General features: G+C 36.1%; 1 long non-coding RNA gene, 1 other non-coding gene and 5 pseudogenes across 10 annotated transcripts; 4 read left to right on the forward strand and 3 right to left on the reverse strand.

The window, feature by feature from the left end:
* Positions 1-5,416: 5,416 nt before the first annotated feature.
* Positions 5,417-5,854, reverse strand: LOC140603540 (profilin-1 pseudogene; annotated as a pseudogene).
* A 138,818-nt stretch (positions 5,855-144,672) lies between these two features.
* Positions 144,673-391,944, forward strand: LOC140604033 (uncharacterized). 9 transcript variants are annotated; one of them, XR_012007065.1, is made up of 11 exons: positions 144,673-144,746; positions 145,123-145,290; positions 152,074-152,289; positions 154,825-154,950; positions 169,349-169,452; positions 221,050-221,114; positions 224,082-224,134; positions 225,296-225,343; positions 226,790-227,062; positions 229,808-230,006; positions 230,382-230,511. It is a non-coding gene; the product is annotated as an uncharacterized lncRNA (long non-coding RNA). The 9 variants fall into 9 exon arrangements; XR_012007070.1 differs by lacking the exon at positions 145,123-145,290 and having other exon boundaries at positions 144,694-144,746; XR_012007063.1 differs by lacking the exons at positions 144,673-144,746; positions 226,790-227,062; positions 229,808-230,006; positions 230,382-230,511 and adding exons at positions 318,588-318,640; positions 321,829-321,950; positions 391,622-391,944 and having other exon boundaries at positions 144,757-145,290.
* Positions 198,451-198,563, forward strand: LOC140604384 (U4 spliceosomal RNA; annotated as a pseudogene).
* Positions 297,146-298,280, reverse strand: LOC140603460 (histone-lysine N-methyltransferase SUV39H2 pseudogene; annotated as a pseudogene).
* A 91,139-nt stretch (positions 391,945-483,083) lies between the features above and the next one.
* Positions 483,084-484,399, reverse strand: LOC140603541 (kinesin-like protein KIF3C; annotated as a pseudogene).
* A 17,663-nt stretch (positions 484,400-502,062) lies between these two features.
* On the forward strand, positions 502,063-502,163 carry LOC140604403 (U6 spliceosomal RNA; annotated as a pseudogene).
* A 12,279-nt stretch (positions 502,164-514,442) lies between these two features.
* On the forward strand, positions 514,443-514,549 carry LOC140604391 (U6 spliceosomal RNA). The gene has a single exon (XR_012007296.1). It is a non-coding gene; the product is annotated as a U6 spliceosomal RNA (small nuclear RNA).
* The last annotated feature ends 62,167 nt before the right edge of the window (positions 514,550-576,716 follow it).

A 576,716-nucleotide genomic window follows, 5' to 3' on the forward strand; every position in this document is an offset into this window, starting at 1 on the left:
CAGCTGGGTGAGAACCACATTCAGCATTGCTTTCATGCCTGACAGTTGTAGTTGTGACCATGCTAATTGCCATCCTGTCTAACAGCACAATGGGGACACAGCATAGTAGTGACAGTGATTAGAGTCTTGCCTTCTTTGGGAAGATTTTATTGGAAGCCATGTGCAATTTGTAATTAAAGTTCTAGTCATCCTTGGTAAATATATCTTTTTTGTGTATGTGTATAAAATTCTATTTTACTTTCGCTTTGATTAGATATTTTGCAACGTAGGTATATCTGGGGATGGGATCCTAAAGGTCTTGTGTTCTGTAGCGTGCGACAGAGAGGGAAAAATAACACCATAGCATGCCTTCATCTTATAAAACTTTTAAGAAATACAATATATTTAAATGAAAAAAAATGAAACAATATATTTTTGTATTTAAAATCTATTTTGTCGAGGAGTACATAAAACAAGAATATACAGTCCAATGTAATATTATAAAGTGCAAAGTAACCAACCAGGAGCTTGTGTGTACAGTTACCAAAACCTGGGTCACCATCCCTGGCCCCGAAGTAAACTCTCCTTGACTTTCATAATATATGCTTCCTTTTACCTGTCACTTTTTCCCCTTGGAGAACAAATCTCTAATCATTATACTATAGTTTTGCCCATTGTAGAACTTTATATAAATCAAGTCATGCAATAAATGTCTCATTTTTTTTTCTGGCTTCTTTTGCTCAATGTTCTGTTTGTGAGACTCACTTCTATTATTGATGTATATAGAGTTGGCTCATTTTCATTGGTTGAGTGTTTTACAATTTGTTGTTCTCTTTAATGTTGATAGATATTTGGGCTTTTTCCAGTTTGAGGTGTTTATAACTGATATGCATATTTGTAGATGTCTTTTGCTGCACATGTGCCCACGTTTTTCTTGGATTTATACCTTGCAGTGAAATTCCTACTATAGTGCATGCATATGTTCGATTTTAGCAGCTGATTCCAGACTTCCCAAAGTGATTGTCCCAGTTTATTATCTCACTAGCAGTGTTGTGTGTTAGTTCCTGTTGCTCTACATTCTTGCTAGCACATGGTTGTAAGATCTTAATTTTAGTTATTCATAGCTTTCTAGTAGTATCTTTTTGTGATTTTAATTTGCATTTCTTTGATTCCTTCTAAGATTGAGAACAATTTCATATATTTGTTGGCCACGAGGCTGTCTTCCCTATGACATGCCACGCCACCCTTGCTTATTTTCCCTTTTGATTGACTAGCTTTTTCTGTTTGATTTATAGACATTCTTTATATATTCTGGTATCTTCTGTACGTTGGTTTACTTCTGATTCTCTCAATGATATCTTTTTTTTTTTAGTTTTTTGGTTTTTTTTAAAGATTTATTTATTTATTCATGAGACACATACACACACACACACACACACACACACAGAGAGAAAGACAGTGACACAAGGCAGAGGGAGAAGCAGGCTCCATGTAGGGAGCCCGATGTAGGACTTGATCCCGGGTCTCCAGGATCACACCCTGGGCTGAAGGCGATGCTAAACCACTGAGCCACCTGGGCTGCCCTCAATGATATCTTTTGAAGAATAAGAGTTTTTCATTTTTTTAAAAATTTTTTTAAATTTATTTATGATAGTCACAGAGAGAGGGAGAGAAAGAGAGACAGGCAGAGGGAGAAGCAGGCTCCATGCACCGGGAGCCCGATGTGGGATTCGATCCCGGGTCTCCAGGATCGCGCCCTGGGCCAAAGGCAGGCGCCAAACCACTGTGCCACCCAGGGATCCCAAGTTTTTCATTTTTATGTAGCCCAGTTATTAAATATTTTTCTTATGTTCAGTGCTTCTTAGGTCCCGTTTAATTTTTTTTCCTATTCCACGATCATGAAGATAAATTCTTTTATATTACATTTTGAAAATTCATAGTTTTGTCTTTTACATCTATATCTATATGTCAGTAAGCTTTGATTATATGTGATGTGGAGTAGAAATATATTTTGAGTTTTTTCCCCATATTTCATCCAGTTGTTTCAGGGCTATGTATTGAAAAGGCTGCCTTTCTTGCATTGTTCCGCAGTGCTACCTTTATTTTAAATTAAATGTCCATATAGCATAGATCCCTTTCTGGGCTCTTCTGAAATCAACTTCAGTTGTCTGTTTGTATATCCAGGCATTAGTATCACATCTTAACTAAGTCTTCCTTTAAAATCTTTCTGTAAATTGTTAAAACAAACATTTCCCTTTATCCTTCTGTCTTGTATCTTGACTATTTTCAGTCCATTTCATTCTACTTAAGTTTTAGGGTATTTTCTAAAGGTACATACACCTACACCTACTCAGTTATAATTGTATCGATTCTTTAGAAGTTTGAGGAGAACTGATACCTTGATAATATGAAGTGTTCCCATGAATAAACATGTTATATAGCTCCATTTATCTACATCTTCTTTAATTTCTCTCAATAATGCTTTACTGTTTCCTCTGTAGAGGTCTTACACTTCTACTATTAGATTTTCTGTACCTCATGATTTGGATGCTATTATAAACAAGTATGTTCTTCAATATTTGCATTTTCTAATAATTCATCATGGGAACTTACAGAAATACAATAAATTATTCCACTTTAATCATGTAATCAATAATATCCTAACACTATAAAAATAATTTATCAGTTCTAAAAACATACATGCAGATTGTTTTATATTTTCTATATATACTGTCATATGATGGGATAGTATGAGATAGTGGTTAAAAATTTAAACTCTAGAACTGGGCTGAGTTCCATTTCTAGCACTGCCATGTTTAGGTCCTTTGGTAAGCTATTTAAGCTTTTCTGGTTTGTTATCTGTAAACATGCTATAACAATAGAATCTATCTTGTAGGGATTTTGTGGGGTTTGGTGAGGTGCTAAGTTGAGTGAGCTTCCTGAGGGAGTCAGCTAACTATAGGCAGGACGCCAAGAATGGAGACCCAGAATATATGAAAGTTATATAATATATGAAAATAAAAGGTTTTGGAGTAGATTTAGGTTTACAGAAAAAATTGCAAAGATAGTAGAGATTCCCACATACTTCATATCCAGTTTTCTCTATTATTAATATCTTATATTAACATTTTTTTTGTGTTTCAAGATTGTATCCAAGACACCATATAACATTTAGCTGCCATGCCTCTTCAGGCTCCTCTAAACTATGACAGTTTTTCAGACATTTCCTGCCTTTAATGACCTTGAGAGTTTTGAGGAATCCTGGTCAGATATTGTGTAGGATGTCACTCAACTCATCTTTTTCTGATGCTGACTGGCATTATGGATTTTTGGAAGGAAGACCATAGAGATCACTTCATATCTAGGGTGTACACTATCAACATGTTTATTTATCATGGTTGATGTTAACTTTGACCACTAGCTAGATAGTGTTTGTCAGGTTTCTCCACCAAATTCCTTTTCTACCTCTTTCCATATTGTATTGTTTGAAAGAAAGTCACTATGTGCAGCCTCCACTTCAAGAGAGGGAAGTTATGCTTCAGTCTCTTCAGGACACAGTATCTATATAAATTATTCAGAATTCTTCTGCATTGGAGATTTGTTTCTTCTTACCCATTTATTTATTCAATCACTTATTTATTTATGTTAGTATGAGCTTAGGGATACTTATTTTATACTTTGGGTTTTAATCTAATACCACTTTATATTGTTGTTCAAATTGTTTCAATTTTGGCCTTTGGTAACTTATTGTAGTTAATTCCTGTGTCTCTTTGATATACATATATATATCTCACCATCAGCTATATATATATATATATATATATATATATATATATATATAGCCATCAGCATAGGTTTTTGTTTGATTTTGTTTTTTGTCTTTTTTGGGGGTCTTATTAAAAAAAAAAAGTGAAACTTTTATTAAAGTGCCTCTAGTGGAGAACGTGAAAAATAATAAAGAAATTGCCCCTAAAGAAATTCTAAAGGGATGAGGCTTTATGTCTGGCAGAAAGAAAAGTGAGGGAACACTAATTGCCTTGGAGTTTATGATATATCTTAGTTGTTAGAACTGGTATTGCTAATCACAATTCAAAGGGCAATGGATGTTTCTATGAATATGTAGCTGTGAAACTCTAGAATTGCATAGGCAATCTTGTTCTGATCGTAACACAAAAAAAGAAAATTAGAAAATTAGAAAAGAGTCTTAAGGTAACTGGAAGGAACTAATTTTTAGTGAGTACTTACATTATATTCCTGGCACTTTGTATAAGTTGTATTATTTGAACAATGGCCATCTGCCTCTGATTTTCTCTACTCAAAGCCTGGGGGATAAACTCTTATTATCATATTACATTGTATTCTATGAATCATCAAAAGCCAACTGAAGAATTTCAGGAAGTAAGAAACATTAGTTATTTTTATAGAAAGAAGTCAAATTACATCCAAATTCCATAGAAATGACTTTCTTGCTACTTTGCTTCTCTTCTTTGTATGTTTCTAATAATAAGCAGTAAGGTACAAATAATAGGATTTGGAACAGCTTGTTCCAAATACATTCAATTGTGGAGTGTCCTTTTCTTTTCAGTTACCAAGAGCACACCACTACCTTCTATAATCTAACCTGCTGTTGCTGATAAACACGATTGGCCAGTGGAGAGAGTGGTTCCATGGACCTTTGACTCGTGTGATGCATGATGCTTGGAGACTCCAACTGGGGCCAATCTATTCTCTCTGCTGTGCGTCTGACCTTGGATTATCACCTGTACTTGGTTCAAGTAATGAGATTCTCAGGTGGAATCACACATTTATTTTCTCCTAGAATTTAAGAAATCTCAGGGACTAGTTATGCTATTACCAGTCAAAGCAGGGATCCTTGGCTCCCGGGTCTCCCTTTGCTCTCCTGACAACAATTTCAGTCTCTTGCTTCTGAGTTGGACCCCAGAATAAATAGAGGCTTGGGAGCTCCTGAATATTTCCCCAAACTCCTAGACGTGCATGTTTTCTCTGCCAAGGGTTCCTATACACACACTGAGATAGGGAATTACCCTCCTGCAATAACCCTTTCAACACAATTTCTATAATGGCTCCTTTTAACCAAATTTCTATAATGTTGGCATATTAGTTTCCTAGGACCGTCTTAATAAATAAATTAATAAATTGCCACTGAATTTGATTACTATTTATTTTTTAGTAGCATTTTTTTAAATTTAGAAAACAAAACAAAACTCCCAAACAAAAAGATTTTCCAACCACACAGAGAAGGGGTATGGGTAGGGGTGGGTGTGTGTCCATACAGCTGTAGCCCTCAGCCCATGTGGTTTTGGCAGCAATAAGTGGTGTAGGGTAATGGCCCCCAGAATAAAATGGTGTATGTGTGTGTATGGGAAGGAGAGGGGTGCAAAAGCAGTGCGGAGTGGTGGGGAAAGGACAGATGAGGTCAGCACTGGGAGCGCCCCAGGCAGGAGGCCATTTCAAAACATTTCCTGTTGATCATACCACCATGGACACCTTTGGCCAACAGCAGAACTAGCATCTTTGCAGTCCTGGTAACAGTGATGGACGTGGGAGCTCTGTGGGTGCTTTTGGTAGGAAGATCCACGGTAAACTCCCTGCCCTGCAGCAGTGAGTCCCTGATAACAGAACATTTCTGGTTCCTAGGTGTCAGTCCATTCACAAAAAAAACAAAACAAACAAACAAAAAAACTTGACCAGTCTTTACCACCCAGGGTGCCGACCTCAGCTGGCAAGAGGTTGATGAAGGTTTTTCCCATAAGGTGGCCCTGATGGAGGGCAAGTCCATATAGCCCATGATGGCCAAGTCGTGATAGGGGCCCTCTGCCGTGATGCTGTGGTTGTGGGCATTCCACCTGGCCATGGCACTGCTACTGGGGCTGGGGGCTGGGCTCAGTGGCCTCTGGCTGGCAGACAAGGGAGGCGGAGTGCTTGGCCCCAGAGCTGGGTCTGGGTAAGGAATCCGCTAGCTGTGTCTGATGGCTATAAATGACAGAAATTTATCTTCTTAGTTCTAGAGTCTAGAAGTCTGAAATCCTGGTGTTGGCTGCACCATGCTACCCTAGGAATGCTGGAGGGAAAAATATTGTCTTGCCTTTTCCAAGTGGCTCCCAGCAAACTTTGGCTTTGATTGGCCTGGAGCTGCATCACTCCACTATTTGCCTCTGTCTTTATGTGGCCTTCTTTTCTACTTGTCTCTGTGTGTTCTCTCCTCTTCTTATGAGATCACCTGTCATTGGATTTAGGGTACACCCTAATCTAGTATGACCCCATCCTACCTTAACTAAATACATCTGCAAAGAATTTTATTTCCAAATAAGACTGCATTCTGAGGTCTGGGTGGACATGAATTTTTGAGTACATTATTCAATTTATCATGCTCGGCTATTTATTTTCTCAATTCAAAGCAAGTTTGGAATACACACAGGGGCAGTTTAAGGAGACTTCCAAGGTTGTACAATGGGAAACAATGACAAATGCCGGCTGACAATCTGGCAATGAGGGAAAGGATGAAAAACTCTAAACCACATTTGAATGTTTGGTGTACATTATATCAGAGACCCCAAATGTGTATACATAATGATTCTATCAGTAACAAGTTTGTGTGGAGGTATCGTCCCATTACTAGTTCTTAGAGACCATTTTATGAATTGTAACTTAATTCTTCATAATGAAGCATCCCTTTTTCTATAAAGCAAAATATTCCTAACAAGTCTGATTTTCTTATTATCAATCTCATTTTCTCATCTAAAATGCAACCTCCTTAAGAAAAAAAAAAAAGATGACGGATAGTTCCAATATCAACTAGCACAATTTCTCAATAATATCAAGTATTTGTGACACATGTCCTAATTAATTGGAGGTTTCTATATCGTATTAGCAAACTCTGGTAACAAACTGTCTGGATTTGGAGTAAGGCTCTATGCTGTACTGTCCATTCTTTGGTTTCTTCATCTGTAAAATGGATAATATAGTAGCGTATGTTTCATAAGGTTGTATAGGAATTAAATGAGTATACAAATGTGTGTCAGTGCCTGCATGTATGTGTGTATGTGAAAAACACATGTAGGTATACATGTAATATATGTACCTTATACAAAATATATTACATATCATAGAACTTATTATATGCTTGCCACTCAAAGTTCTAAGCATTTTATTGGATCATGTTATATCATCTTCACAATTAACCTTTGAATTAAGTATCATTTTTATCATCTCCATTCTATAAATTAGAGAAAATGGTATTATCTCCCAAAGAGATAATCAATTTGCTGAAGACCACACAGTGGAGTCGTTAGGACACTAACTTAGGAAGTCTAGTTTCAAAGGTCGTACCATTAACTATTATATAATATTGCATCACTATTTTATAGATAATTAATACACACTTATTGATGAATTAAGTCTATGCTCTGCTTTCTGCTGGCTTGACTTGTTCATAAACCTCTCAGCTTTCTCTTTAGTGGCGGAAGGTCACTTTATGAGCTATCTATCGCCATGCAACTAGTTACTCAAATTCTGGTGGTTTAAAGCAACAATAATTACTTGTTATCTCTCTCGCTTTCTGTGGCTCCGGAATTTGGAACAGTCCGACTGGGCAGGTTCTGTTTTAGGCCTCTTCCTAGATTGCAGTCAGATGTTCACTGGGGTGGAAGTCATCTGAAGCCTCGGTTAGACCCGGAGGATCCATTTCCCAGGTGGTTTATTTCCATCGTAGGCAAGTTGGTGCTGACTATTAAGGCAGGTCTCAGTCCCTCTTCACATGGGGCCCCTATAGGGCTCTCCGAGTCAGTGTCCTTGCGGCATAGAAGCTGGCTTTTTCCAGAGTAAACACTCTAGGAGATCAGGGCAGGAATTCCAATGATTTTTATGGCCTTGACTTGGAAGGCACGAATCTTCTTCACTCCTGCCATATGCTCCTGGTTTCAGAGATCTATCCTGATCCAGGGTAGGATCAGGGGACTATTCCACATCTTGAGGCTTATCAGGGGCATTCTGGGGGCTGGCTTATATGCACAGCATATTTCTTTTTTATTTTGGAAATTTTTATTTATTTATTTATTTATTGCACCGCATATTTCTGCCTCTGACCTCTCTGCTTTGCTTATACTGTCTCTTCCTCCGGGTGATGCCTCTCCTGGATTCCACGATAACCTACCCCTTAATCTCATGTCCTTTTAGGTTTACAAAAGTAGTAGGTGACCTACCTAAGGACAAGCATGTATCACTCCCAGGAGGTTTACTCCTGCAGAGAAAGACACAGATTTAAAACATCATCTGTCTAAATCATCCAGAGGACATAGGAGGGTTGTCTATGAACTTCTCTTGCTTCCCCTGGTTCCTGGTCTTTTCATAGCCCAGGTGTTCAGTTCCTCCAGAATTTCCTGTGCTCTTAGGTAAATCAGAGTTGGTGTTTTTCTTCATCAACAGAAAGTCCTAATAAGTGCCCCCCCCAACGCCCTCCCACATACCTCTAAGGATAAAAGGCATAGTGTGCGATATGTGGGTTAAAAAACCAGGAAGATTCTTTTGTTGTTGTTGCAGTTGCTTCGTGTCTCAGGCAATTGAATCATTTTGCTCAGGGAGGCATGTGATCCCTGAAAGGAACTTGGGAAACCTGTGCTAGAGACATCTTCCTCTTCTTTTGTCAGATCCCATTGTCACAGGCTCAGTACTGAAAGACTGTATTCCTTCCAGATCTGGGATTATTATGAATAGGAGTTCTGTTCAGAGAGAATTTGTTAATTTAGTTAACATTTTAGACTCACAGTTTAATCCTCTATGTATAAAAGTCAAAATATGTCTCAGTCTTATATACTTTTGATATTTCATTAAATACTCTAAAAAATTCAGTCTTTGGTAAATTTATGACCGTCTCATATGCTGAAAGATTCCCCACATGCTAATGTGTATGTGACATTTCCTTTGGGGAAAAAAAAAAAGAATCTATTTAATGTAAATCCATTTCAAATGATCTGGTCTTCTTGATTTCATTATTATAAACCATGAACACAAACTTCTAAAATATACTTTCTCAAAAAAAAAAAAATAAAATAAAATAAAATATACTTTCTCAGCTGGAAGTATATCTTATTAGTTTAGTCTTCAAAGCTAATAGAAATAGACATTGTGTTCCAATCTTTTTACAACCTGAAAAACAAGCTTAGGGGAAGAAGGGATAGATTTATGTGTGGGAAGGTAAAAACAAGGATAATAGTTTCTGGCACCCTATTAAGTGTGTGTGGGTGGTCAGGACACCATCAGCTGAGAAAGAAATATAAGATTGTTTATGTAAGGTGCTTTCTAAACATTTTCTGACCAAATTAATGTGTTGAGTTTTTTTTTTTCCCCTGAAATGATTAATTGGTATCAGAGTCTGTTATTCCTTATAAATGAAGCACATGTAAGGTGATGAATCAGGGACGAACATGACAAAGGCTATTGGACAGTATTTCATTTGAAGATGGGATTTCAGGGCAGCCCGGGTGGCTCAGTGGTTTAGCATTGCCTTCAGCCCGGGGTGTGATCCTGGAGACTCAGGATCGAGTCCCACGTCGGGCTCCCTGCATGGAGCCTGCTTCTCCCTCTGCCTGTGCCTCTGCCTCTCTCTCTCTGTTTCTCATGAATAAATAAGTAAAATCTTAAAAAAGAAAAAAGAAGAAGATGGGATTTCAGTACATTCTAAGTAGAAAACAAAGATGCTTCCTGTCATTTGCTTGATAATCACCTGAAACACTGATGCACAAACAGGTATAACTCCGAGCTTCCACAGGGAATACCAGCTTTCTTCTGCACCTCGCGAGGGGCTTGGCTGTTCACATGTGTAGTGCCTGTGTTCTGGCTGCTGAGAGGGTTTGTAAACATGCGGATTTGCGTGAATATGTGTGGCCAGGCAGACATGTGCATCCTTGTTTGTGTGTTGTATTATCTATGGGGCCTTGTATGTGTCTGTGTGCTTGAATGTCCTCTTACATGTCCTCCTTGGTATCTTACCTCATTCCATGCCCCCTAGTTACTACCTCCTCATACCTGTAGCATTTTGCTTCTCCTCCTTTCACCTTATCAGCCCAATACAGAGTTCACATCACCCTTTGAATCGCATAAGTCCTTTTTTTTTTTTTTAAAGATTTTATTTATTTACTCATGAGACACATAGAGAGAGGCAGAGACACAGGCAGACGGAGAAGCAGCCACCCCATGGGGAACCCAACATGGGATTCCATCCGGGGACTCTGTTCATGACCTGAGCCGAAGGCAGATGCTCAACCCCTGAGCCACCCAGGTGCCCCACATAAGTTCTTCTTAGATTAAAAGACTGTTGAGAATTCACAATCCCTTTTCTTCCTTCCATTTTCCTACACCATTCTTCGGTATTTTACAGAAATCTCTTCACTACTGTAGGTTGACAATATCTAAGACATGTTTTCTTTATATGAGAGAGGAGACAGGCAAAGGAAAATAACCGATATTCCATGGAAGGAGAATAGAAGTCAAAGAGCTATAGGGATGGCACCCTTTGGCAGAGCGCTTTTAAAAACTGTGCAGAAGCAATGTATTCATTTATCCGCCCACCATTTATTGACTGTCTTCTGTGTGCAAAGTAGTGTCCCCAGGCAATACTCAACAATAGTAATGGTATCCGATTCTTGAAATTTTGCCAAGGCGTGCTAAGAGGAACAAATAACTAAATAAATAATGTATTTGTTTAATAGGAAGATCTCTCTCACGAGATAGTTCTAACAGAGCACTGGACTTGAACTGTGAGCATCTACCCAGATACCCCGGCCCTCCAGATCTCCACATTGCAGCCAGAATCTTTATTCTAAAAGGCAAAAACAATTGCAATCCTTGTCCTTTAAATGGCTTCCTTGTGTCCTTAGGATAAAGACAGCAAGCCTTAGCTTGGCCTACAGATCCTGCATAGCCTGGCTCTGCTTACTTCTCTCCTTTTATCTTCCCAAACTGCTCCTCTTGGGCTGTTTGCTGCAGCCACTGCAGCCACAGTTCACTCCTTAGACAATGCTCCATCTCTCAGGACAGTTGCCCATTCCATTTTTCTCTCTAAAACACTTCTTTCCTTTCCTTTCATCTGCTGAAAACAGATGAACTTCCATAGGTTTCTTGAAATGAGGTTGCTCTCCTTTGGATCACTGATCTCCTTTTTAATTGCCTATTTATATCGGTTGTTATCGACGTTAGCCACTCCCACTCAACTCTATGCGTCCTGGCTACCAGATCCCCTATGCCTATCAGTTTCTGACACACACAGTTTTTGAAAAATTGAATGTTTGGAGGAAATTATTTAATTGATATGAAACAAAGTTTCAGCAATTCTAGAATGGGGATAATAACTTACTCCATAGATTAACAGAAAATGTGCATTGAAACTTTGAGAACGCTATAAAATATAGGGTAGGATAATAGCTTAATGATGACCAAGAGAAATTGCTATTCGAATTAAGGTAGTTAATAGAGAAGAGCTGATTGGTGATGTGATGATGTGAGGGTGAAGATGAAAAGAAATCATGTTTTCTTTTAGAAAGGAAACAATAAGAGGAAACTCTTTCTCCCTCTCCCCTCTCTCCCTACATATATGTATATCAAGATAGTTTGAAAGGAAATTTTAAGATGAAAGTTTCTTTTTTCCTCTGTCTTCACTTCTAGCTGCAGTCTGCAGTTGTAAGCACTTTAAAGAGTGTTTGTCTTCAGGACATGTGTGGTTATCCCTGCTTCTCTAAATTATGTTTTTATTTCTATTTCTTGATTTATCAACTTCAGACCATATCTACTCAGTTTATATTACCATATTAATAGCTACCTTTCCTCTTTCTAGTACCAAATTATTCTCGTATTTATAATTCTTCTAGTATTACACTTAAGATTTTAAGTAATGTTTTTGACAAATATTTCTTGAGTCATATAATTTATGAGTACTCATTGGTCTCATATTTTTTTTAAAGATTTTATTTATTTATTCATGAGAGACACACAGAGAGCGGCAGAGACACAGGCAGAGGGAGAAGCAGGCTCCATGCAGGGAGCCCGATGTGGGACTCGATCCTGGGTCTCCCGGACTACAACCTGGGCCAAAGGCAGGTGCTAAACCACTGAGCCACCTGGGCTGACCCTCAATGGTCTCATATTATCTATGATAAAGAAAGTAGTATATTTACATGTTTCTTAATTCTCCTTGCCCGTTGTGTCAGCCATATCATCGTTTGGTTTGCCAACTTATATTTTGTTTCATTTTTTCAAGTTTCATGTTATTACCTGTGTTTTCACTGTAGATTGATTTTAAAAGTTGAAAACAAATCAACCTCATAAAATATTTACATTATGTAAATGTGGTTAATGTTATGCATAAATGTTATATAAACTATTATATTATTAAAATATGTATATATATATTATTTCAATAAGTATTATTGTGGACCCATTGGAAAGGGGATATAATCCTACATAATTAAAATTGTGCCTAAAGAAAGAGACTAAGGTTTTAATGTTCAAAATCATTATATTTTAGCGTGTTCAAGATATAGTCTCTTCTTATACAGCTTATGGTTCTCTGAAGAGTTTCTAATTCCATTTTTTTTTTGTTATTACTATCCCATATGTTTAGTCATATTGGTAAAAATATTTCAAGATCTTAATTATACAGATCATTGAATGGGATCCATCTTCTCCTTAAGGAAATTTTTTATAGAATCTTCTGACTTCCTGTTTTTATTTGAACCAATTGCACAGAGATTTCATTGCATAATTACAATGACTCCAAATCTGCTTCTCTTTCTTGATTTCTTTTTTTTTACTTTTCGGGAATACAAACTCAAGTTTTTTGAAGGATGCCTGCAAGCATGTAATCATTCTTAACCTTGAAGATCTGAAAATGCCTTTAACTTGTCCTCAAACTTGATTGTTATTTTGACTGAATATTGAATTCCAGGTTTAAACTAATTTTCCCTCAGAAATCCCGAAGTCATTGTTCAGACTTTGTTCCATTGCAGAGGCAATGGATTCTTCTTCTCTTCTAGGTCATGTAGATGTATTTTCTAAAGATTTTAAGCACAGTTTTTATTTGGGATTGAAATTCTACTAGAATATGCATCTGTAATGATTGTCTTTATATATATATACATATACATATATATGTATATATATGTATATGTATATATATATATTCTCCATGTTCCTAGGTCCCACGGCTGTAACTAAATTCCATATCCCTATGATTCTATCCTCTCCATATACACTACCCTGCATATATAGAAGTATTTTAGGTATACATGGAAAAATCAGATCTGATCACAGATGGAGACAACCTAACTAAATAGCTGTATTGTCTATAAGTATGGAAGCCAAAATTCTATGGGTGTGATAGGACACACTGTAGGACACAAAGGCAAGGTAAGGGTACACATAGCACTTTCCCCATTATATTTCTCTAGGGTAGCAATGTTCTTAAATGCCCAGCACACTCTGTTTCCTCCAACCCATTACTCATATTTGAAGGCATGATTGGAATACACTGGGGCAAACCCATGATCCAAGTGGGTCTAGTCCTTAGTGACGGCTATACCTCAGCCAAGTCTCCTCCAAGAATCACTGTATAAGTCTGTTCACTAATATAACCTGAAAGCCAGCGGTGGATTAATCTACAAACTGGTTGAAATACTTTTCTGATGGCATAAAGGGCAGAGTAAACATTTTTGAGAGCCACAATATCATGGTAGTCAAGATGGCAAGAGTTATAGTCATCTCCTTATTCATGTACTTTATGATGGTGAGGCCAATACACTGTTTGGTTCACTGGCCCTGTTAACCTCTGCCACAGAAAGCTATTAATCATGAGATTTTTAAGCAAAGTTGATGAACTTATGTGGCTAAAGGGAATGGGATACAAGAATAGCATTCCACGCTGGTCTGGAATTCAGACAGATCTATATTCAAGTCATTTTCAAATTTGAGAGAGGTGGTTATGGAGTACTATATATCTAATAAAAATGATAAGGTTAGCATAAGCTGGGCACTCAGTACTGAGGCTATATGTATACATATATGTTGAGGATGGAATCCTAGGGATATGGAACTTAGTTATAGCAGTGGGACCTAGGAAAATGGAGAATGTGAACTTGAACTTCTTACTTTATTCAACAGAAACTTTCCACAAGCAAGAGTTAAACCCAGAATCTGTCCCCTCAACAAAGATGTGAAAAACCAAGATTTTTTTTTAAAAAGACCTATGAACTCTCATTGGCCAATTTGTGAATCCTCAGTCCCAGGCTGAGTCAGTGACTTTTCCTGCCAGTGGTACAGTGCTCTTGAGCACAGTTATTGGCAGAATTTTCTTTGCCAGTGATGCGCTGCTCAGTGTGGAAGAGCCAGTGCTCAGTGTCGGTACAAACTTCTACCAATAAATGTAGGTTTCACATCTGCAAGCAGTACTTTGGAGACAAGCTCCCTATCCCACATCTCACTGAAAGTGTTAAAGGAGTCACTTTCCCTACGCTGCAATAGCCTTGGTACTTGGCTAGATGACATGTTCCAGGAAGTAGAGCCCCAGCCACCAGTTGCTTGTCTGAGCACGAGACTGGCTAATGCAATAGTGAAGAGTGTATGCAAATAGCTTCTGTGGAGGAGCTGAGCAGACAGAGTCCTGGTTACCATGCCAACAAGCTAAGGTTTGAGGTAAGTAACTCAGATTTTTTGAAAGTTTGATTTTAACCCCCAAATGATCTCTTTTGGTTTAGAGGGCATAATTGTGTTTGCACATGTTGAGATATCTTTTTTTAGTGTAAAGAGGGTCCCCAATTCATCTTTCCCCATAAAGAGCAATACTTAGTTGTTTGCCTATGTTTATGAATGATGATTTAGCATAGGTAGCTGGTACACAGGTTTCTTTAAATTTAATGTAAATAGGTTCAGGAATAGGAAGGGAAGGACAACACATAAAATGATGCAGTATATCTTAAATATAATAGCCTTATTTAGAAAATAGCTAAATATAAATAAAGTTGCTGTACGATTTTTTAATAATGACACTGTTGTCACCATCATTGTGATTGACCAATATTTCCTTTCCCATAAACCTTTGTGTTCATTATATATTGATAAACTCTAATAGAGAGAAGGATATATTGGCTTAAATATTGGCTTAGATTAGATAAAATTCCTGTCATTGTAAGATTGAAAGCCTACTGGATCTAATTATCCTTCAGGAACTTTGGAAGATGCATCAACTTGTCAAACCTGCCATCAATTTAGCACCAAGAGAAAATATTAAATAATGAAGATGCTTTATTGTAAAAAGCCTATGAATAACTATTTTAACTTATTTTGCAAAGATTTTCAGATGTAATTAGGACAGAAAACAAGCAAAGGAAATGTAAACTGTCTTATGGCAATTCTTTTCCCCTTTGGCACAGAGATGTGCTCCATTTACAGCCCTTAAAGTGCTGGCTTTAAAATAACATTGCCACATTTTATTTGCTCCTTCGTACGTTCAGAGATAAAATAACAATATCAAAGCAGTAAATACTACACAGAAGAAATTGATGGAAACAGTAGTATAATAAAAAATATAACTCATTTTCCTATTTATATGGGAATATTGAAAAACAAATCAAACAGAAGGGGGGTGTTCTGAGAAGGGATACATTTTTAAAAGTGCCATTTATATTTTTGTTTTTAGTTCCTCTTTTTAAAGACTATTTTCTTCATACATCTTCACTCAACTCCACAGCATGACATTAGGGGTATTAAAACATGAGCCAGAATGACTACTGCAGACACTGAAACTCGTCCTCTAGAGGTCACAAAGGGGAATTCTCCGAAGTGATTGTTTCTTTTTCTTCCCAGTTTTTACTTATGTCACATCTTTTCTTAATTTAAATTTAATTAGCCAACATATAGTACATCATGAGTTTCAGATGTCGTCTTTGGTAATTCATGAGTTGTGTATTGTTCCTCATTTCATTTACAAGGCAAACAGCTTCCATGACTTTGCTCCCTTGTTCCCTTGTAACTTCTCTTCAGTGCTTTGCAGGGTGATTTTGAGGCACACCTCATTATCAAAAAATGATAAAAAAAGATTTCCATTGGTCATAACCTTGTTTAACTGCATATCTATCTTGAACTGTGGCCTCTTTTTTTCTCAATTGTTATGTTGATATTTTTATATTTTTTTCCATCTTATTTAAAGTAAAAGAACTTACTTTATGAAATTTACCTTAAACGTTTGCTTTTCATTAGATAGTGATAGGTAAGTATAATCGATTGTGATAAATTATCTATGTTGTTATTGTAGAATTCTGAGCTTTGCCTAGATTGTTATGAGGTCAAATTATTTCTGCCTAGATGTCATTGCTTAAATGGCCCCCAATAGTTGCATACCGAGCTCTTTCTCTGACTGTTGGTGCCACTCCTGGTTTATGATAAGTGTTTCTTATAGATTTGTTAATGGTTCTAAGCTATTGACTAACTAGCCTTAGTCATTGAGCCTTAACCACTGGCATATGGCCTTGTCCCAGAGGATAACTTACTCACTTGTTAGGAGGGCTCTGGTACTGAAGAGACAGGGCCTCATTCTAAGAAGCCAAAGATATTCCTTTCCCAGAGTCTAGTCCAATGAAGTCTCTGAGAACCTTGACTTTCATGAAAGATGTCCTGAATAGTCAATGTGGATTTCTTACTTGGCATTTATACCAAATGCTCCAAGGTGGAAGAAGAGGAGGTGTTTCTATTCCTTAGGAGGCTGTTTTACTGAAAGTAGTTCTACGTCATTATGAATAACATGTTTTGTAATGCTGATTTGGAAATACCCAGTATAAAGAGTCTCTCTCTCTCTCTCTTTGTCTCTCTCTCTCTTTCTTTCCTCCTTTCTGTTTTTAGAGGGTGAGTTGATATTCTTTTTATGAAAGCAATAACTTCTTTGAAGCTCTCCTTAGTACTAAAATATAAGTACTCCTTTCCTGAAACCGTAGGATATTTAAATGTTCGATCCTATATTTTGTCTATCTGTACTCTTTTTGTCACCAGAATTGATACAGTTGCTTCATATTTGATTGATGACCCCAAAGTTTTCCTAGCACTTTGAAAATATGTACATAATGTATATTTCTATGACGTGTATTTCTATAACTATGTTCTAATAACTATTATTACTCCAGGTCAGCTTTCTCTGCATTTTACTGAAGTTTTTATTGCTCTCATAACTAGTCATAATGTATCTACTCATACATTTGTCTCTGCAGGGCTACTCTTATTTTGCTCTATCCTTATAAGAGTTTACTATATAGAGCAATAAATCAAAAATGATGCACATAAATCTCCTTGTAAGAACTTCATTAATTATAACCTATTGAGGAAAAGGTGATTCTCAGAGTGCAAAGTGTATCATAATACTATATTTCATCAGTTTTTTTCACATAGTAAGATCTCTGAAATTAGTTTTCATGGTACAATCAATGACTACTTGGATTTAATTAAAAATGGTGCCACCTACCAGCCTTCTAATGCCCTCAAGCATTTTATATCCAAAATTCAAAAACTGAATTGGGCCAGATATTTTAGAGAATGAATTATATAAAAAGTCTTCGTTTTTTAAATGAAGCATCACATCGTTATGGAGATACTAGAGATGTTGGAGAAATCCCAAGAATAGTCATAGTCTAATCAATAGTGTATAAATTAGATCCTGGGTTATAACAATGTCAATTTTTCAAGATCCAATCAGGCAGGGATAATTAGATTGGACTTGCCAAAATTAAAAAAAAAATGCACAAGATCACAACTGGCACAGTATTGCTGTGCACAGACAGATGTTTGGAAAAGTTAGAAATAACTCCTACTTGAGTGGGTAAGTTTCACAGTAAAGTGTTATATATAAAAAAAGATGGAGGCAATGACCAAAACCATATAATTTTTTTTTGCCCAGTAAAAACTTAATAAGGGAGGAGACAGAGCCATCTTGTTTAAGTCACACACAAACCCATCTTGTGTTGAAGCCACTTGATCAAAATACACTCTGATAAAAAGGCCATTAAAGGATGATATCCAAGCCCTCTGGCTCCTTTCAGTGGGTGACCTTCTAGTCCACTGTTGGCTTCGCAGTTACCAAGAGCCAGTGAGTGTAGGCTCCTTACATCCTGCCAGCATTTTGAAGTGGGTGAGCTAAATGCACCTGTCAGTACGAAGGATTCTGCAGCGTTAGCATCAACCCTGGCTACAGCTGAGGGCATTACCCAGTAAATCTGCCCCACATATCATTCAAGACAGAACCATTTTTAAAAAATGAGATATATCTTGGACTTGACAGTCCTGATAAATCAAATCTAGGTTTCAAAGCCAAGAGTAGATTCAACGAAGCCATATGAAGCCAGGAGTTAGTTCAGAGAAGCTAGATGGTAAAACTCAACTTGTTTCCAAATGTCGTAGCTATGCTTAAAAGCCCCATTTGGTTGGAATTTAATAATGTCTTAATTAATTCATGTACCAAAATTATGAAGGGAATAACACTGAAATTTAAACAGCCCACCAACTGTGCAATTAGATGTCCTATTTTTCTTTTGGGGCCAAACCAGATCAATCGAATGATTCCGAACTTGATGGTTAAAAATAGCTGGAAGTGTTTCCCACTGAATTCTAATTCCTAGTAAACGACTGCAATTAATACATAGAAGGGACAGTGGTGAGATGGAAGTGCACCTGCCGATCTACCTGCAGGCAGGACTTGTCCAGCTGCCCGCCGCCGGGCTCCAACCGTGAGCTCCTTCAGTGTCTGCCTCAGCTGTGGAGAGCTGCCTCCCTGAAGGGAGAGGCCTCCCAGGAGAGTCCCTACCTACCGGCTAGTCGTGGGGAGGGGGGGGGGACAGCCCCTGCCACTGTGGCCCACCAACGAGTGGCCCAGGTGTGCTCCAGAGCTCAGCTGGGACTGCAGTGCTGCCCAGGGGCCCGCCGGGCCTTAGCCTATGGCCTTCCCTGCCCCCTGCTCCCACGTCGTCCTGCTGCCACACTCCTTGTCCGGGTCTGCTTCTGGAAAACCAGCCTGCAAAAGACAGCCTGCAAAAATGATCTCTGCAAGAGAAATGTCAAGCTCCCGCTCTTCTCTGGATGTCACAACAGACAGTTCAGTCTACAGAGGATTTTAGTGCCTTAAAAAATGGCAGCCTGAGCTATCTACTCCTGGTTGCACCAACCGACTTCCTTCCTGCCTTGCCAGAAAGAGTTGTAGGTTATTTCCTTCTTCTTCAGACACTTGCCTATGAAATAATAGTTATTGAGCATTTTCTCTGTGTGTGTGTGTGTGTGTGTGTGTGTGTGTACTATTAAAAAATCTGGTTAAAAAATAATTTACCTCTAGGGGAGAGATTTCCAGAGGAGAGAAACATATATCATCTGTTGCAGAACGACTCCTGGGCTGCCTTACTTTTAACAGTTTATTTCACCTTACATCTTCTTATTTCCACTGAATTAAGCAATGTTAAAATCATACAGCAGAAAATTTAGGAGGCCTATTTTTTTTTTAAAGGAAAAGTAAAAGTAGTATTAATCCATCCTTGAAACTCCCACTTTTGACTGTAAGGGAGGTAACTCTCACTATAGGAAGCTTCTTCTTCAGGACATGTGCAGCTGACAGATATGGGATGTGACTTGGTTGCATATGGCTCCTGTCTGTGGTGCTTTGTTCTCATTCTTTTTTACTTTTTAAAGATTTATTATTATTATTATTATTATTATTATTAATTATTATTATTTTGAGAGAGAGAGAGAGAGAGAGAGAGAGAGAAAGGGAGAGTGGGGTGGAGGGGCAGAGGGAGAAGTAGGAAATCTCAAGCAGACTCCTCACTGAGTATGGAGCCCCATGTGAAGCTCAATCCTATGACCCTGAGATGGTGAATTGAGCTGAAATCAAGAGTCTGACGCTTAACCAAGTCACCCAGGTGCCCCACTTTGTTCTTATTCTTAAGAAGGAAGTGAAGAGGGTTGAAGATGGATCTCAAGGCATCATCTACATATACACCATGGCAATCTATTCTCTGACAGAGGCTCTTTGAGCTAATTGCAGTTTCCCTTTCTCTCACATTTCTAGTCCCCCAACACCTGTCTATCAGATACAAAACATCCTGTAAATAGCACTTCCGATGCTTAATTATGGAAATGGAAATTCATCTCTTAGAGCTTCAATAACTTTTAAGTCCCTATCAGAAGACTACAGATCTAATGTATTCAGTGCCTTCAATTTTCTCAGTTATATAAAACAATAAATATTAAGAATGTGACACATTCCTCTTGTTAGGTGTTTTTTTGAAGGGCAAAATGATTTATTCCTGATCCCTGAATGTATGTTCCTTGAAGAAAAATCCAGTAGGTAAAAACCACAAAGAAATTATCATTGCTCTTCCCTTTTCTCCTACATACACCTGAATATTATTACCTTTATAATCACAACAGAGAATTTAGCCAGCCAGTGAAGTTGCCCTTCCCACCATCCACCATACTTAGCCTCACAACTATCCACCTGGACTTTCCAGTGAGCATGGAGATTGCTCATGGTTTGACTATTCTGATTTGAGAGTGAGGAGTTTTTCTCTAGTTCCTATTTGAAATAGTAGCTTTTTGCAAACTCTTTCTGAAATGTATTAAACTTAGTGTCATCTAATAGTATCTGTATTTCTTTCTGTCTTCTCTGATTTATCTTTTATTTTAAGAATATAAATATGAAAAAAAATTTAAAAGGAATACAAATATGATCTAGGGTTAGAAGTTGATGTCAAATTATGACTAATTTATTCATGCTCTGTCTCTTTTTCCTTTCTCTTCCTACCACCTTATTCTTTTTCACGGTCAAGTCCCACCTAAATGATCAGCAAAACAACGTGTTCTCGGATACCCCTGACCACAGCTAAGTGATATTTAAGCAACCAAAGCTTGATATTTAGTGGCTTAATATTGAGCTGTCTTTTCTGCTAGGCTCTCCGTGATATTGTTCATGGTTTTAGTAAATGGGCTTCAGGATGGTTCCTTCTACATGACTTTGCTTGGGTTCTATGCTGGAGAAGTAGGGATGGGAGGAGCTATCCTCCTAATCCTCTGATCTCATCAGGACTCCAGCCTAGTGACTCCTCTTTATTTAAAGAATTAACTCACCTCTTTACTTGAAGAGTTACTAATCTGCTTGAAGGTGTAATTTTCACCTGCTCTATTATCACTAGGATAACAATAAAAAAGGAAAAATATGATGGTTTAGGGTAAGTTTAGAGAAATTGCTGAATAGGCAAAACTAGAAGGACTAGGAGGCGAGATGGTTAAGGATGTTGATGACATAGAGATTGAAATAATGGATTCTCAAATTTAATTGGATTTGGAAGGAAGTACAGCTAACAGGATTTATAGATTTGGATAAAGTAGATGTATCAACCAGATGCTAGTAAAAAATAGGTGGTATTCTTAAAAGAAGTAAGAGTTTATATACTAATATTTGGGCAGTCAAAAAAGCATGGTGAAGCTCCCAAGGACTGTCAAGAGCAGGGAGCTCCTACCTGCCCTGGGCCTGGATGGCTGTAGAAGGAAGGGGATGGAGCTGGAGAGAGGGGGAACAAAGAGGAAAGGGGAGAGACTCAGAGAAAGAGGATGATAATTTTGATATTAGAGATGGTCACTTAAAATGAAATGTGGCCTTTGGTAGTACAAGGAAATGGAAGACTAAATCCTCCAACCTCACTCTCCTCCCACCCTCTAATATCACGTTTCCTTGGCTGAACCCATCCAAAAACCAGAGTTGGGGGGGTATTGGTTGAGACAATACATCAGTGAGTCTTCTGGGACATAGACCAAGTTAGAGAAGATCAGACTATTGATTTGTGTGAAGTACAGAAAATACCCACTATAAGGAAGGAGAGAATTGATGAGTTTTTTTTTTGTTGTTGATTGTTTGTTTGTTTGTTTGTTTTAGTGTGAAGAAGTGTAGAAGCTATGGTATTTTTAAAAACAGAGGTAGATATAACTGGTTTTAAGCATTCAGTGGTGAAGCAGTTTGAAACAACTTCAAGTGAGTGGCTGATAAAATGGAGGGAGAGTAAAGGTCGTTATGCTTGCTCTTGAAGGTAGAGTGAACTGTCTTAGTTTTCTGGAGACAGAGTTTCCTAGAAATATAGGCCTTTCAGTGCTAAAAGTACCCTGAGAATCCTGGGAAAATTGGGAGAGTTTATCAAATTTCTTGAAGGAGAAGTGGATTTGACAGGAATTCCATGCAGATGGGAAACATTAGCCAAGGTATAGAAATAGTAGAACATAGGGAATATTTGCAAGGACAATGAATTGCATTTTGGCTGTAGTTTAGGGTATATTTAATAGGAAGAATACACAAACTAAAAAGTAATATTCCTAGTTTATGGAAGAACAAGAAGCTTGAACTTTATGCTACACAGTCAGTATTTTGGTTTTCCAGCTTTGGTGTTGAATCTCATTGACCAATTTACAGATGTCACAGAAATAACCTATAGGTACCCTATGTATACCTCTCATATAGCAGCATATGACTTTTTTGTTTCTTGTCTGTTATTTTTTCATTTTTATCAACGATTCAAATTACCTGAAGTCTTCAGATAAAATCTGTTGGTGTATGTTTCTGTGGTTATAATTATCCAGGAAACTCAAGTTTCAAATACAGCTTTTTAAAAAAGTCATTGGATGAGCCAGTAATCAGTAGGACTGAAATAATTAAAATGCAATTTCTCCCCTAATATTCATGTTTTACAATCCCAGATAGGAAATTAGTGCCAGATAATGCCAGATGTCTCCTTAAGTTTGGAAGAACACAAACATTTAAAAAATCTGTTAGTTGAAGCAATCAACTCAAATTAAAAATAGAAAGGGCTGGACAAGGTAGGGGGATGGGTAAAATAGGTGATGGGGATGAAGAAATGAACTTGTTGTGATGAGCAGAGGGTGATGTATGCAAGTACACTATATTGTGCACCTGAAACTAATATTACAATGTATGTTTGCTAACTGGGATTTGAATAAAAGGTCAAAAAATATAAAATAAAAATAGGAATGGCCATTAGAGTATGAAATAATAATTCCTCTTACTACTTTAAATACAACTTAAAATTATAAATTATATTTCAAATGATCCAAAATGCTTCATTATGAATCAATTTTTATTATTTTTTATTTTTTTAATAATTTTTTTTTATTTGTGAGAGAGGGTATGAGCAGGGGGAAAGGTAGAGGGAGAAGCAGATTCCCTACTGAGCAGGGAGTTGGATGACTCAATCCCAGACCCAGGGATCATGATCTGAGCTGAAGGCAGATGCCCAACTGACTGAGTCAACCGGGCGCCCATGAATCACTTTTTAAAAAGCCTATGTCTTATTAATATTGATACTGAATATTTTTTTTCATGGGATTAGTCAGTTCACAAAAATATTTGAAGAATCCCAGGACACACCAGAATCACTGCTTTTGTAAAAACAATGTTGAAAGGAGAGTCAACTTTTGGAAGTAGATGAGGATGTTCTGGGGTTGTCATGTGATGCTCAAAAGACTTTAAAGTCTTCATGGCTAGGCAAGCATATCCCTATTAAAGTGGCCACTCCTAAATAATAATAATAATAATAATAATAATAATAATAATAATATATATTTTTTTAAAGTGGCCACTCCTGCTCAAGAATCCTAACCAAAGCTGCAAAGCTGGTAGCAGCTGTGAGATTCCTTTTCAGGCTTATTTATCTTTGGAGAAACTCAAAAGAGAGGATGTCATGTTAGATTAAAGTATCATAATATCCACAAAGTAGAATGCTAACATCAGTAGCTGAAATTGGTATAATTTTGTTTATTGAGAAGCATAAATTAATCAAATTTTCTTTACCTAGAATTCTCCCTAAAAGGTAATCTGGAAAAAAACACTGTTTAATCATGATGTAATATGATGTACATCATGAACTCTCAACCGATATATTTTTAAAATATTACCTTTGAATGTCTATTTGCTCTTTCTGGTCATCCCTTTAGCCAATTCATGTGACCAAATTACCTGAGTAACAGACTGTAGTATTAGTCAGTCCCAGATTTAAATAACACAAGATCGTTCCCTGTTTTCAGAGATGAAATGACTTTTATGATCCAGATAACCAAACAGGTCAGTAAGAAACTGTCTACGGTTTAAAACAGTCAGAAGTCTAATTGCGCTTTAAAAAAAAAAAAAAAAAAAGGAAAAAATGGAAAAAAAATAATTAAAAAAAATAGGGCTAATGTGGCATTTATCCAGCTTATCAGTCATTTCTTATGTTCATATTTTCTTTACGTACTAATGACCTACTAACCTTTACAGAACAGAAGAGCTAGAGAATGTTTTTATTCTAATGCTTCGCTTATTGTTATAAATATTTTATTAATATACTGTGTCGGCTTTACAATGGAGAATTCTGAGCACTAAATAAGAACGGATGAGTAGGAGTTACCGGGAGGTCTCCCCATTCTCAAGAAATACCTGTAGAACTGTTGTGCCATACGTATGCCTGTTGAAGTGTTTAAACCACTTGTGAGTCCTTAAATTGTCAAGAACACACTGACAAAAGTACAGCCAGGCCAACTTGGACCAAGAGAGATGGAGACTGAAATTCTAGCCTGCAGGAGGCAGCTGGTGAAGCTGCTCAGCAAGCAAGCAAGGCATATTCTCTGATGCCCTTGTCTAAAGTAGCTAAGATGACAATAAAGAAGAAAGAATAACCCAGAGGGTATCTAGGACCTTTTGGCAAATAGATTCCCCTGTTCCATCCCATTTCTGTGCTCAAAAGGATTATTCAAGGTCAACATTTGATAAGCCATAGGAGAAAAATGTTCTGTTATATACTCTCCTCGGGGCATTGGCTGCCTACTTTGGTTATATTTACATTTTTTATAACTAAGAGTGATTGTATATTTTTTTTTCTTCCATAGTAACGAAAATCTGACCAGAAAAACTTTCCTTTTTACTTACAGTAGCAGAAGTTCTTCAGTTAGCAACTCGTGCCTGGTTGTGAAGTTTCCTGTGGCAAGGTCAACTTAGAAATCAACTTGCTTTTTTTGTGTGTGTTGGAAAGAGAAAACCTTTCTCTCCTCCCCCCACCCACGCCCACACCCACTCCACTTTCCTTGGAGTTATTTCTTCACTGTTAGCAGTTTCACATTGCACCTAATAGTCCAAGACATATCTGTTATTAAAATGTGTGAACCATTGTTTACTTAGAATTTTCTGACCCTTTGATCCTTTTTATCTCTCACAAAATGCAGCAAATTCTCAAAGTTATAGCACTGAACAGATTGAGGAAGTCTAAACTCAATTCATAAAAATCAAGTCTTTCTATATTAAACATTATACTACATTTATCAAAACTGCTCTCTATTGATGTCTTTCATTGGAAAATTTAAAAGGGTTTAGCACGATTGACTTCAGAGAAAGGAGTTCTTGTTGTTTTGTTTTCAAATAAATATTCCAAAACTTATATATCCAAATGGGGGCAGTAATGGCAAGGTGTGTAGTGGTGGAAGGAAAATGATCTTCCTTTCCCCAACTTTAGCTTGGCAAGAGGAAACTGATAACTGCCTTGAATCATTCAAGTAGTGACACATGATTAAGGGATTAGGTTAATTTTTTTTTTAGCTTCAGATATCAGAACTTAGAGAATTGGTAGATATCTTAGGGAGGCAAATCCAATAGGATCAACCATGGATTTAAGTAGACTCTGAATGATCACAAAATGCAGATATTACAGATTCTTATATTGAATGGGAGACTGGACAGTATACTTACTAAGGCATTATCCAACTTCCAATCTCTAAGATTTCACACATTTTATAATTTGAGGAAGATATAAACTTAATCCAGAAAGGTGAACATTACTCAGATCTTTTTAAAAGCGTTCTTCTTTATTGGAATAATCTTCATAGCTCATTTCTCTCTTCCACAAGAAACATAAAATTTAAAAATCTCTTTCCTGATTTTCATTCTTTTCTTCCTCTATGTGTACCTTCAAACTTCTTTTCATCCTTTTTCCCTTGTGATTGATGCACATGGATTCATAGTAATTAGCAGGTCAAAGACAACAATCTGGAATGTCATATTCTCTGCTGGCGCTGACTAAATAAGACTCTTTCGGGGATGAGAAGCTGTGATGTGGACCCAGACCTAGACTGGGAAGCCTTCTAAGAAGTACATTAGAAGCAATATGGCTCTTGCTCATGTGTATAATGTAACAAAAGGACTTAGCATCAAAAAGCCAATAATTTGAGTTTTATACTCTCAAGTCCTAGGATTATTACGATCTCTACTATCATGAATAAATAAATGAAAAAAATGGCATTCCTAATGATTTGAAAGTTCATCCAGGATTAGGAAGCACTGCCATTACCTAACTATTTACCACAATTTTAAAAGTTAAATTACTTCTGTATTTTAAGTCTTTTTGCTCATAGAAACTTCTTAACATGCCAGTGTGAACTCTTGAATGGATAATACATAAGGCCATATCCTCTTATAACTCATGAGTACTTTCTTATATCATTTTTCTTTTAAGTAGCAGAGAGCAGCGACCTCATTGAGTTAGGATACGAGAAGCGATGCTATATGGAGCAAGAGTAAAGGAAAGCCTGGAGGACAGGACTCCATGGGGTTCAAACAGAGGGGCCAACGACATCGTTGGCAGCTAGGGGCAGCAGAAAAACATGGAATTGTTGGTAGGGAGAGAGGAGTCCATTGGGAATGGATATGAGGAAGGACTCTGAGACGAGCCAACCTAAATTTGTGGAAAGTGCTGAAAATTCATGCTAAAAGATCTTTAGATCTGGTGTTTTCTTTGGCAAGTGGTTTAGCCTATATAAGCGTCCTCATCCTCATCTGTAAATCAGAACTAATTCTACTTCACAAGGTTGGTATTTAGGTTAGATAGAATGATGTTCATGAAAGCATATTAAATTTTTCTAAAGGTTATGCATGAATTAATTATATTAATGATGATTGTCTTAAAATTGTTTCTGAAGTCCGAATGATATATAAAACAATTAACCAAGAATAAAGGCTAATTAAACTACTGAACATTTGAGGGCAATAGCAGTTTCTCCTAAGAAAAAGCTCAATATTACCTTATCAACTACCTCTGACACTCTTAGTTTTATAATTTGGTTTTTCTGTGACCTGGCATTTGAGTAGAAATTCTGACTGGGAGACTGAGACAGGGAAAAACAAAGGATAAGTAATTGGATAATGATACTGCCACTGAGCATAGAATGTCTCCACATCCCAGTGTTTTCCTGATTCTCCCCACTTCTGATTTGCTTTTTTAATTTTTATTTTCATTCTCTTCTAGTAAACACATTTCACATGAGATGTACCCTCTTAATAGATCTTTAAGTGTACAATACAGTATTAATAACTGTAGGCATAATTTCATACAAAAAATCTCTAGAACTTATTTATCTTGTATAACTGAAACTTTATACCCATTGATTAGCAACTTCCTATTTCCAGCTCCTTCTCAGCTCCTGAAAAACACAATTCCACTCTCTGCTTCTATGATTAGGTACCATGTGTAAATGGAATCATTCAGTATTGTCCTGTGACTGGCTTATTTCATTTAGTATAATGTCCTCAAGTTTCACCCATTTATTGCATACTGCAGATTTCCTTCCTTTTTGAAGACTGAGTAATATTTCATTGTTGTATAAACCACATTTTATTTATCCATTTATCCATTGATGGACCTTTAGCTTGTTTCCATATCCTGGCTATTGTGAATAGTGCTGCAGTGAATGTGGGAGTGTTAATATCTCTTCAAGATCCTGATTTCAATTCTTTTGGATAAATAGTCAGTAGGATTTTCAGATCATGTGGTAGTTCTATTTTTATTTTTTTCAGGAATGTCATTACTGTTTTCCCTAGTGGCTGCACCCTTTTGCATTATTACCAGTGTCCTGGGGTTCTAATTTCTCCACATCTTTGCTAACATTTGTTCATGTTAGCATTTTGTTTTCATTTTGTTTTTGATAAAACCCATACTAACTGGTGTGAGGTGATAGCACATTGTGGTTTTGATTTGCCTTTCCCTAAACTAGTGACATTGAGCACCTTTTCTTTTCTTTTTTTCTTTTTAAAAAAGATTTCATTTATTTGTTCATGAGAGACACAGAGAGGCAGAGACACAGGCAGAGGGAGAAGCAGGCTCCATGTGGGGCACCCGATGTGGGACTCGATCCCAGGACCCCAGGGTCACGACCTGAGCCAAAGGCTCACCCCTGAGCTCACCCCTGAGTCACCCAGGCATGCCTGAGCATCTTTTCATATGCCTGTTGGTCATTTGTATGTAGATGTTGGCTGTTGCTAGGGAACTGATAATTTCAAAGATGAGATAGTAGCTAACAATTGCTTAGTTTCTGGGGCCTTGTAGATTGCTCCCAAAATACTCATGATGGTTTTTCACCAGTGCTTCCTGCTCTTAATCGCTTTGTAATCTGCTCCTAGTCGGTCTCCAAAGTTTAAAAAAAAAGATACTAATTTAAGCATATGTGTTAGTCCTATTTAACTTTGGCTAAATTTATCCAAATTTGAGTTTATGCACAATTTATGTTGTATGTGTTTATGCATATGTATGTCATGCAATATATACATATATATGTATATATTTAGCCTGTTTTAAGTACCATAATTTCTAGAAGAACCGTATCATGTCTAAAATAATGAGCCTATAATTCTACATTTGACTGTTCTATAACTTCTTTTTTTTTAAAGATTTTATTTATTTATTCATGAGAGACAGAGAGAGAGAGGCAGAGACACAGGCAGAGGGAGAGGCGGGCTCCCAGTGGGACTCCAGGGTCACGCCCTGAGCTGAAGTCAGGCACTCAACCGCTAAGCCACCTGGGCGTCCCTGTTCTATAGCTTCTTAATACATTTTTTTCTATGAGCGTTATAGAATTTCTACACTCTACTTAGTGTAGCTCAATAAATGACAGTAATAGCAAAATGACATCCTTTTATTTATACCTTTAATCTGTGTATATACATTTCCAATTGACAATAGCAAAAAAAAAAAAAAAAAAAAAAAAAATCAGGAAGTCCATGCTCCAGAAAACTCTTTTCCTATCAAGATATGTTATCTTGGTGCTAATGATATTAAATTGCGAGATACCTTTTTTTCCATCGTCAACTGGAGATCTTCCCTACTGCATTTCTGTAAAAACTATAAGAAACTCTTAAAAACCAGAATCATGTGTGGTTGGAAGTTGCTTAGTTATTTAGAGGTGTGTAGTGTTTTCAGTATAGACCTAGTAGTTTTCAAAAAATGATTAAGCATTAACCTTTTCTGTGGTCTTCACTGTCTGATGGTTTGAAAAACCTCCCTCATTAGATTCTTATCTCAAGAAGCAAACTGAACTGTCCCATTAACTATAGGATGATTTTCCTTGTCAGTGATGTTCTCATTTCTAGTAGCATGGGTAAGAGTATGGGTGCTGAATCTAGAGTTCTTGAATCTGATACTCAGTGCAGAGTCTGCTTGAGAGTCTCTCTCCTATTCTCTCTGTTCCTCCCACTCATTCTCTCTTTCTCTAAAATAAATAAATAAATAAATAAATAAATAAATAAATAAATAAATAAATAAAAAAAATAAATCTTCTAAAAAATTTAAAAAAAAAAGTTCCTATCATTGAATAAGTGCTTAATGGATGTATTGTTCTCTTTTATCTCCATCTGGGTCCTTCTGATCTATGATTCTGTTTCTTGCTTTCTCTCCGTTCTTCCTGAAATTATGTTCTTATAGAATGTAAATGTAAAGAAAAATGTGGAGAGAGTAGAAAAAGTAAAGATAGGGATACTAGCTAGGAGGTTATTTCAATTGCCTGTTCATGTAAAAAAAGAAGAGCTATATCTAATGTATTAGCTATAGCTGAGAGAATGGAACGCAAGGACTAATGATAATAACTGACATTTATTTAGCCTTTATAATGTGCTAGGTACTGTTTTTTAAAACAGTTTCTTTTTTTTTAAGATTTTATTTATTTGTTCATGAGACACAGAGAGAGAGAGGCAGAGACCCGCAGAGGGAGAAGCAGGCTCCCTGCAGGGAGCCCAATGCAGAACTCCAGACCCAGGGCTCACGACCTGAGCCAAAGGCAGATGCTCAACCACTGAGCCACCCAAGTGCCCTTAAAACAGTTTCTTAGATTCAATTTCCTGTATATTTTGTACTAGATATCCCTATCAACAACTTAAGGACATTAGAGTTTCCTGAGTTTAAATAATTTGACATCTAATTAATGACAGAGTTAGAATTTTAATTCAAACATCTGAGAGTCCTAAGCATATGCCCTTAACTGCTATATATCACTTTTCTCTGGGGAAAATATGTACTCAGGCATTGGGCCTGAAGGAATCAAAAGAGTCTAGTAGATATGGCTTGAGTTATTTGAAAAAGCTGTCAGAAGATTGTATTTTAATTTTTTGGCTTATTGTTTCAGTAGCCAGAATGGAGGCTTTCATCAGAAGCAGCTTCAGTTTTGATCTCGAAAAGCCATAAGGGTTTTTATCAATAACAAAACACCTGACAGTAATAAAGGAGGACTCATTAGCCTTATCTCTTTAGACAGGCTCAACCACCAGCTACCTGGATTTGCCCATACTATTTTATCTGGGCACAAGATGGTAAATGGCAAAGCTGCCCTTTAAAAATAACTCTTTCCCATAACTCTTTTTCATTCTTGCTGCTTCTTGGTCACTACTATGTGAGGAAATTAAATAAAGCCTGCCTGCCTTTGCTCTGAAGGAGAAGCAATGACAGATCTCTTTTATAAATGATCCTCTTCTTTGCACAAACAGAAATGTCACTCCTTAACATAATTTACAGCAGTTCTTACTATTTATTTCCCTGAATTCACACATTAGTTAAATCAATCATGGAATCTACACACCAGAGGCTGATGATAAACTTGAGTTTTGGTTGATCTAATTTTTCTTGATTATAAATATTGGAAAGGGAATGAGTTTGGGAAATAAATATCTCTAAATAGATTTCTGTTTTAGAGGCACCATATAACATACTATACTCAGAGGTTTAAGAGGACAACCAAAAACATAGTTATATCTGCAAGCACAGACATTACACATATATTGAAAAAGTACAGATGTTCATACATACAGTTTTGTCAAATTGCATTTGTGAGTTTTGGATAAATTCAGCAATCTAACATTTCAAAAAATTCAAGGTCTTCTAAAGCAATTTTCTTTCTAATTATCAACTCCTTTTAGTTGAATACATGTTTCTTTTTTCCCTATAGATTTGGTAAATTTCTCCCCATGCTAAATATAAAAGACTTTCTTTTAGGAGTATCTATATTTAAGTCATGTCTGATAAATAAATAATATCTTAATAACATTTACTCCATCAATATGTATTAAAGGGCCAACTACATACATGCTTCTAGTCACTGTAAAAAAAGCAATGAGGAAAATAAAGTCTCTCTGCATATGGATGTTACCTTCTACTGAAGAAAGACAACAAATAAGCAAACAAGTAGTATTTCATGGTAATCAGGGCTATGACAAACAATGAAGTCAGCAAAGGTGATAACTGTCAGAGTGCTATTAAATGTCAGAAAGTCTTCCCTGAGAAAGTTCTTCACCTGCCCATAAATGAACAAGCCTTGTTGTCTAAGACATCAGTCTTCTCAAAAGAAGAAATTTCAGAAAGGAGGCAACTGAAGGTAAACCATACCTACCCATGTTTACGTAGGTCATGCAGATACCTGTTTTTGCCCAGGCTTGAACCCCAAGTGGCTCATTTTACCCAAGACTAAGTAAGATATTTCATAGAACTTACCATTTCAGTTAAAAAACCAAACCAATTAGTATCAGAGGAAACCGAGACAGAACGAACAGGAAAAGTAAACCTTCTGAGAGCTAGAGTGAAAGCCAAATAGCTCAGGATTTTTTGGGGTCAGGGATAGTGGCTTCCCATAGATGTGGGAGAAAGAAAGTGTAAAATGGACAGAATGTAGCAGAGGGCACTAGCCTTGGTGCTTTTGTGCTTCTACTTCAGCTGCATTGGAATATTTTTTTTTAATTTTTTTATTTATTTATGATAGTCAGAGAGAGAGAGAGAGAGAGAGGCAGAGACACAGGCAGAGGGAGAAGCAGGCTCCATGCACTGGGAGCCCGATGTGGGATTCGATCCGCGGTCTCCAGGATCGCGCCCTGGGCCAAAGGCAGGCGCCAAACCGCTGCGCCACCCAGGGATCCCTGCATTGGAATATTTAATAATCACTTTGATCTTTAATTTTGTCTGCAAAATCTATCTCTAGAAAATAGTTCCCAAGCAGTGTTCTCAACGGTGATTACATATGCATTTCTGAAATGTTGGAGTAATAACCTCTGATAATCTACATCTCTATAAGAGCGAGGAGAATAATGGCAAAAAATCCCCCAAATCAACTATTTCAGAAATCTCTCTGGAAATAAAGCAAAGACCTGTAACAATCTTTATTTTTTTATTGGTTGGATCTTGGCATGAATGGTGAATTTTGTAGCATTTTAATTTGCTCTGTTCTCATCTTTTTCTCCCTGCAGTACACAGAGGCCTTGAAAACAGCAATCTCACAACCACAGTATCTGTGAAAACAAGGAGACTAGTCCCAGTGGAAGAGGCACACAGTTTTGGATCCCCCAAAAAGTCCCATTCCCAGAAATTTATCATTATTTGACTTGGCTGGCAGCACTCTGGGAAAACATCATTCATAGGATTTGCCTTTATATGACCTAATGTAGCACTCACTTGAGAAAAGTTCTATCCTCGGGAGGGTGTATTACAAACAATTGGTGGTATTATTTGACATTGCAGTTGCCTAAACTGCGATACTAGTTGATTATAACAAGGGACTGGCCAAAAAAAATCTCAAAAGAAAAATCTGGGGAATTAGATGTACATAGGCTTTAAAGAGCTTTGCCATATTTCTGGGGGATCTAGTAGGTTGTTTTCATACACAGAACTGTGTCCATGCTTGAGAAATATCTAATTTGGCCTATATCTCTCATCTTTTGCTCACTTTGAGACTCTGTACGAGCAAGAAGTAAAGAGTAAATAGAGTTGTAAAATACTGAAAGGTTAAAGGCTTGCCCCTAAGAGCAAAAAGACCAAGAGGCTTGTTGGTTTAAGACATTTAGAAGAAATCCCTGTCAATCACTAGCAGACTATTAAGCAAACCAAGTAGAGACTTCAGTGGCCACATGTGACAAAGATTGCAGACTACAGAATTAGCCCAGGAAAGTCACTAAACTAACAAGCAGCAGCAGCAACAGCACAGAGCAATAACAAGAAGCCCTGGAGAGGAAGAGGAACCAGATTTCCAGAGTTGTCACATTATATTACTCAAGATGTCTTGTTTTCAACAAAATTTATAAAACTGCACAAAGATACAGGAAAGTTTGGCCAATACACAGGGAAAACAATCCAGAAAAAAAAAATCAATGTAAATTTTCCCTGAGGTGGCCCAGATATTGGACTTCTTAGACAAAGATTTAAAATCAGCTATCGTAAATATGTTTTTAAAAGATAGAAAGGGAATCATCCAACCTGTGGATGAGCCAATTGAGATTATCTTAGGCTGAAGATCAAAATGAAAAAAAAAAAAAGGAAGAAAAATGAACAGAGTTTTGGAGACCTCTGAAATGCCATCTGGTATACCAACATATACATTATGGTTGTCCCTTAGAAGAAAAGGAGAGAGAAAAAGAAGCAGGAAGACTATTTGAAGAAATAATGGCTGAATTTTCCAAACCTTGATGAAAAACATTTAATCTCTACATCCAAATAGCTCAATGAATTCTAAGTAGAATGGACTCAGAGACACACACCAGGTTATAATCAAACTATCAAAAGCCAAAACCAAAGAGAGGATCTTGAAAAGACATGGAGATATCCATATGCAAAAAAAATTTTTTTTTTGACTGCTACCTCATACCATATACAAATTATAACTAAAAATGTATTATTGACCTAGATATATGAGCCAAAATTCTAAAAATCTTAGAAGAAAACATAGAAGTAACTGTTCATGATCTTGGATAGGGAATTGTCTCTTAGCAGCAAGTGATTGAAGAAAATATGAATAAATGGGCTTTGTCAAAAGTAAAAACAAAATGTGTTTCAAAGGGTACCATCAAGAATGAAAAGAACCCACAGAATGGGAGAAAATGTGTGCAAATTATGTATCTGATAAGGACTTGTATCTAGAATATATAAAATGCCTCTCACAACTCAGCAATAAAAAGACAATTCAAGTAACACCTGGGCAATCAACTTTGAGTAAACATTTGCCCAAATAACACATAGTGATAGCTAATATGCACATGAAAAAATACTCAATACCATTAATTACTAGGTGAGGGACTGGTTGGTAAGAGGGTCCAGGGCCATCGACAGCCACAGAGGATGGTGCCACAAAGGAGCATGTTGAGAGTCAGGACTGCTGTGCTGTCAGAAATGGTCAGATATGGGGATTTCTGGGAAGAAACCCCCAAGTGCTCTTCCAGAGGGGCTAGGCTTTGAGTTGGAACTGTCTGGCCTGCATTTCATCCTATCTACACTGCTGCACGCATGCCCCAAAGCTTTCCTGAAAGATGAGACAAAATGTGTTTTCCTTGGCCATTCAGAGCCCATGTTTTCAGAGCCAACAGTAGAATATGAGAAAATGCTTTCAAGTGTAGAAAGTAGCTCAGACTATCTGCAGATATCACTGGGATTACTGGCTCTACCAGCTTTCGAAGTAGCAAATCCATTATGGCATATTTAAGGTACAAGGAGGGAACAATAAGAATAGTGAGATTAATTTCAAAAATGCAAATGCACATCAAAATCGATGCAAACGCAAATCAAAACCAAAATCAGATACCTCTTCATACCCACTAGAAGGGATAAAAGACAGACAAAAACAAGCGTTGGCAAGAACATGGAGAAATTGGTACCTTCATTCATTGCTAGTGGATTATAAAATGGTTCAGCTACTTTGGAAAACATCTTGGCAGTTACTGAAATGTTAAGCATAACTACCCCGGGATAGAGCATTCTGTGTATACAAGGAATTGAAAGCTATGTCCATATAGAAACTTGTAGGTGGATGTTTGTAGCAGAAATGTTCCCTTTAGCCAAAATGTGAAAGCAACTCAAATTTCCATCAACTGAAGAATGGCTGGACAAAATACGGTATATCTAGAAAATGCAGTGTTACCAGGTAGTAAAGAGCAGTGATGCACTGATACGTGCTCTAACATTGAAGAACCTTGAAAACATTAGGCTAGGTGAAAAAAAGCCAGTCAGAAAAGACCACATATTATATGATTGCATTTATATAAAATGTCTAGTTTAGGCAAATCCATAGAAACAAAAATAGATTTGTGGTAGCCTAGGGGTAAGTTGGGATAAGGAGCAACCCGCTAGTGGGCATGAGTTTTCATGAGCATGCAAAATATGTTTTTTTGGGGGGGTAATAAAAATGTCCTAAAATTGGAGAATGGCAATGTTGGCACAACTTTGTGAGTAAACTAAAAAACAGTTAATTGTAGTGTAAAAAGAATTTTATGGTATATGAATTATAAGTCGATAAAGCCATCATTGAAAAAAAGATGTTGACAACATTTATCAATATTAAACTCATCCAGACTTGTAAAAGCCACTGAAACTATTAGTTTAGAATGAGCTGAAGGATATCAGTATAGTTAATCTTGGTCTTAATGGAGCTTCCACCCTCATTTTACTTGTTATCCTTCTATACATTTCTATTACCCAAAGTGCACTGTGGACTGTGCTGACCACCCTGCTGGACTTGTTATCTATTGTGCCAGTGTTGGCAAAAAATGCAATTTTAGTTTGTTTCTAATGCACATACTTTCTCACCTGCATTTCTTTTACTTTGGCTATTTGCTACATCTCGTACTTTGGCTACCCAGATCCGTGTGAGTTAAGGACATTTATTCTACTCCAATGTGTGCTTGGCTATAAGAAATCCTCTTGTCTCTCTAAACCATAATGTATTGGCAAGAAAAATTATATAGACACTCCTGTATTTTAATAAGAAAATAACAACTTGTGGGGGCACCTGGGTGGTTGTGGTTGAACATCTGCCTTTGGCTCAGGTTGTGATCTAGCCCTGCACGGGCTCCCCACGGGCAGCCTGGTTCTCCCTCTGCCTGTGTCTCTTCCTCTCTCTGTGTGTCTCTCATGAATAAATAAATTAAAAGACTTAAAAGAAAATAAAATAACAACTTGTATTTGAATGCTTCCTGAAAGTTTTGTCATGTTAGGAGTTTATGTTTTAGCTTGTATTGTTTTACGTGCCACATTATCAGATTCCTGCATATTTTCTTTTAAACTATAGCAAGTCCATCTGTGGGTATATTAGTTCTCCAGAGAAACAGAACCAGTAGGACATTTAAGTGTATATTTAAGAGAAAATTGGTAATAGGAATTCACTCATGTGATCAGAGAGGCTGAGGAATCCCACAGTCCGTCTTCTGCAAGCTGGAGAGCCAGGAAAGTTGGTGGTATAATTCAGTCTGAGTCTGAAGGGCCGGTAGTGTTAAGTCCTGGAGTCCAAAGGCCAGAGAACCAGGAGCTCTGATACCCAAGGGCAGAAGATGAGGGATATCTCAGCTCAAGAAGAGAGAATTCATCCTTCTTCTGCCTTTTTAATTAAAGTCTTCAATAGATTGGATAATTGGCCACTTTGGTGAGGGTGGATCTTTACTCAGTCTGCTGGTTCAAAAGCTGTTCTCTTCCAGAGACACTTTCCTGGAGGCACCCAGAAATAATGTTTCACCAGCTTTCTGGGCATCTCTTGGCCCAGTCAAATGGGCATGTAAAATTAACCATCACAACAGGTAATTGTCATGTGAGTGGACAAAATGCATTATCCCCCCCACCCCCCCACCCAAGATAGGACTGAAACGTACTGCTCCTGGGAGTGCCTGAGAGCCGTACGCTCTATGTAAGTGGCTACGTAGGCAAGTATGTGTACATCCTATTCTTTGTATCTCATAGTATGGTATGTTATTATTAGACTTCTTTAACCTTCTTTGTGTTTCTGTTGAATTATGCGCATGGGCAAAGGCTACAGATGACACAGGGTTGGGCCCAAAGAAATTTTGTTTTTTTGGGGCCCAAAGAAATTTTGCAGGTGCAGACTGGTCATGCACTTTTCTCTCTTGGGCAAGGTAGGACTATATATTCCATAGGTTTTGCTCTAGAAGGAAATGTGGCTTTCCTGGGGCTTCTCATATTGGAGGAGGGCAGGGATCATCCTGGCTGGAACACTGAGCTGAATAATCTGGGTTTCGGTCTTGTAGGAAGCTTACCTGTTCCCTGATGTCTGTTTGCATATTGGCATTGAGTTTAACTGGAGGCCTTGCCACTCACAACCTCCCAGCCCAGAAAGCTGATTCCTAAACTATCTGAGGAACTGCTGCTGGGACGATCCAGAGAACCCACCATTTTTCTCCTTCGCTATGTCCCATACTACCTCGAAAGCTACCTAAATTCCCCTCCCAACATTTTCCAGCATTTTGTATAGTCTCCAAATTAAGTTTCTCAAGGGTTCTATCACAGTGTGAAGTTACTAATGAACAAAGTATCGGGAAACATGGCTTCCATAATTTTGTCTCTGCCCGAATTTCAGAATTTGAGTCAAATAATTTCTATCAAATTCATTTCATCACTAGTGTGATGAAGTATGACAAGATGATCTCTGTTCCCTTACAAATCTGTGATTCTGTAATGCCATGCAATATTCAATACATTTACTAAAGGAAATAACTCAACTTCTATGCTTTTACACAGGATCACTTTCCAACTTTTTCACTGAAAATATTCCTCTTTATTCCAGATTTCTATTTACCTTATTATCCCTGTCTCTTAGAAATGATAAGGTAACAGAGTGTAAGGGAAGAAAAGCCTTACATGTCTGACCCCATGTGGCTTCTATTTCCCTTGCTGCTGTGACCTGTAGCTGAGGAATGTCTGCTTAGCCCAGTGTGTAGTCCTGCTATAACTAAGATTTGCAAAAAACCCCCACTTTTTAAAGGTTTATTTTATTTATTTATTTGAGAGGAGAGAAAGTACGAGTGGAGAGGAGGGACAGAGAGGGAAAGGGAGAAGCGGACTTGTCACTGAGCAGAGAGCCCAAAGCAGGGCTCCATCCCAGGACCCTGGGGTCATGACTTTAGATGAAAGCAGATGCTTAACCGACTGAGCCACCCAGTTGCCCTGAACATTCTTTACCCAAAACCTACCTCAGAAGATGAGGAACTATGCCCAGAAATGACGAGGCTGTATTTAAGATTTACATGAACGACATGACCAGACTCCTGTTTGCAAGACTCAACCAAGAACAAAACCATTTCGTGACCCCCTTCTGATGCTGGCAGGCACCTGCATGCCTACAGATGTACAACTTTTGACTCCAGTCCCCTCCTGCTTCCCCTTTCCTAATTGAAAAGAAGCTGTAGTTTCATGGAGGCGATGCAGGGTGGAGGCTCGTGCTTCAGGACAGTAGCCGGCCATCTCCTCAGTTTGCTGGCTTTCCACCTACAGCTGTCCTCCTTGTCCCAACATCTTGTTTTTCAGCCTATCGGCCTGCTGTGCAGGGACCCGAACATGCTGGGATGCGGTCAGTTACAGGAGCTGTATCTTGTTTGGGGTTGGAGTGCATTATATTTATCTTACTGTATTTTAAATTCAGTGAATCCAAATGTCTTTGACCATAATGGCATCTCCAAAGTTCACACTGCTGTCGTCTGGTCTTTTCTCTCTTAATGGATATCAAATTGGCTACCAGGAAAGAAAAAAAAGAAAAAAAAGAAAAAGCTTTTTAGCACTTTATATATACCGAGGCCAAATCAAATGTCATTTGCGTGCCTGTCACTAGTAGGATGATCATGTTGTGTAATTAGCACTGTATCACGTTCAATTCTGCTTATACTTAGGAGACAAACACTTCTTACTGTCCCTGAGAAACAGCTAAAAATGAGCACATTTTAAATGACAGCAGGAAAACGACCATGTCTACATTTCTTCTTTTGGTGTCTGTCCATTGGGCTTGAGTGAATCATGGAGTAGTACACTTATTATTCGTCAATAAGTACATTAGATGAACTAGGCAGTAGCAGTGTCTTTTAAGTAAAAATTAGTTTATATCAAAGAAACAGTACTTTTCAGATGAAATATTTATTGAAATATCTCAATAAAAAATTTCTCAAGATTTTTTAAGAATCTCAAGGTACTTTTCCAAGTGCCCAGAACCAATTATACATAAGTCAAAGACTTTGCTCTTTCCTAACTTAAGAGAAAAATGCAAATCAATGTCAAGATTTCTGTCCCCGTGCTTCCCTGAATGTGAAATTCTGTTTCTACACAGGTGGTATTTGGCAGCTCCTACGGTGGCTTCAGTGTGGGAACCTTAGAATTGAAGTTTCCCTTCTTCTGGGCAAGTGGGAGTAGAAATGTCCTTGTACAGGGTCTCTGCTGGTGAATATCTGTAAACTGGTACAAAGATATAACGTGAAAAAGAATCTAATGGATATTCTATGATTCTAAACAGAAAAATCTAAACTAAATCTAACTCTAGATTGTTCTAGGCCAGGTTTTCTCAACTTTTCACTACTGACATTTAGGGCTCCATAATTCTTTGTTGAGGGGCTGTCTTGTGTAGCATGGGTAGCAGCATCTCCACCCTCCCCTCTCTAGTTGTGGCGACCAAAACTGTCTCCAGATAAGCTCAAATGTGTCCTGAGGAGCAAAAATGCCCCTCGTCCCCCCGCTCCAGGGAAAGCCACTGTTTCAGGAAAAGCCATGACGTAACATGTTTTCTCTGATCTGGATGCTGCTGCATGGTCCTGACAGGCGATCCACTGTGGTAGGAAGTACTGGGATGAGGTGCATGGATTCTTTATAGGTTTTGGGCACTAAATCCTTATCGGATTTATGATCTGCCAATATTTTCTTCCAGAGATGATCAACCAGTCTTGTGTGCATGGGAGAACGATTGCGTCCATTAATATTTCTGTAAGGTCACCAGGAGCTGGGGCTGATCCTTGGGAGCTGTGGAGCACCCGCAGGCTCTTCGTCCAGGTTAGCGTCATTTGTAGAGAGTTGGGTTACAATCACCCGTTGGCAGTTTCCAAAAAGGCCATTAGGTTTCTACTCTCTATTTCTTCAAAGGTTTGTGGACATCATTAACATTCTCCTCAAAGTCCTTCCAGCTTCCTGCTGCTTCCTGGGCACTCTTCCCCTTTCCAAAGACACTCTCTGATTTTTGTTTTTGCTTTTGTCATGGAGAGACTCCACTTCAAGGTACCAACATCTGTTTATCTGCGGTGATCCAATAAATTAAAACTCAGGAGCTTAAAATCACAGTAGGCTTTCAATGCCTCATGCAGTAGGGGGGTGGTCAGGAGTTGAGGAGCTGCTTAGCTGGCTGGCTCAACCTTGATGACTTTGGTTCAGCTGCAGTCAAGTTATCAGCAGGGTCTGCTGTCCCCTGGGCCTTGGGCTGGAATTGGAGGGTGGGTTGCCAAGGTGGCGCGCTCACACAGCCGAGGTTTGGACTCTGTGGCTTCTTTCTGGCTGATGGCCCGAGGCTTTGCAGGGACTGTCACAGGGCTGCTTGGGACTCCTCACGACATGGCACCGGGCGGCCCCCAGAGTGGACGAGAGACTGAGGCAGAAAAGCTCTAACATCTTAGGACTTAATTGTGGAAATCACACTTGTTCTTTCGGTCAAATTCTGTTGCTTGCAAAGTCAGCACTATTCAGTGTGGGATGAAATCCCTGCAGAAGGATGAAATCCCAGGAAGCAGGCATCCTTGGGGACGATCTTGGGGGCTGGCGGCCACCATCTCTGTTCTTCGCTTTTCTCTCAACTACCAGTCATACTTTTTGCCTCTTTACATGTCTAGTCCTGTTCACTTGTATGATGGGCTTTGTGTTTAAAGACACATTGTGTTGGGACACCTGGGGTTAAGTGTCTGCCTTCAGCTCTGGTCATGATCCCAGAGGTCCTGGGATCAAGCACCGCATGGGGATCCCTGCTTGGGGGGGCCTCTCCCTCTCCCTCTTCCCCGTTCTCTCTTTTTCTCAAATAAATAAATTTCTTTAAAAAAGAGGTATTGTGTTGAAGTTCCAAGTGATGTTATCTTTCACCTGAAAGACTTTGCTTTTATTAAGCAGGTAGGCGGAGGGGCCTAGGTTGGATCAGGGATCTCGCCTGGTCCCAGATTGGATCAGGGATGGAGTGAAGGCTCGTGGAGACCCTCCCTTTGAATTTTCTTTCCTCTGTTGCATCCTATCCAGGCTTTTTATTGAGAGCCTGGTAAGTCACTGTCTCCTCCCTGAAAGATAATACACGTCACATGGGGGAAATCGATTGTATGTTTAGGATTCATGGCGTCCCCAAATTATTAAATAATCCTAGCACTGTGGGACTGTCGAAGCTTTTCTGATCTGTCTCCCAGTAGAGGACCACTTTGTGGGCCAAGCCATCCTCGGCTTGAAGCCAAAATTGGCAAATGTCCTCACAGAATAGGGTCTTTGGCAACCCTACGACAGAAGAACATGTTTGGTAACAGATTTGCTCCCTCACAGAGCCTCTCTTGTTCCTGATATTCTGATGTTTCAGGTTATTGCTCCTCTTCCCTGCAGCTCTAATGCTTGAGTGGGAACATAGTGCGCCATGGAACCTAGCATTGCTGCATCCTAATAGGATGCTTTCTGGGATCCCAGAAAAGAAAGTGGGCTATACCCTTTACAATTCTGTAGAGATTCTCTGGTATTCCCGTCGGTATAGTCTAACAGGGAGAGTTTGGTGAATTTGTGCTTTTGATATATTTTGTGTGTATGTTTTCCCCATTCTTCCTCACTTAGCAGAATAAAATCTTAGATTTCTGGGCTGGTATGTTTGCAGCTCTTATCAGGAAGCCTAAGAACTAACACCCTGGAAGGACTTTAGTTCTTTTTTTTTTTTTTTTTTTTTTTAGGACTTTAGTTCTTGCAGAAGTTCGCTTTGGGAAACTTGTACATCAGGAAGAGCATATGGCCGCCTGACAGGAGATTGACGTGCTGCGCTCCTACAGCTCCAGTGACAGCCAGTGCAAAGTCACAGTGCTCGGCTGTCATGAGGCCAACCTGCCTGCGGATGTGGCCAATGCTGAACAGCTTTTCTAGCACGGGGGTGCCGTAAGCCATGCAGCATCACCGTCACAAACACACTCTATTATCATAGTGTCTGTGTATCTTTTTAGGACATTTTTTTTAATTACTGTCTTTTTTACTGAATCTATTCTTGAAGACTAAATTTACTTACCAGGGCTCAAAAGTGAGTTGACTTGGTAGGCCTCAAAGGATGAAATCAGTCTTGGAAATTAGTGGCACATCCTTGTCATAACTCCATGCTTTCCCACAGTTGTGCTAATTAGAAGTCTCCTGGGGCCCTCGGTTTGACACTTGAGATGAAGCAGCTGCGCTGAATTCCAGAAAGCCAAATGGGTCACCAGGGCCACACCTTATGAACAGAGCGTTGCTCATTAATTACACACATTGAAACATATGTCGTTCACTCGAAGAGGCACGACCGCTCTTCTTTGAGGGAATCATTGAATCAAAGAACTGGAACAGGGATTACCTAAGAGAATTCTTTCTGCTGGCAGCCGCCTACCTGTTGACTCCTATAAACCCAGGTAGATCCTGATTATTTATGTCCCACTTTTCCATCCTGCCCTCACCTTTCTGCCCACCAGTGTATATTGTCTTCAACTGTACGCCATTCTATGTAACTAAAATGAGTCCCTACTTCCCTTCCCTTTCTTTCCTTTGACCATATTTTGTCGGAACTCATATTTAATGTCATTAAATTTCTTTTTCTGATATACTTCTTCCATCTCTTGATACTACCCGAACCCCAGCACCCTGCTTCTCCTATGATGATTTACACTTACAGCTTGCTTCAAGGCTTGGTAGGTTTATTTAGATTAATAGCAGACTTCCCAGGTCCTTCACATTTGTTATTCCCTCTCCTGAGGACCCTCTCCCCACCCCCAAAGATTTATTTATTCATTTATTTCAGAGAGAGAGGGAGAGGGAGAGAGAGAGAATCCTCAAGCAGACTCTGTGATGAGCATGGGGCCCTACTAAGGGCTCGATCCCAGGACCCTAAGATCATGACCTGAGCTGAAATCAAGAATTGGACACTTAACCAACTGGGCCACCCGGGTGCCCCCTGAGGATCCTCTTCTACACGCTGAGATCTAGAAAGACAGAGATCAATGGCCGTCTACCTCTGAGGAGGGGACCCTCAGGTACACACCTGCCACCATGCTGGGAATGTTGTGTGTAGTATGCCCTCATATGTGTTGTATTAACTGGGAGTGATTGAATCAATAAATAAGTTTTGAAAGGTGGCTCATGTTTACTGTTCATATTTTCTCGCCTTCTTTCCCTCTGCAACTTTTTAAATAATTTGCTTGTTCCTCCCATGGGCATGAATTTCTCGGGTTGAAAATGACCTTTAGAGCACCAGATTTCTAAAGCCAATAGTCACTCACCTTACTGGTTGTTCAGGCCTTGCTCTTCACCTTCTCCTTTTGTAGTCATCACACCCTTCAGAGGAAAAGGAGACTCCTATTAATTGCTACTTTGTTGTTGAAATGAAATGATTCCTAAAACTCTTATGATAAAGTTTTGTGCTTTAATCTGGTAACTTAACATTATAGTAGCCTGTGGCAATTATAGTTTTATGTATATTCTTATTTTCCCTGTTAGACTATAGATTCCTTGTGGTTGGTAATAATGACTAATACTTATAGATCTGTGACTGGCACTTTTCTAAGTGCTATCTACATAATTACTGAGTCTTTATAGTTCTATAAATAAGGTATATTCCTATCATTATTTCCATTTTATGGGGTAGAAAACTGAGGCCATGAGAGATCAAATAAGCACTCAAGGTTCTGTAGCTAGTAAATGGTAGAGCCATGAGTAGAACCCATTTTGGCTCAATGGTCTATGTGCTTACCTCCTACCATACATGAGTCTATCACAGCATGACCTGCATTTTCTTTTTCCCCATATTCTTAGCTGCTGAGTGCGTGAGACATAGTGGGTTTATAATCCATTTTTTTTTGAGGGGGGTGGGAATTAGATGGAGTTATTCATATTAGTCCCTTTGTTGAGAATCATACAGACCTGTACCACAGAGTCAGTACTAAAAGATCGCTATATGCTTTCTTCAGAGATCTTTCCACTATCTCCGGAACATTATAGAAGCACTGCTTTTATTTTCAATAACCATCACTTGACGTGAACCTACTGACAAATCCTTGATACGTTATAGTTCATCACATATCTTTACAATTTCAGTTTTAATTTGAATCGCACATGTCTCCCAGTTAAACTGAGAGTTAAGGCTTGATTTCTGGTTGCAGGTGTGTCACTAATTAGCTGAGTGACCCCGGATAATACCTTTCTAAATCTAATATGTTAAGCATGCAAACTACATTTAAATGATATTCATTGCTTCCAGTTGAAATCCTTACATTATTTTTTTTTGTTCTGTATTCTTAGCAACCTAATACTGATCCTTAATAGAATCATTTATTTAAGAAACAGTTATTGAATGCCTGCTTATGTGCAAGCAATTGTAGGTCATCTCCAAAGATAGGAAGACAGAAGGAGAAAATTAACATACCCTTTTGTATTATCAAGCTTCATGTTTTTCTCAGAATATCCCTTGATATTCATTTGCAAAAAGGAGAGTCCAATTTGCTTTTATGCAACCCACTGAGATATCTGTGGTTCCAGATTCCTCCTGGGGTTTAGATATTTATGACTTTAATTATTTTTTCAAATAGATTCATCCCTTTGTACAATTCAGCTTGTTTTCTATGATAAGAATCATTTCAGTAAGTGTTCAATACACATTTGTCTCACCAGTGTATCTCATTTGATGTCCCCTAGGTAATTGTATAGCTTTATATTTAAAAATGAGCTGCAGGTATTGTAGGGAGCAAAGCCCAGCAGTAAGGACTTGGGCCCAAAGGGCATGTCTGCGGAGCTGGGGTCTCTGCAAGACAGTGGATTCCAGTGATTGCCATTACAGGATGGCTCTGTTTTCTCTGTTCTATTTTGTAGATGTGGATACTAGGTGACCGTTCCAGAGCAATAGCTTTTATAATTTTCTTGCTCTTGAAATCTGACCTCATGTGGCCTTTTAAATTTAGGCGTTAATATTACTATTAAATAATAATATCAACTGCTCTTTATCGAAGGTACAATTATATGCCAGATGGTGTTCTAGGTACTTTATAAATATCACTGCATTTAATTCCCCCAAATCTGTAAGGTGGATTTTGTTATCATTCTGATTTTTCCCATGAAGAGTGTTAAGCAGCTTGCCTAAGGTCATATAGCTATTAGCAAGAAATAGAGCAGGAATTTATATCTCAGTCTAACTTCAATCTGCTATTAGCCTTTATTTTAACTACCGAGTACCATTTTAACTTTTAATTATATATTATTCCCTAATTGTCTCCATATAAATCTTGTTTTCTATCACTGACGAAAGTAGAGCCTCTATTTAAACCAGCTTCATGGATCTGCATTCCACTTATTGTGTAAGTTATGTGCAATGTTATGTGTGAAAGCTAAAAGATATTTAAAGAAAGATATTAGAAATATATATCAAAATCAATGTTACATATTTCAAAATTTAACTTGGGAGTCCAAGTACTTATATATAGGAAATGCTGCCATTTCTTAAAGTGGTTTTGGAAATAATTTTCCTATGGGAACACTTTTTTTGGCATTTATTTTCCTGTTTAGGCACAGAAAGATAAAATGCTTTCATTTATGCACAGATAATTACAGTATTCCCATAATCTTTAGAAGTCTTTATTATTATTATTCTCTTTCCTTGTAAAGTTTCTATATTTACTGAATTTTATAGCAGCCCCTCTTCCAGTTTGCACTTAAACTAATTTTTGAGAGAAAGCAACATAATTTATACCTTACATTGTACAGTATTTATGAAGCCACATTTATTAAATCTTCACAGAAAAATGCACTTAGGGCTTGTTGGCATCTTTTTCATGGTTTGGATTGATTATTCAGCGTTGATTTATGGCAGTCTTCCTTCTTCACAACTCGAGATGTTTCTCAGTAATAACAAGGAAAATCCTGTAACTACATTTACTGTAGAAATTATGATTTCTCAGCCTCCTTTCTATATAACAAGTTTAAGGGTCTCTTATTTTCTGTTAACATATTATCTAGTAGCATAATTTGCAGCTTCTTATCTATCTTCTCTCTGCATTCTGTCAAAATATGCAAAACAGAACAGTTTTTCATTGCTTAGCTCAGGATGTTCAAATATGCTCAAACATATTCTATGTTCAGAATGAGCAGTGTGTAGATGTGGGTTATGAAGTCAATTCCTGGGTTCAAGTTCCACTTCCACTGTTTTCCAACTGTATGACCTTGGGGCATATTCATGAAATTCCATAAACCTCAGTTTTCTTACTTGTAAGATGGGATTCATACAAATAAGTGCTAACATTAATTGAGCACTTTGTATATGTGAAGCATTATTTTTAAAGCTTTATATTAATTTACACATTCAATTCTGACAACCACCTTATACGGAGGTATAATCATCATCTCTATCTTATAGATAAATAATTTTTTTTAGATAAATAAATTAAAGCACAGAAGGGTCAAGTAGCTTGTTCAAGTTCTCACGGATTGCTGAGAGGATTGTCAAGTCACTAACAGAGTGCTCAATGGATAAAACAGGAGAGGAAAAAAAAACAGGAGAGGAATTTCTTCAAACATACGAGAAGAGCTCTTGGTCACATATTTGTGTACTTATAAGAATAAATAAAAGGAGTATAGGCTGTTTTCTGCTGTCTATGTAAGTAGTTGTTTGTATTCAAAGTTCTGGCAATTTGACAGAGACCTGTCATCTCATTTTATATATGAAGAAGTAGATACTGCCAGGTGACACGACTTAGCTAAGATTTCTGAGAAAATGGGTTTGTACTTCAAAGACTAGAACCCAGGTTTTCTGTCTTGACCATGGGCTATTCTCTCCCATAAGCCCAATGTAATAGCTCCTCATATTTCTATCAACTTATTGGCAATTCATGTTTTCATTAGAATTATCCAAGGGCAAGGAGGTGTGGCTTGTCTACTTCCCAGGAAGTAGTGAAGACAAACTACCTTGGTACCAGAATTACAAACTTTTGGCAAGAAAAAAAGAAGTGATTTATATTTATACTTTGTCCTACATAATCACAATTTATGTTTGGCTAAAATAATGTAAAATAGTTCCTATAGTTACTTTTGTCTGTGGGGAGAGTATGGAATGTCTCCTTCATTAATCTTTCAAATCATCTAATCAAATTATATAAATTAGCCTTTATTATTTAGTACTTTCTTTGGACACTGTGTGGGAAAACGAAGTGTCCGATAATGACTCTTGAGTAAAGGGTCAGACAAAGCAGATAATAATTAACATATCCAGGACGGGAAAAGTTTTCTAAAAGTAAGTGAAAAATCTAATATCACTTTTATGGTTATTATTTGCTTTATGGTTTTGAAGTAAAGATAGCAAGTTTACTTCAAAACTAAAAACAAGGCAAATCAAAACCTCCTAGAAGTTTAGGGAGCATTTTTATGCATGGAACATTACTACATACCCAAGTCTAAAGTTATTACTCAACCTTTAAATATTATCAAACTACTCCAGAAATAGTGAATGTCATGGTTAACATGACAACTGGTTTTTATGTGTATAGTGTATGCATACCTAAGAATTCTCCAAGTCCCAAAAGCAATTGAATTGGTAGATTTATTTTGACTTTCCACATAAACACAAACTTACACTGAATAAGAATTTCTTTTTTATGTTCCTTTGTATTCTCTGAGAGTTACCTTTTTCTTTCCTATTGCTTTCTCAGTATGCCTGAATATGCATATTCACATTGTCAGAGGTGCTGAAAGAGATGAAGATTCTAAGTGAGTTTAATTTGATTGAATTAATTCAATCCGAATTGATCCCTATTCCACTACAATGTTTGAAAAACAATTTGCTTGGGCTTTGAGGATTTTTATATTACTTTTATCTGATTCTTTCCCCTGGCATTTAACATCTAACAATTTTATCTAATACAAAAACATGTATTTAGTTTTTTTCTGTATATAATAATTGAATAGATATTTATCAAATATGTGGGCAAAACGGCATGATCTTGGTGGTTTAGTATTTGAGTTTTGGAGCAAGACTGAATGCCTGAGTTTCCATACCAGCTTTTCACTCACCACAAGACACTGGGCAAATTACTTTTCCTTTCTATGCCACAGTTCCCTCCTCTGTAAAAGGAGAATAATTATATGTATGCTGCAAAAAGTTGTGAGTAGATGAGTCCGTATGTGTTAAGTGCTTAGTATAGTGCCTAGCACAGAGTTAGAGGAAGTTTTCTATGATTGCTGCTTTAATTGTAATAAGTTACCATTGAGGTTGCAAATGTTTTTGTTTTTTAACCATTTATATTTCTTCTATGATTTCTTGTTCATGTCACTTGCCCATTTTAATTATCACGTTTATCTTTTTTGTCTTACTGATTTTCAAAATGTGTATTATTTACTGACATGTCGCTTTGAATATCATCAATGTCAGTGTTCAAAATAATTTAAAAAAGTATTAGCCAAGCACATACAATGTCTGAGATGCTATGCTAGGTGGTATGCAGAATTGCAAAATGAATGACATTGTCACTTTCCTCTGGGATTTTCAACATCGGAGAGGGAAAAGTTAACATCCAAAATAGTTCTGTGCAATGTGTCATAATAGAGTTTTCCATATCTGTGCTTTTGGTACATGATAAGAGAGACATTAAATCAGTTTGGAATCACTCCGCAGCTTCCTGGAAGAGGTCACATTTAAGATTCGATTGAATAATGAGCAAAATTTTGAGAAGCATAGATGGAGGGACAAGGGCATTCTAGCCAATTAGAATATTGGGAGGGAAGACAGAGCGGAGAAACACAAAATTCCTTTAAAAAACTTATTTTAACATATTTTATCCATATGTGACACTTGTTTTCTACAAAGCAAAATAACTTTATGGTTACTTCGCCCTTAGAACTTTGAATCATCAGGGAAAGACATGACTTGTGCTTAACTTGACAGAAGACTAAATCAGGAATTCAACCTGTGGTGCAAGTGATCCATTGTCTGCTGCAATTGCATTAAAAGGCTAAACCAAATGCATAGGCCTGACCAAAAAAACAAACAAACAAAACAAACAAACAAACAAACAAAAAACCCAACAAAGACATTTTGTGTGTGTGTGTGTCAGTATTGAATAGAAAAGGTGGATTATGGCAATTCCAAGGTTTAAATATCTAGGGCGTAGTAAACAAGATTTTGTTGCAAATTCACGAGGGCAGATTTGAAAGAAGCCAGTTAGTGATCCCTGATAGAAGCAGGGTTTTTCAACCTGGCACTACCGACATTTTGGGTCAGATAAGTTTTTGTTGGGAGTAGTATGCATTCTAGAATGTTAAGCAGCATCTCTGGCCTCTACCCACTATGTGCAAGTAACATCTCTCCTCACCCCAAGATCATGACAAACAAAAATAACTCTATACATTGTTGAATGTCTCTTGAGGGACAAAACTTGCCCCTGGTTGAGGACCACTGAAATAAAACATACAACTATTGCTTTATTTCAAATCTCGTTTTACTGTTTACCATATTCTCAGGAACTATATTGTATTTTTTATAGTTATAATACCAAAAACCTACCATGTATTGGATATAATCATTAAAAGATTTTTATTTTATTTTATTTTTTAATTTTTAAAGATTTTTAAAACTACGTGTAGGTTCCATATAAAGTATGTCGTGTTAAAAAGAAAAGCACAGGCCCAGAATGGTGACACTCAGACTGAGTTCTCAAACCAGGGCCTGATACCTAGTCTCATACAGTTTCAACCTCCCCCAGGAATATCATTTTAACTGGCCAGTCAAGAATTTTGGTAAATTGTAATTTTGGTGCTGAACGAAAGTGTTGGCCACTGGGGTCCTCTCCATCCCCCAAAGGAAGATGAGGAAACCTGGTTGGTAAGACACTTTGCTTTCACCCCAAAGGGAGAGCCTTCCCTGAAACAATGTTCTTTTGCCAGGAGCTTTCTTGCCTCAACCTCCTTCTATAAAAGCTTTCCCTTTCTGTATACTTCCTCAGAGCCCCACTGTCCTTGCTAGATAGAATGCTTCCTGATTCATGAATCATGTAATAAAGCCAATTGAATCCATACAGTTTACTCTGTTGAGGTTTTGTTACTGAATAGTTCCAGAAGTGAAAACTCTACAAACCCAGCTGAGCTAATTTTCTGAATCCACCCATGCACTAGCAATTGCCTTCTTTATCTCTAGCAACTTAGGACTCGTGCTGTGAAAAATCTAGCAGGTTCCTCTAACTCAAGAACACCTATGGCAAGGCACCTGGGTTGCTCAGTCCATTAAGCTTCGGACTAGTGATTTTGGTTCAGGTCATGATCTCAGAACCTGAGATCTGAGACTCATATCTCAGGTTCTGAGAGACTCTGAGATTGAGCCCTGCGTCAGGCTCTGCGCCAGGCTTGGAGCCTGCTTGAGATTCTCTCCCTCTTTGCTCTCTGCCCCTCCAGTCCTTGAAAAAAAAAAAGTGGACCTATAGAATTACGTTCCTTTACAAACTTTATATTTTGATATAATTTTGGAATTAAATTCACTGCATTGTGTTATTTCTGTGTGTGTATTTTCTTTTATTTGTGTGTGTGTATTTTAGAACCATGTGTAAGTTGTATACACGATGACCCTTTACAGCCAAATGCTTCAGTTTTTATTTCCTAAAAACAGGATATTCTCTTTTATAACCACAGTGCAATTGTCAAAATCAGGAAACTGACAGTGATTCAGTATTGATATTTAATCTTCAGGCCTTCTTTAGATATTGCCAATTGTTCCAATAATATCTCATGTAGGATAAAGTGTTACATTCAGTTGCCATGTCTCTTTAGTCTTATTTATTTATTTATTTATTCATTATTTTTTAAAAAAATATTTGAGAGCTGTTTTGAGAGAGAGAGAGAGAGAGAACGAGCAGAGCGAGAGGAAGAAGCAGACTCTGCAGGGAGCCCAATGCAGAGCTTAATCCCAGGACCCTGGGATCATCAAGGCAGATGCTTAACTGATTGAGCCACCCAGGTGCCCTCTTTAGTCTCTTTTAACACAGAACAGCTTTTCATTTTTTTTTTCTTTTTTAACTGTTATTAGACTGGTGTTTGTGTTCCCTTAAAATTCATATGTTGAAGCCCTAACCCCTAGTGTGGCTGTATTTGGAGAGGGATCCTCTAAGGAAGTCATTGAGGTGGGAGTGAAGTCAAATGGTGGGCCTCTGATCCAAGGGGATCGGTATTCTTACCAGAATAGACACCAAAGAGCTATCTTTTGTTCTGTGTACACACAGAGGAAAGGCCATGTGAAGGCACAGGGTGATGATAGCCATCTGTAAGCCAGGAAGATAACTCTTGCTAGAAACCAGCCCTGCAGACACCTTGGACGTCTAGCCTCCAGAACTGTAAGAAAATAAATTTCTGCTGTTTAAGCCATTCAGTCAGTGTATTTTGTTATGGCAGCCTGAGCTGACTAATACAATGACTTTAACATTTTTGAAGAATGCAGACCAGATATGGTGCTTAATTCTTAGTTTTAGAATTTATCAAATCTGTGATCAGCTGAGAGGCTATTGCAGTTACACAGGCAATGCATGATGGTGGATTGGTCTAAGATGCGGGCAATGACGTGATGAGATGGTCCGTATTCAGGGTATATTTGATATTAAAGCCAACAGGCTTCCTAATACATTGGGTATGAGGCATGAGGGAAAGAGAGGAGATCCACTTTCAACAAACATAACAAAGATCTATGACAGTTTGCCACAAAGCAATTTCTATTTGGAAATAATTTTCAGTCTTAGTGGCATAATATTTTTTATAGATTTCCTGTGTAAGTTTATGGAATGAAAGATGACTGGTTGGATGAATAAATAGCTTCATTTATAGCATACTTTTATTTCAGGATAAATTTAACTTTAGGAATAATCCAAAAGCCATAAGTTAAATAAGTTGGATGACCACTTTAAGCAATAACATTTGCAGCCAAAAATATAAGTAATGACTCTGATTTCTTTGCATTGTTCTTAAACTGGTTCTGAAAGCAGTTCCAAGGGAGAATTTTCAAAAAAGCTTTTAAGCAATGAAAGCATCATTAGCAAAAGTGGCTGTGTCTTAAAGATTATTTTTCTTTGAAGGTAACAAAATTCAATAATATCCATAGATAATGTACTAGCTATTTATATCTGCAAATATAAATATATCTATTAAGTTATGTTATTTTTCATTATTTTTATGTCTCTGCTTATAGGAGACTAAATTATTTTCTTTTATTTTTCCCTTTTTCTGGACATGGCTATCTGTAGGGTACCCTGATGTGGTGATTAAAGAAATATCTATACCTAAACCTATCTCTATCTATATACCTTTCTATCTATTTATATCTCTATAGTTACAGGCACAGACCTAAATATATGTGACTGTTATGAAGAGGCCTTTCTCTTTAATCTGATCATTGCTGTTGCATTGTTCACTAATTTCTTCTAGACCTATGGATGTGGAAAGAACTTAGACATCATCGACTCAGATTCTCTAATTTAGCAATGAGGAAACTGTGATTTTCTTCCCAAATAGACCTTTAACCAGCATTCCGTTACATAGTATTCTAAATCCTATTAAATCTAACGCAGGTTCCCTGTCTTCTAGTGGCTCACTTTCTGGCTTCCAGAAAGTTTTGCGTCCTTACATGGCTGAGAGAGCAAGCTCTGGTCTTTCTTCCTCTCCTTATAAGGAGATTAATCCCCTCCTGGGGGGCCCTACCCCCATGAACTCATCTAAGTCGAATTACCTTCCAAGGGCTCCACCACCAGGTACCATCATATTGGGGATCAGATGTTTGGTTTGGGAAAGGAGGCGATGTAAACATTCAGTCCATAACACATATCGATGTGTTTTCTTCCTTGATGAGGCTTACAGTCTAGTGAGAAAGACATAAATAAAATTTTCTGGTGTTACCCAGTGACGGAATAAGGTCCCTAAGAGGGAAGAATGGAACATTGACCTTAGGTACACTTTTCGGGAAAGTCCACTCTCAGGGAATGTTTGAGATCCGATGGGTCCTGGAGAGCCAGCCTTGTGCAGAGAAGAGATGTTCATTCAGACGGAGGCAGTTTCACTTACTGAGGCCCTGAAGAGAGAGAAATCATGGTGTGTTTAGTTTAGGGAATGAAAAGAAGGTTTTCCAACTAGGGCACAGAGAGAGGAGCACGCAAGGCCCTGGTGCCAGAAGCCAAATGGTGTGGCTCTCTTGGGCCATGCCAAGTGCAAACAGATACAAACAATTGTGAATTTTTCAAACTTCACTTTGCTTGCTCTGGTAGCCACTGGAAAACTTAAACAGCAAACTTGATGAAAATGTTGGCTGAGGAAAAGAATGCGGTTTGCTAATGCCTCTCTTGCTTTATGTATTTAAGAAAACGCTCTTTCGTGTTTTACTTGACAAAGGAAAAGACCTTAACGACAGGCAAATGTATTTGGAACAGGTGTTTGCCAAGAAGTCACCCACAGGGGCACGTTGCTAATTCATGGTAGACTGTGCATGGAACTTAAGCCCCCACTTTGAACCTGCTTCCCCTTTTGCTACATCCTTATCTCCAGAGTCAAGAGGGAAAACATAAACAGACAAACAAAAAGACTCTCCTGGAACCCAGGGCCCTAACAACAGATCTTCTGGGCACAGCTTCCTCCTCTCTGTGGCAGGCATGGCTGGTGGTGTTCTCCGGGCGCCCTCGCAAGCTACTCCAGACCAGTGGGAGGAAGCACTTGTTTTCTCACACAGTTAAGCACTGGTTTATTTTCTTTTTTTCTTTTTTTTTCTTTTTTTTTTTTAATAATAAATTTATTTTTTATTGGTGTTCAATTTGCCAACATACAGAATAACACTGGTTTAAATCTCAGGCAAGTGGCAGGCTGGGGCTCTGCTCTGAGGCTCCATCTGTTCTTCTGATTTTGGAAATGATTTAAGGGATTTGAGATATTCCATTTCATCACGTGTAAAAAAGCCAACTTGACAGTTCTTTTTTAACCCATGACCACTATATTCCTCGAAGACCTACAGTTTCCGTTGAAAGGCAAGACAAGGGAAACAGCTCAATGAGGTTAATTCTGGCAAAGAAGAAAATCCTATTTCATAATGAAAAGACACTTGCAAAAATGTCATATTTTTCTGTCTCGTCCATTAAATATATTTACCCAATTGAAGGAAGGGACTTTTTTTTCCCCTTATAGATGAAATATCCATCATATCTAAAGAAAAGATATAGCTGCTTCAAATGCAATATTCTGTTTGTACAGAAAACATTGCTTCTGGAAGGTTAATAAAGGTGTGTTCTGGATCAATAAGCATGACGGGTGTATATGCTTTCTACAATGAAAACATTCTACGAAGAATTTTATTTTAAGTCTGTTCTACTGTAAATTGGAATATGGGAAATTTGTAATGAATTTGAAAAATGCAGGTCTGTTTTATGTTACCTTTCCCCTAACTTACCTGGGGGGATTGAGGCAATATTTAAAAGTAACCGTATCTCGATCGAATTGGTATAGTTTGAGATTTTACCAATGAGTCTGGGCTGAACAAATAGATGTTTTTAGTAGGAAGGGTTAAAGTATCACCTTAGGTCTTCTGCTATAGTCACTATATTGTAAGTGGAAAGAAAAAAGGTTTGACCTTTTTATCTCTTTCATGGGAGGGAGGGGACTAGAATAAAAGATTTAATTTAAAATGTGTAAAGGAAAAAAATATAAAAATAAAATGTGTAAAGGGCCTGACTCCAATAAGTTATTTCTTAATTTTTAATCACTTTCTTTTTTTCTGCAAGGTGGCAAAATAATTTGCATGTTAGTGCACATCATATTCCTTAAACTCAAAGTTCTTTAAACCAACAATGCACAGAGAGACAGATGTTGTTTATTTATTCTAAGGACCTAGAAATGAGACAGCTTGAAGATGGTGTTTAAACAATCACCAGCTAGTCAGTTTTAAATATGCTTCCTTCCACAGTGTTTTTTCTTCTGTAAATGAAACAGTAAACATATTCAGCTTTCCCACATTTACTGGCTACTGTGTGCCATGCACGGTGCTCGATACTGGGCATGTTAGATGACTATGGCATAACACTTGCTTCATGGAGATTTTAGTCTCGTTTGGAAACAAAATACTTAAAATTTCAGATAAGTAATCCTCCCTAATTAAAAAAAAATTTTTGGTTTCTTATCATAATGAATTATCCCGTTGTAAGCTATTCTTCTTCCTTCCTTCCTTTTATAGCGTTCTTGAAGGATAATTGAAATATAAGAAACCATAAAGTATACACATCTGTTATGGTTTGATATATGAGTGTAGTATGATGTCATCACCACACTCAAGATAATGAACATACTCTCTACTCCTAGAGGTCCTCTCCTGTCCCGTTGTGATCCCTCCCTCTTGCTTATTCCTGCCCAGTGCCCCCAGCCCCAGACACCTACTGGTATGTCTGCCACTGAATCCTAATTTATACTCCCAAGACCCTCACACAGTCCTCGTGGGCATTCTTTCTTGTATAGTTTCTTTCATTCCACATGATGATCTAGAGACATCTATTTTATTGCATGTATTAATAGTCCATTTGGTTTTATTACCGTGTAGTAGCCCAGCAGATGGATACACCACGATCTGATCATCCAGTCGTCTGTGGATGGCCATTTGTGTTGTTTCCAGCCTTTGATTATGATTATGAACAAAATTGCTATGAGCATCTGTGTGCAACGCTTGTGTTTACGAGCCTGAGTCTTTGTGTGGACATACGATCTCGTTTTCTTGGGTAACTAGCTTAACGAGGAATGGCCGGTTGATATGGCAGGTTTATATACAAATTTTTAAGAAATTGCCACACTGGCCTTGCCCAGCCCTGCCCACTCTGTGCCTGCCCTCAGCCGGCACCTTCTCTCGTGTCCACCACTCCACGGGGAAGATGATGTGCCTTGGTATAGTTTTTATTTTAATTTTTTTCATATCTCTTGAACTTGGGGTTTGTGGAGCATCTTGAAACCATGAGTCCATAGTTTAATTCAAGCTTGGAGAAGTTTTGGCTGCAGTTTCTTCAAATGATTTTTGTCACCTCCCCACCCCTGTTGTAGGGACTCAAGTAACACGCATATTTGGCCACTGGAAGCTGCCCCACAGCTCTTTGAATTATTAGTGAGGCTCTGCCCTCTGCTCTATGAACTTCACAAGTGCTTCTCATTTGCCCCCTGTCCCCCATCTAGGATGGACTAGAAGGCTCCAGTGAGCTGGAGTGGGGTATTTCCCAGGCCTCAGTCACGTCGGCTCTAACACAGCCCGCCTGCTTAGGCTCTGGGAACTAGTTCTCCCTGAGGACAGGCCTTGTTTAGAAGCAGGTTCTGCTGTATTTCAAAATGGTTCCTGTTCCTCTCTCCCTGCCACAAGGACGGAGGGATTGTTCTCAGCTGTGGGAACCTGGTGGCGCCCCTGGAGATAAAACTCAACAGAAGTGAGTGGAAGCTTCTACACTATTGAGTGCTGGCTATTTTTGTAGTCTCTATATACTCTTGAAGCTTTGTTCTGGGATACAGTTAATTTACAAGGAAAGGAAAGGATACGGTTCCTGTTGAGTCTTGCTTTAAAGCTTAGTGAGGTGGGATGTGCAACATTTCTCTAGAGCTAATTTTGCCACAGGAGTAAGAGAAGTCTTCTGAGTACTCAGTGTTGCTCACTTCTGAGGTTTTCCTTCAGTTGGTGGGACCGGGAACTGTTCTTGGACTAGTGAGAGTCTTCCTTCCGCGGCCCTTTCCAGCCCTTGGTAATTTCTTCACATGCATGAGCCGATAATAACCTGGGTGGTTTCTAGGGGGGCCTCTGTGCATCTCTGCGGGTCCTTATGTAACTCTCTGGCCACCATGGCCTTTCTTGTTTTCCAGCAACACCTGCTCAACTCATGGAGAACCAAGCTTTGCCTGGTTTCCCTTTTCTGGTAAACCTTTTCCAGGAATTATTGCCTAACATCACCTGCAGCATAATGTCTTGAGAACTGTTGTTTCATACATTCCCAGTCCCAGCCTGTTGTTTTAGTAGCTTGAAGTTAAGAGGGGCCTGTTACTCAGTTTTGGCCAGAAGCAAGATCCCTTCATTTTTAAATTTTGTTTTTAACCGTTATCTTAATTGGGTGGTTATGATTTATGTGTATATGGATTTTTTTAACTCAGTGGCATTGAATATAAATTATATTCAAATTTAATTTGAATAAATTATAAATTATAAATTATTATTAATATAAATTATGTTCAAATTTAATTTAGGATAATTTAAGAATTTTTATTAACCCTCCATGTTTAAATTTCACATTATACAAACAAATACTCCCAACAACAACAAAAAGAACCCAAGAAATTTTAGGAATTGTTTTCACAACTGGACAGATCAATGGGTTGTAATGTAGGTTCGTGCTACTGACACATTTTGGTATCTTTTGTTTAACTTGGTTGAAGTATGTTGGGTTTGCATTTTGCAAAATATTCAGTAATGAGTCAGTTATACAAAGTGTTGTTTACATAAGTTTATCTCCTGACGGGGAGGCATTATTATCTTTATCACCTAAGGGTAAGAACTGAGGCTCACAGAGCTCTTGACATTTGCTTAACTGTGTAACTGAGAGAATCAGAGCAAGTAATGAGACCAAAATATTGCAGAGTTCAGAAATAAATGCTTTCTGCTATTCCACATTGATTGAGTGGTTGCTGTAAGTTCTTAGGTGCATTTCTGAATTAACAATGCAAATGTAATGAGTTTAATATATTTGTAAGAAGTTGAGGAAGCTATATTTATGCTAGCTCCAGATTCTGTTACACGAAGCTCTAAATGATTATGTGTAGTGATGTTTCTTAGACTCCTCTATGGGGAGGGACCGCCCACTTTACTTCCCAAAGGGAATCAGTATCCCTCTAATGTTGTTTTCCTCAGAAGGAGGAGTGAACTGACTAATGGTATTTGGAAAAGAGAGTCTGAGCCTGGGTCTGCTCCACCCTTTCCTGTTTTTTTTCCTCTCCCTTTTCCTCTCCATCTCTCGCACTTGCTCTGATTTGCCTCTTACTTCTGCTTCCTGGAGGAAATGTGGGACGGAGCACTACTGGGGACTCTATAGGTCTGCCAAACTCATCCTCTTTCTTCTGCTTCCTCTCTTAGGTTCTTGGGCTCTTTGCATTTAGCTTGTTGAGAGGAAGGCCAGGATCCTGTGGTTAACTGGTAGGGCCACCTTTGGAGCTCTTAGGGAATTCTTTTTGGCTTCAGTTCCTAGCCACACACTCCATCCAGCTTTACCAGTAACAAATCTGATGTTTTAAAGTTTGTTTTTATTTGTTCTTAATTTTTTCAATTTATTTTTTTATTTGAAAGAGAGAGACAGCAGAGTGAGAGAGGGAACATGAGCTGGGGGAGCGGTAGAGGGAGAGGAAGAAGCAGGCTCTCCACTGAGCAGGGAGCCCAACCTGGGGCCTGATCCTAGTACCCTGGGATCATTACCTGAGCCAAAGGCAGATGCCCAACCAACTGAGCCACCCAGGTGCCCCTAATGTTTGCTTTTCAAGGGGAAAGGATCACCTACTTCACAAACCACAGCAAGTGTTCAAATCATATACTTACTTCCTAAGCGTAGGAAGGATATCTCTTTAAGTAATCATGGATTTATTTATCAAGCCCATATCTCTAGCATCAGATTAGTATTTAGCACCTATGTACTGGTATAGGTACCCCGGCTGTTCAGTGTTGAAGTACCAGCATCCATTTTGATCCTCAGACCCATGGCACATAGGCTGTTGAAAAATATTGATGACTATCCCTGCCCAGCACGTTAAAAAGAAGGTAAACTTAAAACTGTATTGTAAAATATAGTAGAGAACATAAAAACAATCTTTGCTTACTAAAATTGATGTTATTTTTCAAAAATTCTTATGTGAAAAACTGCATAAAGTGTATCATTTTTTTCCTCTAGTGGCATCTAAAAAAAACAATATGAGATTTAACTTAAAAGAGGGCAAAAAAAGAAAAACCCTCACGTAGTCAAAATCTGCCTTTTCTTGACAAAAAAAGATTTGAAATGGCTTTTAGGAACTACATATAATAGAAACGCAAAATAAAATACAAATTTGGATAGTCACCAAAGTGAGATGAAATTAAAAATGTAGATTTCTAGGCTTCATGGACTATGCAGTTGCTTAAGGTGGGTGATAAATTTCATCCTGAGACTCCTAGCAGTGAAGTTTAAAGAAATTCAACAACAGAAGAAATACAAAAAGAAAAGAAAAGAAAACCATTGTCAAATATTTTTATATCTCTGGATGAATGATGACTTTTGACCTTAAAATCAATATACAAAATCATGATGGAGAAATGGTAGATTTAACTACAATAGTTTTAGATGTATATGTCTTTCGAGGAACATAACAGGCTCAAAGATAGTTTTAGGAAATATAACCATGCGTGATTTTTTATTTTTTCTTCTGGATTTGCAAAAGCTGCTTAAGAACTCTGAAGGATTGTCTTTGGTAGGTTTTTCTTCTCTTTCCTTTCAAATATTTTAAATGTCTGGCCAAACAGAATTATGAACCTACTACATGACCCACTTGATTATGACCAATTCTCCTCCTTGTTCTGGAGCTTTGTTCTCGGATGCATGCTTCTGGTAAAGTTCTACTTGCTATAGAAATTACAGGTTGGTTTTTTGACTCCCAGGTAGTTTTCATTGCTCGGATTCCAACTTGGAGGTGCTGCTTCTTGGCCCCCATTTGTACAGTGGGCATGTGTGTCAAGTTTTTTAATCGTATTTTTTGCCTAACAAAGCCAAACTCCATTCCCGAACACCCTTCCTCTGTGGCTCTGAGGAAGCCTCAACACAGTGCCCAGCCTCCCGTCTCAGTCTGGGCCAGCTTGGTCCCTCCTGCCCAAGCCCAGAGGTTACAGCACCTCGCAGGGGCAGGGGAGAGGCGGAGTGGGGAGGGGGTTGGCTTCCTCATGTTTTCTTTCAAACAAAAAACACAACCTTATGTTTCTTTACAAAAGCAAAAAAGGAAACCAAAAAAGATACCAACCTTTGAACTATACCAAAACAAAACAAAACAAAACAAACAAACAAAAAACCTACCTATAGCTTGTTACCCTACCTATAGCTACAGATAATTGAACAGTTGATTTAAGCCAATGAGCATTTTCCAGGAAGATTTTGAAAGTGAATCTGGGTGGTTCTCATCAACCTGGCATCAGTTTTAAGGGTGAACATATGCAGGGGCTATTGGCGAAGACAGCTCTCTGTTATGAATGCTGTAAAGCAGATAAAATCATTTTCAGAGTGAGAGAAGAGTGGCAGGTCAGCAGAGAGGAGAGAGAGAGAGAGAGAGAGAGAGAGAGAGAGAGAAAGAGAGGATTTTGTGTGTGTGTGTGTTTTTTTTCTTTCTCTTCCCTATGGCTTTTCAGTTATTGGCTCCATACCCTTCTTTGGCCTCAGCAGAAATTCTACTCTTCCCCTTTCCTGAGGTGCTTTTGTGTCTTTATGGTAAGTCTCCCTCTCTATTGAAGTTAGCTGCCAAGCAATTTTATGAAAACATGGACCCATCTGAACTTTTGATGTGCGTCCTCACCTAAGTCATGCCTGAGATGGTAACTCCCGGGCCCTGCGCCTTGACTTCTGATTGCTCCTCAAGAGTTTGCCTCTGAGAGAGTGTCACCTACCCCTGCACCTAAGGTGTGCAAGTCTTGTGTGCACTTGAATGCCCTTCCTTCTTCTGACTTCTCCAGGTTCCATTCATTTTATCTCACATTGCTTTTAGATTCTGACTCCTGTGATTCCTTCACTTTCTCATCTGCTCACGGCACAAAGAAGTGAATTAAGACACGTTGACTTTTCTGGCAGAGACAGCATGAGAATTTTTTTTCAAAATATTTTTACATGACAGTGTAACTTGAAAATTCAGTGTTAAGTCTAAACCTCTGTTATTGTACCTACATGCCGTTTTGCTGTACTTTAATGCTACAACATTAATCTGTTAAATTGAAATTAATAATTTAATGAAAAAATATGCACTAGTTGGATTTCAGCTTATTCCTGTAGGGTCCCAGCATGTGCTGGGCTTATTAGAATATAAAGTGAGAATCAGCAGAATGTTTTGAAGAGTGAGGACTAATTTGTAATTCCTTAAAAAGAACATGTATAGAAATAATGCGTTGCTTTTAGCATATAAATTCTAATTAATATATCGTACAGTAGGGATTATAAGGAAAAACACTGCCGTCCTGCATTGTACAGCAATGTGTTGTAATCTGGTGGGAAGAGGTCTAGTCCACGCTATTTCAGAGATTTCATGGGAGGAATCTTCTTTTATTTTTTTTTCTTTTTTCATGGGAGGAATCTTCTTATTAAAGCTTCTATCACTGTGCAGTTTGTCCTTTGAGTGCCTTGTTCAACAATTTATGATTTGGGTTGCTGTAGTGTAGACGGCTAAGATCCTTCCAAATGCTCCATATAATGGAAAAGTTTTTGGAGTCTTAATTTCTCAAACATAAAACAATATAGCATCCTTGCTGTTTATTATAACGGATGCAAAACCTAGTTTTCAAGAGGGGACCAAGGAGAATTAAGTATATTTATCATCAACATCCATTTAAATGTGTTGCCCCCATTGTGCTCAAGAGAAGTTGGCTGAAGACTCTGCCCCTTTCCATCCACTCTGCTCCTTAGAAACACGAGTGCAGTAGGCCGGTGGGACCCCTGCCTTGGAGGCACCTGTACCGAAGGGCATTTATACACTTAGAAGAAAACAAACCACATCCAGACACCGGAACACTTTCACCCTACTAAAAGCCAGTGGTATCTAGGCAAGATGATCCCATATTAAGAAAAAAACTGCTAGGGCTCAAATAATGTTTGATTGTTCTCAGCTGTTCTCTAATCCAAAGCCAGAGAGCTGCTTACTCCCTCAGGGAAAACAACTCCACAGCAACTCATTTTACACCAAAACGATTAACTGAACTTAATTGGCCATAGCATTTAATAAAAAGAGTCTCCTTTGGGAAAACAATTTTTTTATGTGTCTGCAGCCATGCAGCATAAAATTGCTATGATTTGTGTGTGCGCGTGTGTTCTAGTAACAACTTTATAAGGGACTCTGGAAACCATAACTTCTGCAAGGTGTTTGCCAGATTGTTAATTATTAGAAGAAGGATGTCCATTTCTTTCTCTTTTTTTCCCATTTCTCTTTCAGTAATTTAATATGAGACTTCATCTTCTGGCCAGTGGACTAGAATAAATGTGATTTTGTTTAAAAAGTCTTCCTCTTTGAAGAACCCCCTCCCCCCATGAACTTCTCTATGGCGACATGTAGTTGAAGCTTTGTTTTCTGTGAGAGTGGGCAATTCCTTTTGAGTATACCTGAAAAATGATGAAAATACAAATCGGCGAAGTATAGTGTGATACAGCTTACTGGTGCTTTTAGAATATTATTTTCCCTGTCCATTAAATTTCAAAATGGAACATTTTGCCCCAGGGTAATAATATGCATCTTATTTGACATAGATAAGAATGCCTAACACTATGTTGTACAGAAATTTAACTTTATGCATTATATGTACAGTATTTTACCTTAGTTTAATAATATAAGTGAAATAACTTTGAATTTTTAAAAAGCCTTAAACCATAAGTTCTGAAGGGGAAAAAATGACACTTAAAATTAGTCTTTTTACTGTCAGTGAAGGAGTAATGTGAATACAAGAGAAGATATGAAAAATACGCTTATTTGTCATTATTGGTTTTAAAACTCAATTTGAGTAGAATGGAAAAGAAAAGATTTTATTCTGATTCCTTTTTGTGACAAATCTAAAAGCTCTTAAAATTTTAGACCTGCTATTTCAGGACACGTTGGCATAAATATTTGTAAAACTCTTACCTTAAAGTAAGAACTAAATGTTTCTCAGAGCCCATGTATTTGCACAGATAAGAGCATTTTAAAATAATGTTTTAAAGTAAATATAAAATATGGAATATTTGGTGCTCTGATGCTTTGTATTCAAATATAAATCTGAGTGCCTTGAAATTATGGAGGTTTGCCAATTCTGGAAGTCAAAAGTCTCTCACTTAGGCATGTAGTCCTTTCATCGGAGTAGAAACTAAGGCATGAGCTCTGAAAGACAGCATATGCATAATGAAATAGATTCACCACAATTTATCCATAAATATGTCTAGGTCTACTGAGGTCAAATTCATTAGATCCTGGAAATGGTTGTAAATAGCTAAAAAAATAATTTACTTTGCACTTGGTTCTTGTGCTTTTTCTGATGTTTGTATTGAACTGCGATTACAAAAATGATCTATGGAATGACTGCCAGGGATCAAATTCCAGCTTGGCCACTTAGAAATTATGTGACCGTGAGCAAGTTATTTAACCACTCCTTGCCTCATTTTTCTCAGCACTACCACGGGGATATAACAATATTTACTTTCCAGGGTTGTTACAGAGGTTAAATGATTTAAAACTGTTTTGAATAGTGCTTAGAATGAAAATGGTAGGTTCAGCTGGATAAGCCCAGTACATGTGAATCAAGGTCCTCTATTTTTCCTATGATGAAAAACTTCCATGAACGACTTTGTGCTTCTACTTTTTAAAATACAAATATTCAAATATTCAAAGCAGTTTTGTATTTAATAGCCAGAATGTGGAGTCAACCCCAGTTATTCTTCAAAGATGAATGGCCAACAATTCATGATATGTATATACTATGGAATACTAACGACTCCATAACAAAGTGGAACAAAGCATTGATACAGCAACTTGGATGCCTATGCAGGGGATATTCTCAGTGAAATAAACCAATCCCTAAGGTTAAATATCACATTATCCCATTTATATAACATTTTTGAAATGAAAAAAAAAATTGCTAAGGGTTAGGGATGAGGGCTCAACCGGGGGAAGGTAGATGTGGTTATCCAAGGGCAACATAAGGAATTCCTTTTTTAAAAATATATTAATTTTTTTTAGATTTTATTTATTTATTCATGAGAGACACACAGAGAGAGGCAGAGTCACAGGCAGAGGGAGAAGCAGGCTCCCTGCGGGGAGCCCCATACGGGACTCGATCCCAGGACCCTGGGGGTCATGCCTTGCCTGAGTCAAAGGCAGGTGCTCAACCTCTGAGCCAACATGAGGAATTCTTATCATATTAGGACTGCTTGGCATCTTGACTGTGTGGTGGATGCACAAACCTACAATTGTGGTAATACCACATAGAACTAAATACGCGCCTCCACACAAACACATGCACAAATGAATATAGGTGAAACTGGGGAAATTGGAATACGATGTGCAAATTTTATCTATTCAATATCCTTGTTATATTTTGCAAAATATCATATTATAATGGATAAAGAAAGTAGAGGGCCTCTATATTACTTTTTATAACTACATATGAACTGCATTAGTTGTAGATTCAAATACAGTTCTATCTCCACAAGAATTTCAATTAAAAAAATGAAATAAGGCAGCGCCTGTTTGGGATTTGAAAATTACTATTTGTAAAAAAAAAAATAAAAAGAAAGAAAATTACTATCTGTCGTCATGTGTAGGAGTTAGACCATTATAAATTAAAAGGGGACTACTGTATAGAATAAGCATATATAAAATATATCAAACAATATAATAGAACATGAATAGAAAGACGGGATGAGCACTGGGTATGAGCACTGTATGTTGGTAAATTGAACACCAATAAAAAATACATTTATTAAAAAAAAAAGAGAGAATCCAAAAGACATTTGAAAGATAACTGCGTCCAATGAAGATTTTGTTACTCTTTGGCAAAATGGGAAACATAAGTATGATGGTAGTGGTGGATTGTTGGCATAAGTTTTCTAACTCTCCTAACTTGGAAAGAAACTACACTTTATTCTGAGATTATGTCCATCCTACATTTTGATTTTACAATTTTCTTTCTTTTTACGATATACGTAATAATAGTTACTTGGTGATGTCTCCTTCCTTGATCAAATAAAAAGTTGACAAAATTAAAGAAAACTGGAGTAGGTGCAAATATACTGCTCCCCTTCCACCAAAGATTTGAAAAAAGGGATAGGAGAAACAAATGAAAGTAACATTCATTAGCGGCACCTGGGGGGGCTCAGTGGTTGAGTGTTTGCCTTTGGATCGGGCATGACCCCGGGGTCCCGGGATCGAGTCCCCCACTGGGCTCCCTGCATGGACCCTGCTTCTCTGCCTCTCTCTGTGTGTCTCTCATGAATAAATAAAATCTTAAAAAAAAAAAAAAAAGAAACACTCATCATCAAAAATATGGCACCTGAGTGGAAAAGAGAAGTGATACGGAATATCCAGGTAGATGTCTGTGTACCAAGGTGAGGGAGAGACTGGAACCTGCGGGAAAGGTGAAGAGAAGGGAGAGAAAGCATGGGTTGAGACAGTGTTGAGAAATGCAAATGGGAAGTGCAGCCAAGGATTTTCCACACTGATGACGTGCACAGGATTTGTCTTCAGAAGGAGCTCTTACAGTTTGAGCAGGTTCGGGCCTTCTCTGGTGGCCATGGACCATATTCTGTGGTTTAAAAGCTGCCTACATGCTTCCTACTCAAATACCTTCTTTCCTTCCAAGTTTCCATGGAGTATGTGGGGTGGGAGCCTAGCTAAAAGATTGAATCACATTGGCAAATTCATAAGCTTAAGCTTCGGATTGAGTTCTTTTGAGTAAGAACCTCTTGGGAATTTTTTGCACGTTCACAATTTTTATAGGTTTCTCACTATCACTGCTTCTCGGGGGTTTACTTAAACCTAAAGTATTAAGGACGATTTTAGTTTAGGGGGCATGTTTATGAAATCATCTGGGGAGGAAGCAGATTGAAGTGATTTCATGAAAGTGATTTCATGTTTATGAAATCATCTGGGGAGGAAGCAGATTGAGTGTCTCACCTCACCGTGTCCCACAAGCTCATCCTTCACCCAGGCTCTCTTATGAGTAAGCCCTTCCCTTTGGGTAAAGGCCACTCCTGCCAAATGTCCCTTTTTGCTTCTCCATCTGGTCCTATGGCTCCGGGGCCAATCCATACTAACATGACCAGGCCTCTTCCCTTGTCAGTTCTGTATTTCCAAACCATGTGTTGGATCATTAAAATTGCCCTAATTGAGATTGATTTTCTTTTTCTTTTTCTTTTTTTTTTTTTCAATTCTCAGTACATTTGCAAACTCTGCACACTGCCTGTCAGGCCATAGCTCCTCATCAAGTCCTCCACATTTCCCTGGGGTAGAGCCTGAGGACTCAGAGCAGCTGGGTGAATTCAAACAAGAAAACACTTTGCAGAACCCAGGGTCTTATGAAGACATGCACTCAGACACGCGCGTGCACACCAGTTTTTTAAACCTCTGTTCATACGTGACAGCCCACATATTACTACAGAGCTAGTTCAAGTACTATAAAAACTGATAAAGCTCAGGTTTTCCTCCTGGTGCTAGTGTCATGGATTTAGCACCAACTATGCATTCTGAGCATATTATTTTGGAAGTAAATTATGCATTCAAATTATGGATACTTTTAGTGGTAGAGGATAACCAGGAAGAAATATTTAGATAGATTCCTGTAGTATCAAAATTCCCAAGCTGGATTTCTTTGTTTAAGAAAAATACAATTTCTTGGGGCTCCTGGGTGGCTCAGTCGGATGAGTGTCTGCCTTTGGCTCAGCACATGATCCCAGGGTCCTGGGATGGAGTCCCCCATCTGGCTCCCTGCTCAGCCTGCTTCTCCCTCTCTCTCTGCCATTCCCTCCTGCTTGTATTCTCTCTCTCTGTGTCAAATCAATAAATCTTAAAAAAAAAAATTCCAAATGAGTATATTGAGAACAAGTTACACTCAGAATATCTGTTGTGAAATTACCAAAGAATCTGTCAACCTTTATGCTAAAGTGATAGCTTGGTGTGCTCTTGTATTTATTCAGCTTTCTCATGAGTAAGTCCCAAAGTAAACTTTTTCTCATCTTGCAGTCATAGGAGTAGCCTGTTTTATACTTAAATATTACTTAAAACATTTCTGTAAGGATTCTATGTATTGTGTATTAAAAAAAATCCTCTCTATTATCCCTGATTTGGTATAATAGTTACCATGATTATTCTCTTTGACCTACCAGAGACTTATCATATTTTTGATCTGTGTAAGACTTCGGCTCTTTCTTGCTTGTATTTGTCTACACTCTCTGCTAAAGATCACCAGGAATGCATGGGTAGTTGAACAGGTAGGGCTTGTTTCTCTTGGAAGGAGAGAGACTGCATGCCATTGGGTAGTGAGTATCATCTTGGTAATGGGGTGTTCGGGAGGACTTATTGTAGGATCTGGGCTCATGGAGAGTTTAAAGATGATTTTCTTTGAATTGAATGCTATCAGGAAATGTGGGTAATTCCATGATTCTGTATTTTAATAGATCTTATCTAGAAGGAAGGAATACCAGAGCAAGGCTGAAGCTGGAGTTTATAAGAAACAGCAGTTCCTCCTATGAGCCTGAATGGGGGAATGTTGTTATTTCTATGGTTTGGACAATGTTTATGCTCAGACCTGTCCAAGGATTGGTCTTTCTTTTTGTCATGATCCATCATGACCCCTCTGTCTGGTGTTGATATTCTACAAAATGAGTTATGTTCATGGGAAAACTTTGAGACCTGTCTGTATCAGGTAACCTCCTAGCAGCACCAGGGTCCGGCTAACAGTACCAGGCCAACACTGGATGGGAAAGGCAGCTTTTCCTTTTCTCACATTATTTTCTGTATCTTCCTTCCATTTCCAAAAGATAAGGATGTCTACTTGTAAAACTATGTTGTCCTCCTTTGTCATTTATCATCTTGTCCATGCCATGAGGAAGGTTTCAGTAGAAATAATGAAGCTATTTTGGACTCTGTACTTAAATGGCAGAGTGCTCTGCTCGATGGTTCTCTAGTAAATCATCCTCCTAGTGATACAAGATGCATTACTTGTCACAGCCTCCTTTTGTCTTTCTGAACTGGTGATAATCCACAGTGCCTTTCAACTTAGAATATTTTGACTTTACCTTACCTCTAGTTGTTAAGGATTTGATTTGGCGATGCGTATGTTTAAGGAACGTGGAGACCAAGATGAGAAGATGGATGTCACAAGTTTCTGAGACCTCACACAGACAAGCTGAAAGAAGACCTCCTTGGGCAAACATTGGTGACTGAAGGATAGAGTTCACTTGGCAGGACGAGGGAGGGTGGGTGGGTGGGTTGGTTGGTTGGTTGGTTTCCTTTTTTTGTGTGCTTGCCTTGCTCCCCATGTCTGTTCTGGAGTAGGTCCCAGCTCACTAGGGGCTATAAAGATCATGGCCTTATTAAAATCACCTAAGCCTTTGCAGGTCAAACTATTCTGATTTATTTTACATTAAATTATCCTAGGACTCTTTAAAGCTCTGGCAACTCTTAAGGATTTCTAGGCCTCAGTAGCAGAGGAAACTCTCTTTCTTCTCATAGTCTTCTTGTGGCTCCCTCCCCCCCCCCCAAAAAAAAACATTTTGGTACCGTATGGGAACAATACAGGGTTATATACCATTTAAACAATTGTAAAGCTTTTCTATTTTTCTTTTAATGATAACCAGTGCTTCCGTGGCCTTGTTCTTCCATGTAGGACATAAAATCCCTTTGTCATCTCTTCTGTTTCACTGGAAAGTATATGATGTTCGAGAAAGTGAACTCCAGAGCCAGACTGAGTTCAAATCCTAGCTCCACAGATCCTTGTGTGACTTTGGACAAGTTATTTAATCTCTCTGATGCTCTACTTTCTCATCTGTAAAACTGGGTATTAACACAACCCTCTCTGTTGGGTCATTGTGATAACTGAATGCATTTTTATAGATTTGTAAAGTATTTGAAACAGTTTCCAACACAGTAAGTATCCGATAAGTTCAAGCTATTAATTACCTTTGAATATCAGTAAAATATGTCAGTTATCTTTGGGTTCATCACAAGTCTTACCAAACACAGTGGTATAAAACAACTGCAATAATTTATTATTATTTCTGACTGTTTTGGGGATTGACTGGGCTTCAGCTAGTTGGTTTCTGCTCAGAATCTCTCATATGATTGCCGTTGGGTGTTGACTTGAGTCATCTCAGAAGCTGCTTCTCTCATAATTCTGGCTGGGAGCTGGGAGCTCAGCAGAAGCTGTTGTCTGGAACACCTACATACGATCTCCAAGCAGCAATCTGGGGTTCTCACAGCATGGTGGCTAGGTTCCCAGGGCAAGCTTCCCAAGAGTATGAGCTGGAGGGATGGGAGTTGTATCTGGTTTTCTATTTAATCTTACCTTAGAAGCAGGTTAAGACCATACTCAAGAAGAATTAGATTTCATCTCTTGATGGGAAGAGAATCAAGGAATGTGTGGACATGTTTTAAAATCATCTCACCAACTGTAACAAAGTAAAGCAAAAAAAAAAAAAAAAGATAGACATTTACTGTAGATCACTCAAAAAATTCTTCTCAGCTCCTACAAAATTTATATGACAATGAACAGTCAAGCACTTCCTTATCACCTCTCCCGCTCCCACCCCTACCCTCAATAACTGGGGCAGGGGAGAAGGACTGGTGCGATCGATGTAGTTTTCTAGATTTCATAATGGCTCATTTGGATTTATATATGATTAAAACTCATTGGAAAGCTGCAATATCAAACATTGTATCTGAAATAATAAACTTTGTCTATTATCATAAGCTGCTGTGATGGTTAAATTTTATGGTCAGCTTAGCCAGGCCACTAAATAATGCTAGTCTAGATGTTGCTGTGAAGCTATTTGGATGTGAGTAATATACAATTAGTAGACTTTAAAGTAATGGAAAATATTCTTGATAATGTGGGTGGGCCTCATCCAATAGGTTGAAGGTCTTAAGAGCACAGAGTTTTCCCAGAGAACAATGAATTCTACCTCTAAGACTGCAATGCAGAAATCCTGCCTGAGTTTCTAGCCTGCTGACTCCCCTGCAAATTTCAGACGTGAGGGCCTCCTACTATTGTAAGTCCATTCCTTAAAAAAACAAAAACAAAAAATACCCTCTTAATATACATTTATATCTGTCTTCTTGGTTCTGTTTCTCTGGAGAACCCCGACTAATACAATTGCTATTTAGCATTTTATAATTGTGACTTTTATACCTTTAAGTACATGACAGGGACATTGAGTGCAGGGAATTTTATTCTCCAGGAGTATGCCCTATGAATATTATTGAATGAATCAATGAAAACTTGGTGACACTCTCCCCATAACTTCTAATGCTCTTTATTTCATTAGTCTTCACTGATGGTTAAAGGACCTGAGGGTCAACTTAGTTTTTCTAAATCAACACAAAGTCATTTATATGTTAATTTATAATTCAGACTTTATCTGTATTTTGAGTGAGTAAGACTAGATACAGGAGCAAGGTTAAAAATGACTGGGTTTGCTCTGAAAACTGAAATTGAAATATTTGAAAATGCAAGCAGGCTTCTCATTTTATGCCCTAATCTCCATTTTATTAACATGTATCCTATTGAGAAGTATATTACTCCAATGTTATGTATATGACCAGATTCAGAAAGAGTATTTAGATGTTGCACCGTAGATATCTTGAACTGGCCATTCCCTACAAATGGGATTTGGTTATCAGTATATTGCTTAGATTTTTGTTTTCTATTTATTCATACACATCTTCCCAACTTAAAAATTTTCTGTTTTTTTCTTTGCTGCTTCATACTTTCAAATTTAATATGAATTTAAAAAATGATCGTTGTTTGAGGTTCAAGAATCTAAAATTTTAAAGAAACTCAGGATATGAGATGGTGGAAATTTCATTTGGTTTTATGTTGTGATCTTATTAGCATACGTAATCGAGACGAGGCAAATCCTGACACATACCACACACGTTTTCTACATGGCTTTTTTTTTTTAACCTGCGTCCCATCCCAGCTTCTGTAGTAGAGTGTTTCCCAAGTATTTTTACTCATTATCTTAACGTCTTAGTAGAATTTTCTTATGTAAGAAGAACTATTTTTTCAAAAATTTTTAAAGATTTTAAGTAATCTCTACACCCAATGTGGGGCTCTAACACATGGCCTTGAAACCAGGAGTCCCATGCTCTTCCTACTGAGGGAGCCAGGAACCCCAAGACTTTTAAATATCATTTAATTATTGAAAGCTGAGTTTTTAGGATCCTGGCCATCAAGAGTATATGGATTTTTTATGGCTTCTGCTACAGTGATTCCCAGATTTCCCAGATTTTGTCATTTCTGAACCACCCCATTTTACTTTATTTACCTCTTTAGCTTTTGCAGGGTAAGTGTTGCACCCCTATGAGCAAAATGGGTTCTCTTCCTAGAACCAGATAGTATTTTGCCCAATTTATACTCTTTCATCCCATTCCCTCTTGCTATTTTTTTACTCCCTCTCACCTAATTACTTAGGTTCAGAATAAGACCTTGATTCTACACACAGGCACAGGAGAGAGAGAGATGGAGGGAGAGAGAGAGAGAGAGAGATGGAGAGAGACGGAGGGAGAGAGAGGGAAGGAGGGAGGGAGGGAGGGAGGGAGGGAGGGAGGGAGGGGTGGGAAAGGGATGGAGATTCCACTGGATTCAAGGTCCTTGTTCTGTGGTTCAGTGGCACTCTGTATGCCATCGCCTCCTCTCCATCCTGCAAGCTTTGTATTCACAATGTTCATTAAGTCGCCAGTGCCTAGCCAAGATACCCATGCATTGTAGACACTAAGGGTAAGCACATCAACACTCGGAGATTTTGCAATCACTTTTATATTCAGGTGAAGAACAATCTTTGAAGGAAGGCCAAAGTGTTTAGAGACCAAAAGCTAGCAAAGAGATACTTAGAAAGTTTTTGAAAAACCTTAGATATTTGACCAATTGCTCATTTCTAACATTTTTTTCCAGCCTGACTCCCAATTACCTGAACTCAGTGTATTATTTTCATATGTTAACAAAAAGATAATATAAACAATGAATCTATACAGGGTATGCTTATTAAGAAAACTGTAAATATGAAGAACCCATGCCCTTTTTAGACAATGGATGTGGCATTGAATTTTGTTATGTTTTTTAATTTTTAAAAAAAATTTTTTAAGATTTTATTCATTTATTCATGAGAGACACACAGAGAGAAAGGCAGAGACATAGGCAGAGGGAGAAGCAAGCTCCATGCAGGGAGCCCAATGTGGGACTTGATCCCGGCTCTCCAGGATCACGCCCTGTGTGGAAGGTGGCACTAAACCACTGAGCCACCGGGGCTGCCCTTTTCTAATTGTTTTTGAATTTTGTTATTTTTTAAGTATGTTTTTATTTGTACAAAGTTGTCTCTAGTAATTAAGTGATGAAAAGAAAATTATTTTTAAGATGTAAACCAAATAGAAAATTATATATATATCAATAATATACATATATTTTACAAGTATATATGTATGTTTGTGTACATATGTATTTGCATTATGTATGTGTATATAAAATAGTAAACTTCATAGGGTCATAAGTGAGAATTAAATATAAGTGCTTTGAATGGTGACTGGAACATAAAAAACATTTAAATTTTGTTAGTATTATGGTAATCAGATTTATAATTATTTTTTGGCTTGAGGCAATTGTTTTTTTCTCTCTTTTCATTTCTACAGAAAATAAAAAAACTTTTTTTCTGGTCATCAAAGCTAGTTATCACATAGTGACAATTGTGTTTTGAGAATCAGTGGACCGAGAGTAGCATCCACATCAGGTCAAACTAAAAGATTATGCATCAGTGCTTGCAGTCAAAACGCTATCACCCTTCCTTCTTTTCTTGAGACAGAGGAAGGTGCTCTCTCTGAGGTCACCATCAAACAGGGCCTTTGCTCCTAGTGGTGACCTTGTGTCAGTTCCTCTAAGTTTCAGATTGTAGCTTTGTATCTCCTAGAATTTAGAAGCTTTTAGAAATTTTCATCTGAAGTTAGTTTTCTAGGGGACCCTGAGTGGCTCAGTCATGTAAGCATCTGCCTTCCACTCACATAATAACCCCAGAGTCCTGGGATCAAGCCCCACATAGGGCTCCCTATTTCACATGGAGTCAGCTTCTCCCTCTACCCCCCACTCATGTGTGCTCTCTCTCTCTCTTTCAAATAAATAAATCTTCAAAAAATTAAAAAAAAAATAAAATTAGTTTTCTAGAAAACTCACCCTAGCTTTATTTTTCCTGAAGTATTTCGTTGCTTTCTTTCTGAGGCAATTGGGATAAACTTAGGAATTTTAGATTTATTATTACTTCAACAGACATCTCTCTGTACACACTCAATGCTGTCATTTCTGCATACGCATTAGCATGATCCTTTCTACTACGTCTCACTTAATGAGGTGCTTGCTTGAAAATAAAGGAAGGGCAATGAATGGCCACTATACAAAATTCTGTTTAAGTGGAATAAGTATGTTCAAGCTCTATATTTTTATTTTATGGACTTAAAAGTATATTTTATTGACTGTATTCCTTCTTTTTTAAAATTATATTTACAATATTCTACTATTTTTCATTACTCTTTCCTTTCCCAATTTTTATATTTCTAAGATACAGCGGGATCCGACCTACTATGAGTTGTACAGTGATTTGTAATTTTTAAAGCTCTTTGTGCTTTCATTCTCACAAATACCCCATGAGATCATCATGTCAGGGAAGAATGCTCGTCACCCCTTTTCCTGAGATACAGTAAAAGATGGTTTAGTGACCTGACAATGTTAAGCTTCCGAGTAAATATAATGCAGTGGTTTGGTCTTACGTTGTTGGTCTCACAAATATGTGCACTGCATCATGCTACTTCCAATACGAAAAAGGCTTAATGTAGTGTGATGATTCTAATCTAAAAGTAATAATAATTTCAAAATGAATCATATACTTAAGTCTAAAATGTAAAACTAGAAGGTTTTTGGAATAAAACATAGGGGAAAGTCTTTGGATCCAGAGCTTATTGAAGAGTGTTTAGTCATGCCATGAAAAATATAATCCATACAAATCTTAAAAATTGATGAATTTGACTTCATAATATAAAACAAATTTATTTGCGAAAGACTACAGAAAATGAAAATGCAAACTCCAAACATGGAGAAAATATGTGTAAACCATATACTTAAAAAAAAAACTATTAGAATATGTAAAGAATTCTTAAAACTTAAGAAAAACAGTCCAATTTAAAAATGGGCAAAAGACATGAAGCAACAGTTCATCGAAGAGGATAATATGGGTGGTAAACAAGTACGTGAAAATATGTTCAACATCACTAACCATCACAGAAGTGGATATTGAGACCTCAATGAGATATCACTACATACTTAATAGAGGAACTAAGTAAAACAGTTTTTTTTTTTTTTTTTTTTTTAATGGTAGTGCCACATACTGAAAGAAGATGCAGAGAACTGGATCTATCACACATTGGTGATAGGAATGTAAAGTAGTGCAGCCACTTTGGAAAATTATTTGGCAGTTTCTTTAAAAAAAAAAAAAAAGAAATGTATGCAAATACTGTATATGCTAGCAGTTGCATTCTTGGGCATTGCTCCCAGAGAAATGAAATGATACATCTACACAAAAAAATAAAAAAGTAATAAAAAAATAAAAGTAACTATGTGGAAAAGTCATTTAAGAATGCAGATTTTAAGAACAATTCTTGCCCTAGTTTCCTTCTTTGTGTTGACAAGAAGAAGATCCAGCTTCTCCCAGCTTGCCCTCATCAGTCCTTCACATTCATCAACATCAACAGTAGTCACGAGAGGAAAAGAGAGCATTTCTCCAGGGAAGTGAGAGATGAAGGAGAAGAAGGTGAAAGAGGAGGTTTGGAGCTTCCTATCCACCCAATTTTCTCATCCTGGTACCTTGGCAGGAGACTCTGCAGCAGGCATTTTCCTTCAGGGTGTGTATGGTTAGAGGCCCCCTTGGCCCCTTGGCCCACTGACCGACTTCTGTTTGCATCTTCCTCCGCCCACCCCTCTCTTTCTCCACTGAAGCCTCTGTTGACCCCTACTTCTCCCCTAGGACTACCACTCTAGATTATAATGACTTTTCTTATTTTTGTTCAAGGTCTACTCAGAGAAGCAGAGTTCTATTAAAAAATCAACTGCTTTATCTTGTTCAGCAGACAAATTTTAGAAAAAAAGAAATTGAACTGGGTCATTATTCATGACCAACACAAGGTTTTCTCTGAGGCATTTATTCAAAGAGATACCTTCAAAATCAAATTATATTTCGAATAACTGTTATGTTAATTATACAAGCAACACATTAATTGCATTGCCTTCATTAATAATTAAAACATGCTGGATAAATCTAAGTCCCCTTTATCATGACTGCAATCATGGGCCTCTTCCTCCTTCTCCAGAAATAACTACAGAAATAACTCCTCACGTATATCCTTTCAGTGTTTTTTTTTTCTTTCTCATATTGGAGTTGCGTAATATACCAAATTGTAGAAAACAGCATTATTTTGTTTTTGATGTAGAAAACACTCTGTTGGGATCCCTGGGTGGCGCAGCGGTTTGGCGCCTGCCTTTGGCCCAGGGAGTGATCCTGGAGACCCAGGATCGAATCCCACGTCGGGCTCCCGGTGCATGGAGCCTGCTTCTCCCTCCGCCTGTGTCTCTGCCTCTCTCTCTCTCTCTCTCTCTCTCTGTGTGACTATCATAAAAAAAAAAAAAAAAGAAAACACTCTGTTTTGCAATTTGCTTGCTCCCCTCACACTCAGTGATAAATCTTAAAAGATCTCTTTATACTACAATAGAAAGATCTACCTCATTCTTTTTTATCTGTTGTACTGTATTTCATCATCTGATATCCTCTTGTCTATTGTCATTTAGGTTATTTCTGATTTTTACTGTTACAATTAAAGCCACAATGAGCATCCCTGAACGTGACTCCTTAAGTTCTGGTGCCAGCGTTTCTCAAGAATGGATATGCAAAACTGAAAATGGAGGATTATAGATAGGGTACCCATAGTCTCACTTATCCTAGATATTGCTAAATTTCCACCATGAAAGCACTATCACAAATAATATTATATAAGCAGTGCACATTTTTTCACAATTTCAGTAACATTTGCTCTACAACTTCACATTTGTGCCAGATTGGTAAGTGAAAAATGGTTATAGGTTAACTCTTCTTTCTCCAGGGTGGGATAATCATAATTTAAAAAAGTGATAAAAATATTGTCACGTGATACATTCAGCAAAAATCAAGTGGATTTATTATATTTTTTTTTCTTTATTTCTGTTTTTGTTACATTATGAAGTCAGACATTCTTGGTCAGAGACTGGTTTAAGACTCTGTTTAGGGCAGAAGTCCCTCCTCTCATCACAGTAGGATGGTTAATGGGTTTTTTAATCTGATTAGTGATTCAAATCAGATCAACAGTAAAAGCACTAAGCAATTTATTTCATTTTCACAGTCCATTGCCAAGAAAAACCGCTGATAAGTTCCCGTGAAACTAAGAGATGGCCTGTCCTCCTAAAAAGCAAGCAATCACACACACACACACAAAAAAAAAAAAAAAAAGAAAAAAGAAAAGAAAAGAATCTGAGTACTTGTAACTGATGACTTATTAAAGAAGCCCTTCCTTAAAGCCAGTTCCCCAGGTTTGGGATTGTGAGAAGAGTCCGAGCATACTCAGGCTTTCACTGCACTTTGCATTGTGCACAGCTCCTACTTAGGATAAAAGCAAGAGGTGAGCTTTAGGGCCTCAAGGCCTGGCTTGAACAATCAAATCAAGTTATTTTTAGCACTAGGGCTGCATCCACAGCTTGGGGGTGGGAGGGTCGTGCTCTGACAGTGATAAGGAGGCCCAGGGGCCCAGAGAACTCAGGCTTTGAGCAGGAATAAAAAGGGAAGCCCCTATCTCAATAAAGGGTGTCAGGGAAGAGGAACGTACTGCGCTCTTCATTATCCACAGCAGTGCCAGTGCCGAGAAGTGAACTCTAAAGTGTGTTCAATGGATAAGCATTGCAGTTAAATGTCGTAGTCTTTATCATAGGTGAAAGAAAAAGACATTGTATAAAAAGGCAAATACTTTTCAGTCAATGAATGTGGTGGCATAATTTAATTATTAAACCATACCGAAATTAATATCAAAGTTGTATATAAGCATTTTGGTCATATACCCTATCCACATGGCTTCGTGTGAGACTTTAATCTCTTTACCTTTTTATTTACTCATGTATGATATGGAGTCACTAATATTTACTATGAGAGGAGAGAACATATAAGTCATGTTGGGCAACCTCTACACCACAGTTATGGATTCATTCACTTATTAAACTATAATCTATTCAACAAATAGTTATCGAGTATATATTATGTCCTAGGAATACACATGTATACACACACACACACACACATACACACACACTATAATATATATAATCAATTTTGGGAGGGAATGGGGATTCTTAGCTACTATGACAACCTGTAGCAAGAATTCTTATCCTTGAGGATAAATGTAGGCAGAAGAGGGAATTAAAGCAAGGCCAGAAGTGTGAGTTTAAGTTACTCAAGCTAGGGGCAAGGGGTTTAGGGGAGCAGAGACAAGGAGTACTTCATGTAGAAAAAAAGCATATAAAAAGTCTTAGGCAGAAAAATTAGGAAGTTCCTTGAGCATTTCTGTAGTTTTTTTTTATGCTCTTTCCCCACTCTTGTATAGTAAAATGTCTATATCATGTAATTCAGCATATTTGCTTCAAAAGCTTTCATTTTAGGATAATGAACTAACTTATTAAAATTAAGTAATTCTTACCTGAATTATATGTCCCAATGGCACATAGAAGGCTTCTAAAATCCTTAATTCACTTTTTTTTTCCCCTTAGGAGTTTTATATACACATGTGCATTTGTTCCATTTCTTTATTTTTTTATTTTTTATTTTTAAAATATTTATTTATTCATGAGACAGAGAAAGAGAGGCAGAGACATAGGCAGAGGGAGAAGCAGGCTCCATGCAGGGAGCCCGACAGGGGACTCGATCCTGGGCCCCCGGGCTCATGCCCTTGGCCGAAGGCAGCCGCTCAACTGCTGAGTTGCCCCAGGGATCCCTGTTCCATTTCTTTAAAACTAAAACCACAAACTCCCTTTAAACACTTCCAGCCTGTATTAGGCAATGGCTGGATCTTACAGCAGCCTTCATTAGTTCCTTTCCCATACAAAAAAATGTGAAGAGGTATTTTGTAGGCATATTGAGTTAGTGATTCCCGTTGTATTCCTTTACTGCTAAACAAGCCATTTTGTCTTTAGGTGATACTCATTTAAAATTAATGCTTTTCTGAGTATAAAAATATAGATGTTATGGAGCACTGTCATCAGGTGGAAAAGTAGAACATTTTAAATGATGCTACCACTTAGACATTGCTAACGTTTTGGAACATACATTTACAATCTTAATTTTTTTGGTCATAAGCATGTATGTCTACTTAAAACTGACATTACTTAGAATGCACATGAATGTATTCAGCTCTAATATCTGTATTTCTCCTACTAATAAATATTCCTTAGAACTACTTTAATATCTATAAAATGCTCAACAAAGTTGACCTAAACACAAAGCTTACTCAAAAATACCTATTGCTGAATATCTAAGTAGTTGCAACTGCTTGCTAATGTAAATAATACTTTCCTAAATCTCTATGCTATGTGAATGTTTGCGTATATATCTGATTTGTTCCTGGCAATTTCTAGAGATTTTATAGCTAGATCAAAAATAGCAAGTGTTCTTGATACATATTGCCAGATTGCCCTCCAGAAGTAATGTACAAATTTATGTTTCTGTCAGTGTTTTTGTGTGTTTTCATATATTCCACAGGAATAGTCACTTATTTTAAAATTTCCTGCCATTATGATAGTCTTCAAAATGTATAATTTGCTTAAATTTGAATTTCTTAGATTAAATTCTTCATAAAAAGAATTTTTTATTTTTATTTTTAAACAGTATGTATGTATTTATTTATTTATGAAAGAGAGAGAGAGCATGAGAGCAAGAGTGGGAGTGGGAGGAGGGGCAGTGGGAGAGGGAGAGAACCCCAAGCTGACTGCACTGAGCGAGGAAACTGATGCAGGGCTCATTCTCAAGACCCTGAGATTATGACCTGAGCTAAAATCAGGAGTCAACATTTAACTGACAGAGCCAACCAGAGGCTCTGAAAGACTGAATTTAATTTAATTTAATTTAATTTAATTTAATTTAATTTTTAAATTTAATTTAATTTAATATTTTATTTTTTTATTATTTTATATTATTTTATTTTTTATTTCATTATTTTATTTTATTTTTTTAATTGATTTTTTTTGAAAGACTGAATTTTAATTGATTTTTTTGATGTAGAAAAAGCCACATATAATGTATAAAACTTTGAGTTTGGAAATCAGTGAGTATACACGGGTGAAACCATCTCCATGGTCTATTCCATAAACTTACCTAGCACCGCAAAATTTCCTCCCACCTTCTTATTTATTATATATATATTTGTTAAAACACCTAAGACTGACCCTCGTAGCAAAGTTTTAAGTATATAATACATTGTCATTAACTATAGGCACTGTGCTCTACAGGACATCTCTAAGACTTCATTTGTATGAACAGCTTGGTACCCATTCCTACTCTCCCCATTTGCCCCTAGGCCCAGTTTCTGGCAACCAGCATTCCACTCTCTGCTTCTATGAGTTTTACTCTTTTAGATTCTTCGTATAAGTGGTATTTGTCTTGCTGTGTCTGACTTATTTCACTTAACATAATGTTCTCTCGGTGCACCACAGATAGCAGAGTTTTCTTCTTATGGCTCAATAATATCCTGTTGTTGTATTTACCAATTTTCTTTATCCATTCATTTGTTGATGGACATGTAGATTGTTTCCGTATCTTCACTGCTGTGAATAGTTTTATAATGAACATGGGAGTGCAATTCTCTCTTTGAGATTCTGATTCAATTCTTGTGGATAAATACAAGTGGGGCTGCTAGATCATATGGTGGTTCCATTTTAGTTTTTTGAGGAAGCTTTCCACTGTTTTCCAGAGTGGTCGCACCAATTTACATTCCCACTGACAATGACCAAGAGTTTGAATTTCCCCACATCCTACCCTACATTATTTACCTTTATTATTATTATTATTATTATTATTATTATTATTATTATTTTATAATAGTCATCCTAGTAGGCCTAATGTAATACTGTGAGTTTTGATAAGCATTTCCTTGACGATTAATGATGTTGAACACCTCTTCATGTGTCTGGCATTTGTACCTTGGGGAAATGTCTATTCAGTTCCTTTGCTCATTTTTATTGGGTTATTAATTTTTGCTGTTGAGTTGTAAGCATTCCTTGTATATTTTTATATGACTCCTTTATCAGATACATGCTTTGTAAACATTTTCTCTCATTCTATAAGTTGTCTTTTAATTTTGTTGAGTGATTGCTGTGCAGTACCTTTCTAGTTTGACCTAATCCCATTTTTCTATTTTTACTTCTGTTGTTTGTACTTTTTGTGGTCCTATCCAAGACATCCTTGCCAAGGCCAGGATAAAAAAGCTTTTCTTCTAGGTATTTATGGTTTCAGGTCTTATATTTAAATGTTTAGTTCATTTTGAGTTGACTTTTGGGTTTGGTGTGAGATGTCTACTCTTCATAACACCATTTGTTGAAAAGACTATCTTTTCTCCACTGTGTATTCTTGAAACCCTAGGCAAAGATTAGTTTGCTGAGTATGTGTGAATTTATTTCTGGGCTCTCCATTCAGTTCCGCTGATCTATATGTCTGTTTTTATGCCAGCACTATACTATTTTGATTACTGTACCTTTGTAATATATTTTTGAAATCAGATAGTGTGATAATTCCAACTTGATTATTTTTTCCCAACATTGCTTTGGCCATGCAAGGTCTTTTGTAATTGCATGTGAACTTTAAGATTGTTATACCTACTTCTGTAGAATATATCACTAGAATTTTGACGGGAATAATATTGAATCTATAGATCATTGTGGATAATATGGACATTTTAATAATAATTTTTCCAATCCATGAATTAGGGTGTCTTTCTATTCATTCTTGAGGAAATACTCAAAAATGATTTTTCCATCTGCATTTATTTTTGCTTTTACATGTTCTATTGTGACCTGTTCTCCCATTTTTCTTTCTGTTGTTTATAATATTCTTAGTGACTTATGGGTCCTGTGTAGATGGAAGCTTTCACCATTTTTGTGTGCTTATTTAAAGAAATTAGTATTTTTTTTTAGTATTATCAAATTGGAAAATGAAAGGATATTTGATAAATGGTTCTGGTAAATGATTTTGGTAGAAGAGTATTGGGAGAAGAGGTTTGAACCACATATTAAATCTTTATACTTTTGAAAAAGTCCGCTTCAGATGGATCGAAGAGGTAAATGTAAGAGGAAAAAAAACACCTCATGAAGTAAAGAGTAAATGACTTATTTTAAATATAAAGTCATAATAATAATGGACAGAACTGAACAATACAGATACTATCTCTTTTTGGTTGTTTTTTAAGTATGTTTTTGACATACTTTTCTACAATCAATACCTACTTTAATTTCATACTCTTAAAGATGTAGAACTATTTTGTAGTAAGTTATGATTCAAATATAATTGGAATTTCATATATAACAATCCTTTTGAAGTAAATTTCCTTTGTATTTTGGTGATGGTTTATTAAAGAAAAGATATTGCCTTTCTAACTAGCATGAGTTTACTTTTAGAGAGCCCTTCGTTTTAACCTTTCTTGGGTCTGAAGTCCAGGTGAAGTGCCCATCTTGAAATCCAAACAAATGTCACTCAGATCCTGATGATGGATGACCACAGCCCCAATCTCTTTTTTGGGTTCCAGGCTGGTGTTTCCAATTCCATATTCCTGTTCTTGGTGTCATCCTGCATTTCCCCTTCTCCACTATTGCAAGGATCTAATCATTTCCCAATAATCATTTGTGATTCCACAAATCCCATCTCACTTTAGAAATCCTTTTATTTTCTTCCTTCCCTCCCTTTTTAGAATATTGTATTTATTTATTTGAGAGAGAATGAGAATGAGCATGAGCAGGGGGCTGGGCAGAGGGAGAGGGAGAAGCAGACTCCAGGCTGAGCAGAGCCCCAGAAATGGGGCTCCATCCCAGGACCCTGGGATCATGACCTGAGCTGTAGGCAGACCTTAACTGACTAAGTCACTCTGTCACCCCCCTTCCCTCCCTTTTTAAATGGTATTTCTAGTTTAGGTTCTTCTCATTGATCACCTTGCTCTTCCAAGAACTTGCTAATTGGTCTTTTTTATCTCTTTTCCAAAAACTAGTTAGATGCTCAAAAAATAGCTGTGAAGAAACCCTCTTTGTGTGTTCTGGAACATTCACAACTGTGAAAAGAACTTGAAGAAAATTTGTTCTCTGTAACATCTCATTTAAACTTCTCTGCATATCCCCTCACACACTTTTTTTTTTTTTTTAAATCTTGGAAATTCCATGTGTTTCTCTAAGCAGAAGTAACTCTGCCAAGTAAGATACAGAGATAAATTAAAGTTATGACTGAGTGCTTGCCAGTGATTGTGGGTGAAGGACAGGAAGAGGGGAACTTGAGAGAAGAGTTAATTAATATTTACTCATTTGCTTGACCTCCTGCTCAGCTTTCTCTCATCTCCCCTTCTTCTTGGTATTTATCTTAACTCTTTATATCAAGGAGCATGGTTGCCTTTACTCAGTACACTAGCAAGGAATACACAAATAAGTTGAAATTTAATGAAAGATGGGTTAAACACTGAAATGAATCACTAAAACCAAGAAAATATTTTTAATTCTAAACTTTGTCTCTCTGTCTTTGTATTTGCCCTAATCAAGCACTACACAAATATAATTTACCCCTCTCCTTCTCTGCCAAAGTAAGGAACTGTTATATTAGGAAACAGGTAACAGTGATTTTTAATGTTGATTGTTGAGTGATTCTAGATTCATCATTGTAGTAAAATGTTGGGATAGATGTCTAAGAAGAGCTAATGAAATCAGTGAAGTTATCCCCAGAGGTGAATAGAATACTTAGTAATTCTTCTTTAATCTCAGTCCACCCACCATCATTTTACAGTAAAGTTATCAGCAGAACAAAGAAAGGAATACACATTTAAATACAGTGAGTCTTTCAAGTAGTATATCTTCTCAATCATAACAAAATTTGATTTATAAACATATCAAATTATTCATAAACAACCAACTTTGATAGTTTGTCATATAGATGTAATCAAAGTGAAATGACCAACAATTATCATTCATTACACTTGAGATTTTTCTCTATAAAACAGGAAATCGTGATCAGTTTGGTTAAAAATTTCTTTGGGTAATAAAATTATCTTGTATGAGTTTCTGTGGAATTTTGTATGAGATCTAGAGTCCAGTTTTCCGTATGTACATATTTAATTGATTAAAAAAAGAAAGTGAAAATTTTCCAGAATATAATTTAGAATTAATTAATAGAAAGTGATATTTAGTTATTTTTGCTTAGCATATTTCACAAGTATATTTCTTTGGAGTAGCCACACTGTGGAGTATTGAGGAACTTATGTAAAGTATTTTGAAGGGAGAGGGTCCTCCTCGTCTCTCTCCCTAATAACTGATCTTTGGTATATTTTTAAAAGAATGAGGATAAGCTGCCCCTTATTTTTGGTCTTTGTGTCTCATATGCCTTACCACAATCATAACAATTTAATTTCCCTTGAGTCGTAGAATAATCATACAGAAGAAAAGACAGTGTTTCATCTCCTTCCTTATACATATAAAATTATGGAGATTCACTCAGAAGCTTGATGAGAAGTTCAATGTAAGATTTTTAAGTAGAAAAATATATATAATAGTAAAAGTAACTTCTGTTTAATGAGCAACTGGTACGTGCCCAGCACCATGCTAGATGCTCTGTAAACAACATCTCGATCCTCCCTGTGATTCTTTTCAATGCATCATTTAATAAAAGTGATTATCTGGCATGTGCCAAACAGACCATATATTTTACATTTTAAGTAAATAATTTACTTAACTACACGTAAAACCATTATTAGATCCTCCGTATATTAGATGCCAGGGCTGGAGGAATAGTCTGCGGTGGTTCCCTGGTTCTTGAGAAGAACCGATCACCTAAACCAAGTTGTCAGTTGAATTTAGGCAGATCTGTTTCAGAATATGCAAGGAACAAAAGCAGATGGGGACAAAGATGATAAACGTTTTTTTTTTTTCCAACTTCTGCTCTTGACTTTGCCCACTTTGCCCCTCTATGCTGGCTTCCAGCACCTTCCTTATTCACCCTCCTACCCCCACAGCAGAGCTCCCCTCAGCACTGGCTCTGTCTCTCCACAGAACATTCATCAGTCCTGTCTGGTTGGTGTCCTGGTCTATTAGAGCCCTTTTATGTGCATTAGCTGAGAGAGTGCACTATCTGGATAAACCAGTCCTTTTGTGTTAATAAGAAACTGTAGCTTATGTGGTGCCTGGGTGGTTTGGTCAGTTGGGTGCCTGACTCTTGATTTCCACTTACGTCATGATCTCAGGGTCATGAGATCAAGCCCCGAGTCAGGCTCCACGTTCAGTGGAGAAGTCTAGTTGATGCTCTCCCTCTGCCTCTCTCCCTCACCTCCCCCCACTTGCTCACATGCACTCTTTCGCTCTCTGTCTGTCTTTCTCTTTCTCTTCCCCTGTCTCCTCTCTTTCTCAAATACATAAATACAATTTTTAAAAAAATATTTTATTTATTTAGTCCTGAGAGACACAGAGAGAGGCAGAGGCACAGGAAGAGGGAGAAGCAGGCTCCATGCAGGGAGCCTGAAGTGGGACTTGATCCCCGGACCCCAGGATCATGCCCTGAGCTGAAGGCAGGCATTAAATCATTGAGCCACGCAGGTGTCCCAAGTAAGTAAAATCTTAAAAAACAAAGCTAGCCCTTATAAGATAGTCCTTCCAGGTACAGGTGACATTCTCACTGAACTCTTGCCATAAAGTGTCATAGAGTATTTGTAGGAACTGAAAAAAGGCGATATGAGAAAAATGGGTATTTAGTTCTCCTCAGAGTTCATCACTTGTAAATTATTCCTCTAAGAAATATTCTTTCCTTTATTCAACCAGCGCGGTACATCCCGTATGCAAGACCAGTGTTAGGTGCTGGGTGACACAATGGTGAATAACACGGCATAGATCTCATGCAGTCCACACCTAAGTCTGTACCATGTTTCTAAGGTCTGTAAAGTCCTAGGAGGTGAGTAAGATCTAGACGTTCCCCTCAATGAGTTTGCAGCCTCAGAAGCTGTAACTAAGGTATTTTGGTGATTTTTTTCCTTATTAATTATCTATCCCCCCCAAAATAAATTATCTATCCCATATCTATATATGGGATAAAAAATGACCTCTCCTTAAGCAGCCTTCAGGGTACTTTGTTAAACAGCAAGTCAACACTAACAGTGTTTTGGGAAACTGTCTACTCTGGTCACTCTGTTAGGAATATAAATCCCATATATGGACCCAGGAGGCTAAAAAAATCAGTGATGTCAACTGAATAGAAGACAAGACAGGTTGCTGGGGACTTGTGTTAAATAAATAAATAAGTAAATAAATAAATAAATAAATACTAATAACATTCAAATACAATACTTAAAAACACAGTGCCATCCAACTTGGCATAACTGAAGACCCCAGAATTTGATCTCCATGCTACAATATTTTTATCTCTGGTAGGATTGTTTATGATATTCAAAAAGATCTTTAACAAATCTATGAATTGTGGTTTTATTTATGGTCCCATTAGGATGCATAACTACAAGTCAGCTTAAGTACTATTATATTAATCTATTTAAAAATCATTATTTTGTGCCTACTGTGTCCTAGGTTCTGTTCTAGGTACTTGGGATATAACTGTGGCAAGTTAGATGAAAATCTCTGTGTTTATGGGGTTTACATTCTAGCAAGATAAAGAAATATTAGAAATGATTTTTTAAAAAATGTTATTTGTTCATGAGAGACACACACACACAGAGAGGCAGAGACACAGGCAGAGGGAGAAGCAGGCTCCATGCAGGGAGCCCGACGTGGGACTCGATCCCAGGACTCCAGGATCACACCCTGAGCCAAAAGCAGGTGCTCAACCACTGAGCCACCCAGGCATCCCATAGAAATGATTTTCGAAAGTACTGTGATAAAAGAGAAAAGGAGACAGTTTAGTGGTAAGTAGAAGATACTTGTAGTTGTTGCAGTTTTTAAATTGAAGTATAATTGACATACAATATCCTATTCATTGCAGGTATAAATCATAATGACTCAATATTTTGATACATTACAAAATGATCCCCATGATGAGACCAGTTATCACCTCATTACACAAAGTTATTATGGTATTATTGTCTGTATTCCCTATGCTATATATTATACCCCCATAACTTATTTACTTTATAACTGGAAGCCTGTACCTCTTAATTACCGTTACCTATTTCTTTCCACCGCCCCCTTGAACCTAATACCCACAGTTTATTTCCTGTATCTATGAATATGTTTCTGTTGTGTTGTTTTTGTTTTTAGATTCCACATATCAGTGAAATCATATGTATTTGTCCACTGACTTCTTTCATTTAGAATAATACCCTCTAGGCTAAGTAATATTCCGTGTGTGTGTGTGTGTGTGTGTGTGTGTGTAAAATCATCTTTTTACATTCATTTATCAATGGACAGTTAGGTTGCTTCCATATATCAGCTATTGCAAATAATACTGCAGTGAACATAGAGGTGCATACCTCCTTGAATTGGTGTTTTCATTTTCCTTGGATAAATATCCAGAAGTGAAATTGCTGGATTGGAGGGCAGTTCCATTTTTAATTTTTTGAGGAAACTACATACTGTTTCCCACTGTGACTGCACCACCATGTATTCCTACCAATAGCTACAAGAGCTCCCTTTCCTCCACATCCTCACCAAGTATTACTTTTCGTCTTTTTGATAATAGGCAATCTGATGGTTGTGAGGTGATATGTCATTGTGGTTTTGATTTGCATTTCTCTGATAATGAGTGATATTCAACACCTTTGCATATGCCCATTTAGCCATCTGTACATCTTCTTTGGAAAAATGTCTGTTTAAGTCCCCTACCCTTTTAAAAAATCTGGTTGTTTTTTAGATATTATGTTGTTTAAGTCCCTAAATTTTCGATATAAACCCTTTATTGGATGTGTGATTTGCAGACATCTCCAATTCAATAAGTTGCCTTTTCAGTTTGTTGGTTTCTTCACTGTGCAAAAGCTTTTTAGTTTGATGTAGTCTCTTTTGTTTGTTTTAGCTTTTGTTACTCTTGCCTGAGGAGACTGTTCCAAAAAAAAATATTGCTGAGACTTATGTCAAAGAACCTACTGCCTATGTTTTCTTCCAGGAGTTTTATGGTTTCAGGTTTTAAATTCAAGTCTTTGATTTATTTTCAAATTTATTTTTGTATATGGTGTAAGATAGTGAAGAGAGTGTCTTTTCCTCATGGCATATTCTTGCCTGCTTTGTCACAGATTAATTGACCACATGCATGGGCTTATTTCTGGGCTCTCTATTCTGTGCCATTGATCTGTGTGTCTGTTTTCATGCCAGTACCACAATGTTTTGGTTACTATAGCTTTGTAGCATAGTTTGAAATCAGGGAGCATGGTACCTCCAACTTTGTACTTCAAGATTGCTTTGGCTATTTGAGATCTTTGTGGTCCAATACAGATTTCAGGATTGTTTTTTCTAGTTCTGTGAAAAATGCCATTGGAATTTTGATGGGGATTGCGTTGGATGTGTTGGTTATAATTTTTAATGGACAATCAAGGAGAGCATACTGAAAAGTGGATTTGGGCCAATTCTTCCAAGTCATGATGGAATTGCTATACAGACAGTTGGGAATATGTTCAGGCTGAGGAAAATACACTTGGGAAGATAGTTTGTGATTGCATGAGGCCTGTTCTAGTGACATTAAGAGGCCAGTGTCTGGATGAAGTGAATGAGGGGTAAACTAAAAGGCTAAGGGCTTTTTATTTTATTTATTTTATTTTATTTTATTTTATTTTATTTTTTAATTAATTAATTAATTAATTAATTTTGCTAAGGGGTTTTTAAAACCATTTTAAGAACCTGCTTTTCTCTTAGAGAAATGGGAACTGTTGCATGGTTTAGTTCAAAGGAAATTATCTAAATTCCAGCTATGGTGTTGAGGATAAACTCTGTGTGAACAGAGGTAAAAATATGGAGACAAGTTTGGAAGCTATCTTAATAACCCAGGCAAAAGACAAAAGCTCATAGAATATTCTCCTGAGACAACATGTAACACTGTCACTGAACTCTTTTTTGGCAATAAACTGTCAAAGTATTTCTAGGGATGGATGAATATCTCAGACCAGGGTGGTAGCTGGAATTTATAGTTGTTGAGAAATATGAAAAATACAGGGTGGTAAATGATAGCAGCTTTGAGTTATCACCTGATGACGTGTGATTCAAAGTTCTTGTGTTATTGGGTTAGAGGGATCAAGAATGTTCTGCAAACAGGAATGAAGACTAAAGAAGACAAGTATGTTGCCTTCAAACCCACTAGTACAAAGACTGTGTGTTGGGGGGTGGGAAGGGTCATTCTGTAAGACAGCTATGGGAAATCACAGTCCTTAGGAAAGAACTGGATTTCAGTTTCAGAAAGAAAATAAAGGGAATATCGAGACAGGAGTTTGAGAAGGAATATGGAGGATCTTTGTATCCCAGAGAGTGCAATGGAAGATTTTTGGGGTTGAGTAAGGATAGGAGAAAGATACGGAAGAGGCAGGGTGAATATATAATTTATTTTTCAAAAGGACATTTTTTTTTAAGAGTGAGAATGCATGTATGTAAGTGGTGGGGTGAGGGAGGGAAAGAGGGGGAGAGAGAGAGAGAGAAAGAGAGAATCTTAAGCAGACTCCATGCTCAGCACGGTGACTTACCTGGGGCTCTCTCTCATAACCCTGAGATCATGACCATGAGCCAAAACCAAGGGTTGGATGCTTAACTGAATGAGCCACCCAAGTGCCCTTCAAAAGGGCCTTTTGTGGGGACACTGGGTGGCTCAGTGGTTGAGCATCTGCCTTTGGCCCAGGGCATGACCCCAGGGTCCTGGGACCAAGTCCTGTATTGGGCTCCCCACAGGGAACCTGCTTCTCCCTCTGCCTGTCTCTGCCTCCCTCTCTCCGTGTCTCTCATGAATAAATAAATAAAATATATTTTTTTTTATAATGGGCCTTTTTTAAAGTTTAAGGGACACCATGATGTATATACAAGGAAAACAGATATAAATAGGAATTATTCCAGGCCCACCTGGACTCATGGTATAACGGTAGCCCTAAATGCCTTATGAGGATTGGAGTGTGAAAGATGATGGCTACTCTGGAATCTAGTGGGGTTTTTTTTTTTTTGGAGGGGGGGTGAGGGAAGAAGTTAGGGTAGGGATGGAGGAAGAGGGAGAGAATCTTAAGCAGGCTCCATGCCCAGCATGAAGCCCAATACGGGGCTCCATCTCACGACCCTGAGATCATGATCTGAGCCAAAATCAAGAGGCAGATGTTTAACAGACTGAGCCACCCAGGCGCCCCTGGAAGCTGGGACTTCTTGAAGTGACAGCCTGAGCAAGGTTGAAGGGATTAATGAGCTCAGTCTTGCTGCAGTCAAGGCAGGTGGCTATTAGCCGCCCAATTGGAGTGTAGAGAGGAAGGTCACATATTTGAGCTGAGACCTGAATGAGAAGCAGGAGCAGCCTTCCTTCATTCTGGTGGGAAAGAGAAAGGGCTCCGAAAGAGGGAGCAGCGGGGGGAGCAGCTGGGCATCTTCCAAGACTGTAAAGACCCCTTGTGCCCAGAGTATAATGAACAAGGGAGATTTAAGTCGACAAGAACTGGAATAAGCTTCTGTTTTTCCAATTTATGAATTATCCTCTGAACTAGGCATCTTTTGAGAGTAAAAGGTGGTTCTGTTATTGATTATGCTGTGAAAAGAATGTAAACTGGCTTGTCTTCAGGCACATGGGATGTCAGGTCATCCAAATTTTGAAGCAGGCTAATAAGGAACTCAAAACTTGCTATGGACTCTCTTATTCACATCAGCCGCCTGATGGCAGTGTAGGACAAGCCAGGATATTTTCTTGCCTCCCTGACCCCACAGTGACATTTTCAGGAAGGCTGAATATGCGTGTTTTTAAAACCTACTGCAATTTGTTAATTGTATTCATGGAATGCATCCAAGCATTTTTTATTTTGTGGGACCATGTATAGACTGTAAAAAAAAAAAAAAAAAAAAAAAGAACAGCCACCCTAACGGACAGTCTTTTATTAAAAATAGATAAAAACATTTCTCAAAATGCCAGTCATCCTACCTTATAAGGAAAGCCTTGTTGCTTTGTGACAAGATCATGAACAAGGTGTATACATTTAAAAATCAATGACAGACTAAGAGCTGATTCTCCTTTGGTTGTTGCTAAGTTGGCCAGATTCGAATGAATTTAGGCTTGTCTGAGAGTCAAGACTTCTACATCATCATGCCTTTTCGGCTTCATCTTAGAAATGTAAGGCTAGACTTTTCTTAAATGGTAGTGTCTAAACTTTGCTGTTGGTTGTGAGATGAGCCAGCTTGGGAATCAGAGCCTCCTGATGGGAGGGGCCTCTCGAGGGGAAGTGCAGATAGGTCAGTTGTCATCCCCAAGGAAGGCCAGGGACAGCCAGCCAGACAGGTGGCTTTCTTGGCGGGCTGGTGGAACATGGCAGGAAGAAGCATTTGGCAACCAAGTAGTCGATAAAGCTTCAGGATCTTTGTCCGTGTCTGGGAAATTCGGCAGTAGAGAAGGGGCTTAACACCCGAACAGGGATTTAGTCCTTGGATAAGGAAGGAGAATAGCTATTTTTGATCACATCTCCACAACTTCTATGCTTAAGGCTGAGAGTTCCTGGAATACTGACCAGCTCCCTCTAACTGTCTTCGGGAGAGGCTCAGGATGACCTCGATGGAGTTGGATGTACGTTCTGAACAGATGGACGGAGGCTAGGACCAGACAAATACCGACAGACCATGAGACTACAGCACTGATAACTTCTGCTTAAAGAGCTGTGGGCTTTGCTCTGGCACATTAACCCCCAGAAACACTAGGGCTCCTTGTCCTGGTGCACGACAGCAATCAGGGCTCATTCTTTTGTCAGGTACCAGGCGTCATAAAGACCCAAACACCAGATGGGATCCCCAGGTATTCAATGAGGACACTTACCTGCAAAGGGGGGTTTGATTGACAAAGGGGCTCGGACACTAGGATTTCTAAAGGCCTAGAGGGAGGCAGACCTAGAATCACCAAACCTGATTTTTACTTCTTTAACTTCCATATTACTCAGCTAAGAGAAAAACGTTTTCTGTAATGTACTTGGTATTATCACACGCACAGAAATTTCTGTGAAAATCTGGTAAAATGTTAACAAACATAAAAGGGACTTCAAAGAAATTTAGCCTTATTGCTAGACTTCCCCTTGGCTTGCCTTTTCCTCTGGGTGCTGTGCAGGTAGGCATGAAAGTGCTCCCAGCTGTGTTAAGCATTGTTATTAATAACAAATCATCCCTTAATCCCTCACTAGAAACAATCAGCTCCCTTTCCAGAAGCTCAGTAGTTAATTTTATCTTTCATTTACTGCCTAAGACTTTTGTCATTATGATGATTGTAATTATTATTAGCTGCAAAAATAATCAGGGTACTTAAAAATGCAAAAGATATTTTAGGGAGGAAGAGAGGATAAAAATAGTATGTCTTGAAGGAATTTTAGGATATGAAGTTCATTTTTTTTTTCTCCTGCAGACTCACGTACACTTGTGAAGTTTCTTCCATTTTTTTACTCTCAGGGAAAAAGTAATGGTGGTTGTACAAATTCATCTTTAATGTGATTTTTTTTTTAATAGTAGAGGGATTTCAAGAGTTATCTGGTGTTGGCTTCTGCTTGACCTGTGATGGGAGCAGCCTATTATAAATTATATAGAAATTTTAGAAAATGTGGACTCCACTTATATAACGTGCCCGTTTATTAAGGTCATATAGTGCTTTCTTCTAGGAAGATCAAAGTAGCATTCAGAGAACTATCATGAAGTGAGTGCTAACTCCTTTCATGCATGAAGTGTACGATAACTAAATAGGAGAGAAGACGCGAGACACATTGAGCACTGAAAGGCAAGAGAAATGTGGAAAAGCACAGAACAGAATGAGTGATAAAAGGATTTTTTAAAAGCTACCATAGAGTATCTGTTAGTCTTCTCTGTGTATTTGGAAAGCTGCACTTCTATAGGATAGTGAAATAGGTGATCACATATTAGGCTGTCGAATCATAACATTGTAGTTCCAAGCTGTTCAGTTTTTAAGTAGCAATCCTGATGGGGCGAACATCCGTGAGTGATAGGTGCCCAGCAATAACATTTAATATGGAGAAAAAGAACAATGAAAAATGTCAAGGAGTGGTCACTTGGCCTCATTGCTTCATGTCAAGGCTGATGCACCTTTGTGACAACAAATGCTAACAATGGATCCGTCAATGGATCAAAGAAGGCGCAAAGTTTAAGTTCATCTAAGGCAAATTAAATAGATTGGGAATTCTTATGGCCATTCTATTACCTTCTTGGTGTTACCTTGGAAATACAAATTATAGCTACCTCTCTATCAACTGCTTTCTCTGGCATTTAAAATGTAGATAATGTGGGTGGAAAATTTTATTTGCTTACACGCTGGCAGCAGAAGTAACTTGGGAGGACACATTTTTGCGTAGAGCAGTGATCATCCCCTGGTGACCCTGCAGACATAATGACACGAGTGATACATTTTAAAATAAACTAGTATTTTAGGCTTTTAGGAGATGTTACACAAACTTTGGATTCCAGATTCCTCAAAAGGCCAGATCCGTCTACCCACATGTCAAACACTCTTTGTAGCAAAGTATTAGGGCTGTCCCCCTTAGACTGGACGTGCCCTTTGCAGCTTGCTGTGGTTCCAGTCAGTTCCTGTTAGCCTCCCAACACTGAAGCACCGTGGCAGTTGCCATACGCCATTGGACTCACATTGCTTTCTACTGACATCCAGTTTGTTTATTTGTTCATGTATTTTTACAACCTGTTTATTTTATTCACATCATCCTTTTTCTGGGTGAGTACGTGTATTTTTATCCTCTTACGTTTTAGAAAGGAAAAATGCTTTTATAGAAGGTAGTGGATATGGTGAGGGCAAGAGCCAAAGCAAAGAGTTGCAGTTCATTAGAAAAAAACTTTGCTTCTGTGAAGGAAGAGGGGAAGGTGGGGAATACAGGATGGGGAAGATCTGAAAGATTTTGTAGCGGTAGGATAGGAGTTCAACACTGGGTGCTGCGACCCAAGAAACTTCCCTGGTGTTAGGCAGGTCATAGGTCATTTTAACGGGAGGATCATGAAATCATCAATTTCTAGTTTACGTTGGTGGTTATGAGATGGTTGTATAGTCCCTTAACTGATACTGAAGCATAAAGCTAGAAGCCAGAGTGCACCTTGATGATGTTGGTCCCCCCACCTCAGAAATTGAAAGGAAGCAGGAGGAGGCATTTTGTCTAGTATAAGGTTTAGAACGGAATTTCGGAGAGATTTTATTTAGATTTCAGGGAGCTAGTAGATCCCTTTTGAAATGAATTTATACCATGATTCCTCTTTGGAGCATAAAGACCTTTCATAAACTCAGAATTTGAGAACTCTGGATTCATTAAAAAAAAAAAACACTCATTAAAAATGAGTCATGTTATATTAACCTTTCTTCTGTTGTTCGGAGTCGATTAGGGAAATGTAGCAGATACAATATATCTGAGCATCAGTGAAGCTTTTGACAAGGATTTATGATATCAAATAATACGTTGGCAGCTCTACTCAGATAGTTAGTAATCACTTGAAAAATTGTTAAGAGTTCCTCTAGGCAGATGTTTGTTGATCACATATTGAGTCAACGGGACCCGAAGCTGGAAAGCTATAATATTGTGAGGTTTCTGGAGCAATAAGAAACCGTTGAATTGAAAACTTTTATTAATTTATTTGATGACGAGGTAAAAATAACTTTAATCAAATTTGTAGATGACTTGAGGCTGGAAATGAAACTGGAATCTATTGCATGGGAACCTGATTCAAATGTCTCAATAGGTTTAAATACAAGTACACACAGCTGCTCTAAGTGAGAGAGAAGATTCCATAACGTCTGGTACTATGTCATAGCAACATAAATGAAAGAACATTGACGTATCTTGTAAAGACATAAGCTCGCCATGAGTTAGTTAATGGTTTATTTTATTTTTATTTTATTTTTATTTTTTATTTTTATTGTTTTAGTTAATGGTTTAATGTGATCGCCAAAATGGCTAGGTTAGTCTTAGTCTGTTAAGGGAAGTACAGCCTCTGTAACAGGTATGAAAAATTGATTTTATCTCACCTGTCAACTCTGATTAGCGATAGAATCTGCTTTGAAGACAGTGTCGAGGGGGAATCTGAGGCTGTTTCTAAGCTCCACAGGGGAGCCCTGCCCTCAGCTGGTGACACCCGTCATGCCCACAGCATGGAGGGGTGGTGCTTTTACGTATCTGCTGTCCTTGGTGGGGAACGAGGTCGGTGGCATGATGAGCCTCATTTTGCTCTATAAATAGTTCCATTCTTAAAGATGGCTTGGAGTTCTCACAAGGTTCATATATATAAAGTCATTATATTTTGTAGCCTAAATATATACACTTTTTATTTGTCAATTATATCTTAATAAGCTAGAAAAATATAGTTTGGGTCTTTGTCATTCTTAGATGGAGATGACTCCTTTCAGAACTTTTTTTCTTCTTCTTTTTCTTCTTCTTTTTCTGATGTGTATCAGTTACATTTGGTACTTTTTACTTATTAGGTTGCTGGCTACATACTGTCTCTCCCTTTTCAATATGTTTTCATCTTTTATAGTCTTTTGCTCTGACCTCAAACCTTCTATTCTGGTAATTTTCCTCTTGTATTAAGGGAGAGAATTCTCTGTCCTTGCCCTCAACCCAGGTTGATTTTTGACCCGCACAAGATGTTATTTTTGGTTATCACAACTAAATAGTTGCCCCTGGCATCTAGGGGCTAGAGACCAGAGATGCTGCTAAATATCCCGAAGTGCACAGGGGCTTCGACAACAAAGAATTATCCAGTCCCAGAAGTCAGTCGTGTGAAGGCTGATAAACCTTGCCCTAAATTACCGATCCCTCTTTCTCAGTCAAAAACAGGCTGGCCCCAGTAGGTCACTGTTCCTCTTCCTTTGGATTCTATTTAGTTAAAAAGCTAAGATGAACCAGCACAAGTTGTTCTCTTATTAATATCGACTACCCTTTTGACATGATAGAACCTCAGCTATTTTGAACAGCTCTACTAGGAGAGAGAGTACAATGTAAAAGACTCTGAACCAAACATGCCTTAGCTGTATACCTTAGTTTCCATTTTTTTTAAAGAAAAAAAAAAGAGATAATAATGATAATATTTACCACACGGGGTTGTTTTAAGAATCAAATGAGTGAGCATACATGTATATGTGTACCTGTATGTATACATCACCAAAAAGGCTATAAAATTATACATTCATCAAGAGAAACATGGTATCAAAAATAGATTCGATTTAGAGCAATATGTATTATATACTTGTTATCATTCATCCCGAGGTTCTTTTCTCCCCCTAGACTAAATATTTCCATTTATTTCAACTCTTTAGCCAAGAACATGGTTTGTGGCCACTCTCACTGGATTGCTGATTTCAAGGTACCCTGTAGGTCGCCTTGAGGTGAAGAAAAATCAAGATTTGCATTGGATTACAGAGTTAATCTGTTAGAACCTCTCATTTATTAAACTTATCAAATAAACTTTTTTTTCTCTTCTTTTAAGGGAATCTCAAAGTCTTAAAACACTAGACAGTAATGCCTTCATGAGTTAGTGATTGGAAAAAATTTGTCAACCATGATTTGTCAACTGTCATCAAATATTCAGGATTGGAGAGAACAGTAGTATCGACTTGGTAAAAAGAATAACTTTTAAGTCTGACTACACTATTCTCCTGACCTTGAGATGCATGAAATCATTGTAGTGAACTTTTTAATTGGAACTCAATTTTCTTACATATATATATATATATATAACATATATTTATTATATTATATTTTCTTATATATATACAGAAATTCTTGATTTTATCTCACCTGTCAACTCTGATTAGCAATAGAGTTTATATATATATATATAAATTCTTTAGAGAGAGTGCACACATGAGTAGGGGATGGGGTTACAGACTCACTGCTGAGCAGGGGGCCCAGTGCAGGTCTTGATCCCAGGACCCTGAGATAATGACCTGAGCCACCGATACCAGACACTTAATTGACTGAGCCACCCAGGTGCCCCCCTCAGACTTTTGTTATAGCTGCATGGGCAAAAGTTACTACTCATCATTTAAGATCACTTGCATTATGGAGATATTGAGTTCTCTTTGGAGTGGGGGGCATGACCAATAAATTCATACTTGTTCTAACTCAGTATTTCTTATAGCCTAAACACTGAAATAGCTTTTTTCTTGTCTTACCATTTTGCTATAGAATGAATCTTTGCTATAGGAACAGAATGATGGCATTATTAATGGAGATTTTACTTCTAAGCACTATGCATTTATATAGTTGTTTCATAAATAACTATTCAATTGAATTTCAACGAAGTCTTAGGACTTTCAGCAATGTTTGAATAGAATAGAAATTCCTATATATCTTTAGTGTCTCCTTTACATGGTAAGGAGATATCCCTTACGTATCCTGTGAGTGAAGGGTCAGACTGAGTTCCCTCAACACAGAGCCTGAGGCAGGGATTTTGTACATGAAATTGACTGGGGCTGTGCTCTTCAGGAAAGACCTATATGGAAAGAAGTACAATGAGATAGGAGAGGAAAAGACTATAAGAAGATATTGCTTCATGTCAAATGGAACCTTAGCTTCATTCACAGGGAGGTTCTGAATCATAAACTGCCTCTGTAAAGGTCTTTCCCCTTGAGGCAAGGTGGCCAGCCATTTGTAACTTGTGTCACTCAGACATTTGCTATAAGTCACCTTGAGAGTAGCAGGTGAGGCATAATCCCCGTTCTGAGGCTGCTCCCTGGGGGCAATTTCTAGAGAAGTAAGCAGCTCTATTCCATTAGCGTCCAGCAGTCACAGCAGCTAGGGTACATGTGCAGCACTGAAACATCTCCTCTAGAAGAGTAAATAATTCTTCATAGTATTTTGAAACCAGCTAGGCTTCTGCAGCCGTATCTGTGATTTAAATATTAATGATTGGATGGCCTGAACACCTAGCTTCCAGTGATCAAATATGTTATGAAATATTTGAGCAACCACATCCTAAAGTTGACTTAATTTTTATAAAAGATATTAGGAAGTTTTTTGTGCTCGTATTTTCTAGAGCAATTTACTTTAGAATGCTGTAGATGAAGGAGAAAAATTGTGAAGAAGAAGAAGGTACTCATCTTGGAGGTACTGTCTTCAAGAAAATACAAAAGAATGGAAAGAATGAAATGATGACATGATAACTTAGTAGTAGAACAAAATGGAGTAAATTAGTAATTGTCACTTGAATGTTTATTAAAGTTTCTTAAAGTGAATAGACTAGGGCAGCGAGTCCTATTTAAGGAGTTTAAAGATTCCCAGGAAGAGAAGAGATCCTACATGGAATAGAGCATATTTTGGATTTATCAAAAGCTGAACTCTGTGAAGATTTATAAATGAAATTATTTGACAGTCCTTGCCGATGAATCACACAGAACTCTTTATGTAAAAACATTTCTTTTCACACTGCCAGCCTCACTCATCTGTGTTTTTGAGAGTCTAAATGTACCACTACAATGATGGAAGAGAGAAAGTGAAGTTTCGTTAAGAAGTAGGAACATCTATTTTCAGAGTTCAGATTTTTATAAACCCAAGATAAGTAGGTGTCCAATGTTTACATAGAATGGAGCGTCAGAACTTGGTTTCCCCCATGTTGCTGACTTATCTGTGCAGACCGTGTTGGTCAAATCACACATGAGATTCATGTCCTGTCTTCTTCCTTCTTGTATCCCTCAATCTCTGAAACATTTATTTCTATCTCCACACTGCTTTCAGAGTGATCTCCATAAAACACACTGTCTTCCTTAAAGCCTTTGATGCTTCCCTCTTACTTGTCTAAACTCCTTACCAGTATGGTTAGAGCCCTCAGGATTGGGCATTAATTTGCCTGCTCATTTGTATATGCTTTATAAGCCATCCAAAACTACTCACAAAGCTGCAGTCATCTTCAGTACTTTTATTAGATGAAAATGCTCCTATTTTTATTAAGCTGTATTACATCCTTTGACCCACTTGCTATTCTTCAAGCTTTTCATATCCTAGGATATACTTTCTTTCCTTCCGTGGCTAAGAGGGCCTGAAAGATTGACCTACCACCAGACAATACATTATCTTGACAGAAAGTAGAGAGGAGTCCCGAGGCCTTCATGTTGAGTCACAAGCAAGATAAATTGGTGTAATCCAGTTGATGGAGAGGTAGGGGGAGCAAAGTGGAGCAGCCTAGAAAGGATAATATTAGTAAACCCTTAAGTAGCACTTACTATATGCCTGGTACTATCTATGCGCTTTGCACGTGTTGATATCATTTAATCCTCACCACTCTGTTTCCCTGTTTTTAAGATGAAATTAGGCCAGAAAGAAGGTCAATGACTTACCTCTCTTAGATCACCCAGCTACACAGTAGGTAAGCTGGTATCTGAACCCAGGAAGTCTGGTTAAACTGGAACAATCGATACCCAAGAGATGGAGAGAAAAGCCTCTCTTTCAATTCTTAGTTCCAGGTCCCATCAGACCCCTCCGGTGTACTTTGTTTCTTATCTTTAAATTTTTGTGAGGCTATATAGCCTACTTCAGTTACTACTTTAAATGTATTTCCATTTCTTTCATCCACAATAGTCTTAGTGAGACTTGACAATTTTCACCTTTAAAAAAATATATAAATGTACCCTGAATTTGAAATGCCTTTTCCGCCATTTTTATTCTGTTGAAATGGTGCTAATGCTTCATGATCTAGCTCAAGCCCTTCTGCTTACTTGTGGCTTTTCCCAACTCCCACTCTCAATTAGGATTGTTTTTCCTTCTCTTTGTTCTTAATGCACTTCTTATTCTATTCAATGGCTAGAGAAATCTACTTTTGATATTTTAAGTTCTATACCTATTTTACATAATATTGGAACCATATGAAATTGTCAACCCTCAGGTATTTTTAACTTGCTAAAATTGCAGTTTTGCGCGGTTCATTTTAGTATTTTGGAAGGAAACTGATTGATATGGAGGTATCTTAATAATCTGTGTACCCTGATATCTGATACATGCTAAGAATTAAGTATTTCTTGGATATACTATAATTTTAGTGACACAGCCTAAGTTCCACAGATATTTTCCTGGGGGTAATAAAATGTTTAGAGGAATAAAATAACCATTTCCCCTGTTTCTACTTCTGACCATGATGTTTATTTCTAAAAAAAAAAAAATCCTAAAGTATCTATTCAGTGTTTTTTGTGTATGGAAAACCACAACTGGAGATTTTAATTTGGCTGCCTAGAGTAAAACAAGTTCACACCTACTAAAAGCACACTTATAAAACAAAAAATAAGTCATTATTTTAAAAATAATAACTGGGTAAATGGATCAGAATATTGCAAATAAACAAGGTTCCAGTCCTCCAATTTGATGGAATAGCAAGGGGCCACATACACAGGCAGTTCTTTGGAAAGTCAGAAAATGGATCTGTATCAGGTCGTTACCATGGGAGATTTCACAAAGAAGCTGAGTTGGAATTAGAGCAGGAAAGAATATGGGGTGTTGCAGAGTGAGTACAGAGCTTATGAAAACTTGGGAGAGCTGCAAGTAGAGCCATTTGAACAAAGTATGTGGAATATAAGGTAAGTTGTGTGTGGGGGGAGAGTGACAGGAGGAGTCCCTTGCACATTTTAAATAGGATATTAACATTGCCAAATTATGCTTTCTTAATGGCACAAAGCCAAAAATAAATAAATAAATAAATAAATAAATAAATAAATAAATAAATAAATTTTTAAAATCAGAAATTACAAGAAAATATAATAACTGCTGAGTCAAATGAAGTGAACTCTGGCTAGATTGCAAAAGATGATGAACAGAGAACCAGGGAGGCCAAGTTGGAGATTACTGTTACAACCTGAGCAAGGAGGAGAAGGTCCTTGAGTAAGGATGTGGACAGATAAATCAGGAGGAAAGTGGATTCAAATAATATAGGAAAGCAGAATTCACAGGAATTGGAGATCAGTTAGAGGCTGGGAGTAATTCCATTTGTGTTGACCTGGTAAGTAGATCTAAGTAATTTCTTTATTTAGAATAGGGCTGGATCATTTTAAGGTCAACTTAATTGTGAATTATGCTTGCAACAATGTCCTCTGTGAACTGAATACTTTATTTAAAATATGTATACGTAGCCCGGAATAAGTTGTTGCTTCTCCAAAGGTACTCTTTTGAATGGAGTTTCATATAAATTAAACATTTCATGATGGTGAGTAAAATGCACTTCAATTTAAAATATGCAATAGTATTAACTAAACCAAAGAAAGGTGTAAATTGATGTTGCCATACATCTTCACCTTCATCTGTTTTTATGAAACTGGATTAATGTTTCTTTTGAAAATTGAATATCATTTTTATCATTAAAATGTGTGTGCTTCCTTGATAGTGTCAGTTAAAGAAGGTGATTATGTCACTGTTATGAAGAATAAGCTGAGAATGACAGGACAAGCTTCCTGGTTTTTGTCTTGTTCTGTTGTTTGGTTTTTGTGGGTTTTTTATTTTATTTTATTTTATTTTTGTATCAGCATTATGTGACACTTGAAAAAAAGGTGTTTTATGATACATTTATATTTTTTTGGCCTACCATTTAGTTGATGTTGAATAGATTTTCCTAAAGAGTTAAAAATTATTTTTTAAAAGAGAATCAAAATGCTTATTGCAATGTTATACAGCAAAGTTTCCAGCCATAAAATGTGTATTATAGGGGCACCTGATGGCTCAGTCAGTTAAGCGTCTGCCTTCAGCTCAGGTCATGATCCTAGAGTTCTGGGATTGAGGACTTCAGCCTCCTTGCTCAGTGGGGAGTCTGCTTCTCCCTCTGTTCCCCACCCTTTGTGTTCTCGTGTTCTCTCAGTCTCTCTCTCTCTCTCTCTCTCTGTCACTCAAATAAATAAATAAAAATCTTTTTTAAAAATTTAGAAATAAAATGTATATTATAAAGGATTGAGGAAAGAAAGGGATAAGTTTTTAAAGAATAAAATCACCAATCTCATGTAATATAAACATGTCAAGTTCATTGAGAGAATTAGTAAGTTCAAAGGATTTTTTTTTCTGTGTGTGTGTATGTGTTTTGAGTATTGTTGACACATAATTAGTTTCAGGTATACAACTTTGTGATTTGACGAGTTTATACATTTTGCCATGTTCACCACAAGCGTAGCTACCATGGGCCCCATTACATCGCTATTACAATATCATGGACTCTATTCCTTGTGCTCTGCTTTTTATTTCCCTGACTTACTTCATAACTAGAGGCCTGTAGCTTCCTGTCCCCTTCACTCATTTTGCCCAACTCTCCATTTCCCTTCTCTCTGGAAACCATCAGTTCTCTGAATTTATAATTCCGATTCTGCTCGACTTTTATTTTATTTTTTTAAGATTTCATTTATGAGTGGAATCATATGGCATTTTGTCTTCCTCAGTCTGACTTATTTTCACTTAGTATAATACCCTCTAGCTGCATCCATGTTGTCTCAAATGTCACGGTCTCGTCCTTTTTATTGCTATGTAATATTCCATCATGTGTACACACACACACACACACACGGACTCTACATCTACCTTATCTATTTGTCTATTGATGGATACTAGGGTTGCTTCCATGTCTTGGCTGCTGTAAATAACGCTGCAATAAACATAGAGGTGCATATATCTTTTTAAGTTCGTGTTTTCGTTTTCTGTGGGTGAATAGTCAGTAGTAGAGTTATTAGATTATATGGTATTCCGATTTTTAATTTTTTGAGGAACTTCCATATTGTTTCCCACAATGGCTACACCAATTTACATTCCCCCAACAGTGCACAAGAGTTCCCTTTTCTCTACATCTTGCTGACATGTGTTCTTTTTTGTCTTCTTGATTTTAGTCATTCTGACAGGTGTGAGATGATACCTCATTGTGGTTTTGATTTACATGTCCCTGATGATTAGGCATCTTTCCATGTATCTGTTGTTGATCTGTATGTTGTCTTTAAAACTAAGTCTGTTCAGAAACAAAACAAAACAAAACAAAAAAACTAAGTCTGTTCAATTCCTCTGCCCAATTTTTAATCAGATTGTAGGTTTTTTTTGATGTTAGTTTTGTGTTATGATTTTGGATATCAAGTTCTTATCAGACATCATTTGCAAATATCTTATCCCATTTAGTAGGTTATCTTTTTGTTTTCTTGATGGTTTTTGTGCAAAAGCTTTTGATTTTGATGTAGTCCCAATAGTTTATTTTTGCTTTTGTTTCTCTTGCCTTAAGAGACATAACTAGAAAAATGTTGCTGAGGCCAATGTCAAAGAAATTACTGCCTGTGCTCTCTTCTAGGATTTTTATGGTTTCAGAAGTCTCATATTTAGGTTTTTAATCCAATTTGAGTTTCTTTTTGTGTATTGTGTTAGAAAGTAGACCAGTTTCATGTTTCATTCTTTTTTTTTTTTTAGATTTTATTTGTTTATTCATGAGAGACACAGAAAGAGAGGCAGAGACATAGGCAGAGAGAGGAGAAGCAGGTTCCATGCAAGGAGCCTGATGTGGGACTCCACCCGGGGCCTCTGGTATCAACCGCTGAGCCACCCAGGCATCCTGTCCAGTTTTATTCTTATACACATAGCTGTCCAGTTTTCCCATCACCATTTCTTGAAAATACTGTCTTTCCCCATTGTATATTCTTGCCTCCTTTTTCATAGATTAATTGACCATATAAATGTGGATTTACTTCTGGGGTCTGTATTCTGTTCCATTGATTAATGTGTCTGTGTTGTTGTTGTTGTTGTTGTTTTTTTGCCAATACCATACTATTTTGACTACTATAGCTTTGTAATATATCTTGAGGTACAGAATTGTGAGACCTCCAGCTTTGTTCTTCTTTCTCAGAATTTATTTGGTTACTCGAGGTCTTCTGAGGTTCCATACAAATCAGTATTATTTGTTCTAGTTTTGTGAAAAATGCTGTTGGTATTTTTATAAGGATTGCATTGAATCTGAAGATTGCTTTGGATATTATGGATATTTTGACAATATTAATTCTTCCATAAGCATAGAATATCTTTCCATTTCTTTGTTTCATCTTTAGTTTCTTTCATCAGTGTCTTAGTTTTCAAAGTTTAGGTTTTTCACCTCTTTGGATAAGTGTATTCCTAGGCATTTTATTCTTTTTGATGGAACTGTAAGTGTTGTTATTTTTAAATTTCTCTTGCTGCAACTCGGTTGTTAGTGTGTCAAAATGCTACCAATTTCTGGGTGTTAATTTTGTATCTTGTCATCTAACTGAATTTGTTTATTCTAACAGTTTTGTGGTAGAGTCTTTAGGATTTTTGTATGTGTAGTATCATATCATCTACAGATAGTGACAGTTTAATTTCTTTGTCAATATGGTTACCATCCATTTTTTTTTCTTGTCTGCTTGATGTGTCTAGCACTTCCAGTACTATGTTGTATAAAAATGGCAAGAGTGGGCCTCCCTGTCTCGTTACTGACCTTAGAGGGAAAAGATCAAGAAAATATCCAGAAACAACCACAAAACAAGTAATAAAATGGGAATAAATATATGTTTATTAATTATTACTTCAGGTGCAAATGGACTAAATGCTCCAATTAAAAGACATAGGGTGTCAGGCTGCATTAAAAAAAAAAAAAGCAAAAACAAAAACAGTATGAAGACCCATCTATATGCTGCCTACAAGTGACTCATTTTAGACTTAAAGAACTGAGTGTTTTAGACTTAAAATGAGGGGGTAAAAAACATTTTTTACACAATGAATAACAAAAGAAAGCTGGAGTAGCATACTTATATTGGACAAATGACTTTAAAACAAAGGCTGTAAAAAGAGACCAAGTAAAGCATTAAATAATCATAAAAGTGACAGTTCAACAAGAAGATAATAACAATTATAAATACTTATTAATCAACTTGGGAGCACTCAACTATATAAAACAATAACAAACATAAAGGCATTAAATAATAATAAAACCATAGCAGTAGGGGACTTTAACATCCCACTTACATCAATGGGCAGATAATCAAATAGAAAATCAACAAGGAAATGATGACTTTGAATAACACACTGGACAGATGGACTTAACAAATACATTCAGAACGTTCCATCTGAAAACAGCAGAATGCATGTTCTTTTCAAGTGCACATGGAACATTCCCCAGAATAGATCACACATTAAGTTGCAAATCAGGCCTTAACAAGTACTAAAAGATTGAGATCGTACCATGTACCTTTTCTGACCACAGCACTATGAAACTAGAAGTCAACAAGAAAAAATTTGGAAAGACAAGAAATAGGTAGAGGTGAAAAACATGCTGCTAAACAATGAATGAGTCAACCAGGAAATCTAAGAAGAAATTTAAAAAAATACATGGAAGCATGTGTTTTTTCCTCTCCCTCTCCCTCTCCCCCTCTCCTCCTCTCCCCCTCTCCTCTCCTCTTTTCCTCTTCTTTTCTTCTCTATGCTCCAAAATTCCTCAGCCCTTTTCCACTGCAGCTTTTCTTCTGTGTCCCAACAAGGGCAGGGAGGGTGGTTGGTCTGAGCACCATTCATGGTCACTAAGTATGGCATCAGAACCTGCCCCTGTGGCATCTGGACCCTGTCCCTGTCTGGGCTTTGTAGTGAATGGGGGGAGGGTGCGGGAGAAGGTTCCTGAAGTTCCCCAGCCCTTTTAAAACTTGGCTTGTTTCTCTGAGCCCCAGCCCAAGTAGGGCTGGGGCGTGTCTGGAGCCTTGGGTTCACCGAAGTGTCCAGTTCCCCAAGTTCCCCAAGATGCCAGGGCCTGCCCATCATAGTGTCCTACTGAGGCTTTTAAGGTGGGGGTGAGGGATGGACGCGGGGTGGTGTGGTCCTCTGGTGCCTCTGACCTGGAGAGCTTTCCCTGCAGTCTCTCTAATGCTTGGCAGAGTTCTAGGTTGTCTCCTTTATACCCTAGTTGATCTTTTGAACCCTGGCCCTTTTTCTTCTGTGTTCAAGGGCAGAGGACTTTCCCAGTTCCTCAGTCCTGTCCCTCCACTGGGTTCACAGCTTTGGAGGTGGGGGTTCCCTTTGTTCCTGCGTCTCTGTCTTGCTGTTCTCGCTCTCTGTCTTTGGTTGTTCAGGAGCTGTTGGATCAGCCTTCAGTTCTTCTTCAGGAGCAGTTATTTTATTAATAGGTATAATCTGATGTGTCAGTGGAGAAGGCTCCTTGGGGGTCTTCCCATATTGCTGTCCTGGAGCAGAACCTTAGTTCAAGTGAATTTAAACATCACCCTCAATGAGGTTCTGGCTTAGAGATCTTGGCTTTGCTGACGTGCATGGGGTGGTGGTGGTCAGTACCAACCGCAGGGATGCTGTGCTGGGGTTAGAAAGGACTTATTTTGAATTACCGAGTAACTGAATAAAATATTGACTATATAACTTGTGATGGAGGATACAACTTTCCAGTAACCATACATATACCACTTTTGCCTGGGAGAATGGCACACTAATGGAAGGTTCTTTGAACGTGGCATCAGACCAAAAGCAGATAGCATGTCAAAAGAAATATTTCATCCTGGCCACGGTAAGGACAGATGAGCTCTTTGTGCCCCAAGTATGTATGTGTATGTATGTATGTGTGTGTGTGTGTGTATTTATATATATATATATATATATATATTTTAAAGAGTAACTAGCATGGGAAGGGCTATTTTATTTATTATATTTTAAAGATTTTATTTATTCATGAGAGACACAGAGAGAGAAAGAGGCAGAGACACAGGCAGAGGGAGAAGCAGGCTCCATGCAGGAAGCCCGACATGGGACTCCATCCCGGGTCTCCAGGATCAGGCCCTGGGCCAAAGGCAGATATATATATCCAATTTATTCATTCATTCTTCCAAACATTTAATGAGCCTCTCCTTAGTACCAGGCACTCTTTTCTGGGTTAAGGATATGGCAGAGAAGAAAGCAGGTAGGAATTCCTGCCCTCGTAGGATTTATACTCCGGTGGGAGAAAAAAAAAAAAAGTCACATGATGTCGATATTTTCAAAAGTAGGTTTTTGTTTTCAAATTCTTTTACTTCAGGTTGTTTATTGAACTTTTTTCTACAGTGTCTCTATTACTTGTAGTGCTGGATAAATATTTTTTTTTCAGCTGGGTTCCTTCTATAGTTGCTGTGAAGACAACTATACTTTAGCTTGGCCAACTTCTTAAATTCCATCTGTTTGTGATTATGGCATTGGCTTTGTTGATAGACATGTGTTCGTGCTTATGTGTCCTTACACTTTCTCAGTTACCTGTTTAATGACTGCTTTTTTAGAGTATTTCTAAAGATGTCTCCTGTCATCTACTACATTGAATATATCATTTTATTTATTTTTTAATAATAAATTTATTTTTTATTGGTGTTCAATTTGCCAACATACAGAATAACCCCCAGTGCTCATCCCTCAAGTGCCCACCTCTGTGCCCGCCACCCAGTCACCCCCACCCTCCGCCCTCCTCCCCTTCCACCACCCCTAGTTCGTTTCCCAGAGTTAGGAGTCTTCCATGTTCTGTCCCCCTTTCTGATATTCCCCACTTATTACTCAGCCATTAGAAACAACAAATACCCACCATTTGCTTCGACGTGGATGGAACTGGAGGGTATTATGCTGAGTGAAATAAGTCAATCGGAGAAGGACACAACATTGTATGGTCTCATTCATTTGGGGAATATAAATAATAGTGAAAGGGAATAAAGGGGAAAGGAGAATATATCATTTTAAAACTGAAAACAATTTACAGGAGTCGTAAAAATTTCAAAATACAGAGTGCATGAGAAAATACCTGGTTCTTTAGCTAATTTCTCTCTTCAAAAGTTTGGTGACTGTCTTCCTATATCTCTCCTCTAAACACACCTTTCCCCCCAAAAAACAAAATCCTTCATTACCTTTTCTCCCCCCCAAAAGTTTAATGGTTATTTGATTTTTATGGAAATATAGGAATGTTTTCCATTTATCAAATATATATCCGTGTCTATATTCACATGTTAACACCTTTTTCTATTGTAAAGGTGAAAGAAGGAAAAAAAATAATACAAAACTTTTTGGTTCTCTAGTAATAATTTTGTGGGAAATTGATTTTTAAATATGTACAGCTTCTCTAAATAAGGTTATTTTAACTGAATTTTCTCGGCCTTGAATTTTATTTTTATTATCTGTAACTCATTGAAATAGGCTTTAAAAATTTCTAGTTACTTGTTATAATTAACTTCACATGGCGCGTATGTAGTCACCACATTGCTTCAGTAGATTTCAAAATTGCAAATAGCTGTCCAATATCATGCGCTAAATGAAGCTTATGTAGATTCTCAAATAAAAGTCTTAGAAATGTAAGCAGTAAGAACTATTTGGCCATGGCACAGATGTTCTGATCATTATAGGAATTGTGTCTTTAATTAAATTTGTACTCTAGTGCCAGTTCAAAAACTTTGTTTTTCATACAAAAACCCAATTATCTGGTGAAAAGGATGTTCATGCTCCGATGAATTGAAAGTCAAGAAGCAAAATATTATAGTATTAATGAAAACTTTTAATTTAAGCAGTGATGTTTTTTACTACATGATAAAAATATCTCTAAGGAGTCAAGAGTTTATTCTTTTTTTAAATTTAAATTTAATTTGCCAACATATTCTTCAACAATAAAATACTATCTATACCAAGTGGACATTTTCTTAAAATTTAAAACCAAGTTTTTTTGTTGGTCTGTTTCTAAGTTTCTGGCATAGTGATATTTTGTATTTTTTCATTTAACAATATGTGCTTATGATATAATACGTGCTATTTTAACATCTTGAATTTGTATTTTAATTAATAAATTCTCCTTATATTTAATTCATTTATACTTCCCTTTTCAAATAGCTTAAGGCTTTTAGAGAAGATCAAATAAACCAAAACACAAGTAATATTTTTATTTCTTTGATCTAGAATTAATGCTATAAAAAAGTAGATAGACAAATTATAATATTTATTTAACATAATGTGAACCAAAAGGATGAAGGTATTGTCCATTATGTAGTTATCAATGGTGTCCATCAAACTCACACAACACAGCTCTGTATATGGTTAATGCTCTAGAACATGAAGAATGAAAACTTGACATTTTAAAATCTTGACATTTTATTCTTTAGCTTACTAAAAAATATAGACATCTCAATTGTTTCGCAGCAGTGAATTTTATGAAAATATTACAATTCTGTAGTGTCAAAATCCTGGGACTTTTCACTAGATGCTTTCCATGGAGTAGATTTTCCAGGAAAGTAAAAATAAAAATTAAAGAAAAATGATAGAAATATTTTACAAAAAGCAGAATATTTCAGTGTGTTTTTTTTAAATGAGAAAAGTTATTATTCAGTTGTGTTGTTAAATCCAGTTTTATTAGATTAATACTTTGCCTCTTTTATTCTTTTTAGTATTTAAGAATGGAATGATCTTGGTTCAAATCACACAACTTTTTAGGAGCCAATTTACTAAGATTTCTTTGTTCTCTAGTTCATTCATTTTATATATTTTTAACAGAAAGACCTTCCTTATTTGTAACCTGAGGGTAACCCAGGCAAAAGTCCAGTTTCTCTAAACCTGGTTAAAAAGGTCCACACAGAAATTAAGATGAGACAAATCTGAGAGAAAAAAAAAATTCACATTGGTGAACTTAACTTTTTTTTAAACATTTTTAAAAAATTTAAGTTCAATTAAATATATAATGTATTTTTTTAAAAACATTTATTTGTCAGAGAGAGAGAGAGAGAGAGAAAGAGAAAGAGAGCACAAGCAGGGGGAGCTGCAGGCAGAGGGAGAAGCAGAGTCCCCACGGAGCAAGGAGCCCGATATAGGACTTGATCCCAGGACTCTGGGATCATAACCTGAGCCAAAGACAGACATTTAACTAACTGAGCCACCAAGGCATCCCCATCAGTCTTATATAACACCCAGTTCTCATTACATCACAAGCTCTCCTTACTGTCAGTCACCCAATCTCACTGCCCACCTCCCCTCCAGCGACTCTATTTCCTATGATTAAGGATCTCTTATGATTTGTCTTCCTCCCTGATTTCATCTTGTTTTATTTTTCCCTCTCTTCCCCTGTGATCCTCTGTTTTTTTTTTTTTTTTTTTGTGATCCTCTGTTTTGTCTCTTAAATTCCATGTATGAGTGAGATTGTATGATAATTGTCTTTCTCTTATTGATTTGTTTCACTTAGTGTAATATCCTCTAGTTCCATCTACATTGTTGCAGATGGCAAGATTTTTTTTTTTATGGTTGAGTAGTATTTCAGTGTGTGTGTGTGTGTGTGTGTATGTACCACATCTTTATCCAATCATCTGTTGGACATCTGAGCTCTTTCCACAGATTGGCTATTGTGGACATTGCTGCCATAAACATTGGTATACAGGTGCCCTTTCAGATCACTACATTTGTATCTTTGGGGTAAATAACTAGTGGTGCAACTGCTGGGTCATAGGGTAGCCCTATTTTCAACTTTTTGAAGGACCTCATACTGTTTTCCAGAGTGGCTACACCAGCTTGCATTCTCACCAACAGTGCAAGAAGGTTCCCTTTTCTCCATATCTTCACCAGCACCCATTGTTTCTTATATTGTTGATTTTAGCCATTTTGAGGTGTGAGGTGGTATCTCATTGTAGTTTTGATTTGTATTTCCCTGATGCCAAGTGATATTGAGCATTTTTTCATGTGTCTGGCCATTTGGATATCTTTGGAGAAATGTCCATGTTTTCTGCCCATTTCTTGATTAGATTATTTGTTTTTGGGTGTTGAGTTGAATAAGTTCTTTATAGATCTTGGACACTAGCCCTTTATCTGATATGCCATTTGCAAATATCTTCTCCCATTCTGTAGGTTGCCTTTTGGTTTTGTCAACTGTTTCCTTTGCTGTGCAAAAGCTTTTTATCTTGATGAAGTTCCAAAGGTTCATTTTTGCCCTGTTTCCCTTGCATTTGGAGGCATGTTAGTAAGAAGTTGCTGCAGCCTAGGTCACAAAGGTTGCTGCCTGTGTTCTTCTCTAGGGTTTTGATGGGATTCCTAGCTCAAATTTAGGTCTTTCATCCATTTTGAGTCTATTTTTGTGTATGATGGTGATGAAATGGTCTAGTTTCATTCTTCTACATGTGGATTTCCAATTTTCCCAGCACCATTTTTTGAAGAGACTGTCTTTTTTCCATTGAATAGTCTTTCCTGTTTTGTGAAAGATTAATTGATTAGAGTTGAGGGTCCATTCCTGGGTTCTCTGTTCTGTTCCATGGATCTACATGTCTGTTTTTGTGCAGGTACCATACTGTCCTGATGATCATAGCTTTGTAATAGAGCTTGACATCTGGAATTGTGATGCTACCAGTTTTGGTTTTCTTCTTCAACATCCGTTTGGCTATTTGGGGGCTTTCCTGATTCCATAAAAATTTTAGTATTGTTTGTTCCAACTCTGAAATAAGTTTGTGACATTTTGATAGACATGTTAGCAATATTTTTTCTTCCAATCCAGAAATTTTTGATTAGGTTTATTCCTAGATATCTTAAAGTTTTGGTTATAATTGTAAATGGGATTGACTCTTTAATCCATCTTTCTTCTGTCTCATTGTTAGTGTATAGAAATGCCCCTGATTTCTGTGCATTGATTTTGTATCCTGCTACTTTGCTGAATTCCTGTATGAGTTCTAGCCATTTTGGGGTGGAGTCTTTTGGGTTTTCTATATACAGTTTCATGTTATCCGCAACGAATGAGAGTTTGATGACTTTACTGATTCAGATGCCTTTTATTTCATTTTATTGTCTGACTGCTGAGGCTGGGACTTCTAATATGTTGAATGGCAGTGGTGAGACTGAGCATCCCTGTCATGTTCCTGACCTTAAGGGAAAATCTCTGTTTTTCCACATTGAAAATGATGTTCACTGTGGGCTTTCATATATGGCTTTTATGATATTGATGTATATTCCCTCTGTCCCTACACTGTGAATAGTTTTAATCAAGAAAGAATGTGGGCACCTGGGTGGCTCAGTGCTTGAGTGTCTGCTTTTGGCTCAAGTCGTGATCACCGGGTCTTGGGATCAGGGCTGCATCAGGCTCCCTGCAGAGAATCTGCTTCTCCTTCTGCCTGTGTGTCTCAAGAATTAAGTAAGAAAGAAAAGAAAAGAAAAAAGAAAAAGATCTACTTTGTCAAATGCCTTTTCTGCATCTATTGGGAGGATCATATGGTTCTTGTCCTTTCTTTTATTAATGTAGTGTGTCACATTGATTGATTTGTGGTTGTTGAACCACCCTTGCATCCAAGAGATAAATCCCATTTGGCTGTGGTGAATAATCCCTTTAATATACTGTTGGATCCTACTGGTAGTATTTTAGTGAGAAATTTTGGATCCATGTTCATCAAGGATATGGGTCTGTAATTCTCCTTTTTGATGGAGTCTTTGTCTGGTTTTGAGATCAAGGTAATTCTGGCCTCATAAAACAAGTATGGAAGTTTTCCTTCCATTTCTTTTTTTTTTTTAAGCTTCAGAAGAATAGATATTAACTCTTCTTTAAATGTATGGTAGGTAGAAGTCCCCTGGGAGACCATTGGGCCTTGAACTCTTGTTGGTTGGGAGATTTTTTATTACTGCTTCAATATTCTTGCTAGTTATGGGTCTTTTTAGGTTTTCTATTTCTTTCTGTTCAGTTTTGGTAGTTTATACATCTCTAGGAATACGCTCATTTCTTCCAGATTGCCTAATTTGTTGGCATATAGTTGCTTATAATATGTTCTTATAATGCTTTATATTTCTTTGGTGTTGATTGTGATCTCTCTCATTCATGATTTTATTTATTGGGGTCCTTTCTCATTTCTTTTTGTGGACTTAATTCTTGAATCTAACTCAAGTGGTTCAATCTAACACCTCAATGAGTCTCTGTTTCCAGGAATGATATAATATAATATTCACCTCCCTCACCCACCTCTTATATTTTCTGCTGCCCTACAATAGACATAACATTCTTTACTTTTAAAATGTATTCTTTATATTTGAGGATGGAGTAGGGGAATATTAAAGTAAAAATTACCTTACCTTAATGTTGTTTATCATAGTCTTATTTCTTTCAAAAGAGTAAATAAGAGTATAAATAAAGGACTTGATATTGTTACTGACTCAGTCTCTTCAGTACTCTTCTTTGTATTGAAAATGAGATTCCAAAACTTGGGATTGGGTTGCTTCTATGGCTATGAGTATTAGGTTAATCTTCCTGACTGGAGAGATGCATGGTCTAGAGACTGAATGATTCAAAACCCTGTGTATAATTGCAATGGGAAGCTGGCATCCTCAACTGGCTCTAACCTTGATTTTCCATTCTCTGCTTATACACATTAGCCCCCCACCAAACACACACACCAGATTTTGGAAATTTTATGTGTTTTTGGCACTGTTGCCCTTTCTGGCTTTGAATCCCTTGAAAAGATCAAGATCAGTTGGTCTGCAGGATTTTAGGAAATGCAGGTTATTGACCTTCAGGTAGTTGTTGATGTCATGGGAATGTCAATTGCAACTCAAATTTACTTCAAAGTTGCAAATTTACTTGTATTAAATCCTACTCACTTTAACAACCTCACATTTAGCTCTCTCCAAACACCGTATCAACCTCAGTGATTGTAGAATTATTATAGGAGACAAGAGAAACCATCCTGTATATGTAGTTTTCCTTCTCCACCTCACTACTTTGCCTGTCATTTAGAGATGTGTGTCCTTGGTGAGTCTCATTTAAATCTTACCTTCTTGGGATGCCTGGGTGGCTCGGTGGTTGAGCATCTTGCCTTCAGCTCAGGGTGTGATCCTGGGATCTGGGGATTGAGTGGGATTGAGTCCCGCATCAGGTTCCCCTTAGGGAGTCTGCTTCTCTTTTTGCCTATGTCTCTGCCTCTCTCCGTGTCTCTCATGAATAAATAAATAAAATCTTTGAAAAAATTTTAAAAAACCTTACTTTTCTTTTTGACTCATGACAAATCATGGCATCAGTGTTGGTCAGTCTATTCTGGAAAACTGCATAGTTCTAGTTATTTCTAGACATATGTCTTCCAGAGTGTTCAACTGTGATGTCTTTATTCCTTATATCATATTAGAGGAAGATATCATGTATGTGACTGAGAGAAAGTTTATCCATAAATATTCCTATCTATAGATATTGAAACAGCATACAAGGCATACAAGGCAACAGGGACAAATATTTATATACTGGAATAAAAAAAGTTCAGACTATGGCTGTTTTTTTAGGCATTAGCATACTGTTTAGCTCTGTGGAATTGGTTGATACTTATTTTATTATATTTCAATATGTTTGGGTGTCCTTTGTTTTAGACATGTTCCAGCCTTTTGTCATTGCTACTATTTTAGAGCTCACTGGCCATCCATATGTGGAACTGTTAAAAAGATACTTTGGCAAAAATTTCTACATATTCATTCAAGTCCACATTTCTTCTTTGTTTCTCATTGAACATTCAGGTAATATTTCCCCATCTCACTTACTGTGAGGTGTGGCCATGTGACTAGCTTTTAGCTAAAAGATTATGAGTAGAAGAGTTGTGTGCATTTCCAGCTCAAGCCTTTTATGAAACTAGTGTGCCTTCTCTTTACTCTCTTTCCCCTTCACTGGTTAAATGCAAACAATGGTGGGGCCCTTGGGGATGGCTTTCAAATGGAAGGAGCCTGAATTAATAGGTAAAAAGAATGTTGACCGGGAACCCCTTTTTGGATTGTTAATGTGAGCAAAAATTAAACTTCCATCATGGAAAAGAAAATAATAAATAAATAAACTTCCATCATGATTGAGTCACTCTATATTTTGGAGTTGGTTTCCTCTAATAGATATCAACATTTTATTAACTGTATATTTTTTTCTGAATTGGTTTAAAGGCTAAAGACATAAACACCAGTACGTGGTAGTTACCAAGCAAATATTTTTTAATTTGGTAAAAGTGTCAGCTCTTCCTTTGTCTCTACTTTCTAATCTAATACTGAGTATTGGACTTCCAAGACTATAACCATCCCTGAGGGCCTATTCTTGAGTTGACCCATCTGTTCCTACAAGTCTCCTAAGTATTCTATGCACAGTTAACTTTCTTCTGCTCAGAGTGACTTATCTTTCCTAATTATATTCAGCAACCGATTCTAAGGATGATTCTCATTTGGGCTGAGTGAGCATAGTTTGCTCAGAGCTCTCATTGGGTAACCTAGGACAAGGTTTCTATAGGTGTCATGTGATATCGATGTTTATTCACTTCAAACAAAAATCTTGAAGATTGTGTCAGATAGCTTCTACTACTTTACAGCTAGGACTCCCACTTCCTATGTAAGTGGTGCTGCTAGTTCTTAGGTCATCTGCAGAGGGGCCACAATTGACATATCTGAGTTCAGTTAATGAGAGATTTCTCAGTTATTTGGCATCGTGTTGCAAGAAGAGTAGACATTGTAATGTAATAGAAGACTAGACTGAATTTTAGCAACTTGGGTTCAGTAAGGGGCATCTGCCTATCAACTAAGTATATTATTGAGATTTTATTATCTCTGCTAAAAATTAGGAATAAAAATAACTCTTAGTGCAAGTTAAGAACTTAACTTGGTTTGCTTGGAGGTTTAAATAAAATCATCACCTTGGAAGCCCTTCACAAATGTCATACAAATAAGTTATTCATATAGTAAGGATAGGTACCATGTTTCCAGAGTGCCTCAGTGTCATTACAGTATATACTATTTTAAACACTTAATGATATTTAATAAATGCACAAAATGTAAGTGGATGCTCACCTTCTCCTATTATACATTGTGATCTTGTTTTCTCTTGATGTATTCAAATGATTGTTCTGGCTTTCCTTTTTCAAATATATTCTAAATAAACAAAGACATAAAATGATGAACATTGAGTAGATGAGGAACATTGCAATGAATCCTGAGAGCCCACTGAATTTCAGTCATAGAAAAGCAATTCCTGTAGTCGGCTGGCCTCTGACATCTGCCTGCCTGTTTCATAGCCTCTTGGTATACAGAATGTTGTTTTGGAGGGATAACTTTGTAGTTACACAGCAAGGCCTCCTGTCTTGGGATATGAGCTGAGCCATTTTAGGAGATGACTACCACAACCAAGAAAATAGGCAGATGCTATTAACTAAATCCAGTAGGAGCCATGAATAAATTACATACCATGAAAACTTCTTGTGAACTGAATTTTCCAAAGATCTTGCTTCACTTTATGCTCCATTTCTTTTAGCTGCTTCTTTTTTCTTTTACTTTTTCCCTGGTGTTAGCAGTGCTGAGGGGTTTTGCCTATGATGCATTTTATTTGTTTATTTTTAAAGATAACACATGAGCTCTTTAGCTGAGGGGAAAATGAGAGACTGTATTTTCCACAAGTAACAATTGAATCCTTACATCATTCTGCATTGTAAAATAAGCTTAAGATTAACACTGTTTATCAATGGTCTACTTTCTGCCTGCAGTACAGTTCCTGACACATAATAAGCATTTAATGTGTAATTTTCAATAAATGAATGATATAATATACCATATTAGTTGAGAATTATTGCTTGCATCTCTTCTACACTGAAAAAGATAATTGTTATAACTTCTAGCTTTTTCTTCAGGTTAAAGATACGTGCTTCAGATACGTAGATACTTTTATAAAGATTTCCATTGAGAAATATATTTATTCCCTGGAGGATAGAGTAGATTTTCATATAGCAGCTTTAGTGTGGGTAGGGATAATGTATACCTCTAATAATTAAAAAGTGGCCTGCTTATATGAGGCAGATATATGTTTGCCTAAAAAATCTTAAATAAGAGGAAGGAGAGGCATTGAGGAAAACAAAGGGTAACTATTTTAGCTGTCTGACAGTGTCCTATCGGCAGACTGCACTTCAAAACAAACCACAAGCAAAAAGACCCAAGGGAGATTTCTGATGTTTCTTCATATAAGTGTATTAATCCCATCATGGGGACTTCACCCTCATGCCCTCATCTAAGCCTAATTATGCCCAAATGGCCCTCTCTTCCAATGTCCTCACAATGGGGATTCAATACATGATTGAAGGGGAGATGTAGACATTTAATCCATAGCATATCTAGGGGAACCTGTGCCATCCCTTCACTGAAGTAGAAATGGCCTTGTCATGGTTAATTGTAAATACCTAGATATAACAAAACAAGTTTCAGAAGTGCTTCTAAGGGTGCTCATTGAGAAACTTGATTAGGGTTATCTAGTGGTTTACAAAAGAATCAAGGATAGTATAAATACATCTCAAATTTTTATAACATGAAGTCAACACAGAATAATCAGTGTTGGACCTTGACTTAAGTAAATAAAGTGGAAAAATTAATGCCATTGCTTAGCTTTTCCTGTATTTACTTTTATTACTTTGTATTTATTGCTAATGTTTTCCATTAAAGATATTTAATGACTCCTTTTGAAAGCTAAACTTATTCTAGAAAAGGAAATCATACACATTAAGTTCTTAGGTATGAAGAAATCCTAAAGTTGGTATATTAGAAAATAAAGTATAGGAAAACTGGATTATAATGAATTTTAAGTGTCCTTTCTGTAACCTTTTACAACACTCAGAAATTTTATGGATGAAAGCTATTATTTATTCAAGATTTTATTTGTTGTACTTTGAACTAATTTCATCTTGCAGTTTTCCATCATGATTACCACTACTTGCCTATTAAATACACTAAACCATATTACCTACTACTGGGTTTATAGCAAAATGTATAAAACTAATTCTACAACCTAGTTGGGTTGGTTAAACATATCTGCATGAAAGGCTAAGTACCATGAACTGCTCTTTACCCAGTTGCAGGATACTAGGAAGATAATAATCTGAATGTCCACATGCAATACATACATTAAATTGTCTTAGCAATTGTCTAAAAGTTAATGAGGGGATAATGGTTAAATGCCTATGATCTGCTAAATATGTCTTCCTCAGCCTTAAATTCAGACCTTTAAAATCATTTATAAAAAGCATATTTTATGTGAGTTACAGTCTTACAAGAAAGAATAGTTGGATAGCTAAGATGATTTTTTATCAATTTCTCTAAGAGGGAAAAGATGATAGTCCGGATACTGAAGGTAAGAGAGAGTGAATGTTGAAAGAGTGGCAAGCTTGATGGGAATAAAACCTGTTTTGCCTTTTTTCTTTCTTTCTTTTCATAACTCAGTGGCATCCTTGTCTTCCAAATTGTTTCTTTCCTTGAAGATATTTTCAAATACTCTGAAGATGGCTTAAAGAAACTTAATTTAATTTTAATTAAAGAAAGAATATCATACATGTTTATGAAGAAGATGAAGGACTTTACTACATCAAATATAGTATATCAGGTTGTCTCAATATACAACATGTTGGTAATCAAAGGTTTTTGACATTGTATACTAGAAGAAAATAATCTTTACCCATATATTATCATAAGTTATTCCATTGTTCTTGGTGATACTCTACATACTTCATATTGTATATCTTGGCATAAATATTGTTGGATATTTTTTCTTATGTCTTATTTCCAAACTGCTATATTAAAAAAAAAAACCTGTATGAGGTATTAAGAAAAATGTCTTAGCCTATTGATGAGTTACTGCTGTATAACCACTACCCAACAGTATAATGACAAGTAGTTCTGCCTCAATGGACCAAACCTCACATTTCACTTGGCATAAGCAGACGTCAGAAACCAAAGAAAAGAGATATCCTCCTTTAGAGAGTAAAAGAAAATTGTGTCTTTCAAAACATGAGTCACTAAAGTGAATGGGTTATGATTGCCCTAGGAATATACACACACACACCACTTAATCTATCACTTTTCTAAGTGGAATTTTCTAAAGGAATTTCACAGGGACTATCACAATTCCAAAGGTATTGAAATGAGAAAATAGGAGTAGTCTGATGCAAAGAAAGTCAAATGGTCCATTTTTGTCACTTGCAGCCCATTTCAGGACAGTCCGCTCTTCGTTGATGGGTTCTGTTATCACGTTGATAGTTTGTTTTGCCTTGTGTAGAAGGACACAAAATTTGGATGTCCCACCATGATCCTGCTGGCACCTTGCCTTAGGCATGGTTCCTTTGAGAGTTCCTCAAAGGGATGTTGGATGATTCATCTGACTTTGCTTCACTGGGAGCACTCTTTGCAGGGCAGGACCAGCATGGTAAACTCTTGTTTTACTTTCTTGGGCCTCACTGTTATTCATCTGAGGGCCGATGCACACATTATCCTCCTACAAGAGTCTGTACACTGGCCATTCCTGTCTCAAATGCATCTCTGTAAAAGAAACAGGAATCTGAATTTTTCCTTTTTGATTAATGAAAACTAATCAGTTTATTTTCTACCAGTCTATAGAATCTTGTGGGTGACTAAAAGCAATGCAGGTATGATAACTTTCGTCCTTGGAATAGTGACCTATTTGGTTAGCGATGAAATCCAACAATAGTTATGAACTATTAGGATCTTTTGAGGGCCTGAAAGTTTATTGCTAAAAATAACATCTTGTAGGTTGACCAGCAAATAGTTGGTCAACGTCTGTGTTGATTATTGATCATTAGATCAGGATCTTCTCTCTATATTTTCATTCCTTACACCAGACACTATGAAGGGGTGTATATACAGACACTCAGAGGAGGCAGGGCATCCATCCTCTGACACAATCCTAAGCCTCTGCCCATTTATGGAGGTGCATGTCACACTCCAAGTCTTTCTTTCCTGAGTTTAGCTTTGCCATTTCCCCTCCTCACTCATACCCAGCCCTAACCCTCCTCTTGTCATGTGTCCCCTGACTCTCCAGCTTGTCTGGCAAAGAACATGAAAGTCAGTGACACAGCGCTGCAGGCATCTCTGCTTCAGCACTCCTGGGTTGGCTTTCCAATTTCTGGCTCAACATTTTTGAGGTATCCCATGTCGCTCACAGCTCTGATTTATGAGCAAGGGTTGTTCTCCAATCCCTCTTCACACCCAGACATCCCTCAGTTTAACCAGGCTGTATATTTTCTTTAAAGGAGAAGGACATATCAGTTTGGTCAGTTTCAATTCATAACAGTTGACTGGACCCCAATGGTGTGGATACTTGTGCCTAAGTGAGAGATCTCCCCCATCTGATTGCCCACTTTTCCTTGATGTGGTTGAGTAGGCCCAGAAATTCAGGGTGGGCCTCTCTTTTTCTTCATTCTTCCAAGCCTGTACTTAAGAAGGGGTGGACAGAGCCTGATGTTTAATGATGAAGATGATGGTGGTGATGATGATAATCATCATCATGGTAACTAATATCTATTTGGTGCTTACTACTTATGCTCCCTTGTGTAAAGCATTTGTATTAGCATATTCATTACTTACAACTCTAGGCAAAGCAAATAGGATTATTCCATTCTACAGATGAGAAAAATGTACAGAAAAGTTAACTCATTTGTCCAAGAAATTGACATTGCTGAGATTGAAACTAGTCATCTTGCGGCTTCTTTATTCTTGACTTCTTTTTTTTCCAAGTCAACTCCTAAGAATGTGGTGAGATCTCAAGATTCAGATGTGTAAAAGGAAGGAATGTGAAACTTGATGGAGAGGATAAGAATTTTGTTTAGATCCCAAGATGAAAATGTGTTTGGATTCAGTATTTAACAGGGTACTGCAATAATTGTATTGAGTGGTATTAGATTTTCATTTTCCTACTGTCCTGAAGGATAGTGCTTTCAGAAAGTTTGTGGGTAGAATTTGAGGGTATAGCGTGTTAATTGACAAGACAATAACTGGCCATTTATGCCTCTAATGTCAACTATCTTCACTTAAAACCCACCATTATTTCTAACTTATGTAATTTTATTTGCACCTTTTTAGTTAACATGTGACTGGTTTAATTTACCTTTTTATAGTTTCTTTCCATTAATTAAAGGTAGAGACTTAAAATTTACTTTCCTTTCATAGTCTTCAAATATTTGAAAAGTCAGTGTGTTGAAGTGACCAGAGTAGAGTGACTATTTGATTTAAACTTTCGTGGTCCATTGACATTACAGTAAGAGGACAGAAGAGTCATTGTGTAAAGGTCTGTGTCCCATTCAGCCTAAGACTAAAATATGCTCATTTTAGGTTAGATAATGAGAATGATGCAAGAAAACTATTTGCGTGGAGGAAATTTTGATAATTCCATCTTAAAATAATTAGACAAGCGTGGACGCCTAACACATGTGTAGAGCTCAGAATTGAGTCTGTTTATATTACAGTGCCGGTTTATCAGATCTGTTCCTTGTCCAGCCATTAGGGCCTCACTTATATAACCTGGAGAACAGGGAGTGGAGTTGGCAGGGTAAGAGAAAAAAGGGGAAAATCAACCAAGGTATCTGGAAACTGATGAAGATAATTTGCCTAAAAAATTCTTAAGATTAAGACATTCAAATCCGTATTTCCTTGTTGTTCTTTCTCGATGTTTTTAAAGGAAATAAGCATTCTTTTTCCTCACTCTTTTTATTGAACACATAACCTGAGTTTGAAAACCTGATGTTGGATAGAGTTATACATTACTCTGTTGTCACTAGTCTCCAGAGTATGTAGCTACAGAGCTGCTCAGCAGAAGGAGCACTCAGAGGGCTTAGGAGGGGAAAAAAAAAGAAGCTCAAGAAGAGATGAAATGTCTTCATGCAGCTTTGGAGGCAGTGGGGGCCTCAGCAGCTGACAAATATTAAAAAGGGCTGGAATAGAAGAAATAATTCTTGGATGCCCCATGGTTGCTAATTGACATGGTCATGATATTCAGAAAATACACCGCAGGATGACTGGAGTGATTTTGGCAGGGAAAGTCTTGCTTTAAACTGGAAATCCTGTAATAACAGGTGGACAGTAAAGGAGCAGAAAACTAGGAATTTTTTTTTGTTTTTCCTAAATTTGACGCTTCTGTCAAACCCTGGTCTTTCTTAGTCATGTAACAGATTAGGTGTCCGTGTCTGTGGATCATTTCTAAACTCCCACTGGATTATATGAGTCTCCGTTTACTAGTTGACAAATGGAAGATATATTAATATGTATTACATGCTTGATTAGGGAATTATTTATGACGATGATATGTAGTCAGTACTGTGCCACTTGCTTGGGACAATTGGAAAAATCCAATATATTTAGGAGGCAAAATAGCATGCAAACATGAAAGTTTCCATAATGGGTAGAAATTCACTATGTAGAAAAATAAATATTTAAGATGTATTTTCCTGCAGAAAGAAAAAAAATACAGATGGCTTGCATTAGAAATAGTTACATAGCAAATTTTGAACTCTAGAATGGTCTACAAAGACATTTTTTTCTTTGCTGTATGTTGAAACCCAGAACAGTGCCCGATGTATAACAGATATTGAATAATTGTTTGCTAAATGAATGAATACAGAATTGTTAAAACACTTTAAGACTATTCTATTCCTTTTCGTGATGACATTTGAGATGATCTAATTAGAGAGGAATTTTTCTCTTTGGACTTAAACTTGGCAGTGGATATGGCTAAGGTTGATCAACTTCTGTCTCATATCAATTAAATCTTTCATTTTTTACTCAAATGCAGTCTTAATGAGCAGCTGCCCAGGGCAGTGATAATAATGATGATAATACATTGCCCTTACACCATCTCCCTTACCCATGGAAACCTAAGTGCTTTACCAACAGTAATTATCATCATAGCTCTTATGGGAGGTAGGAAACTATAATTAACATCGTTTTACAGACAAGAAGAGATAGAGATATTAAGCAACCAACTTCAAGAAATGTAGTAAGCCAGTTATTATTTAAAAAATATCAGTCTTCAAAAAAAAATATCAGTCTTCAAATCTTTTTTATTGTATTACTAACATGTATTCATTTTAAGTGTACGGCATAGTTGATTTGATATTTGTATATGGTATGAGATGATTCCTGCAATAAGTCTGGTTAGCATCTGTCACTGCAATAAATCTAGTTACGGATTGTTTTTCTTGTGATGAGAAATTGTAGGGTTTATTGTCTCAGCAACTTTTTTTTTTTGAAATCTTAGCAACTTTCAAATATGCAATACAGTATTAATAGTTGCTGTGCTGTACATTACATCCTATGACATTTCTTCTATAATTGGAAGTTTGGACCTTTTGACTCCCTTCACCTATTTTGCCCACTCCCCACCCCACCTCTAGCAACCCGCAATCTGTTCTCTATATCTGAGCTTGTTTTTTTGTTTGTTTCAGATTTCACATAGAAGTGAGATCATGTGATTATTTGTATTTCTCTGTCTTATTTCAGCTGCTTAATACCCTCAAAGTCCATCCATGTTGTCACAAATGGTAAAATTTCATTCTTTTTGATGACTAATATTCCCTGCGTGTATATCACATTTTTTATCCATTCATTGTCAATGGATGTTTACACTGTTTCCATATCTTTATGATTGTAAATAAAGCTGCAATGAACATGGGGATGCATATGCATATATATTTTCAAGTTAGTATTTTCATTTTCTTTGGATAAATACCCAGAATTAGAATTTCTGAATCATCTGTTCAATTTTTAATTTTTGAGGAAGCTATATACCAGTTTTCTATAGCAGCTAGGCCAATCGACACTCCCGCCAACATTACACAAAGGTTTCTTTTTCTCCACATCCTCACCAACACTTATTATTTCTTCTGTTATGGATAATAGCCATTCTAACAGGTATGAGGTGATAACCTTTTTGTGGTTTTGTTTTGCATTTCCCTGATAATTAGTGATGCTGAGCACCCTTTCACATGCCTATTTGCCATATATATCCTCTTTGAGAAAATGTCTATTCAGTTACTCTGCCCATTATTTAATCACTTTATTTATTTTTGCTATTGAGTCATAGGAGTTTTTTAAAATATATTTTGGATATTTCTCCCTTATTAGATGCATGATCTGCAATTATTTTGTTTGATAGGTTGCCATTTCATTTTCTTGATGGTTTCCTATACTGTGCAGAGAATTTTTGGTTTGATGTAGTCCCACTAGTTTACTTTTGCTTTTGTTGCCTTTGCTTTTGATGTAAAATCCAAACATTTATTGCCAAGACCTATGTCAAGGAGCTTACTGCCTATGTTTTCTTCTAAGAGGTTTATGGTTTCATGTCTTATTTTCAAGTCTTCAGTCCGTTTTGAGTTAATTTTTGTGCATGGTTTAGGATAGTGGCCCAGCTTCACTCTTTTGCAGGTAACAGTCTAGTTTTCCCAGTATCATATATTAAAAAGACTATCCTTTCTCCGTCATATGTTCTTGGCCCATTTGTCATAGATAATTGACCATACATGCAGAAGTTTATTTCTAGGCTGTCTATTCTGTTCTATTGATCTATGTGTCTGTTTGAAAACCACAGGGTTTTGATTACTATTGCTTTACAATCTAGTTTGAAATCAGGAAGTATGACGCCTCCAGCTTTGTTCCTCTTTCTCAAGATTTTATTGGCTATTCAGGGTCCTTTATGATTCCAAACAAAATTTAGGATTGTTTGTTGTATTTCTATGAAAAATGCCATTGGGATTTTGCTACTTGCAGCTTTGAGTATGTAGATTGCCTTGGATAGTAGGGATATTTTAACAATAGTCTTCCAGTTTCTAACATGGATTATTGTTCCATTTATTTGTGTCATCTTGAATTTCTTTTATCAGTGTCATTTTTCAATGAATTGTGTTTTTTTTTTTTTTTTTTTTTTTTTTTTTTTTTACCTCTTTGGTTAAATTTGTTCCTAGGTATTTTATTCTTTTGAGGAAACTGTTGATGGGATTTCTTTAAATTTATTTTCCTGATGGTTTGTTGTAGTGTTTTAAAATGCACCAGGTTCCTGTATTTTGCTGTTGTATTCTTCAACTTTACTGAATTCATGTATTCTAACAGGGTTTTTTGGGGGGTGGAATCTTTTTTTATATATGTCTTTGTTTATATATAGTATCACATCGTCTGCAAATAGAGTCAGATTTACTTTTTTCCTTTCCAATGTGGATGTTTGTTTCTTTTTGTTGCCTAATTGCTCTGGCTGGGATTTGCAATACTGTGTTGAATAAAAATGGTGAGATTGGATATCCTTGTCCTGTTCCTGAATTAGAGAAAAAGCTTTCAGCTTTTTAAGATTATGATGTTAGCTGTGAGCTTGTCTTTATTACGTTGAAATATATTCCCTCTGTGCAGTTTGTTGAGAGTTTTTTTTATCATGAAATGATGTTGAATTTTATTAGATGCTTTTTCTTCATCTCTTTAAATGATCATACTTTTTTTTTTTTTCCTTCTGTTAATGTGGTATATCATGTTGGTTTGATTTATGGATGTTAAACCGTCCTTGCATGCCTGGAAAAATCCCACTTGATTTTGATGTATGATACTTTTAATATATTGTTGAATAGACTTGTGAATATTTTGTTGAAGATTTTTGCGAGTATGTTCATCAAAGATATTGGCCTGTAATCTTTTCTTTAGTATCCTTATCTAGTTTTCATATCAACATAATGCTGACCTCATAAGAAGAGTTTGGAAGTGCTTCCTTCTTTTCTATTTGGTTGGAAGACTTTGAGAAGGAAGTTTAGTATCAACTTGTCTTTATTTATTTTTATTAATTTGTCTTTAAATGTTTGGTAGAATTCACCAGTGAAGGTTTCTGGTTCTGGACTTTTTATTTTTATTGGGAAGTTTTTCATTACAGATCCAATCTCCCCTTACTGGTAATTGATCTGTTCAGATTTTTTATTTCTTCATGTTTAGTCCTGAGGGGCTTTATGTTTATAGAAATTTATTTCTTCTAGATTATTCAATTTGTTGGCATATATTTGTTCATCATAGTCTCTTATCATCCTTTGTGTTTCTTTGGTATCAGTTTTAAGTCTCCTCTTTCATTTCAGATTTTGAATCTTCTCTTTTTCTTGGTAAGTCTAGTAAGTCTAGCTAAAAGTTTGTTAATTTTGTTTATCTTTTCAACTATGAGTTCTTGGTTTCATTATCTTTTCATCTTTATCTCATTTATTTCTGTTGTGAACTTTATCTTCTATTAATTTTGGGCTTTGGGTCTTCTTTTTCTATTTTCTTGAGGTATAAAGTTAGGTTATTTTTTTGGTTTCCTGACAGTAGGCATTTATCACTATGAACTTCCCAATTAGAACTGCTTTTGTTGCATTCAGTAAATTTTAGTTTACTGTATGTTCATTTGTGTCATGGTATCTTTTCTCTTTTGATTTCTTTAGTGATTGGTTGTTCAGTTACATGATGTTATATCTCTACATATTCTTGAATTTTCCAGTGTTCTTTTTGTTATTGATTTTTAGTTTCATATCGTTATGGTTGGAAAAGTTGCTGATATGACTTCATTCTTCTTAAATTTGTTAACAATTTTTTTTGTAGCCTAACATATGATCTATCCTGGAGGGTGTTCCGTGTGCATTTGAGAAGAATGTGTACTCATTGCCTTTGAATAGAATGTTCTGTATGTATTTTTTAAGTCAGTCTGGTCTAATATGTCATTTGAGGCCACTGTTTCCTTACTGATTTTCTATCTCTACCATCTATCCATTGATGTAAGGGGGTATTACAGTCCCATACTGTTATTGTTTTGCTATCTATTTCTCTTTTTAGTCTTGTTAATATTTGCTTTACATATTTAGATGCCCCAAATATTTTATTATTGAGCTTCGAAATCAGTGAATGACCAATATCTGGTAACTGTTAAAATTATTAGCTTGGATGATATTAAGATGATGGAAAGGAAGATAAATTTTGATCTTTATCAATCACTGTACTTCTTGAGATCTGGCTTGAATTCTTGTACTAACTGAATTGGGTGCTAATAGGTTAAGAAAAGTATACATCTTTTGAGAATCTTCTCCAAAAGTTTATTTGATTGTATAAATTTAGGAATGCAGCAATTATTCAATTATCATGTTGAAGTAATTGTTAACACATGTTTGGGTCCCTGTTCTCAAAGCTCGTATGCTTTTTTTTTTCCCTGCTTATAAAAATGTCCCCACCCTAGACACTAAGATCAATCTTGATCTGTCAAGTGGATCTAAAGAACAATTAGGTTACATTGAGTCATGATTAGGATAAGCTTACTTTTGATTTTAACTTGATCTAGTTTTTTTTTTTTTAAGATTGTATTTATTTATTTGAAAGAGAGCATGTGTGTATGAGCATGGGGAAGGGCAGAGGAAGAGAAGAATCCAGGACTCTGAGATCATGGGCTGAAAGCAAGAATGAGGTACTCAATCAACTGAGCCACCCAGGAGGCACTCCTTGATCCTGTTTTTCACTTCCAGTGTTGAAAATGCTTCATTGATGTATATGTGTGCATGTGTGTATGTGTTGGGAAGGAACACCAACCATTTATTTTTCTCTTCCTTTGTTAATAGTTATAGTTCTATCAGGGTATTTCTGATACAAGTGACAGAAAACCAAATCCAAATGGATATAAGCAAAGAAGTTTATTGTCTCTTCCAAGTAAAAACTTGAGACGTAGAATTGGCTTCAAGTATGATCTCCTTGAGGTCAAACATAATCAATACTGAGCTTTTCTTCCTCTCATGCTCCCCTCTCATAGGTGCATTGGCTTTACTGTTGGGCTAGATGTGGTGGTAAGACAACAGCAGCAGCTCCAATTATGATCTTTCAGGTTCAGTGGAGGAGAGTATTCTCAGAATCCTCAAAGCCTCAGAAGCATTTCCACTTTACTATATTGGCTCTGACTTTATGACCTGTTATTCTTTACTACATTTTTTTTCAAAGCATGCTATTTAATGCATTAGATTGAAAAAATTAGGGTCCACTCTTGAATGTGGGGTTGGAATAAATTCACACTGAAACCATAATGCTTGCTGTAACACTGTAACATTATGATGTTTATCTCACTCCTAACCTTTAGGGAATTGTTTCTTCACCAGATGTAGCTATATGATTAGTAGAGCTACCAATCACAGTACTGCACAGTAGTAGTACCTCCAATACCCCACCCCGGGGCTGGATATGTGACATGGATTGCCAGTCATGATGCTGCTTTTCCCACCTAATGTTACTGGTCCAACGAATGACCAATGACAAGTAAATCAGAGTCTTTCTCTGGGATAAATTGATATAATCAAAGGGGAAAGTTGTCTTAGATTAAGCAGCGGATGCTCAGAGATAAGCTGAGGGTTTGAGAAATGAATTTATAAGAACATCTGCTGGCTTTAGGCACTGAGATTACCAGAACATCCCTGGTTTCTAAAGCAGGTTTCTATGTTTTATTTCTATGATCTTTCCAAAGCTTTTGTTGTTGTTGTTAGCTTAAATTAATTCTGATTATATTTCTATCAATAAAAAGAATCTTTGTTCTCCAGACTTGACTTCCTACTTTTGGTAAATAGACCTTCATCTTATTTCGCTATGACTGAAAAATTGCCTAGTAAATAGACGCTTTTAAAATTTCTACTGTGACATGTTTTCAGACTTACAAAAAATGTCTATAATGGTACAGAGGATTTCTTTATACTAGATCACCCAAATTTTAACATTTTACCATGTTTGCTTCGATCTCTTTTTCTCTAAGTACATTACTTTTGTATAAATTGAGACTAAGTTTCATACATGATGCTCTTGACCCCTAATCTTCAGTATGTTCTTAATAAAAACATGTACATTCATCTTGCATAATTGAGATAAATAATAAAAACCATGAAATTGTCATAGACAAGTAATAGTATTTTTGCCAATAGTCTCAATTATCTTTACAGCAAAAGAAAATCCTAGATCGCACATTGTTTCCATCAGTCATACCTCTTTATTGTCCTTTAGTCTCCTATAATTTTTTGGTGCCTCTTTTTTCCCCTGACATTTTTGAAGATACAGGCCAGTTATTTTGTATTATGCATATAATGCTGATTTGTCTCAAAGCTAATGTGAACCTTGATCACTTGGTTCAAATGGCATCTGCTAATTGCTTCATAAAGTTTGCCTTTTTTTCTTGTAATTAATATATGTTTTGTAGAGGTACTTTAAATAAAATCCTTTGTTTCTTCATATTTCTATGCTCTCATTTTTGCGTTGCCAGGTCTTTATAAATTGTCTTTATTCTCACCAATTTTCTCTGTGAATAATCATTTGGTTTCTCCCACTTGCAGTCTCTATCATCATTCACCCATCATACAGCATATGTTCTGTTTCTCTTGTCTATTTAACTAAAGTCTTGCTCTGCAATTACAATATGCTAAGTGTTCTTTACCTGGTCTTTGTTATCATCTTAGGTACTTTGTTGTCTTGACCCCTTATTAGGCACCTTGTCACTCATCTGCTAGATCTACCATTTAGCATTGTATTGAAACCTGCCAATATATTTTTTAAAGATTTTATTTATTTATTCATGAGAAACACACAGAGAGGTAGAGACACAGGCAGAGGGAGAAGCAGGCTCCATAAAGGGAGCCCAAAGTGGGACTTGATCCTGGGACTCCAGGATCACACCCTGAGCCAAAGGCAGACACTCAACTGCTGAGCCACCCAGGTGTCCCAAAACTAGACAATATTAATGCCTATTTGTTATCTGTGGCTTTATCCTCTAAATAATTGACTCCACCTAATTAAGTGTATGACTGTCTATCTGTAACAAGCTCCTCCCCCAATGTGTATGTGTGTATTTTTACTTTTAGACCTTCCTAGTCTCCTGGTTATCTTTTTAAAAAATATTTTTTTAATTTATTTATTAGAGAGAGAGAGAGTACACCCAGGGGAAACAGGAGCATGAGAAGCAGACTCCCCATTGAACAGGGACCCACACATGGAGCTTTACACCAGGACCCCTGGATCATGACCTGAGCCAAAGGCAGACACTTAACCCAACTGAACCACCCAGGTGCCCCTAGCTATCCTATTCTATCTACCCTTAATATCTTTTCAGATAATAGATTCCAGTCCAAGCTGCTCAAAGCTGGTAAATTAATAAACATGTAAAACATTGTGGAACAACTCTGTTGTCTGGCAATAATGATGATATTATTTCCAATAGGCAAACTTTGTATTGTACCATTTTGAAATTTGGATTTTACCATAAAATTGTAAAAACTAATTTATGTGCTTATACTAATTACGTGCACAGAAGAATGAGTGTTCAAGCCTGAAAGCTTCATAAAGAAAATTGTCCTACTGAAGCAATGCGGACAATCAAAAGTTGTTTTAATTTCAGTTTTTGTATTAAGCTGAGGACACGATCACAAACACTAGGATCCTATGTAGAGGGGGAGTAGGAAACACCCTCCTTGTGTTAACACAAGAAGAAAGGTGGGACATAGAAATCAGAAAGGATTTCTATCACTATGACAACAAAGATATTTAAAAAAAAAGAGTTGGGATTATTTCCATAAGAATTTAGTAATGTTTCTTAAGCTGTGTAAATTACTTGATGTTTATTATTTTTATCTTTTATTTCCTCATGACAAATAGCAATACAACCTTTTAGCAACAAGTATGGCCCTCTGGACAGAAGCAGAAAAAGGACAGTTAAAGAAAAGGGCTCCTAAACAGTGACACCGACTCAGGAGGATAGAACAGGTTATGTCCCTAAGTGCCTGAGAAAAGGTAAAAGAGGCATTGTAAAGTGACGTTCTTGCCTGAGAATCAGTCCTGTGTTTAGGCATAAATTGGCCCACGAGGGCTTCCTGACACCGCTACGGTTCTTTCAAACCCAGAGGATTATGGTTTCTTTATTCATATGTGTCCTTCAGTCACAATATTATCATAGATTCCAGATTCTGTGTCCTAGTCTTTAGAAAGTTTTATAGGCATTTTTCATATTAGTTTTCCCAGCATTAGTGAAAAAGATAAATCATGTTTTTATTTTTTATAGGGTTAGTATTACAAGTGAAGGGTTCTGAATACTTCTTTTTTCGGTCTGTAAGCTCCATGAGGACAAGCCAAAATCATTTGTATCCATAATCTGGGCATAGTGTTAGCTGCAGAGCATGTAGCCAGTAAGTAAATAGTCACTAAAAGGCTTGCTTAGACACAGAGCTTGTGGGCTGCAGAGACAGCGTGCGGCCTATCCATGCGTTCCCCTTCAGTAAAGGACTCGATAAATCTGACGGTTGACTTTATGAAAAGATATGCAAGAGCTTAGAGAAACTTGACACATTTATTATTTACAGATTAGTGGAAGAACTACTTTGAACAGGTTATAAACCGAGTCAAATCAGATCTGTTTATTCTAAACTGTGGAATTGAACTACATAATAGAAGGAAATGATCAGGGTAACTGGTGGATATTAGGGTGGTGTCTGTAAATTATTCGAGTTTGGAGGCTGATTGTTTTGCCCATATCTTTCTACAAGGGCGGAGAAGAAAAACACACCAAATACCCAAATGAGTGACTGATACTCATGACTCGTCTCTTAACTATTTGAAATAGAGTTTGTACCCAAATTTAATGGAGAGCAACCTTGTCCAGTTTTATACTTTTAATTAAATGCAAATTCTGGCCCTGTTAAGAAAACTGGCATATTATCAATATTAATAACATCCAGCCTGGAGAAAAATGTGAAGAGTCTTCATGATTGACTCTCCCTTGGCTGGCCAGGGTTCAGAGAGAAGACCCTGAGGATGACATTAGCTCTCTCTATACTCTTTCCAGGGTTTGATCTCAGTGTCCCCATTTGGGAGACCTCAATCACAGGTTTGTAAACCTATTGTTGCATCTTAATCCTTCTCAAATTCTAATTAAGTTATGGTCTTAATGCAAAGTAATTATATTTACTGACAGACCTATGATTAATGCAAGCCACAAAGCAATTAGCTGAAGAGAGACAAAAATGTGGTTTAATATCATTGACTTACTGGTCCTAAGCAGAATTAACATTATCTTTGAAATGTGGGCCCTTCTACACAGATCATTGACATGGTTGTCATAGAAACTGTCTGTCTTGTCATTACTGCAGTCTCCAGGCATCTGTTCCAGGTTCAAACACTCATTGACATGTGCATTCATTTGGTCAGATAAGCTGTCTTATCTCAGGCACCTTTATTATCCATGAATATGTTGACTCACTTTAAATAATGAAACACCACTAGAAAATTAGTAACCACAGATGTGTCAGAGTTAGAGTTTTGGTTGACAACGTCTGACAAAGATCACTGAGACCTAATTGTGGCTAGTGTTTTATGGATGTATAGCCAACTATAAATTTCTTACAATAATAGTAGACAGCCCTGGGATTTAAGAAATATTAGTTGTTTGTTTTTTTTTACCTAATTCGAATATTTCTTGGAATTCTGAGAGGGTTTTTACAAATATGCATGAATATAGATAACCCTAAAGAGTTTGATGTTGGAAAAGAAAAATCACCAAGCTTCGAACAAAAATGAAATTATATGAGATCTAATCACAGAGAACTAGTAAAACTATTCAATCACCCCTATTATTCATTGGATTAAATCTCCTAACCCCTTTGCCCACTGCTAGGAATATTTGGCATTAACTTTCACAGTGACATTTTGATCAAAATAATTCTTAATTTTGCAGCACTGTTTTTAACATTTTAGGAAGTTAGCATCCCTGTCCTCCAAATATTAAATGCCAGTGGTAGTTCTCTGTCCCAGTCTCAGTAGTAATCATTGTCAGATGTCCCCTATGTGTGGAGCATGGGATGGAATGGGAGGGGACTAGGAACCACTGTAAAATTCTTAACGAAGATATATTTTCTAGATTTTCCATTTTCTTGGCAAATGATTCTCTTCTTATTATAACTAACTTGTTCATATGTGGATCTCATCGTAATTGCAAACTATAAGGTTACGATTGCTTTGAACTGTCAAGAATATTACAAGAATATCAGGAAAAGAAAAAAAATGTGAAGCTAAAAAGATTTGATAACCTGAAAAGAAACTGATAAAAGAAAAATCACCAGGATAACAAATATTAGGTAAAATAGTTTAAAAGAGAATAGGTAAGGATTTATATTTCCTTCTACTGAAAAAAGTTGCAAATAATATAGGAGTGGATTATTCATTAGAAAGAAATATAAGATAAATAGGTTGCAGGACTGAGAGTCTGTGTTACGTAGAAGGAATTCACAGCAATTATAGAAAAGTTAAGTCCATAGGGCCAGAGGAGATGTCTTGTGGTTTTACATGAAAGAAACTTGAGCAAGTAAGTCTTTGGAGAAGTTATCTGGTGGAGAGAGGCCTCATATTTTTCCTGTAACTTGAAAATTCATGGAAGAAAAGTAACAATACTCTTTGAGTCTACTGAATAACAGAAAAGTATTTTTCTTTCATCTACAAAAGACTCAGGCATAGTTCATTGATTTATATTTCTCTCCTCTTGAATTGTACAATAAAGATGTTGCTAATGTAATATAATCACTGTAAAATATTTGCTGCCACAATCATAGTCTTGGTACACAATAAATAATAATTGATTAAAATAAATCCAGGGGAGACTAGAAATAATAACAACAACAACAATAATAATGAACACTTAACCCTAACAGCACTTGCACTGTGTGGGAGAGGAAATCAATGTTGAAAGGCATTTAAAATATCTCCTCTGCTACTTATCTGCAGAAACTGTCTGAAAATATCAATACTTGGAATTGAAATATAGAATTGGGAGTCATCAGATTTCTGTGTAATTAAAGTGGAACTTTTTCCTAGAAGGTGCTTAGAAATGATGGTAGTTAGGCAGTTTTGGAATTCAAAGGCCAGGGCTTGGTGGATGTTAGTTTGGGAAAATATATCAACTTAGCCACTGTATATCAGTTAGTAATGACGAGACAGAAGAAGAGATGGAAAAAAAAAAAAAAAAGACAAAACCAAGGGTAGGAAGAAAAAGTGCTGTATTGTGTTAATGTCGAAGACTATGACATTTCAGTGGCTTGTATGACTGACCAGTAGTCTGGAATATTGGTTTTTCATTTCTGTGTTCCTTAGTTGAGATTAGCCAGAGAAATAATGAATTCTTGGATTTCCAATTTTTTTTTTTTTACATTTTGTTAAATTTTGATGGAAATACTATAGTGCTAGATCCATAAGCTAGATGGGTAGGGTGTTTTGATCAGAGTGAGATCTTTTTTTTTAAGATTTTATTTATTTATTGTTACTCATTCATTCATTCATTCATTCATTCATTCATGAGAGATACACAGAGAGAGGCAGAGACACTGGCAGAGGGAGAAGCAGGCTCCCTGTGGGGAACCCGATGCAGGACTCGATCCCGGGACCCTGGGGTCATGCCCTGAGCCAAAGGCAGATGCTCAACCCCTGAGCCACCCCAGGCACCCCAGAGTGAGATCTTTTAATTTAAGATTTCAGAAGCAGAAGAGTTGGTGGGTGCTGCTGGATAGTCCAGCATGCTCACAGTGGCTAGGGTGAATGGAGTGGGAGCACAATATTTGGGATTCTTAAAAACAGAAAATGAAAGGCTCAAAAGTCAGCTAGCCTGGTCATTAAGTTTAGTGAGGATGGTGGTAGATACTGGCGTAAAAAGGAAAATGTTAAGGCAGGAACCAAGGTGTTTGATGAGTAGATTGGAGTGATAGGAAGTTAAGTCGATGCAGAGGAGGAATGCTGGAAGATGAAGCACTCACGGTCCAAAGAGCCATGAAGTCTATGCCTCTCTTGAAGTTGCCCCTTCTGGGCTCTGCATAAAGTAGAATATGAGAGAATAAGAAGACAGCACTTCTGAGGGAAGTTTTATAAAGGGAGTAGTGCTTTGTCTGTCAGCAGTCTGCCAGGAAGAAAGTGGAAGACTCTAGATATCTCAAGGATGGTATTTTATAAAGAGAATTAGAGTCTTACAAAAACAGAGATGCTACTCTGTTAATTCAAGAAATTTATTACAGGGGAAAAAAATGAGGAAACCACTCTTAATCATCTTAGGTGTTGCAGATGCAAATTAGGAGATTAACAGAAGGAAGCACCAACTCCTCTGGATACGTCTCATATCCAGTCATCTGAATGCCAACCTCCTTGATCTTCTAGCTTCCACATGTCATAGACCTGTTTCTCATCACTGGACTCTAAACCAGAACTCTGCTGGCGAATGAGTCTGGAGGTGATTTCCGCAGCCTCCATCTCTCTACCTGCTTAGCAGGTAAGAATAGCACTGGGTGTGAACAGATGACATCAAGGAGAAGTATCTTCAAGTCAAATGAGTTAAGGGGAGGTAGAAAGGATATCAGTCAAGAGGTTAAAAATAGAGGCAAGTACTAAAGCAGTCAGAGGAAAGAAATTTTGAAAGAGAGAGCAACAGGGGACATTGCATCAAAACCAAGCAAGCAAGTAACTTTATGGGACCAGCAAAATTCTAGAGGACATAGTTTTTGGGGTGTTGATTAAATGTCTCCGTGAAGTGAGGCATGGTAGGCTAGGTGACTTCAGGTTTCCTTAAAAAGGAAAAAGTTTCACATTTTTTTTTCCTAATGTAAAGAAAAAAATCAGGTCTTCTGGATGAAATTTGGATTATTGATGTAGTAGTCATGGATGATTAATGTAGCCATGGAAATTCTAATCTTGTGTGCAGATAATAATGATCCAGGGTCATGATTATCTGTTAGAAACCGTGGCAACTTCTTTTTTTTTTTTCCGTGGCAACTTCTGATAAATGGCAGCATGCTTCTACTGCAATTGGGAGTTGATCTTAAATGCTTTAATTTTTTTTTTTTTACTTCAAAATTCTGGAAAACGTTAAGAAAACGTGAATATTAAAAAGGAAGCTATAGTGTAGTATGTGAATTAGATTGTATTATTGTATTATTGTCCCAATTACCTAGGAGTCCTTTAAGAAGATTTTTGATTCCCATTCCATTAGCCTGGTTTTGCTGAAAAGAAATTTGAATGGATATGTGCTATTATGAACAGAAGTTTAGGACACATCATATGTTTCCATGCTCCCCCTTTCCACTCTGTCAGCGGCTTAGCCCAGCATGTCTCAGGCAGGGTCTACTCTGTAATCCAGGGTCCCCGAATGACGAAGACATGGAAAAGCCCTGCAACTGACTAGGAAGGAACTGACATCAAAGAACATCCACTTATTTTTGTAACTGTGCTTTGAGATTTTGAGGTTGTCTTTAACTGTATTAATACTTAAAACATGCAGATTCTATTTCCCAAATATATTTGACCATACATATCTTTTTTTTTTAATCTCAGAGACTCTAGTAAGCAAGTTTCATTGAAAACATGGGGAAATAGTGGTTTAAAGTTATTAACTGTGTTTTCTCTTAAAAGACATTTTTTTTTAAGAAAAAAAAATTGGCTCCTGGATTGTCGATATTTAAGATACAGTAAATGAAATTATCTTGATTATGTTTCTAAGCAAACTGTCTAGTAATTTAACAAGATACATGCTATTTTGTGAAATAGTAACATTAGCAAGATTTAAGTTATTTTTCTGATTGTTTTGTAATTGCTTTTTTTAATATATATCACATGTGACACACAATGATTATTTTGTGGATTTCCTCGTTGACTTTGGTGTGACAAAACAGAAGTTAGGGGGCGGGAAAAGATTGCATCTTTCATTCCAGTCCCTCTCCACTGAAGTCACAGATGAAGACTTTCATTGTTAGTGTTGGGTCTTGAGCTAATTCTGACTGGGAGAGGTGAACCTCTGTAGAAGGTAGCGGGGTGTACCGCTAAGTGGTCAACAGTAGGCAGTTTGGGAAAAGAAAGGAAAAAAAATAAAAGCTCTGATTTCTAGCATTTGCCAACTTCCAATAATTACTCCTGTCTTAGGCACTTTCAGACTTTGCCATAAAGTTCCTGACAATGGAGGTGGGGAGAGACATACACACTTACTGGCTTCTGTACTCGACTGGAAAATAGCCTGAGCCTTTTAACTGAGGTCCGGATGTCACCGTGCAGTGACTGAACCGGTCATCACAGAGGAAGCCCTAGATGCCCTTAAGTACTAAGTGTAAGTTACAACGTCCCCTCATTTGCTTTTTACACCACTTTTGCCAAATCAGCCTGAGGGAGCCTGGGGCCTACTTCTTTAGATTATTCAGATTTGTCTTGGTGTCTGGAATCCTACGGTGAGTTACAGCCGGTTTTCTAGAAACCTGACAGTGCTTGTTCTTGACAGCTCTTTCCCCTTTGGAGCTGAACTCTATACTCTCTACCTTCAACCCCTGTCTTTCTTTCTACAAATAGATGCGCCACCCATGATACTGATTCTTCTCACCTTGTCTTCAAGAATTGGTTTTCATCAATCCTCATTCTCTACTACCACTCCCTCTCCTGAATTTCACTTTTTCCATCATTGACACCTGTCCACATCATCTTGGATTTGCCCATTTAAACATCTCAACCTGCCCGGTTATCCTATTGTAATGACACTATGACTTTTTATTATCTTCAGTGCGTGCTTCACCCTAAGCTCCTGAGTTATAACAACAATTGTGAGTAAATGCAATACAGATGTTTAGACAGCTTGATTAATTGTTTTTTATTAATGCATTCCAAAGACCCAAGGCAATTTAAAACCTCACATTTATCAAGATTTAAGGTAGTTGAATTTCTGAGATATATCATCATGTAAAACTATTCAAGCTGAAAGGTATTTTGCATAAAGTCTTGGTTTGGTAAATAATCTGGAAAAATGCAATATATATATATATATATATATATAGAGAGAGAGAGAGAGAGAGAGAGAGAGATAAACTTGATAAGATTACTTGATACAATAGCAAGCAGGAGGCATACCTATAACTGTGCCTTTTAAACCAAAGCAAACCTTAAAAATTCAGAGTAGCAATGTATTATGCAGTGATACTTACAAAAGAAGTTAGCAGAACAGTGTTACTAAAAAATTTGCAGCATCTGTAACACACCATTAGAGTGTGTGACTGGAGTAATGAAAGTGGAAAATGGGTTATTTGAACAGATGTTTCAGGCTATTTGGCGAGGTGTACCCACTCACCTCTGTGTCTATTTATCTTCAAATGGTCAGACTGACCCTGCTTGAATGTGGAGAACATCCTTTTTAAAAGAGTACAAAATAGTTTCTGCTGTGTCCTAGCTAGTACTTGCATTGCATGAAAAGTTGGCCAACTGGAATAAACCAAAAGGCCCATGACTCATAATGTTCTTGAAAGATTTTGAAATGTAATTTGAATATTATATTGTATAGAAGCCAAATGTAATATCATGTAGTAACAGCTATTAAAATCTTTATTTTTATTTTTATTTTTTTGCTATTAAAATCTTTAAATGAAGAGTGATATGTTATATAAAATAAAGCAATGTATTATTTGGACGAGAAAAAAAAAACTGATTTATCTTTTTCTTCATGGACATGGCATTTTTTTCCCCTAAGCTTTTCTTTAATCTGTAAATTATATATGCTAGATATTTTTGTTCTTATATTTTGTGGGAGGAAATGCTGTTTGGTGCTTGAACTAATGAAATACATCGCAAGCATTTCAGCACATGAGAAATGGTTTACTTTAACAATTAATCAAGTTTTATTTTCGTCAAGGAGGCTAGAATTTAGGACACAAGAGAATCCTTAATCCCCATGCAAATTTATTCTTTTGTTGATGTCCTAGAAATACTAAGAAATTAAAGAATGTTATATTCATTGATTTTTGTATCCTGTGCCTTTCCTGAATTTTTATCAGTTTAGTAGTTTTTTGGTAGGGTCTTAAGGGTTTTCTATATATAGTGTTTCACCTGCAAATAATGAAAGTTTTACTTCTTCCTTTCCAATTTAGGTGCTTTCTTTTTTCTTTCTTTTTTTTTTTTCTTTTTGTTGTCTGATCGCTGTAGCCAGGATGTGTAGTACAATGTTGAATATAAGTGGTGAGAGTGGACATCCTTTTCCTGTTTCTGACCTTAAAAGGAAATCTCTCAGTTTTTTCCCATTGAATATCATGTACACTGTGGGTTTTCATATAAGGCTTCTATTATGCTGAGATATTCCCCCTAGACCTACTCTGTTGAGAGTTTTTATCAGGAATGAATGTTGTACTTTGTCAAATGCTTTTTGTGCATCTGTTGAAATGGTCATATGGTTCTCTTATTGATGTAATTGATTGAGAATTGATCTGAAAATATTGGACTACCCTTGCATCCCAGGAGTAAATTCCACTTGATTGTGGTGAATGATGTTTTTTTAATGTATTGTTGGTTGGGTTTGCTAATATTTTGTTGAGGATTTTTTGCATGTATGTTCATCAGAGATAGTGACCTGTAGTTATCTTTTTTTTTTTTCTTTACCTAGTTTTGGTATCAGGGTAATGTTGGCTTTATCAAATGTATTTGGAAGTTTTCATTCTTTAATTTTTTGGAAAAGTTTGAGAACAATAGGTATTACTCTTCCTTAAATATTTAGTAGAATTTCCCTGTAAAGCCTTCCAGTCCTTTTGTAAAGCCTTCTGGACTTTTGTTTATTTAGAGTTTTTTGATTACTGACTCAATCGCATTGCTTGTAATCAGTCTGTTCAAATTTTCTATTTCTTCAGCTTCAGTTATATAGGTTATATATATATATTTTTGGAATATATCCATTTTGTTCTAGGTTGCCCAAATTTGGCAAACAATTTTTAATTATATTCTCTTGCACTCATTTGTATTTCTGTGGTATTAGTTGTTACTTGTCCTCTTTCATTTGTGATTTTGTTTGATCTTCTTCTTCTTCTTCTTCTTCTTCTTCTTCGAGTCTGGCTAGAGTTTTACCATTTTTTTAAATCTTTTCAAAAAACCAGCTGCTGTTTTTTTTTAATTTATTACATTTCTATACATTAATAATGGAGCAGCAGAAAGAGAAAATAAGAAAATAATTCCATTTACATTTTCTTAAAAAATAATAAAATACCTAGGAATAAACTTAAGAGGTGAAATACCTATATTGTGAAAACTATAAAACATTGATGAAAGAAATTGAAGATGATACAAAAAATGAAAAGATATTCCATATTCATGAGTTGGAAAAACAAATATTGCTAAACTGGACTACCCAAAGCAGTCTACACATTTAATGCAATCTTTATCAAAATATTACCAGCATCTTTCACAGAACTGAAGCAAATAATCCTAAAATTTGTAGGGAACCACAAAAGATTGAATAGCAAAAGTAATCATGAAAAAGAAAAACAAAGTTGGAGATATTACAATTCTAGACTTTGAGTTATATTACAAAGCTATAGTCACCAAAACAGTATGGTAATTGTACAAAAATGATCAATGGGACAAAATAGCCCACAAGTAAACTCATAACTACATGATCAATTAATCTTTGACAAAGGAGTCAAGAGTATGCAATGGGAAAAAAGACAGTCTCTTCAACAACAATGGTGTTGGGAAACCTGGACAGCAACGTGCAAATGAAACTAGACCACTTTCTTACACCAAATACACAAATAAACTCAGAATGGGTTAAAAACCTAAATGTGATGCCTGAAACCATAAAAATCCTAAAGGAGAGCACAGCTAGTAATTTCTTTGACACTGAGCATAGCAGCAACCTTCTAGATATGGCTCCTGAGGCAAGGGAAATGAAAACAAAAATAAACTGTTGGAATTACATCAAAATAAAAAGCTTCTGCACAGCAAAGGAAACAACTGACAAAACTAAAAGACAGACTACTTACTGAGAAAAGATATTTGCAGATGATATATCAGATAAAAGGTTAGTATTCAAAGTATTTAAAGAATGTATACAATTCAACACCTAAAGAAACAAATAATCCAAGTAAAAAATGGGCAGAAGAAACAGATGTTTTTCCAAAGAAGACATGATGATGGCCAACAGACACGTGAAAAGATGCTCAGCATCTCTTATCATCAAGGAAATGCAAATCAAAGCCACAATGAGATACCACCTCACACCTGTCAGAATGGTTGTAATCAAAAACACTAGAAACAATAAGTGTTGACGACGATGTGGAGAAAAAGGAACCCCTGTGCACTGTTGGAGGGAATGAAAGCTGGTGCAGCTGCTGTGGAAGACAGTATGGAAGTTCCTCAAAAAACTCAAAATAGAGAGGTGCTTGAGTGGCTCAGTCGGTGAAGGGTCTGACTCTTGGTTTCTGCACCGGTCATGATCTCAGGGTTGTGAAATCAAACTCCACGTCAGGCTCTGCACTTGGCATGGAGCCTGCTTAAGATTCTCTCTCTCTCTCCCTTTCCCTCTGCTCCTCCCCACCTCCCTTCCCCTCTCTTAAAAAAAAAAAAAGAAAATGGAACTACTGTGTGATCCAGTATTCACATACCTGCATATTTAGCCAAAGAACATGAAAACACTCATTCAGGGGCATATATCCACCACTATGTTTATTGTAGCGTTATCTACAGTAGCCAAACTATGGAAACAGCCAAGTGTCCACTGATAGATCAATAAATAGAGAAGAGGTGAGATAGACAGATAGGTAGATTATGGAATATTATTTCAGCTATAAAAAAGAATGAAGGAATGAAATCCTGCCATTTGCAGGAACATGGATGGATCTAGAGAGTATAATGAAATGAGCTAGTCAGAGAAAGACAAATACTGTATGTTATTCGTATGTGGAATTAAAAAAAAAAAAAACAACAAATTCACAAAGAAAAAAAAAGAGAGAAACCAAAAACTAGATTCTTAACTATATAGAACAGTTACCAGAGGGGAGGTGGGTTGGGGGTGGGTAAAATAGGTGAAGAGGTTTAAGGAGAGTGCTTGTGATGAGCACCAGGGGTTGTATGGAAGTGTTTAATCACTATATTGTACACCTGAAAGTAATACAACACTGAACATTAACTACACCGAAATTTTAAAAAATCTAAGGAAAAAACACAAGAAAATATAATATTCATTTTATTTTCAAAATGAAAAATAGCAAAATGAACACATACTAAAAACTCATACCTAAGAGTCAAAAGCAAAAGGGAACAGAGAGACCTCGTTCTAAATGTCAAGGCTGCTCCATTTTTAAATTAATGATGGTAAGATTATAGTTCAAATTCTTGTTGATCTTATACTTTTCCATATTTAAGAATACATTTTCCTCCGTGAGATATAGTATATTAGTGTATAATTTGCTGCCAAGCCGTCAAAATTCTAATTTTAAATATGTTTTTTACAAGTCAAAACTAAAGCAGCTTTCTGATGTTCACTGACACTTTTATTATTTTTAGAAATCTGTTAATACACAAAATTTTCATAATCCATGTTTCCAGAGTATCTCATTCCATCCCTTTTACACAGCAATTACTCCAGATATCTTAGGCCATCTCCATGCCATTAAGTTATTTCTAGTTACCACAAGCTGTATGAATGAATCACTTACAAACTTTGAATTTTTTGGAAGGTGTGAAATAATTCTGATATATTACCAACACTTGGCAAAGACTGTATTACTCACTAAACCATATTCAGTAAGAGAAAGAGAGATTGATATCAACTCCCCTGGAAAGAAAAAAAAAAAGGTGGGATGTTCTTTAAGCCCTCGGGGGGAGGGGGGGGATCTAGTGGAAGACGTACTGGAGGACTGTAGGGTGGAGTTTGATCAGTGGGATATGTCCAGCCCAATGAGCTATTCCTGACTTTACAAAATGTTTTTCTTTCACTGGGAAACACCATGGGAGTTTGGCTCCCATCCTTTAACTAAAGGTTGGGGGTACTGTCCCCTTTGATACTTACATTTCAAGGAGGTGGGTCCCTGGTCCTTGGGCAAGATAGTCTCTGGATGTTAAAACCAGCAAGAGGCTGGGAGCAGATTACATACCTTTCCAAGAGGCAGCGAAAGAATTCACAATGGTAATTTTTCTAGAGCAAATGCTCTAGGAAAGGATGTCAGGGACCTAGGGTCGGGAAGAAATTGGTCTAAAGCTAAGTCAAGATGAGGGGAGCATTAATGCCTTCGTGATCTGGCTCAAAATACCTTCCTTAAACTTGACCTTCCACCCATTGGTTAGTGACCTTGCAATCTCCTGCTCCTTTGGCTGTAACCGTGACTTCTTATGAGTCATAGGGAACCTTAACATAAGACTGAGACTGTTGGCCAGGATTTGGGGGGAAATTTTATTGGCACAAGACACTACTGTCCACCTACTGGAAACCAGAGTGCTCACCAGGAAGCCTGATTTGGAAAGACTCCCGTCCATACATATGATGAAGCTCAAATACTCCACCAGCCTTCTAAGCTTCTCCCTCTCAGCGCTATGGGAGTGCACAGCACAACGACAAAGTGGAAGGGGTGTTTTTGGTGCTGTGTTTTTGATATGCCTTGTGCTGTGCTGTCTCGGGGCCCCCTGCGTAACCCCAGAGCACCCTCTGCTGAGCCCTGGCATGGGGGTCTCCATTCTACAGCTGGCAAGGGCTGCTTTCTCACAGATTCCAGGAAACTCAGTGGCATGGCCAGGTGACTACCGGTGACAACTACAGGGAGAAGGCGCACAAAACCCGTGTGTCCACTTGGAGCCTTTCATAGTCCTCCTGCTTTCTGGCCAAGAATGAGGGAGTGTGAATCTTCCTCCTGGATCTGACACTGAGTCATCGGATGTCCCATTAGTAATTCTCCTCTGGGGCTGGGCCTACCTGAGAGTCCATCCTAATGATTATCACTCATTCCAGCATTTGCACTTCTGCATGAACTCTTCTGCACTTTTGTGGACATGTGTCTTTAAATTCACATATTTATGTCTGTTCCCCAAATCCCTGTTACTCACTATGGTCCCCGAGTGCCCCCCCCCCCCCCCCCGACCTGGCTGGGTCACACTCCCCTCCTTGCAGTCGCCACCTGCCTTCTGGGGAGCATTTGGAGCACTTGGTGGATAGGCCTGCCCTAGGGGGGTGGCCCGTGCACTGAGGGCCGACCTTGCATGGAACTCACCTCCTCCTGGGCATCAGAGTCCTCACACACAGTGTAAAGGGAGCAAGGAAATCTGGAGAAAAGGCATCTACTAAGAGCAAGTGCAACACGTAGGAGTCAGAAGCAAGGAGCCCTTGTCCCCAGTGCTGTTATGAAGGGAAGAAGAAACGCAGAAGCTAGAAGGCAGCACCCGCATAGTCCTCACTCCAAAGTAGAGCCAAGGGGGACTAGGAGTTGTTTGGACATTGAAAGTGGCATATAAAAAATAAACAAATAATTAAGAAATAAAATTAAAAAAAATTAAAAAGTGGCATATAGGGTCTCCTTGCCAGAGATGGAGTAACCCATTTTATTCATTTCTTACCCACATTATTCTCACTCAGTATTTATTCAAGAAGTATTCTTGAAGCCCTTAATTTTTGCTAGAGGGAAATGCAATCGCCTGGAAACAATTCTTGCCCTCAAGTAATTCAAAAAGCAGAAGGAAGGATGGTGGGAGGATAGGGTGAGTGTGATGCAGGGAGCTGAGCGCTCTACGGGGCTACGGGAGACATGAGAATGATTGATCGCAGGGACGGTGAACCAAGCTGGGAGACGCCAGCATGGCCCCCATGGGTAGAAGGTTCCAGTAACTTGCCTCCGCAAGCATATGTTGGTTTTTCTGTCAAATGTGTTACCAGAAGTGAAACTTCAACACTACTTGTATATTTAATTTTGCATACTTTTCTCAATTGCCCTCTGAGCAGTTTCCACCAGCTTATTCAAGCCCTGGATATTTTTTATACCCTCCCTAACTTTGCGTATTGCCAAGAATTTAAACTCTTAACATTCTGACTTCTTTTGCCTTCTTTTCTCAAGATTTTTATTTTGAGCAAGGCTGGGCATCTCTTCATCGGGTTATAAGCTGATGATTTTTCTGTGATCCCTCTTCATGTCCTGTGCCCACTTTTAGAAATTGTATAGTTTTCAATGTAGGAAAGATGTTGGGGTTCAGAGCCGACAACCAAGAAAGAATTCTTGAGATGTCTTTCATGCAAAAAAAAAAAAAAAAAAAAAGTGATTTTATTAAAGCATGAGGACCAGAGCTGTAGTCAGAAAGAGCTGCACTAGAGCTAAGGGGTGGAGATTGTGTACTTTCAGGTTGGGAGGGGGTTAGAGATGTCACAATTCACTAAAGAATTTTGGAAAGAAGTTTCTAGAACCTTGAGGGGGCTAGCTATTGTTAGGAAATGGTCATTTATTACCGTCTAATAAAACCATGGTCATGAGGCCCCTCAGATATATATCGGTGGGTCACAGGCTTGAGGGATGATCGCCAACATGTAGCTTAGGGGTGTTAGAGATCATGGAAACTTCCAAATGAAATTTTATATGTTAAGGTAGACTCATAGGATCCTGGGGTTTGGGCTAGGATTTCGCCCTTAGTGAAGTATTGACACCAAGGCAGCTGAGAGCCTACAGGAAGGTCCCTCTGCCTGTTTGAAGGATTTGTGAGTGGGCTGTAAGCAGCAAGGAAACTTAATTTTCCTTTCTTCTTAGTTTCTCACATCAGTGTTGGCCTTTTCTTTTCAAAGATGTATTAATTTATTTTAGAGAGAGAGTGTGGGGCGGGGAGGGTGGTGAGGGGTTGTGAGAGATGCCTCAAGCAGATTCCCTCTGAGCAGGGAGCCCCATGTAGGCCTCGATCCTGAGACCTGAGGTCATGAGCTGAGCTGAAACCTGACTGACTGAGCCACACGGGTGCCCCAGTTTTGGCCTCTTCTTGATTCTTGAAAAAAACTCATGATATAGTCGGGAAACCTTTTATCCTGCATTGTAAAATTTTTCCACAGGTATTTTTTTTTCTTTTGACTCAATAGTAAATTTTTTTTTTTTTTTTTTTTTTTTTTTTACACAGAAGTATTTTATTTTTATGTAGTTTAATTTACCCCATTAAGGGATTACTTCCTCTAGTGAGGAAATGCTGTTTGGATAAAGTGTCTTATATTGTATTTTCTATGAATAGCAATTATCCTATGCATGTTCTTCTGTAGTCAGCGCTGCTCCTCAAACCGCTTAACAGTACGTAATGCAAAATTTGGAATATCTCTAACCCTCGCTTAATCTCTCTAATAACTGCAGACATTTCCCCCATATGACTCTGCAATAATTTATGTAACCAGTCTCTTATTAGTGTACGTATAACCTTTATGGCTTCTAAGGAGGTGAATGTAAGGTTTTCATTTTTTTAATGAATATTACAAATTCTGTTAATGAATTCCTAATATTGAGCTATTTGCCTCTCTATTTTATACATTACCGGTGTTAATTTGCTCATCTTGGAGAGCCCGGATAGCTCAGTCTGGTAATCGTTTGCCTTCTTCGGCTCAGGTCATGATCCCAGTCTTGGATCGAGCCCTCCATTGGGCTCCCTGCCCAGCGGGAAGCCTGCTATTCCCTCCACCTCTACCTGCTGCTCCCCCCACTGCGTGCTCTCTCTCTCTCTGTCAAATTAATAAAATCTTAAAAAAATAATTTGCTCATCTTCTATTTCAGATTTTTAATATATTATTCATTTTTTTAATCATGAAATTAGCCTGATTATTTTTCAGAATATAACTAACCTTTGTTGGGTTGGGATCAGTATTCTGATCTCGTAGTAGATTGGTGAGCTAACTTCTCTTTATGGTCTGGATCAATTTAGAGGGAATTAATATTTTCTCTTCTTTCAAAGTACAAGGAGACTATGTAACTATTTAGGCCTGACGCTTGCTTAAGGGACAGCTACTTGATATTCTCAAATTTCTAGATTCTCTAGAATAGAATTTGAAAATTGCTATTTAATATCAGGTAACCTTTAGTTTATATTATGGGAAAATAATAATTTCACTTTTCAAATTTATTTTATAGTGGTGGTTAATTTAAGTAATTGATTTTATAATGGATTTGTATCTGTGAATTTCTCCCGCTTTATGGATTTTGACTCTTTTTTAAAGATTTTATTTATTTATTCATGAGAGACACACAGAGAGAGAGGCAGAGACACAGGCAGAGGGAGAAGCAGGATCCCTGCAGGGAGCCTGACATGGGACTCGATCTCAGGACCCCAGTGTCACGACCTGAGCCAAAGGCAGACACTCAATTACTGAGCCACCCAAGTGCCCCAACATTTTTTTTTTTATTAAACAGTTTTTCTGAAGCTCAATTATTCTAGTTATTTTATTGATTTTTCTCATCAGAATCAGTTTTTGGATTATTTACTTTTTTGGGGTAATCTAAAAAATATTAAGTTCTCCTTTCTGCTTCACCAATTTTTTGTTCTGCTTTCCTTTGGCTTCAGTGATGTGTTTCTTAAAGTTCTGAATTTTACCCGTTTTATTTTATTTTATTTTTTATTTTTTAAAAGATTTTTAAAATCATTTATTCATGAGAGACACAGAGAGAGGCAGAGACACAGGCAGAGGGAGAAGCAGGCTCCATGCAGGGAGCCTGATGTAAGACTCGATTCCAGGACCCCGGGGTCACGATCTGAGCCAAAGGCAGATACTCAACCCCTGAGCCACCCAGGTGGCCCTAACTCATTTTATTTTCATTCTTTGTTTATAAATTACCTACTTAACTATATCATCCTCTGATTAGAATTTTGGTTATATGCCATAAATATAGTTAGATTTTTAAAGCATTCGATTCTTGAGATATTTTGTAAATTTTTAACAATGTTTTGAGCAGTAGTTGCCTCAGAGTATTTTTGAATGGTTCATTATTAATATGTTTTTATACTTTGTATTCTTTGCAGTTTATGATTTATACCTTTTCATACTTTCATTTTTGGTACATAAAGTTGTTTTTTTTTTTTTTTTGTACATAAAGTTTTATGGTATGTTTTTTGTGGCTTAAATTCCTTAAAATTATAAAGTGGCCACTAAAAAATCAATGCACTGGAATTTAGTGTGAATTAAATCTTGCTTGGTAAGTAAGCCTTGGTTCTCATTTTAAATGTTTTTGCATCACTTGTATGTATTGTATCCTAGGGTTTTGTTTTGAGCCATTTTTAGAGATTTTTTTTTGTTTATTAAGTGAATTTTTTTACCTCTTAAAATGTCAGGAAAATTTCTACCGATGCCTATAGTTTATTTTTCCCATATTTTTTATTGTGCCCTTTTTTTTTAAAGATTGTATTTATTTATTCATGAAAGACACACAGAGAGAGAGAGGCAGAGACATAGGTGGAGGGAGAAGCAGGCTCCCTCTGGGGAGCCCAATGTGTGGGACTCAATCCCAGGAGCCCAGGGTCATGCCCTGAACCAAAGGTAGATGCTCAACCACTGAACCACCCAGGGTGTCCCTTTATTGTGCCTTTAAAAAAATTTCTCACTATGTATGTTTTGGTGTATATGCATGTGTGTATGTTTTAAGCTTTATAATCTTTAAATGGTTACTTTACAGCTATTTATCAGCAATCTTCAAATATTTTGATCATATCCATTATAGGTAAGAAAAAAAAATCCAGGGCACCTGAGTGGCTCAGTGGTTGAGCATCTGCCCTTAGCTCAGGCTCCCCTCTGGGAGCTCCCCACAGGGAGCCTGCTTCTCCCTCTGCCTGTGTCTCTGCCTCTCCCTCTGTCTCTTATGAATAAATAAATACAATCTTAAAAAAAAAAAAAGGAAAAAAATCCAAAACATGATCTTAATGGGTATGAAATTTGTTATATAATTTTTATATGTAAAATTCTCGATATTTATATTAGATGCATGAAAAATACATTTCTCTCATATTCCAGATACAAATACATGGTGATATTCTATTTCAATATTCTAGGGAATTTACTATATACATAGTTTGTGTGCTCTGGAGAATACTGGATCTTAATGTAGTCATTTTAGACATTATCTATGGACTCTACACTCTAGAATAAAGTAATGTGCATGCCCTTATTTCTTTCCAGCTTCCTCAATCTTAACCATTTGATTATACAACTAATCTTCTTTAACCTTCACTGTCTGATCATATTATCCTGAGCTCTATTGGTGGTAGCTGATAGCATTTGTATCTTTTTTTTTTAATTTATTTATTTGAGAGAGAGTGAGCCAGAATGAGAGAGTGCACAAGCAGGGAGGAGGGGCAGAGGGAGAAGCAGACTCCCCACTGAGCATGAAGCCCAGTGTGGGGCTGGATCCCAGGACCCCGGGATCATAATCTGCCCTGAAGGCAGACGCCTAACTGACTGAGCCACCCAGACGCCCTTGGGTAGCATTTGTACCTTAAAGGAAATACTTATATCTCTGTGACTCAACCTACTAATTTTAAATATTTTCCATTGCATTCTCTTTGTTCTGAAAAATGGAGTCATCAGTTTATAGTAGAAGCTTCTCTAACTGATCTCCATTAACATGACTCGTTTTAAGTAATGCTTTTCCATTGTCTCTGTAAAACATAGCTGATGAATGTCCACCATGTGTGAAAAACTTAAATTCTGGGTGGGCCTTCTGTATCTTGCAGCAGCAGATTGTATTTTCCAAAAGCATCCTTTCATCCCACACGGTCCTGACCTTGCTAGCTTTCCATCTACGTCTGTTCCCCTTGAATCTTTGCAGACTTGGCGTGTGGCTCTTGACCAGTAGTAAGCAATGGAAATGATGTGTTAACTGTCAAGAGTAGGTTAAAAAAAGACCGTGCAGCCCCAGCTCAGGGTCTTGAGACGTTTTTTTGGTGACTGTCACTGGACATGGAAAAAAAAAAATGAGACCGTCATGCTGGAAATGCCACATGTAAATCCAGAATATGTATAAATACATTTTTTTTACCTTTGTTTTTCGAAGTCCCCTCCCCACACCTTTTTTGCTGGCCAAATAACTATCCCACTGTTTGAATGTCTTCTGTTGTGGAATTTCTTTCTTAATATCTTACAGCTTAAAGTTAAGTTATTATTTTTATAGATGTCCCGTTTTCTTTTATGTCATGTTTTAGTTCAAAAACTGCTAGCCACCATTTTTATTAGTTATGTACAAGTTTTTTTTCTCAAAATCTCCTGAACTGCTTTTATTTTGTGACTTTTTTTTTTTGTATGGTTAATTTTACATAGATGTTTCTAAATTACTACTTGTATTTGAGTTGAGGTTGTCCTTCTGAGATCAGATAATTTATTCTTCCATAAATAATGCAAAATATGCCTGGAGAATGAGCAGTTATCACAGACAGCTTGAGCTTCCTTCTGTGGTCTGTGGGAACTTTCTCATCAACACTTGATTCAGATCCCTGTAAGTTGAAAGTTAGAAGGAAGCCATGCAGGTTTTTGCTTTTTTTGTTTTTCTTTCTTTTTCATCTCTCCTGGCGCGTCATTCTCTTTAGATAACAAAAATTGGCAGGTGCAGAGCTTCTTGTGACTTAGAATTTTTCCCCTTTCTAACACAAAGATAACCTGCTGGCAAAGAGGTTAGTACAACTGCAAATTTCTAAAATCAGTGCAGTCTTTCTGTTGTGCTATGATATGAAACTTAGTTCAGGGATCAAATATATATTTGGTCTTTGTCCTCATTTTCAGCACCAAGCTCCTGAAACTCTTGGACTTTCCCAAGTGGGGAAAACTGTAAGGGTGTCTTTTGTTATGTTAGTGAGGCGACTTGGGACTACAAGTAAAAATGGGTTGTTTTCCAGGGAACTGACCAGTTGATTAGAAGGTTGGGACTTTAAGTCTCACCCCCCAGATGTCCAGGGTGGGAGAGGGGCTCGAGAGGTTGAATCAATCTCTCATGGCCAGTGATTTAATCAATCATATTTACATAATGAAGCCTCCATAGAAACCCAAAGGGACAAGGGTACTAGGACCGTGGAGGTGCTCAGAGTGACCTGCCTGGAGAGAAGTCCCGTGCCTTTTCCCAGTATCTTGCTTCTCTTTCCTTTGGCTGTTTCTGAGTTATATCCTTTTATAATAAGCTGGTGATCAGTAAACAAAATGTGTTTGAGTTTTGTGAGCCACTCTAGCAAGTTGATTGACCAAAGAAGATGGTTGTGGGAACCTCTGATTTATAGCTAGTTGGGCAGGACAGGTAACAACCTGGGCTCATGTGTGACTGGCGTCTGAAGTTGGGGTAGGAGGGCAGACTTGTAGGACTGAGCCCTTACCCTGTGGAATCCGATGCTGTCTCTGGGTGGATTGTGTCAGAACCAATTTGAGTTGTAGGACACACAGCTGGGGTCCAGAGCATTGCTTGTTGGTGTGAGTGGAACCACCCTCTCCCATACATTGGAGTTGGCTCCACAAACCCAAAAGAGGGGGACTTCTCGGGACAGCCCCTGCTTTTCCTGAGATCCTGTTTATGACTTTGTAGGAAGGGAGAAAATAAGGACCATCCATTTAGAGTATAATGAGTTTACCCAGGACATTCATCGTAAAACTGGGTAATTATAGAGATGTCTCCAGCTTTTTCTATGGCCCACCTGTAAAAAGATATAATTTGCATATCTAATATTTTATTATTCTTTTTTCAAAATAGAATTGCACCATTAACCTGTTAACCTTCTCTCATTAATTCCAAGTAAAATAAATTTAGTGCCTTGCTAGGCATCTTCACTTACTTTAGAATAATCTTTTCCCTGAAAACTTTGTATTACAGGGATGTTGAAGCCCTAGATTTTATAAGTTTAAATTTCACAAACTTTAGTCTCTTTGGCAGTTATTCTTCATATTATATGATTTGTGATTTTATTATTTCATCAAATATTATTTTCACTCCATTTTATTGTTGTTTTGGTGGGATTTTTGGCAGAAAATGAAATTGCTGGAGTCTCACATCACTTATTATAAAGTCACCTGGGTTTTCATTTTTAAAGAAGTCCTCCCTGATAAATGGTTATTGGGGGTAAAGAGGAGAATGAAGGTTGGGAGATTGGTCTGAAGACCTCTAATAAGCAGAGTTATGGACTACCATATTGGCATCAGTAATAAAGAGAATAGGAATAATTTGAGACATGATAAGGAAGTAGAACTGAAGAATTTCATGATTGTTTTCATGCCAGGCTTGAGAAAGACAACAGAATCAAGCAGAAATATCAGTTTGGTGTTAAAACACTTTAGGTTGATTGTCTGCCATCTTCTGGGTTAAGGAGATCAGAAACAAAAGTGTGTTGTTAAAGAGGATGAGTTTATCGTTGGAAAAGGTCAACAGTGTCCTTTCAAGTTGTTTGGTCTGTGGTATTTTGTTACAGCGGATCCTAGCTGATGAATACAGCATCCACTGTGGAACATTCATCGAGTGCTACCTCAGAGTAACAAAGATAAATTTTTCTTGAAAGGAGTCATTGTTATGTGGAGGAAAGGCCATAGGTGTTACGTAACAGATTAGGTTCAAGATGGAGTCTCGGGATGCCTGGGTGGCTTAGTCAGTTAAGTGTCTGACTTTTGATTCTTGGCTCAGGTCGTGATCTCAGAATCATGGGATCCAGCCCCATGTCAAGCTCTTCATCAGTGGGGAGTCTGCTGGAGTATCTCTGTCTCCTCCTCCCTCTGTCCCCAAACCATAAATAAATAAATAAATAAATAAATAAATAAATAAATAAATAAATAATAAAAAAAAAAGATGGAATATCTCATGCTAAACTAAACCAAAACTTAACTTTCTGTGCTCTGCTTTACCAGAAAGGAGAGGCCTAGATCAACCAATCAAGGGTTACCTGCTCAGCATACATTACCTGACCTGGCTCCCAGACTTCCATTTTGCTTCATATAAGGGAAGTTACCTTGCTGTAACCAATCAGCAAATGCCAAGTATAACTTCCTTGTTCCTGCTCACCTTGGCCTATAAAAATCTTTTGCTTGTACCGTTCTTCAGAGCTCCTTTTTATCTGCTAGATTGTACGTTGCCTGATTTAAGAATCACTGACTAAAAACCTACTAGATCAGTAAACTGTGGGAAGTTTAATTTAGGAAATTCTATACCCAGGAATGTTCCATGGCCAGGCTGTTGAGAAACTTTAGACTTGTATTGAGAGGGAAGGTCCAAGAAAAACCTAAAGCATAGAAGAGCCTCAGGGTTAAACATGGATTTTGATTTCTGACAGATATGTTTGAATCTCATCTTCACCTGTAATTGTAACTTTGAGCAAGTTCATTTACTCAATTTTAGTTTTCACACCCCAAAACTAAGATATTAAAGTATACTTTATAAGGTTTAGACATAGACATTCCTCTAAAGGAAGGTCTTGATATACACATTTGAAGTATCTAATCAATTATTTGAGTGAAGGGCTTGAAGAAGGAAACTGAGTATTATAGATTCCTCTGTATTCTTTAGTAGTTTCTATTTCCAGTGATTATATTGGGTAATCACAATATATAATTGTTTATACCTTAATTTTTTTAATGGAGAGAGCAACAAATATGATCTACATATTGACAAGTTTTGTTGTGCTCAAGGTTAATAACGCTGATTTTCAAAGTCCAAATGTGTACACTATAAAATAAAATAATAGCTGGAGCTCATAAATTCACATACATATTCTCATTAAATTTTCATTGCCACTCTTTTAAAAGGCATTAGGTGCTATGTTCCTCTTTTTATTTATAAAGAAATAGCAGCTCAGAATGATTGTTTAAGATTACAATCAGTACTGGCAATGAAAGAATTCAAATACAAGCTTCTGACTATCTGAAAAAATAAAGATATAGTATCTGTTTTATAAGGCTCTTATTAGCATGAAAATAAAGAATAAAGCTACAAATGAGGAAGCCCCAAGTAGAGTCCCTACCACATACTAAACAGAAAAATTAACCATTCCTTCCACCTACCTTTAGTCCTCATATATATATTTTTAAGATTTTTTTTTAATTTATTCATGAGAGACACAGAGAGAGAGGCAGAGACACAAGCAGAGGGAGAAGCAGGCTCCCTGAGGGGATCCTGATGTGGTACTCGATCCCAGGACTCCAGGACCACACCCTGAATCAGAGGCAGGCTCTCAACCACTGAGCCATCCAGGTCTCTCTCTCTCTCTCTCTGTTTCTCTCTCTTTTCTTTTCTTTTCTTTTCTTTTTCTTTTTCTTTCCTTTTTTTTTTTTTTTTTTTTTTTTAACAGAGAGATTATGTACATGATAGGGAGGTGGGGAGAGGGAGAGAAAATCGTAGGTAGGCTCCACACTCAGCACAGAGCCTGAGGCGGAGCTTGATCTCATGATGCTGAAATCATGACCTGAACCAAAATCAAGAGTCAGTTGCCTGACCATGCACCCCCAAAAGTGATGGATTTTTGATATCAAAGAACTTATTACACATATCTAGATCCAGCTAGAGGTTGCATGATAGATCCTTACCCCAATTCTGCTGAAAGATTTTTATTATTGAACCGGGCAGAAAATATACTCATTAAGTTTGCAACTGACAGATATTAAGACTAGAAGTTAAAAGAAAGCTGATGTGTAAAAGAGAGATTCGAACTTCTAAGTTCAAAGAATTTAGAGAAGAAATTGGGGTAAAGTGAATTATCTGATTAAATATCCATACAACAACCATTTATTGGGTGCGTATATGGGCCTTGGGAATTTCGCAGTGAAAAAACAAAACATACAACATACCTGCTTTTATAGAGCTTACATTCTAATTGTAGGAGAAAGATGACTTACATGTGTCTATTTATAGTATATCAGATGGTGTGTGTGTGTGGGTGTGTGGTATATCAGACGGTATATATAAATATATGATATATCAGATTAACTATGAGTGCTGTAGAGAAAAATAATGGAGATTATGAGAGATCTGGGATTTAGTTCATACAGGACAGTCAAGGAAGACCTCCTTTGCCAAGTAATATTAATCATTTATTCAATTTATTAATTCTATAATATTTATTTGGTGTGTACTCTGATAGGCACTGGACAGCCTCTGATGATTCAGTAAATAACTATGGTCATAGTTAAAAGAAATAGTTCAGTTTATCAATGATTCTTAACATTTTTGGCAAAGGAGTTGCCCTTGAGCATCTTTCTGAATGCTGTGAACCTTTTCCTAAAAAGATGTCTGTTACATATGCAAAAAAAATTGTGCTTTTTAGGGATTCCTTGAAACTAAAACTCAAAGTTAAGAAACATCTATTTAAAGTTGAAATTATAACTTGACTAAAAGCCAGCGACATGGAGCCATTTTTAAATTTCAAATGAATCATGGTCTTATATTTAGGATGGACAAAATTATGTTCTGAAATTACAGTATTCTGTACTTAAGAGAAAAAAAAACCATAAGGACCATTAAATGTTTGCAGATCGCATTTATGAGAACTCTTTACATTGGAAGAAAGGAGGTTGGGGGGGAAAACCCACTATTCTTGAAATGAACAAATGATTCTTTTGTAGTAGCTTTCTTCTTCTTCTTTTTTTTAAGATTTACTTATTTTACAGAGAGTGTGGAAGGGGCAGAGGCAGAGAGAGAGAGAGAGAGAATCTCAAGCATGGAGCCCAATGTGGGCTTGATCATCATCTGAGCCGAAATCAAGGGTCGGACACTCAACTGACTGAGCCACTCAGGTGCCCCATTGTAGCTTTATTCTTATGTAATATATATAATTTTATGTAAGTGTGATATGAATTGATAAATGTAAATATAAAACCCCTCTCTATTTGTAAAGGTAACTTTTTCTAATTTCTCTTCTCTCCTTTTCCGCCCTACGTGGCTTCTTCATTTATATTCACTTTGTTGGGTTCACATCATCCCCAAACTAACTCTGATAGTAGCCTCCAGTGTTTTTTGTTTTTTTTTTTTTTTTTTTTTTGTGATTGTTCTCATAGGAGCATAGACCTTTAAACGTAGGTGACTTCACGTTACCACATTGTCTAAGTGATTCATCTTGCAGTTGGAGAAATTGAGACAAAAAAGTGAAGTGACTTGCCTAAGTTTACACGTTTAGTTATAGTATAAAATAATGGCTGATATTTAATGAAAAAGTAATATGAATTAGGCACTAAGAAAGTGAGCCACTCATGTGATATTCTCTCCACGATGTGGAAACGGAGCCAGAGAGGAGAGACATTCTCTGCCCTGGGTCCCAGAATAAGTAAGTAGCTGAGTTGGGGAAGAAGACCAGGCTTCCAGACTTCCCAGCTCACCCATAATTGCCTGTCAGTCAAATTTCCTGCCTCTAAATCCTTTGTGCTCTTTACACAGCCCCAGACTCCTCCATCCTAAACTCTCCCACTTCCTATTCTTTTATAGCTCTAAATCTCTGTTCCCTAAATACAGCAGTCAGAGACAGGTGGAAGATTGTTGTGAAAAGAACAGGCAGCAACATTCTTGTTTAGCCTCTTTTTATATCTATTTTTTCCCCCTACAGATTGGGGTATTTTTCTCAATTATGCATACTTATTCATTCTGCCAAAAAATTCTTTTAAGGCTGTTAAAGCTGTAGTCAATTTTCTCAGTTTGATGTTCCAAAGGAACCTGCTGTGTCTTTTTCATTCTGTGCAAAAATAGGCATGGTTGGATCTACCAGCTGCTAAAGTCATCGGATGGCTTAAAAACTTTCTACTTGTTTTCTCTATTGTTACATTTCCATAGTTTCGGAATTTGTGCAGCATTTAATTCCTTTCTGCTTTGTGTTTTCCTTCAGAGAGAGAACACGCTGGTATTTGTTTGTAGATGTTGGAGGAATACTTTCAAAGAGAGAAATTATTCTTCAAATATCCATGACCACTGAATACTAAATAATGCTGCAAAACCTACTTAAAAAATAAAAAAAAAACAAACCCCATACCAACCAAACAACAAAAATCCTGCAAACCAGAAAGTGGAGGAAGTCTCAGAATATGGAAATTGTTCTTGTTTCCTGAAATGCAAGGATGTTTTGCTGTATAGTTTCTAGAGGGAATCCTGATAGTATTTACCAAGGACCACACATATACGACCATGTATAATGTAGCATATTTTGTAAAAAGAAAGAATCAGAAAAAAAAAATCAGAGACTAAATGTTAAACAATAGGGCATTCATTGAATGAATTATGATAGAATCATGCAATAAAGTATTAGATAGCCATTATAATGATGATGACTTAATACCAATGTTATTTATTAATATGAGAAGTCATCCATTATTTTTGGTGAAGCCATAACAGAAAACAAAAATCTTAGAAAATAGGATGTACAATATTATCTGGTATTTTCATTTTCTTGTTCTTGTTCTTGTTCTCTCTCTCTCTCTCTCTCTCTTTTTTTTTTTTTTTTTTTTAGAGAGAGAGAATGTGTATGTGCAGGGGAGGTGCGGAGGGAGAGAGAAAAATCTTAAACAGACTCTGTGCTCAGTGCAGAGCCCAACATGGGGCTCTGTCTCACAAACCTGAGATTATGACCTGAGCTGAAATCAAGAGTTGGACAGTTGGACGCTAAACCGACTGAGCCCCCAGGCACCCTCTATATTTTCTTATGGCTTGCAAAAGTAATCTCCAAATTCTTTGCTTTTTCACAAATGTCTTATTTGATTACCATTCTTGCTACTTTTTATGACTTTTAACCTAATCTACTGACTTTTTGCCCACAATATTTTCTATGTGCTAGAGAAGTCAAAAAAGAATGAGAGCAAATCTTATCTGTCCCTGCTTTAATGATGCTTGCCAGTTAACAGTGATGCGGGTGTTAAACAACAAAATATAACTATGAGGACTGCTAGGGAGGCAAAACACAGGATGCTCTCTGAGTAGATAATAGCAATCCTTCTTGCCTAAACTCTAGGATGAATTTTTGTACAGGATTTCATACGAGAAGATGTTTTCTTACCTAGACAGAAAAGAAAATACAGTTGTCTACTTTTGTAAATTTGGACTTATTAGGCATTGCTTTTTTTATTGATTGGATTTTTACAGATTCTTAGAGGTTAAGCCTCATCCATTTTTACTCTTCCAAAGTTGGAGTCATTTCCCACTTTTAAAGTCCTCTAGTACTATTTGTCAACTAACTCATTTGATACCCAGCAAATGCCATATTTTATGTGCATATCATCTTTCTAAACATGATGGGACATTCCTTCAAAGTAAATAGAGCTATTTCTCCTGACTCCTCAAAGAATTTAGTACAGAGCCCAATAAGTAATAGAGACTAAATAAATGGCTAGGAAACAAGAAGCCTCCATTCAAGGCTAGTTACAACTAATATGTGTTCTGTACAAAGGCAAGGTAAATCTCTTTAGGAAGGAATGTGTAATCGCACTCTTTTGATTCTATGCTCAAAGACCTTCCAATTAAGATAATTTCTACACGTGTATTATTAAATATTTCTGAGAGGATAACACTGAACCTTTATGAAGCATGCCAGAGAGTATCGAGTGTGATCTTTGGAATCAGACACATCTAACATTTGAGTTCTAGCTCCTGAATTGCTAGCTGTGTGACCTTATGTATATATTACAGTCAACATGGGGGAAACAGTAGCAGACCTAAAATGCTGTTAGAGGATTTCATGAAATAATATTGGTGAGCCACTTAATTCTGTTTTTTTTTATATAACTTATTCAATGAACAATTCTCATGACCTCTGTGTAGTCCAAGTAGCATCATTTTACCTTTGACTAGTACATTAAGCCTTCTAAATGACCTCTCCATTTTAATCCTTGCATTGAATTTTATTCCTCTGGGCTGAATGGTGTTCCCCAAAAATTCATATGTTGAAATCTTAACCTTCAGAACCTTAAAATGTGACTTTATTGAGAGATTGGATCTTTAAAGAGGTAATTAAATTAAAATGAGGTCATTCTGGGAGGGTTTGAACCCAACTTGACTGGCATCCTCATAGGAAGAGAAAATTTGGACACACAAGGTACAGAGGTAAGATGATGCGAAGACACAAGGAGAAGGTGGTCATTTATATGAAGAAAGAGATATCAAAAGAAACCTAACCTGAAAACACCTTGATCTTGGACATCTAGCTTCCAGAACTGTGAAAACTAAATTTCTTTTTCTTTTTTCTTTTTTTTATACATTTATTTTTTATTGGTGTTCAATTTGCCAACATACAGAATAACACCCAGTGCTCATCCCGTCAAGTGCCCCCCTCAGTGCCCATCACCCAGTCACCCCCACCCCCTGCCCACCTCCCCTTTGACCACCCCTAGTTCGTTTCCCAGAGTTAGGAGTCTTTCATATTCTGTCTCCCTTTCTGATATTTTGCACTCATTTTTTCTCCTTTCCCCTTTATTCTTTTTCACTATTTTTTATATTCCTCAAATGAATGAGACCATATAATGTTTGTCCTTCTCTGATTGACTTATTTCACTTTTTTCCTTCTTTCCTTCCTTCCTTCCTTCTTTCTTTCTTTCTTTCTTTCTTTCTTTCTTTCTTTCTTTCTTTCTCTCTTTCTTTCTTTCTTTCTTTCTTCTTTCTTTTTCTTTTTTCTTTCTTTCTTTCTTTCTTTCTTTCTTTCTTTCTTCTTTCTTTCTTTCTTTCTTTCTTTCTTTCTTTCTTTCTTTCTTCTTTCTTTCTTTCCTTCCTTCTTTTTTTCTTTTCTTTTCTTTCTTTTCCTTTTCTTCTTTCTTTTCTTCCCAGTCTATGGTGCTTGGTTTTGGCCACCCTAGAAAACGAATACACTTCTCTACTCAAATAATGGGAAACCCTTTACAACTTTAAAATGTCTAAATCACAGCAGAATTTACCTGTCCCCTCAACACACAGCTCTTCTAATGGATTCCCATCAGACTTAGAGCAAAATCCTAAGGCCCATGATGCCACAGGTAAGTACACTGTGCAACCTGGCTATTTCCCTTACCTTGATTTCTGTCTTTCTCCCAGTCATTCAGTCTGATCCTAATTTATCAGCCTTGCTCTTCCTCAAACGTATCAAATCAGTTCCCACTTGAGTTTGTTTGTTTGTTTATTTCTTGCTGTTAAGCCTGAAAGATCTTCTTTCAGATATTCACGTTTCTTGTGCCATTCTGGTCTCTGTTCAAATGTCACCAACTCAGAGAGGCCTTCACTGACCATTCCACCCAAAGTGGGCAGTCTCCCATCAGTTTCTATCCCTTTGCTTGGCTTTATTTCTTTTCCCAGTACTTGTTGCTGGCAGATGTACTGCATAAATATTCTCAAATTATTTGTGTATTTACAGATTACCTCCTTTCACTATAATATAAATGTTATGAGTATAGGGGCAACATTTTGCTTACTCTTACAATCCCAGTACCTAGAAATCACTTTGCAAAAGGTGCATACTGAAGAGATATTTCTATAGTAATAAATATAATTATTAAAAGGAGTTCATTTAGTTAATAATGTGGAAGAAGTTGCTGTATTTAACTTAATGAGCATACCAAGAAAACACATGAATCTCAGTATTTTTTATTGTGACAAAACTTAAAGTAGCAAAGCAGTAAAACAAACCTTAAAAAATCCCCAAATATTACCCATATCTAATCAATAGATCGTATTAGTTTTGTCACATCCACTTTGCCATATATTAGATTATTATTAAAGAAATTATGGAATGGCCAATTATAGTCATGCTGTTGTAAGAAAATTTTATAATTCACTTGATTCTTCTTTGCAGTCTTATACAAGTTTAAAACTTGGTTCTGATCTTAGTCTGTTATTTAATAAATCAATGACCTGGGACAAATCTTTTAATACCACTGAACCTAACTGCTTCATCTGTAAACTGTGAATAATAACATTGGTCCTGCCTGTCACATAGGGTTATAGCAAGGCTCCATTTTAATAACACGTGTATTTTATTACTTGGAAAGCATTCTGTAGTGATGAGCTGTCTTGTGATTTCAGGCAGAGTTCAATTAAAATTGGGACATGTGCCATTTTCTGTTCCTAACATTTCCAGTGCTCTGATAGAGTCCTCAAACTAGGCCCAGAATTTAATACAGAGAAGTAACATAATTGGAAATTTTTGTATTATTAGGTCTAAGGATACTTCACCTGGTGTGATAAAATATTAATCTAGTGACCCTCAGATAATTAGCAGGGAATGCATTATGCATTGCCCTTCAAGGACCTAAGAGGACTTGCAAATTTGATAGGAAGCCAGGCACTGAGAAAGTTTAACTGAGGCAAGATCTATTAACACCTCAAGGGAGGAGTGGTTAGAGGCACCCTGACACTGTGTACAGCTGGGATGTTGTGTCACAGGGGAGTGTGTCACAGAGTGGCAGGAAGTACCTGAGATTAGGACAAAAAGAAAGGGTGACAAAAATGACTTTGATTTAATAAAAATTTGCTTAGATAAGTAAGACCTGTCTCTGTTTACTGCCTCTTGAGAAATCATTATTTTACAGGGAGTGTACATATTATTAAAGGCTAACGGTGGTTGGCGGTCAAAAATGGAAAAATAGCAATCCCCTGGATCATATTTTATTTATGAGATCATTTGTACCTTTTGCCTCAGATGTGTTTAAATGTAAAAATACCTTTTTTAACATCATTTAAAACTATGGAACAAAATGTGAAATTCAGCCCTATGTATAAAATTTTAAACACAGTTTTATTCAGTAATGACAGAAGTTCAGATATTTTCAATAAAATGAAAACTACCACTAGTTTTGGAAGAGAATTATTATTTTTTTTATTTTTATTTTTTTTGGAAGAGAATTATAAATAGGGTTATAGTGATGATAGTATATAATAGTCTTTACTTTTGTGTATTTAAATCCATGTTCAATCCTTAGCTCACTTATACATGTATATGCACATTTGAAAATGCACCATGGCATACCATTTGTGGAGAATGCAAAGAATGCCTAAAAAAAAATTGGCATTCAAAGTCTCCTGGACTTTAGGTTCAAAAAAGGTCTTAAATTAGAGATAAGAATTCTAGTGATGCAGAGCAGATAGGTGGTTGCCTAGGACTAGAATATGGTGCTTTTTTGTGGTGATAGAGAAGTTCATATCCTGATTGCAGTGATGGTTACATGAATCTTTGCTTCATTGGAACCACAGTATGCCATGCACACGTAAACGTACGTAAAAACCTTTGAAATCTGATTAGAATCTGAACCTGAGTTAATAGTATCGTACCAATGTCCATTTCCTGGTTTGGGCAATCTGTTATGAATATGTAAGTAAGATATGATTATTGTGAGGGGAGGCTGGTTGTAGATACCACATTAATTCTCTTTACGATTTTTACAACTGCTTATGAGTCAAATTATTTTAAAATAAAATAGCGTTGGAAGAGAAAAAAATTGAAAAGTTCTGAAATCAAATTGTTGCTTTCTTCATTATTAGCTGTATGAATTTGAGTGTAGTATTATTCAACATCTTATCTAGGCCTCAGTTTCCTCACCTTAAAATTGAGTTAATAGCATGATTTGTACTCTATAGTATTGCTATGACTAATCAGATAGTATATGTAAGTGCCCAATATTGTGTAGAGCATAAAGCTGAAATTTAAACATTGAGTCCCCTAGTTCTTTCTGTGGCTGTGTGTGTGTGTTTGTGTGTGTGTTTTAAGATTTATTATTTAGAGAGAGAGAATGCACACACATATGTGGGGGGGGAGGGGCAGACAGAGAAGGAGAGAAAGAATCTAAGCAAACTCTCCACTGAGTGGGAAGCCTGCCATGGGACTCAATCCCACAACCCTGTCATGATCTGAGCCAAAATCAAGAGCCAGACACTTAACTAAGTGAGCCACCCGTGCACCCCTGTGGCTATTGGTTTTTAAGATCTCAAGTGGGAAGCTTGTTCTAAAAGAGAGAAGAAATGGGTGGCTGTATCTCAAAGCACTGTCTGAACAAGGAGGTTATTCTCTATACCTTGAAAAGTTCTTAGTCTTCCTAAATTGTTTAGGTTCTATTTAGTCTTTCCAAACCATAAATTTCTGTGTAACCAATAAGGAATTAATTCTCACTAAATTTTTTACTCATATCTAATCAGTAGATTCAGGGACCTAAACTTTATTGGCATGTTTGCTTTTTAAAATTTATACTAAAAAAATAATAAGAAGAAATAATAAAATAAAATGAAATAAAATAAAATAAAATAAAATTTATAGTAATTTTATTTCTATTTATAATAATTTTATGATATTTGTACTATACTATATTATAATACTATTAATTTATACTAATTTATATTAATACTCATTTTAAACATTTCTTCAGTAGGTGATAATTAACTAATATTCATTTATTATGGTTTTCCAGTCATAACTGATTGTAATCCATAAGCATTCAGCATTTTGGTCTTTTCAAATATCTAAAGGTGAGATAATCAAAATTGAAACTAAAAAATGCCCTAATCGGAAGTCCTGTCTCCCCAGCTAAATAATACATTTTTTGAGGGTAAAGACTCCATTTCCTTTTCTAGGAAACACACACACACACATGCAAATAAAATGGAGCATCAACCTTCAATGAAAAGTGAAGAGGGATGGTGTCAAACATTTCTTCCCTCTCTGCCATGCATTGATAACTCTGTGCGATTCTAGTTAAAATAACATGTGACACACACACACACAGATATTACTCAGCCATATAAAAGAATGAGATCTTAACATTTGCAACCAACACAGATGGACCTAGAGGATATTATGCTGAGTGAAATAAGTCAAACAGAGAAAGACAAATTTCACTTATATGTGGAATTTAGAAAAACAAAACAAATGAACAGAGATAAATAGAAAAGCAGACTCGAATACAGAGGACAAACTTGTGGTTGCCAAGGGGGAGGTAAGTGCGAGCGAGCATGCATAAAATAGATAAAGGGGACTAAGAAGTACAAACTTTTAGTTATGAAATAAGTCATGGAGATGAAATGTATTAGCATGGGGATCATAGTAAAAAATACCGTAATAACATTGTTCAGTAACAGATGGTGACTACACTTATGGTGAATGTTGAGTAAAGTATAGAATTGTCATACCACCAGGTCATACATCTAAACTCATAGAACATTGTAGGCCAATTATACATATATAGATACGGATATGAATATACACACACACACAGAGAAGAACACGATTGTGGAAATAAGTAGTTCCCAGAAGGCCCATTCTAGTAGGACTGACTAGAGAGGCTAGGAGTGCTCATTTTGAAAAGATGAAAATGGAAAGAAAATAAAATGAAAGGGGACGGAATATCAGAAAGGCTTGATACTGTGCTCACTTTGTGACCATATTTCTGTATCATAGGGAAAGGGAACATCCTGTGAAGCTCCAAAAGAATAAATTCAGGATGCAAAAAAACATTTATTCTGACAGTGTGTTCTAGGGCTAAAGGAGGCTTTACCATGAGAGTTAGTGAAGCATAAGAACAAACTGGCTCACAAATGTTTTGGTAAATTATAAATCTTCACCTTCTAAGTGATAGACCTGTAGAAGTCTTATTATGTCTTTTTAAAAAAAAGCATTATATGAAGCATAAAATATAGTTGATTTCAAATAATAAGAAGTAAATAATATGCATGGGCAAATAAATAGTAAACTTAGAGACTCACGTATTTCACACATATTTATTGAGTGACCTCTATTGAGTATCCTGTACCATTCCAAGAGCCTCAAATTCAGCAATACACATAATAAACTCACATCAGTACACATATAAACTCAGGGAGCTTATATCTGAGTTGATAGAGAAAACAATAAACAATGAAATGAAATTAGTAAAATATTTAGCATATTAGATGACTAGAAGTTCTGCAGTAAAAAATAAAGCAAGAAAGAGGGATGGGGTTTACATGAGATACTCTCATGTAAAAGAGAGTATCTAGGAAAAGTTACATGGAGGTGATATTTGCATAAAGATCTGAAGCGGGTGAAGGAATAATTTATGGAAACATCTGGAGAAGGAGTTTTCTAGACATTTCAGAAACAACTAAAAGACCATTATGACTGAAGCAGAGTAATGGAGAGAGGTGGGAGGAGGGGAATTGCTGATGAGGAGAGCAGAAAAGTAGGTAGGTCCTTTCGAGGGGTAGTGCTTCTCAAATTTTAATCTGCATGTAAATCACCTGGGTGTCATATTAAAGTGAAGATTCTGATTTAGGAGGTCTAGAGAGAGTTTATATTCCACACAAACTTCCTTCCAAGCGATGCTGTTTCTACTGCTCTAGAGATCGCACTTTGAAGGACAAAAGATTGAGACTTGTGTTGTAAGGACTTTGGAATTTACTTTGCTGTGGGTTGAAAAGCACCCCTTGCCCCAAGGACAACCATGAAATATTCAGGTGGTAATTCCTCCTGCCCGTGCATATGACCTTGTCTGATAATAGGATCTTTGCAAACATCATCCTGTTACACTAAGGTCACAGTAGATTGGAGGAGATGGGCACTAATCTAATGACTAGTGTCCTTCTGAGGAGGGAAATGTGGACAAAGAGACACACAGGAGAGAAAGCCACGTGAAGATGTAGGCAAAGTTCAGAGTGATTGCAGCTAATGCCGAGGAACACTAGGGACTGCCAGCAGTCACCACAAACTAGGAAGAAACAAGGAATGATGTTCCCCTAGAGCCTTCAGAGAAAGGACGGCCCTCCTGATTATCTGATTTCAGACCTCTAGCCTCTAGAACTGGGACAGAATAAGTTTCTGTTGGTTCAGGTCACCCAGTTTGTAGTAATTTGTTACAACAGCCTCAAGTAACTACTGCACTGAGTGGATGGAAGAATTTAAGAGGAGTGGCTCCATCTGACCCGTGTTTTAAGGGACTCCTTCTGTCTGTGGAGGTGAACGTAGGCTGAAGGGAATGTGGGCAGCACAGAAGCAGGGGGCCCAGTGAGGAGGCTGGAGCAGGCAACCTAACTGGATAAGGAGACACCAGGTTAGAACCAGTGTGGTAGGGATGGTGGTGAGACATGAATGTACTCCACATCTACCTCGAAGCCAGTATGGACAGGATTTGTTGATGCAGTGTGGGTTGTAAAAGAACTAGGGGAGTTAAAGAGAAAACCAAGGTTGAGGACTTAACTAGAAGGACGGAGCTTATTGACAGAGATAGTGAAAATAGTAGAGATTAAGAGCTATGTTGGCTATACTATCTTAGAGATGTCTATTATGCCTCCAAGTGGAGATGGTAGGGAGGCACCTTGGTTTAGAGTCCAGTGCAGAGCTTTCAGCTGGAGATATGACTGGTCCGAGTTAAAGGAAAAGCACCATGTTTGGGAAAGCCCCTACATTGTGAGATGGACATTGGGAAGGACAATTATATATAGACTTTTATATATAGGGGGGTGTGGTCCTCACCACCCCCTGTCATAAATTATGCTAGGCCATATATCTGCCTGTTACAATTCTGACATTGGTTGTAGAGACCACCAAGAGTCAGGAGATGGATGTTCTTCTTACCTTAGGGCTTGCTATGAACTGAATTTTGTCCTCTTCCAAATTCATATCTGTTCAAGTCCTCGGCCCACATGTTCTCATATTTGGAGATGGAGACTTTGGGAGATAATCAGTTTTAGATGAGGTCATACAATTGGACTCTCATGATGGGATTATAAGATCCCTTATAGGATCCCTCTCCTCCTCCCCACCCCTTCCCAATCCCTGCAATGTGAGGACATAGGGAGAAAGTGGCCATCTGCAGGCCAGAAGAGACCTGTCGCCAGAATCTGACCTGGCTGTCACCCTGATCTCAAGATTCCAGCCTCCAGAACTGTGAGAAAATGCATTTGTCTTGTTTAAGCTGCCCGGGCTGATGTCTTGTTATGGCAGCGCAAGCTCAGACAGGGATCTTCTCCTTAGAAACTCTCAATTATCCGTATCTTTAAGGTTTCCAAGATAATCAGTGTAAGAAGGACATTTTTTGCTAGCCTTGAATTTGATGCTTCACTGCAAGAAGCCTGAGCTCGCTTACGTTTGTGTGAGTGATTTTGAAAAACATCACACTGGCCTGAGAATGTAAAAACTCATTATTTAGTACTTCTGACAAAAGTCAGTCACTCTGAATGTGGACCTTTTGTGCACTGCATCTGGCTTGTGGAAGAAGCAGGAATTACGTTGCATGCATTAAGTGTCACCTACTACCTGCTTTGATCACATATATTTTCTGCTTTGGTCTTAGAAGGATAGATTCACCCCAGAAAGCATCGTACTGTCAGGAATTATTTGCAGATGTAGTCATATAATAATTCTTTCCATCAACATTTTAAGAAACATCCCGTCCATTGGTGGGGACAGGAAGATGGAGTAGGACAGATGGGTAGATTTCTAGGGCACTTGCGGCCGGGAAGATAAGTTTGTCTTCAGTAATAGGAAATCCATTGTTACTGCAAAGATCTTCAATAGCTCTTTTTAAAGTGAAAACTGCCATTTTGATCTCTGTCTGCCTGGATCTCATCCTGTGCCAGTGATTATCAAGATTCTCTACACTTAATTACCTCTGTATAGAGGTTGAAACCAACAGGGATCCTGTCTTCCCATTCAGTGCATCTCAAAAATGTGGTCCCTGGATCATTAGCATTAGACGTACCAGGGATTTGCCAAAAATGCAAATTATCAGGTGCACCCCAGACCTACTTAATCTGGTGTGAGGCCCAGGACTCCGTGTTTTTACAAGCCTTCCAAGTGACTCTGAAACATGCTAAAGCTTGAGAATCCCTGTCATGGTTGGTTAAATCATCAAAGAGATAGCCTAGGCATGGATGTATGATATGTTGAAGTTCACTACTTTTAGGTTTTCTAAAGAGAATGCATTGAGAAATAGGTCTCTCTTAGGTCCCATTAAATAATATTATTATAAAAAAATAGTATTATTACATATTAAAACATTTTCCCTTTTATGAGGTTGTTATTGTCAGTCTGTCTCAAAGTATATATATAGTGAGTAAACTTGAGTTTCACATATACTAAGAAATAACCCAACATGTTAGGGAATAAATCTGCAGTGATTTGGATATTTTTCTCTGTCTTATGATTAAAAACATATATATTTGAAAACATATATGAAAACCAGAAATAAAAAAAATATGTATATTTGAAAACATATGAAAACCAGAAATAAGTTGTTTAAACATCATTTGGTTTTGATATTAAATCGACCTATGTCCCAAATCACCACCATGAACTAAATTTAAGCCTAGTGGAACTTTATTTTTTTTTCCCTTTCTCTTCTGCACCTGCATAATGGACGTGACCCTTCACAGCTCTATCAATAATAGAAATAATGAGCCCTTCTATTCATTTAATCATCAACTTTCTCACAAAGGCTCTGTGAAATTGTAGGTATTACTGACTTTGATTTTTCCAGGGGTTTGTTGCCCTCTGGTTGCGTAGGTGATACTTAGAGAGTTACAGTCTCTCCTTGGGAGGGTCATTTAGTACTTTGAAGCCCATAGTTTAAAAGAGGATTTTTTTTTTTTCAGTAAAGAAAGACTAAGCCAGGAGAAGAATTGAAAGTAAATTGTTCATTTTAAATGCAGTAAGAACCTTACAAGAGGAAGAGCAGGGTCACCCTACCATGGCTGCGAGGGCCAGCCTAGGGGCCTGCACGGTGGGCCCTGCCCTGGGGCTGCCAGCTTGCCTCCTGCTTGCTTTGTCTGGTAAGCACCTCCTCCTGGGGGTGGATCTGGCTTCAACTGCTCCTGCTCATTGATGGTCTCCTGTGCCATATGATCCCTCCAGGCCCTCTGGAATAATAAACTTTCAATCCTCACTCACACTGTGAATAACTGGGCATCATACAGTCGTAGTAATTGGGAAAAATGACTCAAACTCTTCCAAAATTTGCAAAGTATTTATTGTTGATTTGGGGATCCCTGCTCTTTCAGTGTTTAGGGATACTTTTTAAAGCAACTATTCTCTCTGGCAGTTGAGCCATGACAAGCTTTCTGTTTTAATTTTTTAATATTTTTGTAAGAAATTTGGAAGGAAGAACAGTAAAGATTGGTGGGAAAACTATATGAATATGGTACAGCTTTTATTCAACACATTTAATGTTTTTTAACTACAAAAGTAGCAGTTTCAGGCTCCAGCTAATATATCAGGAATATAGGAGCTTAGTTTTGAAATTAAGATAGAGAAAAAACAAATTTTACATATTTCTGGTACATATTTCTGAGATTGTACTTGACATCCATTCCCACCACTATATTCATTTTAAAATTTATTGTTATTCTGTGTGTATAAGAGATTATCATCCATAGTGTGGCCAATTGTTTTTTTTTTTTTTTTCTATATCCTTAGGGAATCAGATAAGAAATAGACTTAATCGTTAAAGAGATTAGGTCATATTTAATAACTAAAACATACTATTAAGATGATTTATTACCAGAACTGGCTACGAGTGATATTTTCAGCTTAAGTTGAAAGATTCCTGAATTTTTATGAGTTTTTTCAAGCTATGATAACATCTTTTGAGGGTCTGAAATATTTTATTCTTAGCATCTGGAGATTGTTCTGTTATTTTTTCACCTCTTTCAAGTATTTTTCTATGATTTAGAATTTCTCTGTTCTCAATTGAATGCAAAATAAAAAGCATCTTAGCTTCTTGTATGTACAACATTGGAAAAGAAAAACTAATAAGAAGCAGTACTCATTCTTATGGAACTATGACACTTATTTGGAAACATATAGGAGACTATTAGACTGTTTCATTTTTTTTAAAATAATTTTATTTATTTAAGAGAGAACACAAGTAGAGTAAGGGGTAGAGGGAGAAGCAGAGTCCCTGATGAGCATGGGGCCCCATGGGCTCGATGTAGGGCTCGATGTAGGGCTCGAATTGCGACTCTGGGATCATGACTTGAGCCAAAGGCAGGGGCCTAATCCACTGAGCCAACCAGGCCCCCAAGACTGTTCCATCTTTAAAGATTCAATTCAAATGTCACTTTCCACATGAAAGTTTCCCCTATTGTGAGAAAGTATTTTGTCTTTACCAGGGTGATAGCAATACTGCATCAGAGCATTGAAAATTAGCTACTTTTATCTGCCCAACAGCCCTTCTATGAATCTTTCAGGGCAAGATATGTGTTTTCTGATTCCTTTTTTTTTTTTTTTTTTTTAAGCTACAGAGAATGGGCTTTGTGCAGAAAGATGTGTTGAAAATATGTTTGGAATCCTGATCTTAAACGTACACATGAATAAAGCCAAAATTAGACACGTCGCATGGGTAAGCATTGCCTGTGATGTTGGAAATAGCATGTTAAAAGGTCATCATATGCTCACAGTTTTCTAGAATTGAAAATATCTTGGAGAGAATTTCTTTCAACTTTGTCGGATTCTTCCAACTTTCTTGGATAAAGAAATGGAGGTTTAGGGAGGCTAAATGACTTTCCCTAGGATGTTGTTGGCATGTTTTGTGTTCCTTAACACATAAACTGTTTAGTTAATGGGAGGGCAGTTATATCCTATACATAATTAGATAATATCATTATGCAATTAAACATTAGGTTAATAACATTTTAATACAGTTTACTTTAAACAAGTACTTTGTTCCATTGAACAGTCTTTCCTTTCTTAATATTTACAAAGTTGAATCATATTTTTGCTTTGGCTTCAAACTCATCAAAGCTGGTTTATTTTTTATTTTTATTTTTTTCAAAGCTGGTTTAGACAATGGCTTCTTACATGTAAAGCGGGAGGGAGCGAGTATGCACATGTGCACACACAAGTGTATGTGTGACTATACTTTGGATGACCTTTCAGGCAATGGTTTGTAACATCATCACAAAAAAAACAATGCAACAGACTGCATAGGAATTGGTATTGTGTGTATCAGAGCCATATGAGTCCAAGAGGGTGGACAAAGGGGGCTATCCTTGCAAGCTACTGCCCAGCAGGATGGCTTTTACTAGGATCTAGATGACACAGTTTTTTTCTTCCCCCGTGAACAAAGAGCTTGTCACCTCCCCAGCACATTCATTTTCCCCTGCATGGAGTTATGTGGCCCCTGCTGACTTTCAGACCTCAACCTGCAAAAATTCCCTCTGGAAATACCTTTCATTTAGATTATTTTTGAGAGAAGCTTGCAAAGCTGAATTTAATAGTGAGTCACAGTCATTGTAACAGTTTCCTATTCTTTTGATATAAGAGACAGGTCTTGGAAAAGCGCTCTGTATGCTTAAATCATATCAGCTTTGTCTTTCTCTTCTTAATTGTCATGTGTTCAATATTCATTAGAAAGCATATTTTTATTAATATTTTTTACTGAGAGTTTTGAGAGAGTATTTTCGACAGCTTTCCAAACCCAAGATTCTCAGAGTACATTATCAATGTTACCACCAAATATATAATTACTAAAAATATTTTAGGTTTATTTTTCCAATTCTTTCAGTTCCTACTAAAGAGTATATCCCACTAAGAATATACAATCAAATTACCATGTCTTGAAAATAATTGGAATATTTTTTCTCTTTGTACTTTGTGTCAACTATTTATATAGGTTCACTTGTTTCATATTATTCTCAGTTTTTAGGGACTGCTTTTTTACATAACATTTCATTTTATAATTAAGTGGAATATTTACATTGTTCTTATGTAAAATTTGTGAAACAATATTTATTCAAAGAAATGTAGTTCCCGTCTTCACATTCCCTCTACCCCATTCTCTTTCTCTCATTATATGTAAATATTTTAAAATTTTTAAAATATTTATTAATATTAGCAATTAGGCACATACATTGTTATTCTTACTGAGATAAATTGTAGCACATTGCATACATTTGTATTTTGCTTTTTTATTTAATAATATATATAGCAAGATCACACATAGTACTATTTAGAAGAATTCCTTATTTCTTTTTCAAAAAGCTACACAATGTTGCATGCTGTGGATATACATAGTTTATTCATCTAGTCCCCCATGAAGGGTATTTTATTCATTTACTTTTTCTACTTACATGTTGAAGGACTGAAAAAAATTTTGAATAGATTATACTCTCATTAGTCTCTAGAGCTTTTGCCTCAGATGAAAAAGGGTCATGTTAAATAGTTTTCAAGAGTATAATGACTAAAACATACATTGTGGGAAACACAGACAACATGAATTCTTCAACCGCAAATACAAAAATGTAAGGAAAAATAAGATGGAGACATAGATTATAAGAAGATTAAGAGATATTTAGTAGTTCTAATGTATGAGCCCAATTTTGGATCCCAATTAAATTTACAAGGAACAGTTGTGGACAGTATATTTGCTGATACTAAGGAATTATTTTTAATGATTATAAGTGTAATAATATTTAATTATTTTAGATATATAGTATTATGGTTATGTTATACGTCTTAGAGATACATGCATGCTGAATATTTACCGATGAAATAATATACCTGAGATTTGTTTCAAAATAGTCTTGGAAGGGTGGAGGTTGGTGCCAATATAGGTGAAACAAGATTAGCCCTGACTTGACAAATATTGATGCTGGCTGATGAGTATACGGTGACCTATTCTCTTGTTCTTTATATCCTTTAAGTTACCTATATAATTTGTTAAAAATTTAAATATCTTTAGTTAATAAAATATTGCTTTCCAGGATGAAGTTGTCTTTAAAAAATTGCGTATAGTGTAATTTTCTAGAAGGATTTTGAAAAGCTATGCTTGATGAAGTTACTGGCTTTTAAAATATATCAATTTGACTTAATACATCATTTAAATGCAGGAACTAGTCTATTTTAGTTTCTGGATATTATAATGAAGTATTGTCTGGGATGCTTATTAGTATATAAAACAGAAAGGAAAAGTTAACAAATAAGGAACATGGGAATAGGAATAGAGGTGGGACGCCTGGGTGGCTCAGCGGTTGAGCGTTTGTCTTGGGCTCAGGGCATGATCCCAGGATCTGGGATCAAGTCTCACATCAGGCTCCCTGCATGGAGCCTGCTTCTCCCTCTGCCTGTATTTCTGTCTCTCTCTCTCTGTGTTTCTTATGAATAAATAAATAAAATCTTTTTTAAAAAAGGAAATAGGAATAAGTTCCAAAATAAAGTGTTCGTAGATTTTTTTCCACCTTTGATCATGATTTCTCCTTCCATTGGAGGAAAAAAAAAAGCGTGCTATGAAAATCATGTCTTTTATAAATTCTGGAAGCCATAGGTGTCTTTGAAGCTGCAGCTAGGCACAGCAACTTAACTGTAGTATCTGTAACTCAACAAAGGATGATGGAGAAGTTGTATGAAAAAGTACATAGAGAAGGGAAAATACATAGCATGTTGTGACATTATATAGTCCATCAATGACTTCTAAAGGACCTACCCTGGAATGTTGAATGATTTGCACAAAATTTAACTGTAATATTAGTATTTGCGAGGCTGGGAATTTCATAATTTCAAAGGGCTTTATCCGAACATTGTGGAGCAGAGATGAGTAGTGAAGGGGGAAGATATTTGCAGTTTGGTAACTGAATAATTGTTTTTCTAGATCATGCATAGTTTCTTTTCATGCTACGTATAGATAGCTTACTATTTAAGGTCATTTATGCTTTGAAATTTTACCTACCAGTAAACAAAAAGAGAAGTAGAGGGGCAGGAAATCAGAAATTATGGAGTTTGTGGGTTGAACTCCCAAGATCCACAGATATAGGGAACCTGTCTGATTTTATACACCATCCCTCCTCCAAATCCAACCCAGAACCTCGGTTATGGCAGACCTGCAACAAGTTCTGTTGCCTAAGTGATTGTGTACATAAATAAGATGAGAGTGGAAACTAGGTGAAGGAAACAAGCAAAAACAAATAAATCGATGAAAGCATTAATTATCTGACCAGCCCTTCTTTTGTTAATGTAGATCCCAGAGCATAAATGCCCATTGGTATTCTCAGAGTGGTTTACCACCTGTGAACTTGATTTTAAATAGTTTTTAACTCCCCCTTCCTTTGCAGAACACCCAAAGAGTAAGGCACTTCTTGAATCACGTTTGTTCAGCTTAACTTTCACAGAAGCAAATTTAGCTTAATCACGTCCTCATTCATTTATCCTAGGATCTTTTTTTTCTTTTTCTGTTTAGAGTGTGGCTTTGAGAATTTTGTATTTATATAGTAATATGAAGGTAGTCAATTGAAGATGGTATTCAAAATATATCTCTTTTTACTTATATAGAAGTATTTTCTTGAGTCAGGTAAGAAAATAAACTCAGAATAATCATATTTAAATCTTTGGGCAATACAAGTATGGAAAGACATTATGGAAAGTGGGTCTAGAAATTTCAGGAGGTGGCTTAGTTATAGCGATGGCACTTAAAGAGGCACGTGGGTGGCTCAGTCTGTTAAGCGGCCAACTCAGTTTGAGCTCAGGTCATGATCTCAGGGTCCTGGGATTGAACCCTGCATCTGGCTCTGCCCTCAGCAGGGAGTCTGCTTGAGATTCTCTCTCTCTCTCTCTGCCCCTGCCTGCGCTCATACTTTCTCTCTCCCTCAAAAAATAAATAAAATCTGAAAAGCACAACAATAGCACATCTAGAACCTTAAATCAGGTTTCACCACTAGAAATGAAGTCCTATAAGACAGAGAGAGCCTATGGATATATAATGAGAAAGTATCTTCCCATATTCCAAGAAATCTGTTAAAAAGTAAAAACTAACAAAAACCAATAAATTCCAGATACTGAAGTTATTGAAATTACATCTGCTGAAGGAGGGGTGTGGAGGTAAAGGTTTATTTAATATTAAAACTATATTCAGGGATGCCTGGGTGGCTCAGTGGTTGGGCATCTGCCTTCAGCCCAGGGTCCCGGGATCGAGTCCCACATCAGGCTCCCTGCATGGAACCTGCTTCTCCCTCTGCCTGTGTCTCTGCCTCTCTCTCTCTCTCTCTCTCTCTGTGACTATCATAAATAAATAAATAAATAAAATCTTAATAAAACCTATATTCATATATTCATTCAGCAAATACTTACTGGGTATATACCATGTGGCAGATAGTTTTCACAATGCTGGAGATAAAGTGGTGAACACAATAAACAAGGTCCTTGCTATAATTTTAATGTGATTCTAATTTTGGATTGTAGGATTTGGTGGGGTGGAGATAGACACATAAGAAATGTGGTAATTTCAGATATGAGTGTTATGTCTAAAACAGAGTGGAATAAATGACAGAGACGGATTGGGGTAGATATTAGGAAAGTGCTTCACTGGAGGACTCAATGAAGGATATCTCTGAAGGTATATATTTTTTAAGCTGGGGTCATTTTATAGTCCTTTATTAGTGACTGGTTTATAAATAGAAGCTTATTTTTAACCAGACTAAATTAGTTGGTCAAGCAAAATAGCCAGATACAAGATCACAGACAGACATCAGTAACTTTTCTCGTGAATAGTGGCAAACAGATTAGAAAATACAATAATAAAGAGAATATTACTTAATTTTTTCACATTAGTAAACGGAAACTCTCAAAGTTCATCAAAGGGATGGCCTAAAAATTCTAGCAATTTTATTCTACCATTATGGAGAAAGTTTTCAAATGTTAGTGAAGGGCACATGAAAAGACCTAAATAAATGGAAATTTTTACTATGTTTACAAAAGGGGAAGCTCAGCATCGTGAAGATCAAGATGCTGATTCTCCCCTAAATTCGTCTGTGTTGTAGTTTCAGTTAGGATTGTCACAAGCTTCAACAAACAGTTTAACAAATTCACATCAAAGCATAAGATTAGCAATGAAAAAAAAATTAAAAGAACAGAGAAGAGTGGTTTGTTCTGTCAAATAGCAATAGATCATAAAGCTGTGGAAGTTAATAGTGCAAATTCTTGGTTTATGAGTGAATAAGTAACAGAATAAAAAGTCCAATTATAGGTGTGTATATGTATATATTAATTGTATTCATAATTTGATTCAGATTTTCATAATTTATTCACTGAGCTCAGGTAGGAGATACACGCATATACACACACCAAAATTAATGGGAAAAAAACAGTTCAATAAATGCCAAGGCCATTATTATAACAAAAATATGGTAGTATAAAACTAATTCATACCTCATGCCATATAAAACTAAAATCTAAACACATTTTAAGCTTAAGGAAGCAAACAACAAAAGATAATTAGGAAAATGCAGATTCAAACAAGAATTCCCTTAATCTTAGAAAAGTAATAAAAACAGTTAATAAAAGCAATCATTTGTAGAATTGTGGGACAAGTGCTCCTCACACTCTAAAGAGGGAATATAAATCGATTCAGGCATTTTAGAAAGCAATTTACCAGTATTATTTGAAACAAAAATTGCATTGACCTCCAGGAGGCAATTTCCCTCCTAAATATATATCATTAACAAACAAAGTAGAGGAGGAAAAAAAGGGACATTTTTTTATTGCAACGCTAATTGCAATACCAGAGTATTGGATATGATCTAAAAGTCTTTTATAGAAAATGGCTAAATGATACAGGTATTCCTAACTTGGAATTCCACAGAGCACTTTTAAAAGGAACAAACTCGACCTTTATAGGCAGTAATGCTGCCATTTCTTTAACCTATATTTTGAGTTAAAAAAAGAAAGCATCTTGTAAATACTAATTACAGGGAAAGATACTATTGTGATTTCAGTTAAAAAATGAACATAAAAAAATGAACATATTCACACTTAGGTGGTTCAGCGGTTGAGTGTCTGCCTCCGACTCAGGTCATGATCCCCAGGGTTCTGGGATGGAGTCCTGTATCAGGCTCCCTGCATGGAGCCTGCTGCTCCCTCTGCCTGTGTCTCTGCCTCTCTCTCTGTGTCTCTTATGAATAAATAAATAAAATCTTTTTTTTAAAGAACATAAAAGTACACGGGTATATTTATTATGGTTCAGTAAACAAAGACATGATAAAGATCCAGTGATGAAGTAAAAAGGAGAACAACGACCCCTGTAATTGTCCAGTTCCTTAGTTGTTAGAGCTAGTCAAAGATCTACACATGCGTGCCTGGCTGCTTCTAGCCTGTACTATTGAATCCAATAAATACCATTTTCTGTGCTTCAATCAGTGAATCATCACTTCCAAGAGTCTACACTGAAAACTGTATTTCAAACTTTGGTGATGATTCTGGTTCTCCAAGAGTGTTGCCCTCAGATGGATCTTGGAGTGTAGCAGGAGACTGTATTTACCTGCTCTCTTGGCATATGTCTGCATATTTGTTTTCTGGTTTATAGCAAATTGAAGTAAAAGTAATCTAAACCCAGTATCATTTTTTTCCCCAATTTTTTCTATCATTTATTTGGGGTGATATAACAAAATACCGGAGACTGGGTAGCTTATAAACAACGATAATTTAGTTCTCACAGTGCAGGAGGCTGGGAAGTCTCAGATCAAGACACCGGTCGTTGAGGTGTCAGCGGACCTCATGATTCATAGATGGCCATTGTCTCACTGTGTCATCACATGATGGAAAGGAGAAGAAAGCTTTTTGATGTTTCTTTCAGAATGCCAATCCCATTCATAAAAGCTCTATCCTCATGGCTTTTTCACCTCTTGGAGTTTCCCTCTCCAAATACTACCACGTTGGGGGGTAGGTTTCAACATAAGAATTTTCAGGGGACGTCATATTCAGTCTATGGCAATAAATAGATCACTTTAATGACGTGGCCTATCTCAATTTACTTTAAATTACTTTAAGAGGCTTGGAAAGATGGACATCAAAATCATAACAGTGGTTACCTTTGGGAATGGGGGATGAGTGGAAGAGGGGACTGAAAATCCAAGTTGTAGTTTTTAATTTAAAAGGTCTTTGATTTCTTATATTTTACTATATTGTTTTAACTTTTTATTTTTAAATAATTATGAATTCACAGGAGGTTGTTAAGATAGTACAGAGCTTCTGTGTTCCCTCTCCCAGTTTCTCCCAATGGTTCCATGACATTTTATGCTATTATGAAGGCCAGGAATTATAATTGGTAAATGTGTTTCCAGTTCTTTTTTTTTTTTTTTTAAGATTTTATTTATTTATTCATGAGAGACACAGAGAGAGGCAGAGACACACACAGACAGAGGGAGAAGCAGGCTCCATGCAGGGAGCCCGACGTGGGACTCAATCCCAGGTCCCCAGGACCACGCTGTGGGCCAAAGGCTGGCGCTAAACTGCTGAACCACCCAGGGATCCCCTGTTTCCAGTTCTACATCATTTTATCATATGTGTAATTCATGTAACTACCACCATATTTTGCTATATTAAAAAATTATAATGCTTGCAATTATGTTACTTGAATAATTATTTTTTAAAAGGTGATGGAGATGAATATAACACAGTTCATTTATTTATCCAAACATTAATGGCTATATAACTTCAGTTGTTTGGATCATAATTGATTTAACCAATTCTCTGTTCTTAATCATTACCAATTCATTAGGTATTACACATGAAACAGAAGAACATAGATGTGCACAAAAACCCATATTGCACAATATTCTAATAGTCTTTTTTCCTGCAAACATGATTGTTGAATTAAATCATATGTAAATATTGAGGATATTTCCATATTGCCTTCCAGAAATGTTGTATTAATTTAAATTCTCATTAGGAGTCTAAGAGAGTTAGCATTTCCTTGCAACCACAAAGGTCATGAAAACTTTATTTTTAAATATTTCAGTACTTAGCAGTGTCCAGCACATAACAGGCACTCCAAAAATATTCATATAAGAAATAAGTACGTACAATAATTTACCAATTTTAAATGGAAAAAGAGTAACTTCTCTTAAACTAATTTTTTCCTTTGACTAGTAACAAAAGGCACAATAGTCCTTTCCTATTATAATTGGAATTTTTTTTTCTATGAACCTTTTTTTTTACATTTTTCCCATTAAAAAATTATACTTTTGTTTCCCATTGACCCTTAATATCAATTCTGTGTTAAAAATATTAACTTCTTGAGGTGCCTGGATAGCTCAGTTGGTTGAGTCTCCAACTCTTGCTCTGAGCTCAGGTCTTGATCTCTCACGGTCATGAGTTCAGACAATTCATTGGGCACCACCGTGGGTGTGGAATCCACTTTTAAAAAAACAAAACAATTCTTGTCTGTTACAAACCCTATTAATCTTTCTCAGTTTTTAACTTCACTTTAAATTTTGTCTGAGATATTGTTGACATAAAATAATTTTTATTTTTTATGTAATCAAAATCTAACCCTTTCCTGGTATTTCTATTTTTGCTTTTAATTAGTCCTTTCCAATATGAAATCAGTAAATATTCACTTGATGTGATCTAATTTCTTTGTAATTAGTATCTTAATCGGATGTTTGATTGTATATGTTACTGTAGACCTCAAACTATTTTCTCCAATTAACTAGCCTCATGTATGAACGCTACTTGCATATTAAATTTTTCTTTCTCCTCTGATTTGTAGAGTGATTTTGGAGGATCCCAAAATATGCCAAATATAGGGAACTGTACCTGTTTTATTTTGTTTGTTTTCTTGCATTTTTTTAGTAGTCTCAACTTATTTTAATATCTTAGCATTATAAGATATTTTATTGTCTGGCAGTGATATCCATACACTCAATCTTATTTTGAAAAACTGCCATTTCGGTTAATATTTAGAAACATAGGAAACTCAACAAAATAGCCTTTATGTTATTTGTGATGTCTCATTTTCCTTGTAATCAAATCCCAGTAACTATATCTTTTAGTATATATTCTCTTTGATAAATTCTGAGTAAAATGCTATTGAAAACACAGACATTTAACCAATAATTACTTCTTCCCCATTCCCTTTCCCAAAGAAATAAGAGATTATAAAGAAGAAGGCACCTGGGAATTGGAGAGGTTAGAACAGAAGTGATGTTTATTAGTGAGAAATTTGAGGAGTTTCTTCAAATTGAGGAGACAGAGTTCTATGCCTATCCAGGAATTAATTGTAGAAGTCCTCCACCTATACCCTTACTTGGGAAGGTGAAAAATTTTTCAAATGAAAATTGAGATGGTGTCACATGTTAAAGACACCTATATATTGGAAGCATTCATTCTTCTCTGAACTCCAGCCTCTTATTTTCACTTCTACTCAACATGTCATCTTGAAAATTTAATAGACATTTTGATTCCTGACTTAGCACTACTGTCTTCCAATTCTTTTTTTTTTTCAATATTTATTTATTTATTTGAGAGAGAGGGAGAGGGAGAGAGAGAGAGAGCAAGAGTGAGCACAGGGAGGGGCAGAGGCGTAGGGAGAGAGAAAATCTCAAGCAGTTTTCTTGCTGAGCATGGAGCCTAATGTGGTGTTCAATCTCGGGACTCTAAGATCATGACCTGAGCTGAAACCAAACGTTGGACACTCAACCAACTAAGCCACTCTGTCTTCCAGTTCTTAATCCACTTATTTCACTCCCTCGTTTCACAAATGTCATTACCACACAGTTACCCCAAATAAATGCCTAGGAGTTATTGGCTATCCTGTGTTCCCCTGTTTCCCTTATTACCCACACATCTTAGCTTGAGATGCTATAATAGAATAACATAGACCAGGTAGCTTAAGCAACAAACATTTATTTCTCACAGTTCTTGAGGCTAGAAAATCCAAGATTCTCTTCTTGCTATACTCTCATATAGAGAAAAAAGGACGAGGTACCTCTCTGGCTTCTTCTGAGGTCACTAATGCCATCATGAGGGCTCTATCCTTATGACCTAATTACCTCCCAAAGCTTCCACCTCCAACCACCATCACACTGGAGATTAGATTCCAACATACAAATTCTGGAGGGACACAAGCGTTCGGTTAATACCAAACACAGTTAATCTGTCATCAAGTTCTCTGAGCTATTTCTTAATAATTTAACTACAATCTTGTCTTTTATCACCTTTTTAACTACTATCTTTATCATTATTTACCTATGTAAGCCACCAACTGCTTTTACCTGCAGTACTGCAGGCAATCACTTTTCTATTCTTGTTCTAGTAAAGTTGATTTTATACTCCATAGTCTGACTTATCTTTTTTAAAAATACAGATCAGAATATATCATTCCCCTATTCAAATTCCTCCAATAGTTTTCTTCACATTTATCCATGGCCATCTTACTGGCACTTGCCCACCTCTTATTACTCCACACTCCATCCTTATGCTCTCTGCTTTGGTCCAATTGGATTTTTTGTTGCTTCTCTAATAATTTCCATCCCTTTTCAGGGACTGTAACATTTGCTATTCCCTCTGCCTTTTCCCTTAGTGCTCTGGGGATTCACCTCATTGAGATCTTCTCAGAATTCACATTCTGAGAAAAGTCTTCCCTAATCACTGTATTTATTGTATCATGTCTATTTGAGCTATCCACTCATTTAGCAAAAACTTATTAATTTGATCTTGTATAGTTTTACACTTTTTTTACTGTTAATTTTTTCTTCAGTGTACTTAATTTCTACATGTAGTTATAATATATACTCTTTTTTAAAATTATGTTTTCACTGTCAATTTTAAGTTCTCTAAGGACAGAGGCCTTAGTATAAGGTATAGGTGTAAGAATGCAAGCCTTGTTATGACATAGTGTTACCTAAGCCTTTATATAAAAGAGGAGGAAGCCTATGTGAAAGTAGAGATTCAACATGAGCAATAAGTGAGTTAATGGGAGAAAAAAACTCTGGAGGGCAAGGAAGAATTAGAAACAATTGGATCAAGATCTTAAAAATTAGTTTTTGAAGATGAAAGAAGAATGAAGCAACAGTATTGGGTTAATCTAAGGAAAATAAGAGTTAAACGATTTGGTAAAGGTGATGCAGAAGGTTGATTTAGAAGTCTGAGAAAAAGGGAGAAATGTTTGCAGCAACTCATGTGTCTATTGTGAAATATCATCAGTAATAGTTCAGCTAAGATAAATAATTTAATTGGAAATTTACAGTGGCTTGGTTAACCAGCTTTCTTGGTCTATTTTTAAAAATCCTCTTGGATATCTTCCAGATTATTGAAAGTCAGGAAATAACCATCAATTGTTATAATAAAGATCAGATAAATTTTGTTGCAAGGAAGGTGCCTGGAGCCAGACCTGTTCCACTGTTATGAATTCTTTCATTTCTCCTTGCATTGGATTACGGGCACCTTAAGACAGATATTATTATAAAGGACAGGAATATAAAATGTACCAGTTGGTAGACACCCATATTTTGGTTATATAATACAAATCCATTAAAACTACTTAAATCTAAATACCTAGTTGAGGTAAATTTTCCATAATGCCAATGAAGCTTACATTACAGGACCCCTGATCTTTACCAGGCTTCTTCCAAGGACCTGGGAAGGGTTGTAGGAAGAATATTAGCAGTTTATTTACATGGTAATTTGTTATTATAAAATATATCAAGTAATATATTTTAATCATAATGGATTAAGATCATCATCTCCATTTAACCTTTCTTCCATTATACTTCCACCTCTATTAGGGGTATTCTTGTGGTCATGGTATTTTTGGGTGCTAAGGTAAATTGAGTTTTGGATACATTTTGTTGGATTTAGTGGGATATATTTTAAGTATGGTTAATTTACTGCTAGCCATTCATCACAAAAATGAAATGGTAATTATGTGATATGATGCAGGTGTTAGCTAACACTATGGTTGTAATCATTTTGCAATGTATAAGTGCATCAAATCAACACTTTGTACCCCTTAATCTTACATGATGTTATATGTCAATTATATCTTGTAAAGCTTGAAAAAAGGAGAGAATTATGAAAATGAGGATACATCCAAAAAGGGGAAAAATAAACAGAAAGGAGAGAGGAGTAATGATAAAGAGAAACACAATTTGTATGAATAGAATCAACACGAAGAAGAGCAGTAGCTTTGTTTGGACAAATGTGTTGACTTTGATAAGTACAACAATCTCTGATAAGTACTGTCGTTGTGTTACTGTGCACTATGTGTGAATAATGGCTTCTTTCTTCACATTTGTGGTTCCAGGAATACTTGAAGAGAATATATAATGCAAAAAGATTAATCCAAAACAGATATTTGGAAAACAAAATTGGAAGTATTTCCAATTCTTACAAGATCCTTGATAACCTATCCCAGCTCTAAAATTTGCTTATATTTTTATCAGTTGTTTATAAACAAGACAGAACATAGAGACATTGTTTATCATCAAGCTAGATGAATACATCCAGAGCCTTTAAAAGTCATTAAGACAGTGGTTTTAAAAAAATCCAAAACAACAACAAAACTATATTTACTTAAATTCCACATAGAAGTGAAATTACATGGTATTTGTCTTTCTCTGATTTATTTTGCTTAGGTTTATACTTTACCCCCATCCATGCCATTGCAGATAGTATGATTTCATTCCTTATTATGGCTGAATAATATTCCATTAGACATACATACACACACACACACACACACACACACACACACACACCACCTCTTCTTTATCCACTCATCAATCAATGAATACTTGGGTTGCTTCCCTAACTTTGGTGCTTATAGATAATGCTGCTATAAACATAGGGGTGCATGTATACCTTTGAATTCATGTTTTCATATTTTGGGGGTAAATACCTAGTAGTGTGATTGCTGGATATTTACTGGATCATAGGGCAGTTCTAGTTTTAACTTGTTGAGGAAACACCATACTGTTTTCCAGAGTGTTTGCACCACTATGGATTTCCGCCAACAGTGCAAGAGGATTGCCCTTTCTCCACATCTTCACCAACACCTATTATTTTTTTGTTTTTGATTTTAGCCATTCTGATAGGTGTGAGGTGATATCTCATTGTGGTTTTGATTTGCAGTTCCCTGATGATGAGTGATGTTGAGCATCATTTCATGTGACTGTTGGCCATCTGTATGTTTTCTTTGGAGAAATTTCTATTCATGTCTTCCCATGTTTAACTGGGTTACTTGTTTTTTGGGTTTGTGTTATAGAAGTTACTTCAATATTTTTGGATACTAACCCTTTATTGGGTACGTAATTTGAAGACAGCTTCTCCCATTCCTTGCATTGCCTTGTAATTTTGTTGATGATTTCCTTTGCTGTGCAGAAGCTTTTTATTTTGATGAAGTCCCAATTGCTTATTTTTGCTTTTGTTTCCCTTGCTTCAGGAGACCTACTTAGAAAAAATTTGCTATGGCTGATGTCAGAGAAATTTCTACCTGTGTTCTCTTCTAGGATTTTTATGGTTACAGATCACACATTTAGGTTTTTAATCCATTTTGAATATTTTTGTGTATGACGTAAGAAAGTGGTCCAGTTTTATTCTTTTGCATGTTGTTCTCCATTTTTCTCAAAACCATTCGTTGAAGAGACTTTTTCCCATTAGATATTCTTTCTTGCTTTGTCAGAGATTAATTGACCATATAGTTTTTAGTTCATTTCTAGGTTTTTTATTTTGTTCCATTGATCTCTGTGTCTATTTTTGTGTTAGTGTCATACTGTGTTGCTTACTACAGCTTTGTAATATAACTTGAAGTCTGGAATTGTGATTCATCGACTTTGCTTTTCTTTTTCAAGATTGCTTTTGCTATTCAGGGTCTTTTGTGGTTCTTTTGTAGACAAGTTTTAGGATTGTTTGGTCTAGTTCTGTGAACTAGATTGCAATCTTTGATATAGATTGCATTAAATGTGTAGATTGATTTGGGTAATATAAACATTTTAGCAATATTTGTTCTTCCAATCCATTAGCATGGAATATCTTTCCATTTCTTTGTGTCCTCTTCTATTTCTTTCATCAGTGTTGTATAGTTTTCAGGGTACAGGTTTTATGCCTCTTTGGTTAGGTTTATTCCTAGGTATCTTAATATTTTTTGGTATAGCTGTAAATGGGATTGTTTCAAAGGAGCATTTTTGAAGTAATAGAAATGATATAATGATCTACAGTTTGTACCAACACTTAAAAATTACAAGGTAAAAAAATGAAAACATTTATCTAAAGGAGTTTGTGAAGAATTAAACAAAATAATTGGAAAGCATGGGTAAAATGAAGCAGTAAATCTTACAAATGAAGCAGTCACTGAACACTCTTCTATTGTAGGCTCTTACTGGATATGATGAACAATGACTAATTAACTGATAATTATTTTGCACTATTATTATAATGAAAAATCCTCCAATTTTAAACTTTCTTGCCAACTGAAAATTATCTATTACTAATTGTTTTCAACAAATGAAATATGTTTGAGATTATTGTAAAATGTCCTTTAGCAATTGATATTTGTGGTCAGTCATATGACTAAAAGGTGATAACAAAGGCTGCACGCTTTTTATAAACATAAACAAGCAGGTGGCCTTTGTCTAATGTGTTCTTATTCCCTTGTTCTCATCAGAGAAATAGGCTGCATTTGAAGTCCTTGAGGTTATTGACAATTTTTTGTATTTTATAATAATAGGTTTTCTTTTGCATTTGCAGTGTTGTAATACATGCCAACTCCTTCTTTAAAGATAATAAGTTTAATGAGATAATCTGCCTATTGCAAAAACAGTCCAAGTCCTGGACTCATGAGAGACACAGAGGCAGAGACATAGGCAGAGGGAAAAGCAGGCTCCCTGCAAGGAGCCTGATGTGGGACTGGAGCCAAAGGCAGACGCTCAACCACTGAGCCACTCAGATGCCCCTTAACTGGAATTTATAAAATAGTCTTAGAACTGTTTAATTTACTTTTTCCCTGCAAGTGTAGATGAAGCATTCATCATAATGGATCCTATCCTAAAATTCCTCAATTGTGGAGGCTGAGAAAATTAAGGCCATTCCACCTTAAGTTCAGCGTTAGCACAAGTACAGCCATCTCAGGCCCCTGTGAATAAGAGCTGAACTTTACCTTACTTCAGTTACAGGGAAAAAAAAACAAAAAACAAAAACAAACAAACAAACAAACAAACAAAAAACAAAAAAAAAAAAACCGGCTTAATGCCTTTGAAAGCCCCATATTAGAATGAGAACAGAGCTCAAGCCAGTGGCAGGAAGCCCCATATCAGAATGAGAAAAGAGCTCAATGCCCTTCAAAGCCCCATATCATAATGTAGACAGAACTTGAGAAATTCCTCCCCTCCTCCTGGAGGTCCCCTAGACCAGCCCATAAAACCCAGCTGGAACCCCCCTCGTGGTCCAAGTCCCTGCTCTGCTGTGTCGGGTATACTTGGACCCCAGCTCCAGCTTGTTAATAAACCCTCATGTACTTGCATCAGTGTTGGCTCCTTGGTGGTTTCTCAGATACGCAATCTTGGGCACAACATCAATAAATTTCAGATTATAATCTTAAAGAGTATGTTCTATGACCACAGTTGAATTAAATTACAAATCAACAACAAAAGGATATTTAGAAAATCTTCAACTATTTGGATATAAAAAATGTACTTCTAAATAACCAATGAGTCAAAGGTTATATCACAAGTGTAAATAATAATATTTTGGAGTAAATGATAATGAAAACGTGTCAAAATTTGTGGGATACAGATTGGAAAGTGCTTATAAAGAAATTATATTTTTAATGTTATAAACATAGTTTTAAAATCAATGGTCTAAAGTATTTAAGAAGTTAGAGAAAGAAGAAAATAAAAACCAAGTAAAATCAAATGATAAAGATAAAAGTAGAGATCAGTGAACTAGAAAATAAACAATAGAGAAAATCAATCAAATCTGAAATAATTTCTCTGAAAACATCAATAAAACTGATAAATTCCTAACTAAAGTGGTCAAAAGAAAAATAAAGAATATGCAAAAAGTAAATATAGAAAAAGGGAGCAAAACTGAGGTCCTAAAATTAGAAAAATTTTTTAAGGATTATTATGAACAACTTATGCCAATAAATGTGTCGATTATGATGAAATGAGCGAATAAAATTGAAACAAGAAAATAAAAAATTAAAATAGCTTCATACTTGTGAAAGTAACAATATTCATAATTTTAAATTTCCTAGAGAAGCCTTTGCGGTCAGGTGGATTCTCTGGAGAATTCTAGTAAACGTTTAAGGAAGAAAAGACAAAAAACTCTCAAAATCCGACTCATATGACTAATCATAGAAGCTCTCTTATAGTTGACTCCTGAACAACACCGGAGTTGGGGCACTGACACTTCTATGCTGTCAAAAATCACTATAAATTTTGATTCCCCAAAAATTTGACTTTTAATAGCCTTCTGCTGACCAGAACCCTTACTGATAATATAAACAGTCAATGAACACATACTTTGTATGTCATAGGTATTATATAATATATTCTTAAAGCAAGCTAGAAAAAAGCAAATATTAAGACAATCATAGGAAGAGTAAATACATTTACAGTGTTATACTGTATCAAAATCTGTGTTGTTCAAGAGTAGATTGTATAAAGTTTCTAGGAAAAAAAAAATAGGAAAACAGCTTCCTGACCTGGGGATAGGCAATTTTTTTTAAGGGATCAAAGATCACAAACAAAAGAGACCATAAATTAGATTTCATCAAAATATCTCACCAAAGGTACCATTAAAAATAAATAAGTAAGCAGTTGACTAAAAGAAAATCTTTACAATGCATATATCTGACAAAGGATTGTATTTAGAATACATAAGCTACTATCATAATTTGATATTTAAAAGGACAAACCTCATTAAAAAAAGGACAAAGATTTATTTTTTTATATATATTTTTATTGGAGTTCGATTTGCCAACATATAACAAACACCCAGTGCTACAAAGATTTTAAAAGACATTTCATGAAGGATGATGTACACAAGGCAAATAAGCATATGGATAAGTTCTCACCAATACCAGTTATTTAGGAAATGCTAATTAAAACCACATGAGATTTGATATGGAAGGTTAAAATTAAAAAGACTGATAGTATTAAATATTGATGAGAATGTAGAACAACCAGGAATTTCATACACTGCTAGTGAGAGTGTACATGGTACAGCCATTTTGTGAAAAAGTTTGGCATTTCCATATAAAGTTAAACATAAATCTCTGCTATCACAAAGACATTCCATACTAGGTATTTATCCAAGAAAATCCCGATATATATCCATAAAAAGACTTATCAGTAATGTCCATATATCCATAAAAAGACATATTCAATTTTCTTGTATATAGACAAAAACTGGATATAACTTAAATGCCTTTCAATCAGAAAAATATATAAATTAAACGTGGTATTTTTATATCATGAAATAGTCTCATATACAGTGACATACATACAACTTCAAGATAATAAAGATAGACACAGAGAAGCAGGAACTGCAGTCACAGGGAGCAAAATTAGTAGGGGAGAAAAATTTGTTACCCCTAAATATGTGTCTTTGGCCTCTGAATTATTTTAGGCTGATTATTTTTAAGAAACAGAAGTTTCAGGAAGACCCTTTGACCTTTCCCATAACTGCCCAGTAGAATTTAGATAGAGCACCTGCTCCAGGAAGGGAGCTATTACAGTAGAGAGCTTTAGAATACTATAAACTTTGTGTGGTAGGGAGGAACTCAGCCAGGTGTGTCTGGAAATTCCTCTTTAAAAAACGATTAATTCCAGTTAGGAGCCTCGATGTCCTTCAGCAGATGATTGATAAAGAAGCTGTGGTCTATATATACAATGGACTCTTACTCAGCCATCAGAAAGGACGGATACCCTTTGCTTCGACATGGATGGAACTGGAGGATGTTATGCTGAGTGATGTAGGTCAATCAGAGAAGGACAATCATCATATGGTTTCACTCATACGGGGAATATAAGAAATAGTGAGAGGGATTATAGGGGAAGGAGGGGAGCTGAGTGGGGAAAATTATAGAGGAAGACAAACCATGAGAGACTCCTAACTCTGGGAAACAAAAAGGGTTGCAGAAGGGGGGGAGTGGGGTGACTGGGTGATGGGCACTGAGGAGGGCACTTGACGGGTGTTATACTACATGTTGGCAAATCGAACTTCAATAAAACAAACAAAAAAAAATTAAAAATAGAAAACCAACACATAATTCCAGTTAGTTAACATAGTGTTACATTAGTCTCAGGTGTACAATATGGTGAGCCAATGATTCCAGTCATCACCTGGTGCTCGTCGGGACAAATGAACTTCTTAACCATCTTCTAGTTAAACCATCCCCATAACCTCCTCCTTTCTGGTAACCTTTAGATTGTTCTCTAAAATTAGGAGTCTGTTTCTTGACTTGCCCTCTCTCTCTGCCTTTTTCCTTTACTCTTTTGTGTCTTGATTCTACATATGAGTGAAAGAAATCATATGGTTATTTGTCTTTCTCTGACTGACTTTGCTTAGCATAGAATTCTTCTCTACGTCCCATTGTGTCTGTATGACTCAGCAAACATTTGTTCACCGAATATTTACTCTTTTTCACCTTTCTGTGAATTGCTTTGCTTCCCTTTGAAGTTGAGACTCCTACCCTTTCTCCTTAGTTTAGAATGACACGTATGCCTCATGATGCTTTACTGTCTTTGGAATTTTCTTGTGTTTATGTGGATGCCCTTCATGTACATAATTAAATGTTTTTTTTTTTTTTTACATAATTAAATGTTATTTTCTTCTGTTAATCTGTCTCATGTCGATTTCTTATATCAGCCAAAAGGATCTTGAAAGGTAATGAAATTTTCTTCCTCCTCAACAAGTCCATATTCATGAATTTTATACCAGGTAAACCTGGTGTAAGAAATTAGCACAGTAGTAGTTTATGCAGCAGAGTGGAGACTGAGAACAGCATGAGACAGAAACTTCACGGGTTAATGGAAATATTTTTATCCTGGTATCTATTGGGTGGGGTACATAGATGCGTGCACTTGTAAAATGCGTGGAGATGTTACACTTAAGATCTGGGCATTTCACTATAAATGATACCTTGTTAAAAATGCTTCCCATTTTACAGGTCAATTTTCTGATTTTTGTTTTCACTTTCATCACTAGTTCCGAGGTTAAAATCTCCACTGTCTCTAGGGGTAAAGTGGTTTTAGTGCAATTAAATTTCATTTGCATTGTCTAAAGCATTTCACAGAAAAAGTTTATGACCTGAGAGTATATGTTGTTTCTGCTCTGAAGCATTCCATTGTCTGGCTTGTAGAAACATTCACAGCATGTTTGTTTATTTAGTTGTCCATTAGAAAAATGCAATATTCCTTTTTGAGGAATGATTTTATACTGCTGTGCACCCAGCAATTATCGCTATTCTAAACAAACATGCTCTGTTGGTTTAATCCCCAATTCTAATACAGCCCTACACTAGAAATGATTATACGGTGTGTAAGCCTAATACTCTTTCCATCGTTTTATGGCACTTGGGCTTCACGCATTTGGAGATGGCATCCTGATGTCAAATGTATTTCTAGTTTTCCCAAGCAGCCCATTGCTTGAAGGACACGCAAAAGGAAGCTGTTCTGACAATTTGGCTGAACTCATGGAAATTTCAGCCTGGCCCAGATGGTGAGACTCAGCTGTTGTGTGAAACAGGTAAAGGCACCATTTAAAATGCTACTGGCAATTTTCCTGAGCCTTGACAACAACAGGTGTTCCAGATTTCCTTTTTCTAAAATATTCCCCAAAATTGCAAATTATATGACATTATGTTTATTTTGAAAACAAAGGGACCTTTTCCCCATCAGCATGATAAGCAATTGTGACTACTTTAATCATATTGTTGGGACTCCATGTCTACGCTCTAGATGATTGAGGGAAGGTGAAATCATTTTTTTCACTAAGATAAGGCTAAGTAAGGAATATGGAAAATTCAATTTATTATTCCAGCAGAGCTGTGAAAGTGATAGACTCTTGGCAGGTGATACAGTGGCAAGAGGGGGCACATGTGGACTGTAGCCACCAAAGTGCTTTGGTCAGGCTCAGAGGGATTTTTGTTCCTGTAAGTGTGTTGACATCACAGCCAAGCCCTGAGCTATGTCAATTTTGCACAATTGAATTGTATTTGTCATTTTAATCACCAAAATCACCAGCACTATTCTAGTTATCTGGGTCATTAAGCTGACTGAATTAGATTGACGACTCTTGATATCGGATTGCTCTCTAAGAAATTGATCTTCAAAGAGATAATCCTGGCTACTCTGATAACAAAACATGATAATGAGATGCTAAACAGATGTAAATTGGGAGCCTCTCCCAAGAGGCTAGAGTTTTTGCTTGAAAAGAGTCACGGGAATTTGTAAGGACCTTATGGAAATTAACAAAGAATTTGCCACTTCCATGGAATTGTTGCTTAATGCAAGAAGCTAGATAAATAGTTGAATAAATATGTGAGAACAGTCACTTTCAGTTCTTTTAATTGTCTCCCTTTTTAGACTCACTATTTTTGTGGAGTTTAAATACAAGTTCAAGAAAATATTTCTTAGACTCCTAGATAATTTTTACTTCCGACCTCAAGGAGGCCAGGAACAATAAAGGGGTCGGGGGGGTGGAAATTAGTAAAATAGAACCCAGCGGATGCAGTGACATAAAAGGATGCTATTTGAAGAAATACTTCTTCAACCCTCCAGGTTTGGAGGATGTACTACTAATAAATCTTCATTTCCTATCAATTTCTCTCAAATTGCCATTTTCTCCACGTCTTCATATACCTCTCACAGCTGGCTTGCTGTGTACCTCTTCTTAATGATCCAGGTACACCCACTGTTCCTCTTCCTGAAAGAATCCACCTGCCATCATTGTGTGGCAGTTTTGTCTGCTGCAACATTTATTATTAGTCTTTCATCCTCTTCACTTTGGCCACTCGTCCTGCACGTGGATATGGATGCTTTGGTGCTATGCTTGTATCCTTGGGAGCAAATTTGTGTCTCTCTGGTGTTGAACCGAGTGCACCTAGTGCCACCTGAGGGAAAGCAAGCACATCATTCATTTGTTCATTACTTCGACAGATAATTATTGAACCTTACCACATGCTGTAAGCTACAGCCATATATAATACTCATTACATTAAGTGGCCATCATTAATTCCTCTATAACCAGAAAGCAGAAGAGCTTTTCTAGAGGGGCTCAGTTCCAGCACAGACCAAGGGCTTTATTTCAGACTGTAGCTCTCAGCCAGCTCTAGTTTCTTTTGGTTATCTTTGCTGGGAGATCACATGCTTTCTTTTGGAGTTGAAGAAGTTCTGATAGATGCCATTCCTCTTCTCCACTTGAGTATTGAAGCAGCTAATATATATATATATATATATATATATATATATATATATATATACATGTATGTATTAATATATACATGTATATATTATATATAATATGTGTGTGTATGTGGCATAAGCAAATATGGATCAAAATAGAACCCTTTCTACACATGAAGTAGATATTAAGATATGTCTTATATCTGCAGCTAGTGGGATGTAGGCAGATTTCCCTACTCTGTTCCGGAACAGAGGCAGTCTTTATAAAATATGTAGCAAGGAAGGTTCAGCAGAGCTGCATTCCATTGGGAATGAAGCCAGTTGGGTTAGAGGAAGCTCCACTGAAGGAAATTTGAAAAGCAGAGGAGAAACATCTTCAACAGAATTTACTACAACCACGTTTCCTCTTCCCCTCAGTAGGGGATGAGGAACTTCCACTAAACTTACTTACATTTCCTTTCCTTGGACACTATTCTTTTCTTTCTCAGCTTCCATTTAGAGTCAGACATTAATTCTGTAATCACTCTCTGGATGTAGTATTTAAGCCAAGACACAAATGATGCAAAGAAGCCAGAATCTGTGAGCCAGGAATGGAGCTATAAAGGCTGATGAAGCAGAAAGTGCTCCTTAGAAGAAGGCCGATGTGGCTAAGTCAAGGGAGTAGAGATAGGCCCAGGCCACTCATCAGCCTTGTAAGTTTAAGACAGAATTAGAATTTGTTCTACTTACAAGGTGAAGCTGTGGGAGACTCCTAAAGAGGAAAATGCCAAATCTAAGGATCAATGTGCTATTTTGCAAATAGTTTAAAAAGAGGACAGTGGATACAGAGACTGTCGTAGGATTCTAGGTGAAACAGTGTTGATGGCTTGGAGTAGAGCATATCAGTAGAGAAGAAGTGATGGATTAGGAATATTTATTAAAATTAGATTAATATTAATTAGAAGATGGATCGCATATAGGGCATGGGAGAGAGGACTCAAAACTACATGTCAGGTTTTCAGTATAAATGAGCAGATGGTGAAGCTCTTTACTGAGATGGGGAAGATGTATGGAAGGATAAATGCTTGTTGTGGTGATGGTGGTGTTTGTTTCAGAAAACCCAGAGCACTCTCAATTGCTTTTTTGTATTGTCAGGTTCATTTTGAAATATCAAATATTCAAATGCAGATTGGATTGGCGGTTCAGTACATAAGTCTGGAACACAAGGAAAAGGTTAGGGTAGGAAATGTAAACTGGAGAGTCATCAGTATACTCATAATATGATATTTAAAGCCATATGATTTAAAAAATGTAAAAAAAAAAAAGCCATATGATTGAACTAGATCCTAAATGCAGAAGGTTTAGACGAGACCACAGGTCATAATCTGAGTTACTTCCATATCCAGCCACTTTCCCTAGAGTTAGTATAACATATTTGTCTAAAACCCTTTGTCCCACTTTCTTTTATTAGTTTAATATATGCATCTATATGCTCTTTGCTCAATTACTGGAGGAAGAGAAACTCCTACGGTGGTAAATGGAATTTTCTATTGACACATTTGAATCAAGATGTAGAAATATTGTCTCTCCCAGTTGTTGAACTGTATTTGTCTTTGTAGATAATGTCCAAATCTTCAGATATTTTTATACTTATCACATTAAAAGGTAATCTGTCCAAAAGTTGAAGAAATTTCAAGCAAAGTAAATAATTGCTAGTGTCATCTGGGGGATAATTTTCCCAACCAGTTCCCTGAAGAGCTTAGCAATTGTTCTTCCTTTTATTGAATCAGTCAAATAACATAATCATAACCATATCCTAAGGGGATTTCAGCAAGTTGGAGTCACTATAATATCCTGGACAGGGAAAATGAATATTCACCAGCTTTAGTAAGGATTAGCTATACCTCCTACTGTTTGGGGTAAAATGTAAGAGAATTTAAATGCCAATCTGCATTCCCAAGAGATTCTAAAATGAAAAAAAAAAAAAAAGGCCCACAAAACAAAACAAAATCTTATAATACAACAGTTAACTAGAAAGAAAATCTGTCCTTCAAAAAATGTGCATAATTAGGTAGCTTCCTTGCCTTCCATATTCATTTTCTTGAAAAGTTCATTTAAATCCAGAAATGTGATTTTCAGTTTGTGAGTGGCCTTTGGTTATTGTAAAAATAGTAGGAAGCATTTTTCCGGGGTGGGTATACTGTAGGGTACATGCCACTGGCCTGGCTGTCTGTTCTTAGTTGCAGACCTAAAATCAACACCAAGAAAATCTATGTCCAAGGGCACATTATTTAACTTCTTTGAAATTTAGTGATCTGTGAAATGTTAATAGCCAATGGACAGTTTTAAACATCCTCGTTCATGGCATTTAACATTTTAACAAATTTGAGCTTGTGAGAGCTATTCTAAATATAATACAATAAATGAATAAGTAAGTGGATCTAGTATATTCTGTGCCTGACAATCTACCAGATGCTTTCCACATGTCTTCGCAAATAACCCTAACAACTCTATGCCTAAAGAACTGACATTTACATACTAAATGTAAGAAAATGGAAGTTCAAAGAGTTTAAGTAGCTTACCCAATATTGTGCAGTAAAGAATGTCTAGGTTTATATAACTTCCAATTCTATAATTCTTCCTTACCGAGTTTCTACTTGAGGCCCAAAGGTCAAGGATTATTTTTGGTTGGTAAATAAATAAATAAATAAATAAAATTTTAAAAAAGGATTATTTTTGGTGCTTGTTGTTTTTTAAGACCTATTTAGGATTTTATTTTGGCAAGAACACCTAATATGAGATGTACCCTTTTAACAAAATTTTTCTCCTGAATAAATAAAATTTTTAAAAAATAAAAAGTAAAAATAAAGTAAAATAAAATCGAAGACTAATTCTTCTCTCAAATGTCTCTCTCATTAGCCTGTGTTTCTCATCAAAGTAAGTAAAATTTGGGATTCCAAGAAGGTCCCATTAAAAATACAAATATTGAACTCCAAGGGGTTAGTATCAGTTCACTGAAAGCAGAACCAAATGGGCACAAAATTACTTTTTCCTGAGGGAAGGCAAACAAAGTTTTCATGGAGATTTTAATAAACTCCTGTTACTTGAGTTGAACTCTGAAAACTGTCAGCATGACCACCTTCAGTGGAACACATTCCACCAGAATAACCCAGTCAGAATCAGTGGTGGGAACAGGCTGCACCCTGAGTTTTAAAGAAGGTACATCCTCGCCATCTAAGCGCTATTTCTAGAAAATTGCATGAATGCTAAATTTTGGGTCACTGGCCTCAATATGATGAGGAAAGAATCAAGGAGGAATAAAGTTCAAACTCAATGAATCAGGAGAAAATTTGAAATGAAAAATGCCTTTGAAAAATCCCTTGCATTTTCCATGAAGTATGGAGTGTGCAGTTTTTAATATACTAGCCTGTAACGTTAATAAGATATGAAAACTGCATCGTAGGATACGGTGTTTGATCCCAAGGTGTTTATGTTGGGAACAACTCATTGCATTATTCTATGACCTTCATCTTCATTTTCTAAGATTTCTTTTTCCTTTTAATTCTTGTCTGAATAATTTCCTCATTTTTTCCCCTCTAGAATTTTTAAGAAAACCCCATCACCCATGTGCAGGTGATTTGAAAGACGTCACTTACTTCTGTGTAAGTGGTGGGAGAAAAATGTCAAAGTCTCTTATTCTTACCTTTCTTATTAAAACAATGTGCATAGACTCCCTTTTTCAACTATAAATTCTTTATTTTATTTTTAAAAATTCTTTATTTTAAATTAGTTTTCAATATATAGAAAAGTTATGAATACACTACAGAATTCCTAAGTGCCCAACAGCCACTTTCTTCTGTTATTAAACCCTGATAACACTATGATATGTTTGTCACAATAAACCAATACTGATACATCATTATAACTAAAGTCTGTCCTTTATCCGGTCATGGAGCCCAACTCAAGGAGCTCTCCTTTCTTGAATGAGAGCATGTACATAAATTACTTGGAATCCTTCTGCCTTAGAGGTTAGTCTGTTTTCTCCCATTTGTATGTGTAGTCAAGCATTTATTTATCTTAGCTGGACTCATGGATTTTTTTTTTAATACTTCAGATTTAGTTCAGGTTGTTCCATCTTTGGCAATTTAGAGCCTTTTCATTTAGTTTCTGTGCCCCTTTGACATCTTTAACATACCCTCATCATTGCGTTGGGGGGTGGTGTGAGTGTTTGACCACTTCCTTACTTCCTGGCATTGGAAGATGCTCTAGGCTCATGTTGTATAATTTCTGTTTGGTCCTGAAATAGTTTTTGTTTTTTTTTTCCCCCCAAAGAGCTCTGATTTAATATTGATCATGGGCTCTTTTTATTTGATTGTATCCATTTCCTATTGGCATTGGACTCTTAGTGGTTATGGTGACAAGCTGAAGAATAATATAATTCACATGGATTCCCATGCCAAGTAAATGCATTTTTGTATTTTGAAAGTTAATGCTTGCATGTTTTGACCTTGTTATATCTTAGAGGCAGCCATGAAGGTAATGTTAGTAGATTTAGGAAATTAATTAATAAGTCCTGACTTCTTAATAGTTACAGCAAAATTCTACTTTTTAAGAGAAATTTGGGGCTCCTGGGTGGCTCATCTGACTTCGGCTCAGATCTTGGGGTCTTGGGATCAAGCCCCAGGTCAGGTTCCCTGCTGGGCAGAGGAGTCTGCTTGTCCCTCTTCTCCTGCCCCTTCCCACACACTATCTCTCTCTCTCAAATAAATACAAAACAAAGAAATTTATTTTGAAGTATAGAACACAGGTAGATTCTATATAACTAATATGTTTTTCAAAAGTTCATATTAAAAAGAATAATTGCAAATGCTCTACGCAGATGATCAGGATTCAATCAATTTAAATATAAGTACGTAAATGTATAAGCATATTCCTAAATAATACCAATTTAAAATTAGCTCAATCTTTTTGGTCCATTATAACAAACAAGGAATCGACATTTAATTTTTAATAATTGACCTTTTACTTCACACTTTGTTAGTACTTTTTTGTTAATGTGTTGGAATAGTGTTGATAGAAAAGTATATCTTGCCACTGCATTTATATGTAGAGTCTACAGTATTTGGGGCTGTTTGGTGATCACCAAAATTTGTATTGTATTTTACAAATCACATTTTACATTTCTTATTTAACCCTCAATTTAAGTAAAAATGTCAACTTAGGGATCCCTGGGTGGCTCAGTGGTTTAGCGCCTCCCTTCGGCCCAGGGCATGATCCTGGAGTCCCTGGATCGAGTCCCACATTGGGCTCCCTGTGTGGAGCCTGCTTCTCCCTCTGCCTGTGTCTCTGCCTCTCTCTCTGTGTGTATCTCATGAATAAATAAATAAAATCTTTTAAAAAAAAATGTCAACTTAAAGGATAGAAATTCTGCTTGAGGTTATCTAAACTTGGAAAATCGGTATAGAAAAGATACAGCAGATTTTGGCTCAGACAGAGGGATTTTCCATTGCAGAATATTTCTATTTTTCTTCTAGAGAAACAGAAAAGCAAAATCCATACTAAAAATATTAGAACGAGGCAGTAATTCTATTTTGGCTTAAAATGTAGAATGACTCAAAAAAAATTTGCACTAGCCAACACAACTTAACTAAAAAAAAAAAGTTCTGATTATATGAGATAGAACAGTTATGTCAGTAGTAATTAGACTCCTACTCCTCCCACTGATTTTTTTTTCAGTGAGAGATAGTTTACATTATAATATTCATGTTTCTAAAATGTAAAATTCAGCACTTTTTAATATAGTCACAAAGTTGTCTAATCATGCCTGGTATCTAACTCCAAAATCCTCAATGACCTCAATACAAAACCCTATTTCCATTAGATGTCGTGCCACATTTTCCCCTTCTAACAGCCTCTGGTAACCACTGATCTACTCTGTCTCCATGGATTTGCCTATTTTGGAGACTTTACAGAAATAGAGTCATACAGTTTGTGGCTTTTTGTCTATGAAATCTATCACTTTGCATAACGTTTTCAAGGTTCATCCAAGTGGTAGCATGATTCAGTACTTTAAGGTTAAATAATATTTCATGTAGGGATATACTACATTTGTCTATGTACTTGTCAGTACAGAGATGGACATTTGTTTTCTTCCTCACTTTTTTGTCTGTTATGAATAATGTTCATATGAATTCTCATATACAAATTTTCTTTGGATATATGTTTTTCAGTTCACTTGGAGATATACCTAGGAGTGGAATTGCTGAGTAATGTGGTAACTCTATGTGTGATTTATTTATTTATTTATTTATTTATTTGGAGCTGTTTCTTAAAGCAGCTTCACCATGTTACAATTTGATCGGCACTATTTGAAGGTTCCCGTTTTTCTACATCCTCGACGCTTATTTGTTTCTATGTCTATTTTTTGTGTATTTTTAATATAGACATACTAGTAGATATGAAGTGATATCTCCTTGTGGTTTTGTTTTGCATTTCTCAAATGACTAATGATGTTGACCATCTTTTCATGTGCTTATTGGCCATTTATATCTTCTTTGGAAAAATGTATATTCAGTTCTTTGTTCACTTTTTGATTGTGCTGTCTTTCTGTCATTGATTTATAATAGTTCTTTATATATTTTAAGTATTAGACCCTTATAAAATACATGATTTTCAAAGACTTTCCCATTCTGTGGGGTAGTCTTTTAGTTTTTTTTTTAATATTTTATTTATTTATTCATGAGAGACACAGAGAGGCAGAGACATAGGCAGAGGGAGGAGCAGGTTCCCTGAGGAGATCCCGATGCAGGACTCAATCCCAGGACCCTGGGATCACACCTTGAGCTAAAAGCAGATGCTTAACCACTGAGCTATCCAGATGCCCCATCTTTTAGTTTCTGTTGAAAAAGTTTGTCTGTTGAAGCACAATTTTCAAGAATTTTGATAAAGTCTAACTTAACATAGATATTTTTTCTTTGGTCACTTATATATAGTCATCATATCTGAGAAACCATTACTCAAGAGGCTAAAGATATTTCATATTTTTATTCTAAGAGTTTTGTACTTTTAGCTCTTTCATGTAGGTTTTTGATATTGTACCAGAACCATTTGTTGAAAAGACTGTTATTTCCTCATTGAGTTGTCTTGATATCCTTGTCAAAAATCAATTACTGATACCAAATGGGTTTATTTACAGACTTTCAGTTCTATCCCATTGATTTATAGGTATATTCTTACTTACTGTACTCTAGTTTGCACAGTGGCAGTGTCGTAGCCAATGAAGTTAATCTGAGGCACAATTACTATTTGTTGAAAACTTTTACTTACCATACGCTGCGATTACTGTATATTTTGAAATAGAGAGGTATGATTTTTACTAACTTTTTCTTTTTTAAGATTGTTTTGGCTGTTCTGGGTTCCTTGAATTTCCATATAAATTATAGAATCATCTTCTCAATTTTTGCACTGAAAAAGGCAGCTGCGAATTTTGATAGGATTGTATTTCATCTGTAGATTAATTTGGCAATAATTGTGTTATTAATATTAAATCTTCCAAACTATGAACACTGTATGTCTTTTCATTTACTTAGGTCTTTATTTCAACGATATTTTTAGTGTAAAAGTCCTGCAGATTTTTTGTGAAATTTATTTTGAAATACTTTCTTGATGCTATTTTAAAATAGATTTGTTCATTTTATTTTCAAGTTGTTCATTGCTAGTCTATAGAAATACGATTGATTTTTGTGTATTGTTCTTATAAACTTTCTGAACTTGTTTTTTAACCCTAATAATTTTGTTACAGATTCCATAGGATAAAGAATAATGCCATTTGCAAATAGAGTTTTACTTCTTATCTCCAATCAGGATGCCTTTTTTTTTTCTCTTGTATATCTGACCTTGGTGGGCACTTTAATTAAAATACATGTTTTTATGTATTGAGATGATAATTGTTTTCTGTCCTTTATTCTCTTCATGTAGTATACTGCTTTGATTGAACTTTATATGTTGACTCAACCATGTATTCTTGGGATAAAATCTACTTGATTCTGATATATATCATTTTTATATGGTGTTGGATTTATTTGGTATATAAGTTTCCTATTAATGCTATAACAAATTACCACAAACAGTGGCTTAAACAACACAAATTTATTGTTTTTCAGTTGTGGAAGTCTCAAGTACACAATGCATCTAACTATGCCATGATCACACTACATTCCTTCTAGAGGCTGTGGCAGGAGAGGGATCTGATCCTTGCCTTTCCAGCTTTTTGGGGCTGCCTGCATTCTTTGTCTCATGACTTTTCCTTCATCTTCACAGCTAGCAGCATAGCATCTTCAAATATCTCTTGACTCTCTTCTTTTTTTTTTTCTTCTTCTGCTTGTGAAGACCTTTGATTATATTGTACCCACTCAGCTAATTCAGGATCGTCTCCCTGATTTAACTTCAACAGATTAATAATCATATTCTAGTACCACCTTAATTCCCCTAATTCACATTTATAGATCCTAGGGATTGGGACATGGACATCTTTAGGGAGACAGTATTCTATCACTCAAGATTTGTTAGCATTTGTTGAGGATTTTCATATCTATATTCATAATGGTTATTGGTCTGAGGTTTTCATTTATCACCATGTGTTTGTCTGGTTTTGGTGATGCCGTAGTCTCACGGAATGAGGTGGGTAGATATTTCAGTCTTTTTCAATTTTTTTTGAGGGGGAAGGATGGGTGAATTTATGAAGGAATACTATTAACTCCTTAAGTATTTGGTAGAATTTAGTAGGGAAACCATCTGAGGTTGGACTTTTCTTTGTGGGTAGATTTTTGGTTATTAGTTCAGTTTTCTCTACTGCTATGGAACTATTAACATTTTTAATTCTTCTTGAATAAAAGTAGTTTGTTTCCAAGAATATGTCCATTCCACCTAGGTTATCTGATTTGTTGACCTGCAGGGCTTTCTTAGTACTACCTCCTAATACTTTTTATTTTCATAAGATTGATAATGTTATCCTATAACTTCTGATTTTAACAATTCTAGTCTGTTTTCTTGGTCAGACTACAGAAAGGACAGTAAATTTTGTGGGTCTTTTTGATAAACCAACTCTTAGTTTCATTACTTCTATTATTTTCTATTTTATTTGTGTTTACTGTAACATTTATTATTTCATTGCATTTGTTTTCTTTGGGTTGAATTTCCTCCTCCATTTCTACTTTCTTAAAGGAACAGGTGAGCATATTGTTGTGATATTTTTAAAAATTGACATTCTTGGCTATAATATTTCTCTATGCACTGCTTTACCTGCACCCCAAACATTTTGATATGGGTTTCCTTGTTTGGTTTTCATTCATCTTCTAGTATTTGTAATTTCCCTTGTGATTTCTTGTTCAACTGATTAGTTATTGAGGAAAGTGTTTAATTTCTAAATATTTATGAATTTACCAAACTCCCTTATTTTTAATTCGGCTAGAGAATATACTTTATGTAATTTACGTCCTTTTAAATCTATTATGACTTGTTTTATGGCTTAACATATGGTCTGTCCTGGATACTGCATTATGTACAGTTGAAAATAATACATATTTGGTTAGTGTTGGGTAGAAGTGTTCTATCAATGTCTGTTAGGTTTAGTTGGATTTCATGTTAAGTCTTCTAGTTGCTAGCCAGTTTTCTACCTAGTTTTTCTGTCCTTATTGAAAATAGTATATTGTTGTCTCCAACAGTTATTGTTTAATGATTTACTTCTCTCTTCAATTCTCTCTCTCTCTTCAGTTTTGTTTTATATATTTTGTAGCTCTGGTCATAGATGGGTGTGTGTATATATACACATACTATTTATAATATATATTTACAATTTTTATATCCTCTTGACAAAATGGTATTTTATCATTATGAAATATTCTTTCTTTTTTCTAATAAAGCCTATTATGATATCAGTATAGGTACTCCAGCTCTCTTCTAGTTACTGGTCACATGGTATATGATTTTATGTTCTTTTAATTTCAACCTATTTGTATTTTCAATCTAAACCATATATTACAGACAACATATAGTTGAGTAATTAAAAAAATGAATTTGGCCTATTTCCGCCTTTCAGTTATGATATATAATCCATTTACATGTAATATAATAATGATAAGGTAGGTTTTCCATCTGCAATTTAGCTATAGACTTAATTTTTTTAGAGCTGCTTTAGATTTCAACAAAATTGAGAAGTAGGTGCAGAGATTTTTCCATATAACCATGCCCCCACAATATTAGGAGCCTCCCCTGTTACTAACATCACTTACTTACCAGATTGGTACCTGTTTTATCAAGGATGAACCTATATAGACACATTATTACCTAAGGCTTTATTCATGGTGTTGTATGTCCTGTTGCTTTGAAAACAGTATAACACACATTCATTATCATAACATATATTTTCACTGTAAAATTTTTCTATGCTCTGCCTATAGATTGATATCCTTGCTACACCTTTGGCTACCACTTTTTATCATCTCCATAATTTTGTCTTTTTCAGCATATCATGTAGTTGGTAGCACATAGCATGTGGACCTTATGGCTTGGCTTCTTTCACTTAGTAACATGCATTTATGATTCCTCCATGTGTTTTCATGGCTTGACAGCTCATTTCATTATAGCACTGAATATTAGAATCCTGTAGTTTATTTATTCACTTATTGAAGGACATCTTGGTTTTTCAAGTTTGGCAATTATAAATAACCTGGCTGTAAACATGTATGGGTTTTGGTGTAGATATAAATTTTCAACTTATTTTGATAAATGTCAATAAACACAATTCCTGGATTATATGTTATGGCAAAAATATGTTTAGTTTTATTGATTAAATGTCAAAATGTCTAACACAGAGTGTACCATTTTTGCATTGCCATCAGGAAAATATAAGAATTCCTGTTGCCCCATATAATCATCAATATTTGGTGTTGTCAGCATTCCAGATTTTAGCCATTCTAATAGGTGTGTAATTGCTTTACATTGTTGTTTTACTTTGTGTTTCCTGATGGCATATGATGTGAAGTTTATTTCTGGACTCAACTATTTTGTTTCATTGTTCTATTTTTCTATTTATCCACCAGTACAATAGTATCTTGATAACTATAGCTTTATAGTAAGTCCTAAATTTGGGTAGTGTCAGTCTTCCAACTTTTACGTTCTCCTTCAATATGCATTGAGTATTTTCAGTCTTTTATATTTTCACATAAATTTTAGAATCAGTTTGTCAGAATCCATAAAATGGCTATGTTGGGATTTTGATTGGTATTGCACTGAATCTATAGATAAAACTGGGAAGAATTGACATCTTGACAATATTGAACCTTTCTTTCCTTGAACATGGAATACTGTTCCATTTATTTATTCTTTGATTTTGTTCATCAGAGTTTTGTAGTTTTACTCATACAGGTCTTATACATATTCTGTTAGGATTATAACTAAGTATTTCATTTTGAAGGGGATGTGTGATCATGTAAATGCTATTATGTTTTTTATTTCAAATTTCGCTTGTTCATTGTTATATATTGGAATGCAATAATAGACTTTTACATATTAACCTTGTATCCTGCTTGCTATAATTGCTTATTAGCTCCAGGATATTTTTTTGGTCAATTCTTTTGGATATTCTACATAGACAATCATGTCATCTGGAAACAAAGCCCTCCTTCTAAATCTGGACACCTGTTATTTCATTTTCTTGCCTTGTTGCATGAACAAAGAGTTTCAATAAGATACTGAGAAGAAATGGTGAGAGGACATCCTTACTTTATACTTGCTCCTATAGGAAAGCATCTAGTTTACCATTAAGGATGTTAGCTGTAGGCTTCTTGTAGACTATTAAGTTGAGGAAGTTCCCTCTATTCCGTATCCTGAGAGGATTTATCATAATGAGTATTAGTTTTTATCAAATGCTTCTTCTGCATTTATTGATATGATCATATTGTTGTTTTGTCTTTTTATTTTTTAGGGTTTTTTGGTCTGTTGATGTGTGGTGGATTTTTTTTTTTTTTTGATGTGTGGTGGATTTTATTAGTTGATTTTTAAATGTTGAACAGGACTTCCATACCTTGGATAAATTCCACTTGGTTGTGATGTATAACTTTTTTATACATTGTTAGAAATGTTTACTTTTAAGAATCTGCTATATTTCAGTCTGGCTAATAATCATCTTATATCCATGATCAGAATTGCCTTTTTTAAGACTATGAAATAAAAACCAAGTTCCTGGGACGCCTGTGTGGCTAAGTGGTTGGGTGGCTGCCTTCAGCTCAGGTCATGATCCTGGGATCAGGGATCGAGTCCCACATCGGACTCCCTGCGAGGAGTCTGCTTCTTCCTCTGCCTGTGTCTCTGCCTCTTTCTTTGCATGTCTCATGAATAAATAAATCTTAAAAAAACAAAAAAAAAACCAAGTTCGTCTCACTGTAGTGTTGTTCTTTTTCTGTAGTTACATAATTCTGTGATTCAGCCATCATTGAATGCATTATCCTTTTTTTTTTTTTACATTTTTTTTAAAATTTTTATTGGTGTTCAATTTACTAACATACAGAATAACCCCCAGTGCCCGTCACCCATTCACTCCCACCCCCTGCCCTCCTCCCCTTCTACCACCCCTAGTTCGTTTCCCAGAGTTAGCAGTCTTTACTTCTGTCTCCCTTTCTGATATTTCCCACACATTTCTTCTCCCTTCCCTTATATTCCCTTTCACTATTATTTATATTCCCCAAATGAATGAGAACATATAATGTTTGTCCTTCTCCGACTGACTTACTTCACTCAGCATAATACCCTCCAGTTCCATCCATGTTGAAGCAAATGGTGGGTATTTGTCAATTCTAATAGCTGAGTAATATTCTATTGTATACATAAACCACATCTTCTTTATCCATTCATCTTTCGTTGGACACCGAGGCTCCTTCCACAGTTTGGCTATCGTGGCCATTATCCTGTCATCTTAATTCCTTACACATGGAAACACCTGTTGGCCAGTCCTAGTTCTATGTGCTAACTTGCAAACAAACACAGATGCTGTTCTTAGGCTGAGCATAGATGAAACAGCTATTCTAAACTACATGGGTTTAAAAAATTATATCTATGCTCAAAACTGACAATATTATTTCAGTGTAATGATTTGGTAATGAAAAGGAAACTTTTGAATTAAAGCACTATTATTTAATCTTGAGAATACTGAAGAGCAATTCATTTAAAGTGGATATATCTAAAATTTGTTACTTGGAAAATTCATAAGTATATTTAAGGAATATCCAAACATGGAAAATGTACAAATTCCATATATAACTAATATACATTAAAATATAGAATCCCATATAATGTTGGATTATATATAAAATTTATAAATTTAAATCTATATATAAAATACATAAAACTTCAGGAAAATAGGTATTGTGTTCCATCAATTAATAGCTGATTTCAGCTTATTTCTTTTTCTAATTCTAGAAAGATATTACCACTCTGAGTGTGGTGTTCAGTGAATTCATAATTGTGCAGTTGACCTCTTGAGTTCATGTTCTTGAACCTGTGTCCATGTGGATTGGAATAATAAGTGCCCACCTTAATGCTCCTTGTCTTTTACTTAATGTGATTTAAATGCATTCTGTTTATATAAGATTAAAAATGTGTTACTCACTACTGAGTATATCATTCTGAAAATGTAGCCTGAGTGCTATTCATTGTCAGGTGAAAACAATTCCAGTTCTTCTAGGCACAGAAGCAGCTTGTCCTCTTGTAACCATGGAGACCTACCGTGGGTTTAGGACTTTAACTTGTGTGTTCCATTTCAGAAGAAAATAGCTCTGAGAAGATAACAGAAATCACAGTTCAGCCTATAGGGAGAGAAATGTTAGACAATGTTCACTCAAAGTATTACAGATTCACACACTTTAGATTTGGCTCTGATATTTGATGCGTTAGGTCAACTCTATTCAAAATTAGAACAAAACAAAAGCAAAGCAAACTGAATAGTTATAAAGTTATTTCAAGTCAGTAAATTTTAAAACAGAGTCGATTTTTTCCCCTAAGGCAGAGCTGTTATCTACAAACCAATAATCTCTTCAAACCAGTTTGAAATACTTCATCTGATTCTGTAGTCCATCTGACCTTTTTCTTTCTTCCATCCTTGCCTTCTTCCATTTGTTCACTTGATTAAAACCTATTCTAAAATAAGGTCCTTTCCATGTGTTACAAATCCTTATCAGTTTGCTCCTGCTATTTCTCCTTCCTCCTGTCTTTTTACCTTGCATCTGTCCTTGTCTCTGCTTGCACGGTGTCTGCCCAGCTATTTACGTGGTTCATCTCCCTCTGTGCCCCGCATACTGCGCACCCCCCCCACCAGTCTTTGTCTCACTATCCTTTCTGTGCTCAGTTTTCTGCTCTTTCATGTATATATGTTTATCAAATACCTGGCCTTCCAATTCCTACCATAATCCTAGAATACGAACTCTTAGGGGAAAATACCTGGTCTGTTTTACTCGCTAACCTATTTTCAGCACTTATAATAGTGCCTGGCATATGAGAAGTAACCATAAGTATTTGTTGAATGAATGGATGAAATAATTTTTTTAAAGATTTATTTGAGAGAGACAGAAACAGAGAGACAGAGAGAGAGAGAGAGGACACAAGCAGGTGTGACAGGCAGAAGGAGAGGGAGAAAGAGACTCCCTGCTAAGCAAGGAGCCCAGTCAGTTCTCCATCCCAGGACCCTGAGATTATGACCTGAGCAGAAGGCTGATGCTTAACGGACTGAGCCACCCAGGGGCCCCATGATGAAATAATTTAATATCTCCATTGCCCTTTGATTATAATTACAATAATGTGCAATCAGGTTAAAGTAAAATTAGTTTTCCAAGAGTTTTCCGAAAGATAGGGATAGGAAAGCAAAAATGATGGTAAAAAATATTTTACAAAAGAGCATAGAATCTCTGAATTATACTTTAGAGCTAGGAACCTCCCCCATCCCCTTAAAAAACCCATACTAGACAAGTAACAACTCTCCAGTAAATAAACATATCAACTTGATATTCATTATGTCCTATTCTTTTAAGTGATAATGAAAATATGATAAATTTCTGTGTTTTAAAATATCTGTATCAGAGAACATAATGTTATGCTTGTGGGTCTAAAAACCTGATCCGATTCTCATTTTCTCTTCTTCAAACTAAGCTTTTTAATGATTTTATTATGTTTCTTACAGTCACAGACATTGACTCAAACATTCAATCTTACAAGTTCGATGACATTTCTAATTTTCTCGCCTTTACTTAACCTCCCTTCCCTGTTACATTGGCCATCAAATCATATATGTCTTAGTTTGTGGAAGAAATTACTAATTATATAACCTGATACACATTTAAAAATCCAATCTTAGTTTTTGCCTACATTAACAGGACTGTACTTCCCAGCTATTCCTGCAGTTGTAAAAGTGGCCACAGTAAGTGGCCTTATTCAACTTATTGTGTGAACTTATTCACACATAAGGAGCTGTCACAGAAGTTTTAGATGCTTCCCAGGAGAGCTGCTTAAAGAGAGCAGACTCAGAGGGAAGGGGGTCCTTTTTTTTTGTACTTGTACTTTCTTTTCCAGACCTACAGTGAGGATATAAGGATGGAGATCCAGCCGCCATCTTGGGGAACATGAAGAGGGAAGCCATACAAGAATGGCTAGTTAGGATATTCTAAAAACTCCTGAGTGTTATATTAATGGTCTTCTTTTAAATGAGAGACATACGAACTTCGATCATGTGTAAGCCACCCTTATTTGGGATTGCTTATTATACTCATTTAATTTCAATCCTAACTAGCACACACCTCGCAAATGATTTTTTAAAAATGTAGTTGCCGTCTTCCCAGTGGACAATTGTAATAGTTTTCTACCTGCATCCAGTGCTTCCTATGCATGCTGCCAGATTGATTATTTTTGATCTTGGCTCTGGCCATGCTGTTGGCTCAAAAGCTTCCCATAGCTTACTTTTGCCAACATGTAAAACCGTCAACCTTCAACTGCCACTAAATATTTTCCATAATGTTGGATTAACCTATCTTGCACACTTCAGCTTTCTCTATTCCTTCCACTCACTCTACGTTGTCACCAAAGTGAAGCATGTCTTTATTCCACCTGAATTCCAGTTAGGCCACCACCTGACAACTGCCGCCATATCCATGGCCTTTTCTGACCAACCTCTTACTGTGCTCATTCTTTCCTCTACTATTACAGTATGTTATCTGTATTTCTCCTGTAGTCCTCCTCACATTGTACCTAACATTCTGGTTATTGGTATACATTTCTTTTGAGAATAGGTTCTATTTTATTTAGTTTTGAATATCCCATAGACCTTCATACATAATGAGTGCTCAAGAAGTAGTTATTAGATAAATGGATGAGTAGATCAATAAATGGCTATTGGCCATGTTTCTTTTCCAAATCCTCACTTCATCTCACACGCTGATTCTAGCAAGTTTGTTCTTCTTGGGGCTACAATAGAATATTTGGTTTATTTCTTATCAATCACTTTCACTGTATTTCACCATGATTCCTAAATAATTTTCTGAGATAACATGCAATTGAGTGTTCGTAAGTTTACTTTTCTTCTCTCATGGAAAACCCCATTGCACTGTAAAGAATGTGTGCTATTGTATGCTATTTGCTTGCTTCTGTTGAAAAAGAAGAAATATATTTAAAAAAAGAAGAAGAAAGATAAAATTGAGAGGAGAAAGATAAAACAGATTTGTGCATGATTTTCCAAAGACCGTTGTGGATTCTCGGTATTTTTTTTTTTTTTAAGTAGAAGAAAAAATGTTTTTTAGTTATTCCTCAAAATAAGAAGTAAGATGTTTTTTCAGCTTATTTTTTCCCCTACTTGTATAGTTTTGTCCACATGATTTACCTGTAACCTCAATGCTTACAGCAACTGGTACTTACATGACACATTACAGACAATCGAACATCCAGGCTTATCTGGTCTTCACAGCAATCTGGTGAGGTAAATAAGGTGGAAATGTATATCTACACTTGAAGAAGAGAAAACTAGACCTCTGAGAAGTTGTAATTTATCTGAAGTCACATACGTACGAGTGACAAAGGATTTGTGTTTTGATTTCCAGTCCAGAGTCCTCCTTTGCCTTTCTACCTTCTTATTCAGTTTGCAGTGAACACTTTTCCTTTCCTCTGCTTTCCTTTTCTCTTTTCTTTCCTCTTCTTCTTCCCTCGCTCCCTCCCTTCATTTCCAAAACAAATGATCACATAATCATTAGTTTAAATGAACTAAACTTATGCATATCAACTATATCTGTTTTTATATAGGACTTATTAAATAAGTAAAATGTTTTGCTTTTTTCTTTTCTTATTTTTTAAAAAACTTTCTCATCACTTTCCGTATGCCACTACCATCCTGGTTCTTTTTTTTTTTTTTTTTTAATTTTTATTTATTTATGATAGTCACACAGAGAGAGAGAGAGGCAGAGACACAGGCAGAGGGAGAAGCAGGCTCCATGCACCAGGAGCCCGATGTGGGATTCGATCCCAGGTCTCCAGGATCACGCCCTGGGCCAAAGGCAGGTGCTAAACCGCTGCGCCACCCAGGGATCCCCTGGTTCTGGGCACCATGGTCTCTCACCTGGACCACTGTAAAAGCCACCCACCCTGCATGTCTTCCTATTTCTGCAGTCCGTTCTCTAGGCGGGTGTGATCATTTTAAATATGTTATTTTTTAAGTAGATCATTCAAAACAATTTTTGAGGCAGAACATAATTTTATTTTATTTTTTTATTTTTTTATTTTTTTAATTTTAAATGTCAGGTCATATAATTCCTGTTTATAACTCCCACATGGTTTAGGGTTGCCAGACAAAACAAAGAACTCCCAGTTAATTATGAATTTCAGATAAATAACACTTAGTATTTTGGAAATAAGTATGTCCCAAATATCATACACATTTGTACTACAATTATTCAGATAATGTTCTTAAGATTTTATTTTTAAGTAATGTCTACACCCAATGTGGGGCTCAAGTTTACAACCCTGAGGTCAAGAGTTATACGCTGCATTGACTGAGCCAGCCAGGCACCCCTCTGATAATTCTTTAATATGAGTTTGTTCCAGATACAGCATAAGGCATACTTCTACTAAAATATATATTCACTGTTTTCTGAAATTGATATTTAAATGGGCATCTTAATTTATATTTGCCAAAGCTGGCAATTTTACATGATTTTCTCTTCTCTGAGAATAGAAGCACCATTTTTACTGCGGTCCACAAGCTGTGTGGGAAGCCTCCCTGACCTGATTTTGTCTCCTATTACTTCTCCTTCACTCTGCTTATTGTTTCCTGACAAGTCAGACATTTCTGCTTTAGAGCCTTTGTTTTGGGTATTCTTTCTGACTGGAAGCTACCCAAATCATCATTTTTAATACTGCAAACCCTGCTCCCCTCAGCATCCCCAATCCCCCTTACTCTGCTCTGTGTGTTTCTGCAGAGCTCTCCTCTCCTTCTAGCATCTATATTTATTGGGTATTTATTGGGAGGGCTTACAGTTTGTCTTTCCTCACTCGAAAGAGAGTTGTGCAAATGTAGGGGCCCAGGTTCACCATTGTGACCCAACCACCTACGTAGGTGCCTGACATATAGAAGGGAATTAGTATGCGCTGAATGAATTGCTAATGAAATGTGAGGATGCACAAGATGAAAGTCAAAAAACTGCACAACAGTCTTCTATGCAGCAGGGAGATGATTGAACATAGGTAGTCATGGATCAAAAAGAAAACCTAAAGCATTGCATTATGTTTATTGCTTATTCCGCAGATTTATTTGTGAGAAGAAGATATGTTTTTACCTAAGATACAGAACAAATGTTTTTCTATTAAATATGATAAAAACCAGTCTGACTATTGTTACTTCCTAAGTGCCTCATTCCTTTGTTACCTGTTACTTTCTGTTGGCTTTTTAGGACTGGAGTGTTTTCTGTATGGCTCTGTTGATGTCAGGACAATAAGAATATTCAAATGAGAAAAGAGGACAATGCACTTGCTTGATACTTCCACTGTAATCTCCTATTTGGAAGGGTCAACATTTTTGTTTTTCTGGCCAAGGGTGACAGAACCATCTGTACTACACGTTGCAGCTTTCAGCCCACTCTGTTGGTGCTCAAATATATTTGTACCCAGAAAACATTATTCCTGCCCTAGATTTTAAGTCTTAGTCCTAAAGATTAGACAAGGTTCTTTTTTTAAAAGTTTGCAAAGAAAATTAAAGTTTCCTTTGTGGTGATGAGGCGCAGAGAGAGAAAGGAAGAATGATAATCGGTCTGTTTCTTATGGAATGAGGATAGATCGTTATGTCTCTGGGACATAGAAATAGATGATACACTTACTAAAGGTCACCCCATTATTAGGGGGAACTGAGATGTGCAGAAGTAAATGCTGGCACGTCCCATACCTTCTTCCGGTTATCAGATGCTGGTGTATAGACCATAGCTGATACATTCTTTATTATCACAAATATGCAAAGTAGGTTGATGAAACAAGTCTGGGTGAGAAAACAGAAGAGAATCGGTTAGGTGGAAAAATGAATGTTTCCCTTCCCTGTTTTCTCAACTTGTTGTGACATTATTCATTGTGTCTGGTAGTTAAAACAGTCATGTAATATAAGATAGGAGCTATGGGAGAAGGTAACGGGGCTGGGGTCCTGGGCCATGAGAGCTCAAACATTTTCCTGGCATGAGTGATTAACTTCTGTAGGAAGAATTCTACACTCGCTGATCCTTCCCACACCAAATAATGGTACGCTAGTGTTAGAGACAATGGGGAGAAAAGGGACTTTCAGACCTGGCCAACTTAATAAAAGCCTTTTATTTCTCTTTTCAAAGGAACATATATCATGTTTTCCAAATCTGTGAAGTTCAAGTTATAGTGATTTTCATTTATCAGAAGCTCAGAATCATCTAAATTAGTTTTTTAGATAATTATGTAAATTGGACAAGTTTAGATTCACATAAATAGAGTGAATGGTATAGGAATCTTAAATAATCAAAAAATGATCATCATATATACCTGAATCTCTATTCTCTCGCGCGTGACTTTTTCTCTTCCAAGAAAATTATCTGTTTATTCTTTTTTTCTAGGACAAAATAAACCTCATAGTTTGATATCATCATGAAATGTTCTTTGAGTGGCCATAACCACAATTATTTAAAAGTAATATATTTTTCACATGGGAAAGCCACATGTCTCAGTCACTTTACTGGAAAAAGGAAGGCCTCGACCTAGACGTCTATAAGTTAACAACTAAATTATAATACACATAAAGGATGTGTCATAACCACATTTCATTTGAGAAAATTAAAATATAATTGGAGAATTTAAGGGAGACTATGTTGATTTTTTTAAGAGAAAGATTAAAGACACATAGAAACATGTTGCTTTTAATAAACAGAAATACCTCCTTCACTATGAATACCCTTACTCTTACACACACACACACACACACACACACACACACACAGAGGTAGATACAAAGAGAAGCATGAAGAGAAACAAATTGGAGAGTAGAAGTTTAATGTACTAAAATTAACTACCCAATAATTCCAAAATAGAATTCCTTACTTCTGGTTTCAAAATATGTTGAGCTCTATCTAGTCTAGTAATAAATTCTATCTAGAATGGCCTTTAGGAATGGTGGGAAGGATATGCTGTTATACTCAACAATGTATCATGAGTTCCATTGTCACCACCTATTGCATTCTTGATCTTGGGAAACTACTTTATAAACATAAATCTCTGTTTTCCAGGTTATAAAAAGGAACAGCCAATTCTTGCTTCACTCTAAGCAATGCAGTTCCATTGGTGTTGACGAAGTCAAACTAATTCTAATAGAGCTGAAACAGTTCTAAACTACCTAGTTAAATGGACATATTATGATGTGAAGAGAGTGCATTTAGGAGATCTTTTAAAATTGTATGTGGTATAATGTGCATATATGACTAGCTCATTAGGTGGACAAGACAGAAACATTGGATTATGGAGAAATCACAATTTGCATAACTTATTTTGCTGCTGCTTCCATTATGAATGATTATATTATTGACTATCTGGACAATGAGAGTGACACAGGAATTGCCAACTTGTGCTTTAGCTAAATAAATGAACAGGTTCACCTGTATCATACAGTGAAGGGACTGTGTACTAAGATGTCACGAACACGGGAAATACTCTCATCTAGTCCTTGTTCTAGTTTTGTTTTTGTTTTCTTCTTCCCATGCTGCTTAACTGTAAATGAACCCAAGGCAGGCTTGGTTATCATCTCCCAGCTTTGTCTTCTCTGATAGTGCAGCTAGAACTGTAGTCACCACTGTGGCTGTGTGCTAGAGGCTTCTATTCATACCCCTGGTATGGGTGGGCAGGTAGGGGACCTCTCTTCTGCTCTCTTTATCCCTCTCTCTGCTTATGTGTGTTCTGGTGGAGAGTGTTGGTTACACCTACCATTTGCATGGACTTGTTTGGAAAGAAATTTAGAAAAGAACTGCCCTATGAGTTCATCCAGATAACCTGAAAGGTCTGTGTTTGCTTTTCAAGGCACATTCAAAGGATAAAATGCTGCTACACGTTCCTTGGTGAAATATCCTTTGAGAACTTCATGGTTTGGGGTTGCCATGGTTTGATATAGATTCCATAATCCTTTTTCTCCTTGACCTTATTGCCATTTCATACCATTATAATCTCACCTTGGTTCTTGTCTTCTGGTTTTTCACTCTCTTCTTTTTTTTTTTTTTTTTTAACCTCTCAATACCTTGTTTCTTAAAACCTTTTATTCCTAGGACTGCTACACAATCATAAATCTAAGTTTATAACACTAAGTTTAGGAAGGGGCTTGTGGGTCTCTCAAATACTTTAGTTTCTTTTCTTTTTTTTTTTAATACTTTAGTTTCTAATGTTATTTCATTTTCATCTCACCAATAAAAAAACTTCTTAACTCATCTTTGCTCAGCGGAACTATGGGTAAAATAATTATGTATCCTGTTTTTCCTTAAATAATCCCAGTTGAATAACAACATTCCTTGGTTTTGGAATAACTATTAATAACTCCCTTTTTTACTCTAAATTTTTTTCTAGTCTATATGAAAAATGACGTGGTCTCCTAATTGTAGAGAAAATGAAGGCAGTTAACCTAATTCACATTGCCTTATGAATGACTACAAAAGTCATACTTCTCCTTCACACAAAGAACTCTCTGGAATCTATTCTAATAAGAAGACAAAAGGATTATCTCTGATACTTTGATTAAACATTGAACAGAGTTTCTGGGGAAATCTGAGTAGTGAAACAAAAGCATATTTGATGGTTAGGGATAGGAATATGAGTATATATTTAATCTCAGATGTGTTCCTTGCCCATGAAAATACTGTTAGAACTCCAGATAATCATCTATGTGTCTTAGCTTAGTTGAAACTGTCACTTGTGACATTTGACACTTTCTTGCTCCTACTTGAGACATCCCAGGACATACAAAATGAATCAGGTCCACTAGTAAGACTTGCACACTGCTTCTGGGGAAACCTCTTACAATTATTCACATTTTATTATAACATGCTCCTTAAGCAGTATCTCCCAGTATGTATTCCTTTAGATAAGTCGTTTGTTATTCATTTTTAGTTTAAGCAAAGCATTACTTATATTTTCTCTTCGAACAGTTCTGATTATAAAAGCAGAAACACTATAGGTATCAAAGAAGAGTATATCTACGTGAATAGCTATGCTTTGTAAGTGGTACACTGACAAGGGCATAAAAGGCATTGAATGTCAAATATTTTCTCCACAAGTAAAGGAAGGTGTGTTATGGTTGTATTATGTTCATAAAATGTTCATTTCTTATCCAGAATCCAAATAATGTGAAATGACAAATATACGAGTGACGTTTGCCCTCTACTTTTATGAGAAATGGATAGATAACATCAGAAAGTAGATATCAAATCATTCATTGGGTCTGTTTTATTATCCCTAGAGAAATCATCTGATTTCTCATCATCTCTTTAACTGTACAATAAAATAAGAAGTGATATTCAAAAGGATAAGCCTATAGCACTGAAATATTTTAAGTGTAAAATATTACTGAGAACCCAAAATGTGCATGCTAATACATGATATATGATTTAGTTAGAATAGTTCCTGACACATAGTAGGAATGCCACCAAGGTATTGAAAACTAAACAGTCCTGTACTTAGGGAATTTATGATCTAATAAAAGGCCTTGAGAGAATATACTATACAACAGAGTGAATCCAGGGTAAAGAGGTATCACCTCTCTCATCCCAGCCCCATTACAGATTTCACAAAATAGGTAAAAAGAGATACGTGGTATTAAATTTAATAATGTATTTTATTTAACCTAACATATCCAAGACATTATCATTTCAACATGTAATCAATATTAAACATATTAATGATAATTATTTTACATTGTTTTGCATTGTTATACATGTTTTTTTCATAAGTTGCCTCCTAAATTGTACATTAACAGCATTTCTCAATTTGGTTGCTAGATTTTCAGTGATTAGAGTGTGTTTAGGATTATGTTTAGTAGAAAAATAATTGCATAACATTTAAGCTTTTATTTTTTATTTTTATATTACTTTATTTTTTAAAGATTTTATTTACTTATTCATGAGAGACACAGAAAGAGAGGCAGAGACACAGGCAGAGGAAGAAGTAGGCATCACGTAGGGAGCCCGATGCAGGACTCGATCCCAGGACTCCGGGATCACAACCTGAGCCGAAGGCAGAGGCTCAATCATTGATCCAACCACGTGCCCTACATTTAAGTTTTTAAACACAAATTCAAACAAATTAAAATTTTAGATCTTGAACTGCAGCAGCAGCACTGAGAGTGCTAAGAACATTGCCAGTGGCAAATAGCTAGAGCAGGGCTCGAGGCTTGGGCCTCCTGTCTTTACCTATATTTTCCATAACAATTTTATTAGAAAAATCTCTATTTGGGGAGGATCTCCGGCACTTCCCAAGCCATAAACATTTAGGTATGCACATTACTTTTGTGTAAATGGGGGAAGAGAGAGTAGCAGAAATGAATAAATCTACATTTGAACATAATCCACTGGATAATGCATTTAAGGCCATGACTGGATGACTGGCTCACGGGCCAACTCCTTAATTACAAAGCATCTTTTGAGAGATAAGAATTTATGGAAGATCCTTTAAGACTTATTACAAATAGATGATCTCAATTATTTCCCAATAAAAAAATAATTGAAATTTCTAGCTGGGAGCTTTTTGTTTTTAAAAATATAACTTATTTATTCATGAGACACACAGAGAGAGAGAGAGAGAGAGAGAGAGAGAGGCAGAGACACAGACAGAGGGAGAAGCAGGCTCCATGCAGGGAGCCCAATGTGGGACTCGATCCCAGGTTCCTGGGGTCACGCCCTGGGCCCAAGGCAGATAGTCACCCCTTGAGCCCCCCCATGCATCCCTCTAACTGTGAGGTTTTCTGGTATACCTGGAGCATTCATGAAAAGTGAGACCAGTGTAAAACACACTGGGGATGTGGGAGGGCCTCGAGCATCATGAGCACCTAAGACAAACGCCAGAAAGGCCCAACACACCAGCATCTCCGTGCCCTTAAGTAGAACAAGAATAAGCTGCAAAGGTAAACATTGGCTCCCTGGGAATTGGAGCCCAGGGCTTATTGTGCTCTTAGCTATTTTTGCAGCTGATGAAGTGAACGCAGTGGATGGTAATGAGACAGACACAATTCTGTCTGCAGTGCGAGCACCTATTCAATAAATGTCCAGTCCAGACAGATGAGGTGCAAAGGCAAGATGTGCCAGGTCACCGGCTTGCACGAGGTCTGATGGGTGTTGCCATGTGAACAGCACTCTGGCGGAGACACTTGGCTGAGGACAGTGACTGTTTCCTGCGAATAAGACACAAAGCTTCGTGATACATTTTGGAGCTAACCCCAGCTAAGACTACTGAAGAGGCCTTGCGCTAACTGGTTTGTTAATGGGCGTCAACGTGGATTTGATGAATTTGAGGATATTTTAGTGCACACCTGCAGCAGATGGCCTTTGCCTTTCAGCTGCTCCTATGATTTAGCTACAAGTATTTTAAATCCCAGCTGTCAGCCCATAAGCAGTGACCGTGAATGTGAAGATTCACAAGCAGCATTGCCAGTGGCAAGAACACGCTTGTGGGGGTCATCCTGTTGTGGGGAAAATGACTCAGCTGACCTCTTTGCTCGGGGTTACTTAAAGATGTCAGAAGAAATTGCAAAAAGAGGGCAGCTTCATCCATTCGATGGTACTGCCGGAGCCACGTAGAGATCTTCTCTCCTCCCTAGAGTAGGACTTTTGCAAAATAAATCAGTAGAACACTTTGATATAGTCACTAAAATGATACTAATTTTAATCCTTTATATTTGCATAACGTTTTGTCAGTCAAAAATATTTTTACATCCATTATCTTATTACTAAAATCTCCCTGAGTGGTAAACAAGGCAAAAGTGCTATTTCTTTTCATTACTTGAAGAGACTGAGGGTCGGGAGGTGTTAGGTAATGTTTGTGCATATGTGTTTTTGATGATATTCAGGATGACATCTTAAGTAAAATCATAGGGGTAATCAAACTAAAAAAAAATTCCCATTTGGGTAAACAAATAGGATTTAAGAAATTGCTCTCAGATAGATGCCAGGTGTTTATTTTCTTTTGCTTGAGGCTTCTGACCTTTTGATGCAGCGGAATGAAAAATAGCTTAAGGGTGATCCCTAGAATGGGGAAGAGCAAAGCCCTACCCCTCCAAAAATGGATCATTCTATCTGAAGTAGAACCGTCATCAAAGCAACCCTTGTTAGTCAGTAATAGAATCACTGATGTTAAGCTGGCCTACAGTCATCCTGAAAAAGACAGTATTTCTCATCTTTCATTACACTAAGTTCTGGCAAAAGTATTGTGAGCAACTGCCAGATAATGTCCTGAGTGGGATTATATTAGACAGTAAACAGAAGCCATTCCATTTCTTCCAAGCATTGAATAAATTAATATAGAGAATTAGGAGCTTACTCCATTACTGGAAGAGTAAGAGAAGCAAATGTCAGGGAAACGACTAGTTATTTTCTTAGCTTGAAGTAACAAATTGAGTGGTTCTTAAGAGTTTGCTAGAGATATGCTGAAATTGTTAAGACTCTGGAAAACTCCCACCAATTATCTCTGTCAGCAGTAGCGAAGTGAGTTGTTCATAAGACTCACTGGGAAGCAGCTGTGAGTCACAAACCTGACAAAATATCTGGTTATAATTGCCTCCAGAGATTATGATCTTTGCTTTTTTTCATCCTCTGAATCTCAAGTAAATGCCTCTCATTGGAAACCTGTAACCTCATACCGTTGGTAAAAGGATTGGGGGGAATGTAACAGTTCATTTCTCTTTTGTTTTGCAAGGAAATCTTAGAATGAGGTTGTGGTGCTATTGGCTTGCCGACAGACAGTCCAACACAGGCCCCCCCTTTGTTCAACTCAGCATCCACAAATGGTATTTAACTCATACTAACTTCCAAGTAAAGATCATAACACCACCGCACTCTGCCTTCCATAATATAACTCCTCTTGCATAAATGGGGCTATGCAGAGGCCCATATATCTCTTATCCAACTTGAGATTATGTTCATTTTTTTTTTTTTTAAGCTCACTTACCTTTTCTTTTGTGATACTGTAATGGGAGTATTGAACTACAAGGTTAACTATTATTAGTACACCTATTAGAAAGGGAATGTGAAAAGAAAAAAAAATCAGTTGATGTATATAGATATGTAAAATATGCATAGCTACTAGTGTCCTGCAGTTGTAGGTTGTGTTTAAAACTTCTCTCTTGGGACTCCTGAGTGGCTCTTGGTTAAACGCTTCCATTCGGCTCAGGGTGTGATCCTGGGGTCCTGGGATTGAGTCCCACATCAGGATCCCTGCATGAAGCCTGCTTCTCCCTCTGCTTGTGTCTCTGTCTGTGTCTCTCTCTCTCTGTGTCTCTCATGAGTAAGTAAAAAAAAAAAAAAAAAAAAAAAAACCCTTCTGTCTTGACTATTGTTTCCTTTGTCATAAGTTATCATCTCAGTTGGTCATGGTTCTTTACTAGGATCTAAACCTTACCTATTGAAATGCTTGTGGTATTTGTCATCCTGCAAATACTGCTTTGCCATAGCTTTTTTTTTTTTTAATCACTTTTTACTATTGAACATGGGAGTGCTGAGTGGTGCTCCTATAATTTTAGCCTCTAGATATACCTCTCCATTATCCCATTTTCCCGTGGTAACTCTATTTCCTTTTGAAAACCAGGAACAATCACCCTGGCCAGAAAGTAACTCCCTTATTTACCTGTAGACTTAGTGGCATGAGGAATCCAAAGTGATCTAGTAGAAATTTCAACATCCATTTCAAAGAAACTCTTGTTTAATCCTCTGGTAGAAAAAAAAAAAAAAAATTTCCTCTTTGGAGAACTTAAATTTCTAAAACCAACAGATGAAATAACTATTTTCCTAGTTCATCATTAAGGATACTAGCTGAGGCGTCAACCCCATTTCTGCCTTTTGATTCCCAGATTCAAGGTTCCTTACTATGGGGGAAAGATCATGACCTACTGGCTACTATTTACAGAGCATATGGGTGTTATCAATTGACAGGGCCACTGAGTCCTCATTTCTCATGAGGCAAGTCCAGAGGTGTCTAACACATTATTACTTGAGCTTTGTTGTTGTTGTTGCTTTTATTACAATCTAATGCTAACTTCTACATCAATGCTGATTTCTTGATATCTTTAAAAACTTAGTCCTCTTTTATGTTCTTTAAAAAACCCATAGGAAATCCATTTTTATTTTATTTTTTTAGGAAATCCATTTTTAAAAATCTATATTAAAATTTCATATGAGCATTTTGTTAGCCTATGTTATTAGTGTGGTGAAGGGTACAGAAGGGCATTATTATCATTTAGAAAATTTTCAAATTATACATTCTTAAGTAGTAAATTTCCCTCTGCATCCTGAAAAGTTTTGGAAAAGGGGCATGGAGTAGCATGCTATATATATATATCAATTCCATATATAATATATATAACATATATAATATATGTTATATAATATATATAATATATAATATATAATATATAATATATAATATATAATATATAATATATAATATATAATATATCATATATATATCAATTCCAATGAGAGAGGGATAACAGAAAAGGAAGGAGGTAAAAGTAAATGAGCATAACATGAAAATTCTCCTGTTGTTTGTTTGGAAATCAATCACCACCCTCACTTAAGAGCCATGGACATAGCATTTATTGCTCCTTCACTTCATCTTATCCATACCTACATGCTCATGATTTTAAAATCATATCTGTGTCCAAATCTATAATCCTGACCTTTTCTTTGAGATCCAGTGTTTTAATCTGTTCCTAGACACATGGACCCCTTTATTATGTACTTCTAATTAACTTTGTAAGTTGTTGTGACGATACTATGACTTAATACTCTAGTATGACAATCACAGAGCGCTTTGCATGGTGGCTAGCACACAGTACTCAATAATTGCTAGTTAAAATATTGCTAATAAAGGTAGATGCACTACCTTTTTATACCATTATCAAAACACCCGGATATTCCACAGACATTTATTTAGTACGCATTTAAAGTTCTATCTTTTTACTCTATCTTTTTACATAGAGGCCATGCAAGTGCTTGCAAGGATGTAAGTTGAAGTTAGCAGTTCTTGGGCAAACACTAATATTTGGGTCAGGCTGTCTCTGAGGGTAATGAACATATTACATTTTCCTTGTAATCATGTTTTTCCTCATTTTGCAAATCATATTTGAAATAAGAAAGGTCAGGACTGAGTGTCTTAACATAACAAGCTCCAAGCCCAGGTACACTAATTTAAAGTAATAATAGTTAACATTATTCTTATGTGTGTCAGGTACTGTTCAAATTATTTTAATAAGTGTGCTCATTTTATACTCAGATTGCTCATATGAGATAGGCAATACTATTATTCACATTTTATAATTGATGAAACTAAAGCACAAAGGGGTTATATCAATTAGTTCACGTTCTATTAGATTACCTCCAGATTTAGTGCTTTATTACAAGAGCCATTTATTTAGTTCATGATTCTGTAGGTCAGCAAATTGGTCAGGATTCAATTGGAAAGTTCTTTTGTCATGGCTGGGCACCCTGATGCTTCGGTGGTTAGTTACACATGAGAGAAAACAGAGATATTTTAGTAGGAGGCTCTGCCCCTGGGGGTTAGGTAAATGTTGGCTGGGATGACAGTAGTGATGGAGTCATATGTCTCTCATCAGCCAGCAGACTGCTCAGGGCATATTTACATGCCAGCCTGGTAGACAAAAAGAATTAAAGAGAGCAAGGCCTAGATTTGGAGCACAGTCTTATTTACCACATTCTATGGGTTATACCAAGTCAGCACTGGCCAGGACTCAAGGCAGCGTACCCCGTACTTGATGGGAGAAGATGCACAGTTTGACTGTAATGGGACGGGGATAATGGGCCAAGTTTTCTATGTAGCATTTAAACTAGACGGGGTGAGGGTGGGAGTGCACAAGAGAGTGAAGGGTAGGGAGAGAGAGTGTGGGAAGGAAGGAGGGTGGAGAGAGGGAGAGAATGTCTAAGTTTATCGGGAATTCTTTACTCTTTAAACCTAATTATCTGGCCACTCATGATATTCTATCAAAGTTCTAGTGAAACAAATATTAGCATTAGTGTTCCAAAGACTTCCTTATTCTGAAATTCCGTTTCTGTCTTCAGGTGTGGAGAGCATTGCTGCAGAGCATCTACCTCTTAGTTTGAAATTTTCACAAGGCTTTTACCTGGTATGATGTTCGAAGTAGCAGACCGAGGTCAAAGAACTTTTCTCTGAAAATTCATTACCTGTAATGGCTTTGAGCCAACTCTTGTCTTAAATTTACTCATCACACAGCAGATGGAGAAAGGTTGCTTTGTGATTATATGCTAAGATTGTCTCACCTTACTCTAAAACTAAACAGTTTTTAAGTGAACATTTATTGAGTCCCGTCCATAAATCAGGCACTTTGCCACAAGAACTGAGATACAAGATAAAAAGACTATTTTCTGTCCTGTTGCAAGACATAAGCAGATACATATAAAGCCATGTAAATCTAAATTAGGATAGAGGCACCAACAATGAAATTTGAGACAGAAGACTAACTCACCTTAGAGTTAGGATGTTGGCAACTTGGGGGAAGATTTCCTTGGAGCACGTAGTTTTAAAAGATGAGTTGTAATAACCAGGCAATGATGGGGATTGGAAAGGTGAACTATAGAAAAATGGCAGAAATAGCAACTAAAAGAGATTATTAGGTTGTAGTTTCAGTTGTATATGGATAAGAAATATTGAGAGGTTGATATAAGAGCAATGGCAGAAATGATGGGAAGAAGGAGGGACATTAGAAATGTGTAATTGGTAGATTTATGGAAATTAGTGACTGATGTGATGTGAGGGCCAAGAAAAGAGGATGACTTGAGGATGACTTCCAGATAATTCCCTTGGTCATATAAAAGTACACATCTATGTTGCTAGTGTATCTACTGCATATGTACTAAACAGAAGGGAGGCAGAGGAAGAGAGCTTCCCATAGATGTCAATATAGAGAATATTTACGTACAAGTTTGCTCACTGTGGCATCAGAAGTTTTAAAAACAGTATTCCAAAAATACAGTGGAATACAATATTCCAAATATATATATATATATATATATATATATATACACACAGAGATGTAGACAAAATGAAGATATTTCTCTAAAATAGATTTGTAACCTTTAGATATTTAAAGATATTTTATAAACATTTTCATAAATATTTCTAGGCTATAGATTCATAACTTATTTGGCTCATGTTAAAAGCATTTCCCATACCATTACATGTTCTAAAAACACGCATTCTATACAGGCCACATACACTCTGTCACAGGATGCTGTTATACTTTATTTTATTCATCCCCCTAATGTTAATTATAACCTGAGGACTTGTATTTATTTATTTTTTGAGGACTTGTATTTAAATCTTTTACCACACTGTCATCCAAGTAAAGGATGACCTGTTCATGGCATTGTCCCTCCTCACGATCTTCTCCATGGAGAGAAAGGTCATTTCATCATTCGCTCTGAAGCTCTGAAAGCAAACCTCATCTCATGCACAATAAAAATATAGGCTCCCTCTTTTCTGAAGCTGATAGGAAGGACTTCTCCCACGTTAGTGGCAAGATTTGGACTTAAGGAGAGAGGTTATGTAATACTTTGTTCCTCCCTTTCAAGTCCACCTGTTTTAGGAAATGGATCCCTTCACGGACTCTTAGATGTTACAAAGGTGACTGGGGCCTTTAACCAGGAGTACAAGATACCTGCACCAGTTGTCCTTTTAAGTGACTATAATGTGATTTGCACCAGTTCACCTTTATCAACACATGTTTACTACACATGTATTTCATTCAACTAGCACATACTGCATTTCTACAAATGCACTAGAAGAGATAAAAGTGACCTTTCACATCTTCTTTGTAAAAAAGGGAGAAGTAAATATTACATTACACTGAAGGTCAAGGCAACAAAGTCCAGGATGGATGTGGCCCCGAAGTAAATCATAGATATATAATTATATACATATATATGTTATAGGTTTGTGTAAACATATATATATATATTTATTTTGAGAGTATAATGTATACACATGCATATGTGTAGCATTTGTATATTTACACACACATGGAAGTAGGTCTACATATAGAGAGAGGGAGTCAATGTTGACCTTCATTTTGGAAAGTAGTTGAATTGATTCCCATCAATTAAAGATAGCAAGATTTCACATAAATATCTGGATTTTTTTATTTTCTTGAAAACCAGGAAAATTGAGAAATCCTGTTCCTGAATCTAAATATTACAGCATTTCTGTATTCCTGCATGGCAAGAGTTAATTAGACCTGAGTAGCTAATGCATTTCTAGCACTTTTCAGCTGTACTTTCTAAATGTGTCATTGTCATGAGCTTTCCAGTTGGCTACACTAGAATAATTCATTCATTTTTACCTTATTTGGTTTCCGTATATATTTGAGTTTGAAAATCCTACTTCATGCCATATAGTGTAAAAAATTTAATTTCAGTTCAGAGAATCTGTTTCTTTGAATATCACCTTCACAGATGTAACTGTAGGAAACCAAAACAATTGACTAGTTCAGCTACTGCAGTCAAAAACTTTTCGATTTAGAGAAAAGTCCGCGAAATTGATAGTCTAAACTTGAGCAAGTGTTTGAATGCGATAAACTATTTCTGTCAAAGCAATAAGCCTAGTAACTCTATATGGATGCAACCTATATTTTTATAGACACAGTGGATATTTCACTTTTGTCAGTTCTTGCACGTCACTAAGAGTGATGATTTATGCTTGAAGTGTGCTACACACAGACTATTATCTCAATGTTATGTTGGGTGACATTCTTGCCACCTATTCTATTTTCAATTTCTTAGAGAAACTAATGTCTGTGGTCTTGTTCAGATGTTCCACAGATTTTAAAAATCTATAGCCCTCAAGAAATGTTTTTAAAAAGGACAATATAATAGTAACTATAAAATTCTGTGTTTATAGAATGGACTTTGATTCCAAATTTCTTCCCCTTATGTGATTAATTCTCAGGTTTCCCACTAGGGATTTGTGATTTAATTATATATGGCCATAGAAAATACTCTTCAATGATTATTCTGGTAAATATATGTTTTTCACATGGATTCTTCTGTTTTTTTAAAAAAAACCATCCACTACATAGAAGACAAATTTGTCTGACTGATGATGGCTGACTACACTGCATTGCAAAATCAGGTATATTTATCCTTTTATCATAGCTGAACCCATTTATATTCACAAGGAAGGCATTCATGTGAGAATCAAAGGTACACATTTGGCCTCGCATGTCATTAAGTCAACATCAATAATTCCTTATAATCTCCGGAATAAAAGTGAAAATTCCAGTCAATGTTTTAAGTTTTTGCAATACTGAACTTCTTATATTAGCAGACTTTCACCCCTAAGAATTACAATTTATAAAAGTATTATTATTTTCTTTTTATCTAAACCCTAGGTTAAATTATATCTTTAATGGAAATAGTATGTGTTATAGTGATACATAGGTTCAAGTTTATCTCAGAGTGCTACATTATAGTTTTACAATATTGAACATGAAGTTTTTCACCAGCTAACATTTATTTAACTTTTTTCCCCCTATAACCATGTTAATTCCTACCAGGGATACAAAAAGACACAATTTAAGCTCTTTTGCATCTTCCAATAGAATACCAGAGATTGACAATTATAGATAATGCTCAGTTATCAAGATTTAAAAGCTTAATTTTAAAAAAATATGAAGCAAACTCCAAACACATGTTATAATTTTGTTTAACTTATCAGTCTGTCAGTAGTTACTTTTGGAAAGGATCCTTTGAATATCTAACCTCTGCATGTGTCATCTTTTTTGGTTCTTCTATTTGACCGATTTCTTTTTTTTTTTTTTTTTTTAAGATGTTATTTATTTGACAGAGAGACAGTATGAGCAGGGGGAGCAGGAGAGGGAGAAGCAGGCTCCCCACTGAGCAGGGAGCCTGATGCAGGGCTTGATCCCAGGACCTTGGGATCATGACCTGAGTTGAAGGCAGATACTTAACCTACTGAGTCACCCAGGTGCCCCAATTAAGTGATCTATTTTTACACTGCTCCATGACCATCTTGCTAAATTTTTTTATGTTTCTTCAAGGGAACTATATTTTTCTTTGTAAAAGTTAGATGTCTAAAGCTTTTCAAAGACAGGGTCTCATTTTCTGTTCCAGAAAGTCCGAGTTGATGGTATTTTTTTTAAGTGAAATTATTTTCCTTGAATCCCATAAAAAAATATAATTTTGAAAAAGATGAACCTCACATTTTTATCTACTATATATTTTGATTTATATGTTCCTGGATCAAGATATATTCTTTTGGTATGTGCCACAGGTCCATTGTTCTCCAAAAGAATTCTCTTGACTGTGTTCACTGGCAAAAGTAAGTGTTCCAAACTCTACTATAGACTGACTGGGTATTTTGTCTTTGTCCTTTTCTTTTTTAGAAACCCTCTGGAATATAATGTATTATAATACATATAATACAATATACAATACAATTATACAATACAAATATACAATACATTATACAATATAATATAATGTTTATAACCTAAGGCATAATGTTTAAATTGTTCTCCAGGAGGAATATTAACAAAATACCTTGAGAACATTTATATCTGCTGGAGTAGGTCACTTTCCCAATTCAACTGGGGGAGATGTGGAGATGCTGCATATGAACTTGTATGGATGAGTAGGATGTGAAGGGCTGAACTGGGAAAGGAGAGAAGAAATGTAAAGAATAGGACATAATAAGATATATGGACACTGGCTTTTCAATCAGAAAGAATGTAGCAATTTTTCTTGCTATCTCATTCTGAGCTTGCTAATTATTTTGTGAATGCTCCATCTGAAATATTGAAACCGTTCTCCTAACCGCTGTCAGTCGGTTTGGGGCATAAAATAGCTATTTTGCCAAGCCTTGAGTGTCACTAGTTGCGTGTCTCTAAATGAAAGTTCCGCATGTTAATGCTAACTGTGACATGAATAGTAAGATTGGCATTAGAGACTTACTGAAATGAGACCAACATTTGTGATTAACCTATGGAGTGTAAAAATTGAGAAATCATCTAGTAACTTCATGAAGCTATGTTGCATTATAATCTCATTTTCATTAGTGATGAAATTGTTATGGAATAATGAGGGACCTTGAAGTGTAATAAGTTTGTCGGTTGAAAACAAATTGCTGCACCTGGATTACAACTTCCAGTCATTTTAATAATTTACAATTTTCCTTTAACTCCCGAACTAAAATTTAGTGATGGACTTTTTGTTTATTTATGCTGTTGGCATACTATTTATGAACATATCAAAGATGATCACAGCTGATTATGTATTCTTAGATCCAGTTACCATGGTCCTCAGTCTCAGTTGGAAAGAGAAGAATTAATATTTATTGGATGTTTCCCACATGTCAGGCGGTTTACATGTGTTCTCTCATTCAATCTTCCCAGTGAACCAGTGAGATGGTTGCCATTATTTACATTTTACAAATGAGAAGACTAAAATTAAGGGGAATTAAGTAGAGTGGATATGTAAATTTATGTTTGTTTCCTTTTTTCTTTGTTTTTGAGAACTGCACCTTGCCTCCTCTTGTAGCACGTGATATTGTTAAAATCCTCAACCCTTCCTTCTTCACTACAAGGGGAAGCAGTCTTAAGATCTGTGTAAACTTAAAAACAATGATTAATTTGCATGTGGGCCCATGACTGTAGCAAGGCCAATAAATCCTCTTTATTGAGGATTGATATAACCACTGTGTAAAACAGGATCCTTTTCTTTTTGTGATCCTGAACCTTACAAACCACAAATCCTGGAATTCTTCAAGCAACTATCTTTGAAGAGATCTTACATAAGAATAAGGCCAAACTGGAAGGAGCTGAGATAACCATCGGCCGATGAATGGATACAGAAGATGTGGTGTATACATACACAATGGAATATCACTCAGCCATCAGAAAGGATAAATACTTACCATTTATAGTGACATGGATGGAACCAGAGGGTATTATGCTAAGTGATATAAGTCAATTGGAAAAAGACACAATCATACAATTTCACTTATTTGTGGCATATAAGGAACAGCACAGAGGATCATAGGGTAAGGGAGGAAAAATTGAATAGGAGAAAAAAAAAGAGAAAAAAATTAAATGGGAAGTCATCAGAGAGGGAGAAAAACGATGAGACTCTTAACTGTAGGAAACAAACTGAAGGCTGATAGAGGGGAGGTAGGTGGGGCCATGAGATAATTGGGTGATGGGCATCAAGGAGGCCACGTGATGTGATGAGCACTGGGTGTTATATGCAACTGATGAATTATTGAACGCTACATCGGAAACTAGGTATGTACAATGTGTTGGCTAATTTACTTTAAGTTAAAAAAAAAAAAAAAAAACGAATAAAGCCAATAGAGAATATGGCATAACTGAGAGGGAAAAAAGAATCTCATTCTGGGGCTAAAATCTGAAGTTTAAAAAAGTCTGGCTGTAAAACCTCGTAGAGGAGAGTCAGGTATCTGTGTTGGTACAGTAAATACTGTGCAAAAAACCTTTCTTGAGCACTTACGTCCTCTTCACTAAAATGTGCTTCATTTCTCAAGCAGTTGCAAAGTCTAATTCTTTGAAAAATGTAGGACATATCTACAAAAGTTGTTGACATTATGGTAATGACTTTGGTGAATAAAAGAAAAGAGAATCCATGAAACAGGTTGAAAAGAAGAGTAATCAAATTTAGTGTAAACGAAGAAATTAAGAAGGAAATTCTGTTGCGTAGTTCTGGGTAGTTTTAAGGACTAGCAAGCATAGTGTTAAGTCTTTATGTTACCGAGTCTGTGATGTCTGAATTGTGAATGTGTTTCTATGAATTTGCGAAAGCAGCATGGAAATACCAGCACAGAGATGACCCTCAGGGTAAAATCTATATTGGCCTTAATCTATGATGGCCTCGTGGGCGTGGGGTTAGCTGTCTCCTGCTATTCTCAATTGTGTTTGAGTCTTCAAAGGGCATTATTTTTCATTTGATATGCATGCTGTGTGCAGCAGTCCCATAAGCAGGACCATCCTGATGGTCTGGAAGTGTTGATCTCCTCTAAAGAGGGTAGGTTTTTCCTTCCTGGAAGTAGTTCTCTCAGACGCCAGCTGATGCCTGATGACTCTGAATCTACCTTTTTTGAAGGAGGATAATAACACCACTCCCCTCCTCCCTTTCCATTGTGAGGGGAAGAAAATGTTCCCCAAAGGCTCTTCTAGAAAACAGCTGTATAGATGATGGTGCTTGATACTGATAGTAGCCACTAATTGTCTCCTGACTACCAGGCGTTAGGTGAGGAGTGTATATTGTTCATCTCCACGGCCATTTTGTAAGGTGTAACTGATGAGGAGACTGAGGTTCCAAGAGGGTCTAAGTGATAGAAAGCTACATGAAGATGAAATGAAATGATACACAGGAGAATACCTGGCACCGACATTGTATGGGGGTGTGGTGGGTAATCCGTTTCAGCGGTGCTCTCTCCTCCCCTCTGCTTTAGTCTGAGGTGTGTGTCCTCCCAGAATTCCAACTTTGAAACCCAATGGCCTGTGTGAGGATAGTAGGAAGTAAGGCCTTTGAGAGATGATTTGGTCATGAAGGTGGAGCTGTCATGAGTGGAATTAGTGCTCTCCTAATTCAGAGAGAGCCCCTCACCCCCCACCTGCCACATGAGGTTACAGTGAGAAGGCAGCCCTCAGTGACAAAGCTGAACCCCACCAGATGCTAAACCCACCAGGGCCTTGACCTTTGACTTCTGGGTCTCCAGAGCTGTGACCAGTCAATTTCCATCATTTATAAGCCACCCTGTCTCTGGTATTTTGCCCTAGCAGCCTGCGACGACTAAGAGACCCTTCTTTCCCCCTCTCCATCTTTTTCTCATCTTCTTGCTTCCTTTGTTGAATATTTAAAGCATTTTCCATTCAGGCTTCTCTTTGTTTATTACAATGGCCAGATTCGACAATGGGTGAAATTTTCAAGCCTTTTTCAGTCCTACGTTAAAACCCATGTCGATTATTTGGTGAATTTTGTACAGTTCCAGTTAGAGTGAATGCTCTATATTGACCTTGTTTACCAAGCACAGGAAATTCCCAGATATTGTCGCTGCAGTGGATCTTGCATTCACGTCAGAATGAGCTAAAGTCTAAAAATAGATTATGTTCTGTACGTAAGATTCCTCCCTAGTGCTTTCAACTTCTGTTTCTTAGGAACAGTTGATGCGGCTCAGAGGCAAGGAAAGAAAAAAAAAAAAAAGTGAGACTCACTCCATAATTTGCAGTGGAAGGAAATTATATTAAATTCCTAATGAGTTCTGACATGTAACGTCAGAAAGTGCTGTAAGTCACAGTAACATTTTGAGGAGCAGCTTTGCTGAAAAGTTACATATTTAAAACTTCATGATGTGGCCATATGTAAATATATATATATTTTTCTCTAGATTTAATGGCAATTTCTAATACTTTTGGGAAATCACCTTTTGAAATACTCTTTTTTCTTGGTTATACAACATATATGTTGTATTATAACCAACCAACCAACATAATGTTGGTTATACAACATTCTTCTTTGATTTTTACCACATTTACCTAGGATGACATCCTTATCTTAAAAAAAAAAAAAAAAAAAGGCATGTCTAGAGTTTGCTGACTGCATCAGTAGTCATAAAGGAGTGGCTGTATGCCACTGAATTTGAGGTCTCAGATTGATTTGATGTAAATTTGATGATTTGTGTGAATGAGACCAACCATCTACAGGTGGGGGGTGTTCGGGTGTGGGGGATTAATAAGACCGCAGCTAATGGCTCTCATATCTATCCTTCCAGACCTTTACCAGGGCACAACCCATGTTCTATCTTTCCCCCCTTGTCTGTGTTTGGTCACCTGGAGGAGAGCAGTCGTACCATATCCAGTCTTGTGCTGCCCTCACTGCTTCTTGTGATGCTGGACACGTATTCTCTCAAATGCCCCGGCAGAGAAGAGTGAATGTGGGACCTGGGGGAGCTGAGGATATGGTTTGTCGAGGTCTGTAGCTACCACAATGCTCTTGTGAAAGTTTCATTTTGAGAATTCATTTGGGCTTTGATTCCTAATAGCCATCTCCTGGAATGGGAGAAAAAAAAAAAAAAAAGGTGATTGCTTTCAATTATGTGATGTTGAATAAAATTGCCATTCCAGAACATGTGTTGTATTGACCCTGAAATACATGAGGAGGGATACCTAATCAGAGTGTGTTGACTCGAACTGAATTTAGCAATCAGGTTCCCAGAAGCCAGGGAATACAGAAAATTCAGTCGAAGACAAGGTGGATACAGTCTTTAATCTCCTGCCTTCCTTTCAGTACCCCCTACCTGCTTTGCTCTTGTTCCCTCATCTTCACACCTTCACTGCTTCCAACAGGCTCGATACCATCACCTGCCATCACTGTTGATGGGACTTACAATGACTATTACACACAGGCTCCGGGTTCACATTGTCACCACTAAAGGATGTTACTGCTCAGCTGAGGGGCTACAGAAACGAATAAATGTCCCAGGTGGGTCTGCTCTAATGGCTGAATTCCGATTTTTGAATTTACAACCAATATAGCTTAATGGCAAGAGCAGGGGCAGTGGGGCCTCCTGGAGCCAAATCCGGATCCTGGCTCTCTCTATGCCATTTGCATATTGTTGGGCAGATTTAAGCTTTTTGTGACTGGCATTGTTTTGGGTGCTCCATATATCTGATTTCACGTATTTCTCATTGCCATTTCCCTTGGTGTCTTCACTGTGCACATAAAAGGGCATCATGTCTTTAAGGGGTAAACAGTTGTCTGACGTGTGTGTCTACAGAGTGGCAGAGGTAAAATTGAACTCCATTGCTGTAATGTTAAAACACTCTTCCTGCAATCTACTATCATTTAGAAATGACTGAGGTCTTAGACAAAATGCTTCCAATCATTGCAATGCACCTTTAGTCCTATTTGTTAGAACAATGTTGGAAGTATAGAAAAATTGAGAAGATAGTAAAAAAAAAAAAAAATGAGAAGACCCAATACCCACATACCCAACACCCAGTGTCCCCTATTACTAACACCTTACATTAGTATGGTATTATCGAACCAATGTTGACACCCCATTATTAACTAAAGTCCATAATTTATTCACAGTTGCTAAGTTTTGACCTGATATCTTCTTTCTTTTCTAGGATCCCATCCAGTCTATCGTATTACATTTAATTGTCATGTCTCCTTAGACTCCAATAGGCTGTGACAGTTTCTCACTTTCCATGGTTTTGATCATTCTGACAGGTTTGGAGAGTGCTGGTGAGATGTTTTGTAGGATTATCCTTCATTGGAATTTTTCAGATGTTTTTCTCATGCCTCGACTTGGCTATGGGATTTAGGGAGGAAGATCACAGACATGAAGTGCTGTGCTCATCACATTATATGAAAGATGTATACTAGCATCATGACTCATGACTATTGATGAAAACTCTGGCTGAGAGTGTTTGTCAGACTTCTCTACTGTAAAAATTACTATTTTCTTTACCTTTCCATACTTTGCTCTTGGGAGAAGCCACTCCCAACAGCCCACATTTATGGAGTTGGGATTTATGCTCTCCTCCTGTAAGGAAGAAATATCTACATAATTATTTGGAATTCTTCTGCATGAGACACTCATTTCTTCTCCATTTATTAATTTGTTCCATTATTTTTATACACTGGCATAAATTCATAGATACTAATTTTATATTTTGGGTACTAACCTGAGTTATTTTCTTGCTCAATTTTTTCCAGTTTGGGCTATCGAGAGCCTTTTAGTTAGCTCCTGTATCCCTTTGACATCCTTCCACATAACTCCAAAGATATGCTTTGTATTTTTTTGGTTACGTTTTTTTTTTTTTTAACTTTTTTTTTCTTTTTTTAAATTTTTATTTATTTATGATAGTCACAGAGAGAGGGAGAGGCAGAGACACAGGCAGAGGGAGAAGCAGGCTCCATGCACCAGGAGCCCGACGTGGGATTTGATCCCGGGTCTCCAGGATCGCGCCCTGGGCCAAAGGCAGGCGCCAAACTGCTGTGCCACCCAGGGATCCCCTTTGGTTACGTTTTTTATTTTTTATTTTATTTTTTGGTTACATTTTTTTAGTATGTTCTTACTTTCTGCCACACCACGCTTATCTTCTATAATTCCTACCCCGATCCCTGAATCAGCCATTTCTCCAAGGAGCTTCTGGTTCCTTTTATAGGAGAATGGCATTAGAAACCAAGATCTGAGGCAGCCCAGGTGGCTCTGTGGTTTCCTGCCTTCAGCCCAGGGCATGATCCTGGAGACCCGGGATCGAGTCCCGTGTTAGGCTCCCTGCATGGACCCTCCTTCTCCCTCTGCCTATGTCTCTGCCTCTCTCTCTCTCTCTCTGTGTCTCTCATGAGTAAATAAATAAAATCTTAAAAAAAAAAAAAAAAAAGAAACCAAGATCTGTGCCCTTTGCCAGTGGGTGGACCTCTCATCTGACAGCAAAAAGAAATGTACTGTACATGTGTGTACTATCCTATGTAGATACACATATCTATACATATTTCTATTTGTAACTATATGTAATATATTAAGCTAAATTCTTACTGATGTCTCCACCTCCAATCCATTACTGTGTGAATCACTCTCACCTCTTCTCTTGATTATCATAACACATTTTTGTTGTTGTCAAATGACCCTTTATTGAAATATCTTCTTTTGTAGTTTTGACTTGTGGGGTAATCCACTACACCAGTGTTGATGTCATCTGTGATGTCATGAGGGGGGCAGCCATCAGCATTGCAGCCCACAGATTGGGCGGCCCCTAGGATCTCTTGAATAGTTCTCTGGCTTCAGATTGGTGCCACATCTATTGGGCAATGTTGACAATCTCATTAAAAGTGGTATTTCTACTGTGTTTGATGTTTTTCTGTTGCTTTCTGTCTCTTAGTGATTCCCTGAGGGCTTTGATGACCAGGGCAGAGGCAGAAGGTACCACTTCAATCTAGGCCTATTCTGAATGGCCAGTCTCACTGTAACCCTCAGACTCTTCCAACCACCAGTTGCCTTGGAGTCAGACCCAGGGGGCCAATCTTTAGGGCCAGGGAAGACATGGCATTGACTTCTCCACCAGTGTGTGTCAGGTCTATGACTTTGATCTCGTTGGGGTTGAACTTCCGTGCCATGGTGGAGGCAGCTTGTGTCAGATAGTTGCACCTCATCTCCTCTGAGCCAAAAGCCAAAAGCTGTAATGCATTTTTAAGAGAACATTTGTTTAATTCTTTTTTTCTAATTGCTAATGATAAGGATAACATTTTATTGTTGGCTTACTATGTTTCAGGCATTGTCCTTAGAACTTTATGTGAATTCTCTCTTTCAGGTCTCACACCTGAGACTGAGGGTAGCGAGGACACTCTCCACCTTTTTTGCAAGTTTCATTTGAACAATTTAATATTGCTATATTTGAAACTTCATATTTATGAAGAGAAAGGAATAAACTCAGAGATACTCAGTAACTTGGCCAACATCATGAAGGATCGAGTGCAATGGCCTCTATTCTCTGACTTCAGAGCTGGTCCCTAACTATTGTGCAGACTAACTCCTTGTTTCCAGTCTTCTTTGGCTTCTTGTGGTGGGACTCATTGGGATAAATACAGTTGTTGACACCCTCAGAGCTGGCCAGAGCTGAGGCATTTATATTACCAAGCACATTAGAGATGCCCAATATTTTTTATTGTTTCAGGGTAATATCCATGCACATTTGTTATAACCAAGATATTTTAGAAGAGTTTAATACATTAAACTCAGAGAAGCTTCTGTTTGTTTGTTATTTATTTTCATGCAAACCTTCCTTCTGACAGCTGCTAGATTCTTTTAAAATATTAAAATTGTGGCTTTTGGGAATATGTGGACTAGGGAAATCTGATAATAATGCATTAGAGGTTAGCAGGGTCAGTCAGAACTGCTTTTTCATACCTCCTGAATGTGTGTTAATAAATGGCCATGCCAAATGGTCAGGACAATTACTGCCTTCACTTGTATGAATGTGGCAAGTTTGGCTTCTAAGGTCCATGAATGAGGAAAAATTCAGAGGGAATTTCTTTTGGTCATAAAAGTATATAGATTCCCAGGAGGAAATGTATGCTGACAAGTAGAATTGGAGAAACAATTGTTACCCTGTGATCACTGGCAGTACTGCTTATGTGTTTTAGCCGTGAGTAAATATGAACTCACCTGGGGTTAGGTGGGAACCTCAATTCTCTCAGGCCTTTCTCCAAATGTGAGTATTACCATCTTTTTAGAGCTATGTCTTTGCCATGCCAAATGACTGGTCATTTCAGTTGTTATTCTCTGTTCTGGTTCTTACCAGCTGTCTAAGAACTTCCCACGTTATCACGTGGAAGTGATAACTTCTATCATCAGTGTTTGTATAAACTCTGAGCCAGAGATTCTCAACAACAAACACAACAACAACAACAAAAATCCCAGACAGTTATTGGTCCTCTATTAAGCAAAGCACTTTTAAGAGCACTTTACATGCAATCTTTCATTTAATGTTCATGACATGGGCATTATTATGAAAGGGGCAGATTAACTACTCTCATTTTATAAATGAAGAATGTGAAAGATGTCCAGAAACTTTCCCAAGTTCACACTTTTCATATGTGTTTAAATATGTTTGTATTTAAACCGAGGGGACTTTTGCGTCTCTAACTGCTACTCTGTAGGGTATAAATCCAGGTAAATGGCAGTAACAAGCAATCCCAAATGAACAGTGGCTAAACTGAATATGTTTATTTTTCAATCACGTTACATGCCCAATACATGCCAATACGTGCCCTCTTTGACACGGAGGCTGTGATGAGGCTCTGCAGTCTCTCTGAGGCCCAGGCTGACGTAGGCTCCATCATTGTGTATTGTCTAAGCTGGAGCACAAAGTCTTCCCCGTCACTGTGGCAGAGAAAGAGATCACTAGAAAGTTCTGTTTTAGCTCGTTTATGCTTAGATCTCAAAGTGACAACCTTGTGAGCTACAAATAGTCCACTGTCTAACTGCAGTGGGCTAAGAAATATGTAGGAGAATTGGATGGTATTAGAGACTGTGTAATGTGACTCTCTAAATTCCTATGTTGAAGCCCTAGCCCATAAGGTGACTGTATTGGAAATAGGACCTTTGAGGGGGTTACTTAAGTTTAGATGAGGTCCCAAGAGTGGGGGACTAATCCCAGAGAGCTGGTGCAATTGTAAGTAGTAGAAGAGACATCCGAGGCAGGTAGCTGTCCTTGAGCCCGGAAGAGAACTCTCACTACAAACCAAATTTGCCACGACTTTGATCATGGACTCTGAGCCTCCAGAACTGTGAGAAAATGAGTATCAGTTGTCAAAGGCACCCAGTCTGTTATTTTTGGGGGGCTACGGGAGCACGGTAAAGCAGCACCACTGTGTCAGTCATAACAATGTGATACATATCCAAAGGAGTTGTTAGGAGAATTAAGCTGAAAGTACGTAAAAATATTTTAAATTTAATTACTGAAAAAGAATTGATGTTCAATAACTGTCAGTTTCAAGGCTTTCAAGTTTTACCTTGCATAAGACTAAACACTTCTAAAACTATTGCCGTTCAGTGCTTTTATTGCTTAGTTGTTTTGATTGGCAATCCCCTATAGCATAGATTTTCCATTGTAGGGTGTATTAGTCAAGCTTCTGGAGAAAAACAGAATCACTAATCAAGATGACACATAAAATCAGCCATGAGAAAACATGAAAACATGAAATATTTCAGAAGGAAAGAATTAATGAAATTTGTAATCATCAACCTCTAAAAGAATCTATTTAAAGGACAGCCTAAGAGTTGTTTAAATGAGGAAGTATACATATTTTAATAAAGATTTATCAATTGCATTTGCAGATACTCTTGAATATTTTAACATCTTAATCTGATTATAGATATAGAAATAAATACGTGAACATGTATATGGTCTATAGTAGTAAATATTATGCTCTGTGACTTATATGCAATATTCAGTCATTTGCCTTTTTATGAATTAGGTTTTTTTTCCAAATTCAGCAAATACCATTTTTGTTCCAATTCATAAACACTAAATAATAACTCACAAAAGATTTTTGCAATTATCAATAAAAATATTGAAATGTTATTGTTTAGTTCTCTGAAAGCACAGAAATGTAATTTTGTGTTTGACTTTTAAAACCATACATACCAAAAAATAAATAAATAAAACCATACATACCTAACTTTAGAGGGCCCGGTTATATGTATTTTACATGATAAATATTAATATGTGTATTTTCTTCTCCACTCCCTTATTTTCCCCTTCCAGGTTTAAATTCAACACGGTTGAATAATTGCAATTAAATGCTATGGCACTTCTGTTGTCAAAGTGAAATTATTTCTATTCAAGTTCCCAAAAGTTCAAGAAACTACTCAGAAAGTTTCTGTGCCAGATAAGAGTATGGGTATTTGTATGCATGTTTGGAATGATGGTACATGGGGAAGATTTGTAAGACTTTCTGCCTCACCATGCATTTTAAAATTTATTTTAACTTTTTTTAAACTCACGTTATTGTTAACAACAGAGGTGCATATCCTAGCTGACTCACCGGAGCAAGAACCAGGACAAAGAAAATAATGTAGATAAAGTCACAGTTAATAAAGTATTTGAAAAATTTTTATCCCAGCAGTATATGAGAAATTCTACTCCTTTCCAATGTCTCAAACTTAATACCATTTGACTTTTTAATTATTTCTTTTTTAATTTATTTTTTATTGGTGTTCAATTTGCCAACATTTAGAATAACACTCAGTGCTCATCCCATCAAGTGCCCCACTCAGTGCCCGTCACCCAGTCACCCTCACCGCCTGCCCTCCTCCCCTTCCACCACCCCTAGTTTGTTTCCCAGAGTTAGGAGTCTTTATGTTCTGTCTCCCTCTCTGATATTTCCCACACATTTCTTCTCCCTTCCCTTCTATTCCCTTTCACTAGTATTTATATTCCCCAAATGAATGAGACCATATAATGTTTGTCCTTCTCCAATTGACTTATTTCACTCAGCATAATACCCTCCAGTTCCATCCACGTTGAAGCAAATGGTGGGTATTTGTCTTTCTAATGGCTGAGGAATTTTCCATTGTATACATAGACCACATCTTCTTTATCCATCATCTTTCGATGGACATCGAGGCTCCTTCCACAGTTTGGCTATTGTGGACATTGCTGCTATAAACTTCAGGGTGCAGGTGTCCCGGCGTTTCACTGCATCTGTATCTTTGGGGTAAATCCCCAGCAGTGCAATTGCTGGGCCATAGGGAAGATCTATTTTTAACTCTTTGAGGAACCTCCACACAGTTTTCTAGAGTCGCGGCACCAGGTCACATTCCCACCAACAGTGTAAGAGGGTTCCATTTTCTCCACATCCTCTCCAACATTTGTTGTTTCCTGTCTTGTTAATTTTCCCCATTCTCACTGGTGTGAGGTAATTAATTTTCCCCATTCTCGTTGTGGTTATGATTTGTATTTCCCTGATGGCCAGTGATGCGGAGCATTTCCTCATGTGCTTGTTGGCCATGTCTGTGTCTTCCTCTGTGAGATTTCTGTTCATGTCTTTTGCCCATTTCATGATTGGATTGTTTGTTTCTTTGCTGTTGAGTTTAATAAGTTCTTTATAGATCTTGGAAACTAGCCCTTGATCTGATACGTCATTTGCAAATCTCTTCTCCCATTCTGTAGGTTGTCTTTGAGTTTTGTTGACTGTGTCCTTTGCTGTGCAAAAGCTTCTTATCTTGATGAAGTCCCAATAGTTCATTTTTGCTTTTGTTTCTCTTGCCTTAATGGATGTATCTTGCAAGAAGTTGCTGTGGCCAAGTTCAAAAAGGGTGTTGCCTGTGTTCTCCTCTAGGATTTTGATGGAATCTTGTCTCACATTTAGATCTTTCATCCATTTTGAGTCTATCTTTGTGTATGGTGCAAGAGAGTGGTCTAGTTTCATTCTTCTGCATGTGGATGTCCAATTTTCCCAGCACCATTTATTGAAGAGACTGTCTTTCTTCCAGTGGATAGTCTTTCCTCCTTTGTCGAATATTAGTTGACCATAAAGTTCAGGATCCACTTCTGGATTCTCTATTCTGTTCCATTGATCTATGCATCTGTTCTTGTGCCAGGACCACACTGTCTTGATGACCACAGCTTTGTAGTACATCCTGAAATCTGGCATTGTGATGCCCCCAGATATGGTTTTCTTTTTTAAAATTCCCCTGGCTATTAGGGGTCTTTTCTGATTCCACACAAATCTTAAGATTATTTGTTCCAACTCTCTGAAGAAAGTCCATGGTATTTTGTTAGGAATTGCATTAAACATGTAAATGTCCCTGGGTAACATTGACATTTTCACAATATTAATTCTCAATGGGGAAACACTGGGAGCCTTTCCCCTAAGATCAGGAACAAGACAGGGATGTCCACTCTCACCACTGCTATTCAACATAGTACCAGAAGTCCCAGCCTTAGCAATCAGACAACAAAAAGAAATAAAAGGTATTCAAATTGGCAAAGAAGAAGTCAAACTCTCCCTCTTCACAGATGGCATGATACTGTACATAGAAAACCCAAAAGACTTCACCCCAAGATTGCTAGAACTCATACAGCAGTTCGGCACTGTGGCAGGATACAAAATCAGTGCCCAGAAGTCAGTGGCATTTCTATACACTAACAATGAGACTGAAGAAAGAGAAATTAAGGAGTCAATCCCATTTACAATTACACCCAAAAGCATAAGATACCTAGGAATAAACCTAACCAAAGAGGTAAAGGATCTATACCCTAAAAACTACAGAACACTTCTGAAAGAAATTGAGGAAGACACAAAGAGATGGAAAAATATTCCAAGCTCATAGATTGGAAGAATTAATATTAATTATTTCTAATCAAATGGACAAAAAACGGTTTTCATCATGAACTTCAGTTACCTTTACATGACAACAAGTTTGGGCATATCATCATATCTTATTAGACATTTAGATCCTCTCTTTGTAGCTGTGACTCTTTAAGCCTCTCATTCATCGTGCTGTTGTTTGTCCGCTTCTTTTTGATTTATGGTACACACACATACACACATTCACGGGCACATGCCTACAAACATAAAACAACTACTAAAATACTTCTGCGGCAGGATAAGGAAAAACACATGAAGCACATGAGTACATGTAAATTATTTTTCAAGATCTAGTTATTGGATTTGGTACTAAATTCACAAGTGCTCCTTATATATTTTTAAAAATACATAAATATATAAATAAATAGAATAAAAAGGGCTCAGATTCAGATCAATAATTACAGTGTATTATGAACCAAGTTTTGTGAGTGATCTCATTCTGTGTTCCTGTGTTCCGTTAGAAAATTATTCCCTGATAAAATGAATATTCATATAATGTAGGGACGTCTGGGTAGCTCAGCCGATTAAGCGTCCAACCCTTGGTTTTGGCTCAGGTCATGATCTCAGGGTCGTGAGATCGAGCCCCACTTTGGTTCCCATGTTCAGTGTAGAGTCTGCTGGAGATTCTTTTCCTCTTCCTCTCTGTCGGCCCATCCTCCCTTCTTGCACATGCTCTCTCTCTCTCTGACAAAATAAATAAATCCTTTAAAAAGCCTTTTAAAAATAATTTATACCTGAGTGTGATGATTGTATGAAATAAATATTATAGCATGATACTTATGACGATGTATGCAGGGGAAGCAGCTGTGTTCTGGTAGTAGCCCCGGACTGGGATTAGGAGACAGGATACCATTGCTCATTAGTCACAAGTGAAATGATGTGTATCATGCTTTGTTTCCTCTAATCTTAATGCATATAATGCTGATTATACTGTTAAACTACTAATTATACTGTAATACTATTATACTACAGATACCGGAATTAATTAATGCTTGTGACAACATTGCAAACTTTTAAGCTTCTATGTGAATTAAATAAATCAAGGTTAGGGATGCCTGGATGGCTCAGCACCTGGTTGGGCATCTGCCTTTGGCCCAGGGTGTGACCCCGGGATCCTGGATCAAGACCCTCATCGGGCTCCTTGCAGGTAACCTGCTTCTCCCTTTGCCTGTGTCTCTGCCTCTCTCTCTCTCTGTGGGTCTCTCATGGATAAATAAATAAAGTCTTTAAAAATAATAATTATTAAATCAAGATTAATAATTGCACTGCTGGTGTAAGCTAATCAATACCAAGTAAATATATTGACATAATTAAAAATGACAAATTAAATCCCTAATTACTTTCTACTTGTATTTTTAAAACTCAGCTTTTTGTTTTTTTTGTTTTTTTCTGCCGGTAAAAGTGAAGGTGAGGGTGAGCATATTCTCTCTAAGTAAACAGGCAGTGTGAGGAGGACTTGGGAATGAGATGTGGGGAAGAATATGAGGATGAGATTTTGGAAAGAAAGCAAATATTACTAATGGACCACTCAGACAAAAGGACCTTGGTCTTTTTTTTTTTTTTTTTTTAAGATTTTATTTATTTATTTGAGAGAGAGAAAAAGAGAGAGCACAAGCAGGGGAGAGGGTCAGAGGAAGAGGGAAAAGGAGAGTCTCCACAGAGCAGGGAGCCCAAGGTCGGGCTCCATCCCAGCACCCTGGGATCATGACCTGAGCCAAAGGCAGACACTAAAGGAAAGGAACCCAGTCGCCTAGACACTGCTGTACTGGGTCATCTTATATGTTTTCTCAGTCCTCACAATAAACTTTCAAAGCACATATTTTGCTTTCTTTTTATGAATTATTGAAATGAGATCAAAGAAATTCAGAAACTCAACCAAGGCCACATGTTTGGGATCCACCAAGCTGAGGTGTGAACATCAGACTTGGGCTTATTATACTGACCCATAATCCGAATATTTCAGTGTCCTATAGGAAATGGCAACTCTCTTGTCTGTTTTAGTGCTTATGAGAAAGGGATAAAACAATTTTGTTGTAAGCCAACTAATGAGGTTATGGAGATGAAGTTTTTTGCTTTTACAACTGAATGTCTCTAGGTGGAAAAGTTTTATGCTTTACCCCACATATTTTAAACACTTTACTCACAACTGTTATTTAGTTAAATCCTTATGTATGGGGAGAAATTGTTTCAATTTCACATTTAACTGAAAATTTCAAACAAAATCAAACTTACCTGATTAAGTTCAGGGGAACTCAGAACTAAACAGGATATGCCAACAGGCTCAATTAATCCTCAGCAGAATCCTACAATATTAAATATACACTAGCATTCACTTGAGACATAATTTATAATTTTAATATGGAATTTTGATAGCACATGGTGACTTAATTGTTAATATTAAAAATTTACTATTTTTCATAGATGACTATATATTGGTAGTGTTTTCAGTTTCAGTAAACTTTTAAACAAATCAAATCATCGGATCTTCTCGTGGTTGGTTGGTTATGGCAGAGATGGTTAAGTTTCTACAGAATCAGTTTCCTTTTCTTCCTCTGCACATAACTAGAGTATGTTTCCAAATTAGGTGTGACTATGTGACAAGTTCTTGTCAATGGCATGTGCCTGAAAATGATATGTACCATTTCTGGGCCAAGGCTTTTAAAACTGCAGATAGGCCTTCTTTCTGCTCTTCTCCTTCCATGGCCTGGGTGAAGATGATAATAAAGTCCAATAAAAGGACAGGCAGTGCCATAAAATGGATCATCCTAGGGGCCCTGAATCACTTCCTGAACTTGCTGGTCAGACACCAGCCCTGGACTCCTGTAGAACAGTGTTCATACTGTGTGAGAATTATTATACATCTTTCACTTTAATTTGTTATAGCAGTTTGCTTATCGGCTAATATTTAATGCTCCTCACACCTTTTTGCTGCATAAAGAATTGAAGGTCTAATAGCAGATATAACAGGGAAATTAATAAACCAGTCTCTGAAGCCAAATTGTATTGAACATCTGGTCTACTACCTAATAGCTAGAAAATCTTGGAGAATTTCTCAATTTCTCTGTTTCTGAATTCCCTCGTGTGGAGTCAATGATAGCATCTACTTCTAGAATTGATATTCACCCGGTATGCCTTGACAATTTTAACAACAACATGAATATTAATAATATGTAAAAAGTATTAAAAGTGTTTAGAATATATTGGGCATATTTGACACAATATATAGTAGCAGTTATAACCTTTATTTAATTTTGATAAAATTAGAGATATCTCCCAAGGAAACTAATTAAAACTTTTTGGGGGGATGAAGTAGAGACTAGGTCATTCTTTCTTGAGTTTTCATTTGTTTTTAGCACTTATGACCAAGGGTAAATCTACGCTGGAAGAGGAACGTAATAGACATTTCTTTGAAGAAGCAGGAACTCATGGTTTCCTTTTCTCATCCAGCTTCAAGCAGGTTATAAATTTCACTTTTATTTGTGCACTTTTTTTTTCCTACATAGTTTGAGAAACAGGTTTGGTCCAATAAGGCAGCAAAGAGATGAGTGTAAGAGTGAATGACAATTCATTCTAATTTGCTCATTGGCTAAAGGGCGTCTCTAGTCAGGGTGCTTGACCCTGGCTTCTGCAGGGACACCCACATTAGGGAGACAGCCAACATCCGAGAGCCCCAAATTTTGTTATGATTGTCTAGATAGATGAAACAGAATGGGGTAGACTCACTACTTGGATGGACACATCTATTGATGCATTATTTCTTGCCCCTGAGCTTCCTCAGGGAGTGTTTTATTTCTGAAATATGCTATTTTCTCCACAATCTCACGAGAGGTGTTTTTTCTTAGCATTGCTTATGAAATCGCATTTTCTACATGAAACCTCCCTAGCAGCTTACGAGAAACAAAAAGGATATTGCTTCCCTATGTAAATATGCATAATTCCATGACTATACATTATATGATTTGTTTTTAATGTAATATAAATATTAATATTCATCTTTCTGAATACATGATTATGTTTCTGGATGTCAAGCTAGGTTATTTTCCTTTCAGCACTGAGATGTACAACAAAGAATTCTTAGCTTCTTTCTTGGTCACATTTTAAAATTTGTCACATTTTATAGTGCTCCTTACTGAGAATGATGTCCAAGATTATATCATAGGATGCCGTTGTTGTACCTTATGCTCCGATTTTGAGAAGATACTTGTAGCGTTAAGCATCTCCAGAAATGGTAGCTTTCTACCAGGCTCAGATCTTTTTCTTTTACACTACTTCCTGAACATTCATAAATTCTCAGATGTCTTCCTTAGGTCACAGATTGCCTGCCTTCTCTTTCAAGCTGGAGTCACACTGGCCACTGGTGCCAGATGTCCTTTTATGTTGGAGATTTGTGAATGATGTCTAAGTTAGTGATGTAGTTAAATACAACACAAATGTGGAATAATTCCCCTAAATAAATGTCTTTTTATACAGGGAAATAAACGGAATCATTAGCGATATGGAATATTGGGGAAAAAAAACTTTCTAGCAAAGCAATATTTATGCTTTCAGTTGTCTGTGTTTCCTTATCAAGAAGCAATGTGATATACTAGAATACATTTTAGGCTATAAATTTAAAATATAAAAACTTTGGATTCTTAGCTCAGTCTACCATTCACCTAGCCTAGAGCAAATGATAGAGTTTCTGGGAGATTTAGCTATTTATCTTTAAAGTGGGAAGAATAAACTCTGTTTACCTCAAAGTTTGCTGTGAAAATCAGGCAATATTTAACTGGCCTTCTGAAGCACTTTTTTTTTTTTTTTCAAAGAGGAAGATAGCAAGAAAAGGATCTGAAATAATGTAAACTTTTATTCAAAGGTTAAGTTATTGCTAATTCTTTTATACATAATTTGCTCTTTTTTATTTTTTTATTTTTTTTATAATTTGCTCTTTTTAAGGGTGATCTGTGCATATTAGTAATTATAATTCCATTAATAATGTCTCACCTGCAAGTGACATTTGTCAAGAAATCAAAGACTTTTGCACCACATAGAATGTTTTTTTGTAACAAAGTAAACCAGCTGTGGACCTTTGATCAATACATCAATATCTAGATTTTTTATTTTTAGCTTCTATTTCTGTTATATTTTTCCAGTCAGGGCTTTTTTATATAAAGAAAATGAACAGCTAGTGGTAACACATTGGTGTGTCATTCCGATGAACTTTAGAATGCTTAATATCATCTTGTTTAATTTCATGTTTCATAAAAGCTTCTCAATTGCAGGATCAATTACTTTCAATCTCCACATCAATCAGTCCAGATGGTTCTCATTATTTGCTAAGGATAGCTGCAAATTGAAATTTTTGAACCCATGATGCATATTGTGTTAATCCTTGATATGGAAAGGTCCTTCTGCAGAATAAGTGGAGCTGAAAAAGGTGTGTTTTACATTCACAAACTGCATATCTTTTAAGGATTGAAAGGGACTCTTTAGAGTGTTATACCCAGATGAACGTTAAAAAATGCGGTCTTAAGAAAAATCAAGTCACTTATGTATTCATTGCTGAAATAAGAACATCATTTCATTTCTGATTCTAATTTGAATTTTGATTTGAAGGTGAAAAAGAAAAACCCTCAGGATTGTTTTGTATCGCAGAATGAGCTACAACTTGTTCTGTAAACACTATTTGTTGTTAGACTAAAAATGTGAGTTACCCTTCTTTGTGTATGATACCATTTTTTTACTGTCCTTTTTTTCCTGAACTTAAGTCATAGGTAGAATATGTTGTTCCAATATAAATAGCTTGTAAAATAAGGTATCTGGTATATAATAATAATTTCATTTTTATTACTGATTTAACTAAGGTAGTTTTTGATAATTTCTAGTTAGTTGCACTTTCATCTACTTCAATCATTTTCTGTATTGCACACAATTATGAAGATTTTTGTTCAATCCTCCTACATTTAAATAAACAATATAATATGTTAAATCTGGGAGGGGAAATCAAGCATCTGTTTATTCTCAAGTTTATTAATACATTTATTAGAAAAAGGGCACAATTCTCCCAATTGTTCAAGCAAGTAATGGAAATTCACTAGAGACAGAAATAGTAAGTAAAGGGTCAATTCATTATGAGGATATGACAATTATGTGTCCATTCCAACGTTGGAGGACCTAAATATTTAAAGCAAATATTAAGGGAATGAAAGGGAGATATGGACAACAATAATAGGGAACTTCAAAACATCACTTTTAACAGTGGATCAATTATTCACATGGCAAATGAAGAGGGAAACGGTAGACCTGAATAACACTGTAGACCAAGTGATTTTTAATATATATGGAATATTCCATCCAACAGCATCAGAATATACATTCTTCTCTAGTGAACAGGGAAAATTCTCCAGAATAGATCATATGTTGGACTATAAAGCAGCCTTAACACATTTAAGAAGAGTGAAATCATATCTAGTACCATTTCTGATCACAGTGATACAAACTAAAAATCAATAACAGGAGAACTGAAAAATTCACAAATATATGGAACTTAAACAACACACTCTTGAATATTCAAATGGTCAAGAAAGAAAACATAAGGAAAAAATATCTTGGGACAAACAAAACAACATACTAAACTCAACATGCCAAAATTTACGGGATACAGCAAAAGCAAAAGTTCCCAAAGAGAAATTTATAGCTACAAATTCATGCATAAAAAGACCAGAAAGATGTCAACACCTAAAGGAACTAGAAAAAGAATAACAAACTAAGCCCAAAATTGACAGAAGGAAGGAAATAATAAATATTTGAGCAGAAATAAATGAGAGGTGCCTAGATAGCTCATTTCGTTGAGTGATTGACTCTTAATTTTGGCTCAGATTGTGATGTTGGTGTCCTGGGATCAAGCCCTGTGGCAGTGGTACAGAGTCTGCTTTGGATTCTCTTTCTCCGTCTCCCCTTCCCTTTGCTCTTGCTCTCCTCTCTATCTCTCTCTAAAATCAATAAATAAAATTTTCAAAAATAAATGAAATAGACATTAGGACAGTAGAAAAACATTAATGAAAATAACAGTTGATTGTTTAAAAGGATAAACAAAATGGTTAGCTAGACTAACCAAGAAAGAAAAGGTAAGACTCAAATCAACAAAACTATAGATGAAAAAGGCCACATTACACTGACACCACAGAAATGCTAAGAATCATAGAAGACTACTATGAACAATTCTATGCCAAAAAATTGGATGACCTATAAGAAATAGATACATTTCAAGAAGCATGACCTTCCAAGGCAGGATCATGAATAAACAGAAAATCTGAACAAACCAATAATACCTACGAAGATTGAAGGAGTAACTTAAAAAAAAATCCCCCAAAAGAAAAGTTCAGGACCAGATGGTTTCACTGGTAAATTCTACCAAACATTTAAAAAAAATTAATGCTAATCCTTTCTCAAATTCTCCAAAAATAAAACTGAAGAGAGAAAATAATCCCAAACTCATTTTATGAAATCTGCATTACTCGATTACCTAATCCAGATAAAGACACAAGAGAAAACTACAGGCCAATATCCCTGATGAATACAGACATAAAAATCCTCAACAGCATTCTAGCAAACAGAATTCCCTAGCACATCAAAGGGATCATACACTATCATCAAGTAGGATTTATCCCTGGGAAGCAAGGATGATTCAACATACACAAATCAATAAACATTATACACTTCGTTGATAGAGTGAAAGATAAAACATATAATCCTTAAAATAGATGCAGAAAAAAACTGATGAAATTTCAACACCCTTTCATGAAAAAGAAAAAAAAAAAAGGAAAAACTCTCAAGAAATTGAGTATGGGAAGAACAAACCTTAGCACAATACAGGCCATATGTGACTTAAACACAGCTAACATCATACATAACAGTAAAAAGCTAAAGCTTTTCCTCTAAGGTCAAGAAGTAAGAAAAGGGTGCCAACTCTCACAACTTTTTCAAAGTAGGACTTAAATTCTTATCCAGAGCAATTAGGCAGAAAAAGAAAGAAAGGGGACTGGAAAGGAAGAAGTAAAATCATCATTGTTTGTGGATGAGGTGATTTTATATATAGGAAACCCTAAAAGACTCCACAGAAAAATTCTTAGTGTTAATAGATGAATTCAGTAAAGTTGCAGGACACAAAATCAACATATAGAAAATAAATAGTTGCCTTTCCATATACCACCAATAAAATATCTGAAAAATAAAACCATTACATTTACAGAAGCATCAAAAACAATAAAATACTTAGGAATAAATTTAAGTGAAGATGTGAAAATTCTGTAAACCATAAGACATTAATGAAACAAATAGCACAAAACACAAATAAAGGGGAAGATATCCTGTGTTCATGGATTGGAATTTTACATTTTTCAAATGTCCATACTACCCAAAGTGTTCTACAGATTCAGTGTAATCTCTATCAAAATACTAATGGCATTTTTCACAGAAATAGAAAAAACCCTAGAATTTGTATGAAACCATTGACAACCCCCAAATAGCCAAAGCAATCCTGAGAAGAAAGAACAAAGCATCACCTTAGCTGCATCACATTGCCTGTTTTGAGGCTATACTATAAAAACTAAAATAATCAAAACAGTATGGTACTGGCATAAAAACAGACACATGGACGATTGGAGGAGAATAAAGAACTCAGAAATAAACCTCCACATATGATCAACTAATATTTGGCAAGAGAACCAAAAATACTCAGTAGGGAAGGTTAATCTTTTCAAGAGATGTTCTTTGCAGAACTGGTTATTCATATGTAAAAGAATGAAACAACATCCCTATTTTACACCACTTACAGAAACTAACTGGAAATGGATTAAAGGCAAATGTAGAACCTGAAACTGTAAATCTCTTATAAGAAAACAGAGCAAAAGCTAATTGGCATTGGTCTTAACCAGTGATTTTTTGCCTCTTACACCCAAAGCAAAAGCAATGAAAGAAAAAATAAACGTGGCTACACCAAACTAAAAAGCTTCTTCACAGCAAAAGAAACAATCAACAGAATGAAGAGGCAACTCATGGAATGGGAGAAAATACTTGTAATCTATATAACCAATAAGGGATTAACATCCAAAATATATAAGGAATTCATTCAATTAGCCCCCACCAAAAAAACAAAACAAAAAAATAATTAATAATGGGTATAGGACCTGAATAGCCCCTTTTCAAAGAAGACATCCACATTTCCAAGAAATACATGAAAAGATGCTTAACAGCATTACCTATCAGGGAAATGGAAATCGGAACCACAACGAGATATCACCTCACCTGTGCTAGAAGGGCTATTACAAAAAGGATAGTAGTTGGTATTTTCAAGGATGTGGAGAAAAGGGCACCCTTGTGTACTATTGGTGAGACTGTAAATTGATATAGCCATTATGGAGAAAAGTACCGTGGTTCCTCAAAAAATTAAAAAAATAGAGCTGTTGTGTGATCTAATGATCCCACTTAGGGGAATACAACCTAAGGAAATGAAATCACTATTTTGAAGAGATATCTGTACTCCCATATTCATTGCAGCATTATTCACAATAGCCAAGACATGGAAGTAACCAAAGTGTCCACGGGTGGATGGACGAAGAAAATATGATATATATAATGGAATATTACTAAGCCACAGAAAGAAATAAATCCTGCCATTGTTGACAGCATGATTAGATCTTGAGGGCATTGTGCTAAGGGAAATAAGTCAGATAATGGCATGTACTGTATGACCTCACTTGTATGAGGAATCTTAAAATGTCTCTTAAAGTTTATAGAGAATTTGATGAGGAATGACTAAGAACTGGGCAGTGGAGGAAATAGGGAGATGTTATTTATAGGGTATGAACTTCTAGTTATAAGATGGATATGTGCTGGGTATCCTACATTCAGTAGGGTACCGTAGTTAGAAGTGCTGCACCACAGCAGCACCTGGGTTCTTCAGTTGGCTACGTGTCCAACTCATGATTTCAGCTCAGGTCATGATCTCATCAGGCTCCGTGCTGGGTATGCTTAATATTCTTTGCTTAATATTCTCTCCCTCCTTATCCTTCTTCCTCTTCCCTATCTCTTTCTCAAAAAAAAAAAAAAAAAAAGCTTGAATGTGCTAAGAATGTAGATCTTAAATGTCTCACCACACACACACACAAAAAAAACTGTTATAATTAGGTGAGGAAGACTGTGTTAACTAACCATATGCGAAGATAATTTTACAATATTTCTGTGGATCAAATTCATATTAGACACCTTAAGTTTATACAATTAAAAGTTATATTTCCATAAAGCTGAAAAAAAGAATAATTGAGAATATGCATCACCTTGCATTAATATTCCCTCTTTGTCTCTATTCCTTTCAGTAGACTTTGAACTCTTGAAAACATTGACCAGGTATTTTCTTTATTAATTTAACCAATATTTTCAGGAAATGTATGAATGTAGTTCATCCATGTGGAATATTGACAGTAATAGACTAGGTGATTCAGGAAAAAATGCATCCAGCATTTTGAGGGGAAAAATGTGAATAAATCCATATGATTAATGTGGACAATTCTTTTAGGAAATAGATAAAATTGGATTATGATAAGTAATGTGTTAAAGAAGGTAAATCCTGAGTGACTAGATGGCAGATATAACAGAATCAGCCCTCTTGTTTTTACTAAGTTCTTCTTATTTTCTGGGCTGGTATCTATCAAGTATTACATGTATTTGCACTCATTATGGTGATTGCATTTCCAGAAACATTGCGACTAAAACAAGCTTTCCAAAAGTATGAAAAATTTCTACCTCTAGGATAGTCTAATCAGGGAATTCTGAGAATTTGATAATAGAGGATATGTAGCATTGTATTCCTTAGCTCGATTTTTCTTTTTCTCATCAATGTAAAACTACAAAGATTTGAATGGAGAGGGGATGTTAAAGTCAACCTGTGTTTGTCCAAAAGTTTGTATGATGCCTCTCCTTTGAGGAAATACATCTGTTTCTTTTTTAAAAATCCTATTTATTCCTTCATTCAAGAATCATTTTTTGTGAAGCATAGTGTCGTGATTAAGAACACATTCTCTGAAGCCAAACTGCTTGGCTTAAAATTGTGAGTCTTCCCCATAGCAGCTGCGTGACTTAGAGTAAACTACTAGGTTGTAAATTAGGGATGATAACAGCAGTGTCAATATGATCCTATTATTGATCATTATACATGAATTAATGTATATAAAATATTCGCATACAGTACACATTCTATAAATTTAGCTATAGTTGTTTATTGAACACAACATTTTTTTAATCTTTTTATTTTGAAATCATTGTAGAGTCACAGGAAATTTCAGATGTATTACACAGATTTCATATTCCCTTTACCTAGTTTCCTCCAGTAGATTCACCTTCTTTTTTTTTTTTTTTACACCTTCTATGATTAGAATAAAATATCAGTAACAGGAATTTGACATAGGCACAATGTGTGCACATAGTTCTACCTCAGTTGTTCATATGTGTAAATTCATCAAGATCATCTTGATCTTGCAATCAAGATATAGAACTGTTCCATCACCATGATGCTCTCCCTAATGCTGTATAGTCACACCCACCCCAAACCCTACATCATCCCTAACCCGTGGAAATCACTAATATGTTTTTTACCTCATATTAATTTCTAAAAGTTACATATGGGATATGAGAACTTTTTATTATTTTTTTCCCCTACTCAGCATACCTTTAAGATCCATCCAGTTTACTGCATGGTTCGGTAATCTATTCCTTCAAAAAATTTTAATTGAAGTATCATTAACATAGAGTGTTGAATTACTTTTGAGTATACAATATAATGATTCGACAATTCTATACATTACAGTTTATTTCTTTTTATTGCTGAGTGGTATTCCATCATATAGATGTACCACAATTTGTTTAACCATTCACATATCCAACATTTTGGTTGTTTCCAGCCTTGGGCTTTTAAAATTAAAGCTGGTATGGAAGATTCTGTGCAGATTTTTATTTCTTTGGGATAAATATCCGGAAGTACAATTGCTGGGTAGTATTTTAGCATATGTTTTAGTTTTTTAAAGAAATTGCCAAACTGTTTTCCAGAGTGCTGTACCAGTTTGTGGTTTCACCAACAATATATGAATGATGTGATTTCATCATCCATATATTTCTTGCCAGTATTTGGTGTTGTCCCCCTCATTTTTTTCTTACTTTTAGCTGATATAATAATTGTGTGGTCATCTAGCATTTGACAAGAGCTGAGAATACAAGTTTGAATTTGACCTTGATCTTAGGGAGACACAATAAACAAGAAAATAAATAGGAAATAATAATTGAAGATAATGGGGGAAATAAAGTGAAGAGGTAGCTCGTAAGCAGGCAAACAATTTTCATTAACTAAGATGAGTCAGGAAATTTTTGGCTGAGATTTCTAAGGAATAGTAACTATACAAAGGACTAGAGAAAGGATATTCTAGAAAGAGAGAAGACGCACACATGTAGAGTCATAGACTGGAAAAGGGACGGCATATTCCCCAAATTGGGAAAGTGATCGAGAAACTTTGGGGTAGGAATCAGTTTTATGGACTAAGGGTTCGTGTCACCAGCAAATTCATTTGTTGAAATCCTACCTCCTCAGTGTGATGGTACTAGGAGATGGGGATTTTGAGAAGTAGTTAGGTCATAAGGGTAGTGCCCTCATGAATGAGATTAGGACCCTTATGAGACGAAACACAAGAGAGGTTTCTTCCCCTGCTCTCTCCACCAAGTGAGAACATGATGGGAAGATAACCATCTGTAAGTGAAGAAGCAGGTTCTCACCAGGACATAACCAGGCTGGCATTTCTGATCTTGGACTTCCCAGCCTCTAGAACTACGAAAAATAAATTTCTACTTTTTAAGCCACTCAATCTAGGCTTTTTCTAACAACCAGAACTAAGACAAGAAAAGAAAGGAATGCTGGGAAGTGTAGCTGGAGAGGTAGACAGGAAAATATCAAATTTGGATCTCTGTTCATCATAAAGGAGTTTTTTTTTTTTTTTTTTGACTTGTTAGCAATGGAAAAGCAACCAAGGAATCATAGCAGAGTGTGTGGGAAGTAGAAAATCAAGAGCCAAGAGTCTCGGTGTGCCTTGGTGGCTCAGTCATTTAAGCATCTGACTCTATTTTGGCTCAGATCATGATCTCAGGGTTGTGAGATAGAGCTGCGTGTGGAGAGGTCCACACTGGCATGGAGCCTGCTTAAAAGATTCCCTCATTCCCTCTCCCCCGGCCCTCTCTCTCTTTCACCCTGTTTAAAAAAAAACAAAAAACAAAAAACAAAAAAAAACAAAAAAGGAGCCAAGACCTTGTGATTTTTCAAAATATCACTATGGCTACTGTGAAAATAGATCACTGAGGGAGGGGTTGACACATAGGGAAGTAGGGAGGCAGGTTTGGGGATGCTTGTCATATTCTAAAGGAGAAAGGAAGTGGCTTTGGCTAGAGTTTACAGTAGAAAAAGAGGCAAATGGGAATATTGGGACTTAGAGAGTGATGGAAAGGTTGACCTCTGGATATGGGGCAGAGTTTTCAGGGGCACACTGTGGTGCCATTTATTGAGATGAGGAGAACCATTCAAGAAAATTTGTTTTGTGTTGTTTCAGTGGCGGTGTGTGTGAGGAGATGTTTGGTAGTTACCTTGATTTTCGACACACTATGAGATTTCTGTTAGTTATCAGGAGATTTCCAGTAGGAGGTTGCATGTGTGTAACATATTACATTTGTGATCTCTTTCTTCAACTGATACTAACTAGATATTCATTAAATGCATTGAGGTACAGTGGAAGATTCCCATTAAACTTAGATCTGGGTTCGTGTTGTGTTCCCCTCTTTCTTATCTATGTGACTAGAGTAAAAATCTCTCAAGAGATTGTTTTCTCATTTGTGCAATGGCAGTAATAATTAATAATGCCTATTTGATATTCACAGTGTGGAAATCAGTACAGTTATTCATATAAAGTAGCTCCAACACTGAATTTATAAAATTAAAATTGTTTGGAGTCCAAAACAAATATGCATTATCCTCCATTTAGTTTTCCCATTTTTGAATACATAAGACAGAACAATGTCATATGTCCACATGCCCATCCTATAATGTTTGCAAAGATGTCTCAGTGTGTAAGTACAGTTGTTTATTTTTTAATAATTCATTTTGAATAATACTCAAGTCTAATGTTACCATTAAGCCTAATGTTACCATTTTTACAAAGAGGATGAATCAGGATATTGGTCTTAAACCATCAACGCAGTTCACACATGTGATGCTACTGATATTAGTGAAAAAATGCTGCAAACCTTTGCTTCTTTCTGTGAAAACGGTTTTATTCATTTTCTTTTTCTAATTTTAAATATGAGGAACCTAAGAATCACTAACTTGCTCACCATTTCTGGAACCAGGTAAAAATCTCACCCACAAATCTGATTCATATAGCTGTTACATTGACGTCAAGATTTTAGGCATTTGGAAACGACTTTTAACTTATTCCCATTCTGCATGGATATGAATATATTGTGTACAATTGGAGGAAGAATGTTGATAGTTGTTTGGTGTAATGCTATTGTAAAGAAGAACAGAATATATTTTGACAGTCATGAGAATAGAGGTGGAAAGTTCTCTTGACTCTCAATGGTATTTTTTTTTAAGTGCTACAGAAAGAAAAAAAACTTAAAAAGAAAGATAACCTCTTTTATAAATTAAAGAATAATTCATATTAGCCACCACTACCCGAGAGAACAAAAGGTGCAACAGAAATGACAGTTCATAACCAAATATGGGTGATGAGACAAGCGCTTGAAAACAGACTGTTATGAATGAATGTTTTCTTCCCTTCTGAATCTGAGAGATTTGCTGTCCTTGTAAAAAATACTAAAGCCCCCTTTTATTTCCCTTTTGTTTTTTTAATTCATTTTGTAACTCATGCTTTCAGCTTAATAGGACATGAGGCCTCATGCACTTTTGTCCAGGAAGCAGGAGACATTTTCTGTTATATAAAACTAATGTCTTAGAAGGGATGTCAGTGCTTCAACTACATGTGGCATTTTCGGTAAACAAGACGACATCTCTCAATCTAAGGGATTTTAAATTTATCTTGATTAAATTATGCCCCAGGCTAGAGTTCCCTAAGGTACCTATATATCTCCCATATATTAAATATGCATTATTAAGGATGAATAATTCTTTTCCATAACATTACACAGCATATTTTTAATAAAATCCCCTATGATGTCCTGCTAAGTATGAGATGTCCTTGGTCACCTATCTTTGAAGTTTGAAAAACTTCAAGGAGACTATTTACTTTCTTTGTATTGAACAAGTTCTCAGAACACTGCACATTGACATAATTCTTCGACAGTCAAAATATTACTTGCTTTAGGTAGTTTTTCCCCCCTTTCCTAGAAGCCCAAGGGGGTAAGTAGAGGTTTGTGCAAGCTGTCAGGTACCTCTCTCCAGAAACGGAGAGAGAAGAACTTTAAGCATGTTTACATTATTTAAATTAAATATTTTGGTTCTGTAACTAAGATTCAGTATTTAACTACTTTCCTTTCCTCCCACCTCTTCTGATTTGGTAATCTGAAACTACCCTTGGCTTTCTCAGTCATCTGTAAATGCCCTAATATGTGTTTGCACTTTCAGAAGTGACGGCCTGGTGTGTTGGAAATGAACAGTCCACAACCTCTTCTGTCTATTGGCATCTCTTGTGAGGTTTCTACATTTTCATGAAGAGGAAGGATAAGAAAATTGGAATATTTGACTAGGTGTGGACTCCAGGCAATGATCCGTCATGGTCAATGTTACTGTCCTACCTAAGTAGGTATGAAAGACCTTTTGGTCGCCCTTTTGCCTTTTGAAAGAGGGTGAAGAGTAAAAGATAGTCTTTCAGACAAACTGGGGCACTTGAAATACCGTCATTACCTTCGGCATCCTACGGTGCCTCACAAAGTCCTGCAGTTTTATGAATACTTCTAGGTGCAGTTTGCTGGAATGACAGGTAGGTTACCCATTCATCTTGATGAAAGCCACATATATCCATGACATGATTCAATAGACACACTTGTTTGGGTTCTTCTCAGGTGGCCGTTATCTGTTCCAGGTACAATTCCAGCTCAGCCCACTCCATACGCAACTGCCTGTTCTCATTGTCTAACTTTCCTTTATTTCTGCTCAGTTTCTGTTTTAATGGCTTCATTTAACTCGCTCATCTGCATTCTGCTTTGCCTTTTGGCTCACTGATTGTTTTCTTTGTCCTGGTCTTGGAAAACTTGGCTAAATAACTGGTGTTTTTAGCCTCGTTTAGCCTTAAGATTCCCTCACAATGTTCCCTTGGACATCTCATGTAAATAGTAGCTAATATTTCTGAGCACCAAATTCTCTTGCTCCATATTCTTTTTCATTACTATGGAAATGAAAGGTGAAGAGTCTAAGGTTTTTTTTTTTTTGTTTTTTTTTTTCTGTCCTAGAAGAAATGACCTAAAATTTGCCATAGATCTATAATGTTACAGTTAATAGTAACCTCTGGGTGATCTGGAAAATGCTGGTAAGTCATATATAAGAGTGTGTGTACTTTCGGTAGATCTCTTGCCATCTGTATAGAAAGAATTGTTAAACATCTATGTAAATATTTTTATATGAATAAATTGCGTGGGTTAAAATCCAGTGAACAAAACAGAACTATACATTCATGATTTGGAAGCTTTTTCTACACAATTCCTTGAAGAATTGTTCAGTTGCTAATTGTTTCTGCCTTCTCTGCCAGAAAGACTAATATTTGGACTTAAAATGAAAAAGAAAACCATGGTAAGGGAAAGTAGAATTTCTTTATGAAATAACTATAGAGCGCCCCACAGGGAGAGTGAATAAGACGAAAATAATCACTGTAGGAATCTCCTTGTTAGAGAATATCCCTCCTGGCCTTGGGGAAAATGTATCTCTGTCTTGCTGTTTGTCTCTTATTCCATTGACGATGTCAATTCCAACTTTAGTAAAACTATTCCCCATTCAAGAGCATCCCTCTCCTAGGTGCGGCCCTCTATTACAATTGATCATCCTGGTTCAATTATATTCCACTTAGGCTCTTCCTCTGTTCCCTAACAGGTGTGTGTGTGTGTGTGTGTGTCTGTCTGTCTGTCTGTCTGTATACACACTTAAATTTATACTTATAATTTTAGATTTCCATCTCTGCAATACCTCTCAAATTAATCTTGAGACCCAAGATGGTTGGAGAGACACTGGGATTTTTAGTACTGAAAAGTTGTGCCCAGTATACTTTAGAAATTTGGTTAATTTCCAAATGGAATTGTAAAATACATGTCTATTGAAAATGGTAAGTGATTACAATAGAGAGCCATCCCCTTACCTCACGCATCTTCGTACCCCTATCATGACTATTGATGATCACTTATGGTATTTCCAAGTACAATTTATATTTTAAATGGTTTTGAACTTACAGGACAACTACTTAATACAACATTTCATAAAATAAGATTTAACTCTAATTCTATTTGTAAATAATTATATATACTAATAATATATATAGAAAATCTCCCACTGGTTCTGCTTTTCTGGAGAGCCCTGACTGATACAGATACAATGTAAGAGTTTAGAAAGAAATATATTATAAATATTATAAATATAAATCTCTATTATTATATTATTATTTGCTTTTAGGTCTATATTACGGAATAACATTTTTTTAACGCATGTTTGTGTTCAGCAAAGTTTAATTAAGATTATTTTTGCTTTCAGGGCATCTGGCTGGGTCAGACAGCAGAGCATACAGCTCTTGATATGAGGGTTGTAAGTCTGAGCCCCATGTTGGGTGTAGATTACTTAAAAATGAAATCTTAAAAAAAATGTTTATTGTTGCTTTCATTAGGAGCTAGTGTGTTGAGTTTGATTGAGGGGCCATGTTGTAAGAAATACTACTCCAGGTAGTTTATGCTCCAAGACTAAAGAGAAATAAATATGAGTACAATATAAGAAATGATGTTCTTACTTTTGTAGTAAGGCATGCCAACAACAACAACTACAAAGAACTGTTTGTAGGCATGTAGTAGTCTCCTGAGAAGTACTAATTTCCCTGTACATAAAAAGATTCGTGAATCAGAAAGGACGTGGACTATTTAAATGTTCAAAATACATTCAAACCTTGGAGATTGTCAGTCTGTGATGGTAATTATCATCCCATAAGAGTATAATTAGCTTTTTTTAAGAGACATAGTAGAGTCCCTGACTCATCCCTAGACACACTTTACCCCAATTGCCTGGAGAAATGTTGAACAATCCACACAAAATTACTCTCAGTGAGGCTTAGAGAAAACATTCTTGTATTTGAAGAGCACCAGAGTGGAGGAAAATATGGTAGAGCTTCTGGCTTGGTTTATTATGCCTCTGGTTCTGAGGACTTGAGACCATGGTATATGCCAATACATAGGATGCTCACAAGAAGGTAATTCAGAGAAATGTGATTAAGTCCTTGCTGTGAAACACTAATCTATAAGGCCCATAAGATCAGGTTACCTGTTTAATTTTTACTGATTGGTGGTTTTTTTTCATTTTGTTTTTGGACCTATTTATAGAGCACCTCTACTAAATAACAAAGATATCACTATAACATAGAGACCAGGTCTCTTTGATAAAGAGATATACTCCCAGGAAATTACTTTTAAATGCCCTTCCATGTGAAAAAGAATAAATTACACATACCTATTACCTATATCACATTTTGAATTGTACCATTTTCAGTTTTAACCTGGCCACACAGCGTATCTTCCTTATTGCTGTTCAGCACGGTAGTTTAATGATTCTGAAAAACTATTTTGCAGACATTTAAACTCAGAGATTGATTGCACAACTCCTCCAATTATCTGAATTTTAAAGGAATCCTCGTAACCATGTTTATTTTCATTAGTTACTCACTGACAAGTTGATTTACCATCTCATCCTTACCACAAGTGTCAGGATTCCAATATGCATTTAATTGTTTCTAAAAGCACTGTCCATTTAATTACATCCTTATAGTTTCTACCAGTTTTTATTTGTCCTCATTTAAATAGAGTTAGAACATTTCTCAACCAGGATGAAAATTTATATTCCTTTCTAATTACTAAAACATAAAATGGTTGATGGGGAATCTTATTTCACTCCTTACAACACATTTAACTCAAAATGGAGAGGCGTTATGATATAGATATCCCTAATAATGATAAATGTTAAAAGCAAGATTTTAGCATCAGAGTATCAAAATAGATACTCAGAAAATCTATCAATTCCTCAATATTGTGCTTAGCAATACTAATATCTGTATACAATTTTCAGTTAACTGAGCCTGAGAATATAGATTTTCCTAAGGAGAAACTTTTTGGCTTACCTGGACTTTGGCTAGCGTTTTATTTAGCATTCACTAGAAAGAATCAGGGTAGCTAGTCAGCACGATCATCCTGGGGAGAGACTGGAAATGCTTGAGTTCTCTGTTGTCCAACCCAGTGGAATTTTATGTTGTGGGTAGAGTTATGACTATATTAAGCAATTTTGAGACTAAACCAGTGAGTCTAAATCAGAATCATTGACTGATTGATTATTTGGATTTGTTGGTGCTGTTTGTTGGTCTGTTTCCAACAAGACAAAATGAAGGTCACCATTTATTAGATTTCAGTATGAAATTAGGGAGGATTGTTGTTTTCTAATTTTATTTTGATTCCAGTATAATTACTGTGTAGTGTTATGTTAGTTTCAGGTATATAATATAGTGAGTCAACAATTCTATACATTACTCAGTGCACATTATGATAAGTGTACTTTAAAAGGACAGTCATTTTAAACAAAAGTTTACTGTGGAAGAAAATAACAGTTCAGGGTTGTGATTTCTTTTCTTTTCTTTTCTTTTCTTTTCTTTTCTTTTCTTTTCTTTTCTTTTCTTTTCTTTTCTTTCTTTTCTTTTCTTTTCTTTCTTTTCTTTTCTTTTCTTTTCTTTTCTTTCCTTTCCTTTTCTTTCTTTTTTTATTTTTTGTTTTTAATTTAAATTCTAGCCAGTTAGCATGCAGTGTAATATTAGTTTCAAGTGTAGACTTTAGTGATTCATCACTTCCATACAACATCTGGTGCTCATCGCAAGTGCACTCTTTAATCCCTATCAACTATTTAACCCATCCACCCACCTCCCCACCCCTCCCACCTCCTCTCCAGCAACCCTCAGTTTGTTCTCTCTAGGTAAGAGTTTGTTCTTTGGTTTTCCCCTCCTTTTTTTCATTTTTTCTTCTATGTTCGTCTGTTTTGTTTCTAAAATTCCACATATGAATGAAATCATGTGGTATTTGTCTTTGACATATTTCACTTAGCATCATACTCTCTAGCTCCATCCGCATCCTTGTAAATGACAAGATTTCATTCTTTTTGATGGCCGAGTATTAATAAATTATCTGCATCTAATAACACCTCTTCTGTATCTATTCATTGGTTGTTGGCTATTTAGGCTCTTTCCATAATTTAACTATTTCTGATAATGGTGCTATAAACATCAGGCTGCACGTATCTCTTCGAATCACTATTTTTTTTATCCTTTGGATAAAGACCTGGTAGTGTAACTGCTAGATTGTAAGAAGTTCTAATTTTAACTTTCTGAGAAATCTCCATACTGTTTTACAGAGTGGCTGCACCAGCTTGCATTCCCATCAACAATGTAAGAGAGTTCTTCTTTCTCCACATCCGCACCAACACCTGTTATTTTGTGTGTTGTTAATTTTAGCCATTCTGACTGGTATAAGGTGATAGCTCATTGTGATTTTTATTTGTATTTGCCTGATGATGAATGATGTTGAGCATCTTTTCATCTATCTGTTGGCCATTGTATGTCATCTTTGGAAATAAGTCTCTTTGTGTCTTCTGCCATTTCTTAATTGGATTATTTCTTTTTTTTGGGGGGGGGAGTGTTCAGTTTAATAGGTTCATTATAAACTTTGAATACTAATCCTTTATTATATATGTTGTTTGCAAATACGTTCTCCCATACCATAGGTTGTCTTTCAGTTTTATTATTTCTTTTGCTGAGCAGAAGCTTTTTATCTTGATAAAGTCCCAATAGTTTTCCCTTGCCTTAGGATATGTATCTAGAAAGCCTTTGCTTTGGCCAATGTCAAAGAGGTCATGGCCTGTGTTCTCCTCAGGAATTTTGATGAATTACTGTCTCACATTTAGGTCTTTCATCCATTTTGAGTCTATTTTTGCATGTGGTGTAAGAAAGTGGTCTAGTTTCTTTCTTTTGCATGTGGCTCTCCAGTTTTCCTAATACTCTTTTTTGAAGAGACTGTCTTTTCTCCATTGGATATTCTTTCCTGCTTTGTTGAAAATTAGTTGACCATATAGTTGTAGGCCAATTTCTAGATTTTTCATTCTGTTCCATTGATCTTTGTGTCTGTTTTTGTGCCCGTACCACACTGACTTAATTTCTACAGCTTTGTAATAGAACTTAAGTCCGGAATTGTGATGCCTCCAACTTCACTTTTCTTTTTCAAGATTGCTTTGGCTATTTGGGATCTTTTGTGGTTGCATACAAATTTTAAGATTGTTTGTTCTAGCTCTATGAGAAATGCTGGTGGTATTTAATAGGAATTGCATTAAATGTGTAGATTGCTTTGGGTAATATAGATATTTTAACAATGTTCTTTCAATCCTTGAGCATGGGATGTTATTCCATATCTTTGTGTCCTCTTCAATTTCTTCCATCAGTGTTTTATTCTCAGAGTAGAGGTCTTTCACCTCTTTGGTTAGGTCTATACCTAGGTGTCTTACGGTTTTTGCTGCAATTGTTAATGGCATCGATACCATGATTTCACTTTCTGCTGATTATTATTGGTGTACAGAAATGCTACAGATTTCTGTACATTGATTTTGTATCCTGTGACTTTACTGAATTTGTGTATCAGTTCTTGCATTTTTTTTGGTGGAATTTTTGGAGTTTTCTATACAGAGTATCATGTCATCTGGAAATAGTGAAAGTTTGACTTCTTCCTTGCATATTTAGATGACTTATTTCTTATTGTTATCTGATTGCTGAGGCTAGGGCTCCCGGTACTATGATAAATAACAGTGCTGTGAGTGGACATCTCCATCTTGTTCCTGACCATAGAGGAAAAGCTCTCAGTATTTCATTGAGAATTGAGCATGATTTCAGCTGTGGGTTTTTCAGATATGGCCTTTATCATGTTGAGTTATGTTTCCTTTTATCCCTACTTTGTTGAGGGTTGTTATCATGAATGGATGCTGTACTTTGTCAATTTCTTTTTCTGCATCTATTGAAAGAAACACATGACTCTTATACTTTCTTTTATTAACGTGGTGTATCACATTGATTGATTTGTGAATATTGAACCATGCTTGATCATGGTGGGAATAAATGGGAATAATAAGCACTTAATCATGGTGAATAATTCTTTTAATGTACTGTTGTATTCAATTTGCTAGCATTTTATTGGGAAGTTTTGCATCCTTGTTCATCAGGGATACTGCCCTGTAGTTTTCTTTTTTAGTGGAGTCTTTCTGGTTTTAGAATCAGGGTAATATTGGCCTCATAGAATCATTTTGGAAATTTTCCTTCCATTTCTATTTTTTGAAATAGTTTGAGAAGAATAAGTATTAACTTTTTAAAAATGTTTGGTAAAATTCACCTGTGAAGCAATCTGGTCCTGGATGTTTTTTGGGAGGTTTTTTTTTTTTTTTTTTAACTGCCACTACCTTGCTCCTGTGCCTTCTTTCCAGGAGTAGGGCAGCACCCTCTGGGCTCTGTTTCAGCCAAGCCTTTGGACCTCTAAAGCTCCAATCTTTGAGAACAGCTGGTTGCAAAGTCTCACAAAAATCAGCCCCGCTCATTTTCCCAGCCAATGGCTTTGTGGAAATGTTCTCCAGGTGCATGTCCCCGTGGGCTCCCTCTCCTGCCTTTCTCTGCGACCAGACCTCCCAACGTTGCCCATTACCCTGGAATACTTCTCCTCTAACCCTCTTCTCCACACTCCTCTCTCTCCAGTTGTGCAGGTTTCTCTGTCAGTCTTAGGTCAGTTTCTTGGGTGTTCAGAATGATTTGCTAGTTATTTAGCTGTTTGTGCAGGAGGAGGCCAGCCCACTCTTCCTATTATGCCTCACCCCAATTTTCTGGATGTTAAATTTTGCCTTTAACCAAGCATGTGGTGGATCACTTAATAATCACTTTGATAGACCTCAAATTCCACGAGTTCACAGGGCAAATTTAAGGTAACAGCTGATAACATGATCTCTATCAAGTGGGGTAAAAATTCCCGAGATATAATACAGAGCTCAGTAAGACATCCTTGGGAGCACTTTCAAACAGTAGCAGGGGGAAGACAGTGGCCTATTTTTACTGCCAGATTGTACTGGCCTAATGTAGAATTAGTGTCCATATCCACCCATTGAGGAAGGCTTTAAAAGCTGAGACCTCCCTTAACTCCCAATTTCCCTACTAAAAAAAAAGATGGCATTCCTCTTTTTGTCCTGTTACCACTGCCTGACCGGAATCCCCACATTAAAAAGTCAAAAAGAATTCCTTTGGATTACAGTGACTCTGACAGATGCTAAAGGTATCATGGAGGTTATGGGACATTAGGTGGTATTTTGACCATTGCTGGACATTTTTTATAGCACAACACACTCCCCCTAGGACTCTCTGTCATTTAAAGTAATCAATCTCTAGTATAGGCTGAGAAGAAAGGAGGCCAACCCTGATCCCAGGGAGACAGGTGCCCCGGGTAAGGAATCCCTGCACCATATAAACCAGAATTAACATTTAGGAAGTATTTATCATTTTATTTTTATGGGCTTTTCCCGGCAAGGCGAGATGAATAGGAATTAAAATATGATTCTCACTAGTTAGGTAGCAGATTTGTTAATATAACGATAGCAAAAGTAACAAACTCCAGTGGTTATAATTGCCCAAAAAACAAAACAAAACAAAACAAAAAATATCCAAATTCTAAAGGGGATGTTCTCTATACCAGGTGGTTTCCCTCCAAGAGATGTTCCAGGGACTCAACCTCCTTTTTTCTTGTGGTTCCACCATGATCTTGTGGATAATTGTGTTTATTTGCATAAAGCCAGAAAAGAAGAGAGAAGCACAAAAAAATCCCATGGGGTGACATTTTTATAACTATGACCCGGAATTAATGCTCACCGTTACTACTCATGGTCTGTTGGCTAGAACGTGATCTCATACCCCTTGTCCCCATGTGCAAAGGAGGCTGGGAAATATTGTCTAGCAGATTTCCTGGGAAAACAGTGAAATAGGTTTGGTGAGCTGCTAGCACCTGTGGCTGCACGCCACTGCATGAACATTGAATTTTAGCATCCGATGCATGGAGACAAACATAAAGCAGAGAGAAATGAAATGGGACTAAATAAAGATTATTTTCCAAATTTATTGCTCAGAATTCCCAGACTTTCAAAAATCATGCATTGCAATCCGTATTCAAATATACATTGCTGTTCATGCTTGCCATCAACTTTATCTGTGGAATTCTTCCAATTTCTGTAATACCTGGACTCCCGGCTGTCCACTTGGTAACTCTGGAGATCACACAACCTGAGGACATATTTAGCAGACAATAATGAAAGTTAGAGGAGTGACAGATGAGGTTGAGTATTAGAGGAATTGCAGAGAGAAGGTATTGTGCAGTTCAGAAAACATGGCTATTTTTCTTTTTTTTTTCTTTATGAATTTGCCCCACGACGTATCCATCCAGCAGGCCGTGTAACGTTGTAGACACGCTTTACTCACACCTGCAGGTGAGAAACAGCTGTGTTATAAGAGAAGTATTTGCAAATATCTTGAATGGCTGTGTTACTTTGAGCAAGTCCCCTCACCTCTCTGGCTTCCCACTCTCTGGAAGATAATAGAGAAACCAGACAACGAGACCTTTTTCCTTTCTCCCTCCTTGTCCCTATTTTCATTCATCATCTTGTAAAATACTCTTTTTTTGGGGGGGGGGATGTGTTTCTGAATATGATTTAAAAGTTCTTTAATTACCTTATAAAATTGCATTTCAAGGTGAAGGTCCATGTGAGGGAATCTTTTGTCAACCCTTTGCGTGTCAGAATCAAAGTGGCAATTTCACTGCTTACAGTGGGGTAAAGATAAAAGGAATGCGTCTTTTACTAAAGTGGGAAGTCCAGGAGCAGTTTGGGGTATAAGATTATGTTCTTTTTTTTTTTTTTTTTTTTTTGAAGGGGGAGCACCTGGGTGGCTCAGTCATCTAAGTGAGTGCCTTCAGCTCTGGTCATGATCCTGGGGTCCCAGGATGGAGCCCCTCATCTGGCTCCCTGCCCTGCGGGAGCCTGCTCCTCCCTCTCTTCCCTGCTCATGCTCTATGTCTGTCTCTCTCTCAAATAAATAAATAAAAAGCTTTTGTTTAATGATCATTTATTTATTTTTGGCAGAAATGTAGATAATTCTTTTTCTTTTAAGATTTTATTTATTTATTCATGAGAGAGAGAGGCAGAGACACAGGCAGAGGGAGAAGCAGGCTCCATGCAGGGACCCCGATGTGGGACTCAATCCTGGGACTCTAGGACCAGGCCCTGGGCTCAAGGTGGTGCTAAATTGCTGAGCCACCCAGGCTGCCCCAATTTATTTAATCCAGAAAGCAGAATGTTTTCACCACATCCTTAAATGGACAGGATTGTTATATACCAAATATATTTCTGTTAGTGAAAAATGCATCATGAATATACCAAGGTTGCCTTCCTGAAAGAAAACAGTTGTTTTGTTTCGGTGCAGTCACTGCTCCAGCTCCTCTCCTGCTGGGCTCCCAGCTCTGAGGTCATTAAGCACACTGAACAGACAGCAAAACTTTTTATTTTATTTTATTTTATTTTATTTTATTTTATTTTATTTATTTTATTTTATTTTATTTTAATTTAATTTTTTAAATTATTTATTTATTTATTTATTTATTTATTTATTTATTTAGATGCAGCCCAGTGGGAGGAATTGGTTCTTGATGTTGGACAAGTAGGAACCAACCCCGAAGATATTTGACTCTTTTCTCTGAAGTCTTTCCCCAAATAACCTTTCTTGTGCCAATCTTACTTTCTACCCTTTTACATTAGTTGTAGTTTTAGACTTTTTTTTTAAATGACCATGCACTCTTCAGCCTTTAAAAAAAAAAAATGATGTTGGAAATTTCATGACACGTTTGGGGAATGCAGGAAGTATTGATAGAATGAACAAAGCTTTCTCTATGGTTTATTCATGCGGAGTGAGTTAACGAGAGTACCCCAAACGAGCTGCAGGCAGGGAGATAGACAGAGGCAGAAACAACATTAACATGCTGCACACTTGAAGTTGCAAGTTTGAAATCATTTGGGCTCTCTCCTGGAGCCACAGATTTTTCTCCATAGGAAGTTCTTATCTGTTGCAGAGGGAAGATTAAGTTCTATAAGAGTAAATAAACATCGCAGGTTGCAGATATTCTGATTCGGCAATGCCATCAAATTTCAGACCTCAGCATTATGAACTCTTAACCGGGGAAGTCTGGGCATGAGGGACTTTCAAAAAGAAGAAGCAAATATTTGAATATCTCCCAAGCTTCATGCCCTGTGCTGTATTTCCTGCATTGAAAATGTAGGCTTTTGATAATTGTGCATAAATATAAATGGAAGTCTGCTTGTCTGCATAGTGAGTTCCAGGGAAGATTTTTGAGATTAATACTTTTGAGAAAATAATGCATTAGGAAGCTAGAAGCATCAGAGCTCTAAGGGGCTTTGAGATCATCCTATTATTATTATTATTATTATTATTATTATTATATATTTTTTTTGGATGGAGAAAAATGCCCTAAGGTTGAGTGACTGTTGCCCAAGTTTACATATGGAGTCACATATATTGAAGTCCGACAGGTCTCCTGATTCTCATTACAGTGGCCTATTACATTAAATATGTAGCAGCAGAAAAACAATTTACAGCCCACATCCATTTTTGCAACCTGAAACAAGTGTTTTTTTTTCAATAGTCATAAAAATGTATGAATTGTAAAGATATAGAGTTTTGCTTTGTTTCCACCAAAGAGTTTTGCTTTGTTTCCACCAATCAAATGAGAAAAAAAGAATGAGTAATCCATACCTTGAAGTAACTAAACAGTTGAGCTAAGATAACTGACTATAGCTTTGCAGAGTCAACTTCATGTACACAGAAAGTCAACTAAAAATTACCTAGGTAAAAAAAAAGCAACATTAGCAGATCAGTTACAAAAATGGTAAAGCCAAAACAAAACAAAACAGTGGAGAATCTTACAATTTCATTATTCATGGAAATAGTCTCATGTGCACGTTATGGACGTGCCTGTGTGGAGAGACAACATCTTGAAGGCACCTAGTAGCATTTTTCTCTTGTGAATGTATAATACCGTGCACACATGATGGAAGAACTCTTGGGATTTTGGTAGTGTTCTCACGGTAACCAGTCGCAGTGGGGATGTTTGTGGGTGCATCTTTATAGGCTACACTGAGAAGGAGACAAATTGAGGGAGGGCTGTTCTCTCTGAATGAGGGTAAAATATGAATGATGGAAAGAGGGACATTTTCCAATTATACAATCAGAAGTCTTGCTTAATAGTGACACATGGACTAAAATAACCAACTCTATAAGGCCAATGAACTTGTTTGAAGTTTTTGTCAGGACATTATTATAGGATATGTAACATATAGAAAAAAACAAGGATGCAAAGATTATTTGCCACAGTGTGAGCTGTATTTCCAGTGAGCATCAAGGAAGAATTTATGAGGCATAAAATGATTACCATTATAATGTACGTATTAAACCCATATTCGTGTGCTAGAGTGCCTTGCTTTTTCGTCCCAGGATACACCAAACTTGAGTGTCTATGTGTGGATAGTCTCATTGAATAAAATTCCAGATCTTTAAACTCCATAAAAGCTGGATATAAAATTTATCTGAGAATACACCATAAGTGTGCTCTCAGAACTACAGTTCCACTTAATAGACTAAAGGCAGAGCTCTCTCCTGTTTTGTATCTTACTACAGTGTAGTACCTGGAATGTAAAAAATCCTCTCTCCTTCCCTCCCCTTCCCTTGCCTTGCCTTGCCTTTCCTCCCTCTCCTTTCCTTTCCTCCCTCTCCTTTCCTTTCCTTTCCTTTCCTTTCCTTTCCTTTCCTTTCCTTTCCTTTCCTTTCCTTTCCTTTCCTTTCCTTTCCTTTCCTTTCCTTTCCTTTCCTTCCTTTCCTTCCTTTCTTTCCTTTCCATTCCTTTCCTTCCTTTCTTTCCATTCCTTTCTTTCCTTTCTTTCTTTCCTTTCTTTCCTTTCTTTCCTTTCCTTTCTTTCCTTTCTTTCCTTTCTTTCCTTTCTTTCCTTTTCTTTCCTTCTTTCCTTTCCTTTCATTTCCTTTCCCTTTCATGCTAGCTGTTCAGAGCAGTGTGAGGTGATATCTCATCCTGGTTTTTATTGATCAATGATATTGAGCATCTTTTCGTGTGTCTGTTAAACATCTGTATGTCTTCTTTGGGAAAATGTCTATTGAGGTCCTCTGCCTGTTTTGTGATTAGATTTTTTTTTTGGTGTTGAGTTATATAAATTCTTTATATATCCTGGATATTAATCCCTTATTGGATATATCATTTTCAAATATCCTCTCTCATTTCCTAGTTGATAGTTTCCTTCACCATGCTAAAGTTTGTGTGTGTGTGTGTGTGTGTTCATAGTAATATTGTAATAATGTTATAAGGTGATACGTGGTGACTATACTTACTGTGGTGGGCATTGAGTAATATATAGAATTTTCAAATCAATAAGTTGTAAACCTGAAACTAATATAACATAGCATGTCAATTGTACTTTAATAATAATAATAATAATAATAATAATAATAGGGGCACCTGGGTGGCTCAGTGGTGGAGGATCTGCCTTGTGATCCTGAGGTTTAGGATCGAGTCACGCATCGGGCTCCCCGCAGGGAGCCTGCTTCTCCCTCTGCCTATGTCTCTACCTCTATCTTCCATAAATAAATAAACAAACAAACAAACAAACAAATAAATAAATAAATTCTTTAAAAAGTAATAATAACAATAACAAAATTGTTGGCCAGGGCTGCAAACTTATCTTAAACTCATCTGAAGTCCTCTTCCAAACTCCTTAGCTGTTGGACACATAAATTTTCTTGAAGATGTATGACTGACATCTCTGTTTTCTTGGTAGCTATTGACCAAGATCACTTTCTACTCTGAGAGGCCATCCTCTGGTCATTGATATATGGCACCTGCCTCTCAAAACACGGCAGCTTACTCCTCATAGGCTGGCAGGAGAATTTCTTTCAATGAAGGACTCAGTCCCTCTTTAGAAGATCAAGCCATACTCAGCTGGGATAATCCTTATGTATGTTAGCTCAGAGTCAACTGATTTGGGATCTTCATTTCATCTGCAAAATGCCTTCACCTTTGTCATTACATATAATCCTATAATGAGAGTGACATCCATCATAGTCACATCTACCAACACTCGAGGAGAGGATTGAACAGGATGTGTGCCCCAGGGGATGGGGATCTGGGGATCGTAAAATTCTGTCTATAATAGTGTACTTTCCAGAAGCTAAGAAAGACAAAAAATAATCTCAACTGTTGGTAAAAACCTTTATTTCTAGGCATGTATCTCTAGGCATTTCTCCTTTATCTGAATCCTCACTATCTTACTGAGAAAAATGGATAGATTTGGATTTTTTTTTTTTTTTGAAAAAGGGCTAGTGCTCCCTTTCCTGATTTCTCACAAGCATTAATTATAAATGGATCAGATTGCTTGGAGGTTATTAGATCTATTGGATTGAACATGCTAGAAGAAGCATCAAAGAACAAATATTAATTATTAAAGATGTTTCCGTCAAGATTCAAAAGACATTGTTCGTGAATTGGTTTATGACACTCTTCCTAACTTCTTTCTAATGAAATTTCCTGAACTGCAGAGGCTGGAAAACTGAAAATCACAGTACTGAGATTCATTTCCAAGTTAAGACTCCAGAGTGATTTGGAAATATTTGCACGCATTTGGAAAGCAGAAAGCGAGGCTGATGCTGGAAATTTGCTCTCTTTGAGAATCCGGCTGGTACGCAGTATCGTGGAGCCTTATTTATTTTCCTATTTAATAATGTGCTTATTTTTTTTTATAATGTGCTTATTTATTTCACCAGACACTTAGCAGAGATATCAGTGTCCAGTCAGCAGCATCATAGGCATCAAGAGGACCGAGTGGGACATTGTCTTGGTCATGACCATACAGCATGGTCCCAAAACTAGCACTTTATCAGTCGTGGAGGGGCTCTCTGATTACAGTGCTATCGTGTGGACTGAGAAGACAGAGCTCTAAGGTTAGTCTCTTAATTCATCAGTGGCTTTCTTATTGTAGAAGAGGAGGTTCTTCGGTGGTTCATTCTCTGGTGTGGCTTTGGGACTCTTTCCTGAAAGCACAGCTTTGATTCTAGGTTTTCAGCACTCCCAGTGATTCTGTAAACCACCTCTTTTGACTTTCCCCGGAATGTGTTCTCTGTTATTGGACGTTCCCCATACTAGTAGCATTCTCTTGTCTTTCCTTACCTTCTCTATTTCTGGAGAGACAGTCACACAACTGCGTAGAACAATGATTTTTGTTGCTTTCTTATACCTCTGAGGTCCTTTGGATATGAATCAAGCAATTCTCTTTACTGATGTTCTTTTCTTTTCCATGTGAGAGATTTGAAAATGACCCCCATATAGTGTGAACCTATTATATTTGTACTTAGGGCATTTATATTCTAATCTACTTGGTGGAAGGGAAGTGGGTAGTTTGTTCTTAAAATTCAATGCCTATTAAAACATAAAAACAAAGCAAACGACAACAACAACAAAAAAAACTTCAATAGCCCAGAGAGCTTACATTATTGCCAGTTACAGATTCAGCAGGAGTTTTCAAATTTAATGACCTTTTTTTTTATTTTTTATAGTTAAAGTATATAGATTAAGTTGCCCATTTTTCCCATGGTTATTTTCCGTGTAGGTAGATTAATTTTCCTCTTTTAATCTGCTACTTTGAAAGTTTGGTTTCATAAACCCCAATAATTACTTGTCTTTTTTTTTTTTAAGATTTTATTTACTTATTCATGAGAGACACACAGAGAGAGGTAGAGACATAACAGAGAGAGAAGCAGGCTCCCTGTGAGGACCCCAATGTGGGACTCAATCCTGGGACTCCAGGATCATGCCTTAGGCTTAGGCCAAAGGCAGATGTTCCACCCCTGAGCCACCCAGGTGTCCCATACTTTCAAAAGGATGGATTATCATAGTGTTTGAGAAAAAAAGTTGAATTGGGGCTTCTTCTCTATTTTGCCAATGCTAGCATCCCGTTCTGTGTCCAAAGTCTATACCACAGAAAATGAAGTGAATATAGCAGAAGAGAATTTGGGTTTAATATAGTGAGGACTTCTAGGCAGACAGTCTGTTTGGCATGACGCTTACCTTAATGTCACGTCACGTGCATAGCATGAGTTAGTCCTCAGAGAATTTCCAATATTTGAGTTTTGATTATTCTGGATGATTGGCTGAATTTTTTGTGTTTTACCTTGATGTGCGTTTTATTCAACCACACCTGGTACCTGCCAGCAATGCCCTTTGTGCCTCCCCTTTCAGATCACTCACACTCCTGTAACCCTCGATGATAACATCAGTGTCTACAGTCATTAAGCTCTAAGTTCTACGAAGCAAATCAAGTTTACTCCAGGTCACTCAGGGAGAAAGGGGCTGATCCAGAACTCAGGTTCGGTCAGTCTGAGCCAACAGATGAGATCCTTAACAGCTACAAGGGGATAACTTCCCAGTTTTGACCACTTTTGATTGTAAAACTTGAGAGATCAGCGGTAAAAACAGATGCCACATTAATAGACTAATGGGCTCTTAATCTACATTTTGTGAGTTTATGGTAAATAATTATGGTGTATAGCACATTTTGTGAAGCTATTACAAATAAACATGCCACTGAGCATCCACATGAGAATCCAGCAACAATAATAATAACCATTTATCACATTCAGAGAATTCATTTGAGTTTTCAAAAGGAGACAGGAACAAAAGAGGTTTTCAAAGATTCCGTTGGAGAACTTATTTGCCAGTAGCTTTTATCTTTACAGTCTGTTTCCTCTCCTTATTTGATTCGACTCCTCCCTTCTTATTCAGATTTTTCCACTAAAGAAAATTGAGGTGGGAGGGTTCTTGCTGGGGGCTATAATGACAGTATTATAAAGTAGCAATTACAGGCTCTGAAGTTTTTGGAAATGGCTTGTACTGGGGAAGAATTCTTAAGTATTGACACTGACGAAAATACTCTGTCTTCGAGAGCACTGGCCCAGGAGGACAAGTTGAGGCATAGCACAGGGGCTGCTAATGATGCAATAGTGTCTACCACTGTCTCTTAAACAGTGTGGCAGCTCCATCAGCACTCTTAAAAAGCTGAGGGAAAAAAAAGAAAATCTCTGATTTGCTAGAGCATGAATGCAATAGACCTTATAAAGCCTGTTACACATACAAAAAAAAAAAAAATAGTTACTCCGAGATCATTTAACCTAATATCTGAAAGCTTTACGTGGACATAGAATTTTCTCTGCTTTTGATAGTAGAACTGAATCCTGTTTCTACCCTGGCCTCCACAAGAACTCAGAAAGTACCAGCAGTCGATCGGCCACATATACGATAGTAAAAATGAGATGGAAGGTGTAGAATTCGGCTCCTGCAATGCCCACTTTACCCTCTAACCCTCCATATATCACTTCCTGTATTGTAGAAGCTGGGCAGCTAGACTGATATATCCCGAGCTCCTCTGTGGCTAGTTTTCCAGATGTGATTTAGGTCTGAGAATCACATGGACGACAGGGAAACCTGAATTCCAAAATGAGGGGACTAGGGAAGAGAGAAGCTACCAGAGTCCATTTTTCTGGTGCATGGTGTGTATGGCAAAGAAATTCCCCAGTCTCCATGTACTTCTGTGACTCAGTGGCTTTCTACAGTCAGGGTGGCCTTTACCCCATGATGGCAGGCGGACGATGGTTACCAGTTTTCTGATTTAGTAGCTGAGACAGGATGCTTCTGATGGGTGGTGGTTTCCTGCGAAGCTCCTCCAGCACCTCCTGCCCATCTGCACCCAATGTGATACACTGGGATACTGCACTCCATCAATTGTACGTGCATTTTCTCACCTTTAACTGACGATATGTTTATATTTCTCAGTAGTACATGAAATCATGGCGTGTTTTATAATCAGTCAGTGCAGTCAGATCTGTGAAGTGTTGTGAATTTCTTTTTCTGGAAAGAAACTATGGAAGAATTTCTTCCCTGGAAGGAACCATGTGGCAAGGTTTCTGCAATTCAATCCCATCTGGTAGGAGTAGTCTTTGCTTCAGTCTTAGTCAACAGTTTACGGTATAATGAAAATGAGTATCTGACCTTTAAAATTCTACTCTACAACATGGAGAAACGCAAAGTCTGCAGTTTTCTCTTCTAATCTCCGTGTTCTGACTACCAAAAACAAACAAACCAAAATGAACTTTTGTTCAGAAGAACTATCCAGTGGCATATATATTGCTGCGTAAGATGGATAGGATGTTTTTAGAAGGCAGGTTTACCATAATTTACTAATAGACATTAAACCACCAATCTGCAATCCCTGAAGAATAAATGATTCTGATTTGCTAGACTTTTCCAAATTGATATTATTCAAAGCTATAATTTATTACTTGCTAGAGATTTTGTCCATTGCTTTTTCTAAACTCCATATTGTTGTGTCTGAAACATCAAGACAACTTTAAGGAAGCAGGCACTATGTTGGAAAAAATAATTTTATCTTTCGCCTCAACTTTCAATGTTGATCACACATTCAACCTATAAGTATTGAGATTCAGAATATGAAATATTATGATATATAGGACTCATCTGAAAAATTCAACCTTATGCCAACAATAAAGGCACAGTTGTAATTATACTTGTGTTGTCTTAACAGGCAAACGTTAAAAAACCACTTGATAAACAGCTTGCTAGTTGATGCTTAATTCTTTCAGGGCTTCAAGAATTCTATTTTGATAGAAATGTCTCTAAAATGTCTTTTCTACCTTCCTCTTATTTTAAATTGTATTATATCTCTTATGATACATGCTTACGCTATAGTCATCAAGCATCATGACCAAGTCAGTGCAGATCTAGGTGGGAAGGGATGCGTTACCGATGGGGCATCGATACCCATGTTGGCTCTGAAGCCTTTCTTGGAAAAGAATGCCAGTTCTCACATCCTTGTTTTCATGTCTCTCTTTTCTGAAGGTTGAATTTAAAATTCATTGCTTCATGACTTCCTATGCTGAACTCAAAAAGCTGTATTTCTGTAAAAAGATTTTGCGCATGAAAGGCTGAAGTGGAAAGTGATCATTGAGTAGAAAATAACCTTATTATTAACTCTTCTCATCGTGTCCTTTGACTCATTTGCACAAGTTTCAGTACCATTATTTCTGTATCACAACATCATGAATCAGAATGCCCTCGGTTTCCTGTTTTGTTTCCCTATTTGTATAGATTGAATATTCTTCACTATTTCAAATATTTAGGACAATGAATTTCTGGAAGACTTAGTGAAAATGTGCATATTCTTTATCCTCATTGGATAATATCTGCTAACCGAATACTACACTATAATTTTTGTGATGTTTTACTTTAAAGTGTAACAAGGACACAGGTAAATTTATAATTATGTCTTTATTCTAAGAACAATATTGAAAGTTCTCTAATGGATCTTTTATGTGATAGCATTTCACATATAGAGGCCGAATACTACAGTTCATAGGTTGAATATATTAAGTAACATTAAAAATTCAGGTAGATAATAAAAAGCATTTTTCTAAGCTTATGCTTGCTTTCTTAAGAGTTTCTTGGGGGCGCCATATGCAACAGAAAACTACTGGATTCTTATTATATGTCAGACCTTGTATTAGATCTGCCAAAAGAAACATCTAACAATGGCCAAATGACATCTTTAAAAAAAAAAAAAAAAAGCATCTATTTTGCTGAAAGTGCACAGAAAGGAAAAAACCAATTACAACGTGATTTTCATTCATCTATAACTAGTTTCTGTTCTGTTGGCAACAAATAAGAGTTCTTAACAAACACTACTATCTAATTAATACAGTCCACTATTGAGTACTGAACCATAGTTTTTGATTAACTCAGAAGCAGGGAAAATAGGTAGATATTATGTTTGATTTCATATCTGTAATTTCATAAAGAAATACTGTTTCAAAATATTTCAGAGTATCATCAATAATAAATATTAAGTTTATGTTTATAAATGATAATATCAGCAAATCAATCTAAAGTATGATTGTTTTTCTTTCAACAATCACCTGTTTAATGGAGTTCAAATTTTTGAAAGAGTAAAATCTACTCTGCAGTGAGCCTCTGTGTGCAAAAACCATGGTACATTATTCTAATTACATTCTTTGGGTATATTCCAAAAATGGTAAAAGAGATCCAAAGAATATGCACATTTTAAATGTGTTTCTAGGGGTGCCTTGATGGCTCAACTGGTTAAGCGGCCAACTCTTGATTTTGAGTCAGGCCAAAAGAGTTGGGCTCTGTGCTCAGCATGGAGTCTGCTTGAGATTCTCTCTCTCCTTCTCCCTTTTCTCCTCCCCCCACTTTCTCTGTGTCTCAATAAATAAATAAATAAAATCTTTTTAAAAATTGGGAAAAAGTATTTCTATATATATCTTGAAATCTGCACAATATTTTAATGTTACTATACTTTTTTTGGGGGGGGGAAGATTATAATCCATAAAGATGGATGTTTCCTGACCTATGTCTATTTTTGTTTCACTGTTTGAGTGAACATTATTGTTTAGCCTGCAGCCCTCACTTAGTTTATTGCTCATTTTCTCTTTGTGATGTCCACTTAAACCACAGACAGTGAGTAAATTTCCTCTTTCCAACACCCCAGAACATTGACTCTATTGATTAGTATAATCTCAGTGACACACAATAGGATCTTCAGTGGCTACAAGGACTATGCCAGTGGCTATAAGTCTCCCTTCTTGGTGCACAGGGCTCTTGGAAACTAATTAGAAGAATACTCTCAATCAACCCTCGTTGATTTATGTGGCAACACAATATTGGGCACTTAGCACCTGAATATTAAACAATAGAAAGTATCTGATATAGGGAATAGCTAGCAAATAAGGATAATGCATTCCCAAATTGAGATGTTTTAGTTCTTTCAAGTAAACTAGCCAATATATCATATAATTTCACATAGGTTTCCTTTTGCTGTTTGCCTTATAATTTTGATAAAGCTCCATTTGAGGTTTCAGTTCATCATAGTATGGGCTTTGATAAGTGAATCAAAGGAAATACATCTGGATTGAGCACAGAGCTGGGCATGGGGCTCAATCTCACAACCCTGAGATGATGACCTGGATGGAAATCAAGAGTCTGATGCTTAACTGACTGAGCCACACAGGTGCCCTACAAAGTTATATGTCAATTATAATGATCTCAATAAAACTGGAGAAGAAAAACAAAAGGAGCTAATAGTGGACTTCTTTCTATTAAACCTTCACTGAATGATTTCTCTTAAAACATGTATTTTTGTGTAATATATATATATATTACATATACATAAAAACTTATGCAAATATATGTGTGTATATGTAATATATATATGTTTGTATATATATAACATATATAATATATATTTTATATATATATAATATATAAATATAAATATATATTTATATATAATATATGTTTTATATATGCTTTATATATGTAATATATATGTTTTTAAACATATATATTAATATATATTATATGTTTTATATATATGTTTATATATATGTGTGTGTATATATATATATATAAACCTGTTAGAACTTGCTTTTATATGTTTTATATATATGCTTATATATATATGTGTGTGTGTATATATATATATATATATATATAAACCTGTTAGAACTTGCTTTTTTGTCCATTATTAGTTTCTGTTAATGTGGACTGTTGCTACCCAAAATTTTATTTTGTTTGCATAGATGCAAAGAAGCAAATTAAGATGGAAGAGATGTTGCAATAAGCATATAAGTTTGATCTCTGGCCCACTAATGGCGTATAATGAGAGCGACATACACACATATCAAATCTAAGTTAACCCAAGGACACCATACAAAGTAATATAAGTCATTTGGTAAGAAACAAATAACTCTAAACATTATGATATTTGTGTATGATACAGTGAAGAATAATATGCAAAATTATTTACATTGTCAAGTGGTGCTTTTTAGTGGATACAAGCGCAGTTTCTAAAATCAGATGGAAACTGTCCATCATTTAGCACTTTTGTGCCCCTGTGGAAATTGTTTCAGCATTTTATATCTCTTTCCAGCTTTGAAAATTGCCTGTCACCCATTTACAATAGTATATATATATATATTTTTAAAAAGTCTTAATCACTGCTTTACATGCCCAGCTGCTCTCTGAAGTCAAAACATCATCCAGATGTATGTAAATGGTCATAAGTTGATACTCTCAGGACATCCCTTGTCAGGAATTCCTGACTTTTTACTAAAAACAAAATACCAGATTTAAATTTATCTAGAGAAATGCCGTAGGAAATGCATCTCCCATAAAAAGTGAAAGCTGGCTGGCAGCAAGGATTTTCATCTGTCTTCTTGGAGCCCTTTCTTACAGATCACCAGTGCTCCCCAGACCCTCTAAATCCGGGAATATGCTGCTTACTTTCTAAATTTCTAACTTGTAAGGTATGGCAGATGAATAAATCAAATATTGGATCCATATATTTTGTTTTTCTTTAGTACAGCTAAATAGAAAATAAACCCAAAATAGTTCTCTTGTTTTTTTTAAAGCATATCTTTAAAAGTTGAGGTAAAGAGAATGACTTTTTTTTTTTTAAAGCAAATCTATCTACAGTATGTAAGGTGGAACTTTATAATTGTAGAAATTCAAATGTCACATCCCTATCAGGGAGTATGAGTGATTCGATATACGTAAATATTATGAAATGATTTTCACACCCAGGTTAACACGTTCATCGCCTCCATAGCGTGTTAGTTTGGGTGAGGATGTCTAAGGTGGACCTTCTCAGCTATTTCAAGTTTACACTACAGTATTACGAACTATAATACTCGGAACTCATCTCATAACTGAAAATTAGGGCTTGTTCACCAGTTTCTCCCCATTCCCCCAGCCTGTGACAACCACCATTCTTTCTGTGATTTTTTCTTCTATATTCCACAAATAAGTGACACCATATAGTAGTTTTCTCTAGCAGTCACATAGCATTATATTCTCCAGGTTTATCCATCTCTTATAAATAGCAGGATCTCCTTCTTTTTTATGGCTAATATTCTGCTGTGTACATACCACATTTTTTAGAAATCTATACTTTGTTGTTTCCATGTCTTGGCTCTTGTGAATAATGCTTCATGGAACAGTCAAGTGCATACATCCCCTGGAGATAGCGGTTTCATTAACTTTAGATAGGAGTTGCTGGATCCTACGAGAGCCCTATTTTTAATTTTTGCTTCCATAGTGTTTTTCATTATGGCTGTAACCATTTACGTTCTTACCAACAGGTACAAGGTTTTCCTTTTCTCCACAGCCATGCTAGCTCTTATTATCTCTTATTATCTCTTATTGTCTCTTATCTTTTTGATAATAGCCATCCTGGTTGGTGTGAGGCGGGATCTCATTGCGGTTTTGATTTGCACACCCCTGACAGGTAGTGATGCTGAGCACCTTTTCGTTAACCTGCTGGTGATTTGTTTGTCTTTAGAAAAATGGCTGTTCAGATCCATTATGGTTTTTAGTCAAATTATTCAGGAGTCTTATGGTTTGGTTTGTTTTTTTTTTTTGTTTCTGTTTTGCTGTTGAGTCCTAAGAGTTCCTTGTATATTTTGTGTATTAACTCCTTATGGGTTATATGGTTTGCAGATATTTTCTCCCACTCGGTAGTGTGCCTTTTTATTTTGTTAACTTTTTCTTTCTCTGTACAGAAACTTTTTCTTTCTTTTTTTTTTAAGATTGTATTTATTTATTCATGAGAGACACAGAGAGAGAGAGAGGCAGAGACACAGGCAGAGGGAGAAGCAGGCTCCATGCAGAGAGCCTGATGTGGGACTTGATCCCAGGACCTTGAGGTCACGACCTAAGCCAAAGGCAGATGCTCAACCGCTGAGCCACCCAGGCATCCCCAGAACGTTTTTCATTTGATGTAGTCCTTCTTGTCAAATTTCCTTTTGTTGCTGGTGTTTTTGGTGTTATATCCAAAACATCACTGCCAAGACTAACATAAGGAGTTTTTATCCTTTTTTTTTTTTTTTAGGACATTGACAGTTTCTGTTTTTTTTGCTTTTTTTTTTTTGGTTTGGATCAGAGAGGTCTGGATTTTATGTCTTGATGCAATACTGAATATCATTGTGAACATGAGCAGATTCCTAAAATTATCTCTTTAGTTATAAACTTCTTGTTTATCGAGTTCCTTATCTAATCACATATAAAGTGATACAAAAAAAGTGATACGTATAAAGTATTTTGTGTAATAAGCACTTCTGAAGTATTGTTCCTATACCTTTTTATGGTGTTTCCAAAATGTTCTTAGTGTTATGATCATTTTGATTTTAAATTTTTTTTATCTAAATGTGTATACTCAGCTACATTCTTTGGCAAAGTATATTATTACAGTCACAGCTATTATTTTAGTAAAGATTAGCATAATTTTTAATCAATTTTATTGAACTATAATTTACGTACAATAAATACATCCATTTGAATAAGTCTCATTTTTCTGAGTTTTGAGAATGCATGTGCCAGTGCAACTGCCACTGTAATTAAAGTATAGAATATTTCCACCATACCAAGAAATTCCCTTCTCAGTCACCCACGCAGCCCTAGGAAATCTTTAATTTGCTGCCATGAGAGATTAATTTTGGCTTCCTATGGGATTCATATCTTTCGTTGTGATAGTTATTGTCTCTCAGCATAATAGATTAATTCATTTTTTTATGATTCTTATTTATTTATTCATGAGACACACAGAGAGAGAGGCAGAGACACAGGCAGAGGGAGAAGCAGGCTCCCTGCAGGGAGCCTGACACGGGACTCGATCCCAGGACCCTGGGGTCATGGCTTGGGCCGAAGGCAGACGCTCTACCGCTGAGCCCCCTAAGAGTCCCAACATAATGGATTTAAAAGTAGCAGTGGTCCATTCTTTCTCATTGCTGAATAGTATTCTATTGTTTGAAAATACCATGGTTTTAAAAAATCTGATCACCTGTTGATGGAAATGTGTAGGTTGTTTTTTGGCTATTGGAAGTTAAGCTGCCATCAACACTTGTATAAATATCATTGTGCAAACATGTTTTCACTTCTCTTGAGAAAAATACTGAGAAATGGTTTTTGTGAGTTGTAAGAGTATCTTCACACTATTTTTCGAAAATTGTTAATCCATTTTAAGTTTGTGGCAACAATTCCAGTTGTTTTATACATCGCCAACATGTGATAGAGTTAACTGTTTTAATATTAGACATTCTAAAAGGTTTCTAATAGCATTTCGTTTTGGTTCTAATTTATATTTCCGTGAAAACTATGATGCTGATCGTGTTTTCACATGCTTATTAGTCATTTGTAGATTATGTTCTGTAGGGTGACTGCTCAAATATTTTGTCCATTTTTATTGGCTTTTTTGTGGGCTTGTTATTGCATTGTAAGAATATATTTTTAAAAGCTTTCTCTGTAATTAAAATGTAAATGGCTCTGCAAATACCAGAACTCAAAACTGCTGGTTGTCTGATGTAGTAGTGGATTGAGTATAACAAAAACAATATTAAGTGTTATTCTGAATATATTTTATTTTTAAAATTTTTTATTTATTTTTTATTTATTTGTTCATGAGAGACACAGAGAGAGAGAGAGGCAGAGACACAGGCAGAGGGAGGAGAAGCAGGCTCCATACAAGGAGCCTGACGTGGGACTTGATCCCAGGAATCTGGAATCATGGCCTGGGCCAAAGGCAGATGCTCAACCCGCTGAGCCACCCAGGCATCCCTCTGAATAATTTTAAATTCAGAGTAAATTTTACATAGCATTGGGATCATAGATTATCTGGTAATCATTCTCTTCACCATGTCCATTAGACGTTTCTGACCCTGAATAAATTTGGTAAATTCTGAATTAGCTGTTAAGTCGAACAGAAACATCATTGAAAATGTGAATGTTGCATTTAAAGTCTTTTGCCAGTCATCGCCTTTTTGGATTTTTTTTTTTTTTTTTTACCTTTTTGGATTTGAAACAGTACATTTGGCATGCAGATGCTGAAGTAATTCACATAATGTACGTAAATGAATATTCAAGCACTGGGAAGCTGTTTATTTATAATAAGATGCAAATATTACATTGAACTTTGTTCATTTATTTTTCATGTTTTATAATATGAAACATACAATAAGTTGTATAAATTATTTGTATACATTATCAGAGGTTAATACTTTTTCCTTTTTCAAAAATTGATTATACTCTCTAATCCCAGTGGATGTTAGGCCTTATTTATCCTTAACAAGCTTATTGCTTAGAGTTCCCTACGGTATGTTAAACACAGAAGGTAATACCAATTTTTAATTATATTTCTACCATTGAGGTATTTTAATGTATTGCTTTCAAATTCCACCTGGATAAAATTCTATAAATCACTTTCTCTAGAGGCTGGTAATTTGAAACCGTCATTTTCTCCTTTACAATGACAAACAATTTATATGCTATTGAAGCAAATCAAAAGCTCACAAGAATTTTAACTAAGAACCAAAATTTGACTTGTTTGATATTCTCTTTATGTTAAAGCTGCTTGACACTTGAGGAGCTCTCCATTTTCATTCATTTATTTGTTCTTTCAACAAACATATAGGAAGCATCATTACATACCAGATACTATTGCAAGTATTGAGGACACAAAGGTATCCACTCAGATCAGTTTTTGCCTAAAGTGGCTCACTCTCTACTGGGGGAAAAAAGAAAAGTCCATAGTTGATTATAGCTTTTAAATAGTCTATTTATATTATGGTAAATGCTTTTAAAAGTAGTATACTTACGTAGACTTACATGGCTCTTGTTCACATATCATTCTGGAGCAGCAGCTTATTGAACTTGCTTATCCTGAGTATTGTGCACTTGATTGCATTAATCAGGTAAGATCTTTCAAGTTCGTAAATGTACCTGTAATGCAGAAAATGCAGGAGAACTTTATACTTAAGTTGGAGTTTTACATACCCCACAAACAAAATTAGATGAAAATGCTTTATCCAACAATATAGATGAAATATTTTTCTATGCAGTTTAGTATAAACACATTCAGCAACTGTAAGGACCGCGGTAGTTTTTTTTTTTTTAAGATTTTATTTACTTATTCATGAGAGATACAGAGAGAGAGAGAGAGAGAGGCAGAGGGAGAAGCAGGCTCCATGCAGGGAGCCCGATGTGGGACTCGATCCCAGGTCTCCAGGATCACGCCCTGGGCCGAAGGCAGGCACTAAACTGCTGAGCTACCCAGTGATCCCCCCTGGGGTAGGTTTTTATATGAATCACTCGATCTTTATAGCTAAGTAACTTGTACAAACAGTACAGGTGAGAGGGTCGTCTATTATCTGGCTGAGACTTAAGTTCTTTTTTCCTAGGTTCTCAGACTCTTCTTCACTGTCATATATATTTATTTACAACATGATATATGGATGTGAGATGCTGCTTTCTAGCTTCAGAGGCTTTATGGTAAGTCTCTGCTTCTGCACCAGCCTAGGAATTCTCCTTCCATACAGAAATCGTGAACTCCCTCCTGTAAAATGTCATTATATGCAAATTGATTTCTGTATGTATTTTGAGAAATGTAATAATTTGTACTCCAATATATTTGAAGCAGAAGTTGGCACTGCCCTAAATATATTTTAACTCCCGTTACTGTAATAAGGCAGGAAATGAATACGTTTTGAGACGTTAAAAATGAAGCTAAGAAGTGCAGGCAACGGAAGCAGGAGTTAAATCAGGTAGAGAGAGATGTGCCATTGTTATCGAGCAGAGGAAGAGGCAAGTGACAGAAAGTAACCCTGAGGCTTGCACTTGCCTTGTTGCCTCTTGTCAGTGAGGGGAAACTGGACTGTGCTTAAGATGAACTACTTGATCTGTGCTGGGATGAAAAATTTCTGTGGGTGCAGTTAAATTCTTTAACCTGGTGGAAACTGAGAATTGCTTCATCAAATTTGCTGTAGTTTAAACAAAGGACGCTCAATATTTTCCCATATTTCTTGCATTTGAGTTTTCTGTGGACCAGAAGTTATATCAGGAAGATAGTTATCAGCGGTTCTAAGTGGTAAGGATTGTGGATTTTTAAGATTTTCTCATTGTGACCTCCACATACCAAGCAGGCTTATAACAACATATCTGAGATGTTCCCAGATATTCAGCTTTGGATTTTCATCAGAATAAATAGGAATATATTCAAATAGGTTTAATTCCATTTATAAAATTACTATTTGGAAAAAGAAAAAGTAATTTTTTCTAAATAGATTGCTGAGCTTTGTTATTAAGATCAAATTGTCTCTTGCTAACAATGCTTTTACCCCCAAAATGTCAAAAGCATAGCAGAATTTTGCCTAAGACCTAAGTATGTATTGGTTCAAGGTGACATGATAGGATCATCAGCGTACTTCCAAGTTCAGAGTAGAGGTGGGATAGTTAATTGTTTACCACCAATATTGTTTTCGAATATAAATTTGTACTACCTAATATTTACTTCTTTTTAGAATTCATTTCCACCATTACTGGTAAAAAATTCATATTAGATGGCAATATAATTAATGGTTTAAGATAAGCAAGTTTGCAATAAAATTCCTTATTGCCACAAAACTATTTTCATATCTAACTCATATTTAGGGGAATTGCATACTGAAAATCTTAATTATAGCAACTCTGATTTATATGACACTGTTCTTAGCAAATTCAAGAGCATGGTATCGCTAATTCCTTACGTCCATAATACTTTAAACTTGTTCGTGCTGTTTTGCATTGTCCTATGTTTCTGTTTGGTTCCATGTTGTTCCACTATATTCCTTTCCTCTTTCCTTCACTGAATCCACATATCATATTTTCCCTTAGGTGCTGTTTATTTCCCTGAATTTCTAATGAGTCATTATATATTGGCCAGGTTATATGCCTTTGCTCTGCTAGCTTTTACCAAGAAAGCTAGAATCAAAGACTTGATTCTAAGACTTACCTGTGCTCAGATGCTTAGCATCTAGAAGAAAGAGTGTGAAACTCTTCAATACAATGGCTTGGATCTGTTTCTGTTATTTTTCTAATTATGACAAAGGTGGACAAAGGATGGATAAAGGTGGAATGTCACTGTTTTCAAAGCTTTGGGAAAGGTCTTCAGGTAGTTTCATTAAATCCCTTACAAGACCTGGTCTTAAGTATCTAAACTTCAAATTCAGTATCAAAGAATATATGTTTGCCTGGGTCAATGAAAGGGGAGGTTGAAATGGGAATTCTATTTTATTTAAAAATCTTATTTATTTATTTATTTATTTATTTAGAGGGAACAAGCAAGCAGGGGAAGCAGCAAGTAGAGGGAGAGGAAGAAGCAGGCTCCACACCGAGCAGGGAGCCAGATGTAAGCTTGGATGCAGGGCTGGATGGAGGCTCGATTCCAGGACCCTGGGATCATGACCTGAGCCACCCAGGTGCCCCTGAAATGGGAATTTTAGATGGCACTAAACAACAGTTTGGGACACAGAGAGGTGTCTCTGCTGTAGATAATTACACTGGATGACTTTTATATGGGTACGATGCTGGCTGTTGTGGTGCCTAGGTATGTGTGTACACAGCATTTCCTTGATGGAGGACTGGAGTTTCTGTATGGGCTAAGCCTGCCCCCATTCAACTATTGATACAGACGATAGATTGTATTTTGGTTGAAGGCTGCTATGTCCCTGATGCTAATCCTGGTTCCTCCAGAGTCAGCTCCATGAATCAGAGCCCTAACAATGCATTATCTGGTCATGTTCCACTTAATAGTTTCTCCTCTTTCTAACTGGTTGAATTTTATTTTACGATAGGTTAAAAAAAAAAACAGTTTATTGAGCATTCTCGTCAACATAGACTTTATAATTACCTACATGTTTTGGGTTCATTTAGTTTCATAGGCTCTAAAGAACTCATCTTGTTCAAATAATTAGACCTTGAAAATCCCTTGAAGCTTACATTTCTTTGTATGAGTTTCAAGAGTCTACTCTGAAATAGTAGGATTAAAAAGTGGAATTTTATTCGCCGTGTTTATTTATTCATTTATCTAACATCAATATTGACTGAGGGCTTACCATGTTCTAGGCATTGTTTATGGTGCCAGAGATAGAGAAATAAATTAGACAATGAAAGCCTTGGCTCTCTTAACACCTGTATTCATGGGGCAAAATGGAGGCAAAAGAACAATTGAGTATGCAAGAAAAATATGAAAAAGTAATAACTGTAATACAGGGAAGTAAAATAGGATAGTATCATGCTGTACTTTAATAGCCAGGCCTCACCATACCCCAGGAAGTAATCTGTGTGCTGAAATTTTAAGGAGTTTTCTATCATTCATCAACACAAGGACATTGACTATATTTATCCTGAATGAGAGAAAATACTTGGAAATGAAGGACAGAAGACAGATAAGATGTACCCTCAGATTTCAATAATGTTTCTCTAACTTTATTGTGTATTAAGATTATTGATGCCACCTTTCTATAATCCAGAATTTAAAGGTCATTTATTGGGTTTGGAGTAGGGCTCAATTACATGAATTTTTATCCAATTCCCAAATGGTCCTTGGAATGTACTTTGAGAAACTAACCTGTTATAAATCCATTGAGACAAGATAGGCTTGAGTTAAAAATTTGATTTGGATGTTGAGAATGATGATGCTACAGATGCATCGGAAAGATCTAGAGAAATACCACAATGAGGCTTTTTGGGGAGAGCAGGGCAGGCTTCCCAAGCTGATTCAATAGTGGCTGCAGAGAGTAGGGATAGGGAACTGGTCCAGGCTTCTTGTGGCAGTTAGGGGAGAAACAAGGTAAAGGTCTTAACTTCCTGTTGGCAACAAAGGATGGAGCACCTGGACAACTTATTCAGATGTGGGGCAGAAAAGTAAGAGGGAAGAGGATGTCAACAAACCCAAAATGGAGCAAAACTAATAAAGTTTTATTTATTAGTTTATTTTATTTATTAGTAATAAACCTGTTTTAGAATAAATAGTCATAGCATTATGTAATCTACCTTGAGTCTGAAATTAATTCTGTTCTAAGACTTCCCAAATCCTGTTTAATTCTTTTTTTTTTCTTTTGAGCTAAATTGAATACATGCTTTGGTATATCTATATCTATATCTATATCTATCTATATCTATATCTATCTATCTATCTATCTATCTATCTATCTATCTATCTATCTATCTATATCTATATAGGGTGGCACACTTAGATAATAGTTTTACTGGATGTGGTATATTAAATTATTGTTTAGCAAATATTCACACTCTCCTTTAACATGGAAGGAGGACAGTACTCTAATTCACAAATGTTGGACTTGCCCATGTGATTTTCCTTTCACAAACAATGGAATGTGGGGAAAAAAATGATGTATTCAAATTCGGGAACTTGGTCTTAAGAAGAGGCCTTGTGTGTTTCCCTTCACCTCTGTGGATGATCGCAGTCTCAGCCTGACAAACAAACAGATAAACAAACAAGCCTGCCTTGAATAGCCTCTGATGTAAAATTATTAATGTTTGAAGCCAACTTGGACCAAATCCATAGTTTGGAGCCAAGACCAGTTGAACACAGCCCTAACCAGTCAAAATCCATCAGAGTCTTCAAACTGCAATTTGAAAAGGAGCTTCTCCTGGCAACTCAAATGTTTGAATGAGAATAATACGTAATGTATGCTACTGAGTTTTGAGGTAGTTTGTTGTACAATAACAAACTATAGCCCTGATATATCTATGTCTATAAAGGCATATAGACTATATAACTCTGCTCTTGTCCATTTCTTCTTATATGGCTCTATTCCCTGGACATGGATCTTACATTTCTCCTTTCCATACAACCACATCCTGCTTCTCATTTGTTTATGATATGGAACAAAGTACTCTATTTTAAGATTCACATGATCTTAAATTTATTTTGACCACATCTTTTATGTTCAGAACCTGGAGAAATAGGTAAATCAAAAACATGTGGACGAAGGCAAACACCCTGAAGTTATGTGCCATGCATATTCATTATTTTCTTATCTTTAGGATTTTAATTCTGCTAACTCTTTAACAATAGTACATTTTGGAATATGTATGATTTCTCGTATATTAGCATCTGGCTTAACCATTTCTTCAAAATTTCCCCTTTCTTGCAAGCATTTTGTTTTGGTAATCACAGTAGATACTTCCCTTTCACTGTAATCCTCACTACTATTTTCTAGGAAATGGGTGGAAGCTAAATTTTATTGCCCTGAGTTTTTATTTGGAGGGAATAGAGGTAGCATATTAGCAGTTTTTTTTTTTTTTTTCAACAGCAGAATAAACTTGGTAAGGCTCCTGGAACTTACTGGCACATATTTGTGTTCAATCAGATTGGTTGAGTTAGTGGATAAATGGATCAATCAATAAATTTCCAACAGCCTAAGCCAAATTTTATTTATTAAAAATATTGGCAATGTCAATAAGTCTGAAAGATATTTTAGAATTCAAAGCACAACATAAGTGTTACTTCTATGTGGTAGAGCATCAAGATAGAGCTCAAAAAGTTTAGGCTATTTCTAATATTCGAAGAAGATTAGTAGGCATGATAATAAGAGGCTCCATCTTGATGCAGTGTATGTATTATGATATGTAATCATAGTAAGATAGCTATCTTGGACCCCATAGTATGGAAAATTATTTTCCTAAGTATTTTAAATATACATTTTCAAGTTATTAGCCTATTAAAGTATCCCTGTGAGGATTAAGCCTTATTTGCATCATTTTATAAAAGAAAATAGAGACTAGAAAATTTTTAAAAACTTACTATGTCTATCAGGTCAGGCAAGGCTATGTTGTGATAACAAGTTACCCTAAAATTCAAGCACCTTAGCACAATAAAAGTTTATTATCTTATAAAAATGCTGCAGGTCCTGGTGATTCTGCAGGGCAATTGGCCGTGGAATGGCAATCCAATTATTCAGGCTAAGGGAGATTCCAAAGCCCACAGCTTCCCAGACATACGATCCCCCGAAGAACTGAACATTGGTTCCTACATGTTCCTTCACTCAGAAGTAGTACAAACCGTGTCTGCTCAAATTTCATTAGCCAAACATAGACTCAAGTTTATTCCTATGCTCAAGAGGACAAGAAGCAGAATCCTCTATTGCTTAGCAGGAGAGAGCCACTTATCATTGGAGAGTAGCGACCATGTTCTTCTGAAGTTATCCAGCTGATAAGTAGAAGAACAGAGATTTGAATCCAGATCTATCTCCAAATTTTGTGTTCTTAATCTCTGGGCTTTCGGTCATTCTTTGCCATAAATTAATTAGCGAAACTTTGGGAACTCAGAACAAGAAAATTCAAAGAAGGGAGGAAACTAAGAAACCGATTTCTTTGTGGAAATGGATTACTAAAGGATTTGTAGGGTAACTTGAGATTCCGGAGGCTTAGGTGTGTTGCACATGCTACTTAAATCTCTACCTAAGCCTTTGGTGGCACCTGAGGAAAAAAAAAAACTGTGGCAAATTTAGGAAAACGTGTATCCAGAAATAATTAATGTTCTGTTCTAGGTTTTAACTCTGATTGACAAGCCTTGACTACCTAGGCAACACATGTTTTTAGGGTGGGAGGACATACTCATACTAAATATGATGTTTAAAATGCATTCTGCATCTCAGATGAAAACCTCTGAATATTGGATTCGGATAAACAATCTGTTTGGATACTTGGCCTTCTGTCAGATTGAAAAGAGACTCTCTTGAGATGTCTATCAACAGAAGAGGGTTTCTCTGTTAGGATAGAAAAAGTTAATTAATGATTGATTGACCTGTTGAAATGCTAGCTGAGATATATAGCTCACCTTGGCTGTGTGGTCACTTGAGAATTCTCACTCCACTTTGCTATAAAATGGATTCATTAGTATTCTAACTGCTTATTTTATTGTCACTATAGCTATGGCTGCAGTTACAGTTTTACTGAGCAATGATATTTTTATTTTGAAAGTTAAAAAAAAAAAATCCTTATATTATGGTACATTATGCCAGAGTATAGCTGCTAGACAGATTAAGGTCAAATGAAGCAACCAGTCTAGGGTCTCATTAGATTTATATGACTTTATGTAATTATTTTAAAAGAATTACCATGTAGAAGTCCAAAGTGATCTTAATTATTTCACTGGAATTTGCTTTTAAATTTTCATTTTTATATCATTTGACAGCCACGTTAGTCAAAATATCAAAAGCTTAAAAACCTATTGGAGAGCTATCCATAATTATAACTATTTAAAATTTGTAGTCATATGAATAAGATTGGAACAAAAATAGTTGTCAAGTTGATTTGATTGATCACAGGGCTGTAATTAACTCTTTAAGTCTATCGTACTTATCATTTTATATTACAATAAAATGACCAAGAAATGTTTAGAATGAATCTGAGGAATATATATATACATATATATATTTGCACATTTTAGCAGTCACAAGGATGAAAATACAGTTGAGAAGCACCTTTCTAATTAGTGTGTGGCCCATGTTGACACTTCAAGAAACAAGTTATCACTACTCTAAAGAAAATATAGTACTGGAAATGGCCATCTGAGAAGAAATTTATACCTTTAGTGTCAGCAGATATAGTAACTACTAATTTACCAAAACTCACAGGAAGAAGCATTAAATAATGCTTGATGTCTTTTAGAAAAAGCTCTGCACCCTCCTGACTATGGTTTCTGGGATTAGTCACACAGATTAGTTTTTCAATTAACACCTCTTTTAATATTAGATTTCTTTTTCCATAAGAAAACATAGACACATTGGTTTCCTAAAATTCATGAGACTCCCAAAGCAAGGCAGGTATTTTAGCTTATTGCTATCACATGCAAACAAAGAAAATATAAGAATTCAGTAGAATCTTGAAAACTCTAATTTAATTTGAAGATCACTAGTAAAAGCTTAGATTTGCAAAGCAATTCCATAGGCAGGTCTATTATGCTTATAACAGAAGTTCTGCATTGTATCTTCCAGTAGGTACTTCTGATGGTACCAAATGGGAATGTTTCCTAGTTGATAATAGACTAAAAGGAATAATTACTTAAATTCATGAATATAAAAAGTATATGTGTACACAGACACATACATACAATTGATATTTTAAATATGAAAATGTGTGCTCGTGAGTCATTAAAGCACATTCTGTTTTTTACTTCATTTTTCAGGAGATCCATCATTGATAAGGTCTACAAAAATAAGATACCTAGTGGTTTGTGAAGATGCATTTGACCTATTTTTGAAATCTATTTAGTTATAGATTTGATTATAGATCTAAGTCATTGAAACTACATTTCTCTTTATGAAAACCAGGAAAATATCATAGTTGGAAAATACTCATTGATTTTCAAACAAAACAAAACATAGAGCATCTAATATTTGGCAAAGATTTCACCTTAAGTGTGAAGTTACCCCATATTTTTTAAATGAGCTTAAGAACTGGTCTATTATAGAAAAAGTATAGAATAAGATTCATTAATCATGCAATCTCTATAACATGAGAGGCAGAGTATGAAGCAAGATGGAACAAAACAATGTCGAAAAAGTTGAGTATGCATCAGAAGAAAAATAATGTATCCCTTGTTTCTGATACTTTCTGCCTCTTTGGATTTGGGGAAGTGACTTTCTGCTTTAAGCCTCAGTATCCTGATATAAAATGGATATACAACCTCTCAATTATGTTGCAAAGAGTAAAGGAAACCAAAAAAAAAAAAAAAAGGAGTAAAGGAAACCATACACGAAAAAGCTCTTTAAATATTGAAAATCATGATACAAATTGCTATTCAACAGAATGACTCCACTGGAATCACATGAATTTGAAACTGTCTTTTTTATTATATATTCACCTTGTTCCATGTTGACCAGCAATACTATTTTACTTTCTTTTGCAACCAATTCTTTGTTGTTGTTGTTGCTGTTGCTGATTTTTAGCCTTTTTGGAATTTTAAAAAATTTTAATTTTATTTAAATTGAAGCTACTTAACATCTAATGTATTATTAGTTTCAAAGGTAGAATTTAGTGAGTCATCAGTTGGATATAACAGCCAGGGCTCATTACAGCAAGTGCCCTTCTTAATGGCTCATCACCACTTACCCCATCCCCAATCCACCTCCCGCCCTCCCAGTTTGTTTCCTTTAGTGAAGAGTCTCTTACGGTTTACCTCTTCTCTCTGTTTTTGTCTTATTTTATTTTTCCATCACTTCCCTTTGCTCATCAGTTTTGTTCCTTAAATTCCACACACGAGTGGAATACTTATGTACAACCACTTCTTCATTTTTGAACAAGGTTTCTCTCGTATCCTCACCCCTATTTTTAAGCAGTTTATGGTCCTACTTTACTTCTGTATCTGCAGTGTCCTAAGGAAACAGATTGAATAAAATTACCAAACAGTGAGAAATTTACAGGAAACTGATTCACATTCTCCATCCTTTTAAATAATGCTTTTTTTTTCTTTCTAAAGTTATTTCTTTTAACTTTTCCTCCACTATCCTTTTTTGTCTTCTAATACTAGAACCAAAAAAAGTAAAAAATAAAAATAGAAAAAATATACTAAAGCAGATGCTTTACCTACAACTATTATTATATCTGTTCCCACTAGTATTTCTACACTGATTGCTGCTGCTGCTGCTATTAAGCCTGGCTAGTATATTTTAGTCACTGATCCCAGCATTTTATGTTTATTGGGATTATGGTGATTGGGATCATCATGACAAGCTCATATGAAGGTTCATTTAATATCCATATTTTGTGGTCCAAATAAATTACCCAGTTCAAAGTGACTACGTGCACATCCATTGAGGTGAAATGGGTGTTCGGGGGACATGTCAGAGGCCAGAAATGAAGGAACTCAAGCTAGTCAGAGCCCAACATACACTATGTACCCAGCAGGCAAGTTTCCAATGAGATAAACCATTCTCACCTGTCCTCTAGCAGAGGATAACACGTGGGTGTCATAAAGCATGTAACACACGGAGTCGCAGAAAAATAATCATCAGGTGATCCTATCTGCAAGGAGTACAATGGAGTGCAAACTGCTGCACAACACATGATGACTTTTTAAAATAAATATGAAAGATTTTCAGGGACATTAAAGGATGGCATAATGCTACTTCTCTCATTCAGTCATCCCCCGGACATATTTTAAAATTATGTCTTTGGTGATACATGAATTAGGTTCACTTCTCAGCTCCGCCATTCTGCTTTCCAGCGTACATCATTGATTGGCTTCTCTGGCTCTTCATCTCCTCATCTATAAAATGGGAATAATAATAGTATCTAAGTAGGACTATTATTAGATCTGAATTTGACCATCCAAATAGCACATCTCACAGAGCCTGGTCCATAATAACTTCTACACATGAATATTGTAATGACCGTATTTAGCAATAGTGACCAAAACCCTATAAATCTTTTGTTTCAAAAGATATTTTTTTTCCTGTTATGGAATAAATAAGTCATGGGAAGAAAAGGTACAGTGGATGGACTGTTGTCAATGATATTGTAATATTGCAGAGTCACAGATGATAGTTACACTTGCAGTGATCACAGGATATAATATAGACTTGTTGAATTACTATGTGCTATACCTAAAACTAACATGACATCATGTGTCAACCAAAAAAAAAAAGGTACAAAGCTCTGGTTATAAAATAGTCACAGGTATATAATTTACAGTGCAGGGAATATAGTCAATTAATAATACTGTATAGTGGTAGAGAGTAACTAGACCTGTAGAGGTGATCATTTTATACATTTCATAATGTATAAAAATATCAAATCATTGTTTTGCATATGAAACTATTAATATAATGCATGTTAGTTATAATTCAGTGAAACATAATGTATACAAATATCAAATCACTGTTTTGCATATGAAACAATATAATGCACGTTAGTTATAATTCAATGAAACTCAATTTCTTAAAAAATAACTTCTCCTAATGCATAGATTCATAGACTTAAAGGCCAAAATCGCTGCCCATTTAGTTTAAGATACTCAAGTGAAGACTAATTCAGTTGTCTCCCAAAATACCATTCCTATAAACTAAGAGAAAACCAGCTGAGAACACGTCTCCCCTTAAGATCAGTGAAGCAGGACTGAGTTGGATTTTACCATCTGAAGTCTTTCTTTAGATGAAATTCCACATCTGATTCTTTTTATGTGTGCTCAAGTGAATAGTCACAATTTATAAATGTCCTGTGGTGGTAATATGTCACAAATTCTTCTCTCTGCAGTAAGATTCAGCCAATTAAGTAACTTTAGGTGGGAAACCATTGGACAATCTACTCAGCAGGAGCAATACCTACTACCTATATAGTTAATAATGCATTCCTCTCTTAGTCCCCACACAGCTTTTGAACTTTTCCTTTTTTACTGTTTTACTGATCATCGGATCCAGAAATCTAATTTTTAAAATAAAAACCCAAATGTTTTATATATATATATATATTTTTTTTTTCTGAAACAATGATCTTCCCCTACTTAAAACATTACAAGAGACTTTTCCTTGAAGAATTTGAAATCCACTGATGTGTGTCTCAACCCTAAAAATGAGCCTGTAAAGGATTATTGTCTTAACCTCCTCAGGCTAAACTTGCCATGCTGTGTAAGTCAGTGGCAAAAACAAATAATAGTTTCTAGTTTTTTGTGCAACTCTAAACAAAATTGTAGAGAATTGGATCAATCAGAAATTAACTTTGAGTATTAAACAAAAACAAAAAAGTCATTTATAACTTATGCACCAGTGTTAATGTGTATATGCATAACAAATATTAATGCACACATGGAAAACACAAGAAAACATACCTAGGGTGCATAACTCTCTGTGTAGGAGTCATTGTAGTGTACACCTAAAATAGGTTAATTTTTTGGTTATGTACATTTTCACATCAATTAAGCTGTTAAAAGAAGAGGAAAAAGGGTTACACCTCAGTGGGAAAATCAGCAAGGAATTCCAAATAATAAGATTCCTGTGACATTTCAAGTTATCTGGAAATAACCACAATTTTCCATACTGTGTATTTTTCAGAAAAGTCTAAAAGCAAATGGTATTAAAGATGAGTACGAAAACAAAAGATGAATACATGTGGCTTATGATACTCTATGCCACAAAAAGGAAAACTTGGAGAAATTTGAAACTGAAATTATCTTGAAAAAGCTGCAATGCCTTTGATACTTTTTGAAAATTGATACTAAAATTGAAAAACAGAGATCCCTGGTTGGCGCAGCGGTTTAGTGTCTGCCTTTGGCCCAGGGTGCGATCCTGGAGACCCAGGATTGAATCCCAGGTCAGGCTCCCGGTACATGGAGCCTGCTTCTCCCTCTGCCTATGTCTCTGCCTCTCTCTCTCTCTCTCTGTGTGTGACTATCATAAATAAATAAAAAATTAAAAAAAAATAAAAAATAAATAAAATTGAAAAACAGTATAATACTGTCTACAAATAAAAAGTATAACTATCATTTCATTTGTTTTGTCCCCAATGTTTCACATTTGTAATCTATTTTAGTTGCCTTATTTGAACTCTGGACTCAAAGTTCTCATCATATCTTCCAATGACTATACTTAGAGCCCTGAATGTCTCAGGTCCTATCTAGAATCCACAATTGTTCTGATTTTTGGAATAAAGTTTCTCCATCTTTATGTTAATGCTGTTAAACGATATCAAACACCACTTAGTTATCTGTGAGTGTTTGGTTTTGTCTAGTTTTGATCATTTCCTTTTTTTTTTTTAAGATTTAACTTATTTATTCATGAGAGGAACACAGAGAGAGGCAGAGACACAGGCAGAGGGAGAAGCAGGCTCCATGCGGGGAGCCCGACGTGAGACCCGATCCCGGGTCTCTGGTATCACACCCTGGGCCGAAGGTAACACTAAACTGCTGAGCCACTGGGCTACTCAAGTTTTGATCATTCCTAATATTCATCTGAACATTCATTCAGCTCACCGTGTAGTGTGAACTTGCCAGATTGTTCCCCTCGAGCTCTGGCATTTCCAAAGCTGTCCTGAAAAGGAAGAAATCTGGACAAGTAACTTTCAAGTTCTTTCATTATAAAACTAATTGCTTCTGGGTGTCCTTAAGTATCATTATTTTTTTTACCATATAATCATTGAATTTCTTCTCTATGTGATATATTTTAGGTGTAACCTAATTTTAAAGAGTGAGGGTTTTCCTACTTGGCATCTGATTGTCAAACACAGGACATTGCCTGCTCATTCCTACATTATTTTCCTAAATCTAATCTATATACTGTGTCTTCATGATTTCTCTACGTCTGACGTCTCTGTCATTGAGATTCTTGCCATGTAAGGTAGTGATTCCTCTCCCAAATTCTTCAAAGTATACACATGTTCCTATGGACATTGTGCTGAGAAAATCATAATTAGGGGTTGTCTGTAGGATCCGTAGGATGAGTGCAGAGCTCACCTGTAACAAGATCAGAATCAACTGGTCGCAGAAGAGGGAGAGTAAGATTCCTCAGATGCTGGTCCTGTGAAACTGTCATGGATGAGTGCTAGAAATACCTCAGATGGACATATCTCACTGCACCAGTTAGGGTTCCCCAAAAATCCAGGCCAGTGGTATGTATATATGTGTATACACACCCACATGTGCTCATACACAAGACGAGCAAAGAAGGAAGGGGGAAAGAGAGAGAGAAAGAAAAAGAAGTCAGAGGGAAGAGAGATTAGTTTCCTTTTAAGGAATTAGCTCAAATGCCTGTGAACACTGGCCAGTCCAAAACCTCTAGACGAGACCAGCAGGCTAAAAACTCAGGTAGGAGTTGATGCTGCAGGTCACAGGCTCAATTCCTCTTTCTTCCCATGAGCCTCAGGATTGGCTCTAATGGCCTTCAAGTGGTTGGATGAAGCCCACATTGTGAGGTTACATTAAAGTCAACCGATTGTGGGGGCTCCTGGGTGGCTCAGTCAGTTAAGCATCTGCCTTCCACTTGGGTCATGATGTTCAAGTCCTGGAATCGAGTCCCACATCGGGCTCCCTGCAGTGGGGAGTCAGCTTCTCTCTCTTTCCCTCTGCCCCTCCCCCCTGCTCAATCTCTCTCTCTTTCTCTCAAAGATATCCATAAAAATCTTTTTTAAAAAAGTAAAAAAAAAAGTCAACTGATCGTAGATGCTAACTGCATGTACAGAATATATTTACTGCAACATCTAGATTAGTGCTTGAATAAATAACTGGGCCCAGAGCTAGCCAAGCTGATACAGAAAACTGCCACATTCCCCTCCCCCTTTTTCCATTGAGAGAAGCTATTTTATGCACAGGGGTCACAAATTCAAATTTCATTGACTTTTAAAGAAAGATTTATTGGAGGGAGAGGGAGGGAGAAGGAGAGAGAGAGAATCTCCAGCAGGCTCCCAGCTAAGCACAGAGCCTGATGTTGGGCTTGATCTCATGACCCTGAGATCATGACCTGAGCCAAAACCAAGAGTTGGACACTTAACTGACTGAGCCACCCAGGCTCCCTTCAAATTCTATTATTTTTTTTAATTTAATAATGAATCATTAAACTTTGTTTTTTTTATACCATTTTTCTTTTTTACTCGGAGTAATGTCATCAGGCAAAAGTTCCACATGCAAACTTAAGCTCTCTGAAATTTCTTTTCACGTGCTTATTTTAATAAGTGAGAGGGGATAATATAAATATGAATAAATATAATAAAACATGTATATGAAACATGTACTGTTAACATTACAGTACTTTATTTGAAGAAATGAGAGACACATTTTCTTTTTCCTGATTGATGTTTTACTATGCAGGAAAACAAAACAACCAAACAAGGAATATATTCCATTTCAGTCTTCATGGTTCAAGTTAAAAAAGTTCTCATAATTCAGGTGACCTGAGTTACTTTGGCCAACCCAAGTTTAGCTTTATCATATTTTAAAAATTCATGTATAAAAAATAAATATCAGTTCAAAATATAAATTATTTAAGAGACTACAGGAAATATAAAAATAATTAAATTTGATGGAAATGTTAAAACTGCCTGAAATTCAGAAGATGTATCATATGAAACATTATTGTTAGCTACAACTGTACTCAGGGCTATCTTGTTTTACTATTTATGTTTAGGCCAGAAGTACTCAACATGGATCTCTTAATTTACATTACTAAGAGGGGCCTTTAAGGTGCTCCATTTCCTCTGCCTGGCACTCCCCAAAACTCTCCTCGCCCCACTGCCCCCATCCTTCAAATCAGCATAATGGGCAGCCATTCTAGAATTTTAGAGCTTTCTTGGGAAATTATTCCTTTAAGGGATTAAAAATCTTTAAGAATTACTGGTTCAGACATACATGCCTCATAACAGTCTAAATTGTCTCAAAATATGAAATCAATCTGTATTTAAACTTTTATATTTAATCTTAGACCTTAAATTTATCATTAAAATCCAGTATTTTCATGAAAGTAGGAAAATAGAATAATTCAGTGTCACCTGTTTGTCTCAAATACAAGTACAGTGAGTAATAATGGGAATGGCAACAAAACAGAAAGAGCACTTGTATATATTTACCCAAAATGAAATAACTCTCTAAATTCAAGGTGTATGGCAGATTGGATATTTGATCTTAGTGACTTATGCTACTAATTCAATGCTTAAATACCAAAGGAGGCATTTTTCTCTATTCACACAGTCTTTTTATGTATGCATATGCTCATCTATAAATAGTTTCCCCTCCATGTTAATATCTAATCACTAAATATGTTTATTTCAAGTTAATCTATGTGACCCTGTGTTCTTCTCTTAAGAAGCATCAATAATTTGGCCAATAGTTTGAAACATGAACTTAGCATAGAATTTTGACAATCTGAAAAGAGTCCCAAATACTTTTTTGAAATGTTAACATTAGAAAAAAAACAAAACTACAATTGTCAGCTCTATTTCCTGAAAATTCAGTTGAGGTAACCTCTGCAAGCCACAGCTCCACACTTGCACACGGTCCTGACCCTCTTTTTGGCTGGGCTGTGGTCAACGGAATCTGAAGAACCTTTCATCTGATCATCAAAAATGAGCTCTTATCCAGCATTTATAGTTCTCGTGGAAAATAATGCTATTCGCGGAAGATGGGTATCAAGGTTGTCAATGAAAACATTGAACACCTGAAGATTTAGGTCAAAACTGTGATTAACAAAATGAGAGCCATTTCCATATCGGGCTGCATCCACTGTGAATTCATCAGATTCATAATCCAGATCAAAGAGATATGTGATTCCCTTGTTGGGGAATATAACTGCCCCTGTCTTTCAGATTCTTCGCTTGTGATTACCTCTCCAGCGTATTCCATGACAAAACTCATTCTTTTAATCTTCACAAGGGTTTTTACACCCCAGCCACAGCCATTGCTAGTTCAGAAGATGCAAAGTGAATACTGGGTGCCTTTGAGTACAATCCTATTGGGACAATCGGGTCCGCATTGACACCTCGAGTTGCATTCATAAATGGGGGTACCAGGTGGGATTTTAATTTGCCGGTTTTTATTATGAGCCAAAAGAACTCCAGCTTCAGCTGGACAACATTTCTCAAAGAAGCAATCTGTACATGAACAACCAAAGGCAGCTTCATTGACTAAGCTGATTCCAGGAGCTGGTTTGTATTCATTAATATAGTAGAAGTCTGAAGGTGGGCCCTCTAAGTCAACAGCATTTTCAACAAAAATCATTCCTTTATGATTCAAAAATCATTTCTTTATGATTCTTTCTTCTGTTGAGTTCATCTTGGCATCTCTGCAGAGCTATCCTCTGTTTAACCTTCTCTACAATGCGTTCAGCGATGGCAGGTTTCAGAGCTTTGTTATTGTCTTTTAGAGATACTGCTTTGCCTTTCTTTACCTGAGATAAATAATTATGCTTGTCAGTAGAGAACTGCTGAAGTAGTAATGGGCAAAGGTTTTGCAAAGGTTCCCAAGTATTTGTGGAACCTGGCCATCCTTTCCATTTTACAAGATAATATTCCATATCCTCGTTGCGCCCCAGTCCCGGCCACTGCCATCTTAAGGAGCTCGCATGTGGTATGGAAATGCAAGGAGTTACACAAGGTCTTCAGACTATTTTTTGTCTTTTTTGGTTTGCATTTTCTTTATTTGTTTTTTCATCTTGCTCTTTTCATTTTGTGGTCCCCAAAACTTGAAAATAGGCTTCCTACCATTTCACCTAAGCGTCCCAGATCCTGCAAGAGGTGCCTAAACATTCCATTTGAAAGACAACCTTAAGTAACTTAAACAAATAAAATTCAGAAAATTGATGTTCAGCTAGATTTGGATTTCTTTCCCACATTTAATGCAGTAAGGAGAATCGAAAAGAGAACTGTATACTCCATCCTCAGTTAAATTGGAACTATTATGAATGAAACACCAACCTGTGGAATAAAATGAAGGGTTTTTAAAATCAGTGAAATAATACTGTGATGAAAGCAAGCTGTGTAAAGAAGGTGCTGTCAATTGTAGACCCCGGAAAATGTCACAAGTATTCTTTTCCACATTAAGCCATCTACAGAGAAACACAGGATTTTTGTAAATTCTGGGTTAGTGTTTTTTTTTTTTTCAATTATCTTTATTTTTATTTTTTATTAAAACTTTATTTTTAGAACATTTGTATGTTCAAAGCATAATTGAAAAGGTGCAGAGAGTTCCCATATTCCCTCTGCCTCCCACACCCACAGCCTCTTTGTTATCCACATCTCCCACTAGAAGGGTATGCTTGTTACGGTTCTGAACCTGCGCTGACAGAGCATAATCACTCCAAGTCCACAGTTTGCATCAGGGTTCGCTCTTGGTGCTTCACATTCCGTGGGTTTGGACAAATGCATATATTGTATGATACCCTACAGTCTTTTCACTACCCTAAAAGTCCTCTGTGCTCTGCTTACTCATCCTTCCAGCCCCTACCCCTGGCAGCCACTGATCTTTTTACGGTCTTCATAGTGTTTCCTTTTCCCAAATGTCATATAGTGGGAATCGCACAGTATGTAACCTTCTCAGATTGGTCACTTTCCAGTAGAAAAGTACATTTAAGGTCCCTCCATGTCTTTTTGTGGCTTGATAGCTCATTTCTTTATAGCACTGAGTAATGTTCCATTTCCTAGATATATTATTTGTTTATCCATTCATCTACTGAAAGACACCTTAGTTGCTTCCAAATTTTTCCATTTATGAATAAGACTCCACATACCAGCCATTTTTTGTCGGCATAATTTCTCAACTCTTGTGAGTCAATACCAAGCAGTGCAGTTGCTGGATCATCTGGTAGGAGTATGCCTAGTTTTGCAAGAAACCATCGAACTGTCTTGCAAGGTGGCCCTTCCATTCTGCATTTCCACCAGAAATGTATGAGAGTCCCAGTTGTCCTGTATCTTTGACAGTATCTGGTGATGTTGGTATTCTAGATTTGTCTGTCCTAGCAGGTGTGGAATAGCTATTCGTTGTTGTTTTAGTTTGGATCCCCTGATGACCTCTGATGTGGAACATCTTTTCCTATGCTTGTGTGCCCTTCTGTCTATCTTCTTCTGCGAGGAGTCTGCTAAGGTCTTGAGCTCATTTTAAAAATTAGATTGTTTTCTTATTGTTGAGTTTTGATAGTTCTTTTTATATTTTGGATAGCAGTCATTTATCAGAAGTACATTTTGCAAATATGTCCTGTACTGTGGCTTGTCTTCTCATCCTCTTGACATTGTTTTTCACCCAGCAAAAGTTCTTCATTTTATTGACATTCAGCTCACCAATTATTTCATTAATGGATTTCAACTTTAGTGTTGTATCTAAAAATGTATCACTCTAACCCAAGTCATATAAGATTTCTCCTATGTTATCTTCTAGGAGTTTTATAGTTTTGTACATATCTAGATGTATGATCTATTTTGAGTTAATTTTGGTGAAGGATGTAGAGTTTATATCTAGATTTATATTTTTGTGTGTGAATGCCCAGTTGTTCGAGCACTCTCTGTAGAAAAGATTATCTTTTCTACTTTGATTGCCTTTACTCCTTTGGCAACCTTTATCAGGTTGTGGAAGTTACCATTTATTCTCAGTTTTCAGAGAGTTTTTATCATGAACAGGTAATGGATTTTTTTTTTCTCAAATGCTTTTTCTGCATCTGCTGTTATAATTAGCTGATTTTTGTCTCATTTCTAGGCTATTAATGTGATGGATTCCATTAACTGATTTTTGAATGTTAAATCAGCCTTGTATATCTGGAATAAACACCATATACTCATAGTGTATAATTCTTTTTATACATTGTTGGATTGGACATGATATTTTATTGAGGATTTGCATCTATTTTCATATTAGAGATATTGGTCTATAATTTCTTTTCTTGTAAGATCTTTGGTTTGGGTATTAATGTGATCTTCACTCATAGAATGAATTAGCAAGTGCTGTCTCTACTTCTGTCCTCTGGAAGAAATTGTAGAGTAATGGCAAATTTCTTCCCTAAAGGTTTAGTCTAATTCACCAGTGAACCCACCTGGACCTGGTGCTTTCTGTTTTGGAACATTATTAGTTATTGATTAAATTTCTTTAATTGATATAGACCTATTAATAATTACCTATTTCAAACAAAAAAAGATTGCATACTTCCTCCTATGTGATTTTGGCAAATTGTGTCTTTTAAGCAATTGGTCTGTTTAAGTTACCAAATTTGTGGGTAGAACATGATTCATAGTATTCCTTTATTATCCTTTAAATGCCAATAGGGACTGTAGTGATGTCGCCTCTTTCAATACTGATACTAGAGATTTACTCTTTATTCTTTTCTCAATGTGACCAGCGGCTTATCAGTTTTATTGATTTTTTTTTTCTCAAAGAACTAGCTTTTAGTTTCATGGATTTCCACTATAATTCTTATTATTTATTTTCTTCTTCTTACTTTCAACTTATTTTGTTCTTTTTGTAGTTCCCTAATGTGAAAACTTAGATTCCTGATTTTAGTTATTTTTTTAAGAGTATGCATATTGTTATATAATTCTAAGTACTCCTTTCACTGCAGCCCACAAATTTCAATAAGTTTTGTTTTCATTTTCATTTAGTTTGAAATATTTTTAAATTTCTCTTGAGATTTCTTCTTTGACCCATATGTTATTTAGAAGTTGATTTCCAGTTACTTTGGGATTTTCCAGTTATCTTTGTGTTATTGATTTCCAGCTTCATTCCATTGTCTTCTTAGAGTAGACATTGCATTATTTCTATTCTTTTAAATTTGTTAAGGTGTGTTTTATGGCTTAGAATGCAATCTGCTTTGGTAACTATTCCATGTGAGCTTGAGAAAAATATGTATTCTGCTGTTGTTGGATGAAGTAGTCTATAGATGTCAATTATATTCAGTTGATTGACATTGTTATTGAGTTCAACTATGTCCTTATTGATTTCTGCCTGCTAGATTTGTCCATTTCTGAGGCAGGGCTCCTACTATGAGAATAGATTTACCTGTTTTGCTTTGAAATTCTATTAGTTTTTGTCTCATCAGTTCTTGGGATATCTGGTCTTATACAAATACATGAGAGTAGATATTCTCAATTCATGCCTGAAAGGTTTTTCAATAGTAAAAACCCACTGCTCCAAGCTAGTGGTCAGTTGAAATGCCCTAAGAAGGCCTAAAAATGTTTAAAACAAACAAACAAACAAAAAACAATGAACAACAACATAAGTAAGTCCTTCTCTGCTGCAGCTCTCTAAGGCCTATAAATTATCACCTCTGCCCTCAATCAACCATTCCGATTCTCTGAAATAAACCAAGATTCTTCAGGTTGTTGGCCTGATGGATAGTACGGACCTTCATCTCCAGGACATCTGAAGTCTTAGTTGCCTGGCTCTTATAAGGTTACACTTATTGAAATTACCCCATCCACAGTTATCATTGAAGTTAGAAACATCAAGAGATAACCTAGTGGATACCCTAAACTCCAGGCGTGTATCTTCCTTCCCTCTGTGTGCTAGAAACCCTAGATCCTCATCATACTTGGAGCCATCATCTCAGGTAGAAGAATGACTCTGTTTTTTTTTACTGTCTGGTTCCCTGGTGTTAGTTATAGATTACAGTTCAGCCAAGCTGTCTCTGTCTTCCTTAACTAAATTATCCAACCTTCATATCTCACCACTATCCCAAGAATTAGAATCTCAAATCTGTCAGAGCCTAAGAGTACATGGAAGAGATGATCAGATAGAAAATGCTTAGGAATGGTACCTACTTACTTCTGCCACTTGTTTGCAGACCTGTATATCTGGTGATACTGCATCGTATTCTGATCATTGATACAGTGACTATTTGCACCTCGCAGAACACTCCAACAATGCAAGATGTCCTTGAGTTGTTCCTTAGTCATGCATTCAATATCCTCTTCGGCCATTCTGTCAGGTTGGCTGCTAGAGTGATGACACACGATTAATGGGTCCATTGTTGCATCTCATAGTCTGAAGCAACCTGTGAGGATATTATACCAAAACATGAGGCAATATGTAAGGCCTTAGGTGGTATTTTCCCTGGAGATGCTATAGACTGAGAAGATATTAGCAATATGAATAATTTTTGTTTGTTAGAATTGCTGTCCCCTTTAAGATGAAATATAATCAACAAGTCTCCAAATACCTGTCTTGAGAATTCAGCATCAGCCTCTCCATTTAACAAATGGGGGCACTAATCTGGGTAGTAGCTAGATTAGTTACTAAGCCCTTCTCTGGTCACTGAGAGCATCCTCTGAAGTGGATACTTTTTGAAGGTCATTTGCATGAGACACAACTGGCAATCCTTGTGGCCTCTTCCACCTCATAACTCTATGCTTCCAGTTTTTAAATATTCTTCGTTGCTGCTCTATGATCAACCAGCCAGCCTATTTAATCGCCAGAGTTTGGTGTATATTATTCACTCATGTCTTTCTCCAGGTGGAACCCATAGTTTTGTCTTTTGGAAGGATTTCCCTTCAACAGTGTTTTCATATTAGAGCCCCTGGTCAGTGGGGGCTCTAATATGGTAGTAGTCTATTTTTCACTAGTGTAAACACCTATTTATTGGTCTAAGAATTTTCTTTTTTTTATTTTAAAAATATTTTCTAAAGATTTTATTTTTTTTATTCATGAGAGAGAGAGAGATGTAGAGACACAGACAGAGGGAGAAGCAGGCTTCCTGTGGGGAGCTCGATGCAGGACTCACTCCTAGGACTCTGAGATCATGACCCGAGCCAAAGGCAGATGCTCAACCACTGAGCCACCCAGGAGTCCCTATTGGTATAAGAATTAGATGGACATCAATTCCTTGTCTCTTAACTGGAAATAGCCCCTTAGTCCCTCAGTGTAAATTAAGAAAAAGTCTTTGCTGGATCGGAGATAGGTGCATTGAGTCTAAACTTTGTTAGAGCCCAACCCAGAATGCAGTGCTTCCCTCATACAATGTGATACTTCTATCCCTCTCTAACTTTGTACTTCAGTGCTTTCAGTGATGGCTAGATCGTGATGGGCAAGTCATGTTGCTATGTCTTGTTCCCTTGTCAGTTTCTCAATCCTTACTAGGATATAGGACCAGACCAAGAGCATTTTTTCCAAATACTACATAGTTGGCTATAGGAGGTATTTCTGTACTCCAAAGCACTAGAGATATGCACAGCTATCTTGTTAGGGTTTACAAAAGACTTCACTCATGATTCTTAACACAGATACATAAACTAATATCTTATTGGTAGGCCACATAGCAAAAAAGACAGGACAGCTTTCATTAGAGCATGAACCTGCCACAGAATTCTTTCCTGGTTTGGATCTTACTTGAAACCGGCAGCCTTCTGTGTCACCAAATAAATAGGTTACAAGAATATTCCCAAGTGTAGTATGTGTTTGCAAATTCACTAAGCTCTTTGACTCATAATGGTAAGAAGTATGGGGCAGAGAGTGGGGGTGAGGAGCAACATTTTCTTTTTTTTTTTTTTTTTTGCCTTTATGGTGATGTCCCACCATGATTCAGCCCACTGGACTCCAAAACTTTACCAGTGTCTGATCTAAATCATCAGAGACTTTATCTCTTATACTCTGGCACATGCATGTCTTACAGGGACATCTAGCCCCCTAGGAAAAGGTGAATGAGGGCTCAGTAGGAAGAGCTGAGCTGATAGGCACGGTAGGAACAACGTGTGACTTTTGATCTTGGGGTCATGAGTTCAAGTCCTATGCTGGGTGTAGAATTTACTTTTTACAAAAGTTGAAAAAAGAAACAGAAGTTAATGACAGAGAGTACTAAGAAAACAAATGACTCTTAAATATGAAAAGATTTTCAGCCTCATTTGCAAGAGAAATGCAAATTCAAATTACACCTTGATACTATTTTTTATCTTTCAGGTTATTAAAGAACAATAAGTCTGTTCTTTAGAAAAAGGGAGGAGCAGGAGCAGACTCACATATTGCTCAAGTATAAATGAGAAAAAATGTCTATGACAGTCAATTTACCATATCTATCAAAATTTCAAATGTGTGTGCCATTTGTCCTAGCAATTTCTTTCCTCAGAATTATCCTACAGATAATAATGCATTTGAGAAAAATGACATATGTAAAAAATTATTAAGCAATGCTTTGTTTATAATTAACAAATTGACAAATGATTTAACAGTGGGCTGGTTAAATAATGCCATTCAATAGATAGAAAAAATGATATAAATCTTAAATGATATGAAATGATATCCAAAATTTATTTTTTTTACCTTTTTAAAATATTTTATCTTTAAGTAATCTTTACATCCAATATGAGGTTTGACCTCACAACCCTGAGATTAAAGTCACTTGCACCTCTGACTGACCCAGCCAGGCATCCCACAAATATATTTTTAAGTGAAAAAAGCAAGATATTGAACAATGTATAATATATTCTATCATTTTCCTTTGCCTTTGTGTTTATGAAGAATCTCTGGAACAATATTTAAGATTTGTTACTTTTTAAAAGTGGCTTCTTCATGGGTGGGAAATTGAGTGTTTCGATAACAAAGACATAAAAACTCCTTTTTTTACTATATACTTATTTATTCTTTTCGATGTTTTTACTATATGTATATATTATTCATTTAAAAGAGCAGTATAAATTCTACCTAATTCAATCTAAATGTTCACTAATATCTAATTCAAAGCTTCTCCTACCTCTAGCTTGGATCTGAGCAAAGGTCTGAGGACTTGTAGTAGGAAAGAGAGGAGGATCTGCTTTTCATTCTCCCTTTATTTTCTCTCACTTGCTGCTGGGTGAATAAAAATAAAAATAAAATGAAAGTCTTATGATTTATTTTTCTGAAGAATGAGGAAATCCATACACTATTTCTGGACTTTAAATTTTTTTAAATTATGGGAAAACAACTGGTCCATATCTGGTGAATTCTGATGAAATCTGATAGAGTCAGTTCCTATTGGAGTTTGGACATTATGGGCAATTACTTAAGCCACCTCCTTTGAAATGCCTTCTGTACTACGTAGAGTAAAATTAAGTGTTATAACAAATAAATCCTGAGATTTAAGTGGTGAAATAAAATATAATCTAATTTCTTGCTCATCTAATTAATAATCTAATGGAGATATCCCAAGTCAGCAGAGTTTGGGAATGAATGAGGAATTTTGATCTGTAGTAATTTAAGGGCTGTCAAAAGCTCTTCCCTCCTCAACATGCAACTTCTTAAGACTTCTTAGGCATCACTGTACATCCAGTGGTGGCTTTCAGTGTTAAAAAATGTTATGGGTCAGACCTGGAAGTGGAATGTAGCGCCACAATTCTATTTCACAGACCTAAACTCAGTTAAATAAGCACTCATTAATGCAAGCTGAGAAATGTGGTCCTTGGTTGGTCATCAGATTCCCATTGACAATCCTATACTACTGAAAGTCAAGCATAGGAGCACCTGGGTGGCTCAGTAGGTTAAGCATCTGCTTTTGGCTCAGGATGATCCCAGGACCCTGGGATCGAGTCCCACATGGGGCTCTATGCTCAGTGGGGTTTCTACTTCCCCATCTCCCTGTACCCCTCCCTCCTGCTTACGTTCCCTTTCTCTTTCTCTCTCAAGTAAATAAATAAAATCTTTTAAAAAAGAGAGTCAAGCATAGAATTTTGGGGCAGCTACTTGGTTTCTGCCATATATCCCTCAGCAATTTCCAGAGTCAGGTGCATCCTACAGCCTCTTATTGCTAAAGGAGTAGTAGAGCCTTTGCCTTGCAGGCTACTCTTAAGTGAGGCATATTAAACATGACTCAGGCTTAGATACCTTTTCTACTTTGTTCCAGGGAATCTTAAAATCATTTTCAAGTGGGAAAGAGACACCAGTCTCTTTGTTTATATCCCTTACTCTAGTGTACATGGCAAAGTGTTCCGAGAACTCTTTCAGTAAAATCCACCCAAATGCATCCAGTGGGAATTCAAGGTTCTCTGGCTAGAGAAGTATCAAAGCTAAAATATTGCTGACAGTGAGTCAGCATTAGTAATACAAGAGACTTATTGGGGAGTTGTGGATGGTAAATGCTTGTGAAATTTAAAAGGGAGAGGAAGCAGGACTGGGCCAAAAAAGCCTTTGAACACTGATGCAGATCTGACATCTGTGAAAGGAAGGACTGCTGTAAGCTGGACTGAGTAGACAAAAGCTCATACTGCAATGCAGATCTGCTTGAGTACTAGTCAGTCCCACTGCAAGCCCCAGAGCAGAGGCTGCTGGTTAATAGAAGCGAACATTTGTCCCAACGGCCAGTAACACACTATGGTTCATCATTGGTTGGGGCTGGACAAAAAGCACATGGACTCATCCTGAAATGTGAAGCCAACTTTCAAAGGCATTAGCAGTTGAAGGCTGTCGGCTAAAACCTGGATGGAAAGTTCATTTTTGGAAGGAAATTTGACCACATATGTGCATGGCTGCTTCACCTACGAGCACCAGATTTTTCTATTACTTCAGGTCACTTCAATTTCTTTCTTTTCCTTCCTTCCTTTTTCTTTCTTTTTTAAAAGATTTTATTTTTTATTCACGAGACAGAGAGAGAGAGAGAGAGAGAGAGAGAGAGAGAGGCAGAGACACAAGCAGAGGGAGAAGCAGGCTCCAGGCAGGGAGCCCAATGTGGGGACTCAATCCTGGGACTCCAAGCATGCCCTGGGCCGAAGGCAGGCCTAAACCACTGAATAACCCAGGGATCCCCATTTCTTTCTTTCTTTCTTTCTTTCTTTCTTTCTTTCTTTCTTTCTTTCTTTCTTTTTCTTCTTTCTTTCTTTCTTTCTTTCTTTCTTTCTTTCTTTCTTTCTTTTTCTTTCTTTTTCTTTCTTTCTAAGTTTTTATGTAAATTCCATGAGTAATTCTCTTGTATTACTTCTTATTTAACTTGAAGAGTATGGCTGACTCTTCATCCAACCAGCATCTCCATACCCCCACACCAACTGCATGGGCAAAGTAGAGGATATATCACAATACTTCCATTAGGAAGCATGCTTTTTTTTTAGGGAACTCTCTTGATTTCTAAAATCCTTCTAACATAGGATTAAAATGGTTGATGAGGTCTGGTCTTAGTAAAGTTTCAGGAAACATAACTACAAAGAAAGAGGATGTTTCGTATCTACTTGGGACTCTCAGAAATAGGAAAAGAGGCCATTCTTCAACAATTTTGGCAAGAGTCAAAAAATGTGAAAAAAATCAAATAGGAGAAAATAGTAAACTCATAATGGATTGATTCAAGATAGTCAGCACTTGGATAACCCAAGTACAAAAAAGATAAAATAGAGAGATGAAATAATAGAAGAAAAATCCAAATAAATAAAGGACTAAGTCTGCAGATGGAAAGGAGACCCTGATGCCTGACAGAATGAATTAAGGACCTACATACTAGGAATCTTTTATCTCCTATGTTGATGATTCCTCAAAAAAAAAAAAAAATCTGACCTTTATATTCCTTGGTTTCTTTGCCTCCAATAAACTGACTCTTCACTCTTCACCCTATTTCAGACACGATGTCCATGTTCAAAGTGTAAATATTTTACTTTACAACTGCATTACCCTAATAGTTTTATCGTCAAGCACCCTACCCTGTGGTCACAATATCTTATCTTTTCAGTTACTACCACTTTATAACATACATTCACAGAATATACCCACAATGCAATGGGTTTATGATGTTGATAGTCCCTAATACTCTCTCCAGTTTTAATATTTTTTAGGAAGATTCATGGGATTCATGATACAGTCATACTCGTTGCCAAAACTTATTCCAGCAAAAAGATACCAACCAAAACTGGCAAAGGGAAAGATACATGGGAAAAACTTTAAAGTAAATAAGGGGGATCCCTGGGTGGCGCAACGGTTTAGTGCCTGCCTTTGGCCCAGGGCGCGATCCTGGAGACCTGGGATCGAGTCCCACGTTGGGCTCCCGGTGCATGGAGCCTGCTTCTCCCTCTGCCTGTGTCTCTGCCTCTCTCTCTCTCTCTCTCTCTCTGTGACTATCATAAATAAATAAAAATTAAAAAAAAAATAAAGTAAATAAGGTGCAAGTTTTCAGGAGTCTTTTCATAGTGGAGTTTTGTAAGATGCACTCGATGACTCCAGCAATGAGTTGTGACAACACGTGTGAAAGTTGTTTACCAGGGATCCTCATTAGAGACTCATTCCCTAATGATTTGAATTTTGCTGGGGACTGGTCATATAGGCACTGTCTGCCTAGCGTATGCCAAAATTTTAGACTCAGAAGGAGAACAGATGTTGAGCATAAACCATGTTGTTTATATACACAGTTTAGAAAGAGTAAGCCGTTCCTATCAGGAAATTATGAGATCTGTCTTTAAAAGCAAGCTCCCAGATTCCAGCCAAGGTGCAATCCTGTAAATAGGATTTCCAAAGGATAGCAGTCACTGGTCTGCTACGTTGACTCTTTTTATTTACACACACTAACACTTTTTCTCACATGCTTCACCCTGTTGTATCTTCATATTTCATCTTCCTAAAGTCAGTCTATGGTCCATCATTATATTCACTCTAGTATACACCTTAAATCCCCTCTCTGCTCTCTACTTATGTGAAATTGGGAGGACAAATCATGATTAAATCCAAGTGTCTATTTTCTTTCAACTGTGTATGGAAAGAGAAATACAGAACCTTCACACTAAACCCATGATCAATGCACCTGTGTTTGCTACACAGGAATTCCAAAATCCTTAGTTAATTGGTTCTCAAACTGCAGTCAATGAACACATGGGGTTAGCACCACCTGGTAACTTATTAGAACTAAGTTTTTAGACCTCATCGCAGATGTACTGATTTAGAAACTCTGGGGGAGGAGCCAGAAATTTAAGTTTTCACAAGCTCTTGGGTGATTCTGATTCATGCCAAAATTTGAGAATCACGGTTCTTGACCATTCATTGTCACAATCTCTTAGATATCTATTTTACATGTTCCCTCTTCAAACCCAAATCACCAATAACACTGCTTGTGTCTTCTTTCTCCATGAATGATCTTGGAGAGAAATTTTTGTTGTTGTTGTTGTTTTGCTGAGAAAATAGGGGTAATTAGAACTCTCAAGCACTTTTTTTTTTTTTTTTTTTTGCCTACACTTCTAACCCCTGTCCATATTACTGTCTTTGCTCCCATTACTAGAGACAGCTTGATATGATCCATTTGGATTTCATTTTCTCTGCCTAAGTATACTATTGTCTCTCTTTTTAACATCAGTTCCCTTTCCACTGATTCATTCCATTAGCATAAGAATATGCTGTATTGTCTCAACAACACCTTACTTGATCTCCAGAAGATTCTATTTCAGTAATCCATTTTATAGCAAATACCTAAAATGACAATATATACTTAATGCCTGTAATTCCTTTCCTCCCATTCTCCCTAACCTGCTCTAGCCAGGCTTTCTCTCTACCATTCCATAGGTACAGTTCTTGTAAAGGCCACTAATATTCTCTACTTTTCTAAATATAGTGAGCAAACTTTAGACCTCATGTCACCAAATATTACAGGTTGATTCAAAACCTCTTTATATTTTGTTTTATTATGTAGAATATCTCTCATATTTCCATATGACTCACTCCCCTTGTATCTTCACATCTCTGCTCAAATATAACTTTATTAGTGAAGCTAGATGATAATAGCAAATACTGTAGACTGTCAGACACCATTTTAAGACTTGGGGTGAAAATATTAGCCCAATTTTGCTGATGGAGAAACTGAGCCACACAGAGGTGTATTCGTTTTTCCAAAGTCATACTGTCCGTAAGAGTGGGGCCAGGATTTAAACCCAGGCAGTACTGCAGTACAAGCAATGACCGTAAGCCCTGGACTCCCTATACTAACTAACTTTGCCCCTTGCCCTCTCTATCTTCCTCAACTTTCCTTGTGTTCCTACATAGTCCTTATTATTATCTATGGCAAACAGTGTCAAGAGTTCCCTGAAAACTTGCTTTCACTTTATTTTAGGTGCACAGCTAAACTACATTTCCTAACCTCTCTAGCAGTAGTTGGGCCATGGAATTGACTTCCGCCTAATGAGACATGGACAGAAATTACGTGCATGATTTCTAAGCCTGACGTTTGATAACTTCCATGTGCTTAAGATTTACTGTGAAGCTAGTAAAACTTGATACTCCGGGATCTTACTTGATCCAGCTTCTTTTAGGACTCATAGAGGGCTCTAGACATTTTTTTACATATATTTGTAAAAGATATTTTAATTATAATCCTTTAATAAACTGGTCTCTTGCTACTCTGACTCCATTTCTTATATTTAGCCTTTTGTTGTATGAGGTTGGAAAGACAGCAGCTATTTTAGGATCCAGGAAGGAAAATATAATTAAGGCTATACAGAGATGGCTTTGGGAGAATATTGTCATACGTTTTGTTTTTCTTCCCATATATATTTATTATCTTCTATATGTATAAATGGCTTTCAGGAGTTTCAATTATCCACTGGGCCAAATCGTTCAATGTCATTATACAAACATGAAAGGACGGGGTCTTATGATATGACTGTGTCTGTCCCATGGCACTCAGCACCAGAGTTATGTGGATGGAGGAAAAACCAGGTTTGAAATGAAGGGTTCCAAAGGCAGTCTATAGAAAATTATTCTAATTATTGGATATGTAAAATTAAATGAACAACAGTCTCTTCTTATTTAAGCCTAGTCAAAATGAATATATTCTCTTGGTAAGATTATTAAAAGCAAGATACTCCCCAACATGGAAAGGAAAGGCAGGAAAATGAAAATAATAATTATAACAAAAATACCACACAGTGTGTTGAGTTAAACCACTAAGACTCCGAGGTCTGTTAGAGATGTTACCATTACTTACTATAGTCAAGTATAATACTCATCTCCTTATATATTTACTTTTTCCCATATGAGCTCCATGGCTCATGTAGTGACTTTGTTATTTATTCACCACTTGAGCTCTAGCAATTAAAATGGGACATGACACATAATAGTTTTCCAGTAAATGTTTTTTGACTATGTAGAGATATATCATGGTGATATTTTGAAATGCCAAAAATAGACTATTTTAGACATTACCAGGGAAGAAAAATAATTAACAAACTTTTCTTAAGGAACAAGACTCAGACTGACTTCTGGTCAGACATCCAGAATACTGCCAGACAAAGGGGTAACACTCTTTTCTATTGACTTGATGACAGATTACCACAATTTGTGGCTTACAACTGCACACATTTTTGTTTGTCTGTTTAAGAATCTCTGAGAGCCAGGATGGTGTTATGCCAAGTGCTATGCTGAGGACTCAGAGGACTGCAATCAAGGTGCTGCCCAGGGCCGTGGCTTCATCTGAGACTAGGGTCCTCTTCCCACCATTGTTTCCAGAATTTAGTTCCTTGTAATTGTGGGACAGAGATCCTCGGCTGTTAGAGACCATCCTCAGTGTTTTGCAACATGGCCCTCCCCAGAACATGGAGGTTTGCATCTTCAAGTTTAGTGTGAGAGTATCTCTTTGCTTTGAATCTATCTTCAGGGAACATTTTGGACTTCTTTTTTATTTTTAAGTTTTTATTTCAATTCCAGTTAGTTAACATGCAGTGAAATATTTATTTCAGGTGTACAAATAGCCGTACAACATTTCTATACATCCCCCAGGGCTCATGATAAGGGCACCACTTGATTCCCATCACCTGTGTAACCTTTCCCCAACCACTTCCACCTGTAACCTTCAATTTGTTCTCTGTAGTTAAGAGTGTGTATGTATTTTGATTGGAGTGTTTGTCCATTTATATTCAAAGAAACTATATATATATATATATATATACATATATATATATATATATAATTGACATTTTATTACTTGTTTTGTGGTTGTTTCTGGAGATTTTCTCTGATCCTTTCTTGTCTTTCATATTCTGTGGATTTTCTTTAGTAGTATATTTGGATTTCTTTCTCTTTATTCTTTGCATGTTTATTAGCAGTGTCTGATACATAGTTGCCATTAGCTTTGTACATAACCTCTTGTGCATATAGCAGTCTACCTACTCTAAGTTGATGGTTGCATAAATTTGAATGCATTCTTTTCTTTCTTTACATTTTAGATATTTGTTATTGTATTTTATCTTTTTTGTGAGTCTCATTTTTTACAGAAATATTCGTTTTCACTGCTTTTGTGTTTCCTGACTTTATACTGTCATTTTTGGTCTCTCTACTCAGAGTCCTTTAGTTTTTGTTTATTTATAAAACTATTTATCTCTCTTCTGAATGATAGCCTGGAATGTTCTTAGGTGCAGATTTTTTCCCATTTAGCACTTTGAATATATCATGCCACAGCTTTCTGACTTGTCAAGTTTCCACCAAAAAATCTCCAGATAGGCTTATGGGTTTTTCCCTTGTAAGTTAATGACTTATTTCATCTTGTTGCTTATCTCTTTATTTTACAGATTTTAATTACAATATGTCTTTCTGTAGACCTGCTTTTGTTGATGTTGGTGGGAATTCTCTGTGCCTCCTGGATCTGGATCTCTGTTTCCTTCCCCAGTAATTAGGAAAGTTTTTAGCTATTATTTCCTCAAATAAATTTTCTGCCCCCTTTTCTCTCTTCTTCTTTTGGGACTTTTATAATACAAATGTTACTATGTTTGGTGGAGAGACCAAATTCCTTAAGTCTGTTCTCATTTTGCATAATTCTTCTTTCTCTCCGAGTGTGGTGAGTTTTAACTAGGTGTGCTCTGGCCTGTTTGTGAAATGAGACCTGTCACCATCTCCAGAGCTGAAACTCTGCAAAACTCCCTGGTCAGGAGACATGGCTTGGGCAAGGGTTGGTGCTCATCTTCTGTGGGAGGGACCTGTCACATCAGGACTGAAGCGGGCATGACTGAGAAGGGCAGGTCCACCAGAGTGCAGGGGCACGGGGCTTGGTGTAAGCACCTTGGGCAGCCAGTGCTAGTGCTATGCTGCTTCCTGCAGGTGGCTCCGTGTTTATGATGAGGGGAAGTGGAGGGGAATGGCCTGGCCAACTCCTTTTTTCCTTGAGAGGTGTCTCCCTGGTTGCTATCTCTCAGGGTCACACTCTGAGAAGAATAAATAATTGCCCCGATGTGAGCCCCAGGTGCTCTTCACATCACTGTCTCCCCCGCCCCGGGTTGTGTGCCTTTTCTCCAAGGGCAGCCCAATGCCTTCCAGGCTCTATCCCAGCCACGCCTGGTGACCTTTATAACTCCAGGCTTTAAACCCCACTGGTTGCAAGAGCTAATGAAATTCAGTCCATCAAATTTTCCAAGCCAGTAGCTGTGGGGAAATGTTCTCCTTGTGCATGCCCATGTGTGCTCCTCTGTCTCTCTCCCTCTCCCTTTCCCTCTCCCTCTCTTTCTCTCTCTCCCTACCCCCCTTCTCTGAAATCATTGCTCCTTCCTCTCCATAGCAGCCATGATCTATTTCTACCCTAAAGCATGTCTCTGTACTTCCTACCTATTTTGATGTGGCCTCCTCTCCCTTTATTTTTAAAATTTGTTCTTCAGGTTGATTTTGGGGTATTTAGGATTACTTGATAGTTATCAAGTTGTATTTGAAGGAGGAAATGAACCTAGGGTCTTCCTACTCTGCCATCTTCCTCCCTCTCATCTTGAAATTTTTTTTAAAGGCCTTACCTGATATGGTCAGGGACACCCAAGATACTCTTTTATTTGATTAATTCAAAGTCTATTGATTAGGAACCTTAATTACATCTGTGAAATATTTCTCCTATGCTGTATAACATAACTTAATTATGGGAATGAGGTCCAAATATATTCACAAGTCCCACTTATACTCAAGGGGAAGGGATTATATGAGGTAAGTACACTAGGGGCTAAGAGTCTTGGGGGACCATCTAGATTTCAAAGGAATTATTTTCATCATTATAATATTTTGCTAGAATTCTACACTCAGCCAAAATATCAGGTATTTTGGACATGTAAATGTTTAGGAGGTTTCCTCTGTGTGACAGAGCTACCACAGCAGGCCTGATGTTGCTGTTGAGGAGGACACGCTTGTGGTGTTCTCCTCAGATGATATTTGGGAACTTGGCTTTTGGAATATTCTTTATGTTACTAGTCAGTAAGGTTGTTTTTAATGCACAGGCACTAACCTGAAAGGGAAAACTTGGACGTTTGTTCCAAATATCCTCCAGACTTCCTGGTGTGTCTTTCTGTGTTGCTGAACATCCATATTCATTCACTGTCATTCACCACAGCCATTAGAACAACTGCCTCTATGTCCTGTTGTTCTTTCAAGTGTGTCACCCAACATGTGGTTGCTGTGGGTTCCCCAAGTCACCTCCCATACTTATTATTATAAAAGAGATTTACTAAGAAGTACCTCAGGAAAAATTGACTTGCAAATCAAGGCAGAGGAAACTGTATTCAGCAAACAGTGGATTAGATCCAAGGGGTCAGGGATGCCTGGGTGGCTCAGTGGTTGAGCATCTGTCTTTGACTCAGGGCATGACCCTAGGTCCTGGGATCGAGTCCCATGTCGGACTCCCTGCGTGGAGCCTGCTTCTCCCTCTGCCTGTGTCTCTGCTTCTCTCTCTGTGTCTCTCATGAATAAATAAATAAAATCTAAAAAAAAAAAGAAGAAGAAAAATACCCAAGGGGTCAGTAAATACAGGGTTTAGGATGACAACTGTGCATCAGCCTGGGAATAGTCTGTTTTTATTGAAGCCAACGAGTATAGAAAGACCACAAGTAAATATATGCTGTAATTGAGTTTGTATAAAATATGAGAATATAAGGAAATCCAGTAGTATAACAAGAATGAGATAATTGGCAAACTTTTAGAAAATGAACAAAAATTGTATAAAAAATTGTTTAATATGAGAGTAAAATGTGTTATGAATTTTAAATAATCATTGAAGAATAAAAATTATCATGTATTTTACTTTAATAGTGGGAAAATATCAGTTCATGTGGTTCCAGGGTTAATTATTTTGGATGCATTAAAAATGTGTTATTCTAGCATATTACTAAGACTAGTATTAGATTTTATATTCCATTAATAATGCAATGTTATTTCATCCCTTTCATTTTTAATAGCTTTTGACTTAATGGACCAAACTACAAACTTTGGTAGTTATTACAGAACTAAAAATAAATATTAAACCTCAATATGTAAAAAAAATATCAGGAGCAGAATTTAGGAAATGCAATGTGGAGAAAGAATAGGACTGTTAGTACCACCATCTTTCAATGTAGACAGGCAAAGCCTCCTGAAAACATTTATGGAAAAAGAAATTTTATGGTTTATTTAAAAGTTTGTAGTAAATGATAGAACTAAAATAGTAACATTTTAATGGCAGGACGCCAATATGAAAATAACAATTTTATCAAAGCAGTGGGATAACATGGAATTTTTTCTTTGTTTCTAAGTTTTAAATTCTCTGATATTTATTAGATTATCTTTAAGGATAATTTAAACTTTTTGAAAAGTCATTAAATGTTAATGCTAGACTGAGATTCTAGTTCTTTTGCTCTTTTCTCAGAACATAGAACAATAACTGACATAACAGCTGATGTTCCATAAACATTTGTTGAATGAATGAAATATGAATTCAACAATTTTCAATCATCCCCTATAGGAAAACAGTATTTTAGGTTTGGCAACTTCAACTCTAATTACTCACTTTTCTTTTCACAAATCTCACTTTAATTCCACTTTAATAATTTAATTTCATCCCTATTGTTCCATGACTTTCGCCTCATATGGTTTGTATCCATGGAAACCTACAATGCTTTAATATTATATTTGGCCTTCCAGGGGAATTGCCATTTTAGGTGAACACTGGAGGATGGGTAGGAATTGCACAAGGTAGATATTATAGATGGAAGCAATAGCATTTATGATAACTTGGTGTGTCAGAGGGATATGAAGAACCTTCAATATGATTAAAATATAGAATTTGAGGGGTAAATGTAGTCTGAATGTTTATAGATGACTGCATGTTCCTGATCATGGTGGAAAAATGATCCCATTTCAAAACCTTGGGAATAGAGAAGATTATATATATATATATATATATATATATATATATATATATATATAATTATTAGAACTTGGTGACTGAATGTTTATAGGGAAGGAGGTTCAAAAGGAGTGTTGAAGGTTTTGGTAAGACTCTCATAGAGAATTTAAAAGGGAACAGATTTTTTGATGGTGGTGGTGATAAGATTCTTTACTTGTAGTTTACTTTTAATTATGCTGATGCATGTGAATTGGGAGATTAAGTTGAGTATGCTATAGGTGCCCAAGTAAAATTCAAGTAGAGGAGTCTACTTACTTACTTGCTGGTTAGAAATTAGGACTATATCTCAAAAGAAAATGGACTAAAGATAAAATGTTAGCAGTCATTTCTACACGCTATAGAATTAATAAACTTGAAAATTAATAAACCACTTCATTGACTATTATGTTTTTCAAATTTAGAATTCTTTTATATTGTTTTTTTTTTTAAGATTTTATTTATTTATTCATGACGGACACACAGAGGTGGAGGGAGAAACAGACTTCTGGTGGGAAGCCTGATGTGAAACTTGATCCCAGGACCTCGGCATCATCACCTGAGCTGAAGGCAGATGATCAACCACTGAGCCACCCAGATGTCTCTTGTTTTTATTGTTTTATCCCACCTATGTCCTACACATAATATGAAATCATCACATTTATTATTTATTGAATATATACTATTCACTAGGTACTATATAGGATATTTTAAATTTATTGCTCATTTAGTCTTCACAAAGCCTTATGAAATGCTGAGATCCCTATTTTATTGATATTGGAACTCAAGATTATAAATATCTTTCCTGTGTTTAATAAGTAACTAGACCACCTGAAAGAGCTGAAGTTTGGGACCAACTTTGCCTTATACTTATGTCCGTATTTGTCTATCAATCATACTGCCTCCAGTCTATTTCAGTTCAGTTCTGTATTTTCAAGAAAGAAATTTCTTCACTAAGACTATTATTATTTAACAACTTGCCACCCATTGTTATGCTTGTTGTAGGTGATTAGAGATGCTTATGTGGTTGTATATGAATGATGTCTGGAAAAATACAGTGGGATCTCTTAGGGCTTTTTAATTGCTTTTGAAACCTTCTTACCATAATAGGTTTGTCTAAAATGTATCTCTCTACACAAGTTTTACTTTGACCTATGACCTTACGAAACATTCAAAAAGAGGAGTCTGTCAAGATGGAGCACAGAGACACTCTTGAGATTTTACTTTTGAGTTGCTATTGCACAAATCATTAATGTCTACAAATAAATTCATAGAAATCTGGTCAAGTTCCTAAAGTCCACATTTTTGTGGCTTACAGTCTGCAAATCCTGTCTAAAATAGACAATGTGCATATATGTGCCTACACGTATGTTTGATAATAAGCCAAAAAATATGGAATGACCAACATCTAGTAACACAATATCCAGCCTTTCAAATCTATCAACTTTATAAAGTAGGAGATGGACCAGTTTTATGATTTAATTTGATTGATGCTCTGTGGATGGCATCCTTCCTTTTTATTGTGAGCCCACATCTATCATATCACACTTGTGACAGTGGTAATTGTCACTGACAAAGTTTCTCTGCTGCTCCAAATTCAGCCAACTGTTCATTTCCTCACTGCCTTCCTTGCTCATGAGCAAGAAGCAATTGCATCCCTTTCTGGAACTACTCAGTAAATAACTGATGAGGGACTTTTAGGGTAACAGGAAATCAGAGGTTATGCAGCATCCAGAAAAGACTTTGTTATAATATCTTTGGTCAATTGCACCAGGCATGTTTGTCTCCCTACAATCTAAGAATTAGCTTCTAATTTGACTTTCCCAGGTGCAATTGTGCAGGAAGTTGCTGGACCCTGAAGACTGCAGCAAGATAAGAAGGTACATTTAATGAGACTCAGAAAGTCTAAAAAGTGCATCATAGACTGAGAATCTATCTTTAGTGACTTGAATTTCTTTTGCCACAACCAACTTTTCAGTGAAAATAATAAATCTTTTCTTGAATAAGTGACAGATGGTTTCAACTGGCAAGTTTGCTTTCAGTAAATCCATAAAAGGAAAACAATCCTTAATGTTTCAAAAGAGTAACAATAGGTCAAATACTAAGATTTGGATCTAATCCCTCAGCAGCTAGACGATGAGTGACTATCCCTGATCTAATACCATCTTTTAGAAAATTGTATTTGAGAAGATGTGTTTTACATCTTATTTCAAAAGATGTCTGATTACTTTCTCATACATTGTGCAAAATTGCTTTCGGGTGCCAACCTTCGCTATGTATTAAATATATAAGTATATGCATGTGTGCATTTCTCTGAGTAAATTGATAATGAGAACACGACCACAAGCCCAGAAGCTTAAATGCTGTTCTCATTTACATGGCAATATTGTGAAGCATGTTTTCATTCCTTTTATTTTATTTTATTTTGCAAAAATAGAAGATATCAGAAAAATAAATGAGAACTTCGATCTTGATTTATAAAATAAGGTTGGCTATTTATTTTTTCCTCCTGAATTTAAATAGTAAATGGACAAAATGAAACAAATTCCTAAGGGTTCTTAGTTAATAGTCTTCTAAATGTCACTCTATCGTTATGTTTCCATTTGGCTCTAAATTACACAAAATCCTACTACTATGACTCATAATGATGTAGGCTTATATTTCTCATGTAAAGAAATTCAGAAGGAAGTTATCCAGAGCTGGTAGTGTGACATGCTGGTACATTGGCAACTTGGTAACCTTTATCTCTCTGCTTCACTAATTATACAGCCTGTGATTTTGGCTGTCATGATCACATTGAAGAACATGTCTCTATTAAATTAAGAGAAAAGAAAGTACCAGTGGAAGACAGGCCCTTCATGGAGTACTTCATGTGACTAATCACAACGTCAAGGAAACCTTGGATAATACGTATTTTAGTTTTACTGCTTTGTTAATGGAAGAAGACACGGGAAATTAATTTGGATATAGCTTCTGAGAAGTCCATATAATATCTACCATAGTTATTAAGTAAAATGCTATCTTTTTAATTAGAAGGGAATGAGTCATTTTCAGAAGACAATTGAGCACTTGATAAAATGAAACTTTCTCCCTAGTGGATGTGGAAAAATGTTTTTGTCTTATTCATAGTTATGGTAGCAAGCCATATAGTTGCTTATATTTATCTGTTTTTTAATTCTGAATACTAATATGTGTTGTGGAATCATAATTACTAAATTTTAGCTCTTTATTTTTTTAAAATATTTATTTATTTATGATAGTCACACACAGAGAGAGAGAAAGAGAGAGAGGCAGAGACACAGGCAGAGGGAGAAGCAGGCTCCATGCACTGGGAGCCCACATGGGATTCGATCCCGGGTCTCCAGGATCGTGCCCTGGGCCAAAGGCAGGCGCTAAACTGCTGCGCCACCCAGGGATCCCAATTTTAGCTCTTTAGAAACAAACGTCACCACTGATTCATCTTTGTCTTTCGCCTAGCACATATCATTGCTCAGGGTCTTAATAGACACCCTATGACACCGATGGGTTTAATATATGAATATTTTAATAACTTTTAAAAATATCTATAAATACTAAGGTGGTTTGGAGGAAAATTTTATTTACCACAGCTATTATATAATTAACATAATTTAGTTAATGATATTAGAAACTTTATAAATATATGAGTAACATTTTATATTAATGCCAAATATATTTTAAATTAGATTTCTGGAGATAGATACTTTTATAATTTTGCTCATTTTGCCTTGCTACTCAAAATAAACCCAACAGGCATTAGCCATCATTGGCCTTCACAGAGAGCTTGGTATTAATTTATGCCCTTTCCCTGTCACTGTCATGCCAACCTTCACAATTTCATTGCAACTTTAAAACAGGAAGGGATGGGCTGTACAGATTAAAATATTAGGAATATTTTTTGCATGAAAATCCTGAAGATTGGGTCACTGAAAAGACTTAATGAAACCATGAATTAATATTGAGACACTTTTAAATAATCACATGTTTCCTGCAGTATTTAGTATGATAGGCCTAGACAATCCTCTTTGAAACTGTGTATCCCCACATTTCTTAAACTCCTAAGAAGATCTCCTATTCTGAGCACTGGAGAAAAAAGAGCAACAGTGAAACTTTGCTTCTGCCTTCTAACTTTTTGTGATGAATGGAATGAGATGGTAAAATGCTAGAATATTAACACAGAGATATATGATATAGACTTAGGATTTGGCAGAGATATACTTAGGGTAGACTTTTTGATTTAAGTTTTGCCTTAGGCTGCTTATATTAAATTTCACTAGGCAAAAGTCATCTGAAAGGGAAGATTATAGAAGGTATCACTAGGGCTCATTGAAGTAGCTGATTTTATTCTCTTTTGGAGAACATGTTTGTTGGAGATGATCATGGCCATAGGATTTGTGTTGGCCAATGAAATGTAAACTTGAAATGACATATCCATTTTCTGAGTGGAAGTATTTAAGAGTTGTGAATTATTATCTGCGTACTCCTTCTCTGTGCAGGGCAATAGCTAAAGCACCTATTCATATGGAATGCCACAAAATCAAAGCAGCCTGAAATAATATCAAAACATAGAAGATAGCTTCTCTGGAGTGCCATGTGGACACACAGTAGACTGCATAACTGAGAAAGAAACTTGGAAGTTCTAATCTTTTGGTCATAGTACAACTAAACTTAATTGGCTGAGCCTCTAGATTCTTTTAAAAAATGAGAAATAAGACAAAAGATTTTAAAATATCAACTTATTTTTTAAAGATTTTACTTTTTTATTTATTATTTGAAAGAGAGAGAGAGAAAGAAAAGGGTCAGAGAAAGAGGGAGAGGCAAGAATCTCAAGCAGAGTTTGTGCTAAACACAAAGCTGATGCCTGGCTTAGTCTTAGGACACTGAGATCATGATCTCAGCCAAAACCAAGAATTAGATGTTCAACTGACTGAACCACCCAACTTATTCTAATACAATCTAAGGTGAGGGATAAAATCTAAGCTTGGTATGACAAGGCAAATGAACCTTTTAAATAAACCTCAAAAATAAGCCAATCGTCTTTCCTTCCAAGCCACAAGTAAAGCTGAAGTCACTACCTGGAGCACCTTCCTGAAAAGGATTAGGGATTGGGGTGATGGTGAAAAATTCTGGACCTTGATGGCAGATTCACTATCAAAAAGGAGAAGAGAGGATGTAAGTTGAATATGACTAATTTATTGTTAAAATTTTTCTAATTAGATAAAGGTATTCCACCTCCTCTGGCATTTAAGAGAATCAGGGACAGAGAAAGGCCTGGAATAAACCACAAACTCACTTGTAAGAAACTAGAATGGAGGGGATCCCTGGGTGGCTCAACGGTTTAGCACCTGACTTCAGCCTAGGGTGTGATCCTGGAGACCCAGGATCGAATCCCACCTTGGGCCCCCTGCATGGAGCCTGCTTCTCCCTCTGCCTGTGTCTCTACTCTCTCTCTCTCTGTGTCTCTCATGTATAAATAAATAAAATCTTAAAAAAAAAAAAAGAAACTAGAATGGGGTAGCTCCTACCTTCTGCTCCAGTCATAAATTGCATTCCTGTATTTAGACATATGAACACACTATTTCCATTAAAATAAATGGTCTTCTCTTTTTTCTTATCCAACCATCTCTTACTCATCATTCAAATCTCAACTTAATAACCATTTCCCCAGTTAAACCTTCCCTGCCTCCTTAACTGGGTCAAATTACTTCATTAAAAGCTTTTACTGCAATTATCTCGTATGTACTTATCACATTTGTCATTTTTTTTGTATATTTTTTATTGGAATTCGGTTTGCCAACATATAGCATAATACCCAGTGCTCATCTCATCAGGTGCCCTCCTCAGTGCCCATCACCCAGTCACCCCAACCCCGCACCCACCTCCCTTTCCACCACCCCTTGTTCGTTTCCCAGAGTTAGGAGTCTCTTATGTTCTGTCTCCCTCTCTGTTATTTCCTACTCATTTTCTCCTCTTTCCCCTATAATCCCTTTCACTGTCTCTTATATTCCCCATATGAGTGAAACCATATAATGTTTGTCCTTCTCTGATTGACTTGTTTCACTCAACATAATCCCCTCCAGGTCCATCCACGTCGAAGCAAGTGGTGAGTATTTGTTGTTTCTAATGGCTGAGGAATATTCCATTGTACACATAGACCACATCTTCTTTATCCATCATCTGTCGATGGACACCGAGGCTCCTTCCACAGTTTGGCTATTGTGCACACATAGTCATTAGCCAAATTTGGGTGTTCAGCCCACACTACAGTGTAAACTAAGTGGCTACAACAAAGAGACGCAAAATATAATGACTAAAAGCAAATATTTCCTTCCCCCTTCCTTCTAGATGTGAACGGGTCAGGTTGGTGGGGTGGTGCTACCCCACAGAATCACCCGTGGGCATTGACTTCTTTAATTTTTTTTTTTTTCACTCAGCCTTTCTTGTGGTTCCCATTGCACGATCCAAGCTGAGTTACTGTCTCAATGATATTCAGGCCGCATATAAGGAATTAAGAGTTTAAATCCAAGAAAACCAGTTCCATTTTCATAGAGTGACCCAGAATTACTCACAATATGTGTCTATTAACTACTTTCCAAGGAGGTTGGGAACTGTTCTCTCTATCTGGGCAGACAGAGAGTTAGAACTCTTTTACTGAGGGAGAAATCTATAATGGATTTTGGAGAACAATAAACCATCTGCCACACAGCCTACGTAGGAAAGATAATTCTGACTGTAAGAACCACAGTATTATTTTAAGTATTGATTATGTTATCTTTTTTAAGTTTTTCAGAAAGCTGCTTGGTCTTAAGAATTTTAAAGTCTTACTCCTTTGGGAGGAACTCAGTTTTGTTTCAGAAATATAAATAAATTTGAAATTTTATAATGCAATTTAATGGGGAAAATAAGAATCCAGGAACAGAATTATGCTTATATAGAACCTGTATTAATTCTAGTTCATTAAGGAAGGATATTTTGAAAACAAGGCACACAGAAACATTTCTGAAAGTTAACACAGATTGAAAGTTGATTTCATCAAGGCACCTAGTAGCACAGGTTTTAAAATTCTGTTAAGCAGGTATAGGATTTTAAAAGAAGCCTGAGGGATCACTTTGTGTGTATGCATGTTTGGGGCAAGGGAGTGTAGCTGTTCTAAAGGAAGCTGAGAAGACTGAGCTCTGAAGTTCTTCCTGAGGATTTTAATTTTTGTAAATACAACTACTAAGATAATTGGTAGATATTTTTTATATGGAATATATATATATATATATATATATATATATATATATATTCCACATATATTTATGTTAAGAATGGGAGTGGAATTGCTGACTTGTAATGATACGCTCGACTTTTATAGAGACTGAACAGCCAAAAAGTGCTTGAAGGTTAGTCTACAAATTATCCATTGAAACCATCTGGGCCTAAGGATTTCTTTCTTAAAAGCTTTTACAGTTCAGATTAAATTTCTTTAATACTTATGAGACTATTCAGTTAATCTATTACATGTTGAAGGAGGTTTGGTAGCCTATGTTTTGAAGGAATTAGGCCACTTTCCCTACCTTTTCTAACTTACATGCATAGAATTACTGGTAGTATTCCCCTATTTACCTTTTAATAGATAAAGAATTTGTAGTTATATCCTTATTATTTCTCTTGGTTCTTGATAATTATCTTTGTTCTGAAGCCTTTTTTTTTCTGATATTAACTTAGCCACTTATGCTTTCTTTTCTTTTTTTAAAAACCATTTTTGTATGGTGTACTTTTTAAAATCTTTTGATGGGACGCTGGGGTGGCTCAGCAGTTGAGCATCTGCCTTCAGCTCAGGGCGTGATCCTGGAGTCCCGGGATCGAGTCCCACATCAGGTTCCCCGCAGGGAGCCTGCTTCTCCCTCTCCCTATGTCTCTGCCTTTCTCTCTCTGTGTCTCTCATGAATAAATAAATAAAATTTTAAAAAATAAAAAAATAAAAATAAAATCTTTTTACTTTCAACCTATCCATATCATTATATTTGAAGTGAAATTCTTGTAAATATAGTTGGGCTTGAGCTTGCTTTGGTACACCACATTTATTTTGAATGTAGTTCTTTCCAGTAAACGTATCAGGATTTAAAACCAATTTCACCACTATAACATGCACCAAGATTGAGAGACGTTAGTCTGAAATTGTAGGGTGTGCTTCATGGACCTACAAACAATGGGAGTAGTTCATGGGCATTTTTAAATTTAGTGTATAAAAGAAATACCCCTTAAGAATTCAGACAATATATATTTCATTAAAATTTTAAATGTGAGCCAAGGCATATGTTGATGAGTCTCAAACTTTTCCAAAATTAGTTGTTCGTGAATTTCACAACATTAAGGTAAAATTCAAGGATAATATGGAGCATAGAAATGGACTAATGCTATGATAGAAATCAACTCAGATAATTTTTAAAAATCCGTTAGCAAAAAAATAAATAAATAAAAATAAAAATCTGTTAGCATCATCTTAATAATTTTTTTTAAGAAAATGTTTTTCAGATACAAATCTTTAGAAATTATCTATATCTATATCTGTATCTATATATCCATGTGACTATCTTTACATTTTTGGCCTTGGTTACAAAGGATGACATTAATCATGCTTCCTAGAACACACTGTTATACACTGCTCCATGTGAGAGCCCTCTTGTATGTCTATATGGGTATACGCATGCATCTCTGTGTCTATGTATCTATCTCTGTACCTATCACCTATCTATCTTTCCTCCTTACCCAATTCTATGGCTGGTATTTTCATTCTCTTAATACTACATTTTGATAAAAGTTGTGAGCTTTTTTAAAGCCCATTTTATCAATATTTTATGCATGTTTAAAATGTTTACTTATAAATTATGATAATACAATCATGCTTAAGTCTTCATATGGTTCCCTGTATACTATTTAAATGAAGTTCTAATATTTTGTTCTTATTGTAAGGTTCTCTGTTAAATAATTCGACCGGCAGCTCATATTACAGATAAAGACTAGATGCATCCCAGCTGATAATCCTAGACAAGATTCTTTTGGTAAAGAGAACAGGATAAATACATACTATTCATTACCTGTGATTCTTATAATTTAGTTATGAATGGGAGGGTATATTTCCTGTCCCAGTACATCATGTATTTCTAGTCCCAGTACAACATAATAGTAACTAATTATCAGACACTGTGCTAAGGGATTTACATGGATTTTTCTCATATAATTATTACAAAACCTCATAAATTATTATTATCCCCATTTTTTTGACAAAGAATGAAAATCTAAAGAATAATTCCATTATCTGAATTTTTAACTAGAACTCCAGTTGATTCTATTATAGATGGTTAGGGTTACATGAGGTGGGTTACGTCATACTGCCTACACTAGGGTTATCAATATGTGCAAGTGCAGTATATTTTTGTGTTAAAACATTTATAATATATTAGACTCTATAATTTTTGTTTTCGCGTTCAATTAATAAATCAAAGTTGCTGCAGGCAAAGTATGTTTGAATAATGATGAGAGATGCATTTCCTTAGTAAAGAAATATATGGTAAATTCAATGGAGAAATAGATTTCTTAAAGCTTAAAATATCACTATATTCAAGCAACTGTTAAGTTATTTTTGATGTGAAATTTTTCTGATTTTAAGCATATCATTTAGTTATAATTTGAATATCTTTAAAAATGAGTTTTGTCCTTGTTTGGACAGTAGCCTAAGCTTCTTGGTTCTCAATTAGTGTTGAACTGCCAAGTTGTAACTATAGCAGATTAATCTTCTTAGAGTGGATAAATTGCTTATGAATAGGCAACATTTACACATCAATTTCTAAAATCCAGTTTTTATTTAGTTTAATTAATTTATGTGGAGGAGGTTCATCTTTCATTTTAAAGTTGTGGTAAGTTTTCAAATTTCATGCATTTTCACCAGAACAAACCAATCACTTGCATATTATTTTCATTAGGAACCATGATTTTTCTTCATTAGCTTTCTTTACAAGGACTGACATTATCTGAAGAATAAAGTATCCCAGCAGAGTTTCTTTTGAGTCATCTTACTGCTTTTTCAGTAAAAGATTTTTCCTAAGATCTTCCTGAGTCACCAAGAGCAGCAATTTGAAGTCCCAGGCTGGCTGATCACAGTCCACAATCTAAGCTATCTTCAGGTCTCAGATAATTATTTACGATTGGGCATAGAGATGTTAATTTGAATAGAAGACCTTTACTTTTTTGGGATTAGGGTTATGTTTAGGATTGGCAAACTGGGCTGGCTATGCAATTAAAATAGCAAAGAGGAGGGCAGCCCGGGTGGCTCAGCGGTTGAGTGACTGCCTTTGACCCAGGGCCTGATCCTGGAGACCCGGGATCGAGTCCCACGTCAGGCTCTCTGCATGGGGCCTGTTCCTCCCTCTGCCTGTGTCTCTGCCTCTCTCTGCCTCTCTCTGTCTCTGTGTCTCTCATGAATAAATAAATAAAATCTTTTAAAAAAAAAAAAAAAAAAAAAAAAAAAAATAGCAAAGAGGAATAAGAATAATCTTATATATAAATATAGGGAGAATTGTTATTTAACCTTAAACTATACCTAAAAGATCTAATAAAACTTACTGTTAGAATTAACATGGGTAAAAACAAATGCCCTAAGCATCATTAGGGGACAGATTTAGGAATCTTAATGGGAAGAGTTTCTGAAGACAAATTACACAGGTTGAGGTTCCACTTTGCCACCCAAACTGATGGAGACCCATAAGCACCCATGCAACTCCTGACTTTGGAGACCTGGGAGCAGAGCACCCACAATTTATTGCAGATCAACTATGACATCAAGTCAAAGGTATTCCCAGTAGTTGATAGTAAAAAGTGAGGTATGGTAAATGGGGGAATATTTTCTTTGTTTTCTTTGCACAACAGAAACCCATTACAACCTCCTTTTTTTCTTTCCTGTGAGAAAAAATATGAGAGTTTCTATGAGAAACTCTTTTAATATTTACTCCTATACATCTTTTCCATTTTAGTGAGTACTGTATAGACATAAAAACATTATATTGTCAGATTCTTCCCCAGTCCCACACGGATTCAAATTGGTATCCTTGTCTTTACTTGGTTTCTCACCAAATCTGAGCAAGGCAGGAGCCTTTTTTTTTTTTTCTACATTCATAATAATCTTGGTATCCTGCACTTCTCTGCCCATCTCCGCCTCATCTTCTACCGCTGTGGCACTTGTCCACTCCATTCCAGTCACATTGGCCTCCCTCCTGAACCTTCAGCATTCCAAATTTGTTCCTACTTCAAGACTTTACCCTTATTCTTTTCTCTACTTGGAATGCTAGTATTTTTTTTTTCTTTTTTAGTTTTTAAGACCTGTAAGTGACTTATTGCTTACTTTAGTCTCTGACCAAAGTCACCTGTAGGAGGCTTTCTCTGACCACTTCCACTTTTAAAATAGTCGCCTTTCCATCATGCCCTATCCCCTTTCCCTGCTTGAGTTTTCTTCATAGCATAATAAAATCTCTTCATTGTATTTTATTTGTTTTGTATTCATTCATAGTATAATTCCAGTTCATGAAATTAGACTGTGTATTTATTTGCTTTTTGTTGGTCTCCCTTATTAGAATATACGTGCACGAGGCAAGAACACTCTGTATTTATTATTTCATCCCTAAAATTGTACTTGCACAGGGCAGGCAAGACTGGTAAATATCAGTTGAATGGGTATTGAGTGAATATTGGTGTTTAGATACCTAGGATATAATGATTCCTCCAGTTGGAAGGTCCAGGGCATAGTCTTGGGAATGGATGCCTAAGGTGAAGTAGATGTCTTGGCTAAGAACATGAGACTTTCTATATTTATTTATTCAAAAATGGTTTATTGGGCACCAAACTAATACATGGTAATCATGGGTATAGTAGTATATCAAGCAATGGCTCTGTCCTTATGGGGCTTGTATACTAGAGGTGAAGACAAAGCGAAACAAATAAATTTAAGATGTCATAGGTAGTTTTTGACAATAAAATATTCTATGGAAAGGAGAGTTTTGTACCATGTGCCAATATTTTCATTTTAAGGAGAGACAGAAACCTGAGGGGGAGATCCAATCCTGAAGACAGGGAGAGGATGATAGGGCTGGAATTTATGAGCCTCAAGAGGGGACGAGTTTGGAAATCAAGTCTCCAGGTCTAAGCCAGAATTCTTTCCAACTAGATAGTACTGCTGCTCAGGCTGGTTTTCTTCTATAGGAAGAGTCAGCAACGAGAGTTTTCTTGACATGGTGAAAAACCACTGCATCTATACAGCTCTCTAGGGAAGGAGCCATCGAGTCTGTTTATTAGATAGCCTAAGCATCACCATCCCAAGATGCCAAATGCAGCCTGTAGTGAAAATCTGTATTAAGGAAGGAACCTCTAGGCAGGAAGGAAAGCTGCTATTTTTGGAAATGGTGAAATTAGAAGAAAAACCTGAAATATATATGACTGTGAGTTTGTGTTCTTCAAACTAGATGTGACTGCTCCCTTGTGTGCATGTGCACACATCTCTCATCCTGTCTTCTCTGCTCATTATTTTAATGACTTGCATTTTAAACCATGATTCTAGGTTTTATGCTGAGTGTAAGGACTATAATGTAAACATTTTCAAATGTACATGTCGAAGCAAAGGACAGTGCACATAATAGATCAAAGTTATCTATTTAAGTGAATTATATTTATTAAAGAAAATTTGCCCACATTCTTTTTTATTTATTTTTATTTTTTTATGAATTTATTTTTTATTGGTGTTCAATTTGCCAACATATAGAATAACACCCAGTGCTCATCCCCTCTGCCCACATTCTTTCAAAACTCTTCAACGCAGATTTTTTTTTACCCCTGCTATATTTAATTAAGGTGAAAAAAAAAGTAAAATAAAACCTCTCCTAATTCTTTAGACTTCTTTTTTTTCCCATTGATTTTATATATATTTTATATAAGTATTTGTATAAGATTCATTTTTCTGTGATTCTGGCTGCCAGTCTCTGTGCTAAATTAAGCAGAAAGTTGTCCTGCTCTGCATATCTGAGTGGCAGGTGCAGGAATTCAGTGTTTAAGTAAATGTAAGGGAATTGATGATTCCCGTGGATTATTGGGACTGTATTCACTTCCCTGTTGGGTTTGAAATATGACGTCATGGCACTCAATTAAGAACGTGGATTTAGAAAGTCCAAATTCAGAAAGAATTTAAACTTTTTCAGGCAAAATAACTTTACAAGAGTCTAGTCCCATGAGGAAAAAACACTTCTTTTCATTTGTTCTTTCAGTTTGTTTACTTTGATAGTTATCATCTTTGGAATTATGGATGATACCAGACCTATTCCCACCCTCAACCCCCACTGTTTATGAGTGCATTAAAGAGACTAGTTGGAGGCATCCCGGTTTGATAAGAATATTTTAAGAAACTTCAAAACCCTTATCACGTTGTCAAATTTGGATTTCAGCCAGAGTCAACTGATAACTTAGTTTGGAATATATTTGATGTGAATAAAGTCTTTAGAGTAGCCCAGGAGGCTCAGTGGTTGAGCGTTTGCCTTCAGTCCAGGGTGTGATCCTGGAGTCCCGGGATCAAGTCCCAGGTCGGGCTCCCCATAGGGAGCCTGCTTCTCCCTCTGCCTGTCTCTGCCTCTCTCTCTCTCTGTGTGTCTCTCATGAATAAATAAATAAAATCCTTAAAAAAAAAAAAAACTGTTAAAAAAAAGAAAAAAAAGAAGTAAAGTCTTTCACACACACACACACACAAAAACTAAAAATAGCAAAATTAAAACTCCCAGATCAGTAAAATACTATTTAGTAAGAATTTATTGTGAAAACAACAAGGAGCTCTCAAACTGAGAAACAAATGAGGCTCTGAGATATAGTGTTGTAAGATGTAATAGTGAAAATGTGGAGGCCATTTATTCTTTACAGTGATTGGTTATAGGATTTTTGTTTGTTTAGTGATCAGGAATTGGTTAAAGGTGTTTACCTCAAGCCATTTTTCAAGAACCCCTTAAGGTCCATTTATGAGTATCAGAGGTGTTTACAAGAAGTGGCCCAAATTAAGTTTTATTCGTTTTGCAGAATAAGCTAAATTGAGTTTTGCTTATGTGGCCTAAATGTTTTTGCCTGCTCAGGAGGTTTTCAGGTTTGGTCTCTGTTTTGAATTGTACATTAGCACATGTAATTCTTTTAAAACATTAGCAGCACCATGTCATAAACAACTTGAAATAAAGAACTTAAGTCAACCTTTTAGGTTTTCATTTCCCATTGTCTAGATTAAGAATGCCATGCGAAGAGAGCTTTGGACTGAATCTGTAAGACATTTGGACGGATGAAATATTTTAATGTTATCATAGTATTGGAGTATCATAGTATAGTATTAGAGAGATGGTAGTATATTATTATATTTTATTTTTAAAGTGATACCCGTCTTATAGCATTATAGAGAATAAATTATGAGAAGGATAAGGCTGGAGGCAGAGAACCAGGTAGGAGAAGTTTGTAATATGTGTGTCATGTTAAGGACTTCAACCAGTAGTAGTATTAAAAAGGATGTAAAGAAAAGTGGCATAAGTAGGGGCATCTGGCTGGCTCGAGTCAGTAGATCGTGATCTCTTAATCTCAGGGTCATGAGTTCAAGCCCCACATTGAGTGTGGAGCCTACTTAAAAAAATGATAATGATTTTTTTTAAAATGGCATAATTAAGAGATGTGAAGATTATAAGCTGGGCCTAGTTGTGTTTGGATGTGGGGTATTACTGACTACCTCATGGTTACTATATCGTGTGGTGAGGATTTGATGTATACATTATTATTTAGGTGGCTTTTTAAAAATATTTTTTTATTTATTCATGAGAGACACAAAGAGAGAGAGAGAGAGAGGCAGAGACACAGGCAGAGGGAGAAGCAGGCTCCATGCAGGGAGCCTGATGTGGGACTTGATCCTGGGTCTCCAGAATCATGCCCTGGGCCAAGGGCAGGCATGCCATCGCTGAGCCCCCCAGAGATCCCCTATTATTTAGGTGTTAATGAAATGCCTGGGATAAAGGAAATTCTCAGAGCATTTATAAATAATGCTAAAACTATAACCTACATTAATACCTATAATAGCGATTATGATGCTGATGACAAGGAGAGGTCTCTTTTCATGACATGAATATTATACATTAAATATAATATCAAGAATGTATGTATTGCAATATTTTTGAATCAGTATGTCAGTAATGTCAAAATGTGTGTGTCCGGGGGGGGGGGGGAGTTCAAGAAGGATGTTGTAATAAATGTCAGCAACTATAGAGGATTTAAATAAGACTGTATGCTGAGAATTATCCATTGTAATTAGTGACAAGGTTCTTGGAGACCATGACCTACCTGAAGAGCTGCTGTGGGGAAGTGGGAACAAAGGCCTCAAGTGTTTACCCAAGGCACATCTTAAGACCTAAGGGAAAAGTCTGTTTCACTATAGTTATTGGATCATTGTTGTGGCTGCCAATTCACATATTTTTGGGATTGCTGTCTACTTGCCCAAGTACAAACTTAGAATTGTGATAATTTTCAAAATAGCCTAAAAACTTGGGCTAAGAATTGAGCCCACTTGGTTGATTCTACGGTTGCTACTCACTATTGAAACACAGAGACTGCACCAGAAGTCTGCATCTTTCAACCCTGTATTCAACAGCCTGTATTGCACATACTCTGAGATCTCCTGTGGTTTGTGGTTAATCACCACTTGGTCCCTCCAAGCATGGGAGAAACCTACCAGGGACTTTCTCTGCATATTTTAGCACAAATTTTGTGAGTTTGCACAATCAGCTTTTGAAACTTAGGAGCTCTAGTCATCTCCACGTAGGATGAAGGCTACCCCTTGTGACAGTTTTAAGTGGTACATAAGGATGTTGAGCAATTAAGTGTAGACCGTTTTCAAAAAGCTGAGGCTATAAATAGAAGTGCAGAGACAGGGTGTAACTAGAAGGATATGCAAGAATAAAATATTTTCCATGCAAGTAGGACTTGATGATGCTGTTAATGTTTTTGACACATTAATTAGAAAGTTGAGTACATTTTCAGTATCAGGAAATTATAAGTAATGACGTTAAAATGAAGTAACCTTGTCGTTTAGCTTTTCTCTTTATCTGTAAAACAAAACAAGTTAATACAAAATGGTCTTTTATGATCCCTTTATTTTGATTTCTAAAACTCTAATTCTGTAGGCCAGCTTTTTTTGTTTTGTTTTGTTTTTGTTTTTGTTTTTGTTTTTTTGTAGGCCAGCTTTTATGCAGAAAACGTAAACCACGTAATTTTGGAAGTTTAAGAGATCAACAAAAATGACATTTAGAATAACCACAAGAGACTACTAAATATAGGAAAGAGACTGAGGGTGGCTGGAAGCAAAGTGGGTGGGGAGATGGGGTAATTGAGTGATGGGTGGTAAAGAGGGTACATCACCTCATGAGCACTGGGTGTTACACGCTACTGATGAATTACTGAACACTACCATCAGAAACTAAGTATGTACTCCATGTTGGCTAACTGAATTTATAAAAGAATGAATGAATGAATGAGTGAATGGCAGAAATTCCAGGAATACATTCACGTATCAAAAAAAATATTTATATATTTGACTGTATAAATGAGATGAGACTGTTCCCTTACTATATACAGACTGTATAAATTTGGTTTTTTTCTTACCTGATTTCTCTTGAGATACAAACTAGGGCAAGAGTTAAAAATACGAGGGTGCCGGGATGGCACAGTCCGTTAGGTGTGTGACTCTTGGTTTCACCTCAGATTGAGCACTGCACTGGGCTCCATGCATGGTCAGCATGCACTCTGCTTGAGATTTTTTTTCCTTCTCCCTCTGCCCCTCCTGCTTGTGCTCTCTCTCTCAAATAAATTTAAAAAAATAAGATAAAAAAATAATAATAAATAAACAAATAAATAAATAAATATTTTTTAAAAAGGAATTAAATATGACTCTTTTTGCTTGTTAACTCATTTATTTTTTTTCTAATTTCATGGGACATTACTGTCAGCTATTCATTTATTTATATATTTATTTATTTATTATTTATTTATTTTTTACAGGGTATAAAATGATTAATTTTTTTTCTCCTATATGTTTTACTGCATTTCTTGATTTGGCAGAGAACATACATTTGAAACTGGGCTTGCATGTGTGTGGAGAGGCACAATCATGTGTAAATTAACAGTCACAGTCTCATGTGAATATGATGATATCAACTCAAAAGTCAATGACATGTAGGAGATGTATTATGAAGATCTCCTGGAAATCATGTCTTTCGTCATGGTTTCAGCTTTATCTCCCACTCCCCTTTGCCTCCACAGATACCCTCCCAGGAGCCCTGCATCTCAGTCCCCAAAATATCTGTAGACTGTTGGCTATTTAAATGCTTACACTGTTTTTAGGTTGATGGGACCTGTGACAATGATTGGGGAATTTTTAAATATGATTTTTCTTAAATGTGTTATTTTTGGCTTCAGGTGTTTGAAGGTCTCATACAGACACATTGTGAGAATAGTAGGAGATGCTTAGGATAGGAATATAAAAATTAATAAACTGAAAGTATTTTAAAGATGCTATCAGAGTAAGGGGAATAGCTTATGCAAAGGAAACTTGGTATGCTTTGTCTTGATAGGCTTATTTTGCCCTATTATTTTGACTTAGTTGAAACTCGTAAGGATAACTAAGTAAAGATTGTGTTATACTTGTCATTGCAGTTTTGTTTTTGTTCGCTATGCATCTGTTTGAATGAGTATACTGGCTTTGATCTTCATTATTATGGGGCTGTTCACAGGTTACTGAGGATAAAGACTTTACACACACACACACACACACACACTATAGATATATTTCTAATTTATTTAGTTAAGAATACAGAACTTAGGGATCCCTGGGTGGCGCAGCGGTTTGGCGCCTGCCTTTGGCCCAGGTCTTGATCCTGGAGACCCCGGATCGAATCCCACCTCAGTTCCCGGTGCAAGGAGACTGCTTCTCCCTCTGCCTATGTCTCTGCGTCTCTCTCTCTGTGTGACTATCATAAATAAATAAAAAATTAAAAAAAAAAAGAATACAGAACTTAAAAGAGTAGTTGTAGCCTTTTACTTGATGTACATTCCATATAGGACATAATTGCTGCAGAGGACTCTGGGACAGAGATGAGCCATCACTGAGTCGATGAAACCAAATTTTTGCTGCATCATGTGCCTTTTATAATCAGGCTTGCATTATGTTCAAAACAACTAAGGCTATCTATCTCTGTGCTTCCATTTAAAATATTTTAAAAGAATTATCTGTGCTAATTCTTACACGTTTTCAGTATCAGCGCAGATATATCCTTACTCAGAGAATATTAGATGATTGGTTTGCAAGGTATGCCTCAATATTTTTACCTTCTTTTTTTTTTTTTTTTTTTTAAGATTTTATTTATTCCTGAGAGACACCGAGAGAGAGAGACAGAGACAGAGACAGAGGAAGAAGCAGGCTCCATGCAGGGAACCCTGGGATCATGACCTGAGCCGAAGGCACATGCTCACCCACTGAGCCACCAGGTGCCCCATATTTCTACCTTCTTAGGCCAGTTTCTCAGCAAGCCGTTTCCCTACACCTTCATGTGTCATATATGTCTGCACACTCAAACGTGCCGTTTAACACGTGGATTTGTCTGTCTCTCCTGGCTGACAAAAGGGTAGAAGTTCAGACTCCTTATTAATATGTTTGAATATAGTTAGAATACTACTGGCATATATAATATACTGCAAAGGCCAACTTCAGTATAAATTGATTTTCATTATTATATCAATATAGGTGAGATTGTAGTAGGCTTTTATTTTCCTCTTTGTAGAAAAGATTCAGATCTTTGACACTAATATTACATTTCATGAGGTTACATTTTTCTGGTGACAAATTGGATTCAGTTTTAAAATTCTTTTATTCAAAGTACTTTGTGTTTTATAGTTCAATTGAGATAATATATAATGTTCCCTTTTCAACTCCCATAAGTATTTTTCCAGATGTTTATTTAGCATGCAGTGTCCTGTGCAGAATAAATAATTAACACTGTAGAATATCCCAAGAAGTGGAAAAAATATGGTTTCTCCTTTAAAATAAAGTGCTTAATTAAAGTTCCAAGTTTAAGTGTCACTTTTTTTTTTATATCCGGTTATGTCACTAGTTACTCTAAACCATAATGGGAAATTGATACAGGTTTTCATTATTGCTGCTTTCTTAAAATGAACACTAATGTGAATTGATTTTTTTTTCTTTAATAAAGTTTTATTTTAAGCCAGTGGATTGGAAACTCAATGTAAGGCATGGTGAAACTAAAAAAACAAAACAAAACAAAACAAAAACCCACAAATTAAAAAGTATAAAATGAACTACACTATTTTAATCACTTTTGTTATGCACAAACTTAGAAACTGCTCGTTACTGTGTTCATAGTAGTTTAATTATCATTAAAATCAGTTTAATAAAATCAGTTTACTAACCTACCCCCTAACAAATTAAAAGGCAAAGAATAGGTAAGAGTCATCCCTTTTCTTTTAAAGTGAACTTAAGCCCATAGATTCTTCCACCAATATGTGCTGGGACCTTAGGTTGACTTTTTTTACAAGTCACATATTCAAATGTTTAGTTACACAGAATGAATAGGACTACCCCCAAATAGAGCTAGGTATGATAAAAACAATATTCTGGATATAAAAAGTCATAAAATCCACAAAATGAATGAACTGATGAAGTTAAATGAGCTCATTTGCTATAAACTTAAGTACAGGATATCCTTATATTTTTAAGGGACAATATAAAGAAATGGATTTGGATTTTCTATATAGTTTCATTCTGCTTGATTTACCAATATAACTTCTTGCCTGATAAGCAATTCTAAAAACTAACATTATAGCTGTGAAATTTATTTTCTAACAGGCTTAGGAGAGGCTATTTGTATAAAATATATCTAATAAACATTGTATAGTGTCTTAATACAAAACTGTTAAGTGAACTTCAGGGGTACAGACAACGTGAAAAATAATATTTCTATGAGCCTTTTCATCAAATATTTCAGTATTCCTAAAATGATGCCTCTGCATTTTAGTTCAACCAACATTCTTTTCCATCTGTTATACACCAGGTACTATTTGATTCACAGTCAAGTAAGACCCATTCCCACCCCAGCTCAGTGATTGGTAAGGAAGAAAAATGCGATCATATATCATAATCCAGTCTTATAAATTCTATCACATCCATATAATATCATAGTGTTACGTAGACGTAAAATAAATAGGTATACTTACAGGTGGCTAAAATATTAAAGAGTCATAGGGAAAGCTGACATTGCACTTACAGTCACAGGTAATGTGAAATATAATAATGGGTACAGAATTGGCTCGGATTTTGAAAAAGTTGTGAAACTGGAAAATTGAACAAAATTTTCAGGCTCATAGGCTAGTGAGGAAAACGGAACATGGCCATAATACAACGTGGTCGTTATACCCAATACCATACGAATAAACTCAGGTCTCAAGGGGTGAAAAGAGAGGCAGGATCAACTGCTGTTAATTATTTCTACATGGCAGGTTCATTAGGGCCTCAGTGAAAGTTGTAAAAAGTTAAAGTGTCTTATATATCATTTAATTTACTGATGCCATCAATATTTTCAAAATGAAAATATTCCAGTTATAAAAGTTCAACATTGGGAGACTTCTCTGAGTTTACCTACTCCTTTAGATTCTATATAAATAACATTCCAAAACTTGTTAATTCTAATGATGCAATTTCTTAAATCTGCCTATTTTTTTTTATGAATAAAGCCACAACTGGAATTTACTTTCTCTTAAATTGTTATAGAATGGACACCTTGTTAATTTTTTTCATAAAATTTAATCCAATCCTTTCTTTAAAGAGTTGTAGATTTCCCTTCAGTCCTTTTACTAGTCATTTATATATATATATATATATATATTTTTTTTTTTTTAAGGATTTTATTTATTCATGAGAGGCACACAGAGAGAGGCAGAGACACAGGCAGAGGGAGAAGCTGGCTCCCTGCAGGGAGGCCGATGTGGGACTCGATCCCGGATCCCAGGATCACACCCTGAGCCACCCCGGTGTCTCTAGTCATTTATATTAATAGAGAATACCTTCACTATTGATTTACATTAATTACCACTGATTTAAATTAATATTATTATTGTTTTATTTGCTTTCTTTTTTTTTTATTTGCTTTCTATACCAGAACCAATAGGCCTGCCTTTTTGTCTTTTTAACTGTTTTATAACTCATAATAAATGCACACTGTATTTTATATAGCCATTCATTTATTGGCAATTGTCTCTTTTTATTTTTTTTTCTAGGAGACATTTAATATCTTTGTACATGCTTTCTTGTGTACAATTACCACATTTCCCTGGGGCACGTACAGAGGTCTCATATTATTTTTTATTAAATATATATATTTTAATAAGCCCTGTGAGCTACCCTTCAAACTATCCATCCCAGTTTAAAAACTTAGAACAGGGGGATCCCCAGGTGGCTCAGCGGTTTAGCACCTGCCTTTGGCCCAGGGTGCGATCCTGGAGTCCTGGGATCGAGTCCCATGTCAGGCTCCCTGCATGGAGCCTGCTTCTCCCTCTGCCCCCCCCCCCCCATGTCTATCATAAATAAATAAATCTTAAAAAAAAAAAAACCTTAGAACACTAACCAATATGTGATGATGCCAAATTTTTATTTTTCCAATCTGATACACAATGTTTGTCCAAGTTAGGGTGACAACAAAATATATTTTTCCCAACCAGGAATCTTTTAAAGGAACAGGAGGTGCTATTCACAATTTTCCTAGGATAATAAGTATAAAAAAAGATGGCTAGGGCCGAACTAGAACATATTGCCACCATCATTAGAACTAAATTTCTAAAACCCAAATCTTATTATTTGATTCTTTTTATCTTTATACAACAGTGTACATAAATTCCAAATCCTTCATCTAACTATATGACCTTTCATTGACCTGAATCTGCCTGCCTTTAGCTCACAAACTCCTACTCCATCTTTCTATTTAATACGTGACCTAGTCACCTCATTTCTAAGTTCTTCGGGCCCCACTTGGGCTCCTGCTACATCTTACCTTCCCAATCTGTTTCCCTGCCACGTCTATCTGCTGATGCCCCACATTTGCTTAAAGATCCAGCCTAGTTCTACATTCTCCGAGGAGCTTTCCAAACCTTCCTATTCAGGATTGCTTTACTTCTTATTCTATTCTACTTTATTATCTATTATTCTTCATTTTTATATCCTCCTCTTCTGCTCCAGGGATAATGGAGTGCGGGCACAGTGATGAATATATGTGATTAATATGGCACAATGATTAAGAGGTAGACTTTGGACTTGAATCCCAGATCTGGGGCAAATTGCTTAATGACTCTGCAACTTAGATTCCTCACGGGTAAAATAGGGATAATTGTTTCTCTCTTCTAGGACTTTCACAGGGTCAAGTTAGAAATACATGTAAACCGTTGTTACTTTTACAATTGTTACTAATACGATATAATACTAACACAATTTCTCTTAAATACTGGTTTTCGCCAGTAGTTAGACATTGGCTTTCTGAAATTCTCTTTGGTTTATGCCCTAAAGAAACTGAGGTGGATCTGTAATGACTGTTTCTGAATCAGCTCATGGGGGTGGGGGCAGCAGATTGTAGAGTTAAAAATTCAATGTTGGGGTTGGATTGGATCAGATGATATCTTGAATCTACTACCAAATAGCTGTGCTCTTAGACAATTTTTTTTTTCAGTTTCTTCTGTATCCATTCTAAAGTGCAAATAGTGATAGGGCCAATCTTATAAGATCGCGGTGGCCAATTTCTCTCAGTACTGAGCTAATAAATGCTAACTCTTGATGATGTACTTCAAACACGGTGGCTCTAGGTCCTTAGATGAAAATCCCTTCCTTGCTCCAGTCAACCAATCAACAAACTGACTACTTTCATTATATGAATAATCAGACTAAGCTCATCTGAAATATTCACTGAAATCTTTTCTTTTTTATTATGAAGCAAGATGCAGTGATTGGATACAAGCCTTCACATGTGTTTTTCCAAACTAAATCCAATAATGAGTGGTTTCTCTCTCAATTATTTGTACTTTACCAAATAACATTTTTAAAGGAAAAACGAATTCTGAGTAATACTTCAGAAGTCCTCTTGAAATCATTTTCAAATTTCCCCACTATTACAAGAGATTTAAATAAATCATGCCCCTCTTGATGTTGTATTTGTGGTATGGGTGTATGTTGTGATTTCTTGGATTTTATAGAATTAAAGCAACATCAAGCTGTATGTTGCATTATTATGAACTGATAAAAAATTTATTTCTCCTAGTAAGAAATTAATTTTAGGAGTGAATTTTATTTGAATATTTCAGATTATTCAAATTTAACTTTTATTTTTATGCTTTAAAATCCATGTCTTTACTATTACTTTTTATTATGGAGAGTAAAGGTGGATTTTTTATTAATATTGATGTTTTAAGTATAATAATTATTCAAAACTTAAAATTAATTAAAGGAAAATGTGTTTCAGAATATTTTAATATAGAATAGGACAAAAGTGACTGAATTTAGGGACAATACATATCCATAGAAAAAATTTATCTGTTTTTGAACGTATTTAAATAGAGTAATACAGTATATTTCTCCTCGATTTTTTTTCGAGTGACAGACATGGTGATTGTGGATTTTTTTCAGTTACCATAGTAGCAGAATGTTGTTCATTTTCACTGCTGTAATATTGATAGACATTTTAGATTGTTTCCAGTTTGAGACTATGAGACATATGGATGAAATAAATACTCTTGTGAATATTTAATGCACATGTTTATTCATTCTCTGGAGAGAAGAATTACTTGCTTTTATATTTATGATTTATAATTAATTTATTACGATTAATTTATAATTAGTTTTAGATTATGATTATGATCAGCTTCAGTAGATAGTGTCAAACAGTTTTCCAAAATGAATCAGTCATATACCCACCTATGAGAAGTTTATAAGGAGTCAAATTACTTTACAATATCATTTGTATTACCTTTATTTTCAGTTTTAGCCATTTGGGGCATATGCTGAGATATGACACTGAAGTTTCAATTTAACATCCCTCATAGGGAATGACCTATATCCTTCTTCATATGGCTTGTTGAAATTTGAATATCCTTTTTCTATAATTTGCCTTTTTTCAAGTTCGTTTGCTAAAGTTACTTATACATACTCTGGATATTAATCTTTTGTTGGTTTTATGTATTTCAAATGTCTTTTTTTCCAATAGTGGTTTTATTTCTCAATTTCTTTGATGGTGTCTTTTGACCATGAGTTCCTAATTTTAATATAGTCCTTTTTAGCTATTTTTTCTTGTAAGGTTAGTGATTCTTGTGTCTGGTTTTAGAAAACTTTGGGTACTACGAGGTCATGAAAGCATTCTTTTATGTTATCTTACAGGCATTTTATAGACTCTATATGGTTTCATCCTTAATATGTGCATTCCACTGTTTATGGTATGAGGTAAGAACACATATTAATTATTTCGTATATGGATATGCAATGGATACAAGAACATGTCCTGTTTCTCTGCAGTGTCATCTCAGTGATAAATCAAGGGTCCATCTACATGTGCATCTAATTCTGGAGTATTTTGTTTTATCAATTTTTTTTCTCCCTAAACCATTTTAACAAATTCATAGTATACCTCTATAATAAGTATTTACATTTTGCAATAGGAACCTAAACTTTGTTCTTCATCTTCAAGGTTATCATGATTTTCCTTTTCCATTTATATTTCCATCATATTTGAAATAGGTTTGTCAAAGGAAACCTACAGATACTCCTTTGGGACTACAATCTATATCGATGAATTGGGTGGATATAAAATACTGAATATTTAAGTCTATGACCATTGAACCGTCCTGCCCTACAGGTTCACAGTCAAGACTATAACATTGGCTAGTAGGATTTCATTTCTGTAAAGTTCAGAAACAGGTAAGGCTAACAGTGATAGAAATCAGAATAGTGTTTATCTCTTGGAAGGAGGGTTGACTGAAAAGCAAATTTGTTGGGTGGTAAGAAACTTGGTGGAATAAGAGAGAGCAATGTATTTTAATATATTTTAAAGTTTATACATCTGTCTTTCTTGGGAAGGGCAGTTTTAAGGTGTTTTAAGGTAGAATTTAGTGATCCTTCACTTACCTACAACACCCAGTGCTCGTCACAAGTGCCCTCTTTAATACCCATCACCCATTTAGCCCATCCCACACCCACCTCCCTCTATCAACCCTCAGTTTGTTCTCTGTAGTTAAGAATCTCTTATAGTTTGTTTTTATCTCTTTTTCCTCCCTCTCATATGTTCGTCTGTTTTGCTTCTTAAATTCCATATATGAGTGAAATCATGTGGTATTTGTCATTCTCTAACTGACTTATTTTGCTTAGCACAATACATTCTACCTCCATCCACATCATTGCAGATGGCAAGATTTAATTATTTCTGATTGTTGAATAATATTCCACTGTGTGTGGTGTGTGTGCGTGTGTGTGTACACCACCTCTTTTTTATCCTTTCATTCGTCGATGGACACTTGAGCTCTTTCCACAGCTTGGCTCTTGTTGATAATGCTGCCATAAACATCAGGGTGCATGTGTCCCTTCAGATCTATATTTTTGTCTTCTTTGGGTAAATATCCAATAGTGCCATTGCTGGGCCACAGGGTAGCTCTATTTTCAACTTTTTGAAGAACCTCCATACTATTTTCCAGAGTGGCTGCACCGTTTTGCATTCCCACCAACAGTGCAAGATGACTCCCCTTCCTCCACATCCTCGCCAAAATCTGTTGTTTCCTGTGTTGTTCATTTTAGCCATTCTGACAGGTGTGGGGTGAGATCTCATTGTGGTTTTGATTTGCATTTCCCTGGTGGTGAGTGATGTTGAGCATCTTTTCATGTGTCTGTTGGCCATCTGGATATCTTTGGAAAACTGTCTTCATGTCTTCTGCCCATTTCTTAACTGGATTATTTATTTTGGAGGGATTAAACTTGACAAGTTCTTTATAGATTTTGGATACTCATCTTTTATCAGATATGTCATTGTAAATATCTTCTCCCATTCTGTTGACTGGCTTTTAGTTTTACTGATCATTTTTTTTCACTCTGCAGAAGTTTTTTCTTGATGAAGTCCCAATAGATCATTTTTGCTTTTGTTTCCCTTGCCTCTAGTGACGTGTCTAGTAAGAAGTCACTGCGGCCAAGGTCATAGAGGTTGCTGCCTGTTCTCCTCTAGGGTTTTGATGGCTTCTGTCTTTCATCCATTTTGAATTTATTTTGGTGAATGGTGTAAGATAGTGGTCAAGTTTCATTCTTCTGTCTGTTGCTGTCCAGTTTTCCAAACACCATTCATTGAAGAGACTGTCTTTTTTTTCCATTGGATATTCTTTCCTGCTTTGTCAAAGATTAGTTGTAAACCTTATAGAACTACATTTTTGGGATCTATAAGCTTTACTGTATATAAATTACACCTATGAAAAATTCTTTTAAAAATTTAACAAAAGTGACATGGCAATTTTTAAATAAATAAATTCAGGATCAGGGAAAATCGAATGCCAGAAATTGTATGCATACTTAGGATTTTAGATTATTTAACAAAAGTCATGATTTTGTGCATTTATGGATCTTATCAACGAATAAACTTTTGTTTTCATAGATTTACTCTATTGTTTTCCTCTTTTCAATTTCATTGACTTTTGCTCTAATTTTTTTCTGCTCTTTTAAATGTCTGTTGCCCTTCTTTCTCCAGTTTCCTAAATTAGAGGTTTCAATTTTTTATTTTAGATCTTTATTCTTCTGTAATATATGCATTTTATGATATAATTTCCCTGTAAGAGCTGCTTTTGCTACATCTGACAAGAACCCAGATGAACACACACACATTTTGGAGAGGCAGTACACCTAGCAGCTACAATTTTCTGATGAGTTCAAGACAAGTCATGGCTTTTCAGTTTGTTAAACTGTTTCCTTAGTGTTAAGGATGGAAATGGAAAATCCTAGGCTCTTTACGTATTGGAGCTGAAATAGGAAGCTGATTAGTACATTTTAGTAGTTAAAATGTTTATTTTACATACTACTAGGAGTCTTAGTTCCCTGACCTCCTCTACTACTTCTAATTTACTTGTTTACATGTTTGTACTAACATGTATGTGCATAATGAATGCACACTAAAGTTTGAAGAATGTAATTATTCAATATGTAAGGTATTTTTAAAGTGTGTAAATTTATTTGTGGATTACTCATTATTATATTAATCTCTGAACATTTTAATGCTATATGTTGACTTTTTTATACATAATTAAAATAATCTGGAATAGGTTACCAGAAGAAGCATTGATTTACCTTATTTAAAAACATGTTCAGGGCAGCATGGGTGGCTCAGCGGTTTACCGCCACCTTCAGCCCAGGGCGTGATCCTGGAGATCTGGGATCAAGTCCCACATAGGACTCCCTGCATGGAACCTGCTTCTTTTTTTTTTTAATTTTTTCTGGGGGGGCTGCTTCTGCCTCTGCCTGTCTCTCTCTCTCTCTCTTTCTCTGTGTGTGTGTCTCTTGTGAATAAATAAATAAAAAATCTTAAAAAAAAACATGTTCATGGAAAGGAAGTACTGATTTTTCATACACTAGTGAGGAGAGACAAATAAAATATTATGAAATTATAATATCCATTGGTAAGAATTAATTTGAAGATTAACAAGGTCATACATGTTTCTCTATAATAATATATTATTTGAATTTCAAATGACATGGAATAGATTGAATACATTATTTGGTACAAATATTATTGGGTTCTAACTATCATTAAAGAATTTTGTGAAATAGTTGTACACTACTTGATGTAAACAACAGTAAGAAATCAGTCCCATCATTGTTCTATTTAAAATGCATTAAAGAACAATAAAAGCAAGTGAAATTGATAATAATATCATAAAATTCATACTCCCGCCTAATAGTTGATGGCAAAACATGAGAAACATCTTCATCATAGTCAGCAAAAAGGTGAAGTTGCCAAATACCATAATTTAATTTTTATATATTAGACAAAGAGAAAGTAGTAAGATAACAAATTTAAAGTGAGAGCTAATATTTCATATATATTAGGTAATATAATTATATGCCTTGAGATCCACAAGGATACCTGGAAATAAATGCACAACAGAATCACCTGGGAACTTAGAAACGTATTGATGTCTGCATTTCACATCAGCTCAAATAGAATAAATCTTTGAAGATAGGGTTCTTGTCACCTGATTCTGGCTTTTGTTTTCTTTTTCTTTCTCTTTTTTTTTAATTGTTTGCTTGTTTATTTTATTTTGTAACCTCCTCCAGTCGTTCTGTCACAGAGTTGACAGATAATCATCAGTCTAGGAAACCATAAAGACCAAGCAAGGAAGGTCCAAATTGTTCTGTCAGAGACTGTTTAGCTCACTCTTGCTGTTTCACGCTACACTCTTAAACGGTTTTATTAACTAAATGATAGAAATGAATCCATTTTTCTAAGCTACTTAGTGTAAAATTTAGCTATTTTTTCTCATTTGATATTAGGATCAAAATTCTAGCAATTTCACAAAGTTGCAGTAAAATGTTTTATTTTTTTGATATAGAACCTAGATTCTGTGCAGTCTGACATTTGTGTTAATATTTTTAAGCTACTGAACCGAAATTCAGTATTGATATTGATAAACCTATTGATTTATCAACATATGACACCAAAATTTTAATGAAAGCTATATAAAGAAAAATGCAAATCTTATGGTTTAACTCATTCTTAAAGCTTCCAGATAATATTGCTATCATCCCTGTAACTATAATTTAATATCCCATAACAATGGTTATCCCACTGAAAATGTACTAGTAAATCTATTCCAAAGCTAATTTCAGTCACATTTTTCCATTCCTTTTCAACATCTCATTTTAAATAATTAATTCAGAATAGATTACCAATAGCATTTTCCATACTTTTAACCAGTTGTAAACTTGTCTTATTACCCAAGGTGTTTGAGTTAAATACCTGCAAATTCTCATTAGGGTAACAATAAATTTAACTCTTAGGATCAACAATGCTTTGGGACGAAGTGGTTTGTTTTGTTTTGTTTTCAAAGTAATTTAATATTTGAAGTTTTGAATGCGTATTATTTGCTTTGGGGCTTAGGAATTACTTTTGCAAAACTTTTGAAGTTTGTAGAAAAATGAAGACAAAAAATGTCTTTTTGCAATACTTATATAATGAGCAATCAAAAAGTGTATCTAGATCCACAAACCAAATTTCCATTTAGATGAATTTTCTAAATCCTTATTACAGCTGTGTTCTCTCATGCTGATTTTTCATTTGATTAGTAACACATTAATCAGATGAATATGTTTACAGATCTGAAAATGGTATAATGTTGGATATATCTATAAGAAAGGAATGTCGGATTGATTTTTCTTACTAATATAGTCTCATAGTTAATAGCTACTTCCCTATATACAGAAAGTGAGAAAAAAAATCTCTAGGGTAATATTTTCCTCTAGAGCCTTAGCTATAATTTGTGGTGAAATTGCAGAGTTCAAGATCTAGGGGAAATAATTTCTACCTGGAGGATTTTTCCATTCCTTTCAATTCATCAGTAGTAGTGTTGATATTCACATTCATTAATAAGGAATATGCAGGAGATGGGTGGAGTGGAAAATCAAAGACTCTACTTCTCTCATATTGATAGTTTTGAATCTTTTTCCTTCTTGCAAACATCTTTCCTGAATTCTATTCTATCTTATGTCTTTTCCAAACACCTTTTCATAGTTATTGGTACAAGAATATCAGGCAAAGAAGAAAGTATGTTGAATACAACATAAGAGCAGCAGCAGGCTATAAAAATTGCGTTCAATTAATCCAATTAATACAAAGTCAATAATAATGTGTGTTCAGTATGTTAAGGCTTAAGCTATTCCAATTTTAAAACAATACTAAGTAGTGTATTCTTTATATAGAATACATTCTGTTATAATTCCTAGTGGATTCAAAATGGAAAAAAAAAACTAGTCACAAGTCTTTGATATTCACAGACCACTTTTAACTAACATTAAGATAAAGCCAAATTAAGGAAAAAGGATACATTATAACAGTTAATTTCACTTGCCAATTTGGCTAGGATATGGTGGCTGGTCATCTGGTCAAACATTCATCTACATGTTTCTGTAAATGTATTTTGTAGATGTGATTTGCATTTATAATTAGCTGACTTGAGTAAAGAAGATGACCCTCTCTCCTGGGTGGGTGGGGCTCCTTCAATCATTTGAAAGTATTAAGAGCAAAATCTGGGGGTTCCTGGAGACCATGGGTTCTGCCTCAGGTCTGTAATAAAAATCCTGCCTGTTTGCAGCCTGCTGGCCCACCCTACAGTTTTAGGACTTGCCAGGCTTCATAACTGCAGGAGCCAATGACTTAAAATCAGTCTCTGTCTTTTTCTATCACTCTTCTGAGAGAACCCTGAGTAATACATTAATCCCAACGACGCAGAGATAGAACCAGAAAGTATAGGAATAAGTAAGGCCAATGAGAGATGCTTTTAATATATTGTTTGGTCGATTTTTTAGCCAGTTAGCCCAACACTTGGTGGACTAGTGCTTAGGAAACACTGATGTGGTTAGTTCTATCTAAAGTTTACTTTCAGAACCAAGATTGGTAGTAAATACTAGAATTACATGATAATTATGTCAACACTATAGACACGTGCCTTACAAGTTTTTAAAGGGAGATACTTATATATATACATATAAAGCTGTAGGCTCAATGTGAAATAAGTCAGAGAAAGACACATACCATATGCTTTGACTTGTATGTAGAATCTAAAAAAAAACAAAAAACAAACAAACAAACACGGTTACGTGTGGCTCAGTCCATTAAGCATCTGCCTTCGGCTCAGGGGCTCGGATCATGAGCCCAGGGTTCTGGTATCAAGCCCCAGGTCAGGCTCCCTGCTCAGTGAGGAGCCTGCTTCTCCCTCTCCCTCTACAACTCCCCCTGCTTGTTCTCTCTCTCTCTGTCTCTCTCCCTCTCTCATAAATAAATAAATAAATAAATAAATAAAATAAGAAAGAAAGAAAAAGAGCAGACTCTTAAATACAAAGAACTGGTGGTTGCCAGGGAGAAGTTTGGGGGTGGGGATGGGCAACATAGATGGCAACATAGATGAAGAGGATTAAGAAATACAAAATTCTAGTTATAAAAAAAATAAGCCATGAAAAAGTACAGCTTAGGGAATAGTGAATCTTGATGTAATAATGTATACCGACATAGGTGAACTATAATTATCATGGTGAGCCTTGAGTGATGTATAGAATTGTCAAGTCAAGAGAAAGACAAATACCATATGACTTTACTCGTGTGGAATTTGAGAAAAAAAATAAATGATCAAAGGAAAAAAAAGTGGGAGAGAGAGAGAGAGAGAGAGACCAAGAAACACAGTCTTAACTCTAGAGAACAAGCTGATGGTCACCAGAGGGGAGGTGGCTGGGGGGATGGGTGAAGTAGGTGATGGGGATTAAGAGTGAACTTGTGATGAGCACTGGGTGTTGTATGGAATCATGATATTGTACACCCGAAACCAATAACAGTGTATGTTAACTATACTAGTATTAAAATAAGAAACGCAATAAATATAACTACATTTTAGCTAGGAATATGGCCACTTGGAATAAAGACTACATCCTCCCATCCCCCACCCCCAAAAAACAGTTGAATCAATATGCTGTACATCTGAAACTAACCTAACATGTAGGCCAATTATAATTTTATATAATTTATATAATAATTTTATAAAGACTTCTTTATTTTAGGGGGAGAGTGCAGAGGAGAGGGGCAGAGAGAAAGAGAGAATCCTCAAGCAGACTCCCTGCTCGGTGCAGAGCCCTAAACAGGGCTCAGTCCAGGACGCTCAGACCACGACCAAGAGTTGGATGCTTAGCCAACTGAGCCACCCAGTTGCCTTTTAACTGATATACTCTTGATATCTTCATTTCCTTTTTTATTTTGTTTTTAAAGATTCTTTTTTATTCATTTATGATAGTCACAGAGAGAGAGAGAGAGAGAGAGAGAGGCAGAGACACAGGCAGAGGGAGAAGCAGGCTCCATGCACCGGGAACGCGACGTGGGATTCGATCCCGGGTCTCCAGGATCACTCCCTGGGCCAAAGGCAGGCGCCAAACCGCTGCGCTACCCAGGGATCCCTCATTTTCTTTTTTAAAAGCCAAATGCAAAAGATGCTCAAAAACTTAATTCAGCATGGCCTTTTTTTAGAGAACAGAGAATATGTATTTTATTTAGCTAAGGAGAATACTAGCTTTTTAACTAATAGTTTTAGTGTTTATTGGAAATTTGCAAAAAAAATAAAAAACAAAAATAAATAAAAAAATTTTAAAAAAAGGAAAATTTGCCATTAACATTAATCCACTGCTTCTATAACAATGAATAAAATAATGACATAATTCAGGATTTAATTCCTGAGTAAGTCCAGTAGATTGTTGACAAAAATGTAAGTGCATTCATCTCTTTTTTAAATTAATTTTTAAAATTTTATTTTACTTAAATTCAATTAATCAACATATAGTATATTATTAGTTTCAGAGGTAGAACTCAATGATTCATCAGTTATATATCATACCCAGTGCTCATTACATTACATGCCCTCCCTAGTGCCCATCACTCAGTTACCCCATCCCCCCACCTATCTCCCCTCCAGCATTCCTCAGTTGGTTTCCTATAGTTAAGAGTTCTTCATGGTTTGTCTCCCTCTCTGATTTCATTTTATTTTATATTTCCTTCCATTCACCTATGATAGCCTGTTTTGTTTCTCAAACTCCTCATATGAGTGAAATCATATGATATTTGTCTTTCTGTGACTGACTTATTTCACTCAGCATAATACCATCTAGTTCCATCGATGTTGTTGCAAATGGTAAAATTTCATTTTTTATGGCTGAGTAATATTCCATTATATATATAATATATATATTTATGTATATATAAATGCCATAAATGCCATGTATTTGCCATAAATGCCAAAATATTCCATTATATATATATATATATATATATAAATAAATAAATAGTGTAAAGTAAGTCATGGAGATGGAAAGTACAGCATAGGGAATATAATCAACTATATATATATATATATATATATATATGCCTTCAACATATCATATCAACAATCAACTATATATATATATATATATATATATATATATGCCTTCAACAATCTACTGGACTTACTCAGGAATTTATATATATATAAATGCCTTCGTTTTATATTGTATTTTTTTTAAGATTTTATTTATTTATTAATGAGGGACATATAGAGAGAGTCAGAGACACAGGCAGATGGATAAGCAGGTTTCCTGCAGGGAGTCTGATGTGGGACTTGATGCCAGGACCCCAGGATCACGCCCTGGGCTGAAGGCAGATGCTCAACCACTGAGCCACCCAAGCGTCCCACATAACTTCTTCTTTATCCAATCATTTATAGATGGACATCTGGGCTCTTTCCATAGTTTGTCTATTGTGGACATTGCTGCTGTCAATGTGGGGTGCAGATGCCCCGTTGGATCACTATGTTTGTTTCCTCTGGGTAAATACCTACTAGTGTAATTGCTGGATCACAGGGTAGCTCTATTTTGAACTTTTTGAGGAAGCTCCATACTGGGTTTTTCAGAGTGGCTGCACCAGCTTGCATTCTCACCAGCAGTGACAGAGGGGTCCCCTTTGCATCCTCACCAACATTTGTTGTTTCCTGTCTTGTTAATTTTAGCCATTATGACTGGTGTGGGGTGTGATCTCATTGTGGTTTCGATTAGTATTCCCCAGGTGATGACTGTTAAGCATCTTTTCATGTGTCTGTTAGCCATCTGGATGTCTTCTTTGGAAACTTGTCTTCGTGTCTTCTGTCCATTTCTTAACTGGATTATTTGTTTTAAACTTGATAAATTCTTTATAGATTTTGGATACTAACCCTTTATCAGACATGTCATTTGCAAATATCTGCTCCTATTCTATAGGTTGTCTTTTGTTTTGTCAACTGTGTCCTCTGCTGAATGCATTCATCTCTTGCTTCTTATTTAAAATACCATCATTTGTTTAGAGGAAAATGTCTTCAAAATCCACAGATTTTTTTTTATTGAAATAACTTTAACCTATGATTTATAATATATAGTTGCTAAGAGTCTATCTGGATTTCACTTCCATCTTTTCAAGAAATTGATCTGAGTATATTGACAAATTACTGGCATGATTTGACAAATTAATTGGTGACTTTTCTTATCTGTATCTTTTAGTACATTTGTCAGCATAAATGGTAAATATTTAGTACTATTTCTTGGAATTTAGAAAAAAATACTTTTCTTCTCATTTCTTTGGTCTCTCTATTCAGTTTCTTTTATGATCATATGATCATTTCTTAAAACTGGTCCTCTCCTAGACAAATATATGTATATATATATTTATATGTATACATATATATTCATATATTTGTTTTTAATCCATTTTAGTTAGAAATCATTCTATTTCTTTTCCTCTCTACCACTATAAACATCCCTAGATAATATTTTATCTCTACTAATTTCTTTTATTCTATTGTTCTGCTCTTGCCTTTTTCAATTTTTACCCAATAATCAAAATTATTTTTTAAAACAGAAGTAATTTTACTTTGTTGCTCATGTTCCAATTGTTTTAAATTATATAGAAGAAAATCCAAAATTTTTAACCTGACTTCCTAACCTCAAGTTATTTGACGTTTTCTTAGAACTGAAAATTGTATCATGATTTCTCTAGACTTCACATTTCATTCACTGTGACTTTAATTCTGTTCCTGAAACATGCCAAGCTTCATTCAAATATTAGGCTTATTTATTCTTGTCACTAGAATATTTCCCCAATGCCTGTTGCTTGGCTAGCTCCTTCCTTGCCTTTTATATTTCAATTGAAGAAGCCCTCCCTAACAACATAATTGAAATGATTTTTCTATATCACCAATGTGATTTTCTGAACACCTGCTTAAAATTTTGCATTATTTCTCTATGGACTTCAGAATAAGCCCATGATACTTTCTGAGATTATAAGTGTTAAACTTTCTTTTTGCATTTCCTGTGCTTCTCTCCAACACTCCAGTTTACTTCAGACAACCCCAAATATTCAACAGTTCCTTAAATATTTCCTGATGTTTCAGCACTCAGTATTGCATATAGATAACTGAGCAAGAGCTCCGGGTTTTTATTTGCTTGTTTGTTCTGTCGAATTGTTTGCTTACAGTCCATTGCTATAAACTCCTTGAAGAAAAAAAGCCTGCTAATAGATGGATTTAAAGTTTCACTTATACAAAACGATTAAGTTCTAGAGATCTGCTGTAAAACACTGTGCCTACAGTTAATAATACTTTATCATACACTTAAAATTTTGTCATACGATAGATCTCAGGGTACCTGGTGGCTCAGTCGGTTAAATGTCCAACTTTTGATTTCAGCTTGGGTCATGATCTCAGGGTTGTGAGATCTGCCTCTCTCCCACTCACACACTCTTGTTCTCTCTCTAAAATAAATAAATAAATCTTAAGAAAAAAAAGATAGCTCTCATGAAAAACGAGATTATCACAATAAAAAGAAAGAATTTTTTTCTTATTCTATGTTTGGCAAATAGTATGGTACAACATAGGAGATTGGCATCTTTTTAACAAATTACATATATATATATATATTTTTTAGATTTTTATTTATTTATTCATGAGAGACACAGAGAGGGAGGGAGAGAGAGAGAGAGAGAGAGAGACAGAGACACAGAGACACAGACAGAGGGAGAGGGAGAAGCAGGCTCCATGCAGGGAGCCCAACATGGAACTCAATCCCAGGACTCCAGGATCATGACCTGGGTCGAAGGCAGGCGTTAAGCTACTGAGCCACCCGGGCTACCCCTTTTTAACAAATTAGTAAGATTTCATGATTCTCCGTATCACTAAATGCCATCCATACATTATAAGGTCACTTGAGAGGTAGCCTTGCTATCTTCTTCCTCCTCTGTCTTTTTATGTTTACCAAGAATTACGAATGTGTCTCTTATTTCTCATGGATTCTAACTACAAAGAAATAAAAAGACAAGCTGCAAAAATTGGTCATTACTCAAAGAATTGGATGATGCTGTTAGAATGTGGAGTTATTGTTGAAAAATTGTTTTAGATGCTTTTTGAACATTGCTGAAGAACAAATCTGGACCAGTGTTGAGCCCTTTGTGAAATAGCAGTCATGCAATTATCACCTTCCACTCTGTATGTTGTAATTTTGCTCATTTGATTGTTTCTTTTGATAGAAAGTTCTTAAATTTCTAAAAACCCAGGAGCTACCAAGACTGAATTACGAAGAAATAGAAAGTATGAACAGACAAATAACAAGTAAGGAGATTGAAGCAGTAATTGAAAACCTTCCAATAAAGAAAAGCCCAGAACCATATGCCTTCACAGGTAAATTTGACCAAACATTTAAAGAATTAATGCCAGTTTCAAACTCTCCAAAAACATTGAAGGTGAGAAAACACTCCCAAACTCATTTTAGGAGCCCAGCATCACCAGATACCAAAGTCCATAAAGGGCACTACAGGAAAAGAAAGTTACAAAACAATGTCCCAGATAAACATAGATGTAAAAATTACCAACAAAATACTAGCAACGTGAATTCAATGGTATATTAAAAATATCTATATGTTCAGATCAAGAAGGATTTATCCCTGAGATTCAAGGATGTTTCAATATATGAAAATCAATTAATATGACACATCACATTAACAGAAGGAAGGATAAAAATCACATGAACATCTTAAGAAATGAAGGAAAAGCATTCAATAAGCTTCCATAATAAAATCTCTCAATAGACTAGATAAAGAAAGAATGTACTTCAAATTTATAAAAACAGTAACGACAAGGACACAGCTTACATCATAATCGTTCCTGAAAAGGTGAAACTCTTTAAGATAAAGAACAAATGAGGATGCAATTTCTTCCACTTTTATTTTTTTTATTTTATTTTATTTTTTAATTTTTTTATTTATTTACGATAGTCACAGAGAGAGAGAGAGAGAGAGAGAGAGAGAGAGGCAGAGACATAGGCAGAGGGAGAAGCAGGCTCCATGCACCGGGAGCCCGACGTGGGATTCGATTCCGGGTCTCCAGGATCACGCCCTGAGCCAAAGGCAGGCGCCAAACTGCTGCGCCACCCAGGGATCCCCTTCTTCCACTTTTATTCAACATAGTGCTAGAGGATGAGATTTACCATCCTTCTCCCTTCCAAAAAATCCAATTATATTTCCATCTTCATAAAGTTTGTTTCTTATACTCACTGTAGATTTGATATTTTGAAGGACAAAAAGGAAGAGTACCTGGAATTCCCTGGGACAGTACTTGGAGCAGTTAATGCCTGTTCCCATAAGCCAGCCTGAAAAAATGTCTAACTCATGGACTTTGGCTAGAGTATTCAGAATTGTATTACCTTAGTAGTGGGGAAGAGTCAGTCATAGACTAATGCTGATCTGGTTTGAATTAACAAATCTTAAAACCAAGACACAGAAGAGCAAACTGATCAAATTGGGAAATTTTGTGGGTTTATGACTGAATGGCCAAGACAGATATCTTGAGACAGTTTTGGTGCAAAAAAGGATTTTATTATAGCACGAGGACAAGACCCATGGGCAGAAAGAACGGCCCTGGGATTGTGAAAAATGACTTTATATACTTTTAAGTCTGTGGAGGGAAGGAGGGGTAGAGATAAAGTAAGTTTCTAAGGAGTTTTGAAGCAAGGCTTTTAGGCCCTTGAGGGGCTAGCTGCTCCTGAGATAAGGTTACTTTTAGTCTTTAATAAAACATAAACATGAAGGCACTAAGATGGCCATGAGTTCCTGGAGGAGGGTCATGCTCTACATGTTTCAGGTAACTCTCCGTGGGCTGCAAGTTGTAAGGAGATTTAATTTAAGCTGTATTTCTCTTGCTTTTATTTCCCTCATCAAAATTGCATTTAAGTTACTTAAATGTGTCCCAGGACAAAGGGGAAGAATGAGAAAACAAAAATGTCCAGCATCCAAAAAGCTAAAATTCATACCCACTGACATTCAATTAAATTACCAAGCATGCAAAGAGGCATGAAAATAAGAGCTAGGAAAAAAAAAAAAAAAAAAGAGACAGAGAAATCAATCAAAACTGACCAATAACAGACACATGAAAGATACTGGTTTGCTTTCCACATGCTCAAAAGTTAAAGGAACGGTTGAACATTGTGTTATTTTGCCAGAGTCACTGTAACAAAATACACAGACTAGGTGCTTAATCAACAGAAATGTATTTTTTTCACAATTCTGGAGATTAGAAGTCTAAGATCAAGGTGTCAGAAAGATTGGTTTCTGGGTTGCCTAGGTGGCTCACTCAGTTGAGCATCTGACCATGGCTTGGATCATGATCTCAGGGTCCTGGGTCCTGGGATCTAGCCCAGCATCAGGCTCTGCATTCAGCCCCGACTCTGCTTGTCCTTCTCTCCTCCCCCTGCCCCTCCCTCCCTGTTCCTATTCTCTCAAATAAATAAAATCTTGAAAGGAAGGAAGAAAGGGAGGGAGGGAGAGAAGGAGGGAGGGAGGGAAGGAAGGAAGAGAAAGGAAGGAAGGAAGGAAGGAAGGAAGGAAGGAAGGAAGGAAGGAAGGAAGGAAAGAAGGAAGGAAGGAAGGAAAGAAGGAAGGAAGGAAGATAGAAGGATAGATGGATGGATGGACTGGTTTCTGGTAAGACTACTCTTCTTGGCCTAAAGACGGCTGCCTTCTCAGTGTTGTTACACCACCTTTTCCTCGATTCATATACATTCCTAGTGTCTCTTCCTTTTCTTACAAGGACATGCATCAGATTGGATTAGAGCCGACCCTAAGGACCTCAATTTAAATTAATTACCTCTTTCCAGACTCTATCTATAAATAGAGTTACTTGTTAAAGTACTGGGGGTTAAGGCTTAAACATATAACTTTTGGAGGATCCAGTTTAGTCCATAACAAACATATAGCATAAAAATATGTTACAAAAAAGTAAAGTAACAAACATGTTATACTCACAGAGATGTGTTTTCTATGTGTGTGTGTGTGTGTGTGTATGTGTGTGTGTACGCAAATTGTACCCCTCAAAATGAGAATTATACCTGAGATGAAAAATTCTATGGGAAGATTAAGGGAAGATTTTACATTGCAGGATATAACAAACTGAATAAATTTTATGGAACAAAGTAATATGTTGAAAGATGTAAGCAAAAGTGATTTACAAGCATAAGTCAATTCTTATTTTGCTTTGTTGACTTACTTAGAAGGAAAAAACATGGTAAGTCAACAGTTGATTACATAAGAGGCATTAAAGGCCAAACTTTGTGGTTTTTTTTTTTTTTTTTTGAATATAGGGTTTTATCACAGCCTTGTGAATTATTTCTCAAAAGCCGGGAAGAACTAATTTGGCAGGAGAATTGTTTATTTCACTAAATCAAGTTTATTTAGAAAATCCCACATACTGTTTTAGAATCAGTAGTGCCCTAGGCCGGGGCCAATCTAGGTTTCAGTTCTATTTCTAGCACCTGTTTCTGAAAGTTTAGTCAAGTTGCTTAATCTCTTTGAAGCCTACATTTTTATTGCTAATGAGAATAATCATACCTAACTTGTAAACTTATGATGTGGATTAATAGAGTGGCATTATTTTGAAAGCCCAGCCCAAGCCTGGTTTAATTAATTTCCTTTCTCTTAAAAACTGGGATAAAAATGCCCAGGAAAAAAAAATCTTCATCAGGTAACATAAAGAACATTAAGAAACACATGGTGATTTCCAAGTAAAGGAAATAGAGAATGCAATTTGAAATAATACTTATATTGCTATAAAATCTCGAAGCAAGCTTGAACTTTTCGTAAAAAATATAACTATTTTGTGACATACAGAGTTAAATTTGGAAAGTTTTTTAATATATCTTCCAAAGATCTTTATGAGGGAAATATGATTATGCTAAAAAGAAACAGGATAAAAAAGTGAAATATAAGAATTTAGATAATCAATTTAAGAATTAAGATCATGGGTAATGTATAGTGAAAAAATCTTCCAAAACAAAGAGATAGTTATTACACACACATACATGCAACCACCGCCTAATAAGGCACAGCAAGTTACTAGAGCTGATGGGGTGACGCATCTCCACCTGACAGAAATGCTAACAGGTTACCTCAAGCTTGAACGTGAGAAGGGATCTCCAGTTTATCTGTGGAGTCCAACAAATAGCTAATTTGAATGTTCATATGTCAAAGGCAAAGGCTTAACCCCAAAAATAGAAGGGTTGGAAGAGCTTAAGGTTCCCGGCAGGTAGTAACTTGAGCTGGATAGGGTTGAGTTCAAAGTCAAACGTAAGATGCTGGCAGAGCCAGAGCTGTGGAAACTAACAACCATTTGTAGAAGGCTAGACGAGGGCCTGCACTGGCAGAGGAGCCTAACCCGGGGAAAAACCAGAAATAAAGAATCTGACAAATATAATCTATATGGCCTGAGAGGGATCCGGTGTTTTTCATTCACATTGAACAAAGGAAAATGACAGAAGGCCAAGAGCTTGGCCAGTGTCCATCCCTGGGGAGCAGTACACTACCTACAGCTTTGCTTCCCTTGTAATGGATATTTTAAGGAGTCCCTAAATCAAGAGTTATTAAGAGCCTTTCATTTGGTGGCTACATCCCCCCTGTTAGAGTCAACCTACAAAATGAGAAATATGCTGGTTTGGGGAACAGAAGCAATGACACTTGAGGTTAGGAAGCAAGAGAGAGCTGTGAAGGAAAGGGAGATAAGCTTGTCCCTCTACTGTCCACCCATGTAGAGCAGTCTGGGGGGGGGGGCGTGGTACTTTGGAGTGAGGTAAAGACACCGAGGATCTGAGAGCCCCCCATGTCAGATGTGTCACTTCTAACTGCATGGCCAACAGGTATGAAAATGTGGGCAGATGCTGCCCTCAGCCTTCTGTTCATGAGAAGGAATGACTGAGGGGAAACCACAGTAGTGCGACTATGATCACACTAGATGTGGATGACAGGATTTTCAGCAGAACTGGTGGTTTTTAAGGCAGAAAATTGATGGAAATGGCAATGTTTGGGTGGTAGCCATGAAGGAGGTCTTAGAGTCCATCTCCTGGCCCAGTCAGTGCTGTGTGTGTGGTGTGAGGGGAAAAGGCTCATTTTGAGATGTTTTTAAGCATTCTGATCAGTGAAAGCTAAGAGGAGATGCATCCAGGTCGGTCACAAACATCATGTTCTGAGGTTACAAGTGATAGGACTTAAGAGGGCAGAGGAGGAATGAAGTGGGTCATGCTTAAGAACTGAGGAAATTGCCTTAGGGCTTGGATATTGTCATAAAAAATTCGAGAAAGTATGGAGGCTTCTGGATAACTGTTCTTTGTTGCTGTGTCTTCCTGGAATACGTCCTTAACACTGCATTATGTTCTTACCTTTAGGAATTTTGATTATCTTCTTGGTTTCTTCTATCTGATTTTTTATCCGAATTTAAAATCAGCAAAATTCCCTATATTTTGTGGAATATACTTTAGCATGTAAATCTACTTAAGACTCCAAATAAAAGTCATCTCCAAACAACTTCCTCTTTAAAAAAAAAAAAAAAGATTTTATTTATTTATTCATGAGAGACACAGAGAGAGAAGCAGAGGCAGAAGCAGGCTCCCATCCCAGGACCCCCGGATCACAACCTGAGCCAAAGACAGACAGACGTTCAACCCCTGAGCCACCCAGCTGCCCCCAAATAACTTTCTCTTAATCATCCTATGTGAGTGGCTGTGCTGGGAGAATGTGGTTGAAAGCATATCATTCTCCTAACACGAATAAATAATACATTTTCTTCCATATATTAAAAAAATTAGTACTGTCAGCAGAGTTTACAGTTGGGGCTTTATACGTGAACAATTCACTGACACCATATTATCTCCTTTGTAGTCCATTACTTGGTGAATGTAAGTCTTGGAACATGTACTACAGCTTACTCTATCTACTTCAAGAATCCTTAGTTATCTTCTTGTACAGTGAAATTATACAAAGGGAATTCAGTAGGGGCGCCTGGGTGGTTCAGTTGGCTAAGCATCTGCCTTTGGCTCAGGGCATGATCCTGGGGTCCTGGGATCGAGCCTTAGGTCAAGCTCCCTGTTCAGTGGGGAGCCTGCTTGTCCCTCTCCCTCTGATGCTCCCCCTACTTGTGTTCTCTCCCCCCCCACTCTCAATAAATAAAATATTTAAAAACAAAACAAAGGGAATTCAGTAAGTGCTGTTGTATCTGTCACTGTGATACAGGAATTCCCCAAATATCCTCAAATATTTTCTCTTCTCACTCCTCAGAATACATTTATTTATGCACATTAATTTGAGCAGCAAAAGTTGAACATAACAATTCTTAATGTCACTGAAGACACAGCAGATTGCTTATCCTATGTGGACATGTCCTGTATCTGTTTAACCCTGAAGTATGCTTCATGGGAAAAATCTGGTTCCCAGACCTCAAGCTGAACATTTCTTTGAAGCTATGAAATCATGAAATATGCACCCATAGGCTTGGGAATTCTCTTTATTATTTTTTGTTTGTTTGTTTCTTCAGAAAACACCTTGGGATTTTTTTGTTGTTGTTGCTGTTGCCACTTTCAACTTGGGTAACCACTGAGGAGGAGGTGAAAAGAGATTTCATTTAAGCCAATATCCATCTTATTATTTCACTTATTGTCAGCTGTTTCTCCCCTTTGGGAGATTATTCTCACAGTTTATTCTTTTGAGTTGTAGTTAAATGACCAATATTTCTACTTAAGGACTTACATAGGAATTTCATATATGGCCAGGAAAGTCTTTAAAAAATTTATCTTGCACTCTTTTTTAATGAATTATTCTAAAAATATGTGTATTACCATTTTTTTAGGACTCTCTAGGTGGTTAAGGATTATACTAAATGCCTAAATGTTTTCTTTTCCTTTTTTTTTTTTTTTTTAAGTTGTGGTTGACAGAAATGCAACTAAGATTAGTTTAAGCAAAACTGGAAATTTATTGGCTCAAAAAATCCAATCAGGCCTGAAGATCCAGGCTGAGGTAAAGGCAAAGGCCCAAGCAAGTCTCATCGATGACTAATATATGGGATTTAGCAGTTATCAAGAGTCTCCCTCTATCTCTTACCTCTACTAACTTATTCCTATCAGATTCTATTTCCCTGTAGAATTAGTTTGCTCCATATGATAGGGAGTGCAGTCAGTGATGACTCCTGGCTTTCATGACTTTTAGCTTCAACTCCCAGAGTGGAATTATTTCTTCACTTTATTTAAAAATACCCAAGGAAAAAACTGTGATTTGCCCATTCTGTCTGATTCAGACATTTACCCTGTAAGACAAATCAGTGGTGAGTAGCGTCTGTGTTAGGTATCACAAAATTGAAGATTCTTATTTAATCATGAATTTGAATGGAGAGTGGGGAGATATTTAACAGGAAAATATTGGGTCGACTGGATATTGTTGTACAAAAATTAGGTGATACCCATTTTTAATCACTTACTACCCTCTCTCTGTGGGTGTGACCACTTTTTTTCCAGATGAGAAAACCGAGGATCACAAAATATTAAGTGATGTGTCTAAGGACATTTTGCTGATAAGTAACTGAGATTTGATTCAAGTGGCTGCCTTTACTTAATGTTCCTGCTTTTATCTACTATAATATACATGTCTAAAAATTAATATGAAATGCCTCAATAAAAATTCAGCCAAAGACTACTCTTTTAATCCTGGTCTTCTAACAACTGAACCTAAGGCAAGAATTAAAGTGTTCATGACAACAAGTAAAAAGAGAAAGAATGTAAGGAAAGTTAATCAGTGCAAAAAATTGTGATACTTCCTACACTAATGCTTCTTAATGAACTGTGGTGACGAGAGCACATTACAATCAGGTGCATTTACTTGACATACAGAACTTCTCAGGAAAGGTGACAAGGAGCAACTCTTTTGTTGACTAGTCTATGGCGAAGATGAAGGGAAATGTCTCTGTCCAAATCTTTATTTTTTCCTATTTTCCATTGGTTAAACTTCACCCCATGGAAATTAACTTTCCCATCACATCTGATTTGCACCATATAGCCACTGAAGTGACAGTTCAAGATTTCAAATCAACTCTTGTTACTGCATTTCACCCAAATATGAAAGTGACAAGAAGACACAGCAACAAAACACAGACTGTGGCTGGTCCAAGAACAGGTGACTATGCCATGGTCATGGCAGGATGGTCCAGGAGGCGACTGATGTATGGAGACGGAAGGAGGCAGTTAAGGGGGACTAAAGAAGCACTTAGATTTACCAGATAGTAAGTTTGGTTTTTGTACCACTCGAATCACTTATGCTCTCCATTCTGCACAGACTCCATTTGAAAATACAGAGCCTCCATTTTTTAAAAAATAAGAATAAAAATGTCAGAGTGCCTGGGTGGCTCAGTGTCAGTTAAGCATCTGTCTGACTCTTGGTTTCAGCTCTGGTTCACGATCTGGGGTCTTGAGATGGAGCCCCACGTCAGGCTCCTTGAAGTGGGTAGAGTATGCTTCAGATACTCTCTCCCTCTCGGCTCCTCCTCCTGCTTGCTTGCTTGAGCTCCCTCTCTAAAATAAATAAATAAAATATTAAAAAAAAAAGAATAAAGATGTCCTCACTTCCTCCCTCAAAGGAGAAGGGTACCATTCTAACCTCAAGTTAGAGGTCAGTTATAGTCTCTTAGAACATTCTAGTAAGAGTTAGTGAAACAAAATACAATTTGTGCTACTCTATCTAGTCTTGAAGTCATAAGTAATATCCATCACTTTACTTCTCATCTACCCATTCTAGATTCTTCTCATCTTCTGCTAATTTTTTAGGTGGTCTGGCTAATGTTACCTAGATCTTTACTCTTAAGCCTTAGAACTCTTCCTCATGCTGCCCCTGTTGTATTATGCTTATTATTGCTGATTGGTGGTTCTCAGCTCTGGTTCCTTGTGTAACCAGGGTCTATTATTCAGGCTAGTGCTGTAAGTCCTTTATTCACATGCTGTTCCATAACATGAGGGCCTCACAGTGACCAGACAGTAGTCACAACTTCCGGTTTAGAAAAACCTTAACCATATCCCATGGAGGAAGCATTATCTTCCTAGGAAACAGGGAATTTTATCCAGTAGAGACCATGCTTGCAGAAAAGGGAAGCAAATTTCCACAAGTAGGTAAAAAGTGGGTATGTCTTAACTGTGGGAGGTTCCATTCTTCACCACAATTATTGTTCTCAGGCCAAAGCAGACAATAGGAGACATAGTAATAGATATCCATCATTGGTTCAATCATTGTAGTACAACCTGAAGAACAATACACTTAATCAATTTTTCCCCCACTTTAGCATCTTGACTGGTTTTGCAAGACTATTCCATAATTATAATAGATTAATTGTTTCTGTATCATGAGCCCACTGTCACATATTTGTGTTATAATATGGATTCCTTGGGTTTAGGGAATGTGTGTGGTAGGTACCATGTGAATGAAAAAGGCTTTAGTAAGATCTGGGATGATGGTGACTATAAAGACATTGTAAATAAGGAAGGAAAACCTGTATCTAGAGATTATATCAAATTCTGTAAGGATAAATTATGGTCCTCTTTTTTCTCCTCCCCCTGCACACCTTGGTGATGAAGTTTAGAAATTATTCTGCAGTAGGGTGGTGGTCTATTTGACCAAGGAATGGTGCTTGGTTAAAAGGTGAGCATTGATACCTGCTACTGGCAGGTTGGGTACTCACTAGTAGGAAAACCCAGACAATATCAATGTTGGTAAGGAAATGGAACAATTAGAATGAATGAATTAATTAATTAATTAATTCATTCATTTATTTTGAGAGAGAGAGAGAGCATGTGTGAGAGGGAGGAGGGACGAAGGGAGAGGATACGAGAGAAGAAGAGAAGGAAAGAGAGAGAGAAACAGACTCCCTGCTGAGTGCAGAGCCCCATGTGGGACTCAATCTCATGACCCTGCAATCATGACCTGAGCCAAAGCCAAGAGTGAGACACTTAACCACCTGAGCCACTTGGGCACCCCTGGAACAATTAAAATTCTTACACACTGCTGGAGAAAATATGAAATAGGACAATTGCTTAGGAAAACTATTTGGCAGTTTATAATCAAGTTAAATTATTCCTACTCTAGGCCAGCAATCCCACTCCTATGTATTTATTCAAAAAAATATAAAGCATATATGTGTTGAAAGATTTGAAAAGATTATTCATCGTAGCTCTACTGATAAAGCCTGAAACTAGAAACAACAAATGTCCATCAACAGGAGAATGGATAAATAGATTGTGATATATCCACATAGTAGGATACTTCTTAGCAATAAAAAAAGAATAGACTATTGACATTGGCAACAATATCAATGAATCTCCAAAACATTATGTTGACCAAAGAAACCAGCCTCAAAAGATTACATAAATGTAATTCCATATCTCAAATTCTAGAGCAGACTAAACTAAAAAAAAAAAAAAAAAAAAAGTAGATGAGTGGCAGTCTAGGGCTGGGATTGTGAAGGGTGGTAAATTTGATTTAAGAACTTTGGGGGATGATGGAAATGTTCTCTCTCTTGTTAGGGTGGTGCTTACATTTGTACATTTATTAAAACTCATCAAACAGTACATTTAAAATCTGTGCATTTTATTGAATGTAAATTATGCCTGTAAAGGGATTAAAATGAAAAACGAGGTCATAAATCCCAGCCAATTGTTGCATTGGACATTGCTGGCTGGGGGTGGGGAGGAAGCAAAAGAACATTACATTCATGTCTTTTTAATTGAGTTGTAGGTTATTAAACTCAGAGCTCCCTGATTCACTCTTGATTTATACTGAGGCCCAAGGTGGGCTCATAACTTTTGTCCCAACACCCCAGAGCCAAGCTCACACAAAGCCAGAATTCTTAACAGGACATTTGTGTAGAAACAAGAACAGTGACTGTGACTTAAATAGAGAATAAATTGAAATTGGCTTAATCTCATAATTATGCCCTGCAGTATCTGTAAAGGGAAAGAGGAATGGTTCGTTAATATAAAAATTATTATTGGATAATCGTCAGTGTTCACAGAGACCAGAATATAATTTTTTTTTTTTTTTGCATATTGGATCTCTAATCAGTTCATCCCAATCTGAATCTCTTAAACATCTGATTTTCCTCTCCATTCCCTATTCCCTAGGATGACCCATCCTCACCTCCATGGTTTACATATGTCTATACGGCATCAGAAATATCAGCAACTTGTGGGGACATCTGGGTGGCTCATTCAGTTGTGCAAGGGACTACTGATTTCAGCTCTGGTCATGATCTCCGGGTCCTGGGATGGAGTTCCAAGTCAGGTTCCCCACCCAGGGGAACGTGCTCTCTCCCTCTCAATCAATCAATCAATCAATCAATCAATCTTTTAAAAAAGGGGGGGGAGAAAGAAATAGCAGCCATTTGTGCACTGGACATCCTTGGCTAGGATGGGAAGGGAAGCACGAAATTTTTCTCCAATGTGGGTGACAAGGAGGGGAACTGGAAGGAGACTTTGGATTCTTCAGGTTTTGTATTGTAGCAGAGTTCATTGCTCCTTCAGAGCGAAAAGGTCAGAGTTAAATCACCATTTTCTTCCTAATTAGTAACTACTTTCTATATGTAACAGTGTTTTTGTGTCAACAAAGTTATTCTTTTTTTGTATGTAATCAAAGACCCGCCTCTGAAAATGATGGAGAAAGCATGAAAATAATGAAGGAGGTTGAAATAATAGCTAAATAAAGAAAATCCTGTGTTGCTTCACTTATTCTATATTAAAAAAGCTTTCAGGTAAAATGAGGTTAAATGATTTTGTATGTGACATGTCTTTGAAGCTGATAAAGTAATGACAAAGAGATTATTAACCTCAAAAAGTATTTCTAGCATAGGTTTTACTTTGTGCTTAAGAATTTAATTGCTTGTCTAATGTTCTAAATTCAGAACATTAATTTTTCTATCCAAAGTAGAAATTGGGATTACAAAATTAAAATATGGATTTTATATCCGTATCTGCCAACATGTTTGATTCCCAGAATCCCATGATGCGAGTAAAACAAGCATATTGCCACTACTTTTCCATTCTATATTCAAACTGGTATGAAAATCAGGCAGGATATTAATAAAGTTTTTAATTTGATGGTGACTAACCGGCTGCTTCTAATTTGTTTACCTGTCCTCTCTACTGAATAATATAAAATTACAGGTAAAGGTAATACCTATAATAGAGGAAACTGAAGATCCACTAAGGACATGAAAACCTCTGGAGTGAAATCTTGCTTGCCAACTGAGAAATTGATGCTTATATGTTGATAAAGCAGTTGAGCCAAACTGGAAAGAAGAAACAAAGAAGGTCTCTTGTCATCTCTGTACCCCTGTGTCAAGAGTGCCACCCGGTGATTCCCCCTTTACTCTGCAGGGCCATGCATTTATGCTTCATAAATCCTTGGTTCCCCATTTGGTCTTTGGCTTTCTGTGTCCATTTGGAAGAGAACTTACAAGGAGACAACCCGGTCAAGGTTAGTAGGAATGGGAATGTGTGTTGGTCCTCGTACAATACCTTCAGAATGTTCTAGATTGTGAGGCAGGAGGCAGGAGAGGAAGGTGGAAAAAAAGCAGTCTTGAAGATTTTTTTTTTTTTAACTGCTTCTTCCAAACACAGATATGCATCAAGGCATCCACACATTAGGGCAGGTCCAGCTCATCCATCATCTGGGTCCCCACCTGCAGAGGCCAGCCTGTAAGCTTTTGATGTACCCATTAGGTAGCTTCCCTTCCTAAGAGATATAAATTTTAGATCCTTATAAACCTAATCTAACTTCCCCTTTGTGCATGGCCCTGGATTTTTCCAGGTGCCACTTCTTCCAGTTGCTCTTTCTGTATTATTACTTCATTGTTCCTCTCCCATGCCTATCCTTACCCCATCCTCCTCAGTTCTTCAATAACTATATAGCGGTCTGTCATGTTAAATAAATCCTGTTTCAATAACGTGTATGGTTTCTCTGTTCTATCCAACTGAGACAAGAACATTTAACAATGGTAGAAAAGATTTCCTTGAAGTGATTTTTTTTTTCAGTGAGATTTAAAGTACCTCCAACCCAAACCAATCGTCTGATCTTTAGACCCATTGTAATATCTGGCTTATTAAAATCTCCAGTTCAGAGTTCTACCGATGTCTTAAACTGATCAGATTCAAAAAAATTATTTTTCCTTATGTTTTGCTAATTAAAATCACTCCTGCCTCAGTCTTCCCTAGGACAATGAGTCCCATCATCATCTACTTATTCAAATCAAATATTTGAAGGGTAACATTAGCTCCTTCTTTGACTTACATATTCCATCAGTCACTAGGTATATGATTTCTATTTTTACATAGCCCTAAAATCTATTCACTTATTTCCATCAATTACTACTTCCATTCCACTCCCTGCCTGAATTGATATAGAAGCTATCTAATTATACTTCCTGACCATAGGTTTAGCTCATTAAATTATTCTCCACTTTGAATTCACCACACATTTAAAAGTGTTCTTGCTTAAATCCTTTATATAAGCTTCCATTAATCTAAAGATAAAGTTAAAATGAATCATTCATGATCTAGTAGCTGCGTACTTTGAAAAATCTTGGCAGGAAACTGTATTTTATAGCTCTTCAGGAGTCTGACTACCACAAACACTGATGAAAACTCACTAATGATTATTTTACAGAATTTCAGAACAAAAGATTTAGAACTACTGTTTTCTGGTTGTACATAGGACTGTTATTTTTTTTTCATAGCACTGTTATTAATTAGACTTCAAAACCACTCATCTAAAAACAAGAGACCTCATAAGTTTACAATCGTTCTTTGCCTAAAAACGGCATCCCATGGAAGTGAAGCCTTATGGGCACAGTGCATATGAACCATATCAAATCCATGCTCGTGTCTTGAAGTGCCAGGGTTAGAAACACCCACATACAAAAGTTTTAAAAAGGCAACACAACCAGAATAGAACTGTCCTCACTGGGGAAGTTTACACAGGCTGCCTGGGTTTGCATCATAGCTGACAGTTCGTGTGACACTGGGCAACTTGTCGTGTTGGTTTATTCATCGCTAAAATGGGAACAATAAGAACATTTACCTCCTATGATTTTTAGAAACTTGAATTAGTTAACATATGCAGAGCATTTGGAACACTGCCTGGCATGTGACAATTGCTTGTTTACAGATGTAAGTATGAACATATCCAGTTCTCAAAAATCATTTGAGTCAGCCTGACAGGGGAATTTGACATCATTGGTCATTCTCTAGTTCTTGACACATTTTCTTTATTTGGCTTTCAAGGCACTTCCCTTACTTGCTTTTCTTTCTTTTTTCTTTTTTTTTAACTTGCTTTTCTTTACTATTCTCAGGCTTCTCCTTCTCAGTTATTATTGCTGGTTCCTCCTCATCCACGCTTCTTCCTTCAAAACTTGGGAATGCAAAAAAAAAAAAAAAAAAAAAAAGCCTTGGGAACGCTCTAGAACTTTTTGTTTTTTTAAGTTTGAAATAAGCCCTCTGTGGAGAGAAAACAGCACTGGCTTCTCTAACCCTCAGTCTCATTGTATTAAGCCTCCTCACTTAACCCTGTATCTACTGTCTTGACATTTTCGGAGAACCGGTCCTTTTTGTAATTAGTAGAAACTACACAGAGGTCTTCAGGCCCGATGAAATATAAACAACCATGAGTATTTTAGAGGGTTAGAGAAGAGCATTTTGCTGTGTTTATCTGTACATTTTGGTAACCTTTCTGTGCCTTATGTTCCTCAAAGTATTTGTCTTGGCAGTAAATGCAGTGATGATGAACGTAGAGGTACAACTTAGAAAGTGAAAAGTATTTTACCGGAGGGAAATGCATATGGCAAGAGAGTAGGGATTATTCTGTGTAACTCTCTTTGCGAAAGTGTTTTCATGTATGACTTTTCAGATGGCCTCACATGATGGTGAGGGAAAGCTCCCTTGGATCTCTTGTCTGAGGGCACTAATTCCATTCACTAATCACCTCCCAAAGACATCACCTCCAAATACAATTACATTGGGGATTGTATTTCAACATAATGATTTTTTTGTGGGACACAAGTGTTCAGTTTATAGCAAATATTATGCCTAATTTATTCTGCAAAATAGTTTATCTAAACATAAAAAATTGTTTTTTATGTGGTTGTATTGTTGTATATGCTAGTATTTGTTGGAAATCTTAAAAAACAAAATGTTAAAACACACTTGATATTATTTTGTAATGGAATTTTCATTAAAAATAAACTGTGCTTGGGTCATCTGGGTGGCTCAGCAGTTTAGCACCTTCCTTTGGCCCAGGGCATGATCCTGGAGTCCTGGGATCAAGTCCCTCATTGGGCTCCCTGCAGGGACCCTGCTTCTCCCTCTGCCTGTGTCTCTGCCTCTCTCTCTCTCTCTTTGTGTCTCTCATGAATAAATAAATAAAACCTTTAAAATTAAATTAAACTAAACTTATGCTTAATCAAGAAGTTGCAGTTGAATCATGGTCATAAGAGACAGGAAACAAATTTAGACTGTATTAACCTGCTTTCTAATATTAAATTTAAGTCTGAATAATTTTAAATCTATCATTTGGCTATAAATTAATCTTTCATTGGGTGATGCCAAAAGACAAAAATACCCAATAAGCACAGAAATGAACAGCTGATGTTCAGCTTGCAAAGATATTCTTGAGATCACTAGAATTAAATCCATAGAGAAAAGCACTGCATACATAGATTGATTCTAATGAAAACAGAAAAGGCAAACTTTGCAAATCGTCAAAAATTCCCTCAAAATTTATTTATGAAATCATTCAAAGATAGACTCTTTAAAGCTGATACAGCCAATTTTACCTTCACTGTTGGGATGGATAACTATTTCCTCGGTTAAGCACCAGATGAAATAGTTGGTGTTTATCAATAAATAATCAACAAAGCGAGAAGCTTGCATTATGAGACATACTTAGGCATTTGAAGTTGCAATTTATGAATTGGATCCATAGCTCCTAAATCACACTTACTTTCAGGCATTTATGTTTATTTTTCTCTCTCTACCTACACCCCTCTTCCACCCTCCCTCCCTGATTTATTTTTTCACTAAGCACACAGAGTTGAATTTCCTAAATGAAACGTCACTCTTGGTTTAGGTTCAGGTTGGGATTTCATGGGTGGTGAGATGGAGCCCTGTGATGGGCTCCACCCTTGGGGAGGAGTCTGCTTGAAGATTCCCCTACTCTGTTCCTCCCCCGACTCACATACTCTCCCTCCCTCTCTCTCTCCAAAATAATATTTTTTAAAAAGTTATATAAGGTATGAGCAAATCATTTATTAGGATTTTATTTTTTAAAAAAGATTTTATTTGGGATCCCTGGGTGGCGCAGCGGTTTGGCGCCTGCCTTTGGCCCAGGGCGTGATCCTGGAGATCCAGGATCGAATCCCATGTCAGGCTCCCGGTGCATGGAGCCTGCTTCTCCCTCTGCCTGTGTCTCCGCCTCTCTCTCTCTCTCTCTCTCTCTCTGTGACTATCATAAATTAAAAAAAAAAAAAAAAGATTTTATTTTATTTATTTCAGAGAGAGAGCACATGTGATTGGGGAGAGGAGCAGAAGGGGAGAATCTTCAAGTAGACTCCTCACTGAGCACCAACCCTCAGGCGGCTCAATCTCCAGACCCTGAGGTCATGATCCGAACTAAAACCGGGAATTAATTGCTGAACCAGCGGAGACACCTATTAATTAGGATTTTAGAACTTAAGAGGTTAAGTGACAGATCCCATGAAAGAAATGCAATAAAAGAAATACAGTTTTACAAAGGAAGAATAAAGAACCCCAAAGCAAATAAATAAAGCCCATAATGCCTCTTAATAGAAATACAAAGTGAGACAGGGAATGTTTAAATGGAAACAGAAGAAGAGCTACAACAGAACAATAGAGATAGTGATAAATATTGAAGATAGGCAAAGAAAAGGGAAGAAACAAACTAAGGGAACCAAAATTATTCTTGAAACCTATAGTCAAGAAAATTTTCTTCAAATAAAATTAAACTAGATCTACATTTTTAAAGAGTACAGAGTGTAGCTTAAAATACTGACTCAGAATGGCCAACACCAAGGTATGAAGTCTTCTTGATTTTAAAGGAAAAATACTATTTGGACATAAAATAAAATTATATTATTATTAAAATTTGACAGAACTACTTTATGCCAGGTGACAAAGAGTAACATATTTAAGATAGTTAAGGAGAGTGTGAAACAAGCAACTTTTTTTCCCCCCCCAGTAAAGGGCATTGACAAATTATTAACATGCGAGACTCCAGTAATATTGTTCTATTAGCTGTCTATGAGTAAGCTACCAAAGAATGAGGTTGAATATCAAAATTACTAGAGATATTGTCAAAGGATAAGTTTTAAGCATTATTTTTTTTTTGAGCCTTAATTTTATAAGTGCTTTATAAGACTAAGGCTAAATAAGGATGAAGAGGGAGGGAATGTATGTAATGGTTATGTGTTAAAATGATGTAGATACAATGCAGTTTTTTAAATGGGAGGATAGGGAGAGCATCTGCAAACAAACCTTTGAAGTTATTTTCAGTAAGCGCCACCGAGGGTAGAATTAGTACCAGTATTGAGACTAGCGTGTGTCACATGGGGCAAAACAAATGAGTAATTATGGACTGTTCTAATTTTATCATACCGATTGTTCTCAAGTCCCAAGATTCCTGTGTAGAATAAAGGTGATACAGACATAGTAGAGAAGGTAGGTAATTAAAAACTCTATAATCTTTCATTTGAATTGGAAATAATAAGATACACTGAGAAGCTGTTTTATACACACACACACACACACACACACACATAATCTCTATTTCTGACAACCAAAAAGGTCTAGAAACAATGAGCACATTAGAAGCGATGAACATATTACCAGCATCTAGATTAGGACCTTGAAATACCATTTCTTGCTAAAATAAACCAGCCCTTGGGAAAAATGACTGAGCCAGAGTCGTCTTGAGGTACTACATGGTGAGAAAGCCATCAGAGAGTACTAGGGCCATGTCAGAAGGAATCAGGTATCCATTTGAAGAGCTTCTCCCTTGACAAACCTGAGATGATTTTAGTTTCAATTTAAGTAAATGTAGTGGATGAAAAGGCATTAAGTATGTTTAAATCTATGAGTTTGCAATGCGATTAAAAATAGTCCTTTGCTAAAAAAAAAAAAAAAAAAAAATAGTCCTTTGCTGAGGAAGATGATAGGAAACCAATTCCTTATTGAATATCAATAACTTAAGGTAAATGAAGTTATACTTTTGATATACATGTGGCATTCATGGTCTAATCTAGAGTTCATTATTTTTTTTTAAGATTTTATTTATTTATTCATGAGAGACACACAGAGAGAGAGGCAGAGACACAGACAGAGGGAGAAGCAATTTCTCTGTGGGGAGCCCGATGTGGGACTCCATCCTGGGTCTCCAGGATCATACCCTGAGCTGAAGGCAGATGCTCAATCACTGAGCCACCCAGGTGCCCCCTAATCTAGAGTTCAGATTAATATATCTTTGAGGCCTTGCTATGGGAACAGAATATATGGATGTGTAGGTAGTGTGATGGGTTGAATTATATCTCCACCGAAAGTTATGTCCACACCCTAACTTTCAGGACCTGTGAATGTGACATTTGGAAAAAAGTCTGTAGATGGGATTAAATAAGGATTTTGAGGTGACATTATCCTAGATTACTGGGATAGTCCCTAGGTCTGATGACAAATGTCCTTATGAGAGACAGTAGAGAGGAAATAACACAGAAGAAAAGCAGGGACTGCAGTAATGTAGCCACAAGGCAAAAACCTGGGGAACCACTGGAAGCTGGAAGAGACAAAGGAGGATCCTCCCCTGGAGCATTCCCAGATAGTTCCGCCCTACTGATCCCAATACTTATGATTTCAGACATCTGGCCTTAAGAATTGTGAAGACACAAATTTTCCATTGTCTATGGCAATTTTTTGCAGCAGTTGCAGGAAATAAAATATAGGCATCATACATGGATTCTCTTGGAAGGGACTAATTTCTAAATCTCCTAAACATAGGATATAATAACAAATGTCAGAAGATTTTTAAAATATTAATATAATTCAGTAGACTTGCTGATTTTATACCTTGAGTAGTATGTTTCGCTTTTCCTACGGATTACATTGTAAACTAAAATATTTCATATTATGGCGCCAGAATTAATATCAATAACCTATAAAACAGGGATTAATATATTTTCTTGAGTGCCAGTGATGGAATGTGTTTGGCTGATTTAGAAATTGGGTTTGCTGTTGTTAATAAAATCAAACTATTTGATTCAGCATCTACTTTTCTACTTCTCCTGCTTTTCAACTAAGAAAGAATGCTTTCTCAGTATGCAGTGGGGTTTTTGGCCCAGCTGGGAAAATTTAGTGCTTAAAAAGTTCACAGCTATCTTCTTTATGGGTAACCTGTTTTTTTTTTTTTTTTTTTGTATTCAGAGAATTTCTTTTTCTTTCTTTCTTTTTTTTTTTTTTATTGGTGTTCAATTTACTAACATACAGAATAACCCCCAGTGCCCGTCACCCATTCACTCCCACCCCCCGCCCTCCTCCCCTTCTACCACCCCTAGTTCGTTTCCCAGAGTTAGCAGTCTTTACGTTCTGTCTCCCTTTCTGATATTTCCCACACATTTCTTCTCCCTTCCCTTATTTTCCCTTTCACTATTATTTATATTCCCCAAATGAATGAGAACATATAATGTTTGTCCTTCTCCGACTGACTTACTTCACTCAGCATAATACCCTCCAGTTCCATCCACGTTGAAGCAAATGGTGGGTATTTGTCATTTCTAATAGCTGAGGAATATTCCATTGTATACATAAACCACATCTTCTTTATCCATTCATCTTTCGTTGGACACCGAGGCTCCTTCCACAGTTTGGCTATCGTGGCCATTGCTGCTAGAAACATCGGGGTGCAGGTGTCCCGGCGTTTCATTGCATTTGTATCTTTGGGGTAAATCCCCAACAGTGCAATTGCTGGGTCGTAGGGCAGGTCTATTTTTAACTGTTTGAGGAACCTCCACACAGTTTTCCAGAGTGGCCGCACCAGTTCACATTCCCACCAACAGTGTAAGAGGGTTCCCTTTTCTCCACATCCTCTCCAACATTTGTTGTTTCCTGCCTTGTTAATTTGCCCCATTCTCACTGGTGTGAGGTGGTATCTCATTGTAGTTTTGATTTGTATTTCCCTGATGGCAAGTGATGCAGAGCATTTTCTCATATGCATGTTGGCCATGTCTATGTCTTCCTCTGTGAGATTTCTGTTCATGTCTTTTGCCCATTTCATGATTGGATTGTTTGTTTCTTTGGTGTTGAGTTTAATAAGTTCTTTATAGATCTTGGAAACTAGCCCTTTATCTGATATGTCATTTGCAAATATCTTCTCCCATTCTGTAGGTTGTCTTTGAGTTTTGTTGACTGTATCCTTTGCTGTGCAAAAGCTTCTTATCTTGATGAAGTCCCAATAGTTCATTTTTGCTTTTGTTTCTTTTGCCTTCGTGGATGTATCTTGCAAGAAGTTACTATGGCCGAGTTCAAAAAGGGTGTTGCCTGTGTTCTTCTCTAGGATTTTGATGGAATCTTGTCTCACATTTAGATCTTTCATCCATTTTGAGTTTATCTTTGTGTATGGTGAAAGAGAGTGGTCTAGTTTCATTCTTCTGCATGTGGATGTCCAATTTTCCCAGCACCATTTATTGAAGAGACTGTCTTTCTTCCAATGGATAGTCTTTCCTCCTTTATCGAATATTAGTTGCCCATAAAGTTCAGGGTCCACTTCTGGATTCTCTATTCTGTTCCACTGATCTATGTGTCTGTTTTTGTGCCAGTACCACACTGTCTTGATGACCACAGCTTTGTAGTACAACCTGAAATCTGGCATTGTGATGCCCCCAGATATGGTTTTCTTTTTTAAAATTCCCCTGGCTATTCGGGGTCTTTTCTGATTCCACACAAATCTTAAAATAATTTGTTCTAACTCTCTGAAGAAAGTCCATGGTATTTTGATAGGGATTGCATTAAACGTGTATATTGCCCTGGGTAACATTGACATTTTCACAATATTAATTCTGCCAATCCATGAGCATGGAATATTTTTCCATCTCTTTGTGTCTTCCTCAATTTCTTTCAGAAGTGTTCTATAATTTTGAGGGTATAGATCCTTTACATCTTTGGTGAGGTTTATTCCTAGGTATCTTATGCTTTTGGGTGCAATTGTAAATGGGATTGACTCCTTAATTTCTCTTTCTTCAGTCTCATTGTTAGTGTATAGAAATGCCACTGACTTCTGGGCATTGATTTTGTATCCTGCCACGCTACCGAATTGCTGTATGAGTTCTAGCAATCTTGGGGTGGAGACTTTTGGGTTTTCTATGTAGAGTATCATGTCATCGGCGAAGAGGGAGAGTTTGACTTCTTCTTTGCCAATTTGAATGCCTTTAATGTCTTTTTGTTGTCTGATTGCTGAGGCTAGGACTTCCAGTACTATGTTGAATAGCAGTGGTGAGAGTGGACATCCCTGTCTTGTTCCTGATCTTAGGGGAAAGGCTCCCAGTGCTTCCCCATTGAGAATGATATTTGCTGTGGGCTTTTCATAGATGGCTTTTAAGATGTCGAGGAATGTTCCCTCTATCCCTACACTCTGAAGAGTTTTGATCAGGAATGGATGCTGTATTTTGTCAAATGCTTTCTCTGCATCCAATGAGAGGATCATATGGTTCTTGGTTTTTCTCTTGCTGATATGATGAATCACATTGATTGTTTTACGGGTGTTGAACCAGCCTTGTGTCCCAGGGATAAATCCTACTTGGTCATGGTGAATAATTTTCTTAATGTACTGTTGGATCCTATTGGCCAGTATCTTGTTGAGAATTTTTGCATCCATGTTCATCAGGGATATTGGTCTGTAATTCTCCTTTTTGGCGGGGTCTTTGTCTGGCTTTGGAATTAAGGTGATGCTGGCTTCATAGAACGAATTTGGAAGTACTCCATCTCTTTCTATCTTTCCAAACAGCTTTAGGAGAATAGGTATGGTTTCTTCTTTAAACGTTTGATAAAATTCTCCTGGGAAGCCATCTGGCCCTGGACTCTTGTGTCTTGGGAGGTTTTTGATGACTGCTTCAATTTCCTCCCTGGTTATTGGCCTGTTCAGGTTTTCTATTTCTTCCTGTTCCAGTTTTGGTAGTTTGTGGCTTTCCAGGAATGCGTCCATTTCTTCTAGATTGCCTAATTTATTGGCGTATAGCTGTTCATAATATGTTTTTAAAATCGTTTGTATTTCCTTGGTGTTGGTAGTGATCTCTCCTTTCTCATTCATGATTTTATTAATTTGAGTCTTCTCTCTCTTCTTTTTAATAAGGCTGGCTAATGGTTTATCTATCTTATTAATTCTTTCAAAGAACCAACTCCTGGTTCTGTTGATCTGTTCCACAGTTCTTCTGGTCTCGATTTCGTTGAGTTCTGCTCGAATCTTTATTAACTCCCTTCTTCTCTTGGGTGTAGGATCTATTTGCTGTTTTTTCTCTAGCTCCTTTATGTGTAAGGTTAGCTTTTGTATTTGAGTTCTTTCCAGTTTTTGAATGGATGCTTGTATTGCGATGTATTTCCCCCTTAGGACTGCTTTTGCTGCATCCCAAAGATTTTGAACGGTTGTATCTTCATTCTCATTAGTTTCCATGAATCTTTTTAATTCTTCCTTAATTTCCTGGTTGACCCTTTTATCTTTTAGCAGGATGGTCCTTAACCTCCATGTGTTTGAGGTCCTTCCAAACTTCTTGTTGTGATTTAGTTCTAATTTCAAGGCATTATGGTCCGAGAATATGCAGGGGACAATCCCAATCTTTTGGTATCGGTTCAGACCCGATTTGTGACCCAATATGTGGTCTATTCTGGAGAAAGTTCCATGTGCGCTTGAGAAGAATGTGTATTCAGTTGAGTTTGGATGTAAAGTTCTGTAGATATCTGTGAAATCCATCTGGTCCAGTGTATCATTTAAAGCTCTCGTTTCTTTGGAGATGTTTTGCTTAGAAGACCTATCGAGTATAGAAAGAGCTAGATTGAAGTCACCAAGTATAAGTGTATTATTATCTAAGTATTTCTTCACTTTGGTTAATAATTGATTTATATATTTGGCAGCTCCCACATTCGGAGCATATATATTGAGGATTGTTAAGTCCTCTTGTTGAATAGATCCTTTAAGTATGATATAGTGTCCCTCTTCATCTCTCACTACAGTCTTTGGGGTAAATTTTAGTTTATCTGATATAAGGATGGCTACCCCTGCTTTCTTTTGAGGACCATTCGAATGGTAAATGGTTCTCCAACCTTTTATTTTCAGGCTGTAGGTGTCCTTCTGTCTAAAATGAGTCTCTTGTAGACAGCAAATAGATGGGTCCTGCTTTTTTATCCAGTCTGAAACCCTGCGCCTTTTGGTGGGGTCATTAAGCCCGTTCACATTCAGAGTTACTATTGAGAGATATGAGTTTAGTGTCATCATGATATCTATTCAGTCTTTGTTTTTGTGGACTGTTCCACTGAACTTCTTCTTAAAGGGGAATTTTAAGAGTCCCCCTTAATATTTCTTGCAGAGCTGGTTTGGAGGTCACATATTCTTTTAGTTGCTGCCTGTCTTGGAAGCTCTTTATCTCTCCTTCCATTTTGAATGAGAGCCTTGCTGGATAAAGGATTCTTGGTTGCATGTTCTTCTCATTTAGGACCCTGAATATATCCTGCCAGCCCTTTCTGGCCTGCCAGGTCTCTGTGGAGAGGTCTGCTGTTACCCTAATACTCCTCCCCATAAAAGTCAGGGATTTCTTGTCTCTTGCTGCTTTAAGGATCTTCTCTTTATCTTTGGAATTTGCAAGCTTCACAATTAAATGTCGAGGTGTTGAACGGTTTTTATTGATTTTAGGGGGGGATCTCTCTATTTCCTGGATCTGAATGCCTGTTTCCCTTCCCAGATTAGGAAAGTTTTCAGCTAGAATTTGTTCAAATACATATTCTGGCCCTCTGTCCCTTTCGGCGCCCTCGGGAACCCCAATTAAACGTAGGTTTTTCTTCCTCAGGCTGTCGTTTATTTCCCTTAATCTATCTTCATGGTCTTTTAATTGTTTGTCTCTTTTTTCCTCAGTTTCCCTCTTTGCTATCAACTTGTCTTCTAGGTCACTCACTCGTTCTTCCACCTCGTTAACCCTCGTCGTTAGGACTTCTAGTTTGGATTGCATCTCATTCAATTGATTTTTAATTTCTGCCTGATTAGCTCTAAATTCTGCAGTCATGAAGTCTCTTGAGTCCTTTATACTTTTTTCTAGAGCCACCAGTAGCTGTATAATAGTGCTTCTGAATTGGCTTTCTGACATTGAATTGTAATCCAGATTTTGTAACTCTGTGGGAGAGAGGACTGTTTCTGATTCTTTCTTTTGAGGTGAGGTTTTCCTTCTAGTCATTTTGCTCAGTGCAGAGTGGCCAAAAGCAAGTTGTATTGGGAAAAAGAGAAAAAGAGAGGAGAGAAAGAAGGAAAGAAAAGAGAAAGAGAAAAAAAAAAGGGAAGAAAAAGAAAGAAAAAAAAAACGAAAAAAAAAAAAAAAGAAGAAGAAGAAAAAGAGAAAGAAAAAGAAAGGAGAAAAAAAGGGGGTGGGGGAAGGAAACAAATCAAAAAGCAAAACAAAACAAAAACAAAAACAAACAAACAAAAAAAGAACCACCGGGGAGTATCTTCTGATTCTGTGTACTTTAAGTCCCTTGGCTTCTCCTGGAAGTTGTCCGTCTAGCTGGTGTTCTGGGGGAGGGGCCTGTTGTGCTGATTTTCAGGTGTTAGCACTTGGGGGAGCTGCTCTGCCCCCTGCCTGGTGCAGGGCTCAGTGGGGGTTGTTTACCCCGTGAGACCCCAGGAGCAACAGCCCTAGTGGCGGGGCCAGCTCTGCAGCCCTGGAGTCAGCTCCGGCAGGAACTCCGGAGCTCTCGGTCTGCAGGGCCTGGAGGCTCCGGGGCGGGGCCGCTGATCTGCTCAGCTCGGGGCAGGAGCGGCCTTGCGGTCCTGGGCCCTCCCGGCCTCTGCCTGTCCCGGGGGAGGCGGGATCCTGGGCTGTGTCCCGGCGCCCTGTGCTCCGGAGCCTGCGCTGTTGGATTCGCGCTCCCCGGCCGCGCAACCCCCTCCGCGGAGCCGTCCCCGAGCCCCTCCGAGCTGCTCCTGGAACCGCGCAGCCCCCTCCGCACGGGGCCTCTTCCTCTGCCCGAGCCCCTCCGAGCTGCTCCCGGGGCCGTGCAGCCCCCTCCGCGGAGCCGCCGCCCGAGCCCCTCCAGCTGCTCCGGGTCCCGCCGGGTTGTATCTTCATTCTCATTAGTTTCCATGAATCTTTTTAATTCTTCCTTAATTTCCCGCCGGGTCCCCCGTGCGCGCTGCAGCCCTTGGGGAGCTCGGCGCACTCTCCTGGGTGCGCAGTTGCTGTTACTGTCCCCGGGAGCCCGAGGGCATCCTCGCCCTCCTGGGTCCTGCTCCACCTCCCTGCGAGCCCCTTTCCCCCGGGAAGGTCGGTGCAGCTCCTGCGTCTCCGGGACGGGGCTCTCCTGTCCTGGGGACACTCGCCCCGGCCTTAGCCCGGCTCCTCGCGGGGCCCCTCTATGGGTAACCTGTTAGCAGTGAAATGAAATCATCTAGCATATGGTTTATGGAGAAGGAACATACATGTAAACAAACATACTGAATGTCAGAGTATCCTCATTTTAGCACACACACATTTCCAAAATGCATGGAGAATGATAATAAAAAAATGAAATTCATATGATAAATTAAGAAATACAAATTTCTCATTGCAGATAAAAGCAGTTTTGCAAGATTTCTTTTAATTTGATTTGTTAATTCTACAAAAGCTAGCCATTCCTGTATTTTTCAACAAATATAAATATCTCTTCGCTATAGTCACAAGGTATTTCAAAGTATTTATTAGTGGTACATTTGGTAATTGTGTTGGGGAAAAGAGAGGAATATAAGTTGGGGCGCTATTTTTTACATGGATGATTTTTTTCCCCCAGAATATCATATTACTTTACTTATCCACATTTGAAACCAAGGAATTTTTTTTCACTTTTATCAATTCAATTCATATAATATTATTTCTGTGCATATATACAGTTTCTTCTTCCAAGTTTGCCTACATGGGTTTATAAAACAGATATAAGCAGATATTACACAAAAGGAAAAGCCCAAGAAGACAGTTTTTCCCATAACTACTTTTATCAAAAGGGAACTCTGAAGATGCAATAAAGAAAATAACCCTGGGTGGGAAGGAGTATATGGGTTTCTTTGGAAGGGTTTTTTGTTTTTCCTAAAAGAACCGGGATTTTAAAAGACTTTGTTTCATTTCAAAATAATAGAAAATTCTCAACATGTCAGCATCACTGCATCCTTGAAGACATTGGCCCACAGTAAAGAAAAAAGGGTAGCATTATTCCAGAAGATAATTTTAATTGAAAGAAATAATAAGCAGAGTGTTGTTGACCTAGCAGCGTATAGCCTTCAGGACAGAAAAAAATCTGCATACACTCTTTTACTAATGTCTGAATTTTGCTTAAAAGGACTATCTATTGGATGAAGACATTCTGATTGTTTTAAGCATTTTTTTGTTCCGTATTGAGCATTTATATATGTTCTCTACTAGCTTTTAAAACCCACGGATAACTAAGTATCTTGATTATTCAGTTTCATGTGACTGATAATTTCTGGAAAGCTTAAAGGATTAGGTATAAATCAGTCAAGATTATAACCCTAATATAGAAGGATTGTATGAGGATTTTATCCTTAAAAATAAATGGAATGGAAAGTATTCCAGAGAAGTATTATTGGCTTATTCAATCAAGATTGACATGATGGTTAATTTTTTTAATCTATCTTATGAAATAAATAGTTTCTTTTTTTTCTGATTTCCTTGCATTCTTTTTAAATTTCCAATATTCAGAGCTTTCTTGGAGAAGTAACAAAGAACTCAAAGTTTGCCAGTGTCTGCCATAAAGACAAGACAATGTTGATAAAAAAAAAAAAAAAAGCACTTGATCAAAAAGCAGTGTGAGGCTCTCCAGTCAGGGAGTCATGACCAGTAAAGTCATCATCAAAACTGATAGAAATAGAATACAAAAAGGAGAAAAAGAGATTAGAACCAGAAGAGAGTCAGGGATAGAAATCCAGAAAGAGCTGATTGGATTAATTTATCAGATTCAACGATAATTAAGATTTGAACTCCACTTCTTTGGCATAGTCCACTTATCCAACTCCAATTCCAATAGAACATTTTTTTTTATCATTTGTTCAAAGGCTTAATTTTTGGGGGGTAGTTGAGGTTTACAACAAAATTAAGAGAAGGTATAAATATTTCTTGTATATCCCCTGCTCCCATACAAGTGTAGCTACCCCAAGCAGCAGCAGCCCTCTTCAGAATGGCACTTTGTTTTGCTTTGCTTTGTGGTGGTTTTTTTTCGTTGGTTTGGTTTTTTGTTTGTTTGTTTGTTTGTTTGTTTGTTTTTACCAAGGATGAACCTACATTAACACATTATCACTCACAGTTCCCAGTTTGCATTACAGTTAACGTTTGGTGGTGTACATCCTACGGGTTTAGACAAATGTATAATGATATATATTTATCATTATAATATTTTATAGTATGTAAATATAGTATTTCCACAGCCCTAAAAATCCTCTGTGCTCTACCCATTTATCTTTATTCCTTCCCCTATTCCTGGAAACCACTGAACTTATTGTCTGCATGGTTTTGCCTTTTTAGAATGTTGCTTCGCTGCAATCATACGGTAGGTAGCCTTTTCAGTTTAGCTTCATTCCTCAGTAATATGCATGCAAATTCGCTCCATTTCTTCTCATGTCTTGACAACTCATTTCTCTTTAGCAATGAAGAATATTTTATTGTTGGATTACCACAATATCTTTTTCCTTTTACCCACTGGACATCCTGGTTGCTTCCAAGTTTTGGCAATTATGGATAAAAATGTGTATGGATGCCCATCTGTATGCAGGTTTTTTTTTGTGAAGATAAATTTTTAAATCCTATGGGTGTTTATTAAGGAGCACAGCACCAGGTTGCATGGCAAGAGTATGTTTAGTTTTTAAGAAACCACCAAAATGTCTTCCAAAGTGGCTGGGAAGTTTTGTATTTCACTAGTAATGTATAAGAGTTCCTGTTCCACATCGTTGCCAGTTTTGGTGTCCTCAGTGTTCTGGATTTTGGCCACTCTAAAAGGTGTGCAGTGGTATCTCATTGTATTTCCCTGATGATTCACGATGTGGAACATCTTTTTATATGTTTATTTGTCATCTCTATATTATCTTTAGTGAGGCGTCTGTTAAAGTCTTTGGCCCATTTTTAGATTTGGTTGTTTTCTTATTGCATTTTAATAGTTTCTGCTATTTTTGGAGATTCTTTTCCCAAGCCTATGGCCTGTCTTTGCATTCTCTTGTTAGTGTCTTTCCCAGGGCAGAAATTTTACATTTTAATGAAATCTAGCTTATCAAGTATTTCTTTAATAGATTGAGTCTGGGATGCCTGGGTGGCTCAGTGGTTGAGCATCTGCCATAGGCTCAGGGAGTGATCCCAGGGTCCTGGAATTGAGTCCCACATCGGGCTCCCCGCAGAGAGCCTGCTTCTCCCTCTGCCTCTGTCTCTGCCTCTCTTTATGTCTCTCATGAATAAATTAAATAAAATATTTTTAAAAAATAGATTAGGTCTTTGGTGTGTCTCTAACAAGTATTCCCATACCCAAGGTCACCTATGTTTTCTCCTATATTATCATTTAGGAGTTTTAAAGTTTTGTGTTTTATATTTTGGTTTCTGATTGATTTTGAGTTAATTCTTTTGTGGAGGGTCTAAGTTTTGTGTCAAGATTTATTTGTAGGTTGATGTTCAGTTGTCTTGGTACCATTTGTTGAAGAAACTCTCTTTGTTCCATTGTGTTGCCTTTAGACCTTTGTCAACGACCAGTTGATTATATTTATGGGGGTCCTTTCCTGAGCTCTCTGTTCTGTTCCATTCATTTCTTTGTTCTTTTTTCAATACCACATTGTACTTGCCAGTATTTTGATTAGAATTGCATTGAATCTGTATCTCAAATAGGAAAGAACTGGCATCTTGACAATATTGGGTTCTCCCATCCATGAACATAAGATATGTCTCCATTTATTTAGTTCTTTGATTTTGCTCATCAGAGTTCCATAGTTTGCCTCATGTAGATATTGAAGATATTTTGTTAGACTTATACCTAAGTATTGCATTTTTAGGGAAGGTGCTAGTATAAATGGTATTGTGTTTTTATTTTTGAATTCTACTGGATCATTTATATATATTGGAAAGAAATAAAATTTTGTATATTAACCTTGTATCTTGCAAACTTACTCTAATCACTTATTCTAGTTTATTAATGGATTATTTTGAATTTTCTATGTGGACGATCATGTCATCTATGAACAAAAACAGTTTTATGTCTTCCTTCCCAATGTGTATGTTTTATCTTATTTTCTAGTAAATGTATGTCCTCTTTCTGCTTTTCAGTTAGCCTTGCAGATCTATCAGTTTTTGTCGTATATAGTTTGATGCCTGTTGTTATGCACATACATGTTGAGTATTGTTTATGTCTTCTTGGAGAACTGACTCTACTGTCATTATATAATGCCATTCTTCATTTTTCATACCTTTCCTTGCTTTGAAGTCTGCTTTGTCTGAAATTAATATAGCTGCTTCTGCTTTCTTTTGTTTAGTGCTAAAATGGTTTATTTTTTTCCATCCATTTACTTTTAATTCATATATTTCTTAATTTTTTGTGGGTTTCTTGGAGACAACATACAGTTGAGTGGTGTTTTTGTACCCTCTCTGGTAATTTGTCTTTTAACTGGCATTTTTAAATCATTGGCATTCAAAATAATTATTTATATATTTGATTTATATCCACCATATTTGTTTCTGTTTTCTATTTGTTTCCCTTGTACTCTTCTCATTTTTGTTTTCTAGACTTTTTCTTCTTTTGTGGTTTTACCTGAGCATTTTATTTGATTCCTATATGATTCCTTTCTTACCATGCCAGTTATACTTCCTTAGTTCCTTTTTTTAGTGGTGGCCCTAGTCTTTGCAATATGCATTTACAACTAATCCAAGTCCACTTTCAAATAATATTAACATACTTCCAATAGTGTGAGCACTTTATAATAACTAAATAATCCTAATTCTTTCCTCTCTTTCCTTGTATCATTGCATCATTCATTTTACTTACATACCAGCAGACATAAGTGTATATAGATACATATATGTATAAAATCAAATACGTTATTTTTAATTTCAAAATACATTCAGTACTTTCATTTATGTTATAGTGCTTTTTTATCTTTTGTATTTCTTTTTGGTTCTTTCTTAAGATTTCCATATCTCTGCTTCCATTGTCCATCTTGCATGCTGTCCATATTATCCATTTGTGCCCTTAGCATATTAATCATAGCTGTTTTAAATTCTCGGTCGATAATTGCAACATCCTGTGATGTCTGGTTCTGATGCTTGCTCTGTCTCTTCAAATTGATTGTACTTTTTTGATTCTTGGTATGCCTGTAATTTTTCTTGATAACTGGGCATGACATACCAGATAAAAGGAACTATTGTACAAAGGCCTTTACTAATGTGGTGATGAGATGTAAGGGGAGGAGAAGCATTTCATAGTCTGATAATTAGGCCTCCTTCTTTTAGTAAGCCTATGCCTGGGGACTGTGAACTTCACATGTGTGTTTCCTTATGTGGAACAGAATATTTAGGGCTGGACTTAGGGTATTTCCCTTTTCCTATATGGAATACCAGAATTGGCTGGAATTGAGTATTTCCCTTCACTAGATCATCATGTAGGTCTCATAATATGTTAAAGGATTAGGCTCTAGTTAATCAGTTTCTTCTGAGGTCAGGCCTTGTTAAGAAGAACACGGTGCTCTGATGTACCTCAAAATGAATCCTTTTTCTCCTCCCCCTTGTCAGAAGCCTGGCGGGCTTTTTCTCTGATGTTTATTGTGAATCTGGTTCAGCTCCTGGAGTTAAATCTCATGATACTCTGGGGGCCCCATATGATTGGATCCTCTGGAGTTTTTAACTCTCAGAGTTGTTAGTACTGATAGCATTTTCCATTCAATCTATTTTAAGAATTTTGGGAAAACATCTGAGAAGTGGGGATTAAAAACCGTACCTCTACTCTGTAGACATGTAAACATCTATTCGTCTAATTATTACTCATATCAGGAGTATAAGTCTATAACCAAAATCTGCCCCACTGCCTATTTCTTAAATTGTAGTAAAATACATATAACATAAAATCGCCATCCTAACTGTATTTAAGTATTGTTTGGCAGCATTAGGTACATTCACATGTTGTGTTGTTAATATCATGATCAACCACCCACAACACTTTTCATCTTGGAAAACTGAAACTCTGTACCTGTTAAACAATAACTCCCATTCTCCCTATCTCAAAGCCTTAGCAATCACCACTAAACTTTCTGAATCTATTTATTTGACTACCTTATATGAATTAAATCATATAGTATTTGTCTCAGTGATGTACTTATTTCATTGCAAAATGTCCTTAGGGTTCACATATGTTGTAGTATGCATCAGAATATTCTTCTTTTGTAAAGAGGAATAATATTTCATTTTATATATGTATATGTTTTATTCATTTATTTATCCATCAGTGGAAACTTGGGTTACTCCCACATTCTGGCAATTGTAAATAATGCTGCTCTAAGTATGGGTGTACACATACTGGTTTGAGTTTCTGCTTTCAATTCTTTCAGGTGTATGCTTAGAAGTAGGAACACTGCCTCATATGTTAATTCTATTTTTAATTATTTAACCAACTCATATGTTATATATATGAAAGTATCCTTTGATGCTAGATTGCTATACTTAAATTCTAAGGTAATCACTAAAATAACAAAATGAACAGTTATAGCTACTGAACCAGCAAAAGAGATATAACAAAAGTATAAAAAGTACAAAAATGGCAGATAAGGAAAAAAGGAGAAAAAAATACAGATGAGAAAGAGAAAACAAAAAATGATAATAATTTTTAAAAATGATAATAATTAAACCTAACTATGCCACTAATTATATTAAATGTGGGCAGTCTAATAGCAGAGGATCCAAACACATGAAGCAAAAACTGGTAGAACTGGATAAAGAAATAAAAGAATTCACAGTTATAGTCCATGATTTCAATTTCTGTCTCCTAATAAATGACAAAAGGACAGAAAGAAAATAAATAAGAATATAGAAGGCCTGAAAAATACTATCGACCATAGCGTCAGAATGTGAAATGCTTGGCAATAATTCTGAAAATGATGTGCAAGGCATGCAAACTGAAGAACTAGAATCATGGAAGAGAGAAATTAGACAGTAAATAGAGGGATATACCATATTCATAGGTTGGAAGACTCAGATTGCTGAGATGCTAATTCTCTCCAGTCGAGCTATAGATTCAACACAATTCCAATTAAAATCCCAGCAAATGTTTTTAGTAGAAATTTACAAGCTGATTTTAAAATTCATACGGAAAAGGATGCAGAAAGTCTCAATATTTTGTAAAGGGAACAAATCTGGACTCCTATCCAGAATATAATGAATTCTCATAACTCAGTAAGTAAACATGCTGCAATAAAAAATGGGAAAAACATTTAAAGGGGCACTTAACACAAGAAAATATAAGAATGACAAGCATAGGAAAAAATGTCCAGTGTTGTAATAATTAGGGGAATGCCATTAAAGCCACAAGGAGATACTGCTGCATACCCATTAGATGACTAACCATAACAAATGCTGATGAAGATATGAAGAATTAGAACTTTCATACGCTTCCTACTATGAATGCAGGATTGTACAACTAAATCATGGAACAGTTAGCATTTAAACATACACCTATTATGTGGTCTTGCCTTCTATTTCTAAGTATTTACCAAGAGTAAGTAAAAACATATGCTCATACGAAGATTTGAACATGAAGAGTTCCTGGTTGGTGCAGTTGGTTGAGCTCCAGACTCTTGGTTTCAGCTCAAGTTGACCCCAGGGTTCTGAGACCGAGCCCTGTGCTGGGCTACACATTCAACGCAAAGTCTACTGGAGATTTTCTCTCCCTCTGCCCACTCACCTGCTCTCTCACTCTCTCTCTCTCTCTCAAGTAAATAAATAAATACATAAATACATAAATCTTAAACTTTCAACATGAATGTTCATGACAAATTTTTTGCAATACCTAAAAATTAGGTATGAAGGATTAACTGGTGAATAAATTCACAAATTGATACATTAGAACAATACTCAAATGCAAAAGAATGGTCTGTTGATACATACAACAACATGAATGAAAGTCAAAATACTCATGCTGAGTAGAATAAGCCAAACTAAAAAAAATAGTACATACTATATGATTATATTGATATAAAAATTTAGAAAATGCAAACTAATCTATAATGATAAAAAGTGCATCAATGCATGAATGGAGCTAGAGTGTATTATGCTAAGTGAAATAAGCCAGAGAAAGACAAATACCATATTATCTTACTCAGATGAATATTTGGGAAGGGAGAAAAGAAAAAGAAAAGAGAGGGGCACCTGGGTGGCTCAGTCAGTTAAGCATTTGCCTTCAGCTCAGGTCACGATCCCAGGGTCCTGTGATCAGCCCATGGGCTCTATGCTCAGTGGGGAGTCTACATCTCCCTCTGCCTCTCTCCCTGGCTTCTGCTCTCTCTCACTCACTCTCTCTCTCTCTCTCCCAAATAAATAAATGAAATCTTAAAAAAGAGAGAGAGAGAGAGAGAGAGAGGGAGGGAAACAAGCCACAGATGACTCTTAATGATAGAGAACAAACTGAGAGTTGATAGAAGGAGGTGGAGGGGGATGGGCTAGGTGAGTGATGGGTATTAAAAAGAGTGATGAGCACTGGATGTTGTATGTAAGTGATGAATCACTGAGTTGTACTCCAGAAAGCAATATTGCACTGTATGTTAACTAATTTAATAGCTAATTTAAATAAATAAAAATTTAGATAAAAACCAAACAAACAAAATGATGTATTACCTAATGGTCATCGAACTAGACCATAGGGGAGTTCAAACGGGTATGGCAATGTGTGGTAGGTGTTAAAGGGCCTATATTTAGGATGCATACTGCTTGGCGTGTTTGTTACTTGCTCTCTGTATAAATTTGGAAGATTCTTAAACCTCCCTGCATTGTAATTTCTTGATCTCTAAAATGGGAATAATAATTATCTCTAGTTCAAAGGGTTGTGAGGAGTAAATGAGTTGATCGATATAGAATATATATGCCATGCAGTAACATGTTTGAATAAACACAACAGACGTTTGCAATTATTAAAAAAAAAAAAAAGTACATCAATGCATAGGAAGGGATCCAGACAGCGAGAGGAGGAGGGGGGAGGAAGTAAACTAATTATAAAGGTACATGAAGAACCTATGAGGAGTGATAGCTATCTATTTGGAATTTGGTGATGATTTCACTGGTGTGTCCATAACACCAATGTTTTTCATTCTATTTAATTATACTCCCAAGTAATTGAAGAAAAGAAAAGAACAATGGGATGACTGATTAGTTAACTCTTGAGTCCTAGAAGATTTTTACTGCTATATTACAAAAGTATGATCATTACATTTTATAGACATGTGATATTAATTTTAGCTACTGTCTTGTTTGATAACATATATATTTGTTCCATTCTTTAAGAACATGTACCTCTATTCTATCTTGATTGTTTCTAATTTACCAGACTTTTACCTTATGTGAAGGGAATCCTCTGACCCTTTTGTCTCGTCATGTCCCAAATTTCATCTCATTTATTTAGTTTGCACAGGCTTTATTACATTTTGATTTTCCTGCATTAAGCTGGAAGAAAATATTTTGTTCAATGAATAGCTTTAGTACAAGTGAAAGTGATAAAAAATGTTCTCTAAATAATTTCTGAGAGAGGTCATTGTGACCAGAGGATGATTGTATTCTCAATGATTATTCAGCCTGCACCATGTGGCATTAGCCATATACTAGAAGGAAGCAGATTGTTTCTGCTTGCTTCTTGACATTGGAATGGTCTGACATTTGACATCTTGCCATTTAATTGTCAAAAAAATTCTCAGCTGGAAAATTTGTCTTTTAACATTTTATTGACCCTCTGAGACCTGAAGTTAAATATAATGATTTATTTTCTGATTTTGCTTCTTTCTGTTCAAACTGGTTCTGTCTCTCCTGGAGAAACATTAGCATTTCTTCTATTTTTTTTTCTTTAAATATGTACCAGGTAAATATAATTTTATTTTTAACAAGTGTAGTAGAGATGTCAGTTGAAATTATTATGAATAATGAATTTGTATATGACTCTAAAAGCCAGAGTGTGTTATAGGAAAGAAAAGGACTTTATAATTGGCCTTTAATTTCAAAATATTATCAAAACTATTTTTACTATCACTACATTGAGTGGATATTTGAGGAGTTTGAATATTATTTTGAACATAGAATTCTTTGTTTAAAAAGATTTTATTTTATTCATGATAGACATAGGAAGAGAGGGGGAGAGGCAGAGACACAGGCAGAGGGAGAAGCAGGCTCCATGCAGGGAGCCTGACGTGGGACTCGATCCCAGGGCTCTAGAATCATGCCCTGGGCCAAAGGCAGGCACTAAACTGCTGGGCCACCCAGGGATCCCCAAATTCTTTTTTTTTTTTTTGAACGTAGAATTCTTCAACAGAAAAAAAAATCCTACAGGTAAGTCTATATGTATGTTGAAATTTATCCTTTTCATAATATTTTGGGTAGCTACTATTAAAAGTCTATTCTGTGCAAGTCAACTAGTCTAAGCTCATTTAATCCTTACAAGATTCTTGAATAGAAACTCATTTCAAAGTAGGGTGGAAAGTAAGAAAACTTCTTGGTCAAGTTGCTTCATAGGTTCACAAAATATAAACATAAGTTGTAGAATTAATAACTTTCATACAAAGCATTTCAATAATATATTCCAATAAGTTATGACTTGATCCATCAATTCCACTTCTGGGTATTTATCCAAAGGGAATAAAAATCATTGATTTGAAAAGACAGCTGCATTTCCGTGTTCATTATGGCATTATTTACAACAGCTGAGACATGAACACAATGTAAGTGTCCCATCGATGGATGAACGGATAAAGAAAACATGATTTTATATATACACACATATAGATGACATATATATAATATATACATGATATCTACATGATATATAATATATATAAACATGATATATACGTGATCATAATATATGTGTGTGTATAATATTTATTATTAACTTATATGAAATTTTAAGACCTCACTCTAAAAACTTCTTATAACCAATACTACTTGTTCTAATCCCCTTCCAGCTTGGAATTAATTAAACCTTCAAGGTTACTTGGAAATCACATGTAGATGATGGATGACCATGCATTGTCTCAATAACTGCATTGAATGGGACAACACCACGAACCCTGAAGTACACCTAGTACTGTGATGAGAAGAAATGAACTTCTTCTTTTTTTTTTTAAGAAATGAACTTCTATTCTATCTGACCCACTATATATTTTTCAATCTATTTCAAGTAGCAGTTATCCTATCACACAAAGCCAGCACAGTAATTGACAAAAAAAAATTGTCCTAACTAAATATTTTAGAGTGAATAAAAACCTATTTTACTCCAGGAGACACCATTATACATGAAAATTAAAATCCATGGACATTCCTACTTATAGTTATGAATATAAGAAGAGTGACATATTTGGTAGTATTCCTTAAAATTGTTCTAAAATTTCTAAGAAATGTCATTAAGGAAAAAAAAGTTAAATATGTAGTTACTGGAAAGAAAAAATAACATAGGTGCATGATATTATAACTTAGAAAACACAATGGAAGAAAAATAATAAAAATAAACGGTTTAACTTTTAAAAATAAATAATAAAATGATAGTTCCACAAATATTACATCTAATCAGAACAGTATTTGCACTAAGAAATAAAAATGTTAAACACTTAAGTATAAGCTTTAATAAGAATATATCTTGAAAGTTTTGGAAAATCGTATCTAGGGCATATTTTAATATGTATCATAATTTTATCAAATCATATATTAAAAGATAATTGAAAAAAAACCCTAAAGAACCGAAACTGTAATGAAGTCAGAGATGCATCGAATTCCTATATGAGAGGACTGATCACTATAATAATGCTTATTTTCCACAAATCAATTTTTAAAGTAAATGCAGTTGGTGTCAAGTCAGCCTGCATAACAATTTTGAGTATCAAGGTGACGTAAAAAATAAAATGGAATAACGTATAAGTAAGATGGAGAACCTAATGGAGCTTCTAATTTAGTAGAAAGCAACGTATTTATTTCTCTACTTTGTGTAAAAAAAAAAAAACATGAAAATTCTTATATGGGTATTTAAAATTACTTATTACTCTGCAGTAAAGCTCCTGACAACCAAAGCAGCAGCACTTATGTAGAGACACGTACAGGTGCACACGGTCTGGGATATGACATGAAAGAATGAAGTGTGTAGGGACATGTTGTGGAAAGGAAGCTGAGAGTTACTTTCCACAGAGATATTAAGTAGAATGCATCTATTTTATCCTAAAAAGCACTCAAGGTCTGGCTTTGTAAAGATGTTTAAGTCTGCCCTTTGAGAGTTTTGCAGTGATGAGGAATGCCTTGGCTATAAAGAAAACTAGAGGAAGTAAAATGCCAAGTCATTTAATCTGATTGATATTAAATAATTCATCAAGAATTTGTGTTAAGGTAGGTATTACTTTCCCAAAACTTTAAAGATGAGTTAATTTGTAAACCTATATTTAAAACCCTAGAGTTTGGGCAGCCCAAGTGGCTCAGCAGTTTAGCACTACCTTTGGCCCAAGGTGTGATCCCGGGGTCCTGGGATCGAGTCCCACGTCGGGCTCCCTTCATGGAGCCTGCTTCTCCCTCTGCCTGTGTCTCTGTCTCTGTCTCTGTCTCTCTCTCTCGTAAATAAATAAAATCTTAAAAAATAATAATAATAAAAATCCTAGTATTTACATTAAAAGAATCATTCACATTTCCCAGGATGTCCAACTGCAGTCCTAGTAGGTAAAAGAACAAGTGAACGTCTGGTTGTAAGGTGGAACGGGAGAAAGGGGGAAGAGTCTGCTAAATGAGCTATAGCTCTATCCACTCTGAGAAGAAATAAAAAGGAGCACTATTCTTTGATTCCTGGTAAGATATGTTAATAACCCAATAAATGGTATAGCTCAGAAAACTACTGAAAACGACTGATGCTAAAAGTGCAAATCAGCCCTACAGGACCCTTTTGGAACCATTTCTTGGTCTTGGTGAGGGTTTATGGGTGTGTATGTGGCCCCATTTGCAATCCCAGGATCTTGCCAACGGAGCAGCTATAAAAGATAGCATCAGGCAAGAGAAAAAAATGTTCCTTGTATCCCATGTAAAGGTTTTAAAACGGTTCTTCCTGTGTCACCCCACAGATGGAGAAATTGCACAGGTAAACTCTACTGAGCCATTCAGTAAATTCTACTGAACCACTCTAATTACCATTTAATGATGACTCTTACAACCGAATTCAACCAAGATGAGCAATACCATCTGCATGATAGCTGGAGAGAAATTTTGGTTGTGGATCCATTTCCTTTATTTGCTGGAATAAAAACCCTTTCGTTGAGAGGACTCCACTAAAGATTCAGTCTGGAACACTTCCAATAATCATACTTTCCTGGGCACCCTGATTTTTTTTTTTTTCTGTATAACATTTACTATTTTCTGTTCTCTGTGTCATTTCTTATGGATGCATTCACAGTCACTTTCTTATATGAAATAAAAGTTGGTGTAATAAAACAGATCTCAGAGAGTCATTTTTAACATGTGGCTGTTTTAGATATGGTCCTGGCTGCTTTGAAGCTCTTGGATGGAGTCCCCATCATGAATTCTCTTAGCGTCAATCCCCCCCGTTGACGGAATGAGAGCTGCCCACCTCTCACGGTGCTGTTGGAAGGGCCTATTGGGATGCCTGTTAGGAAGTCGCTTGGTTAATCAGAACGTGCTGCATGAGTACAAGTAAGGAGTGATACACTGGGTGGTGAGTTTGTCCATGTGACCTTGAGCCTGTGCCTCTCGGTGGTCCCCCCGCTGCTTGTGTTCATCCACCCATTGGCCTCTGGAGTCTCCTGCCTGGGGTGGCCTATTATTGTTGCAGGCTCTGTTTCTTCTCTCATCAGCTTTGAGACACTTGGCTCCAAGTGGCAATTGCCTGCTCCAGTGGTCTGCCAAAAGATGCCATTTCCCAGCACTCGGTGTCTAAGCAGGCCTGTTTGAAACTCTCCCACAGCAAATCTTAAGAATGCTGCATCAATCTTCCCTGCCGATGGTGGTTGCACTTCAGTCCAGTGCACAGGAGCAAGGGGGTATCTTGCTGGCACGGGATCCGCATACATGTCCTGCCTGGGGGATCTGTGCTGCAGCCCATGGAGCTGCAATATGGTTGAACTGAATTCCTTCTAAGAAACCATCCTGGCCCATCTTGGCAGGTTCATAATGCCAAGCTTGGCACATGGCTCGTGCTAATTTATGTGCTTCTTACAGGCTCATGAAGCCTAGTAAAGTGTCGATCTCACTGTGGATACTTTAATTGCTAATTTATATAACACAATGGTAAATATCAGATTGTAGAAGATTTTTATCTTGAATTTGGAGATGATAAAAGTAACTGACATTTATTGAGCACTTGTTATGTGAGGTATTTTAAAGCACATTATATGTCGTAGGTTATCTTTGTTCCCTCAATCTATTATTATGCAGGTTTTCTGGTAAGGGGTTCAAAGAATGCACCTCAAAGAGTCAGCAAAGAATATACCCTAAATTTGAACCAGGAAGACCTGTCTCTGAACCTGGGCCATTAAGCACTTTGTCATTTTGCCTGCTAATCATTTGGGCATGCTCACCAACGGAGAGGTATCGAAACACTGAGATGAATACTTTAAAAGAAAAACTTGGGATCCCTGGGTGGCGCAGCGGTTTGGCGCCTGCCTTTGGCCCAGGGCGCGATCCTGGAGACCCAGGATCGAATCCCACATCAGGCTCCCGGTGCATGGAGCCTGCTTCTCCCTCTGCCTGTGTCTCTGCCTCTCTCTCTCTCTCTCTCTGTGACTATCATAAATAAATAAAAATTAAAAAAAAAAATAAAAATAAAAGAAAAACTTAATTTGAACTTCTCTCAATATATTGCGTGGTAAGAGAGAATTAAGGCCTCAGACCTGTTTCTGGGGATAAGGTCTTATATTTATTTATTTTTTTTTTTTTTTATTTTTTAAGGTCTTATATTTATGTGCATGTATTCGAGTGTAGACTTTGGAGCATTGAAATGTGCAATGCCACTCATTTTTTCAGGAAAGTTATCTCATTCTTTTGAGGAAGGTTGAATGAAAATAGTGCATAATAAAAGAGTATAATAACATAACCACTTCATAAACTCCTTTAGGGGAGTTGAACCACACACGCAAGTCCCATGGGAGAGCGTTCTCTCTCAATTCAGTAAGAACAACAAGCGCAGCAACAGATTAAACACCTTAACCAATCAGTTGACCTAAGGGATCGAGGATGAACATGACCTGGGGTACAAACAAAATCTGAATCTCTATATAATATCAGGAAGAGTCACCGGAGCCCGTGTTGTGACCGTGAAAGCCGTGGAATCATAGTAACAGCATACAGTCGTGCAGCACTTCCCGGAGGCAGAGCTGGTGCCAATCACCAGCCAGCATGTTCTACGGTTTTCCAGGATGCTGCAGAGCACCAAAAGAGCAGACCTGAGCACCAAAAGAGAAGAAACATAAGGGTTATTTCGGATAATGTTTGAACAGCCTTGAACTCTGCAAAGGAAGAGGAGGGATGAATTCAGTTGGGTTTCTGATATCTCATGCTGGAGTTCGCAACAGTAAAATCTATTTTCTGTTTCATTTTTTTATCTTATATTAACCATACATTCATCAAAATTTCTTCCAAGTTGGGAAACCAACATATATATGAAATTTATATTATATATATATATGTGTGTGTGTGTGTGCAGTATGTGTGAAAATGGGAAAACCTACCTGCTATTTGGCCTATATTCTTATTTTTGCATTGAATTATATTAATTAATCCAGTAACATGAAGCTATATTATAATGACACATGTCATGATTTTTTAAAAATATTTTATTTATTTGTGAAAGAGAGAGTACAACAGGGAGTGGAGGGCACAGGGAGAGGGAGAAGCAGACACCTCTTCAAGTAGGCAGCCCGAGATTGCAATCTGAGCTGACCTGAGCCAAAGGCAGATGCTTAATGGACTGAGCCACCTGGGTGGGCACCTGTCATGATGTTTAAGAATAATCCACTTGAAAAGACTGAAGTGTGCAATCTTCATACAAGAAATAATATTTAGTAGGAGGACAAAATTCTTGCTAAATCAGTAATAGTAGTGACAATGGATATAAGCTTCAATATATTTCTTTTTTTTTCCCAATAACCTCAAATATGATTCAGGACAAAAATAATTTGCTTTGGAAAGTAAGTTATTGTTACTTTCGTTGAAACTCGTTACATATCTTTTTCCCAGGTTACATAGAAGATGATAAGTTAAAATGTAATATCCGAATGCCACTATTATCTCAATCACCAAAGAAATAAGTAATAGAAAGAAATATATATAAGCATGGGACCTGCAGCAAAATTGCTTATGCTGTTCTTTGAAAAGGCTTTCTTTTTTTCTTTAAATGTTTGTATGCTTGGTCTTTTTCAAGTAGAATGCACAAAATAAGGTAACCTCTTTTCAGAGAAAAAAAAATGGTGTGTAAAGATAACAAGAATTAGTAAGTCTATTTTCACTTCCTGAATACATTAACGTAAGTGAAAATAATTTTCAACCCTATTGATTTTCCAAGATGGGCAAGACTGTCGTTTAAATAAGAATAGTAAGAGTTTTGAAGCTATTATCAAAAATTTATAAGCACTATCAATTCAATTCTTTTTTTCCTTTCTTTTTTTGGGAGGATTCTTTTTTGTTAGAATCAGTTGCTCTGGGCACATAGTGTTGAGCATGGTTCATGGAGTTGTAAGAAAAGTTAAACCTTGAAAACGAGAAGATCAACATTAATCAGATATGTCCTTATCTAAGTAAAAAAAATATAGGTTTTTAGAGAAAGAAAAGACTAATTTTGAGTGGGTAGGATCTGAGAAATCTATCTGGAGGAGATGCCTTTGAGCAAGAACTTGATTAGTGTGGATATCTCTTGTAGGTATGGATGAACCATTTTTAGTAATTATCTAAATATTATTCAAAATTGATCTGTGAAAGTATAGAGAACATCTGAAGTTACATTGGAATACACTTTAAAAACAGAAAAGTGGTTTTTAGCATTAATATCTCTAATCATCTGAGCTGTGACAATCACAAAACTCTTTAAGCCATACTTGTTTTGTCCTTCACAAAATAGAGACAAAAATACCATCCTGACTGATATTGCTGGTGCCGTATACACTTAGTCCAACAGTGATGTTGGCAAGACATGATTGCAGGAATACAGATGGTAATGTACAGACTGTCTCTGAAATTAAGATAGTAATTTAATTTGTATAACCCATCCAGTTTGAAACAATAAAAACATTTTATGTAGCTATTAAATAAAAATTAATTAGAACAAAGCCATTATATATAGTCCAAAAAGATGAATATAAAATTGAGGTACCTTCAGACTATGAATACTCCTATAGTAGATGGAATTATGACCCCCTGCGCCCCCGCTCCAAAATCTGGGCATATGTTACATTACATGGCAATGGGGAGTTGTAGATGGAATTAAAGTTGCTAATTAGCCGACCTTCATTACCTAGTCTTGGATTACAGGAATGTGTCCAACATGATCACAAAGAACGTTAAATATGGATGAGAGAGTTAGAAGAATCAGTGTCAGAATGACATATGAAACAACTCAACTAGCCATTGCTGGTTTTGTAGATGGAAGCCAAGAAAAGTCTGTGGCCTCTGGAAGCTCGAAAAGACAAGAAAACAGAGTATTGCCTAGGGCATCCAGAAAGTAACATCGCCCAGTTGACACCTTGACTTTGGCCCACGGAGACCTGTTTCAGATTTCTGGCCTTCAGAACTGTGGCATAATAATATGTTGCCTTAAGCCACCAAATTGTGGTAAACTTTTATGGAAGCCATAAAAACAAATAGAAAACCCACGTCTGTCTTTTGCCCCGTTACATTCCCAGCGTCTAGCACGCTATCGATACCCAACATTCGTTAGATGAAAGAAGAACGGAATAAACTCATGTGTTTAATTTTGAAAGTATCACTTTCTGTCTTTCAGACTCAGTTGATTCCTCTCTCAAATAGAATCGACACACATGAACTTTGAAATGTCTCTTTCCTCTCTCGTTCTACAGTTCCTTTACTTCTATTAGATGTTACTTTGAATATTAGAGATGAGAATTGGAAAAAATGAAAGGTGATGTGGTTGTTGGAGGTAATACCACAGTATCTGTTGTTGGCTTTGAGGAATCATCATATAGGTATACTTAGGTACACGTATGCACTCATGAGTATTTTTAGCTACATGGAAATACCATTTGGAAGTACCACCTGGACATACCAGGCTGGGTGTGCCAAAGAGCCCCCAACAGCAGTTCCCCTAAAGCACCAAGGATAGTCATAAATGATACATGGCTACCAAACCACCTATAAGATCTTTTTCCACGACACACCACAGTTTTCATTAATGGTGTTATTAAAGGAGTTACATCCACAGAACACATTAAGCTGTGGCAGTATAGCAGGTGCCACAATCTTACCATACCCAAGCAGCTATCTTAATGAGCGGACTTGATTCATAACCACATAGTGTACTTCGATGTTCAATCATCTTTGCCCTATGCAATTCAGAGGTAGTATTTTTGTTCCCTGAGGGAAAAAATAGTAAAAAAAATTTTTAAAAGCTACAAATTATGACCCAAATGATAGTTTTGGCCACATAAGTGTCAGCTAAGTTATCAAGGGAATACTGTGTACTCTTCCCCAGGTTGTCTGACTAGATTTTTAAAGGCAAAATCCATTAAGTCAGCATGAGTACAATTTCCCTTAAGTGGAACAAACATATCTGATAGCCTCTCCAACATCAACAATGAATACCCCATCTAAGAGGGATAGCTAATCTGTTATTTTGGGATGGTCTCTTGGGAATGATTTTTTTTTTTTGCATCCTTATTATGGAATAGTAATCTACCCCCTTCTTTTTTGAATTGAATTCCTTCGGTGTCCATTTATTATCCATTTTCATCCATATCCTTCCTCCTTAGATGGGATTCTTTGGCGTGACTGTATTGCTTACTCCTAGAACACCCAGTAATAATAGTCTGGCCATAATTTTCCATTTCCTCCATTCTGGTGAAGGTGTTAGAGCATTGGACAAGTGAAGAATTGAAGGATTGCCCCTGATTCCTGATAATTGAGCCACTCTGACTGTGATTAGACCTAATTTGACTACTTAACAACGAAGTTCAGCAGCTTCTATTTGTCACATGGTCACAGGGTCATCGAGGATCCTTAATTTACCTTATTTTCAAGGAGACAATCATCACACAATCATCAATGTGTTCTATACTATGTTACTCTTGAGGATTATCAAATTGGAATTCTCTAATATCAGACTCTACTAGCACACTGGTGAGCTCAAATATATTTAAGGCAAAACTATAAATGTATACTGAATATCATTTCATGGAAAGCAAATTGTGACTTAGTAGAATCTGAGATAGAAAATGTAAAGAAGGGATGCCTGGGTGGCTCAGCAGTTGAGCGTCTGCCTTTGGCCCAGGGCATGATCCTGGAGACCCGGGATCAAGTCCCACATCAAGCTCCCTGCATGAAGCCTGCTTCTCCCTTTGCCTGTGTCTCTGCTTCTCTCTCTGTATGTGTCTCACGCATAAATAAATAAATCCTAAAAAAAAAAAAGAAAAAAAAAAGGAAAAGAAAAGAAGGCTTTTACCACAACTATTATGGTACCTCAATAACCTTTAGCCTGTTGCACTTTCTGGAACAGCGTTGCCATAGAAGGCATGGATGGAGCGACCCAGGGAACCACTTTGTCTAATCTTTGATATCTACTACTATGGATTAAAATGTGCCCCTCCCCCATTCGTATGTTGAAGTTCTGACTCCTGCTGTGACTTATTTAGAGTTAGGGCCTTTAAGGAGGTAATAAAGGTTAAGTGAGATCCTGAGAGTTGGGCCTTAATCCAATAGGATTATAAGAAAAGGAAGAGATACCCTAGTTCTCTGGCTTTTGATGTGTATACAGAAGAACTCTCCATAAGGTGGGTATGGTGCTCAATCAATCAGTGGAAGGACTTTCTAGAACAAAGACTGACCTCTGAACAAGCAGAAATTCTGCAAGCGGAGTTCTGTAACTCTTCCCTGCTGGCCTACCCTGCAGATTTTGAATGTATCAAGCGTCCACAATTACACGAGCCCATTTCTTAAAATAAATCTTTTTTTCTCTCTATATATGCATCCTGTAAGTTCTGTTTCTCTGGAAAACCGTAAATAATACAGCCTACAAAATAATATACTATTTGGCAGCATTTACAGTTAGTGCTGTCTCGTCCTCCTCATTGATTCTTGACCTCCCTGCTGCTGGTTTCTCTGTTGAATACCTCTGCTTTTTATCAGAATACACTGTGGGCTTTAGGGTCTCCTGATCATGGCCCCAGCTACCTATATTTGGGGTGCTTAAAAGTTGTAGGTGAGGTACATTGCAGATGGTTACATCTCCCCATGTGGCCATGACATGGTCCTAGTTCCCTCTTAGAGAAACCTAGTTCTCAGCCTGAATACTAATAATAACCAGGAAAACACAGAGTTTGCTCACTCTTCTTCTGCTCAATATTCCCTGATTATCATCTCTTGGGTAATACTCTGGGTCTAATTCATTTATTCCTTATTCCATTGGTAAGACTTGTCTGCTGTGATTGCTTTAAGACTTTTACCACTTCATACCGAGGATGTATAGGGAACATCAGACAAACATCATGTTTCTAAACTCATCCCCTTTCTTGCTGAAAGAATATTTCAGATTTCTTGCTGAAAATCCCTTTGCCATTTTAATTCATGAGTTTGAAAGATAATCCAACAGCTGCCACCCATCTTTCCTTTTTCCCCAACAAAGTTTTAAACGTCAAAGCCGACTCTGGTGATTGATCTCTTCCAACTCAAAACTTGAATGATTCAAAAGGTAGGGGCAAAGCAGCAGACACAGATTAAACAGTCTTTTCCTAGAGGAGTGCCAAACCATCAGATACAGTTTCCAAGTTTCTCTCTTTTCCCGCTTAAGATATGTTTTAGTTTCAGATTAAAAGGCAGGTTTTGAGCAACACATGTGAAAATACTGTTACCAACAAAGCCATTTCTATTTTGTAATTTCTCCGTCTTATACTCCATTCATTACATAGATAGGACAACACTGATATGACCCCTCCCATTCTCCAGCAGCCATGCCCCATAAACATACACATTTCTATTAAAGGCAATAAGCAATCTAGAAAGACTCGATGGATCCTGAAAAAAATATTTCAAAGTTAGGGATTTCTTGGTATCTTTCTTCTAGCAAACATCATTAACTTGTGTACAGGGAGGTCTGGTCATCAGCACCTTTACATGTGGTCTTTTCTAATGATTCATTCCTCAGAATATTCTGGTATAGAAATCTCTTCTGTCCATGGCTTCCATCCCAATGGGGTACAATCTGATTGGCCTTTATAGCAGAGGAAGGGGATAGACAAGAAAATTCAAAATTGTTATCAAAACAATCAAAAACAACTTATTTTCTTTAAGATTCACTCACAACTGTATAGAGAACATTAATTACACTTGTTACATTTCCATTAAAAAAATGCCTGGGTTACTTAATTTTTGAATCTGAATTTATGGAAAGACTTTAGTTAGTTCTTCCTTGTGGAGAATGTTTAAGGACATCTGTTGTTGACAGGCATGATTTAGAAAGTTGAAAGAAATTGACATTATTTCATCAAGTTAACAACATTGTACAGTCATTTCCTTTTAGATTATGGTAATCTGGGGATCCCTGGGTGGCTCAGCGGTTTGGCGTCTGCCTTTGGCCCAGGGCGTGATCCTGGAGATCACGCCCTGGGCCATGCTTGGAGCCTGCTTCTCCCTCTGCCTGTGTCTCTGCCTCTCTCTCTCTCTGTGTTTCTCATGAAAAAATAAAAAAAAAATCTTAAAAGAAAAATGTTTAGATTACGGAAATCAGAATTGTATGTGAAATTTGTTGCATATTTGGAAAATACATGGCAAAATGTAAGATGTTTAAAAATTTTTTCTTAGTCATTTAGGATGTGTTCATTTACGTAGAGAGCCTGCTGTCCTGAAATATTAAGGATGCATGCAAAAATTATTTAAAAATTAATTGCCCAATCTTAAGAAAAAGTGTAAATAAATAGTATAAATCCTTTGTCCCTTTGCATGGTTTTGAAACCCTGAGAGCCATATGTTACAAAAAGATCCACTTACATTTTAAAAAATATTTAAAAATTGAATAGCTCATGTTAACATCTAAAAAATACATTCTTTAATGCTTTTAAAAATTATAAAGACCTGATGACTCAATACATTGTATTCTTATATTTGCTTATTAAATATTAAAGATACTTAAGAGGTATTAAAAATAATTTCTGACAGTAATCTCCAAAATGAAAATAAAGTACATTTCAAATACTTATAATTCTGATAAGATTTTCTATTTATCTCAGAAAAATACATAATTTTTTGTTTTGCCATCAGCCAAAGGAAATTCAGCATTTTTTACAAATTACTGTTATTCTCTAGAATGAAAACAGACATTAAAAAATATATTTCAAAAATCATGAAAATCCCTAAAAACGTAATGCTTTGTCTCGGTTAAAATTACAAACATTTAACTTCCATAGCTATAAATAGAAGAGTGATCAATTTAAGGTATTGCTTCATGATAAACTAACAAACTAAAATTATCTTTTGAAGAATACAGAAAAATGTCCTTTGGTAGTAAGCACAGTAGATGGATACCAATATACACATAAGTGCTTCTTTTTCTCCCACATACACACAATGAACTAGATTCTTTGGAGAGTCTAAATTGTTACCCCAAATACTAGTTGATTAGGTTGGTATGACATTTTGTGGGGGAGAAAAAACTGAGTACAGACTGCATATTAGATTGGAAGCAACAAAATACGTCCTATGTATAGTATGTAAAAAGTTTATTTAACTTCTATTTCTTTTAATGTTTTGAATACCACAAAAGTTAAGAAGCATTTTGCTCCCTCCTACCTACTTTGGATAGTCAATAAGAAAAGAATCGACATTTAAAGAAAAGTTTTGTGTCAAACACTAGGCCAAGTCTTTCGTAATCATATTTTTATTTTTTTGAGAACTGAATGGCATTATTATTGCTTTCCTCCCCTACATTCTTCACATGAGAAAATTGTTCAAAAGTGATTAAAGAGCACACAGTTCATAAATGGAAGATGAGGATTTGAACATCATACTTAAACATCTACATTCGTTGCCTCCTAAGCAGATGGGTGGTACTAATCTGTCTGAAAGATGATTCCTTCTTTAAACAATAGATTGAGCCCTCTGAGTTCTCAAATGCTATAAATATTCAAGATTCAGTGAACCCAATGACACATGTGTATATGCGTAATATGCATATTCTTGTTGCCACAATCAACTTTGGAAAGTTTCTTTGCAGACGTTGTTACGTAACCTCTCTTCATTCATTTGAATGCAATTGCAGTTCCATATTTCACACTGATTATTTACACTTGGGAAATAACAGGACCAATCGATGGCTACTTCCCTCAGCATCCCATATAACTCCCTGTGCTGGAAGTGATTCATAAGTAGCTGAATCCTATAAACACCATTTATTCCTGATCCTGAGACCTTCCTACATAGCCTCTGAGGCCGTTAATCTTTGTTTCCTGAAATAATATTTCCCCTGGTTTCCTTTAAGTCACACTGTATTAATCTTTCTACATTCTGTGTCTTTTTTTTTTTTTTAATTTATTTATGATAGTCACACACAGAGAGAGAGAGGGGCAGAGACATAGGCAGAGGGAGAAGCAGGCTCCATGCACCCGGAGCCCGATGTGGGATTCGATCCCGGGTCTCCAGGATCGTGCCCTGGGCCAAAGGCAGGCGCCAAACCGCTGCGCCACCCAGGGATCCCAACATTCTGTGTCTTCTTAAGTCTTCATTTACTGTGTCTATTTCTTACTCTTAACAGGTTAGTGGGGGTTTTTTGGCCTATCTGAAGCCTTTTTGATGGATTCAAGAGTTGGCAAACTTTATGTAATCAGACAGGTGGTAATTATTGTAGGCCTGGAAGGTCCTGAAGTCTCTGTGATGACTACTGAACTCAGGCATTGTTTTGCTAAGGCAGTCACAGAAAACAAGTAAGGGAATGGAGTGGTCATATTCTGGGAGAACTTTGGAGAAGCAGGTGGTGGGCTAGATTTGGCCAATGGGCGGTTTTCCAACCTCTTTTTTGACTTTAATACTTTGCAGGCTAATTTTAAACACTATCACAGCAGATTGTAATCTGCTTTATCTATGTTAGTATTCAATAGCTCTACACTGAATTTTATTTGCATCTGATCATCTACACTTAGAGTTATACTTTTTCCTTCCTGGATTTTATTTTAAAAAATATTTATTTCTTTTCTTTTATTTTGTTTAAGATTTTATTTATTTATTCATGAGAGACACAGAGCGAGAGAGACAGAGACACAGGCAGAGGGAGAAGCAGGCTCCATGCAGGGAGCCTGACGTGGGACTCGATCCTGGGTCTCCAGGATCACGCCCTGGACTGAAGGGAACGCTAAATCAATGAGCCACCCGGGCTGCCCTATTTATTTCTTTTATATCATTTCTTGGACACTGTGCCCTATCCAAGTATTCACAGAAACAACACAGTCCTGGTTTCAAGGACAGTATAATTTACTAAGAAAGTAGAGGATCAACCACTAACCAAGAAACTACATAAATAATTACATTAATATAAGCTGTGACAATCAAGTTGGGTTGCCAGTTGGGTTGTTCAATGTTACTATTACTTTATACACATATAGAGAAATAAACTATAAAACTATGTGGATGGGCAAGACCACTTTAAGAGTGAATAATTTGAAAATACAAGCCTACATAAAATTAATATTTAAAGATGGATTCGAAGAGGAGAAATAAGCTAAAGAGACTAGCTAAGGAGATAAGCAACTAAGAAAAATTAAAGAAAAATAGGAGAATGAGATATTATGGATGTCAAGGGAAGAGAAGTCATCCATAAGCCACATTGAATGACATTTTAAAAATTAATAAAATTAAGGCTGAAATGTTCCTATTTTATTTAATAACAGTGCATTCATGCATAACCTGGTAGCATCTAAAACATTTCTTTCAATCGAGATTCAGAAGATAGATCAGTCATTTTACATTAATTCTCAATTCTGTCCCTATACTTATGTCAAAGGGTCAGACTTTTTATTTCTCTCATTGCCTTCCAGTGATGGTGCTTTCCATCTGATTCCTCAAATAAGAAATTGAGAAGATATTCCCAACATTTTACTTTCTTCACATCTCATATGCGTTCAGATGCAAGGTGATCCCCTGTACATCCCTAGTCCCCTTCGGTTCATTCAGTACTTCCCACCTCTACTTCCACCAACCTAGTCTAACACAAACTGTATCTCCCTTCATCCACTAGGACTTTCTCAGATTCATTCTCCTCTTCATGAGCTAGAATGTTCATGTGAAACATGTTTCAAGATGCCATCCTATACTTCTATTTTTTTTTAAGATTTGTATCTATTTATTCATGAGAGACACACAGAGAGAGGCAGAGACACAGGTAGAGGGAGAAGCAGGCTCCATGCAGGAAGCCTGATGTGGGACTCGATCCCAGGACTCCAGGATCAGGCCCTGGGCTGAAGGCAGATGCTCAAGATGCTGAGCCCCCCGCCCCCCCCCAGGCATCCCTGAAAATATTTTTTAAATACAGCTTTTGAAACTATTTGACTATAATGATCTAATAATCTAGTTTACCTTTAGTTATGACTTTTCAGCAATCATCATATAAATATGAGAGTCCTTGCAAGGAAAAAAAATTAGCACATTTCCTCAAATATAATGAAATTTTATTATATGAAAATATAATAATGTTATTTGATAAAAATAATTTATCAACCTTAATTTTGCTATTTTCTTTTACAAATTAGTATATTATTATTAATAGACAAGTTCTGGAAACTGTCTGGGTTCAAATACCAGAGGTTCACATACTCTGTCTACTTTGGGAAACATGACTCAAATTCTCTCTCAATGGACCCACTGCTTTCTGTAGGTCTTCTTTGGGAAATAAAAAAAAAAAAAAAAGGTCATTCAGATCCCTTCCCCATTTTTAAACTAGATTGTGTTTTTCTTCTTTTGTTTTTACTATTGAGTTGTAGGAGTTTTGTATATAGTTTGATGTTAATGCTTTATCAGATATATGATTTATAAATATTTTCTTCCATTCTATAGGTTGCTTTTTCGTTTTGTTGATGGTTCCTTTTTCTGTGCAGAATTGTTTTAGTTTAATATAGTCCCACTTGTTTATTTTTGCTTCTATTGCTTTTGCTTTTGGTATCAAATCCAAAAAAATCATCACCAAGACCAATGTTAAGGAGCTTACTGCCTATGCTTTCTTCCAAGAGTTAAATGGTTTCAGATTTTACACTTAAGTCTTTTTTTTTCCTTTTTCTTTTTTTTTTTTTTTATTGGAGTTCAATTTGCCAACATACAGAATAACACCCAGTGCTCATCCCATCAAGTGCCCCCCTCAGTGCCCACCACCCAGTAACCCCCACCCTCCGCCCACCTCCCTTTCTACCACCCCTTGTTCATTTCCCAGAGTTAGGAGCCTCTCATGTTTTGTCACCTCACTGATATTTTCACTCATTTTCTCTCCTTTCCCCTTTATTCCCTTTCACTATTTTTTATATTCCCCAAATGAATGAGACCAAATAATGTTTGTCCTTCTCCGATTGACTTATTTCACTCAGCATAACACCCTCCAGTTCCATCCACCTCGAAGCAAATGGTGGGTATTTGTTGTTTATTCCAGTTGGAGTTAAATTTTTTGCAAAGTGTTTGGTAGTGGTCCAGTTTTCTTCTTTGGCTCACGACTGTCCAGTTTTCCCAACCTTATTTATTGAAGAGACTGCCCTTTCCCCATCATATATTCTTGGCTCTTTTGTCATTAATTAATTGACGATATTATGTATGGGTTTATGTCTGGGCTCTCTATTCTGTTCTATTAAACTGTATTTTGCCTGGTTTTGTTTTTGTTGTTTTGTTTTACCAATACCATATTGTTCTCATTACAAGCTTTGTAATATAGTTTGAAATCAGAAAGTGTGATGCCCCCAAAACGCCCTTGGCTATTCGAGGTCAATCCTAATTTTTAGGATTGTTTGTTCTATTTTTGTGTAAATGTCATTAGATTTTGTTGGATTACATTGAATCTGTAGATTGCTTTGGGTACCATGGACAGTTTAACAATATTAATTCTTCCAATCTATGAGCACAGAATACCTTTCCATTGATTACTGTCCTTTTCCATAACTTTCATGAATGTCTTAGAGCTTTCAGTACAGAGGTTTTTCACTTTCCTGGTCAAACTGATTCCTAGGTATTGTATTTTTTTTTATTCATTTGTAATTGGAGTTGTTTTCTTAATTTCTCTTTCTTATAGTTCACTAGTGTATAGAAACATAATAGATTTTTGCGTATTGATTTTGTATCCTGCAACATTACTTAATGTTGTTAGTTCAGTTTCTTTGGTGGAGTCTAGGGTTTTCTGCATATAATATAATATCATCTGGAAATATAATTTTACTTCTTTCTGATTTGAATGGCTTTTATTGCTTATTTTTGCCTAATTGCTCTAATTAGGACTTCTAATGCTGTGATGAATAAAATTAGCAATAATCAGCATCCTGGTCTTGTTCCTGAACATCGAGGGGAAGCTTTCAGCTTTTCACTGTTGAGTACAATGTTAGCTGTGAGCTCATCATATACGGCTTTTATTATGTTCCCTCTATACCCAATTTCTTGAGATGTTACTTTTTTTATCATACCCAATTTCTTGAGATGTTACTCTTTTTATCATAAATTGGTGCTGAATTCTGTCAAATGCTTTTCCCTACGACTATTGAAATAATAATATGATTTTTTTATCCTTCTCATTGATCGATTTATGGATTGAGTTTTCCTTAACTTTTGAGGAATAATTTTAATAAATGTAGAATTTTAGTTTAGTGTTTTTTTTTCTTTGAATAATTTAGTATTTTACTTTACTCTTTGCTCAGTTTCTGATAAGAAGTCTGCTGTTGTTCATATCTTTTTTCCTATGAGGTTAGATTTATTATCCTGTTTTCTTTCAGGAGTTTATATTTTTCCTAGTTTCCTGCACTGTGAATATGCTATGCTTAGATGTAAAGTTTTGGTTTTTGTTTTGTTTTGTTTTTTGATATATATACTACTTGGTGTTCTCTAAGCCTCATGGATCTATGTTTTGGTGTCTGTTATGGATTTTTGAAAATTCTTAGCTCTTTTTACTTCAAATGTTTTTTTCTACTCTCTTTATTTGGCTTCTGTTGAATCAAACTACATGTATATTACAATTTTGAAATTGTTCCACAATTCTTGGGATTTCTGGTGTGTGTGTGTGTGTGTGTGTGTGTGTGTGTGAGCATGCATGCGCTCGCATGTTATTTTTTCCTCTTCGTAATTTTGTTTAGAAGTTTCTATTTACCTATCTTCAAGCTTACTGATTCTTTCCTCAGTCTTGACTAGTCACTGAGAAACCCATTGAAGGCATTCTTAATTTGTCTTACAGCGTTTTATGTCTTTAGCATTTCCTTGAAGTTCTTTCTTAGAGTTTCCATCACTGTTTATATTACCCTTCTGTTCTTGTATGTTGTTTACTTCCCATTTAGATCGCTTAACCTGTTAATAGTTGCTGTTTTAAATTCTCTCTCTAAAAATTCTAAAATATGTTTCATGTCTGAGTCTGGTTCAGATGGTTTAAATTGTCTCTTCAGAGTGTGTTTTTCTTGCCTTTTATATGCCTTGTAGTTTCTTGTTGAAAGCCAGACATGATGTATTGGGTAATTGGAACTGAATTAAATGGGCCTTCAGTGTGAGGTTTTATGTTAATATGGCTAGGTTTTGGGGCTATGTTTAATGTTTGCTATAACTATAAGTGCCAGAGGCCTCACATTTCTCTACTGTCCTTGTTTTTTTTTTCTCTCCTGTTGTTTTTAGTTTCCTTAACAACTGCTCCTTAGAGAGACTCAGTGTTTTGCATCTCTTTTAATTGTAATTCACTGATGTTATTCTGGAGAGGTAAGGTGTGGGTGAAGAGTAGTATTGTATATATATATATATATATATATCACAAGGAATTCTTAGACATCCCTGCTTCTTCATACCTTCTGACCCTAACCCCCTAACCACACCCCTTAGGGAGACAGAAAGGCCACCCTAACCACACCCCTTAGGGAGACAGAAAGGCCAGAGGGGCATCTTTTACATTGTATAATCTCTCTCTTCCCCTGCCAGAGCCATAAGGGGATCTTTCTTGCCTCTTTACCATTAGAACATAGTGGAGTAAAACTCATGAAGGATTCAGGGGTATGAGTAGGGAATTAATACTGTACGTCAGAGGAGTTTCTCATTCTCAACTGGTCAAAGCTAAACCTGCAGCCATTGCACAAAGTTATCATTTAACCGTTGCTACCACTCTATAGTTTCAGTGGCTTCTGTTCCAAGTAGGCAGATGTTGACAGTGACTGTGGATTCACCGGTTTCTTCATTTTGGGGGATTGGTTATTTGTCTTATGACTTCAGTTCTGTGACTGGTTCAAGAGAAGTCATTGATATTGTTCGTTTTGCTTTTTCTTGTCATAAGTATGATGGTGATGACTTTAAAGTTTTCTATATATCAAAGATGAAGTCTTCGTATATTTTTTTTAATTTTTAATTTTGAAGGATTTTATACAAATATTTTTGAAGGATTTTATGCAAATTTAACTAAATAACATTTAAATTATATAGTTTGAAAATAAAAGTAATGCCATTGTAGCTAGCAGGCAATTTAAGGAATGTAGTGATATCAATATTGTTGAAGCTTTGGGTACATACCTCTTTTGAGTTCATATCTGCAACCACTTCATTCAGAGGTAACCACTACTCTCAACTTGACTATTCTATTGTTCCCTTGTTTTTTCATAGTTTTACTGTACATAAACATATCCCTAGCAATATATTGTTGGTGGGTCTTATCAGGAGAATATGAACTTCTCTCTGTAGGTAAACTCTTGTTCTTAAGATATTTAATGTTTTAATGCTCAATGGCCTTGAGTGCTACTATTAAACTTTTATGAAAAAACTGGTGTTACAGGACAGACCCGGTGGCCCAGGGTTTAGCACCACCTTTGACCCAGGGTGTGATCCTGGAGTCCTGGGATCGAGTCCTATGTCAGTCTCCCTGCATGGAGCCTGCTTCTCTCTCTGCCTGTGTCTCTGCCTCTCTCTCTCTCACTCTCTGTGTCTGTCATGACTAAATAAATAAAATCTTCAAAAAAAAACTGGTGTTACATAGCACACTGTAGTATTTACTATAAAAGTTACACTTTATAAGTTTTCAAAATGTCAAAAATTGTGTTTAATTAGTGCTGTGAGAATATTAGATTCACAGCATGGATTCTAGAAAAAATAATTATGGCCTAATTTATAAGGCAGCTTAACAATATCACAAATGAATTGCCATGACTTTTCTATGTTTTCTAGGATTTTTGATATGTTAAATTATTCATAATTTTAAAAGTATACATTTATATCCCAATATGTAACTAATTAGGAGATTGCATGATACTTTATTTGTCACCAACGCATTTTACTTAATCACTTTTTTTCCTTTTTACTATTTTAATAGTTTGATCTTCAATTTTGACCAAACTTTCTCTGATGCCAAGCTGTTTATATTTTATTCTCATACACCTTTTAAGCCTATTTTAAGCTTTAATAGTAGCACAAATGGCTCATTCCCTTCCATTTCAACCATTTCTTTTTTTTGGTCAATTACTTTTGATTCCCTGGCCTTCCCTTCATTGTTTATTTCCACCACTGCATGCTTAATTCAAGCTCCCAAACTCTCTTGCCTCATTCTTTATTATAGCCTCCTAACTGGTCTCTCTGCTTACGCTGTTAACTCCTAAAATCCATTGCTTCTGTAGAACCAAAGTGATTTTTCCCAAAAAACTGAAATTTAAAAAAGAAGTCTCATCTATGATTTAAACCTTCTGCAAGTTTCCCAACACTTTTAAAATCCAAAACCTTAACATTACTTTGCTGCCTTTACTTACTTTCTTGACTGCTTCTCTTTCCGGTATGATTTTTACCACTACAATAAAGTCCCATTAGCAGTACATTTCTGGTCCTTGATGAAGCCAATCTAATTCCTACTTTAAAGCCTTTAAAGTACCTTTTTCATTTGCCTGGAAGAGTCTTCCTTTTAAATCTCACAACGCTTAAAGAAAAAAAAAATTCCACACTCATGTTGTTTGAGCTCAGCTTAAGGCCACCTCTACAAAGAGTTCTCTGACAACCTTATTGAAAGTAGCTGCTCAATCACTATTTATTCACATCGCAATAGCATTTACTTATTTTAATTCTGTGGAAAGCACATACCACTATTTGACATTTTTCTGATAATTTCATAAAGTTATATACCTATTTATTGCTTATTCTCTCACTAGAATATAAATTCCAAATTCTGTTTTGTTCTTTGTTCTATTCCCAGAAGTTTTAACAGTTGCTCCATGAATTTTGTTGACTGAATGTAACTTAACTCAATTCTTCAGTAACGATTGTTTTAGGTGAACTTCCAGAGCAGATGCTGAAACTAGAATTTGATTGGAAGAGTTGAAGGTATAGAGCCATGTAAAACAGACATGACTCCATACCTTCAACAGAGCATTTCATTGTTTCTAAAGTCTAATAGTGAATGGAGATCAGGGCGGAGGCAAGGGTGTAGGGGCGTGGAGGGTAGGACAGGAGGAGAAAGAACAGAAGAACATGAACTAGTTGCCCATAAGGTATGAACTACACACCATTTGTCAAAACTCCCAGTATAGTCCTTGATCCACTAATTATTAGGTTTATTGTTATACAGATAAAAATAAATTAGAAGTAAAGCGTTTTCATTAGGAGTTTATAAAAACATGTTGAGGTTGCCTGCATTCAAAGTGTTTGGGGACTTTAGATGAAAATACAGACATGTCTGTATGTTTAAAAGTCACCTATATTTTTAAGATGAAGCATGTGCTGTGTAATCAATTTAGTTCATAAGTAAAGAGCATTCTTTCTAATTCTTTCTAATCTTGATTGCAGCAATTTCCTGCAAGTTCTGGTTGCCACTTTTTTTTTTTTTTTTTTTTTTTAACTTTTGATGCTATGAGCTTTCCTGTGCCTGGTTGACTGTTTGCTTCCTCAGTAGTTTGGTCTCATTATCTACCGTCAAAAGAAAATGAGTTTATAATTCTGTGATTTGGTAGCTCCTGAGTAAGCTATAAAGTTCAATCAACAGTCACAAGGGTCAGAATATTAGGGAGGAGTAGAGAATTGAAGTCAACTTCTGGATTAGAGCTATTGCTGGTAAACATGATGATACTAAAACTAATTAGCTCAATGTAAAGACCAGCAATTCACATCTTTCTGTAAGTGGTTCATGCCATCATTTCCTCTAGCCTCTGTCCTAATGGATGTTGAACACTTTGCTTCTAATATACTTGTCATGATATTGAAAAAAAATGTCTTCAGTCATCTATTTGGAATTTATTCTATGTGCATTGTATGTTTTCTGTAATCTCTAAACTAAATGATTTGATCTTCAATAAAAAAGGCATTGTTGACCTATGTGGTTTGTGTTAGAAATGTTATTTTAGTCCTTTATGTTGATGGAAGATTCTTGTTTTAGCAGTAATACACCATGGGTGACAGTAGATAAACAATGTTAAATAAAAGCATTATCTCAATCTCCTAGTCAAGAAACTAATTTTCCGTAGGATCCTATTTAAAGCCTTATTCTAGGTATAAACCAGCTTTGTTTTATAAAGCAAATACTGTCAAATTTTAAGAAACCAATCTTACAGAAAAAGAAAAAGACACAAAAGAAACATTATTTGGTGCAAAGCTGAGTTTTACTATTGCTTTTCAGCTCAATGGTTTTATACAGCATAAGAGCAAATTCATCACCTCATGTCCAGTTCAATCGCGGAGAGCCATGGCATTGGTATATACAACAAAAAAAGACTTAAAAATTTTCTGCAATGTAAGTTCAAAGCCTATGGAGAAATAATTCTCAAAGTGTTTTATTTGTATGTGATATTTATCAATATGATTAAATTCCCTTAAAAAAAGTTTTCATAAATGCTTTTCATCTCTTTCAATTGTCACTTTTAAAGGACATACAATTCTATGATCTGCTTTTCCTCTGTCTCTGTGTAATCATTCAGTTTCCATTTACTAGAAAGTATTTTATAAGAGTGCAAAAGTTTGGGATAGCAAAGAGGAAAGGAAATTGATTTTTTGAGATTATAGATATCAAATACTATTATTATGCAGCCAAAGATAACTAATAGATACAAGTAGGAAATGAATATACATTACCAAAAAGAGAAAGCTTATTAGGATCAAAATTGAAAGGATATTTCCCTAAAGAAATCAAAGAAACTTTCTTTATACAAGCTTAGAAGCAAAAGTCTTCAAAAAACATCTATTTTTAAAGAATTGAATTTTCTCTGCTTATAAAGAAGGAACAATTGCATATACGGTTTTGAAATGAGAAGTTAGGTAAAACTACTTGTAACTCTTCAAGCACTATGCAAGGTTTAAGATTATAATGACTATAATTATAATTCTATAATAAAATAATGATTATTGGTTCCCCATAATTGCCTAGTATTTAGTAACATCTAATTATTTTCTACTTTTATTATCTCAAAATTTCACTGAGAATCATTCTGCATTGCAAGAAGTTAGAGCAAGAATAGTCATTTTCAGTTAATAAAAGAGATGTTGAGGCCAGTTTGACATTGTTTTTACCCAGTGATCCATTCCATGGTGATCACTTCCATGGACAAAACAGTTACTTTCATCACAAAGCACCAATTCTGCTTACAAAAAGTACTCATGTACATTTGTGCTCTGACAAGTGGCCAAACATCTCTGCATTTCCTTTCCAGGTAGAAGAGCAAATTAAAAAAAAAAAAAAATTCTTTGTTTTTTATTTTATCTTTATCTTTTAGAGTACAACTGACACTATTTTACATTAGTTCACCGGGCACAACCTAGGGCTTTACCCTCCCCGTATGTTATGCTCTGCTCACCACAAATGTAGCTGCCGTCTGTCACCATACAAGGCTACCACAAGTCATAGGCTACGTTCTCTGTAATGTGACTTCTATCCCTGTGACTTATTCAATCCACAACTGGAACCCTCTGTTTCTCCCACTCCCCTTCATCCCTTTCATCTATCTCACCACCTCCCTTCCCTGTGGTGACCATCAGCTTGTTTTCTGTATTTCTAAGTTTGATTCTTCTTTTTGTTTGTTAGCTCATTCTTTTGGTTTTTAGATCCCATTTATGACTGAAATCATACGGTCGTTGTCTTTCTCAGCCTGACTTATTTCATTTAACACAATACCCCCCAGGTCATCCATTTTATCACAAATGGCAAAACTGCATACTTTTTATGACTATGTAATATTCCATTGTGTGTGTGTTCATGTGCATGTGCATGTATAACGTATGGTATTTATATTTTTAATTTTTTTAAGATGCTATTTATTTATTCATAAGAGGCACATGGAGAGAGGCAGAGATAGGCAGAGGGAGAAGCAGGCTCCATGCATGAAGCCCGATGAGGGACTGGATCCCAGGACCCCAGGATCATGCCCTGAGCCAAAGGCAGATGTTCAACCACTGAGCCACCCAGGTGCCTCTATTTTTAGTTTTTTCAGGAACTTCCAAATTGTTTTCCACAGCAGCTACACCAATTTACATTCTCACCAACAGTGGACAAAGGTTTCTTTTTCTCCACCTCTTCACCAACACTTACTGTTTCTTGTGTTTTTGATTTTAGCCATTCTGACAGGTGTAAGGTGATAATCATCGTGGTTTTGATTTGCATTTCCCTGTTGATTAATTCTGTTGAGCATCTCTTCATGTGTCTATTGGCTATTTGTATGTGCTTTTTGGAAAAATTGTTCAGTTCCTTTGCCCATTCTTTTTTCCTTTGCCCATTTTTAAGTCAGATTATTTGTTGTTTATTTTGTTTTGCTTTTGTTTTTTTTTCTCATATGGAGTTGTATAAAATTTTTATATATTTTAGATATTAGCCCCTTATTGGATATATCATTTGCACACGTCAATACCCATTCAGTAGGTTGCCTTTTTGTTTTGTTGATGACTTCTTTTGCTGTGCAAAATCTCATTAATTTGATGTAGTACCAATAGTTTATTTTTGCTTTTGTTTCCCTTGCTTTAGGAGACATATATAGAAAAATATTGCTAGAGCCAATGTCAGGGAAATTACTGTCTGGATTTTCTTCTAGGATTTTTATGGTTTCAGGTCTCACAGTTAGGTCTTTAATCCATTTTGAGGTCTTGGGCGTGTGTGTGTGTGTGTGTGTGTGTAGTGTTAGAAAGTGGTTCAGTTTTATTCTTTTGCATGTAGCTGTCTAGTTTTACCATTTATTGAAGAGACTGTCTTTTCCTCATTGTGTACTTTTTGCTCCTTTCTCATAGATTAATCAACCATATAAGCATAGGTTTATTTCTGGGTTCTATTCTGTTTTATTGATATATGTGCCCATTTTGATGTCAGTACCATAAGCTTTGATTACTAAAGCTTTGTAGTATGTCTTGAAATCTGGAATTGTTCTTCCTTCTCAAGATTGCTTTGGTTATTCTGGCTTTTTTGTGATTACATACATATTTTAGTATTATTTGTTCTAGTTCTATGAAAAATTCGGTGGATATTTTTATAGGGATTGTATTGAATGTGTAGATTGATTTGGGTAATATGGATATTTTAACAATATTAATTCTTCCAATCCATTAGCATGAGTGTCTCTATTTGTTGGAAACAAAAATATGCAGCAACATTTTGATACTTAATAAAGCTTTCTGGAAATTGATCTGAATTACATTAAATCAGCATGTCAGAGACACCTGAGTAGCTCAGAGGTTGAGTGTTTGCCTTTGGCTCAGGGTGTGACCTCAGGGTCTTGGGATCCAGTCCCACATTGGGCTCCCTACAAGGAGCCTGCTTCTCCCTCTGCCTGTGTCTCTGCCTCTCTTTGTGTGTCTCTCATGAATAAATAAATAAAATCTTTAAAAATATAAAATAAATCTGCATGTAATTTGGGAAGAATGGTTGTTGAATCTGCCATCTTCCAATACGTGATCATGGTATGTCTCTCCATTTATTTTAGTCTATTTTGATAGTTTTCATTAGCATCTTGTACTTTTACAAATATTAAAATGAGAACATTTTATTTCTTCTTTTCCTGTTGGCTAGACTTTTCTTTTTTCTTATAAGAAATTCCATTACAATATTGAAGGGGATAGTTGAAAGTAGACATCCTTCCGTTTTCCCCAATATTCAGGGGGAAAGCATTCAGTCTTTCATCATTAAGTACAATGTTTGCTATAAGGTTTGTTGGTTGGTTGGTTGGTTGGTTTGTTATAGATGCCCTTTATTAGGGCATATGCTTTAATAAAAACATATTAAAAATCTATAACTTTCCTGCAAGTTTTTATCATGAGTAAATGTATCTTATGAAAAACTTTTTTAGAATCCTCTGATATGAAAATATAGTATTTCCTCTTCAGTTTGCTAATACTATGGAATATGAAATTATATGATGGACTGGATTTTGAATGAACCAGCTTTGTATTTCTGGAATAAACCCAACTTTGTCATTTATTTACTTATTTATGTAAATTGTGGTAAGAATGCATAACATGAGACCTATATTTCTAACAATTTTTTTCTTCAAGTTTTAATTTAAATTCCAGTTAGTTAACATGCAGTGAAGTATCATCTCCTAACAAAATTTTAAGTGTACAATATTGGTAACTATAAGCATTGTGTTGTACAACAGATCTCTAGAACTTACTCATTTTGCTTAACTGAAACTTTATATCCTTTGAAATATAATTCCCGATTTAGTTCTTCTCTCATCCTAGTCCCTGGAGACCACAATTCTATTCTCTGCTTCTAGAGTTTACTATTGCAGGTTTCTCAGGTAAGTGGAACCACACAGTGTTTGTCATTCTGTAACTGACTTTGCATAATGTCCTCCACGTTAATCCATGTTGTTGCATATAGCAGGATGTCCTTTTTTTAAGTTAAATAATATTTTTGGCATTCATATACCACATTTTCTTTATCCGTTCATCTGTCGATAGATGTTTAGGTTTTTCCCTATGTTGGCAATAGTGAATATTGCAGCATGTGAGTGCAAACTGTCTCTTTGAGATTAGTGATTTCAATTCTTTTAGACTTACACTAAGAAGCAGGGTTGCTAGATTATATGGTAGTTTTATTTATTTTTTAATTTTCTGAGGAAACTCCATACTGTTTTTTTTCATAGTTTTCATAGAAACTACACCATTTTATATTTCCTGGCATAAAGACAGACATATAGACAAAAGGAATAGAATAAAGAACTCAGAAATAAACCACACATAGTCAACTGATCTTTGAAAAAGGACCCAAGAATACATAATGAGTAAAGGATAAGGCATTCAAAAAATTGTGTTGGGAAAACTGGATATCGACATGCAATAAAATGAAATTAGACCGTTATCTAGCACCATACACAAAAATTAACTGAAAAATAGTTCAAAAACTTGAATGTTAGAACTAAAACTGTAAAACTCCCAAAAGAAAAAGTGGGAGAAAATGTTATTGATATTAGTCTTGGCAAAGATTTCTTGGATATGATAACAAAAGCAGAAGTAACCAAAGCAAAAGTAGATAAGTGGAACTACATCAAACTAAAAATCTCCCTCACAGCAAAGAAAATAATCAACAAAGCTAAAAGGCAACCTATGGAATGGGAGAAAATGTTTGTAAACACTTTGGTAAGGAGTTAATATACAGAGTGTATAAGAAATTTCTACAACTCATTAGAAAAGCAACAACAAAACCAACAACAGGTAAACAAATTTTTAAAAATGAGTGAGAAACTGAATAGACATTTCTCCAAGGAAAACATACCAATGGCCAACAGCTATATTAAAGAGTACTTAACATCAGTAATGATCAGGGAAATGCAAATCAAAACAACTAATTTTTTTTAATTTTTATTTATTTATGACAGTCAAACAGAGAGAGAGAGAGAGAGAGAGAGAGAGGCAGAGACACAGGCAGAGGGAGAAGCAGGTTCCATGCACCGGGAGCCCGACATGGGACTCGATCCCGGGTGTCCAGGATCACGGCCCGGGCCAAAGGCAGGTGCCAAACCGCTGCGCCACCCAGGGATCCCAACAACTAATTTTTTATTTATTATTATTTTTATATATTGCTGGATTTTATTTGAAAACGCTTTGTTTAGTATATTTGAATCTGTGTTCTAAAATGATTTTAGTCATTTATTATTTAGTCTGCATAAAATTAATGTTCCCTCTTCTTCTATTTTCTAGAAATAAATATTGCTGTTATTTCTTCTTTAAATGATTGATAGAAACTGCCAATAAAAATATCTGGGCATTAAATTTTATTTTGAAAGGTTTTTAAATATGAATTCAAAGTTTAAAATACTTATAGGAATATTCAGGTTATCTGTTACTTTTTGGTTGAGTTTTGTTATACAAAACTACATTGTTCTGAAAAAAAAATTACATTTTATTGGAGAAATAACTAGAGGACATATAGACCCTTACCCAACAGTATGATATAGGTTAGAGAAGCACTCTCTGGTAAGCAGTGGCATCATGATCCTGGATATGCTCTACTCTATAGCCAGACTCCAAAGATAATTCATTTGGGATATTGAACAGATTCCATTCTATAGGAGGAATGACCCAGAAGAAACTGGAAACTAGAAAAGTTGTCAAGGTCTTAAACATATGGTCTGTAGTTCAGAAAATACCTTTAGTCATGATAAGAATTTAGTGTATAGTGAGGCGTTTGATATAAAAAATACACTCAGATTCAACATGGGAGGGAGACAGAGTGGCAACTGGGCACATATTTTATGTCTACAAGTTACTACAGGCACACTGGAAAATGAACCAGGTTTCCAACAGGTTGGAGGACAGGAGTAATGTAATAATACACAGTGGTTCATAGATAGCCTTTAATATCATCACAATATTTGGATAATTCCGGTCAGTTGTAATATTATGAAACAGTAAAAGCAATGGGATATCTGGAAGCCCTTAAATCTTAGATTAAGGAAGGTTGTGACAAAGACTTTCCTTGACCAAACTTTAGAAGGCTCCCTGGTGCCGTCTTTTTGACTGCTGGCCTCATCCTGAGGCCTTGTCTTCAGTCTGCTGAGCTCCGGCTTAGTCAGAATCCTGCTAAGTCAGTTTGGAAAGAATATCCATACACTTCATGTATCCTCTTAGTAATTTTCCATCTACTGAACCGTCCTCTTTTTGCTTGTTGACTATAAATCACCTCTTGTCTTTGCTGTACTCAGAGTTGAACCCTATCTCTCTTGTAATTTGTAATCTTGACCCCTATTGAAATAGTTCTGATTCAAATTTTCCTTACACTTTTAACAAGTGTCAGAATAAATTTTTCTTTAACAGTTGTGACTTCTGTCAATTTTCTGATTCTGCATTAAGCGTACTCAAAAATGGTCTAATGGAAGAAAAGAGTCATGTAACTCTTCATACTCTGATCTCTAGCATTTTGCTAAATGTTAGGATAAGACCTACATAGAAGAAAAGGTGATTTTGCTAGAATTATATAAATTGTTACGCCTGAGTCATGAAAATGAAAATAGTCTGTACAAACTTGTGGTCACTTACACAAATTTTTCCAACATCTTTAATGATCATTCACAAGTATGGCAAAGTCAATAGTCTACATATGTAGGAAAAGAGCCAATAGTCTACATACGTAGGAAAAGAGCCTTCTTTTACTAATCATAAAGTCTTAAGCTTGGCTTTAGTATTTTGACATGGCTCTTTTTCCTAGAATAAGCATTTCCCATTTTTCTTTTATTATTGAGCTCTGCATCCAGAATATTCATTATAGGCTTCATATACACAGTGTTGAACACCTGCCCTCTTGCAGCAATTTAAAAAAAAGGCTTTTGAATTTGATTTCTCCAATACTAAGAAAAAGCTACTGGTATGGTAGAAAGAAAATCACCGTAATTTGGAAGCCAGATTAAGAATGTGTATTTAAGAGGAGAGAATGATCAATATTTTCCAACCCTGCTGATTTTCAATAACTAGAGAACGTTATCCTTTAGATTTTACAAAGTGAGATCATCATAGTCTTGATGAGATCAATTTAGGTAGTGTAGTGGATGAGAAAACGTAATTGGAGTAGATTTATGAGAAATGAAAGGGAAGAACTGGGAAAGTCAATATAGACAATTTGAGGAATTTTGCTGTTGAGGCAAACACAGAAATAAAGCAGTAGTTGGTGGGCACAAGTGGAAAATGGAGTTAAGAGATAATTTATCTATTTGTAGTATGTTTATTTTAAGAGAAAAAATACCAGCATGTTGGTAAGGTGATGGACCTAATACAGTGAAGTGCAAAAGGTAGTCATGTAAGATAAATTAGGGAGAACTGCTGGAGTAATGTCTTGAGTAGATGAGACAATATAAGGTCAACTGCATAAATGGCATGATTGATAATATAACAAACACATGCATATGCCATCTAAAGTAATTTGAGGAAAAGCAGAAGGACTGCGTGGACATTTTGAGACATGGATGGGTAGGGGACAACCTGAGGATATTTTCAGTCAGTGACCAGAAGCTAAATTAGAATGAGTTTGGAGCTTTGGAGATTGCATACGAATCTAGATTAGAGGACATAGATGCTCCAAATGTAAAAAAAAAAAAAAAAAAAAAAAAAAGTCTTGCTTTCTCTCTTCCCGCCTTCCTCCTAAACTCCTGAGCTAGATGTGATAAAAACACAGCAAACAGAGAAGCTTAAGTCTCTTTCTTTCTCTTTCTGTCTCTCTTTTCCTTTCTTATCTGCCCCACTAGTCACAGTGAACAAATAATAAAGACATCAAATTTATCTCATTTTGAATTTATGCTGGATTACCACCATTTTACCAAAGAGCGGTAGGTTATTCCTCCTCAAGGGAGTGAGGAGAAGAGGTGTGGCAAAGAGGCCAGGATTATGATACCTATGAAAAGAGAGAAACATGGAAGAATGATGGGCAAAGGCCAGGGAAGCAGATCTATAGTGAACATCTAGTAAAACATCCTGGGAAAAAAAGATTTTGGCCTCAGAAGTGTTATCTAAGCCAGTTATTTTTACTGTCATTTTTTAGATTCCAGCAACCTTATTTACTGATATCACTCCTAGATTATGAAGTCATATAATCAGCTAAACAGAATATGTTTTTAAATTATTATTATTATTTTTTAATTGAAGTTCAATTTGCCACCGTATAACACCCAGTGCTCATCCCAACAGGTGCCCTCCTCATCGCCTATCACCCAGTTATCCCATCCCCCCAACCCACCTCCCTTTCCACAATCCTTTGTTAGTTTCCCAGAGTCAGGAGTCTTTCATGGTTTGTCACCCTCTCTAATTTTCCCACTCAGCTGCCCTCCTTCCCTTATAATCCCTCTCGCTATTTCTTATATTCCCCGCATGAGTGAAACCATATAATGTTTGTCCTTCTCCAATTGACTTACTTCACTCAGCATAACACCCTCCAGTTCCATCCACGTCGAAGCAAATGGTGGGTATTTTTCATTTCTAATGGCTGAGGAATATTCCATTGTACACATAGACCACATCTTCTTTATCCATCATCTTTCGATGGACACCGAGGCTCCTTCCACAGTGTGGCTATTGTGGCCATTGCTGCTAGAAACATCGGGGTGCAGGTGTCCCGGCGTTTCATTGCATCTGTATCTTTGGGGTAAATTCCCAGCAGTGCAATTGCTGGGTCGTAGGGCAGGTCTATTTTTAACTCTTTGAGGAACCTCCACACAGTTTTCCAGAGTGGCTGCACCAGTTCATATTCACACCAGCAGTGCAGGAGGGTTCCCCTTTCTCCACATCCTCTCCAACATTTGTTTCCTGCCTTGTTAATTTTCCCCATTCTCACTGGTGTGAAGTGGTATCTCATTGTGGTTTTGATTTGTATTTCCCTGATGGCCAGTGATGCGGAGTATTTTCTCACGTGCTTTTTGGCCATGTCTATGTCTTCCTCTGTGAAATTTCTGTTCATGTCTTTTTCCCATTTCATAATTGGATTTTTTTTCTTGGGTATTGAGTTTATTAAGTTCTTTATGAAAAAAAAAGTTTTTATGGATCTTGGACACTAGCCCTTTATCTGATAGGTCATTGTGTTTTTTAAAATGTGAAAGACCAGCTTGTCTCCCCCTACACAGCTTTCATACCCTCTATATTATGGCAAGCATCTTTTTAAAGAAAAACTAAAAGCGAACTAATTTTTAAATTAAGGAACTAAAAAAATTTTAATGTGAGTTTCCAGTATAAAGAAATGCCTTCTCTTTACCAGACTTAGAAGGAAACATTCTGCTTTTTTTTTTTTTCCTCAGACAGACATCAGTTTGACAGAATGTTAACTTTTGTGGATAAAATTGATTTACATTCATAACCACACTCATGAGATGATAGATCATTTTGAAAACAAATAAGCAAAAATTGATAGCTACTATATTTGAAAACTTATTCAAAAACAAATGCTTGTTAAAATACAGTAAACCCTATTATCCGTTCCTGAAGTGCAAACAAATCTTCTGTGCTGACTCCAGTTCCTTCTCTGGTAGGTGACTACATTTCAGATCAAGATGAATGTGCCTTGTTCTCCAAATCCGGGCCATCATTCTGATTCTTCTGTATTGTCACCAGGGGGAGCAGAATCATGTTCTCTTCAAGGATATCCGCATCCTAATCCTTGCAACTTATAACTATGTCACTTTACATGGCAAAAGGTACTTTGAAGATGTAATTAAGCTTGCTGACCTTGAGATGGGGAGACTACTCTGGATTATCTGTATGAACCCAATTGAATCACAGGAGTTGTTAACAATAGAGGACCTTTTAACCAAAAACAAAGATACCTAGGAATAAACCTAACTAAAGAGGTGAAAGATCTGTACTCTGGAAACTATAGATCACTTATGGAAGAATTTGAAGAGGACACAAAGAAATGGAAAAAACATTCCATGCTCATAGATTAGAAGAACAAACATTGTTAAAACATCTATACTATCCCAAACAATCTACACATTTAATGAAATCTCTATCAAATTACCACCAGCATTTTTCACATAGTTGGAACAAACAATCCTAAAATATGAATGGAGCTACAAAGACCCCAAATAGCCAGAGCAATCCCGAAAAAGAAGAGTGAACTTGGAAGCATCATGATTCCAGACTTCGAGCTGTATCACAAAGCTGTAGTCATCAAGACAGTGTGGTACTCGCACAAAAACAGACACATAAATCAATGGAACAGAACAGAACACCCAGAAATGGACCCACAATTAGATGTCCAACTGATCTTTGACAAACAAGGAAAGAACATCCAGTGGAAAAAAGACAGTTTCTTCAAGAAATGGTGTTTGGAAAACTGGACAGCAACATGCAATAAGAATAAAATTGGACCATTTTCTTACACCACACACACACACACACACACACACACACACACAAATTCAAAATGGATGGGAGACCCAAATGTGACATGGGAAACTTTCAACATCCTACAGGAGAACACAGGCAGAAACCTCTTTGACCTCGGCCATAGCAACTTCTTATTAGACACATCGCCAGAGGCAAGGGGGAACAAAAGCAAAATGGAACTATCAGGACTTTGAGATAAAAATTTTCTGCACAGTGAAGGAAACAACAAAATGAAAAGGCAGCCTATGAAGGAGAGAAGGTATTTGCAAATGACAGATCAGATAAAGGGCTAGTATCCAAACACTATAAAGAACTTATCAGGGATCCCTGGGTGGCGCAGCGGTTTAGCGGTTTAGCGCCTGCCTTTGGCCCAGGGCGCGATCCTGGAGATCCGGGATTGAATCCCACGTCAGGCTCCCGGTGCATAGAGCCTGCTTCTCCCTCTGCCTGTGTCTCTGCCTCTCTCTCTCTCACTGTGTTCCTATCATAAATAAATAAATAAATAAATAAATAAATAAATAAATAAATAAAAGAACTTATCAAAGTCAACACTAAAAAAGCAAACAAGCCAGTTAAGAAATGGGCAGAAGACATGAATAGATGTAAAAAATTCAAGGATTAAGAGGTAATAGAATAATATAATAATATATGTGATGGAAGAGTAAGTACTCAGCCATCAAGAGAATGACATCTTGCCATTGGCACTGACGAGGATGGAGCTAGGATGTAGTGAAAGAAGTCAGGAAAAGACAAATATCATATGATGCAGCTATTGCACTGTATGTTAACCAACTAAAGTTTAAAAAATAGATAAATAAAAAGTAGAGGAACTTTCCAGGCTGTGATCAGAGAAGGATGTGAGATGGAAGGAAGATCAGAGAAATACAACACTGCTGGCCTTTGAGATGGAGTAAGGGCCCATGAGCCAAGCAATGTGGAAAGTCTCTAGAGTTTGGAAAAGAAAAGGAAAATGGAGTCTCACCAAGTGCTTTCAGAAGAGAATGTAGCCCTCTGACTCTGGTTTCTGCCCTGGGAGCCCCCTGTCAGAGTTCTGACTTACAAAATTATGAGTAACAAATTGTGTTATTTAAGCCAATACATCTGTGGTAATATATCCCTCAAAAGTAAAGCCTTCCTAAGGGTGACGGTTACCTCTCAATCCTGGCAATTTTTACAATAAAAGCAAATGTCCTATTTTAAAAAGAAATACTATATACACATAGTCCATGTTCATAAATTAAGAAGTTCTTATTATATTTCAAAATAGGCTTTTCTTCAGGGCACCTTTAAAGAAGGGGTTCCCCTGAATCCTTTTATATATAATTTCATTTAAAATATAATGTAGCCATGAGGACTGTTTTTATTTCTCACTGATTATATAGATAAACATATACAAGTAAGTTTGTCTATAGGAATGTCCACTTTATACTTAAACATAGTTCTCAGGCATTTAGCTTAAAGTTTAACTCATCTGCTGAATGGATGGATTGTTAATTGAATAATGGAGGGTGAATAAAAGGAGTGAATGAACTAATGTATGAAAGAATCCTTAATTATAGTTTGTAACCATAACTTAAAAAATATCTCTCAGGCAGCCCGGGGGGGCGGGTGGCGCAGGGCTCAGTGGTTTAGTGCCACCTTTGACCCAGGGTTTAATCCTGAGGTCCCGGGATCGAGTCCCATGTTGGGCTCCCTGCAGGGAGCCTTCTTCTCCCTCTGCCTGTGTCTCTGCCTCTCTCTATGTCTCTCATGAATAAATAAATAAAATCTTTTAAAAAAATAATAAAAAATATCTCTCTAACCTCTGACTCATCTTAGACTCCCCAGATTGTGTCTCACCAGCAGGTCTCTTCCAAAATCTAATATCAAAGAGAGGAATAGTCAATAAATAAGTTTTGTGCTAGTCACATCTCAATTATGTTCCTTTAATCAAACTTGCACTATCTTATGACTCAAGTATATCAATTTATTTCCTGTGTTTATTATTTTTTAATGTAATAGTTTTTAAATCATATATCATAAGGGTTGTTTACTATTAAACATTAAATTTGAAATGCAAGGCATTATTCTAAGTATAAAAGAACCACTACTTAGTAAAATCATATTTTGGAATATAAAATCCCTGATTAATTGTATCTGTAATCTCTTTCCAGCAGGTCCTATCGTAGGCAGCATAACACACCAAAGGAATGTAAACATTTAATGAAAGGCTGATCATCAATAATACTTCTAGAACTTTACTGTCTTAAGTTCCCTTTTGTTCTTGTCTATATATGTACTACAGAGATGTTTATATGGTTGATGCCATATTTGATAATAATATTTTATTATTTGATTTATACTTAATGGTATTTAAAAGATATCTGTAGTTATACATGTATGTAAATCATTCTCGTATTTTCTCACAAGCTCACATTAGTTACTGAGATACTATAATTTATTGTTACCTGCTGCTGATTAGTTAGGTTGGTCAGGTATGAAAGTCAATATAAAGCTTTAATTTTTAAATTTTATATTCTATGAAAACAGTCTTAATGTGATCAATATTTTTGCAGCTGGCACACAAATAGAATGTGTGTTCATATTAGTAATGCTCTGCTTTAAAAAAAATCAATATGTAGAGAACTACAAAATATCAACAATTGGTTTTATCCTGTCTCCCAGGAGGTCTGATGGCTACCATAGATGATTTATGTGTTTTCAATGAATCCCTAAAAAATTCGAATATTGTCTAAGCCAAATAAAATTAAGAACTTTTCATCTTAGGGCTGGAACAAAATCACACTAAAGCTAAGGGGAAAAAAAAGCTTATGTTTCTTGAATTTGCTGTGTCTATGCAAATCCTTCCCTCCATTGGTCTGAATAATAAAAGAAAAAATCGACTACACTTAGAAATTCAGAATGAGAATAAAGTAATAATGAACGATGATGGGGCACTGCATTTAGAAATAAAATCTGCCAAAAACATCTATCACCTGTCTCTCTAGCCATGACACATTCTTACTTATAAAACAGAATCAGCCTAAAATTTAAAGCAATCTGGTGCAGATGGACTTCAAAGTCCTCCCTATTTTTCCTGCCATTTCTCAAGAACAGCAATTCCCTCTAATTCCCATCATGCAGCATTTATCCCACTCATGCCAATTTCTTTCTGGTCACCTATAGATACGCCTCCGCTGTTAAGGCTTTGCTGTTTTTACTATATCTGCAAGAATATGAAAAGCAGTTCTGAAGTGTACTTTTTCTCCACATAAGTGAGCTTCTTCAGAAATGCTCAGGCATAAGAGATAGTTCTAGATTCTTTTATTCATAAAATAGGGAAGGAATATCTTTCATTTCGGTAACTTACTTATGTACGTGCATAATTCCAAGGTAGATACAGTAACGTGACAATATATGGATTTAACTCTACTTTTGCTCTGTGAGAACAAGAATTAGACTTTATTCATCGTTGAGTTTTTCCATTGTTTAGGAGAGTGCTTTGCCCAGTGTTAAAAGCTTTAACTTTACCAGGAAATATGCATATGTACCCACTTAGCAGGACACCATGGTTTCAATAATCTTAATCACATTTAAACAGCAGTTCTTTGAGATGAAAGAGCTGCATGTTTTGTGTGTCAATTTGTTTTACTTTCTAAATAGATTCAACAATGTTATTTTTACAGATTTTTTTTTTTTCTGTGTAACTTTCTTGATCCTTACATTTACTATACCACTACTAAATTTCTGGGCACTTCTTTAATGTGTCCCAGATGGAACTTTTCTTTCTTTCTTTTTTAAAAAATATTTTAATTATTTATTCATGAGAGATACACACAGAGGCAGAGACACAGGCAGAGGGAGAAGCAGGCTCCCTCAGGGGACCCGATGAGGGACTCAGTCCCAGGACCCCGGGATCATGCCCTGAGCCAAAGGCAGATGCTCAACCACTGAGCCACCCAGGTGCCCCAGATGGAACTTTTCACTTAGGAAATTAAAAAATATATATATTATGTTTTTTGACTACATCTGTATAAATATCCCAATGGACTCAGCACATTTTGATTTTCTACCAAAATTATTTTCCTTTATTAATAAAAACTATATAAAGATTCTGCTTATGTTAAATTGCTTTCTCCATTAATTGTTCTGAAATATTTATGCATAATAATAATAATAATGCCTGATGAAATTCTGCTACAGTATGATTGACAGAAACTTTATCCCACATTGATCCTGAAGTAATGATTTGTAAGGAAAAGATAAGTCCAAGATGCTTTGACAATGAATCTAGTCAAGTCCACATGACTTTGCTTCTCAATCACTCAACATTAGATATACTAAAGAATTGTTCATGCAGATACGTGAACAATTATTTTCTCCTTATTTGACTGTATTATCATGTGTAGGAATATAGCTACTCTTCAGAATGCTGACTCTGATTTTTACTTGTTCAAATGTTCCTGAATAACTTCTTTGTAATCGCTGATAAAGTTAAAAAGATGATTGGATATTAAATCCAAAATGTAAAGGGATCACTTAATATCATATGGCTCATTTAATCTGTGTAATAGGCACTAGAAGAATACATAAATAAATTTGAGCAGAGTGTCCCAAAATATTGGTGACAAAGAAATATTTTGTGTTGATCTTTTCCCTTTCACCTTATGTTATTTTACTTTTTGAAAAAGATTTTTCTTATTTTTTAGAGAGAGAGAGAGTACAAGCAGGGGGAGTGGCAGACAGAGCGAGAGGGAGAAGCAGCCTCCCTGCTGAACCCAATATGGGCCTTATCCCAGGGTGGGTTCATGACCTGAGCCAAAGGCAGATACTTAACTGACTGAGGCACCCAGGCGCCCGTTATTTCATATTTTGACTGTCCTTCAATAAGTTCTATAAGTAATTCCCCAACTGATTACTCTTACTGCCTGAGTACTTATTTTATTATATAATTCCACATTATAAATGGCACATATCTCCATTTGTGAATAATTTTATTTGGTAGCTAAAGGACCATTACATCTGGCACATGTTATTAGCAAAGCAGAGTATTAAGCACTAGCATTCCTTTGTTTTTCACTCTATTTCTTAACATTACACAGTCCCTGCCCCAGTGGAGAGACTGTTCCTCCCATCTCCCCCACCAAGTTTTTTTCTCATCTCATCCAGCAAAAGTCAGGGGAAGGAAAGTGGAATTTGGCAGAAGATTAATAGCACCTGCTTTGACTTCTTCAAGGTTGGCAATAGAATAGACTACAGCCAGTATTTTTTCAAGGCTTGGATTCTTCATGATGCATTCATTTTAAGCATTCAGTGTGCAAACATATTTTCTCTCCTTGCTACCTTTTCAGGTCTTTGTGACCCCTACTGATAATAATTATCACAAAGCTTGAAAGTAAATCACTGGAATGATACTTCTCCAACAATCAAAATTCATTTTCTATTAGAGTTATGTGTTCAGAAAGGAACTCAAGTTAGATCCTGCACTAAACTGGGGGGGGGGGGGCGGTGTTTCTTTTCTTTCCTCCAATTTTTTATTTAAATTATAGTTAGTTAACACTGGCAACATAATATTGGTTTCTGATATAGTGTTGATGAGCACTGGCTATTGTGCCTAAGTCATGAATCACTAAAGTGTACACCAGAAAAGCATAAAAAGTAGTGTTTAACAAGAAAATATTCTTTGTTCTCATTCCACAGTTCTGAGAATTAAATCCCTTTGCATGAATTTAAATTCTTGCACTATGATTTATTGGGAAAGCACTTCTAGTTTTAACGTGTTAAAGAATCTGATTTCTAGGTAAAATCTCTTTATTTTAAGTTTGCTTCTAGTGAAATAAACATAGGAAGTTATGTTGTCTCTCAATGACTTTCATCCACTGATATTATTTAGCTAAGGAAGTGATTTTTGTTTAAATAATTAATTAATGGCTTAATGTGATCTAAGCCTGTATATAGGACCAAAAAAAGAGAAGGGGGCATTTTGTTCAGAAAAGTCATCCTATATCATTTGGAGATAGATGTGTATATAGGTCATTTTCAACTTATATGAGACTATATTAAAATATGTTCCAAGCATTATAGTATCACAGAAGGAAGACTAAAATATAAGCCATGAAAATTTGGGGTCAGTCTTTTCAGAATAAAGAATTTTAAGCTGGATATTAAAAACTAGTAGTTGGTAATAAGTGACTCTCATTAGTGAGTCTAGAGCAAAGAAATAAATTCAATAATTAGTAGTACAAAGGTGGCTAGAAAGTTATGGAAGTAGAATGAATAGTTGCAAAGTTTGGATATTTTAGGCTTGGGTATTTTATGCTGAAATTTTGTGGAAAATCGATTTAAAAAATTTTGGATTTTTTTTGTTGATTTTTGTTGAAACAATAAATATAACTAAAAGGCAACATTTGGAATAGGGGAAGATATTTGCAAGTGACATATTGGATAAAGGGCTAGTATCCAAAATCTACAGAGAACTTATCAAACTCAACACCCAAAAAAACCACAAATAATTCAGGTAAGAAATGGGCAGAAGACATGAATAGACATGTTTCCACGAAGACATCTGGACGGCCCACAGACCCATGAATAGGCACTGAACATTACTCATCATCACGGAAATAAAAATCAAAACCTCACATGTAGAATAGCTAGACTTAACAACACAGTAAACAGGTGTTGGTGAAGGTGCTTAGAAAGTGGAACTGTCTTACACTGCTGGTGGGAATGCAAACTGGCGCAGCCACTCTGGAAAAATGTACAGAGGTTCCTCAAAAAGTTTTTAAAAAGTTAAAAATAGAACTACCCTACGACCCAGCACTGCTGGGTATTTACCCAAAGGATACAAAACTGCTGTTCTGATGGGACACATGCACTCTGATGTTGGCATTATCAACAAGAGCTAAATTATGGAAAAAGCCCAAATGTCCATCAATCGATGAGTGGATAAAAAAAGATGTGGTACAAGCTCATACGCATGTGCACACACACACACACTCTAGAATATTACTCAGCCATAAAAAGGAATAAAATCTTGTCATTTACAACAATGTAGATGGAAGTAGAGTGTATGATGCTAAGTGAAATTAATCTGTCAGAGAAAGAAAAGTACCATATGGTTTCACTCCTGTGGAATTTAAGAATAAAACAGATGAACATATTGAAAAAAGAAAAGGGTAAAACATAAAACAGACTCTTAATATAGAGAACAAAATGAGGGTTAGTATAGGGGAAGTGGGCAGGGGGATGTGTTAAACTGGTGATGAGCATTAAAATGAGCACTTGTGATGAGCACTGGGTGTGATATGTAAGTGATGAATCCCTCAATTCTACGCCTGAAACTAATATTACACTATATGTTAACTAACTGGGGAATTTAAATAAAAACTTGAGACAAACGAACACAATAAATTAATAAATACAATAGAAAATAAAAATTTTGGGTAAAAAGTAAGAACAAAAAGACTGAATGTGACAAAACATGACAAAATATATCACACAAAGGTGTCAAAGATGCAAAGTCCTAGAAAAGTAAGCAGCCGTATCCTAATGACTTAGGATGTTCTCATCATGTCAGCTATTGTGGGAAATTAAAGTCTGAAAATACCTTAGTAAATGTAGCAACCAGAAGTTTATTGTATCCTTAATTCAATTTTTTTTTTTTTTTAGTAAAGTACAGTTTAGATTTCTATAAAATACATAGCCATTCAAATTTTTAATTTGGGAATTTTTATTTTTTTATTTTTTTTATTTAAATTCAATTTGCCAACATATAGCATAAAAGTTTTTTAGATGACGTCCTTTGATTTTCCTTCTGTTTTATCCATGGTCCCTTGTGTTTCACGGTGAGTATGTAAAGCCCTCTGCATGCCATCTATTGTTTCATTGCCATGGAGGAGATTCGTAATGTAAAAGAAAGCAGAAACATAAATAAAATCTCTGTTCCTGTTTTGGTTTACACTGTTATTCTCTTCATTAGAGAGAGAATTCATTACTCACGTGTACTCACGGTACAATCTCTCCTGTTCTCCTAGAACAGCAGGCCAGCTTTTAAAATTTTCATACTATTCCTCTACATAGTTATATAAAAGATTTGACTTGATCCTTTACAGGTATGCTTATGTGCTAATATTAAAATAAATTTTATTTGAGCTTATTTCATAATAGGACACATTTCTACAACAATCATGATTAGATTAAGATATATATATATATATTTAATATATTGACAATTGTAAGGGTTCCTGCAATTTGTATTTTCACCAGTAATTATGAGGGATTCAATTTACCCACTTTACCAGGGTGCTTCTTATTCTCATTCCCTTTAAATCTTTACTAATGGGATAAATGTTCTGTCACTGTTCCTTTATTTGATTTATTCTGGTTGAACATTTTAATTTTCTCCTTTTTTGAAGCGCCTTTTTCTGTTTTGTATTGATTTATAAGAGTTATGTATTATGGATATAAGTTTTTTATTTAGGTCATAATTTACAAAACATTTTTTCTAAGTTATTGTCATTTAAATCTTACTTGTTTAGTAATTCTAGTAGTATATCAATTTTTGTGTTGAACACATACATGTCAGTATTTATTTTTTTCTACTTCTTGAGCCCCTCTTCTCACTAATACTATATATATCTCAAGTACCTGTTTAATCTTTTAGAACTTTTTAAAGCTTATTTTTATGTTAATATTTTAAATCCATCGGGCATTTTAGTTCTCCCTAAAATGAAGCAAGGATATATTTTTAATATTAATTTATGATGTAGATGTTATAAAAAGATGCCTCACTTATTATATTTCTACATGCACTTGGTCTTGAGTCTAGATTTTATGCTGATTTATTAATCTGATTATGTATTTTGATGGTAGAATGATTGTATTTCATCATTATATAGAACATATTTTAATATTTGAAAAGCACTTAATCATTTTCAATAATCACAGGCTTTGAGGTTTTCCTCACATATGTGTTCCATCACATTAATTTTGCGAAACATAAATAAAAATACATTTCTTATTGAGATTGCAATAAATTTACAGATTTATATATATATGTATTTTTAAAGGTTTTGTTTATTTATTCATGAGAGACACAGAGAGAAGCAGAGACACAGGCAGAGGGAGAAGCAGGCTCCATGCACCGAGAGCCCGACGTGGGATTCGATCCCGGGTCTCCAGGATCGCGCCCTGGGCCAAAGGCAGGCGCTAAACCGCTGTGCCACCCAGGGATCCCCAGATTTATATATTTAATGTATTTACTACATCACCTATCATGGCATCCTGCCATTTTTCAATTTTTTTTCTGTTCCTCATAAACTTTTATAGCTTTAATTATATAGGCAACTTATTGTTTTCTTACTAGATATTTTAGGTACTGTTAATGTTATGCATTAGATTTTATTTCTATTGTATATTAAACAAGTTACTGCTGATAGGAAAATTATTTTAGCTACACTACTATGGAATACAGAAAGGCAACTTTTTCTGTTGTTTTCTTCCCTCTTTTTCTATGTCCCTCTGTTAGTCTTATCACTCAGTTGCACCAAGATTAGGCCACAACCCCATCAAAGAGTTCAACCCGTGACTAGAAATTCAACCTCTTTTTTTTGAAAGAAAATGAATACCTCAGAAAGAAAGCAACACCAGGCTGCAAGGCCAGATGTATGATGCAGTAATGAGGATTTTTTTTTAATAGGAAACTAATACAGAAAGTGTAAAGTACAAGTATTTCTGTGTGCATTTGAAGGCGAGTGTCTATGCGTGTGTCTACGCCTGGATATGTGTGCAGCAGTCAGTGTATCAAAATAAATAAATCCTCCTGCCACTTTGCTTTTCACATATTTTCAGAGATTTTTTTTCAGGGTTTCTATTTCCACATAAAGGCTTATAATAAGCCTTTGGTTAATATTTGTTGAATAAAAATGCCCAAGTGACACAAAGTTCTAATCTTGTTGAGTTCCACAACATCTACTGTGTTGAAGATTGTCTGTGGTTTACATGAAGTGAGTCTGAAGAGTTGGCTGAGTGCACCGCCAGAAAAGCCATAACTGGATATTATATATGGAATACATATTGTGTATTATATGTAGTCTATACTATGTTTTGTCCGTCTGTCTCTCCTATATGATATGGTGTCTACCGTGAGTTTTATTTAAGGCAGGGCCAACAATGATGATAGAAGACAGTCGTGGGAATTGAGTACTTAATATTCCATGGATTTGACGATGGTGAGAAACCCCAAAGTTGCTAATTCTGTAGTGATTGTTGGTTCTGCTGAGGCCCAGATTCGATGTGTAAATGCCAGGAGAGGGTGCAGCAGCAGCTGCCGCTTAGCAAATGAGTGTCTATGAGCAAAGTTTTCTGAATGCAAGACTTATTTTGTGTGAAGGATTTCTCCTTGTTGGTTTCATAAATTAGCACAATCAGGTCACTCCTTTTATTGCTGTCCTCTAGGAAGGTCAAGACACACACATTACACACATGCACACGCACATGCACACACAGGGGCCAAGTCTCCTCAGCTGTCATTGAGGTCCTCGATGAAGACTATATTCATCTCAAATAATGAAATAAACTTTTCACCTATTCCCAGTGCTATCTTCAGTGATGCCTGTCCACTAAAACGTAGCTATATTCATTCACACTGTGATGGTTATATGCCTGATTTTAATTACTAATTCAACTTGTCATGTATTTGGCATTATTTCCCATAGCACGCCGTGCTGGGAAGTACAGTCAGACAGAGCTAATGCCTTCTAGTCACATTAACATTGAGGAAATGCACAGAAGCATGTAATTTCATATAAGAACTATAAGAATTAGATACTAAAGAAATTTGCTTCCACTTACATAATTCACTTAAATTATTTCCTACCATTTATTAAGTCAAATATCCCAAACACTGCCTCAGAAAAACAGAATTCACTAGTCTTTTATTCAATATAATTGTTTGCCTCTCATTGACTTTTGCCCAAGGCATATTTCTAGCTTTAAATGTGAAATATTCTGGTATGTATATCCCAAAATTAAAAATGCTACAGATGTACCAATGTACAAAGGAATCACCCAGTGAGAGCAATATATGAACTAATATTAATATTAATTCATACTGTATTTAGACTCATAAAATCCAGCATGGGTGTTATATTGTTTCAATAATTATTTTTTAATTATTTTTTTCAGAGAGGGAGAGAGAAAAAGAGGGGGGAAGGGGGAAGGAGAGTGAGAGAGAGAATCTTAAGTAGGATCCACACCAGTATGGACCCCAACATGGTATTCACTATCACAACCCTGAGATTATGACCTGAGCCAATACCAAGAGTCAGACGCCTAAGTGACTGAGACACTCAGGTGCTGCAGTGTTTGCTGAAGTATTTTTAAAAGCAAATATGCAAATAGAATTGGAAGCTTTTAATTCAAATAATTAAAAAACAAAGTCATGCTACTAAAAATCCTGGTCATTTATGGTAACAAAGAGAGAGGTTGCTGATATCTTCTTATCTATTGATGACGATCTTGGAGATGATGGAGGGTCTAAAGATAAATTAATTATATAAAAATTAAGTGTCATAAAATCGATTGATTACTCTCCTTTGCTTTTACTTCATTGATCACTCAAAGGAAAATAGTTCACATCCATGATTTTTTGTTCATATTTTTATAGCTTATTTTGATCACTAAATATTTTCATTGGATATAATTTATTATTCACTAATTTTTACTTGGCTAACTCCTTATTTTGTATTTCCCATAAAGCATCTTTAAGTTTTCCCCCTGAGAAACCATCTGTAAATTTCAGCCACTAACCAATCAATAAATAACCAATAAATCTAGCCACACACTTAGAGAAACATCCAATGTTACTCTAAAATTGGGGTAGGAGTTAGTAGAAATACTTAATGAGATCAAATGTGATATAGTTTGAACATTTTCATTTCCACTAAAACACTGACTCCATCTTGTTTTTTAGTCCAAGTATTATCTATTTCTGTATCATTGCACACTGCATTTGGCCTTTGAGAAAATTCTGTTTAAATCTTGAGTTACTTAAGTAAAATCGGATTTATAATTGCTTAAAAGCTGAAAGTAACAGATTTAAGAAATAAGAGGACTCAGGTTGGGAATATGCTAAATATGGGAGGCTTAATTTAGCAAAGAATTAATAAAATAGTATCTCTAATGAAAATCAGAGATAGTAGAAATAACTGAAAGCAGACGGTTGCTATAGTAACGAGATACATTCACTCTGGTGTTGATTGAAAGGAACATATCTCGGAATTAACACAGGCCACAGAGGACGGTATCTTTGGGAATCTTTCTGCTTGCCAACTTTTCTGTCCTAGTAAAAGATGGATATTGAAGGTCAGGATGGATATGAAGATATTACAAATGAGAAAATTCTTTTTGAATTCAGCAAATATTAGTAGAAGGTGACTCTGAATCTATGCAGGTCAAAAGATGGGACAAATACTTAATGTTTAAAAGTCAAGCTGAGGTGCCAAATAGATTTCATCTTGAGTGTATCCTTAATTGATTGGGTTGTGGATGTCTGAAGTGGTAATGCAGTCACCTGCTATAGATTTAGTACAAAAGAGGGGTGCCTGGGGGGCTCAGCAGTTCAGCATCTGCCTTTTGCTCAGGTTGTGATCCTGGGGTCCTGGGATCGAGTCCTGCATCAGGCTCCCCACAGGGAGCCTGCTTCTCCCTCTGCCTCTGTCTCTGCCTCTCTGTGTCTCTCATGAATACATAAATAAAATCTTAAAAAAAGAGTTTGCAATAAAGAAAAATAATCTTTATTTGGAAAAATCATATAATAATGGCTTCCAAACATTGTTACATCTTTCTTTCTATAAAGAGGATGTAAACTTTGATACATAAAACATATAAAGTCAGAACTGTCCTGGTTGATGAGGAGGAGAGGACTGGGTACCTCAAAGGTTCAGATTCTTTTGCCACCACTCTACCCCACCTTGCAACAGTCTCTGGATAGGCTTTATGATATCTCATATATACTGAGCATCATTGGAAACTAGTTTAGGTAAAGGTTTTGACCAAATCTTTTTTTTTCCATACAAATGTCAGAGTCATTTTTAATAATTGAAGATATTAAAATCCAATAGTGGCTTCCTTTTAACCTCAAAACAAACAATTTAAGAAAAACACCAAAAATAGGCTCACTATGGGGAGAATTTTGTGGACATGGACACTACTTAGAGTAGGGAGAAATATTAGAAGGCTGAAACATTAGTCCAAGGAAGACGTGGTTGTGATCTAAAACATAAGAGTGGCAATATAGGGTGAGATGGAGAGAGGACAATGGACAGGTTCAAAAAGGTCTTTGGGTGGGAGGGTTAGAGGGTTGGAGTGCTTTACTGGGAATGGGAAAGCTAAGGAAGAGGGACAAATCAAGAAAGAAGACTGGATTTTTGGCTTGACAGTAAGGTGAGAGTGGTATTCTTCACAACATAAGTTCAAGGACAGTAATTTCAGTTTGACACATACGGAGTTTTTGAGGTCCCTGAGGATCTTCAAGTGGAGATACTAGGCCAATTTATAGGTCCATGAATCAGGAAACAGATAGATATAGACAGATGATAGATAGATGATAGATGATAGATAGATAGATAGGTGATAGTCAATAGATAATAGTCAATAGATAGATGATAGATGATAGATAGATAATAGTCAATAGATAGATGACAGATGATGATGATAGACAGATAGATGATAGATAGATGATAGATAAATCAGATATCTGAGCATCAGATGGAGATAGATAGATAGATAGATGATAGATAGATACATAGATAATCAGATATCTGAGCATCAGATGGAGACATATCTCTGTGTTGTGTACACACACACACACACACACACACACACACATAGGGTTTCCTGCAGTGTACCAGAATATGCTTCACAGCTCTCTGTATTACATTCTTAAATCCTATTCACATGATCTCTCTACAACAATATGGAAATTTGATATTATTAGCCTTTTCTTACAGATTAGAACACTGAGGTTAATAGATGTGGAAGTTGCACAGGAAGTAATTAATGTAGCAACAGCTTGCATTTCAGTATGTTAAATCCAAAAGCTGTGATCTTTCCACTCTATGGTGATCATCTCCAGCCAACATTTTGCTAAAATAAAAATCCAACCCTGCCATTTCCCTGGTTAATATCCTCTAATTTACTATTTATCTTTTTAGGTTGTTAGGTAATATTTGTTTCTAGGTTTACAGATATTAAGCTACATATGGGATAATAATATCAACGATTACATAGTACGAGTAACTTCTATTTTGCATATTCATGCTCAAAATATTGTAGCTCAATAGCTGAGGGCTCAAGTCAAGAAGAGGGACCACTACCAACCCACAACATGGCAGAGAAGGATCTGGGTAAATAGCATGTTCTGACCTCACTGTCACCCCATCCTCTGATAACCTGCCAAGCCCTATTGCTAAACCTAACCAGAAGTGGACAAGAGAGCTCCAATTATCGAGTCCATGGAGGTTGGTGTTCCCAGAGCACAGAACACAGAGGAGAAAGGTGGAAAATGGGTCAGGAAGGGCAAATAAAAAAAATGGTCAACACAGTTGCTAATTACAGAGATGTTACACTCTCAGTATTTTATGCACTTACGATGTCATTTCAAATATTCCACCAAAGACCACTTCTTACATTCTTTGAAAATAAACTAGCTATAGAACCTTCTTTTATTCATTATCCTTTAATTTACATAATATAATGAGTTCACTGATCACACTCTTATCAGCACTCTGAATTGCCATAACAACCGTTCATTTTCAGACATATCTGGCATGTTTCTTTTAAATTCCAACTGCATAATTTCCACTTAACCTCTGTACCCAAGTTGCCCTTTCAATTACCATAACTAACTTTCTGCCTTTCTCTCTTGGGTAATGTTTTACCTGTAATTCTGACCAGTCATATTGACTTTTATTTATAAATTGTAATCTGTCCTGTATTTTCCCCTTTGTCACGTAAAAGTTGTGACAATCATAAACAAAACAAATATTTCAAGAGATAATTTTTCCGCAAGTCACTTTTTTTTAGATAACCGGAATGAGATATTCTGATAGAAAATGTGCTCTAAAAGACACACCATTTAAATGTCCTATCTATCACCTAGTAGTTCATCGTATTCTTCAGTTTCCTCAGCGATACAGTGAATGTCACCAAATTAATGCACATATTTTCTCTTCGTAGAAATTCTTATGTATATCTGTATGTCATATCTTCTCGACATATGTGTTATCTTAACGTTTTGTAGATGAATAAATTGAGACTCAGAAATCCTCAACATATTGTCCAAGATATAAGCTAAAAAAATGACAAAATAGCAGTTCCATCCAGATTTACTCCGTAGTTTGCATCCACATCGCTGTATAAATATTTAAGGTGAATGTACACAGATTCCTATTCACTTTTAGAGGTTAGCATGTTAGTAAGTCTTCCATTTTGGTATGATAAGAAAGTCCTGAGTTTCAAAATATTTGTTAAAAAGACCAACTGCTCTTGGAAAGAAAAATAGCAGGCATATATTTACCTTATCAGTCCTTTACAAGAAAATAATTGAACAGCAGAGAGAGATATAATAGGTCACCTCAGAAAAGGACAGCATTTACAAGAAACCATGACATGATAAGAACAGGGATATTATGAGCTTGCAACTGTTGTCATCCATCATATTGGGAATAAAAATAAGGAAGAGATTTAGAAAAAGGACATGTGCTGGCAAAGCGGGTTTAAATTATAAGGGCTTGCTGAAGCTTTTCACTGGGCTTTGCTTAGGAAGTGTTTTTTGTTTTTTTTTTTTTTCTTTCTTTCTTTTTTGAACCATCAAAAGCAATTAAACAAATAACCCAGTATCATAGGTAGGGCAAATGCAAATGACTCAGGTCTAGCAACAGAGGGCAGATATCATTTCTACAATAAAATGGAAATCTCAAGAGCATCATGAAAGTAACCAGAGCAGCTGCCTTTGAATTCTGCCAAAGAGACAGATGCTCTTGGAACAGCCCCTTCCACTGCTGGTTCCTGAATCCCAAAAGGGCACTATTGTCATGCCATTCCACTTATATTTTATTATTTTACTCATAGCCACATTTTACGCAGACTACTGAAACTTTCATGGAAATTAAATGCCATGTGTTCACATTAGGCTTTCACCATCAGCTCCATTCTATGTGAAATATTCTATTCTAACAAGAATCCAACCCAGATTTCACTGAAAATATTCCCTCCTTAGCCATCTAAATGTCATTTATTTTTAATTTAAAAATTCCCATATTTTGAAAGACAGAGGTCTCCATTTTGTGTACTTAAATGAAAACTATTCAAACTTATAGTCATTAGGCATAAGCGTTTACATAAAGTAACACTAAAAAAAATACATGTTGAGTAGGAAGTTGTATTTATCAGGAGCAAATATAGAATCCCATGTTTCCCATGTGCATTCACTGTAACTGCTTCAAATTAGAACTGTTTCCTAATAGGGGAAAAAGCCCAAATCATATTGTTTAATAAGGAACCCAGAAAGATTGAAACAGAGGGTAATTTCAGCCCAATTTTCTAAGCTTTGTTTATAAAATGTATTCATAGTATTTTTTTCTTGTTGATATTTCAAGTATTTTTTTATCTTCTTGATACATAAATGTGAATGAAAGTACATAATCATAAAAAGTACAGAATTCTAAGCCCATGATCAGGAAATTTAGAGCAATTCCTGGTTTTTATATGCATACTATGCTGGCACATAAGCCAACACAGTAAAACAAAATAAACAAATGAAAATCTTGACTTCTTTGACCCTGATGTTATTCACAATACTATTTAAGTTGCCCTGAAATTAATGCCCTCAAGAGTGAGAAATACAGTACAATGATTAAGGTCATGGGTTTTGGATTCAGATTTCCAGACTCAAAGTATTTATCTGCCACGTAGTAACCTGACAAACAATTGCAAACTATTTAAATTTTCTGTCCATTTTTTCTGTGTCCAACATTTGTATGTGTATCATAGGATTAAATAGTTAAATCCTATGGATTTAAAAGAGAATTAAATCATTAACGATGCGCAGTACTTAGAACATGCTCGGGTTTATAGTAAAAGTACCATAATTTCTTTTCAAGATTAATTTCAAGCTACATGAGTACATATCTTTTCATGTAAGTATGTTGAGAAATGCTTGGCAAATGTTATTTTCTCAGTCCCTTATAAATTTTCTACTAAAAATATGATTGGAATCTTTACTGCAACTTACTAGAACTGATATATAATAAAATATACAATAAAAGACATGCATAAGATGTACTGAATTGGGACAGATGAAGTAGTTTCAATTTCTAACTGTATCACCCCTAAGTCCTGGTTCTTTAGGCTTACATCTTTACCTGGGGAACTAAAAAGCAAATGCTAATAAATGGATGATACATTTATTATAAAAGTATGAATTTGACTAATATTGATGAAATTCATAACATAAAGTATATTTTTAAAAACAGATATTTTGGGATGCCTAGGTGGCTCAGCAGTTGAACATCTGCCTTCAGCTCAGGTTGTAATCCTGGAGTCCTGGGATCCTGTACCGCATCAGGCTCCTTGCATGGAGCCTGATTCTCCCTCTGCCTGTGTCTCTGTCTCTGTCTCTCTCTCTCTCTGTCTGTCTTTTATGAATAAATAAATGATATTTAAAAAAACAGATATTTTTAAAAACTTATAATGGAGTTATATGAAAGATAATTAACTTATTATCTTATATTGGGTTATGTGATATTTATATTTATATAAATTACTTCTGTTTTTTCACATTATATTATGAACTGTTTGGTTATTTAACCATATAAAACTAAGAAATGAAAAAATCATTAAAAATATGAAAGTAGAAAAGAAGCATTTGAACTCATTGCATAAACCAAATCTATAATTAGGAAGATTTGTTCTGGATACATAAAGTCACAATAGAAATTTATGGCACAGGGTAGATACTTAAAACTTAAATGTGGATTTAAATACTTAAAAATGGTTAAAAATTTAAATGTGGATAAACTCACAGAGGGAATATAGATCATGATATGTAGATATATAGAGATATAGGAAAAAAATATATATATATATGCATTGATTGCAGGTTTAGGGCATACTTTAAAGAAGAAACCAATTCCTCCAAGTAGTCTGTGTAGTTTATATTTATAGCTCATTATAGCCATAATGATTAGTTGATTTTTGATAAAATAAGTCACAAGGGAAAAATGGCACTGCACACATTTGTTAATATTATCCTGTAATATTTTGAAAAGCACATCTGATTCTATCTTTTCTCCTTTGTGTATGTTTAATGAATAAACCATGTAATCCCAAAATATGCTAGGAAAAGAAAACAAAATTTCTAATTACAGAGACATTTATGTCCACTCTAAATGTAATACAATTTCACCCCTAGCCAATTTTTGCTTACTAGTATCCTGTTTGTTTTAAAAGTTCATATCCTCACTCATTCTCATAATTAATGTCAGTCCTTAAATATATACTGCCTCAGCCCTTTAAATATCATCCATAAACATTACATTTCAGGATAATTACTGCCTAATCGGTGGTAAAAAAGGAGTCATTCTTTATGTCAAGTGTAGATAACATATGCCCTTTGGTTTTAGTGAGTATCAGTGATATTTATTGATCATGAACTACATGCCATGGAACAAATACAAGTGAATTAGAATAAAATAACACCATCTGGAATATCACAAAGTTACTTATCTTGAATTAGGGAATTGACTCCAGATATGGAAATGTTACTTCTGGTGGGATTTATACTAGTTATCTATTGCTATGTAACAAAACCCCTCCCGCCCCCCATTCATGGCTTAAAACAAACATTATCAGTTTCTCACAGTTTCTCTGGGTCAGTAATCCCGGCACAGTTGAGTTTTGTCTCAAAGTCTGTTGCAAGACTGCAACCATGGGTTTTGAGGTCTTATATCAAGTCTTATTTCCAAGCAAACTGTTGGCAGAACTTAGGTCCTCACTAGGTGCTGTCTAGCATCATCAGGTCCTTGCTGTGTGAGCCTCTCTATGGAGCCATTGGAAAGTCAATTGGCTTTTTCTTCCATCAGAGTGAGAAGGGAGAGCAAGACAGAAGTCAGAGTATTTTATAATCTCATCTCAGAAACAATATCCTATTACTTGCTGCATTCATTAGAAATGAATAAAATGAATCACTAGGAACAGCCCATACATAAGGGGGAAAGAATTTATAAGGACAGGAGGTAGGGATTATTTGGAACCATTTTAGAGATTGGTTGCACAGAATTGCATCAAAACAAAACAAAACAAAAAAGGTTAGTAGTGGATATTTAAAGTTTTAAATTTCATTTTGAAAACATCTGTAAACAATTATAACTTTTTTAGATTATTACATTAATATTCATTAATATTACAGATCTTGGAAAACTAGGATTCTAGCCAGTTTTAATTTTGCCACAATTTCAAATATATGAAATGATGCCTTCTGAATACTTTCATCTCCAGTAGAAACAATCACTTGGGCTCCAGTGATTTCTTATAACTGTTTCATGTAATCATTTTATAATTACATAGAAGTAGCCAAAATTACAGGTTGTAAATAACACAGAAATTAGCATTTTATAGGTACTTTATAGATGCCACTTTTGGTTCTTTTAATATTGTTAATTTGTTGACTTCACTTATGTTAATTTTAACTTATTTTTTTGATATTTTATTTATTTATTCATGAGACAGAGAAAGAGAGAGAGAGGCAGAGACATGGGCAGAGGGAAAAGCAGGCTCCCTGCAGGGAATTCAATGTGGGACTTGATCCCAGGACCCCAGGATCAAGCCCTGAGCCAAAGACAGATGCTCAACCACTAAACCACCCAGGCTTCCCTATTATTTTAATTTTAAAGTAAAAAGATGCTATAATCAGTAGGTCCTACTAAATTGTCCAAATTATAATTGTTTTCCTGAGCTCAGATAGTATAAAATATCTTAGTGTTTATGGATTTTAAGGTATCTAATATCTGTGTTTACACATGGAAGAGAAGCTTTCATTTATAGCTACCTGGAAATAGCCCAAATCTTGCATATTTGAGGAAAACATAATTCCTATGGCATTCCCAAAGGAAAAATCCCTCATGTCATCCTGAGAACTTATATTTCGTCCCAGAGCTTTTCAGATATATAAAACATAAATATATGTACTGCATCATATTATTTTTTAGGTTAAATATTTTGCTTTGCTTAGTTTGTATTACAGAAAAGTTACTTAAATTTTCCCAAACAAAAAAGAATCTGCATTTTGAAAGGGTTTTAAGAAATTTTCTGAAACCTAGTAGAACTAATTTGTTAAACTATCTTTTCTATGTTTAAGTCCTTAGATTTGAATGATGTTTTTGTTGTTTCATTTTGTTTTGTCCTGAGCATCTAGGTGAAGAGTGGAGAAATGTACTGAGAAGACAAATGTCTATACAAATTGGGCCAAGGGCTAGAAAAGTTCAACTTGACTTAAGATGTGTTTAATATGACAAGCTTATTATATTATCAAGTAGAAATATTGAGTAGGCAATCCTGACTTTAAGGTGAAAGATATAGGCAATTACCACCACACCAATGACATGTACAGCCATGAGACCAAAAAAGATCATGTTAAGTAGCCCCATATATAGAGCAGATGGGGAAACAAGCCAACTGAGAGAGAGCACTAGTATTGGTAGAGGACTTAGAGTGGCAACTGAAAAGCCAAGTTAAGAAAGCACTTCAAGAATGTTGTATGTCGAAGAAGAAAAGAAGAAGAAGAAGAAGAAGAAGAAGAAGAAGAAGAAGAAGAAGAAAAGAAAAAGAAGAGAAAAAGAATGTTGTAAGTCAAATATATCTCAATAAAAAAGCTAAAAACATTTTAAAAGAATGAACAATTGCATTATTTTCTACCTATAGGTACTAAAACTAAGAGTGAAACTTGACCTTGAATATAACAATAAAAATATCATTATTGACACTGGCAAAGTATATTTCATTGTACTAATAAGGCCAAAATTCTTACTGGAATCAATTCAAGACAAAATGGTGGCAATGGTATAGATAAATGTGTTTGGAAGTTTTAGAGTGAAGGGATTTAAAAAAAAAAAGTAGTTATAATGGGAGGTGTGGTGATGAGGATTTATACAAAATGTCCTCTGTACACAGTAAGATGAAAGACATTTATTACTGTGTCAGGATTTTTTTCCCCCTGTAGTCGTGAGAAATATATAAATGTAGCAGATTCTTCTGAAACAATAAGAGTGAAAGAGAGAAAGCCTAGAAAACTTTTGAGGAATATTTGTATGAGTAAATCAATGAAATATAAAGGGAATAGACAATAGAAATAATATTAAGAAGAAAACTTGTTCTTTAAAATGCTTAATATGTTGTATAAATATTGAGAAACATTAATAAAGGAAAAAAGAAAATGTAGATGAAAGAAATTCAGAACAAATAATGTAAAATAGCTTCAGACATACTAAAGACTATGATAATGAAATGTTATAAAAAAATTAATCCTTGCAAATTTACAAATATATTTGAAAGGAATAGATTTAGGCAAAATTGTAAAATGCAAAAATTTATAGAAACAGAAATCTTGAATAATCTAATAACTTTTCAGTGACTTAAAAGTTAACTAAAATGTTACCCTTCCCCACCCTAAGATGCTTTAGTCCTATGTGGTTTTTTGTTTGTGTGTTTTCCCTGGTGAATTGCATCTAATATTCAAGGGTACATAATGCCCTTCTAATACAATGTCATATTTTTAAGTTTATATTTATTTCAGAACTATAAGGAAAGTACAAAAAATAGAAAAGCAGCAGCTATTTTCACTTATTTTCACATATTTTAAAATATCTTACATAAAATTTTCAGTTAATTAAATCCCAAAAATGCATTATAAATTTAAGCAGAATACATGGAATAAAAGAAGATGCCAGCATGGGAAGGAGGGTAGGAGGAATTTCAGGCAGCAAGAGGACCAAATACAGTTGTGAGTTAGGGAATGGCTTTGAACATTCAAAAAACCTGAAGAAGGGAAACCCAGTGACATCTAGATGTCAGATACTGCGATAGCAAAAGAACAAGCTAAAGGTAATCGACAGCTTCAACATCAGATTGTGCTACCTGCCTTCAATATGTCTACATTTTTGTGAAGCTGGGTTTTGGGTGATGCCGTGATACAATATATTCTGCACAAAATTGGTTTGGAAGAGGAAACGAGAGTGGCAATGTGCAACTTGAACCCAAGATTACATTGTGCAACTCCAACAGGCACACACATCTTGTTTAAAAAAAAAAAAAAAAAAAAGGCATGTAGTCTTGGGTGTTGCATGATGAAGCTACAAAGGTGAATGAAGATTCGGAAGAGTAGTAAGACCTTGCCTTCTTCCAATATTTCAAGATGAGCACTCTCAAGTCTTTCTCATGGACTGAAAAGATAACATTCAATAAATGCACAAAGATCCAAACACAAATAGCCAGACTTAACTGAATATTTGTATTCTTTCCATGTCATTGGATATCTACCAAAGAAACTTATGGATTGGGAGAGAGAAATATTTTGTTTAGTTTCCTAATAAATGGATAAAAACAAAATGAATCTAATAGCAGAATGTCTGCATACATGTCATACAAGACTTTAATCACCAGAACATTTTATGATCATAAAAAAATCATAAAACTCAATATTGAGCACTGGGTGAGAATACTGAACAAAAGGCTTATTACTACCATCAGTATTTTTAAAATTTTCACATCTACGTCTACATTGCTAAGGTTGAAGTTAAAAACAAGGTACTAGAAATTTAAAGTAACCATCCATTTTGTATTAAAAAAATAAGAGTTATTTGAGTACATTTGACATATAATGCTACATTAGCTTCAGTGGTTCAACACCTCTATACATTATGCTCTGCTCACCGCAAGCTACCATCTCTCATCATACAATGCTGTTACAGTATCATTGACTATATTCCCTGTGCTGTACCTTTCATTTCCATGACATACATTCCGTATCTGGAAGCCTGTATCTCCCAGTTCTCTTCGCCCATTTCACCCTTTCTCCACCTCCCTACCCTCTAGCAACCATCAGTTTGTTCTCTGTATTTAGATCTGACTCTTTTTGTTTGTTTGTTTTGTTTAGATTCCACATATAAGTGAAATCATATGATATTTCTCTTTCTCAATCTGACTTATTTCACTTAGCATAATACTTTCTAGGTCCATCTCTGTTGTCTCAAAGGGCAAGATTGCATTACTATTCATTATACATAGAAAATTATACATTATACATAGAAAACAAAGACTCCACCAGAAAACTTCTAGAAGTAATAAATGAATTCAGTAAAGTTGAAGGGTACAATAAATACCCAAAAATCAGTAGTATTTCTACAATAATAAGGAAGTTGAAGAAAGAGAAATTAAGAAAATAGCCCTACTTGGGACGCCTGGGTAGCTCAGCAGTTGAGCATCTGCCTTCAGCCCGAGGCATGATCCTGGAGTCCCGGAATCGAGTCTCACATCGGACTCCCTGCATGGAGCCTGCTTCTCCCTCTGCCTGTGTCTCTGCCTCTCTCTCTCTCTGTCTCTCATAAATAAATAAATAAAATCTTTTTCAAAAAGTAGTCCTACTTAAAGTTGCACCAAAAAGAATAAGACACCTAGGAATAAACTTAACCAAAAAAGTAAATAATCTGTACTCTAAATACTATAAAACACTGATGAAAGAAATTGGAATGAGGGAACCCTGGGTGGCGCAGCGGTTTAGCACCTGCCTTTGGCCCAGGGCGCGATCCTGGAGACCCCAGATCGATTCCCACGTCGGGCTCCCGGTGCATGGAGCCTGCTTCTCCCTCTCCCTCTGCCTATGTCTCTGCCTCTCTCTCTCTCTCTTTCTGTATGACTATCATAAATAAATAAAAATTTTAAAAAAAGAAATTGGAATGATATAAACAATGGAAAGATATTCCATGCTCATGGATTGGGAGAATTAGTAGTCTTAAAATTTCCAAACTACCCAAAGCAATCTGTACACTTAATGCAATTCCTATCAAAATACCAACACCATTTTTCACAGAACTAGAACAAATAATCTTAAAATGTGTATGGAACCACAAAAGACCCCAAAAGCCAATGCAATCTAGAGGAAGAAGAACAATTCCAGATTGAAAATGTATTGCAAAGCCATACTAACCAAAACAGTATGGTACTGGCACAAAATAGACACATAGATTAATGGAACAGAGTAGAGAGCCCAGAGATAAATCCACATTATATGGTGCATATGTCAATTAATATGTGACAAAGGAGGCAAGAATATACAACAGGGAAAAGAATCTCTTCAATCAATGGTTCCAGGAAAACTAGATATCTACATATAAAAGAATGAAACTGGACCACTTTCTTACAGGATACACAAAAATACTCTCAAAATGGATTAAGGGCCTAAATGTGAGAACTGAAATCATAAAATCCTAGCAGAGAACATAGGCAATAATTTGTTTGACATTGGCTATAGAAACATTTTTTTCTAGGTATGTCTTAATAGGCGAGGGAAACAAAGCAAAACTAAACCATTGGGACCTTATCAGAATAAAAAGCCTTTGCACCACGAAGGAAACCATCAACAAAACAAAAATGTAACTGAATAGGGGAAGACATTTTCATATAATAGAAAATTGTGGAAAACCCACGTATATGATGGGAATTGATACATAAAGAGTAAAGCTCCATAATTTAGTGAAATAATGGGCATTTTAGTAGATGTCATTAAGAAAATGAGTAAAATGCAGAGAGGAAAATCAAGTTAAAAACACAACTATTGGACAGCCCCAGTGGTTCAGTGGTTTAGTGCTGCCTTCAGCCCTCATTGTGATCCTGGAGACCCAGGATCGAGTCCCACATCGGGCTCCTTGCATGGAGCCTGCGTCTCCCTCTGCTTGTGTCTCTGTCTCTCTGTTTGTCTCTCTCTCTCTCTCATGAATAAATAAATTTTTAAAAATCTTTAAAAACAAAACAAAACAATTACCATATGACTGAGCAATCCTACCTCTGGGTATATATCCAAAGGACACAAGAACAGGATCTCAAAGATGTCTTAAAAGTTGAAAGACAAAGTCCTAAAATCTGATAGTAATATAGAAAAAAGACATGACCAATTTACAGAAGTATATATAAAACTTGTCCTCAAACATATGAAAAAATGTTCCTGCTCAGAAAAATGTAAGCTCTGAATACCTGGAATGATACCTGTGAGCCACATGGGGGGAAAGTCTGTATTTGAAAGTAGGATGTTCCCACCTGTCATTTTAATGCCTCACTGACTTACAATTGGATATATGAGATATAAGGTCTTGACACTAGTGGTTTGAACTAGGAGTGGATTTTAAAATATGCCGCAGAGAGATACACACATATGTATCTATATATTTGTTTTATTTTGTTTTGGAAAACTTACTCTTGGCAGCTGGTTTGACTAATTCCCTGATACCTGCTTGCACACAATAATATTCACAGCTCATTAAAAGTAAAAAGCATGACAACACATTCTGTTTCTGCTGCTGAAGGAAACAGATACTCTTATACATCATAAACATTAAAGCTGGTGCCTGTTGCATTAGGTTGGGTCCTCCAGAACCGGTGATGAAGTTTGACATGCAGACAGCAAGAGCTGTGAAAAAGAGGGAGAAAGCAGATTTGGACAGAAGAAGAAAGTCAACTGTGATGCAAAATAAACAAAATCTCAGCCAGCCCACAGAAAGATCCGGAATATATATAACATCTAAGAAACCTTTTTTAGGAGCTGAAGTGGGCAAGTCTTTATACTCCTGCTTTATTTTTTTTTTATTTTTTTATACTCCTGCTTTAATTGGTTATTAAATATGGGAGGTTTTCTGCAGCTTAGCCAGATACTAACAGTATTAACAGTTGAGAGTCTGCTGACAGCTGTAGCCATAAATAAAATCCTTTGTTCTTGGCTTTGCAGCTTGGTTATTTTCCTTAAATATTGGTATGGTACCTAACTAATGTTCTATTAATTGGACCATTGGTCAGGTAGGCAGTACTTATTCATTTTTCGCTCCTATGCATCAATGGGATATGAGGTAAGAGATAAAGTTTATGAGAAATTGAAATGGGTGTCAAAGTGTTTCAGAGATAATATTGAAATGGCACCATGTGAAGTCAAGGAAAATGGGAATGACTACATTTATGGGTAAAACAGAAAGAGAATCAGGAAGAAACAAAAGCCAAAAGCACCAAACCAAAACGATCTGGATTTATTTTTTTATTATTATTTTTTAAATTTTATTTATTTATTCATGAGAGACACAGATTGAGAGAGAGAGGCAGAGACACAGGCAGAGGGAGAGGCAGGCTCCATGCAGGGAGCCCGATGTGGGACTCGATCCCAGGTCTCCAGGATCATGACCTGGGCCAAAGGCAGGCACCAAACAAACCGCTGAGCCATCCAGGGATCCCCACACTCTGGATTTAAAGGTGGAAACCAAACACTAGCTTATGGGATGGAAACCAGACCCAAAACTTAAGTAAACAACGAGCTACCACTACCCAACTATTAAAATGGTCAAAATCCAGAACACTGGCAACAACAAATTCTGATGAGGATGTGGAGCAAAAGGAACTCTCATTGTGCATGGGAATGCAAACTGGCACAGACACTTTGGAAGTTTGGTTGTTCCTTATAAAGCTAAACATATTCTTACCATACGATCTAGAAGTCATGCTCCTTGGTATCTATCCAAAGGAGTTGAAGACATATCCATATAAAAACCTTTCCATGGGTGCTTATAGAAGTGTTATTCATAATTGCCAAAGCTTGGAAGCAATTAAGATGGATTTCAGTACGTGAATGGATAAATGAACTGTGGTATGTCCAGACAATGCAGAATTATTCAACACCAAAAAAAAAAAAAAAAAAACCAACGCTGTCAAGCTATAGAGACAAGGAAGAAACTTAAGTGCATATTATTAAATGAAAGAAGATCATATGAAAAGCATACATACTTTAGGATTCCAACTCCATGACATTCCAGAAAACTCAAAACTATGGAGACAGTAAAAAAAATCAGTGTTGCCAGGTGTTAGGGGGAGAGAGAAATAAATAGAACACAGAGGATTTTTAGGGAAGTGAAAATACTCTGTATGATGCCATTATGGTGGATACATGTCATTATATATTTGTCCGAACCCATAGAATGTACAACACCAAGAGTCAACCATAAGTAAAGAATGAACATTGAATGGTAATGATCATTGAATTGTATCAGTGTAGGTTCATTGATTTGTACCACTCTGGTGGGGGATGTTGGTAATAGGGGAGGCTATGCATGTCTGGGGGAGGGAGGCATATGGGTAATCTCTATCTTCCACTTGGTTTTAAAGCTATGAACCAGTCTACAGCCATACCACCCCGAAGGCGCCCGATCTTGTCTCAACCTATGAACCTAAGGCTGCTTTAAAAAGAAAAAGTCTATTTTGAAAAAAAAAAAAAAAAAACTATTAAGTAAATTTGGATCTCTTATCCTGTGGTGTTAGTGTTGTTGCAGGGACATTTTTCGGGGATACTCTAAAGTGTGCTTCTAAGTGGAATGAAACTAGCAAAGGCTCCAAATCAACTTGTTCAATTCACTGCTCTAAAGTCCCTTGTAAGTCATCCAGCGCAACATTCTTAATGTCGGAATAAGGAAACTGAGGCTCAGAGAGGTTCAGTGGCTTATACCAAATGACAAAGCTATTTGATGGCAGTTTTCACCACATGAAACTTTAATGTTTCACAGGAGAAATGTCAATACCAGCAATGGCTGCTTTAATAGAAAATCAGTTGTGGGTTGCCAATGTATACTAAGTAAGCACATTTCATCCATCATAGTTTGGTGAGGGAGTTTCATTTAGAAAATTAGGTGGCAATCTAAAGTCACTGTAATATTAGAAGTCCAAAATAAAAATGTAATGTCTGTAAATTCAGTATTCTTTCAATTTTTGTATATTTGATTTCCCTTAATGGAGAACAACATTTCTTCATTAATATAGGTCTGAAGTGAAATGTATTTGAAAAATAAAATTTTATATAGCATTTTTGTAGATTCATAATATATGTCAACATACTAAAGCCTCTAGGAGTTCTTCAATTAAAATATTTGTTTAAATTTGCATAGCCCAGAGTTTCCCAAATTTCTTTGAGCACAGAACATTTTCTTCACATTTTGTATTATTTCAATAATATAGGCATGGGGAAAGCCAAACAGTCCCACGTTTTCAAATCTTTAAATAGCACAATGCTTGAGGTCATATAGGAAGGTGGCATTTTGGGGATTCCTGGGTGGCGCAGCGGTTTAGCGTCTGCCTTTGGCCCAGGGCGCGATCCTGGAGACCCGGGATCGAGTCCCACGTCGGGCTCCCGGTGCATGGAGCCTGCTTCTCTCTCTCCCTCTGCCTATGTCTCTGCGTCTCTCTCTCTCTCTCTCTGCGACTATCATAAATAAATAAAAATTAAAAAAAAAAAGGAAGGTGGCTTTTTATATGGAGGAGCAGGAAAGGTTTCAGTTTGACCTTCATATTAAACTTATTCTTTAAGATTCATATCATTACTGTTATTCACGAAATTGCTGAAGTAGTGATAACTCGCAGCATGCATTCTAATAACTTTACACATTACTACACTCATAGTAATAAATGTTACTGTCTATAAATTTTTCTAATCACAAAAAATAAATATATTAAAAAGACCTTGAGTAGAAGTGCAATTATTGACCTTTTTTTAAATTGACTTTAAATATAGGCATGCTTTTCTTAGAAAATCTTATTTTCTTAATAGCTTTATCTTCCGCAGTCATTAAAAATAAAGATTCTTTATCAAAGGAAATAAGAAATTATGGTATTCATGGTAAAAAAAAAATAATAGGATCATAGACCCTGAGATGTATTTATTATTTGAACTACTTTTTAAGTAAATGATATTTTGTTGTTCCAAACTAATATAGTTATAGTTAGCTCTCAATCACTTAATTAACGAAGGGACATTTAATTTCGTAAAAGATGATTGTTACCAAATAATACTTTGTTATATAAACAATTTCCCAGCTCTAGAGCAGTTAAGAAGCAGGCTATTGGGATCCCTGGGTGGCGCAGCGGTTTGGTGCCTGCCTTTGGCCCAGGGCGCGATCCTGGAGACCCGGAATCGAATCCCACGACGGGCTCCCGGTGCATGGAGCCTGCTTCTCTCTCTGCCTGTGTCTCTGCCTCTCTCTCTCTCTGTGTGTGACTATCATAAATAAATAAAAATTAAAAAAAAAGCAGGCTATCATGCTTATTAAGTGCTCTAGGATTTAGTGATTCAGTTGCACACACCACCCCATGCTCATCACAACTGCCCTCCTTAAACCCATCACCCATTTAAACCATCTTCCTGCTCTCAGTGTACTCCACAGTCAAGTCTGTTTTATGGTTTGCCTCTGTCTCTCTTATTTTTTTTTTCTGTCTCTCTTTTTTCCCTTATGTTCAGCTGTTATGTTTCTTAAATTCCACACATGAATAAAATATTTGTCTTTCTCTGACTGACTTGTTTCACTTACCATAATATCCTCTAGTTCTATCCACATCATTTTCATTCTTTTTTAATTACTAAGTAATATTCCTATGGGAATATTAAATATATATTGTTAAATATAAATATGAATATAAATATTTATAAATTTAAATATATATTTAATATTCCCATAGGAATATTACTTAGTATATATATTATATATATTATATATATATTATACATACATTTCTCCCATGTCTTCTTTATATATTGGTCATTGGACATTTGGGCTCTTTCCATAATTTGGCTATTTATTGATGATGACGCTACAAACATCGGGGTGCATGAAACACAGACAGCAACCTCTTTGACATCAGCCATGGCTACATCTTACTAGACATGTCACCGGAGGCAAGAGAAATGGAAGCAGAAAAATGAGCTAGTGGGACTTCATTAAGCTAAAAAGCTAAAAATCTTCTGCGTAGTGAAGGAAACAATCAACGAAACTCAAAGGCAATCCCCTTCTCTTTGAAAAGCAGAATGTGAGTGTAGGTAAGTTTAGTACTTGCGAATGTTAGAGTCAGAATCTGAGGGAGGGAGAAACTAGACAAAGAATGAGGAGAAAAATGAACAGGAAATGAATGCTCATATGAGAAAAAGAAAGACAAGGAGTTGAATGAATAATGTTACTGAGTTTCAGCCTTACAGGCTCCAAGTTCCTACTTCTGAAACATGCAACACTTATGGCACAAGATGGATGACTCATAGGATTCATTAAAGGGTGATGAAATATATTTTTTTTAAATTATTGAACTGATTTTCACTCGCATAGGAGAGACACTTGATGTGACAGTTTCAGCATGCTAACACAATCAGTACTAAGTAATAATATAGGTTCTACCCAACTTGTTTTGTTCATTGCTACGAAATAATTTTGGCAGATATAAAATACCATTTTCTGTAAAAATTATACTTGTTTTGCATAAGTTAAGCTATGTTATGGGAGGTTTTTAGGATGCTTTGTCCTTAATTGAGTTGCTATTATTTCACAAAAACTGCATTTCAGGATGTTGAAAGATACGGTCCTTCTTTGATTATAGAAATCTACATTGTTTGTTTGTTTGTTAGTTTGTTTTCCCAGCAGAATTCAGTAGCAATATGGGAAATAGCAAAAGTATATTCAAGCAATACTATGATGTAATAGCATGTGATTAATGGAAAGTATTGATTCACTTGAAGGCAAAAGGTATTAGGAAAAACCGAAAAGTAGATTTCAGGAAATAATTAACCCTGAACTACATGGAAGAACGATCACTTTTAGAAAAATCCTTGTTAGGGTAAACAGAAATACAGGAAAACTTTCACAGGGAAATAAATATGATATACAGTCTAAAAGTTAATCAGGCTGAGAAGCAATGTTAAATAAGTCAAACAGATGGTAAGGAACACAGTATTCACAGCCCCTGGTAAATAGTGACATAGAAAATGACTCAGACACCAGGTAATGGAAATAACAATTATTCTTAATAGCAGACAGCAGTGTAGGCGTGAGCTGCTATGGATTGAAAAGAGAAGAGACACGTTATACAAAATCTGGGTTTCTTTTAATTTTAAAATATATGAAAAAAGGAAAGATGGAATTTATTCTAGAAACACTACAATAAAAAATAAAATATTCAGATAAAAAAACAACTCATACATGATTTACTGGCACATCTAGAAACAAGTATATATTTAAAAATTTTTTCCTAAATGTCTGTATTTAATTTAATTTTATTTATTTAATTTATTTTTCTGTTATAGAAGAAGAGAGAGAGGGGAGGGAGAGAACACCAAGCAGACTCCCTGCTGAGTGCAGAGCCCCAGGTAGGGCTGGAACTCATGACTCTGAGATCATGACCTGATCCAAAGTCAGGAGTCTGATGCTTAATCGACTGAGCCCCCCAGAAGCCCCTGCATGTCTGTATTTTAAAGACACTATTGTGACTGTGATAGTGTGTAGAGTACAAATGCAACATACATTAATGGAAATAAAAGAAAAAAACTTACATGGAAAGTAAAGCATGAGATAACTGCAAAATAACACTCAATTAATTTGAAAGACCTAATATGAAAAAATGTAGAACATGTCATTTATAGACCTTTTCTTGATTACATTTTGGATTGAAAATATCCTTGATATATTGGGTTAAATAGATATATTGGGTTAAATAAAACATATTACAAAATTTAATTTTACCTGTTCCTTTTCACTCTTTAAAACTGTAGCATAAATAAATAAATAAATAAATAAATAAATAAATAAATAAATAAATAAATAAAACTGTAGCCAACAAAAAGAGTGAACTTGAATAGGTAGCTCTAATTATATTTCTATTGGACAGAGATGATAGGGATGGAGGTTAGAAAACCATGATGTAGCTTCTTGGGACATGGTTTCATGTACTTTTTAAAAAATTTAAGACCTTGACTTCTTTTCATGACACCAAACTCAAGCCTTGACCATGATGGTCAAGAAGCTAATAAAGGCACCCAAGTCATATTTTAGAGATCAGTAAATTGCCTATTTATTTACATCTGATTCCTGTGTTATTTATGTATGTTATAGTAACTTGAACAACTTAATTTGAATTTTAGCTCACCATTTCCTGGCTCCCTGAGATCATTAAAGTCTCTAAGCCTATGTTTTTCAGGCCTACTAAAAAAAAAAAAAAAAGAAAGAAAGAAAAAAGACCCTCTTGGTATTATATGATTGTTGGTTGAGGGTTTTAGTATTTAAAGAATAATCAATTTATACTGCACTCAGTTCATGTTAGGAGTTATTATTATTATTATAGCTATTGTTATTAATATTAGTAACAACTTTAGGGTTTTTTCTGTACTTATGAATGACTGGAATGGCTGATAGACTCTATTCATACCCGTCCTTTGTTTCTGTTTTGTTTTCTATTAGTGTTATGAAGGGCACAGCAAGGAAATCACCAGCTAGAGCATGAAGGTAAAGCAATTTCACATTCATCTTCCCTGCAGAAGGAAATACTGAAATGTCGGCTGCTGTGCTGCCAGATACACTATGAGATCACTTACTGTCCATCGGGATTAGGAGACCTGGTGATGGGTTGCTTTTTCTGAATATAACTTCCCTGAGAGAGTTGCTGCAATACAGCCATCTGTTTGGGAATCGTGGCCGAGACACAGCTTAGAAGTCTATCTTCCTTCTCCCCTGCTTCTCAACCCAGGCATTTTTACATCCATAAACCAATGTCTTAAAGAGTTTTCTCAGAGCACCCAAATCGAGAGCAGTGAATTTAGAGTCAGGAGACCTAGTTTCTATTCCAGGCTCTGCCACTAATGAGTTCTGTGACTTGGGGAGAGCTGTTTAATTTCTCCTGCCCTTAATTTCTTGCTCTAGACAACCAAGAGTTTGAACTGAATTTTTTTAAACACCCCCTTTAGATATAATTGCCTCAACTTTTTTGGTAGTGTTTGAAATGAAAACATTGTGTTATTTTATGATTTTTTTCATGCCCTCTCCCTGATTTACTTATGTCTTTGCCATTTATTGATTCATTCAACAATTATAGGAGGACTTGCTTCAGATAATGTTCTAACTGTTCAGAAAACAATAGTTGATAAAAGTATATCCTTATGAATCTTGTAGTTTGGTGGGAGAAATAAACACCAATCAAATACCTATACCTACATCTCCACTCAAACGCACATGATGTGATTGTGACAAGTGTTGGGCAAGCATAAACTTAGGTTATATGAGAATAAAATAGAAGTAAGTGGCTTTGGGGAGGAGGTAAGAGAGGATATGCGTGTGCAGAAACATATTTATTTCTCTTTTAGAATATGCATTTTAGTTAATGTACTTTTTATTCATATTTTGAATCTAATTCTTATTATATTTCAGGCACTGTTTTACATTCCTCAATTTAGAGGAATGAATAAAAACTTCATGGAGTTTGAGTGTAATTAAAGAAGCTGCAGTAAATAATCAAGAGAGTTCTGCTTCCTCTTAAGATGTAAGAAGCAAGAGAATATTTTTTCCCATCTTAACAACTCAAAAAGGCAAAAAAAAAAAAAATTCAAGGGCATAACTTTTCTCGGAAGTATAGAAGATTTGTCGAGAGACAACCAGGGGAAGTGAATTTCAAGAGAGACAAACTTCTCCCAGGAGAAGGGGACAAATGAACTGTTTCTTTTTTTGTCAAGGCAGAGAAGCCTCAGGTGGCTTCAACAGAAGCACATGAGAAATCAACTAAAATGTTGATGAATTTACTAATGATCCAGTTGGGCCTGCCTATTGGCTTAGAGAGTAACTGGAGCCACAGGCATCCTCCAGATGCTCAGGAGAAAGCCCGGGCAGGGCTGAAGACAGGAGCAAGTCCCCTCAACGGTACAGGCAAAGCATGGGATGATTTTCAGCCAAGCTGTCTGCTCCCTTGAACCCTCACAGGAACCAAGTCTTTAACCACTGGGGTGGAGGTGAGGGCAACAAACCCTCTCAACCCTATAGTCTTCACAGGAGTGATAGAAGCAAAACCTGTGTAAGGGTAGGGGATCCCCTTGTCAATACCATGAAGTAGGCATATGTATTCAGCTTCTAGAGGAAGCCTAAGAGTCCTTTGCATCAAGGGAGGATCCACAAAGACCCCTTGGGCCCCGCACGCACATAAAACAGAAATGTTGCTACTACTCCGAGAAGGGCCAGGAATTCCCTTCTTCCTAAAACCTATCCTAGACATGATTCATCCTGTTAAATTCTGGCAATACAGGCAGGTTTCCGTGTTGACTGTATTAATTACATACTTCTAAAAGAGACAGCATTTAAGAATAGTATGTGTTACATATTTGACAGAATAAAAATACAATAGGAAAATGTGAGTAAATTGAAAGAGGTAAGAAAACTAGCATATGCTATTTAACAGCAAGGAGCCAAAGAAATCATGTAAATACTTTTTGCGAATAATCCAAATATTAGAAATGACAAGGAAAATTCTCATCTGTAGCCTTAAATATTCACATTCAAGTAATGAATAAGCAGATGTCATGAACAGAAATGTAATAAATGTAATGAACAGAATGCCAGACAAAAGCTTCTGGAACACACATGTGCACACGCCCACACACAAACACACCCTTGAAAACGTAAAACACACACACACAAAGGGGAGGATGACAGATGAGTGAGAGTAGAAATTGACTAAAAGAGAAAACTAGAACTATTGAAAAAAAATCAAAAACCAGTTCTTTGACAAAATAAAAACAAATATTCATCATTATGAAAGGAGATAGAAAACACATACAACCTAGAAGGAAATGAGAGAGGGAAAGAAATGGAGACATAACATTGAGTGATAGGAAAATTTTAAAGGACTGTGAGATTAATTTGCACAGAAGTTTCAAATAAATATGAAATTTTAGGTTATAACGATTATTAACTAAGAAGTTTTGAAAGGTTTATTTATTTATTTTAGGGGGGAGGAGGAGCAGAGGGAGAGAATCTTAAGAAGACGCCCTGCTGAGCATGGAGCCTGACGTGGGGCTCAATATCATAACTTCAAGATTATGACCTGAACCAAACCAAGAGTTGGATGCTTAAGTGACTGCACCACCCAGGCGCTCTTAAGAAATTTATTAAATTTATTATGCATTAGGTGGATACTAGTAGAAATACACAGATCACAAAAACAAATCCCCACAGAATTAAAATGATCAAAACTACATTAAAAAGCACTAGGCTATATATATATATTTTTTTCCTCAGGGAGGTTCTATTAAACCTCAAAGACTAGATAGTTCCTTGGTCACCTGATTTTCTACAGCCTATAAGACCAAAAACATACAGATTTTATTCCTTAAACAAGTAATCTGATGCCTAAACCTAATAAAGGTTGCACAAGATAAAAAAATACACATCAATTCCATTTGTATCAATGCAACAATCCTTAACAGAAAAAAAAGGCAAACACACTCTAAAAACGCATTAAAAAATATAATACACCCACAGCAACTAGTCAGTAGTTGTTGCAGTTTGGTTTCCTGGTCATCGAAGGTCTGTTTTACCTTGCTTCCCATACCACCTTCTGAAGTGGTGTGACTCCATCCCCTAGTCTTGTATGCAAATCAAAGTTCAGGATTCCTGGGTGATTCACAACCATTTTCTTAATATCTGAAGTTTGTGCTTTAGGATCAGATAATGTATATGTGAAAAAAAGTAACTTAGCTTCCCGCTACCCTCCTCAACTCATGCCCAGGATATAACAGTGAAGCAAAAACAGGATAATTGGAAGAAAGAGAGATGGAGGGATGGATGGAGGGAGGGAGAGAGAGAGAGAGAGAAAGAGAGAAAGAGAGGAGTTAGAAATACACATCAGCCACTGGGCAGTGGCAATAATAAATTTTAACTATTTTAAGTATATATTTAAGTGCCCTTAAACACATTCACATTGCTTTTTAAAGATTGCTATAGTCCATCTTGACTTTTTTTTTAATTTTCTCAACTGTAAACTCCATACCCATTTAAAAAACTAACGTTTCGTTATTCCCTCCCTCCAGCCCCTGAAGGAGTTCTTTCTTGTCTATGAATTTGACTTCTCCAGGTATCTCATGTAAGTGGAATCATAGAATATTTATTCTTTTCAGGCTGATTTATTTCAATTATCACGATGTAGATAAAGATCATCCCTGTGTAGCATATACCAGAACTCCCTTCTTTTTGAAGCTGGATAATATTCTACAGTACGTCTATGTCTCATCTCATTGTCCATTCATTTGTCAATGTACATTTGAGTTGCTTCTTTCTTGAGGCTATTGTGAATAACGCTGTTGTGAACACGGGTGTATGAATATCTGTGGAAATCCCTACTTCCATCTTCTAGTTATAAACCCAGAAATGGAGTTGCTAATCACATGGAATTGTATGTTTAATTTTTTGAGGGACCCTCATACCGATTTCCATGGAGGCTACACCATTTTGCATTTCTACCAAGAGCGCAGCAGTGCAGAAGGGTTCCAATTTCTCCATAACCTCATCAACACTTACTACTTTTTGTGTGTTTTCATAATAGCTATCTTGTTGGTTATGAAGAGGTCATTGCGGTTCTGGTTTGCATCTCCCTAATGATTAGTGATGTTGAGCATCCTTTCATATACTGATTGATCATTTGTATATTTTCTTTGGAGAGATGATCATTGGTCCTCTGCCAATATTGTAAATGAGTTGTTTTTTTGTTGTATAGTTGTAGGACTTCCTTAATTTGTTTTGGGTATGAACCCCCTTTTTCAGGTGCAAATATTTTCTCCCTTTTCAGGTTGATTATTCACTCTGTTGATGTGTCTTTGGAGCACAAAAGTTTTTAATTTTATTTACGTCAAATTTCTCTATTTTTTAATTTTTTTAATTTATCTATTTTTTGTCGTTATTGTTGCCTGTTTTGTTTGTTTGTTTGTTTGTTTTGTTTTGTTTTGTCTTGATTTTTGGTGTCATATAATTGCCAAATCCAATGTCATGATACATTTCCCCTAGGTCTTCTCCTAAGATTCTTACAGCTTAGCTTTTACATTTAGGTCTTTGATCCTTTTTGAGTTAATGTTTGCATATGGCTTGAGGTAAGAGCCCACTTACATTCTTTGGCAAGTGGATATCCAATTTTCCCACCACAATTGACTGATGATTGTCCTTTCCCTGTTGAATGGTAATGGCGCCCTTGCCAAAAATCACTTGACTGCATATTCGCAGGTTTATTTCTGGGTTCTCTCTTCTATCCCATTGGTCTATATCTCTATATTTATGCCACGCTATATTGTTTGAATTATTGTTGTTTTATGTTAAGTTTTGAAATCAGAAAGACTTCCTATTTTGCTTTTCTTTTTCCAGATTGTTTTGCTATTTGTAGTTCATTGAGGTTCCACATAAATTTTCATTGAGATTCCACATAAATTTTAGGATTAATTTTTGTACTTCTGCAAAAAAAGAATCATTGGGATTTTGTTAGGAATTGCATTCAATCTATAAATTGCTTTGAGTAGTATTGACATATTAATAATATTAAGTATTCCAAAACACAAATCTGTGATATCTTTCCATTTATTCACTTATTTAATATTGTTGTTATATAGTGTACAAGGCTTTTACTTCCCTGATTAAGTTTGTTCCTGAATATTTTATTATTTTGAAGAAATAAGTGAAATCATCCTTAGTTTCCTTAGTGATTGTTTATTGATAATGTATAAAATTGCAACTGAGTTTTGAGCACTGATTTTGTATCCTGCAACTTTGCTGAGTTCATTTAATTAGATTTGTTTGTGTGTGTATGGAATCATTAGGATTTTCTACACATAAAATCATGTTGCTTAAGAACAGATACAATTTTATTTCTTCATTTCCAATTTAGATACCACTTCTTTCTTTTTTTTTCCCTTTCTCTCTCTTTCTCATTCACTCACTTACACTTTCTTTTGGATTTGTTTATTTTTACCAAGTTACACTGGTTATGGCTTTAAGGTGTATGTTGAATAGAAGTGATGATAACAGGCATCCTTGACTTGTTCCTGACCTCAGAGGTTCTCTTGGTGCAAAAACCTGGGCAATAGTTAAAATTGGAATAAACATAATATGTATTAGTATGCTCAGTCTTTCATCATAACATATGATGTTAGTTTCGTTTTTTTATGCATGACTTTTATGGGGTTGAGGTAGTTTTCTCCTTTATTTCATTTATTGAATGTTTTTATACTTAAAGGGTGTTGAATTTCAACAAATGCTTTTTTTCCACACCATTTCAGCTGATTGTATGTTTTTTTTTTCCCTTTGTTCTGTTAACATGGTGTATTTCATAATTGATTTTAATATGTTGAACCATTCTTGCATTCCTGGAATAAATCCTATTTGGTTATATTGTATCATCCTTTTAATAAGCTGTTGAATTCTGCTTCCTGGTATTCTGTGGAGAATTTTTATATTAACATTCCTTAGAAATATTGCCCTGTAGTTTTCCATTCCTGTGATGTCTTTATCTGCTTTTGGCATTAGGGTAATGTTGGCCTCATAAAATAAGTTTGGAAGTGTTACCTCCTCTTCAATTTTTTGGAAGAGTGTGAAAATGATCAGTGTTAATTAAGTGTATAGTAGAATTTTCCAGTGAAGACATGTGGTCCTGGGTTTTTCTTTGTTGGGAAGTTGTTGATGATTAATTCAGTATCTTTACTAGTTACAAATGTATACAGATTTTCTGTTCATGATTTAGTCTTGGTAGGCTGTTCTAGGAATTTGTCTGTTTCATCTAGGTTATATAATTTGTTGACATACAACTGTTCATAGTATTCTTACATAGTCCTTTAATGTCTATAAAATTGGTAATAATCTCCTCTTTCATTTCTGAAGTTAGTTATTTGAATCTTCTCTCTTCTTAATCAGTCTAACTTAAAGTTTGTCAATTCTGTGATCATTTTGTAGAATCAAATCTTAGTTTTATTACTTTTCTGTTCTTTGTTTTATTGATCGTTTAAAAATTTGTTATTATTTCCTTCCCTTTGGTAGCTTTTATTTTAGGATAATCTTCTTTTGCAGCTAATTTAAATATAAACCTGTATTGTTGATTTGTGATCTATTTTTTAATGTAAGCATTTATAACTGTAAATTTCCCTCCCTGTCTTTACTGCATACCATATATTTTTGTAGGTTCTGTTTTCATTTTTATTTGTCTCAATATAAGTTTTTGTGATTTCTTCTTTGATCCATTATCTAAGAATAAGTTTTAAAATTTCTACATATCTGTGGATTTTCCAGTTTTCCCATCTACAGTTATTTCTAGTGTCCTTCCATTGTGATCAGAAGAGATACTTTGATTTCAGTCTTTTATAAATTATTCACTTTTAGTGGTCTATCTTGGACAATGTTCCATGTGAGAAGATTGTGTAATTTTCTTTTGTTGTATGGAGCATCCTGTAAGTATCTATATGTATGTCCAATTAGTCTACTGTGTTAAGTTTTCTATTTTTCTTATTGATCTTTTGTCTAGCTGTTCCATCTACTATTGAAAATGGAGTATTAAAGTCTTTTATTACTGTAGAACTTTACAGATCTTCCTTCAGTTCTGTCAGTGTTTTCTTCATTTACTTAGGAGCTCTGATATTTGTGGTATATATGTTTATAATTCATATCTCCTTGATGAATTGATCCTTTTATATAATTAATCCTTTTTTATATGATGTCCTTTTTTGCTCTCTTGAAACAATTTTCCATTTAATTTTTCCCTAATAATAGTAGAGGGACCCTTAATCTAATTTGGCTACTATTTGCATGGAATATCTTTTTCAATCATTTCATTTTCAACCTATGTTTTTTGTTTTGTTTTGTTTTGTTTTACATTATTGTAATCAATCAGTCATCTTTAGTTTGAGGCAGTTAATCTATTTACATTTAATTATTTTAAATGTAACCATAATTATGGAAAAGGGGAGATTTACTATTGCCACTTTGTACTGTGTTTTCTCTATGTCCCATAGATTTTTTTTTTTTTTTTTTTTTTAATTTGTCCCTCCTTCCATTTATGTTTCCCTTGTGTTAGGTTGAAATTTTTGTAGTGCCCATTCTTATTTCCAATTGTGTACATTCTACAGATATTTTCCTTTGGTTATCATGGAATTAAACATAGCATTAAAGTCATAAGTCTTTTTTAAACTAATGCCATGTAACTTTTAAAATTTTAATCGCAAATTATATCTTTATATTAGTTATATCTATAATTTATAATTTTAGTTATATTAGAATAAATGTATAATTATTTTCTTGCATTTGTCTTTCAAATCCTATAGAAAAGTAAAAAGTGGAGTTAAAAACCAAAATGATAATACTGGCTTATGTATTTGTCTATGTATTTACCTTTATTAGAGAAACTTATATTTTCATATGGCTTGCAGTTACTTTCCAGCATATTTTCATATCAACTTGAAGAACTCCCTCTAGCATTTTTTTTTCCCCAAGGTCAGGTCTGGTGGTAATAAATTTCCTCAGTTTCTGTTTTCTGACTATGTCTTAATTTCTCATTTTTGAGATATAGTTTTACTAGGTATTGACTTCTCAGTTGATGATTTTGTTTGTTTGTTTACTTTCAACATTATAAATATGCCATCTCACTGCCTTCTGGCTTCCAAGTTTTCTTCTGAGAAATCCACTTGTAATCTTACTGAAGATCCATTACATATGATGGCTCACTTTCTCTTGCTCCTTTCAAGATTCTCTTTGTCTCTTTCTTTTGGTAATTTGTTTATATTGTATTTTGAGAAGGGTCTCTTAGTGCTTAGCATACTTTGAGTTCTTTGAGCTCCTTACGTTTGTGTAGTATCAACATCTTTCTTCAAATCGGTAAGTTTTTGGCCATTATTTCTTCAAGTAAGCTCTATAACCCTTTATCTCTCTTCCTTCCAGGACTCCCATGTTGCACATATTGGTCCATTTGATGGTGTCCAAAAAGTATATTATACTCTATTCAGGTTTCCATTTTTTGTTCTTTAGACTCAATAATTTCAAATGACTTGTCTTTATGTGTGTTGATTCTCTCTCTCTCTCTCTTTTTTTTTTTTTTTTTGCCTATTTGAGGCTACTGTTAATTCTCTTTTTTGTTATTGTTGTTAATTCTCTTGAGTAAAATTTCCAATTCAGTTGTAATTTTCATCTGCAAATTTGTTTTGTTCTTTTTCATATTTTCCATCACTTTCACCTTATTCATACATCATTTTCCAGATATCATTTAGTTTCTCTGTTTTTGTTTAATTTTTCTGTTTTTGTTTAGTTTTTCTGTTTTCGTTTAATTTTTCTGTTTTCTGTTAGCTCTTTGGGTATATATTTTTAAGAGATTTATTTACTTATCATTTAAGAGAGAGCAAGAGAAAGTGAATGAACATGGATAGGGAGAGTGAAAGAGAGAGAGAGAGAGAATCTGAAGCAGACTCTCACTAAACAGGGAGACTGGTATAGGGCATGAGCCCAGATCCTGAGATCATGACCTTAGCTGAAATCAAGAGTCGAGTGCTTACCTGACTGAGCCACCCAGGCACCAGGCATATTTATTTGGGCATATTTAAGACAATTTTTAAAAATCTCTAATAAATCTAATACTTGTGTTTCTTCAGGAACAGTTTCTGAAGATTTATATTGTACTTTGAGTAGGCTTTATTTTCCTATTTCATTATATTCCTTGTGGCATTTCATTGAAAATTGGGCACTTGAAACCACAGACATCTCCCCAGTCTTTGGAAACCTGCTCAGTGTAGTTGAAGACCTTCACTAATTAGCAGAGCACTTTTAATTCTCGGGATTAGTCCAGAATAAAAGCTGAAGTTCTTGACAGATATTTTGGCCTGATTTTTCCTTGGCTATGTGTGTGAATTTTTTCAATTCCTGGGTATGTTTGGATACTTTTAATTATCTTAATTTCCTTGAATCTCACTCCTGCTTCTTGTCAGGGCCTTAACTATTGCATTATAATAATCTACCAATAATCTCTTGTCTCAAGCATTTTCAGATTTGATCATCCTGTGGCTTTCAGCAGCCATGTCCACTACTTGCATAGCTTTTTCTAGTTTGAGCTGTAAATTAGGTGATATAAAAACCAATCTCTCCAGAAGTTCCAAAATAGATTAGAATGCTGCAGATTAGGTCTGCTCTGCTCTCTGTATGGTCCAAGGAAGTTACCTGAGGAACAGGCCTCCACTTCCCCTAAACCACAATGTGTTGGGAGGAGGAGGGCCAAGGGCATATAAATATATCATAAAATTTCCTACCATTTTGAACATGTTTAGAAGTTAATTTGATTGTTGTAGATCTTTGACTGATTTCCAGAGATTCTATAAAGTTATTTTAGCTAGTCTAATTGTTTTTAAAATGTTTCTGTGAGGGAATGTGGAGTTGGAGCTTCCTAGTCTACCATATTGTTAAGCATTCATATTGCTTAGATCCTTGAAATATTTTGTACTGAGTATACAATCTTTGGACTTCCCTATCTTCTCCTACATTTTTTGACAAAAAAAAAAAAAAATGTTGAAAAGTCATGAGCTGGGTGGCTCAGCAATTTAGTGCCGCCTTTGGCCCAGGGTGTGATCCTGGAGACCCAGGATTGAGTCCCACATTAGGCTCTCCGCATGGAGCCTGCTTCTCCCTCTGCCTGTGTCTCTGCCTCTCTCTCTTTCTCTCTCTCTCTCTCTGTGCCTCTCATGAATAAATAAAATCTTAAAAAAAAAAAAGAAGGCACTTGCTTTGCTTACTCATAAGAAGCAAGTCCTCATTTGTTCATGACCCCTCATGAGATTGTGGCAATTCAATCACATATTAAGGCTCCTAATTCTTCTAATTACTGATCTCATTTATTTCAAATTCTGGTTCTTTTGCTGTTTTCACCACCTGTACTCTGACTTCCTTCACTGAAGTCTTGAGCCCTTTAAAGTCATCCATTCTAATCCATGAGGGTTAGAATCAACTTCTTTCAAACTTCCATTAATATTGATTGACCTCTTCCTAAAAACATCTAAAAGAGTGAATCTTCCCCAGAAATTTTTCAACTTACTTTGCCTGGATCTATCACAGGTATCACCATCTACAACAGCTATAGCCTTAAAAAAGACTTGAAGGTTGAAATAACTCTTTGATCATGGGCTGCAGAATGGATGTTGTGTTACCAGGCTTGAAAACATCATTAATCTCATTCTAAATCTCCATATGTGCTTTTGGGTGACTAGGTGCTTTGCCAGTGAACAGTAATATATTTTGAAAAGAATCTTTTTTTTTTTTTTTTTTTTTCCTGAGCAGTAGGTCTCAACTGTGGGCCTAAAATATTTAGTAAAACCATGTTGTAATAATATAAACTGTTACCAGGCTTTGTTGTTCCATTTAGAGGATACAGTCAGAACAGACTTAGCATAATTCTTAAGGGCCCAAGAATTTTTGGAATGAGCATTGGCTTCAACATAAAATGAGCATTGGCTTCAACATAATAGTCACCAGTGACCATTATCCCCTAATAAGAAACCCTGCCCTTTGAAGCTCTGAAGACAGGCATTCTAGACTTTTCTCTAGATTTGACAGTCCTCAATGGCATCTTCTTCCAAGACAAGGAATTCACCTACATTGAAAATCTGTTGTTTAGTGCAGCCACCTTTGTTGATTATCTAGCTAGATCCTCTGGATAACTTCCTGCAGCTCCTGCATTAGCATTTGCTGCTTTACCTTGCACTTTTATGTTATGCAGGCAGCTTCTCTCCTTAAACCCCACTAATCAAACTGCCAGCCTCAAACTTTCTTTCTGCAGCTTCCTCGCCTCTCTTAGACTTCATAGAATTGAAGAGAGTTAGAGCCTGGCTCTGGACTAGGCTTGGCTAAAGGGAAAGTTGTGGCTGATTTGATCTATCCAGACTGCTCAGACCTTCTCCATATCAGCAATAAGGCTGTTTCCCTTCCTTATCAATGATGTATTCACTGCAGTAGCACTTTTAATTCCTTTAGGAACTTTTCCTTTGCATTCACAATTTGGCTGGTACAAGAAACCTAGCTTTTGGTCCTATCTTGGCTTTCAAAATGTCTTCCTCACTAAGCTTAATCATTTCTAGCTTCTGATTTACAGTGAAGGACACAAGATCTTCCTTTCACATGAACACTTAGAGGCATTGTAGGGCTATTAATTGGCCTAATTTCAACAGTACTGTGTTTCAGGATATAGAGAGGTTTGAAGAGAGGGAGACAAGTGAATGACCAGTCAGTGGAGCCGTCAACCCTTCAGGATTAGCTTCCCTGTTTTATATGGGTGTGGTTTGTGGCACCCTAAAACTATTACCATAGTAACATCGAAAGCCATTGATTACAGATCACCATAACAAATATGATGATAATGAGATTTGAAATATGAATTACGAAAGTGTGAGAATTATGAAAATGTGACATATAGAGAGATGAAATGAGCAAGTGCCGTGAGCAAGCAAGTATGCCAGTATACTTGTTCAGTGCAACAAACCTTCAATGTGTAAAAAATACAATATTTGCAAAATGTGATAAACTGTAATAAAAAGCTGCATGCCTATACTTAAGAAAGGTCTTTGTTCCGTATATTCTAAATCTATGGCTTTCTCTTATCTGTTTTTACTTATTTTTTCATTTTAGTTCTCTTTGTTTTCAATCTCAAATTCCCTCATTATATTTCAGCCAAATCATTCTCTTTTGAGATTTGTAAAAGGTAGTCTTTGTTTTGGGATGTTTTTGTCTTTTTCTTGGATTTCTTTCCTTGGTTCAGGCCATTTGATTTCCAATTTTTGTGCACACACGCATGTGTGTGAATTTGTGTGTTTTACAGCCTTATTAAGAAATAATCCATATGCCATATAATTCACCGATTTAAGGTATATAGTTCAATGGTTTTTAGGATGTTCACAGAAATCTACAACCATCACCACAATCTATGTTAGGAACGTTTTCATCACACTCCTTCAACAAAAAAAGAAACCTCTGCCCAATAGCAGTTACTTCCCATCATCTCCCCATTAGTCTACTTTCTCTCTCTAAATATTTGCCTAATCAAGACATTTCATATGAATGGAAACAAAGTATGCTCTTTTGTGATTGATTTCTTTCACTCAGCATATTGTTTTCAAGGTTAATTCAGGTTTCCCTTTTTTTTTTTTTAAGCTTATTTGTGATCCAGTTATATTCTGAGTTGTTGACTAACCGGATTCATAGTGTCTTTCATTTTTTCCATTACTTTTTTTAAACGATTTATTTATTTATCCCTCCACGCAGAGGACTCAATCCTGGGACCCCAGGATCACGCTCTGGGCCAAAGGCAGGCGCTAAACTGCTGAGCCACCCAGGGATCCCCTCATTTTTCCCATTACTTAATGTTGTTTAGTATATATTAAGGTCTTGCATTATAATTTTTCTCTGCTTTATAATTATTTTTAGTGTGTATTTTCACCTACGTGACAGTTTTGACAGTCACTTTCTACTTTCATCTTGTAGTAGATCTGAATGGGGAGCTATGTGAGTTTTGTATATTTTTAAAGTATCTTTTATTTTTCTGAAACATTAATTAGAGATCATTATATGTAAGATTAGTCAGAGTGGTTTGAATGTCTTACTAAGATTCTTAGTTCAAGCTTACCATATTCTGACGGCACAGTCAGAAGTGAAGTTTCTCTACTAATTGCTGCCTTTTTCATGTGTGTTGGGGGTAGGAGAGATGCAGAATTTCTTCTGATGCTGTGATCTTATTTTGTTTCTAAAGAGTCCATGTTTTTTTACAGCATTCTCCCCCCATCCCTTTACCACCACACTTCCAAAGGATGTAGCCTCTATCACCCCCAAAACTGATGCTTTCCCCATTTCCTTTGACTTCTTTTAATGCATGTTCCAGCCCTTTCCTTTTGGTTTCCTGATAACCCTTGCTCTGGTCCACAGATATTTGACAAGTTTAAGATTTTGTCATTCAGGGTCAGACTTTCACATTCAAGGATGATTCCATATATGTTCTCCTATGTTAAGGACTCTGTTGCTCAAACTGTTTCATTAATAACCTTCCTGTTTCTCTTCAAAAAGGTCTGTAGAGTAGGCTATACTAATTTTGGATGTTTTCCCCTTTTACATGTGAACTATAGTTTTTAGCAAACTGCAACTCCTAATTATACTCCAGGCATAGGTTATAGTTGGCTTTATTTATTTGGAGGTTTTATGGGAAAACTTTACATTTAGGAGCCAGTTATTTTGCTATCCAGTATTTTCTTAAAAATGGGATAGTTCTGGCGTGGGTGGGTGGCTCAGTCAATTAAGTGTCTGACTCCTGATTTCAGCTCAGGTCATGATCTCAGGGTCATGAGATCTCTCTCTGTTGGGCTCTGTGCTGGGCATGGGGTCTGCTTGTCCTTCTCCCTCTGTTCCTCCCCTTCTCTCTCTCTCTCTCTCTCTCTCTCAAGTAAGTAGATAAAAATCATTTAAAAATGGGATAATTCCCCTCATTTGTTTTGTTTTGCAAAAATGTTAGATTCATTATGGTAAATAAACTAAATAATCTTACAAACAGTAGTTTTATCTAATTCTTTATGACATTGCTCTAGCATTTGACTGATTTTACCATCTTAAAAACAGATTTGGTCTAAGTTTCTGAGATAGAGATTACTAGTACATCATTATATCTACTTTCCCTTTTCTTATACAGCAGAGGCTGCATGCTCAATATTTCTTTTAATTAGGTGGGATCATGTGGGCATTTCTGGTCATTACAATGTGAGTGGAAGAAATGTGTTTTTCCAGGCTAGGACAGACAATTAATAAGTAGAGAGTTCTATTCTCTTTTCTCCTGCCAGAACAATAATGATAAGACTTCACTTTCTGAAAGGAGAGCCAGGAGATGGGAGGGGCTTGAATCCTCGAGTTTCCACATGGGAGACAGCTTTTGCTGAGAAATACCTGAAATCACACTGAACTAAGAATGAGCAAGAAATGTACTTTTACTTTGTACAGTCAGTGAAGTGTTTTTTGTTTTGTTTTTTTTTTTTTTTGTTCCTACAGCTTCAGTCTAGCCTACTTTGACATAGATAGATAGTTTAGAGGTTGAACCAACCTCCTCAGAGCAAAAATAGATTTCCAAGTTTCCATGTTTCACAGAAAGAAATTAGCTTTTCCACATAACTCAAAAAATCATTAAACTAGTGAAGTTCTTTAGTGGAGAAAGTTAAAAGAAAATCCTCATACATAATGCAATTAGGAAACCAAAATCTTGTATCCTTCTGAAAGTTATATTTTTCTATATATAAACTGTCAAATAAAATGACATTCTATTTTAAGTAGAAATCTGCTACTTTATTTAATATCATAAAAGAATGAACAACCCGCATATTTGTACATCAAGTTGGTTGAAAGGAGACATATTGAAAATTGGATATTTGTAAAGAGTATTTCATAAGATCTTTGTAGATCTCCAAATTTGTGAAAATCACTAATATATATAAATCCCCTCATGAAATATTATATCATATTAATTATCATTTACTTAAGTTTCAAAACAGCAAAGTATGAAATAATATTCATTGGATATCAATAAATCTAACTTAGCATTGTTTTTTCTAGTAAATTAAACTATTTTATAATCTAATGTATCATTATTGTAGTAAAATTAATTATGAACTTAAATTGAATTGGCGAAAGCTGAAACAGTAACAGCAAATGATTGTGATTGCTGCTGTATCTTTTGTGCATCTGTTCACCACAAACAGCATGAATGTATATTTAGAAACAGATTTTCTTCCATTACTGAATGGTGCAATTCTAACTGGAATTTATCTTGCCTATGGCTCATCACTTTGTGTTTTCTGCCTTGGTCAGGAATACTTTCTCAGTTTTGTATTCAACTGATGCCTCCTTTCCTATTAACTTCACATTATGCAAATTAATATGCTTCTGAAAATTCTTGAACCAATCTTTGCTCATAAAATTGGTTGCTTCAAATGCTGTGCTGGGACCTTCAGCACCTGTGGTTACATGGAAACATTTTTTTTTTTAACAGGTTTCTTATTTCTTCCCAAATTATATTTGCATCTAGAATTACATGTTTCCTTCGCACATCTTCATACCACACATTAATTACCTACTTAACTGTCATAAATTATTATCTTTTAAGCTATGAACAACTCTGTACTGGCTGGAACATTTTATAAAAGAACTTATATCTATTTCTAGGTAGAGTCATCTGAGATAACGATATAGAGTTATCTGAGTCACAGCCAGATTTATCAAAACCTATATTCTATATCTAATGTATCTATATATCTACATTCCAGTTAAGGAGCTTTACTTTCATAGTTTCATTTTCATATCTTGCAAGAAGCATTATCTTGCTTCTCTAGGTGATTTTCAAAAAAGCATGTTATTATTTATTATTTTTTACTTTTAACCCAGGGTACTAGATATGGAATGCATAGTTGAAATGAGCAAAGCTCTACTTAAACATAGATGCTATTCAGTTTTACTAGTTAAGTAAAACAATCCTATAATAGAAACTCCACAAAATTACAACTAAATATCACATCATAGAATTATTTAGTCTCTGCTCAGTACCGAAACACTCGCTTTTAATTTCCCTGAATATCAAGAATATACTGTATTTAACATATTATTTTAATACCAGTTGGATAGATTTCAAACTATTCTCACACCTCCAGTAGGGAGGGATAAACAGGTAGGCACTTGTTTCGTTTTTTTAAAGATTTTATATATTCATGAGAGACACAGAAAGAGAGAGAGGCAGAGACACAGGCAGAGGGAGAAGCAGGCAATGATCTTGCGGGGAGCCCAATGTGGGACTCGATCCCAAGACCCCGGGATCACGACCTGAGCTGAACGAAGGTAGATGCTCAACCACTGAGCCACCCAGGTGCCCTAGCATATTAGATTCTGAAGAAAACTTTCAGATTGTAGGGTGCTTACCAAATGAGATCTTTAAAAAAAAATCTAATATGCTAAAAATCTCAGTGAGCACATATTATAATGAGAACATTTGTAAAAGTGTGTAAGTATATAAATGAAACGGTTCCTGAGTATTTCTGTCATTCCCATAAATTGTCCCTGAAATATGGGTGTCAATTTTTAGCAATATGTTATTCAGTCAGATATAGGTTATAAACTTGTATCAAAATTATCTCAGAAGCTTATAAATATTAAGATGCTTGCCTGATTTTTTATGGGTTTTATACAGCAGTTTGGGAGTTGTTTTGCAATATTTTCTAACTTCCCTCAAATGATTAGTCTGAATACCAACATTTGAGAAATTGTTGGTATTCTAATCTAATTCTAATCATTTGAATACTATACCAGGAATCAGAAGAAAAAGAATCAGTATACGTAGGCATTTGAAGTTTTGTTTTCATGTGTTAAGCTTCGATCTTCTTTTTCCTTTTTTTTTTTCCCCATGGGCCACCTGCTTTAGAGTTTGAGGAGTTTGGCAGTTTGATCATCCCATACTGAGTTAAGAAGCTTAGAAGAGCCCAGAAGCTTCATATACATGGGTTCCCAAGTGAATCCTTATGGCTCAAGTCTTTCAATAATGGGTGGAGGGTAATTTTCATTTATTTATTAAGTGAATATTTTGACTTCTTATTATTCCTAGTATCTTCCTTAATTTCTTAAGGCAGATGATTTTCATTATCCTGTATCATACCTCACATTTTACTATGTTTCCCCACCCTATAATACGATGGAAGATTTGCCACAAAACTAATTCTGGAGACTGTATTAATGGCTACTGAAATTAAAAGGGTGAATCCTTTCTCAGATTTACAAGTGCTCTTTCTCCCAGTAAAGAAAAGAGAAGGGAAATAAACACACACTTTCATATACCACCTCCTTCACATATTTATCCCACTCTTTATTAACCATGATTTGCATTTAAAAGTATAGAGTTCCCACGAGTATAAGTAACCTAAGGTCATGAAGCCAATAAATGACAGAAGTGGGAAACTAATTGAGATCTTTCTGAACCAAGTCCCATGAACTATTTTACACACACAAAAAATATAGTAATAATGGTGGAAGAATGGAAACTTCTTATGTAATGCTAGAATGGATTTATTATTTAACCATTCTCTTGGTGAAGACTTGTGCTGCAAATGTATGGAATTTTGTTTAATACCAACATCAAAATCTATAGTTATTTTATTTTTAAAATATATCTCAATTTTTATCCTAAAAATTATATTACTGAGGTATATCCCCCATTACTTAGAATACTGAAGTAAGAATTCTAATATTTTAGGAAAATACAAAGTGAGTTATATTTCAGGAAAATTTTGAAAGATGAATTTGAAGGGAAAGAATGAAACATAATCTGTGAAGGATGTTCCCAGAACATTTGTGAAATAATAAGAAAACCTACTAACTTTTTTTTTCATTTTTATCTTTTTTTTTTGTTTTTTTTTTGTTTTTTTTTTTTGAGAGGGAGAAAGAGAAAGAGAGGGTGGAGGGGCAGAGGGAGAGGCAGAGGGAGAGAGAATCTTTAGCAGGGTCTCTGCCCAGTGTGGAGCCCAGGGTTGGGTTCTAGCTCACAACTGTGAGATTATCACCTGAGCTGAAAACAGGGTCAGATGCTTAACCAACTGAGCCACCCAGAAGCCCCCAAATACCTACTAACTCTAATCATAACTTTGTAAGATCCTTCCCATGCACATTTTCCATCAGATAGGCCTATTGAGTGTAACATAACTCAAGTTTTACCAAGTTATACAATTCTTATGATTTAAACAATTTGATATAAAACTTGGATTGACCTGATAAAATGACTCTTGATTTTATGTTTAATACTAAAGTTCAACCAGAACCTAGTATTGGGTGCTCTGTTTGAGGGCATTATTTAAACCATCTATAAAAATATTTTTTAGAGGGTTTAAAATTTATTTTTACTTTTGTATCCTTTAAGGTAATGTTTCTCTATCAGAAATATTGACATTGTGTATGTCTGATGAGACCAATATCTTTCATTTATTTGTAATCCACATTGGATGGATGAACTTATATGGTCTTACGGCAGCAGACTTTGAAGCCCATAAATCATTTGCTTCATTTTTCCTGTCCTGAATCAGTTAGAGCTTTCTTATTCTAATTTATTTTCCTTTTTCTCTCTCTATTCTATTCTCCTTATCCATTTTGCTTTTCATATTTCTGTAGATTTTCTCAAAGAATTATGCTTAGATAGAAGGAATGCTACATTGATAACAAATATGAATTTCTATCAGCAGATACAAAATGTACACTAGCACTTGTCAGTTCTAATCATGCTGACACTGTCAAGTACAGGGGCAGTTACACCAGTTCAGTTTAGAGAACCTCAATTATAAATCCTAGCAGTCGCATGAACATTGGTTTATGGAAGAAGTCTGTAAGTAGAAACCTCTTTGGCATGTGAAGGTGAAATCTTAAAAAAATTAAGTTAATGATAACTGTAATGAAAGGAACTCCCTGGTGTGTATCCTTTAACCATATAAATGCAATTTAGATCAACTGTGAAGGCTCAAAATATTTTAATTTTAGATTAAGTTCTCCAGACTCTTTGTTGTTGTATCTATGCCTTCTTTCCAAACTGACTGCATTATATCTGGTTATTATAATCGTCTTCATACCACATTCTAGTCAAATACTAGGCTCAGTAAGCACCTAAAAGAGAGAATCACATAGGATGCTGAGAATTTAATGGCTATTACTTTGTACTTAATGGATTGTTTTTAAAAGACTACTTTATGTTAAAGTTTAGCTCTTTATAAACAAGTTAAAGTATTATTTTAAATTAACCATAGAAAATACAGTTCATTTTAACAAAACATAATGTATGAAAATGTAATTTATTTACTTTTTTAAAAAATTAGAGATAGTTACTACTTCTAGAGATAGAAGTGGTATTAGGCTCTATTTCAGATTATATTGCTCTCTAGTATGGATTTTGACTAAGTAAGCCATCACATCTTATTTTCTTCTAATTTCTATAGCAATAAAATGAAGCATATAAAATCTTTTTTTTTTTTTTTTTGGAAAGGGTCTATAATTTAGGTTATAGGCAGTTAAAATAAAATGAAACACCATACAGTGTGAATAAATTTCCCTGGATAGGTAATTTTCTTCAGCTATATTTTGCTATTTCATTTCAACATTTTGTTCACATAGTCTGGCACTGTTTCTGCTTTTGCACCTAAAGCATGTCCATTTTTGGCATATATTTGGTATAAATAGATAGTGTGAGAAAAAGTGTAATAGAAAGAAATGCACATAAGAGCCCAAATCTGCTTTATATCTATTAATTTTTCCCTCCAGAACCTAGAATATGAGTATTCGCTTTTCCATGAAATAAAAACAGGCAAAATATTTAAGAACTGAGTAAATATAATGTGTAACTGTTGGTTATTATCTCATATTACAGATTAATAAAATACATGTTCTCTCTGCTTTTACTATAATCCAATAGAGCTGTGCTCCTTTTTGGAGGTTCTAGGGATGAATGAAATCCCAAGCTCATTCCACTGGCAAGATTCATTTTCTTTTACTTGTAGGAGTAAGGAAAGTATTCTCTTGCTAATGATTAAGGAAAGGCTGGTCTTTGCTCCTAGAAGCTGCTCCATTCCTTTTCATGTTTCTATATATCTCCCTTTTCTTCCAACAATGGCAGGGAGGGTCTCTCTCATGCTTTTTATACCTCCCCTTAAATTGTATCCTTCTGATGGTTTCCCAAAATGAAAAAGAAACCATTGCCTTACAAATTTTTCTCAACAATATTTAGTAATTTTCAGTGTATAGTACTTGCACCTATTTTGTTCTATATATATATAGATATATATATACATATACATATATGTACATATACATATATATATTGCATTTCAAAGAAAATATTTTATTTATTCATGAGAGACATGGAGGGAGAGGCAGAGACACAGGCAGAAGGAGAATCAGGCTCCCTGTGGGGAACCCGATGCGGGACTTGATCCCAAGACCCCGGGATAAGGCCTTGACCCAACCGCAGATGCTCAACTGCTGAGCCACCCAGGCATCCCCACATTGCATTTATTATTTAAGATAACCATTTTCTGACAACAAATTTATAAATTCAACACACTGTTGTTTTAAACACCCAAGTTAGTGGCGATTTTTTATAGATGTCTCAGATAATTAATACATCATGTATATGAAATTCTAGAGAAAGCAAAACTGTAGTCACAGTAGCAGATACTGGCCTAAATCAGGGATTATGGAAGGGTGCCTAAATGACATATACGGACTTCTGGGGGATATGGAAAATGTTACATATATTTTGGCTGCGGATATGAAAACATGAATGAATATATATATATATATATGTTTATATGTCATAACTCATGGAACTATACATTTAAAATAATGTTGATCATACTTTAGTAAGTGGGAAATACATTGTTGGTTTCCTAGTGGGTCACTACCTTTATTTTACCTTATCATTGTTGGAATGTGATTACAAATCACCCTAGCTTCTGCACATATGAATAGTCAAATACAATAATGAAAATGGTCAGTAGAGCAAGATAGGGAAGCAGTAACCATGATCAGCCTGTGCTGTTTTCAATAATATCTCTAAGCAGAGCTGAGGAATCAACTACTATTCTAATAATTTTGCAAGAGAGTGAACAATTAATTGTATCAGCAAGTTGAGGAATAGTTATGACCTCCTGAGTGGCTAAAATGTCAGGATATTTGCTTATCTCTAAATCAGGTTGACATGTGGGAAGGTACTCTGACACTGGATTGTGGAGGATATACAAATAACAAATAAAGACATAGAAATTGTTTGTGAAAAGTCCTCAGCATGAAGAGGAGGTTAAAGCAGGCAACAAGGAAATATTAATTAGCAAACAGACCTCTTACTTTAAGCATCTCTTCTTACTATCTTTCCTCTCATCTATCTTGATTATGTAACTTTTGTGTGACTCCAAACATTGTGTTTTGGCATGACTAGAAAAACACTCATCCATATGCATAATTTTATAAGCTAAAGCAACCATGCCATTGACCAGAACTATAAGAGATAGGGAAGCCCCATAGTTTTTACCTTATAGAATTTGAAAACCCCTTCATGGTATAACTTTAGCAAATGATAACATGAAGATCTTTGTCCTAAACCTTAGATCTAGAGCCTAGACTTGGGCATATGTTTTTGTTTCATAGGCATTTTAACTTGTTGATCATAATATTATATATGTATATATAATATAATATGATAATATATAGTTATATATAATTAATGTATATAATATGTAATTATAATTATAATATAATTATATACTATACAATATATATTAAATATAATATAATATATATTATATATAATTAATATAATATGTATTATAATGTACATATACAATGGTTACAAAAGGGCACAGGAGCAGATGTAGAGTGTGATAAAGAAGCTGACCAACTGGCTACCAGCTTTATTTTAGTAAATTATGTATGATATCATATATCATTTCCCAGAGTAAATGATATATGATAAAAACATACAAGTGACTAGATGGTAGCTCAATGAAGAGGCCGAGGCAAGTGGATTCTAACAAAGGGAACAGCATATTCAGATGTCAAGTGAAAATACATAATAAAAGAGTATAACACTCTTTTAAAAAATATTTTATTTACTTGACAGAGAGAGAGAGAGCATGCAAGCATAAGCAGGGGAGCAGCAGAGGGAGAGGGAGAAGCAGGCTCCCCATCAAGCAGGGAGCTAGACGTGAGGCTTGATCCTAGGGTCCTGGGATCATGACCTGAGCCAAAAGTAGAAGCTTAACCAACTGAACCACCCAGACATCCCAAGAGTATAATACTTTTAAAGAACAACAAAAAAATGCAATATTACTGAAAAGAGCTTACGATGAAGAGTTCTTGAAAGATGTTGCTAAATGAATGTAAGAAGAATAAGCAAAGAAACCAAGGAAAGGATTGTGATTTCACTTATCCTGAAAGCAATGGAGGTTTCACGGGTTTTCAATATGGGATTGAAATGTTGATATCACAGGTCGATCACGATCACAGGTTGCTATCACGATCACAGGTCGTCCTGTGTTAGGGAAGTTTAGGGTTTTCCAAATTTAGGACCCAGGGTAGTATCTACTTCACATGTAGCATTACTGAGTACAGGAAGTGGTCGTGGTAGATCGAGGGAATCAAAGCTCCCATGACTGTCAGGGGTTATGTGTACAAGTTTGAGGCCAAATTCATTGAAGAACTAGGCTAAAGTCTGTAAGGCTAGAGAACTGGGCTGTTAAAACTCTGAATGCAGGGGAGAAAACATTCATTACTCTTTTTTCTTATAATAAGAAACTCTCTTTTCTTTCAGAAAGAAGCATTCACTCACTTGAAATGGAATTTAGCTCCCACGCCTACTTAGATGAACCTGTAACCTAAAGGAGCCAGAGTATCCATAATAATTAGCTCACAGGTAGACATGAATTAAGCAAACACAGTTATTTGGTGTAATTAAGATGGATACTGAGGGAGGAGGTTAGCTCTTATTATTCCTTAGTTGTCAGCTAAAGCAGCATTGTAATTGTACAAGTTTTAGTAGTTCTTTCTGTCACAATATAGAGATAAGTTCACTGATTTTGTTTAAGCTACTTGGAAATTTAATGCTGTCTTTCACAACTGCAAAACCCTAATTGATATGTGTATTAGTGAAAAAAACAAATTTACTTGGTATCAGAATATAACATTTAATGGATTATAAATATGCCTATAATTTCATGTAAATATATGTATATGTGGCATTACAGGAAAACTCATAATTTATAAGAGAAATATCACAATTAGAGCATATTAATTAGAGACAAAATAATTAAAACCACATAGTCAATATATATGGAGTATGTCATATGCTGAAATGTAAAGATGAGATGAATGTTATTACATATTTTAACAATTTAAGGTCACGTCCTAGTGGTATATATAATTATTTAAAGCACGTGTCAAATCTATGAAATGTGTTGTGTGTTTAAGAGCCTTCAGTCCAGCCTTTGTATTGATGTCCTGTTAGATAAAAAATATGTTGTCCTGAAACAGAACAACCTTTCAAATGTTATTTGCATTCCATATACGATTAGTGATGGAGTCTTAAGATTCTCTGAATCTTTTGTAAAGATTGCTTTGAAGGCCAAAGTGCATACTGCTGTATTGCAGGTGATATATCTTATGGATTAAATATCATATGTCAACTTTGTATTGACGCATGCACTGAATATCCCTGGGTAGTCCCTTAATTGTTTGGTCAGAAGAAACACGTTGGAAAATGTATGTTATAGCAACAACATTATTATCTAATGTTTTGTATTTCCCAAAAGAGTAAAATAAGGAATAAATATATGATCCTCAATACATTGAATAACATCCAACATGGCCTTCTACCTACATAATTCATTGAAAGTAATAAACACTATCTAGATGTTAATAAATGTATTAAATCAATAATGATGGCAGTCCATAAAGATATTTACCACTTCTACTCAAGCCACTTGTCAATTATATGGAAAGGAAGCACAAAAGCAATTTAAGCATACTTTTACATTTTAGATAATTTAATTATATTTAGTGGTAATTACTAATAGGACTGTTGTACAGGAAAATAACATTGTTTGAAATTCAGTATTTTTGTTTTGTTTTGAAGACTCCATGGAATTAGTTTCAATGGTTATGAGTATATCACACATCGATGATTCAAATTAATCAATTAATCGCAAATCAATAGGGAAACCTAAAATGTCTTACTTGTTTCTTTGTTTAGAACTTTATTGTTACAGGGACACAGATCATATTAAGCGTATAAATGTGCTAACTACCTGTGAGTTGGGTAATAGGCATGCAGACCTTGGTCTCCACTACAGACGCTGCATGGTCCATGAACTGGCTCCAGGGCCTCTCCACGTGGTCTGGGAGCCCCTGGAGAGCACGGGATTAGACCATCAGCCAGGGAGGAGAGAGTCTTTGTGGCGGTCCAGGAGTCCAGTAGAGTTGTGCCAGCACACTGTTGGAAGAAAAAACATTATGGGGTTTGGATGCATTAGAGAGGGTAAGAACGGCATAACTTTACCTGTGTAACACCTTCCCCAAGGTGGCACAGATTAGTGCCAAGAGATCCGCCCCCCCCCGACTCCAGCCCATGAGTTCTCACTGCGAGGAAGTAACTATGACTGAATATCCAGATTCCCCAGCTGTGCAGACTGCCCCCAAAGAGGCCAACATCTCTCTCACCCCATAAAGAGCGCTGACTTGTGAGCTGCATGACTAGGGTGTGGGAAGATGCTGGGAAAGTCGCTGACAGGAATCTCTAGAAGGCTCAGAGGGGATACGGGACTGGATCCTGCTAACTGCATTGTGGATTCCATCGTTCCTGAGCTTCCGAGGATGCCTCACCTGTGGATCTCCCAAACTGGCCCACGGGCAGCCCTAAGGCTCTGGGCACCTCACCCAACACATCCCAAATCATCCCATTCATTGTGCACACTCGATTGGCTGTGTAAGGCATGAACTGTGGTGGATGGCTAGTGAGCCCACGGGGAAAATCAGTCTGAACCTGCAGGCCAGGAAGAGACAGCAAACCTGAGTTTTAGCATCACCTCTGAGAAAGCAAGTGGGAGGCTGCCAGTAACCTGCTGGGCATGTGGCAGGAGAAGAAGGCTCACGGGCTTGCGGATTGTGCCACCGAAGAAAGTGGAAAGCAGGTGTATCCCCCCCCAGAAGAGTGGGAAAAGCCTCGGGATCCCTGACAGGCAGCCACAAGGTGTTTCTCTGTTGAGGTCAGTCATTAAAGACCAGACGGAGTCACTGCTACTTCAAATGTGAAGAAAGCCAGCAAGGGCAAGACTTCGAGAAATATGAAGATCAAGGCAACGCAACAAGGAATCACTCTAACCTTCCAATGATCAGTCCCCAAAACATTGCTGTGATCTACCGAATGATGAATCAAAAACAGTTGTTTCCTGTCTTGTGATGAGAACTGTATTTTTTTAAAAGATTTATTTATGATAGACATAGAGAGAGAGAGGCAGAGACCCAGGCAGAGGGAGAAGCAGGCCCCATGCAGGGAGCCCGATGCGGGATTCGATCTCGCGACCCTGGGGTCACCCTGGGCCGAAGGCGGCGCTAAACCGCTGAGCCCCCCGAGGATCCCCGTGATGACGTTTAAGAGCCAGTCTTTCACCAACTTTCAATATGCAACATGATCCTGCAAACCATAACCACGGCGCTGCCCGCAGCATCGTAGGGCTAACGCAGTTTGTATCTGGAGGCCCAGCTCGGTTCTGCTGCGCCAGTGGCCGACACCACGTGGCCCCCACAGTCCCCCAACCCCCGCCCCCCTGCCGTGGCCTGGACCCTGGAGGCCCCCAGCCTGCAAGTGCGGGGGCGGGGGCGCGCGGGCAGGGCGCCTGGATGGAAGCGGGGTGCCTCCAGCCGCCGGCTCCCCAGCTGCACCCTCGTGGACCAGCCCCGCCCCACCCCCGCGCGGAGAGAGCAGCGGGTGCACCTGCAAGCGCTCCCGGTTAGAGACCCCGCGCCGCAGCTCGCACGCGGTCGGAGTTCTCGCGAGCTCACAGGAGCAGCAGCCCGCGCACGCGCACTTCGGGGATACCCCCCGCCTCGGACTCCAGCCTTGGTCCAGACCCCCTGAGCATGTGCGTGCCGCCCGCCGCCCGCCGCCCGCCGCCCGCCGCCCGCCACCTGCCACGTGCCACGTGCCACCTGCCGCCCGCCCGCCATCTGCCTCTTCCACCTGCCACCCGCCACCTGCCTCCGCCCGCCACCTGCCTCCCGCCGCCCACCACGTGCCACCTGCCTCCCGTTTCCTGCCACGTGCCACCTGCCGCCCGCCACCTGCCTCCTCCACCTGCCGCCTCCACCTGCCTCCTGCTTCCTGCTACCTGCCACCTGCCACCTGCCGCCTGCCACCTGCCTCCCGCCTCCCGCCACCTGCTGCCTCCACCTGCCACCTCCTCCCGCCGGGTGCTTCTCTCCCGACACGGTGTGCCCCGCGGGGTCGGGCTGCACACCTGCTCCTGCCGCGGTGCCTGTCTCTCTCTCTCTGCCTCCAGGAAGGAGACTGTAGGGGAACTGGAAGCCGAGCGGCCAGCCCGGGTTGGACATACCATTTGGCCATCCGAGGTCCACGGTGACAGGCCCACTCTGCACCTGCCTGCCCCCCGCCCCCCCCTCGCCAGTGGCCAGTGAGCATCCCAGAGATGCCTGCTACTCAGTGTCCCCAAAGAAGGCGCACGGGGACCTTTCACTGTTATACCAGTGGGATGTGGCGCCAGGTGGGCCTTCTCGAGGTCAACACCCACCCTCACAGCATCAGGCCTGAACCTGCATCCCCAGCCCAAGAGCACACCTGCACCCCCACTCCCGCCTCCAGATCCAGCTGTATTCTCTGCTACCCCCACCTCCCTTTTTGGTCCTAGAAATTTACCTACCACTTGATATACCTAGAGACATGTGATGTGAGGGTGGGGTGCTTCCCTATAGATAGTTTGCACAATGCTGAAGAAAGGGCCAGTTTTCTTTTTTTTTAAGATTTTATTTATTTATTCATGAGAGACACAGAGAGAGAGAGAGAGGCAGAGACACAGGCAGAGGGAGAAGCAGGCTCCATGCAGGGAGCCCAATGCAGGACTCAATCCTGGGTCTCCAGGATCAGGCCCTGGGCTGAAGGCAGCGCTAAGCTGCTGAGCCACCTGGGCTGCCCAATGGCCAGTTTTCAATAAAATATTACCTAATGTGATTTGCAAGTGGATAATAAGGCAAAGTTGGCAGATTGTGTCTGGCTCTCTGTCTCTGTGCTGAATCGGGGGCAGGGGGTGCAACAGATTTTAATACCTTTATTTAGCCAGAGGTAGAATGACCTCCTTCCCTCCCACTCTGAACTATGATCCAGGCAGCTTCTGGGAAAATGATCAAAGCAAGAAGGAGCAGCATCTCAGAGAATGGAGGAGTTGGCTTGATCACTTGTTGACCAAAGTTACCTCTCAGGGGAACAGAAATAAAGGGACTGGAAGGAGGGACTTCCCTTAATACCTATCCGTGTTGTCTTGTCTCAATTTCTGTTACATTTACTACAGATTCTCAGGAGGCAGCCACTGGTTGGGAAGGTGGGCAGGAAACAGAGTTTGGAAAGCCAGGAGTTCTTGCCAGAGCTGAAGAGCATGGGTTGGGTGGGTGAGGTCATTATTTAAATCCTTGAAAAGGAAACTAAGAAGCGGAAAAAGGCTGTTTGAGGCCCAGAAAGTGGAGGGGAGGATCTCTCCACTGGGAGCTTAGGCCCAATACTGTCAGGATATCTCTTGTCCTCGGTGGATGCTTAGCATTTTCCAAGTTCCAGACAGTTCTCTTACTATCAGCATAGTAAGAGATGGAGATTATGGGGTGATACGGGCCGAAAAAGCCCTTCTTTCCAGGAGCTGGCCACCTTCCCTTGTGGGGGTGGCTGACAGGAAGGAGCCTGAGGTCTGACTTGGGGATGGAGGTTCAAGTCAAGAGAGAAGGAGGCCATGCAGCGACCATGTTAGGCCCAGAGAGCTCAAAAGAGAACATCTCTTCCATGCCAACTGATCCCATGAATAAATAACATTTGTTAAATAAAGGGGACTAAAAAGCAGCCAGAGGCATCTCCGTATCAGATTCTAACCATCTCAGGGATATGCACACGCGCGGACGCACACCCATGGAGTGATGGAATAATCCAGGGTTGGCTGTCCCACCCCAGGAGCCTGTGGTTGCCATGGCTGACCTAGCACTATGATGGGGCAAGGAGGGTACTGTTTAGAGAGGACTTCGAGGCTGCTGGTGGTGGTGCCGAGGGCTCTGGCACCAAGATCGGGACTTGCAGATTTTAGATACGGAAGGTTTTTTCAGAAAGAGGTCCAAATGCATACATTTCTCCATGTGTGGTGCATGGAGGTCTTGTTCTTGTCATGGGAAAATTCCATGTCAAACAGCCGGTTAAGGACACGTCCAACTCCAAAAGCATTATGTTTTCAGTACTGTGTGTGGGTGGGCCCCTGTTGCTATGGCAACCTGACCATGTCGGCTGATAGGCCTCTTGTATGGCCACTGCAGACACTGGCCAGTTTTCCATTTGGCTGTTATTGACTCCAACTGGCCTAAGTGGTAATCCTCCCACTGCTCCTCCTCACAGCCTGGAAAAGCCAGTTCATAGTCATGCCCTTCTTCTTAAGGGGGATGAAGTTCTCTAAGGTCCTTGGGTTTCAGCTCCTGGATGTGCTCCTTCTGTGCCTCCTCCAGACCATGCCATGTGCAGATGTGCTCATCGTGCTGGTCCTGGATCTCTACCCTCACCTGCGGTTTGATGTAGAGCTTCTTGTTTCCGGTTATGATTTCCACCATCTGCTGCAGGGATGGAGCACGGGGGTGTCCTAGAGCTCCTTGGTCTCGTCATCCCAGAGGATCATCTCCTGCTGCATTTCCTGCTCATGGCATTTCTGCTCAGTAATCTCCTGACTCTTCAGGTGCTGTTGGAACTGTTGGTGAGATCCATGATGTACTTGTTCTCAGTGAGTAGCTTGCTCTCCCTGGCCTTGTACTTGGCTCTGAGCAGCTCTGTAGCCTTTCGTTCCTGCTGTGGATCTTCTAGCATCTTCTCCTCTGCCAGCAGCTTCTGCTTCTCCTCATTCACCCAGATGCAGACATCCCTGATGGACACCTTCTCCTCCTCCAGCCACTCCTGCCTCTGCAGGTAATTTTCCATGTTCTTATCTAAGTCTGACTCCAGGATAGACTGGAGTGGGTGGTTACTGTTGTCGTCCTCCTCTTTGGTCACCCAGGTTTAATCCCTGGTCATTCATGGTGCTCTGCTCGGGCTGATACAGCCTTATTTTTGCTGCTGTTCTTCCCCCAGAGTCACTTTGTCAGCATCCCCTTTTTCTCCAGCTGGGCCATCAGGTGGGTAGTCTCCTCCTGGAATTCCTGTAGCAGTGTGTCCTTGGGATATACTTGGGGCTCTTTCTAGATATCTTTTGTTTGATTGGTAAAATTTGGGGCAGAGAGGCTCCCATAGTAGCCATAGTGTGTCCACCATGATGGGCTTGGCATTTCTTTCCAAAGAGTCTGGATCAGCTAGGTGAGCTTGGAGTCCTGGTGAGTGATATGGGTGCTCCTGTTGCTTACTGGTGGTTATATTGCCAGGACAGATGTGAGAGGTTGATTTTGGAGACTTCTTTAGGGTTCTCTCCACCACCACCACTCCCACTACTTGTGGACTGTATGGCTGTCTCTTAAGCTATCTTGGGGCCTGCTTTGTTCTGCATCTCATTGCCAGCTGGGCTACCAGTTTGATATTGCCCATATGGATTGGTCCTGACCATCAGAGTCATGTAAACTCCGTGGTGATGATGAAGATGACATGGGAGTGGGAGCTGACCTCATTCATATGTGTACTGCCCACCACCTGGGTCTGGCTCCCTGGGTATATGGCATTCTAGATTTCCTTGATGTTTTTGGTGATGGAAGTAAAGATGCCTATCTCAGGGTTCTTCTCCAGCTCTGGCCTCTTGCCAGGCTCCTGGGAGAATAGGTCTTGAAACTTCTGGTAGATTTCTATGTAAGAGGCATGAGCCAGGTATATTGGTTCTAGGAATAAGATATGGGTTAAAATAAGATATGTCCACTGAGAATGCACCAGGGGACAGGAGCGACGGTGCCCCCTCAGGGATGACCAGAGACCAGCTGAGGAGCCCTTCCCAACCTGTCACACATGCGCACACACTCTCATCCCCACACCCTCCCCCCCCCCCCCCCCCCCGGCGCTCAAAGGGAAAGGCCTGGAGGACCCAACCGCGTGCAATGGGCAATTATTTCTTGGTAGAAGGCAAATGTCCTCTTTTCTTTCTATTGGAATCCTTATTTTATTAAGTAAATATCACCAGTCTGAAACCTTAAGGAACCATTTACTTTATTACCTGACACATTACATTGAGGGAACCCTATCGTGGATAATGAAGATATTTCATTTGGGGGCTTCACATGATCTTTGTTCACTCAGGAATATGGCTTTGAAATAAAAATGATATGTGGATGATTCTTCACAGTTCAGGCTCACCTAGGTCCCCTATTTGGTGTCAGTCTTGCTAGTGCTCATCTAACCATAGGCGGACACCATGTCATTGAAACCTTGAAGCATTATGTCTAGTAGGAATCTCATGGTTTCAACATATAAGTCTGTTTTCTTGGAAGTGGCACCAGCAGCTTCCCCATGGTAGGATGGGGTTTTTCAGGGTCACCTGTCCCAATTGCACATCAGTGATCAAGTTCTGCTCATGAAAAACAGACTCTTTATTCTGGCTGAGGGAGTAGCACTGGGGCACCATATTCAGGGCCTCACTGCTTTTGCGTTTACTGGCCATCTTCTGTTCTGTTATTTCTGCCCCCAGCCCACTCCACAGCTTCTGCTGTCCTGCTGTCCTCTCTAGGTCTGGATCAATGAGGCCTGCCCAGTCCCCAGACACTACTCTTCATTTTGCAAGTAGCCTCCTAGGGTGGGGATGCCTGGAGGTGGCTTTGACATTGCTGTGGTTTGGGCCTCCACAGCTCTCTGGCTCTTGCTTTACCAGCCAGGGAGGGAGAATTAGAATTTCTGGATAGCAGTGAGAACCATGCCTGCTGAAAGACAGTGCTGGAACCTACTCCACGTTGGAGCAGAGAGAGCAGAGAAAGCGCTGCCATAACTCAACTATAGCAGCAGTAAGATAAAGGTAGAGGACAATAGGATGTGGGTAAGCAGGAAAAGCGTTCTCTTCCTCCTCTCAGGATCCATGGCAGGGATTGCTGGTTCTGGACAGACAGAGGTCCCAGCTGCCTTCTTTTTTTTTTTTTTTTTTTTTTTTTTTTGATTTTTTTTTTATTTTTTTCCAGCCACCTTCTTGAGGGCAGAGGCTAACTTAGAGTCCTGTGCCCAAGCTGGGACATCATTTATTGAAGCAGCATGGCTGCTTCCCCACCACTGCCACTGGAGGATGAGAGAGGAAAACAGAAGGAGATGGGCAGAGAGCAGCATGATAGTAAAAGATCCCTAAGATTTTTTTTCATTTATTTATGATAGTCACACAGAGAGAGAGAGAGAGAGAGGCAGAGACATAGGCAGAGGGAGAAGCAGGCTCCATGCACCGGGAGCCCGACATGGGATTCGATCCCGGGTCTCCAGGATCGCGCCCTGGGCCAAAGGCAGGCGCTAAACCGCTGTGCCACCCAGGGATCCCCTAAAAGATCCCTAAGATTTTTTAAGGAAGTTTAGTGTGCTTCAAGAAAACATAGAAAGACACAACAAAATCACAAAACATACTACACAAACAAAAGAGAAGTTCAGCAGAGATAGAAATTGTAAAGGAACCACCAGATTTCTATACCTGAAGAACACAGGGAATGAACTGAGAAATGCGATAAAAACATTAAGAGTAGAATGGATCAAACAAAAGAAACAATATGTGAATGGAAGATAGGACCTTTGAAATTAGTCAGAGGAAAATAAAAAGAAATAATGAAAAAAAAGTGAAGAAACATGATCTATAGGATACCACCAAAAGAAACAATCTGTGAATTACTAAAATCCCAGAAGAAGAGAGAAAATAGGGAAGAAAGCTCATTTGAAGAAATAATGGCTAAGAACTTCCCAAATCTGGGAAGAGATTTGGATGTTCAATTTCATAAAGCTCTCAGGTCCCCAAATGAACTTGACTTAAATCTTTTCCAAGAAACACTGTAATACAACTATCAAATATTGAAGATGAAGAATCTTAATAGTGCAAGAGAAAAAAACATGTAGCTTAGAAAGTAATCTACATAAGGCTAATCAGCAATTTCTCAGCAGAGATTTTACAGACCAGGAGAAAATGGGATAATGTATTCAAAGTGTGAAAGAAAAACACAAAATAAAACTGCTGACCAGTACTACATCTGGCAAGGTTGAGCTTAAGAAAGCAAAGAATGATAAAGACAAACAGAAGGTGAGGAATTTCATCTGTACTACAGACCTCTCAAAAGAATTACAGAAAGAAGTTCTTCATTCTGAAGTGAAAGGTTGCAAACTAGCAACATAAAAACATCTGAAAGTACACAACATACTGGTAAAGATTAAGTATAGAGTCAAATTCAGTGTACTCTAAACTGTAATGTAGTGACATGTTAACCACTTAAATGTAGTATAAAGGTTAAAGGACAAAATTATTAAAAACAAGTGTAGTTACTAGAATTTGTTAATGAATACACAAAATAAAAAGAGATAAGTTGTGAAAATCCAAACCATAAAGGGGAGAAAGGGGAGAGTAAAAGGAGAAAGTTTTTGTATGCAATCAAAGTTGAGTTGTTAACATAAAATTATTGTCTTACATAAGCCTCAGGGTAAGCTTAAAGTAAAAACCTACAGCCAATTCATAAAAGAAAGAGAAAAGAATCAAAGCATACCACCATGGAAATCCATCAGTTCACAAAAAAGGCCAGCAAAAGGGAAGAAATGAACAATAAAATGACAAACTGGAAAACAATAAGTCCTTACTTATCAATAATCACTAAAATGCACACGGGTTGACTTCTCCAGTCAGAAGCCATACTTTGGCTGGGTGGATAAAAAGCAAGACCCAATTATATTGCCTACAAGAGGCTTATTTTAGCTTTAATGTAACATAGGCTGAAAGTAAAGGAATGGAAGAAGATATTCTATGCAAGTGGAAACTAAAAGAAAGCAGTGGTAACTATACTCATATAAGACAAAATGGACTTTAACTCAAAGCTGCCACAAATCACAAAGTTCCTTTTATAATATAATGATAATGGAGTCAATTCATCAAGAGGACGTAACGATCATAATTATGTACTCAAAATAGATCATATATATATATGATCTCTCTCTATATAATCTCTCTATATATATAATCTCTATATATGTGATCTCTTTATATATAGGTATCTATATAGATCTAGATAGATAGATACATCTATCTATCTAGATCATATATATATAGCAAATATTTGAATATCTGAAGGGAAAGATAGACAAGTATAAAACAACAGTAGAAGACTTCCATACCCCATTCATAACAATGCAAAAATATATTCATCTTACCTGCCTAAGTGTGGAATCAATAAAAAGCCAGACAGAAGATGAGTTCATGGCATTAGTTCTTCAACCAAATGGATTTGCTTGCATTCTATGCATTCTTAAAAATAGAAGAGGGGAAGAGGCTAAAGAGTGCTTGTATAAATGGTCATCTCAATAAATGTTTTTATTTATCATCTCCTATCCTCGGGGTTGAGCATAGGTTTATTAGTCAAGGATTTTTCAAAAAGCCAATGACATATTTGGCCTTCATGTAAGAAGTAAGGGAAATAGAAAATAGGTACTAAGAATAGTAGCACAGTATACAGAAATCACAACTTACCAATAGTAATAAACAACTAAGATATTTGAATGAAGCAGTTACGAAATGGAATCAAGGAAACTCTGCCCCAAAAGTGCTAGACTCACATGTTTGAATAATTGAATTCTATCAAAACCTAATGAAACACATAATTCTATTTCTATTCAAATTCTTGAAAATAGAGAAAGAAGGAAAGTTTTATACTATTTTTATGTAAATCTAGGATATAATTTATAACAAAAACTGACAAATATACAAAAATGATAATTACCAGTACCACACTACTAAAATAAAACATTAGTGACTACAACCCATTGGTATTTTAAGAGAATAACACATCACCAATAAGGTGGGCACATTAAAGAACTGAAAGCAAGGGCTCAATCTAACGACCCTGAATTCATGACCTAAGCCAAAATCAAGAGTCAGACACTCAACTCACTGGGCCTCTCAGGTGTCCCATTTTTTTTTTTTTTAATAATTGCTCTACTGATTTGAGGTGTTGCCTTAATTATATCTTGAATTTCTGTATATATTTTCATTCATCTCTATATTTTTTTTATTGTGGCCCACTGATCAGTCTCCTATTTGGTAATTTCACACTTTTAATTTCTGGTTTAATTAAATTTAGATGTATTATGGGCTAGTCCACCTGTTTTGTTTTTCTTTTGAAAAACTCTCCAAGATAGTTGCTTACTCATTTTTTCCCCCATGTGAATGTTAGCATGGTTTGTTTTTTTTTAACTCCCATTTTCTAAAAGTTGATTTTTTTTTTTTAAGGATTACATTCCTTTCAGAAAATTTATGAGGAGGAGCTGAATCTTTATGATACTCTGTCTTTGCCTGGAAGGTTGCCACAGAAATGCTACATGTCAATTCTCCTCTACTCTCAGTTGTTAAAACAAATACTAGATATACTCTTGAATCTGAAAGACTCTTGTTCAGTGATTCTAGATTGGGTTGTCCTGGTGTGGCACTACACATCTCCTTAAAGTCAATTATGGGGTGCTTGGGGAGACTTTTCTCATTCTCCTTCGATAACAGTATTATCTGGGTGCTATATCCCGAATGTTTCTGTCCCTATAAAATTCACATGTTGAAATCCAAACTCTCAAGGTGAGGGTATGAAGCATGCTCATGGATTGGTAGGAGAAATTTTGTTAAAATGTCTGTACTCCCCAAAGCAACCTACACATTTAATGCAATCCCTATTGAAATACCACCAGCATTTTTCACAGAGCTAGAACAAACAATCCTAAAATTTGTAGAGAACCACAAAAGATCCTGAATAGCCGAAGCAATCCTGAAAAAGAAAGGCAAAGCTGGAGGAATTCTAGTTCCAGACTTCAAGATAGATTACAAAGCTGTAGTGCTCAAAACAGAATGGTACTAGTACCAAAACAGACAGATATCTCTCTATTCAAGAGAATAGACATATTCTCTTCAATGGAAGAGAATAGAAAACTCAGAAATGAACTCATAGCTATATGGTCAATTAATCTTCAACAAAGCAGGAAAAAATAATATGAAAAAGATGGTCTCTTCAACAAATGGTGTTGGGAAGACTGGACAGCAACCTGCAAAAGAATGAAGCTGGACCACTTTATACACCATACACAAAAATCAACTCAAAACACAGGAAACCATAAAAATCCTAGAACAGAATATAGGCAGTGATGTCTTTGACATTGGCCGTAGTAGCTTTTTACTAGATACACCTCCTGAGGCAAGGGAAACAAAAGTAAAAATAAACTATTGGGACTTCATCAAAATAAAAAGCTTCTGCACATTTAAGGAAAAAAAATCAACAAAATTAATGGCAACCTGCAGAATGGGGGAAGATATTTGCAAGTGGTATATCTGATAACGGGTTATTATCCAAAATATTTAAAGAACTTATAAAACTTAACACCCAAACATGAATAATCCAATTAAAAACAGGCAGAAGACACTAATAGACATTTTTCCAAAGAACACACCCAGATCACCAACAGACACATGAAAAGATGCTGAAAATATCTGATTCTCAGGGAAATATAACCTGAAATGATAATGAGATATCACCTCACATCTGTTAGAATGGCAAAAATTAGAAACACAAGAAAAAAAAGGTGTTGGCAAGGATATAGAGAAAGGGGAAGCCCTCTTGCACTGTTTGGTAGGAGTACAAACTAGTGCAGCCACTGTGGAAAACAGTATGGAGGTTCCTCAAAAATTTTAAAATAGAGCTACCCTATGATCCAGTGATTTCACTACTAAGTATTCACCCAAAGGATACAAAAATACTAATTCAAAGGAATGCATGCACCCTGATGTTTACAGCAGCGTTATCTACAATAGCCAGATTATGAAAACATCAAGTGTCCATCAACTGATGGATGGATAAAGTGTATGTGTGTTTATATATATATATATATATATATATATATATATATATATATATCAGAATATTAGTCTTAAAAAATGAAATCTTGCCATTTGCAATGACATTAATGGAGCTAGAGAGTATTATGTCCCATGAAATAAGTCAGAGAAAGACACATATGTTTTCACTCATATGGAATTTAAGAAAAGAAACTAACAAGCAAAGAGGAAAAAAAAGAGGCAGACCAAGAAAAAGACCCTTATTTATAGAGAATAAATTGATAACTACCAGAGGAAAGGTGGGTGAAGGATAAAGAGGTGATGGAAATTAAGGAGTGCACTTGCTGTGATGAGCACTGGATGTTGTATGGAAGAGTTGAATCACCATATTGTACACCTGAAACTAATACTACATTGCACGTTAACTAACTGGAATTTAAATAAAAACTTAAAAAAATAAAATGTAATAAATAAATATCTTTTTCCATCCCTCAAAAAAAGAAGTGGGGACTTTGGGATATGATTAAGCCATAAGTGGGGAGTCTTGATGAATGAGATTAGTGCCCTTATAAAAGCGGCCCAAAGAGTCCCCTTTCCCCTACACCATGTGAGGTTACAGAGAGAAGATGGCCATCTGTGAAATAGTAAGACAGTCCTCCCCGGGCCCTGAATCTGCTAGTAGCTTCATCTTGGATTTCCAGCTTCCAAAACTGCAAGAAATAAGTTTCTGTTTATTCATAAGCCATCCAATCTGTTACAGCAGCTTAAATGGACAAAGACAGAGTGTGATGTGTTCTATTCATGGGCAGTGGCATGAACTATGGTAAAGTAAGTGGAAACGCAAAACCACTTTGTGGCCTTAAGGACTAGGACACTGTCGCTTCCACATATATGACATTAGTCAAAGCAAATCATATTCAAGCTAAAAGCAAAGGATGGGTAAGTACATTATGACCACTTTGAGGCGATGGCAGTGGTGTGTATGCAGGAATAATTGAATATGGGATCAAACATGCAGTATGCCACAGTCTACCCTCTTTCTTTCAATTAGTTATTCATGTCCTTCCCACATGTAAAACATACTCCTCTCCATTCCAGGACAGTCATATTTCTTACACAATCATGGCATCAGGATTGAAAGGTAAATTATTGTGATTTACATCAAATCTGAATGCAGTTCTCTTATTCCATAGCCCTATGGAATAAAAAATTATCTGTACAATACATGCTATTTATGAAATCGATGTACAGGGGAAGAATACACACACAGTACACACTCCCGTTTTAAAAAGGAACAAAGATTCATAACAGTCATTAGTCTATATTGATTTTAAAACACTGGGCAGAAAAAAAAATAAAACACTGGGCAGATACTGAAACTCTTGGGTACTGGATATTGCTTGAGTAGGCATTTAATTTTAATTACTCATATTGTTTCCTGTATCCATTTCTTCCCAAGGTTTTTACTTCACATAATGAAAAAGATCTTCTATTTCTATCATCTTACGTGGCCATTTCTGAGGAAAACTTTTGAACACACACCCTTTTTGGTGACTGCCAGCATTGCCAGCCTACCTCCTGCTTGTTGAAATTTTGGGGTTCAGTTTTTCTAGGCATTTTTGGGGGTCTAGATTGACATTGTTTTGCTCATATAGCCCTGTCTGAAATTTTGTTGGATTGTATGTTTCTGAGGACATCCAATTCTGTACCAAAAACCACAGTTTTGAAAAATGTCTTTCTTCTTGGACTTAATTGTTGGTACTTTAATGATATTAGGGTGTTCTGGGACTTAATCTTTCTTGAAGGCCCATGGTCTCTCATAAAAAAAAAAAAAATGCTTATTCTCCTTGAGCTGATATCTACCCAGAATATGTTCCTCTCAAACTCTGGAGAGGGGCAGAGAGATTAGTGATCAGAGTAAGTCACTAGGACAATCAAAATGTCAGAACTTTACACTCATGATGAAGCCATGAGATGGATTAAGATGTCATAACAGCTGAAGTACCGGTACCAATGAGTACATATAATAATATCCAAAAATATAGTAAATTTTAAGTTTTTTAATTATTTTGAGTCCTTTAGGAATACTTTAAAATTTTACTTTAAAAACCTTTTATGTTTGGGGGGAGTGGTTTATCCCTAGATATTTCAACTTGTTGCTATCTGGCGGGGGGTGCAAAAAGGTGGTTTTATTAAATCATGGGGACAGGACAGAAAGAGCGGCTGCTCTGGGATTGTGAGGAAAAACTGATTACATACTTTAGGGTTGGAGGAAGTAAAGAAAAACAAAGTTCCAAAAGGACTTCCATATGCAACTTGTTGCTATTTTAATGGAGTTTTCATTTGCTTCTACCCAGTAGAAATGAACACTGATTTCCAATATTAATAGACCTTATATTGCCTTTTATACTGCCTTTAAGAATTTCCTCTTTTTGTAGTAATTTCCAGTTTGTTGTCTTGGGTTTTTCGATCATATCTTAGAGGATGCTCTGTGGTGAACATTAATACGAGAGACAAAGATCCTCACATTTTATGCCAATTCTTATTGTTTCAATTACACACTTCTTCCCCAGATATCCTTGATTGCAATATTTTAATTTTGCTTCCTCCATGCTCCTGGCCACATAGTTAAATCATTTTCCAATTTTCATGAAAACAAGCATGATGATTAATTTTATGTCAACTTGACTGGACCACAGGGTGTCCAGATATTTAGTTAAACATTATTCTTCGTGTGTCTGGATGAAATTAATATTTGAATAATTAGACTAAATAAAGCAGATTGGTCTCCTCAATGTGGGTGGGCCTCATCCAATCTAATGAAGGCCAGAATAGAAGAAAAATGTAAAGAATAATTTACTCTCTGCCTGTCTTTATGCATTTATGTTGGTCTTTTCCTGACTTTGGACTCATATACAGACTAGAATATATAGCTTTGGCTCTCCTGGCTCTCAGGCCTTTGAACTGGACCTGTCCTTTTCACTATCTTGGATCTGCAGCTTATAACAGCAGGTCTTGAAACTTTTCAGTCTTTATAACCATGTGAGTTAAATCCTTATATCAAATATCTTTATATTTGTATATCACAAGTATATAATGTACACATCACTATGCCTACATATCACAGATGTAAAATTATATGAGGATAGGCTAATGGTGCACCTGTAAAAGGGGACCACAATTATGAATTATACACTAAGCTTTAAACCAAATATTTTCTAATATTGATGCAGATCTAATTTTAAAAATGTTTAGTAATTGAAAGATATAACCATATGCCAAAATCACAGACATTTAAAATTAGAAAATCATATGAAACACTTCCAATTATATAAATATTTAGAAAAAGTAATCAGAATAATTTTGGACATAACCTTTCAGGTACTAAAAAGTACAGGAAAGATAATATTCGTTATGCATGCTACTATATTTAGAGATCGTATCTAGAGAACAAATAGAAAGAATAGTATTAAAATTTACCATTTTCATGGCTGTGCTATGTTCACTATCACTATGTTCACTGATCATTGGTGGTTCTAGGGCAACTATTTCTGGTGGTGTGTCCTAGATAATGATGTATTGAAATATTCCACCAGTGCTAAATATTAATAAGTATTCAAAGTATATTTTTTTGTCTCAACTAACTGTGTCTGATGTTATGTAGATATCTACCAAGGATTTGTGTGGTTTGGAATTAACTTTTTTTTTTTTTTCTGGTTTCCCTCAGCATAACGTCTTCTTTTTCTTTTGTTTTTTAATAATATATTTTTTATTGGTGTTCAATTTGCCAACATACAGAATAACACCCAGTGCTCATCCTGTCAAGTGCCCCCTTCAGTGTCCGCCACCCAGTCACTCCCACCACCCCCTCCTCCCCTTCAACCACCCCTAATTCGTTTCCCAGAGTTAGGAGTTGTAATTACCTTATTAATAGTAATAGGCCAGAGTTTAAAAATGAATTTAAAAACCTACTCCACAAGGAGTTCTTGGGTGGCAGATTTGGTTAAGCATCCAACTCTTGGTTTTGGCTCAGGTCCTGATTTCAGGGTCCTGAGATCAAGCCCCCACATTGGACTCTGTGCTCAGTGGGCAACCTGCTGCTTGGGATTCTCTCTCCCTCTCCCCGCTGCCCCTCCTGCTTGTATGCACTCTCTCTCTCTCTCTCACTCTCTCAAATAAAAATCAATCAATCAATCAATCAATCTTTAAACACTTACTCCATGGCATCTAATATAAAGAGATCAGGACTGAAACCTAAAACTTAAGTGACAGTATTGAAGGATGGCCAGATGAACAGAGAAAGTGTTGTCACTGTTAATAGAAACTGTGAAACCTACTGGAAAAATAATATCTTCCATACAATTATTACTGATTTGTTTAGTGGTTTTCTGATATTTAAGCCCTTCCATTTTGTCCACAAAATTTTATCACTTAGAATTTTGTCCTTGAACAAAATCCATTGAGAACATCTAGAAATCTAAATCAATTAAATTTTAAGTGGTGAGTACCCTATAAATAGAGTTAATAGCATTTAATTTTACATTAGAATCTTACCTTGTAGCTGGAGATATAGGGAGCCCATTCACTGTTACTCAAAAATTTTAAATAAGTTTCAAATTATACATTGAAAAAATTCTATAGCATAGAATTCAAGCTATAAAAATTATCACTACTTAATAGAGATTTCCTTCACGTTATTTGAGAAGTGCGATAGTAGAAATTGCACATCAGAGCAGATGCTTAGTTAATTTATATGTAACTCTGTCTTTCTGGGACTTTTTGTTTTGTTCCAGTTAATTTAGATTACAAAAAAAAAATAAGATTTAAGTTAAAACTTACAAAAAACACATTAAAAAAACAAGAACATTAAAAAACGCAGATTATTACAGAAATTTCCTCTTTTTAAACTTGATTGAATAAAATAAGATTGCTCTAGGTAATTTTTTTTTAACTTAAGAAGAGAGAATAAAGAACGTAGATTAAGCGTTACATTTTTGTGTTTTATTAATTTTCTGGGTGAAAATTTATACCAGCCAAGAAAAAAAAGTTTAAGAGCAGGAACTGAAAGTAATAAGATGATTTTAATAAGAGTATTGCCTCAAGTCAAATGAAAAAAAGAAATAATTTCCCTTGATTTGCTTTGAATACTTAGCTGTTTGCAATTCCCATTCATTCATTAATGTCAGATATATTTATTAAAAAAACAATGTATTTTGTTTTCTTCCTAATGTAAGATCCCTAATTAGGAAATAAGAATGCTTATCTTAGCCAAAGGTATCATTTGTATGGATTGGCAGGATGTATGGATATTTTTTGAGTTATACAAACATTTTCTATAATTTTGAATATTATTTTCAAGGCTGATGTAAGAAAATATATTTCTCCCTTCTCTAACTCAAATCACTTAATCATACTTTGAACGTAAATAATAATGGTATATGAGATTTACAGGTAACTCCTTTGTTTTTTTTGTTTTTACATAGATTTACCTTCCAGATAAATGTATACTTATCTTCCAAATAAAATATAATTTAATACTGACTTTATTTTAATTATATGGCTTAATTCAAGAAATATTAATTTTAATTATTAAAAGTGATGTTGGTCATTATGTAACTTTCATAGATATTATACCTTAAATGCATAGGAATAATTAGCAGAATTATTTATGAAAAAGATATTGCCAACCTGTGAACATCAATGAATTAGAGCTAGGATTGATTTATAAATGTTTTTTGGCACCAAATTTGCTTGCCAGATTGTTATTTGTGTTCCAAGCCACAAGCTACTGTCAACCAACATATATGATGTGAAATTAACAGAGCAAATGAACAGACCTACATGGAATAATGTCATGCTATCTTAGAGTATATGTGTACGTTTAATATATAGACCATAAATGTTTTTGTAGGAATGGGCAAGTTATGCTTTCACTTTTGACATTTTTTTAAAAAAGAAAGATGTACTATTTCATACTTTGGGAATTTTCCACTAAATTTGAGCTATCTTGCTGCTATAATTATGCCAACTAGGAGTTTACATATTTTTAGCTATGATGTGATATTTTGAACATCTTCTGACATGGTACACATGCAGATCATCATGAATCCCTTTATTGTTGGGTAATCTCAGAAGGGTGAAAATTCTGGATAAGTATTTTAGAATAACAATATGGGCTTCTTGATAGGTTTTAAAATACCCAGTATAATTATTAGAACCAGGAAAAAAAATTGTATTACTAAACCTATTTTTAAAGAAGATTCAGATGTACTTTCTCTAAATGGCTGGAGTTCAGGGCTATTTGGATTAATATGCATTATACATACTCTTCAGATTAAGCTAAACAGCTTGAGAAATGGATGGCCAATGAACCACTTTATCTGTGCTCTGCAGGTACCTTGAGTAGTTTCCTACCTCCAACATAATTATAATTCCATTTTGATGTAGGCAGTGCTATAGTAGCTAAAATCATTTTCACTTTTTCCCAAAATATCCCACAGGGAAATGCAGGGTAATAAGCCTATTTTAAAACAATATTGTTTCCCTGAATTCAAGCAGTAAAATGTAACCATAATTCAGAAACAGCTCATGTATTTTTCAATAGAAAAAGGGAGAATTACTGCCCATGTTGAGGAACAGGACAAAATTAAATGTAGATGTCATGAGCGTCCCTCAATATTTTGTTAATGAGATTGCTTTGATGATTTTTCTAAATTAAAATCATATATTCAAAAATGTTTGGATTCTTAGACTATGTTTTGATTTGATTCTTTTCTACACATTTAAATGGAATGTAGGGTTGAAGCATTTTGGAAATAGATGGAAAAATGTATCTTGCCATTAATGATTTAGACATTTGAGGGAAATACATGTTCACATGCACTTATATTCATATATGTGTATATACATATGCAGATATTATACATATATTCAAGTTTGATTTGAGTAATTTGGAATTTCTTTTTGTTTTTAAAAGTAGAGTTAGAAATTTCACTATATGTCATCAGAAAGGACCCATAAAGACATCCAGACCAAAATCTGTAAAATTTATGAGTATGTTATATGGCAAAGTATTTTACAGTTGTCATTAAGATTATGGGCCTGAAAGTAGGGAGATTATCTCAGATTATCCCACTGGGTCCAATCTAACCACATAGGCCCTAATGGTGGAGAACCTTCTAAAGTGAGTGAAGTTAGAGGAGGGAGCAGAAGAAGCCAGTGATATTTAAAGCACAAGAGGGGCTTGATGCACCGTTGTTGGAGGGGCAACATGGAATGACAAAGAATGCAGACAACATCTAGGAGCAAAGGCAGTGAGAATGATAGCCAGTGAGAAAGTAGGGACCTCAATTCTACAATAACAAGCAAATGGAATCAGCCAACAACTCGAAAGCCAACAACCAGAGCCTCCATTAGGCAGGTGGCCCTGTCAACACCTTGATTTCAGTTTTACGAAACCCTAGCTTATCCTAACTTCTGACCTACAAAATATGTGAAATAATAAATTTGTGATGTTTTATGCCACTAAATTTGTGTTCATTTGATACTGCAGCAAAAAAAAAAAAAAAAAAAAAATCTAACACGCTATGTTTTAACCTGACAGTTGGACAGAGCTATAATTGTATACTAGTCTGCTATATTAGCTGATTTTTATATTAATTACTCACCACTGTAGTAGTACATTTCATGTAATAATACCTGTAGGGATATGGCCCAAGTGGAAAATCATCCATAGTCACTACTGTTTCTACCTTTGTTAGTTCCCACGTGGTAGCTCCTGTTCTGTACCATTACAGAAGGCCACATTTCTATGCCCCCTTGCCTAACTATCTTGATCATGTTCTGGAAAATCTATATATATTTTTTTCAGGATGACTTGGAGACTAACTCTCCCCTCCCCAACAATAATGATTACACAGAAATAAACATAGATAAAGGAATCAGGGAAAAAAAAATTCTTTTTAAATTTTACCTCAAGGACAGTTCAAGTACAGACCATTTGAATTATTCTATTAATAGAGCTTCCAGGCTTAGTCCTTTTAATCTTTTTGCGAATGTGTGTGTTGGATAATACCCGGCTTTGGTTCAGTACATGTGATTTCTACATATGGTAGGATTTCTAGGCCCTAGAATTTGTTTCTCATTTCTATGTTTCCATATGGTCCTTTGATATATATCTGTTGGTAGTGTGGCCATGCAAGGCTTATTATGTTACCTTGCCCTAGAAGAAGAAAATTATTGCCCATCTTCCATCCAAAATTGTAGCTGTTCGATGTAGGTTCGTATTACTTGGCTGCCAATGAAGTGTGCCTTTCAGAGGACTGGTAAAAAGAGAACCAGCTGTGCATTGTGAAACCGGCCCACAGTCTCCAGCCGTGCCTTTAGGCTGTAGTTCAGTTTGCCAGCCTTGACCTTCTAGAAAGTCCTCATCAATGACTAAGCACCATGGAGGTACAAGAATTTACTGTTGTGGTCAGTTCAGGACTCCACTGTAAAGTTGTACTTTGTTGTGAGGCTCTATTTACCCAATATTTCCATCTCTCATCCCTCTTCTTTCAGAGATATAGGACCTGCATTACAGTCTGAAGGCTTTTGTTACCATTCTTTCTCTCTCTGCCATTGGACATTCATAGGCATTATCCCTCGATAAATCTGTATTTCTAACTCCACCTTAGTATCTGCTGCCCAGGGGATTTATCTAACACATAAGGTTAATTTATAGATTTTATTTATTTATTTTTTCCTCTGGGTGGTTTAATGTGACTTTGAAAATACATGTTTTTTTTTTTTTTAACTATTTTTTTCTCTTTTTAATGTGGCTTAATCTGATCATTTGTAAGATACTGCTATGGCCTATGTTCCCTCAAAATTCATATACTAAAATCTCATCCCCAAGTTGATGGTTTTAGAAGGTAGGAGATGACTAGAACCTATATATATATATATATATATATAGTCCCACAAAGCTCCCTTAATCTTTTTTTTTAATGTTTATATTTCTTTTTTTTTCTTTTTTATTTATTTATGACAGTCACACAGAGAGAGAGAGAGAGAGAGAGAGAGAGAGAGAGGCAGAGACACAGGCAGAGGGAGAAGCAGGCTCCATGCACCGGGAGCCCGACGTGGGATTCGATCCCGGGTCTCCAGGATCGCGCCCTGGGCCAAAGGCAGGCGCCAAACCGCTGCGCCACCCAGAGATCCCTCCCTTAACTCCTTATACCATGTGGCAACACAGCAGGAAGGCACTGTGAACCAGAATGTGAGCTCTCACCAGAAACAGAATGTGCTAGCGCTTCGGTCTTGTGCTTCCTAGCCTCCATATCTGTTGTATATAAGCCACCTAGTGTATGGTATCTTGCCTGAACTAAAAGGCATATTTCAGGATTTACTATTTTTTTTTTTTTTTGGTGGGGGATAAGTTAAAGGTGTAATGATCATCATTAATTTGTGTAAATATATTTTTCTTAGGATTTATATATTTAACACATTCTTACTGAGCACCTATTATAGATTATCGTCTGTCCTGCTAGGATATAGCAATGGACAGTACCAACCGAAACTTTGCTTCTATTGAGTTTATTATATTCTACTGAGTGGAAACTGTAACTTTAAAAATAAATAAAATATATTCTGTTTAGATGCTTTTAGGTAATATGGAGAAAAATAAAGATATAGATTTGTGTGGGTCCAGAGTGTGTTCTTATCCTCCATAATGTCATAGGGAGTGAATTCAGAGGCTCAGGGATAACCTGAGGGTGGTGCAGTTGTGGTTTAGAATAAAGATGAAAGGCATAATGATATTAGTAATGATGATCACAAAATAATGGCCATGGCGTTGCTAGTGTTGTACAGGGGAGTGATCGTCTAGACAGAAGTTCACAGATTCAGTCATCCAGTATGAGTCTATGCTTTCCATATATTCACATCTTAAAGACTTGATATTACTTTTGTTTGTTCGTGACATTATAATGATGCAGGGCTTTTTAAAACCAATGGTTAAATTTGACGTATGATGAAAAACACAGGTATTATATATTTCTTGTTTAGCTATTATCTGTAGGTCTTTTCATTAAACTGAATTTTTCCAAACTTCTATATTTGTAAAGTTCTAATTCTGAGATGCTTGGCCATTTTTGCAAGTTTTGATCATATTACCATGTGTCCACGTGGCAATATCTAAATGCTTGACAATTTTATTTTGATGGTGCTTCAGAATTTAAGAATTTTGGAGACATACTAAGCCACATTAAACATTCATATTTAATTAAAAAGCAAACATGTGATAACACTAAAACAAAGAAATGGATTCAGTTGCCAGATGGATTAGCATATAAATTCTATGAATTAATAAATTAGCAAACATAGAAAATTCATATTTTACACCTATACTTGGAGCATTTCTTCTGGCACCAGATGTATATTTGGGTTTCATCAATATTAAAATATGTAAAATGCATGTTTATATTGCTTCTACATAAGGTTAAAATCATTACTTCAATTCACATTTGGGCCTAATCATGTTAGTAGCACATGTATCCTAAAAAGCAAAGACCATTTTCTTTTTAAGCATGACTTTTTATCACATCAGTTGCTTTTTTATGATTAATTTCAGAATTCATGTGCATATATTTGCAATAGGTTGGGTCCGTCTTAGACTACTTACTTCATTCTTCTTTGTGTCTGAGGAAAACAATATTGGAGGAATGGCATTACCCAATCTTACTTAACATTTACAATAATTAGGGGAGTATGATGTTGGTAAACGACTAGATAGATCACTGGAATAGAATGGAGAGGCCCAAAATATAACCACATAAATAGAGTCAACTGACATGTGTCAAAAAGCCAAAGCAGCACAATGGAGCAAAGATCATTTCTGCAACAAGTGGCGTTGAAAAAATGGGACATTCATATGCAAAAAAATGAATCTGAACACAGACCTTACGCACTTCACAAAAATTAGCTCAAAATGAATCATAGTGGTCACTTTGTCAGAATATACTAAAACTGGAAAGATATAGAGATGATTAACATGGCTTCTGTGCAAGAATGACATGCAAATTTGTGAAGCATTGCACATTTTTGGAAACAACAGATGTTGGTGAGGAGGTGGAGAAAGGGGAGCCCTCTTACACTGTTGGTAGGAAGGTAAACTGGTGCAGCCGCTCTGGAAACCAGTATGGAGGCTCCCCAAGAAGTTAGAAATAGAGCTGCATACAGCTCATGTAGGGACCTGTAATCCCTACAACCCAGGGATTACACTACGAGTTATTTATCCAAAGGATAAAAAAATTCTGATTCAAAGTGGCACCTGCACCCCAGTGTTTATAGCATCATTATCAACAATGGCCAAATTACGGAGAGAGCCCAGATGTCCATTGATCGATGAAGGGATAAAGCAGAGATAGTACACACACACACAATAGAATATTACTCAGCCATCAAAAAGAATGAAGTGTTGCCATTTGCAATGATGTGAATGGAGCTAGAGTGTATTATGCTAAGCAAAATAAATCAGAGAAAGACAAATACCATTTGATATTACTCATATGTGGAATTTAAGAAACTAGACAGATGGACCTAGGGAAAACAGAACAGTAAAAGAGAGAAGGAGGCATACCATAAGAGACTCTTAACCATGGAGAACAAAGGGTTGCTGGAGGATGGTGGGCAGGAGGATGGGTTAAATGAGTGATGCATATTAAGAAGGGCACCTGTGATGAGCATGGAGTGTTCTGTGTAAGTGATGAATCACTAAATTCTACTCTTGAAACTAATATTATACTATATGTTTAACTAAAATTTAAATAAAAACTAGAAAGAAAAAAAAAACTAGATTCACACACACACATACACAAATGAATCATAGACCTAAAAATGCAAAGCTATAAAATTCCTAGAAAATAACAGGAGAAAATCCAGATGGCTTTGGGTTTGGGGATGATTTTTATTTATTTAATTTATTTATTTAAACATTTTTTTTATTTGAGTATGGTTATACCCAATGTTACATTAGTTTCAGGTGTAGAACATAGTGATTTAACTTCTCTATGTGTTATGCTCTTTTCACCACTAGTGTAGCCACCTTCTGTCACTGTATGGCACTACTATGATGTCACTGCCTATATTCCCAATGCTGTGCCTTTTTTTGACATGATCTATTCATTCCATAACTGGAAGTCTGTATCTCTCACTCCTCTTCACCTATTTTTTCCATTACCCTATTTTTTTCCATCACTCCCCTTCACCTATTTTCTCCATTACCCCACCCACCTCTCCTCTAGCCACCCTCAGTTCTCTGATTCTGCTTTTTGTTTTTTCATTTGTTCTTTTAGATTCCACAAATGAATGTGGTATTTGTCTTTCTCAGTCTGACTTATTTCACTTAGCGTAATGCCTTCTGGGTTTATTCATGTTGCCAAAAAGCAAGTGGTCTCAGCCTTTCTTAGGCTGTGTAATATTCCATTACATATATGAATTCCATCATCTATTCATCAGTTTATGGATATTTTGGTTGTTTCTGTATCCTGGCTATTGTAAATAATGTTGTAATAAGCAAAGGGATATATGTATCGTTTTGAATTATTTTTTTCATTTTTTTGACTGAATACCCAGTAGTGGAACTATTGGACCATATGGTAATGGTACTTCTATTTTTAATTTTTTGAGGAACTTCCATTCTGTTTTTCACAGTGACTGCATGAATTTTCAATCCCACTAACAGTGCATAAAGGTTCCTTTTTCTCCATATCCTTGTCAACACTTACTATTTCTTGTCTTTGGATTTTAACTGTTCTAATAGGTGTGAGGTGATATCCCATTATGGTTTGATTTGCATTTCCCTGATGATTAGTGATGTTGAGCATCTTTTCATATCTGTTAGCCGTCTCTATGTCTTTTTTATTACTGTGTTCTAGTCTAGCCTTTTTTTTTCTGTATATTTTTTATTGGAGTTTGATTTGCCAACATACAGTATAACACCCAGTGCTCATCCCATCAAGTGCCCCCCTCAGTGCCTATCACCCAGTCACCCCATCCCCCCGCCCACCTCCCCTTTACTACCCCTTGTTCTCTATGTCTTATTTGGAAAAATGCCTCTTCAGGTCCTCTGCCAATATTTTAGTCAGATTATTTGTGGGGTTATTTGGTGTTTAATTGTAGAAGTTCTTTATATATTTGGATAGTAACCCCTTACTGGATATATCATTCGCGAATATCTTCTCCATTCAGTAGATTGGGTTTTTATGATGCTGATGGTTTCCTTTGCTGTGCAGATACTTTTTATATAGTCCCAATAGTTTATTTTCACTTTTATTTGCATTGCCTTAGGAGACATACATAGAAAAATGTTGCTGTAGCCACTGTCACAGAAATCATTGCCTATGCTTTCTTCCAGGATTTTTATGGTTTCAGACCTCATATTTAAATCTTTAATCCATTTTGAGTTGATTTTTCTATCTGGTATTAGAAAATGATTTAGTTTCATTCTTTTGTATATAGCTGTCCAGTTTTTCCAGCACCATTTATTGAAGAGACTGTCTTTCCCATTGTATATGCTTTCCTTCTTTGTCATAGAGCAATTGACCATATACGTGTCGGTTTATTTTTAGGCTTTCTATTCTGTTTCATTAATCTATATGTCTGGTTGGTGTTTTTTTCTTTTTTTGCCAGTACCATACTGTTTTGATTAGTATGGCTTTGTAGTGTATCTTGAAATCTGGAATTGTAATAGCTACAGATTTATTTTTCTTTCTCAAGATTGCTTTGGCTATTCTGGGTCTTTTGTGGTTCCATAAAGTTTTTAGGATTATTTGTTCTACTTTTGGGAATGATGACGACTTTTTAGGTGAAAAATCAAAGGCATAATCTATGAAAGGAATAACTGATAAGCTGGACTTCATTAAAAATTAGTAATGTCTTCTCTGCAAAAGATACTGTCAAGAGAATGAAAAAAAAAACATGAGTAGGGAGAAAATATTTGCAAAAGGTACATTTGACAAAAGACTGTTACCCAGAATATACAAAGATTTCTTAAAATTCTACAATAAGAGAATTTATAGCCCAAATAAAAAAAGAATAGGCAAAAATCTTAAACATTTCAGGAAGAAGGTATATAGATTGCAAAAAGCATATAGAAGGATGTTCCATATCATATTTCATCAAAGAGATGCAAATTAATATAACAATTATGTACCACTTCACACCTATTAGAATGGCCTAAATTTGGAACTCTAACAACACCAAATATAAGTAAGATTATGGAGCTATAAAAACTCTCATTCATTGCTGGTGAAAATACACAATGGCATTACCATTTTGGCAGAGACTTTGATGGTTTATTACCAAATTAAACATACTCATAAAATTCAGCAGTCCTGCTCCTTGGTATCTCCTCAAAGGAACTGAAAACTATGTCCAAACATCAACCTGCATGTGGATGATTATAGCAGCTATTTTCATAATTGTGCAAACCGAAAGCACCCAAGATGTCCTTCAGTGGGTGAATGGGTAAATAAACTATGGCACGTCCAATCAATGAAATATTATTTATCACTAAAAAAATGAGCTATCACATCATGAAACAATATAGAGGAAAGTTAAATGCATATTACCAAGTGAATGAAACCAATCCAAAAAGGCTGAATTCTGGTTGATTCTAAATCTTCGCCATTATGCAAAAGAAAAAACTATAGAGACAGTAAAAAGTCAGTTGTTACTAACGTTTGGGGGTAGGGAGGGATGAATAAGTGGAACACAGGATTTTTGGGGGGCAGTGAAACTATCCTGAGTGATAGTATAATAGTGAATATAATGACAATTTATGCATTTGTCAAAACCTTTTGAATGTATGATACCAATAGTGAACCCTACTGTAAACTATGGACTTTGAGTGATAATGATGTGACAATGTAGGTTTAATGAACCGCAACTACTGTGCCACTGTGGTGGGGGATGCTGGAAAGGGGGTGGCTCTGTATATGTGGGGACAAGAGTCATATGGAAAACCTTTCTCCTGCTTGGTTTTCTATAAACCTAAAACTGCCCTAAAAATAAAACCCATTTTAAAAAGTACTGAATGAACTAAATTGATGGAACTAAATTAATAGAAATTAAATTATTTTTCACAGCAGAGTTAAAGAAATTGAATAAAAGTGAACAGAGCATCAGTAAACTGTGGTCCTAACAAATCAATGACAGACTGAGGACTAGAGGAGAAGAGAAAATAATGAAAACAAATGTGAAGAAATAATGGCTAACATTTTCTCAAATTTGGTGGAAAACAATTTCACAGTTTCAAGTTCAATGAACCCCAAGAAAGATAAAATACAAATAAATTCACACTTGTAACATAATCGAATTCTTGAAAATCAAAGATAAAGAATAAGTACTTAAAAGATCCAGAGGAAAAAGCATAATTGATTACAGAGAATAAAACTAATTCTACAAAGCCTCAACAAATTTCGGCATTTAATTCATAAGGAGTATATCATCTCACCACATTGAAATAATTAAATAATAATAATAGTAGTTAATAATTAAAATAATATTAAAATGTTCTTTTACATTTGTAAATTAAGAAATGCTCTTCTGTATAAAATGAGTCAATGAAAAAAATCACAATGAAAATTCGATATCACATCACCATCTATGATTACTAAGTATTTTTAAATTTTTCCTTTACTTCAGCAGGTCACTTGGGGAAGTATATCTTAATATCTTTTTTTATTTAATGATGTCTAATTTTTCTAATTTCTTCCTGTATTAAAATGAATCATCCAACTGACATATACTACAATGCTAGTTAGAATTAAGTAGTCGGCGACACCATCCTTGCATATATTAGGCCAGTTTGTCACAGTTTATGTCTTTTGTGATTATGCTTCTATAACTACATTACCATAATGAATGTGTAGTCCACTAGAAAGCATTTTAATTTATTGAACCATGTTATCATTAACAGAAAGTGTCAGGATAATAAAGTAGCTGATTCTGCATTTTTGTAGAAACCTTGAAGACAAGGCTCTTCATCTCATAGTATAATTCATCTTATTCATCTTTCTAACAGCATATACATAACCAATGAATTTGATTTCTTAGCAGTTAGTATTGAATTATCATTGGTTTGCTATTATGCTCAAGACACATGTTAGTGGTTGGTGCAGAAACACAAGACACATGAATTAGTTCAGAAACTATGTAGTTACAAATAACTGTCTATGACTTTAATTTGTTGGCCTACAGATATATTAATAACAGAAAGCAAGATAATATATTTAGAGTCCCTAATTAATACCAAGAATTCAATTTAAAATTTCTTCATTTTGTAAGGATAAATCAAGGTTTTCTTTTTTTTTTCTCCATTCTTAAAGTCAGATAACTTAGCTTTTAGAGAACGTAAAATATATTTCAATAAAAATAGAAATAATAAAAAAAATAATGAGGATGTTATCATAGTATTGACTGTTTACTAGATGCATGTTTTTTCTCTTCAGTGGCAGATTAGTATTTCCATTTTAGGGTTGAGAACATTGGGGTTCATAGAGGATTAAAACCTGCTAATGGATACAGTCCTAATGATAACAGACCTGGGATTCAAACTCTGGTTTGGGTGCATTAAACTGTGCCATGCCACTTTGAAAATATTATTCACCTTGCCTATAAATAAATTTGATATGCTATTATCCTGTTATTTATCCATTTTATACATAGGACAGGTTTAAATCTTTAAACATGTTTAGATTCCCTCATTGCTCTGTGAGAGATAAATAAGAGGATTAATCAATGAAGAACTGAGTAAAAAAAAAAAAGAACTTAGTATACTGGTAAGAGCTGAAAGTTAAAAAACAAACAAAAACAAAAAAAACAAAACAAAACAAAAAAAGAGCTGAAAGTTAACAAAGGACAGATGGTCACAAAATTTGAGTACTTTAAAACCAGTTGAGATATATAAAATAGGAACTATATAAAAGAGATTTCTGATTTTCAGAAATCAAACATATCAGTGTTTTCACTGTTTAAAGGAATCTCTAATGCATAAAATTTTTCAACTTTAATAGTGTTCAATTCATCAGTTTTCATATTAATGTTTCTTTTTTTATGTATTGTTTAATATTGTGAAGACATTTCCTTCTGGTATCTTTAGGAGTTAAATGATTTTACTTTAGTAAAATCTATGGTAGACCTGGATTCACATTGTATATGATGTGCGAGGAGGGGTCAAGGTTTACTTTTTTTCCCAGTTTGACGCTCCACTAGATTTAGAACTTTTTGTTGAAAGAACGTTGTTGATTTTTTTGGATTTCAGTGGTAACTTTAATATAAATCTATTGCACATGTATAGATCTCTTTCTGGACTCTATAGTCTGTTTCATTTGTCTGTCTCTCCGTACTTTATTTGTCCCAGCTCTATCTGTTCCCATTGCCTTAATTATTGACATTTTGTAATAAAAGTTCTCCAACCTTCCTCTTTAAGCTTATTTCATTTTTGCCCTTTTGCACTTCCATATGAACTTTATAATCAATTTCTTTATCAACTTTGTAGTCAACTTTAATCATGAAACTTACAGAGATTTTAAATTTCACGCCATCTAAGAAGTAAATTATAGAGAAGTAACTTTTTAATCTTGACTTCATCAGTGTGCGGTATATGTCTGACTAAACAGACTGCACATATTTCTTTCTGTAATGTTAAATAGAATATATGTCATTCACAATTTTTATAAATTTGGTGGTTATTTGACGCTTATTGATCTTGTTATAAGTGATACATTTGAGTTTTCTAATGTTTTGTTGCTGAGACTGAACAGTTTCATTTTTGAAAATAAACTGTAATTTGAGAATTAATGTCTAATTATATTATTGTTGTAAGAGTAACAGTAAATACATTGGTTCTGCCAGAGTTGCCTTTCAAATCAGTAGAAAACCCAGCATCACCGAAATGCATTTAATTGGAGAGTTAGAGATGACACTACATGATTATCTGGCTCCAGGAGTTTTGCTTGCTCAGTGTACAACTTCTGAATCCGTAGTAAATCATCCTGCACAAATCAGAGCATTCATCAAATACTTGCTCTGGTAAAGGTGTATATTGGAGACTATGTTCTTATTATTATCACATTTATGTACATATCTCAATGAGGTTATATGAGAGTTCAATTTTAAAATGTGTTATTAGAAAAACAATGCTCTCTATTTAGATATAGACATTTCAATAATATTGTAGCTATAGAATTATTCATTTTTATATTATATTTATTATTCTAATTTTTAACTTTGAGTCACTTTCTAATATTATCTTAACAGCAGGTATCTGTGTGAATACCATTTTCATGATTTTTATGATTCCTAAAATGAAAATATTAAAATAGAGCTGAATCATTGCCAACTGCTGAGATAGATAATGTAAGCTTTCATTTCACTGGAGTATTAAATAAAAGGCAAGTTCTCACACCTTCTCATACTACCTTTCAATAGACACTTGTAATTATTTAGCACTATTATTTAAGTTTCTTCTTCAACTTCTGATTTGATTTTACAAATAACACATTCTTCCCTAGACATAAGAAGCCCTACCAGTCTAATTTTTCTTTTCTGTTCTATAAAGTAACATGCCCCTCAGAATCACAGAAAACTATACTTTTTATAATTACCACCTTTCTCTTGCCATTTGCTTATTTTCTTAGTTTCTTCGTTTAATTGAATAAATTGATGTTTATCCTTGTATATGTATAAGTTTAAGGTATATAGTGTGTTACTTTGCTACATTTATGTATTGTATTATGACTGACAATGTAGCAATGTTTATCACATTCCTTTTTTTTTTTTTTTTTCTATAGGTTTACTATATTTCAGGGAACTCTTAAAAGGTTTAGATAAAGTAGTCCTTGGGGAAATATTTTCACCCATGTCAAGTCCTGCCCTTAATGAAACTGTTGTACAAAATAAGCAAACACATGTGTGAGGATCAAGAAGAATGTACAGCTGGACCTGCAGTATTTCACTGTACCAAACACCCTTACCAGACCCGTTTTCTCCATTGTGCATGGTCTTTTCCAACCTAGAGACATTAGTAGAAGAATAATGTTCATAGAATCCGTGGCTATAGATTTGAAAAAAAAAAATAGATTTTAAAGCATTTTTTCTAATTGCAATTATTTATTTATTTTTTTTAAATAAAAGCATCAGGTGATCCTATGGGTGCAATTCCAAAGATTTTATCAAAGCTTAGCATGTCTCCATTTAACAACCCTAATAGAACAAATAAACCCCAAATTGTTTCTCAAGCCTGAAGCTAAAATCCACTAAATTTGACGAGCTTTCTCCATGGCTTTTGCAACATCTTTCATTTCTTGGATATTCTATCCAACATTTTTATTTAACTTAATAGAAACTTATATGAAGATCTGAGGCTGTACAGATAAAATGTTATATCTTAGAAAGTATTATAATTGACAAATTGAATGACATAGCTTTAGAGCTCCTTTAAAGACAGACATTAAAGAAATATGATTCACAAACTCATTTCTACGTTTTAATTGATCTTGTTTGAATATTTGCAGAATTGATTGCAAGGATGAGTGACATATGCCTAGTTTACACCTTCTCCCCTCTGGCTTGGATCTAAAAGCCAGCTGGTTAGAATGACTTATTAAAGAATTTGATTTTCTATATGTGCTTTTCATATGATGAAATTAAATTATTTAAAATTTTCTATTCTTCTTTCTACATGACATAGCCTTAGAGGAAGTACTTCATGTATCATGTTGTAGCTACTAGCAACAGATATTTAAGTCAGGAAACATACTGGAAGGGGAGAATAAACCAAACGGATAATGAGAGGTTTTGTGTTTCTGCACCTTAGTAAGCTACACATGGCCCTTGTGTAAATTATTTACCTACCTGAACTTCAGTTTCTACATTTATAGAATGAAAAATAATATTAGGGCAACCCCACAAAGCTTAATTTGAGGAATAAAGTAGAAAATATTGTAAAGTGTTTACTACTCTTTGTAGCTAGCATCTATTATATGCTATATAAATTATGGACATTGTTACTGATACAGAACTCTCATTCTAAGTATTCAAAATCTTAAACTCATTGTTCTCTAAAGAGCCTACATTATTTAAAGCTTTTGTTGCTTGGATTTGAAAATAAGAACTATTGTGTTAAACTGATAGTTGAAGTGATATCTTTGACTAATTAGGGCACTAAATTTTAAGATAAGTATTCATAAAATGTATATTCTATACATACTCAGTATGTGCATTATGATCAATAAATATTTTTTGAATGGGATGAGCACTGGGTGTTATTCTGTATGTTGGCAAATTGAACATCAATAAAAAATAAATTCATTATTAAAAAATAAATAAATAAATAAAAATAATAAATATTTTTGAGATAATAACCTGGAAAATATGGCATATAAGGGTGAAAATAATAACTGTGTATTCAAAATTAAATGTTCTGAAAATAAACTGATGGGAATAGAATTCTAAAAACAGACTTTCACCTACAGTCTATAATATTTATTTTAGAAAATAGTATAACAGTTCATATCAATGCTAAGAAGCAATAAAATATGGAAAAATAGTACCAGATTAGAGTCAGGAAATCAGATTTTATTTCCCATCCAATCCTTCCACCTCAAGCTTTTCCATTAACTCTCCAGCTATGAATTTTCTGCAATTGATTAATTTTTCTATCCATAGTCTCCTCACCTGAGGAAACAAAAAGGAAGATATTACTTCTAAAGATTTCTAGGATAATGTTTAGTCCAAAATGTCTATGATAAATGTTATGATGAGTGATACTCAGGTCTGGGCATATAGTATCAATACCAAGGGTGTGGTAAAAGTTGAAGAGAGATACTAGAACCAGAGAAAGATTTGCAGGGGAATATATATGTGTAATCAGGTGAGAATTGGGTATAGTTAGCTGATAGTTTTGTTGAGAAAAACAAATAATTCCAAGTATAAAATACAGGAAATAACATCTCCAGAGATGATTATAGTTTTATATTTAACTATCTTCAACCTGTGGGAAATATATAAGCTAAAAAATTTAGAGTGGCTTATTGACTTGAGCAAAATTCAATTAAATGATCTGGTGCTTCAATTTCTTCATCAGTAAAATGCAAATAAAAATATATACCATTAAAAATTAAAAAAATATATATATATATGCCATTGAGGAGCATGATATAAAGTGATATCGATGATGCCAGTTGGTAACTTGTAAGAACTCAACAGGTGCCAGCTATTATTCTCCTTCTCTAGATAGACTGAAATTTTTCTTTTGAGGGGAAGGTAGAAGGGAGAATTTGTTTCACTGACCACCGTTGTAGGGTTTCAACACTTGTCGCATAGCAGACACTCAGTAAGTGTAAACTCAGGCTCGGCTGTCAGCATTGATAGAATTTTACCTCTGGTTACGCAGCCTTTGAAATTTTCATGATTCTATTTCAGTCTCTATGGAACTGTGATTGAGACTGTCAGCCAAGACTAATGAGAATACGGAGAAGAATTTTTATTAACTTTTAAATAGGTTTCCCAGTCTTTCTGGAGAGCCACTGGTGGTGAGTCAGCATGCTATTTTTTGTATGGCTATCAAGTCTGGGTTTAGAATAGAATCTTTGGTTGTGACAAGCCTCATTTATATAACATTTTATATAATGCTAAAATGGCATTTCAATTCATATTGTATTCCAGAAAAAAAAAAAAGTACTTCTGAAGAAAAGAACAAAAGAAGCTAAGGGGAAAAAATTACTACTTGAAAATAACTACATATCTTCATAAAATAAATGGAGTTTTCAATAATATGTTGTCCAAGAAAGCCATAAATTAGGAGCTTAGCCTGCTCATAATCTAGTCCTCATTAATAACTATCTTTTTACAGACAAATTTTTATCTAATTGGTGGCTTAATTAAGAGGAAGATTTTTGAACCAGACTATCTTCAGCATCCCTCAAAAACACTGTGGAAACAATTCTCATTACATTCCTTCCTCCCTTTGATATTCATGACCACCTATTTGCTTCAGAGAAATTTTCAGGCTCAAAGCACAATGACATATTCTGAGCTTATAACTTCTAATTTCTTTTTTATTTCTATTTACCACCAAGGAAAAAGATTTCAATTTCTGTAATGGGATATTCTGTGTTTCAGGGCTTCTAAAACTTCATTTTCTTCTCCCTCTATGTTCATCTGCTTTGAGTGAAATCATCTGGTATTTATTGGCTTCTAAACTTTCAGCCATCACAGTTAATCGATTAAGTTAAGCCATTAAGTTAATCGACTTAGCAATATATTAGGTAAAATAATTTGTTTGCTGTTACAGTAAAACTGTCTTTTTGTGTGTATATGTGTAACACACTGAACTTTGGAGTAGCAGCCTCTGAAAAATAGTTTTATTTCAGAATTTAAATCAAATATTTAAAAAATCACCAAAACACTGGTATATGTAATATAAAAATATTAAAAAGCCAAATTTAAAGATTTTATTTATTATTTATTTGAGAGAGTGAGTGAGAGAGCGTGCAAGCAGGAGAGAGAGCATGAGAGGGGTGAGGGGCAGAGAGACATAAGGAGAAGCAGGCCCAATGAGGGGTTTGATCCCAGAACTCTGAGATGATGACCTGAGCCAAAAGCAGATGCTTATCCGACTGAGCCACCCACGCTCTCCAAAAAGACAAATTAATGTATCTGTCTGGTCCCATCCAGATGTACTCAAGGATGGTAAGAAAATCATAATTAGAATGATTTGAGAAAAGTGCTGGGTGAAGCCTCTCCAAATGCCAGACAATTCACCTAGCTCATGACGACAGGACAGGCTCAAAATAATTTCAGTTCCCAACTCAGTTGGGTATTGTTTTACCATGTAAGACATTCACAATTATAAATTGAGCTGAAGATATTATCATTTAGATAATTAGTACACATACAAACTTCCCATCGTAACAGGCTGTCTTCTCTTTAAAAATGATGTCTTCATGTCTTCATCATTTTCAGGTATTTTTTCTCAGCATAGCACATACTTTGTATGTTACCCGTACTTTAAGTGCGAACTTTCCTGGCTGAGTGGAATAAAGGATTTATGGAAAGTCCATTACTATCAAAGGAAAACGAATTATTAATCTGAAACCCCTCACTAAAGATAACTATATTCACCACATCTACAAAACAAATTAAGTCAGAAATGATGTCCCTTCCCGTCCTTATCTGAACCCAGCTAATCACATCACATATACCTATTATATACAAACATTACCTTTGTTCCAGTTAATTTATCTATATATTTATTTTTGTTTGTCAATTTTTAATTGTGAGATATATGCACAGAATAGTGAATAAAATCTAAATGAGTGCTCGCTGCGGCAGCACATGTACTAAAATGGGAACAATGCAGAGAAGATTAGCGTGGCCCCTGCACAAGAGGGACATGCAAATTTGTGAAGCATTCCATGTTTTTCTGACCTCTACCTCCAAAACTAATAATACATTATACGTTAATTAATTGAATTTAAATTAAAAAAATAAAAATAAAAAAATAAAAATAAAAATAAAAACTAGGAGAGAAATACCCAGCAAATTGTCAAAAACATTTTTAAAAAGCAGCTTGAAGTATAATATAAAAACACAACCATGTACCTACCATGGAGTTCATAAATTAGAAACTTTCCAATAACCTGATGCTTTTTCTTTTTTTTCTTTTTTCTTTTCTTTTTTCTTTTCTTTTCTTTTTTCTTTTCTTTTTTTCTTTTCTTTTCTTTTCTTTTTTCTTTCTTTTCTTTTCTTTTCTTTCTTTTCTTTTCTTTTCTTTTCTTTTCTTTTCTTTTCTCTTTTCTTCTTTCTTTTCTTTCTTTTCTTTTCTTTCCTTTTCTTTTCTTTTCTTTTTTCTTTCTTTTCTTTTTCAAGATTGTATTTATTTCTTTGAGAGAGCATTAGCAGGGAAGGGGGCAGGGCAGAGGGACCAGCAGACCCCCTGCTGAGGGCAGAACCTGAGGCTGAGCCCCAGGTCTGGCTCCACATGGGGTTCTATCCCAGGACCCTGAGATCATGACCGAAGCCAGTCTCTCAGCTGACCGAGCCACGTAGGCTCCCCATCTTGATGCTATTTTTTTATGATCACATCCACCTACCCCTCCTTAAAGTAATCACTATATTGACACTGGATCACATTTAATTTTTACTTTGCTTTAAAGTTATTATATATATATATATTTGTATATTATATTATATATTTTGGTATCTATCCCCATTAAATAGTTTTCCGGTCTCTGAAGTTTATGCAAGGTGAATTACACCACACACAGTGTTTGTCTTCTTCTTGGCCCGGTTGTATCTATTAAAGCTGTTTATACTATTATATAATTGTCGTTCATTCAATTTTGTTTTAACAGTGATGATATCACTCTCATATTAACTTTAGATATGTTATTAAATATAATATCAATCTGAGTTTATTACTGATGGAGCTCAGATATGAATCTATGTAATCTGCCTCCAAGTATTGTACGTTTTAATTATTTTGATATGCACCATCTAACTAGACTATTTCATACTATAAAATAGCATGCTTGCCCATTCTGCTATTGATGAAGATGAATTTTCTCCTGCTTCCCCTATGACAAATAATGCAGTTAAGGGGCACTGGGGTGGCTCAGTTGGTTAAGTGCCGGACTTTGGCTCTGTTCATGATCTCACGGCCCTGGGATTGAGTCCAGTGGTGCGCTCCCTGCTTGTCCTTTTGCCCCTCCACTCTGCTTGTGCTAGCTCTCTTGCTCAATTAAATAAATAAAATAGAAAAAGATAATGCAGTTATATATTTTTTGTACAAATATCCTAGTGCAAATGTACAAGAATTTTACCTAAGGTATAAATTTATGACCGAAATTGATAGACTGTAGGATATGTAAGAATGCAGATTTGGGATCCCTGGGTGGCGCAGTGGTTTAGTGCCTGCCTTTGGCCCAGGGCGCGATCCTGGAAACCGGGGATCGAATCCCACATTGGGCTCTCGGTGCATGGAGCCTGCTTCTCCCTCTGCCTATGTCTCTGCCTCTCTCTCTCTCTCTCTGTGACTATCATAAATAAATAAAAATTTTAAAAAATGTTAAAAAAAAGAATGCAGATTTATTAGATGACTTCAAACATTTTCCAAAGTGGCAATAACATTTTGTATTTATAATAGCATATGAGTGTTCTTGCTCTTCATTGTAGCCAAATTAGAATTTTATTTTTTTTTCCATTTGATGTGTGTGTAATCGATTTACTTTGTAATTTTAAATTGAATTTTTGCAACCTGGTTAATGTCTTTTCATTTGTTTATTGTCTAATTGGATTTCCCCTTTTGTAAAGTGGTCATTTAAGGCTTCTGACTACTTTTAAATGGGTTCTCTCTCTTTTTTCTAATTAAATGTAGGAGTTTTCTGTATATTTTATTTATCAGGTTTTTTTTGTTGGTTATGTGTGTTGCAAACATTTGTTCACACTCAGTGTTTTTCTACATCACCTTTATAGGGGAATAATTTTTTTAATACTATTGAATACTTTAATCAGGGGCATCTGGGTGGCCCAGTGGTTGAGTGGCTGCCTTCGGCTCAGGGCATGACCCTGTGGTCTTGGGGTCGAGTCCCACATCAGGCTCCCTGCAGGGAGCCTGCTTCTCCCTCTGCCCGTGTCTCTGCCTCTCTCTATCTCTCTGTGTCTCTCGTGAATAAATAAATAAAATCTTTAAAAATAATAATAATTCAAAAGCTAAAAATCATTAAGTTTATTGAGGAAGGCATGTCAAAGACTGAAAGCTAGGCATCTGGCACCAGTTGCCAAAAGTATGAATGCAGAAGAGAAATTCTTGAAGATTAAAAGTGCTAAACTTAAAAAAAAAAAAAAAAAAAAAAAGGTGCTAAACTCTAGTGAACACATGGAAGAAAAAAGAAAGTAAAAACACCTGGGAACCTGGGTGGCTCAGTGGTTGAGCATCTGCCTTCAGCTCAGGGCATGACTCTGGGGTCCTGGGATCAAGTCCCACATCGGGCTCCCTGCATGGAGCCTGCTTCTCCCTCTGCCTGTGTCTCTGCCTCTCTCTGTGTGTCTCTCAGGAATAAATACAATCTTCAAAAAAAAAAAAAAAAAAGAATACTTTAATATTTTCTTTTATAATTAGTAATTTTGTTTGTTTTTTTTTTTTTAATTTTTATTTATTTATGATAGTCACAGAGAGAGAAGGAGAGGCAGAGACACAGGCAGAGGGAGAAGCAGGCTCCATGCACCGGGAGCCCGATGTGGGAATCGATCCTGGGTCTCCAGGATCGCGCCCTAGGCCAAAGGCAGGCGCCAAACCGCTGCGCCACCCAGGGATCCCATAGTAATTTTGTTTTAAGAAACCATTTCTTACTCTGAAATTATGAAGATGTTCTTTATTATTCTCTAAAATACTCATAATTTTGCCCTTCACTTGTAGGACTCTGATGTATAAGGAACTGATTATTATTATTATGTATGGTGTAAGGTAGGGACACAATCTAATTCGTTTCATATGTGAATATCAAGTATTCTAAGAGCTTTTTATTTAGAAGTCTACTTTTTAATCAATGATTTTTAGTACCATCTCTGTCACGTATCAAGTGACCATGTGTGCGTGGTACTGTTTCTTTTCATATGTCATTGTTTTTATCAGCACTTATTCTTCTTCAAGGGTTCCTTGGCTAATGTCAGCAATTTTAACTTCCTAATCAGTTTTCAAGTCAACTTTCAATTCAATTTTTCTACTTTTTCCAATTTATATTTTAAAATAAATATAGTACAATATAGGTGCCATTAATATTACTAGTAATTAGTTTAATCAAGGTAGTGGTATCTTTGTAAGGAAGTTGAAACTGGCTGCTTTTAACTAAGGCAAAGATGAGGGACATCTGCTTATCTAAGGATCCTAACTCATGAAATAACTTAGGAAGGACTAATGCTTCTTCAGTTAGATTATTTTCATATTCATAAGCACTTTGCACAAATGTAGGGGACAGGGTATAGGTATCTTTGAAATTGTCATGATATGAGCATAAAATAATTGCTTTCACTAGTCTTTTTGGCATTTTTTTGTCTTCATAAAGTTATACTCATTGATACGTTGTAAATGTTTAACTATTGGCTCCTTAGGAGTGGGAGGGGAAGCCCTAATTTGCAGTTTTTGCTGGTAACTATGGTATAAACATTCAAAGTTCCAAAGTGATATCACCAAATAAGGATTTGAGAAGAGATACGCAAAACCAACTCTCGTAAACATCTATGAACCATTCTCAGCATCGCAGTGGTTACAAATGTTACTTAACGTTAATGAATTATCCACTCATCTACCCATTAATTCTGGTTATCCCTCTTTCAGACAGTAGACGGAGTGGAGCTTTCTTGTTCCCTTGTGGTTGAAAGAGGCCTTGTGATCATCTCTGGTCAATGTGGGATCCCAGGGATGGTATGTATCACTTTCAGGTATTTGTCTTCACAACAGCCCCCAGGACTCTTTTCCTTCTACCAGAGTCATAATCATCTCACAGTTAATGTCTTATTACCACTTTCAGTCCTAGAGTCAAGGTGAAAACTGAAGGAACAACATTGGTCGATGGTAGATATATAAAGTGAATGAGAATTAAATCTTTATCATGTTGAACCACAGAGATGTCAGGATTGGTTTGATATTGAGGTATGACCTAATCTATCCTGCCTGATAAACTTATTATCAGTGATTATAAAAACATCTTTACATTCATACATTTTGAAACACTAAATAAGTTTGTATCACACATTACAATTTGATTAAAAAAATAAATTTCCAAATACCAGTTTGATACGGTCAACCTGCTCTGTTCACCTCAAGACATCTGACCCCAGTAGGTATTTTTTCATCTTACCTTTTTGCCAAAACTATCAATCTGAACTAAAAGTTACTGTTTCAGCAATTCAAGAGAGAGAAATTTTTTTTATTTACTTATTTACCTCCACTTCTTAAGGGTTTATATTCTTACTATGTGGCTAAATATTGTATAGAAGTGCTATTAATTTAATCAAAATTTTGCTTTATATTGTGATGTAAACATAGAGCATGCTTGACTTGTTTTTTATGGCACCCACCAAGGCTGAACAACATTAAAATAAATAAGGACTGGGATGCCTGGGTGGCTGTCAGTTAAAAGTCTGCTTTTGGCTCCAGTCCTGATCATAGTAGGGTCCTGGATCAAACTGCCAATAGGCTCCCTACTTGGCTGGGAGCCTGCTTCTCTCTCTCTCTGCCACTCCCCCTGTTTGTGCTCTCTCTCTCTCTCTCAAATGAAAAAATAAAATCCTTGAAAGAATAAGTAAGTTAGGACTTTGAAGATGATTTGTTATCATCTAAATAAAAAACATGAAAAAATTAAAGAAAGACAGTAAACTAACTGGTGGTATTCCTGACTGATATGTGAATACAATGGATTATTGTAACTTTCTGAACCAAAAAAAAAGTAAGTTCAAGCAAAATTATATCCATAAAGCCTGAAGTTTTTAAAGTATAGTTATTATCTGTGTTAATCATGCCTTTTAGGAAGAGAGATCACCCTCTCCTCAGCCTGTGTACCGTGATGACTGTCTAGGCTGAGGGGCATTATCCGCTGAGTTTGAAAATTATCATACTTCAAACTGCATGATTTTGTCACAGGAAGTGGAATTGCACAGAAGTTACTATTCTCTTCTCCAAGTCATGGTGGCTTTGGCAAAGAATAAGGCAGAAAGAACTAAACCTCATGAAGTGTTTTATTATTTATTTATTCCAAGTCAATTAATTAGCATATTAATTGTTAATAATTAATAAATAATTATCATGCAATTAACATATTAATTATAATCAATTGTTAGTTTCAGTGGTAGTGTTCAGGGATTCATCAGTTGCATATAACACCCAGGGCTCATTATATCCTGTGCTCTCCTTAATGCCCATCACCCAGTTTCCCCATCATCCCACCCACCATCCATCCAGTAACCTTCAGTTTGTTTCCTACAGTTAAGAGTCTCTTATGGTTTGTCTCCCTTTCTGATTCTTATTTTTCCCTCCATTCTCCTATGATCTTCTGTTTTGCTTCTTAAATTCCACATGAGTGAAATCATATGATAATCGTCTTTCTCCGATTGACTTCACTTAGCATAATACCCTTGAGTTCCATCCACTTCATTGCTAATGGTAAGATTTTATTGCTTTGATGGCTGAATAATATTCCATTGTACATATATATCACCTCTTCTTTATCCATTCATCTGTGGATAGACATCTGAGCTTTTTCCATAGTTTGGTTATTGTGGACATTGCTGCTAGAAACAGTGGGGAAAGATGCCCCTTCAGATCACTCTTTGTATCCTTTGGGTAAATACCTACTAGTGCAATTGCTGGATCCTAGGGCAACTCTATTTTTAACTTTTTGAGGAACCTCTGACTGTTTTCCAGAGTGGCTGTACCAGCTTGCATTCCCACTAGCAGTGTTTGAGGGTTCCCCTTTCTCTGCGTCCTTGCCAACACCCATTGTTTCCTAGTTGTTAATTTTAGCCATTCTGGCTGATATGAGGTGGTATCTCTTTGTGGTTTTAATATTTTTAATTTTTTCAATGCCATTCATGCAAACAATGTATTTGTAATTAATGAATACTACTGAATATGAAAGAATTATAAAAGGTTGGTCAATTCCAAAGGGCATGTGTGAAAGAAATGGGTCTACATACAACCCTGTGAAAGTGTAAACCAATACTAAAGACTGGGTTTAGGGATACCTGGGTGGCTCAGCGGCTGAGCATCTGCCTTTGGCTCAGATTATGATCCTGGGGTCCTGGGATTGAGTCCCTCATCAGGCTCCCCTCAGGGAGCCTGCTTCTCCCTCTGCCTGTGTCTCTACCTCTTTCTCTCTCTCTCTTTCTCTCTCTCTCTCTCTCATGAATAAATAAAATCTTTAAAAAAAAAACCTAGATTACAAATAAGAAGATAAAATAAGACCTGTTTTTATATGTTCCACACAGTAATGAATGTAAAAAGTTTTAATAGCTGATATAGAAATTTCTACTAGTCAAGAAACCTGAGAAAGCTCTTTAGATAGAACTAATACTACAGAAAAAAGGAAATGTGGAGGAAGAGTGTCAATGTGTAATTGACATAATATTGATATTAAATTAGTTTGCATTGCTAAGATATAAAGTAGCTTTAGCTACCTGTTCCACAACTTCTCTCTCTGCAGCATGCACAAATTCTTTGAGAGATATACTGAACTCAAAATTTTCTTAGTGAATTATTATTATTATTATTATTATTATTATTATTATTATTATTTATTTTTTTTTGTGGAGGCCTGACTTTCAAATATGGACTGGTGGATTACTGAATAGAAACGAAATGTTAGAACCAAGTATTATGTGGTGTGTGGAATCAAGACAAAGGTGATCAAGAGAATTATGGCAGTGCTTCAGAGCAACCCGCAGACATCAACAGGTCTGAGGCTGGCTTACCTAGATCTCAAGACTCCAAAACAAAACAAAACAAAACAAAACACAAAGCCATCTCCACAGTTGAGTAAAATCACATAGTGTCTTTCTCTGACTTTTTCACTTTAGCATTATGCTCTGTAGGTCAATCCATGCTGTTACAAATGGAATATTTCACTTTTTTGGCTGAGTAATATTCCAGTGTGTGTGTATCACATCCTCTTTATCTTGTCATCTATCGACGGACAGGTTGCTCCCATATCTTGGCTATTGTAAATAACGTTGCACCAAACATAGATATATACCCATCTTTTGGTATAGGTGCTTCCATCTTCTTTGGGTAAATACCTAATAGAGGAATTACTGGATCTTATAGTAATTCTATTTTTAATTTTCTGAGGAACACCCATACAGTTTCCTATAATGGCTGCACCAATTTGCATTCTTCCTAACAGCACGTGAAGGTTACTTTAACTCCACGTCCTCACCAATGCTTATTTCTTATGTTTTTGCTTTTAGCTATTCTAACAGGTATAAAGTGACATTTCATTTTGGTTTTAATTTTTATTTTCCTGATGATTAGTGATGTTGAGCATCTTTTCAGGTGTTTGTTGGCCATCTACATGGAGCTTAGAAAACAAACAATTGAATGAATAAGAAAAGAGACAAACAAAAAACAGACTCTTAAATACTGAGAACAAACTGGTGGTTGCCAGAGGGTGGTGGGAGGAGGAATGGATAAAATGGATAAAATAAAAATAGATAAATGCAATTATCTTGATGAGCACTGAGAAATGTATAGAATTGTCGACTCAGTGCTCACTTCAGTAGCACATATACTAAAAAATTAGAATTGTCAACTCATTATATTGTATATCTGAAACTATCATAACACCTATGTTAATTATACTTGAATAAAAATAACACAAATTAAATAAAACAAAACCCATCTCAAATTTATATAAAATGTTAATTATGGTAACAGTTCGAGATGGTGAAATTGAGAATGGTTTGTATTTTAATTTTAATTTTTTAATTTTTTGATAGTAAACATGCATATCCTACATATTTTTTTCTGTTTGGAAAGCTTTAGGAATTAATGCAAAGGAATAGAGAATCACAGTAGCGATAGCAATTAGGAAAGAAAGCTTGGCTTTGTGCTACTAAAGTTTTTACATAAATCTGTGGTTTGTTTAGAGATATTTTTCCCCTTTTACTTTAAGGTGGCACAAAAGCAGTAAGTGTCTCTTGACTATATGAAATTTATTTTGTTCTAAAATGAGTTTTGCCTTACTTTGACAAGAAATTTTTTAAACTGTTCACATTTAGGAGAGAGATTTATATGCTTAAATTGTAGCCCACTGGAAATCAGTAGGTAATAACCATAGACTAATGGAGAAGCAAGGTAAAAGCAGAATTTGTTGAAAAAGGAATTCTAATTTTATGAGAAAATGTGCTACAGTGGAGTCCGTGGATTGTGTGGAGATTCTGTCTCACTATTAATCCTCAAATTTGATGCATATTATATATCTTCATTGTAAGAATGCCATTGTAAAAATGCTATTGGATATGCTATTTCCTTACAACATATATTATTTTTTGAGAATTTATTTAACAATGGGATTTTAATTTATGGATGTCAAAAAATTAATACTTTGAGTAATTTTTACTTTAATAATTTTGCATGAGCTGTATTAGATTTATTTTTTTACAAATATATATTTTTATTTGTTGTTATTATTCACCATTGTTTGTTTTATTTTATTTTTTTAATTGGAGTTCAATTTGCCAACATATAGCATAACACCCAGTGTATTAAATTTAGTAGAACACATTTGAATACATTTTTGTTTTTAATGTAGCCAACACCTGATGGTTTGATGGTGTCAAAGATTCTCTATTTCCCTCATCTGAACTAATGAGAATTCACTAATGGATTTAGATAAAGGGTGTGTGTGTGTGTGTGTGTGTGTGTGTGTGTGTGTTATTGAATAATTTAAACTTGGAAAATGCAAGTAGGCCTCCTGTCTCTTGATTTGAATTTACCTAGTTACAGCTAAAACATTTGAGAATGGTTATCCTTCTTCACAGTAGCTCTGGAGAAGGGGATATTCGGAGGGATTCTTACCACAAAGAAAACTAAAATTGATTGGGAGAAAACTCTGCTTTGGGAGTAAGGGTTTAAGAAAAGAAAAGAGGAAAGAAAAAGAAATCAGAGTTAGGTCATGTTTGTCTGATTTTAATGCAAAAAACCAGATACCACGTGTGGCTCAGTGGATTTGTACTCTCATTGATATCACCACTTAGGTGGAATATGCCTTGCTTCATGTGTTTTTACATCAATTGAAAATGAATAGACATTTTTATTCAAATCTGACCACCACCACCACCACCCCCCTTTTTTTTTTTTTTTGAGAAAGGAAATGAAGTGAGCATGTGAGACGGGAGACTGGCAGAGGGGGAGGGATAGAGAGAATCTGAAGCAGGCTTCAAGTCCAGTGAGGAACTCCATGCCTGGCTTAACCTCATGACCCTGAGACCAGGGCCTGAGCTAAAATCAAGAGTCAGGGGCATACCTGACTGAGCCATCCAGGTGCCCCAGTCAAATACTCTTTAATTCCATACCCCTCCAGATTGGGGCAAGGGAGTAAATACTTGCCAAGGAAATGATTGGTAAGGTGAATGAGACTTCTTTCTGAACTCTTTCACCCAGCTCATTATTTTTAGTACACTGGGCTTAATAACCAAACCTGAGGTGAACCTGGAGCTGGACCTGTCCCCACTCAAGGGAGATAAATAACCTACCAAGAGTCCTGCCCCACCTTTGTGGGATTACTCTCCCTAAATCTACCACAACTTCTTATTTATCTCAGAACCCCTGTAGAATTGCTCAACCTTTGTCTCCAGAAAGCTGAACTGAGTTATAGACGACAATTTTATCTTGCCTCTGTCTCTCATCTCACATAATAGCAGCCATGTTACTCAGTAACTCACCAGTAGTAAAAAATGATCAACATCGCTCAGCACCAGGGAAATATAAATCAAAACCACAATGAGGTACCACCTCTCGCACCAGTCAGAATGGCTAAAGTTAACAACTCAGGAAACAACAGGTGTTGGCAAGGATGTGGAGAAAAGGGAACCCTCCGACACTGTTGGTGGGAGTGCAAACCTGTGCAGCCACTCTGGAAAACAGTATGGAGATTCCTCAAAAGGTTCCGAAAAATAGAATTACCCTATGGCTGAGCAATTGCACTATTAGGTATTTATCCAAAGGATACAAACACAGTGATTCGAAGGGGCACATGCACCCCAATGTTTATAGCAGCAAAGTCCACAATAACTAAATTATGGAAAGAACCCAGATGTCCATCGACAGATGAATGGCTAAAGAAGATTCCAGTCTTCTTTACCTTCCTTCCTTGAGCATAGGGGAAGGGAAGGAAATAAAAGATGAAAACAAAGAGGGAGATAAACCGTAAGAGTCTTGTAACTCTAGGAAACAAACTGAGAGTTGCCGGAGGTGAGGTGGTTGGGAGGAATGGGGTAACTGGGTGATGGGCATTAAGGCGGGCACGTGATGTGATGAGCAGTGGGTTTTATATGCAACTGATCAATCCCTGAACTCTACCTCTGAAACTAATAATACACTCTATGTTAATTAAATTGAATTTAAACAAGAATTTCAAAATAGCCAGTAATGATTATATAACCTAAATGATAGTATAATAATATTGTAAATATGACATAAGTAATAAAATAATTCTCAAAGTTGAGGGATATGAATTCTCCAAATAACGTTGTAGAAATAATTTAAGTAGAAAATATCCCTTCTCCCTCTTAAAAACTGAAGTTTAAAACAATCTTTATAATTTTTTCTTCAGTTTCTTAATCTGTTCTGGTCCAGTGATATCAGCGTATTCATAAGACATTTATTTGCTTGCTTATGTAAGTATATATATGAATTTACATATATGTGTATGTATATTTATGTATTTATTTATAGAACCAATTGCACCTTTAGCCTATTTCAGTGAGCCGCATCCAACACTGAATTAACTCTCACCTAGGCTTCTCTAATTCTTTATTTTCTTCTGGTCAAATGACTATAGCTTCAGAACCAAAAAAAATGACATTCTGGAAAGATGAGCTAATCTGCAGCCTCTGAAGGTTTCATAATAAATTATGTTTATAGGAACTAGTCATGTTATGATGCAAGCAAATTCTAACTGGTTTTAAGAAGAATGTCAGAAGACTCACAAGGTCAGTTGTGTCAAGTGTTTGGAATATTCTGGAACTTTCTACCAGGAATTCCCCCATGAAGAGATGAAAGCAAGTACTCCAGTTCCCGATGCTAAGGAACAGTATCCTCTGGGCATAGATGTTCTGAAATGATAGCATTTGAAACACGTTTTTGCATTCTGTAGGCATACGGATTCTTGTATGAGTCATTAGCATCTCAGACTACTTTTTCAAAGTAAAATTCTATCATCCCTGTTAAATAGGCATTGCTAAAATTCTATTCTTTCCTCAATTAATATACTCAGAATATTTCAGCACATTTGATATCAGTATTCTTTTTTAAAACTGTAAAAAAAAAATCTTTTTTTTTTTTTTTAGTAATATGATCCTGAGTTGAGTAGAAACCTTGTCTGACCTAGCTTGTGTCCTTTTATTTGAACAGGAAAACTGCATCTGCAAAGACATTTGCTCAAGCATAATTCATTTGCTTAATTTTTCTCCTTTAAAATGTCATTTTATTGTTATTCCATCTACATTTTTCTACTCTTAGATATATGCCAAAGCATTTAATTTTGTAGCATGGTGGCTGCTGCTGCCTCTGACTGTAAATTCCATATATTTTTTAAACCTAACTTTGTGATAGTTTTGCCCTTGCCTCTGTGTTTAATTCAGCTGTGTAAGGACATTCCAAAGATTTCTGAACTGAAGCAACTATTGATGGTTTCATGTATATTCAGGGACCCAAGGGGGATCAAAGTATCCTACTTTAAGTGGCATTCTTCAAAATCTAGTCTTTCTCCAACTTTTGAATTTTCTAACACTTGGAATATGACAACAGAAATGTCCGTTTATTCAAAAAAAATTTTTTCTCTGATCTATGAGATGTATTCATAGTATTTTTCCCCAATCTGTTCTCAGTTCTTTTTCTCCTCTCACGTATACTGAGTTGCATAGATAGATTAGATAGGTAGATGATAGATAGATAGATAGATAGATAGATAGTCATGAGCATGCTGTGAAGGTGCACACATGAGTTGTGTCTTTCCACAATGTCAGCCTTATTTAGTCATAAAACAAAATCAATCACAATTTTAAAGCAGGTTCAGGATTCCACACTCAATGACATTTCATCATTTGATTAAACTTGGCCTCTTACACAGCACATAGAGCAGGACAGAAGACAAACCACACTAGAAACGAGATAACAGAAGGATGCAGAAAATTAATGAACCAAACTCAGAGTCCTTCTGTGGGTGCACAGTTGAGATAAGGCCTTGGTCCAGGCTAGGGCAGCCTGTGGCACCTACTGATTCTGTTCAAGTGGTGAAGGATCAGTTTTGTTAGGAGATCAATCTGGAAGAACATTCCTCCGCAATTGCCTTTTTTAAGTGGTCAGACGTAGAGGGGTCATGTCGCAGGAGTCTGACAGTTTGTTGCAAAAATCCTCCCCTTTTTAAAAGGTATTTAATTGGTCTTGGGCCCCCCGCAGACCTCCTCTGGTTCTGCTTGTTATGAGTTCTGGGGTGTCAGCTGATGCTGCTGCAGGCGTATCTCGTAGCTTTGTACCTTTGTACTGTTGCTTGGCAGGCCACTGCTTGACAGACTGTTTTGCTCCTGATAGATAGATGGATGGATAGATAGATGGATAGAAAGGAAGAAAGGAAAGATAATTTTAACTTCTCAGCATAGTCTTTTTCACCTCTCTCCCACATCACATGTTTACAAGTATCCAGTATATCAATCCCTTTTCTTTCCTAAAATAATTCTCCAAACATGCCCTTGTTCAGTCTTCAGTAACAATTATTTATGAATATGATAATGTCTTCATCTATCCAAATCATCCATTTTAAGACGAATTCTTTTAATCATCACCTGTCTGTGTTGGGCAGTTCTGCTCTCTCACATTTCCAAATGTACGTTCAACTTATTTAATTTGTGGTTTACTTTGCATGTAGAATCTTCTCTATGGTTTCCTTTAGAAACTTAATTGTATATATTTATGGGTATGATTTCATAACATCTTAAAGGTGCCACATCAGCCTGTTTTTAAAATAATGCTTGTACCCAGATCATACAAGGCTTCCATTCCCATTTATGTTTACACAGTATGGTTTTCCAATTGCATAAGCATTGTTTCCTAAAATTGTTTAGTTTTTCTCTCTAATATGTTAAAGGGATACCTCTAAATAATTTTGTTGCAATACATTCCCACTGACCCTTTGAGATTCATCCTTTCTTCATTTTTGTTAATCTCTTTTAGCTCCAGTCATCTTCATTTACCAATTTGAAGGAAAAAAAAAAAAGATTTCTGTCTTCACAAGACCCATCAAAAGAGACATGGAGGATGTGCTCTTTTCCCTTTTATATTTGTCAAAACCAGTCTTTGAGAAATTTACCTTTCCTTTTCTAACATGATCAGTTTGTTTACTTAATTTCCACTTCCCCTTTTCACTATTGTTTTCATCTTGAGTTCAAGAAAAAAAATTCAAAAATCTTCAAATGCATATTCCTTTTTGAATCATAGAACAGGCTTGATTCTCACAGTCATTCAGACTCATGTCTTTTCAATAACCTCATTACCTTTGTTTTTCTAATGAAGCCCTAGATTTTTACTTCTTCTCCAAATACCTGAAATGCTGTGTATTCTTTAAAGATGGTCTCTTCTCTCACTGTCTCTTAGTGTTCAGTGATAAAATTGATCATACTCTGGTTGAAATCCTAGACACATAGGTGGTAGGTGGATCTTATAAATCTGTGGACTATAGGCAACTTTTATTAACATTTTTCAGTACTTAGCCTGGGATGCAATTGCTCACAGGAGAAAAAACACAATTTGGGAAAGATGTCCAGCCATTGTCTATCACTAAGTAATAAATCATTAGACAAAACCTTTTTCCATGGGGCAGCATCTTGATTATTTCACACACATTAAAGAAAGAAAATAGTTATTCCTCAAGATATTTTGTAGCTATCTGCCAAAAAAAATTATTTGATAAATATCCAAGATTGTCTCAATGACTATGACATAAAGAGCACCTTCTAGAGTTGTGCTGTGCACAGCCAAACTGAAGTTCTTAATTACACTGACTTTATCTGATTTTGTGGTTCAAATAACAGGCTGCATTCCTTAATGAGATTAATTTTATGGAAAAAAATGACTGCACCTGCTCAAAAGCCCTTCACTCTAGGTTTTAACCAATTGGAAGTGTTAAAAAAATGCCAACAGATAAGACAAAAACAAAACAAAACAAAAAACATGGAAGCTCTAAAGGTTGGTCTTCACCTACTGAACCAACCATTTAGCTGGAAAGATCAATTGAAATCAACTCCTTTGGAATCTAGAATCTGGTTGGACACAATAATCATGGAAGTTCTTAATGAAGGGAAGACTGCTATCTTTTGGTAAGAGAGTGGTTTCATAAACGGCTACCATAACCCATTCCTTCATGTTCTGTGGCAATAGAAGCCCATATTCTTGGTGGCTGGTGCCATGGTAGGCATAAGGACCTTGTCCTCCAAGAATTTAGGGTTGTGCATTTTGTTTAGTCTGGAAATTCCCTCAGGGAGTATAAACACCTTATTTGGTTTCCTCATCTTGGGGTTTTGCTAAGGAGGTAAGAGAATTATATACTGAAAACCAAGATATTGCTAATAGAAATTTTAAACACCCTGATTAAATGGAAAGACATCCCATTTTCATGAATTGGGAGACTTAATAATATTAGGATTTCAATATTATCCAAAATAATCTATAACTACAATGCAGTCCCTATAAAAATACCAGTGACATCATTAGTAAGGGAAATGCAAATCAAAGTCATATTGATACTACTTTACACCTATTAGGATAGCTATTAAACAATGAAACTGTAAAATAAGAGTGTTGAAGATGTGGAGAAATGGGACTCTCATACATTGCTGGTGGGGCTGAAAAATAGTATAGCCATTGTGGAAAACAGTTTGGCCACTTCTCAAAAATATACACAAAATTACAGTATTATAAAAACATTTCTCCTCCTAGTTACTTATATAGTCCAAAGAATTCGGGAAAAAGGCAAACTTGCACACCTGTGTTCTTGGCAGCATGTTTTTCAAAACAGCCAAAAGGTGGGAATTACCCAAATGTTCATCAATAATATGTAGATTTTAAAAAATGTGGTACATAGATGCAATATATATAGAATATATATATAGGTAGATAGATATTCTATATATATATATATTTATATATATATATATTCTATCTATCTATCTATCTATCTATCTATTCAGCCCTCAAATGAGATGAAGTTCTGATATGTATTATAGTAGGGAAAACCTAGAAAACATGATAAATGAAATAAACCAGACACAAAAGCACAAATATTATCTGATACTATTTATATTGGGTATCTAGAGTAGTAGGCAAAACCATAGAGATGGAAAATAGGGTAGGAATTACCAGAGACTGAGAGTCAGGGGAAATGGGGAGTTATTGCTTAATGAATATAGAACTTCTGTTTGGGATGATGAAAAATTTCCAGAAATACATAGAAGTGATGGTTACACAGCATTGTAAATGTACTTAAATGCTGTAGAATTGTATACTAGAAAATAGTTAACATGGAAAATTTTGTGTGAAGTATATCTGAGTGCACAAACAAAATTGTTCAGTGAAGACTTTCCCTCTATACTACAACCAGATAACCATTCATCATTTTCTTCTACATCCTTCCGCAGAATTTCTTCTCACTTTCACTTAAGCAGTAATTTAAGTATTCTCATATTTGAACATTCGAAAAGTGATAAATGATGCTAGTCTCAGAAACAGAGAAAAGAAAAAATATCCCAAATTACACAATCAGCTATACTACTTAAGCTGTGTTAAATGTTAGATAACCTTTCAGTCTGGGCCAAATCAAGATGTGGAAACCACATACATAGTTAAGCAGGAGACACTTGGTATGAGGAAATTGTATTTGGTACCTTAGAGCTGAAGGGGAATACCCAGGAATGGACAGACCTGAAAGGGAACTCCCAATTCCGAAAGTCTGGGATCTAAATTTTATTGAAGGAAGTGTAGTTCTGCCCACTGCATATCAGATACAATTTATTGATTTGCTTCGGCCAGAGCTGGTCTCAATTTATTGAGCAGGAAGGAAGCAACCCTCCAAAGACCAGGAGAGGCACAGTTCGGAAGCAGCTGGTGGTGTAGGCAGCAAGAAGGGGTGGATGGCTGGAGAGAAACCTCTGGACTTATAGGCAAGCAGTTCAGGAACATGAGGAGGAATCAGGGTACCAGTGTGTATAGGAGACCTGTGGGGAATTGGTTTCTGTGTCAAGAGGACCACATGGAAGTGGTTACCAGGCCACTCTGGACTGTAGTGTCACCAAGGGATCATGCTCCCTGGCCACAAGGTTTGGGCGGAACTCCACCTGGTACTTATCTCCACACCGCTGACTCCAGAAGCAGCAGCTAGAAACCTAAGGATTGCCCTTTCTTTTGCAATGTCCCTCTAGTGCCCTCTACTGAGAAAGTTTAACGTTGTGCTTAAAATAATTCTGCAAATTATGGGAAAGCATATGCATTTATGTTTACATATTTAGAGTTGAGAGGTAATATATTGATGACAGATATATGGCAAAGTCTCCTGCCCTCACCCAAATTAATCTTTTTTTTAATTTGAATTCAATTAGTCAACATACAGTACATACTTAATCTCAGGTGTAGTGTTTAGTAATTTATCAATTGCGTATAACACCCAGTGCTCATCATGTCACGTGTCCTCCTTTATACCCATCACTCATTTACCTCATCTCCTGACCCCTCTCCCCTCTAGAACTCTTGGTTTGTTTCCTATAGTTAAGAGACTCTCATTATTTTTCTCCCTCTCTGATGACTTCCCATTCAGTTTTCCCTCACTTGCCCTATGATACTCTGTGCTATCACTTATATTCCACATATGCGTGAAACCATATGGTAATTTTATGTCTCTGAATAACCTATTTCACTCAGCATAATATCCTCCAGTTCCATCCATGTTGATGTAAATGGTAGGTAATCACCCTTTCTGATGAGTAATATTCCTTTGTGTGTGTGTGTGTATGTGTGTGTATGTGTGTGTGTATATACTAGATCTTCTTTATCCATGCATCTATCAGTGGACATCTGGACACTTTCCACAGTTTGGCTATTATGGACATTGTTGCTATAAACCTTGGGGTGCAGGTGTCCCATTGGATCACTACATTTGCATCTTTGGGATAAATACACAGTGGTGCAATTGCTGGGTTGTAGGGTAACTCTATTTTTAACTTCTTGAGGAACCTCCATATCATTTACCAGAGTGGCTGTACCAGCCTGCATTCCCACCAACGTTTGTACCAGTCAGAATGGTGAAAATTAACAAGACAGGAAACAACACCTTTTGTCAAGGATGCAGAGAAAGGGGAACCCTCTTACACTGTTGGTGGGAATGCAAGCTGGTACTAGCCCTTTATCTCCTATGTGATTTGCAAATATCTTCTCCCATTCTGTCAGTTGTCTTTTGGCTTTGTTGACTGTTTCCTTTGCTGTGCAGAAGCTTTTCATCTTGATGAAGTCACAATAGTTCTTTTTTGCCTTTGTTTCCCTTGACTTTGGAGATGTGTCTAGCAAGAAGTTGCTATGGCCAGTGTCAAAGAGGTTGCTGCCTGTGTTCTCCTCTAGGATTTTGATGGATTCCTGTCTCACATTTAGGTCGTTCATCCATTTTGAGTCTATCTTTGTGTATGTTGTTAGAAAATGGTGCAGTTCCATTCTTCTACATGTGGCTGTCCAATCTTCCTAGAACCATTTAGTGAAAAAACTGTCTTTTTCCATTAGAAATTCTTCCTGCTTTGTCAAAGATTAGTTGACCATAGAGTTGAGTGTCCATTTCTGGGTTCTCTATTCTGTTCATTGACTTATGTGTCTGTCTTTGTGCCCGTACCATGTTGTCTTGATGATCACAGCTTTGTAATACAGCTTGAAGTCTGGATGCCAAACTTCTCACCAAGATCTGGCCAGTAGGATCCAACAGTACACTAAAGGGTTATTCACTACAGTCAAGTGGGATTTATTCCTGGGCTACAAGGCTGGTTCCACATTTGCAAATCAATCGGCATGATATATCACATTAATAAAATAAAGGACAAGAACTATATGATTCTTTCAGTTGAGATGCAGAGAAGCATTTGACAAAACACAGCATTCATTCTGGATTGAAACTCTCCACAGTACAGGGATAGAGGGAACATACCTCAATATCATTAAAGCCATCTACAAAAAGCCCACAGCAAACATCATTCTCAGTGGGGAAAAACAGAGCTTTTCTCCTAAAGTCAGGAACATGACAGGGATGTCCTCTCTCACCACTGCTGTTCTACATACTATTAGAAGTCCCAGCATCAGCAGTTAGACAACAAAAAAAAGTAAAAAGCAATCATATTGGCAAAGAAGTCAAACTCTCACTCTTCACAGATGACTTAATACTTTATGTGGAATACCCAGAAGACTCCACCCCAAGATTGCTAGAACTCATTCAGCAATTCAGCAGTGTGGCAGGATATAAAATCAATGCACAGAAACCAATTGCATTTCTATACACTAACAATGACTCAAAAGAAAGAGAAATTTAAGAGTCAATTCCTTTCTATGGTTGTACCAAAAACCATAAGATACCTAGGATAAACCTATCTAAAGAAGTAAAGGATCTGTACTCCAAAAACTACAAAACACATGAAAGAAATTGAGGAAGACACAAAGAAATGGAAAAACATTCCATGCTTACAGGTTGTAAGAATAAATGTTAAAATGTCTATGCTACCCAGAGCAATCTGCACATTCAATGCAATCCTTATCAAAATAGCATCAACATTTTTCCCAGAGCTGGGACAAATAATCCTAAAGTTTGCATGGAACCAGAAAAGACCCCAAATAGCCAGAGGAACATTGAAAAAGAAAACCAAATTCATCTTAAACACTAGTATTAAATAGTAAAATGGGAAAATATGGTGATTCCTTTTGGCAACAGATTTAAACGAATGAGTCTTGAACTGGGTTAGCTATGTTGACGCAGTGATGCTAAACCAGGAAAATAAGTCCTAATAGATGTTAGGCTGTCACCAAAGTCCTGATTAGTTAGCCTCTCCTCCTTTCAAGGACAAGAATAGGGAACACACTTGAAAAATAGATCAGGATTGATCTTTCTGATTCATTTTCGTATGCTCTGTGAAAATGTTGAAACGGGAATGTTTTCCCCATCTGACGTCAACAATCCTTTGAGGTTTATATGAGTAATAACATTCGTGTGACAAACTATCTTCAACTTAAGCATGATTTTACAAACTCAGGGCTGTTTCATAAGGTTTAGAATAACCCCAGTTACAAAGAACAGCATTTATTCATATAAATCACAGTCTTGAGCAGTACATTATACGAAAGCACCAGTTAACTTTTTTCTTTCTTTCTTTTTTTTTTTTTTTTGATGCTTTGTAGGAGGTCAGATTCTTAATTATAGTTCCATGAGAACTAGAGGCTACTTTTGTGATTTTTAATTGTTCCGTACATTATAACAAAAATCTCATACATCAGTAGGCTTTTCTGTGTACCTGACATGGAGCTAGAAGCAGCAATTTTGAAATAGATGAAGAAATTATAGGAGACTGGAGATAATGTGCACGAGGTGCCTAATTTTAAAGAGATAAAAATGGTATGAACAATTTGCTCTTTTTAAAGCTTTATCGAAGTGTAATTTACATATCATAAACATATGTCAGTATCTTTAGTGCATTTATGAAGCTATGTAACCAAAACCATTATCTAGTTTTAGAACATTTTCATCCCTTGTGTCTATTTTCACACCTTTGGCTCCAGGCAACTAGTAATCTCTTTCTGTCTCTATAGGTTTGTCTTTCCAGGAAATTCCATGTAAATGTAATAAGTCTTTTGTGTCTGGTTTTTGAGGTTTATCCACATTAGACCATGTAGCTATAGTTTGTTCCTTTTTATTGCTAAATAGTATGCTTTGCATAGCTATGCAACCTTTCATTTATCCACTCACGGTTGACAGCCACTTGACTGTTTCCTGAGTTTTTGCTATTGTAACATCACACTGTGAGCCATGGAATCAGGCTCACAAAACAAAAACCCAAAAATGCCAAAAATGCTGAGATGTAAGGAAACCAGAGATAAGGGAACAAACCAGACCACCCTGCCCTAGCTAGGTATGGGTGGGAAGATTTTATTTTTTCTTATGATAGTCGCCTGCGACCAACAAAGAATAACCAGACCCAAAAAAAGAAGCTATTAAAGATGTTCTCACCAGTCCTCACTCAAACCAAGACATCACAAGAATGATAAGGCCACAGGCTCCCTGGGCAGCTCTAAATAAAAGACTGTCCCCGGAGGCCCACGTGAGCAACCCTGTGGGGGCCCCCCTCACTCCTGAGAGCTTTCTCTGTGTCCTTGCTTAATAAACTTTTATCCCTTTACTCTCTTTTGTCCTCGAGATTCATTCTTCAACTCTGTGAGATGAGAACCTAGCCCTCCTGCTTCACATTCCCACAGGGCTTTGTGTGGATATATACTCATGACCCCAGGGTTAGAAATCTAGGAGGGGAATTGCAGTCTTTTATGATCAAGTTTACATACTAAAGAACTGCACCTACCAAATTGTTTTCAAAGTGGCTAAAACTTTTACATTCCTACATCAGTATTTGAGGATTCCAGTTTCTCCATAAATTCCCCCAAACTGCTATTGTTTGGGTTATTTTTAAATATGGCCATTCTAGTTTTGAATTAGTGGTATCTCAAGGTGGGGGGGGGGGAAGAAGGGAAGCTTAATAACAGCTTTATTGAGATATAATTCCCATCCGATAAAATTTACAGTTTTTTATGATTTTATTTATTTTATTTTATTATTTTGTTTTATTTATTTTATTTTATTATTTTATTTTATTTCATTTTATTTATTTTATTTTATTATTTTTAAGATTTTATTTTTAAGTAAACTCTAAACCCAAACATAGGGCTCAAATCCACAACCCTGAAATCAGGAGGCACATGCTCCACCAACTAAGCCAGCTAGGCACTCCTAAATTTTACACTTTCAATATATTTTAATATATTAGCAGAGTTGTATAACTATCACCATTACCAAATTTTAGAACATTTTTTACTGCCACCCAAAAAACTCTGTGCCCAGTAGCAGTCACCCTCTTCTCTCTTTCCACCTAAAAACACCAGGGGACTTCTTGTTTCTATGGATTGTTCATTCTGAACATTCAGTATAAATGGAATAATATGTGGTTTTATGTGACTGGCTTCTTCCACTTGACATAATGTTGTCGAGTTTTATCCTTGTTGTAGCATGCACAGTTCTTCATTTTTATTGCTAAATAACATTCCGTTGTATGGATATACCATATTTTATTTATCCATTCATCAGATGAAAGCATTTTGATTGTTTTTAACTTTGGTTATTATGGGTAATGCTACTATGAATGTTCATATACAAGTTTTCATGCAAACATATGGTTTCGTTTTCTTCGGTATATATTTAGAAGTGAAATTTCTGGATCATATGGTAACTAATTCTGTGTTTAACATTTTGAGGAACTGCTAAACTGTTTTTTCAAAGTGGATGCATTATTATATAATTCCACCAAAATTTAAGAGGTTCTAAATTCTCTGCATTTGTTATTGTCTCTTACTGAGTTTAGCCATTCTAATGTGTGTGAAGTGGTCTCTCATTGTGTTTTTTTTTTTGCATTTCCCTGATGGCTAATAGTGTTGATCATTTTTGCATGTATGTATTAAACACTGTATATTTTCTTTGGAGAATTATCTTTTCAAGTCATTTTTCTATTTCAGTTGCTTTTTTCAACTTAGAGTTATAAGAATTTTTTGTGTTTTATGTATACAATTCCGTGTCAAACATGTGATTTATAAAAGTTTCCTTTTATTGTGTGTTGTCTTGCACTTTCTTGAGTGTCTTTGAATCATAACAGCTTTAAATTTTGGTGAAGTCCAGTTTATCTGTTTCTGTTGTTTCTTGTGCTTTTGATGTTTTATCTAAGAGAGCTTTGCTCAATTCAAGGTCATAAATCTTACTCCTATGATTTCTTCTAATAGTTATATTGTTTTCATTCTTACATTTATGTCTCTGTTCCATTTTGAATTAATATCAAAATTTGTGTTTATTGTGTGAAGTAGGGGTCTGAATTGATATTTTTGCATATGGATCTAATTATTGTAACACCATTTATTGAAGACTATTTTACCACACCAAATTGTCTTTTTTTTTGTTTTTTAAGATTTTATTTATTTATTCATGAGACACAGAGAGAGAGGCAGAGACACAGGCAGAGGGAGAAGCAGGCTCCCCACGGGGAGCCGTGCCCAGTGTGGGATTAGATCCTAGGACTCCAGGATCACACCCTGACCTGAAGGCAGATGCTCAACCCCTGAGCCCTCCAGGCGTCCCTAATAATGGTTTTGATTACTATAGTTTTGTAATATCCTTTGAAGTTGGGAAGCATGAGTACTCCTTTTATTTTTTATGTCTTTTGACTATTCTGGGTCCCTTGTATTTCCATATTAATTTTAGAAAAAAATTTCGGTAAATGTGCATTATTATAAGTGTTTTTTCCTAATTTCATTCTTGGATTTTTAATGTAAAAATGTTGAAATTTGCATATTGAACTTCTATCCTGCAAATAATAATGGACTAATTTATTAGTTCTAATAGTTTTTGAGTGTGTGTGGATTCTTTAGGACTTTCTCTATGCAATATCATTTGCAAAGTGATCATTTTAATTTACCCTTGCAATCTGAATTCCTTTTATTACTGGCCAATTTCCATGGCTAAAACCTCCTGGAAATGGTGTAATGGAAATGGTGATAGTGGGTATTTTTGCCCTCTTTCTGTTATCTGTGGGAAAATATCCAACTTTTCATCATTAAGGATAAAAAATTACGGAATTTTGGTAGGTTCTTTTTATGAGATTAAGGGAGTCCCCTTCTATTTCTATTTTATTGAGTATTTTAACATGAAAATATGTTTTGTCAAATGCCACTTTGCCTCTACTGAAATGATCATTTATTCATTTACCTTTTATTTTATTAATAAGATGTATTGCCTTGACTAATTTTTTTGAATGTTGAACCCACCTTGTACTGGGATAATTTGTACTTGGCTATGATGAAACATTATTCTTATAGGTTGCTTAGTTTTTTTTAGCATTTTATTGACTTTTTTTACATCTGTATTCACAACAGATATTGGTCTAAGGTTTTCTTTTCTTGTGATATTAGCATAATACTGGCTTCATAGAATGAGTTAGAGTGTTCCTTTTTCTTTTGTTAATTTGGAGAGTTTGTGAATGATTAGTATGAATTACTCTATTGAAGTTATTTGGACCTAGGCTATTCTTTGTAGGAAGATTGAAAATGATTAACCCAATCTATTTACTTTCTATAGGTCTATTCATATGTTCTACTTCTTGAATTAATTTTGTTTATATCTTTTTAGGAATCTTTCCTTTTTTTGTGTGCATTATAAAGTTTGCTGGCATACAATTATCCATAGATTCTTTATAATAATTTATTCCAAAAAATTGGTAGTGGTGTTCCCCCCTTTTTTTTCCAGTTTGATTCTCTTTCTCATTGCCCTGTTTAGCTATTTGTTGTAATTTTTAATCCTTTCAAATAACCAACTTTTAGTTTTGTTGGTTTGTCTTTTGTCATTCTGCTCTCTAATCTTTATTACTTCCTGCCTTATACTTGCTTTGAGTTTAATTTGCTCTTCTTTGTTCTAGTCTCTTAAACTGAACAGATAGCTTAATGATTTGAAATATCTCTTTTTTAATAAATACATTTATAGCACTAAATTTCCCATTATGCACTGCTAGTTTCCTCTAGTACATTTTAGTATGTTTAATTTCCCTTTCCCTTATCTCAAATTTTCTAAATTTCTTTATGATTTATTCTTTGGCCTATTAGTTACTTTGGAGTATATTAATTTCCACATACCTGAAAATTTCCCTAATTTTCTTCTTTTTATTAATTTCTAATTTTATTGCATTGTTTTCAGAGAAAATACTTTGTATTATTTCAGTCTTTTATAACTCATTTTGGTTTGCTTTTATGGTTTGTTTACGGTTACTTGGTGTGTTTATGTCATATACTTGAATATTGTTCCAAGTGCATAGGAGAAAAGTGTATATTCTGCTGTTTTTGGATTATTTCATAGATGTCTTTAGGTCTAGTTGATTTATAGTGCTTTAAGACCTTTTATTTCCTTATCGATCTTGTCTATTTTTTTCATCTTTGTAAGTAGGTTGTTAAAATCTCTAAATATTATTGTTAAATTGTCTACTTTTTCATTCTGTCAGCTTTTACTTCAAATACTTTGAGGCTCCATTGTTAGGTGTATATACATTTATTAGCACGTCTTCCTGATGGATTGATCCTCTATCATTATAATATATCCTCCTTTGTCTCCTAGAAATTTTCGTGTTAAAATTTATTTTATCTAATATTAACAACTCTCTCTCTTTATTGCGTTCTGATGACATGGTATATCTTTCCTTCCTTTTTGCTTTTAACCATTCTGTTTCTTTGAATCTAAATTGTCTCTGTTGTGGAGTATATAGTTGGATAATTTTTTAAAATCCCTATGCCCACCTCTGCATTTTCATTGTTTATTGGCATAACTACTGATAATGACATTTTACTATTTGTTTTTTATATCTTTTCCATCATTCTGTACCCCTATTCTTCCATTATAATATCTTTGTGTGGTAAGTAGACATTTTGTAGTGTATAATCATAGCTTTTTTGTTGTTTAGCTAATAGTTATTTTTAATGGTTGTCCTCGGGATTACAATTAGCATATTAACTTGTAACTATATGGTTGGATAATGGCAACTGAATTTCAATAATATAAGAAGTTGCTTGAATATAGTTCCAAAATTCCCCCTTCTCTTTGCTACCATCATACAAATTACATCTTTAAAAATTATAATATCATCAAATCATTTTATTATTATTGCCTTATGCAGTTGACTTTTAATTAGGAGAAGTAATTAATTACAAACATACATTTATACTTTCTTTTATATTTATCTATGTAGTTGCATCTATGGGTACTCTTAATTTCTTCCTGTGGCTTCACATTTCTGAATAGTGTCTTTCATTTCAGCCTGGACAATTCCTGTAGAATTTCTTGTAGAGCAAACCAAGGTAAGAACACCATAATTCTTCCTGAAAGTATGAGAGTTTTTCATGAATGAATTCTTCTGTATTTGTTGTTTGTCTCTGGTTAATTTACAGAGCTTTGTAATGTCTGTTCTTGACAAATTTGTCCAATATTTTAGTTGTTTTTAGGAGATGAGATATTTAAATCTATTCATTCCACTATAGTTGCCATATGTTGATTAATCAAGTTGTAGATTCTAATATAAATTAAAGTAAAAAGAAGTTATGCATTATATCTCTGTCTCATAGTTTTGCTGCTAAACTGCTTTAAGATTTCTTTAAGGTTATCTTAACCATCACCTTCTGCATAAATTCCTTCCCGAACCCAGGCCATGTTAGGTACCACTCTTCTTTGGTACCATAATTCTCTGAATTTATTTTTACCTTTACTGCAGTGCAGTTTGTAGTGTTTGATTCTAGGCTGTGATTTCTTTGAAATACAGGACTGTTATTATGAAACTGATTTCCTTGTGCATGGCAAAGTACTTGGCATATAGTAAGCATTCAATAAAGTTTAGGTGAATCAATGAATTGCCTAGACTGACCTTTCCTAGACTGTGTTTTATTGAATGTCAGAGTAACAAAATACTCCAAAGAGAAACGGGAAAGGGCTACATGGCATAATATATTCCAGATAGTCACAATACCATGAATATGTAAAAAATGCTTAGAAAACTTGAAGTAATAGAACTTTATCTAACCTTAGCACCATGTTTCACAAAGATTCCAGAGCCTATTTTATTCTTAAACCCCAGTAAATTTTGAGTCACCATGGTTTGATGGGAAATGCTAACCTAGGAAGTCATTGGGTTCAGTCTTTGTGGGTTTTTCATAAAGTTTCACTTGTCTTTTCTTTAAGCTTGAAAAAGTGTACATTCTCTCTGAGACTCTGTCCTCATCTGTAAAATGAAGTTGCCAGTAACTCATTAAGTTCTTGAGTGAATTGATTGAAGCAATGCTAAAGCTATGTCACACAACCAATCCTTTATAAACATCCATTTTCCATAATGCACTTATGGTTTTATGCCCTTTGCTATAGTAACATGATAAAAGAAAAACTTGGAGACATTGCTGTATTCTAAAAAACATAGCCCCTTAAAATATAAATGATGTAGTTCAGGACTACTTTGATGGAGGAGCTGTAGAGAGTAGGAAATATGAATTATTAAAATAATCTGTCTATAATCTCTTATTTTAAAATTGATGTGTCAAAAGTATACCAGTCAATGTTGTCTGAAAAAATTCACAAGTAGACACAGCTAATCCTTATTCTTATGTTTAAAATAGATTTTTAAATATTTTTACTAGTGACATACTTAATTGCTAGACTCCTAATTTTTAGTATTGACAAGTAAAGGCATCAGTTTCATAGATTCTGAATCTAATTATTAACTTTTCTCTCACTATAAATTAAAAACAATCAAACAATATGTACCCATTATATGGGCAGCTACTTAAAGCTTTTTGGCAATTGTGTTAATTAAGTTTGGCAACTTTCCTGACCATTTTCCTAATTTATTCATTTTTTTCTGAGTGGTAGGTTAAACATGGTAGATATGACATAATAAAATGATTTGAGGTTGAGATTCTATCAGCATCATACAATGTTTTGAAACATAAGATTTTGTATTATCTTTCCTTGAGAAAAGTACATCTTACACCATCACCCATGACTGAGGTGAAATTTCCTTTCATTCATGTGTGAGATCTTCCAGTGTGTGCTGGAGAGGCAGGCTGCCAACCTTATATCACAAGGTTTGAAATTACACTGGAAATCACAATGTCTCTTTTCCTGACAGAAACAGCAGGGAGTAATGGTCGGTTCAGACAGAGATGGGGCCCACCTACCTGTAATGCCTTAGACTGATTTTCAGAAAATTTCTTCCCTTAAAATAAATAATAATTGCCTACCACACTATCTTTGCTTTCTGCTTTTGCTTTTCTACCCTGTCCCCCCCTCCCTACTTTCTACTTCTCTTTCCCTAACTGGGAATTCATTCATTTCAGTTATGTTGGGATATTAATTATAAAAGTGCTGTTAAGTTAGTGCAGGTCCGCCTAAAACAGCATGATGACTGTGTGCTATTAATCTTAACAGAGGAATGTCACTAACAGCTCTGTGTTCTCCATGATTATGGCCTAAACGGACATCCCTTTTCTTCTCCATTAAAGGAAGGTTCATTATATGTCATTATGTCTAAAAACTGAAATTATCTCATTTTCTAGAAAGAGCTACATCAAGTTCAAGTAATTACATCTCTTCCCTAAGAAGAAATATACCAGGGCCTGTATGGATTTCAAATTAATTAACAGCTGGCTAAAATAATGAACAAAATGAGTAAAATATTTATGAGAAAACAAACCAGGCTTTATCTCCTAGATATGTCACACTTCACTTACAATGAAGAATATTAATACTAAGTTACTCTTGAAGGAATGGAAAAGCCTGTGAGGGTGAAACAGAGTGGATGGCGTTACTCTTGAAGGAATGGAAAAGCCTATGAGGGTGAAACAGAGTGGATGGCGTCTTTAAAGGCCTTGCTATCAAATGGTCATGAGTGCAGTGTTATAATTTCTGCCTCCTAAACACACACAGAGAGCTTCTGAGAAGTTCTGACTAAAGCACTCAGAGATGGGTTATATCCAAATACTCTTTGATTTTCTTGCATCCTAAGCCATATTGAACCAGAATGGAAAAATGAGGAAAAGATACAATCTATTAAGGCAACACATTTAAAATATAGACAAAAATCATAGAAAATTTGGAAGTTTTGTATCCCTGTTTTCTAGAGTTGGATACAAAGACAAATAAATGCCCATCAAGCTGTGACTTGATTTTTCTTTTAGTTAGCATATAACTACTTTTGAGAATTGTACTTCAAAAAAACTGCGGATATTTTATTCCTGTTCTACATCAAATTCTGTATCAATTTTTAAATAAAAAACAACTAATACATTTGAAAAATCATTCTGACAATGTTGAAATTAGACAAGTTGAATTTTCAGGAAGAATATGTTGAAATAATGACAGAAAATAAATATATCTGATTTCTATCTCCAAGAATTACAAGGGGAACAGAGCAGCCTGTACCCTATCTCTCTTGACTGCCAAATGCCGATGTGATTTTCCACTAACAATTCTAGTATAAATACAGCTAAATGAATTATATTTTAATATGCATAGATGTAGGTCATAACATCAAATTGAATGCCATATGTTATTTTTTAAATAAAAGGAATATATGAATTCTGTAAACTTGGTGCTTGACATTAAGAATTTATTTTTTACTCATAAAGAACCTTGAAATTAATGACTAACTCCTACACATGAAGGTTAAATGCTTATTAAAGGTTCTTTGGGCATTTTACAATGGCACTATGATATTTTAAATCTAATTCTAATAAAACTTGCTGAAATTACATTTAATTTGTTTGTTCTTCCTTTAAACTTTGTGGATCCTATCTTGGTTGATTTTTATTACCCTTATTTCATTATTTTCAATTTTGTCCTTGAATGTTATTTTCACATATGGGTAAAGCATTAGAAAAAAATAAAACCAATCATAAAAGAAAAGAGATTATTTCACCTATCTTTTAGTTGAGAATAAAGCTAAACTGTGGAGCAAAAATAGACTTTTTAGACAAGTTATAGTTGAAAGAAGTATTTATCCTATATGAAAGCATGGCTGGAAGGGAAAAGAAACATTGTTTACTAAATATAATTTAAGGGTATTATAATTTACTTTAGACTGGAAAGATCCTAAAATGAAAGAATATATTTAAAAGAAATTAGGAGACATACATGATAGAAATAAAAAGAAGCAAAAATCCCCAGATATCTAATAAGGATGAAAGTGACAGCATTGGAATTGGCAATATTTGTAGTGATACAGAATGATAATTAACTAAATTTATAAAAGAAAAAAAATCTGCAGCAAGCAGAAGTTTATACATCTTGAACACTGCTAAGTATATTAAACTTCCTTCAGTAAGGGTGACAAACACCATCTGGACAGAATATTTGTAGCATCTGTAATAAAGTAAGTTAGCAAAGGTTACTTACTTTCTGAATATAATAACCCTTTCTCTATTAACAACTTATTTTATTCTACTTGGGTCTTGATTCTATTTCTTAGAAGTAATACATGACTCTGGATTTCTATTTTTCTCAACAACCACACCTAATTCTGTTCTTTTTATTCTCTGGCTATCTTGGGGGGAAACAAACAAATAAAACTAAAAACACTCAGTCCAATCCAGCCTTTCTTCAGAATCTGGTTTATAAGCCCCCACTGCTGTAGAAAATAGATTTTTATCAGTTCTTCGAAAGAGATAGGTATATCAGGCAGTATGTGATGGATTACAGGAAGGTGAAGGTAATGATATTGAACTCTTTATGACTCGTAGTATCACATTTATAGTAAAATGTTAGTCATTTAATAAATGGTGAGCCATGCTAGGTTGAGCATGTTGAATAGAAGTAGTTGAACTGAGTTCATATGCTGTTGTCTTCCCTCAAAAGATGAGATAAATGGGGGTGCCTGGGTGGCTCAGTTGGTTAAGCATGCAGCTGTAAATTTCAGCTCAAGTCATGATCTCAGGGTCATAAGATTGAGCCCCTCATCAAGTCCCACATCAGGCTCCATACTGAATGTGGAGCCTGCTTAAGATCCTGTCTCTTCCTCTCCTCTGCCCCACCCCACTCCCACCCCAGCTTGTGCACACAGTGCTCGCTCTCTCTCTCTCAAAAAAAGATGAGATTAATGAAATGTCCATTGTGTTTTCTTCTTTGTACAATTTTACCTTTCTTTTTCTTTCTTTCTTTTTTTTTTTTTTTTTTTTTTTTACTTTTTAGCCCCATACAATTAGTTTTGGTTTTAGGTGAGGTCTGTAGTTATTTTTCCATTCAAAGCACTTTGCCTAATATTACCTCGAATGAATAACAACACTATTTAATGAATTATTCTATCTTTCCACTAATTTGGTAAATTATTCATAAGCATGAATGCAGGTATTACACGTAGTACTTTCTACTGGTAAATATTTAAATCTCTTCTATTTATGTAGTTATCGTTGCTTCAATAATGCAAAATTTATTGATTCGAATCTTAAATATGTATTTAAATATGTTATTTCAACAGAAAGCTGAAGGCAGATCTCATTCAGGGTATAGAGGCCAAATTCTCCAACTTGGTATAAAATACCAAGTTAGTCAAAATACTCCAATTTGGTATAAAATATAGCTCCAATATATCAACACTGACTTGTGTTTATATTAGCAAAACAAATGTTATAACCAGCAAAAACAGAACAAATTCAAACCAAAAAGATAAATATTTGTCAGCATGCTAAAAAAAGAAAACATGGAGATAATAAATGTAGAAAAAAATGCTCAAAAACAGTTCAACCTCACATTCATTGGGACAAAAATATAAAATGGTAATTATTTGTAGATAATAAATTTATGGACTTAGAATACATAATATGGAATTTTAGAATTAATAAATAGCTTATACATTTTGCTGAAAATAAAATAAAAAGTTTAAATCAATTTAATTTTGATTCAAGAGAAACTAAGGGCCACAAAGTAAAATTTTATAAGGAAGCTACTATGTGTCGTAGGATAAGAACACCCAGAATAAATTTAACATTAATGTACAATCAGTGTGTAAGGAAAATTATTAAACTTTATTGAAAAAAATTAAAAACCCTAAATGAAGAGGAATTATTAAGTTCATTGATAACTTATCTATATAGTTAAAGGCATCAGTTCTCTTTATAGTGTTAAAAAAGTGAATGAAATTCTCTATCGGATATGTCATTTGCAAATATCTTCTCTCATTCTTGTACTTTGCTTTTTAGCTTTGTTGATTATTTCCTTCATGATACAGAAGCTTTTTATTTTGATGACGTCTCATAAGTATAGTTTTTCTTTTGTTTCCCTTATCTCAAGAGACCTATCTAGTAAGAAGTTGCTCTGGCGAATGTCAAGGTTACTGCCTGTGTTCTTTTCTAGGATTTTAATGGTTTCATGTTTACATTTAGGTCTCTCACCCATTTTGAGTTTATTTTTTCTGTATATGGTATAAGAAAGTGGTCTAGTTCCATTCTTTTGCAGGTTGCTGTCCAGTTTTCCCAATAACATTTGTTGAAGAGACTGTCTTTTTCATATTGGATATTCTTTCCTGCTTTGTTGAAGATTAACTGAACATATAGCTGTAGGTTCATTTTCTGGGTTTTCTGTTCTGTTGAATTGATCCATGTGTCTGTTTTTGTGCCAGTACCATTCTGCATTCATCACTACAGTTTTGTAATATAACCTCAAGTTTGGAATTGGGATTACTCCAGCTTTGCTTTGCTTTTTCAAGATTGCTTTGGCTATTCAGGGTCCTTTGTGGTCGCATACAAATTTTAGGATTTTTTTTCAGCTCTGTGAAAAATGCTGTTGGTATTGATAGAGATTTCATTAGATGTGTAGATTGCTTTGGGTAATAAAGACATTTTAACAATATATGTTCTTCCAGTCCATGAGCATCGGATGTCTTTCCCTTTCTTTGTGTCATCTTCAATTTCTTCCATCAGTGTTTTATAGTTTTCAAGTAAAGGTCTTTTACTTCTTCAGCTAGGTTTATTCCTAGCTATCCTATGGTTTTTGGTACAATTATAAATGGGCTGATTCCTTGATTTCTCTTTCTGCTAGTTCATTATTAGTGTATAGAAATGCAATAGATTTCTGTCTGTTGATTTGGATCTTGCAACTTTACTGAATTCATGCATCAGTTCTAGCAATTTTTGGGTTTTCAATATAGAATATCACGTCATCTGAAAATAGTGAAAGTTTGACTTCTTCCTTGCCAATTTGGATGTCTTTTATTTCTTTTTGTTGGATGATTGTTGTGGCTAGGACTACTAGTACTATGTTAAATAATAGTGAGAGTGGACATCCTTGTCTTGTTCCTGACTATAGAAGAAAAAAGCTCTCAGTTTTTCCCCATCAAGGGTAATATTAGCTGTAGGTTTTTGTATATAGCCTTTATTATGTGAAGGTATGTTCCCTCTATATCTATTTTGTTGAATGGATGTTGTACTTTGTCAAATGCTTTTTCTGAATCTATTGAAAGGATCACATGGTATTTTTCCTTTCTCTTATTAATGTAATGTATCACTTTGGTTGATTTGTGAATACTGAACTACCATTGAAACCCAGAAATAAATCTCACTTGATTGTGATGAATGATTCTTTCAATGTATTGTTGGATTTGGTTTGCTAATATTTTACTTAGAACTTTTGCATCCATGCTCATCAGGGGTATTGGCTTGTAGTTCTTCCTGCGTTGTTGTGGAAATGCAAACTGGTGCAGCCACTCTGGAAACAGAATGGAGTTTCCTCAAAAAGTTAAAAACAGAACTGTCCTATCATCCACCAATTGCATTACTAGGTATTTACCCAAAGTATATAGAAATACTAATTTGAAGGGAGACATGCATCCTGATATGTATAACAACATTATCAACAATGGCCAAATTCTCAACAATAGTCAGCTTATGAAAAAGCCCAACCAAACATCCATCAGTTGATTAGTGGATAATGAAAAGGTTGTGTGTGGTTGGGTGTGTGTGTGATGGAATATTATTCACCTACCAAAAAGAATGAAATTTTGCCATTTGCAATGAGGTAGATAGCACTATAGTATATTATGCTAAGTGAAATAAGAGAAAGATACCATATAATTTCAGTCATATGTGGAATTTAAGATACAAAACAGATGAATAGGGGAAAATTAAAAAAAAAAAAAAAAAAAGAAAGGCAAACCAGAAAACAGACTCTTAAGTATAGAAAACAAACTGAGGGTTGCCAGAGGGGAGGTGGGTAGGAAGATGGTTTAAATTGGTGATGGGAGTAAAGGAGGGCACTTGTGATGAGCACTGGGTGTTGTATGTACATGATGAATCACTAAGTTGTACACATGAAACTAATATTAAACTGTATGTTAACTAACCAACAGGAATTTAAATAAAAACTTGAATAAATACTTGACAAAGAAAAAAAATAAAGGAAAAGACACCCACAAGAAAAATGAACAAAGAACAATCAAATCTCAGAAATAAACACCAGAATTACTAATACTTGCCTAACTAAATATTAAACTGCATCAAAGTAAGGAAAGCAGATTTAAAGTCATGAGATGACACCAATTTACACCTATCAGTATGGCATAGGATAAAAGTGTTATAGAATCAAGTGTTGTTGAGGACATAACAGAATGTGAAATTCCTGTATTATCTATGAAAACATTATAAAGATAAGTTGATATTAGTTATTAAGTTTGCATAAATCAAAAATGAAGATGTTTTACTCTTTTGCATGTTTCAAGCACAGGTTCATAGTGAAGCACAAACAATTAAATTCATTATAATGTTTGTGCTAAGAGGGAATTAGAGAAGCCTTAGGAATCTATCATTGGGGGAGAAAAAATTAAATGTTGAGGATCCAGTCAGGTGAAATAACTTAGAAATACCAAGAAACAGAGAGGGTATGCAATTTTCCCAGCATTACATGATTATTAAGCAGTGAAGCTATTATAAACTCCTGTCATATAATTTCAGAAGTTGTAGTTTTAAATAGAGCTATAGAAAAGATATAGTGTTGTATAAAAATGTAAATAAGATCGATACAAATACAGAGAAATACCATTTATATAAATTAAAAACAAATGTATACTCAAGCCAGCACTATATATTTTTCAAGGATACATACCAATGTAGGAATATTAAATTCATAAGGAATGGTGGAGGTGAATGGGAGTGGGAATGGAAAAGAAGGCATACAAATATTCAAATAAAATAATTTAAGCAGATGATACTATTCTATATTATTAATAGTAGTTAATATTTATTTTTCAGAGACTGAAATATAGCAATAATCTATTAAGATTTTTTTCTGATTTTGAGAAATCCTCAGTTATATAAAAGTAAAATTCACCATGTATTTACACTTATATTAAAAGTAGTTAACACTTATATAGACTATGGATCATACTATGAGTCAGATACAGTTTTATGATAGATAATAAATAGGTGATAGAACACAGTGACATATATCCATGATACTGTGATACTGTGATTCTATATGTACACAAACACTCATTTTTATTCAGAACATTAGTGCTACTAATATCTTCATTTTTTTAATATCTTCATTTTTGAGATAAAGGAAATTAAGGCCATGAGAACTTAAATTACTTGTCCATGTTCACACAGCGTGGTAGTCTGAATAATGCCCCCAAAGATGTCCGCATCCTAATCCGGAATCTGTGCCTTAGAGGGCAAAGGAGTGAGTATCTACTGGCAAAGGATGTGATTCAGTTAAGGATCTTGAGATGGGCAGATTTTCCTGGATCATCAGGTTGGATCCAGTGTGGTCACAAGGATCCTCATGAGTGAGGCCAGGAGGGTCATAGGCAGAGAAAGAAGCTCTGTGAAGGAGGAAGATGTGATGACAGAAGAGCAAAAGTTAGATTTGGTGCTGTTACACTAAGATGAAGGAAGAGGCCACAAGCCTAAAAATACAGGCATCTTCTACAAGCTGGTGAAGGCAGAGAAAGAGATGATAGGCCTATTTTTTATTTCTAATCTGCAGAAATTTAAGAAAATAAGCTTGTGTCATATTATTTTTTTTTTTTGAAAAGACTTTATTTATTTATTCATGAGACACAGAGAGAAAGGCAGAGGCACAGGTAGAGGGAGAAGCTGGCTCCCTGTGGGGAGCCTGATGTGGGACTTGATCCTGTCCTAGGATCATGCCATGAGCCAGAGGCAGATGCTCAACCGCTGAGCCACCCAGGTGCCCCTCTTGTGTTATGTTAAACCATTAATTTTGTAGTAATTTGCTGCAGCAGTGGGAAACTAATAGAACCAACTAGTGTCAGAGCCACACATTTTAGTCTTATGTAATATTCTCCAACTATACCTACCTGAACTCAGTAATTTGGAATATTCTTGGGTGACATGTTAAAGAATTACTGTGACAATATTTTTCAAATGAAATCCTTCAAAACATCCTGATGACTCAACTAAATTTGACCTTGTAATAGCCAGTGAAAGTCCCTAACCCATCAAACTACATCACACTATGGCACAGAAATTAAAATATCCCTCTGACATGTACTCAGGCAGCTTGCACCAGCTTTCCAGATCACAAGTTTTCCACTGATAATTGAATATATGCGAAGGCATGATGATGAACCCATCATCAAGCTCCCCCACACTTGAAAAGGGCTGAGATAATACCTAAAAATTACATCACTGACATTTCAGAATTCTATACTTATTGTAAGAAATGCAAAGAAACAAGTAATGGCTTATTTAAGAATATTTCTGGCTTATTAGCACAATGTCTGGCACATATTAGACATTAAAACACTACTTGTTGAATAAAAATTATGACTTTTAAAATTATCTTCAGTGAAATTAATTTAGAAAAATCAATGTCCTAAATCTGCCTTCATTTCTATTGTCATGTAGATCTTTTATTTCATTTCACATATTAGAGAAGAACATACTGTTATAATTACAGCTATTATTATGAATTTGAATGATGTTATTTTTCTTATCTATCATTTGGGGCTAAAAAAAAGCAATGTGATTTCACTTGAGTTAGTGCTAAGGCGCTTACAATAGATGGGTATTACATTAAATGTTATAATATACCAATTTTCATTAAATAACCCAGGGGCTGCTTTTTTTTTTTTTTTTTTTTTTTACAATTATTGTCAGTTGAGCTAGGAATTATAACTTTCTCTGTTATGTTTTATAATCGTCATAAAGACTAAAATTTAGAGTTACAAGAAGTGCAGTGTACTCCTTCAAGCTGTTTTTCAGTATACAAATTGATAGGCTTTTCTTTAGACACAGTTAGTTTATAAGAAAGGAAATTTGAACTGAAAGGAAATCGAGTACAGCCATGTTTCTGAGTATCATGAATGCCTTGGTTATGAGGCACCGTTTGAAGAATGCTTCTTTCCTATAGACTATTATGTTGTTGTCATGGGTAAGTACCTAGCTTTCTCTGCTTGCATGTAAATGATCAAGATCAAACACAAACATAAATGGGTAGAGAGATTTAGGGAGTGATCACTTAACGGTCTGAAACATCTGGGAATGCTGCAAATAATTTCCTTAGGTAAATACAATCTTGAGAAATCCTTAGGGCATGAACTGAGAATGAATTCCTCTATTATCTTCCTTTATTCCCATTAGGAGTCCTGAGGCTCCAAAATACAGACCTCTTAGAATTAAACCGTTCAGGTTAAGATATCGTAGACTTTATAGGTAGCGTAAGCACGTAGCTCAAATCTCCATGAAGACACACTGTAGTTTGAAGTCTTCATATGGTAATGTTTGTTTGATTGTTTGTGTTTTATTGCCTGGAACTTAGTAAAACACACACACACACATATATATATATTTATATTTCATATATAAAATAAATATATATTTATATTTCATATATAAAAATATAAAAATATATTTTATAAATATAAAATATGTATTTATTATATAAAATATATTTATATATAAATATATATTTATAAATATATATTTATAAATATATATTTATAAATATATATTTATAAATATATAATATATATGGCTTCTCATCTCTTGTTGCCTGTGAGCTAACTAAAAGTGCAGCACTTTGAAAGAGTCTTTGCTTTAAGGAGGGGGTCTCAGTCTCAGTTCCTCTCACCACGTCTTTGCATGGCCCAAAGGACTTGTCTCTCTTGGGTGGTTCCTGTGTAACCTCTAGATCTTCATCCATCAACAGGGCATCTCAAATTTAAGTTCACCACTCTGATTTTAAGCAACTTCTAAATTTTGGCACCTGAAGGTTTTCTTTCTTTTTAGCTCAACAATAAACTAAAAGGGCAGTTATTGTATTTACCCAGTTTGTTTTTGTTTTGTCATCCCTTCTGATTTGTTCCCCTAAACATATAATTCTATGGAATTCCACATTCTGAATCAATATCTGCTAGATGTCTGCTTTTCCCCGACCAGGTTACCTTCTGTCTTCTGAAAAGACAAACCGATTATTCTTGAGGGACTTATCTTTTACCTGGTAGAAATTTCAATAAACAGGTCATACCAACTAGGATGGTCAAATGACAGGCTGATTACCCCATAGCTTCTGCCACAGTTATTTTTCCAACACGAAGTTTTGCTTGAAGAGGAAACTTTTCCTTTCATAGATCCTACCATAACCACTGAGGACATGTTTGTAACACATGCATAATGCCTGCCTAAAATTAAAGCTAGCAGAATTTAAGACAAAGCTGAAAAAACAAATTTGTGACATTGTGCGACTATGTGCATTAATCCAGGCCCCTAAAAGGAGATATTTGGTATATTTAACATACATTAGCCAAAACATTCTCTCTCCCTCTCGCTTTTTTTGGCTTGATTGTCTTTATGTACTTTTAACCATAATGTCTTCATAGAGATCATGCCTGTAATATTCTAGATTTATCTTTCTTTCATGGGTCATACCCACAATTTCAATTAAGTCAAATTTTTGTGACTACTTAATTTATAACTGCATCCTAGATCTCTACTCTGAGCTACAACCATGAATAGCCAACTGCAAATTTATTATGTTCCTAATTTCCAATGGTTCCCACCTCACTGAATGATGTTTATATCTATTCATGTATGCAAACTTAGGATTCACACTTGGTATGTCCTTTACCTTGAAATCCCATATGAACTAAAACACCAATTTTTCAAGACACCTGGGTACCTCAGTGGTTGAGCCTTTGGTTCAGGGCGTGATCCCAGGGTCCTGGGATCAAGTCTCGCATCAGGCCCCCTGTAGGGGAGCCTCTTCCTCTGCCTATGTCTCTTTCTCTGTGTCTCTCAACAATAAATAAATAAAATCTTAAAAGAAATTCAGTTTTTCATAGTTCCACCCTCTTATGTTCTTGTATCTATCTGCTTTTCTTCATCTCCAGGACACCATACCAATTTATCATAATATTTTTTTTTCAAAAAAATAAAACCTGGCTCTTCTGTAAATACAAAGTGAACACATACCAAATATTTTATTCAGCTCATTATTTGAGGGAAGTAGTAAGAGTGAAAAACTAGATCAGAGAACATTTTGAGGACTGAGGTATTTAGAATCCACCAACAAAGACATTATAAAGTACAGTTGTTGAGTTAGAAATAAAACTCCTACAAGGCTATAAAACTATAAAGTTTGGAGGGTTTGTTTTTTTTTTACCCTCTACTACACAGAAATTTAGAACTTAGCATATAGTTCTATTGATTCTGAGCTCTTAATAGTGAATATAAAGTCCTAACAAATGCCCTTAGATAATTAAATAATGACTGTGTGAGTCTATAATTTTGCCTAAGTATCAATTTAAAATGCTCTTTTGAAGTATTCTTCCCATTTTGATCAAAGAAATTGCCAAGGATTACTATCTAGCACAAAACACTGTTCCTAGGTGTTGTACCAAGTGTTTCCCACAGTGCAAGCAGGCTAATTTTTAAAATTACAAAAAAATATCAATTTACTCTGTTCAACTTGAAATATCTGCATTTAAAACTATTCAGTACTTCCCTAATGCAGCCTACAAGACGTTGTGCATTTTGGAGACTTTCCCACATTTCTCGTTTTTGACTTAAAACACCCTCACCGTCTCCCTTGCTGTGCACTTCAGCCTCTTGGAACTTGGAGCTTACATTTAATCTTTATTATACCATATTCCTCCTGAGAGTGTAGGAATATATGGGAAGGTATATATGGCGTTTCCCCTCGGGGCCACCTCTCTGCCCTCCTCTTCCCCTAAGCCTGAAATGCAGCTCAGCAGGAGCTCCTTCCCAGAGTGCTCTAATTCAGGTTCTTTGCTCTGTGCTCTCCCTGTATTTTTCTTTCTTTCCTTCGGAATCACCATCTCAATTTTTAATTATACATCCACTAGTAGGTGTATTTGATCAATGTGAATAGAAACAGGGACTTCTATATGTATAATCTCACATTTGAGCGGCTGCATTCCCACAGTGAATAATAGAATGAAACACTGAAGCCTTGTGAGACAGTATTTTATGCTTCACTTATGTTAAATGATACTCCAGATTATATCAGAGGCAATATAAATTATGTCAGCCGCTTAGCCTTTCAGACTATTTTTAACTTAAATGCCAAATTAATACATGTGCAGTTATTTACTTTAATATAAAAACTCCTTAATTTTTATTAGATTTCCTTTAATTTTTTTTGTTTCTTCTATGTGTTCCGTTGTGACAAGCACCGTATTTTTTTTTCAGTAAATTGCATGCATTAACTTGTAACATTGCCTTAAGCTAATAATAAGCTTTCTTTTTTCTCTTTTTCCTTCTTTTTTCTTACTCCCTTCCTCCCTCCCTTCCCTCCCTCCTTCTTCCATCCTTCCTTCCCACATATGTCACTACAGTGTTCTAAACACATCCACTGATAGCACTCTACTCATTCACATATAAAACTAGGTTTCTTATCAACAACTTCTGTCATTGAGTCTTTATTATTTTTTTAAATTTTTTTTTCATTGAGTCTTTACAGAGTCTATGACATGCAGCTCTTATGCTGAGCATGTTCTTGCATTAAATAACACCTTTGCCCGTATGTGACAAAATTATATTTTACTAACATCATCTTTTTACGTGACTAAATGGACTGTATTCCATCCATGTACCAGAATAGGGAACACATGCTTTCAAAGAAATAACACCGTTCTTACTCACATATACAACTAGCATCCTTAGAAATATCTTTTATACATGTGCCTTTTCATACTGTCTCTTATGCACCACCCTATGGATATCATTATTATTTTAATCTAATAACACTGTGTGATGAGCTTACTGAAACTCAACATCTCAGTGCATGTTTCTATTGAATTTCATGAAATGAGGTAGCACATACCTCTTGCATTCTAGAACACAGATCAGTGATCTATGTTTTAAATAAAAATGCTCACATATTCATCAACGTTTAAATGAATCCATATAAAACAATTCAGCTACCGTGGAAAACATAAGGAAATAAAAGCCAACTGAAATTTTATCCACAGAGAGATATTGCTAACGTCTTTATGATTTTCCTTGTCGATATCTTTCTACGTATGCCAATTATTTATATAAATAAGATTACTAGTGCAATTCAGTGTCTTTTAGTAAAATATATTTCAATTTATTATAAGGTAAAATATATGATAGTTAAAATCAAATGGCAATACATAGCTTTTAGAAAGAAATCAAATGCAAAAACAATTAAAAACAAATCTCTTGCCTCATTTTTTTCCTATTCTCTAGTTGTCTCCAAAGGTGCACTTCAGCTATTTTAGTTGTGTTCTATTCTCTCCATTTCCCACCACAGATATGTCATGTTTTTATCTAAATTATAATTTATTTAAATTAGTAGTAAGTATTTCAGACATTCTTAACTTGGTGTCCAAATATACCCATGAATTGAATTCAGTAAATCTGTGAACTTGGAAAAGAAAAATACTTGTATCTTCATTTCTAATTTCTATCAAAAAAATCAACGCTTTCCTAAAATATGAATGTAGACAAAGAACCCAAATGTCCTAGCAGAATTTATGATTTTATCACCAATGGGAATCATAAATACTTTAAAAATCACATTCCAGTTGTAGAAATTTCAGTGTATTAACTATGTTCACCATTAGTTATTAGATTATGCTAAGTCATATTTGTGGAATGAATAAAACACATATATAACTATTATATTTTAAATAATTCATAAAGTATATTTCAACATAATTACTTTCCCTTTGCAACCCTATCTAAGCTATTTTCTGCATTTGAAAATGTTGTTCTGAGAAAGGGTCCACAGGATACACCAGACTGCCAAAAATGTCCATGCCATGCAAATGTTAAGAAAACCTGACTACATTATAACCATATAAATTTTTTACAGCTGAATCAATAGAATATATTTACTTTTCTTGCTACTTTTTTTCCAAAATAATTTCTCTAAAATGCTAAGCTCTGTGCCTTTCAGGGTTTGGGATTTGTCATTTCCTTTCTTCAAGATCTCTGCCCTCCCAGAACAGATTTCACTGTTCTTTAAATCCAGTTGCACAACCAAATATGTGTTGATGTTATTCATCTAGTCTGTTTTATCTTTTTACTCTTGCTTTTTTTTGTTTTTATTTTGTTTTGTTTTACTTTTTCCTTTAAGGATACACAAACACACAATGGCATATATGGTCACAAATGATTCAATTACCTTTATTTTAGTTGTTTTTGGAGGGAAAGGAAAGTAGGGCTTTCTATCAATTTTCTCTGTTTAATTGTAATTCATTAATATTCAGCTGTCTGTTGCATGCATTTCTCATGTAAATGAATGAGCTACATTATCATTTTAATGAATGCTTAAAATTTCATAGTGCATGTACTGTCGTTAACCAATCTCGATGATGCATTTATGTGTCTTCTAAATAATGTTTTTTTAAAATGGTGTAATGAATAAATACCCTTATGCATATATATCTTTTTTTCAGTTTGATAATCTCACTAGGATAAGTTCCTTAAAAACGAACTTCTAATGGAAAAGAGTACACATTTTCTATCTGGACTCATACTGACTCTTCCATTTACTTATCCATGTCCTTAAATTTCTGAACTCCTTTGAGTATTTTTTCTTACGTGCATAAAAACCTAATAGCATCATCTTATTGGGTTGTTGGTGTTGGTTTGGGGATAATATACATTCATTTTCTCACACAGAGTAATTATTTATTAAATCTGATTGTTATTATTGATGTAATAATAATAATTGGTTATATGATAACAGTAATTTTGTCAAATGGTGTTCCAGAAAGGTTGATATTCAACTAATTTGATAATGTGTTTTCTTTCCCATATTCATTCTGGCAATGAGATTTACCCACGCTTCTTGTTTAGTAAGTTGTTTAATAGTTTTGTCCATTTTTTCTATTATTTTCAATTATGTTCCTTATTAATATATGAATGCTTTAATAACTTTCAATCTTATTGACATGAATATTATTTTTGACATTATTTGTCTTTCAAAATTTTAAATGACTTTTTTGTTTTGTTTTGTTTTTGACTTTTGATTTTATGTTGCTAAATATTTACAGACATTTTTATTTTCCTTTCAGGTTTTAAGATCAATCAATAATAGCCTTTCCCTGTTTAAGGTTAAAAATAACTTCACTATACTTTTGTCTTACTAATTTTATTAAATTAAATTATAATTTAGAATTACTCAAATTATTATTACTTTCACTATAAAATGGAATAAATAATAAAAGTTTATTTTATTTTTATTCCAGATGACATGGTAGTTATCCTAGCACCAATTATAGAATAATTTATCCTTTATTACACTGAATTGGAGTTATGTTATAATCATGTATTATAGTAAGTATGTATTTCTCTGCTCGGCAATTTATCTGTACTCTCTGTTCTGTTGCAGTGATTGAAATGTAGGGCAGAGAACATGACTTTCCTATTCAACATCCATCACTGCCTTTTGGTATTGTTAACATTATCCCGGTTATGTTCACAAGGAAGATCACTGTGAGGAAGGATTAGGATATGAGTCATAATAGCCCTTTACCAGTAACTGTTGTGCCATTGTTTTGCTAGTGTTTAGCTAAAAATTAAACATGTAACCCACTTCTGGTAAATGACATGTTGAATGAAGCCTCTGTCTTTTCTAATACTAGGAACCATTACAAGAATAACTTTTTCTTTCCACTCACACCTTTTCTTCATGCTTTGCTGTTGTATAATAATATATTTGGCTGCCTTGTTAAGCATATTAAAATGATGAGGGAAAGACCAGACTTATTCAGACATAGATCCAGGGCTGATGAAGAAAACACCTTAAGCCTGATCACTTCTGGCTATCTTAACCAAATAATAGAATCATCATCATTTAAATTACTATCAAGCATTTTAATACTTGCTGCCAAACAATACAGTTGTTTTATTCCTATGCTGATATCACACTGTTTTTAATTATTAAGACCTCAGTGTGATTCAATATCAGATATGAATAACTTTCTATAAATTTCACCTTCTTAATTTTATTGTTGTTCTCACATCTCACATGAGTATTTTTAAAGGACTTTAGACTTTCTTTTAGGTCATAAAAAGATTTTAGATAGAACATGAATAGAATTATAGCAAATATATCTGTCAATTTATAAAGAATATTTTTAGAACATTTATATTTGACAAGAAATAAATATGATTCTCAAATTTTAAAAATGGGCTCTTACATGATTTGGAAAATTTTATAACTTCCTTTATATAATCTAGATTAAAAATATCAAATAATTCCTTTTGATTTTCATATGATAAATTCTAACTAGTTATGTGACTTATCTCACATATGGCTATTGCTTTCTGTTTCACAATCACACAAAAATAACATCCACACATAATGATAATTTTGATCATTCTTGTATGATAGTATTTCATCTTATTATGTCAGTGAGTACTTCCATGTTAATGTTAAATACAATTTAATAAATTCTGGGTTTTAATGGAAATGCTTTGACTCTATTTCCATTGGGCAAAATATTGTTTTTTATACTGAAATATATTTTTTGAAATTGTTTCAAGGATATATCTAGAGAATCCTATTTTGCTATAGGTTTTTAAAAAATTTTCCAGAGGCACCTGGGTGGCTCAGGCAATTAAACATCTACCTTTGGGTCAGATCATGATCTCAAGGTTTTGAGATCAGTCCCTGCAGCTGACTCTCAGCAGGGAGTCTACTTCCCCCTCTCCCTCTGTTCCTACCCCTCCGCTCCCACCCATGCTCTCTCTCTCTCTCTCTCTCTACCTCCCTCCCTCTCTCTCTCTCAAGTGACTAAATAAAATCTTTAAGAAAATTTTTAATATATTTTATTGGGATGACCCTACATGTTGCCATATATTAATCTATTACAGTCTACTCCTGAGACCAATATTACACTATATGTTAATTTAGTAGAATTTAAATAAAAATTTAAAAAAAAGTCAATGTGGGTACATGCTATACATGCTTATCAATTCAATTTCTTTGTTTTATCTATTGCTGTGAAATAGATTACTCCAAAACTTAAAAAAAAAAAAAAAAGCAATTCTTGAAATATTGCTAGATTAATTGTATTTAACAACACATATTTAGTGGGTTGAGCAACTGGGGTCTCTTTCAAAAACAATACGATTTCAATGTTTGCCGTTGGGAAATCTAATAACATTTTAAAAGCCTTTTTTCAAAATATTTTGGCTATATTTTGGCTATATTTTGGTTTTATGGGCTATAAATATTTTTCTTTAGAAATAAAGTTGTTTATTTTTTTATTTTTTATTTTTACTTTTTCCATCAGGAAAAGGTAATGGAAAGAAATATTTCCTATATAATTTACCATTGAATTGTTTATGTCAGATTATATTTTCTGCATTTGTTTCATGTATTAATATGTATTTCTCCTCAAGTATGTCATAAGCTTTTTGAGGTATTAGTGTACATTTTTTACTGTTTAAATTTCACCCTTCTGGTGTTAAGTATTAATATATATCCAATTAACACTTGGTAATTTTTTGTGGATTTTTTTCTTTTAAATATGAAAAAAACCTGTTTTTTTAAACCCGTTACAATAATTCAGTGATATTTTTACTTATAACATCATATATTGTTACATAATTATTTTAAAGTATTTTGTAATTAGTATTCTCTGTGCCTAGAAATATTAAAAAAATACAAAAACAAAATTCAAAACTGAGTCAACATTTTTTCCTCAATCAGATGGCTCAAATTCAGCCCATGATGAGTTATAATCATTTAAATACAGATCAAGGCTGCTTTATGGCCTAAACAATAACAATGCATTCAAATATGGTACTAATAATATTACTAACATTTGTAGAGTGATTGCCACGTGCAGAGGCTTACACATGTTACGTGGGTCATCTTATTTAGTCTTCTAGAAGATCTGTAAGGTAAATTTATTTTCCCCAGTTTATAGATGATAAAATTGAAGATTATAAAATTTAAGTAATTTGCCAAGTTTTCTTGGAGAACAAAACTCAGTTTTAACTGAGTCATAGCATTCTCCATCATCTTATGTTGGAAGTCCTTTCTCTGTACCAGTCCAATTTGACCAAACCCTTTGATTCCCTTCTACCCCCTTATGTCATCACCTCTCATACTGTTCTTATAGTGTCATAATCATTCTTTGAGTCTATTTTCAGCCCCTTGGCCCCCATCTCTCTCTTTATAGTCTTGGAAAAATGCAAACTCCAGTCAAATCCAACTCTTTCTCTGCTCAAACCTACCCCTGGCAAGCTGAGTGTAGCAAGAGAAAAGCGTAGTCATGCTATCAGAGTTCACTTTAAATTTATGACCACTAGTCAAAGCTATGCCTGTTTGATCCCAGGTCATCTTATTTCAGTTTTCTGGTGCATTGATTCTCATACACTTCCAAAAATAAATTTCACAACTTTTCATCGCATCAGATCTCCAAACTCCACTCAAATTGTCATTTTTAACTCATAATATTCTTTAGTCTTTCTGACTAAAAAGCTATTAGACAGTAGAAGAGAACTTTAATGCAATGCCACCAGTGCAGTACCAGTTTACCCAAAGCTGTGCACAGATCCTCTGCATTCCCTGCTCTTAACAAGGCTAATCAGTCTGGGCTCCATTCTAAGACAAACTTCTCCACTTGTGCCCATTATTTTGTCCTTTCCTTCCTACTCAAGGACATATATCTAGCAATTCTCTGTCTCTCTCCTACATCATCATTACTCCCCGCCCCCCACCTGCCTACTGGAACTTTGCTAGCAGCACCTAAGCCTTCTTTAATTATTCAAAAATTTTCAAGATTTTTACATCTCCTAATTTTCTTTTTGACTTGCTACCACATTTCTATTATCTTTATCTCAAAATTCTCAAAAGAATCACCTGTACTCTATGTCCCCATTCCTCTCTTGCCATTCTTTATTGCATTGATTGTAATAAACTGTTTTCCGCTTCTACACCACTGAAATTGCTTTGCAAAAACATCAGTGGCCTTCATATTGGCAAACCCTCTGTCTTTATTGCAGTTGAAAGAAAATTGGACATAGTTAATCACCTGCTCCTTCCTGGCAGGTATTATTTTTCCACTTGGCTTTCAGGTCATCTATCTTTACAACCTTCTCCTTTTAAGTCTTCTTTGCTTCTCTGTGACTTCTTAGTGTGAGGCGGTTCCAAGGCTTGGTGGTTAGACCTCATCTCTTAACCATCTACATGTACTATCTTGGTGAGCTCATGAAACTGCGTTGCTTTAAATATCATAACTGAGCTGGTGTTCCTATAATTTATTTATTTTTAGTTTTTAAATATTTTATTTATTTACTCATGAGAGACACAGAGAGGGAGGCAAAGATATAGGCAGAGGGAGAAGCAGGCTCTATGCAGAGAGCCTGATGCAGGACTCGATCCCAGGACCCAGGATCATGACCTGAACCAAAGGCAAATGCTCAACCACTGAGCCACCCAGGTGCCCCTCCTATGATTATATCACCAACCTATAACTATTCCTTGAACTCTTGGCTGATATATTCAACTCTTCTCTTGGCATCTGTTAAAGGTGTCTAATAGGAGTTGTAACCTCACCATATCAGAAAGAAAATTCTTTTTATTTGTCTCAAACTGGGCCTTCCTCATTCAACCCTTCCCATTTTAACTATATACTATTCCATAATAATAGTTACTGGAGCCAAAACAGATTTACTCCTGAGTCTTCCCTTTTTCCCATACCCCAAATTCAATCCATCAACAGCCTATTTGCTCTCCTTTCAAAATGAGTTCAAAATGCTACCACTGCTCAACAGCTCCATGTCTGCTTCTTGTTAGTCGACCATCATTTCTCATCTAGATTATTGTTACCTTCTAATTCTTCTCCCTGAATGTTCCCTGTATTTATCTTTGAAACACAGCAGATAGAATGATCTGTTACAAATCCATTTTATATTATTACTCTTTCAAATCCCTACCCTCTAGTTATTTTCAGTATCAAACAGAATAGAACAAGGAGTCTGTGGGGAGCCTGCCCTTCGCAATACCAGTTACCTTTCTGATCTTATATCTTTCACTCTCTGTACTGTTCTGTTCCAAAATTGGTCTCCTTGCTGTTCTACAGCACATTTGCAGCCAACAGTTTACTTTCCGTACTTTCACAAACCAAGTTTAGACAGTCCTCAACTTACAAGTTCAACCTACAACTTTTCACCTTTATGATGGTGTGACAGTGGTACACATTCAGCAGAAGCTGTACTTCAGATTTTGCATTTTGACCTTTTCCTGGCCTACCAGTATCCGGTAGGATACTTGGCCAAGGCAAGGCAGTTGCAGGGAGCCACAGCTCCCAGTCAGCCACACGGTCATACGAGTAAATACCCGATACATTTACAACTATTCTGTATCGACACAACCATTCTATTTTTCACTTTCAGTGTGGTATTCAATAAATTAAATGAGGTCTTCAACACTTTATTATAAAATAGGTTTTGTGTTAGATGATTTTACCCAATTGTAGGCTGATGTAAGTATTCTTGTTTAAGGTGGGCCAGACTAAGCTATGAAGTTTAGTAGGCTGGTGTATTAAAATGCATTTTCAGCCTAATAATATTTTCTATTTACAGTAAGTTTATTGGAACAGAACCCCATCATAAGCTGAAGGAGATCTGTACGTCTTATCCCATCCCTCCTTGTGCTTTCTCATAGCACTCTCACTACATGTTACATATTGTTGTTTACTGTGAAATTCCCCTAGTAGGGAAATATTTTTGAAACACTTAAAAATCTGCTTAATATCAGTGCAGACCAATCATAGTAAATACTTTATATGTCTATCACTGGAATCCCCTATTTTGTCAAGTGTTAATACTAGAGGTTTTATATCATTTGGAAGTTGTGATTGAGGAGATCCTCGATATGGTCAGCATAGCTAGGAAAATGGAGGCCTGGAGGTGACAAAGTAGCAGAAAATAAAATAATTTACTTTTAAACAAGGGATATATCAGTGCCAGAGTATTGAGGTAAAATATCTGTAGAGAGAGATCTTGATCAATACAGATGACAAATTTCCTAAGCAAATTGACGTTTATTGGTTAAAAAGGCAAATTTTTCTCAGGCATTTGGGAAATTGTACTTTCGATAATCACTTTTGTCAAACCCATGTCAAATATTAAACATTTGCTCAGATGATAGAATTTCTGATCTTAAAAAAAATAAGCACACAAAGTGTGTTTTGAATACTAATACTTTCTGAGTTAGTGGCTTGCAAACAATCTGGAAGAAACTAAAATTCCTGTTAGTTTACTGATGTTACTTTCTGAAGAACTTTTTAAAATTTTTCCCAAAACTGTGCATTAGGATTAAGATGAATAACCTTCATGTTAAATAAACTATTTCTGGAATTGTGGCAATTCACCCTTTGTGAAATTAGCGCTTTCAACTGATTGCCTTTGTTTTCTGATAACAAGACTGCCAGCTGTTTTGTATTTCCTAACAGCTCTTTTGTCTGTTCTTAAAGCTTGCAGTTGTTGAATTATTTTTTAAGTATTTTAAAAGTCAAAGTGTACATTCTAAAAGTTAATGAAAGTATTTTAATTTACATGAAACAGAGTTAAATTCCTTTTCTTCTTAAGGCATTCCTTCTTTTGCTTCTTTTTGCAAGCAACCAAGTAGTGCTCTGGTAATAGCTTAACTATCATGGACCTCTTCTGTGTAGATGGTGCTATCTTGCTTGACTTGAAATCCAAATAGAAGCTTTATAAAAAACAAATACTATTAAATGTAAAGTAGATAAAGTACTGACTGTTTCTTATCTGTAAGGGGAAAGGCTGGGTTAGACTGTTTCCTTATAGGTAACAGCAAAGTATGCTACTTTTCTTTAAAATTTGAACCCAGGAAAGAAAATTTGCCTAGTATGTATGAGGAGTACAATACACAGAACAAAATATCACTGTTTAATAACCTGTTACATAACTAAAATTAATTCCATTTAAATTTATGATGCTAAATGGTCATACTTTTCCAGTGGTGATCATTTGAAAATACTCAAATTATTATAAACGGTTAAAAATAAAATAGGAAGAAATATGTTTTATTATTGACAGTCAGAAGATTCATTTCTGGTAAATACCTCTCTGAAATCACATTTCGCAATATCAACTGGCCACGTTTCAATATTGCTATTTTTCATAACCTTCTCACTTATTACTATTTTGTACTCAATACAACTCTAGTGTTTATAAATGTATGTATATATACACAGATATATGCATACTTTATATATCTTTATCTTTCTATGTATTCAAATTTTATAATGGTCACTCAGTTTATTTCTTTTTTGGGGGAGAACTCAGTCATATATTCAAATTCTTTTCTCAACTACATGATACTTTGCTGTCACTTCAAAAAAGCTAATATTCATTTTATTTTAGAGTTATTTGTGATATTTGACTTCTTCATAATATTTCAAATTCCATAATCCTTTATTCTCTTCGTTTTAGTGCTTATACTTGCAGCGCTCATTTTAATTTTGAGTCAGAGAAATTATAGTTAAAATCTCCCAAATGTTGCTAGTTGAATGGCCATGCAGATACACTCTAGTTCCTGTTAATCTAGATTATATTTGTAAAATAGAGGTGAACTCCTCTTGGAGAGTTTTGAAATAACACAACTGGAATGGCCTGACAAATGCAGAATTCAACAAATTATCATGCTATGTACTTCATAGATGAACATTTTAATTTATAATCTATCTTGTTCATAAGTGAAAATATAGAGAAGAGGCCATGGCATTAAGCAGAGTAAGGACAGAATGGGTAAGTGTCTAAGGGAAGTTCCTCCTTAGGGACCACAGCATGAAGTACATATCCTCTACAGCCAATGATTTGAGGAACTCATTGTGAGATATTGATGTGATAAGTTTCCCACACTGGTTATTTATAAGAATAAATCTTCAGTATACACTGTATCTATACTATAAGCTGTGAAACAGAATATGTGTATTATATTTTGGTTAAAATATCATTGTTTTCAAGCCTACTAAGTTTTTAGAGACATTTTAATATTCTTTTTGAGCTTTCATGCAATTTTACCTCCACATACAATGATCATCTTGGTGAAGGCATCAACTAAACATAACTGTTACTAAAATTATTATTATTATTATTATGCTTTAATCTTTCTAGCTGCTTTTCCAATCTCTTTCAGTCTTTGGCCATGAATTTATTAAAAAAAAAAAAAAAAGACTACATAAACTTTTGGAAACACGAGTCATAGCATGCTCTCCAGTGGCTTTTGACTTCTTATAAAACCCAAATCCTTTCCATTGTATGTAAGATAGTACAAATGAATAAAATCTTATTTTCCAAGCTTTATTGTTCCTACCTTCTAATCTCTCCTTAAAGGAAAATACTCCTTTATGAAGAGAATCCTTTTTTTTTTTAATTTATTTTTTATTGGTGTTCAATTTACTAACATACAGAATAACCCCCAGTGCCCGTCACCCATTCACTCCCAACCCCCGCCCTCCTCCCCTTCTACCACCCCTAGTTCATTTCCCAGAGTTAGCAGTCTTTACGTTCTGTCTCCCTTTCTGATATTTCCCACACATTTCTTCCCCCTTCCCTTATATTCCCTTTCACTATTATTTATATTCCCCAAATGAATGAGAACATATAATGTTTGTCCTTCTCCGACTGGCTTACTTCACTCAGCATAATACCCTCCAGTTCCATCCACGTTGAAGCAAATCGTGGGTATTTGTCATTTCTAATAGCTGAGTAATATTCCATTGTATACATAAACCACAGCTTCTTTATCCATTCATCTTTCGTTGGACACAGAGGCTCCTTCCACAGTTTGGCTATCGTGGCCATTGCTGCTATAAACATCGGGGTGCAGGTGTCCCGGCGTTTCATTGCATTTGTATCTTTGGGGTAAATCCCCATCAGTGCAATTGCTGGGTCGTAGGGCAGGTCTATTTTTAACTGTTTGAGGAACCTCCACACAGTTTTCCAGAGTGGCTGCACCAGGTCACATTCCCACCAACAGTGTATGAGGGTTCCCTTTTCTCCGCATCCTCTCCAACATTTGTTGTTTCCTGCCTTGTTGATTTTCCCCATTCTCACTGGTGTGAGGTGGTATCTCATTGTGGTTTTGATTTGTATTTCCCTGATGGCAAGTGATGCAGAGCATTTTCTCATGTGCATGTTGGCCATGTCTATGTCTTCCTCTGTGAGATTTCTGTTCATGTCTTTTGCCCATTTCATGATTGGATTGTTTGTTTCTTTGCTGTTGAGTTTGATAAGTTCTTTATAGATCTTGGAAACTAGCCCTTTATCTGATATGTCATTTGCAAATATCTTCTCCCATTCTGTAGGTTGTCTTTGAGTTTTGTTGACTGTATCCTTTGCTGTGCAAAAGCTTCTTATCTTGATGAAGTCCCAATAGTTCATTTTTGCTTTTGTTTCTTTTGCCTTCGTGGATGTATCTTGCAAGAGTTACTGTGGCCGAGTTCAAAAAGGGTGTTGCCTGTGTTCTTCTCTAGGATTTTGATGGAATCTTGTCTCACATTTAGATCTTTCATCCATTTTGAGTTTATCTTTGTGTATGGTGAAAGAGAGTGGTCTAGTTTCATTCTTCTGCATGTGGATGTCCAATTTTCCCAGCACCATTTATTGAAGAGACTGTCTTTCTTCCAATGGATAGTCTTTCCTCCTTTATCGAATATTAGTTGCCCATAAAGTTCAGGGTCCACTTCTGGATTCTCTATTATGTTCCACTGATCTATGTGTCTGTTTTTGTGCCAGTACCACACTGTCTTGATGACCACAGCTTTGTAGTACAACCTGAAATCTGGCATTGTGATGCCCCCAGATATGGTTTTCTTTTTTAAAATTCCCCTGGCTATTTGGGGTCTTTTCTGATTCCACACAAATCTTAAAATAATTTGTTCTAACTCTCTGAAGAAAGTCCATGGTATTTTGATAGGGATTGCATTAAACGTGTATATTGCCCTGGGTAACATTGACATTTTCACAATATTAATTCTGCCAATCCATGAGCATGGAATATTTTTCCATCTCTTTGTGTCTTCCTCAATTTCTTTCAGAAGTGTTCTATAGTTTTGAGGGTATAGATCCTTTACATCTTTGGTTAGGTTTATTCCTAGGTATCTTATGCTTTTGGGTGCAATTGTAAATGGGATTGACTCCTTAATTTCTCTTTCTTCAGTCTCATTGTTAGTGTATAGAAATGCCACTGACTTCTGGGCATTGATTTTGTATCCTGCCACGCTACCGAATTGCTGTATGAGTTCTAGCAATCTTGGGGTGGAGACTTTTGGGTTTTCTATGTAGAGTATCATGTCATCGGCGAAGAGGGAGAGTTTGACTTCTTCTTTGCCAATTTGAATGCCTTTAATGTCTTTTTGTTGTCTGATTGCTGAGGCTAGGACTTCCAGTACTATGTTGAACAGCAGTGGTGAGAGTGAACATCCCTGTCTTGTTCCTGATCTTAGGGGAAAGGCTCCCAGTGCTTCCCCATTGAGAATGATATTTGCTGTGGGCTTTTCGTAGATGGCTTTTAAGATGTCGAGGAATGTTCCCTCTATCTCTACACTCTGAAGAGTTTTGATCAGGAATGGATGCTGTATTTTGTCAAATGCTTTCTCTGCATCCAATGAAAGGATCATATGGTTCTTGGTTTTTCTCTTGCTGATATGATGAATCACATTGATTGTTTTACGGGTGTTGAACCAGCCTTGTGTCCCAGGGATAAATCCTACTTGGTCATGGTGAATAATTTTTTTAATGTACTGTTGGATCCTATTGGCCAGTATCTTGTTGAGAATTTTTGCATCCATGTTCATCAGGGATATTGGTCTGTAATTCTCCTTTTTGGTGGAGTCTTTGTCTGGTTTTGGAATTAAGGTGATGCTGGCCTCATAGAACGAATTTGGAAGTACTCCATCTCTTTCTATCTTTCCAAACAGCTTTAGGAGAATAGGTATGGTTTCTTCTTTAAACGTTTGATAAAATTCCCCTGGGAAGCCATCTGGCCCTGGACTCTTGTGTCTTGGGAGGTTTTTGATGACTGCTTCAATTTCCTCCCTGGTTATTGGCCTGTTCAGGTTTTCTATTTCTTCCTGTTCCAGTTTTGGTAGTTTGTGGCTTTCCAGGAATGCGTCCATTTCTTCTAGATTGCCTAATTTATTGGCGTATAGCTGTTCATAATATGTTTTTAAAATCGTTTGTATTTCCTTGGTGTTGGTAGTGACCTCTCCTTTCTCATTCATGATTTTATTAATTTGAGTCTTCTCTCTCTTCTTTTTAATAAGGCTGGCTAATGGTTTATCTATCTTATTAATTCTTTCAAAGAACCAACTCCTGGTTCTGTTGATCTGTTCCACAGTTCTTCTGGTCTCGATTTCGTTGAGTTCTGCTCGAATCTTTATTAACTCCCTTCTTCTCTTGGGTGTAGGATCTATTTGCTGTTTTTTCTCTAGCTCCTTTATGTGTAAGGTTAGCTTTTGTATTTGAGTTCTTTCCTGTTTTTGAATGGATGCTTGTATTGCAATGTATTTCCCCCTTAGGACTGCTTTTGCTGCATCCCAAAGATTTTGAACGGTTGTATCTTCATTCTCATTAGTTTCCATGAATCTTTTTAATTCTTCCTTAATTTCCTGGTTGACCCTTTTATCTTTTAGCAGGATGGTCCTTAACCTCCACGTGTTTGAGGTCCTTCCAAACTTCTTGTTGTGATTTAGTTCTAATTTCAAGGCATTATGGTCTGAGAATATGCAGGGGACAATCCCAATCTTTTGGTATCGGTTCAGACCCGATTTGTGACCCAATATGTGGTCTATTCTGGAGAAAGTTCCATGTGCGCTTGAGAAGAATGTGTATTCAGTTGAGTTTGGATGTAAAGTTCTGTAGATATCTGTGAAATCCATCTGGTCCAGTGTATCATTTAAAGCTCTCGTTTCTTTGGAGATGTTGTGCTTAGAAGACCTATTGAGTATAGAAAGAGCTAGATTAAAGTCACCAAGTATAAGTGTATTATTATCTAAGTATTTCTTCACTTTGGTTAATAATTGATTTATATATTTGGCAGCTCCCACATTCGGAGCATATATATTGAGGATTGTTAAGTCCTCTTGTTGAATAGATCCTTTAAGTATGATATAGTGTCCCTCTTCATCTCTCACTACAGTCTTTGGGGTAAATTTTAGTTTATCTGATATAAGGATGGCTACCCCTGCTTTCTTTTGAGGACCATTCGAATGGTAAATGTTCTCCAACCTTTTATTTTCAGGCTGTAGGTGTCCTTCTGTCTAAAATGAGTCTCTTGTAGACAGCAAATAGATGGGTCCTGCTTTTTTATCCAGTCTGAAACCCTGCGCCTTTTGATGGGGTCATTAAGCCCGTTCACATTCAGAGTTACTATTGAGAGATATGAGTTTAGTGTCATCATGATATCTATTTAGTCCTTGTTTTTGTGGACTGTTCCACTGAACTTCTTCTTAAAGGGGAATTTTAAGAGTCCCCCTTAAAATTTCTTGCAGAGCTGGTTTGGAGGTCACATATTCTTTTAGTTGCTGCCTGTCTTGGAAGCTCTTTATCTCTCCTTCCATTTTGAATGAGAGCCTTGCTGGATAAAGGATTCTTGGTTGCATGTTCTTCTCATTTAGGACCCTGAATATATCCTGCCAGCCCTTTCTGGCCTGCCAGGTCTCTGTGGAGAGGTCTGCTGTTACCCTAATACTCCTCCCCATAAAAGTCAGGGATTTCTTGTCTCTTGCTGCTTTAAGGATCTTCTCTTTATCTTTGGAATTTGCAAGCTTCACTATTAAATGTCGAGGTGTTGAACGGTTTTTATGGATTTTGGGGGGGGGGGGATCTCTCTATTTCCTGGATCTGAATGCCTGTTTCCCTTCCCAGATTAGGAAAGTTTTCAGCTAGAATTTGTTCAAATACATATTCTGGCCCTCTGTCCCTTTCGGCGCCCTCGGGAACCCCAATTAAACGTAGGTTTTTCTTTCTCAGGCTGTCGTTTATTTCCCTTAATCTATCTTCATGGTCTTTTAATTGTTTGTCTCTTTTTTCCTCAGTTTCCCTCTTTGCTATCAACTTGTCTTCTATGTCACTCACTCGTTCTTCCACCTCGTTAACCCTCTTCGTTAGGACTTCTAGTTTGGATTGCATCTCATTCAATTGATTTTTAATTTCTGCCTGATTAGCTCTAAATTCTGCAGTCATGAAGTCTCTTGAGTCCTTTATGCTTTTTTCTAGAGCCACCAGTAGCTGTATAATAGTGCTTCTGAATTGGCTTTCTGACATTGAATTGTAATCCAGATTTTGTAACTCTGTGGGAGAGAGGACTGTTTCTGATTCTTTCTTTTGAGGTGAGGTTTTCCTTCTAGTCATTTTGCTCAGTGCAGAGTGGCCAAAAGCAAGTTGTATTGGGAAAAAGAGAAAAAGAGAGGAGAGAAAGAAGGAAAGAAAAGAGAAAGAGAAAAAAAAGGGAAGAAAAAACAAAAAAGAAAAAAAAAAGAAAAAAAGAAGAAAAAGAGAAAGAAAAAGAAAGGAGAAAAAAAAGGGGGTGGGGGAAGGAAACAAATCAAAAAGCAAAACAAAAAAGAAGAAAAAGAGAAAGAAAAAGAAAGGAGAAAAAAAAGGGGGTGGGGGAAGGAAACAAATCAAAAAGCAAAACAAAACAAACAAAAAAAAAACAACAAAAAAAAAGAACCACGGGCCAGTATCTTCTGATTCTGTGTACTTTAAGTCCCTTGGCTTCCCGTGGAAGTTGTCCGTCAGTCTAGCTGGTGTTCTGGGGGAGGGGCCTGCTGTGCTGATTTTCAGGTGTTAGCACTTGGGGGAGCTGCTGTGCCCCTGCCTGGTGCAGGGCTCAGTGGGGGTTGTTTACCCCGTGAGGCCGCAGGAGGAACAGCCCCAGTGGCGGGGCAGCTCTGGAAACCTGGATTCAGCTCCGGCAGGAACTCCGTCTGCAGGGCCTGGAGGCTCCGGGGCGGGGCCGCTGATGTGCTCAGCTGGGGCAGGAGCGTCCTTGCTGTCCTGGGCCCTCCCGGCCTCTGCCTGTCCCGGGGGAGGCGGGATCCTGGGCTGTGTCCCGGCGCCCTGTGCTCCGGGGCCTGCGCTGGTGGATTCGCGCTCCCGGGCCGCGCAACCCCCTCCGCGGAGCCGCCCCCGAGCCCCTCCGAGCTGCTCCTGGAACCGCGCAGCCCCCTCCGCACGGAGCCTCTTCCTCTGCCCGAGCCCCTCCGAGCTGCTCCCGGGGCCGCGCAGCCCCCTCCGCGGAGCCGCCGCCCAAGCCCCTCCGAGCTGCTCCTGGAACCGCGCAGCCCCCACCGCACGGAGCCTCTTCTTCTGCCCGAGCCCCTCCGAGCTGCTCCCGGGGCCGCGCAGCCCCCTCCGCGGAGCCGCCGCCCGAGCCCCTCCGAGCTGCTCCGGGTCCCGCCGGGTCCCGCCGTGCGCGCTGCAGCCCTTGGGGAGCTCGGCGCACTCTCCTGGGCGCGCAGTTGCTGTTACTGTCCCCGGGAGCCCGAGGGCATCCCCGCCCTCCTGGGTCCTGCTCCACCTCCCCGCGAGCCCCTTTCCCCCGGGAAGGTCGGTGCAGCTCCTGCGTCTCCGGGACGGGGCTCTCCTGTCCTGGGGACACTCGCCCCGGCCTCAGCCCGGCTCCTCGCGGGGCCCCTCCCCCTTGGAGGCCTTTGTGTCTTTATTTCTTTTTCCCCGTCTTCCTACCTTGATAGAAGCGCGAACTCTTCTCACTGTAGCGTTCCAGGTGTTCTCTCTTTAATTCTCAGGCCGAATTCATGAAGAGAATCCTTAAAGAGAATACTCTCTCCTTAAAGGAGAGAAGATTAGAAGGTTTGCTTGATTCCAGACATTCTTGAATAGAATAGCAAAATCCCTATTCTCATGGAACTCACAGCATAGCATATTTAGGCAGACAAAAATTACTGAAACATAAATACTAAGATAATTTTATATATCAGTTAAGACTATAGTTCATAATACTGTATTGTACTTGAAATTTGCTTAGAGAATAGATCTTGTGTTCTTAACACACACACACACACACATATGCACACACAACAATGGTACCTATGAGGTGATGGATTTGTCTAGTTTGATTGTGGTTATCATTTTACAGTGTGTCAAATCATCATGCTCTAAACCTTAAATTTATAAAATATGTATTTGTCAATTACACCTCAATAGATCTGGAAAGAATAAATTTTAACAATAGCAAACAAGAGGAGCCTGAGTTGCTCAGTTGGTTAAGCATCTGCCTTTGGCTCAAGTCATGATCCCAGGGTCCTAGCATCAATCCTCACGTCAGCAAGGAGCCTACTTCTCCCTCTGCTACTCCCCTTGCTTGCGCTCTCTAGGTCAAATAAATAAAACTTTAAAGAAAATAAAAATAGGAAACAAAATAAATCTGTATATAGAGTAATCTGAGGCACACTGAGGAAGTCCTATTTGAGCTGGAGATTTAAATGTGAATAATTTAGGAATAATGAAACCTTTGACAGAAGAGCAGAACTAAGGGCAAGTGTGTGGGCTATAAATGGTAGAAAACCAAGAGATTATACTGTCTTTTTTTGTTAATATTTTAAAAATCACATGAAATAAACATGAAAACCCTCCATTGTAATTTTTCGCCTTGCTATTTCAGATTAATTTGTAGTTAAGCTAGCCAGACTCTTATGTCTGTAGAAAGATATTTTAGATTCAGGAGAATACATAATCTAAAACTCACACGAAGTTTTATAAATTTAGAAGCCAAATGACAAGTGTGCAAAACTGAAATGGACATCATATCTGTACTACTGTCTTATCATTGCATGTGTTTTGGTGTAATCATGATAAGTACATGCCACAAGATCATGCATCTGAATTTTTCCAGCTATTTGAAAAAATAGATTTGTGCTCCACCAGGGTGCCTTTTGTAAACCTTTATATGAACAGACATATCCAGGACCTTGTTTTTAAAAATAGACAGTTGCAGAGCTGTAACATTACACGTCGATGACACATTTCTAAGAAGTTTGAATACATGCTCAGAGGTAACTAAAAAGCTGTATTATGAGTTGACCTGGTAACTAAAGTTGACACATTCATTGTCTATTTCAAAGTTTAACATAAATAAATTTAAATTTCAACTCTCCTTACTAGTGTTTAAGAAAAATCATACTACATTTTACACTTAAATTTCAATCAACAATGTAAGAATCCTAATGCATCAATGAAAAACACTAGATGTTCCCTGAAAAACATTTTGAAAAATTACTGGTGTATGTTAATTTACTTTCAGAATCATTTGTCTTATGGTTTTTCAAAAGTCACACAATTCAATCTATTATATTTATGACCCCCAACTTTAGTGCCCATAATATACTGGAAGCTAAATTTCAATAGTCTATTACAAAATATTTAGGAATAAGTCAACTATTTCTTAAATTGCTCATTATTTGTGTGAATGTTTCAAGTCACTAAAAGAATATTGAGGTACTTCATTTTCACATGCAATAGGAGTGTGCAATAAACTAATAGAGTTTTGATTACTGTACTTACAGTATAAAATCACAGCTCTTAAGATTGAACTCCACAGTGTTCTAGAATGCAACCTACTGTCCTTGAAATATTAATAGAGTTGAAATTATAAAATGTCCTCCAAGATGAGCTTTTTATATTCATACCTGAATATCTGGGGATGTGTCTGTTATTCTTCCAGAATACTGTGAAAATGCCTTGAAGAGGCAGATGTCTCTAAGGGGACTTGAGACCTTTTCAAGAGTTATGTCTGCAAGGTTTGAGTGGATGCAATGTGATATGACATCCTGTTTCCGATTATTCAAATCCTTCCTCAGTATAGAGTATGCCTAAGCAGTCCTTAAAAAAAATCATCTCAGTAAAAGTTTAAAAACTACGTACTGTGTTGAATAGGTGTTTACTATTAGTACTTCAGGGATTAGATTCTTGAAATGCCCCCATCTGGCATATTAAAAGTTTATACAGACTATTGTGCATAGATGTTTCTGTTCTAAAAACATCGCGCTTATACAACCATAAATATCCATTTTAAATAATTAATCTCTAGATTAAACCTTGACATATGCAATTCTCAAGCACACAAAGTTAATGTCCATTAAAATATTAGTCTGTCCCCGTCAACACCCCGCCATCCATCACTATTGGATATATTCTTTTTACTCTGACCCATAACAATAACACATCCTATTCTTTTGTGGTATATGCATTTTATTTTATTATTTTATTAAAGTATATAGTCAGCACACGGGATGCCTGGGTGGCTCAGCGGTTGGGTGTCTGCCTTTGGCTTAGGGCATGACCCTGGGATCCTGGGATTGAGTCCCACGTCGAGCTCCTTGCAGGGAGCCTGCTTCTCCCTCTGCCTGTGTCTCTGCCTCTCTCTGTGTCTCTTGTGAATAAATAGGTAAAATATTAAAAAAAAAAAAGTATAGTCAGTGGCCCTTGTGAACTGGATACTAATTTTTAGATACTTTTGCTTTTGAGAATGTTATTGTTGAAAAGTTACTTGTAAGGCTTGCAGTTTGATGGAGGCAGTACTTCCTGGCCTCACAATTCAAAGACTTTCACTGTCTCCTTTCTAGCATTACTTTTACAATGGGTAAGTTATTTTCAATTACACACTTTTAAGAATTAATATATTGGAGAAACTTTTTTAAAAGTTGTGCAGAGCGGCACCTGGGTGGCTCAATTGGTTGAGTGTCTCCTCTGCCTTTGGCTCAGATCATAATCTTACGGTCCTGAGATCAAGACCCTCTCTCTGATCATGCTCTTTGTCTCTCTCAAATAAATAAATAAAATCTTTAAAAAAATTTTTTAAAAAATATGCAGAAAGTAAAATTAGTCAAAAGAATGACTTCATTAAAAAAAAAAAAAAAAAAAAAAAAAAAAGAATGACTTCATGTCTTTTCAGAGTCAAAGTGAAGCATTGTCTAACAGACTCATTTAAGATTTATTTTATTTTGTAGAGGAAAATGCCTTTGCTTCATTTAATATTTACCATTAATTTTGAATCAGAATCTCCAAAATAACATGACCTTGAAGATTTCTGTCTGGTAGAAATAAAAATTATTTCTGAAAAATTATTTCAAATAACCCCAAAGGTTACTGTTTCTGATTGTTTTATAATCCAATTAACCAGTTATATATATAAATTAGTAATCTCTTCTAGAATTCATTTTACAGTGCTTACACTTTTGTGTAATTGATATCTGTCAATATCTCTTAAATTACTGTCATATAGTTACTATCATTCTTAGGTCTAGTGTTTTGTTTTCTTATAACTTCCAAGGTTATCACTTTGTAGCCACAGAGATTTTACTCAAAATATACTATTAAAAGTATATTGAAATCTTATGCATTTGTGGATCATTCACTCTGGGGTGGGGGGGATTTTTATTTCCTACTCCTGATTTCCACGAGGACACATTTTCTCTAGAATGTTGCAGCTCTTCTTCATTCCCATACCCATGAAGAAGTGACATTTCTGACTGATAAGTTTGGAAAAAGTAATTAGTGGGAGCCAGCTGCCCCGAGCTAACATATGTGTCACTACTCTTCCAGGGGTATGTTATCTCTCACCAAGTGGAAAACAATTAACCCACACATGAGCCTTCCTTCTAGCTGAGTCTCTAACAGCCATAAAGGGACTATTCTGTCCTTCATCTAATAGTTTTTGATTCATTCTTCATTCATTCAAAATTCTGACAGGGGAGTTGTTAATCATATTGGGTAAGCCCCTTAGAGTCTCAAGCAGTGTTTAATAATTTATGCATAAAATATTATTTCTCATAAAAAAATAACAGGGTAGCTGCTGCAGTGTTCTCATTCAATTATATTGTTGTAAGTCTCAGAATTAATTGCCTTAGTAGTTCTTCAGGAAACCAAATTAAATTCAGTGTGTATTAAAATCATATTATATCTGTAAGAAATAATTAAAGAATGTCTCTCTTAAAAATGAAATTAGATTAAAAATCCTGTAAATATTAAAGACTCCATGAAACCATCATCTATTTGACTTTTTGACTTAATATTTTCTATAACTAATCATTGATTTAAAGTCCATCAAAACAATTGTGTAAGGAAATTTAAAATTAGTATATTCCAATTTAGTACAGAGGGAAGAGATTACCTAAACAAGTTTTTTTTTTTTTTTTTTTTTTTTTTAATATCCTCAGAGCTTGCAAAATGAGGCTTCAGAAATACCAACGGTGAGGTTATAATTAGGGCAGCCAAGACTGTAGAGTTATTGGCACATTAAAAGTTTTCTTCAGAATATCAAGTTTTGCTAAGTATTATCATTAGCCCCTAAAAACAAAAACAAAAACAAAAACAAAAACAACTTAAAGCTCCAAATATACCCAGATTTAAGATACATTTATCAATGACATTATAAATCCCTTCCATCCATTCTAGAGTGACATTTGTGTAATACATTATGATAATAGCATATAACAATAATACACTATAATAAGAAAGAGTA

Source organism: Canis lupus, chromosome 14 (genome assembly GCF_048164855.1).
Source record: "Canis lupus baileyi chromosome 14, mCanLup2.hap1, whole genome shotgun sequence".
NCBI lineage: Eukaryota > Metazoa > Chordata > Mammalia > Carnivora > Canidae > Canis > Canis lupus.